General features: G+C 36.9%; 19 protein-coding genes and 1 non-coding gene across 32 annotated transcripts; 9 read left to right on the plus strand and 11 right to left on the minus strand.

Annotated features, from left to right (window-relative positions):
• Nucleotides 1-10,683: 10,683 nt before the first annotated feature.
• On the plus strand, nucleotides 10,684-16,481 carry LOC124645709 (uncharacterized protein DDB_G0284459). Its single transcript, XM_047185566.1, has 6 exons — nucleotides 10,684-10,692; nucleotides 11,120-13,570; nucleotides 13,801-13,998; nucleotides 15,056-15,197; nucleotides 15,580-15,792; nucleotides 16,194-16,481. The coding sequence occupies exons 1-6, from the start codon at nucleotides 10,684-10,686 to the stop codon at nucleotides 16,280-16,282; spliced, it is 3,102 nt and encodes a 1,033-aa protein (XP_047041522.1). The 3' UTR covers nucleotides 16,283-16,481.
• A 49-nt stretch (nucleotides 16,482-16,530) lies between these two features.
• LOC124645616 (eukaryotic translation initiation factor 2-alpha kinase 1-like) lies at nucleotides 16,531-36,654 on the minus strand. 2 transcript variants are annotated; one of them, XM_047185415.1, is made up of 3 exons: nucleotides 36,351-36,654; nucleotides 17,361-18,712; nucleotides 16,531-17,005 (listed from the first exon to the last, which is right to left on the minus strand). In XM_047185415.1, the coding sequence occupies exons 1-3, from the start codon at nucleotides 36,409-36,411 to the stop codon at nucleotides 16,673-16,675; spliced, it is 1,746 nt and encodes a 581-aa protein (XP_047041371.1). In that variant the 5' UTR covers nucleotides 36,412-36,654; the 3' UTR covers nucleotides 16,531-16,672. The 2 variants fall into 2 exon arrangements, with proteins under 2 accessions (XP_047041371.1, XP_047041370.1); XM_047185414.1 differs by lacking the exon at nucleotides 36,351-36,654 and adding an exon at nucleotides 34,625-34,929.
• A 271-nt stretch (nucleotides 36,655-36,925) lies between these two features.
• On the plus strand, nucleotides 36,926-47,785 carry LOC124646311 (eEF1A lysine and N-terminal methyltransferase homolog). 2 transcript variants are annotated; one of them, XM_047186438.1, is made up of 9 exons: nucleotides 36,926-37,120; nucleotides 37,200-37,758; nucleotides 37,951-38,091; nucleotides 38,453-38,571; nucleotides 42,476-42,656; nucleotides 43,103-43,277; nucleotides 45,307-45,612; nucleotides 46,004-46,132; nucleotides 46,739-47,785. In XM_047186438.1, exons 1-9 carry the CDS (start codon nucleotides 37,029-37,031, stop codon nucleotides 47,011-47,013), a joined length of 1,977 nt encoding a protein of 658 aa, XP_047042394.1. In that variant the 5' UTR covers nucleotides 36,926-37,028; the 3' UTR covers nucleotides 47,014-47,785. The 2 variants fall into 2 exon arrangements, with proteins under 2 accessions (XP_047042394.1, XP_047042393.1); XM_047186437.1 differs by having other exon boundaries at nucleotides 36,927-37,120; nucleotides 43,103-43,280.
• On the minus strand, nucleotides 47,768-121,099 carry LOC124646310 (SUN domain-containing ossification factor). Of its 5 annotated transcripts, none has more exons than XM_047186432.1 (4): nucleotides 120,795-121,099; nucleotides 120,481-120,714; nucleotides 49,321-51,394; nucleotides 47,768-49,113 (listed from the first exon to the last, which is right to left on the minus strand). In XM_047186432.1, exons 1-4 carry the CDS (start codon nucleotides 120,881-120,883, stop codon nucleotides 48,082-48,084), a joined length of 3,429 nt encoding a protein of 1,142 aa, XP_047042388.1. In that variant the 5' UTR covers nucleotides 120,884-121,099; the 3' UTR covers nucleotides 47,768-48,081. The 5 variants fall into 5 exon arrangements, with proteins under 5 accessions (XP_047042388.1, XP_047042392.1, XP_047042389.1 ...); XM_047186436.1 differs by lacking the exons at nucleotides 120,481-120,714; nucleotides 120,795-121,099 and adding exons at nucleotides 55,324-55,660; nucleotides 78,126-78,307; XM_047186433.1 differs by lacking the exons at nucleotides 120,481-120,714; nucleotides 120,795-121,099 and adding exons at nucleotides 55,324-55,660; nucleotides 78,110-78,307.
• Nucleotides 121,100-121,711: 612 nt separating this feature from the next.
• LOC124646151 (oligosaccharyltransferase complex subunit ostc-A) lies at nucleotides 121,712-122,402 on the plus strand. Its single transcript, XM_047186232.1, has 2 exons — nucleotides 121,712-121,936; nucleotides 122,022-122,402. The coding sequence occupies exons 1-2, from the start codon at nucleotides 121,798-121,800 to the stop codon at nucleotides 122,330-122,332; spliced, it is 450 nt and encodes a 149-aa protein (XP_047042188.1). The 5' UTR covers nucleotides 121,712-121,797; the 3' UTR covers nucleotides 122,333-122,402.
• A 5,417-nt stretch (nucleotides 122,403-127,819) lies between these two features.
• Nucleotides 127,820-130,059, minus strand: LOC124646150 (calcium and integrin-binding protein 1-like). Its single transcript, XM_047186231.1, has 5 exons — nucleotides 129,899-130,059; nucleotides 129,773-129,807; nucleotides 129,240-129,487; nucleotides 128,701-128,902; nucleotides 127,820-128,290 (listed from the first exon to the last, which is right to left on the minus strand). The coding sequence occupies exons 1-5, from the start codon at nucleotides 129,947-129,949 to the stop codon at nucleotides 128,269-128,271; spliced, it is 558 nt and encodes a 185-aa protein (XP_047042187.1). The 5' UTR covers nucleotides 129,950-130,059; the 3' UTR covers nucleotides 127,820-128,268.
• A 143-nt stretch (nucleotides 130,060-130,202) lies between these two features.
• Nucleotides 130,203-131,666, minus strand: LOC124645710. The gene is made up of 4 exons (XM_047185567.1): nucleotides 131,309-131,666; nucleotides 130,828-131,058; nucleotides 130,324-130,533; nucleotides 130,203-130,240 (listed from the first exon to the last, which is right to left on the minus strand). The coding sequence occupies exons 1-4, from the start codon at nucleotides 131,664-131,666 to the stop codon at nucleotides 130,203-130,205; spliced, it is 837 nt and encodes a 278-aa protein (XP_047041523.1).
• A 5-nt stretch (nucleotides 131,667-131,671) lies between these two features.
• On the plus strand, nucleotides 131,672-134,717 carry LOC124646149 (adenylate kinase isoenzyme 1-like). Of its 2 annotated transcripts, XM_047186228.1 has the most exons (5): nucleotides 131,672-132,144; nucleotides 132,932-133,150; nucleotides 133,557-133,715; nucleotides 133,997-134,137; nucleotides 134,476-134,717. In XM_047186228.1, exons 2-5 carry the CDS (start codon nucleotides 132,935-132,937, stop codon nucleotides 134,677-134,679), a joined length of 720 nt encoding a protein of 239 aa, XP_047042184.1. In that variant the 5' UTR covers nucleotides 131,672-132,144; nucleotides 132,932-132,934; the 3' UTR covers nucleotides 134,680-134,717. The 2 variants fall into 2 exon arrangements, with proteins under 2 accessions (XP_047042184.1, XP_047042186.1); XM_047186230.1 differs by lacking the exon at nucleotides 131,672-132,144 and having other exon boundaries at nucleotides 132,476-133,150.
• A 1,161-nt stretch (nucleotides 134,718-135,878) lies between these two features.
• Nucleotides 135,879-145,589, plus strand: LOC124646254 (homeobox protein PKNOX2-like). The gene is made up of 7 exons (XM_047186371.1): nucleotides 135,879-135,894; nucleotides 139,412-139,527; nucleotides 142,894-143,052; nucleotides 143,406-143,633; nucleotides 143,843-144,039; nucleotides 144,638-144,797; nucleotides 145,467-145,589. The coding sequence occupies exons 1-7, from the start codon at nucleotides 135,879-135,881 to the stop codon at nucleotides 145,587-145,589; spliced, it is 999 nt and encodes a 332-aa protein (XP_047042327.1).
• Nucleotides 145,590-146,137: 548 nt separating this feature from the next.
• Nucleotides 146,138-149,724, minus strand: LOC124646179 (adenylate kinase isoenzyme 1-like). Its single transcript, XM_047186264.1, has 4 exons — nucleotides 148,791-149,724; nucleotides 148,225-148,376; nucleotides 147,824-147,994; nucleotides 146,138-146,487 (listed from the first exon to the last, which is right to left on the minus strand). Exons 1-4 carry the CDS (start codon nucleotides 148,894-148,896, stop codon nucleotides 146,206-146,208), a joined length of 711 nt encoding a protein of 236 aa, XP_047042220.1. The 5' UTR covers nucleotides 148,897-149,724; the 3' UTR covers nucleotides 146,138-146,205.
• Nucleotides 149,725-154,984: 5,260 nt separating this feature from the next.
• LOC124645711 (adenylate kinase isoenzyme 5-like) lies at nucleotides 154,985-164,223 on the minus strand. Its single transcript, XM_047185568.1, has 9 exons — nucleotides 163,882-164,223; nucleotides 160,366-160,555; nucleotides 159,784-159,932; nucleotides 158,863-159,033; nucleotides 158,330-158,401; nucleotides 156,888-157,077; nucleotides 156,448-156,596; nucleotides 155,673-155,843; nucleotides 154,985-155,156 (listed from the first exon to the last, which is right to left on the minus strand). Exons 1-9 carry the CDS (start codon nucleotides 164,005-164,007, stop codon nucleotides 155,076-155,078), a joined length of 1,299 nt encoding a protein of 432 aa, XP_047041524.1. The 5' UTR covers nucleotides 164,008-164,223; the 3' UTR covers nucleotides 154,985-155,075.
• Nucleotides 164,224-173,697: 9,474 nt separating this feature from the next.
• Nucleotides 173,698-221,239, minus strand: LOC124646085 (adenylate kinase isoenzyme 5). The gene is made up of 12 exons (XM_047186126.1): nucleotides 220,823-221,239; nucleotides 217,990-218,148; nucleotides 217,419-217,529; nucleotides 208,066-208,208; nucleotides 199,883-200,065; nucleotides 183,320-183,616; nucleotides 180,632-180,762; nucleotides 179,958-180,177; nucleotides 179,362-179,526; nucleotides 178,780-178,897; nucleotides 177,361-177,503; nucleotides 173,698-176,583 (listed from the first exon to the last, which is right to left on the minus strand). The coding sequence occupies exons 1-12, from the start codon at nucleotides 220,842-220,844 to the stop codon at nucleotides 176,464-176,466; spliced, it is 1,812 nt and encodes a 603-aa protein (XP_047042082.1). The 5' UTR covers nucleotides 220,845-221,239; the 3' UTR covers nucleotides 173,698-176,463.
• Nucleotides 197,900-197,973, minus strand: Trnai-aau. The gene has a single exon. It is a non-coding gene; the product is annotated as a tRNA-Ile (tRNA).
• A 5,807-nt stretch (nucleotides 221,240-227,046) lies between the features above and the next one.
• On the minus strand, nucleotides 227,047-232,258 carry LOC124646288 (heparin sulfate O-sulfotransferase). Its single transcript, XM_047186405.1, has 5 exons — nucleotides 232,006-232,258; nucleotides 231,626-231,929; nucleotides 229,804-229,942; nucleotides 228,423-228,520; nucleotides 227,047-227,995 (listed from the first exon to the last, which is right to left on the minus strand). The coding sequence occupies exons 1-5, from the start codon at nucleotides 232,115-232,117 to the stop codon at nucleotides 227,626-227,628; spliced, it is 1,023 nt and encodes a 340-aa protein (XP_047042361.1). The 5' UTR covers nucleotides 232,118-232,258; the 3' UTR covers nucleotides 227,047-227,625.
• Nucleotides 232,259-233,392: 1,134 nt separating this feature from the next.
• On the plus strand, nucleotides 233,393-249,857 carry LOC124646248 (tripartite motif-containing protein 45). 2 transcript variants are annotated; one of them, XM_047186364.1, is made up of 12 exons: nucleotides 233,393-233,607; nucleotides 235,271-235,572; nucleotides 243,331-243,479; nucleotides 244,339-244,515; nucleotides 246,112-246,288; nucleotides 246,525-246,701; nucleotides 246,980-247,177; nucleotides 247,854-248,067; nucleotides 248,416-248,507; nucleotides 248,653-248,805; nucleotides 249,085-249,220; nucleotides 249,702-249,857. In XM_047186364.1, the coding sequence occupies exons 1-12, from the start codon at nucleotides 233,591-233,593 to the stop codon at nucleotides 249,824-249,826; spliced, it is 1,917 nt and encodes a 638-aa protein (XP_047042320.1). In that variant the 5' UTR covers nucleotides 233,393-233,590; the 3' UTR covers nucleotides 249,827-249,857. The 2 variants fall into 2 exon arrangements, with proteins under 2 accessions (XP_047042320.1, XP_047042319.1); XM_047186363.1 differs by lacking the exon at nucleotides 233,393-233,607 and having other exon boundaries at nucleotides 234,942-235,572.
• Nucleotides 249,858-252,172: 2,315 nt separating this feature from the next.
• Nucleotides 252,173-262,787, minus strand: LOC124646117 (mediator of RNA polymerase II transcription subunit 15). Of its 3 annotated transcripts, none has more exons than XM_047186193.1 (11): nucleotides 262,543-262,787; nucleotides 260,816-260,955; nucleotides 259,849-260,508; nucleotides 259,271-259,465; nucleotides 256,401-256,527; nucleotides 255,248-255,432; nucleotides 254,686-254,840; nucleotides 254,130-254,251; nucleotides 253,735-253,837; nucleotides 253,193-253,419; nucleotides 252,173-252,588 (listed from the first exon to the last, which is right to left on the minus strand). In XM_047186193.1, the coding sequence occupies exons 1-11, from the start codon at nucleotides 262,626-262,628 to the stop codon at nucleotides 252,474-252,476; spliced, it is 2,115 nt and encodes a 704-aa protein (XP_047042149.1). In that variant the 5' UTR covers nucleotides 262,629-262,787; the 3' UTR covers nucleotides 252,173-252,473. The 3 variants fall into 3 exon arrangements, with proteins under 3 accessions (XP_047042149.1, XP_047042150.1, XP_047042148.1); XM_047186194.1 differs by having other exon boundaries at nucleotides 255,248-255,423; nucleotides 259,271-259,468; XM_047186192.1 differs by having other exon boundaries at nucleotides 259,271-259,468.
• Nucleotides 262,788-269,060: 6,273 nt separating this feature from the next.
• On the plus strand, nucleotides 269,061-272,537 carry LOC124646250 (probable RNA polymerase II nuclear localization protein SLC7A6OS). Its single transcript, XM_047186365.1, has 4 exons — nucleotides 269,061-269,308; nucleotides 269,820-270,127; nucleotides 270,585-270,760; nucleotides 271,803-272,537. Exons 1-4 carry the CDS (start codon nucleotides 269,162-269,164, stop codon nucleotides 272,096-272,098), a joined length of 927 nt encoding a protein of 308 aa, XP_047042321.1. The 5' UTR covers nucleotides 269,061-269,161; the 3' UTR covers nucleotides 272,099-272,537.
• An 8,262-nt stretch (nucleotides 272,538-280,799) lies between these two features.
• On the minus strand, nucleotides 280,800-478,078 carry LOC124645805 (zinc finger protein ush). Of its 3 annotated transcripts, none has more exons than XM_047185707.1 (3): nucleotides 477,942-478,078; nucleotides 283,991-285,894; nucleotides 280,800-283,810 (listed from the first exon to the last, which is right to left on the minus strand). In XM_047185707.1, exons 1-3 carry the CDS (start codon nucleotides 477,979-477,981, stop codon nucleotides 283,406-283,408), a joined length of 2,349 nt encoding a protein of 782 aa, XP_047041663.1. In that variant the 5' UTR covers nucleotides 477,982-478,078; the 3' UTR covers nucleotides 280,800-283,405. The 3 variants fall into 3 exon arrangements, with proteins under 3 accessions (XP_047041663.1, XP_047041662.1, XP_047041665.1); XM_047185706.1 differs by lacking the exon at nucleotides 477,942-478,078 and adding an exon at nucleotides 395,580-395,803; XM_047185709.1 differs by lacking the exon at nucleotides 477,942-478,078 and adding an exon at nucleotides 361,522-361,605.
• Nucleotides 478,079-495,258: 17,180 nt separating this feature from the next.
• On the plus strand, nucleotides 495,259-497,523 carry LOC124645992. Its single transcript, XM_047185997.1, has 5 exons — nucleotides 495,259-495,512; nucleotides 495,624-495,985; nucleotides 496,367-496,475; nucleotides 496,633-497,045; nucleotides 497,151-497,523. Exons 1-5 carry the CDS (start codon nucleotides 495,380-495,382, stop codon nucleotides 497,517-497,519), a joined length of 1,386 nt encoding a protein of 461 aa, XP_047041953.1. The 5' UTR covers nucleotides 495,259-495,379; the 3' UTR covers nucleotides 497,520-497,523.
• Nucleotides 497,524-504,409: 6,886 nt separating this feature from the next.
• LOC124645993 (Krueppel-like factor 16) lies at nucleotides 504,410-505,952 on the plus strand. The gene is made up of 2 exons (XM_047185999.1): nucleotides 504,410-504,625; nucleotides 504,842-505,952. Exons 1-2 carry the CDS (start codon nucleotides 504,557-504,559, stop codon nucleotides 505,775-505,777), a joined length of 1,005 nt encoding a protein of 334 aa, XP_047041955.1. The 5' UTR covers nucleotides 504,410-504,556; the 3' UTR covers nucleotides 505,778-505,952.
• Nucleotides 505,953-540,580: the final 34,628 nt, after the last annotated feature.

Raw genomic sequence — 540,580 nt, forward strand, 5'->3', positions numbered from 1 at the left:
GTAAGCAATTAATAGCCTAATAACAGTGAAGCGTGAATCTCGCGTGAGACAAGCAACTACTTTCACCTCTGCGCGGGCGCACCTCTGTGATGTGACATTATTGTTTATTATTTATATACGTGAGATTATAGGATTTTTACTGTTTTATACTAAAATAAATGAAATTCAAATCAAATCAAATCAATCAAATCATTTATTCATTTTTATCAAAGTTCACATTAAAATACAAAATTATTTCTTAAAATCTAGACATAATATGTGCTAACATTATAATTGCTTGAACTAGGTTCAACCTGTGTCTCAAGCGAAAACAGACCTTATTTGCTAATTTGACAATCTAATATACAAAAAATTAAATAGCTAACATCGATTAAAATACATACTTTGCTTATACCTAATACTTATTTATTATTTAATTGGTGTTGTATTGAGCGATATGGCAAAAGTTATGGTAGAAAATAGAAGAATTACATTTCTCAATAAAATACTTATACTTACTCAATCCATGTTCTACCTACTTATTTATTTAAAGCAATAAGTAAGTAAATTGGTAGTAATAAGTAAGTAGGTAGACTTAATTAACAATCAATATAAATAGGTACTTTATACTAATTTATTTTACAAAATGATTAATAACTAATTGTATCTAGTGTAAAAATAAACAATGTGAACAATTTATGTGTGAACCAATCGAAACTAGTGGAAAATTAAACCTTTGTATAAATATAGTCTACGCAACAAACAATCTATCTAAGTAATGGGATTACCTATTGATACCATAAGCAACCAAGAAAAGTAAAATTGTGCAAAAATTAACTTACATCATCTGCTAACAATTTCACAATTGCAAAAACCCATTAATGTGAATTATTATCAAATAAGCGATCGATAAAGCCGCCATTTTGTAACTCAATCAACAAATCTTAAAACGCAGCTTTTGTAACGCAAAGGAAACAGATGAACAGCCTCTATGTATGTAGTTTATGGATATAGTCTGTAATGCAATTCATGTGTCGTCTGGTGTGATTTAATAGCTTATTTAGACTTCAGAATACGATTTATCTTCGTACATATACACTATATGTATATCTTAGGGCCTATTTTCAATCGCCAGAAGACTTATCTTCTAAAGAATATGTTCGACGTTTTGACAGCTTAACGGCTAGTTTCTTCATCAAAAGTAAAAGCCAAAGTAAAAGTCAAAGTAATATCTAAAGTAAAAGTAACGGTCAAATTAGTTTTTTTGTATTAGTTTTGCTGTTACTTTAGCCTTGAAAAAACGAATTTGACCGTTACTTTTACTTTAGACATTACTTTGACTTTAACTTTTGATGAAGAAACTGGCTGTAAGTATAGAAAATATGTTAAACTGCTATATTTATTCCATTGATGAAAGTTAACTGTTGGGTAAAAAATTGGCCCTTACAGCGGTAGAGTTTATTTGTGAGTTTACATGCTATGGGTAACTTATCTCTGAAAGTGCTGAATATTTTATTATTTTATGCGTGTACTTCTTACGAGTGGGTTAGATTTCTAGTGCATTCTAAATTATTAGGATTAAGAATTTTCAAGTTAAATAACGCATTTTATAAAGTTATTATTTCTACTTAAAGAAGGTCACGCGGTCTTACTAGGAACCTATTACGTGTTATATGGTAATAATAAAAATAAGATTATACGGTCCAAGTCACGGGCTTAACTATTATTTAATATTTCATGCCTCGTCGCTTAGAAATTCCCACGGCTGTTAAGATTTAATTAAGATTGGTGTATTTCAACGTGCAAGGGCTTTTGAACACTCTTTAATTGCTTACCTCCTTTTTTTTACTTTTGAATGCTGTCTAAGTACTTATTTAAGTATTCTTTCTACCTAGAACTTGTTTTCTTAATAATAATATTATAAAGTGGAAAAAAATATTTTTTGTATGTTTGTTCTTCTTCTTCTTTCGTGTCGATGACATGTCTTATAGTGAGACTACACTTTGTCAGCCCAATATGCCGCCACAGCGAGAGCACGGCCGGATGCACTCATGAGGTCCTGCCGCGAGCAAGTTTCAGGGCACAGTGGACATGTGATGAGGTGGGACATGGTCTGCATAGCAGCCCCGCATTCGCACCCAAGGTCCGTCCCGCCCGTGAAACCCCACCTGGACCGATTGTCTTTGCTTCGGCCGACCTGCGTTCGGAGTCTGTTTAAGGACTGCCAAACTCTTCTCGGGAGATCGTGTCCAGGAGGGAGTCTTTCCAAGAGCGGGACAAACGGAGTGGGCAGTGAAATCCAAAATGTATGTTTGTGATGGATAAACTCAAAAATTACTGGATCGATTTTAAACATTATATGCGAGTAGCATAGGCTAAATTATCCTGGTACAGGCAGTAAATTCCCACGGGTCGCGGGTGACTTGAAATTTTAATTAAGTAGGTACCTATATAATTTTTCTAACTTTATTTAAATGTCGCTACACAAAAAATGATGTAATCTAAAAACAGCCTTTAAAATATAAAAAAATGCAAATGCAACATTATGAGAAATGTAGGCGATTTCTAAATTAATGAGCCTAAGGAAATGTCTTGGCAGTTGCGAGTTTGCGAGGAACGTCTTTGCGTAACGCAGTGGAATCGGGGAACGCTGATACCATCTTAGCGATCTCTCGATTTACGCAATTTACCACTCGATGTTGCATCGAATTGCTATTCGAATTACGTTCACCGTAAACGGAATCATTCGAATACTCGTATTCCAATTAGTATTACAAATACATCCTTATTTGTGCATTATAAAGATGATGTAAGATTATTCATTCGGTCATTCACAGCGCGCCATTTGTCATTTTCTCGAAATAAATCTTGTCTCAGTTTTAATGTTTACTCATTAATCTTCTTAAAGAATTGTTAGTGTTCTTATTGTAATTAGCTGGTGGTTTTCTGATGTATTAGGTTAATTACAAAAACTACTGGCTATGTATTTCATAATCAGTTTTACTATTGGCGGGATTTTTTTTTAATCATTTTGACAGATGTCATAATTTCTTTGTTTTTGCTATTTAAAATTTGAATTTTGTATTAATATTGTTTATTTTCAAATATTTAAATGTATTGTTGATTCATTTATTGTGAATCCACCTTTTTGTAGCTATAAAATAATAATGACACTGACATCTCAAACTACTCTCTTAAAGAAATTCCCTCAAGAAAATCAAATAACATTTTCACGAATCCGTGAGTAAAACTCATCAGCTTCGTTAACAGTTTATATAAGTTTCGCAAATATTTATACTTAATATAATAAACAGTCACGTACCTATATGACACGATACTCACTTTCTCCGTAAGAACAAGTTCTCGGAGCTTTCTGCTTCATACTATTGTGTTAGGTCGCTGACATTATGCGTAATTATATAAAAATTATGTAGGTGTGTATAATATCTATACAGAAGCCGGTTTTTTGTAGATGATGTAGGAATGTTTTTTTTGCATAGGTTTGTAGCAAAATTGGGATCTGATTCGTAAAGGAAAGTAAGATAGAATAGTTTAATAATTGCGGCTATGTATGCAAATATTAATTGTATTTATATGTACCTATGTAGGGAAAAATTACGCGCTCTTACGTACATTCAGTCTCAAATATAATTATAAAAAGGTAGAACCATAGAATTATAGTAGTAGTAGGCTTTTTTATTGTTTATTGTACCCTAAAGGCTTCAAAACTGCGGATTCAATTTGAACTTGAATTTGATTGCATGTAAATTGTTTCCTTTAATAGTTATAAGATTGGCGTCTTTGCTCGTGGTTCCTACCTAGTCAACACACTTTTTAAAGCAGCCAGTATCGTATTCACGACTTCAGTATTCACATAACGATACTCACGACAAACGCTTTCTACCACAGATAAAAAAATCATATGCAAATTATTCATTCTACTAGGTAAGTAGGTACGTAAAACCTTGTCAAAACTTCATAGTACTTTCGCTTCATTAAAATTAAACTTCTTATAAACGTTTTCAAAAACAACGGTCGTGTAGTACGAAGGTATATGTGGAATAACAATCAGAATACGTTTAGTTTCCACAAAATGAAGAAAGTAAGCTTTCTGTCGGCACGTTTTGTTGATGCAGCACCTCACTCGAGTTACGCACTGTCTAGATTTTAAGTGCCAAAACAATCAAGAAAGTGATTGCAAATTAATCACGTTTTATTTGACTTAAGTGACAGTTTTGGCTGAATGACGAGTTCCTTTGCATTTTTAAAGATAACTAAAAGTTCTTTACCCAACTTGCGAAAATAAAAGCAAGACTTCTTTGCTAGCGTATCTAATTAGGAAGGTTAGTACTAGGGTCACGACTTAGAGCAGGTCACGAATTCACGATTAAAACTCAGAATTAAAGCAAAAGTTTCACTTCCCTTTGGTAGAAATTCGGATATGATTTGAACTGAGTTATCTCATTGTTAACAATGTCATTTGATGAACTACAAAGCATTTTACTGACGATATTATTCCATGTTCTTTGTATTTTTGACTCATTAACGCTTCAATCATAAATTAAATCGAGCTAACATTAAATCTAAGACCACACTGCATAGGTATTTTTAGAGGGCAAGCCGTTTTATCGGGCTCATTAATCACTATGGTGATGTATGAAAATGCGCAGTGCGCACGTTACAATGATCAGGTATCCGGCAGGTATGACACCGATTAAAAGTTACCGATTCCAATTACCTTCAAGATATTGGTCCTTACTGTTAGTTAACCGACCAACGAGGTAACTCTCGGCCGAAAGTTCAGACAATGGTTTGATGGGCTCTCGGTAGGTAGTCAATTATACTCAGCAAAGCCTATTTAAAAATCAATTAAATTGGCAATAACATTCAATCGAGCTGTCAACACTCATATCAAAGACCAGATTGGACAGATATAAGTAATGTATGTCTTCAAACATAATATATGGTCGAAAGTTGTGTAACCGACGCGACGCCATATAGATCATAGACACATATTTACACGCGACATTTACGAATGAGATCTGTAACAAATCTCTTTGCTATTATGGCGCGCTTTTTGTATAGAGCTATATATAGTATTAGACTTGTATTGGTAACCTTAACAAAAGAAGTTTGTTGTTTATGTTTATGCTATTACATAACAATGTTAGATAAATAATTAATATTACCTACTTAGACGGGAAATTTAGGGTTAGTTGTAATATTTAGTTAGTTTAACTATTTCAACGGTAATAAAACCTTAACCATCCATTTCATAGCCGCTTATTCTTACCGCTTATTGGCGATTTGAAAAATGAAAATTGTTCAGTTACCTTTATAGTTTAATGGTACAACTCTCTGTTAAACGGACAATAAGTGAATAGTAATAAGCATCACTCAAGCTACTTAATTGTTTTATATACCTACGTAATAATATAACTTATTCATTCTCATCCTATACCTAAGCAAACAGGTTTTTTTCAGCATTATTATTTACGCTTAGGTACGCTCTAGACAGGCACTACCGGTATTTGATATAAACTAGTTCTCTATTTCCGATTATTGGATTTCCAACAACGGTTGATTATGTAAATCAGTACTTTCACCTGATATAAGATATGTATCTACTACCTACATACCCTTTCGATATCTACTTATCTTACCCTTTTTTAAACTACCTCTAGAACTCGTATTAGGAAAACGGTCGATGGACTGATAAAAGTCAACTTTTTTACAATTTAGTGAAGAATAATGAAAGGCATAGTAGATTTTTATATTTTCGCGACTTTCACAAAATTAATCTATACTAATATTATAAAGCTGAAGACTTTGTCTGTTTGTTTGTTTGTTTGAACGCGCTAATCTCAGGAACTACTGGTCCGATTTGAAAATTTCTTTCAGTGTTAGATAGCCCATTTATCGAGGAAGGCTATAGGCTACTTTTTATCCCGGTACGGGAAGTAGTTCCCACGCGATGCGGGTGAAACCGCTGGCAGAAGCTAGTTATAAATAAAATATCAGCTTACATTTAGTCCCATAATCTGCAGCTCTTGTCCCTAAAAGGTGCTAGGTGTTAAAAGTTTGAAACGACCCTATTTCCTATATTCGATTTGTCATATTTTCCTTAGCTTATAATTTAATCTGTTAAAACTGAACATGACAAAATGCACAGCAGAAATGTTAATACGTATGTACAATGTCCACTTTTATACATTTTTATCTCGTCGTAATTTTCTTAGATTGACGGCCGATAACATTAATTTCTCACTAGTTACACTGGAAGCCGACCCCAACATAGTTGGGAAAAGAATTGGAGGATGATGAGTGTACCTTCCTGAAATCCAATGAAAAAAGTTTAAAAATTATTGTAAGAATTGGCAAGATCTGAAAAATTAGGCGTTATTAACTTGGCTTAATTAGCTCACTATGTAACTTTTAATTTATACGCAATAACTGGTAATTTTCACGTAGAAAATAAAAAGTGAATTTGTGTGTTGCACTTTCTCACACTAGTGACCCGACTCGATGTTACTTTTCACGTCATTACAATATCCACGATTAAATTATAAACCACGGTTATAAACTTACGTATTACGTATGCAAAGGCAATAGCCGTCGCGTCTGTAATTTCACCGCAGTGACGTCACGGCGTCTCATCACACCTGCGTGCGCTTGCGCAGGTCGACGATCTAGAGCTGGGAATGAGCGCTAAGTGGTTTGATCTAGTTAGCGCATTGCATTTTGCTACGAATAGATGTTCTATTTTACTTCTTTGGTACCGTTTTGTTGATATTAAGATAATCACATTTTGAAGTCGATATTGTCTTAGGCTGACGTGTGAAAATTAATGCGATCAAATAATTACAGGCTTTGTTCATTGAAAAAACAATATAAGTACATGACGTCTTTACATCAGTGTGTGATGTGTTGATTACTTAATTCAATTGAAAATACCTAAACTTATATCTAATCTAAAAATATGTGCATATTGATACAATTTTAATTCGTCTAACTCACTAGATTTTACCACAACGAACTCAAAATGGCAAATAAAATAAAATTCATAGATTTCTGACGCACAAAGCAAAGTCTATCATCCAAATGGCGCCTTTTCAAAGTTTGTCGACACACATCGTTAAAATGCATTATTCATCATCAGCCTATAGCAGTCCACTGCTGGACATAGGCCTCTCCAAGTGCACGCCACTGAGATCGATTTTCGGCTGCTCGCATCCAGCTCCTGCCAGCCGTCTTGCGCAAGTCATCACTCCACCGTGCCTGAGGACGTCCTACACTACGTTTGCCGAGGCGTGGTCTCCACTCTAGAACTCGTTTACCCCAACGGTTATCGGTTCTTCGGCTAATATGGCCAGCCCACTGCCACTTCAGCTTGCTGATTCGGTGGGGTATGTCGATGACTTTGGTTCTCTGACGGATTACCTCATTTCTGATGCGATCCCTCAGAGAAATGCCAAGCATAGCTCTTTCCATAGCCCGCTGAGCGACTTTAAACTTGTGGACCAGCCGTACCGTCAGTGTCCACGTTTCGGCTCCGTAAGTCATGACAGGTAGGACGCACTGATTGAAGACTTTTGTCTTTAGGCACTGTGGGATCGACGATGTTAGGACTCGACGTAGCTTCCCAAATGCAGCCAACCCAACTGAATTCTCCTATTCACCTCGTCCTCAAAGTTGTTTCTACCTAACTGCAATGTCTGCCCGAGGTATACATATTTCCGAACAACTTCGAGAACGACGCCGTGTATCGCAATCGGTTCCGGTAGAACATGTTCATTGAACATGACCTTGGTTTTGTCCGAGTTCATCCGTAGGCCGATGCGTAGAGAAGATTCAGCCAGGTCGTTCAGCATCTGTTGTAGGTCCTGCAGCGTTTCCGCCATGATGACGATATCGTCAGCAAATCGCAAGTGAGAGATGTGTTCGCCATTGATGTTGATGCCGCGTCCTTTCCAGTTCAGCGTCTTGAACATATCCATGAATGAATGCATTATTAATTATTGTATAATCATTTTCTCCGCTGTGTCTCCATCAAATGGTTATCTTTGAATTCGCTACTTTCTTTAAATGCTTTTTAATATTCATAATGACGGGGTCTCTAATTTATTTATATTATGGTGATTTGGTGATAATAGAAAGAGTTTGCCATAACGTTATGTAATGTGGAAGCTGATATTATAATTATTGTTTAATTTACGTAATATTCGATTTCAATTTTTTAGACAGTTTGAAATGATAAGCAGAAAAAGAAATTATAGACAGATTTTAAATTCCTATTATTGACGGGATGAAAATCAGTCTAAAACTGGAAATATTAAATAAAATTCTTCATATCCAAATAAGTTTAGAAGAAGGAAAAGACGAAAGTGATATTTTTTATTAAGTAGAGTCGCCTTTTCCTCTAACATTTTTTACCGCCAAAATTTGACAGCTCACGTCACATTTCCCGCTTAAAAATTTCCCTCCTCAACAATACAATAGACAATAAACAACATAGATCATACACGGAGCACGGAGTCGCATCTCGCACTAGATTCGTCTGTCCGTGACGCATCAGCCGCAAGAAAGTGCATTCTTGCGCACTCTCTGCATTTGCTACTTAACGGGCCATTTAGCCAACTGCTACTAAATATTAGTTTTAATACCCATTGCACTTGACGGTGTAAATTGCTGAAAGTTAGTGATATTTTATGATGACATTGAATGATTGTCAAGTGTCAGTGTCAGACACGAATATCGATTGGGAAATAAACAGCTCGTTTTTGAAATTATTGGTTGTAATTTACGATGTATTGAAAGACGAAGTCGCATTAAGTCTTCCAATGTAGGTCCCATTTTCTAACATGTTTTCCTTACCAATATCTAGTTGCAAACTATCTCTGTATTACTTAATATTTGTCATTGCAGCTAAATTGGGTCGGGTCTATCAAACTGTTTTTTTCCTATGCAAGCGCCTCGAACGATTTAATTGCAACACGAAACTTAGACTTTGCTGTCAAAATAATTCGGGAATGTTCAATCAAAGCCTAAGCACAGATGATGTCAATTTCGGAAACTTCCCATTTACCTACCTAAATTATGGACATTGCCAGAACTAAACCAATAGGTTCCTATACTGTGTTTTAGGTAAGTGGGCACTAGATTGCAGTTACCTTCACAAACCCAGCGAACACTTTCAACAATAAACAACTTACACTTAGTCTCTTAACATTCAGAACCATCTAGAATTTATCTTCCATTTCACAGTTAAGTAATAAATTCTCACGATTTCAACCATTTAGCGGCTACTCGTTTATGCAAATTCTAGCTAGAACTATACAATTTTGAAACCACTTGCATAGTGCACAATATGACATAATTTATGCAAGTATTCACACCAGTTTTGCAACTATAAGTTCGGCCATTCAGAGAATGCGTTCCTGACACGTCGCGATTGAACTGACGACGTAACTTTGCAATGGCGTTGCAGTTACGATAAAAATATTTTTGCTGGTTGTTTACCGTTTTAACAATTGAGGAGCATTAAAACAACATTATTATATCAATAATCAATGAATGTTATCATTTTGTGCCAAACTGAGTGTCAAATAACTTGGTAAACAATATTTTTCTAAATCTATACTGCGCTATTACAAGGTTATGTCAGCGGTTTATATTTTGTAGTGCTGTGCTAAAAATAACAGGCAAGTATCGTAATCTGTTCTTATACAGTTATAATATAAAATAACACGTTTTGATTTTCTTTTTAAGAATTGGAAAATAATGGACTATAAGACTTAATTATAACGTTTATGAAATATAAAAATAAAACTATGACCAAACCGCATTTTTATACTTAGATTAAAAATGGTAACCCCAAATGGCGTTATGGGCCGCCATTTTGTGACGCTAAAACAGTCGTCCGTTGTCGTTTCGTGCGCATAGACCACGTTTTTCAAGTGTTTTCGATCTGTTTTTATTTGATTACCCGGCTTTTGTTAGACCGAGATATCAGGATTGATTCTGTTATTGATAATAATATAATTATACATGTAGGCGAAGATGATGATGAAGACACCACCTCCTCAAGCAAATCGGAGTCTGATTAATATTCTGTTCGCACATTCAATTCAATGTACTTGTAACAAAGAATAAATAAAACAATTTTATTATATGAATATTACCTTTTTTTGGTTTCCACTTAAATAACTAAAATATAAAACAAATGATTCCGCCAATTTAAAACGAAAATAATCTTAAAATAATGCGGCGGTTCATTTTGAAGGAACGGTAACGAACTCAGTGTTATGTTGTGCCCATCACTAGTCGTGACTAACTGATAGGTGTCAGGAACGCATTCTCTGAACGGCCGAAGTATAAATTGTCAACTTTTGTTCTCACCTCCGAGAGAAATACTCAGTTTTACATATTTCTTGTAAAGGTGAGTCCATATTGTACCTCGGTAAAAGATTTTGGGGTTAAAGAACTTTATTTCTCGCTCTACCGCTGGGAAACAGCTGAGCCAAAAAAAGTTTGATCAGCTTAATCTTGACGTGGATTGGATATTAACTATTATACTAAAAGAAAAGATGATATATTTTGCAAAATATAAGCCCTACTAATCGTTAAGGTGCATAAGCGCTTCCCTTGAGATGCGGTTAAAAGATAACTATTCCGTTTCCCATGGTTTTACAATGATGATAACTCATGACGAAAGTAGGTAGGAGGTATAATTCTCTGTTCACCAGTTCCGTGATCGCAAGTCTTAGCATATTGACAGTGCGAATCAGCCTTATGATGTTTACATTTTTAATATCAGTGAGAGCATTGACATTTTTACAACATTGTGTGATAATAAATAAAAAGCTTTTTGGTCAAATCAACATTTCGTAACACCACTTCCGACTCATAAGTAAACTTATGTAATATTGTCAATTAACTATAGTTTTTTTCGTAAAATTGTTATGTCCCGTATTTTGTAACTCTGTGTGTACCGTTCTACTAATTGGCGGAAATAAATTCTTTTGAAAACTTTAGATCGCTAATTGGTTTGAGGAAACAATGTACAATAAATTCTTACGTAAATATTACATTCTTCAAATTTTTTACTCGTATATTAACGACTTCCTTTCGTTGTTTTCAGGTAGAGAATGACTACGACAGAAGAAGACAGGCCACGCTACCACACCCCGGGTTCACAGAACATCAAACGCGATTCGGCTTAAACTCGCCTCTTCAGGGCTTCCAACAGCAACAGGCTTTAATCACAAACCCACCACCAACAGTCCAGTTCCAACCATCCTTGTTTCCCCAACAACAGCCCCAGCCACAGCTGCCACAGCAGCAGCAGCTTCCTCAACAGCAACAATCCTACGTGCCACAGTTCAACAACCATATCCCGAATATCAACAACAATTTGCCCTTACAGAACAGTAACTTCCAATTCACACCTCAAGCAAGCAACCCACCTCTGTTGCAACAGAACAATAACTTCCAGCAGCAACAGAACTTGAGGCAGATCCCGCAACAAACTCAGAATATCCTGCAACAGCCCATTCCTACATTACCGACTTATCAGAATGGTCACTTGCAGCAAAATCCTACCTTCCAGCCAAGTATTCCGGCAACGGTTAACATCAACCCACAAAGGCCTACGCAACAAGCCTTCCTCCCCACTATCTCGACGTCACATAGCCAGCCTATCAACCAACCTATCTTCAGTCAGCCGAATCCCATTACTATTCAGCCCGCACCGAACCTAGCTCCTCAGAATTACAACCAGAACCAAAACAATGCACAGCTCCCATTCCAATCGAATCTGGGCCAGCAACCCATATTTTCTAACGGACAAGCTTCACAAATTCAAGACATTCTTGAACAGCAATCTAAGGAGAACTTGGAAAAGCTAAAGGAGTTACAGGAAAGGGCGAGAATAATCCAGAAGCACCAGGAGTTTGTGCAGAAACAACAGCAAAAGCAACAAGAAAAGGTCGAAAAACTGCACGAGGAGTTTGTAAAGAAGCAAGCCACGAAATCAGTACCAAGCTTCACGACGACGGAAAGCTATGAGGAGTATTATAACAGGAATTCCGAGAGGCGAAGGCCGATTTTACCACATGAGACGGATTTATTCAAGAAAGCTGTTGAAATGTACGAGAGGGAGCACCCTACTACTACCACTACGACTACCACGACGACGACCACGACTACCCCGCCCCCACCTCCTCCCCCCACTCCTAGGTACCGACCCCGCCCTAAACCTAAACCTAGGAACCCCCCACAAGACAGAAACAAGCAGAAACTGTACAACGAAATCAAGAATCTCTTAGAGGAAAGCGAAACTAAAGGATTCGACGACAGCTTGAGAGCCAAGAGTGCCGAATTATTAAAGAAACCAGACATTCTTAAACAACTGAAAGTAGCTCTCGCTGAAAACCCCGCAGACTTCTCTGAAAAGAACTTCTCATCCCGAGAGATTTCTCTTAACGGGCACAAATATGAAGTGATTAGGACTAATAACCCAAATCTAATTCCTAAAGGTGCTATCACCGCTGACAGTTCGAACTTGGCACAAATCATGGCAGCCGCTCAGCTTGAACCTCAAAAGGAAAGCAGAGTTTCGATTGAAGATCTGACGAAAGGTATCTTGCCACCTGGTGCAAACTTCGAGTTGATCAAACAGGCGGAAAACGGCAAACTTGAAGAAGTCAAGGCACCAAGTGAACTGCAAAACAAAAAGAAAGTTACATTCGTTTTCCTTGAGGAACAAGAAGACGGTTCATTCAAGGTGAAGGGTGTCAAGGCTAATGGCCAGCAGACTGAAGAAGGTCCCGAAGTAGAAAACATTCTGAAGAAAATAAAGAATGGTGAGATTCAGTTGCCTGGACAGACGAAGATCTCAAACTCTATCTTCAGCTCAACCACCGCCAGCCCAATAACTGAAACAACTGACTACGTCGCTGCCTCGTCCCATCATCCATCAAGTTACTCGACGTTCGTTAGTACTTCTAACCACGGATCAACTGGCCATACCAACCCTATCGCCCATACAACACCGACGCCACACTTCCAGCCTTCCATCCAGCCTTCTAGGAGCACCGCCCAAACTCAGACACACTTCCCGTCTACCGTAACCGTGTCAAGCACCGAAAGGTACAACACCAAGTCCAGTACCCCAAGTTATGAGTACACCTCAAGTAGGAACAGCATCAACCAAAGTCCAAGAATCACTTTCCCGAGTTCGACTCATTCTACGATCATCAACACCACCCCTTACCGTTCCTCTGAGAAAGATTTAGTTGTGATTGGCTCCAGCACGATTGCTCCAACCATCAGTGAAGGAAGCTCATTGAACTTAGCAAGGCAAGCAACCCCACCAGCCAACCCGGGGCTGGTGGACATTCTGAAGGAGAATGGTCTGTTTGCGACGGCGAAGTACTTGCGTCAGTCAGGTTTGGACTCGATCCTGAATGAGACGGGTCCGTATACCATCTTTGTGCCAACTGACAAGGCGTTTAGAACTCTGCTCGTACAGCTCGGAGGTCCGGATAAGGCTGAGGAAAAATTCCGTGACAATCCTAGACTGCTTAGTGGTGTAAGTACCTACAGCTTATTAATTCAGATGTTCGTAGATCACTACTTAGTCGAATATTGTTGTACCTAGTTGTTCACTAGGTACGTAACATCCAAATAATTATATATTTTAACTTAATATTCTATCACTTACCAGTCAGTTGGAAGCCAGTTGGAAGCCGACCCCAACATGGTTAGGAAAAAGGCTCGGAGGATGTTTCTATCACTTACCATTTCCCGTAAAATTTCCAGTTGCTGCTCCACCACGTGATCCCAGGAGCGTTCGACATCGGCTCCCTGCAGGACGAGATGACGGGCGTCTCTCTAGCCGGCACACAGCTCAGGGTCAACCAGTATGACATGCACGATGTCGAGTGGAACGAGGTCCGAGTCACCACCATCAACGGCGCCAGGGTGCTCGATGATAAGAAGGATATTCATATACCACAGGTACGCACTAAATAAACACTATTATTAAAATAAACATTCTATTGACCTATTTTCAAATGACTTCCGAAAAAAATAGGAGATTCAAATGTTTGTCAACTACAGAGAGTTGTGAACTGGCAGTTTTTAATGGGAAATAAAGTCAGGTAAATACATATGTAAATGTTACAATCATGAATATATCATCTTGAATCCATACGCCTAACGAATATAACAGAGCAACGTTGTTAAAAGCATTATTCAGACGCCTCTATTTGTAAATAAGAGTTTTCAACTTTTTGTATAAATTACTCAGGATTTAACATGAGACTGGTATTGTGCGCCTGCGACCCAAACGCGGAGGAAACGGTTCCTCACATCATATTAGATTGCCCAATATTTGCCAGGGAACGCTACAGGTTGGAATGTGAGCTGGACACCGCTATATCCAGGAACACTGTGAGCGAGGTGATGTCGGGGAAAAAGAGAGATACATTTCTTAGTTACTGCGAGAATGTGGCAATGAAAGTAATTAATAAAAATAAAACACGTACTTAAAACTATGTTTCCTTTTATATTAATGTATAAAATAAGAAGCATAGGAAATTTAAATTGTAAGCAGTAGACTAAGTAGTAAAATTGTATTTAAAGTTAAGTAAGTAAACATGTAAATAACTATGTACTAGCCTAAGAGAATTTTTGCAAATATTAAAAGAAATAAAAAACAGCACCTTAAAATTTCACCCTAAAAATTGATATAAATAAATAAATATAAATCAGTACAGTAGCCAGATAAGAAGTGGGAATCCCACCCACGAGAATGTATGGTGATGGATACCAGAAAGAAACAGTATGCAGCATGGAAGTACGAGAGGCATGTAAGCGAGAACTGGTATGAAAGAGAATTAGAATAGAATAGGCGCCATAAACATGGCGGATTTGGTACAAAAAAAAAAAAAAAAAACATGAGACTGGTTCAGTTAACCCTGGCACAAAGCCAATTTCATTCTTCACTTGCTTCTAGAAAAATGCCAAAATCTCAGAGATTCAGATTCAGTCAATCTTCTTATTCTTTTTCCAGGGCATAGCACACGCAGTAGACCGCGTAATGTTCCCGCTACCAGTTGGCGATCTGGTGCAGACGCTACAGGCAGACAGGGACAGGAGGTTCACCACATTCCTGAAGGCCATACACGCTAGTGGCTTTGCGGAAACTCTTGCAGGTGAGCTTAGTAGGCTGTAGACATCATCATGTTTGCCAATTGCCGTCCACTGCTGAACGTCTAGGCAGTACCTAGTATCTTTGCAAAAATAATGTCACTGGATGCTTTATGATAAAGCGTGATCTGGTGGAACATGGGTGGAACTTGGTATCTACTTTTTTTAGAAAAAATATTTTTTTTTCGAAACAGGCTTGACTTTTAAATAGGTTATTAGGTTTTAAATATTTAAAATGGCGGTAGTTTGCATCCATCACGCAACACAAACACAAATCGGTAATAACACAGTATACCCTGATATCTGCACTAAACCCCGAAATCCATCGCCCACAATCTTATTCAATATTTTGACTTCTATTAATTTCTTATTCTTTATCTCTTTCAGAAAGCAAAACCTACACAGTTTTCGCGCCAACGGACGCGGCATTCGCGCGCTTGTCACCAGCTGAACTGTCAAGATTCGCGGAAAAGGCAGGAGCGCGAGCGTTAGTGGCGCGGCATGTGTTGCCAGGCACGTTATATAGCGCCGGCATGAGGTACTACCAGCTTAGGAACTCTATGGAAGACGCTAAACCGTTGACGCTGCAGAAGAATGCTGGTGAGTTGACTTTTAGATATAAATGTAAAGTTAATATGGAATGAGATACATGTACGGTAGACCGCACATCAGGGGTAACTGTCATGCCCCTTAACTCAATAGTAATAAGTACGATTTTCCTATAAAACTGTTACCACTGACCTGAAGTTGACTGTACATAGTGAGATACATATCCATAGTGAGATACAAGTAGTAAAAGCGATTTTAAAGGTCACTGGAAGGGCCACTGTTTCGGTTGCCTTTATTTGGGTCGAACGTAAAGAATTCACGTCCCGACTTACACATACGAATCTGGTGGAAAAGTTTTATTAGATTACCAGATCAGACTAACATAGTCATTTAATTACTTAGTAGGCATTTTACGAAAAATATTTAATATTTTGTAACTTATTACTTTCTAGGACGCATCAAAGTGAACAACGCACAAGTGATAACGCACAACATCCCCGCGACGAACGGCGTCATCCACGCGGTGGACGCCGTCGTGTAGCGTGCGCGAGCGCAGCCAGTTAGCTTCAATGAAGCTCCGCCAGTCGGCCCGCCGCCGCCGCCACAGCCGCACGACAGCGTCACTTATCATAATATACTTTAAGACTGTAAATAACGTTAGTTTAAGACAATAATTTATATATGCGTGTTAGATTTTGTAAATAAAGATTTTTAATTGATAATGTTGGATTTTTATGACAACTTATTTATTCTCCAAAAGTAGATTTAAATGTAGAAAAAAAACTACAATTCAATCCGTAAAACTAATCGTATATTAATTAAATAATTTCACACACACAATCCCAATGATTTAAGTACACTTCAACAAACCTCCCAAAACACTCAAAAAGGTTTACTTCATTCAAATCAAGCTATCAATCATTCAAACAACTTAATTCTGATAATTAAACTTTGCCAACATCAATTTTAACTTGGCAATCTCATCATCTTTAGCTGCTAGTTCCTCCCTCAAAGTCTTAATGGTGTCATCCTTATTTTCTGCTAAAGCCTTCAGTTCTTCCAACAGCTGGGCGGTATCCAACCTCTTTGCTGGTCTTCTTTGGACCAGCTTGCCTATGATATGGGCTATTTTGGGGTAGTTGGCAGTCAAGTGGGCAGGAATCTGACCTTTGCGAAGGTCGGTTATGGTTTTCACTCGCTCCATGTCGGTGCTGAAGGGTTCTACCATTTCAAGGAGTATTATACCCAAGCTGTACATATCGCTCTGAAAATAATAATATAGAAATTAGCAGTAATTTGTCTAATTCAATTATGGTGTATTATGTTTGTGGCTTCTTAAGAATGGAATTTGGGTCGAATTTAATTAGTAAATAAGTTTAAGACTATAGGTCTTCGAATAACTATGCTTTGTAAAATCAGCATCTTTCTACATTCTCGAAAAAACATCGTCTATTCAATAATGCCTATTACCTATATGAAAGATATTATAATGCAAAGAACTGTTTCCTACTTTTCGAGATGACAGAAAATGAGAGACTTCGCTTTCAAACAGACAAAATTCAGGACTATGACGGAATTATACTTGTGTCAAATGTTTACTAGCTATGTAATAAACTCACCTTAGGATTACACTGTCCCTCCAGCTGCTCAGGCGCAGCATACAAATGCGTTCCCAAAGCCAATCCACTATGAGACTGCTGCAAAGGACAGGCCAGGCCAAAATCTCCTAATTGGACTGTCACGCCGCCTTCAGTCTGAGCCACGAACACATTACTAGGCTTTATGTCATGGTGGATTATCCCCCTAGAGTGGATATAATGCAACCCTTTCACTAACTGCGTAAACATGTCTATGAGGACATCAATATGTGTCCAGGCCACTGGGTACGCCAAATCAGGGGATTCAAGGCATGTAGAATCTGAGGAGTCACAATGATGGAGTGTCATGTCATCAGATCCTTTTCTATTGGCTGTCATGTGATGGTTCCTGTCATCCAACCACTGCTTTAAAGTCTGCTGGCAGTAAGTCATCTGAATGTATAAAGTCGCCCATTTTAAGTTGACTCGGGAACAGTTTTCAAACTCCTTGCTGTTGAAAATGTTTGCGAGAGCATTCTCGTCCTGTGGTGACGTTGTCGTGTCTTCTTCAGACTGAAATTCTGACTCTTCCAAATCCTCTTGCGAACTCGCAAAGCTGTTGGAATTCTTGAAAGAAATTACGAAGTCTGACAGACTCTTCTGATTGATCAACTCCTTAGAGTTATGAGTTTTGAAAGACGTGATTATGTTAGGATGAGCAGATGAAATCAGGTTGGAGTTGATGGAAAAATCGTCAGTGTCTGTATCCATTTTGAAGTTACGCTTCTTTTTGACTGTGGACTCTATCATGGGTTCCAGCCAAGCAGCTTTGTAATTCACTATGTTAGGGTGGTTGAGACTCGCTATGGTTTTCACTTCGGCCAAATGGGTCATGATCGAATTCACATCTGAAGATTTTATGTAAACCTTTTTGACAGCGTATTCTACACCGTCTAGTCTATGTTTAGCTTTGAAGACGCTGCCAAATCCACCACCAGCTATGAAGTACAGCTCCTCGAATTCGCGATGGTATCTCGACCACTCGAGGCACGACGGTTGGACTATCGGCCAAGTCACTGGGATGGTTATTGGTATTTCTGATCCACTGGACACCGCAACGAGTTGGTACAAGGCTCGTTGGTACTGACTCCTCATTGCTTCGAACTCTCCCATGGCATAGGAGTCATCAATGAGGTTCATGCTATGGAGTTTCTCACATATTGTGTTGTACAGTTGATTGGCTCTTAAGGAGTCTTTCTCGAGGAGGGAACATAGTTGCTTGACCAGGGATTGGACGAGAAGGCTAATGGGCGTGGTCGCCGCGGAGCTGATGACGTCAATATGCTGAATACTCTGATGAAATACTGACTCATGGTGACTGTTGCGATTTAATCCTGGAATTAGAGAATAATACATGTTTAGATAAACGAATATTAGGCTACAAAAATCGGTAAAAAAACTTTTAAGTTAAACGGTTTTATCTTATGTGCACTGAAAACTAGAAAATAAAAAAATAGTTACTTACCTGTCAACCTACGTAGGTGGTCCCGGTCATATTAAACTAAAATAAAAACGTGGGGCCCATTAACTATTGCTGTAGTACTTTCTTCTAGAGGTATAATAGGTGTGGATTGCATCGACTTACTATAATCGTAACTGGAGATTTTGACAATCAATAATCAGCCGTAGCAGCTTCACCGGCGAACGCCGAGCTCATGATCTACCAAAGTATAAAGATATGCTTTGCCATAGGTAGGATTTCACAGGGGCCCCACGTTTTTATTTTAGTTTAATATGACCGGGACCACCTACGTAGGTTGACAGGTAAGTAACTATTTTTTTATTTTCTAGTTTTCAGTGCACATAAGATAAAACCGTTTAACTTAAAAGTTTTTTTACCGATTTTTTATTTTCTAGTTTTTAGTATTTAATGAAAATGCGTACCGAATATTCCTCATTCTATCTAATTCATTTAGTGTATCATTATTACACGGTCTCTTACCTGACAATTTATTACAATCTAATTCCTCAATACATAGCCCTTCCAGATACTTTTTTTTTTAACAACCCCAAAAATCATCACATGACCTCTCCTGCTGTGGGTCAGCAGCGGTGAGGGAGTGTCAGACTCTTGACTAGAAACCGTTTTGTTCCGTCGTAGGCCTTTTATGTACCAGGGTCGCGGTAACTCTTTCGAACAATCTCGCAGCCCAGGCAGGCCTTGGCCCTGTTGGGCCCCGCTGGAGTTACTGAAAGTTTTCTACTTGTGAAGCCCTTTTATTTGATACCCGTATTGGTGGGATTGATAAAAAATTGTTATCAGCCATTTGGTAGCGGCGGCCATCTTAGATTTCAATTTTGCATAGTAAATTGTATTCTACTTGTTGAGACCTTTCATTTGATACCCATGTTGATGGGATTGATAAAACCTACGTTATCCGCCATTTTATAGCGGCCGCCATCTTGGATTTAATTTTTTATAGTATATTGTATTCTGTTTGTTGAGCCCTTTCATTTGATACCCATATTGATGGGATTGATAAAACCTACGTTATCCGCCATCTTAGATTTCAATTTTGCATAGTAAATTGTATTCTACTTGTTGAGACCTTTCATTTGATACCCATGTTGATGGGATTTATAAAACTTAAGTTATCCGCCATTTTGTAGAGGCCGCCATCTTGGATTTTAATTTTATATAGTACATTGTATTCTACTGGTTGAGAACTTTCATTTGATACCCATATTGATGGGATTGATAAAACCTACGTTATCCGCCATTTTGTAGCGGCCGCCATCTTGGATTTCATTTTTTATAGTAAATTGTATTCTACTTGTTGAGTCCTTTCATTTGATACCCATGTTGATGGGATTTATAAAACCTAAGTTATCCGCCATTTTGTAGAGGCCGCCATCTTGGATTTTAATTTTATATAGTACATTGTATTCTACTGGTTGAGAACTTTCATTTGATACCCATATTGATGGGATTGATAAAACCTACGTTATCCGCCATTTTGTAGCGGCCGCCATCTTGGATTTCAATTTTTTATAGTATATTGTATTCTGCTTGTTGAGCCCTTTCATTTGATACCCATATTGATGGGATTGATAAAATCTACGTTATCCGCCATTTTGTGCCGGCGGCCATATTGGATTTACAATGTTATTGATATTACTATATTGTATTGTCATCGGAATTAAAGGTGTATACAAAATTTCAGATTAATCGGTTGACAGGAAGAGGGTGAAATTTGAATTACTAAATTTGACCCAAGAATGAATAAAACAAACTGGGTGAGCTAAATAAAACCGTTTAATAAAAACAGGTAAAATATGCTAAAATTAAGAAAATTTGCTTATTTTCCTCACATTGTCTTGATAAGAAAATGGGGATGACGTTAATACGATGACTTATAACAGCCTACATGAATGCCACATTAGATTTAAATTGTTACGCTATGGACTAAACCGTTAAGGACCTTATAGTTATTAAAAGCGTCCAAGTGGAAGTAATCGACTCCTACACGAAAACATTCAACATTACCAATGTTATCGTTCATGTTGGAGTTTCGAAAACCAAACACTTGAATTTCTAGGCGTATTTTCTAAAGTACTACTATTCGTACTTTTTCGTTTGAAAGTCGATGTATTTCTGTCGATCTTCAGTATTAATGCAAATTAATACTTCATATTCGAACGGTATCGTGCATCACATCTGACAATGAATGATTCAATACGATTGCATCTTGAGGGGTAACGGTTTTTAGAGAGTCCAATGAATTTGAATGACGAATAATTTCATACTGAACAGGGTAAACAAACTGGGAAGAACTTTTGTGGGTTCTGGAATAATCCGTCGTAATGTTTGTATGAAATATAATTTTGAACATAACTGGTTACCGATTGAACTAGGAATGTCCGCCCAAATCCGAAAATTGGTGGTTCTTTTGTTATTTGTAGGAGAATGATAGCACATAGGTATAAAGAGCAATAGTACAACGCTCACGTCCTTCAAAAAGTCGTTCAGGAAATCCTAGTAAGAACGTTCTACCGTTTTTTTTTCTACAAAAGACCTGACGTGGCGGGCAGCTCAAATATACGTAACTCTATGTTAAAAATTCAATGCATTCCTGTTTTAAAACCCAAGGTTCTCCACATTTTATCCTTCAGCTGTTGTTTGTATTATCTGAAGTAAACAATAAGCTGTAAGGGGGCTTCGTAAAACTAGCGTGCCCTGTACAATAGGTTCACTTTACAGAAACGATAATGGACCTTATTTTAGTGTGATAAAGTTTAAACTGTATTGTAATTAAAGCTCCTTGAACGTATAGTAGTATAGACATCAGTTGAACGAAAACCAACCTTAGGATTGTAACCATAAAGACTATATTAGTTTTCTTGATAGAATTCTGGAACATTCTCGGCAGACCTACGCGGTTTGCGGTACCTACCACAGAGTACATTAATATATAGGGTATAGAGTCATCAGCTTAACCTACCTGGACGCGCCATCTGGTGACCAACGACGGAGGTACATCTATTCTGTGCATGTGTGCGTAGTCATTTGTTTTGCATGTGTGCATGCATGTCTACAGGGTTTCATTTCATATTATTTTTTTGGATGTTGTTTTAGATGGTTTCGTTGAATAAAACACAAATTTACACATCTTATTACTTTATTTAGGCCGTACCGACCTTCGTCTTTTTAAATAATATATTGACGCCTCATTTTGAATATCATCATTTGGATCTACATCCTTGGTAGTACTAATTCCATTTAATAATTTATTGGTCCATTTACACCAGTTATATGCAAAAAATCTGCTAGAAAAATCAAATATATATTCAATTAAATCTTTGGAGTGACGACTGCATACCAGAAATTGAGTGTTGACATTAATATATAATATTGTTTTCATATAATTTTTTAAATTGTCTATATGACTTCTCTTTCGCAATATGTGGTGCAGAACATCCTGGATTTCAGAAAAACATTTAGTTAAATTTTCACTGGGGTAGCACAAATACTTTTTTCCCTTTTTATATTCACGACACAACAAGTACCTATTTTTATCTGGATCATTAGTAAATAAATTTAAATTACAATTTTTACATTTTTTGAAAATTGATTTGGTTTTGCGCAAAATATATCCTGTGATATATTCAATTTGAGCTATTTTCCTAGGATCCTGTTTTTTTAAATCGAAATTTTCTATTATGATATCATTGACATCTTCGAAGTCCACTTGGATGATTTCTTTTGCTTCTTTATTATTAGAAAAAATTAATTCATCAAATGAAGCCAGAACAGAACAAAAATCCTCTTCACAATTTGACCCTGGTGAATAATTGCTGCTCATGTTATTAATTAATAGAGAAGCAAAAGCAGCTTCAAACCCATCACAGGTGGGCGAGTTATTCCTGACCCCATGACTTCTTATGCTACCAAAAAAGTTTTCAATGGGATCCTGGTTTAAATGTCTGCACCAAAATGATTTAATTTGATGTTCATTAAATAATTTTTCTCTCAATAATATCATATTATCAACAGTCTTCACCCAATTTTTGATACTAGGAACAGTGTTAGCACTACCTTTGGATGTGACAAATGTCATGGAATTTAAAATAATTTTTGCTTGCATCCAAACATTGTGATGCTGTGATTTCGGTGTCACGTTTCGTAACAAATCTTTTCCTGATCTGTTGTCTGAGTTCTTCATGCTCCCATTTAGTGAATCGAATAAATTATCCATAAAGATAATAAAATCTGCAGTATCTTTAGTTTCTTCAGGTAGTATGCCATTCTCTGAAAAGCGAAATCAGACAAAAATATTAGTTAAGCACAAACTAGAACATAGTTGTAGTAAAACAAATGCTGTTTGCATACTCCATCAGTTCAGGTAGTTAACTAACTAAACAATCTTGATAGGACTTTTTACACAAATACATGTTAAACAAATAAACTGCTGCTTAAAATAATCGTCCAATACATTAAATAATTGTTGTTATTCTATTTACAATTATTTTTAGCTGTACTTTATTTTTAAATTAAAAGTCATACCAAAATTGTTTACCTTTAGTTAACTACCTAAACTACAGATGGAGTATAGTACAAATGATAAAACCAAATTCGCTTTTTTTAAACAAAAAATAATGTTGTTTTTCAAAACATTACAACAATGAGTGTTAAGAATCTGTTGAATATTTTTTATTAACACAGTGTTTTACTGCGAGACAACCTGATGGTAAGCAGCTGTGATAAGCAGTGATGCAATTAGAGATGGATGTTAGTTAGATTCTTATCACCTACACTGTGGTGGCTGCCTGCAAAGGTGGAACTTTATAGACTTTAGTATAAACTTACCAGCTAAATATCCCATAGTTTTTCCCACAGTTTGGCTGAATAGCTGGGAAGCATATTTCACCTTCATTTTTGGTATTTTATCTTTATTTACGTGATTTTCTGTGAGGTTTTTAATTATTTTTAAGCCTTTATATGTAGGATTGTTTTCATATAATAACATTATGTGCTCCCATTTTGCGATTTTTACTTCACCATCCAAAGTAAATTTTAAGTTTTTGGTCATTAAATTATTTCTCATCCCTTTTAATAAGTGTGGTATGTCATATAGAGGAATTATTTTTTTGCCATCAATTTCAAATATTGAATTCCGTGGCTCTTCATTTTTTCTTAAATATTCTCCTCTAGTCTCTTCAATTAAATAATTTATGGCACTTGTGTTGGATGTGCCTTGATCACACACTGTGGCTAAAACAGTAAATCCAATTAGATGCAATTGTTTTATAATTTTCTTTATTTGTGCAGCCAAAATTTCTTTTGGTGTACTGCCTGAGCAGAATGAATAATAAATGGGTTGTTTGTAATTTTTCATCACACCTCTAATCATAAAAACTAAAACATGATCTGCAATTTTCCGTGTTGATTCACCATTGTGGTTTACAAAACCCAATACTCTATCTTTCTTCGGATTATACTGCATGTGTGGTGAGAGTGCCATCTCATCAAAAATCAATGTGCACAACTTATCACAATCATTCATTTTGCCAATTTTTTTTTTTAATTGGTTAAATATATTTTCATTAATGCCTGGTTTAAGTGAAGCCCTGGATACCATTCGGCTTAATGTCACTGGAGATGGTAAAACAAATATTTTGCTTAACCATCTGTAAGCTTTTGGTCCCATTTTATATACACTGAGAGCCATAATTTTCTCCTCTTTTGTGAATCTCCTTCCCATTTTTGGTTTTGAGATTTCTCTGAATTGCATAACTGTAAATAGTGCAGCTAAAGTCTTAAACTTCTTTAAGGCAGTTTGAAACGTGATATTTGAGGACAGTTTTAATGCTTTTTGCAATCTCATTTTATATGAGATATTTTTTGCGTTTAATTTTTTAATCTCTTTTGCCAAATTTTGTTCATTGCTGTTGTCAACCCATTGTTTGGTAATTTCTGAAAACAAAAGCAAGAGTCAGCTAAATGTGTTTGAAAACAGTAAGTTAACTTATGAACCAACATGCACTTGTTTAGTCATGTAGAAAGTCAACGTCGCTCAGATAAGATACAAACTATAGCTACTAAGACTGCTTTTGCTCATAAAAGTGTCTATGCAATGGCACCTAAATTATATAATAAATTACCTTGTGATATTAGAAATAGTAAGAATAGTAATGAATTTAAAAATAAGCTCTTCAAGCTACTAAAAGACAAGGTATATTATTCAGTCAAGGATTATTTGAATGACAAATTCTGATGATAATTTATATATTTTTTTAATACTTATGACATTTACATGACTTTATCGACACAATTTTTAATTTGACATGAATATACTCATATTTTTTTATATTATTGACATTTCTTAAAATAATTTTGTATGCCTATCGGCGGGACATGGTCTGCACATTAACCTATTAAAACACCTGTAATCACCCATGTTTCACAAAATGAATAAATGAATTTGAATTTGAACCAACAATGCAGCAAATAAATTAATATAGTGCATAACTAGTATTTAATAGTGAAATGCAGAAATAAACCATTCCACATCCATTAGGGCAAGTGAGTTTGTATTCACTCACTCAATCAAAAAATTACCCCTTCTTACTAAAACTATCAATATGAAAAGGTATCAATTGGACAGAGTTCAAAGCCAGCTTTGTAGCTAGGTGTTTCCTAAGATTAGCTCTGTTCATTAATTTTGTTCATTAAGGAATGAATAAAGGAGATGGCCAAATTTTCAATTAGTAAAAAAACCCAGAATCGACAGCAACGAAATGGGTACCAATGGGTTCATTATGATAGATCTTTGATGGTGCCAAAAAGTCCAGCCTGAAATCCATGGGGTATAGGAGCTATATCATATTTTCACAAAAATAGGTTATGTTGAATTTATGTTGATACATAAAAAAACAAGGTATACTAACATTATACAAGCCAATAGTAATATCCCCATAGTTACAGAGTTTGCCTGGTGACTAAAAGGTCTTGAGTTTGACCCCTACCCATTGCACTATTGACATGAACCACTCCAGAAACGATTAAGCACCGACCTTATATACTTGGAGAGGTTTTCCAGTTATGTGCAACCTTTATAACTGGCAAAGGTTAATAAAAAAACTATTATTAGGTGCATCTGCCCAGAAGTCAGTGTTTTTGTAAAAAGTTTTATTTTTGGTTCTTTAGTGACAAGTATAGTTGTCACTATCCGCATTAGTGGAAAGTTCTCGTCAATACGAATAATATAAGCCCAAACACGAGGTAGTTTACATATTCAGTCGTCGAGTTCCCTCGATCTTCTCTGGTCTCCATCATCAAGTCAACTTTAAGCCTCCACTTTTGTACAGTGCTAGTAGACATACACCTGAGTGTCAAGTTTTTACCCTATTTACGCCTACAACTTTCGTAAGTTGCCCTCGATTTCTCAGGGTTTCCATCATCAGATCCGGACCTGATGACTATGGGAATATCTGGGAAGTATACCTTATCTAACAAAAAAATAATTTTGCAAATCGTAAACTTCTAACAAACAGCAAACAGTAAAGGTAAACTTTTTCGTGACCTAAATTCTTGATCGAAAAACCATCATAAAAAGAGAACCCCATGGTTTTTGGGTGATATGACATACTTTTTTTAATCCACACATTATACTGAATCTAATGATGCATGTGAAGTTTCTGTCGACTCTGGGTGTTTTTTTGGCCATCTCCTTTACATCATCACAAGATTGTAAGTAAAATATGCATGACAATGGTGCAAATGCATATACCAATATGAAATGGCATATAATCTGGTTTTTAATATCAACAACAAAGAAATTACACTTACTGATTTTCCTATTAGAGATAGTTTGTTCAGATTCTTGAGGTGGAAGAATATCAGGATTGTTACTTCTAGAGGTAGATGCCTGAGGTGGAATAACTTCAGCAGGAATAATGTTGTGTCCTTGGTTTGTTAAGTCCATAAGAGGTGGTCTTCTTATAAAGGGTCCTGTAATTTTATAAAATTGGTTAAAAAGTTGAACTAAAAGATATTTACTTTTATGTATAAATATTTTACAATTGAAAAACTTTTTACCAGGTAAACCAAGTCGAGGTACAGCATCAGCACTAAGAAACTTGCTCCTTGTATGGTAATGTGATTCAAAATGCAAATGACATACTCGACGCCGTTTAAAGATTATGTCATTCTCTAAGGCTAGAATGTCACCTCCAATGTTGTAAATCCAAGTTCGAAAGCGTTCAGGATCTTTATTAGGATTAGGGAATTTGTGCAGGATTTCCTTTTCCGAACCTGAAAGAAAATATTAAGTAGGAAGGTATTTTATTATGTTAAGTAATACTAAATTTAAAAATATCTAATATGATAGCCAGATTTAAGTTTAGGTCAGTGGGTCGTCTTAGGGGCGGAGTGTAGGAGTTGGAGTATACGCTTAGGGGCACTATGAGCAGCAAAGAAAACAAAAAAAAAAGGTTTTAAGACTTTTTTTTCGAAAACTTACCGATTTTTTTGCCGATTTTCGGTTTGACCTTGTCTGTAGCAACCATTTACGATCTGAGAAGCATGGTCCTACAATGCACTGTTTCCGAGTTATGGGCCATTTATGTTTTTCTTATTTTATCGAAAACCATTTATATTTCAAATGGGTCCGAGTGCCCACATTCTATTTAAAGAACACTCTAGGCGGCTGGCTGACGCTTCAAGTGACCAAAAGGCTGGCTATTACCTTGGACAAAGGATCAGCATGGCGATCCAACGAGGTAATGCTGTCAGCCTCTTGGGCACGCTCCTAGTCGACAGTGATGGGGACGATTCTTTTTTATGCCTTTTAGTTTTAGGTTTGATAAAAGAATAGTTTTTAAGTAAATCTAAATATAAAATGTAAATACGAGTTGAATAAAATTTATATTTCCAAAATGGTTGCTCTAGCTGTAACGACGACCGACACTTAGAATTTTTATCATGTTGTTTTTTTTTTTCTCAATTTTGCTGGGTTTTTTTTACACGATGTCATGACTTTTGAGTACAGCAACAATTTCTTTCCCGAAAACGATCTTATCCGAGCTACCATTTTGGAAATATAAACCATTTTCAAAAATAACAAAAATGAAATGCCCATAACTCGGAAAGGTCAACCCGATACTGCAAAAAAATTGGCAAATTTACGGAAAAAAAAAACGTTTTTTTTTCTAAGTCCTTGCTCCATAGCGCCCCGAGGCTACACAACCAACCTTTAAGCCATAAGAAAATCTTAAGATGTGAGTGCCTAAGACGACCAACTGACCGTAACCGCGGGGGACAGCTGGTGCAATTTAAACCACATAGCACGGATTAGTTTCCGACCACGTGGAATTTCGTTCTGAAGTAGCTGGTATTGTGAACCATTGGTTTATTAATTAACCTAATAATTTGTCAACGGAGCAAAGGTTATGAATTATGTTATTAGGTTATAAAATTTAAACTTTAATACAAAAAAGAGTAGAAGCCAAAAAAGACTACTATATTACAAAATTTCTTACCACAGTTCGGTACACAACATTTCTTTTCCGATGTCATTGTAGAAAATCGAAATCCAAAAATCAATGCCGGTTTGCAAAAAAACAAGGTACGGTCGTCAAAGTCCAGGATAGAGCACAGGTAAACAGAATAAAACACAGTCACAAAAGTCCATAAAACAAAGCCAGGTCGTAAGATTGAAAATTCAAAACGCATAACAAAGGTGAGAAAAACACGATAGTATTGACAAATCGCCAATGACGGGAAAAAAAGCAACATGGACGTATTAGCCACCGGCGACGTTCCATTCTATCTCTATTTTCATAAATATGTACTAATATTTTATTTGCATTTAAATTTGCAATGTAACGAGGGATGACGGACGGGGATGATTATATTAGTAAATCTTAAGATTGATTTAAATAAAATAAAAAGAACCAAACAGAAATAAGGCAAATACATCAAGAAATAAACAGCTTGGAATTGTTTTAATATGCATGAAAAGAAACGGATTCTACACCAATTTCTTACAGTGTTGCTACAAAGTAAAATTGATACTGTTTTTCTTTATTTTATTTTATATTCTTTTTCATTTAATCTAAAAGGTAAGCTTCAGTACTTAAACATAATCATTATTATTATTTTTTATAAAATTCAATAAAATCAAGTAAGCGACACATACGCCATCTGTTGAGAAGAGAGGAAAGTATTGCCAGAGTCTTTTTGTCCATAGAAGTTAAGAATGTACTAAGTGAAAAGACCCTGGTACCTACTCCGATCACGGCTGGTATAACTATACCATGTGTCGTTAACCGCAAATGATAAATAAATAATATATTTCGTTTATTTATAAATTTTAGTTTAGTTTAAATAATTGGCAGTTTTAAACAACATCAATTAACTGGGTCAGTAAACAAATCTTTCAGTATGAATAGGCACATTGCCAACATAAGAATACAATGCTAAATATAAGCATTAAATAGATCGATAAATAGAGTAAAATTATTTTGAATATTTAAAAAAGAGCTAAATAAATGGCCAAGAAATTATATTGACACCCTGTAATAGGAGTCATTTGACCATCTTTCAGTTCTAACATATAGTCAGAAGCCAAAACCTGAAAACCAGTCTTCCTCAGGGGTTTTGGGATGCCCAGGAAACAAAGTTGTGAAATTGCTCCAAGTAGCACACTGGCTTGATCTTGCACAACACTCATCACAACTGGTAAGCCTGGCTGACCTCAATATAGTTGGGAAAAGGCTAAGCAGATCATGACTAATTTAACATCCTTGGCAGTCGTTACGGGTAGTCAAAAGCCATTAAGTCTGACACCAGTCTAACCAAGGGGTATCGGGTTGCCCGGGTAAATGGGTTGAGGAAGTCAGATAGGCAGTCGCTTCTTGCAAAGCACTGGTACTCAGCTGAATACGGTTAGACGAAAAAGGCTCGCAGGATGACGATGATCAAAATTCATTACCAAATAAAACAATAACATTTCAAAAGCTGCAAGTAAGTCACATCATTTCCGTTATCTGATAACATATTGATATTAGTAATCATTTCTTTGATTTACTAACAAAAACAATAGCTATTTGATCTTTGTCATAATCTGAGTTTAATCTGTGTTGTAAACACGTGAAATACCATGTGATTATTGCATAGTCAGTCAGTAACTTCATTGGCAATGTAAACATCTGGTTTTGTAAAACTGCTTTCAATTTTTAATTTACGCATTAAATTTTCAAACAGTTGTATTAAGAGAAATGGATGTTTACCTATCGGTGAACATGGATGTTTTAATGGTGGCTCAATTAAGGTATATCTATAGGCGTGAGTGATTGAATGCCTATTCTATTTAAATTTATACAATTCTCTTAGAGAGAATAATGAAAGAATGTGGAAATAATGTTATAAAAGAATGATCTAGCTCTTATTGTTTGTCCATTTCTAAATGTACCTTAACAATACCATAGTGTACAGATAGTAATATGCAATCCTTACTAATATTATAAATGTGAAAGTAACTGTAACTGATAGTAACTGTCTTTTCTCAACACCTAAACTACTGAACCAAATTGTGTGAAATTTGGTTCAGACATAGTTTGGAACTAGAGAAAGACAGAGGATAATTTTTATTATAAAAAATATAAAAATTAAATTTATTCCAGACATATAGCGCCATGCATTGGTAAAAACCAAAAATCTGCCGGAAGTCACTATTCCACGCGAACGAAGTCGCGGGCAAAAGCTAGTTGAATATAATTAAAAAAACCAGGTGTCTCAGATTTACGATGTTTGGGTAGGTTTACCTGTGGCTTACATTATTGTCTGTAGAAATTAAACAATAAATGATACATGTCTATCTATTGATGCAGAAAGTTGGTGCCTCTATATAAATAAAACAACCCAAATGCAGTGATCTACAAAACCTAGACAACTTCCCTCTTTTTACAGGGCATAATAAACAAGATTATCATGATATCCTTGCAGACTTTGTTTGATATACATACATGGATGGTAAAAGTATATTCACTATTTAAATTAAATATCCAATGCACAGTCATGTATGCAAGTCGTAGAAATCTAACCTCTTTAAAGGGTATTATGAACAAGGTTATACAATACATTACATACCTACATTGTATAAATATATTTTAACAACATGCATCTGCATAAAAACTGGTTTTAATTTCTTTCCCCCAACTGCCTAAGAAGTACGGCCAACATTATAATTAATTAAAAAAATGTTTAAGTTGGGCATTCCACGTCAAGTTCAATGACCTCATTTAGAGTAAAACCTATGACAATAATTCTATTTTTAAATTGTGCAGGCAATTATTACCCAGATTTCATCATGTTAGTTTATGGGAGCAGATACATTTATAAACTTCTATAAGAAGGTAATTATTATATAAAGGTTGGTCTGTTGATGTAACCTTAAGGTTGTAGGCCTACTTTGATTGATGATATTTAGATTAGATTAGATTAGATTACTCGGGCTGGTTTCCGCAACTCCACGACAAAGCGCGTATTTTGCGTGTGAGGGTGATAATGGGTGTTTATTCACTCGATCCACCCCAACTCCTCGAGAAAAGCCAGCAGAGGTTTAATTCTGCTGACTATCTCTTGGATAGTACCTGGGTTACCGAAGTACTTAGCCCTGTATATGGCGGTTTCAGGGCAGTCTAGTAGCACGTGTGCCGCTGTTTCTTCTTCCCCCATGCAGGCTCTGCATAAGGGACTGTCTGTAACTCCTATAACATAGAGGTGTTTATTGAAGGAGCCGTGTCCAGTTAGAACTGCCGTAAACTTACGTAAATTCTGCTTTGATAGGCCCATCAGCTGTTTAGTGAGGCGATCGTTGATGGTCGGGAGGGCCATCTTCGCCTGCCTGCACGCGCTGTGGTTAGTCCAGAGGTGGTTGTGTTTGTGCCTAGTACGCTGTCTTACCAGTGTTCGTAGGTGGCCGAAGGGGAGTGGCAGTATGGGTTCTGGTCCTACTGCTGTTTGGTCTGATCCCCTTCTCGCCAGCTCATCCGCTGCATCGTTGCCTCGGGAGCCACTGTGTCCTTTTATCCATTGAATGGTTATGTTATTTAAACTGCCTACCTTGTTTAACCGTTGGTGGCACTCGTGTATAAGGCCGGAGTTTGCGCAGTGTTTGCTTAGGGCCTGTATTACTGCCATGCTATCTGAGAGTATTCGGATAGAGTGACCGGTTACTTCCCGCTTTATGACTGCTTCGGCCGCTAGGGAGATGCCTATACATTCAGCTTGGAATACTGTATTATGTACTCCTAGGGGTGTGAATATGTGTATGTTTAGGTCTTCTGAGAAGATGCCTGAACCTGTGCCGGTGCTTGTTTTGGATCCGTCGGTGAAAATTCTTAGTTCTTTGGGATTATGTCCCTCGTAACGATGATCCTCAAAAAGTTGGATCCTGTATTTCTTATCGAATATAAAGACTTTGGGTATGCGGTCGTTTATAGCCTGCATAATGGGAAAGTCTGCATAAAGATTGTTTAGTATAGTTGTGTGTTTTGTAGGCAACTTGCTCCAGAGATTAAGGGTTTTGAGTCTTAGAGCCGTCATTGCTGCTTCTTGCTGTGCAAAGAGGTTCAGCGGCGGCAGACCTAGCATGGCTTCCAACGCTGCCGTTGGTGTTGTCCTCATGCCACCTGTGGCTGCCATGCAGGCTTGTCTTTGGACTCGCGCCAGTTTATTTGCGACTGTAGTTTGGTCGGTTTTGGGCCACCAGACTAAGGCGCCGTAAGTGATCATGGGGCGGATCACTGTTTTGTATAGCCATAGTATTATCTTAGGGGATAAGCCCCATTTCTTCCCTATCATTTTCTTACATTGCCAAAAGGTAATGCTGGCTCTGTTTACTTTATTGTCTATATGATTACTCCATTTCAGCTTACTGTCCAGAGTGACGCCAAGGTATTTGACTTCGTTGGATAGTTTGAGTTCTGTATTGAAGAGTTTAGGTAGTTTGTACGGTCCCAACGTTCGTTTGTTTGTGAACATGACTAACTCAGTCTTGGTGGGGTTTACTGAAAGGTCAAATTCCCTGCACCACTGTTCTACGATTCGTAGGGCCTGTTGAGTAAGGTTGCAGATAGTGTCAGTTACCTTGCCTGAGATGAGGATGGCAAGGTCATCCGCATAACCTATTGTGTAGTCGTGGTTTGCGTTTAGTTTTGTGATGAGATCATTAATCACTAGATTCCACAGGAGCGGGGACAGTACCCCTCCCTGTGGACATCCTCTGGCTATTAGTGCTGATTTGTCATCATCTTCAAAGCGTACCACGCGTTTGCTGAGCATGTTTGTGATCCAATCAGTTAGCATCGGGTTAACTCTGTGTCTGAGTAAACTCGTTGTTATGCTAACGAAGTTTGTTTTATCAAAGGCTCCCTCAATGTCTATAAAGGTGCCAAGGCAGATGCCTTTTTGTTCTATTGCCTCCTCTATCCGGCTTACTACCAGATGAAGCGCTGATTCTGTTGATTTCCCCGAGCTATATGCGTGCTGATTCGGATGCAGGGGGTTGTTTCTTAGCGCACCGTCCCTCAGCTCTCGCTCACATAACCTTTCCAGGGTTTTTAGAGCAAAGGATGTCAGGCTGATTGGTCTGTAAGATTTTGCGCTTGTGTAGTCTCCTTTACCTGGCTTTGGGATAAAGACTACTTTGACCTCCCTCCATTTTTTGGGGACATATCGAAAAGCCAGGCATGCTCTCATTAGTCTTAATAGTCTATATGAGATGTATGGTCCTCCCCATTGCAGGAGCGCTGGGAAGATTCCGTCCGGACCTGCTGCTTTGTATGGGTGGAAGCTTTGAATTGCCCAATGGAGTTTTTCCATTGTGACGATTTTTTGTGCGTATGACCAATCTTCTTCAGTTGGTGTTTGTGTTACCTCATGCCATTCTACATTTTGCGTGAAAACGCATCCTGGGAAGTGGGTCTCAATTAGGACGCGCTTCGTTTCTTCCGGCGATGTGGTATGTGTGTTGTCTGGTTTTCGGAGAGTGCCCAGACCAGGTGTGTTTTGTTGTGCTAGGATTTTCCTTACCCTGTTTGCTTGTTGACAGGACTCGATGTTACCACAGAACTTGCGCCATCCCCTGGTACTTCGGAATCTGATGCATTTCTTGTACCTTGATTTGGCCGCCTTATAGTCGTCCCAATCCTCGTCGGCACATGTATTCATTGCTCTGTTTAGAGTTTTTCTCACTTGTTTACGCCTGCGTTCTAGTTCCGCACCCCACCATGGTTGTTTCCCTGGTGTTTTCTGGTATGCAGTTTCGGGGCAGGCTGTTTGATAGCTGTCTATCATTGACTGTGTGAGGTAGCTTACCTGTTCGTCAATTTGTTCTGTGTCCACGTAATTTGTAGGGTCCCCGAGTTGCGCAAGTTTGGTGCTGAGCGTACGGGTGTACGTCGCGCGGTCCGTATTGCGTGGGTTCCGTTTCGGTGGTGTTTCTTGTATACAGACCTGTAGGTCAAAGCGGATCCATCTGTGGTCTGAGCAAGATGCCTCCTTAGAGACATGCCATCCTGTGATTAGCTCCGCTACGCTCTCTGATGCGAGAGTCAGGTCTATAATTGATTGATGATATGCTTTCTACAGTTATTGATAGTGACGTACATGTATTGACCTACGTGTTTTACGTTCAACAAACGTGAATCTCAAGGCTAATCTATTTTGTTAATTATATTCAACAACAGGCCAGCAGGTAGCTCTAAAACTATAGTTAAGCTTTTGAAGGTTAATTACTTACCTAAATCAAAGGATTTTATAGTCGCTAAGGCGTTCCACTTGTCCTGAGTCTGTTTATCCATGGTGTTTATATATTTTTTTTCCTTTTCCAATTTTCATTGATCAGTATACATCAGCCAAGACTTTAATTCGTTAAAGTCTCGAAAAGCCATCTTACTCAGTTACGAGACATTTTTAATTTCTGATTTCACTACAAAATAATAGAATGCCAGATATTTACGCTAACTATAATAATTAAAATAAAACTACAGCGAATTTCACACACTCGATTCTTGTCCACAAAACTGACTATAGACAACGTAGAACAATGTAGAACACTAGGACACTAAGGAAACGTCAATGTCACCAAGATTAAAGCAGTATTCTGATTTATTCGTATCAATCTTCATAAAAAAATATTTATTTTACTCAATCCATTTCCAGGATGGGTTCTGATGTGTGGTATGTATCTATGCATATGTGAAAACAGCAATTTTCAGTATAGTAAAAAGTTTGTTTGAGATCTCTGTAATGATGATCATTTTCTTGCGTGAAACAAAACATATTTTCGCATTTATGGTAAAATGTCACTGTCATATAAATAATGAATGAATTTGACAGAAAAACAAACGCAGGAAATCCATGTGCGATACGTTTACGATACGTTACGAACCTAAACTACTGAACCAAATTGTGTGAAATTTGGTTCAGACATAGTTTGGAACTAGAGAAAGACAGAGGATAATTTTTATTATAAAAAATATAAAAATTAAATTTATTCCAGACATATAGCGCCATGCATTGGTAAAAACCAAAAATCTGCCGGAAGTCACTATTCCACGCGAACGAAGTCGCGGGCAAAAGCTAGTTGAATATAATTAAAAAAACCAGGTGTCTCAGATTTACGATGTTTGGGTAGGTTTACCTGTGGCTTACATTATTGTCTGTAGAAATTAAACAATAAATGATACATGTCTATCTATTGATGCAGAAAGTTGGTGCCTCTATATAAATAAAACAACCCAAATGCAGTGATCTACAAAACCTAGACAACTTCCCTCTTTTTACAGGGCATAATAAACAAGATTATCATGATATCCTTGCAGACTTTGTTTGATATACATACATGGATGGTAAAAGTATATTCACTATTTAAATTAAATATCCAATGCACAGTCATGTATGCAAGTCGTAGAAATCTAACCTCTTTAAAGGGTATTATGAACAAGGTTATACAATACATTACATACCTACATTGTATAAATATATTTTAACAACATGCATCTGCATAAAAACTGGTTTTAATTTCTTTCCCCCAACTGCCTAAGAAGTACGGCCAACATTATAATTAATTAAAAAAATGTTTAAGTTGGGCATTCCACGTCAAGTTCAATGACCTCATTTAGAGTAAAACCTATGACAATAATTCTATTTTTAAATTGTGCAGGCAATTATTACCCAGATTTCATCATGTTAGTTTATGGGAGCAGATACATTTATAAACTTCTATAAGAAGGTAATTATTATATAAAGGTTGGTCTGTTGATGTAACCTTAAGGTTGTAGGCCTACTTTGATTGATGATATGCTTTCTACAGTTATTGATAGTGACGTACATGTATTGACCTACGTGTTTTACGTTCAACAAACGTGAATCTCAAGGCTAATCTATTTTGTTAATTATATTCAACAACAGGCCAGCAGGTAGCTCTAAAACTATAGTTAAGCTTTTGAAGGTTAATTACTTACCTAAATCAAAGGATTTTATAGTCGCTAAGGCGTTCCACTTGTCCTGAGTCTGTTTATCCATGGTGTTTATATATTTTTTTTCCTTTTCCAATTTTCATTGATCAGTATACATCAGCCAAGACTTTAATTCGTTAAAGTCTCGAAAAGCCATCTTACTCAGTTACGAGACATTTTTAATTTCTGATTTCACTACAAAATAATAGAATGCCAGATATTTACGCTAACTATAATAATTAAAATAAAACTACAGCGAATTTCACACACTCGATTCTTGTCCACAAAACTGACTATAGACAACGTAGAACAATGTAGAACACTAGACACGACACTAAGGAAACGTCAATGTCACCAAGATTAAAGCAGTATTCTGATTTATTCGTATCAATCTTCATAAAAAAATATTTATTTTACTCAATCCATTTCCAGGATGGGTTCTGATGTGTGGTATGTATCTATGCATATGTGAAAACAGCAATTTTCAGTATAGTAAAAAGTTTGTTTGAGATCTCTGTAATGATGATCATTTTCTTGCGTGAAACAAAACATATTTTCGCATTTATGGTAAAATGTCACTGTCATATAAATAATGAATGAATTTGACAGAAAAACAAACGCAGGAAATCCATGTGCGATACGTTTTTCTTATTTTGATAATAATTAATAAATTACAACAGCAAGATGAATCTACTACCCAAAAGCCACAAGGAATTCAGTGAAAAGGACTACTGGAACAAATTCTTCAAAAAACGCGGCAACAAGGCATTCGAGTGGTAGGTTATATTCATGCTGTATTCTTGTTTTGAAACGCAAATATGAATTTCTACTACTTTTAATTGAATTATTTCCCAGGTATGGCGAGTACTTGGAGTTGTGTGGACAGTTACACAAGTATATCAAGCCAAAGGATGCGATACTTATAACAGGATGCGGTAATTCAAGCCTCAGCGCGGACCTCTACGACGTTGGATATGAAAACATCACAAATATAGACGTTTCAGAAGTAGCTATCAAGCAAATGAACTCCATAAATTCTCACAGAATAAACATGAAATTCCTTTGTATGGATGCTTTGAACACAACTTTCTCTGATGAGGAATTTAACGTAGTTTTAGATAAAGGTACATTAGACGCGCTCATGCCTGACGATTCGGAAGAAACGCAAAAGACCATAGACAAGTACTTTGCTGAAATCAAAAGAGTTCTAAAGCTTGGAGGTCGGTTTGTGTGCATATCTTTGCTTCAGAGTCATATTTCAAGTAAGTTGTTGGAGACGTTTTGTGATAAGTCATGGATGTTCCGAGTGGTGAGATGCCATGAAGCTGAAGAGAGGAATGCTGAAAACGCTGATGGACCTACACTACCTGTATTTGTTGTTGTTGCTACAAAGTTCAAGGCAATGCCACAATTAGTAAGTTATTTATATTTTATTTTATTTGGAAAATGTGTTTGGATGATGAAATACTAATTATTAAGAAGAAACAGAAATTATTTTTTATGATTATTTTGAATACCAGGGTATTAAAACATATTTTCTGTTATAAATAAAAATTAAAAATGACTTAAATCTTGATAATCACTGTTTACTCTATGATTTCCACAGATATTAGAATTATGCTTGGCCGGTGAAAAGATGCAGAGACTACAGACCCCTGAAGAGTTGAAGACCTATGTGAAGTCAGCTCAGGATGCTGCATTTGTTACCAATGGACTTGCCAAAACTAGCCTGGATGAAGACAATGAGGTAGGTTTATTAACAAGTTATTTACTTTGTGTTGTTAAAGCACTTTGTAAGTGGGACATAAAGGAGTTTATAAGAAGAGTAAATAAGAGACTAGAGGAAATACGGAGAGAGAGTATTCATTTATGGAGAGCATATAAGGGAGTAGATAGAGTGTTACCTAGTACATAATGGAGCTAATAAGGGGTGTACAAGAGTAAATAGGGTGAGTATGGGAGTACATAGGAGAAAGACATAAGGTAGTATTTAGGGGTAGTATATAAGGCAGAATACTGGGAGAGTACATGAGTGTGTATAAAAGAAAGAAATAAACTTTTCATGAGAGAAAATATGGTTATTTATTAATTTATATATTTTTGTGAAGGTATCTCTGGACCTGATGCAGCCAGGAGAAGACACGCCGCGGTACACTCTGTATGTGGTAGACCAGAAGCGTTCGCAGGCCATCAACAAGTATGCAGTCTTCATTGTACCACAGGGCAGGTGAGATTACTTACATTACACAGATTAGCTGATTTTAAAATATTAATTGTGAGATGGGATATAGAAAAGTATGGAATTAGAAAACATGCCGTGCTGGTGCCAAATAAAATTGGGATAAGAGCATGAGGTTGATGAGAGCTGATTCAATTTTAAAATTCTACAGGCAAAAATATTCTCGAAAATTACTGCGTGTATACTTGCGGCAACACATTTAAAGTTATGCATAAAAGTTACAAATACCTACAATATGTCGTGCTGCTGCCACAAACGTAGGGGTATAGTCTTCGCCAAAGTTAATGGCGGCTTGCAAGTGTCTTCGACGCTGGATACAGGTCGCCTCCAACAGGTATCTGTGGAGATCTAAGGGGGAGACCTATGTTCAGCAGTGGACGTCCTATGGCTGAGATGATGATGATGATGATGAAGTGTCTTCAGACTACATATGTACATCTCTCGTGCACCTTCCTTGATCCATGACACCTAAAAGTGGTTCCTACGTAAATGCCTCCGCTATATTCCGTGTATGTGTTTATTTCAGTTAAGAGAACATAGTGATTATAGTACAATATACATAATTATAGCAACATAAACACATAAATACAGGCGGTCTGGTGAATGGCTGTCAAAAATAATAGCAGCGCGTAAACATCGCCCACTTACTATTTTATTGAGAAAGAGGATCTGTATGTGCATGCGAAATACGAAATTATTCTGTAAGTCTATTCAGCAAAGCACTGGTACACAGCTGAATCCGGTTAGGCTGGAAGCCGACCCCAACATGGTTGGGAAAAAGGCTTGGAGGATGATGATTCAGCAAAGTTTTTATTTTGATCCTTTTTGCGAACAGGCACACCAAGCCAACTTTTTGCAAGGTGTGCCTTTTTGCCTTTTTTGAAAAGTTTCCCCTATGTGTTCATAGGGGAAATATTACAAAAACTAAAAAAAAGGTTGCCTTCTCACTGCCCTTTAGCGTCTCTTTACAATTCCAAAATGTTTTTTTTAATTAAGGGTTATCTAAGTACATATTACGTTTTTTTACGAGAGTATCCGCAGTATATGGCTTGTATATAAAAAGTTCAGTTCATATAAAAAGAGGCGTCGTGAGGCGCGAGCGCAGTTGCTTATAAAATTGTTTTGGAAGCTTTCGGACGCTCGTGTTTTTGTGCATATTGTGCTATTTTGAAAAATATTATTTTGGTGTTAAAAGAAGTTTTGTTTTGCGTTTCCAAGGCAAGGATATTTGGTAAATTTTGGGTAGGTATTAAATTGTTTTGGAAATATGTTTTTGCTAGAGCTTTGTGATATGTTTCAGCGATTCTTAATGCAAATGTCACCTATACTGCAATTTTCCAAATTAGAATTATTTTAAAACATAGGTACTTAATTCACCAAAAACTATTTGCTCTCCTTTTTTATCTGAAATTCCTGATAGGCAATCTCTACGAAAAATAAAACACCCAGTTAAAAATCAGGCATAGTAAATTCTAGTCTAAGTTATTTCGAACAGACCAGATACATTACCTACGTTCTGTGCCGCATCCCACACGTTGGTAAATACTGAGACGTCTGGAAAACTGTTATTGCACATATTTACCTGTTACGTCATATACCTACATCTTTTTTTATGTTTTTGTTTTTGGGAATATGCTGCGCCATTTCTTGTTGTCAACAAAAACATCAGGACTGTTGGACAAATTTAATGTAGGCGGTCGTTTACTTATGGGAATCACCTTTATTTTTTCGAACTGCTATTTTTGTAATTTGTTATTAGCTTGTTTACTGGACAGGGTGTTTGAATTGGTTGGCGTAATGTGTGGCTGAAGATGAGGTCTTTAATTAAATTCCCGACTTTAACAGATTCTTGCCCGGTCAAGGAGTAGGTAATTGAAATAAAATGGTTTACAGTCTTTAGATATTTCCTTTTAAAGTAAATATTTTTTCACTGTTGGGAAACAAGACTATCCCCGAGTGACATAGGCTATATTTTTTTTAGCTACGGAAAGTAGTTTCCACTGGAAACACCTAGTCTTCAATAAATACATCTTTACCTGTAACTTCTGCACAATATTCCAGCTCCCCTCATTTCCAGCTACCTAAATACAACTCAAATAAATTAAACAGAATACTGCCCACTTATCTCTGCCACCGCGATCACATATCGCATGAGAATCCGTTAATGTCGCCAGCCGTCGGTCATACATCATAGGTGACCAGAAATAGACGCCTGGAATTATTGCGCTGTCCTTGTTACTGTTATACTGTTAATTATGACAGGGTTTAATTACATTAACTGTACTTACTTCAATCTGGGAAGTGGAACTGGGTATTGCTGTCCCCTTGGACTTTACCTGTAGATTTGGTAATGGAAGCACCCATATCGAAATAATAAGTCCTTTGAAGTGATAATTCAGTTGTCATTTATTTTAAAAAATAATTGATGACTAAAACCAGAGTGGTTTTAAGCAAGATACTTTATTAACATTATTATGTAATAAAATCATTAGATCCTTATAAGAGGGAATGATCTAGAAAATAGACACCATGACGAACTTTTTTGTATGTTTTGTTTACACTTTTAGCTTTCAAAAATAGGATATTTTTTGCAGTCTTGAAAATAACATTTTAAAATTATTTTTACCGCTAATTACCCTTCACCCATGCACATACTAACGTAGATATATTTTTATACCACAACAAGACACACCCACTAGTCAGTTGCACACTGGAATATAAATAGAAGTGTTGATCAACAAGACATCGGCGCGTGCGCCGATCAACTGTAGGCCGGCCTCTGGTGTTGGCTGCCAATGTTGGTACGCCAACATTTGTTTGAATGGCGAGCTTTATTGCAGACAAGCTTTCCATCGCTGATTTGCCTGCGTCTCGTGGATACTAATTCCAGCACCTGGATAAAAAGTAGCCTATGTGTTTTTATGTTTTACATGCTACAGCTTATAAATACAAATGTAAAGCTGGGTAGATCAGATACATTCAAACATCCAAAAATAATAGGTATTGCGTTCTTGAAACCTTTGAAAAAAAATACTTACAGGCCAATGACCAATGTTGGGACCAATGCAAATTTCCCGATGCGCATTTTGGCCAAAATGATAGTAATTTGCGTCAAAGACGCTATTTTGATAAACAAATGTTGAGAATAGTTTATTACGTAGTAACTGGCAGACGTTGTAGTCATTATAATTTGATAGATTTAAGCGTACTGGCATGAAGTATTGACAAATTACTGATTTGTCACGGTTAAAGGCGTTTGTGCAATGAAAATGACGTGTATAACAATGTTTACTGCACGATCGATGTTAATGTTTTTCTTTCTTTCACGCTCACCCCTAAAATAGTATAAGCTATTTTCTAAAATATTAGTCTGTACCTACTTATGCTATTCCGATCCGTGCAAATAATTAATTTCATCAAAGATCTAGGTACTTATTATAGTTCGGCCATTCAGAGAATGCGTTCCTGACACGTCGCGATTGAACTGACGACGTAACTTTGCAATGGCGTTGCAGTTACGATAAAAATATTTTTGCTGGTTGTTTACCGTTTTAACAATTGAGGAGCATTAAAACAACATTATTATATCAATAATCAATGAATGTTATTACGTCGTCAGTTCAATCGCGACGTGTCAGGAACGCATTCTCTGAATGGCCGAACTATATGATGTCTGGATATAAATCCCTTTTACGGCAAAGTAGGCACTTGTAATTCCAGCAGCAATTACATTTTCGCGCATAATTGGTCTTAAGATGTACTTAAAATATAACTCCATATAACTTGAAAACGCCATAGTTTTAGAAATACAAAACTCGTCTTCAAAAAAGCTGGTCTTTCTAATGCACCTTACTGTAGCATTGTACCTAATCTTTCTCACCCTATATTCCAGAGAATCAGAGTGGTTATTCGGCACGCCGGCCGGTCGGCGTCAGCTGCAGGACTCAGCACGGTTCGGCAGACTAGTGGTGGCGGTGCTGCGGAGAGGACACAAGTTCGAATCACTAGACGCCGTGAAAGAAGAGCTCGCTCACGCCGCTAAGATGCTTATACCTTATGGGTTGACGGGACAGGTGGGTTGTTGGCAGAAAATTCGTGTTTCATTTTTAGGGAGGTTGAGGTTTCGGAATAGATGCAAGGGTTGATAAGTCAACTTTGACGCCATACTTACTCTTGATGTGATACTGAACTCTCCATGCTTTAAAAAGTACGTAAAACTGTCATGTTTAAATTCAGGTAAAAATGAGTCCAGAAAGTGTGACATTAGTCTTTTTTTGCAAATGAAGATTCATGCATCCGAGCTGATCGCAAACCAACTCCATTTTTGGGGAAAAGATAGGCAGTGTATCTCGGCTCCGTGGAGATTTTACAAAGCCTTTTCTCTTATAGAAAGCCAATTTAGTATGTATACAATCAGTTAAAATGTTTCAAAAACGTCTTAACTCAATTTATAACATTCTTTTAAACTGTCTCAAGATACCTTACCTCATTTCATAAAAACACCCTTTCCCACTTTCAGATCCCGTTCCTCTCACTAGGCAGCGACGTGGGCCGTCGAGTCAAGGTGTTCGAGGGTAGCTCCACCTTCTCTGGCGACTTCGTGGTTGAGGACGTGGATGTGGACGGAGCTACTCACAGGAGGCTCGTCTTCCTTGACAACCAGTTCCTCGTCCAGTCCGAGGCTAAGTTGAAGAGTGGTGAGGGAATATTTTACCCATTTAGGGGGATATCTGTTATAGAAGTGGATTTGTATTAAATGAAGGCGTAGGATTTTGTAGCATCTAAGCGAGATGCTCATAAGCATGCTACGCAGGATTCTAACTAAATAAAAATGCTTCATCAAGATTGTAAAAATATTGTCATCTGTCAGTTTATTTTTTGAAGGAGAAAAATTAATAAAATATAAAACAAAACACACACACAAAAAGTTCCGACTATATACAGGTTTTAGTCCGCCACATGTTCCCCCCGGCCAGACCGTGACTACGGTCGATAAAAATCGGGGAACTTTACTCGACGCCCGCTTCTCGTTATTTTCGCCCCAGATGTCGTATTGGTGTTAGTAGTGTCAGCTCTTGTGATTTCGTGCTGCGCCTCATCACGTGCTATGAAAGCTGGTTTGAGGCGGTCGACTGACACGTTGCTTGACTTTCCCCGTATCTCGATCGTGAAATATTTTTCATGCCTCTGTAGAACCTTGTAGGGCCCCGCGTACGGTGGTTCCAGTGAACGTCGTACATGGTCTCGACGGAGGAAGACGTGGGAGCAGGAATGAAGACCTCGCGGCACGTAGAAGGGCGACGTGCTATGCCATGCTGCAGGTTTCGGAGTGAGGCTGGCCATGTGACGTCGTAAACGATTTGCGTACTCGGTGACGTCAGCTGTGGTGAAGTCTGCTTGCATAGACATGAACTGACCGGGAAGCTGTAGTGCTTCCCCGTAAACGAGCTCGGCTGGCGTAGCTTGGATGTCTTCTTTCCACGAGTTACGCATGCCGAGTAGTACCAGTGGAAGAGCTTCCGTCCACTGCGAAGAGGTGTGGCACATGATGGCGGCTTTCAGCTGCCGATGCAGTCGTTCCACCATGCCATTCGCTGCTGGATGGTAGGCAGTGGTGCGAAGATGCTCTGCCCCCAGCAAGGCAGAGAGAGCCTTGAACAGGTGACTCTCGAATTGGCGGCCACGGTCAGTGGTCACCCGTGCCGGACAGCCGAAGCGGGCCACCCAATTGGCTACCAGCGCCTCTGCGCAGGCCTCCGCCGTGATGTCCTTCAAGGGGTAAGCCTCAGGCCATCGAGTGAATCTATCGATGACGGTAAGGCAGTACCTGTAATCAGACGAAAGGGTTAACGGTCCTACGATATCGAGGTGGATGTGAGCGAAGCGAGAGGATGGGGTTAGGTAAGAGGAAGGTGGGGATTTGGTATGGCGAGTGACTTTAGAAGTCTGACATGGCAAACACTGCCTCGCCCACTCTCTACAGTCTTTGCGGATCCCTGGCCACACATAGCTTTGCGTCACCAGTCGCACTGTAGCTGAACATCCAGGGTGATGCAAATTGTGCAACGATTCAAAGGCTTGCTTCCGGAGTTGTGGTGTCACATATGGTCGGGGCGTAGCCGAGGTAGTGTCACATAGAACTTGTGCGTTGCCAGTTGGTGTAGCAACCTTTTCGGGGTTGATCACGTCGGGGTCACCAATGTAGCATCTAAGCGAGATGCTCATAAGCATGCTACGCAGGATTCTAACTAAATAAAAATGCTTCATCAAGATTGTAAAAATATTGTCATCTGTCAGTTTATTTTTTGAAGGAGAAAAATTAATAAAATATAAAACAAAACACACACACAAAAAGTTCCGACTATGTACAGGTTTTAGTCCGCCACAATTTATTCAGAGGAGTTTTAATTAGGTTATTTGTTTAGCAGTTTTTTTTTGGTAAACGAACTCTCAGTTTGATAGTCCGATATGCAGATACTTCATTCTTCATTTGATTTAAAAATCGTTCCAAAGCTTAGACCTCCACAAAACACGATTTTTGGGCAAATCACATCTACCCTCAACCCTTCTGTCTAGTACATAAGTACAAGGATTTAAATACGAAAATTGGGAATCATGGCACTTATGTGCTGATTTGACTCCCGAATGATAAGTTGTTTATTATCTAATACTTACACATCGACAACTTTTTCAAAAACTAACAAAAACCTCTTAATTTTTCAGTAAAAAGGAAAAACAAGACCAAGCTCGTGGTAGATTTCGGCCACATATCACTCTACCACTCTTTCATGTGTGTGGGAGTTCAAATCGCTAGGTCACCTACCACCAACGTAGCTGTCTTGGGTCTAGGCGGAGGCAGTCTCTGCATGTTCCTGAGGAAATGCTACGATAATCTCAAGGTCACGGCAGTTGACCTTGACCCAGCGATGTTAGAAGTCGCCAAGAATCATTTTGAGTTGCAGACTGATGAGAAGTTGGAAGTCCAGATTAAAGATGGCTTGGATTTCTTGAAGGATGAGGTTAAGAATGGTGGGTATTTATACAGTTTTTTTTTAAGGAATAAATTCAAAACTCCTTGTAGAAGTTTTTGGACTTGAAATCACTGTTTCTGTTAATTAAGTAAAAACTTAGGGAAGCGTTTGTTTGATCAGAATGTTTCCTTTAGTTATTAGCATGGTATATGCATATACATATTTAACTTACAATGGTAGGAACTCACATATCATGTCTTCTGGCTATTCAGATTTTGCTCTGTCTCCTCAGCTGTAAAAATAATTCATAGAAGATCATCTTATTCTGCATCCAAACACGTTACTACAGGACTACAACCTACAACCAATTTTTCTTCGTTGTTTACTTTCGACCTCAAACAGTATAAAATGTCGACACACGTGTATCATACGATTCTATAATGTTCCAGGTAACCGCTACGAGGCAGTAATGTTCGACATGGACAGCAAGGACCGCACGGTGGGGCTGTCGTGTCCTCCGCGCCAGTTCCTCGACAACCAAGTGCTAGATGATGTCAAGAAAATACTTACGGATGATGGTAAGACATTACTAAGACTTATTCATTGTTCTGGTACTTTCATTGCCTTTTATGAGGGCGTTTTCGAAGTCTAGTTTGAAGTTTGTTGGAGGAACTGTCTCTTTGGGGCTCAGACTAAATTGTGATGCATTGTTCGCCTTAATTTTTATGGGGCTCCAAAATTATTGGTGAAAAATGTAGATAGGTACAACTGAGCCTAACCATTTAGTTAGGGTCTCTGCAAACGGGCGCGGCGCGGCGGGACGGGACGGCGACGCGACACAATTTACTAGATCGTCGCGTCGCGTCGCGTCGAGCGGGACGGCTCTGTGTGGCGTCGTCCGTAATATCTAGTACATTGCAACTGCTCAGTGTCGCGTCGCCGTCCCGTCCCGCCGCGCCGCACCCGCGCCGTGCAGCAGACCTTTAGAGATAACACAAATGTGATCCGAAGTGAACTTACTTTCAATTCAGCCTAGCGTTGCTCTTATGACAGTCACAAGTAGGGAATATTTCAAAAATAAGTTTGAAATCTTATGTCAGATTTTAATTTGTTATGGCAAATACCTAACAACCTTTTGCATAAACTATACTTACCGTTATCATAATTCGAGCTCTTCTTTTCAGGCCACTTCATCTTAAACTTAGTCTGCCGTGACGTAGAACTCCAGCAATCTATAATGGACACGTTAAAACGCCACTTCAAGCATTTAACATCCGTCAAATTGTATGAAGAAGTCAATGAAATAATATTTGCTAGCAATAGTACTAAGTTATATAATGCCGATGATTTTGACAAAGCTGTGAGAGAGTTAAACGCATGTGCTCGGAATAAGAAACTTGTAGATATCAGATGTGTGGACTTGAAAGATTTTATGCAGTCATTAACTATTATTTCATAAGATTTTTTATTTAATTGTAAGCAGATATTATGTTGATGTTGGTATAACTCACAGCTATTTATAATGTTGCAAGTAATAAAGTATATGATTTCGTACTTGATTACCGAATTGGGGAGTTAAAGCAGTTTTTTCTGTTAGGAACTCAAACTTAAATATATGAAAGGTATGTAAGCCGAAATATGATTCTATGCCCAAGCCAATAGATGGTAATGTACTACGTTTTCAGGTTTAGATAACCCCATAGCACGGTTCAAAATTACATGGGCCTGTAATAACCCTGTAATATAGATTTTAAATAAAAATACTATTTGCTCACTTTGTCTCTAAGCAATAGTCTCGTTTTATCGTTATGTTAATGCCATAGATCTTATTTATATTTAGAATAAGCTCAACAACAAGTATTTAATACAGATTGATAACTCTATTCAGCAATTTCGATTGTATTCAGTATAGTACTCAAGTCAAATTCAACAAACAAAGCTATTATTAAATTTGTTTAATAACTTTAAGATATCAATATTTACATTATGTATGAGGATGTTGTAGCTGTTTGTAAATATTATGTCTAAGTGCATTATATTTTGTGTTCGACACTATGAATGAAGTTGACAATGAACTGAGATTGTAAATACAGGATACTGTAGGTTTTATCCTAATTTTATAATAGAATCGTCGTTACTATCAATTTATTTTAATTAAGTCTAACTTTCTGTGATAGGTGTAATTGACTTTGTAATAAAATAAAAGAACAGAATAAAATTAATGCATTTAATGCCGTTTCTTTGTTTACCGATCGCTCCCCACTCGAGACTAGTACTCGTCTTACCAATTTCGCATTATTGTCGCCTTTCAATACATCCACAAGCAAACATCATCGCATAAAATTAAAATTTAACACGCTAACAATTATTAGGCTCCCTAATTTATCACAATTGGCACCTATGAGGTCTACTAACAACAAATATACAATAATTTAAACATTAATATTCGCAAGGAAATAAATTACAATAGCGACACGCTTAATACATTAAGCGGAATACACGACACTTCTAAATTACAATAAGTTCCTCAAAACACTTTCTTCAGTATGTTCTTAAGACTTTTCTTCTTTTTGCTACCACTGTTCTCGTTTTCTGGTTGTCCGTTCTGTGATATTTCCGTGGATTCCGACCACAAGCTGCCCGTGGGCGACTCCGACGCAGCTTTCTTGTTCATGTTGCCGTTGAACACTGGCTCTATCGTCCTGACGACTGGGCTGGGAGTACTCCTGCTACTCTGTCTGCTCAATGTCCTCAGGAACGCTGGCGACGACAACCGTCGCGTTTTCATAGTCTTTGTCTTCAAATTGTTGAAGAATGAACCATTCGTTTTTGGTAATTCTCGCTTAGGCGGATTGGAAGCGTCACTTTCACTGAATTCTTTAGGTTCGGTCACTGGCGCGAAGAATTCCTCTTCGTCTAATGGTATGGGATTATCCTGAAGCTTGCCAATGCTATCTGGCCGTGTCCACTCTTTGGATTCCATTTCACCTGCTCTATGTATTATAGATGTCTTTCTTCTTCTATTTTTGCGAGCGATTTGCCACTCGCCGTCTTCTTCATCTCTAATCATCTCTTCGGTAGACTGTCTAGCAATTTGCAAGGCCTCCTCGCTAGGACGGCGTTTCTTCGCCGACGGAGTCTCATGCCCACTGACACCTTCCACGGATTTTCTCCTGAACCTGTCTTGTTTCTTTTTGGACTTTTTTATTACTGGTATGATGACGGGTTCTGGTTTCCGTCTTCTGGAGAAGAAGTAGAACGCTATAGCGAATATTATTGTTTGGAACACGACGAATTTGAAGAAGTTGATGTTGCCGAACCAGCTGTCTCGTTCCTCCATGAGGATATGCATGGCTGCTGCCATTTGTCCCATCTGTTCCTGGAGGCTGGTCATCTGCTCCAGGTATTTCTGTTCTCGCTCGTTGCTCTTGCGTCGCTCCTCAGTCATCTGCTGCACGGTTTTCTCGAAGGTCTTCTGCATTTCTTCCACTTGTTTCTTGTAACGCCTGCTCAGCTCCTCGAGGTATTGCCCCGATAGAGACATGTTGCGCTCCAGCGTCTGGAATTGAGAATAAAAAAATGTGAATAAAACATATTTTTGCAGAATAGAAAGTATGGGTGAGTGACTATGCTTCTTATTTTTATCAGTGATAGTTATTAGAAGTTATTTTTGACTATTAATTAAACTGATTATAGAGGTACATCCAAAATCATATTATCCCCATATTATGACAATTAAATAAGCTGTGAAATAGTCGATACCAACCTTCACTCTGTTAGAAAGCCGCAGGAAGACAGATTCCTTCTGCAGCGTCGCCTGCCCCTGATTCTGATTCTGCGACGAGGGCATGCCGGCGGAGGGCGTCGGGTCCACCGCCATCTGATCGAAGTCTGACATAAAGTTCTCATTATCTATGATTATGGGATCAACAACTTCTTCAACAATGTTATTCTCTTTTGGTTTCTCTGTGACAACTTCAACTTTCACATACTTAGGATCAAATTTTTGAACGATATCTTTATTTTCTTCTACGACTGTTTCAGTGGTCTTGTCTATTTCTGGCGTCGGTTCTGGCGCCTCTTGCACTGGCTTCTCTTCAGTCGTAGGAAGTTCTTCGATCTTCTCATCAGCTGACTCATGCTGCTCTCTCGGCAACTCCACGGGAACAGCCGTACCTTCAGGTGTAGCTTCCGTCGTTGTTTTCTCTTCCGAAAGAGTGGTCTCATTAGCTTTTTCATCATCAGAAGCTGTACTTTTATCTGGAACTAATTTCACTTCTAGCTCTGAATTCGTCTCACTGCTTACGGCTTGCGGTGACTCATCAACAGTTACATTCATGGTAACATTCAGTTCTGTTTCAAAACTTGTGTTTAAAACAACTTTCTTTTCTTTAATAGCTAAGATATTACAGAGGGCGGCTAAATATTTTCGAGGGAACAAAGCATTCATATAAGCGACGCGTTCATCACTAAACTCTATTGTCTTTGTACTTTTAAAATCTAGTCCGTACTGCTGGCAGATGCCGGTACACTTCAAAGTCTCGCGGAGGAACACCTGACGCACTAAACTCACTAACTTGTCCGAGCTACAGCTAATTAGTTCGTACACTTCATTGTAAAGCGTCTCACTGCAATTATCACACACTATAATATGGCTGGGCGAACAACACCGTTTGTACGTTTCGTCTGTCGACGTATCGTTGTGTTCTAAGGATACGTTTTTAGGAACTTCAGTTTTCACCAGCGCTTGTGCCGCTTTCTTCATGATTGACATCACTGCGTCTCTCGCAGAGCCGAACAGATTCTTGGAGGGTTCTGTTTCGGCAGCAGGAATGTCTGGCACGTCTATTATTTCGTCATCCTCATCCTCGTCAATGTGAGCGGGATGCTGCGAGTTCTCCTTTTCTAAAACTTCGAATTCTGACGTGCCGTACACTTTGAAGAGGGATACCGGGCAGTAGTGCTCGGACCCGTGGTGAGAGAGCATCTCAACTTTGATAAATTTTCCAAATAAATGCGGGTAAAGATCAAAACTCTGCACGTCTCTCATGTCTTGCGCCGCGAACTGGCCGACGCTGGCCCAGTCCCTCGTAGGGAACCGGTCGCTGAAATATACAGCGATATCTTTGGGGGTAGAGGAAAATAGCTCGAAGTTGGCTATTTCAATCTTCTGCGCCTGCACAGCCTCGCAGAGCTCGACGACGAACCAGATGCGGCTGTTGCAGGTGTTGAGCATGTACTCGTCCCTGTTGGGCGACAGGATGGAGCTGGCGGAGCCGGCCTCGGGGTTCACGGCCACGATCTTGGCGCCGCACGCGAGCGAAGCGTAGTTCTTCGATCGCAATTTAGTGCTTTTACTACTAAAATTCGTATTACTATGACTAGGTTGACTCGAGTGGTTTAGTACTGTGTCTTTTTTCTCGGCTTCGGCCAGCTGTTTCTGTGCCCACTCTGAGAACGAGGGTATGTCCTCTTGTGGTGTTTCTGGTTTGACTGGAATGTTTTCTGTTTCTTGTTCTTTCGGTTCGTCGATTTGAGATTCTGTGATGATTTCTATGTCCACCGTCGGCGCTTGAAATGCTTCCTCTACCTGCCTGGTCTCATGCTGCACGGGCTTGGCTTTGACGACGAGCCGTGGTTCAGTGCTTTCCTTCTCCGCGTCTTCCGGTGGTTTCTCTGCGTCATCTTCAACGGCGTCGCCGTCGATGATGGAGAATATCTTGGTGTCATTGTGTTCCTCCGAGTCGTTGACGAACAGAAGTTCGTCTGGATGCCTCAATTCCAATTTGGCGTTGTCTGCTAGCGATATGAGCACTGGAGGCTGCCCGGTGTCAGGTAATCTGTAATAGAGGAAAACAACACTCGTTAGAAACTATTAAAACTAGTAAGTACAGTTGGAAATTAAAATGAAGTAATTAAAAAACCTAGGATATTCCCGCTTCATCGATGTTGCATAAAACATTACATTTTGAAATTACATCATAAAGTCTACTTTTTATTGCTTCATTAAATCTCTAATGATATTAATTTCCATAATCCACGAATAATTAACCGCAAATAATTACAACACTGTAGACGAATTTTTAATAAGCTTCAGATCAATACCTCATCCACATAATATGAATTTTTGCAACACAAACGATAACCAGACAGTATGAAAATCTGTACACATATCAGATTTCCAGCAAACAATCTCCCATTCTGACCATTACATAAACTAGATAAACCAATAAAAAATGTGCCGCATTCTACCGATATCGGCGGGTTAGGGCGCGCCCATACCGCATTGCTGGTCGGACCACACAGCCGACAATAGGACGGAATATATCGCCAAGATTTCATACGATTTATGATCATTGGCTTCAATGAGCGCAATTGAAACAAGCGTTCATGCGAACACTATAGAGATGTGATGTTGTTAAATAATTGTGGAGGGCGATGGACTGGTCTATAAGATTTTATTGTGTTGACGTGGTATTCCTATTAAATGATAAATTACCCATATTATTCTATACATAGTATGAATGTGGAAGGATATAGCGGAAAATGACGACCAAAGAAACGATGGATGGATTGTGTGAAATTTGATATGTTATGAAAGAATGTTATTTGTGAGATGACGGCAGATAGGATAGAATGGAAGGAGAAATCATGCTGCGCCGACCTCAAATAAAATTAGGATAAGGGCAGGAGGATGTCTCATTTTTTTTTTTCTGAAGTAAAATATAAGTGGGCCCAGTACATAAAACTAGGTTGACCAAGTACTAGGAAAAATACAGCCTCAATTTTGCGTCCAAAATAATACATTAATTTTAAGAACCTATTTTCGTGTTGAAACCTATCTCGCAAAAGATAGCTTGAAGCGTTAAATCGATCCCAAAAAATTAGGTCACAATTTTCCACATTATGATTTTTACTTTCGTCCCTAGTTTTTTCGTTTTTTCTTATCGTGTATTGGGTTCAAGGTTTCGTGTTGTAAGAGCCAATCATGTGTAATTGGAGACAATTTTCATGATTAGACACAGTATTACAGTTTCAGATGTTCCGAGTGACCGTGTCAAGGAAAACGTCCAGTTATCTTACTTTGATCATTTTCAGTAGGTATGTAGATTTGCGACAAGACTGTTTCAAGTTGATATGTGTGTTTTGTAAGAATATGTATCTTTTAGAGTTAGGACATCATCTTACCAGAAAGATAGTTAACGTAAACATGCTCCGTATAAAAGTATATGTCAATATAGTGAATTCGTAAGAGTACTATTGTCTCTTTTGTGTTACAAAATTTTAAGACTGTGTTGTTTTCATTGTGCTTTCTTTATTTGTATATTCTATTGTACCTTTTAATTTTATAGTTGTTGTTTGTTTATGTTTTCATTTATTATTGTGTAGTATATTATGTCCTGTCTATCGCATTAGGGTAAGATAAATCTGTAGTGGTAGATTAGTAGTGTAAATAAATAAATCTGCCCTTTTCCCAACTATGTTCGAATCTGCTTCCAGTCTAACTGGATGCAGCTGAGAACGTGTGTTTTACATAGAGCGTCTTTTTGGACGAAAAATTGTATATTATGTCTAACACAGCTTAACTTATATCTTAATAACGTGGCGTAATAATTTAGATTTAAGTATGACCAAACTATCTTAAATTTCGTACTTCGAAACCACAGCACTAATCCAATCTAGGTTCTCGATTTCAACTGTCGAAAGGCTCATTTAATTTCAATAAATTGGAGATCGATTTTAATTTCAGTAAGTGGATTCCGAATTAAAAACCGAAGAACGTTCTCGGTTTTGTAGAAATGAGGTCAGATGGAGAGAATTTGAGGCCAGAGGTACACTTGAACAGGTATGCAGTATTAGAGTAAAATTGTTTATAGAAAGTATTCTTATAAAATATTGAAATAATTTGGAAAGTAGATCTGAACACAAAATTATGATATTGAACGCTAAATTCGGGAAACTACTAGATCTATTTTGGTACAATTTTGAACATATAAACGACCTAAATACGCAATATCATAATAGGTATGACTGATATTTTCATACTGCACTTATTATGTATTTCAGTAATATCCCATAGCAATTACAATGGTTGCATAATGTTAATACTATAACAACATTTTGTAATATTTTTGAATTTGATACGCATCACAAACAAGACCTATATCGCAGTCATTGTTAATTTAAATCGGTCAGGGTTTTGATAAAACATTATAAAAGTAGTTACTATACAAAATTAAAACTACACTTTAAGTAAATATAACATACTAAAAATATTTCTAGAGCCAGTTTTATCTCGGAAAAAAACTCGGAAATGCTTAGTTTAATCAAGGAAAAATGTTGTCAAACTAAATCTGTCTTCGCCTCCAACAGGTATCTGTGGAGATCTAAGGGGGAGGCCTATGTTCAGCAGTGGACTTCCTATGGCTGAGATGATGATGAAATCAGTCTTTGCAGAGATTATTGTCAACAAATAAGTTTACAGTTAAAAAATCTGTACTCAATACTTTAAGTAACACATAATATCATTTTCAATGATTAATTACTGTATCAATTACCTACAGTTTGAACAACAATATCGATGTTACAATAAAGTTTAATATATCGAGTGACAGACAAACATAATTCGATATTTAGGAAGCGCTGATTCATATTCCAGTTTAGTTTAATATCGAGTCACTTTTGGAAAGGTGAATACTTATCAAATTGCATATCAACTTCAATATTGAATTATAATTGCAAAGAAGCCTACTACTTATCAAATTGCATGTATGCTACAATATTGAATCATAATTGCCAATAAAACTGACTTTTTATTGTAAACAGCTACTTTTGAGTTCTCGATTCGATTCTCCGGTTCGCTTTTCGGGTTTCCGGTCCGCATTGCCATAGCTTGTCTAAGCTCAATTGACGCGCCCCACTACCGCACTGTCGGTGCACTGAGAAAAGTGCGGTACACCATTTTAGCTAAGACAAGTTCCGCTAAGGTACATAGGTATAAGTATGATAAGACACCTACACCTCAGCGTTTTTATACATAATGCTTATGTGTCGCAAAAAACACGACAAGAACTATCAAGGATATAAACAACACAACAAAAATATTCAGTTTCAGCGGTGTTTCAAATTACATGCTGTCAATTTGTCATTCATCAAGATATTTATGAAATATGAAGCATTTTCCAAAAGGGCCTTGCGACCAAGGTGTGGCCAGCCTTGTACTGAAAAACTATTAAAATAGAGGTCGCTATGAAATAGCTGTAAAATGAACAGTTGTGTTTGACAGAAAACCCTGAAACTTGGCCGAGGTAAATATATTGCTGTTTCTAATTACTGGTATTTTTAACTCTTCACAAAAGATAACTGGCTCTATGCTTTGGAAAGTATAAGGATTATCTCAGCATTGTGGTTATTGCAACTGGGAACCAATTGTACTCAACTTGCAGTTAAGTATGTTAAGCTGAGCTAGCATGGTCAGGCCACGGATTTACGACAACATAAATGTTGCAAGGCCCTTCCTTGCCTCAGAGAGCACGACAAGCCTTTTCATTGATAATTCTTAGGTCTTGTAGGATTTGAGGCTTAAGATAGTTAATAAAACTAATCTGAACCTGTGAATGTTTGTATTTCCAAACACTTATATGCTATAACTCCTGGGACTTGAACTCCTGTTAAAAGAATCTTTGGAGTTATATGATTTGAACGCCAAAAGCCAAGTCTGGTGAAAACGACGATATTCTCAATAAGCTTCTCAATATAAAATGCTTACGTGCAAAATATCTTGGTGAGTCCTTGGTGGCCACCGTACGACAGCAGTTGACATATTAACAGGGCCGCCAGCAGCGCGCGCGCCGGCGACATCCTGCAACCGCCGCCGGCGCATTGGCGACGCGCCGATACACCTATCACGACACGACACGACAACGCACGACACGACACGACAACACGCGACACGACACGACAACAATCACACTTTTATTCACAATTTTTATTATACACTTGAGTTTCTAGATAAAGTCTGCGACACAGATTCACGTATCACCTTTTGATTTTAAAGTTTAGTTTAGTTCTGGTATTGTCCATTCGTCTTTCAAACGTGGTATAGCCTGTTAAAGGAATCGGTAATGTATTACGGATGTTTGCAAAACAAGGACTGTGTGAAATGGCGGTACACAATAGGTTTTGTCTTGTCTTAAATCTGGTGTTTTGTTTGGTCAAGACGAGGATATTGAGAAATGCTATGACGAATTATGAATAGGGAAGTTTTGGTGTATTATAATCGGCGTATGGTTAGATTTGAACAGCTCGTGACAAGTCAATAATATATTTAAGCAATGGCGTTATTTATACGAATAACTACTTCCGTCATAAATATCAGATCATGGTCCATTTTTTCAGTTCTCAATTATGTACTAAGGTTCGTACGCTTCGCAAAGAGAATAAAAGAGCAAGTGTGTGTAGTACTATAAGATCATAAAGGCGTATGTTTACAATTACAACAATCAACAGATGGCAACAAAGCCTTGTTGGCAGTGTCTTGTGTCAATCTGTTAATGTTGTGTGTGACACTGGAAACAAGTGTCAATGTGTACAATTATTGTACTTGTACATATACTTAGCTTATTTACATTTACACATTTTGCATGTAGTTACTCTTTCAATCAAAAAACCTCTGTCGATGTTCCTTTAATTGTTTTGTCTATTATACTTTTGTGTGCCTACATATTTACCTAATCTCAAATGAAAACATTTTCTGAATACAATAGTTCTTTATTTGCTGTTTCATGTCCAATAGTTGCAGCATTCAAGTCGATATAATATATATTTTTCGACACCCATTCATAAATTCGTCATTAACCTACTAGCTACATCCTTTACCAACTTGTAAATACCAAATTATTGCTCAGTCAAAACCCGTCTTTACTAACAAATATAAGTCATAAACCAACACAAAATTATAGTAGGTAAGTAACCGATACTAGCTTTATGTAAATTTCCTCAGAACATAGTACAACACATTCTTCTATCGCACATAACAGCAATAAACGAAACAACGATTGTTAGCAACATTGACGCAGTAACAGAGCAAAGCATAAACACTGACTACGGAATGAATGAAATTCTTGTTCCAGTCAATTTCGTGGAAGAAGTTGTACAATGTGTGTTAGTTATGGTAAGAATGAAAAGTATTTACTATTGTTTGGTTTATTTTGAAAGGTTTTCCATGAAAAGTAGTACTACTGTTTTGAAATTGTGTCATAAGATACTTAGATTCTACAAAGTCTGCATATTATTATCCTATCTGAAGTAGTTGGCATCATCATATGATACAACTCATCAACATCTGCCTAGGTGCCTCCTCGACCAGATTACCCGGACATACCCCTTGGCAAGACTGGTTGTCAGACTTGCTGGCTTCTGGCTATCCGTAACGACTGCCAAAGATGTTCAAAAGACATGATTCAAATTAATACGCACAATCTTAAAACGCAAGTCACATCTTAAACCCCCGATCACAAAGTAATATTATCGCTCCGCATAAGTAAGGTTGTCGACTGACACATAACTCCTCGCCCCACGTGTGTGTCGGGCTAAACAATGAGCATCGGTTACAATGTAACATATCAGATGACGTTTCGCTCACCCGTGGGAATTGCGTAACGGCTAGTGACGTGCACATTCGGATAAACGCGGTTTTTCTCAGTGCGGTTTTATTTATTTAACGTGTGAAATGTCACTCAATGTTCACATAGAAACATATTCTCTGTGAAAATCTAGTATTTACGGAGCAGTTTAAAAATTTTATTATCCTTTCGTTTTTTACATGTGTGTTATTGTTATCGCGGCTGGGATCTAGGCTTGTTTCTGTAAGCATAAGATTGTGGGGCAAGAATTGTTTTGAACATGGACCCCACACACAGCGGGAGGGGTCGTTTGATGATGCCCCAGAAAAAAAAGAAAAAAAAAAAATAAGATTATCTTATCAAAAGTCATGTATCCGATTAGAAATTATTGATAAAAATAGCAACAGTTTCATAAAATACATAAATACTAAAGAAACTAGTTTATCTACTAGAAATATACAACAATGAATGCCATGCATGGATGAATATACAAAATAAATAATAGATATTTACATATTATATGTTCGGCCATTCAGAGAATGCGTTCCTGACACGTCGCGATTGAACTGACGACGTAACTTTGCAATGGCGTTGCAGTTACGATAAAAATATTTTTGCTGGTTGTTTACCATTTTAACAATTGAGGAGCATTAAAACAACATTATTATATCAATAATCAATGAATGTAGTTACGTCGTCAGTTCAATCGCGACGTGTCAGGAACGCATTCTCTGAATGGCCGAACTATACCTACATAATGTGCGTCTTTACAATAAATTACAGTTGCACTGAAGACAATAGTCACTTGATATTATTTATTTAGAAATGCATTATCATAGAGATAATGAAGTGTTTGATGCAACAGATAGCCAGCAGTTTAAAAAAACTGTGTTGTCATTGTTCTTTACGTATTGTATAATTAATTTTGATATGCAGATTATTTAATTTGTTTATTCAAATAAATATGATAATTGATTAAGATCTCCTTAATATGGATAAGGTATGAATAAAAAAGAAAGTATAAGTTTCAATAAAATTCCAATTATTTATGAATATTATATCTATAGGAAGGAAGTTTGAATGACTTCATATTATGCAAAAGGTGACATAAAATTGTTTAGTTTAGTTAATCAAGCTATGTATTTAGAATTAACTTTCATATATACTGCGGAAAAAGTGCAAAATTACGTAAACCTAATAAAAATATGAGGAAACGTAAATGTTGTAATTAATGTACATTATTATATTGTCATTGCAATTAATTAGCTTTGTGGTATCAGACGTTTCATCATATCAATATTTGTATTAGTTATCTATGAGAGCCTTTTAATAACACAAGATTATTTAGAAGAATGTAAACTCAATTATTTGCTAAAGAGTAATTTTGAAGTTATTTTTTATGTAATAAGTGTAATTTTATCAGTATTCACATATAAGTATCATAATCCAGACTTAAAATATGGCGTCTAGATTCTGCGAACATGAACAAAGTAGCTAACTCCATTAAAACGCTGTCTCAATCTTTCCGAACAATTTATACAATTACAAAACTTCAATGAGAAATAATTAGCACCTTTAACAAAACAACAACACTAACTTTATAAAATTAATGTGCAAACAACATTGCAAACAGATATTAAACTACCCGAACGCAATATCGACAACAATTCGGATATTTATCCGAATACCGCCACCTCGAGTTACCGACTAGTCGATATTACGCAAATTCCCAACACTACGGTACCATAGAGCGTAGCTTTATCAGTAGGCCAATAAACTAATTAAGTTTACTTGCAATAGTTCCAAGTTATCTGTAAACTATGAATTATTGAATAGTTCTAGCTTATCGAGTGACGTAGATATTGTAAACTGATTCGGAATTCAGTTAGTTTCGCGTGGTTCTATTTGAATTTGTTTTAGTATCTCGACCAATAAATAGCTTGTCTTTGGCAATATGGCTGCGGTAGCGTGGGCTATGGGTCGGGAGTTCGAAACTTGCGATATTGGCTTGAGTTGTAATAGGAAAGTGCTTTTAGATGAAACATATTTAAAGTGACAGACTTAAGCTGACTGATATTTTTTTTTCTTTTTCTACGGAACTGTGAGTTTTATTTGCGCCAGGATAAGCTGAAATTAATTGGCTGTTTGGAAGTGTGAAATTATAAGTTTTCATCAAGCTTATTCTTGGAGTATATTCGCTAATTTAGCTCTCGGTTTTTAGCCTATTTTGTCGTAATCTTACTAAAAGAAAATTTTGGGAAAAACGACTTAACAGAGAAATTTGATCTCTTCAATTTCATGTCAGATTATTATAACTAAAAGTCGTCTCGGACAATGTCGTGAGAAACCAGCCATTATTAAATTAATTTCCTTTTATCTACTAAATCTATTTATAAGCCTACTGTCGAGGCTTTCCTAGAAGCCGCGGCATGTAGTATGAAAGTAGAGCAGAGTGTATCAGCTACCCAGCGAACCTAGTAGGTCAGGTTGGGTTAGAAATGGGTCAACTTGTCTCAATTGTTGAAGCTGTTTGTGAAAGATTTCGTTTGTAGAAATTGTGTTTTGTGATATAAAGTTTGTGGAGTTTTGTACGTCATTTGATGACATGTTTATGAGAACAAAACTGATTTTTCTTTTGATTCCTGATCTACTTTTCAGATTTTTGTTACTCTAAATTCGGAAATTAATCCCAGTTCTTTACATTACCAAGGGGTTTTTGGGGGCGGACTGCTTATATTGGTACATTTTAGAAAATAAAGATATTAGTAACGAGGAAAATACGTTACTTGCACATTCATGTTTCCTTCTTACTAAAAGACAATCAAATTAAATAGATATTTAAAGCGGCATTGATGACTAACGACCTTTCCCAATATACTATCTGTTGATTTGCATAAGACGATTTTAAAATTAGCCCCATACAAGTAATGTTAAATATCTATCCCTAGTAAGCAAAAGAACAGATAGATAGAATACTGGAAACGGCCGTTAGACACTTTATTAATTAAATTAACCATCACTTTATAAAACACCATCAGACTAACGACGCATCGATCACGTACTTTCCATTTCAATCAGCTATGTATCAATATTGGTTCAGCCCGTATCAATTTATAAGCTGTGGCTGACTATAGTATAGCTTTCGCTGGGAGCAACGGCCGAAGTGGGCGGCCAGGTTGCATAGGCACTTGGTTGGTAAGGGTAAGGACGTTAATTACGTGTGAATTTTTAAAGTTTTTTTTATAAATGAAGATTTTTGTCGTCTCAAAATTATACACGAAATTTATTTCCTTTAGACTGACTTTGTAATGTTTTATCGAATCTAAAATAATGATATCTAAGTAACCTAAAAAGAAAAAAGTAGTGATCGTGGTGAATATATATTTTTAGAAGTTGTTTACCTATAAGTTGATAGGTTATTTTATTATGTTTTTTATTTAGTCGATTTTAATACATAATATTACATAACACCAAAATATAAATATTTCTTAATGGCTATATTTTATTGGTCATAGCAAAATATTATGTCATTTAATTTTATTTATAGAATTTCGTGTCCTTTTGAGAATTACAAAATTATGCATTAGATTAGATATCTGCCACAAGCTAAAGGTCATCTATTCAATTTAAAATTTCTAGAACAGCTGTTGTTTACCTACAAATAAAAACAAAAACCCTGATATCTTGCATTAGATCCTATTCTATTTCTGTAATCTGTATTATTTTCGACTTTAATCTTTACATCTCAAAATGTCAATTTGTTTGCGTTCTTCTAATGACAAGATTACACAATCAAGTTGCAAATTATGAGTGTAACCGATGCTATGTAATTAATATATTCATGTCGTGTCTACAACAGCGCATGTCTAACCGTCACAATCAATTATACAATTAAACATCACGATTGATCGCATCATCTAGGAAGAAAAATCGTCTCGGAAGCCGATACGTGTAGACAATATCATATTCAGTATTCACGACTTGTTTAAATCAAGCAAGCATTTACTGTAACACTATACATAAGTAACTTATAATATAACAAAATATTATGTATTAGAACAAAAATATTTAAAAAGGCTTTTGTAAAAATACACCACTATTTTACTTAAAACAAAGAAAAAGGTCAAGAAGTTTTAAAATTAAAACTTAATATATTCCATAATTTCTCACACCAGCTTACGACGTAGTTATTGGACGATCCCCCTCGCATTCTGTTACTAGGTAGAGAGAGATATTATTAGCGAGTTCAGTCGTGCATCCAACGCCCTGCATCGTTGGAATGTCGCAAAAACTAAACTATTCATATGAAGAACTCGCATCGTACACTCAACAGCCTTCGACAGAATCCGCGTCCACTCTAGGTTAACGGGATACTTTATGCGAAACCAGGTTTATCGATACCACAGTAGTTACTTAAGTGCCAATAAATATCTTGATAACTATTACATTTACAATTAGTAAATTCAGGAATAATGTTACTGTCTGATTGGATATGGAGTTTATGGGCACCGAAGGTACTTAAGATGTGGAAACAAGCAGCCAAGTTTTCCCGGAATTTAAGATGCTAATCAATCATGTACGTGTACAAATAGTGATTAAAACAGTAATCAATAAGTAATACATACCCATATAGACACGTAATTGCTGAGGCAAATGGCAAAAATAGACAAAGTAAATGCAATCAAAATAACACCAATTAAGCTTTATCTATACAACCGTCCAGATCCTGACCGCAGATAATAAAGACTAAACAAAAATAGTTTTTATGACATAACAGATAAAGATCATAATGCCACCGATGACTTTGAAGTCTCAGAACGAAAAGGGGACTAAAGTCGTTTGCAATAATAAATCTGTGCTGCAGCCGAACAGTCAGATAATTAATCAAAATCCACAAGCAATTTATTGGTGCTAACAAATCAAATGCAGAGAATGCAGTTTTGACATGCAATCCTGACGATAACTATGAGAAAATGTGTTGGGAAGTCTGTTTCTCAATCAAATCATCTAACTTTAGACAGATGGTTATAGAAATTCTTCATGCTCAAGCGGAGGATCAAATTAATCAGGTACATTTACGTCAAAACTTGGATGAAATGTATCTATTATGGCCAGATTTCTCGTCTCATGGTACACCTGTGATAAAACTAGAATCTCGCCATACTATAGATGAGCGAATGTATCGAGCGCTTGTTAACGATCTTAGGACCAGTTTGAGCAAGGTTTCTGGTAGACAGCCGGGAAAAGCGAGACCACCAGACTGATTCTTAAACACGTGAGAATTTTTATTGGAAAAAAAAGAAAGAATATTAAAGAATGGAAGGTCTTTTTGGCAAAATTGAAAGATTTAAATATAATAAGTTCGTAAAGGACACTGAAACGGCATTTGAACGGTGCTAAGTCAAATCCCACGTACGCCCACAGTCAGTGGGCGAGTCATTACGAACTGTCGCTGCAAAGCTTGCAATACTACTGTTTACTGCCCCATTGTCTTAGCATGGCGAAATCAGCGGCGCAGTGACAGCTATTGTGGATGGCTGAGAGGGCCACGGGTCAATCTAGGTTGTTAATTGAATATTTTGTTTATTGGTCACTGTTAGTTGCAAATGCGGCTGATTAGATATAAATTGGCCATATTTTAATGTTACAGGCAATTTTCGAAACTGCCGCAAGAGCCGTACCACTTAAAAGACTAGGCAAAACGCTTAAGATAACCAACACTAGTCTTACGCAAGCGAGGCTAAAACTAATATTTACCAACAACAAACAGCGAGAAGAAACATCAAATTGCAGAGAATATTTACAAAATTGCAATCTTGACATATGTATGCAAAAATATTGATAGCCATCTTATATTTGCGAAAGATTAACAAATATGACACCTTTTTTTAATATTTACCACACACCTAATCATAGTTATAATGTGCTTCACAATTTTACGATGACACTTGATTCTTTCTACTTGGAAAACATTAAAAGCAAACGTTGATTTACCCCAAATTTCGAGTCCACGATAAACTGTGAAATAAACCATACGGTGACATCATATCCCAAAGCCAATTCTAATCTGGGTGCTTTTACAGTCGCAGGCGCAGAAACAGCTGACCTACTGAACGAGGGAACGAATGAACCATTGAATGGTTTGTGTAACAAGACGGCAACAGTGTAATCACAATAAAATTTATATAAACAATGATTTTATTAACTGAAGAGAAAGCTACTGAGGAATTATTTGAAATAGTAAAAGTAAATTAAGCTATTTATTGATGAGCAGTCATTAAGTGAATGAACGTTTCTTGTTACATTAGTTACATCAGCGCGTTTATCATTCTACTAATGATTAATAACAACCGGGTTAAAGATCGGTGCTGTCGATAGAAATAGAGCAAGATTAGCTTATTGACCTTTTTCATCTGAGTTTGCATTTCTTTTGTTCATTTTAGATTTTAGAGCACGTGCAACTAGTATGTCTTTAACTTCCCCTTGTCCCGTTTCATTTTAATTCAGCGAAATTATACCTACTTCTTAAAGATCTGTTGTATCATTACTAATCCCTTTGAGCTGTTGTCTACAATTTCCTGCAGCTATTAGCCTACGTTTATTGCAACAATTATTATCACAATCCCTAAATTCTCCAAGTTCTGCCATGTTTCTTAGAACATACACAAGATTCCCATTCATGTTTTGATTCTTCAATTACGCTATTCGACTAACATTATATTCATTGCGTTCCGCGATTACCGTTGCACTCGAGTATTGCAATGGCATTTGAAATGGTACTATCATAAATACTGACAGCTCGGTGTTCAGCCAACAAGTACTAAACCTCTTCAATTTAGTATTACAGTTCGAAGATAGGATTGTTATTGAATACTGATAGGAATTCAGTTTTTAGAACAACATATCACGTAGCATATAATCTATTCCACATATCTTGATTTTCAACATTCCAAAACCAGTCTTGTAATCTATTTTTGACAATTCTGCATTTTTATTAAGATATGGAAAACATAAGACATTTAGATAACACTTTATTAGTATATAAATTAATTATGATAAGCAGAAATGATATGTTAAAGACGTTCTAGTATTTTCTCCACAATATTAAGATGAGAAATACTTACATATAAATGAGACAATAATACATTTTATGTCTGCTTGCAGTCAATAAGATAATTAAGATATTAATATAGGCAAGAGGCAGACGCACGAGTCACATAATCCCACTGATATTAATAATATTAAACTACTATACGTACTCTCTTTATCAGAGAACATAATTTCTCATTTGCGTCGAAGTGGCGAGGGGTCAAAAGTTACCGTACGCAAGCGTGTAGCAATTTGTTTCAATTTTCATATGTATTCTCAAGTTTATCTTAGACACTATCGATTAATGAACGAAAACATCGTGAGAAAATCTGAAAACTATAATCCAACACATACTATAAAAGCTGAAGTATAAAGTGTATGTGATACAGACTTTTAAAGCTCAATGTCTGAAGCTGCGGAGGTAAAAATTGGCAAGAAGATAGGATAAGTGTAATGAGATAGTACCTACGACGGCGACGTACACTAGCACGTGATTGAAGCCACAACAAACAACTAATAAAGAAAACATATGACTGTCATCGCAAATCCGCATAGTTAATCGATTCGATGACCACGCGACCGTCAGTGATCTAGAAACCTCGTAGCACGCGCCGCACTAATATTCAAAACAACCGCATTATTTGTCAAACGTGACTTTCGAACGGTAACACCGCATATCGGTATCGTAAACACACACTCCATTATGGATGAACGGAAGCCTATAGACGGTGAAGAATTTTTGATATGATTACATTCGTGAGTCATTCGAGAGAAAAAATTTGAAGTGCAAAAGTACAATGTTGAGGAAGTTTAACTTCCAGCTAAAGAAACGGATTTAGCTGCCAATAACAATGGAGCATTACATTTCTTAGAAAAGACCATACAAGTAATATAGCACAATAGAAGCTAAGCAAAAGGATAGACATTATAGAAACAACTGATAGGACTTAAAAGTGACTCAAGACCCGAAGAACTGAAATTTAATTGGGATGAGCCATCCACACACAATACTGTAATATTGACCAATTGCAAAGTTTCTTCACTATTTGAAAAATAAAGCTACTGTTTACTTGGTAATCAATAATTGAGATACGGTGATGAAATATAAAATGTATGTGTGCTCAACGTGCATGAAATCACAAATATTGCGGAATACAATTATTTTGTGCAATTCTATGTTTGCTATCATCATGATCTGATGCATAAAGCATGCAATATTATTCATTACGATAGCAATGATGAGATCAACTACTAAACACTGTGAATAGGTCTAGGTAGGCATCTCCCACGATCTATTGCTGATGATGTTTTTATTATAAACTTTTCCAATGAAGAGTTATGAGCTAATTCAAACAGGTTCAACCTAGTTTATGAAGAAGACCTTGACTTGACACACGTTCGTGATCAGAAGCTAGTTATAACGGACTTAGTTGTAGACATCGAAAGATAATCGACTTGAGCTGTTAATGCGATTGGTTATAGCCACTCTATAGTTGCTGTTAATGGTAGATGTTGTACAGTATTACATGTTAAATACATTATTAAAGGGTTAAAATGAGGACGGGTGGTGAATAACCCATCATTTTAATGGGTCATCACCACATGCTGGATACTTTGACCGCAAAATTGCAAGTTCTTTTATACAAAATCAGCCAGCTGCTTATGACGACCTCGATGGCGCAATGGTCACCATGCCGGACTGCCGAACCTGAGGTCCCGGGTTCGATTCTCGGTTCGGTCGACATTTGTGTGATGAGCATGCTTGTTGGCCGTGGTCTGGGTGTTATAATATGTATTTATAAAATATGTATATATGTAGCTATACGTAGTTTATCAGTTGTGTTAGCACCCATAACACAAGTTAATTAATAACTTACCGTGGGGCTAACCGACCGTGTGTGAAAAATGTTCCGGCATTATTATTTGTCCCGGCATTATTTATCTGCTAATTATTTTTATTTATCACAAAAAAAAAAGTTATGTGCGACACACATTTGGCAAAAAAGCTAAAATTTTTAAAGCGAAATTTTAAAATGCCTTTCAAGGGCAAATCTAAATTTCACATATCCCAATGAAATGCTCTCACAGCAGAATCAAAGCAAAGAATTTTAGAACTGCATTAAAAAATCTACATTGAATAGTACAGGACGGCGTACCAAGTCCTAAAACAGCTGCTAGTTAATCTAGCTATCAAGGTTCTCTATCGAGTGGTGACCCCGATTCTGATCCATATATGTATAAGTTTGTCCATGTATTATATTATGTGGGCGTGTATTGTGAGAAATCTCTTCAAGTTTTATGACTTTGTTAGCACAAATTGGTTGTGGTATAGATAGTTCAACTCAGATTTGCGCGCGGCCCTATGTGTGCGTCGGCTTGTAAATATACAACTTTCATTCGTGTGACAGTGACGTCGTCCGAGCATGACGTGTTCTTATCGCTTTTTGTTATGGGTACAGTCGTTTACGAAAATGTCTAGTTCTTCACGGAGAAAATGTTTAAGGAGTCAGGTAGCGTTTCAAAAAATGAAACAACATTCAAAGCTTTTTATTATTACATTTTACAGTTTTTCATTATTTTCTCATAAGTTTTTTCAAATTGACGTTGACAGTATCTAAGAAATAAATGAGCTGAAAAATCTAAGATGAATTAAATACTCCTTACATATTTTCTAGATCTCGGGGTACGCGGACAATAAATAAAAATGTGGACTAAGAATGTAAAAAGACGTATAATCTAGTATAATAATGTAAACAAAATGTGTGGGGAATTTTAAAAAATAATATTGCTTCGCATAATGTCGACCAAAATAAGACGGAAATAATGAAACTCATAAATGAACGTTTAAGTCATATTGATGAAGGGATGTTGGGTAATACTTGTCGACATGTACAAAAGAAAAAAGAAAAATACTATAGACATTTTGACATGGAGTCAAAATTTATAATTTACCTCGGTGAGAGTAGCGAATCCGAAAATTCATCATTTGATTTTTCAAGTAGCGATTCAGAATCATTATAAATAAATAAACATTAAATTACGTAATAACTGTTTTTCTTTAAACAGCCGTAACCCCTAAATAACTGTATTTGTACCCGACTGTACCTCTTGTCACGCACACAAAGTCACTGTGTATGTACAAGGGTTACCCACACATAAGGCCGCGCGCAAGACTGAGTTGAACTTACTATACTCGTATTAAACTTTTTGTAAGAGCCTTCTATCTCAGAATCATTGGATGAACTTGTGTAAGGGCCCTTCAAAGATCTTATAAATTTAGTCGTGTTGCGATTGGAGAAGAGAGATTCTACAAGATTTAGGAGTTTTGCTGCGGGAGAAGTTCCCAAGGTACTATTTATGTACCAAGTTATTGATTACCTGAATTTAGTGCCAGACAGCTGACATTAAAGCCTAGGTATTCAATAATTTTGGAAAGGTCAGGGCTAATCGCTACTGTTCAGTCTGGCTCACCAAGCAAGACTTTATCACGCATAACGTAATCAAAATGTATTTTCTCTGAAGCTACACAAGAATTTACGCAATTTGCAATCTCATATGCATTGTTCAGAATCTTGAGAGCGTCAAAAGGTAGAAATTCTCAAGGAAAGCACTTCTTATCTTTTGTAAGTTAAAAAACTACACGTCTTAAGCCGACGGCACACGGTGGATCGAAAATCGGCTCTAGAAGACATAGGATCTCGATGTCTTAAATGTTTTTTTTTTTTTGCTGGAAATGACTTCTGCCGATCATTACTGTTCTATAAAATGTCATATGAAGTAATTGTGTGCACAAACGGAAGAGTTATAATTTTTATAAGAAAAAAATGTATGGAGCTGACATGAAAGGGCCAGGCCACAACAGTGCGTTGCGGCGTCGCATCGCAAAAATCAACGACGCATATCATATTAATCGCATAGCTGTGCAATGTTGTTTTTGCGATGCGACGCCGCAACGCACTGTTGTGGCCTGGCCCATAAATGAGGATATCTCTGGAATCGCAAGGTTGGCCGTTATATCCTTGCACTCTGTTATAGTACTATTTATTTGTGATTTTTTGACATACTTCATATTGCGGCATCACTTGCGATTTTTTTTTTAAATCGTCAAAATTAAAAATAAAAAATGTTTATGATATGTTCATTTTAATGCTTAAATATGGCTATACCAAGTGTAAATTACAATATTTTTTATGCTTAGACCAAAATATTCTAAGAAATCACAAAGTCGTATTACCTACTTTGTGATTTTCATTTGAAATTATATGGTAATTATGAATTACGTAATATGTATCTTGTCTAATGCCTCAAGTCCACATTAGCTAATGATTAATAAAACTTAATACCTAGTTAAAAGGATACGTACCAGAATAATTTGGGGTACTCGCTAATTTAGCAATAAGTGCAGGATTAGCTTAATGAAAGTAATTAGATAAATGTGATACCATCATTAGTCAATAACAATAAATAGTCAAACATTGGATTCACAACTTCAGTTCATTTAGAGCATTTCTATACTAACATCTATCCTACCGTGTCTTTTTACTCAGTTACCGTGAATAATGGAAAGCATTATTACAAATTTGGATTTGTTTGTTATTCTGAGAAATCAGGATGCTTTGTCTTTCGATCACGAAATATTGTTCAACACACTTGTTATTCGACTGGGCTCTAGCCTTTCAGACGAAGACAGTGTTACCGTGAAAGGATTTTGTCGAAGATTTACACGGGCAGTTCAAAAGAGATGGTTACGATCCCACAGAAATAGTGAAGTTTTTAGACGTGATTACAGTAATTGGCTTGAGGCAAATATTGACTGGCCAAACTGCGTGCAAACCAATTTGCTCATTAAAGAATCAACAAGTGAAAATATTTCTACTGAACCTGTACCATCAACTTCAACAATGAAATCAACTTCAACGATGACAAAAAGATCTAGAAAGCCGTTTGAAGATCTAAGTAACAAGCAGAAAAAGAGACGATCTGATGAATATAAAGGCGATGACCCTAATGAAGTAGCTTATTCAGCTGCAGCACTTTTGAAAGGAGATGGTCGTGAGGATATTGCATCTGTTATTGAACATATGCTCCAAAATCCAGAAGCAGCAGTAAAAATAAAGGAAATGTTGAACAAACCAGCTCCTTCAACAATATTTTCACCAGAAAAAGCACTGGGTTTGCTACTTTCATTAAAACTATCGAAATGGCAATATATCACATTAAGGGAAACGACTATTCGAGAAGGTTCAAAGGAGATATATCCTTCTTACTATAAAGTGCAAAAAGCTAAGCTACAGTGCTACCCTCCGAAGGCATTTGTGACTGTAACGGATTCATCTGCTAAGATTGCACTACAAGCGTTACTAGATTTAACAGTGAACAGAATTTTTGAAACTATTCGTAGTCCTGATGCGATACAAAATAAACAATTGATATTAATATCAAAGTGGGGATTTGACGGTGCATCTAACCAAAGTAGATATAAGCAAAACATAGAGAGTGGTCAAGATGATTCCAGCATATTTATGACGTCTTTGGTTCCATTAAAGTTGACAGCTGACGGTGATACCGTATGGGTGAATCCAAAACCCTGCTCACCTATGTATTGCCGTCCAGTCCAGTTTAGTTTTGTGAAAGAAACCAAAGACGTTGTCATAAATGAAAAAACTGCAATGGATAACAAAATTGAAGCTCTCGTTCCCTCAAAATGTCAAGGACATGAAATTAGTCACAAATTAATGATGACGATGATTGACGGCAAAATTTGTACATATCTGTCTGAAGCTAAGTCAAATGCGGCCTGCTACCTGTGTTTGGCTAAGCCTACAGAAATGAATAAGTTAGATGTCATTGCGTCAAAAACCATTTCTTCTGGTGTGTATGAGTTCGGATTATCAACACTTCATGCCCGCATTAATGTGATGGAATGTCTTTTACACATAGCGTATCGTCTCGACTTCAAAAAGTGGTCTGCAAGAGGAGAAGGTCATCAAGAGTTATTGCATTCACGAAAAAAACTCATTCAAGATCGATTCAAAGATGATCTCAACCTTTTGATTGACATCGTTAAGCAAGGATCAGGCACAACTAATGACGGGAACACAGCAAGGCGGTTTTTTGAATTTCCTGATAAAACTGCAGCGATCACTGGATTAGATGAAGACCTAATACGCAGATTTTCTGTGATTCTGCAAGCTATCACATCTGGAGAGATTATAGACGTGCCGAAATTTAAAGAATACGCTGGAACAACCGCTGAAAAATACGTGGAACTGTATGATTGGTACTATATGTCATCAACCGTCCACAAATTGTTGATTCACGGAGGGGACATAATTGCAGAAAATGCTATTGTACCAATTGGAAGTCTTTCGGAAGAAGCTTCAGAGGCCCGAAACAAAGACTTTAGGAGGTTCAGAGAACACCATTCGAGGAAAAAGAGTCGACAAGCATCAAACGAGGATATCCTCAATATGCTTGTCATCTCTTCTGATCCTCTAATTTCTTTCACAAGACCAAAATTAGATGCCCACAAGCGGCAGACATACTTTAAGGAAACAGTAGAACTATTGAAACTTCAGGATCAGGAAGCTCCGACAGAGTTCTTAGAAGTTATATCTATTGTAGAGCCTGATTCTGAAGTGGATTCTGATGGTGACGAATTATAAAATAAGTTAACTTTTATTGTTTATGTTAGGGTAGGTTAAGTTCATTTTTTTTATATAATTTACTTTTATTTTTAATCATACAATAGTTTACCATTTATTGTAATTGAGTAATGATCACGTTTATCTAATTACCCTCATTATGGCACGTATCCTTTTAACAGGTATATAGGTATTAAGTTTTATTAATCATTAGTTAATGTGGACTTGAGGTATTAGTCAAGATTACATTATTATGTAAGTCATAATTACCATGTCATTTCAAATAAGCATAAAAAATATTGTAAGTTACACTTGGTATAGCCATATTTAAGCATTAAAATGAACATATCATAAACATTTTTTATTTTTTATTTTGACGATTTAAAAAAAAAAATCGCAAGTGATGCCGCGATATGAAGTATGTCAAAAATTCATAAATAAATAGTACTATAACAGAGTGCAAGGATATAACGGCCAACCTTGCGATTCCAGAGATATCCTCATTTTTCATGTCAGCTCCATACATTTTTTTCTTATAAAAATTATAACTCTTCCATTTGTGCACACAATTACTTCATATGACATTTTATAGAACAGTAATGATCGGCAGAAGTAATTTCCAGCAAAAAAAAACATTTAAGACATCGAGATCCTATGTCTTCTACAGCCGATTTTCGATCCACCGTGCGGCACCCAAAGAACTTTATTCATCGAAAGTAATCTTACTCATTGTATCTAGACTTTCACTCTCTATTAAGTTTTAGATAAAAAGTCAAGGCAATCATTTCGGTCTATTATGACGTAACATGTAATTTGTTTAACATTGTAATGGGTTTAAGTAATATTTTTTGAGATTTTGATCTTGGACAAAAATATAGTGCTGCATAATTTATAGATTTCGAAAAAGATCTATTGTTTTGTTCATCATCATCATCTCAGCCATAGGACGTCCACTGCTGAACATAGGCCTCCCCCTTTGATCTCCACAGATAGCTGTTGTGATTATTTTGTTATTGACCACGAAATATCGAGAGCGGTGAAAGAACAATAGGAACAGATAAGTTTATGTCATAAGGTCTGGCTTTCCGTATATTCATAAGAACTGGCTGTGTGACGTCACTTTAATATTCAGCTAACGCCCACTTTGAATGAGTCAACAAATCTGAGCCCAGCTGTTTTTGGTATTCATGATATGCATTTTTTATTTCACTCAAGAATTAACTGTATTCGTGATAGAATGTCTAAAATATTTTGCTGTATTGATTTTACATAAATTGATAGGATGCCAAAAAAAAATCCGCAATATTAAGTGTATTTTACCGCAATGGATCACTACATATTTTAATGGCAATTCAACTAAGCCCTCCATCCACAAAACGCTGCTGTGTGCCAATTTAAACGGAGATATGCATAAGGCCATTAATAAAATAAAAGTAGAAAAAAACCACCAGACAAAAACAGTCCCAAAAGAACTAACTTAAGCAGAAAAGTCTTCACATTTAAGAAATATGATCACTAAGATTAGGATGGAAATGGAAGACCCATTAGCGCTCAAAACCCCAAAGACAGTAACCTTGGAAATAATGTAATATGTATTAAGTTTTTCAAAAACCACTTACATTAATGCTCTAAAATATCTTAATAAAACTACCAACATAATATCCCAAAAGGTGTTGGCACCTGATGAAACTTTATCGAAGAGTGTTATCGAAGCGAGAGGTGTGTCATAATCAATTGAGCACGCTTCTACTATAACAAGTTGCACTGAAGATAAGCTAAATGTACTGTTTTAACTTCAGCGTAGCGTGCTGTGTTATGCTGCAGTTTTCATGTCAGGCTAACTGTTAAGTGGTCCGTTGGTAAAGCGACTGGTAAGTTTTACGGTGGATTGCACAATTTATTTACAACAATAACCGAACATTTCATCATTTTCAGTTCTTAAATCGTCGATTTGATTAATTGGAGGCTAGTATATGGCTAGTTTTAGTTCTAATTAATTATGCATATCAACTCTAGAATAATTTCATGCAAAATACCGTTTGGAATTATCTTCGTATTTTCTTGAGGTAATATGGAAATATTATTAGCAGATTCTTTGCGGTTCTGCAATAATTGTAATTTATCACGTAAGATTTCCTTGACATAAGAATGGGTTGTTATCAGTAAGCACGTTTTGTTACAGCGATGATTTCAGTTCAAAAGACTGGCATGGTTACTATTGCTTATGGAAAGAAAATCACGTTTTTCCATACTACACTTAAATAACACGAGACAGAAGATAACGAAAATATCAAAGAATTTAAAACAGGAGAACAAGTAAACAATAAAACATTTAGACAATGATATAACACTGCAGACGAAAAATGACAAACAAAAGCCTAAAGCTGCAATATTAATCTAGACTCTAGATTAAGCTATGATCGTTGGCACAAGTCCAATACAGTCTGAACTTGACCTTAATCCAACCTGTTAAGAAGAAATAAGAGTTCCACATGATTAATAACATAGACATTACATAAAAGTAAAAGCTAGACGATTGACACGTGTTTAAGAACATCCTCAGGATATTGTCAATCAGAATAGCTATAAATTATTTGAAGATCGACATTACACACACGTAAAGTAATAGTGAAAGGAAATAACTTAATTTTACGGCATTTACTCGATGTTTCAATATGTGTTCTTGCGTCAATATTTTATTGTTTTGACACAACATTATTGTCACGTATATGATTGACTCTTTGACTCTACAAACTATCATCCATTTGAGTGGCTTAGTTCTATATTCATTTTCATTGATAAACCTTTATTTAAGTTATTTCAAGCACTATGCCCCAACACTCAGGATGTTTAACGCATGTTAACCCGCAGACTAATAAGTTGTTTAACATGCAAAGTATTCTAGCGTAAACAACCTGAAAAACGATTGCATGCATTTGTTACTTGTGTTCAAATGAAAAAACAATATGTCAGTCTTTGTATACACAATGACGAAAGAACACAAACAATACCGGTAGAAAGCATTGCCAATGCCCCGCTGGAGTGCATATATAATCACGAAAAGGTGAGGGACATAAGTAATGCTAATGATGAAATTGATTGGACAGGTTCATTCTAACTTAAGAAAGATAAGACAGGATTACTGGTAATGCAAGTCCTGTGGATTATACTAATCCTAGACATCTGGCTAGAGTAGCAATGGAAATATCAGAATAAACGGTTTCGGGAACACGGAACGGGCAACTCAATCAGGCACGCATTCATGTTTACCATACAATACCAATAATCTGGTGCTACATAGATTTCTCTAACAATAATTACTAAGCTATGTCCAACACCCACCAGCGGCTGCGAGTCCGCGGTGGGCGCAAGCTATGTAAATCGTGCCATGGGGCCGACCGAACAAGTTTTCTATTTCAAGGAGAAAATACAGATTTACAGTGCCCGTGAAACGTCAATTAGGTGGCTTTCGCGCCTTCTACAACTATTTCGAGTATTGTATGATTGTCAATCTATTTTGCCTTAAGGGGTGAACAAAACTTCAGGCGGTATCGCTCTGAGGATTGGTCGGCTAAACCGTTGGTCTACGTGATGGGTGAAAATGTAGGTGCGATAATTCACAAGTGCCTTTAATTCAGCAGGTTTGCTAGCTCAAATTAACTTTCTGCGCTCATTAGGGCTCTGTTAGCTCTTTAATCTTTTACGTGGCGAGATTCTGCTACTAGGTCAAGAGTTTTTTGACCTGTGCACTCTCAGCCTTTGACTAAACTGGTGTGAAAATCTGCACGAGTCTCTTCATTTCGCTGTGTGGATCCACATCAAATTATGGTGTACACTCAACGTTTTTTTTACATTTTAACCAACATATTTATATGTGTTTGGACATTTTTCTTTTAAAAAGGAGCGTACTTGACACTGTCCATATAAGCTGCGATCATTGATCATTACAACAGTATTAATCACTTCACTGTCACTCTGGTATCAGAGCAATCAGTCCAAACTAGTTCTTGTTGCCATTTGAGACGGATTAGATTGCCAGTCGCCTTGAATCCTGTTCGAAGATTATTATGCAAGGCACTTCACCAATTACAAAGAGAGCAAGTTCTTTAAGTAAATTTAATTAGAGACCAGGTGATGATAAATTGAATTATGTAAAAAAGACATCAGGTAATTTGCATGATAACTGCAAATTACGTGCAACGATGCAACTTTTACACTTAAGTACGGCAGAAAATTGTATGAGGGCTCAAACGGATACTTCATCAAACAATTCAATAATGTAAAGAGTATAAGAACGAGAGAATTCCCTTGAAAACGAATGTCATAATTTTATGCTTTCAGCATATTGAACATAATAACGAGGGCATCCATTGATGGTAGTGGCTTATTGCGAAGCTTGTGGGCGATATTCCAAACTTTGCCATTTATATTTGTAGTATTTATAGTGCATTGCAGATAATTTTCAAGTTTTAATCCATTCACTAGCTTTTTCCCAAGGTTTCGCCTGCGTGGAAGCTATTTCCCGTGCCTGGATAAAATATAGCCTGTCTCCCGGGAATAGTGTAGCTTCCCAACAGCGATTGTTTTTTATCAAATTGGTCCTGTAGTTTTTAACCTTAAGGCACTTTATAAATTAATCTAGGTAACAAAAATAATATCTGATCAAAATCCTTGTATATAAAATATTGTGTAACCCCTGTTCTCCGAAGAAAGTAGTTAACATCTCATGTACTATTGCTAAGTAGGTACGTATAGATATTATTACAGAATGCCATTACATAAAGGTGTGACCATCAGTTTCTGCGAAGTGAGATAAACGGTGGATATTTATAAAATAATAATGAGTCAAAGCTATGCGCTGCGCTTTAATTGCGGTGTTTTGATATGATACGTTAAAACACTCCTGTTGATATCTCGAGTTCCTGATTACTGCATGACATCAGTAGAAATTCAATCGAATAAACATTTCCGGATTATTTTGGAAATACTGAACCAAACAGTTCTTGATTAGCGAGGCTAACTTTCCGCCAGGGGTTTTACCCGCGTGCCGTAGGAACTATTTCCAGCACTCGAATATAAAGTATTTAGGTTTAAACAAACAAACAATAACTCTTCAGTATTATAATATTAGATTCTTCACTCTCAAGTACGACAGGTTTTATATTTGGATAACAGCAACTCGTTCTAGCATTCTATTCTCTCTACTATTCTTTATTATTGTATCTTACTTAATCACCTGATTGACAAACAATGAATCTATACCCATAAGACTGTAAAAACCATTATCTGCGCTGTCAGTTGCTTGTTTCAAAGGACCAAAATGAGTAAAATTTTGTTACACTTACATAATCCTATCGTCAAGTCTAACCCTTTGAACCGAAGTGACGCCTAAGAGCGTTATTTACATCACAAGTACATTATGTAATCTTAGTAAAATAACGTTGTCTGGAGTAGACAGTGTTAGACAATTTGATATTGGCGCCGAAAGGGTTAAATGGAGGGCACATGAAAATATTATAAGCTAAAATTGTAGAGAAAATACGATTTTATATTTGCACGCAAAAATCACTACAAGACTTTTCTAACAAGTCCAAACACAGCTATGATATGGTCATCTTGAAGTTCCAGTTCTATCTTCCGGCCCCATCATCACATAAGTTCAAGTACCATATTACTGTAATGTCATCTGAACTACATCAGCTACCAATTTTCGTGACGATACGATCCTTGAGAGATGGTTTAATAAGCTACCTTAGATTCCATTACATAGCTACTACACATACAGGTCAACCCAATAAAATACATAGATTAAAGTAAAATTACCTAGAAATTAAATTAATAATTTGATATACTCGGAAAAGTTATCAACAAAACAGGAAAACACGTTGATTCGTAATTCCATATTATCATAGATGTCATCAATAGGAGCTAATTATGAATTATAGATAGATATTATGTAGCTTGCACGGCATGCCTTTTGATAACAATACATTGCTATCACCAATCAGAATACAGAACGTGGTGATATTAGAAATACTTTCGTTATAATAATACCTAAGTAGGTATTAAAGATAAAAAGTGCAATAACGGAAATTTTTGAGATGTCTTTTAAACTGCATTTCACAAAATATGTTAAGCTTACATAATACTAGTAAATGCCTCTAATTTTACAACTGTATTGTTAATGGAAATGTAGCAAATTTTCCTACATAATTAGATAATCAATAATCAAGAAGATACCTGCACCTATCATAATGATTTCAATAATATCGGTTGGCAAATTCACCTTTTTCAGCGTTAATGAACAATGTGAAATGTGTGAGTTCTGTGCTCTAACAAAAAATCTCTATCGAAGCTTGCATGATGTATAACCAAATTTTCTAGGCCAGTTTCCAATTCAGCCAGCCAATATGGTCTAAATAACATGCTAATTTTTATTTCATAACCATACAGAAGCAGATAAAAACCAGTACACTTGTATTTGTTCCTGATTTCCAAATCAATGATAAATCAAGCTAAATCTCACAGTATTATCAAATGTTATTTTAATAGCTCATAAAGGCAAGGTCCGCACGAAGCCATTGAAATATATGTTATTTTAACAAGAACAATATATAAACATTTACACTGCAGTCGAATAACCAGACAGTAAAAGCAAGGTTTGAAAAAAGTAAATAAACATAAAAGTAGTAAATACTGCAGTATCGACTTTTGGGTAAATAAATACAAGAAAGTTAAATAAGCTTAGTATTTTGAATACGTCAAACCTTAATTTAATAATGTAAGTAGACGAGGTAAGTCTGAGTTTGAAACTAATAAAATTAATGAGGAAACCATAATAATCATTTATGAAGGTCAAAATGTACAAAGATCAATAAAAAATATTGTTTCTATTACTATAGCTGTAATGCATTGTTATCCATTAGGAAATATATTTGCTCTGAAACTAGAACATGAAGGCAATGGACCTAATTGGAAAAACAATTAAAGAAAATTCGCACTGGGACGATACGTATTATTTGCATAAGTTATATTGATAACTGTCACGAGCGGTTCCTATCATACAAAATAAATAGGAAAAGTACTTTCATAGGTAGGTTTATAAAATATAGAATAATTAAAAACACCCTACGTGAACAACAGTCAATGTTTTGCAAACACGTAAAGGGATTTACCCTATCCACGGGAAAAAACTCACGTTACTGAAGATATACCACAATCCAAATTAAAGATATTCCAAGCACTAACACTAAATGATGCGAATAAAATAGAAAGCTCAAACACGCTTTCTTTAGACGAAATTTAAACTTCGCAAAATTCACGATCGCGTCGGATAATATAGTGTATTTTCCGTCCGAACGTACAGCACACGTCTGTCTTACGCGCAGTCACGCGCCTTACTGAATTATTACTGAGTACTGCGCAGACTGTTGAGAGCGAAATTGGTTTTCGAACGACTAATCCTATCAATAGAAAATGGACCTTGATTCATTAGAATTTAGAGTTCACTATTCTTTTGGAGGATCTAATATTTTTTCGCTACAACGTGCAAACAGGTTGGACACGAGAAATTCGCAGTCTGCCAGGAAACTGACACGTAGGTCTTTAGCTTTTTGACCGATAGTGACTTGTAATCAGTTTGGTTTTACGCGCCTATAAATGACAATCAGCTGTAACTTGTAAAAGTCGCTATAAATTAACAAAAGTTAAATGGCCAATTAAAATCTTTGCACATCTGTTACACCGCTGAAGATATCCCATACATTCTAATTGTTCTAGCTAGCTGCACTTCTGTTCTCAATTAAATTAAATCGAACTACAGAAAATAAAGACATTTTTAACAAGCTTTTATTTAAGTAAAAATTCAAGTAAAACATGAGACGAAACGATTTTTCGATTGAAACTTAACATAAGCGCTGCAGATTTTGCAGATCAAAATTTTGCAGCACCAAAATCTTTGTACGCCATTACTTTCTTCAATCCAAACAGGAATACCGAGGTTACAAATAATCGGTTCCCGTTAGAAACTACTTACGGCGAACGCAACGAGTTTAAAGATGGAGTGGTGGGCAGCCGATAGTTTATTGGGTCTTGTTGGACATGGGAGAAGTAATTTATTTCCGGATAAACCTTGTGATCTGTTACAACTACCTCGATGATGTCACTGGCTGATATGGAAGATGTATTAAGACTCCTTGGTGAGGAAAAGACAATTTGTACATCTTTGGCAATCGTTTTGGCCAGCCAGAAAGTCTGTCATCCAGTCTACGTTATGGGGGGTTAAGCAGACCCTCGATGTAAAACACTGGTACTCAGCTGATTTCGGCTGGAAACTAACCCCCATCGTAGTTGAGAAAAGACTTTAGGGAAGGTTCATATCTGACGGAAAATGCGTCGAGCGTATCGTAAATGTATGATCGACGCACTAACGCATCATCGGTTAGGTGTGAATGATTGAACGTTTTATCGTATATTTGTCTGCATTGGCGTGCGACAGATTATACGCGACACACGTTCCGAGAGATATGAACCTTCTCTTAGGACAATTTATATGTTTAGTCTATTAACTCGTGGTTATCAATATACAAACTGTTGTTATTGAGATAAATATAGTTCGGTGACATGTGTTATGTCATTGCTGCAGTGGATGCAGTTTTGCGCTCAAAGGCCATGTCCTCATTATGTCAGACCAGCTGTTTTGTGTGCCGTTTTGAGTGCCGGAAGGGTCTTTGTGATCCCGCTGTTACACAACCGTTCTTGGAATTCTAGGATGAAGGTGGATTTTTCTGGATGTATCTTCGGAGTTACCTGGCTAATCTGAGGTCCGACGTACTGGATAGGGTCAGGTAGGAGTTTAACACATTTTTGTATAAATTTTTGTGGTACCTAAAATTTTGGGACTAGCTACATGAAAAAATAATATTTCTACAACAAAAAGCAAAATTATGCTTTGTCCCACTTTAATCCTTTTAACGGTCAACAACAATGTTATTGGACATAACATCTCATAATTTAGGTTAAAAGCTTGCATGTATACATTTACATACTGGAACACGAAAATTAATGCAAAACTGATGTTGTTTGGTTTTTAACGGTTCTCTAATATTGTACATGACGTGAACAATGCTGATGATAATATAGCGTGATAAAAACTCGTATGTTAGTCTAAATGAGGATTAACACCTCTGTAATTAGCTAACTGTCGTACTGGGGACGGCAAATTATTTCGTGGAAGACTTATGGTTATTAACTAATGAAGAGTCGGAATAATTAGTGAATTATTACTTCTAACACAATGAAAGGGAATCAAGTCATTAACTTTATTTGCGCTCTTAGGTACTTCAAGGAAAAAAACCATTTCTTTGACAAAAAATAGCCCACGAATGGCCTTGGTTAATACAAGACTTATTAAAGTTACAGATCTGTCTCAAATACAAAAAATAAAACCAGTAAGTTTCATAATGAAAACACATCAAACATTCAAGACAAATTGAAAGTTAATACCAACAATGACAACTACATTACAAAGCTAACAACTATGAACAAATTAATCCCATTTACAAATTATGTAGTAGCTGCATTTGCAAGCGGCTTCCAACATCACAATGAGAGTTTGTTCTATTCATGCATTGTCCCAGCACAGACCACATAAATTAAATCTAACAGGATATTACCAAACAATATTATTAAGGAAACGCCAGATTGACGACGGTAAATACCGAGATTTTATTACTAATTAACAATAGGGCGACAATTATAAAGAACAATAAGAAATTGTGTACCCGAAGAACGGTTCATGACAATGCTGTATATTGTGAAATCATATTAAAAGTAAAAGTTTTAGAATATCAGACAGACATCCTAGACAAAACTGATAATCGTCCTCAAAATTCCAGATTTGAACGGCCAATATGAGGACAACAATGACCTTGAATATGAAAATATCATTCACGTCATATTTTTTGTCACATTTTCCTTACAGATACAAAACTTCGAAAAACATACCCAATGAAATAAATCTGAAAACATCCTCATTCATGACGTTATTCTGTAAGTAAATAGTTTCAAATGCAGACTGTTCTGTGCTAGTGCTATTTGCTTGATTAATGACTCTATTCATTGAAGTAATTACTATTGAAGCTGTTGTTTAATTTAAAGCTGAGGACACAACACATGCGCCACGCTATATTTGGATTGCATCAGACATGTTAATGTATTTCTAAATTATACGAAGTCTAGAGATACTGTTTGCTTAGGAATGTTTAGAGCGGATCTAAAGTTAAAGGCTTGTGTATTACCTACAAGTAAAGGATTGGTACCGTAACTTATTTTAAACTTAGCGTCAAAAACTTAAAATCTTATGCAGATTTAGGAATACAATGAGCAAGATTTGCACACTGCAGTGAATTTTCGCAGCGTTAAGGCTCTCCTCAAGTTTCAGAAACCCTCGCCAACAAATCATTAACTTTACTAGAAGTAGTATTGTTCTACTACATGATAACTACATAGCAACAGTGAACAGTGACGTCAATGACGTATTTATACGTCAAGCAGACGATTTCGTCCAAACCGATGATTTTGTCGTCAGTGGGCGCGGCGCGTCTCGTAAACGCAAATACTGAAGGTTGGTGTTATTTTTAAATGACAACTAGGTTATTTTTAGGCTCCTTGGGAGTTGGGAGTTACTACTAGAGATGAAGTTAATAAAATTAACAAGGCATCTGGAATTGATATCTAACAGTATTTTCACGGATTAAGTTACACCTGGTATAAGAAAGAAATAACCGTACATTATCATTTTCCGAGCCTTTCCGAATTGTGTTGGGGTCGGCTTCATGCCTATGCTGGATGCAGCTGAGTACTAGTGTTTTACAAGGAGCGACTGACCTCCTCAACCCAGTTACCCGCCCGGGTACCCCAATACCCTTTCGGAACCTTGTGCGGAACGTAACTTATTTTGATAAATTGGATTGACACCATGTTTATTAATAAGATGGTGAAGGTTTGATGAACGAACCTCAAAGATAGAACTCCGTAGTTTATGCAGTAACAGAAACACATAACAATATTGCACTAAAACAATAACTTCATAACAGTTCATACATTTCCCACTGTTACGTCACTGGTCGGAGGTCAGAGGCACCAATCGTGACTCACGCGCCTGATAATCAAGACGTAAAAGGGGAATTAAACTATCTAGCAGATGGGAGATGTGTACAGATTTGTTCCTACGGAGTTATGTGGTGTTAAAACTTGGACTTTCACTCTTCATTATTCAAAGAACAATGGTATTTCATTTCTAGATAGCGTTATAGATGTCAATGAAGAATTAAAAGTAGTAGACAGAGACACGTTGATTAATGTGAATGATCATTACAGTATTTTTGCATGGCAATTTAATTTGTATCACGATGTAATGTAATACAGACTAGAGGTAAAATAAGATCATGATTCTGTTAAACCATGTTGTCCAGACTTTCACTCTTAATAGCAGAAATAAATCGTCACATGTCAAAGAGCAAACAAGAATTAAATACTTTAGAATTGGATGTGGGGAACGGTAGTAAATATCAAGTTTATTGATTCAAAGCAATAAAAGGTAAAGTTATATATTCTAGTGTATAGTAAAAGCTAACAGGATTACTGTTGCTGCGTACGACTTTATAAAGACAGTTTAACAGAGTCCGATTTATAGAAAGACGTTAAGTTCAAATAGCAGTTTAACTGTATTGATAGTTCTACTGCAGTAAAAAGGGTAGAGGTTATCTAAAGATTTCATATCTCGTGTAGTAAAACAGAAACTATATAATAACCTGGTCAAGTCTCATAAAGTTTCAATTCGTCCTTATTTCTGTACTTAAGGATCGATTCGCATACAAGTCTGTTTAGGGCTCATATTCGACCCTAATCCTCTGCAACCACTTAGAATTCAAAATGAAGTTACACTAAGCCAAGAATTAAGTTCTCAAAGTCAAACGGAACAAAGCAATTCCCACTAAACCCACGTAAAACCAGATGAACTTAATTATGAATCATGTACTGCTTTCTAAGACGTGAATATCTTTATATGGAGCCTATTTAGAATTAATTACGTGGAGACAATGGTTTACGTAAGTATGCGGTCAAAATCCTGACCCCTGGGGCGAGCACAAGTGATCGTGGCACGTATTTATTTAATTTATAATCTTATACAGTAGCAGACAAAAAATATGTTTCGAGTTTTTTCCAGAATTCTCGAATCGTTTAGGTACCTACTGGGTCGTTGACATACTCGTTACTTTTTATTTATATTTGGCTTAAATGTGACTGGATTTTTTATATTACAAAATTTATCAACCGAATATATTCCTTGATCCATTTGAATGAAAAGTCTTATGATTTATTATACACAACATTATCTACTCCAGAACATTATAGGCGATCAAGAGACTTATTATATGCAAATGCACAATCTCACGAATGCGTAGGCATATCATTGGGTGCATTTGAAATATGCGAGTCGGATACTCGCGCACATCAAAGCGAAGAAAGTTGGAAAGCCAATGTTTGGAGCACTTGGTGCAAAGTTCCGCGCGAAAGTACGCGAAACATTTTGTACAAATATTTGTACAAAATGCACATGGATGGATGCTCCGTAATTATATACATGGGCAGGATCGAATAAAACTTTGTCTGCATTGACATATCTTCACTTGTTTATGCTGGCGATATTTCGTCTCTTAACCTCTTAAGCCTCATAGGATGGAGAATATGAAAATGAGGGTTAAATACACTCATCTAGCGCAGCAAGCCTACAATCACATGATTTATATTCCTAACAAATCATTACTATAACAGTAGTAGAAGGACTCAAGCTAACTAACTCAATTTGTAACCTACAAGAAGTAATAGCTTCCAGCTATGTACACTTACTTGGTATTCTGATTTAGTACCTCCCTGCCTCATAAAGGGGAAAATCTAGAGAAACAGACATAATTCACGAAACTAGGCTGACTATAAATAAATAAACTACATCAAACGGTGAAGGAAAACGTGACCTAACCCACGCCTTAATCTGGCTGTACATGTGTTTAGTATCGAGCCTACGTTCACTCAGAGAGTATAGACTTTTGCGCCACGCCCAGTTTTTGGTCCTAAGTGGCATGCATCTATTGCCGCCAAACTGTCTTGTCTATCTGAGGATTATCTAGTTTACGGAGACATTAATAGTTCAGGTAGATAGTAATTAAATTGGTTTATTTCTACAGCTGGTGCAACATTTTCTTGCATAGTATATGTTTCTTACTTTCTTGAAACCATGGACAGTAAGATCAGTTTGTTCGGTTACAAATGCGACTAGTGTTTGCTAATCCTCGATGTAAGCTAGATTACAAGCATACATCTTATCATCGTCTGCATCTAGACCCTCGTGTGGGAACCTGGTATTTGGTCCTAACATCATATGTACTTCTGACCTCACATAATACTTATTTCTTATGGAGATACTGTAACATTACTGTAAGCTTTGTTTTGGGTGTTAAATATTCATATGAGAAACAGAATGCTATGAATTATGTCCTTACAACTTAATGGCTAATGGACCGTTGCAGTGTGTAATGTTGCATGAATTTCCTAGTCGCATTTCAGGGCGTTTTCAGAGCACGCACTTTCTGTGTACCTTGCCATCATTTCGTAAAATTAGAAATTAGTTTATGAGTTGAAAAATGATAAGTGAACAGTCCTGCTGTTCGGTGGGCTGACAATTTCAAGATGGCGGGCAGTGGATGGATGCGGGCTGCCCTTTACCGAGATGGTTGACGTTCCTTGGTTTTTTGATTGGCTATTGGTTCATATGATGAAGTGAACAGTAGATCTAGGCAACCTTTTAGAGAAATCCTTCTTCAATAATGGATGCAATATTCTTTTTGCCACGCTGTGCCTGTGCACATATTTCTATTAGTACAGTCGCTCACAAAGTGCCATTTACATAAACGAGTCAACGTCCGCGTCCCGTATACAGTTCACGGGTTAACTGGGTTACCGGAGCCGGCCGCTGCACCCGATTGTACTTTTGCATATTCCAGGGATTTTGAGCGTAGGAAAGTAAAATGTTTTGTTTTGAACTTTTGTAATCATCGTAAAAACTTTTTCAGTAGGTAAGTACCTAAATAGATATATTTCCAATTAATTTTATTTATTTGCTTGATTCAATCCACAACATTTTTCTAATTTATATGCTTCCTTCATCCTTTCCTTTATTGTAAAATATTGTTATTTTCATACCAGTTGAAAAGGAATAATATCAACTACGCAATAACAACTAAGTATTTAATGCCCTTTATGATTTTTTATTTCATGATGTGGTATCATTTTGAAAAAAAAAAAACAACTTACGATACTTAGGACCAATATCCAAAAATAATATTGACAGATCCCGATTTCCGCCATAGCCGCTGCGATCTGACATTTAAAGTTCAGACAGTATTTAGTTCACGTTATAATTAGTAGATAAATGCACTTAGCGTATCATTAGTGACTATTAATAACTATGAACCGGAGTCGACAATAGGTTATCTATTATGTGTAAGTTCTTCTCGCCACAAAACTTTGCTATTCTGAAGTTAGCAATTTGACACCTCACGCATGGCACTAGTGTTTTGTTAATATTTTTATTTTAAGTATTGTTAAAGAAAAATAGCAAACTTCGGTCCAGTTTTTCGACTTCTGTTCTAACAAACGGCTAACTACTATAGTATACTAGTCATCATCAGTCTTTTGTATATCCTCAGGGTTATAATATCTTCTCACACAGAAAAGGAAATATGATTTCTCTAATAAACTAGCTTACTACACTATAATATCGATTTCAATCTTAATAACCCACTGAAAGTTTTACGACGTCAATACATACTCGTAAATTATTCCTCGTTAAATTAATGAACATTAAAATTGGTGCGTAAATTGAATGGCCATGTAACTTTTTCAAATTCATTACAGACTTTGTACTAGGACTTTAGCATTGTACGTTGTAATCCTACTTATATCCCACTTACATTATACGAGGGCTGCCTTTTAAGTTGTGTCGTTTGAAATAAGTATAGATAATCCAATAGGTTATTACCGTTTATTATTTTTTTAAGAATACTTAGCGATATTTAATGCACTTTTGCATGCATTCAAATCAGTTTTTAAATATTTATTCCATTCCAAAGTGGGGGTAGTCAAAACGGCCGATTTGTATACGTCAACAGCTTCTTCAGGTGTGCTGAAAGGTAGTCCACGAAGAATTTTCTTAATTTTGGTTAATGTATTAAAATCATTAGTGCTTAAGTTACAGCTGTAAGGTGGATGATCCAATATTACAACATTTTGGGAACTCAAAAACATCGGTGTTTGGCGGGCGGTGCGCGAACTTGCATTGTCATGGTGCAGTATCATTCGAAGTCTTGGATAGTTTTTTCTAAATTCGGTGATGACTTTTGGCAAACAAACAATGGTATACGAGTCAGCGGTAACCATGTCGCGATATTTTAGTACAATAGTGGCGACACGATCACCCTTTGCCAAAAACGAGACAACCATTTTTTTTTTAAGTGCTTTGCGAGCGTACGACTTTGGTCGGTTTTGGCTCGTCTTGGAAGACCTAGACAGCTGACTGCTGCTTAGAATCCGGATCATAAGCGTATATCCAGGACTTGTTATCACTAACTATATCATAGACCTGCTTTGACTCTCCTCGGTCGAATCGCTGCAGAGTTTGACGTCACCAACTTACTAGGGCTGTTTCTTGGTCGTCGCTAAGAAAATGTGGTATCCATGGAGAGATCATCTATCTTACGCCAAGTTCTTCGTGTAGGATATTTTTGACTGTGGTCCCTGAAATGCCCACGGATGCCTCTATTTCACCATATGCTACATGTCCGTCTGCGAGGATTAGCTGCCGCACAGCCTCGATATAAACTTGCATCATGGCGGTTTTTGGACGACCTTCACGAGGCTTGTCACTGAAGCTAGAGTGCCCAGGTTGAAATTCTAAATATCAGCGTTCTGCGGTCCTAAGGAATGGTGCTACATCACTAAATACAGAATTAATCTCTTTCTAGTACTGAAGTCGCGACAATCCCCTTTTAAAGTTGTAGAAAATTATCGCACTCAAATTTTCCTTACACATTTCCATTTTTGCAACCGACCTGTCACCTTTGAATGGACGATACAATAAAACTATTCGACCTATTTAAAAACATTCTTTTGTTTTCGAATTCTAAATTCAAAAAGATTCAAATAGCATATATATATATTTTTAAAAATCGCGGAACCAAACGACAGAACTTAAAAGGCAGCCTTACGTAAATGTGAAAGTTTGTGAGAATGTATGGATGTATGTTTGTTATTCAATCACGCAAAAACGGCTGGACCGATTTGATTGAAATTTGGTATGTAGATAGGTGATACCCTGGATTAACACATAGGCTACTTTTTATCAACACACCACGCGGGCGAAGCCGCTGGCGGAAGCTAGTATATTATATATAAGATTGTTGTAAATCAAATATTCAAATAATACTTATTGTCAATAAATAATGCCAAAAACTCGCATTTAGAAGAAGTATTAGATAGTCCCTCAGTGCTAGATAGGCATTACTCGAGAAAGAAGTCGCGCGAGTAGTTCCCATGAGAGGATAAAATCGCTAGCTGATGCTAGTTTTATATACTACTGAATAACGTATCCGATTCTTCATAACCTGAACAGCCCTAAGCCAGATTACATGACTAGAGGAATACCACGACCCTGGCAGCCACGGGGCGCGCCACGCCGCGGCAGCACGTGTCAATCTGATCTTATTAAGATTTACGTATGCACTGAACGCGAGGAGATTAGTTGGCCGTTTGGTAGCGATTTAATATGAGTAGTAAGAAGCCGTATAAATGTACTACCATTTAATGTAAGTCGTGGTGGCCTAGTGGGTAAAGAACCAACCTGTTAAATATGAATTTGGGCAGTGTGGGTTCGATTCCAGGTCAGGCAAGTACCAATGCAACTTACCCAAGTACATCATGAACACTAAAGACCGTTTTTGGTTTTAACGTAATAGTAAATGGTCTGATTATATTGCTGAATATAACAGGACTGAACCTACTTTAATATTTGGTAAGGACACAACAAAAACCTGATTATGAATATTGAAGACGAAGGCACTACGTGTAGATAAATATATCACTTAATGCACTATTGCAGAGGAGTAGGTAATTACAAGCTTTTATGAATGCATTCATTACAATCGAATACAATGATGATTCAACTCTTCAAAGAATTAGGCGGTATAACGACAATATTGTTTGAAGCATAACCGTCTGAGGAGTGGCAGGTCACCAGTTCAAAACCGATTAAATTGAGCCATTGTGACTTAGTCACGACACATAATTAAAGTAAGTCTAGAGTATTACAAAAGTAATTAATTAAAAGGGTTTTAACCTAAGAAAAATAAAGAGTCAATAAACTGGAAAAAACTTTTTACGACGATCCTGAAAACGACTAAAAACTAAGACCGAGTGAAATAAGGGAAGGGTTACATAAAGGTCACTTTTAAGAAAAATATATTGAAGGAAAACTAGAGAACAATGAAACAATTAACACGATAGTAACCTAAATGAATAACAAGCTTGGTCCATTGATCCATTTCAGAACAACTGAATCATTTGTTTCTGAAACAGTTCAACGCACTGCTTATCAAACTCTTTCAGGTCGTTAACATTACAGACGTTGAGACGAAAGTTCACAATTAAGGAACATACACAATAAACGATGTTACGGATTCTATTGAAGAGGCTGATGAGATGAAAGCGATTGAGATGGAAGAAAAGGCTGTAGCAGACTTGCCTAAAGTAAGAATGTTTAACAAAGTAGGCAATGATGAAATGTTTGCAAAATTGGAAAACGACAACAAACAGATCGCGTGAGAAACTTCAAAGGAAGAGACAAGACCGGCCGTTTCCGTCGACTCGTGTAAATTCTCCTTAGCGTAGTTTACCTATTTGGCATGCCAACCTACAAAGAAGACTTGGCACGGTAGCTAGACGCCACTAACGTAACAAATAGACATGATATGCCAGATACAAGATAGCGATGTAAACAATGACCGATACATTTCAGGAATGGCGTGCCAAGTCTCAGTTTTCAATTTTCTTTAAAAATAAATCGGAGAAAGGGATTTATTTTCGGATTTTCTAAGGTCGACTGAAAGAATGTCTTTCACAGTAACACATATCTTTTTGTTTAAGGAAGCTTTGAATTTCTCTATTTCAAATTAAAATGTAGACTTACCCACTCTTACCTACAGCTAGGTAATATATTTACGATAGGAACTTACCTGTAATAGAAAACAGAATTATTAGATATAAATCGAAATTGCCTCCTACAATATTCAATAACACACATAAAATTGACTTGAATATCTTATTATCATTCCACTGTCCAACACTATGGAATTTACTGTCAAAACTGTCAACCGATAGGCTGGGCTCGTTTCAATAAATCTGGAATGAATTTCACAGAATACGTTTTAGATTCTCAGACACAATACTAGATTGAGACAACAATAGAAATTGTTTGAATAGACTTCAAATCGGTGTACAATGAAGTCAGTACAAAGACCTAAACGGAAGCCAATTACCATACCGCAGTATATCCGTAGGCTTACAGATTATATTTAATTCCAACACAAATAAAACGCATAAATGAGTTAAGTTTACATGTTGTGAAGTTTATGAATGACGCAGATGGCCACGTTTCAGGGGTAGCTAAACTTTCGTTTACAAGATATAATAAATATTATGGGAACTTTATAACACTAGATCAATTAAATACCTGCATAGACAAAGCTAAAAATATACGTGAAAATAATGAGATTGCAGATACTTCTGAAGCTAAAATAGTTTCTAAAAAGGCAAAGAAAGGTCCTTCCATCCCTGGTCCTTTGAAACTATAGCAAAAGTGCATTGATTCAGCATTCTTATCCCTTTACAATTCAAGGATAGCTGCATTCTTTGAACTCTCGAGTGAACTGGATACTAAATATCTGAAGAATTTCAAACCGGACTTGTACAAATCACTTGTACAGCGGGCAGCCTAGACGATCAATTAAAATTGCACAATGTTACAACAAAAAATTAAGACGCTTAAAAATTACGAAATACAAGCTGTTGATTTGCATCCGTGCCATATCCAAGGACGTAATTATGCTCATGATTCTCGACCCAAATCAACAAAAAAATTGGTACGTAATTTTGTTTTTTTTTTTTTTCGGAATTCCGTCAATGTCATTTAGCCGTATTTAAACTTGGCGCGTGTGTTACTGGCCTTAAAACCGTACTGCTCCCTCACACAAACACAAACACAAAGCATACGCAACGATTATTCATAAATTCCATTCATAAAATTGGATTACTTCTGAAATACTACGACAAAAAAAGCAGTGCATATTAGCTATTTCCCGTCTACTGTAATTCCAATCGATTATTTACGTATTTTATGTCCTCCTCCTGAAGTATGGCACAAATGCAAATCAACACCTTGTATAAAATTCTAGCCGTTTTCCTAGGTCCCGTGGGAACTACTGGCCGTAACGGAATGAAATATAGCCTATGTTAGTCGCGCTTTCCAACAGTGTAAAAAATTTTCAGATCCGTTCAATATATTCGAAGCCTTTAGGGTACAAACAAACAAAAATGTTTCCTCTTTATTACATTTGTATAGATTATCTAGGTGCAATTCATAGTCCAGGTTGTCCTTAGAAACATGGTTTGATCAAACGCTGAGCTTGAGACAGCCCTGAACATACTATGAATATTTGAATTTATATCCAGGACAGAGTCACGCTTAGTCGTGTGGCGTATTTAAATCCTTTTGCTCCTTTGACTCATATCCTGAAGTTACTTTTATTGCACACATTTGTTCGTCAGATCGCGTCTTTGTTTTGAAGATCTGTTTCATGTCTAAGCTTGTTCTCTGTTTTGGTAAATAGCTTTGTGTTTGCAGTTGTTTGAACAATTATGCGTGCTCTACGTACTTTATTACTAACCTACGCAACGTACAACTTATTTGTGTAACAATGGTATTATTTTATTTATCCGAGTCACAAAATATCTACTGATCTACTTTAAAGGGAGTCCCCCGCAGATTTCACAAGAAAGTTAAAAATCTAAAGCCTTGACTGAGTTTTTTAATGTAACAGTAAAACTTAAACTGAAGATTATAGGTAATCCCCATCTTTATCAGTGCAATATGTATAATTAAGATTCCGATGTTTAATTCAAATAGATAGAGATAACTCATTAATGAAAACGTGTATAAACACGATAGGTCCAATTTAAATGATAAGAAATTAAGTGTAGATAACAGTATTATTTTCCTGATTAGATTACTGGTGGGAAAGTACATTTCGCTGTCACCTCGTAGCCTTGAAATAATTTTACTATCAAGGCTGAAACAACTGATTTAAAAAACATGGCTGATAACCTAGTGTAAATCGCTGACCTTCCTTATATTTTTTAAAAACAAATGCGGTAAAGCTGATACAATTAATCATCAGTCATTTTACATTGATGACATTACGCTGGGGCCTTTTTTGGGGCTCTTAAACCGAACTTTTAGTAAATTCTTTTAGAGAGACCAAGAACGAAAGAATGCTAAAAGGCTACGAAAGAATTATCAGCTTCTACCTAGGTAAAGTTAAGGTTAAGATTATTGCCCCATACCACCTACTCCTCAGCTGGATACATCCAACTTCAGTACGCATCAAGAGAGGATTTGAAAAAAATAAGTCATAAACACTAGCTTAGGAATGTCAACTATGACCATACTTTGCTTCTGCGTAACAAGCAATTAGTCACTAACAGTAATTATTGTCGTCTAACTCCTAATCTAGTAATAGTTTAATGATAGGTGGCGCCAACCTTAGGTCATTGCTCACAAGCTTACCACATATTATATTGCCATTTGGTATACACACCTCTATTTTTACATCTATGAGGAGTCAGAAAAACGGCAAAACTGCAGTTTGTAGATTTCATGTTAATATGGTTGCATAGTTAACTAAAAGTAGGGATTCGGAGAGGAAGAAGAAGATGAATTATGAATTGAATAAAAGCTTTTAATAAATTCTAAAATAAACATTGTCATCTCTGGATCTTTAGCATCAATTATAAAAAACATGTATTACTAATTTTGTTTCTGATGGCCCTGTACAGAGTAACGCACGCTAGTAGGTAACCTTAGTTATGAGAGAGATGATTTGGCAGTATGAACTTTTCAATATATCAGCGGCCACTGACTGCACCTAATGACTCACAGAATAGACCTTTATACATCATACCTAACCTTCTTCTAAAACAAATCAGCCCTCAGCCAATTACAGCTAAATAGACCACGATCAATCATGCATGCATGATGCACAAGTGACGTGAATATGTGCATAACGTCACTCCTAGAGCTAATATTTCGGACTTTGGCTCGCCATGCGCGTGCACAACGATGAAAGCATATTAATTTTTCGTCATTCATGCGTGTTGTTTGGCAGAACCTGTTTGGATTCGTGCCTGAATGTTAGGTGTCATTGTGTAGTGGAAGTAATGGCAATTTGACATTCTGTAAACTGACAGAAAAGTTAATTCTGAAGTCGCCGTTTAAATTATGTATCACCATCAAAATTAACTTAATTCAAATTCAACCGTTTTTTAGAAATACATCTTAAAGCCTAGTTCCATATGTACATATTCTGCTTGCAAGCGCCCGCTTGCAAAAATGCAAAAATGTAACTTAAATATTACATTAACCCATTAATTTACAGAAAAATACTTTGTATAATCCAATAAAAACAAACATTGTATGAAATGTTTTGTTTAACAAATATGTTGTGTCGGATCCGAGGATCCGACACGAATTATTGACTACTAAAACAAGAAAAGTTTATAAACAATAATTGATAACCGAATACAATTTATGTAACGGAATTGAGGTCGGAGCAATTTTAATTTATTTTCGTACATGCGATAAACTTAGCTTCAAAATAGTGCGATAACCTCTTAATATAAATTGCAATTTTAAATCATAAATTAAAAATATAAATATAAATTAAATGAGATGTCTCTACTTTTCAGCTGGATTTAAACCTGTACAAATATTAAAGAATTTATTTTTCATTATTATTTTGACATCAAATAAAGTTCATGTGTTTTTTTTTTTTCATGTGTATCAAGTTTTAAATTCGCAATTGCACATATTCTTTCTTTTTCCCACGACTTTTCTCTCCTCACAAACTTATTCTTAAAAAGTACGTTAATTTTATTTGTTTCACAAAAAAAAATTAAAGACAAAAATGTAAGTAATTTTCAAAACATCTAAATCCCCAAAAGTGCCTGCAACAAAGAATCTCTTGTTTACAATCCGTGACAGATAGCGCGAGTAACGTGCAAGCTTCTTATTGATTTGGCGAAGAATGTCAGTAATCACTTGCGATCCGCAATTATCTGCTGATAAAATACTTTACACGGCTTCTGTTGAACGTGCGTGATTAGAACCAATTCTATAATCTGTACGATATTTCTAATGTATCTCTAGATTTTGTGTAAGTCAAGCAATAATTTTAGCCCATTCAAAAGATGAAAATTGTTTTGAGGATCGACCAAAAACTGAAGTTAATATCTCAGATTGGTTATGGAAAAGAAAAAAACACTCTTAGCATTAAAAGCTATAAGAGTACCGAATATTTTGTGCAGTTGACATCTGTAGTTTTCAAAGAAAATACAGACCGGGACAGCAACTGTCAACCGCACCAAAAAACGGTCGGTGTAAACGTATTAGTTATCATTCCAAAATAAGCAACTTTCATTAAAACTGACAAACACCCATTAAAAATTACAGGTGCACTCTCTAAAGCCAGTAACAAGACAGGTGCACAAACGATCTGATGTCACTGGCACCAAGATAAATCAGGCATCGATCATAGCAGAAATCACTTGGAGAATGTCGGAGCGATGCATCATGCTCATTAATTTCATGCCAAAACATTTAGACGTAAGTACGTAGCGCCGAGTGCGTAGATACGGGAAAACAAGTTTTTGTTTTTGCGAAAATATTTTCGGAAGAGTAAGGAGAGGAAAATTTTTAAAACGTGTTCTTGTTACTAAAACATGCAAACATTCAAATTGATAACCTCAATCTCTTTGGAAAGTCGGTTAAAATGACAGCAAAGAGACAAATCAATCAAGATTGTTAGAAAGAAAGAACCGAAAAAACAAAATACTCTCGTACATAATAAAAGGAAAAAATACAGGAAATATAGAAAAAACTTCGCAATCATGATTTTGTTAACAGATTTTGACGTCAATCAAAATCCTTGGCTAATACCTGATTCACCTTGAATTATGACTGTTTCCTTAAAGCCATGAACGAACAATAATCCGCTAGGGCCATCAGCAAAGCCAGTACTTCCTTCCAATTTCCCTTATTTAAATTCAAGAGATAAGATTTAGTTGGCAATTAAATTTTGGATGGCATGTAAACTTTTACGAAGTTAGGACCAACCATTTCGTATATTAGGACAACGTTCTCCATGTTAGAGAAGGCCTGTGCCCAGCAGTGGGACGATAAAAAGGCTGATGATGATGATTAGGACCAGGAACCTAATGTGTTCACAAAATTGTTGCCATCAGGACAAATATGCCAAAAATTTTCGTCCAAAAATATTTAGATATTTAGAACTGCCAAGTCTGAACATTTTATGAAACATAGTCACTTTAATAATGTGGTAACCACCATATCATCCCTCATCAAATAGATTGCAGAAGAAGGTTTATTTACAACAATAGAACACTCATGCAAAGAGGGCGTATATAGCTTAGTGCTTAAATATGAAAGGCAAGCAAATTCGGCTAGGCAGTAAAAATCGATATCATACGAGGGGTCATGACCGCGGAGGCTGTTAGAGTTTGGGTGTTTGCCAAGCTTTTCGTGTATTGATCAGCTGATTTCATATCAGACCCAGACATACCTAAAACTTTCGGGGAACTTTGCTACTTCCCTAAAAATAAAAGTGCTTGACATTTGCCAGAATACTTTCTTTGTTAGGTGATCAATCTATTTATTTTCAAAGCGAGGCTTTTACTATGGGATCTAGCTAAACACAGAAAAAACACCGAGACTAAATCAAACTGCGAGAATCGTACCCTCGTATCGTAGCCTCCAACGTGGTAAGCAGACAGACTTATATTAATGCTACTACACCATTTGATCGTTCATGTTCATCACGACATGTTATTTAGCTTAACAAGGCAAAATTTCACTTATCTAATTAAACAGGTAGCAGTATTTCAGTGCGCTGGCCATGTAAAATTGATCATCATACATTTATGCGAGTTTTGATGCGCTACTAAATAATGACGACGCACAGATTTCACTTATGTCGTAAATGTTAATTGATAATATACAACAAGACAGTTTCATGCTAATTATGTTTTATGGACTATAGTTTTCCAGAATAGGTACTATTTTGTTGTATCTATCATCGAAAATCTATTCATTTGTTATGACCACTAACTAGATAGGTTCATTAGATACTGACTAGATTCATAGATATTGACTCACACGTAGATAAAGACAAGTAAAATAATTTTATTTAGATAGTCTAAAATCCACGTTTAGAAGCGATATTTGACATCGAATACAGAGGCGTAAATGTGGATGATGATACAACTGAATTCAGCGATTTATATATTTCTTTCCCCGCAACAGGGAACACCACTCAACATTGTTAAAAGGAGAAATAATTTCAAAGCCACAACACTGCCCTTTTCCCGACCAAAGAAAGTTCAGAAAGCACTTCATTGAAAGACTTGAATTTTGCCGGCTTGAACGGACCCATATCGTTGAAGAGTGAGAAAGTATAAATACTTTGGTGGACTGCACCACAGTGCTGACAGACAGATCTGTTTGTACGACGATCTTAGGCGTGACAATTGACAGGGAGCAGCTAATAAGATAAATAAGTATTGTCAACACTTTCCCTTGGTTATCTGCTGCTGATTTTATTGAAAATGCTAACTCATTGTTGTTAAGCAATATGAAGCTTCCTGGGTCTAGTCTAGCCAATTTATGCAAACTAGCAACCTTAAATACTATAGCCTTCAATGAAGGAGTAAAAATACATTTTTATACATAACTTGGAGTATGAAGATGAATTAAACATCTATAAGGTGTTAGAGTCTTATGTAGACGGTTTTTACGTCTCACGGGTATGCGAGTCAGACAATGACTGTACTAAGGATAAAGTTTTTATAAATCTCGTCATGAGGATGAAAAATAACAATGCAAATAAGTACATAAACGCAGAGTACGTTGAGAGGACGTGTCGTATTTTCACACACAATAAGAACATCTGTACAAACAAGAATGTGGATGTACTTCAGTACATACGTTTTTGTTTAATTTATCATGTGTATGTAGTGTTCACTGAGCTTTCAAACAATATTTTATGGATAAAACACAAAGCAAAGAACGTAGGTCTGATAATGATGTAAGGCAAATGAGCAGACGCAGGGACGCCTTAACACTGACCTTAACTGGCCATAACATGTTCATGTGTTAGAACATATAGTTCAAAACTTTAACTAGAGCAACAACGGATATTATGTCACTTACAACTGACCTTGCATACTCGAGTATACATTATAATTAAAATTACGCCTGTTAATTAACTAGTTAAAATAGATAACCATTACCTTTTACATACGCTCAAATGATAACTCCGTCCCTTTAAAGAGTTCTAATTTCTTTGAGATTTGAACAACCAAGAAGTACCACTACTGGACCATAGACAAACTTAAAAATACTTGTCCTATTTAATTGTAGAGCATAAACGCGCTTGATTTGCTACACGACGATTAAATACGGGTCACCAGCTCACAACAATGGCGAGTAGGTACATGGTTTTGCACGGAAAAATATTTCATGTGTGTCGTGAACACGCATTCAATAGCTCTGGACCACCTGTTTAAGATATTAAATTTGATTAAGGAATAATGCTTCATTCTGCATATAGTTTACCCATTCCAGATAATTATCAGCCAAACCAACTGTTCTATAAAGAGATCAGCCAGGTGCGACATAGGAATTTAACCGAAAATAGGTATTATAGTGCCCAAAAGTACGCACTGACAGGTGCAATCTCAAAGTCCGATGAACGGCAATCCAACACGACTGGAGAGAGATACACAGTACCGACAGCTGAATGTTCTTCCCGAGGCACGATCTCCCAAACAGTGAGTAGTATCCACTTCTGCAAGATCGTTCGAAAGAGTAACCGCGACTCTGACACCCTGTGCAGCAGGAATAATTTTCAAAAACACTTTTAAAAAAATTACACCAACTTCACCTAACTCAGTACCTAAAACAAAGCCTCCGCTAAGTTGAGATAGCGCCAATGAAAATGATCACTTAATTTAGGAGGCAGATGACTACGCACTAACGAACTGGACAAACAAGGCATTTGAACCAGCTGAGCAACATGCGGCAGGTGACTCAACTTTTAACACGGCATAAAATTCTAAACACATAATATTTATGATACATAAACACAATAACACAAACAGACAGCATCTACAACCATTAGTATTTTTTGCCAAGTGAAATTACCGATGTAATAAAACCGCTGACGGATAGAGGAAGATACGAAAGCTTTCTAACTTCAAGCAGATTGATAGACGAGTTTGTACATAACAATTATATAATAATAACTAGTGTTAAAGATGGGTGTGGCACTTGCGCTTTCAATGATTACGGAGTCAAAGCCCTTAAGAATAATGAGCCGAGTTTGATTGATACAAGTATTATCGACGCGGCGCGTGATGTCAATTTATCTGTCGAGCTCGATAAAAAACTGATGATGAACATCGGTTTATTTATTGCTGATCCTATTTCTACAGTTAAGACTTTTGCCTTTGTAAACACCAGAATAAGCTTCACATTACTAGTGTTTTTTTTTTTTGCAAGAAAGTAACTGTTGGTTTCAAAAGACTTATTGGGTCCTTATGTGCGAATAGGGCAACACCTTGACCTTGAAACAAAAATACCGCATTCAGTACCAATCACGAAGCGTGACATTCCGAAATATCGATATATTTTCAGTCTTCTATTCTAGCCTGTCTGAGTACATTAACGCCTACATTATTTTTGTCAGTAGCAACTATTGTCTGCGTAAAGTCACGTGCCACACGTTAATGTCTGCTCTAAAAAGAAAGACAATACCCTAGTATCTAGTGACCTATTTAGTTTCTTAGAAACTGTATACTTTTCAAATACACGTGAAACTGACAATGCTTTTGCCAAGATAGTAGTTAAACAGTTCAAAGAAGACGAATCAAAAGAAAATCAAAAATATTCGCCAATGCTGACACAGTTACTACTACCATTACTTCTACCAATAATTTTATAGTAATACAAACGTAAGCAAAAGGAATATTTCTTTCTATTTTCGGAGCACCCATCCGCAAATTCTCTATCACGTTACAGATATTAAATAACTCATTCAACTGCAGCGAAAGTTCTCATTATATAATTTTGGTAATTCATTAGAATTACGTTACAAATGTGAGCTAATAATCACTAGGTATACCTAATGAATACGTGATGTTTCAGTATAAGGAAAACTCAATATTATTGAATAATACATGTTTTATTAGAAGCTATTGGTACTGCGACCCTCAAATAAATAACATGAACGGAAGCTTTCTAACGAACGTGGTGCGTTCAGGGGTTCAGGAGCCAAGCAGAGATTAAGTAATGTCAAATGGTATTTAATCAAAAACTGTCGAATCTAATTACGGTGAGCGTGAGAAGCAACCTACTGCAATACGAGAATCTCTTTTGGAGGTAGGGAAATGATTTGATCTTAAACTTGATCTTGGTCAACCACACCATACAAAATCTCCCGTATAATTTGAAAATAAATATACAACTGAACCTAATAAGGTATATATCGTCATGTATAATGTAGAAAGACCCAGACCAATAGCAGATGTACACAAAACAAAATCAATAAATCCATCAACGTTAAAACCAAAACAAGCAACAATCTATATTATTGCTACTTGTAAAGAAAGAGAAAGTGCACCGGTGCATCCCGCATTGCCCCACGAAGATTGATGATTAGGAAGTGGCTGATTGAAGACCACACTCGATTATTGTATAAAACCAACATAATTACTTGCAAGGGAGAGTTAATAGTTATTATAATTACTGGTCTTAGTCTACAGGAGCTTGATATTAGTTATTTGTATAAGAGAGAGCTAACAGCAGCGACAGACCTATGTTTAAAGCCGTATTTTTACTTTTTCGCCATGTTCCAGTTTCCCTCAGTTGACTTTTACATCTTGAGATGATAGGCCGCTGACACGTTATGATTTTCTTTCATAGACTTATCAATATGGTAATTTATTTGCGTAAGGCTTGAATTACCGACCGCATTGAATCTCTATGGCTTCATTTCAATTTGTCTTCATCTTGCTCGAGGTACACCGATCTCGGATGCTTGGACTAGATAAGATCTTTTTACAATAAACAAGGTTAAATAAGGAAACTCTTGATGTATACCACAAGAAATCAGATGGACACCGACAAAGCGATAAAGCAAATTGAAACACACATCAAACTGTTCTTAATCTGTTCTGATACCTCAATCGCGCCATAAACTACGTTAGAAATTGGGTCGTCTGAAGTACTTAATGGTGGTATTTGTGATATCGTTTTATTGAAAATAACATAACGATGGCGAGTACAATTTATCAAAACGTTTATGGTCTAACAAAAGTTGTAAAAGTCAACCATTAAGATTCTAAAGTGACGGATTTAGGCCCTTTCCCTACTTAATGCGATACAATGTTTATAGCACCATTAACATCGTGCTCTGATCAACCTATTGAGGCGAAATAAAACGGCATCTTGCTCATTATCGTCACATTATTATGGTAATACTGGAAACAATATGGAACAACTTCTATACCTGCTTTCTATTATTAATAATAATCTGAAGAGTTACACGGCTTTTCGCTTGCAAGTGCAAATTGTTGAGAACAAGGCTTCCTGTGTGAAAGTGTGCACTTTCTTCTTAAATCACCATATATCTGGTTGTATCATCAATGTAACATACTATTATGGTAAACGGCTGGCACATAGATACCGTTCAGCGGTGCTGGAGCTTTGTAAATGAGTTTAACTAGAGTTTCTCAAGCATATTTGTATGTATGTTTAATTGAGATTGTAAACATTATTTTCATAAACCACATTATTAATATTAATGGCCTCTAACAATACGGTATCTTAAGTTTTACGATCATTACTATTCCGTACAAATTACTACGTTGAATTATATTGATTGAAAACATATCTAGCAACAGCCGCAATTTTCAAATCAACTTTCTTTCAATTAACCAGCACATCGTCCATATAAACTTCCTAATCATTTGCCAATTTCACCAACCTTACTGCAACCACTAACTATAGTGCAACAAAGTGCAGTAAACAATATAATGGAATCATTAAAACGCATCAGGCGGCCACACAGGATAGCCGCAGTGTCGCCACTTCCTCCCTATATATGGCAGTGGAACTGATAATAAGCCTGCTTCCTATCAAGTGTCCACTAAGATTAACATTAGAAAGGTCCGAAGCGATAAAATCGGAAATAAATTTATTTTGCTACTTGTTTTTTCTCTTAATGAGGTGTTAGATCAATTTCTAGTTCTGAAAGTGTAGATAGGAGTGATTTTTCAAAATAATTTTGCTTATTTAGATTTATATTTCGTCAACTTGGATTGATGACATTCTTGAAAGTTCTGACATTAACGCTTGACAAATACTTTCTTCAGTACCAGTTTTAAGTTCTAAAACTCGAGTGGGAGTTCATAAAGCTTCCCCCTGGTCTAAACCACTTTCTGAATAAAATTATTACGCCAGTTCAGATAGCAAATCAGTAGCAGGCAAAACAGTGCGTGCCTCAAACAGATGAATCTTGTGAGACAATCCGCCAAGCGTCTGCGCTGTTCAAATGTTTGATATACTGCAAATTGTGCTTTTAAATTTCGTACGTGGTTCGCCAAAGGGGATTCTGATAGAAGCTTCCTTTTGCTACTACGATATTTTGTTTGGGAGTATTGTTAAAGTTGCTGTTGTGTGTTATAGCATAATGGGGATAGATTCAGTGTATTTTTTATTCAGATAATCTACCTAATATTTTTCTAATCTTGTAGGATGTTATAAAACTTATTAATAAAAATTGATAGTGCTTGAACGTTTATATGTTAATAAATATCGATTCCAAGGCTTTACTTCAATATAACCTTAGACAAGTCGGAGACAATGAAATATTTACGGTAATTAGAAAGCGTCATAATACAGAAACAGATAGAGAATATTTTCTACGACCAATTAAAATGCAAAACCTTAACGCTTTACTGCATTGCAATTAAGCTGAGCATAATGCTGTTATTGGTGATAAAACCAATGCCCAAGGTGTGGAAGTATCTTACTAAATGTCTTGTAACTGGAAAACTGTGTAGTTACTTTCCTTGGGATTAACGACATGGCTAGCCGATCGCTGTTGAATGGCAGGCAGTATATCATCTTTAACACAAGACTTACGACTAAGTGATTAGTGGAATTTAAACTTGATCTTGGTAAAGAAACTATGAAATGTTATAGCAACATTCAAGACAGAAGAGCTACCTATAGTTTCTGATGATTATATTTAAAATACCAATCACGAGAGAATAAGACCAAAGAGTAAAGATAGTGAACATATTAGTTGGAAAAGTGAAAAGAAAACTGAAGTACTGAAACAAAGCATAAATAAAAAATTCTAAGCCCGTAAAGAAGTTTTTGTTTTTCTCGAAAATGAAAGTTGTTCATAATTATCTCTTTTTAAAAAGGTATTTATTAGTGCTAATGAAACAGTAGCTGCTCTCATTTCAGTAGTTACTGTCATGTCTTTAATTGATGTTTTAAATACTGTGAAGATTTACTAACAACCAATTTTATCATTTGAAATGAATATTTATGAAACAAAAACTTCGTCAAGATATGCACATTTTATCGAAAACAGTATAATTTTGGATTCCTTTGAGATACGCGAGTTGATTGACTCTTTAATTTTAATCATACTGGTTAAACAGGTTCTTTTGCAAATTATAGACTTATTTGGTTAAACATTTGCATAGTTGTCGATTTAGGACTTCAAAATAAAAAACCAGTCGATTTCGAAGACACACGTGTACATTGACATAACCCTATTTCTTTTGAAAATCGTTGATGAATTCCAATTCAACTTGATATTTCCCTCTTTTAAATATTTCCCTCCTCATTTGACATTTTGAGCTTTAAATTGCCTATCCTGCCTAATACTTGCCTTTTGAATCAATCACACACTGGCCACTACTTTAACATTTTTGAGTACATAAATAATTACAGATCTCTTCAAATCTACGCCACAACGACCGGTCTCATCTTCCGCACTGCGCAATACTATTGCGTGTTTATCGAAGTCATTACCATTAGGCGTCCACTTTACAATTTAGCAATCGTCTCCATCCGACAGCCATTGAACGGCCTTCACATTGACCGTTAGCAGAGTCAGACTTGCAAATTTTGAACACGGATCATAGTGATCATTTTAGGCGTAGTAGATGGCAATTACAAGTTTTAATACTATAGCTGATAAGACCGGTAAGCTGATTGACCCCTATTTTGCATAATCACTATTGACGGCGTCAACATTTTTGACCAAGAATTTAAGAATGGTGCCAAACTGTTCGAAATTGGACAGGTTACAGTATTTCCATGTCAGGATGTTAAAAGAAACAATGTTGGACACTATTATCGATTTCTAAAGCTAAAGGAAATAAGTAATAACCATTGAAAAGTTACTTAATCATTATTGGACGTTAAATCGATCGACCAAGGCCGTGCCGGTGAAGACGCGATGTCGTAATACAGTTTAGAAAATGTTATTATTTCATTTAATGATTTTACAAGTACTTTTTTATGAGCTGGTACATCGACAATAAGAGGCTACCCTAAATCTGAAGTTATATCTTTCAAATCTAAAATAAACTTATTAAAACCAATTACAACATTTGTACTATGTATTATTACTTTCCCATCCATTTTTGGACATGTTTTACTCAAAACCTCGTTCGCATCTGACTTTAGCCTGAGAACTGTCATCATCACCATTCTAGCAATAAAACTCCTTGTCTATTATAAGCTAGTGTTTCCCTCAATAAATCATTCACTATTCACCATAAATACTGGGCTATAAATTGTACACATCCAAAACGTCCGGGATCATACCACGACTTCAGCACACGAAGTAAATAATAGAAAGCCTTGTTTGTTCATAAACGTCATTTTACTATTAACTCATAATTCTTTACCAATACCAGAAACATGAAGACATTCTGCTAATTGTATTTTTCCAACAATCAAGATCCCAAGTGAGCTATTGCAATGGTGTGAAAATGGTATATCCCCAAAACTCTGAAATCAATCTTTCTGATGTCTGTGATATAATATTTCAATAGCAGTCTTGGCACCCCGTTCTGCTTTTCTTTTATTGTTTTGACAGTATGCTAAATATACTCCAAGTCATCCACAGCCTGATTATGCTTTATATCTTCAAGTTAAACAACATTCAATAGTCTTAATTGTTATATCCTCACATAACTTTACTACTTACTCCACGTTACCATGAACCCCATACCTAGAACACCGTTCTCATAACTAAATGAACGCAGGCTTTCAACTTGCACTATTTCGTTTCTGACACTTACACATTTACGATTGCTATGCGAAATCCTAAGTTAGAATTTATACATGTTACTTTTAGCACTGTTGCCAAGCGTCAGATTTCTATAGTGTGATTTGTGCCTAAGTTTACGGGTCTCGTAATGAAATTTAATGCCTTGAATAAATTACTTTGGGCAATGTATAAATGTCTCTTGTCTATTGTGTCCAGTGTAGGTCACGAATATTTATGTGGGGTGCGTTTATGTCGGGTACAATTTCAAAATCCTTGATCTGAACCTGATCTTTTTCCGTAAACAGATCAGATATTTAAGTGTCAATCAAAATCATGCCGATCAGTTTGAGTATTGAAAGACCAGTAGAAAAAGATTCTCTTCCAAAACGCCTTCTTTTCTCTAGAACTGCACTAGTTCATTTGAGTCCTACAATTTAAACAATACTTCTTCACAAGCCACTTCAGTACAAAACTTCAATAAAAGAAACAAATCTAAAAGTGGAAAATCAATACTAAAACACGCCACATTGCGTGAAAACACAAACAATCAAGTTCAGACTGAGAGCTTTTCCAAACGATCCTAGCCTTACTGATACGCAGCGTTCAAGCTGTCTGTAATTACATAGATTATTTGTATTTATATGCATTTGTCATTGGATGTGTAGGCGGGGAGAAAGCAACATTTATCCCGCGGTTTATGGTACTAGTCTCAGTAATAATGCTTATAATTCACCCAATGCGTAATAGATTTCCGCTCGGCTCTGTGTACAATGCTATCTGTCAGTGTTGTTATATGGCCGCACTTACTGGACGCCATCTAAGATTTTGATTTGATATAGTTTTATTGCTACCTACCTTTGCCTACTAACCTAGCATTGAAATCAAGACTCGGATTTAGAAAATTGCTTTTAAGAAGCGAACAAGTCTATTTTGGAATTGGTTCAATCAATAATTCAATGAGTTCGAATTGAAGACCTGACCTTCAGTCCGACCGCAACACGCCCTAAGGACTGTCTTCATTTAGTTAAATTAAACCTCGCCTCTCAGTTGGATAATAAAATACGACGTAAAAACGGAATAAAACCTTTGAGAATTGAAGTACGCGTGCTGAAGTTGGATACAAAATATTTAAGTTTATAAATAGCTTTTGTGAGTCTTCAACTGCTGGAGAATTGATTATTTGAACGAAAATGAAAAAAAAAAAGAATAAAGAAAGTGTGACATTCAATCACGTGAAATAAAATAGTTTATAAAGATGTGAGCGGGCGCAGCCGATGGAGCACAATCCTTAGCACGTGACAGTTGTATCGGCAAGCTTGGGCTATTTCAGCATATCTTCCAGTTGGCACCGAACGAACGTGAGAATCAAACTAAACTCGCAATTACCTACTAAGAACTAAGAGATTTATTACATTAAACACGCTCATTTCACTTTCGGAATCGTGTACGAGAAAACGCAAACAAGTGGTAGAAGGCCCTGTCTGTTAGCCGATTCAACATTAAGCCGATCGGCTTTCCCTACAACAATCGTAAATTACGAATTCATTACGAATAACATAACCGTTTAGTTGTTTTATTGTGCTGTACGAGAGATTAGATTTTCATTGCCACTATAAAGCTGAAATGTGCCGTAAAGCCGAGATTGTTCTAGTTAGTAAGGAAAGACGGTCGCACTTTATGATATTGCATGTAATGGAACGTGTCACTTCGAATAGCTGGACAAATAATTGTTTTGGTCAAACGGCCGGATTAGAAATCGCTTGTTATAAGAAATAATTTGTGTTCCTTGTGTGGTATTTTATACAGATTTCATTTCTAAACATAGAATTACGAGTCTATACGATGTTTTAGTTCCGATAAAAAAATTAAAGGTAGCCACGAGACCGCCTGATAGAACGACCAATCTTCATCTACAAAATGATAGGTATTAAAACCGACAAAAACCGCGGAACCGGTACCAACTACCAACGGAATCTAAGCTTCATTAGCACACAAATAAGAGTGATTTTCGTGCGTACATTACGTACGTAGGTTGAGCCGCTAATGATGGCAAAAAGTCGGTGTTTGTATAACATTGAATTTATCACTTTCCCTGTATCGGACACCAGCTGAGCAGGACTAACGACTGTTAATCGTGCGTCTGACATAACATTACTATGGTAACTAGAATGGAACTCGACGGTAAATTGTTTTGTAATTATATTTTTTTTTTATTTGTTTGTACGAACGGGACTAGGCGTTACGGTTTGGGGTTACTGCGCTACACTTTCGAATTGGACTATTTTTTTTCTTGTAAATGCTTTAGACATATATTTTCAAAATACATTAACAGCTATATTTACAAACGTCTCATGAACGACACTACACTTATTGCATACTTTTTGATAACACCTGTAACAAAACTCCTATAAAAAACTCATACCTCTATTTAAGATGGGACTTCTAAATCTTCACCAACATTTACACACAAAATAATTGAAACCACTTAACCAAGAGACAAATTCTCATCACAGCAGATCAATTTCGAATTCCTCTCAATTGAGCATCAACTACAGCCGACGGACCGTATGATGTCAACAAAATCCAATAAAATTCAAGCAAGCCTATTCCGAACATTACGGTTATGCAAATCTTTTAGCCAAATACGGCAACAGGTATACCGTGTCAACTTATTTATGGAGGCTTGGTGTTAAATAGCGGTATTTTATTCTAGTTAATTAATATCCTGATCTGGTTGTCTTGTTACTTGTCGGATTCTTTGTAAGTTCGTATATTTTTTTTAAAGATACGTCAATGTCATGTGAATATGTATCATCATCTGCCTAAAGTTGTTGATTTTCCCTATTTAAACATAGGTATTGCCTAGCTTTTTCTCTTCCACATACCTAACCAGCCTAACCTTGAAATATCTTTGTCTTGTTCACTGGAGTCTAAGTGGCAGGAAAAAGCGAAGTAAATGTAGGCAAATAAACACTGTGGTACCGGGCTCATATTTCTATTCTGTTTTGGTCAGGTCCACTTGTAGTAACGCCAAGTTTCTTCAGCTACTAAGTAGCCTTCCACAGTAATAATCTTTTACAGATAACCGACCCATAATAACAGCCATTAAATTATTAGTACTAGACGTTAATACGTCGGCTTTTTATCACTCTAGAAACGCCATTACTCTCAGTAATTGCGATGGCAAATTACCATGATAACCATGGCACTAAGCAGTAATTCTGTTTATAGCACCTTATTAACACGTTGCAGACGGAATTTGTTGCATATTACATTGAAAATTAATTAGAAATTAAATTTTATGACGATACGCTGACATATTTTCTAGAAAAATCTTTCTGGAATATGTCTAAAGTGAAATCAACCTTCAGCGTTCATATTTTACATAGGTCATGAATACAATACAATGACATAAAAATAACGTAAAACTTTCAAAAGAATTTGAAATTCCAATTACCGTCTAGGAAACACTTACACCAATTTAATTTATACCTAACAAGGCATTGTATACCACAAAACGAAAATCAATGGGGTGACCAGACCCATTTTGGGAGACATCTCAATAACTCGACTGAAACTCGAAAGTTTAACGGACCAATGGTAACTTGTCTCACCTAGCAGACAGTTGAACGACCGATTGCAACGTCCGAGGCAATACCTTTTACAAACTACGGAAAGCAAGAACAAAACGAGAGGGACTTTCAAAACCTCTTAGGTATAAAATACGCGAGAACTTGGCATAACTGAAACATGGTTCAAAGAGACGATGGCCAGGATAAGATCGCGAGATACATATTGATATCGAGAGAAACTGGATAGAAACTTTGAAAAATATGGCTGCTCTATCTGAAGATATATGAATGGATAGATAGTTATCTCGGAACTATATGGTGGAGGTGTTGGAAGACTAAATATTATGAGATTTGAAAACTATCGAGTGGTAATATCGTTGGATCTTTATTGATCCTTGGTTTATTTAGGATGCTTGGAGTCCTGCAATTATATTCAAAGCCCTTGAGGGCGTCGAAGTCCATGAAAACTATAGCATATACCAACCTGACATTGTCACATTATTGGATGATTATCACAGTACAACTTTCTTTACCATTTTTTGAGGCATACGGTAAAAATATTCATCCCGATTATGATTGACTTCAAACTGTAAATTCTCTGTTTGATTTATTCACTTTCAATTCTTTCGCACTTCATAGAAATCGTATGCAAGTATTTTACGAGTGTATGTTTAAGCATAAGCTTTCACATTTATCATCACAGAACACAATATTTTTATGGCTGCATTCAAATATGTAATAGCTCGTAATGTTACTTGAAGCGCAGAATACTAAAATAGAAATAATCCTAATTTATGGTCAATTTGCAACATAAACAATAGACGGGAGTTTTCTTTAAGTAAAATACTTTGCTCTTGTAATTTGTGAAATTGATGCCTTTGCGCAGAAAATGCGACCGTTAAACTATTGGCCCACATTCACAATCAGTAAACTGCTACTACGTTACATTTGCATAGAAAATACAAGTAGTTGGCAATTAGCGTATATTTGGTTCCAATTAAATTATGTAAAGTTATTTAAAATTAAACATGGCTCCTTTAAATAGTACTATAAACTGTTGTATAACGAGGCGAGTTAAATATAGTTTGAACGTCGTTATTAACTGTTTATCGAGTAATTAAATACATCAGGTATGTAGGCCTCATATATTTATGCATTTATCTACGGTCGCGTTTTTGCTAGATAATAACATAGTACAGCATAGAATTCTTTTCAGTTGCCATTTTTTGACACTCAAAATGCTTGTTTTTCCTTAACTTTTTACTTAGGGAGATTTGTCCTGCATCGAATTATACTGTTCAAAGGAAGATGCGAGCTACTCATAACCGAAATGGTTGGTGTTCTTTGGGGGAGGACTTTTTACTTAGGGAGATTAGTCCTGCATCGAATTATACTGTTCAAAGGAAGATGCGAGCTACTCATAACCGAAATGGTTGGTGTTCTTTGGCATTCAGCAGTAACAGCAATTGGCTGATATGATGAAGATGATACACTACAAAAAATATTTTCCTCACAAAAATAGACCACCAACAAAGTTTCATAAACACTTCAAATCAGACACAAGGTATTGCAAAAATGTAACAAACACGGATCTAATATTATATTTGAAGCGGCCTCGTGGAGCGCACTGCCAAAGCCGTCGTACGTAATATAACACATATTTATGACACTGCGCATATTTCAGTTTCACTGTAACTTACACCTGTTTACGTAGTGATATTGAAATTATATTTTTGTGTGTCAACGTTTGCTATGTTGCTTATTTAAAGGGTGTGTACATTTCACTTGAAATAGTATACTCGTAGGTAGAATATAAAGCTCACAAGATCATCAACAATATAAACGTGGGTTTTCTTAAAACAACTGTTTACTATGAATTTTCACGTTATTTTTTTTTGTTTTGAGAAAAACGGATTTTTAAGCTGTCGGCAGATGTGCCTTAGTATTCTTTATCTTCTCTATAAAGCTTTACAATTACTTTAGTTGCAGTTACTACATAATAAGATACTATCCATATACGCGGCATAATAGCAATATAAAAACATTTGTATTACTTAACACTTACTAACATCAATAGCTAGATAGTAGATAAAGAACTCATTCAATAACATACAACAATTGCGATGAATACTTTTTATGTCCATTATAACCACTTTCACTACTATAAAAAACAAACCATTATATTAAATTAATTAAAAGACAACATCTAGATTTACGCGAATACAAAGTACAAAAAACAATTAAAGAAGTACATAAGAATTTGTAATTGCAATCGATGTAATAAGCTTTAGCTAAATAATCAATTATGTCAGCTATTATTTATTACGTAAGTAAGTTATATAAATTGTAGTACAGTCAATGTGAAAAGAAGTTTTATAATCAAAATTTAAAAAACTGCTAAACATAAAGGGTCATAATTTCTTAACAACACAAATGCCGAAAGGACATTGGACGTATTTGACCCGCTTTGCAAAAAGTGGCAGACATTAATCAAAATAGTTTTAAATAACGGGGAATAATATGACCTTTCATTTAATCTAAAGAGAGAATTTACAGGAAGTTACCTAATCTATATTTGGTTTGTGTCTGCCATGGGTCTGGTCTCCATACCAATGACTTTTACATAACACCCTAAACTGCAGACTAGATGAATACTCTGGTTATCGATGACAAGGTATTTAGAAGTTTTGATTCGTTCAGCTACTTTTGAAGTTAACTGTATCTACTATAAATAATTTTATCGTTCGGTAATTCGTCTCTCAAGTGCCTCAAGCCATAGATAGAGGGTTGATTAAGAGGGCGCTTGCACTACAATCCATTTTGTTATCGTCCGGTTCCTATAACAAGAAACGATTCGTTTTGCTTGCGAAAACGTTTAATTTTGACGTTCATTCTATTATTCTTTATTGTACACAAAATATTTAAAACACTACTACTAATTTCAAGACAATGCCTAGCGCGGCTTACGAAATTCGTAGGCCGCGCGCGACTGTCGCGGGCCTCGGCAGCGGTGCCATACATTTTCATAAGTTGACTATTGTCGCGCGCGGCTACGACAGTCGCGACCCACGGAATTCTACCTTAAGGGACAGTTAGAATTCTTTAATCAATGAAATACTCCGTACTCCGTACTTCGACCGTGCTCTCGCTGTGGCGGCATATTGGGCTGACAAACTGTAGTGTCACCGTAGCCATGTCATCATGTCACACGAAAGAAGATGAAGAATGAATTACTTCAAGAAATTGCATTCTAGAGCTTCACAAATTATGGTAATTATTTTGCACATGCATTTAATGATCACATCAAACTACGGTAAATCGATACGTTTTATTTGGTACGTCACGATCATGTGTCATTGTATGCGTCAATACAACATTCCTTATTATTCATACTTTAAAAACGAAAACAATTTATTTATAATAGAATATTACTGGAAGGAAAATGATGCGTAGACTCTGGACTAACAAACAACTGAAGAAAAATATAATGTCTATGACTTATAATGGTTTCAGTTTTCAGGGTCTATCATTCAAGTCATAATTCTACGAGTGATAGGAACAATATCTTAACATCAACAATGCCTGAAACGTTAATTATTCACATATTCCTGTGTGAATAATAATAATCGTTTCCCTACGTACTATATCTGAATTTATTTTACCCGTGGTCCTTAGGACCAGTGCCTTTCATTCTAAGATACCAAAGGACCCCAGTAAGGCAAAATGTGACAAATCAAACGAAGAATGATATCTCTCTTAGTGACAGAATTTCCAACACGGGACTAAATTCAGATAAGCTGAGTAAAATTCTCTAAATTTCAAAAACATGTACAGCCGACCCAATCTTTCCAATCAGCTCAATTAGTTTCCCACAAAATTAACGGCTTGTAACAAGCGAAATTTTAATTACCACTCTTGTAATAGCAACTGATCATTTATCACTTCTCATTAGCACTAACTAATTTACTTCGACTCCTGGCACCAATAACTTTGAATCGACAGTACAAATATTTTAACTGGTTGCGTTGCCTGAAATTGGACCTAGATTTGTGTGTTTGTAACTAAATATCATGTGCTAAATAAGGCCTTATTTGGATCTTTTTAGCTAACCATACTTCGACTAGAATTTACTTTATTACTCAGAAATATGTCGACCATTTCAGACCCAGGACCTTTCCAATGGTAGACAGAGTTACTTTCGACAAGTAAAGCTAAGTTTTTTACAAAATTAAATTGAACTTAAGTCTTTGTCATCGAAGTCCACTTGGCAACAAATCAAATGCTACATTAGACACAGTTCAAATTGAAAAAGCATCGATGTAAATTTTACGCTTTCAATTTCAAGCTTAAGGCGACGAATTGGTCAACAATAATTCCATAATCGGCACGCGCATCTAAGGCGCCAAAAGGGGTCGGAGCGTCTGAGCGGGGCGAGGATAACAATACGCGCGCTAGCTTATAACTAAAAGTCGTAAGCGACAAAATGGTTTTGTAATTTTATTATTTAGAAATGATAATTTGATAAAAATTCCTTCTACAATTTTAAAGAGTATGTATATACTCAACTACTAAAAAAGTTAAGAGGCTTAAATCGGTCCTGTTCGCCCATAATATGTGAATCTCTTTTTAAAAAGAGGTATGTTTGATATATTTTTCTCTGTTACAAAAGTTACCTAATCATGTTTCTACGTCTAACAAAATAAGGTTTATATCATGAACTTTCAGGTAACCAAGTTGTATTTTGATCCGTTTTGTATTTACTGAGAAAAATTGAGATCCTTGGCGCCAAAAATTCCAATTCGTCCTCTTAAATCGGAATTCGAGTGAAAAATCGTTTAACTTTTTTATGGTTGATATGTTTCGTTAATGCTCCTCAGAATTCTATTGTATCTAATGATAGATCTTATGCAATTAATATACAGAAATCGTCCTTTAGCTTACAACACCGCTCAAGTCGAAAAGCGCGCAAGTCGGTTGGCCTTATAAAAAATACACAGTTTTTTCGTCTCCTGTAAAGTTGTTAAAAATGACTTATGCGGTGTTGTTAGCTAAGGGACGAAATGCAAGCCTTTACTGAATGAATTCTGAGGGAAAAAATATCAACGGGGAGACCAAAAACCGAAAACCCTTGAACGAGAGTATGTTATACATAGTGCAATAAATATAAAATCATCTACATATATCATTCTACCTTCCAAAACAAAAATATGCGGATCTGTTGGCGCCCTAAATTATAACTCATTGCGAACATTATTATTGGCTGGAAATACCTGTTTGCATATCAGTTTCTCAGATACTTTTGGCATACAGCCCTACAGATAATTCTGAATTATTGCTATTCATCACTCATTTGTTTTCAGAAAGATAAGATTTATCAACCAAATAATTTAATGCGCGCTGAAATTGGACATTTTGACGATAAATAAACAATAATCCCGATAATATGATTAAAGTGACGCTTAATGACTATTGGTATCTCCGTTCCCATGATCACGGAATTTCCAAGATACACAATGAAAATTACCACAAGCAGATTATATCAGATAGGCTGCTGATTAGTGCTGATCAAGGAAACAGAACTATCTAAATTGGGCACACTACAGGGTGACAGGAAAGAGTACAAATTCTTCAGCGCCTTTTATAAATTTGTAAATAATGAAATAAAATCCCAGTGGACATAATAAACTGAATATGTGGAATATTTTTCAACGGTCAGCCGAGTAGATGTTTTTTTTTGAAATATTTTCAAAATTCTACTACTTAAAGGCACAACAACAAACTAGGTCTAAAGAAGTACCAGGGCAGCAGAGAATGATAAGATATCAACTACAACGTGATTAACAATGTCATTGTCATTTAACAATAAAGCGAGATTTGTATAATAATAAAGGGCTTTACAAGGCACGCACGTGAGCAAATATTTACCAACGTGATTTTGAAACACAATGAAAACAACGTGTACTCTGTGATTATCTAAGTCTACATCGTTTATGCATCGGAGTGCATCGCGTACTAGCGTTGACATCGGACGCGCCTGCACCGTACGCAGAAATTATTATTTATAATTTCGGCCGAGCGCGGCGTCAGCCGTCGCCGCATATTTTTTGCACACCATGCGTTCGGAAGAACTTGTGGCGAACGAGGTCCTGGCGTTCCTGCAGTACCAGCTGGACGTCATGGATGAGGTCAGTGTGACCCAGATCTGCACCTCAAACTTCACTGAGGCGGAGATACGCAGCGCCAAGACGCTGCTGTACGAGACGCTGCTTATGGCAGATCGAATGCCGTCCCGCAGGAGGGATGAAAAGGGAGAGAGGAGTCTCCAAGACATGATTAAAGTGCTGAAGGAGACCGACCCAGACGACGTACCAACTTTCGTGGCAAAGGATTTGCGCAAGCTGCCCCCGGTCACGTTTGACCACGTCGACGTCACCAGGCTCCTAAAGGACATCACTAGCATGAGGTCTAGCCTGGTCGAGCTGCAGTTGAAGCTGGAAGCATCGCAATCTACCATTAGTGATCTACGCAGTGAAGTAACAGAATTACGAAACACTGTAAGTAGGTCACTCGCGCCTGCCAACAGCGACAACACACGCCACGGACAGGCCAACGCATCGCCGAGCGCCGCGTCAGCAATAGTGCACTCGTCGCCGGTCGCCGTCACTGCAAGCGATGCTAAACTGTGCCCCGCCCCCTCCGCGTCTCCTGTCGTCGGGACGCCGATGAATGTAAGCACGTCGAAGCCTAGACGTGTTTACTCGGCTGCCGTAAAGCAAATTCCCGTTCAACGGCAACCTAAGGCTATTGTGGGAACTCAGAGTTACCCTGAAGTAACCCAAGGAACGGTTCATCCTGAACCAACCAAAGGGAAGGCTGATGCAGATGGTTTCATAAGGGTGGAGAGGAAGAAGAAGAAGCCATCAAGTCGGAATCAATGCGGAACTGCATTGATGGGTCCAAACATGCTGCTGCGCCCCGCTATTCCTACGACGCAGTTGTATGTTTCGCGATTACATCACTCCACGAAGGTCGAGGAGATCGTGGAGTATATTCGAGTGAAGACCAACTGGACTTTGAGAGTCGAGAAGTTAGAGTCGAGTCATAACACGAACTTTAAATCGTTTGTGGTACGTGTGCCGACTCAGCATCTCGACTTGTTTCAAGAACAGTTTTGGCCGAAGGGTGTCGTGTTCCGGCGATTCCGCGGGAGGTTACGCGACACCACGAAGTGTAACACGAGACCGCTTACTCGTGTCAATACGTAGTTTGTAGTTGTTTTTATTTTTGTATGTATTAGTTTATAAGTATTGATATGTCATTTATTTATGTATTGTATTTGCTATGGGCCCTAGTTGCCTGAAATAAAGGAACAAATAAATAAAAATAAATATGCTAGCCTAGTCTAGACAGAAGATACGAAATTGCAAAAATTTAAAGCAGCTTTTGCAGCTTTTCAAGTAATATTCGGTTCTGGAAAAAAATACTTATCAATAATCATGTAAGACACTAAAATAACTGTTGTTTTACCAGCAAAGAATTATGGACCTTGAGATCGACAGAGTAAACTAATCAGTTTTTTTAAACCGACATGTAACGTTCTAATGAGAAAAAAATATGGTTCAAAGTAAACTTGTTCCGACAGTTATATTTGGTCTAAAAACAAAACTTAAATTCGTTTACAGCACAATTACCATAACTTGATATGCAGAATTGTAAGTATGGTATGCAGAATTTTTAGTAGCTTAAATTGTCAATGAAGAGATCATTCAGAAAACTGCTAATTCACGAAACGTACATTTTATCTATGCACGTATTATAAACACACATTCCTGCTTAGATAATGATGATAAGTCATGTTTATCAAGTCATCATTATTTAGTAGCGCTTAGTAGATTTACAATTTGTTATTTTAGGAGTCATTGTCGATTGGACTTGCTGATGGACATGATGTAAAAATTTTGGGATACGAAGGCTATGAGAGACACTGCAGATCACTACAGATGGCAAGAAAAAACGAATTGAAAATTATACACATAATATGAATAAAGAAGAACAGAAATCTATATTTAATTCTACAAACTTGATTGAATGTTTAAGTACCACCTAAGATGAAAATGAGAATGCTTCATGCAACTTTTTTCTACAACATAATTTATTCAAATCGCCGTAAAATGGTAGGTAATAATAAAAATAATAGCCTGGCGGGAAATTTACGGATTTTCCAAAGCGATTTTCAGGCACATAATGATGTAGGTGTTGAACGTAGTTATTCGCTCAGTTTCACTAGAATTTGTTTTCGTTCCAGCTCTCTATTTTCCCTCAAAAACTGCAAAACTCATTATCGCATCATATTAAATGAGCCAGAATCAAAATGTATGACTTATCAGTTGTCATCAGAATAAAAAAGTTTATTTCACATCAAAGAAGAGTCTTGCGTGATCATTACACTATCTGACAACCTATTTCATCATCATCATCAGCACATAATACTGAAGGACTTCGCACGTGTTTGCAGGTCAATACTCAATTCTTGATTGTATTAGTATTCCATGTGTTATACAGGTGGTACATTCTATAATGTAGATACAACATGTACCGCTCGGAAGGGCAAAGCTCAAAGGGTTGGGTTGCCCGGGTAACTGGGTTAAGGAGGACAGATAGGCAGTCGCTCCTTGTAAAACACTGGTACTCAGCTGCATCCGGTGAGACTGGAAGCCGGCACCAACATAGTTGGGAAAAGGCTTGGGAGATCATGAAGACAAAGCTTAAATATGATGCTGAGTTATGGAGTACCTTACATTTAAAATTATAATAATATTCGGTCTGTTTGTGATAAACTCAAAAACGATTTTCACGAGCTTTCCACCGACAGATTTATGAGGAAGATTTAGGTTATACATAAATTAAAACCGGGGTCTATTCATGAGATAATAAGGAGAGAAATAGAAAGCTATGTAGATATGTAATTTAGACGCAATTTCTCTACTGAAAAGTCACTCAGTATTAAGTACCTATAAACTTCAGAATGGTTGTGACAAGTGGCATTTAATTCTAAGTACACTCAATCTTGAGGGGATATTAGAAGTACCTACATATTTGTGATAATTTATCTGCGCTTTTGAGTTATAGGTAGTAAAGATTTTCCATTTTCATGTAGATCTGTTAGGAACTGTATGTCAGTACATAGAGGTATTAATTAGGTTGAATATTATATACTAAGGTCTGCGGTTTCTTTGATTTGGGAGAAACTGATTCGCAGTTGACCGGGATTTTTGTTAAATGATGAAGAAAAGTGATTTTGCTATAGCCCAGTTATCGAGGAAGGCCAAAGGCTACTTTTTATCCGGGTTCGTGCAGGGGATACGGGTGAAACCGCTGGCAGAAGCTAGTAATCATGAAATTGAAACAATGAGCGCACGTGGCGTCAAAAACCCCATCTACCAATTGATTCTTCGAAACAGTGCTAATAGCCTGTTCAATTTTTATGTCGTGAATCTATAAACGGAACGGAATACGCCTATCAGTTTATCGTAGCATCAGTCACGCTCAAACATAATAATGTGTTGAACAAACATCAACAATGACTGGAAATTGTGTAGTGTGAAATACTGCTGCTTTATTTTTTTAATAACTCGCATCATTCGTATGTATTTTTCCTCCTTTTACGTCATGGGCGGGAAATTTTGCACTATTTAGACCACAGTAAAAATGCCCCAATCAGAAAAGCTGCATTCTGAAAATTACACCCCTTTTTTCAGTTAAGTGAGAGTGAGAAGAGTAAGCGGCACCATTATAATTAGCTAATTTGTAAAAAAAATATGGTTGGAAGTCCCTTTAAAATGTTGAGTCAACGAGCTCTATAGGCTATGAACTACTACAATTCTTTTGAAAGTCGACTTTGCTACAACTTGTTTTAAGACAGCTAGTAAAGTTCCACGTCCCGGAAACAGCGTAACGTGGTTCTCCAAAAATAGAATTTTGTGATTTCAAAGAATTCAGTTACAAGAGACTTAGGGGAAGTCATCTGTTAACATAAAAGTACATATTTATGTAGTTACTAATGTGATATCCGGCTACAAATATTGAGTTCGAAGACCTATTTAGTAATATGTGCTACAAGTCAGAATTAGGGGAAACTAGGTGTCCCCGCAGTTCTTCCCGGGTCCCGAGGGTACTACTGCCCACACCTGGATAAAATGTAGTCTATGTATTCAAAGTATGTATGTATGTGTAGGCTCTAGTCTAGACAGTCTCTGTACAAAAAATAATTTAAATCGTTTTAGTAGTTTTGGCCTAAAATCCAGACTGGGTAGTTACTTTCGTACATTTATAATATGAAAAGTACTGAAATCTTTGTGTAATTCATATTAAGTGTGTAAAAGAATAACAATAAAGATCAAAATAAAACTCCAAAAGACTGAACGAATTGGTACACGCGTGTTGATTGCACATTTCACGCTTCGAATGCCAATGTACTTTAGCTGGTTTCCTGTTTTATACTGGTGCATATCAGGGCCACATTTGTTCAGTTTAATAGGCACTTGTGAGGCCTCTCTTCGTATGGCTTCAACTTGAGCTTAAAAAGCTGATACCGAAAACTTTCTTGTTATAAAATAAATTATAGTAGACGTAAGAAACCGCTCCCTTTAGGAATATGAAGGTAAAGAATGGTAAAAATATTTATTTGGTAAAAGTAGGTGCTTTCAAAAATGGCATAAATAAATTCTGAATATACAGTTTCTCCTTGCTTACTACCACTATAATCACTTCCTCTTTTCAAAAAATGTACTAATGGTCATATGTGGTCTCAAAAATGTTAACAGGGGTTCGACACATGTTTAAGGGAAATTCTCCATACAATTCTTTCTTAAACACGTGACGAATATCTGTCAGAAAATATATAGGTTACGAAAACATGATATATCATCGTCAATATCAGTTTAACGACAAAAATACAATCTGGGCAAGGTTAACCGTCAAATGATTATGTCTAAAAATATGCGGGTTCCGGTCCACGCCTACCAACGTCACTTCTCATTGATATTTTAACTTTTTATCTTATTTTCACGGCTCAATTTTGACCGAAATAAACGTAACAGAAGTACATATTTCAACATGGCTATCAGTTACACTCACTATAATACAGTGAAAGCCAGAATATGGTTCAGTTCCTACAGTTCTGGGACGTAAGGTAACTCTTTGAAATAGAGACTACTTTCGCCTAACTTCAAGATATGTCTGTCAAAATATTTCGCGCATTTCAGGTGGCAACGTTAAGATATTTCGGAACTAGGTCATTCTGCTGTATCCGATTGCACTACCAGGATATATTTAGATAACAGTATAGTTTATAATGGTGATAAAAAGCTTGAATTATTTAGTAGGTTGACAGTTGACAAAACTTGCTCTAGTTCTCTGAAGCACGAAAGTAAGCCTTTCTCTTTTTTACTCACGGATTCGGTATCGGAAGCTATAGTATTACTACACTGACATTTTTCTTTAACCACGACTGACTGTGTCTCAGACTCAGTGCATCCAACCTGTTTAATGGATTAGCTGATGAAGACACGTCACCAAAGATCTTGTGTCGACGACCTAATCTTTTCTGAAGTAAGGTCACTGACACACGCCGGTTTTAAGTGTGCAGTGTTTATGCATGCGGTTTTATAACACCATATCCCTTACATCTGGCTTCTTTACTATGATGGGATTAAAGAGTCTGACCCCACCAATACCACAGCAAGTGGGGTCATTTGATAATTTTTCACCTCCAAAAAAACGGAAAAATAGTAGAAGATTTTCAACCAAGTGAAACACGCGTTCACACAACAGATAAAGAGTTGATTGACGGTGAAGATTACTTTCCCAGTAAGCCACAATGATAACAGTATTGCTGTGTTATCAATGAGCACCCACATATTGTCCTTCAATGATTATGTGGATCAAAGGTATTTCCCATAAAATTAATAATATTGAACAGTATAATCCCAGCATTGTATTAAATAACTAATAGGTAACTAAAGAATATTTTTGTATTCTTTACATGAGAGCCTGCGTTTATATTTCTGAAGAACATAAATTACCATTGATCAATGTAACAAATAGTTTTTAAGTCAAGAAATATCTGGATAATAACCTAGGTAGCATTATCAGCTATTTTTACTTGTTTATGTTTAAACTTTATTATAAATTCAAACAGTATGATACACAATACAATGCAGGTTGGTAGGAATGGGGACACGCCCACATCTTTACTAATAATTTCACCCACATGTAACATACTTGTCAGGGCCACTGAGTAAACTAAATGTTGGTAAATAACATCTTTTCTTAATTAATATTTAAAGAACATATTTCTGCTTTTTATGAATAGTTTTATATGGATAGAAATAATGTTACAACCATAAACAGAAAAGTATGGGAGAAAATATACTGTGGCAATCCCAAACAAGAAATTAGTATAAGGGCAGAAGGATGATGGTAGGCAACTTCATAATACCCAGGTCTGATGAAAATAAAAGTAGAAATTACTGACATTTGTTTCTTTTTTAAATGTTACGTTACTGATTGCATAAGTACTTCTTGTGCATAAGAACTGCATGCTTGACTTCCTAGACTATTAACACTGACTTGAAATTAAGAGTTTGTGAACCATATCCACAGAATATTTTAACAGCTAAAGAACTCAATATCTGCTTAAAAATTAAATAAATACAACTGCATGATCATTGAATAAATAAATTCATAATTTTCCAATAAGAAAGTTAATGATTATTTCCCTTTAGAAATAAAAATTATAGACAAAGGAAGAAGCAATGTGTTTACATGATTATTTTATAATGTTAAAGAGTTAGGTATTTCATCATTATAATTACTGCTCAATCCAATACTTTATTTGAAAATCATTTTATAAGATAAACCTTACAGAGTACAGCATGTACATTCAACAGTTGGTTTTATATCATCAGAAAGATAACAGTTTTAAAAATATTCATTCATAAAAGGAAACTACATAAGTTATTACCCCAAGTTTAAAAGACCTTACTGAATAAATCAACAACAACAATTGGCTATAAATGGAATGATAATAAGTAAAAAACTGAAGGCCAGTGGAAGCACTCAACAGAACAACTCACTTTCACTGCAATGCTAACAAAATTCCAAGTTTCACTCACCCCTCCGTTGTGACTGAGTTCAACGACAATGTCTCCGCGAATATCATCTCATGGTCTTCCTTCGTCTTCGAGTCCTCAGCCACCTGTGACTCAGGCGACTCCTGACTCCCTGGCACATCCTGCTTCCCAACCCCCACTTTCTGACTGACATTATGCAGCCCCGACAGGTCGACATTCGTGTCGACACCCTCGCCTTGAAGAGCCTCCGAAACCACCAAAATGAAGAGAGCACAACTGTGAAATACATAACGAATCAGTTTCATCAGCCATCTGTTGCAATTTAAAATTCAGAATGGAAAAAAATACTCCCTTACCTGGATAGCACTGAAATAGTCAGCAAAGACGTGTAGATAACACATAAACCACCCTTCATCGTAATATCAGTGAAATATCCACAGTCCATATCATTTTGTGCGTAAAATTAACACATATTCGCGACGCCTTCAAACTCAACAATGTAAATCGAGTATTATTCCTTATCACACAAAACACGAGCACAATTAACACATTTTGAGGGGTTGAATAATAACTAAAAAAATTAGCTGCCGTCGCCAAACGGATAAAAATGTGGGAACGAACTTTTGCTCAATTTTACTAAAATCGAATCGTGTAATTTGACAATTGCCAAAATTTTTGTTCTCTTTGCCGTTGGACGAATACTGAAATCCTATTGGCGAACAGAATAAAATGTAATCGATTCATATTAATGCACCAATACCAGTTAAACATTTAATGCTTAAGCTCGATTTCAATTGGCCCACATATTTAGCCGTAAACACGTTCGGTTTCAAGCAGAACCATGAAGAATATTTCTCTCAGCTGTTCACATTAATTACTGAAATTACACTGAAATTATCATGTTTAATATTTCCTTGTTTAGTCACAAACTGTAACAAAACTGTTTGAATGCAATACCTGATAATCTACATTACATAGAACTTAAAAAAGATGTTTAGAAAAGTTTAAATAAAAACGGAAACTGGAATGTATTAACTTCTCCTATATAGTGCTGTTCATTTAATACTAAACGAAATGATTAGGGAAAATATTTTAATGATAATAAATCCTATAGAATACTTTATCTGATAATTTATTCATGTTGGAGAATACGCAAATGATAGTTTCAAATTGTATCAATTCTCTGCTAATCTCCCAGGAACTTTTTTTTAAAGTAGTGTTCATGTGATTAGTTGATTAAATTGATTCAGAACTCACAGCACTAGCTTTCACGCACAGATAATGTTGACATTTTGTCATCGACGTCAACAGGCGTTTTTATTGGAATTTTGTCGGTTCTTGTTTTAGTAAATTCGAAAAATGGAGGCTTTATTTGCACTACCATTCACGGTCCTGGAAATTCCTAATATTAAAATTAAGAAGCCGACATGGCTTCAGGCTCCGTCTGCCATGACAACATTCTCATTGGTGCTGCTATCATACTTTTTAGTAACAGGAGGTTAGAGGCTTGTTTTGTGCGTTTTCCAGTTAATTTCTTATAGGAATCATTAACAGATTGTTGTAATATGTGTGCTTTATTGTAGGGATAATATACGACGTGATTGTGGAGCCACCGAGCGTGGGTTCAACGACCGACGAACATGGGCACAGTAGGCCGGTCGCCTTCATGCCAAATCGCGTAAATGGGCAGTACATTATGGAGGGATTGGCGTCCAGCTTCCTCTTCTCTCTGGGCGGGCTTGGCTTCATCATTCTGGACCGCACGCACAACCCTTCGACGCCAAAATTAAATCGAATTTTGTTAATCTCAGTAGCTTTCCTATGTATTCTTGTGTCTTTCTTCACAACCTGGATATTCATGAGGATGAAGCTGCCAGGTTACCTACAGAACTGATTGCTAATAGATTAAGCAAAGTCACAAAATGTTTTTTAATAAGTTTATTAAATATTTTTTATATCCATTATGATGGTGTTTCATTTTCACCATTGATGTTGATATCATTGGTAACTGTTTTAGGCAATATTAAGTTAGTGTATTATAAAATTGTATTAAAACAAATGTATGCAATCAGCAATATTGGTATGTGAATAGGTAATGAAGATTATGGGTCAATTCCCACTGAAAGAGCAGTGGCCGTAAGAGCACGGACAATGTAAGAGCGCTCAATCACTTGCATTTACGGCCGCTGCTCTTTCAGTGGGGATTGACCCTATTTGTAGTGTGCGTTCGCGCAGCGGAATGTTGTTGAATTTAAAGATTTTAATTATGCAGATAATTAGTGTAAGACGTCCTATAATTGTATATGGTAAATAAAAATTTGTGTATGCAGCCATTGTGGAGAAATTCACCAAAAACAGATTCCGCTGGGCGAACGTTGGTGAACATTGTCCTGGCGGAACTTTTTTTAATCCATAGACTTTAGAAGAAAAGAGACGTGTCCGAAAATTAGTGTGTATTTGTGTATAATTGATTATGTATGAATGAAATCAGTGCATGCATAAACTTCGGAGAAATTCAACTTTCCGCTACGCGAACGTTTGGCCATTAGCTAGTTTTCATATAAAGCGCTTACATAGAGAGCTGTAGATTTTTACATACGTTGTTTTGAATTTGTTTATATTTGTTTAAAAAACAGATTTAGAAAAAGTCGTAGGGTTTAAAAGATAAAAATATAAACGTAAAATACACTTATTAGGTCTTAGTTCTTAAAGTATGCAGTTTGGGGTCTAGATTTTCACGTTTACACAAACCTTGTAAGTGTCTCCAACATGTTGCCAAGTATCAATGATGTTCCGTTAGTAATTAAAAAGTTATAGGATATTTTACCATGAACAGATCACTGTTTACAAAGCAGTCGAATATCACGACGTTCTAAAGGAATTGCATGGTAAAATGTATGCCAATAATTAGTTTAATCATTCAACTATTCACTTGCAAAATTTCATGTCATTAAATTCAGTAATTAAAGAAAGACAATTATAATACTGACGGAGCATCGAAACCCTACATAATCCGACCAAGTTCGGATAGCTACAAAAAAGCGGCCGTGCCATATGTCTAAAGCTTGGGTTTCCTAGGAAAGCGGTGCCGTCATATAGCGACCGTCATATTACGGACGCAAATAGACGGTCGTCTTTACGGTGATGACATGCGGAAAGTTCCACGGCCGTTTTAACACAACGTCATAAACTTTTTGTTAGTTGTATCATACTTACTAACCTGTTTTATTTAATATTTCTCAAATTTCACGACACCAATTCTGTTTTAGTTGACTTTTTCTATAATCTTTACTTTTTATATTATATATTGCTTCGTGGTTACGAACGAAATCTATTAAAATTTCGTCGTCCTCGCTGCTCCAAGAGTTGTAACAAATTTTTGACGTTGTTCCGAAAAAAAAAACACAAATACGTATTAAAAAAGTTTCACCGCTTTCAATAAAACGTTCACCAAACTATCTGACACCGTCAAGACGGCCGTCATGCAAATGGCGGCACCGCTTTTTGAAGTTACGCAGGCCCGCCGTAAGCGGGCGTGCAGCGCGTGCACAGCACGCGGGCGGCACGTCCTAGGGGGCGGCAAATCTAGCGAGTTATCACGTAATATTTAAAAAATACAATATCTTTTTACTAATGATTTGATTTCAATATTTCCGAACACAGCAATAGCGGTAAGAATATTACTTACACTGCCGGTTTCAATTAGGTACATCTGTTGAAAGGACATTTTCAAAATTAAAGATTCTTAAAAACGATTTAAGATCAACCAGTGGCGTAGCGTGGGGAAAATGCTATTTAGGGGGCGGCAAAATTAAACCAATAAAATTTCAGAAAAAGCCGCCCTAGCTTTGGTCGTCTCCTATCAATTTTGACTGTTTCACCCTTTGCATCCCCAAAAAAATTCGCGCTCGCTGCGCTCGCGGCTCCATGTCAGATGTCGCATTTTGTCTTTGTTTAATTGTTGAGGCATTCAATTCCGAAAAAACATTTTTCGCGCACGTCCGTTATGGCTTTTTATGATAATATGTTTACTTCATGAAAACTCTAAGGAAAAAATCGCGCTCGCTTCGCTCGCGGCTTTTGCACTTCACTTCTGTGCATATCTTACTTTTTGACTTTGCTTTGTTAATTTACAGTGGTTTTTATTTGTTTTGTGTCCTTGATTAAAAAATTTTCGCGCTCGCTCCGCTCGCGCTTCCTTACATATGACATGTGCCTTATAAGTTTTCAACGGGAAACCCACCAAATAACATATTTTACTGACTTTAAACATTGTTATAGATATTTAAGTGCGTTACTTTAGGTTAATCACAATCTTTCAATACATAGGGGTAATACACTTGGGTAATGATTGCACTGCATTGATGCCCTAAGCAATTGCTTAGTTTGCTTATGGGCTAACCCAGGACTGCTTAGGTCAGCGGTTCCCGAATTCTTTTGGCTTCGGAACCCTTTTCGTTTCACCATTTTCCGGCGGAACCTTAGCTTAAGTAAGAAGTAAACTAAAGACGTAAATACACTTAGGTATGGCTCGTGCCGCGTGGTAGGTGGCGCACCAAATGATGGTTAGAGACATATTCAGTATACTCAGGCGTAGCATAGCTATCTGCCACACGGGCCAGAAAACAATTTAGCCGCCCTTGACTTTGTGTATTATGTGAATAGTTTTCAGTTTGAAGACTAACAAAGTAAACGCAAAAAGAAATAGATTGGGTCTGTACAGGTGCGAGGCGAGCGAGCGCGATTTTTTTTAGTTAAAAGAAGAAGTTCCAAGCACCCGCTAGCATTGAAAGACATTCAGTAGTAGCCGGTATCGCGAGCGAAGCGAGCGTGAATTTTTTTTAGTTTAAGTACCTACACAAAATAAACAAAACCACCGTAAATTAATAAGGTCCCAAAAAGTACAATATCCACACAAAAAAGCAAATGCAAATGAATAAGCAGCTAGCGAAGAAAGCGCTATTGCTTTTTCTGAACCAGAGGAATAAAAAATAAACATTAAAGGAAACCTCGACGGAAGAGCGCGATTTTTTTTCGGTGTTGGATACTTGAGCAATTAAACGAACGTAAAAGCTTCACATGTAACATGGAGTCGCGAGCGAAGCGAGCGCGAAATTTTCGGATTCGTGGAGGTGCAAAAATTGGAAAAAATGTCACACTTTGATTCATGGTAAAAATTGCCACTGGGAATACTCGTATGCCGTGTCATTTCACGTCCTGTCAAATGTATGAAAACGTATAATCCTGGCGATGAACTAAGCCCAAAAAATGCGGTGATTTTTGGCCGACTCGCTACCTACTTTTGCCGATTGCCGAAGACCTGGAGGTATTAAATTAATCTACAATTTAAATCTACTAAAAAACGGAATTAAATTATCTGCTGCCGTGGCCTTCCCACGCCACTTGTCGCGAAAGTACGAGACTTACACTCCCGAGTGGTACCCACCTACATGGTGCCTAAATGGAATTTTGGAATGCAATATTTAAAACAATTTAATTGAAAATGAATAATAATTTAATATTGTCAAAAGTGAAACGATTTATCATATGGAAATCTTGAATTTTCCACGGAACCCCAGAGGGCCTGTCACGGAACCTCAGGGTTCCGCGGAACCCCATTTGGGAACCGCTGGCTTAGGTTACTCTGAACATTTCAAGTAAATAAAAAGTTATGTGTAATGTATGTTATGTATTGCAATAGTTATTTATCCAAAAGTAGGTGGGTTTTCTGCAATCAGAGCGGTGCATGTACATATTTTTTTCTGTTGGACAAGTAAGATGGATATGAATTGGCGGGGGGGGGGGGGGGGGTCCGGACCCCCTGGATCCGCTCCCCCCCCTTATATATTTTTTGTCAAAACGTATGTAGTCGTAGGGCGGCATAATCAGTTTTGCACGCGGGCGAACAAACAGCTAGCGGCGGGCCTGAAGTTACGGCGTCAGTTACCGCTCTCTAGGAAACCGCCCCATTTTGTTTACATAGACAACGTTCTGGTGACGTCATTCACCGCTGTATTACGGCCGCTATATGACGGCACCGCTTTCCTAGGAAACCAAAGCTTTAGCCACGTTCTTAACTTGGAAGGTTAGTATATTTATTAATATGGTACAGTTGCGTACACAAGCGTTAGGAAAAAATAAAACAATTGCATTTCTTGAATGAAAAATATTTTTTAAATAATAATGCCACTATCTACGATAAAAATAAATATTAGTATTAGTATAATAAGTATTTTAGTTAAAATACGTAACGTTTATTAACGTTATTTTTAATCACGTAGTTAAGTAATTTATGTAAGTAATAATAATAAAAATATTTTTGTACACCGATATTTAAATAGAGAAGTACTTGTTAATTGAAGATTTATTTTTATCGTAGATAGTGGCATTATTATTAAAAAAATATTTTTCAATCAAGAAATACAATTGTTTTATTTTTTCCTAACGCTTGTGTACGCAACTGTACCATATTAATAAATACTAACCTACCAAGTTAAGAACGTTGCTTAGACATATGGCACGGCCGCTTTTTTTTAGCTATCCGAACTTGGTCGGATTATGTAGGGTTTCGATGCTCCGTCAGTATTACAATTGTCTTTCTTTAATTACTGAATTTAATGACATGAAATTTTGCAAGTGAATAGTTGAATGATTAAACTAATTATTGGCATACATTTTACCATGCAATTCCTTTAGAACGTCGTGATATTCGACTGCTTTGTAAACAGTGATCTATTCATGGTAAAATATCCTATAACTGTTTAATTACTAACGGAACATCATTGATACTTGGCAACATGTTGGAGACACTTACAAGGTTTGTGTAAACGTGAAAATCTAGACCCCAAACTGCATACTTTAAGAACTAAGACCTAATAAGTGTATTTTACGTTTATATTTTTATCTTTTAAACCCTACGACTTTTTCTAAATCTGTTTTTTAAACAAATATAAACAAATTCAAAACAACGTATGTAAAAATCTACAGCTCTCTATGTAAGCGCTTTATATGAAAACTAGCTAATGGCCAAACGTTCGCGTAGCGGAAAGTTGAATTTCTCCGAAGTTTATGCATGCACTGATTTCATTCATACATAATCAATTATACACAAATACACACTAATTTTCGGACACGTCTCTTTTCTTCTAAAGTCTATGGATTAAAAAAAGTTCCGCCAGGACAACGTTCGCCCAGCGGAATCTGTTTTTGGTGAATTTCTCCACAATGGCTGCATACACAAATTTTTATTTACCATACACAATTATAGGACGTCTTACACTTATTATCTGCATAATTAAAATCTTTAAATTCAACAACATTCCGCTGCGCGAACGCACACCTATTTGTATTAAAATAATGATACAAGCAAATAAAAAATATGTACCACCAAAGGGAATATAATTTAATACTTAAATATTTGGCATTTTTATACAAGAAACTATAAAGTTTTTTAGATCAGGAACACTACAATTAATTAAAATACAACATGAAATTACTTATCACAACATAAATAATTCCTATTAAAGACAACATAAAATACATTTTAGATTAGGAAGACTTAATAAATGCTTTTTCTAATACATGAAAACCCCTATTAATTAGATACAAATTCGCTATTTGTATTTATTACTATACAAATATTGACAAAACTATAATGCAATGATTATTATGCAAAGATCATGTTATTACTATTTACCTTAAAATTAATTATTTGACTTAAACTAGATCAGTTTCATTAAAGTTATGGTTATTTTGAGACAAACACTAGTTATTATTTTGAGAATGTTTGAGTATCCTGTGGCAGAGTGTTGAGTATTCCAGTTTCTAAGTTCACAGTCTTATTCTAAATGCACTGAAACATAAAGAACATTATATTAGTAAAATATCAATGAGCATAAATATTCACCTATATTATTTTCAAAGTCAAAGGTTTTTATTTCAAATTATATTTTTATGATGCAAACGTGATATTAATTTTAAAAACTTTGTTACTCATTATCTTATTTATCAACTTTTATTGTGAAATAACACTAAGGTGATTTTCAATAGGTAAAACTCAATGTAACTATCACATCTGAATGGAAAACTTACAAAAAATCCTCACTAAAATTGTGCTTTTATGCCAAAACTACTGAACCAATTTAAATGAAATTTCGGTCCCAATCTAAAGCCTGAGAAAGAGCATGGACTACTTTTATCTAAGTTCAGGAAGGAGTTCCCTAGATATGGTTGAAAGGAACAGCTAGTTATTTATAAACCTACTGGCAAAAATCTGAGCTCTTGTCAATGATATGTTCAAACTCTGCAAATGAGAGCGCCCCATCGTCATCCAAGTCTGCTTCTTCCAGAACATTCTGCACCAACTGCTGGATCTCAGAGTCACCAAGCTTTAGTTCAGGGCCACACAGCCTCTCTATCACCTCTCGTAAGTCTGATACTCCTATCATGTCATCTCCATCAAAATCTGTGGAAGTAGAAAATAAAAGTTCATTAGATTCAGAAAATGGAACTGCATGATCTAAATTTTTTATGAAATACGTCTATATACTCAAAAATAACTGGACCAATTATTATTTTTGCTACATTATCTGTGAGTAATTCCTACAGGATGCAGGTGAAAAACTAGACAAACGGATTTGTCATAATCAGAAATGGTGACTAATATACAAACTAATGTTTGTATATCAGTCAGCAAGTAAATTTCAAGTAGCCTGTTCAGAACTTTATACATAATATAGCAAAAGAAACACTTGCAGTAAGTGCTTGAGCTTGTTTTAAGTGGTGTTGAAGTAACATCTTACCAAATATCCTAAACGCATGTTCAGCCTTAACCGCTTTAGGTGCCATCTCACTAAACACAGACATCATATCGAGGAAGTCTTCGAACGTGCAATCTCCATCATTACTGGAGCTGAACACCTTGCATATTCGATCTCGGAACGGGTTCACCCTTAATTCGGGATACTGAAGAATCTTCGTCATTGGAAGTTTTGCGTTCTTGTTGTGACCCACTTTCTCTGGAGCTAAGGCTTTGAATTTTTGATGAGCACTGAAATATGATGATGTTAGTTATATTTAATTTAGTCATCCCTGGGTGTGTGTTAAATATACTGATTAATACAGAGGAAATAATTTTCTCCCCAGCTTATTATCTGTTATAATTTTACAATATTCGGGATAATATAGTACCTACGTGAAAATATCTCCATTTAAAATATTCTGTTCCAGTTAGGACCAAATGAGAGAAACAAGTTTTTTATCATTTTGTAAACAAAGAGTTCTTTGTCTTGACAGAAAATAGTTAAACATTGAAAAATAACCGTCTGCTACTTACTATAATACTTCTTTCTTGGTAAAATAGGTGAGATCCTGCAAATTATGAGAAAAATATTAGTCATCTAGCAAAAATTCCATTGTTTACACACACAAGACCTCATTACATCTCTCGTTTCTTAAGTACCTCGTAATCCTGAAGTTCTTCCTCTGTAAACTGGCTTTTTCCCTGCCCCATTATGTATAGTAACTCCTTATATGACTATTATTTATTTTATTCAAACAATAACAGATCTGGAAATCGAGATTCTTTGAGCCCTGAGGGGAACTGAGGAAGTGGGAGGGGTGACGGCCATTGACATTCCGTCATCAGTGTCAATGCCAAAGCAGCGTTTTGTTTCTCTGAAGTCTAATTTTAATAAGAATAACATTTTATAAGCAAAAACAACTTAATTATAAATTAATTCATCGGTATCTTTAACGGCGGTTGTTTAAAACTCCTCATCGGTTTTGTTTTCCATATTTGTCTCTGTAAAAGAATTAAAGTTAAAGCTTTTGTAACATTGTGACTTGATTAGGTACAAAAATTATAGGTACCTATAAAATACTAACCGTTAGCTGGTTTCATTCTTGAGGCAAATATAGATCCTCTCTTATAAGGTCCTCCAGGAACTATCTCACAAATCATTGGATAGTTTTTCTTACAAGGCGTTGTTACCCATGTTCTGGACCTCGTGAGAAGCACACAATCATATTTGTCGCGTGCCTTCCTTGGACTGCCTGGTTGCCACGCACGATACGTGGTGCAGTCTAAAGCGTCACCTTTATAATATCAAAGAAAATAGGATAAATCAATTTCTCTGTAAAGATTTTAGACATGATATTCGTAACTGAAACCACCATTAGGATGTCAAAAATTATGCAGTGCATTTGGACAGATCAGACTTTATCTTCTGTGGGTACATTTGGGCAGGTATCACTATGCTTTTTTTTTGTAATTGACGTTATTGGTGATTAACGCTCAATTATTCTCTGTGTTAGAGGAAGCCTGCGTATACGCAACATTGGGACGACAAAAAGGGCTGGTGTTGATGGAAAATAGCAGTTGAAGCTCACCAGTAACACTAAAAAACCCACTCCCGTTCTTGCTCCTGAGACCCACAAATGCAACTTCCAAACTGGCTCCAGCGATCAGCTGCGCCAGCGAATCAGTCCTCTGCTCACTGGTGACGTCAGCAGGCAAACCACTGATGTTCTTACAGTCATGAAACCCTTGGCTGTAGTTCTGTTTCTTTGTTAAGATGTAGAACATGCCTAGTGTTGGCACGCAGGTGGAGTTTACGTGGGCTAGAAGTGTGAAGTAAATAGACAAAATTCATAAGAACGATTAATTAATAGAAAATATCTCAAAAAACACTCTACAGAAGGAGATTCTACAAAAGGTAGGTAGGTAGTGCATTTTCTCGGGTAAACCAATACGTAAGTACGTAAAACAATAAAGTCTGCCGATAAAAGTAATTGAAGATATAGATAACTAAGTACCTAATAGGTACAGTACGTACATATCTATAGTTCTTATTTAAAACAGTTCACTTACGTACAGGCTTTCCATAAATACTGTAGTAATCATATCTCGAATCATTCACCATAGACAGTCCCCCATCTGCTTCAGCACATTTCAGCACTTCACAAGTGTATCTGCCAGTCACATTATAGTCCTGCCAAGCCTCTTGAGGACTGAAGTTTATTGCCAAGGCTTTCTTCTCGAAGCCAAGTCGCTGGCAACTGGTTAACGAAGTGAAGTTTGCCTTGGTAACTATGCCAAGCTGAGAACGATAGCATTTCTCGATGAGGTGATATTTTGGGGAACGTACTTGGCCGTCGACTGAGCATTCTGATTTGGCGTTAACTGTTTTATAATCAATTGATAGCAATAGTAAAAGAATTAGGAACATGATTTGTTAATAATTACTGAGAGAGACTTTCCAAAACAACATTTTACTTCGACATTTCTAAACGCCTACGACTTTTATCATAGCAAAACGTATACAAAAACTGATTTAGCAAGAACACTTTTACCTAGAAGTTATTTATGTTTATGGGATACGTTATATAACAGTGGTGTTTATAAACTAACTGGATTGATATAGTTCCTTCCACAATACAATTATGTAGGTAGGTCGTTTCTCCCAATTAAGGGCTTATTAATCTGCCATTGCCGTCATCACAGATGACGTGATGATTATCTAATGAAATCTAAGTGTGCGATGGTATGGCAATGAAAATGATCACTGCGACCTTCACTGATCATCTAGTTTCATGCGCATTTTGTAGTTATAATTCTGTAGTTGGCCTATTTGAATCAAAATTTAATTGAAGTTTGAACTGTGCCAGAATAGCGTTTTTGCGACTCTGTTCAGCGACAGGATGTAGGTATGTAAAAGCAAGCAACTTATAGCAGTCATTCAGATCATATGACGACTGAAACTCTTTTAATTTATAATGCAACCTATCTACTACTCAGGTCTCAGCCAACAGGTTTTATTCAAAAAATACTGCCTGAAAAGTAAAGTTAATTCGAAAACCGTCAAAAATCTAGTTGTCCCATTCAAACAAGTGTCATTTATTTGGAAATGTCATTTTACTCGAATTTTATTGAAGATTATAGTTATTATAATTAATTTTACACAATAATAAGCTTGCAGACATCGCGTGACATCAAAATGGGATGTTTTTACTCTAGGGGTACGGAGGAGGTGAGTTCTGTATCAGATCGCGTGAGGTCATAGATAGAAGTATAAGAGTGACGTAGGCACTGTGGCTTGATGTAGGCCTACCTATTCGTGTCTAAAAAATATTCAGGGAGATATTATGTTTATTCATCTCATGAAAGGATACTATGTAATGTTTAAGGGAGTTGAGTTGAACTCTAAAACTCCTAATTGTAACTTTAGAATGTAAAGCTATGTGACCTCTTGTTTTTTTTTTTCTATCAGAGAAATAACCATTCAATAGATTGTCTAATCTGATAGATGCATAATCACGTTCGATAGATCTAGTATTAATAAATAGTAAATACCTAAGCTAAGAAATGCCTAAAGATACTTTTTCAGTTTCTATTCAAGCGTTCATAATCTGCAATACATCAGATACAACTGACCCTCAACCTCAATCTCCTTTATGACTTAATTCTCCTCTTTTCAATGGTTCAATGATCTAGGACATGGTCTACGACATGTCTCCGATCCGGCACTTACCCGTGATCTTCGTGAACGGGGTCCCGGGCGCCGGCAACCAGACCGTTGCGCAGACCATCTCAAATATAACTGGATATACCATGATAAGGCCTGGGGAGCTAGTCAGGGCTGAAGCGGCGAAGGACACCGCTAGAGGGCGCTTGATTGCGGATAAGTTACAGGCACAGGAAGATATACCTGAGGTGGGTTTTAGTTTGTTCTTTATAAGGTTGTCTTTTTAGCATCGTGTCGACAATTCGGTGAAAAGGTGGAGAAACCTATCGTGCCTATTGATGACTCCGAAAGGGTTGTCATTTCTGTAGCGACAAATAGGCATCTATATTGATCATTGTATTATAGGAACAGCTAAAGATAACTCATATTATTTGACGCTAACGCCAGTTAGTCTTACCAGGCATAAACAGTGGACATAGTCCTTGGACACATAATGACGTTCTGGTTACAAGTTAAGCACTAGTACAAGCATATGGCCAATACCCCTCTCTCACTTTCACCACCTCCTGATACTCAGAAATGGTTTCTGCATCAGTTCCGTGACGACAAAAAGCATGGCGAGAACTATACCAACAGGAGTGTCCTTCATTTCAGCAACTTACAGTGGATCTGATTAAGGAGGCGATGCTAATGCAGCAGGACGCCAAGGGCTTCATTCTGGTAGGGTTCCCGAAGAACCCTCGCATGTCTAATATCTTCAACAGGCAGGTCAAGTGGCCTGAGAAGATTGTTGCTCTTGAAGTTGATAATGAGGTAATTCTTTCTTGTGATAGATTATAAAAAACTGTTGTACAGTAGGTACCAGATCAGGCAGAATGAACTGCAAATTCTCTGCGAATCAAACGTTTTGAGAAAGTTTGTTATCCAGGTTCCAAGTATCAAATGTATTTTTTTACAGTACTAAATTTTATAAAATATGTAGCTTTAGGAACTGTTCTAAAACTTTATGATGGCGACTGAGCTCAGTGTGCGAATTTTATTGTACAAAAAAATAAAATGTGTCTAAAGTGCCGTTTCTCTCCTCAAATTCTCAGGTAGCAGCAACAAGGCTACAGAACAAGCTATCAGAGCTAGGCCGGCCGGAGTCTGAGATCAACGCGGCGCGGCAGATCGTCAGGGACGCGGCGCACAAGGTCAAAAACGTACACAAACGGTTCGGGGGACATGTTATAACGGTAAGATAATAATTGGATAAATAGAGGAATACTTAAGTACTCCGATGTCCCAGGGTTTAATTCCTCATCTGCCTAGCCTTTTACCTTCCTGGATGCAGTTGAGATCCAGTGTTTAACATGGAGCGACTGCCTTTCTGACCTCCTTAATCCAGTGACACGGCAACCCGACTATTGATTCCCTAGGCTTAGTTATCCCTAATTATTTAGAAGCAAATGAATCAGTCAAAGTTCTTCATATTCTTGTATAGTGGTCTTTTTATCATAGCATAATCCCTTCCGCCTATTTTTGTCCTTATTAGTGTGTTGCTCCTAATTATTTCTTCCGTACTGTTGCACAGCTGGACAGCAGCGGCAATCCAAAAGCTTTAGCATCTACACTGAAGGAGATACTATCAGACACTATAGAGAAGTGTCAAAAGCGGCCAGAATCACCCGAACCCCGGCCCCCAACCGTCGTCTCGGCTCCCGCAGTCGCACCCATCTCGATGGCACTGTCTCCAGACATCGCCCCCACGGAAGTAGCCACTGACGGGGACAAGTGATAGGGTTACTCGTTTAATTATTGTGACTTGTTTTAAATTTTGCTATAATACATGTTACTATTCTTATTTAAGTGTTTTATTGGGGGAATTGATGTATGCGATGCGCTCGGTATTAGGTTCCCCGGGTAGCTACTGATTGTAGTAGGTACGTCTGGTTGGACTGGAAGCCTCGGGTAACATCGTTGGGAAAAGCTTCCACGAAATGTTTTCCTTTACTTTTACTGAGTCGTCGGTGTCCAAGACACAAGAAATAAAGCTTAGAAACGTTGCAGTTGGTACTTGGGTACTTGGCTGACCTGAAATCAGGTACCTAGCCCATTGACATATAACTATAATTCTAAGCTCGAAGACCTAGCCTAAATAATAACCTTTTTCGTATTTCATTTAAAACTTTTCAATATTGCTACTGTAAGGAAGTACAAAATCACGTGAAAACGGATTGTCAAGACAAAGGGAACACAAATAAATAATTTTGGGATTGGGAAGACAGTGATAGGCGTTCCATTGATAAGTATTACAGTCACGACAAAAGTGAATTAGGTACCTACAAAGTTTTATTATAGATATTATTCGCAAGTTTGCGAGATGACCATATTATCAAATAAAATTAGTACATCACTCTGTTAGTCATCACTCTTCGTCTCTTGGCCGCGCCATGTTTGCAGTATCTACCAATACCAACTGAATTTCATGTACCTAGAATGCTCATAACCATTATCGTTTAAATTATTCAGATAGGTAGGTACATATGTAAAGGAACTACATATGAAAAAATTGCCTAAATCTTGTACGAAGACGTCCTACTGTTTTCGATCTGCAAAGTCTGCGTACAAAAGAGGTTGCAACCAAGACGGACTGGCCGTTAATTAATTCTTTTTATGTAAATTTCAAAAATTTAATCACAATGACAAGTGACAGTGCACGTCGTTGTCAATTGTCACAAAAGCGCATCGATTTTCGAAACAAAACATAAATAAAACGAATTCATTCCCTACAGAGCGGTCTTTGGCTAATCATCGTCCACCGATTTTGTTAAATTCAACATAATTTTTCACAAGTTGTGTACTTCTGTGATGTCAATTGTAAATATCATAATTAATTGGCAGCTAATGTCAAAAGCCTGAAGTTTGGTGGCGGGAATTGCACTTTGTTGATTATTTGGTAAATTCGCCACGCTGCCTAGGTCGGTGATCAAAGTTATGAAGATCAAACTGCGTAAGTATAGTAGACTCGGCGTTTAATATACCTTTATATACCTAGTACCTAATATACCTTAATTTACCTAGAACTTTCAGTTACAAAAATGTAGTTAGTTACTTATGCATACCTACAACAGGCCTCCCTGTAGGTGTGTGTAGGTAAACAATCAGTTCTGTAGTATACATAGACTCTGCTTCAGGTTTCAGAACAATCCTGAAAACCGAGGAGATATATTTCGACATTATATATTTTTATATTCTTTTGTAAGTTTCGAATTCCTAACTAAAAACGAAATATAATTGGTTTTCACGTTATTAAAAATCTAGTTAGAAGGTACGGTCAGTGGGTCGTCTAGAATAAGTATACTAAAGTACCTACCTACATACTTAGCTGGATGTATGTTATTTTAATAACTCAGGATTAATTGTATAGGCACGATTTTTGTTAAGTAGTTGCTGAAAATCGTTGTTTATTTTCATTTTTAGGGTTCCGTACCTCGAAAGGAAAAAACGGAACCCTTATAGGATCACTTTGTTGTCCGTCTGTCTGTCTGTCTGTCTGTCTGTCTGTCTGTCAAGACCCTTTATCTTAAGAACGCGTGGACGTATCAAGCTGAAATTCACATGAAATACTCGGGTCTATTGTCCCTTTAGGCTGTGAAAATATCAAGCTTCTAAGCCAAGCCAATCAAAAGATACAACCGATTATGTCGTTATTTTCAACAAATTCTCGACACTCGCAAAGGAATCAAAACCTACAGGGTACTTCCCGTAAACTCAGAATCTTGAAATTTGGCATGAAGCATGCATGTTATACAATGCAAATATAGGAAAAATTGCGAAAATCTCATTTTTTTTGTTGTATAATAAAATAAAAATATTTTAATAAAATGAAACTTACTACCTTATTTCTCACGAACGAATAAAGGTACCAAATTGAAATTTATACCAAATACCTAGGTCTATTGTCCCTTTAAGCAATGAAAAAATCAAACTTCTAAGTTAACGCGATCAAAAGATACAGCAGTTTTACCGACACCTTAGACGAATTTCCGTCACACGCTAGGGAATCAAAACCTACAAGGTACTTCCCGTGAACTCAGAATCTTAAAATTCGGCACGAAGCAACGTTATATAGTACAGATAAAGGAAAAATTGCGAAAATGATAAATTTGAAGTTACATAAAATATTAAAATATTATTTTTGCTTACATGACATCAAATATTTTTTTAATAATTATAAACTTACTACCTACCCTTTTTCACATGAACGCGTAGAGATATTAAAGTTTTGAATAAAAAGTGAAATTCATATCAAACACTTCTTAAATATAATGGCCTCTAAACTGTGAAAAATTTTAAACCATTCAAAGGTCATTCTTAGTATGAAAACCATACCCACGGCGGATACGAACGAAATATAGCGCAGTATAATGATAAAGGCTCTGATTTACTATGGCATTAGTCGCATCAATGTGAACCATGGGAATCTAGAGAAAATCAGGTGTAAACATCAAATATTTTCCTCATTTCAATGGGGAATTTAAACGACCAAGTTTGACGGATTTGAGAAATCATTTCTTTGTAGTGAAAGAATATACTCGCCGTTTATTTCCATTGTCATCAGGTCAGGATCTGATGATGGAAATCCTGAGAAATCGAGGGCAACTATCAGAAATTGTAGGCATGCATAGGATTAAAACTTGATTCTCAGATGTATGTCTGGTGATACTATCAAACAGTGAAGGTTTAGAGCTTATCTGATGATGGAGACGTGAGAAAGTCGAGAGAACTCGGTATGTTTTAGTTACGTCGTGTTTGGGCTTATATTATTCGTATTGACGAGAACTTTTTAAAAATAATAAACTTTTTACAAAAAAAAAACAACTTCTAAAACAACAAGAAAACTGTTTATATGCATCGATCTAGATCTCGGTGGTTAAATAAATATAGATGCATCCTCACTACACACCGACTTTTAGACCGATGCACCTAACATCTTTTTAATTTCTTTCTTGCTTTTGTTTTCTTGTTGCTTTTTTATATGTTTGAAGTTGGATTTGTTTGTAAAATGCTACAAAATAAAATAATGCCGACTTTATAAAACAAAGAAAGGGACAGAATTACACTTTTGTCAAGGCTCTAGAAACGTAAAGCCAGCAGCCCCGAATCCTTCTCTCTAGAAGTCGTTGTTACAATTCGACAGCTACAAGTCGTCAGGCGGTTTCGAAAAAAACCTGAAACTGGGGCCCTTTAGGTGATTAATCCCTCAAAAATAAAATATCCCATTCCTGCAATGGCTGCTTTAACCCAAGTTAGTAGTGAATTCTCATCACCTAAAATAAAATAAGCTCCAACACAAGGTAACGTTATAAATTGTAAAGGAGTTCCCATAACTATATCTGATCTTAGCTGTCGATCCCACAATGGTAGTCAAACCTATCTTTGTGGAAAGTCTTCGCCAATACGAATAAAATAAGCCCAAACACGTGGTAGTTGCAACATACCGTTCGGGAGTTCCCTTGACTCTCTGTAGTCTCCATAATCAAATCAGCTCCAAACCTTCACTGTTTACCAGTACCCTCAAAAATACACTCACATGTCTGGTTATGACTCGATGCGTGCCTACAATATTCAAGAGTTGCCCTCGATTTCTCAGGGTTTCCAGATCCTCATCAGATCCTGGTCATCCGGATTGGCACCTTCCTTCTTTATGAAACGTCTTTAACAATAAAAACTAGCATTGCAACCTGTACAATCCTCTGAAACTGCTTGTCTTTTATATTTTTCAAACGATCCTGGACATTCGTGTCCATGGAATTTTAATAAAATATTTATATTCAAAGAAACGTCATACCATTCTCCACGATTTAAAACTACTTTGATTCATGTCCGCCACTTTTTACAAAGCGGGTCAGATATGCCCTATGACCTTTAAGACATAATTAGTTATTTTCAATCAGATTTCTGAATGATGACTATAAAATGTTGTATATAAATAACTTCAATAAAATAACTTTTACAAGGTACTGGCCTACTATTTTAGTTATATTATAAAATAAAAAATATTAACCATTTTGACTCTCACGAAATTACCATAACTATGATTGTTCTAAACTGAACGGTTGGCGCGAAACTCACTTTTTATCTATACAGCATTTGTACGGAACCCTCGGTGCGCGAGTCCGACTCGCACTTGGCCGGTTTTTTTTAACTAAACATGGCGGCTATAATTACAATTTTAAGGCTATACGTAAAAAAAACTTTTTAGTATTTTCTTTGCGAGTTTTTTTTTGTGATATTAAACGTGTTATGTTTATTTTAAACATATTTAAAAAAAAAAAGTAATATTTTGAAATATGGATAGGTACGTCTAGGTAAAATGTACTTTGGGATTAAAATTAAATACGCGATGGCAAAGTGAGATAAAGCAGCTGAAAGCCACGCTTCAGATCGCGGGTTCGATTCCCACACAAAACATTTCTTTTTGTTAGACCTATAAATATTTTAAGTTGTTTTTCTCAATTGTCCAGCGCGAGACCGTTTCCCGTCGACGTCTTCGACGGAGGACAACGAGAGCGGCAATGATTGGGATGCTGAGGGTCGCCATCCCGTTATGACGCATACCCGTCATCCTCCACCACCCCAGGTGAACCCCCAGACTCAACCTCGTATTAGTTATCATTCAAATCTTCCATGTATGCTCGAGTAGTTCAAACTTCTGAAATATCATTAGGAAGTTTAGGGGAAAAAAGTAGCCGTTACTTTCGTCGTGTCTTATCAAGCTTTTGATTATAGCATACCAAAGTACTCAAGGCTAGATTTCTAAAGCTGAATGTAAATAATATCAAATAAATCATCGAAGCTATACTATTTTCGTCCTACAAAGATTGTTTATCTTTAGTTAGTACCTACTCATAAGGAGTATCTGTGGTTCCTATAAAGGCGCGATTAAGCAGAAACAGCGTAGCATTTTTTTTTTTTTTAATGGCGGGACACCTTTTCACACACGGTCGGTTAGCCCCATGGTAAGTTATTAATTAACTTGTGTTATGGGTGCTAGCATTTCGTAGGAAGCTTTCGTAGTCACTCAAACCTTATAATCATTCGACTACAGTTTTTATAAAGGATATTAACTTTACAGCAGAGAATAGATAGCACGGATTGGAATCCGGACAGCCGTCATCTCGCCATGACTCACCAACGGCACCCACCGCCTCCTCAGGTAAGATTCAATATCCAACAGATGCTTACCCGGTACATAACATCTATATCTATACATATAATAAAACTGTAAAAAAACTGTGTCTGTACATTGAATATATTAAAAAAATAATAATTGGGTGGGGTTTAGAAACAGTAATGGAGCACAAATCCAAAAAAAAAATTCTGTCTGTATGTCTGTTTGTTTGTACACGCTAATCTTCCGAACTACTGAACGGATTTCAATGATTTTTTCTTTGTTGTATCAGTATTAAGCCTGGTCAACATATAGGCTATAATTTATCTTCGAAACTTGAAGACCTGATGCAGAACTCCAACAGACCAATAAAACTATAAGAGATACAAATACGGTGCCGTGGCAAAATTTGTTTCATTTGATGAGCATTTTCAGCTGAGATAATAAATTTTAAGATCTGGAGCACCTGATATGGAACCCCAAGAGCCCAGCTTCTCTGTACCATATACAGGTATGACGTTTTAGCAAAAGTTGTTCAATTTGATAAGCACTTTCTATTGACTTATACAAATTGAAGATCTAAAGCATCTGATGTGGAACTCCAGGGGCCCAGCTAGACTATAGCATATAGAGGTATGACGTTTTAGCAAAAGTTGTTCAATCTGATAAGCACTCTCTGTTGACTTATAAAAATTGAAGATGAAAACACCTGATGTGGAACTCCAGGAGCCCTGCTAGACTATATGAAGCATATGAAGATAAGACGTTTTAGCAAAAATGGTTCAATCTGATAAGCACTCTCTATTGACGCATTTTTCTTTTCTCTCTCACACAAACAAATAATAACGAAGATACAACAACGCTTGAATTTCGTGTTAAGTCACTGCTTAGTACAAATTTTACATACCTAGATGTGGCGTCACGAGCCCCCACTCTCTAACTTTGTTGCGTTATATTTCATTATTATTTTGTATGTCTCTTCCAGACCTCGGGACTACAGAGTTCCGAATTTTTGGGAGGCAAACGTGGGGCCGAAGCCAATACGCTGAAGTCCTTTTGAGACAACTTTAATGAAATGGTGACACAAAACCGACGATTATCCCTTTATACACTATAGAAATGAACCCAAGGACAATCCCCGGTGGACGTCGTTAAAAAAAAGACAATCCCCGGTTCTGTGCTAAATTATTGCTAACTATGGAGGATACCTCGGCGGACTTTAAACGCAGATTACGCGCTCCCTGTGCTTACCATGAGGCACCTACCCTCCGAGCAGGGCTACTAATCCTGCTCTAGCGACTCCACTCTGGACGGCCAAGCCAAGCCAGAGGCGTGAGACCTACCCCCGTCATGGTTCACTCCGACTGGCCGGAGATGGGGGACAGTATACACTCTGGTACACCTGGAGAACTCAGTATATATAGCCCCGCGGGGTCGCTACTCCCCGTCATCAGCCTCAGATGTTCTGCGGTGCCTAAATCTAATTATTATTGTCGTTATTATCTCAAGAGCCTTTGTCCCAATTATGTTAGGGTCGACTTCCAGTCACGATGCAACTGAGTACCAGTGTTTTACAAGGAGCGACTGCCTATCTGACCTCCACAACCCGGTTACCCGCTCAACCCAACTCCCCTTGGTAAGACTTACTGGCTTCTGACTACCCATAACGACTGCCAAGAATGGAATGTTCAATGACAGTCGGAACCTACAGTTTAACATCCCCTCCAAATAACGGTCATTGGTATCCAAAATATACGTAGAAAGTACATACGAACTTAGAAAAGTTGCATTGGCAGGCACTTGCCAGACCTGGAATCAAAGACGCACGCTCATACTTAAGAGATTGGTTCTCTACCCACTAAACCACCACGAATTGTCATCTATTTAATGTTTTTTTTTCGTAATATTTTTGCCACACACAACATAAATGCGGACTAATTAGAATCACTACTTTTATCCCTATGTTCACGTCTATTGCGACCATTCAGATCTTTGATTTTGCTGACCCCGTAGTCGCTGGCATAAGGGACAGGATCCGCGTACGAAGTCGCGGGCAGAAGCTAGTTACCTAATAAAATGCTTATTTCAAAAAAGTCGTGGTGGCCTAGTGGGCAAAGAATCAATCTCTCGAGTATGAGGGCGCGGGTTCGATTCCTGGTCATGCAAGTACCAATGTAACTATTCTAAGTGTGTATGTACTTTCTAAGTATATCTTAGACACCAATGACTGTGTTTCGGATGGCACGTTAAACTGTAGGTCCCGGCTGTCATTGAACATCCTTGGCAGTCGTTACGGGTAGTCAGAAGCCAGTAAGTCTGACACCAGTCTAACCAAGGGGTCTTGGGTTGCCCAGGTAACTGGGTTGAGGAGGTCAGGCAGGGCAGTCGCTCCTTGTAAAGCACTGGTACTAAGCTACATCCGGTAAGACTGGAAGCCGACCCCAACATAGTTGGGAAAAAGGCTCGGAGGATGATGAGATGGAGTTTCTCGTCGGTTCTTCTCCATGAAACCTGCCCCTTGGAACCATGTGACTCTTTCATAAGAACCTGTAGGAAATGAAAGTTTTGACTTTTCACTGTCTTCACTCAAAAGCTAGACTCCAACAGTTTACTGCACCACTTCTTCTTCCCAGAAATAACACGTAGGAAGTGGTGAAGGGTGGACGTTTTTGGAGCTCTCTCATATAATCCTGACGTTCAAAAAGTGCTGCTTTTCAGTTTTCAGCCTACTTTGAATAAATTATTTTTTATTTTGTTAGCTTGCCTAGCTAGGCAGATGATGCGGTGACTAAGTAAACCCAGGTTATAGGTGAAAATATTTATCGTGTAACCCAGGCGGTGATAGTGGGGTCGGTGCGCAAACGCCGCGGGAACTTGTCCAAGCATTCTGTGAAGATCTTGAAGCGATGGCTGTATGATCACCGCTACAACGCGTACCCCAGTGATGCCGAGAAATTGGCGCTCAGCCAAGAGGCTAACCTTACTGTTCTACAGGTGAGATCGAATAAACAACATTATGGTAGCTACCCCGTTGGTTCATGCATTATTCTTTCTCGAAAAATATTCCTTCATTTAGTTTTGTAATAAAATTTAAGTGTGTGAACATGTTCAGGGAATTATTTAAATCACAGCATTATTCTATGCATATTAGGTATATTATACAGAAACTATGTTAACGCACCTTAGGTACCCTCGCCACTTAGGTAACCTACTTTTACTTTTAACTACGTTACGTATTTCACTTCCACTTCAATGTTCATTGAAGACACTGTTTTGAGTACCCCTTCAAGATTTAAAGCTTTTTCAACTCCAAAAATGTATGTACCATTCCCTATTTCTCCAAAAAGGTTTGCAACTGGTTCATCAACGCTCGCCGGCGCATTCTCCCCGAGATGATCAGACGCGAGGGTCACGACCCGCTCCACTACACCATATCTCGTCGCGGTAGGAAGCAGCCTGGCGCCATGGCTGGTGTGGGACCTATGGTGGGGTTAGGGGGTGCCTCCACTTCGGGCCTAGGGGTCCCTGGTGGGGATAATGTTACTGTAGCGTCGTGGGATGGAATTGTTGTTGAGGTTTGTGGTGATCTTCTTGGAGTAACTTATGTCAGACGTAGATATCTTTAGAATCGTCATTGGAAACTTTCTCCCTTACCTCTTGTAAAATTTAAATTCAGTAAGTTTGTATATCAGTAGATAAAGAAGTAGACTAACAGGAGGTACCTACATATTTGATATTCTGATCGGACATGGTAACTTGAGTCTACTACTACAACTACCCACAGAACGGGCCAGATGGTCGCTCCCACGACTACGGCGATGGTCTTCTAGTCTACCGAAGTGATGGTGATGAGCTAGGAGACGGGGAAGAGGGCTACTCCAGCACCATCAGCGAAGAGGAGGTCAAGTACGATCCTTCAGTCTGGCAGTCCGTCATACGGTACGGACCAGAGGACCATGACTTGCATCCAGCTGCCAGGGAGTAAGTAGACAGAATTGTTTTACTAATTTGAATATTTTTGCAATAGGAAGTCATCAGTCATCAATTTTGTTCATCGTTGTCATTCGTTTTGGAATAAAAAATCCAGCATTACTAGTGTTTTGCCTTGAGTATTGGAAAGCTCTTTGAAGAACTCGAGATGTTAACCTAAAAACGAGTCTTCGAGTCTTATTTATTTTTATTTGTGGACCCTTCGAAATTGCCAGGCAATTCTCCCCCAAAAGAAGCGATCATAATGATACAAAATTGTGCATCAACCTGGAAGACTTAAGTGAAAGTCATTGCGACGAAACCTTTTCCCTCCCACAGCAGACCATCAGTGGTATCGATGTCCACCTCCAAAGACATGGTAGACCAGATGAGCGAGGCGCACGACACTGATTCCGAACAGTTCTGCTCGCGAGCAGCGCGGGCTATTGTCAAAAGCTGGTACCATCTCTATTCTCTAACGTCTTTCTAGCCCTTGACATCCCTTTCGACTCAGCAAAACATAAACGAAAGGGATTGCAAATTCTCAATGACCGAAAATGAGCTTCAAGACATGCGATGTTGAACTTGTTTCTCCTTTGTCCAACTGTAGCAGTACGGCGTCGGTGGTGACAGTGACCACGACTGAGGAGATGGTGGAACAGGTCCCCGAGCCGGTGTCGAGCAGCGAGGACGGATGGCAGGCGCTGGCGCACCCGCAGCTAGCGCACCTGCCACAGCTGCCGCACCCGCTGCGCGCGCGCCGCATGCAGGTGAGCCCGCCCCCGCAGCCGCCGCCCCCAGTCGCCGTCGAGCTCGAAGTGGCCACCACCGACATGTGGTGCCACACCTAGGCACCGGCACACCAGGACTGTACCAATCCATCAATCCCAGATTGATCCAACATTTAAACTCTACAACATTATTTGCATATTCACAAAAAAGAGATGTTTCATTTTCAGAAAATTTCGTTTTGAATTTCTTTGTCTCTTTGTTTAAAAATAAAATATGTTTGGAGACTAATTATATAATTTGGCCGAGCGGTTGCTACGGCCCCGATTTGGACTTGAATATGTTTTTGTACATATCTAACTGTAGGCGACGTCGGTGTTAAAACACTTAAGTTCCCTTTAAAATCAAGTTTTCCTTTTTATATAGTTAAGAGAACTGATGTTAGTGTTTTTGTTTTGTTTTTAGCCTAGAGACGAGTTTATGTTTGTTGTGTAAATAAACTTTTATACTAAACTTACTGATTTTCATTCAAGTAGTTCTGTTACGCCACCGAACCGGGCGCGGGGTGTTTTAATGCCGGCATCACCTGACAGTTGTTCTTTACCAAAGTGCTTTTGTTGTGTCACTATTCTAAGCTTACAGTAAAAATTTCCTTGAGCAGGTTTTTTTTGGAAAGTTTGTGTAAAATTGACTTGGGGGTATAACTTCAGGTGGTGCCGAGCAGGCCGGAGGGCGATCAGGATAAGTTCAAGTGCCTGTATCTCCTCGTGGAGACCGCAGTAGCCGTGCGTCAGAGGGAGAAGGAACAAGAGGAGGCTATGCTCCCTGTTTAGTACATCATCTTTAACACAAACCAACTCTTAACTTTAAGATAAAATACATTGTCTCTGATATTTTTAGGAAGCTAGGAAAAATATGGACACTTGGACATAATATATTAAGTGAAATTATTTTATGTCATAAAAAAACCTGGTATCTTTACCAAATTATTTTTATAAGCATAAAAACTTTCATGAAAAAAGATGAACGAAAAAGTTTATGCTGCATAACTTCGGAAAAGTTTCGTGGTCGTAAGAGATATTTTTGTTTAAGCCTAACTAGAAGTTAAGCATATTATTAACTTAATATTTTGTTATTTGGAATACAATTCCCACTAGAATAAGATCGAATGTTTTGTTAAAAGTTAATCGTTAATAAATTGGATACTTAAAATGATATTTTATTATACTAGCTATTTCCGTTAATGTGACGGAAATAATACTTACCGGGGAGATTTTAATTTGGCAATATCCGTTTCGCAAATAACGATTGTGATGTAGCAGTAATGAAGTTTTAACATATACACAGGTACACATAAAAAGAAAACAAATCTAAACGTCAATAACGTGGTAAATATGTATTTATTGCTTCAAATGATTTTCAGACTGTCCAAAAGAGTTTCCTAAACTTTCATCTGCTTGGTGTGCGTTTGTGGTTGCTACCAGTCTTCATTTTGTTATGACTTTCGCGTCTAGAAGCCGGCTTGTTGAGTTTCACCGGTTGATCGAGGCTCAAAGATCGGTAGCCAGCCAGCTTAGTTTCAGATTTTTTGAATGCGAGCATAGCTTCAGACATCTGGTTAGCGCGGGCCTCTTGTAATGCGGCTTCAGCTGCCTCAGCTTCGGCAACTATGGGGTCTAACACTTTTTCTACCTCCACGAAGATCTCATCTGGCGATTGATCTGCATTTATCTGTAGTTAAAGATAAATTGTCGCTCAATTCGTCAATCAACAAACCTAAGGCCTCATTTAAGGGGACGCGGGGCGTCGCGCGTTGCGTTGAGCGGCGCGGCCCGCACTGAATTCAGATATATGGCGTTGTATGAGTGCGTTTACGGAGAAGCGATTTTAGACGCGTTTGTTTGAATTAGGGCGTTTATTGCGGCCGAGCCCGCGGATGGCACCGACGCGTCCCAGGCGGCGTTTATCGCGGCGGCGCACGCAGCGGCAATTCTCGATGAATCTATGTCCGAGGCGGAATCTTCTGTCAGTCTTATTTAGAAATCGTGCAACACAGACGTTACTCACCGTGGCAATGGAGTATGATATGATCGACTTTTTGTAGAAGAAAATTCAATGTTAAAAAGTGAATTATTTCGTCATTCATGCTGCAAGTTGCTGCAAATTCATATATTATAATATGGTTCCCATCTCTCGCCAACATAAAACTAGTCGATTTGATCGAGGCGAGCGTGCGCTGCCGCGATGCCCGCCGCGTGCTTCGCTACACGCTAGAGGATTCGCCGCGGGCGCCGCGGCTGGCACCGCCACGCTTCCCTTCTCGCTTCTCTATGAACATGGTCGTATATTGCTATAAGTTTGTGTTTACGCTTCACGCACCGCCCCACCGTAAACAGAAAAAACGTTAGACGCGCCGCGAGACGCCACGCCACACGCGACGCGAGACGCCCCGCGTCCCCGTAAATGAGGCCTTAGGCCTAGCTTATAGCAATATTATAACTTATAGCAATGTACCTCCATGTTCATGGAGAAGCGAGACGGGAAGCGTGGCGGTGCCCGCCGCGTCGCCCGCGGCGAATGCTCTGGCGTTTAGCGAAGCACGCGGCGGGCATCGCGGCGGCGCACGCTCGTCTCGATCAAAACGACTAGTTTTGAATTTTCTTCTAAAAAAAGTCGATCATATGATACTCCATTGCGACGGTGACTACGTCTGTGTTACGCGATTTCTAAATAAGACTGACAGAAGATTCCGCATTGGACATAGCTTCATCGAGAATTGCCGCTGCGTGCGCCGCCGCGATAAACGCCGCGTGGGACGCGTCGGTGCCGTCCGCGGGCTCGGCCGCAAAAAACGCCCTAATTCAAACAAACGCATCTAAAATCGCTTCTCCGTAAACGCACTCATACAACGCCATATATTTGAATTCAGTGCGGGCCGCGCCGCTCAACGCAACGCGCGACGCCCCGCGTCTCCGTAAATGAGGCCTTAGATTGGTCTTTAAGAAACAATGGTTTTGACAATCACTACACTATTGATAATTAAAAAAAAATACAATAATGTTCATACCCTGTAGACCCTGTCTCCGTAAGGTTCAATCACGCCCTGGTTGTGCTTCAAGAAGGTCGCGATGCGGAGTTTCAAAGTGTCCATGTTGTCGTCACTTCGATCTGATGTCTGTGCCCGGTTTAGCACCCTGGACACCAGCGATTCCACTGACGCGTCGAAAAATAGTATGGCCTGAGACAACGATGACTATAAAAAATCATGGTCAGGTGAAAGATCTATCACAACTTCTGAATAAGAATAATGTAGGTAACAATATGTATTTTCACAAATGCTGGGTTATTCAAAGATGGATAGACTGCCTCGCCTTTGTTCAATCTCCATTTTTGGTCATGGCACAAAGCTTGATCTTTATACACAACCCTAAGGCAGTATAATTCTAACATATAGATAAAGTTCCTTACTGAAACTCGCCCAATAGCTTTCTCGAACTCACAGCCTTGCGACTTCTCGCGAGGGTAGCCATCAATGAGAAAGCCGCGTACTCCTTCCTGGGCTTTCTTTTCCATTGCTTCTTTCAGCACAGTCAAAACGAAGTCATTTGGGACCAGCCCACCTGTAAACCGTTTATTATAAACACGAACAAAAGTTACTCTATGATGTGCTTGTTTAAAGAACCATCAATCTTCAATGTTTCGTCGTGATTAATTTTAGAAGCCTTGATACATAGTCTCATCAGCTTGTGACCCGCCCACCAAGACAAGACGAAGAAACTCGTCATCCAAAGCATTTAGCAAAATAAGGGCTAGCGATTTCAAATTATGAGCTTCACTAACGAACGATGATCCAGGTCCTACAATTGTTCAAACTCGTGTTGGGATGGTAAATTATCCATTGTCTTTATTGTAATAGGCAATTTTCCACTTAGGACTAAACCTCTACGAAATGAAAGCACTTTTAGGATCACGCCTAAATGTCCTTTCAATTCGTAGAGGTTTACTAATTTCGATTAATTATGATAAATACGTACCTCGATTCATGATAGAAGCAAGGCACTTGGCTCTGGCAGAGCCGGTTTCCACCTCAGCGCGTATTATATCTCCGGTAGACAGATGTGTGAAGCCATACTTTGCCATGATCTTCTTGCATTGGGTAAACTTTCCACAGCCTGGACCACCCAAAATCCACACTATTGGCTTCGTTGCTGGGTCGACTTTTGACTAGACATGATACACGAAATTGTCGTTAATATTAGCCTTCCTTCGAGCACCAGGATAAAAAGTAGCCTAGCGTCTTCAAGGCAATACCTTAGTTCACAACGAACCCAACGGTTCAGCCATTTTTTTATGTGAAAGCTTAAAACAAACACACATGACACACCCTTATGATTTGGTTAGGAACTTAGGACACATTGAAAGAGATTACTTATTAGAAAATGTATTCATAGCCTTTGATTTAAAGGTCAGTAGACCACAAACCTTGTTCTGATAGGCCTTACACTTATCAGACCCGCATTGCAAAGGGCACGCTGGCCGCTTTTCTACCTCAGGTTCCTCGCATCCAGGGCATATTTTCTGTTCCATTTGTACTTTTTATGAATATGGATTTGTGCTGGAAGAGAAAAGCTCGGTCAGCGAGCTACACTGGGCTGGTCAGATAGTTTTGGGAATGGAAAATTGAGAGAACGCGGATCAATGTTTTGGTTGCTTCATTTTTCTGGTGTCAGTGATTAGTGTCACATCACATGTGACATAGTTGTCTTGAAGTTGTCCTGTTGTTTTTGACATTGAGAAGAATTTTATAATGAATCTTCTTAGTTAAAACTTTTTGATTCGAACGTTTCCATAGTTTGGATAGTTCTCACCAAACTTTTTGTCGACGCAGAATTCAGCGTGAGGCACTGTTCAGAAACTATTATACAGTGCAGTACAGTTACTAGTATTACTTTATTTACTTATTTCTTTATTTACCTTTTTTTTTTTTTTTTTTTTTTTTTATCGACGTAAAATCATCAAATGACCCCTCCCGCTGTGGGTTAGCAGCGGTGAGGGAGTGTCAGACTCTTACTGACTAAAATCGTCGTGTTCCGTCATAGGCCTTTTATGTACCAGGGCCGCGGTATCTCTTTCGAACAACCCGCAGCCCCGGCAGGCCTTGGCCCTGCTGGGCCCCGCTGGGGTTGCTGACATCTCTTTGAGGAGCGCGTGGAACAACGCGCGCCGTCGACACGGGTCTGTCGTCTAGAAAGACAGAGGGACGATGAGCCACCCGAACTCACCGCCCACAGACCCACGCCTACGGTGGCCGGGAGTCATCTCGCGACACCCGGCGCCCATGGTGTCTACCTGGTCCAGCGCGGCGGCCGGGATGAGAGGTGCGAACTCTCTGGCGTTCCGCCTCCTCCTTCTCGAGCATGACCGCTTCGCAGAAGGAGGCGACGGCATCCCATTCCCTCTCGCCCCGGACCATGGCCTGAACCAGGGCCGGACGCGAGAGGTCGCCGCCGCCCAAAGCCTCGACGAGGACCCGGCGGTGCCCTTCCCATGCGGGGCACACCTGGACTGTGTGGTCCACCGTGTCCTCGGGGCTGTCCGCACAATGGTGACACCCGGGCGCCTCCTCACGACCGATGCGGTGCAGGTACCTCCCGAAACAACCGTGTCCGGTGAGGACCTGCGTCATGCGGTACGTGAGGGCGCCGTGACTCCTCCCGAGCCACTCCTCAAAGAGGGGACTTACCGCCACGATGGTGGCGTGCCCTGCACTGGGTTGCGACAGTCGCTCCCTCCAGGCCACCATGAGATCGCGCCGGAGCTCCGCCCGCTGCGCGACAACTTGCCGCGGCAACGGGGTTTCTCCCCGGCGCTGAGCCTCCTCGCGCCAGTCGTACAGGCGCAAGAAGACCCTCGCCTCCAGATCCCACGGTGGCAGTCCAGCAAGTAGGCCAGCTGCTTCGCGGGAAATCGTGCGGTACCCCCGGATTAGCCTAATGGCTATCACCCTTTGGGGCACGTTCAGGTAGTGTAAAGCCCGCGGCCGTACCGAACGTGCCCATACCGGGGCCCCGTAAAGGGCCATGGACCGCATGACCCCCGCGTAGAGTCTGCGGCAGGGGGCGTTTGGGCCGCCAAGGTTGGGCAGGAGCCGCTTGAATGCAGCACCTGCTTTCTCCAGTTTGGGGCCCAAACGTCGGAAATGCTCGACGAAGTTCCACCGGCCGTCGAGGACGAGTCCCAGGTACCTCATCGCCCTCCCGACGCCGATGGTAACCCCCCCCACCGTGACTTGGGAGCCTGAAGGTGGCGCGTTCCGAAGCCCATGAAAGCACATGGCCTCGGATTTGTGCAAGGCCACCTCCAGGCCCAGCAGCTGGATCCTCTCGATGACTGTCGCAACCCCGCGCGTCATTATGTCGGCCGCCTCCTGGTGCGACCTCCCTTGTGCCAGAACCAGCGTGTCGTCAGCGTAGCAGACCACGCTGACGCCGCTAGGGAGGTCGGCGCGCAGCACCCAGTCGTAGCCGATGTTCCACAAGAGCGGCCCCAGTACCGACCCCTGAGGAACACCGCACGACATTTCTCGCCGGTTCCATTCCCCGTTGTGATCAGGGTAAATGATGGACCTATCCGACAGATAGGCCTCGACCACGCGACGAAGGTAGGTCGGCACCCGGTGATACCGGAGTGCCTCCCTAATGCAACTCCAGGGAAGGGTGTTGAAGGCGTTGGCGATGTCAAGAGACACCGCCAAGACGACCCCCCCCCGGGACACAGCATCCCCCGTCGTGAGAGCTCTCACGCGCATGATGGCGTCCACCGTTGAGCGCCCCTTGCGGAATCCGAACTGGTGGTCCGCAAGGTCCGGCCCTATCCCCCCAAGGTGCGCGACGAGGCGGTGTGCGACAACTCGCTCAAAGAGCTTGCCCACCTCGTCGAGCAACACGATAGGCCGGTATGCGGACGGAGAGTCCGCAGGGCGCCCCGGCTTCCGTATGAGGACCAGTTTCCCTGTCTTCCAACGAAGTGGGAACTGGCCCCTCTCCAAACATGCGCTGAGAAGCCCCCTAAGTCGAGGCCCGAGAGCCTCAAGGGCCAGGACCCAGGCCTTGCCAGGCAGGCCATCAGGCCCTGGGGCGGTGTTTTTGGCTTTCAGCCTAGCCACCGCCACTCTCAGGTCCACCCCAGTCACCTCGGGGACATCGTCGTCGTCGGAAGTGTGGTCCGTGCTTGACACCGCGGGTTGCAGAGACATGGGCGGGGGAGAGTGTTCCCCGCGCGAAGGGAACAGAGCGCTCACCACCTCCTCCACCAGCTGAGGCCGAAGGCTCTGTGTCAGCGGGGGGGCCCATGGGCGGAGCTTGCCCCGCACCATTTTGTACGGGCGCCCCCACGGGTCCCTGTCCAGAGACCCCAGCAACTCGGCATTGGCCACCTCCTTGGCCTGGATGATGGCCAATTGGAGGGCGGTCTTCGCAGCTCTGTATCCCTCGTACAGCTCTGCTTCCCTGGCTTCTGCATCCGGAGGGCGGATGCGCAGCCTGCGGTGTCTGGTGTACAGGTGCCTCGCAGCGACGCACGCCTCTCGAAGGGCGGCGATCTCGCAAGACCACCAGTACACCTGGCGTCGGGCGCGTCCTGGCGGGGCTCGGGGCATGGCCACGTCACAAATATCGGACATGGTCTCCCGGAACCACTCCGCCTCGTCGTTGATGTCGGCGGGCCTGTCCGGTGATGACACCCAGGCCTGCACGACTGAGGCTTCCAGGAGAAGCTCCCGGTCAAGGTGCCTCAGCGCCCAACGTGGACCACTCGGGGTCTGCAGGACCGGCGCGCTAGGGTTCTGGGCGGAGACGTCAAACCGGATGTACCGGTGATCGGAGTAGGTCTCCACCCTCTCCTCCACGCGCCAGTCAAAGACACGCGGCAGCAGAGCGGGGCTGGCGAACGAGATGTCCACTACTGACTCGCCCCGCATCCGTACACACGTGGGGACAGAACCCCGATTGAGGACGACCAGGCCTGCTTCCAGCGCCCAGTCCTCCACCATCCTACCCCGTGCATCTGTGCGTCGGGAACCCCAGGCCAAGTTCTTGGCGTTGAAGTCCCCTAACACTATCACGGGGAGGGAATAACTTCCGACGACGACGGACAACTCCAGGAGGGAGTTGTGGAACTCGGCGAGAGTTCGGCTCGGGGAGAAGTACACCCCCACGACGACTATCTCCCCGAACCGTGCTGCGACGCAACCCCTTCCACTCTTCACCCCTTCGAGGGAAGGGGTACCAGCGGCGGCCGACGATATGATGGTCACTGAGCCGCTAAGGTCCTTAACCCAGTCATCCCTGGGAAGGACAAAGTACGGCTCAGCGACCACGGCGATGTTGATCGACCACTGCGCCATGCTTTGGAGCAACAGATCCTGGGCACGGGCGCAGTGGTTGATGTTCGCCTGGAGGAAGCGTAATGGAGCCAGACTAGCACTCCATCACGTCTTCCTCCTCTTGAGACGCCGACACGGGCGCTGCGACAGCAACAGTGGCGACGGCGTTGACAGCGGCGGCAGCGTTGGAGGCGGCGGCAGCGTTGGAGGCGGCGGCGGCCGCAGGAGCTGCGGTGGTGGCCACTGCGGAGGTGGTGGTGGTGGCGGCGACGGACGGCCGGCCCTTGCCCTTACTCTTGGTCTTGGCGGGTGGGGCACAGGACTTGCTCCCTGCCCGGTGTTCGGCCGGCTTGCCAGCTGCCGCGCACACAGTGCAGTGCGGCGCGGCGCTACAAGCCACGGCCTTGTGTCCGGGCTGACCGCAGCGGAAGCAGAGGGCGCTGCGGTCGACCTCCGAGGTGCAACGAACACCCACATGATGCCCGACGTGGCATCGGAAGCACCTCAGCGGTCTGGGGTCTAGCAGCTTGACCTGCGCCGACACCCAGCCAACCAGCAATCTTCGGCCGTCGACGATGTTCTTGGCCGCCGTCACGGGGCAGCTCACCGTGATGGTGCACGTGCCCCTGAAGTCGGGACGTATGGTGCCCGCCTTCACTTCGTCGGCGGAGCACCCACCCGTCCTAGCGACGGCGGCCACCACCTCCTCTGCAGTAACTGAGTCGTCCAGGCCCATGATGCGCAGATCCGCGCACTTGTGGGGCCTGGAGACTCGGGCATCGTCCGCACTTATGGACGCCCTGAGCCTCTCGGCTAGAGCGTCTGCGGCGGGCCCACTGGCCGCTCCTGGGACCTCCAGCATTCGGGCGCCCGTTGCGGTCACCCTGAGCCGGAGGCCGGAGGTGATACCTAGCTCCTGCAGGTTCACCGCCACTTTAGCTTGGGCGAGTACGTCGCGGTACGACACGCCCCTCTTGACCGCGTCCGGCTGTAGTGTAACTACTACAGCCGCGGTCTTGGGGGCGCGGAGCTGCGCCGCGGCGGCTCGCTCCTTGCGACGCTGCCTTTGGGCCTTCTTTCTGGCCGCCTTGGCCGCCCTCCGTCTCTCTTTCTTTTCCCCCACCACCTGCCACTCGGACTGAGTGGCAGGAGAGGTAGGGGCCGCAGATGGAGTCGGCTTCGGAGGGCGTTTCGCCACTGGTGCCGACGATTTACCTTAAACAATAGAGGTATTTAAATTTGATAAATCGGATATTTGTTGAGAAAATAATGAAAAACCCATAAAATAAAAACATGATTTAATATTGATTGTTTATATATTGATATTATCAAATTGCACTCTCATATTGGGCATTTTTCATAATGACCGGGCATTATTTATACTGCCCAATTTATCACTTGGTCCATAACATATATAAAAAAAGGCCACCTTGCGTTGCAATTTTATAATCTAAGAACGGTCTCACCTATCCAAAAAAAAAATGGTAATTGTGTAGGCTTTGTTTGGACTATTTAGTAAATGGTTTATGTGAAGTTTTCACAAATCCGTTGGAGCGGTTATTCATTAATCTACTTTTTTGTTCAATTCAAAGGTGTCCATACTTAGTTTTCGACAAACTTTGTACGCTGAACAAAAGCCATTTTCACCATTTAGATACAATTCTGAGCACCCAATTTTACCAGTTAATGTTACCGTTACAGCCTTTTTATCGTCCCACTGCAGGGCACAGGCCTCCTCTCACATGGAGAAGGATTTTACCAGTATTCTGGTTAAATTAATTTCAATGTACCCACTTACCTTAAGCAATATCATTAGAGGAGTCAGATAAAAATGAAAAAAGTCCATAAAATAAAAACATGATTTAATCAACAGTCATTAAAATTAACGTAGAATAGAGGCTTATGTACAGAGCGTATAAAATGTTGAGTTGTGCATTCAGTTCGCGGCCGCTACGATCGGGTCTAGAATCTTCTGTACTTCTGCAAAAATAGCGTCGACAGACAATTCGGCGTTTATCTGTAAATATCATTCAAAAAAGGTATAATTTATTATGTTTTTATAAAGTATATTTAATTATCTGTATACTATATTTACAAGCATGCAAGCTTCTCCTGTTTTTATTTTTATTTTAATAAGCTTATCCTTGATTAAAGGTAACTTTATCCTTTTCCTAAGCTAGCTAAGATTTTGATCTTAGTATGCCGAAGATTACAATGGAACAGGGTATTTTCTTTATTCATAAAACATAACATTATCAAAAAAAAGCCTAATTCAACATAGGTTCTCCCTCGCTAGATCTAAGCGAATTCAAACACCATTACGGCCCGAGTCACATCGAAATGGTAGCGGCCGACAGCGGCTGCGCGACCCTTTTCAAGCTTTTCCAGCGATACTGGTCTTTTAAGTACCTACATATTATGTACTCAAAGCTTATAATTATTTCACACTGAAAGTGCTCGCCGTGTCGCTGCCGGCCCCTGCCATTCCGGTGAGCCTCGGGCCTTAATATTACCGTACAAGAATCAAATTTACCCTTTTGAGCTTTTGAGGATACTGGTCCAGCACTTGCTGGTTGTTGTCGAGGAAGGTCTTGAGGCGCAGCTTGATGGTCTCCTCGTTATCATCAGCGCGGCCCGAGCTGGCGGCGCGCCCCAGCAGCCTCTTGGTCAAAGTCTCTGCTGACGCTTCGAAGTAGATTATTACCTGGAGTAGAATGAGGTCTTCTGTCAAACCGTTAGTTCGTGGTGCCCTGACAGTTATAGCAATTGCTTCTCAACTACAATTGTGCGGGATCAATTACAGGTCAAGCAAATACTAATGTAACTTTTCTAAGTTATAGGTTTTTTCTGAATCTATCTTGGACACCAATGACTGAGTAAGATAAAGAAAAATATCTTTGACTTATGCGGGGATCGAACCCGCAACCTAACTTCTACATCATCTGGTCTTTGAGACAAAAATAAGGATTCGATATTCTAGAAGACTGGTTCTCTTTACGGAAACGTTGGATGAAGAAGACATTGACAGACATTGTCGGATGTGATTGACCGTTAGTTTATGAAGAATGATTTGCTGCCAACGTGGATGTTTATCCAAAAGTTGGCAAGCATCAGCTAGTCTGTTACTATGTAAAAACACATAACAAGCTTCCGTGGTTTCACCCGCGTTGCATAGTAAATGGGGTATCTAACACTATTTTTTTCAAATTGGACCAGTAGTTCCTGCGAGTAGCGCTGTCTAGCAAACGAACAAACTCGTCAACATTATAATTGTTAGGTACAGATTCCTATTGTATTATGTTACTCACGGTGACAGGTGCGATGGCTTGTTCGAAGGCGATACCCTGTGACTTCTCACGCGGGTAGCCGTCGACGAGGAAACCCTTAGAGTCAGCTGCACGAGCGATGATGGCTTCCTTCAGCAGTTCCAGTACCACGTCATTGGGGACCAGTCCACCTGGGAAATGTAACACAAATCCATTAAGGGGAGTGAAGAATAAATTGATCAGATAGAATAAGTTGAAAGGTATAAGGGTATTAATATGATAAATGAATCGTTAACATCTAGAGCTAATTTCGACAAACATGTTTTTTGGACGTCACCCGCTTCCTGATGATTTAATTGTTGATGGTAATATAAAGATCCCTTACCGAGTAAAAAGTAGAAAAGATATAAGTTATTCAGACCTTAGTGTAAGAGACTTACAGGTTACAGGCACTTGATATAAACACCAACAATTTGACCAACCTTTTTCCATGATAGCTGTAAGGGTCTTCGCCCTAGCAGAACCACTCTTCACTTCAGCCCTGAGAAGGTCGCCAGTGGACAAGTGGGTGAAGCCATACTTGGCTATGATCTTGTCACATTGGGTGCCCTTGCCTGATCCTGGGCCGCCCAACACCCATACGATGGGCTTCTTTGATGAGTCGATAGCAGGCTGCAAGTGTTATGTAGACGGTGAAGTATATTCAGCGAATAGTAAATAGTCTAGTACTAGTGAAGAGGGGTCGACTTTTGACTGGACATGATATAAAAATGTAACGTCCTGGGGAACTCCTTTGTGCACCAGAATAACAAGCATTCTAGCGTCTTCAGAGATCCACTTTAACCCACAACGAATCCAACGGTTCAGCCATTTGAATGTGAAATAATAAAACAAACACACAGGTACTTTTATACATTTTCTTTAGAACTAAGGATAAATTGGAGGAGATCTTATAAGACACAAGAATGTTGTTTGAGCAATACAAATAAGTTGCTAAATCAAAGCATTTAATCTAAAGCTTCTGATCACAAACCTTTTTCTGAGAGCCCTTGACTATTTCGGGTCCGCAAGGGCCTGCTTGCAGCTTTTCTAGTTTAGATCCGTCACATCCACCAGGGCATTTCTTCCGTTCCATTTGTACTGTTTTTTATATGAATCTGTTATTGTCCTGAAAGAGAAAAGCTCGGTCAGCGAGCTATACGGGGCTGGTCAGATGGATTTGGGAATGGGAAATCATGAGAACGCGGATTAATGTTTTGGTTGCTTCATTTTTCTGATGTCAGTGATCAGTGTGACAGAGAGTTGTCTTGTTATTTTTGACATTGAGAAGTATTTTTATTATGAATCTTCTTGGTGATCTGTATAAAAATCTGTGTAAAAAAATCGATCTGTGTAAAAAAAAGGCCACCTTGCGTTGCAATTTTATAATCCAAGAACGGTCTCACCTATCCAAAAAAAAATGGTAATTGTGTAGGCTTTGTTTGGACTATTTAGTAAATGGTTTATGTGAAGTTTTCACAAATCCGTTGGAGCGGTTATTCATTAATCTACTTTTTTGTTCAATTCAAAGGTGTCCATACTTAGTTTTCGACAAACTTTGTACGCTGAACAAAAGCCATTTTCACCATTTAGATACAATTCTGAGCACCCAATTTTACCAGTTAATGTTACTGTTAAAGCCTTTTTATCGTCCCACTGCAGGGCACAGGCCTCCTCTCACATGGAGAAGGATTTTACCAGTATTCTGGTTAAATTAATTTCAATGTACCCACTTACCTTAAGCAATATCATTAGAGGAGTCAGATAAAAATGAAAAAAAATCCATAAAATAAAAACATGATTTAATCAACAATCATTAAAATTAACGTAGAATAGAGGCTTATGTACAGAGCGTATAAAATGTTGAGTTGTGCATTCAGTTCGCGGCCGCTACGATCGGGTCTAGAATCTTCTGTACCTCTTCAAAAATGGCGTCCACCGACGATTCGGCGTTTATCTGTAATTATATTTGATAAAAGGTAAATTATAATACTGTATATGAAATTATCTGTATCGTAGCCTAGTGGGTAAGGAAACATCCTCTCAAGCATGAGTGTGTATTCGATTCCAAGACAGGCAAGTACCAATACAACTTTTCTAAGTTTTTACGTACTTTTCAAGGATATCTTGGACACCAATGACAATGTTTCGGAGAGCAAAAGAAACTGTAGGTCCTGGCTGACATTTGAACACCTTTGGCGGTCGTTACGGGTAGTCAGAAGCCAGTAAGTCTGATAACTAGTCTTACCAAGGGGTTCAGGGTTGGCCAGATTGAGGAGGTCAGATAGGCAGTCGCTCCTTGTAAAACACTGGTACTTGCCGCATCCGTTGAGATGGAAGTCGACCCCAACATAATTGGGAAAAAGGCGCGGGAGATGATGATAACTTTCTAAGCTACATTTTAAGATTCCGACTTACCCTGCTGATCTTGTCAGGGTACTGGTCCAGCACTTGCTGGTTGTTGTCGAGGAAGGTCTTGAGGCGCAGCTTGATGGTCTCCTCGTTATCATCAGCGCGGCCCGAGCTGGCGGCGCGGCCCAGCAGCCTCTTGGTCAAAGTCTCTGCTGACGCTTCGAAGTAGATGATTACCTGGAAAAGACCAATAACGGGTAAATTAAGAATGTGCGAGATCGATTCCAGGTCAGGCAAGTAGAAATGTAACTTTTCTAAGTTATAAGTATTTTCTAAGTGTATCTAGGACTCCAGTGACTGAGCTAAAACTTTTAAGGGTTAAACCGGCAAACTTCAATGTGGCAGACAGATCTACAGATCTCACTAACTACTACATCATCTGGTCTTTGTGAATGTCGAAGATTTCTTTTCTTGACGGAAACGTTGGATGAAGAAGGCATTGATAGACATTGTCGGATGTTATTGACCGTCAGTTCACGAAGATTGATCTGCTGCCAACGTGGATGAAGATAGATAGAAAATTTGGCAAGCAGCAGCTAGTCTGTTACTATGTAAACAAGATCTGTATAGTTCATACATCAGTTCCTTGTTCTTTTGTTTGTGTATAAATTAAGCAGAACTGTAATAGCAAATGGAAGAAAATGCCTTGAGAAAATCTGGGCTTGGCTAAGGTGAGGTGTACTTAGAGCAAACATAGTAATTCATTGTTATTGTTGGTAGTCTTCTTCAGCAAATGTTGCTAACTACCTAGCTGTGTTCTGGCGGTTCCACCTGGGGGCCTATCTCACGCACCCTTATAAAAAGAAGCCTATAAGCCTTTCTCGGCAAATGAACTATCTGATACTGAAGATATAAGTGTTTCCGACAGACAAACTCTTCAGCTTTATATCATTAAGATTTTCGTATTAATATTGTGATATTACTCACGGAGACAGGTGCGATGGCTTGTTCGAAGGCGATACCCTGTGACTTCTCACGCGGGTAGCCGTCGACGAGGAAACCCTTAGAGTCAGCTGCACGAGCGATGATGGCTTCCTTCAGCAGTTCCAGTACCACGTCATTGGGGACCAGTCCACCTGGAAAATGTAACATTAGGTTCATCAGTGCCGGGGCTGGGGGATTGTTCGAAAGAGTTACCGCGGCCCTGGTACATAAGGGCTTAAGAATGAAGATGATAGGTTTTAGTCAGTATGAGTCTGACACTCTCACACTGCTAACCCCCAGCGGAAGGGCTCATTTGATGATTCCTCATCAAAAGAGGGTCCATCAGTGATAGGATCGGTTGATCGGGCATTGTAGCTTTAGAAAATATGAACGGTATGTTTGACTAGGTGTTCCCAGAGCCTCTGTCCCGAGGCAACAGGAAACGACTTCCCGCAATAGGATAAATACACCGTCATAGAATATTTGATCAAGAAGAAATCTCTGATAAAAATAAAAAAATTGAATTTAGGCTCAGACTAAAGGCTAAATACTGCAACAAAAATTTTAAAGTACGTTTTGACTAACCTTGTTCCATAATAGCAGTTAGACTCTTGGCCCTTTCGGAGCCACTCTTCACCTCAGCCCTGAGGAGGTCACCAGTAGACAGGTGGGTGAAGCCATACTTGGCTATGATCTTCTCACACTGGGTACCCTTGCCCGATCCTGGGCCACCCAGCACCCATACAATGGGTTTCTTTGATGAGTCAATGGGAGCCTGAAAGTATTACGTAGATGGTTAAGTTCTGCAAATAGTTTGAAGTCTTACACTAAATCATCAATTTTTATGAAGTAACATTATAGTCTTGGCAAACTGATGATGATGTTACAGTCTACCTAGAGATTTTCAGCTGTAAATTGAACTAACCGCATTCATTAAACGTATCACAAGATGTTTGTTTGCAAAGCTTCATATTTAATTCCTTACATCTTTCACTTTACAGTTTTACTTATGGCAAATTTTAATGGCGGTCCGTAGCTAAATTCCGAGCACAAGTACGCCCTTTTTACCCATACTACTTCCACTACTACGTAAGTGAAATGGGTTCTGCGCAGTGACTCGCGCAATTCTCCGTGACTACAAAAAGTTCTATTCTAGGCGAGATCTATACCCTTAGTGGAAATACAAACGCTCTAACATCATCATTAGCTTGGCAATTCTGTAACTTGCAGATAAAAGGACAGCCTTCCGGATCAGCATCCTCCCGTCCTCTGTTACATTCCTTAGCCATCATTTAGGTTTCCACCTTCTTCTCAGAAAGTCAGCCGCGAAATAAGTAGCATTGGTCAGAATTAAATGCACAATTCAATGTTCTAGTGTTTTCATTGTTATTAAAATTTTTGGTCAATACATTTGTATGTCATGGAGGCCAACTCGTTCTTACTTGTTTTATTATTTAAGTGGTGTGGGAACAGCTTAGTTTTCATTAACCACTGACGTAAAAAGAGGGGGTCTTTTTGTCGCCATGTTAGTAAATGTCTGTCTGTACCATCGTAGCTTTAAAACGATGAAACTATTTCTTTTCGTTCAGAATTTTATGCTTAAAAGCAGGTTTGCCAAAGTGGTTCTTTCTTAGATACATTTTTATATTTTGTAAAGTATTTTTATTGTTCCAAATTGTAACAGTATCTTCTACTTTAATGCTATTCATGTTTGTAGCGTGTGTTCAAGCAATATCATTTTATATGCGTTCATATGCGTTTTTCCTTTGAAGTGAGTGCAATATTGATTCCGCTAAGCCAATTAGCCTTCAGTGAAGCTAAATTATTGGATCAATACTGACAGACAATCAATATTCTGAAACGCAAAAACTTCATCATGTATGTTTCACTATTTGCAATTCCTGCATACGATATTTATTTATTGACTCTACTACCAGCAGCTTTACCTGCTTCCTCGTGGTAACTATAGCCTTTATCAACAAATGTGCTATCTAACTCTGAAAGTTATTTTTCATATAAAATGGAATTTTGGATTCCTCAATGCATTTAGAACTTTTTTTTTAACGACGTCAAAAATCATCAAATGACCCCTCCCGCTGTGGGTTAGCAGCGGTGAGGGAGTGTCAGACTCTTACTGGCTAAAAACCGTCGTGTTCCGTCGTAGACCATTTATGTACCAGGGCCGCAGTAACTCTTTCGAACAATCCCGCAGCCCCGCGCATGCATTTAGAACCTAGCGTAAAGTATGGTTTTATGGAACAGAATACAATTTTTTGGTAACTTCTACGTATTCAGTATTTAACTCCAATAAACCATTTGTTAATTGTTTGTCAGTTTTCAGTAGTTCACTGGCCTGAATTAGACAATAAACTGAAACGTGTTTATTTGTGGTTGTTCATCCAGATAATGGGATCCGCTTTAGTGTCAAGGATTTGGCAGAGTGTGAGATGAATTAGAATAGGCTGACGTCATTAATGACCTCACTGTTATAAGAGTACCTACAGGGAATAGAGATTAGAAACTTAAAGCTTTTAGTTTGAAAGGAGGCAGTGGTTGAACAATGATATTGGATATGTGTTCTAAGTAGTCTTGCAAAAGCATTGTCCCATATTGACGATCTACAGAAGAGGACTGTGTAGTGTCACGTAAAAATACTAATGATGATGATAAATGGTCTATTATTATAGGTAGTCTGGGATCAATGGAAGCAGAGCAAAGTTATTTTTATTATAATTTAAGTTGTGAATATTTGTATGGAACTAAAAATCTAATAGATTTACTACATAAACATAAAGACGTATATGCACGAACAACAGGGAGATTCCGTCGGTTACGGCACACATTGAGGAGTCTTTGGCGGCGGAAATGTCCGCAAAACTGCAACCATTAATATATACTTGGGCATAAAGTTTTTTCTTATATTATACAGCACATGTTAGCACTGGGCTCACGCCGACAAGTATATATTTTTTAGTCTGGAACCTCGCCATGAGGATCTCCCTACATATAATTTGATCAGGAACACTTCCATCACGAGAGGGGAGCCACACAACATAAGTGGAGCGGGTGTTACAGATATATAATGATATAATAGCTTCTCACAACAGGTTGATAACCAATTCCAATCTAGATTCATCTATATATATATAAATTAATCCCTATATCCCTTGGTAACACCATCACGCGTAGGTAACCAGCTTGACCGAATAAGCTTAAAATAAGAGAGGAGATAGCCTAGACCCGGGAGAATCACGTATACAGGATAGTTTTTGTCACCATCCATGGCTATGGGAAATAGTGATCTAGGGACGCGGGTCAAATCGCGGGCCGAAGCTTGTTTTTTACAAGACCAATGGAATAAAATAAATGATCGTCAGTAGTAGGTAGTAAATGTTTTATAACACTTTAATGCTTAAACGAAACTCGAACTCAGTATTACATAAACGCCACATCTTCCGTATCGACACCGGCTGTCGTCGCGTCTATTTCAGTACCGCGTAACATTGACAGTGAACGTACAGGGACGCCAACGGACAATGTTATTCTATGTGTAAGTTGATGAGCGGAACTGGCCGTTGGTAATGGTGACAGCAAGGTTGATGGTGGATAAATAGCCAAGTGGACGAAAACATCACGTCTATGAAATTCTTTTCTTTTCTTTCTTCTTAGAGAATGAAAATAATTTGATACGAAAAGAAATCAGTCCGATATCACCAACCCGCATTGAGCAAGCGTGGTGATTAACGCTCAATCATTATCTGTGAGTGTGAGAGACGAAGCCTGTGCCCAGCAGTGGGACAATAAAAAGGCTGATGACGATGATTTTTCGAAAAAATCATAAAATGCTGCTAAAGAATGGTCGTGTTCCTGTTTCAGATTTTTGTTTGTTTATTATTTAGAGGCTTTGGTTTTATTTAATAAATGGCACAGGTCTTACGATGTAAAATTAGTGACTATAATAGATATAGTGACAACCGCAATAAAAGTTCGATACGCTGAGAGTTTATTACGAACACACAGATGAAGAGGCGGCCAGAAGTCAAAAGATGTTTTCAGTTTCAGCTGTTATAAAAGAAAAATAAACTAAAACGAGTCCAATACCTGAATTCCAATATTCAACGTTCTCTCCTGAATTCTAAATCTCTTCGTATCCATCCAAAATGCGAACACAATAACAAAAACAAAACGCAACTTCGATTTGTAGCTTTCGACGATATAGATTTTCATTCCAAACTTTTTTTATAACACTTTTTCGACACACTACAACTTTATATATAAATAAAATGTATCAAATATTTTTTTTACGTCTACGTCAGTCCAGTGGCCTTAAGAATTCTATCGAGAAACACGTTTAGTTTTCCAAGCCTTTAAATAAACAAGGTTTTCGGATATTCTGCCAAAAGTCCGCCGACTGGCATCGGCTGAACACGCTTTCACACTGGATTATTTTGGAGAAATGCGTCTTATAGCAATAGTCTGTGTTTCAGATGTTACACCCACGTTTGGCTGTTCTGAAAATCTGACGTCTTATATGGTGACTAGTACTTGGTCTGTGGATTTGCTCTCACTATGGGAACTTTGTCTTTTTTTTCATCTCTCTTTTAGGTAATTGAGAAACTATCAGAAAACAACCAAACTTAACTGTTGCTTTCATAAAGCCGTTATCACTATCCCTTTAATAGCCTCATTTAGGTATACTACTTTATTTGTTCTGTCATTTAGAAACAGAGAAACATAAGCCGAAACCGATTATATATTAAAAAAAACACTTTTTGATACTAGGAGTGAGAACTTAAAATATCATTAAAAGCTTCTACTTATAGGATTTGTTTTAAATAATATTGTATAAATCAATAAATGTAAGAAAACCTTCAATAAATTTAAATATTTACAAACTGCCTGTAAGATCTTTTGTTTATTTTCATATTTCTGTGTGATGAATGGCCAACGATTTGTCTAGTCTATTTATTTATGTTTTAACACGTGCAGGTGAAATTTGTAATCTCTAGTAACCTTGAGATTTGCATAGGTATTAACCTATCTATTTTCATGTTTAACCTTCGTTAAAGGTGATTAGTTTCCAAGATCTTAAAGGAATTTGTTTATTCCCAAACAATCAATTTTGGATGCGAAACCAACTCCTTAAAAACCTGTAATAATTATTATTTAATCGAAGCTTTCTTTTATAATGAGTCCTTGTTTAAAATTAATGAGTCCCGGCTGTCGCTTGAACATCTTTGGCAGTCTTTGTAGATAAAAGGGTATTGCATTGTTCGGGTTTGACGACGTCAGATAGGCAGTCACTCCATGTAAAATACTGGTACTCCACTGCATCTGATCAAACTGGAACCCGACCCCAACATAATTGGGAAATGCTAATCAGATGCTGCTCTGCAGAAGTTGGACAAACAAAAATAAAAACATTTGCTGCCATTATAATGGTGACCAAATATCTACTTGTCTCAATATCCTTTAACATTAACCAAAGACATTGAAGCATTGACCTCGAGTGTCGGTTTCTTTGCCAAATTACTATTATATAGACATCATTATTATCTTCAACACTTCGCCATATTTCTTCGTTGATAAACGTCTAATGGTCGTTACACATTTGAACTCGGATACGGATCATAAACGTAACGTGTTGTACCGAGGGGTTGAGTCGAGGCAATAAAATACCTACCTATGTTATGGTAAGACTTCACCAAAATTCGCGAACATTTGTTCAAATAAAACTGTGTACGGGTAGGTGCGAGTATTGGGCGCAAAGGTTGCTATTTTGAGGACAGTTTAGAAATGTTTGTACGAAATTTTTTACTGTTTGGCAGAGTGAGTAGACGAGAAGAAACATTTGTGTGCAAAACTGCCGTCTTGCCTTTACGATTTTGATTAGTGCTTTGTTTGATAAAAATGCTACAGAATGGCTCAAGTTGATTGATACAATGACAATCCCATTAACAGTTTGATATGTGTGTTACAACCCTATATGTATGTCTTAATAGACCGTGAGTTAACGATGGCACGGATAATTGTGCATTGTTTTTGTTTCTATCATCACACTATACATAAACATAGCTATGAAGGTTTCTCTGATAATGCGTGAGGTTTATCTTATTGCTCTATCTATCCTACTAACATTGTAAAGCTGTAGCGAGAAGGGCTGTATGCTCCTTCTTATCTAAGTAGGTGAGCGGACTTCCCACCGGACGTGGGTGAAACCTCTAGCGATATTCGGTAGACTTATAACCCTAAAATTAATACTTTATGACCTTATGTCACCTCAGTTTTCTGAATATGCACTTGTTTGAAAAGGCTGTAACTAATTTTGTTAACAGATTTACGGCTTAACAAAATATTTTTAAATTTTGGTTCAGTTAATTCAATGATGTATTTTCCTACTGATGTACTGTTGGAAGAAGGTCGCGTCACTTATAATTGTAACATTCCAATGCCATCATACAAAAACCATGAAACCACACGGTCTGACTCGGTGTGCCATCATAACACTATGTTATTTAAATGCCAACGGTAGAAGTATTCTAGCGAGTTAACAAAAAAGCAAAGGCCTCGACCTTGGAGCTTATAGGTCCCGAGTCCCGACTGAATTTGTAATAAGTACATTTTTGGCAGACTTTACGATAGTCTGAAGCCAGAAAGTAGCGGTTTGCCCAGGTAACCATGTTGAGACTATCTGCCTCATAGTCGACACAGCTGCATCAGGTTAGAAGCTGGAAGTTGACCACAAAATAGCTTGGAAAAGGCAGATGACTAGCTCCATAGACCATGAGAAAAGACATTTGATGATTTCCCTGCTTTTTTATAATCTGCTGTGTAAAACACCACATATTAATCAACATAATTTCTTATTTCAATCTAGTTCCGCTCTACTAGTTCAATCGATCTTATCGTCACACACGCTTGTATATACATAAGTACAAAGTCTGAATAATTAATAGTACATTAATATTTAATATTGTAAAACTGTCCGTTTGTTTGTTAGTGACTCGTTTCGAAGGTACTGTCATGGGAAAAGACATGTGGTACCTAATTAATAGGATTGACAGTCCACGGTCGGTATACCACGCTTATTTATTAACTTCTAGAAAAGGGTTCCAATATAATACAAAACAATAATATTTAGAATAGGTCAGATAGGCAGTCGCTCCTTGTAAAACACTGGTACTCAACTGCATCCGGTTAGACTGGACGCTGACCTCAATATAGTTGGGAAAAGTCTCGGGAGATGATGATGAATATTTCGAATGATTGTTACCTTTGATGTACGTATGTAGTCAAGAGATTTGAAGAAAGAAATAACTTAGAAGGAATGTAATAAGTATCTAATTTTAAAGTTAACATCAATTGTGTATAAGTATTTGCTGCGTTATAAGCGAAAAAAAACTTATATTTTTTAGTGCAAAAAAGATCCATTTTCTATGAAGATTTATTTAGAAATTCATGACCCCATGAGCATTACTTTAAAATCACTAACTACCTTTTCACACAAAAAAAATTAGAAGGAATGTAGTTTATTTCTAAAACGAATCTAGACACAATAATAACGTGCATACCTGCTCAAAAATAAAACTCATTACTTTTTTTTTTATATCGCATGTCAACTTTTTATTGCGGTTAAACAAGGCTGAATATAAAATACCTTTGCCTATATTGGGCTCTACTTCAAGTTGAATGACCTAAACTCTATACTGCAGTAGGGCATTTTATCAAATGGATTAGTAAAAAACGCACGCAAATTGTTTTTATCTATGACTTTGTAATCATATCTTATGAATCAGTAGCTAAATCATGTCCTGGAGTGATTATTTCTTGCCAAATACATTATAAATATACTTTTAGATATGACACAGATAGTTATTATATTGCAGTTACCAAATTGTTTCTTTTCCTTATGGCGTTTATTGCATTGTATTGATAACTAAAAACCATCTTTACGTGTCTTGGTATTGCAAAATACTGAAGCAAAACTATTATTGTTACGTTCAGCAACTATTTTTATTTTATTACCCAGTCATCGTATCGAGCTATTTCTGCAAACAAACATCTCGAGATAACACTTTCTGTTCTTACGTATTGTGACGTAACACTGAAAACCAGTTGAAATCACTGAAAATCTTCCCCACATCTACAAAACTGTAACATCACTATGAAAAATCGTCGAATCGACTAAAAAAACATCCCTAATTTTGACATACACTGTATTTATAATGACTTAAGTGATAAAACTCACCATTTTGATTTAAAATCGGCGCGTAATCCAGTGCGTATATAAATAGGATTGGCACGTCCGTACGCCGCGAGCAATGCGGACCAACTGCGGTCTCGTCTTCGGTCAAGGTCAGTAAAACTGTGCCAAAGAGCTACGGATCGACCTCTGATGCGCGGGAAACTTCGCCGATGATGGCGGGAAATGCTTTTCGGTGCGTCGCGTTCCGCCCTAAACTGGAATGTCGGCGTAGCAAACCTTTTTGGTAACGATTTGATTATTTGATATCTTTTTTTTGTGTGCAAATCTATATTATTATAAAACTGAGCTATTATTATAAAGCTGAAGAGTTTGTATGTTTCTTTGTTTGCTTGAACGCGCTAATCTCAGGAAGTACTGGTCCGATTTGAAAAATTCTTCAGTGTCACATAGGTAGCCCATTTATCGAGGAAGGCTACATATATATCATTACGCTAGCTAAGACTAAAAGGAGCAGAGCAGTAACGAATAGGTAATGTTTCAAAATCGGGGGATTTTTTGTTTTATTGAGAGCTTCTGCTGCTTGCGCTGCGTAAACGGTTAGTTTCGCAAAAATGATGTATGACAGAATTGTTGCCCTTTAAAATTATAAATTTAAAAAACCCCCGACCCAAAAAAAAGCACGCAATTATTATGACAAAAGGTTAAAAACGCTAAACCCTACAATAAGCAAAAAATAACTTTTAACACTACGTAAGTACCAACTAAAGCATGTCAGACTAAACTAAATTTTGACGTGTCGGGGGACCGCTCTAATTTATTAGCCTAACGTTAGAAGTAATTATATACTACTACATTACATATACTTCTTATAACTTTTTATACAATTTTGTTTAGATACGTGTTTTTTTTTTATACGAATGTTGTAATTAGGTATCATTTGATTTATGTAAGTATTTTTAAAGGTAAAAAGCGGTTCCCCGACACGTCAAAATTTAGTTTAGTCTGACATGCTTTAGTTGGTACTTACGTTGTGTTAAAAGTTATTTTTTGTTTATTGTAGGGTTTAGCGTTTTTAACCTTTTGTCATAATAATTGCGTGCTTTTTTTGGGTCGGGGGTTTTTAAAATTTATAATTTAATTTTATTTCATGCTTTTTGAAGGAGCTCCTTAATTTTTCCTTCTTTAATTTAATTTCTTTTATTTTAAGATGGGGTCGCTATATGCGATCTCGGCCAAAAGAAGCTGTTTAACAATCCTCATGACAAACCAGCTCTGGGAGAATGCACAGATTGAGAAACAACAAAGATTAACCTTTGGTCATTCTAGATTTTCAGCAAAAATATAAATCGGTTTATCCGTTTCATTCCGGGGTGAATTTCCCGGGACCAAAAATTGCGTGGCATCGATGAAATCGGTACTAGAAATCATTGTTATAATATTCATATATTTTTTTCTAAGAAGGTGAAATAGTAATCTATGTGTAGCACTAAATATTTTGTTAATAGGATTAATTGGTTCTCCAAAAAAAAAAAAAAAAACCTCAAAATCTTTCATTGCCGTGTTTGTCCACACGTCACCTTGATGTGTACTAGACCTTATTGATGAAAATGTATTAGTTATTTATATTAAAACCTACTTTTATTTGATTCGTGAATAGTTAAAGTATTGTTACGGAATACATTTATTCAAATATTTAAACAATACAACAAATGGTAAATAAAAAATAGTTTGTCTCAGAACTATCATTCATCGCCATGTCCTAAACATATTTGAGAATATAGCTTTTCCTAAGGGTTTGCGTCCCTCCCGCTATGCGCTAAATGTTGCATATTAGTGGACGTCAAGTGTTCGACGTGGAATGACGTGTGCACGTGCCTGCGTTTTTGCGCCATAAATGAAAGTATTCAATTTTTTTATTACTGGACATTTTTTCTCTCATCGCCGTGGATAGGTCTAACTTCTGTTTGAATAAGTTTGTCCTCTTAATTGATCATTCGGTACAATGCCATTTATCTTATGTTTATTTGTGATGTGTTAATTACTGTGAATTATTAACAGATTTTTGGTTTTTTGATGTTTTAGCCTTGATATTCATCGCCGCGCTCTCATTTCCGTGGTTTCCGTGGTCAAAATTTGCTATGGCAATGAAAAAAAATACACGGCAATGAAGAAATTTTCATCGCCATGCCTTGTAAAACAATTTCGTTTCATTGCCGTGGCCACATGTTTCATTACCGTGACTTATGTTTTCATCGCCACGGCATGATTAGGATAAAAAAACAATTTGTACTATATACAGTCAACTACAAAAAGATACTACAGTCAAATTATAAACATAATAATGGATTGATTCTTTCTAGAAAGCCAAGATGCCTAAACCGAAACTATCGGGAGAGGAGAGAAAGGAAAGAAAAAATTGTCTGAAAAAAAACGACGTGAAAAGTTCTTTCATTGCCATGGACGCACGTTTAATTGCCGTGTATGCATGTTTCATTGCTGTGGCATGAAAATTTTAATCTTGTGTATCTCGTTAGATTTTTAAGCTATCTACTAGATATTAAGTAAGAATACATATCTTATCTAAAACTTAAATAAACACTACTTTTTCTTGTTCTAAAGTTGAAGAATAAAAAATCCACGGAAATGAAAATTTTATTGGACCTGTTGAAATTCACCCTCCGGCATTCCAGGGTTTCATCCGCCACATCCCATTTCCAGCATCAGGTTCTCGTCAATCAGAAACATGAAGAGAACTCGTCAAGACAAATTCAACGAGCCCAAACTCGATGGGTTTACTAAACGGCAGTTCAGGGTTACGTCTCCTATCTTCGTGTCCTAACAGCAGACCAGCTCAGTGGTTCCAGAAGACATTAGTATTTCAAATTTCAGATCCCACATATGCTTGCAAGTAAACTGAGCGTGTAACATTCCTATCACACCTAACAAACGAGCTGATGACCTTGAAGACCTGAACCGATTTCCACCAAACATAGCTAAGAACACTCCCGAATGACATTCCTTTCAAACAAAAAAAACCGCATTACAATCGGATCATCCGTTTGGGAGCTACGATGCCACATACACACACACACACACACACACAGACACGTCAAACTTATAACACCCCGTCGTTTTTGCGTGGGGGGTTAAAAAGTTCTAGAAAAAAAGTCCGTGACAGAATATGCCTATCTGTAAATAAACGGTTAGCTCACTATAACGTTTTTTATGCTTATCTTTGTTCTCAAAAACTGCATTATTTGCGAGGTGTTTTTAAACGGTTTTATTTTTAACCCCCGACGCAAAAACGACGGGGTGTTATAAGTTTGACGTGTCTGTGTGTGTGTGTGCGTGTGTGAGTGTGTGTGTGTGTGACATCGTAGCTCCGAAACGGATGATCCGATTGTAATGCGGTTTTTTTTGTTTGAAAGGAATGTCATTCGGGAGTGTTCTTAGCTATGTTTGGTGGAAATCGGTTCAGGTCTTCAAGGTCATCAGCTCGTTTGTTAGGTGTGATAGGAATGTTACATGCTCAGTTTAGCTTCTGCTTCTGCTGTTAGGACACGAAGATAGGAGACGTAACCCTGAACTGCCTCTTAGTAAAAAACCCATCGAGTTTGGGCTCGTTGAATTTGTCTTGACGAGTTCTCTTCATGTTTTTGATTGACGAGAACCTGATGCTGTAAATGGAATGTGGCGGATGAAACCCTGGAATGCCGGAATGAAACGGATAAAACGATTTATATTTTTGCTTAAAATCTAGAATGACCAAAGGTTAATCTTTGTTGTTTCTCAATCTGTGCAATTCTCCCAGAGCCAGTTTGTCATGAGGATTGTTAAACAGCTTCTTTTGGCCGAGATCGCATATAGCGACCCCATCTTAAAATAAAAGAAATTAAATGAAAGAAGGAAAAATTAAGGAGCTCCTTCAAAAAGCATGAAATAAAATAATATTATAAATTTAAAAAAACCCCCGAACCAAAAAAAGCACGCAATTATTATGACAAAAGGTTAAAAACGCTAAACCCTATAAAAAGCAAAAAATCACTTTTAACACAACGCAAGTACCAACTAAAGCATGTCAGACTAAACTAAATTTTTTCGTGTCGGGGAACCGCTTTTTACCTTTAAAAATACTTACATAAATCAAATGATACCTACCTAATTATAACATTCTTATAAAAAAAAACACGTATCTAAACAAAATTATATAAAAAGTTATAAGAAGTATATGTAATGTAGTAGTATATAATTACTTCTAACGTTAGGCTAATAAATTAGAGCGGTCCCCCGACACGACAAAATTTAGTTTAGTCTGACATGCTTTAGTTGGTACTTACGTAGTGTTAAAAGTTATTTTCGTCACAAATATTTAATTTACAACAAAATTGTCTATTACATGGTTCGATTTAAATGTATATCTTAGAAGAAAAGCTGCGCACTGCGCAGCCTAGGACTACTGAACCGATTTGGGAAATCCTCTCACTGTTGGGAAGCTCCATTATCCCCCTGTCTCAGAAACTATAAAGTAATACAATCTTGAAGGGACGTACATTCTTTATAGAGGGAAGACATGTACATAACGAAATACACAGGGGAGAACATGAGAGTTTTGTAAGGAAATACATAAGGCAGTTCATAAAGTGTACATAAGGAAATACATAGGGGAGTACATTGAGTGTACATAAGGAAATAAATAGGGGAGTACATAGAGTGTACATAAGGAAATACATAGGGGAGTATATAGAGTGTACCTAAGGAAATACATAGGGGAGTACATAGAGTGTACATAAGGAAATACATAGGGGAGTACATAGAGTGTACATAAGGAAATGCATAGGGGAGTACATAGAGTGTACATAAGGAAATACATAGGGGAGTACATAGAGTGTACATAAGGAAATACATAGGGGAGTACATAGAGAGTACATTAGGAAATACATAGGGGAGTACATAGATTGTACATAAGGAAATTCACAGGGGAGTACATAGAGTGTACATAAGGAAATAGATAGGGGAGTACATAGAGTGTATATAAGGAAATACATAGGGGAGTACATAGAGTGTATATAAGGAAATACATAGGGGAGTACATAGAGAGTACATTAGGAAATACATAGGGGAGTACATAGATTGTACATAAGGAAATTCACAGGGGAGTACATAGAGTGTACATAAGGAAATAGATAGGGGAGTACATAGAGTGTATATAAGGAAATACATAGGGGAGTACATAGAGAGTACATACGGAAATAAATAAGGGAGTACATAGAGTGTACATAAGGAAATACATAGGGGAGTATATAGAGTGTACATAAGGAAATACATAGGGGAGTACATAGAGTGTATATAAGGAAATACATAGGGGAGTACATAGAGTGTATATAAGGAAATACATAGGGGAGTACATAGAGTGTACATAAGGAAATACATAGGGGAGTACATAGAGTGTATATAAGGAAATACATAGGGGAGTACATAGAGTGTATATAAGGAAATTCATAGGGGAGTACATAGAGTGTATATAAGGAAATACATAGGGGAGTACATAGAGTGTATATAAGGAAATACATAGGGGAGTACATAGAGTGTATATAAGGAAATACATAGGGGAGTACATAGAGTGTATATAAGGAAATACATAGGGGATACTAATAAATTGTATGCGGCCGAAGTCGCGGGCGACCGCTAGGAAACTCAAATAAAACTCGATGTTACAAAAGTGTGCTTATTTATTTTATGATGGTAAATAAGACGTCTACTAACACATTAGTTTAGTAATTAATGTAATTTAACAAAATTATATCAGAACTGAAGTGATTATGGATTTTTTACATTGATTTTTTTTAAATAAATGTAAATATCTAACTTATAAACTTCTCTATTAACAAACATAAAAACAATTTCATAACGAAGGTTATAAATTATTAATTTAAAATAATAATATAATTATAATAAAATCTCCAATTATACAGAACCTTCTGTTCAACTCTTTTTTGTGCGCCATATTTTTATATAAGAACTTGGGGACATCCTCCAAAATCTTTGAAAGGAGAAAACAATAATTTATGGAACAATAATTAATCTGGAGCACGTAAGTATAAGCCTTTTAACTTAACAAATCCATGAAAAAATACTTAAAATGGTAGCAGATTTTCTTCAAATTAAGTACCTTTAAACTTGCAGATAATAATATGACTTTTACCCAAATGTCAACATGACATTTAGTTTCGAACGGCCATTTTTCAAGCCATCTTTGTCACTTCGTCGTGCGCTTTAGCGTCAAAAATATTATTAATCATTTTCTTTTCATATGAATATTCTAACATAAATGTATAAATATTCAAATTTTTTCACGATTATGACATTTCATATAAAAAGTGCTCGATAAAGTTACTAGTGAAAATATTATCTATCTACAATAAATATATTCTAAATATTTTTCTATTTACTAAATCTAAGTTGGCCCCTTTAGTGATACTAACTACGTGACTTAGTCTAACTAAGTTATAGACTAACTAAATCTATATTTTGTACGTGTGTGTGTGATGCACGCTATATTTTGTAAAAAAGCAAACTTGCTATCAACTTTTTTTGGGTATTTAACCATTTGAATATCCAGGTTTTCGAGAAGAATGTCAATAGTTTTTTAGATTTTCAATCTTGAATTGATCTTCTCATCATCTTCTTGTCCTTTTGGAATACTTCTCAACCATGTCAAAAGCGGGGTGCGTTCGTACATTTGACATTTACAGCGTTTTCACACGAGCGGATTTTAAGCTAATTTTTTTAACGTGCGACACATTTCGCGCGATAAAAAACCGCTCAGAAAATCCGCTAGACTGTAAACGCTGTTGAACTTCGATGACTCGTTGTTACGATTGGACCATAGAAGTCTCAATTTGATTAAATATTGAGAACAAGTTTGCTTTCAAAGATTCGATAAAAAAAACTAATTAGTACTTAAATTTTAATTAAAATAAACTAAACGTAGGTAATTACACCAAAGTTGATATAACGTGTAATATTTTTTTCATTTAAACAATTTGTTGTTTTAAAAAGATTTTTCTTAGAAACTAAATATTATAGTAACTACAGTATGTTTTTTTTAAATAGCTCTAAAAATAGCTACGGATCTTAAACTAAGGCACTTCTTACAATATGTGTGTGCGTCATTTTTACAAAATATTTTGGATATAAAATATATTATAATAAATAAACGTGTTTTATATCTTATACTTTTGTGCTGACTATAACTGAATTTGATTTGTCGACTTCATGGCTGACCAGTGACCGGCCATTTTGGATTTTGTGGTCCGTTATTCTTCGAATAAGTATATTGTTTGTTACTGAATTAAAAATACATAACTGACTGTTATGGTCCGTTTCATCTGTTATTGATCAAGTCTCTGATAGTCTATTAGGAAGTCTAGCCTAGCCTAGCTAGTCTAGCTGACTTATAGACTATTACTTTTGGTTTCACAGGTCTCGGATAGCAGTGTTTGGCAGAAATTATAAGCAGCGTTTATCTGGCACATAGTGGCAAATAGCATTAACTATCAGATGAATTACTTTATCAGTAACAAGTGAACTCGGGCCTCAAAGTTCAACGTTTTATTAATGTCATTTTTTAATATTTCAGTAAAGATGTAAATTAGTGATTAACGCCGACTAAATCAAACTTAGTCAAGTCTTTTAATTTCAACTTTAAATTATTTTTCTTACAGATTAAATTCTTACTTACTTCTAAAATGTAATATAATAATAATTTATATCCCAGTTTTTTGTATGATATTCTAATGTTAAATCTAAATTTATCTTATTCGGCACTTTCACTGCTCTCGAGGAGTCCGTCTTATTGATATTTTATATCAATAGTTAGCACTGTTTGTTTGTGTGTCGTTGCTTTATCTAGTTTGTTAGTTATTTAATGCAATAGTTTAAGTAACTGGTAGATTGTAACTTAGTTTTCACCTTTTATTTCTTAGTTTGTAGTATTTTTAAGGACATACGACTTGTTGTGAAAAGCATATACTTGTTGTATGACAATGTCAACAAATAGCTAATGTAGTCATTGACATAACCAAAGTAAACCAAATAAATGAACATTAAAAAACAATTTAGTTTCATCGAATTCAATATACTGCCTTGAATGGGTATTAGTGTCCCTGTTCGGGCGCCAAAATTGACACGACAATAAGCCACATATTGACAACTAACCGTTGACAAGAGAAGTTGTTCTTTTATCTATCTCGAAATCATATATGGATTGAAATATAGCGTCTAAAAATCAATAGATTTGCCTCACTTTCTGAAAATTTAAATTGCTTAAAATGTGGCTTATTTTTGAAGAACCTCTGAAACATAACATTTACGACATAAATTATATCTGTATTTTTAACTATAATAACAGCAACTTTGCACATCATCCATTTAGCCAGCTCACTTCAGCTGACCAATCACCTGGCTAGGCAAATAGTTTAAATGTGTGTGTTCAATGTGATCTCTCCGGTGCCCTGCTCATAGAGGGCGCGAACGTCGTCGTGTGTCATCTGCGACACTGTCGGGATCTTTGACACGTTGTTCAGAAGGGGTTTTACCTGAAAAATAAATAGATAAGTTCCATAGTACCTAATATAATAAATACGAAAGTAACTTTATCCGTCTCGTCTTTGGGTCTCACGTCAAAATTAGTAAACAGATTTAAATGAGACACAGATCATGATAGTACAGTCAACTTCCGGTCAGTGGTAACAGTTTTATAGGAAAATCGTACTTATTACTATTGGGTTAAGGTGCATGACAGTTACCACCACTGTGCAGTCTCCCGTACAAGCAAATTAGTCAAATGCGTTAAGCATCTGTCAAACGTATCTTTTTTTGTAATAACACCAATATACTTCGTCGAGACTGTACAGTCTGACAGAGTACATAAGCTACTTTTTATCCCGACGTGGGAAGTAGGACCATCGTGACGCAGTTGGAAAAGAGAGGAACAGCTAGTCATTCATAAAGGTCCATAGAATTTCTTAAGAAATTTAGTAAATACTTTGATACAAGTAAGAAATATGCAGATGATATCTTTATTGGTCGATTTCAACCTCCAAAATAAAATTAAAACCAGTTCCCATCATCATCCGAGCCTTTTTTCCCAACTATGTTGGGGTCGGCTTCCAGTCTGGACCGGATGTAGCTGCGTACCAGTGCTTTACAAGGAGCGACTGCCCTATCTGATCCCCTCAACCCACCCGGGCACAGTTACCCGGGCAACCCAATACCACTTGGTTAGACTGGTGTCAGACTTACTGGCTTCTGACTACCCGTAACGACTGCCAAGGATCCAAGGGAGGAGGAGGAAAACCAGTTCCCAATCCTACCTTATTCCCAGTGATCCCAATGAACCCATTCCCCACTCCATTGTGTGCGTTCCCATTAGGCAGGGCGCCGTTGGCGTGCCCGTTGGCCAGCGCGCCGCCCATACGAGACACTGCTGTCGCCAACTGCTGCATGCTTGATACTTCTACAATAGAATATAATTAAATATAGTAAATATATAGGCTATTTAACACTGATTTATCTACAATATAGGTACTTAATATTATACAGCTGAAGAGAATGTTTGAATAAGTTAACCTTAAGAATTAATGGCCACGATTTCAAAAATTCTTTCAGTGTTAAATGGCCGCTTATAACATACCAAGTAAACAACTCAATACAATGACGCATCACCGCCAGCTCACGCACATTGCAAAGAACGTGTCACCGAGTCTTCGACAGCAACGACAACAACGGCCGCGCCGACTATATAAAGCCCAGCGGAGGCCTGCCAGATCATTCGCTAACTAGACGGATCCGAGTGCGATAGCCCCGCAGTCCACTCGTATTCAGGGGCCCGATTCTCCTAAGTTAATATTGTCAAAATCGAATAGAAATTGAATTACAGTAGCAGTTTTAACCATATCGGGCATTCTGCTACTAATATAAGACCAATCGTATTCCAACGACATTCGATTAGTTTGCGATTGGTCTGATATTTTGGTGACTTTGGTCTACACGGTAGTTTGCTCTACAATCATATTGCAATCGTAAATCATTTGCAGACAAAATGATTCATTATTGAATGACAGAAAAGGATAAAAACGTTTATTTCAAAGAAAAAATAGCGGAATGCCACATAAACTTCAATCGTAATCGAGTCGTGATTGGATCGCAGTCGAATGTGAATCGTACGTCGCTTGAGTAAAATTAGGAGAATCGGGCCCCAGTAAGCACCCTCTTATTCGATAGCCTAGCAGTCTTTAAGAGTGTGTCTAGGGAGATTAAGTTGCGATACCACGTGTCCTTCTTAATTCTCACTGTAGGATTGTAGTTACCTTATTAAAGTGCAAAGTATAACTTTTGTAAACACTGTGAAGATACAATAAATCCACACAACTACAAAAGTGCCTTTAATTCTACAACCACAACTCCTATACTCTTTAAGAAAAAATTATATAGCCTTCCTAGGCTTTAATAATGCTAATTTTTGTACGAAGAATATTTTTGAATGTTTAAATATTCAATTAAAAATTATTGTGTTAGATATAGCGTATTTATCTATCTATTAGGATCCGTGAGGTACTTCCACAGGTTGAGTCAGAAAACGTATAATCGTACAGACAGAGTCCTATTCTTAAGCGCTGTCAATTTAATCAAGTAATCAGCGTTATCTAAAGCGAAGGGTGTTTTTAAAGTAAGTACGGATTTTACACAGTACCTATGTTAGTTATATGTAGGCTAATAATGCTTGTCTATACCTTTCTTGGGCGGTTCTTGTGGGGGCATGGCGGCTAGTGCTTCAGCTTTCTCCATCTCTTCCAGCAGCACGCGGGAGAACTCCGCCTGCACTTCTGGAGAATCCGTGTCACCGTCCACCTAGAGATAGAAATAACTTATGTACCGAGAGTTGTAGAAGTGCTGGGTAGTAGTGTATTACTTTATAATGGGACAGCATTATTGATATACAGCTAACTTGAAAGATTTTAACAGTAGATATCAGGAATTGAATTAAAGTCATGTTCATTAGTGGTGAAAGCACCAGCGTCTCAAGTTGAGTGCGATGTTTCGATTTAAGAAGTACCAATGTATACGTATACTGTTGGATACCAAAAGGTTATTTACTTTATGCCAAAGACTGAGTAATGGTGAAGGAAAACATCTTGAGGAAAACTGGACTTATCACGGGTGATTAAAGCTTACTCTTTCACTGTATGAAAAGAAGCCTGTGCCATGCAGAAAAAGCTGAAGATGACGGTAATCAGGAACTCGTTTTTAAGTTAGTTTCCAATATTACTACGCCTTATCAAAATCAACAAAACAATCAAAATAAATCAACTTACAATAACCAGCCTATGATCCTGGTCCAAGCTCTTCAGCATCGGCAGGCTGAGCTCTCGGAAGACCTCGAGCCTCCTCCGGAAGGCGGCCACCGAGTCATCACGTCTGCCGCGCCCTAGTTGCAGCTTAGAGCAGTCCAGGAGCACCATGCGGGGGGATATGCGGAACTGGAATGTCAAGGGAGAGCTGGTTTTTAACGACTTTTCAAAGGGAAAGTTGTTCATTTGGAGGATGTTCAATTATTCGAGTTAATTCTTAAGGTATCCAAGCATTAAGCATTTCAATAATTCTCGGTACAGATGTCAAGTCCTGTGGAAAAACGAAAGCATTCGCTTTTGCTGAGTGAAATTCTCATCTTCCTCGATAATTGTGTTTACGAGGAAAGTAAAGTTACTGTGCAAAGTAACATTCTTATTTATCTATAGCAAATTATATGGTCATTTTTGGGACCGACTATCGAAAAGATGATCTAAGCACCCTTCCTCGAACTCAGCATACTAACATCATCGAACATGCTCTTCCTCGAAAATCCTTATTTAAGTTTACAAAGAAGATCACGTATATCCATCTTTCTTCATTAAAATTGGTATTTCCTTACCTCAGTCTGAAACTGCTCCATCTGCTCCATATCCCTAGGATAGCCATCCAGCACCAACCCATGGCCCATTCTCCCGGCGTCCCCCACAGCATTCCTCACTAACTTGCTGACTAACTCCTTGGGAGCCAGCTCACCGCCGCTGATGGCGGAGCGAGCGAGGGCCCCGTCTGATGCTGGTCTACCGCCCGCGTCTGCTAGGCTGCGGAGACGCTGGCCTAAGCTGGAGATTGGAGAAAGTTGGGTTATTGCAGGTGTTAGTTTATGGAGAAAGTACGTATAATTATTTGTGACTGAGTTCCCGAAAAGAAGGAGGTTCTCAATTCGGCGGGATATTGTATTTTTTTTTCGCTTTGATCCCGATTTGAGTGTATGTTCGTTCTTTTGCTATATCATTTGTTATGTAGGTACATATTTGAGTTTTTTACTTATTTTATCAGCATGCTAATGTATCCTGTCCACAAAGTGAAGAACCAACTTTTCTACTGACCAACCCACACCAAACAAGTTTCACCTACACTTAAAGGGCTTAAATTGCTAGGTCCTGACGAAATATTTCTAGCCTCAGATTAGCAGTGATTCCAGGCATCGGACTTATTAAATCATCCAACTGCTTGAAAGGCTCATGTTTCCGGCTTGAAAGGATCAGTAATACTTGCAGATGAGTAATCATTTACCTATAATGCGTCCATCCCTGCCGCTGCGCGACTGCTCGCTGGCAGAGCGTAGCCTTGTTACTGCCGGGGCCGCCCACCACCCACAGCAGCGGCGGCGTGGTCGTCTCTCCGCGGACTCTTATCACTTCAGGCTGAAGGGAGAAGAGAGCATTTATATAGCACTATGAAAATCTTTTCTGCTGTCACTGAACATCTTTGGCAGTCGTTACGGGTAGTCAGAAGCCAGCAAGTCTGACACCAGTCTAACCAAGGGGTATTGGGTTGCCCGGGTAACTGGGTTGAGGGGGTCAGATAGGGCAGTCGCTCCTTGTAAAGCACTGGTACTCAGCTACATCCGGTTAGACTGGAAGCCTACCCCAACATAGTTTGGGAAAAAGGCTCAGAGGAAAAAAATGAAAATCTGCCCACCCATTACTTTTAATGCTCTTACGAATATACGTGCGTCCTATTAAGATATAAGCTTCAGGCTAAGTAACCCGAAAGACACCAATCTTTCAATACCTAATCGCAAATCTGCTGGACGGCGCCATAAAAAGATGGAAATATAGCAACGATTATAATTTAAAACTAGCTTCGAGAGCAAACCTCCACCGTAGTATTTACCATAGTCTACATGCTGATGCATACAATTATTTATGGTCAAGTTTTGTGTAATTTAAAAACCAAATCAATTTTTTTAGCTAGGTTAATAGGAGTCGAATCTGAACTCATTTTAAAATATTCTCAGTTGCGACCCCGATAAAGCAACCATTAGAAGTAGCATAGAACTGTTAAATCAACAACATCGGCAAAAATAGATAAAATGCTCCGATTGTCTCCATTTACGGTGAAGGTTCTTATCAACCTTGAACAAATCACTTATAACTAACAATACTAGGACTTAAGTATGCCTAGAAAAGTACCTATAGTTCGGCCATTCAGAGAATGCGTTCCTGACACGTCGCGATTGAACTGACGACGTAACTACATTCATTGATTATTGATATAATAATGTTGTTTTAATGCTCCTCAATTGTTAAAACGGTAAACAACCAGCAAAAATATTTTTATCGTAACTGCAACGCCATTGCAAAGTTACGTCGTCAGTTCAATCGCGACGTGTCAGGAACGCATTCTCTGAATGGCCGAACTATAGAAACGCTAATATTTTTCTACAGTTTTTCTATAAACGTTGACCGAATTGACACTTAAATCGAACCATTTTTTGTGGGAAAAGACACCTGTGATACGAAATTTCAGTTTATTTTATAAGTTTAATAAAGAAAATCTACAAAACACGTGTTTAGGTCAAGGAGGTGTTCGCTCTGACCTCTTTATTTCCAAAGGTTGATAAATGCACAAAACATATTTTCTGTTTAGTCACCGCCCTTGTCTATGGAACGGTGTATTTTTTCTAAATCGTTATAATCGACAGGTCGTGGGTGGATGGTTGCGGATTCTTTGATGATAGTCTGATTTTGATAATAAGGTCCAATTTGGTACTTCATTGATCACAAGTCTCACATTGTACGACCGTGCCTCTCGTATAAATTAGCATCGCTTAGGCCCTGACTTCACCAAAGGGGAGGAAAGCAGAGAACTTTCTAGACAAATAATATCATTTCGTTATAAACCAAAACGTTTCGCCCACTACTCACTGAGCTAAGAAAAATTTTCTGTTTAAAAAGGAGATCATTCAAGTCTCGAACATTTTATACCCAAAAATGAAAGTGCCGGCCAGAAGAAAAAAATTGTATATTCTTGTAGAGAATAATGCCCTGAAGATTTTTTACTATTACAAGAATTGTCTACAATTAACCCCTAGGCTGCTATTTGACTTTGAAAATACAAAAAAGTCCCACAATGTTTGGAGCAATAGGTACATTACGGCCCCAAACTGGAGAAGTCAGCCGCTGCCTTCAAACGACTCCTGCCCGACCTGGGAAGTCATCAAATGTCCCCCCTCTCGCTATGGGGAACTCAAACTCTTACTGACTAAAACCCATCATGGGGAAACCAGGGCCGCGGTTATTCTTTCGAAGAATCCCACAGCCCCGAAAGGCCTTGTCCCCGCAAAAATATCGTAGGATTCTTGTCGAGGATGCCCTGAAGATTTTTTACTGTTATAAGGAACGTCTTTGGTTAACCCTCCGACTGCTATTTGAGTTCAAAGTGTGAGAACTGTGAATAAAAAATCTATACTTGAATGTTACGGCAAATAACGTCCACAGTATTTTTTTAACTAATCGAACGTCTACCATATACCCCCCCCCCCCCTCCTGCTACACCGAGGAGACTTACTGATTTAAACCCATCACGTTCCTTCTGATAATGTACCAGGGCCGCGGTAACTCTTTGAAACAATCTCGCAGCCCACCAAAGACGTTCCTTATAATAGTAAAAAATCTTCAGGGCATTATTCTCTACAAGAATCTACTATTTTTTTCTTCTGGCCGGCACTTTCAGTTTTGGGTACGAAATGAATGTTGTCCCTTCTCCGTATCACTCCACTTTGTTGAAGTCTGGGCCTCATACATATAGTCCTTATCTGGACCTTGAACCTTCACTGGAATGGGTGAGGTATGAGGGTCGAAAATTGCGGTCTCCCCAGTTATCCCCTAAACATCTTACATTATGCCCAATGCATAGTAGGTTCTTGTATATAACAATATACACATACATTATATATTTTTGCTACATTGTGCTTACCTTTGGCGAAACCAGTCTTTCAGAAACCTCCTTCACAGGCGCCGGCGCAGCAGGCATCACAGGCATCACCGGCAAAGCTACAGGCATCACAGCAGGTACCACGTTCTCTTCCCTCCTATTCCTATCTTGTGCAGGCGCCGGTTCTACTCCGACAATCTCTCCAGGTATACCACCAGCGCCGACTCCGACGCCGCTGACGCCGTTCATCGTGGACTGGTCTTCTGTGGTGCCCAGGATTTGGAGTACGGCGGCTCGGAAGTCTTTGTATACTTCGTCGGGGTTGCGCTCGCCGTTTACCTGAGGATTTTGATGAAGAGTTATAAGTAGAAGTATTTGGTTCCATGAGGATCTTAATTGGTTGAAATCAATAGTCTGAATAGCTTACTATTATTTTGTAAAACAAATTGAACTTTTAATAAAAAAATATAATGAATACGATGATGTACTTAATTATATCACATAGGTACTATTTTATCACGTTAAGTGGAGCATATGCCCCAACCCCGTATGCCAGTAACCAGTGATTTTTCTAAAAGAGATTCTAAAATTATACGATACTTAATATATTAGCTGGTATTAAAGACGATCAATGCCAAAGTAATAACTTTTCATAGATATAGAACGTGATATGAGTACATTCAATTACACACACACACCACAGTCAAGTCCCTTATACATTAAATTCTTGTTCCACAGTTACCAGTAATTAAGAGCAAGTTAAAGTTGCACGCCCATTGACACAGATATTTGGGCTAGTAGGTATATCATGCATCATATATGTGACCCGTTAGCTTTCGATATGAGCTTAAGAACAATTCTGATGGAGTACAACCCTTAATGATCTTGCTGCCGGATAACCCAATTTACAACAGTAAAGAAAAACTTTCAAGAAGTTACAAATCTCGGGACCAGGACCTTGGATTGGTAATTGGTAACGGGATGTATTAAAGCCAGCCAAAGTTATAATTTTATACTACTCATCATCTGCCTAGACTTTTCCAACTAAACAAATTGAGATCGGCTTCCAGTGTAACCGTATGCATCAGAGGACCAGTGTTTTACATGGAGCTACTGCCTAGCTCTTGATAACCTTCTCTACACAGTTACCCGGGCAACTTTTGGTAAGATTTGTTGCCAGACTCTCCGGCTTATGACTACCCGAATCTAGCCAATTGTAATTTTCGAAACACGGAGGAATTCGTCAAAACATAGACATCATCCACGGACCGACCGCATCAAGTGTTGCCTAACCTTATGATCAATACAACCCGCTGTTATAATCGTCGGCGAGGATATTGAGCCCTGACCTTCACCTGCGCAGAAGTGATTTATTGTACAGTGTACAGTGCGCAAAGCGATCCCCACTCTTCCGCCGAGAGCTCATTATCCGTGCCGATAACTATACTTAGCCACGAGCCAGTAAAACAGCAAAACAAATAATTCCTCATAATTCTAAAAGGCACGAGTAAAAGCCAATTCAGGTCGAAATGATATCACAAAAAATTCATGAACTTTCAAGGAAACAAACTGTTTGCTGCCTTTTTATTTATTAACTTCTTGATTATTACCTTTCGGTTATGAAGTAACATATTACAAGGCTGCTGTCAAATGGAACGGCCCATTGTTTATGTTTTTGTTTTGTTTTTTTTTTCGAGGAAAATTGTTTAAAACCTCTCTAGAATACTTGAATTCGATTAGGTACAAATTCAGGAAATCAATGAATCATGATCATTTGAAAACATAAATGAAATGAATAACATCGTCCAAATGTCTGATTAAGAAAAAAATAAAAATAAAATGCCTACATAAAAACAAAAGAGCGAAATCGCATAGTTTTTTTTTTTTTGTAAAAAAGGATTATCGATTTATCCTGAAAACTTTTTGCATAGAAACTCTTTCGAAAAAAAGCAAACGACCTTGCATTTTCAAATCAATCGCAAGTTGCATACATAATGCTCCGCAAATAATACCGGTCGCAAATATTGGAATACATCGCCCCCTCTTTCAAATATGCCCCACCTTTCAAGTGAGCCCCACCCTGTTCCAAGTGGCCCTAGTAGCATCAAAGTGCCGCTGTTTTATGTGGAAAATGTCAGTGGCCTATCAGGTACACTTGGTGTTTCCCACGGTGTACCGTAAACCTACAAATGTTGCATTATTTATGCATCAGACTGTAAGGGTTGGTATACGAGTACCTACTTACTTTTTAAGTCCTATACTTAATACTGATTCATATTTTGCGTCGTAATGTTAAGTTTTGTTTGAAATATTGTTTTTACAAATCAATATCAATTTATTTATTTGTATTTCGTTGACTAATAACTCAAAATCACTAATAACCGCTTAGACAAGCACTGCCACAATCATCTGACCAAGATGCTCTGTGGCCAATAATAATTTCTGGAACTCTAAAAACAAGTTCTGATTACATGTAACCACGAGCTGGTAATGGACTTTTCTGTCGGGTCCATAGTAAACTAGTATTTCCCGCGCCCTTAAATAAATATCCTTTCTATTTCATTTCACTATATATTTCAAGCAGAAATATCTTAAAATATAGCTTACAGTTACATTGAGATACGGCACATAGATTTAATTAACATGTAATACTAAAGTTATTCGTAAAATGAATAAACGTACGATCAGATAATTTTTGCATTTGTGTTTCTCGACAAACAACCAAGCGGTCCCTATAGGTAATGGGTCCCCATTTCTGCATATAAATTATAGGTAGGTACTTATGCAGTTCCGAAGGTCACAGAAAAGGAAATAACCCCTCTGTATATTTTCTAAAAATAAAGAAGCAAATATTCGCATCTAAATATATTAAATCTACAAAGTTTCACGCGAAAAAGGAAGGTACACAAAATTCAGGGAAAAGTCTCATAAAAATTGTATCCCTAATATACTTACCTAGGTTGTGACACACAAGAAGAAGACAAGATAAAGGGGATTCATAGTCTCTTCGTCATATTTTTTATCTACAATACAACTTCAAATGCCTTCGATGTCCCCACTAGAATAAACACTTACCTAAGTATCCGAAATTCTTTACGTTCAACGAACTACAGTTCTACAAAAAGTTCTTACGCCCACGTTCCATTTTACGCAGCACAAAATAAAACCTCCTTCTTTGTGATGTCGGTTAAAAATCAATGGACAAACTTGGTGATTCAGACATAATTGTTAAAACGACAGTGACAATTACATATGTTGTTTCTCATGGTATCGTCGTGTTTCGAGCCTCTTCCATAGACTATGGGGTCAGTGACGAAAACTCCAAGCCATAAGTGGTTATAAATATTTTATGGCGCGTGTCTAGAAATTAATAACTATTCTCGTATTTTCGAAAAAAAAATGAGGCTTCTATTGGAGGGATATCTATAGATTTTGGTGTCTTTGTTACTGTATTTTTATTGTGGCAAAGTCAAAAATGTATTCTTAACAGTTACGTAGCTCCGCAGCAGTGCCTAGATATTAAGGTGCATTAATTGTCCTGGGTAACTGGGTTGAGGAGGTCAGATAGGCAGTCGATCCATGTAAATCACTGGTACCTAATTAGCTGAATCCAGGTATACTGGAAGCTGACCATTTAAAACTGTCATGGTCTTACTACAAAAAAGTTAAACAGTCGTTCGACGCGAGTTTAAGAAAATTCTCCATACAAAAGGTTCTTAAGCACGTGACAGACGACTGTTCAATAGGAATTTTCTAACCCCGACTCCGAAAAGGCGGGAAAGATTAATTACTTAACAAATAATATGTGTGTCGACACCAAACCAAACAGTCCACAACAAAAGCAGGTTTTATCAAATCTTTTGGTATTACAATGAATGGCTGTCATCAATCATTAATTTTATCAATAATCTTGCCTAACGCGTTCACGGTTTGCGCTGAATAAACTCACAATAATATTAAAATATTTCCATATAGGTACAATTTGCACCAATTCTGGTCAGGGGTAGTATTTTTTTGTTATATATTTTATGACTAGCTCGTGCCAGCGGTTTCACTCGCATCCCGTGGGACCCTCGGCACGAACCCGGATAAAAAGCCTATAGCCTTCCTCGATAAATGGGCTATCTAATACTGAAAGATTTTTTCAAATCGGACCAGTAGTTCCTGAGATTAGCGCGTTCAAACAAACAAACTCTTCAGCTTTATAATATTAGTATAGATTACTATGGACAAGCAACGCTTCTCGACAATGTCTGTAGGGACAAATACGCAATATGTCAAAAAACTTGAGAAATGCAAAGTTAATTGACGCGAACTGTACCTTAGGTATGCTTATATTTTTCTTGAATTGAATTACCAACATTCAGTTTTTTTTTAAATAAGGATATACTTATTTTCAAAATCCGTAAATTTTTAAGAACATATAAAATTATTCGACACAAAAACAAGAATTATTCGCCCCAATATTATAGGTGTTCCACAAAGACGAAGTAATCGAACGGCTCCTGTATTTTTAATTAGTTCATGCCAGCTGACCCCTTTATTTACTTTCGATACCGACGGTGGAATGTATCGATATTTTCATTGCCTACACACATTACCTCCAAGGCAACGTATTTTGCAGGTAGCTGGCTCAAATTGCTGTCTTCTGGGTTTGCTGTATTAGGTCTCTTTTGGGCATTTATAAGACATTTAGTTTAATACTTTTTTGTGTTTAATTTAACTGTGTAATATAATTTTAGGAATAGGTACATTTTGCCCCATAATTTTAGTCTTACGTTTTTAAGAAAGTGCCAAACTGAGCATCAGTCTTGGCAAAATTTTGACAATTCACGTTAAAATTTTCAGAATCTCTATCTGGAAGAAATTGTTTTTTTTTTCGATAAAAGCGCCAATAAATTACCTTACTTTGTAAACAATAAATAATATATATATATCTATATATCTATCTGAACCTTTGCTCAGTATTTGACATCATACAAAACATATTGGTCACTTTTACTGGTCCACTGTTGCTGTCAATTTTTCACTGGCCTACCAGTAGCAAGTAGCAATTCTTCCACATAAAATATTGAAACAGAGACAATGTATGTAAAAGCTCGTCAAACATCAACTAATTGTCTTGTACAAGTGTCAATTACAGTAATCGATTGCTGTAGCTCGTGTTTTGTTTCAATATATACGCTCTTTCACTGTTTTAAAAGAACTAATGTAGAAGGATATTATAGTTCGGCCATTCAGAGAATGCGTTCCTGACACGTCGCGATTGAACTGACGACGTAACTACATCAATTGATTATTGATATAATAATGTTGTTTTAATGCTCCTCAATTGTTAAAACGGTAAACAACCAGCAAAAATATTTTTATCGTAACTGCAACGCCATTGCAAAGTTACGTCGTCAGTTCAATCGCGACGTGTCAGGAACGCATTCTCTGAATGGCCGAACTATAGGGGTTGTGTTTTTAAACCCAAAATACATTAAACCCAAAATACATAAAAGAAATACATTAGCGCGAACATACATCAATGTATGTTATTTTTCTTCTAATATTGTGGGCCCTGTGTAAAACTTGTTTTTGAATTGTTGTCTATCAACATTGTTAAAAGACAGGTTAGTTTGGCCATCCTTATCATCTCCTCATTATCAGCCTTTTTTAAAGCTATTCGATAGAAAATGTGAAATTTGGGATAACACAGATAAAGATGATTCGATACCGTCGAAATTTTGTAGATTTTTAAGAACATAATTATCCGCCAAGCACTACGAAAGGAGAAGAAGAAAGAAAACGCATGGCATTGCAACGCGAACTATCAGTACCTCGTTACCATAAGTTCAAGACCGGTTACATAACTCCAAAGAGCAGATACCCGCTGACCACAAACAAGGCTTCACAGAACACGCAAAGAACGTCCATGACCATAGACACAAAACCTACATGAAAAAAAATCAAACAAGTTCTCTATCGATAGTCTCGTCATACTTAGCCCTAGAATCTATTAAAAATGCATGAACCTAGTCTGTAATTGGACAAATATGTTTACCAAACTAATATTCGACCTTAAACTCTTACTTTAAGAGTCAATATTGAATGTTAACTTTGTACTGATACATCCTTTTGTAAACAAACGTTTTAATAGGTAAATTCATTTGGTGGGCTTTGTTTTACAATAGAAAGGCGCAGTTTATTTCATAATGTTTGATATTTATGAAATTACTAGCTTTTGCCCGCGACTTCGTTCGCATGGAATAGTGACTTCCTACATATTTTTGGTTTGACCAATAGATGGCGCTATATGTCCGGAATAAATTTTATTTTTTATTTTTATATATTTTTTTTTAATAAAAACTATCCTATGTCCTTTCTCAAGTTCCAAACTATGTCTGTACCAAATTTCACACAAATCGGTTCAGTGGTTTAGGCGTGAAGAAAAGACAGACAGACAGACAGACAGAGTTACTTTCACATTTATAATATTAGTTAGGATACATAGGTATCTTATCTATACTAAATTATAGGTGTTGCTTTGCCTATGTTTGTCATTGCAATTTGATTATGCCTGAAGTGTCTATCCTTAAAAGAACAATTCTCATCAAGTACCTTTACCGTTCCGAAGTTAGTCACAAATAACTTTATGTGTCCCGACTTACTTATAAAAATTAAATACCTGACTTCAGAAGGAACCTCCTTTGATTCAAAGAAGGGAAATCAAAAAACCATAAAATTGGACCCTCAAAGAACCTGCAATAGTCTACAGGTCCTATATTTGAACAAAAGACAGAAGCCACAGGTAGGTGTATCGTGTAGAGGTGAAAGATCACTATCATGCATAAGTAACGGGAGAATAGGTGATAGATGTCACGGGTAAGATACCACTACATGATCGAAAGGGCAGGATGGAAATATGTAGAACGTCATATCGTCACCACCACCAACAAACCACGAAGTAAAATCATGTCCACCACTAGTGACATTGTACATTGACCGTCACGATTCGATCGATAGGCGAGCGACACGAGTGTTTTATTCAATACCATCGATTGTCAATGGTAGGACATTACTGGCGTTTAATGATGCCACTTTGATCTGTCGGTTCAAATAATACGACTTTCTATGGTTGCATCGCACGATGCTCCTTTATTTTCTGACAGCCCGCCTTAACATCTCACTGACAGTTGACAGTTGCGGCACGCACAGATAACGCACGCATACACATCACTCCTCCGACACTATTATCAAAGTTACATTTTTTTTTAACAATAAGTGAAACTAATAAGGCTTAATACTAAAACTTAACTATTTCCTTATTAATAATTGACACACACACAGTAGTTATAGCAATAGATATAGGTATATATACTTAGTCTAAGTACGCTAAACGGCCTGTACCTGCCTCACCTAATGCGCGGTAACTTATCCATTTAAAAGTTTATAATCAATCTTACGCCTACAACTACGAATGGGCCTTGCAGACCTTGTTGATTCAATGATAGGACAATTATTTTGCTCATCATCAACGGCTGTGTCCTGAGCCTCAGCCCACTCATCCTCCTCCCCACTATCATGTTCCTCGGCGTGTATAGTTTGCTGTTCCTTATCATACGGTACTGTTGGTGGCGACTGTGGCCCCCTTTTTGGCGAGGGCGAGCGCAGGAGCGGCGGCGGTGGTGACTGCGAGGGGCTCACGACATCAGCACGCGAGCCGTTCGTCTCGCGCGCACCTGTATATTTTCTCAGTTGATCAATATGCCTCTTACAGTTAACATTGTAGTTTTCAACGAATATCTCGAACATCCGATTACCAATTTGTTTAATTATTTTACCTAAAGTCCATATTTCCTTTCTAGCTATATACCATTTAACCCATACTCTATCCCCAATGCTAATTTTACTTTTTGTTTTTAAATTGTCATTGTTTGTTTCATAATTATAATTATCTTTGAGCACTAAGTCCAATCTAGATGTTATGTTTCGACCAAACATAAGCTTTGCTGGGCATTCGCCCGTTGCACAATGTTGTGTCGTGCGATATTCAAATAAAAATCCTAATAATTTTTCGTTAATTACATTTTGAGAATTGTTATCGCTAATGATGCATTTTATCATTTTCTTGCATGTTTTTACAGAATTTTCTGCCTGTCCGTTACTACAAGGATGATAAATTGGAGATGTCACATATCGGATTCCGTTCACTTCGCAAAATTTCTTAAATTCGATCGACTTAATTTTTACATCATTATCTGAAACTATGACATTAGGTATACCAAATCTTGAAAACAATTCTTTCAATTTTGTTATGAGCGCCCGTGTCGAAGTACCGCAACTCATGTGTAAACACTCCAACCACCTGCTATATGAATCTACTACGATCAAATAGTCCTGCTGGTTTATACTCATGTAGTCAATGTGCAAACGGCGCCACGGAGCGCCGTCACGCGGCCAGCTCAAGGGAGGCGCTCGCGGCGGCGCTGCGCGAGTGCCGGCGCACGTGTGGCAAGCGCCCACCCATTCCTCTATATCCTTATCAATCGAGGGCCACCAAAATCGACTACGAGCTGCACTCTTAGTTTTAACTACGCCGAAATGACCCGCATGTAATTCTCTTAACAACCTACCTCGGTAGACTGCCGGAATGACTATTCTGTGACCTCTGAAAATACAACCATTCTCGACCTCTAAATCCGTTTTGCAATTAAAATATGGCAAAATATTTTTACAGTTCATTTTACGCGGCCAGCCGTTCTGAACATATTTAATCACCGTTTGTAAAACGTCGTCTTTACCGGTTTCGGTTTTAATATCATTAAAAGTTAGTGGCGCGATGTTAGCGTCTAAGAAATTTAGGAAAGATAGATCTTCAGTTTCGCCATTCGCTTCCGGTAAAGGCGCACGCGACAAATAATCTGCTGCGACATTATGTTCACTTTTTATATATTGGACGTTATAATTGTATGCTGACAATATAATCGCATAACGCTGTAATCTCGATGCTGCCATCACAGATATACCTATTTTCTTGCCAAATATCGAAAGTAAAGGTCGGTGGTCAGTCCTAAGTACAAAAGGTTCCTGACGTCCATACAGATATTGATGAAAATATTTGACACCAAAAATAATGGCTGTCGCCTCCTTCTGAATTTGACTATAGTTTCTCTCACTTGTGGACAATGACCTTGAAGCGAACGCCAGCGGTCGCTCGGCGTGCGGGCTCTCGCTGTCGCGCTGTGCGAGCACAGCTCCCAGGCCGGCCGGCCCCGCGTCTACTGTCAACACCAACTGCGCTGTTGGATCGAAGTGAGCTAGTACCCTTTCTGATGATAGCTCGATTTTAACCCTATTGAATGCGCGTTCATGGCGTTCGCCCCACTGCCATTGTGCGCCTTTACGCAGTAATTCATGCAGCGGGTGCAACTTAGCTGACGCGTTCGGTATAAAGCTACGATAATAATTAATTAATCCTATAAATCGCTTAACTTCTGTGACATTCGTTGGCCGTGGTGCGTTTTTTATAGCCTCCGTTTTTGAAGGACACGTTCGTAACCCATGTTTATCTATAACGTAGCCTAAATAGGTGACACTATTCTGCAAAAAACTACATTTCTCTTTGTTTAATTTTAAACCGGCATCTTCCATTCTGTTCAGTACTTCATTTAGCCTGCTGAAATGCAATTCCCTAGTTGGTGCAGTTACACAAACATCATCTAACCATATGCTAACACCTTCTATGCCAATTAATAGAGATTCCATTGCCCTTTGAAAAATTGCGGGAGCGTTTGCTAGGCCATACACAAGTCGGGTGTATTTGAAATAACCTTTAGAAGTACTTATCGTGGTCAAGTCTTGTGACGATTCCTCAAGAACAAATTGATTATAAGCGTTACTAAGATCAATTTTACTATAACACTCCCCTCCACCCAATTTAGCAAAAACCTCTTCTATTCTAGGCATTGGATATTTGTCTATTTCTAGATCTTTATTTAGTGTTATTGAATAGTCACCAGCAATTTTAACAGTTCCATTTTCTTTCAGTACCGGCACTATCGGAGTTCCGTATTTAGAGAACTGAACCGGTTGTAGTATGCTTAAACCTACCAGTCTATCTATCTCCTCTTCCACTTTTTTCTTTAAGGCGAAAGGTACAGAACGCGGTTTTAAACACTTTGGATGTGCATCTTTTTTTAACACAAGTTTCACTTTAAATTTATTGAACCTACCTAATCCCTCAGTAAATAGATTGGAGTATTTAGACAAAAGTTGCTGCACCTCTTTTGTGTCGGGCTCAGGTACATCCTGGATTTTATTAATTTCTGTGGTAAAATACATTCTAAACTTTGACATAAAATCTCGTCCGAGCAACGGTGGGCCTCCATTTGACAAAACAAATATTTTAATATCATGAGTACAATTTAAATATGTTATTTGGCCTAAGAAATATCCCAAGGGAGAGATTTTATGGCCATTGTAGAGACACATTTTCATGTTGCATTTTGTTAAAAGACGATCAGAAAAATATTTTATATACAATGTTTCAGGTATTACAGTAGCTCCCGACCCCGAATCTAACTCCATATCTATTCTCATCGAGTCAATTTGTACATTAATAATTATTGGTGATTTACTAACATACCTTAAAGAATACACTTCACATTCCTCGCAATCACTTGAGTCAGCTTCAGTATTTAAGCAGTTCAGGCGAGGTTCACCCTTCCTTTTAGTGCACATTTTCTTCAAATGACCTACTGTGTTGCAAACCTGGCACCGGTAATTCTTAAAACGACACTTCTCTGCATCATGACTCTTGAAGCCGCACACCATGCACCGACGAACCTCCCCGGAACTATTGTCCGAGCTGCGGGCGGGCGCGGTCGCTGCGGCAGACCCGCCACGCGCACGCTGTCCGCTGAGTCGGTACACAGGTTCCTCCTTAATCTGCGTGGCCTTGACGATGCTTGCCGCCGAATCCGATGCTGCAGGTGCCTTGGATCGAGCCAATCTCGCGTACGCAGCCTGTTGAGCTACCTCCAACGCCTTAGCAAAAGTGAGTTTGCTGGCATTCTCTTCAAAAAGCCGGTCACGTTCCCGACACGGTGCAAGCCCGAGTATAAAACGATCTCTCAGCATCATATCCAATGCTTCTCCAAACTCACAGTCAACGGCTAAGCCTCTCACACGCGCCGCCCATTCTTCGACGCTCTCACCCTCAGATTTCTTTGCTTCATAGAACTTCTCTCTATCGGCGAAAGTGCATCGTTTCGGCGTGAAATGCTGGTCCAATTTTTTCACGAGGTCTTCGAAGGCAACCTCCTCGAGCACGGCCGGGTGGAGAAGGTTTCTAGCCAGGCGGTAGCTATTATCCGACAGATGGGTAAGAAGTAAGGCACTCTTGCTTTCACTTTTTATGGCATTCAGTTTGATGAATTGTTCCAGCCGACCTTTGAAAATACGCCAGTCTTGGGCGTCGTGGTCAAAACTGGAAAGAACACCAATTACATTCGCCATCCTCGTCGCCAGTGATCTGTCGGTTCAAATAATACGACTTTCTATGGTTGCATCGCACGATGCTCCTTTATTTTCTGACAGCCCGCCTTAACATCTCACTGACAGTTGACAGTTGCGGCACGCACAGATAACGCACGCATACACATCACACTTACTTTATCTTTAGATTTTGGAGAAAGTATTTTTGATGTGTCACAAGATTTGGATAGTGTGAGCAGAGTTTTCCAGCTGTGATATTCGATAGATATAACTAGTTTCGGCGCAGCACTGGCTCGGCGTCCCTAAGGAACTAATTACCTACTCCTCGCATACGGATAGAGAGTGGCCAGTGTGATATGCTGTATGTGATACTTAGGCTACATGAGTGCCAAGTTTCACAAAAAATACATCCAGTAATTTAAGTGTGAAAGAGCAACTATCATTTCTGTAGTTATAACATTATACTGGACAGTTGGATTGTTAAAAAACCTACGATGATTGTAAAGCTTAAGAATCTCCAACTTTTTACGAATTTTTAATTTGAAAATTGTATCGTCTCTTCTTCAATTGTTAAGAGAATTCAAAATATAATTCAGCATAACTTTGTATCTTTTAGATCTTTAATTGTAAGCTGTCGAAGTTAACTGTATCTACGTCTTTGCGATTACTTTCAATTAAATGCAATATGCTGCAAATAGCTAGTTTTCTACTGAAAAAATGACAACATAATTTATAATAATGAGTCACTACAGACAACAATATTGCATTCATAATCGCAACAATAAATAATGACGCAGTTGTAGAAATATTACCATTCATAATACTTAATAGTGTTTCACAAATGTTGAGAATTAATTCCATACCTACTTAATGCATAAACGATTTGTTTACTGTCTGTGTTTTTATGAATAAAATATGACAATAACAATAGTTTTTTGGTAAAACATTCTTGCCCGCCACATGCTTTGGTTAGTTTGGTCTTTTTATTAAACGAGTTTTTAAAATAAACTCAAAAACGTTTATTCAAATTAGGCTGATAAATCAGCACTTTTCGAACGCCAAAAACAAAAGACAGCCCCCAAAACGCCCGCCCTTCACCACTTCCCATGTTTTGCTGGGAAGAAGAAGTGGCGCAACAAACTCCCCAGCAACACATGTCAATATATGTATAATCAGATCTGAAAACCAGGCATCTGAGCCTACAATTTGCTGGTTATCATTTTGCTGTACAATAATTTTCCTCTGAAATACAGCTTCTTGAAAATCACTTACCAAAATCGACCATGAAAAAAATTACCTTAAATGTTAGTAGTGTATTATGTCCTCCATATAAAAAGAGTTACATAATTTAATAACCACGAGCAGTATTCAAATTCCCAACAGTGCAGGGTCACAAAACCCATAATGTACGTAAAAAACATAAACAAAATGAGTCAGCAATAAAGCATCGTAATGGTATCATGAACGTTCATAATAAATTCAATAATCGACAAATATTTCTCATTAAGCGGAGTATCCGAACAAAAATACATACTTTTTTATGTGTTTTAAGAAATTATTTGCATGATAACCAGTAAGAACACATGTCAAGGTATTTTTAATTCAAGGGAGTAGGAAAAGTTGTCTGAAAAATTTTGGAGAGAAAATGTAAGCACATATTTTGTTTTATACAAAATATGCTATTACAGTGTAGATATTTATCATCATCTGCCTTGCTTTTCCCAACCCTCTTCAATCCACTAAGCTGAATCTTATTAAGACTGATCATCAAACTTTCTGGATTCTTAACCCATGACGACTGCCAAAGATATTCAAATGACAGCTAGGACCCACCGAATTAACGTGCCTAGCAAACTCGCCATGATAAGGTAGAAACCTCATCTAAGGACCGACCACGTTAAACGTTGCTTAACCTTATAACCAATTGATCCATGCGGCTATAGCTTAGCTTCGAGCACTTCAGTCCAAAAATAATAATTTTATCACTTAAACCTCAAACCAAGGAAGAAAGGTTTTGTTGGTCTAAGACATTTTACTTGGACCTAAATACAGAAAGCCCGCCATAACTCGAAGACCGAAGAACTTTCTGGAAAGACAGCTAAACCCTTAACTAGTGCAAGTAAAACGTTCGTCCGTGCGATGGGCAGCTAACTGGTGATTTTGTCCATTCTTTCCAATCCAGTAACCCGGATCCCCTTGTTGAGAATTTATGGTTGTCAAACTTACAGGGTTATTAGCAACCGTCACGACTGCCAAAGATATTCAAATGACAGCCAGCCAGGACCCCACCAAAACCATGATAAGATGGAAACCTCATCTAAGGACCGACCACGTCAAACGTTGCTTAACATTATGATCAATCTATCTGGCTACTAAATTAGCCACGAGCTCCCCAGTCCATCAAAAATAATAATATTAACACTCAAACTAGTCCAGAAACAGTTTTTTTGTCGGTCTATTGGACAAAAAGCCCCCATAACTCACTGAAAAAAGCTTTTTGTCAAGCTCGCCATAACTCTAAGAACATTCTAGAAAGACAGCTAAATCCTTAACCACTGCAAGTAAAACGTTCGGCCGTGCGATGGGCAGCTAACTGGTGATTTTGTCATTATAAATGCAAGACCTGCTTGTATAATTACCTACAATTTGGTTAATATCAACGTGCTGTGAATGTCGATGTGACGTTACAGTTTCTGTGTTTGATTTTACAAGCTTTTATTTAACTAACGATATTTTAGAAAGCTGAAGAGTTTGTTTGTTTTTTTGTTAATTTCATAAAAGATCTGATTAAAAAATAAACGATTAAAAAGTCGATTGATTGAAAAAGGTTATAAGCTTTTTCTTATCCAGGTGCGCGAAGAAGTATGGAGGTGCCTTGACACCGCTAGAGTCAAACTTTTAAGTTTTAAGGCATGAAACGGTTTATTGAACATTGGAGAAACTTAATGTAAGTTATATTTTTCAGCACGCATTTGTAAACTTTTTCAGGTGCTCTATTACGTAGATAACTTAATTAACAAAAAAGTCTGACATAATTTATGCCCCACAAGAAATAAGAAGAATCTGATCGAATTGGGTCTCTATAAAGAAACATGAAAAATGAAAAAATATATTAATAAAAAAAATGCAAAAAGGTATTTGTGGCCCATGAGGGGATCGAACCCGCGACCTTCGCGTTATTAGCACGACGCTCTAACCAACTGAGCTAATGGGCCGCTTGGGAAGAGCGTCGAAATACGTGAGCAGTTGCCAAATCATGCATACAATGGACATTATCATAGATTATAATGATGTATGTATTTTGGAAACAATCCAATGTTCGTCGTTTCTGTTCATTTATTTACAGCGACTGTAGTATTGTTTAGAAAAAAACTGTCTTCTCTGCTAGATATGAAAGAAGCTTTTAGGGAATTTAATAAGTTTTTGAAAAAAAAAATGGTTTCAATTCATCCGAAAGTTTTGTTTAAGTATCTAAATAATTAACATTTTTTATATCAGGTAGCAGGTATGGTATTTTTTTCAGACTGACGAAGTTTAAACGCTATGCGGATTTAGATAATCTGCTTGCAAATTGCTACTTATCTAAAAGATAATTTTAAAACTAGATAATATTTTTCACATGTTTAAAGTACCCAAAAACCCGACTTTAATACTAAAACCGTATATCCTAACTCTGGCAAATAGGTAGGTTCACAAAAACGCAACTGCAGTTTGGCACACTTAAGTAAACAACTCACATGTTATTGTAAACTATCCCGTTGTGAGGGACGTGTTTTTAATTTCCACGCATAGGTAAATTTTAAGTTAGGTTGTTTAGGTAGGGACATTTAATATGATTGCCAGCCTACAGTTGCGTTTTTGTGATAAAGTTTCGACTTTATCTTAAGGGCGTAGCTCGTGTAACGTAGTTAGAAACTTTTTCATTTGTGAGGTTTTATTCGTTAGATATTTTTGATACTGACCGGGCAATCATTTCAAATGTATTCGATTTGTTCCATAGAATAAGTTTTTTATATTGAAGTGTGTGACTTCACCTCTCGAGCCCAAGCAATAAACGTCGTGATATCGAATCAGTTTTTCATTTTGAGCAAGATAATTATTCCCGGTACGACAGTACTATGCTGAAAACCGCATCAACTTTCTGCGAAACGTTAGATAATCGCGAATACAATACAGGTAGGTACCTACTATACCTACACGCAAGTCATACTGAGAGTCTTCTTTTTTTGAAGAAGGTTAAAAACTGTTAAACGCATAATGATTGTAATGTGGTATTCAACCTTCGAAAACGCTTAAGAACCTTGGCCGACAAATCGTTTTGTTTTGATACGTAAAGACAATCCCATTGGTCAAGGATAAGGAGTTCTCAAGGCTTTTAAGAAGAAAGTAATTCTTATTAAGCTATAGATAACTTTCATACAAGATTTGAATAAAATGCACGCTTTTCCAAAAACATTCTGAAACATTTTTAAAGGGTGATAATTTTTGATGTCAAGAAGAGAAGCTTTTCATAAATATAACCTACTAGCTTCTGCTAGCGGTTTCACGGTGGCCTATAGCCTTCCTCGATAAATGGGCTATCTAACACCGAAAGAAATTTTCAAATCGGACCAGTAGTTCCTGAGATTAGCGCGTTCAAACAAACAAACAAACAAACAATCAAACAAACTCTTCAGCTTTATAATATTAGTATAGATATAAGATGTCGATATAAAAAATCATACGCGTTTTCTTTCAGCGTAGTGAAGTAGGTAAACCTAAAACATACCTATTTGCAACATCCGATTCTATTTTGGGACCTAAGATGCCTTACTGCAGATTTTTATAACTTATCCATCCGTGGTTTAGCAATTAGAGATCAAACATAAGTGAATTTGTAGGTATTGATACCTAATCTTAATATTCGATCTCTAACCGCAATGCTGAAGAATTGAAAAGCTGAAGTGGCAATGGGCAGGGCACGTAGGTCGTAAAACTGACGGTCGATGGAATATGTTTCGGCTAACATGACGAGTACGAGTCTCTAATTGCAGATCAACGGATCCTAGTTTATAGAAATCCACCGATAGACAACACTTCCTTCTTTTCCAAGCACAATAAAATAATTAACAAAAATCCACTTACCGCAATCAACATATTAGTCTGATCAAAGTAATCGGCGACGGGCATGACATTCTTATAGAAGTTGTTGAGTTCCATTCTAGCAAGGCTTAGCACCACGTGGCCCAGTCGGGCGCCATATTCTATCTGACGCTCCAGTACTCGCTGTCGCCAGCTTACGAGGACTACGCCGTTTATTGTCTGGATCTAGGATGAAAAAGATAGAAATAAAGGTTATAATAAATAAATGTTAAAAACAAAACATAAAAATCCATGTTTTTTGAGTTTCGCGTAATGAGCGCGTTGTTAGCATTGATTAAGGGTTCACTTTAAAGAAGAATATCGGATTCGGATAAATAGAAAAAGACTAATAGTAAATTAACTCTTGTAATACATAATTTAAGTTATAGAGTAGTCAATTGCCAATATTAGTAACTGTTCCCCTTTTCACCTATGTCCCAGGAAACCCACATCTCGCAACGGGTAAAAAGTAGCCTAAATCCCTTCTTGGACTTGAGCCATCTATCTACCAAAAAAACAGTAAATCGGTTCAATAGTTTCGGCATGAAAGCGCGACAGAACACAGTTTCTCATTTATAAATACATATTAGCAAGAATTCACTGACGTTCAGGCATTGCGAAAACTATAAAAGCACTTTTTTCAATAGGTTAGTATATTTTCTATAGGCCCCTGACGTCACAAGACATCATTATAGTCCACAATAGACAAGATACCTAATATTAGACTTGATGATGAGGCTTCAAAGCTGACAGTATCCGCACTGTCATGTTTTGCAGAATAATTACAAGGGTGTTCTGACTCATGGTAATGTCATGGTATGGTTTGTTTAGCTAGTTCAATAGTTGCGTGTTTGTGGCATACGTAGTCTTCTTCGTCGTCAGTACTTACATCTGTCCATGGAAAGCCTGCAACACTGCTATTTTACTTCGAGTATTAAGTTTAAGTTGATAATAGCACTGATTCACTTAAAAAACCTACTTGTTAAAGTTATTTACATAGTGATAAGATTGGCAAAGTCTTATTTATTATCATTATAGATAGTTCACAGTTAAAATAGTCTTATGTTGACCCTTAAAAAGATATCAGAATTTTGTTATTACGAAAATAACACCCAAGTTCAATCAGACCAAAAGTCTACACCTAAAAGTATTCGAAATATTTTCTATGGAATAAAGCTAAATAAATATTATATAGCAGCATTTGTAAATAAATACACGGGGGAGCAAACACGTCATTATTGCCGTGTCACATATGTAGCACGTGTTTTATACAGGGCTGGATTTATAATCGCAGAGAAAGTAGCAGTTGTTACCAGTCCTAGTTGGTAAAATTACTCCTAAAGTGGGCTTCATCTTAAACTTAATGAAATGGAGAATTGGGTATACAATTAGCAAAAATTAAACTTAATGGAAACAAATAATTTTCAGACGCGTATATGAATGTCATGAAAATTTATTAGGTCAACAGATTGCTATTCTATCGAAACATCTCTCAACTCTCTGGTTGTCCGAACTTAGCAAATAATTTGAGTAACAAAACTAACAACAAAATTAAATGAAAGTACTGTAAATTTCCTTCTAAAGACCTTTCTTTAGCTCACTTTCCACTACTTACTCGTAGATCCCGCTACATTTGATACAAGTCCCGCGCTTCCTGAATCCGGTCCTGCATAATATCACCTATCAGTCGATATTACCAGTGAATCACACACGCGATTCATGCGAATACAGTGACAAATTAATATATAATCAGGGGTTGCGTTGTGTTGGCTATTAACACCGTGAATTATATCAATTCTGTTGGCGGTTACTGTGAAATGGTGAAATGATATGCTGTTGCAGGGAACTGATTATTAAAATCGTTGTCAGCCTTTTTACTGCTCCATTGCGCTTTTCTGCGTTCTGTCTCTATAACTGTCAAGTTTTATGAAAATTAAGTCCATAGTTTTTGCTTGAACGAGGAATAAACTTGCGTTCATCCTTAACACTTTGGAAGAAATACATTTATTTACGAGAACATGAAGAAATAAAATTGGATTGTGAAATAGTGGTAGATGAAGAATTCGACAGTCGTCCTTTCTAATAAAAACAAAAAAGAATCGAACCAACAACATCATTCAATTTTTTATCAATCACTCCAACACAACGCAACCTATGACTCACAAAGTCACAAGTAACTAACAACTTGACTTGCATATATTGAACACCCTTTAACAATGATCGTAACACCCTATACACAAGGCCTTTGACCTTTTACCGTCTCGCAATATGGATGATACCCCATCACCATATGTTCAGAAAAAAGTGCAGTAATTCTTTTTTCCGCTGGGAGTATTTCCATTAGAATAAAATGTATAGGGTTTATGTTAAACTAGCTGTTGCCCGCAACTTCGTCTGCGTGGGCAATATAGAATAGTCAAAATACTACTTATCCCGTAGGTGCATTCTTTCACGTGACAGTATAATTAGGATTAGCACTTAGCAGTCGCATAGATTCATTGATCAAGGTTGTGTTGTGGATGTGACCATTTATCTAAACAAAAGAAGTAAAGTTTGTGACGTTGTGAATATCTCTGGATCTAGTCAGCCAATTTGGAAAATTATTACGTATGGTGCGTAAGTAATTTTCACAGGAAACAGTTATAATCTATGCTATATGCTTTGAGTCTGACAAAGCTGTCATTTGTACATTTTCTGCAGCTGCTGCGACTAATCAGAAGCCAGAAAGTCTGTCAGTCTTACCATGGATATCGGCTTGTGTAGTTGACTGGATTGAAGATAGGTAGATAGGTAGTCGCTCCAAGCAAAATATTGGTACTCAAACAGATTCGGTGACTGGAAGCCAACACCAACATAGTTGGGGAATAGCTGGATGGATGATAAAATGAGTCATCATCATCAGCAGGCGCATAGGGTAGGATAGTTTCACTACTGGGGAGAAACACTTGTATGACGGGGATTTTCTGTGCACTTACTCACTATGGTAAGGCTGACCCCACATTAGGCGTGCGCGATCCTCGGGCGTGTGAGTAGCGCGGGCGTCGCGAGCACGCTGCATGAACGTCGCGTTTTGCTGCCCTGCGGCATGTGTGAAGAGTGCAAGCGACGCGCTCGCGGCGAGCACGCGGCGCTCGAGTTGCGTTCTTACCCCTTCGCCTGCTATCCCCGCCGCCCGCTAAACGCCTTAGCAGTTAAACGTCAAGGAGAGCGGCGCGTGCGCGCCGCGAGCGCGCTGTAGGTAAATGCCGCAGGGCAGCAAAACGCGACGTTCATGCAGCGTGCTCGCGACGCCCGCGCTACTCACACGCCCGAGGATCGCGCACGCCTAATGTGGGGGAGGCCTAAGCCGGGACTCCACCGAAATGTTTGCATTAGTTCACGAATAGGCAAAATGTACGTATCTGTGAGAGTCCACTTCATGTTTTGGTACTTGAAACCTGCAGTTTTGCCAAGATTTTCAAAATGTACGCTTGCAATTTGTCATTTCTTGGTGGAGCCAGCAAATCGAAAGGAACATAAGTGTTGTATACTGTGCGTCACTACCGCACACCGGGAAAATTTCGCTCTTGCGGAGGACGTTTATATACCATATTTTGTGTCACCCAGGACGACAGTAAGTATCCACCGAAACGCTTTCAAAGATCTGATGAACGAACAAATCAGACCTGACTTGGTCACCTGGGGCCAATCAGAGCTCTATGAAGCGATCATATGCTTTGGCTCCTACTGTTATTGTGGTTTCTAAAAATTTATTCACCTCATTCAACGATGAATGTAATTCTGATGGTACTATTAAGAACACTTGCTTAGCGCAGAAGCTGACGTTGGCAGGTCGACTCTTTTGACTTCTCGAATAGGATACCATTGGTTTTTGTGCAATGCACACCTGCAATGCATGCTGGATTAGGATAGGATACAGGTGGATAGGATTTGCAACAGAGAACAATTATGTCTTTGTGATTGAATGACATCAAACGTAGTTTTATATAAAAGGTGTTTTTTTAGACTTGGCTCGGGTCTTACTGAGACTGTTCGTAATCGTGACCAGTGTATTTGCGATCAGAAGTTGAAAGTAAGCATGTCTCTGGTATGCGACGCGCAATTTGTACGTTTTCAGACGCATAAAGCATTTTACGTGTGTATGGTATTAAATCGAGAAAGCTCCCATTTCTTATCTGCACTTTGTATCTGGGCTTGTTCTTAAAGCTACAGAATCCTACATTACCTACCTACCTCACGCTTAGCAGCGCTTGCGAGAGACAGATACTCCTTTCTTCTAGGATTAAGTTAACATATTTTGCATCAGAAACAATAATGGAGGTCTACTTAATACTACTCACTCAAAGTAATTTGTTTTAAGGCCACCACATTAGTGGAAGATAAGCTAAACTATGTTTATGAAAAAATCCTGATATAAACTCCATCTGTAACTTTAAATGATAATTAATTGTTATACTAAAGTCATCATTTTTGACATAATATTCAAAAAATAATTTAGATGGCACCGTTTTAAATTTGGCTGAGAACTATTATTTTCCTTTCATCAAGGTAATAATTATAATTGGATTTTGATGTGGCTCGGCAAACTGACAAACACTATTGAAATGTCTATCGAAAAATTACACTACGTGTTAAAATATGGTGAATTACGGAAAATACACAACTCCATCTGTTGAAATAATAATCCTCTATAAAGAATGTATGGTAATTTATTGTCATTTACCACTTCGCTCCTTTGACAAATTTTATGTATTTTATTTAACACAGATTACCACAGATGGAGCTACTTTAACCTTGGCTAAACACAATTTTCATTTTTTTTTTCTTCCGAATATACTTATGAAGGTGTGATTTTCTGTGTAAAGGTTAATAATAGGCCGATCAACTAATATAAGTACAACATTCAAATGTACAGTTTTGACAAACAGATTGCGTGTCGTAATATTTTACATCTTGAATTCACAAAATTAATCATATCTTTTGATAGAGTGAATCGATTTCGATGAAACAAAAACTAAGTAATACCCCAAGTTACGTAGAATTTTTGTATGTAAGCATTGTCTGCATTGAATTCGTAGATTTTACGTGAATCCCGAACAAACAAACAGATAAACAGACAAACAGACAAAAATGACAAAAATGATGGAAATGGGTTCTGTTAGTTATCCTTTAACATGCTGGCTATTTTTTTTGCCAATTTCTTCAATGTACAAAAATTACTTTTCTACAGATTTATTATATGTATAGATTGTCTTGTACTTGATAGAATTAATGATAATGGATATTAATTCGATGGAGCTCGTGTAGCAGTGAAAGATATTTAACAGTTAAGTACACCGTACATACTTTAGCAAAATTTTGATAGTCATACTTACAAACTTGTTCGCCATCTTGATAAAAACTTTATTTAAACTATAGATTTACTTCAATCGACAGTTTGAAGACGGTTAGGATATAAAAATCGGTATATTTATGTCAAGGACGGGCTCAACGGGCAAAGTAACAATTTATAAAATCGACAGCCGCCATACTTGTTTTGGAAGGATAATTATTTCGTCTACTAGACAATAGCAATCAGAATATTGTTTCAAATGTTATTTTTGTCCTTACATAACTCGTAAATAGTAACTACAGCCTTGGCCAAAAGTATTGAGCACCCATGACATCTTTCAGTTTTATGCGGAGTATCAAACAGAAATAAAACAAAACTTTTTTTTTATTTGTAATTTACTATTTATTCATTGAAAATTAATATTTTGTGGGTCCACCCTTTGCCTTAATTACAGCAGAATTTTTTTTTGGTAAACAGCTAACAAGATTTTTACAGTCTTCAGCAGTAATCGCGTTCCATTCTAGGCGCAGGTAGCGTTTCAATTCTTCTCTGTTGTTAATTGTGTGGCGCCTAACTCGACGCTTTAATAAACCCCATAAATGTTCTATGGGGTTCAGATCTGGCGACTGGGCAGGCCAGTCAAGAAGCTCTATGCTATTTTCCTGAAACCAAGTCATAGTGCGGGCAGATTTGTGGCAAGGCGCGTTATCCTGCTGGCATTTATCACTATCCATGTTCGTGTCACCGAAAAGTTTCGTGAATGAAGGCAGCAACGCAGTTTCTAGCACATTTATGTACTTAGAAGAGTCCATGCGGCCCTCACACACGAACAATTCGCCAACTCCAGAATCTGTCATGCAACCCCAGGCCATTATACTGCCGCCGCCGTGTTTTACGGTTGGGACCACACACTCTGGCTTAAATTCTTCGCCCACCCGGCGACGCACAAAGGTCACACCAGGTGTACCAAAAATCTGCAATAAAGAGAAAAATATTGAGTTCCGGAAATAAAAAGAACTTCCTCTGTGCGTTTAGAATTTAAACCATTTCATATTATTTTGTGAGGGCATTAAATTGACTTACTCACCTCAAAGTTTCATTCGTCTGACCACACAACATTTGACCAATCTTCAGCGGTGAAAGTTCGGTGTTGTAAGACCCATTTGTACCGAGCTTTTTTGTTGCTCTCGGAGAGCCATGGCTTCTTCCTAGCTTTACAGCCTTTCAGACCAGCTTTCTGAAGCCTTCTACGAGTAGTTCGAGCAGAAATTGTTTTCTTCATTTGTTCTGAAAACTCAGCAGCGAGCTCTGAAGATGTTTTTTTCCTATTTCTTAATGACTCTCTCAGTAACTGACGATCCTGACGGCCTATGGTGATGCGTTTGCGCCCGGTTCTCGGTGTATTTTGATGTGATCCGGTATCAGAGAATCGCTGAATAGCATAATGCACGGATCGGCGCGAACATTTCACAGTTTTGGAAATCTCTACTTGTGATTTCCCTTGCCCGTACAGAAGCTGTATCTGCACTCGTTATTCTAAATAAAGTTCGTTTCATTTTGGCTTATCGCAACTATAACACTTAAAACTTTGAAATAAAATACCAAAGGCGCACTAGATCACTGGATGTTGTCTCAACGAGCGATGGTAGCGAACTAGAAAATAAATTCAAAAATTTTAAAAGACACATTTTCTTGCACCCAGGTGTTTTATTGTCAACTGCGGCATAAGTCATTGTTTTAAAATCTTTATAGATAACCGATAAAAGAATACTTCAACGATAGATTCGGGTTTCTCCCATAATTACCGTGATCTAGCGAAATTTGTAAGGTGCTCAATACTTTTGGCCAAGGCTGTATGTATGTCTGTCGCGTTTTAAGCCAAAACTGCGGAACCAATTTAGGTATATGTTCAGTAGCTACACAGATTTTTAAAGCCTGAGAAAGGATGAATATAAGGGCTACTTTTATGGAGTGTCGGAGTGATAGTAGGAGTAGTTCATCTGAGATGCGGGTGATCCGCAATTGTTGGAAGCTATACGTGATCTTTCATGGACGCTTTCATCCCCCAAACGGGTAATCAAGTAAAAGTAGCTAAAAGCTTGGATAAAAACTAAGCCATAGCCTTTCTCAATTGTTCACATCGGACCGGTAACATAAATTACTCCAGTAATCTTTTTTTTTTCTTCTTCCGTTGTATTATATTATTTGTTAAGCTTCTTGTTTACTACTTATCCTGGGAGTACCCTAGCGCTGACTGGATTATTCGTCACCTCGACACACTTAACTCACCACGAATGTGTCCACTTGGTGAAACTCAAAATGTTTACATTTATCATGTCGTCAACTCGACACGTTAAGATTTTGATACGTGTCCAGTTAGTGAAACTTAAATTATAAACTTTTATGTTTTCGCCAACTCGACACGTTTTAGAATTTAATTCGATTTCAAGCAAAAAGTACAGTCAACAAATGAATGTATTCATTTTCTGTGTCACAAACATCATCGGCCACTGAACGTCCGCTTAGCAAACGCTTCAAACGCGAACATGGACTCCCAAACTACTTAGTACAAGTACTAGGAAATCATATGTGCATTGAAGCCAGATGCATTAGCAACTTTTAATAATGTTCTACATTAAAATAATGGTAATGAAATCGGATCTGGACACGTATCAAAATCTTAACGTGTCGAGTTGACGACATGATAAATTTTAAAATTTTGAGTTTCACCAAGTGGACACATTCGTGGTGAGTTAAGTGTGTCGAGATGACGAATGACTCAGCTGACTTGCGCAAAATAAATGTCTTTTCCTTATCACTTCTTTCTTCATAAACATATAATAAGCTAGCTTACCTTATCAGAGTACTCGGCAACATCCCGCATGGAGCGCGGGTACCCCGACACGAGGTAGGTCTTCGCTGTGGGCGCCATTTTCATCTCCAGCATCAGCACTTCTGTCACCGTCTTGCTGGAGAGCGTGCCGAAATCTTGCATGTCTGTTGGGAAGACTAGGTGTAAGTATGTTTCTGTATTTTGTACTTTGGTAGGTACAGTTATCAACAGAAGTCTGAACAGAAACCAAATACTGCACTAGGTAACTAAAATCTCTTAAGTAGGTACTTAGTGCTTTTAAAGGTGAGGTAAATGATTCTACTTTGATTTTGTTCAGTTGAGTAAAAAACATAGACAACCAAAATACCTACATATTCATTAGGAAACAGAAGTTTCAACGGGTTCAACAGAAGGCACTTACCTTCTAAAGTTATTATTAAAGCAACAAAATGGGTCTCCGTAGGCATATTTCCTACCCTATACCCTAAACTTATTAGTTCCCGACCTCGTCTTTTGTAAACAGTTGCCCTTGGTCTAAGACCTCGAGTAGGACCTACTACTACCTGGTAGGTCTAGCTAGGTGTCAATATAAAGCTCACAAATTAGGACATTCTATCAATCTAAAATGTGTGTTATCAAGTTGGAGAATGAAATAAAAAATATATAGGTACCTACGTGTGGATCTTAGTTATTTTAAAAATTAAATTAATCTTAGTGTACTAACACTATGTAATTCATTTCAATATTTACTTTAATTAAGACTGGTTCCAAGTTTTTAGTATTTTCGAAGCTACTAATTATAGACCCTGCTTTTAACTTCAATCCCAAAAACAGTTACTGTCATACATGAAGAAACTTTCCTCTTTGTTTTCTCCTTGGTCAAGCCTCATAGATTAAACGTCAAAAAACTACCATCCGTAAACATTATTCAATCGATAAACTCTTCGACGAAAGCATGACATCATGACACGTTAGAAATCAGTTAAAAATGCATTACTTGACTTTGTCTTTCCCCCAAAACAACAGAACACTAAACTATCGTTGTCAAAGTACGAATAAATATCATAAAGAACGACGAATCCCTTGATTACCATTGAGTCGTCGTTTTACAAACAATAAAAGAATTTCACAACATCCTAACTTATACTTACAAGAAATTAAATATTTACCACGGTAAACTTACATAACTTTGCAATTGTGAAGTTAGCCAATTGTCAGTAAGTACAGTTACTTTCGGAAAGCTGTGCTTGTCCGAAGTTGGCTACTGTTGACTTCACGTTAGTCAAAAGATTATAAACAGAACACTGCTAACGAGGGAGGCAGAGTTGCAATGTTAAAAAAGAGAGAACGGAGAAAACAAAACTTTTAAGCAACCAATAGTGTCCGTTCGCTCAGTAATAAGTACCTACTACTGAGTGGGCAGCGACAATTTATTTGAATAACGAAATTCTATTGGCTATTAAAAACTTCTCCGCTCCTCTACGCTTGGTGGAGTTGAAGTTATACATTTGTCATAATTTGCCTAGTGTTTTGCTAACTATGTTGTGGTCGGCTTCCAGTTTCCCCGAATGCAGCTGAGTACCAGTGTTTTACAAGAAGCGACTGCCTATTTGACCTCCTCAACACAGTCACCCGGGCAACCCAATACCCCCTGGTTAGAGTGGTGGTCAATCATTTGTAATGTCAATAATAACATACAACCCGTCCAACAGTTGACATTACAAAATAAAAAATATACTTTCACGAGACTAAGTACTCGCAAACAAATGAAAGGTACTTTTAATCAATTTTGATGACTATCACAAAGTGATAAGATCTCTTTTCATTTGTGTTTTGTGGGCATTGTTATTGTTTTTTTTTGGGTTCTTTGAACTTGATGTTGGTCATGTATTTGGGATGTTTTTGTGCTTTTAGCCAATTAGATGGTTACCTATATCCTACATAGAAAAAAAGCTTGTTTTGTTAGCGAGTTATAAAGTCATTTAATTATATCCAGTTTTTATTCCAAGAATCGGTACTTATTTGAATATTAGAATCTAACTTTGACATCATACTATCAATTCATCTGTCAAGACTGGAATCAAGTTTACAAAAGTCGTAGCAATAAGTGCTACGCCGCGCCGTAGACGCGTGCTACGAGGCGTAACGTAGCTATAAATGGTATAAAAATTATCTCACCAATATTTCAGAATCTTATATCATTACTATACAGATATGTATTGTGATTTTCTTACACGATATTACCCTGCTTATGATATAAGCATAATATATAATTCATCTATACATATAATAAATCTGTAGAAAAGTAATTTTTGTACATTGAAGAAATTGGCAAAAAAAATAGCCAGCATGTTAAAGGATAACTAACAGAACCCATTTCCATCATTTTTGTCATTTTTGTCTGTTTGTCTGTTTATCTGTTTGTTTGTTCGGGATTCACGTAAAATCTACGAATTCAATGCAGACAATGCTTACATACAAAAATTCTACGTAACTTGGGGTATTACTTAGTTTTTGTTTCATCGAAATCGATTCACTCTATCAAAAGATATGATTAATTTTGTGAATTCAAGATGTAAAATATTACGACACGCAATCTGTTTGTCAAAACTGTACATTTGAATGTTGTACTTATATTAGTTGATCGGCCTATTATTAACCTTTACACAGAAAATCACACCTTCATAAGTATATTCGGAAGAAAAAAAAAATGAAAATTGTGTTTAGCCAAGGTTAAAGTAGCTCCATCTGTGGTAATCTGTGTTAAATAAAATACATAAAATTTGTCAAAGGAGCGAAGTGGTAAATGACAATAAATTACCATACATTCTTTATAGAGGATTATTATTTCAACAGATGGAGTTGTGTATTTTCCGTAATTCACCATATTTTAACACGTAGTGTAATTTTTCGATAGACATTTCAATAGTGTTTGTCAGTTTGCCGAGCCACATCAAAATCCAATTATAATTATTACCTTGATGAAAGGAAAATAATAGTTCTCAGCCAAATTTAAAACGGTGCCATCTAAATTATTTTTTGAATATTATGTCAAAAATGATGACTTTAGTATAACAATTAATTATCATTTAAAGTTACAGATGGAGTTTATATCAGGATTTTTTCATAAACATAGTTTAGCTTATCTTCCACTAATGTGGTGGCCTTAAAACAAATTACTTTGAGTGAGTAGTATTAAGTAGACCTCCATTATTGTTTCTGATGCAAAATATGTTAACTTAATCCTAGAAGAAAGGAGTATCTGTCTCTCGCAAGCGCTGCTAAGCGTGAGGTAGGTAGGTAATGTAGGATTCTGTAGCTTTAAGAACAAGCCCAGATACAAAGTGCAGATAAGAAATGGGAGCTTTCTCGATTTAATACCATACACACGTAAAATGCTTTATGCGTCTGAAAACGTACAAATTGCGCGTCGCATACCAGAGACATGCTTACTTTCAACTTCTGATCGCAAATACACTGGTCACGATTACGAACAGTCTCAGTAAGACCCGAGCCAAGTCTAAAAAAACACCTTTTATATAAAACTACGTTTGATGTCATTCAATCACAAAGACATAATTGTTCTCTGTTGCAAATCCTATCCACCTGTATCCTATCCTAATCCAGCATGCATTGCAGGTGTGCATTGCACAAAAACCAATGGTATCCTATTCGAGAAGTCAAAAGAGTCGACCTGCCAACGTCAGCTTCTGCGCTAAGCAAGTGTTCTTAATAGTACCATCAGAATTACATTCATCGTTGAATGAGGTGAATAAATTTTTAGAAACCACAATAACAGTAGGAGCCAAAGCATATGATCGCTTCATAGAGCTCTGATTGGCCCCAGGTGACCAAGTCAGGTCTGATTTGTTCGTTCATCAGATCTTTGAAAGCGTTTCGGTGGATACTTACTGTCGTCCTGGGTGACACAAAATATGGTATATAAACGTCCTCCGCAAGAGCGAAATTTTCCCGGTGTGCGGTAGTGACGCACAGTATACAACACTTATGTTCCTTTCGATTTGCTGGCTCCACCAAGAAATGACAAATTGCAAGCGTACATTTTGAAAATCTTGGCAAAACTGCAGGTTTCAAGTACCAAAACATGAAGTGGACTCTCACAGATACGTACATTTTGCCTATTCGTGAACTAATGCAAACATTTCGGTGGAGTCCCGGCTTAGGCCTCCCCCACATTAGGCGTGCGCGATCCTCGGGCGTGTGAGTAGCGCGGGCGTCGCGAGCACGCTGCATGAACGTCGCGTTTTGCTGCCCTGCGGCATTTACCTACAGCGCGCTCGCGGCGCGCACGCGCCGCTCTCCTTGACGTTTAACTGCTAAGGCGTTTAGCGGGCGGCGGGGATAGCAGGCGAAGGGGTAAGAACGCAACTCGAGCGCCGCGTGCTCGCCGCGAGCGCGTCGCTTGCACTCTTCACACATGCCGCAGGGCAGCAAAACGCGACGTTCATGCAGCGTGCTCGCGACGCCCGCGCTACTCACACGCCCGAGGATCGCGCACGCCTAATGTGGGGTCAGCCTTACCATAGTGAGTAAGTGCACAGAAAATCCCCGTCATACAAGTGTTTCTCCCCAGTAGTGAAACTATCCTACCCTATGCGCCTGCTGATGATGATGACTCATTTTATCATCCATCCAGCTATTCCCCAACTATGTTGGTGTTGGCTTCCAGTCACCGAATCTGTTTGAGTACCAATATTTTGCTTGGAGCGACTACCTATCTACCTATCTTCAATCCAGTCAACTACACAAGCCGATATCCATGGTAAGACTGACAGACTTTCTGGCTTCTGATTAGTCGCAGCAGCTGCAGAAAATGTACAAATGACAGCTTTGTCAGACTCAAAGCATATAGCATAGATTATAACTGTTTCCTGTGAAAATTACTTACGCACCATACGTAATAATTTTCCAAATTGGCTGACTAGATCCAGAGATATTCACAACGTCACAAACTTTACTTCTTTTGTTTAGATAAATGGTCACATCCACAACACAACCTTGATCAATGAATCTATGCGACTGCTAAGTGCTAATCCTAATTATACTGTCACGTGAAAGAATGCACCTACGGGATAAGTAGTATTTTGACTATTCTATATTGCCCACGCAGACGAAGTTGCGGGCAACAGCTAGTTTTGAAATAAAATGGCGTACTACCTACCATATAAAAGTGTACATAATAAGGAAACTTTAAGTCTCGTGTTGAGATATAATTTTTCGCAAATATTTAATTACTATAAATACTATGCTCCACATGCACTTGATAGTTGATTTGCATAAAATAAATTCTTAAACGTTTTTCTTTGTTTTAATAACCTAGAAGTAACACGCGTAGCGATTTTTTTACGCTCAAACAAAGATTTTATACTTGGCTCTCTAATAAAGTTGTAAACCTTTTATATAAAATCCATTCTCTCTGCATCTACGTTATAATATTAATGTAATATGAGTCTGTTTTACAAATACTATTTGTAAAACAGCCGTTATACCTACATATTGTAGTAGTTGCGACAGCAAAAAAAAACTTAATTTGATTCAGTATTTTTTGTATCTCAGAGTTCTATCAAATGAACATACTTAATTTATATTAATCAAAACCAATGCTAGTAATAATGCAACAAATTCCACTAAATAAAAGTAATTACATATAAAATGTTTAGCACATAATGATTGCGGAATTTAAACACGTTACTGACGTGGGTGCCATTATTTTCATAGTAACAGGTAATTATTAAAACTGCATTATGCTTTTATTATTAACTAGCTGTTGCCCGCAACTTCGTCTGCGTGGGCAATATAGAATAGTCAAAATACTACTTATCCCGTAGGTGCATTCTTTCACGTGACAGTATAATTAGGATTAGCACTTAGCAGTCGCATAGATTCATTGATCAAGGTTGTGTTGTGGATGTGACCATTTATCTAAACAAAAGAAGTAAAGTTTGTGACGTTGTGAATATCTCTGGATCTAGTCAGCCAATTTGGAAAATTATTACGTATGGTGCGTAAGTAATTTTCACAGGAAACAGTTATAATCTATGCTATATGCTTTGAGTCTGACAAAGCTGTCATTTGTACATTTTCTGCAGCTGCTGCGACTAATCAGAAGCCAGAAAGTCTGTCAGTCTTACCATGGATATCGGCTTGTGTAGTTGACTGGATTGAAGATAGGTAGATAGGTAGTCGCTCCAAGCAAAATATTGGTACTCAAACAGATTCGGTGACTGGAAGCCAACACCAACATAGTTGGGGAATAGCTGGATGGATGATAAAATGAGTCATCATCATCAGCAGGCGCATAGGGTAGGATAGTTTCACTACTGGGGAGAAACACTTGTATGACGGGGATTTTCTGTGCACTTACTCACTATGGTAAGGCTGACCCCACATTAGGCGTGCGCGATCCTCGGGCGTGTGAGTAGCGCGGGCGTCGCGAGCACGCTGCATGAACGTCGCGTTTTGCTGCCCTGCGGCATGTGTGAAGAGTGCAAGCGACGCGCTCGCGGCGAGCACGCGGCGCTCGAGTTGCGTTCTTACCCCTTCGCCTGCTATCCCCGCCGCCCGCTAAACGCCTTAGCAGTTAAACGTCAAGGAGAGCGGCGCGTGCGCGCCGCGAGCGCGCTGTAGGTAAATGCCGCAGGGCAGCAAAACGCGACGTTCATGCAGCGTGCTCGCGACGCCCGCGCTACTCACACGCCCGAGGATCGCGCACGCCTAATGTGGGGGAGGCCTAAGCCGGGACTCCACCGAAATGTTTGCATTAGTTCACGAATAGGCAAAATGTACGTATCTGTGAGAGTCCACTTCATGTTTTGGTACTTGAAACCTGCAGTTTTGCCAAGATTTTCAAAATGTACGCTTGCAATTTGTCATTTCTTGGTGGAGCCAGCAAATCGAAAGGAACATAAGTGTTGTATACTGTGCGTCACTACCGCACACCGGGAAAATTTCGCTCTTGCGGAGGACGTTTATATACCATATTTTGTGTCACCCAGGACGACAGTAAGTATCCACCGAAACGCTTTCAAAGATCTGATGAACGAACAAATCAGACCTGACTTGGTCACCTGGGGCCAATCAGAGCTCTATGAAGCGATCATATGCTTTGGCTCCTACTGTTATTGTGGTTTCTAAAAATTTATTCACCTCATTCAACGATGAATGTAATTCTGATGGTACTATTAAGAACACTTGCTTAGCGCAGAAGCTGACGTTGGCAGGTCGACTCTTTTGACTTCTCGAATAGGATACCATTGGTTTTTGTGCAATGCACACCTGCAATGCATGCTGGATTAGGATAGGATACAGGTGGATAGGATTTGCAACAGAGAACAATTATGTCTTTGTGATTGAATGACATCAAACGTAGTTTTATATAAAAGGTGTTTTTTTAGACTTGGCTCGGGTCTTACTGAGACTGTTCGTAATCGTGACCAGTGTATTTGCGATCAGAAGTTGAAAGTAAGCATGTCTCTGGTATGCGACGCGCAATTTGTACGTTTTCAGACGCATAAAGCATTTTACGTGTGTATGGTATTAAATCGAGAAAGCTCCCATTTCTTATCTGCACTTTGTATCTGGGCTTGTTCTTAAAGCTACAGAATCCTACATTACCTACCTACCTCACGCTTAGCAGCGCTTGCGAGAGACAGATACTCCTTTCTTCTAGGATTAAGTTAACATATTTTGCATCAGAAACAATAATGGAGGTCTACTTAATACTACTCACTCAAAGTAATTTGTTTTAAGGCCACCACATTAGTGGAAGATAAGCTAAACTATGTTTATGAAAAAATCCTGATATAAACTCCATCTGTAACTTTAAATGATAATTAATTGTTATACTAAAGTCATCATTTTTGACATAATATTCAAAAAATAATTTAGATGGCACCGTTTTAAATTTGGCTGAGAACTATTATTTTCCTTTCATCAAGGTAATAATTATAATTGGATTTTGATGTGGCTCGGCAAACTGACAAACACTATTGAAATGTCTATCGAAAAATTACACTACGTGTTAAAATATGGTGAATTACGGAAAATACACAACTCCATCTGTTGAAATAATAATCCTCTATAAAGAATGTATGGTAATTTATTGTCATTTACCACTTCGCTCCTTTGACAAATTTTATGTATTTTATTTAACACAGATTACCACAGATGGAGCTACTTTAACCTTGGCTAAACACAATTTTCATTTTTTTTTTCTTCCGAATATACTTATGAAGGTGTGATTTTCTGTGTAAAGGTTAATAATAGGCCGATCAACTAATATAAGTACAACATTCAAATGTACAGTTTTGACAAACAGATTGCGTGTCGTAATATTTTACATCTTGAATTCACAAAATTAATCATATCTTTTGATAGAGTGAATCGATTTCGATGAAACAAAAACTAAGTAATACCCCAAGTTACGTAGAATTTTTGTATGTAAGCATTGTCTGCATTGAATTCGTAGATTTTACGTGAATCCCGAACAAACAAACAGATAAACAGACAAACAGACAAAAATGACAAAAATGATGGAAATGGGTTCTGTTAGTTATCCTTTAACATGCTGGCTATTTTTTTTGCCAATTTCTTCAATGTACAAAAATTACTTTTCTACAGATTTATTATATGTATAGATTAATATGGTCACGAAACTATGAATTTGTGGCTCGTTAACTGTTTTAAATGTGTGATGTGTTATTCATATTAATATTTGTTTATTGCTCAATTATAAACTTAGTAGCACTGCCAGGGTCGTAAAAAAATATAAATTTGACACTATTTTGTTCCGAGTAGGAAACAACATTTTCGAAAGCGTGTTCTTATTATATTTACTTTACAGAATACCCGCAGTACAGTGAAGTTTCACGCTAAATAGTTTAGGTGTTTAAGGTGTTTTGTATTCTAAACAATATGGGTGCAAACTATGCTACATATTTCTACTCTATAGCGTTGAGAATTTTCCAATTACGTTCTTTTTATTCTACGTTTACGTTTCATGATGTTTTTCTCGGATTTTGATCTCAGAAGGTGATTTTATTCTACTTGTCTAAAGAAAGTGAGATAAATGTTTTACACAGAATTATCTGCAAAATAAATAAAACACATATACTCAATATATGAACTCTAAAGGCTCCGAAACTACGGAACCGATTAGAAAGTTATTTCACTGTTGGGAAGTTACTCTATCCCCGAGTGATATTGGCTATATTTTATACGGTTTCGGGAAGAACTTCCTTCGAAAGAGTTTTTTTATAATAGTCAGTCTCATTCACAAAAGCCAACGCGTCTACGCCAAACAAAAGTGAACTCTAAACTAAACTACATAATGTGCAAACCGGGGTTAGCAGTACCGTTGCCGATGGCGTACTGCTGCAGAAGGTCCGTCATGTTGATGTGCACCACTCCTCGACGCTCCTGCATCAGGTTGTCGCAATGGGTCACCTTGCCGCTGCCTGGGCCGCCTGCGAAGTAGGTTGGGGTTAGAAAGGGTTTTTTTTGTGGTAAGATTTTATTAAATAGGCCTTGATGAGACCGGATTTGAAAGGTAAAACAAACGGGTTATCACGATTTCTGACAAAACTAGTTACTCGTCTTACGCGAAAAAGTTAATTAGAACATGGTGATAAAAACATCTACAACTTTTATATTCTATTCACACAGAACCTCGACATTGAAAAATCAAATACTTGAGTAAGATTTTCATCTTTCAGAAAATGTAACTTTCCCGAACACATTGCATTGTTGACCTACAGTATAAGTCAAATCCCAATGCGTCGATTTACCTACGTTACCTAATTCTCATGGTAATATGGCCCTCGCATTCGGCCGAGTTTTTCCAATTGTTATTACTCCGTGTAATTTGGCCCGCTGTCCAGAGGAGAGTTTCTCCCTAGTCCTATATTTTTTGGTATAATAACTTACCCAACACAAATATAACAGGCACATTAGGCGGCTCGAACTTGACGTGGCTGGAGTTCTGCATCGGGAAGGCGGCGACTGACGGCGTCGCGCGGCCGGCCCACGCACTCTCGCCCCGGCTGTGCTCCCCGCCTGTCGTCTCCAACTCTTCATTTTTTTGTTCTGGACAAGTACCAGGAACGGTTTGTATTGAAATCACTCGCTTTATGTGCTAGGAATGAATATAGATCATCGCAACAACAAGGGAGATTGCCACATTTAATTTTATGAATACATAACATCTGGGGCCCGATTCTCCTAAGTTAATAATGTCAAAATCGAATAGAAATCGAATCGTAATAGCAGTTTTAACCACATCGGGCATTCTGCTACTAATATAAGACCAATCGTATTCCAACGACATTCGATTGGTTTGCGATTGGTCTGCTATTTTGGTGATTTTGGTCTATACGGTAGTTTTCTCTACAATCATATTGCAATAGTTAATCATTTGCAGACAAAATGATTCATTATTGAATGACAGAAAAGGATAAAAACGTTTATTTCAAAGAAAAAATAGCGGAATGCCACATACGTTTCAATCGTAATCGAGTCGGGATTGGATCGCAGTCGAACGTGAATCGTATGTTGCTTAAGTAAAATTAGGAGAATCGGGCCCCTGAAGGGATACGAAATATGTTGGGCGCCAATAGCAATGTTTGAAGGTGCTACACTTTACATGTTTTCTTCAAGAAGAAATATTATTTAGAACACACTCTATATGACCACATTATGCGTCATCGCTACCTAAAGCCATTTTCTATGTGTGTAACAATGAGATTTGTTGGGCGCCAATAACAATGCTTGGAGGATCATGCTTCCTTGGAGAAATAACATAATATGTCACTCATTTTATTTGACCATGAATAGAACCAGATGATGAGTCATTGATAAATGAAATAAATTGTTTGTTGTAAGAATTGTCGTAGGAAGATTTGCTGGGCGCCACTAGCAATTTTTGGAGATTTCGCGATAGTTTACTTCGTTTATAAAATAACAATATAGCTAAATATTGTTGCCACATTATGTTCAACCGTAGATTTAGTTTTACACTCTTTCTACGCATTTTAGGAAAAAGAGATTTACCTTGAAAAGTTAACTTGATTGATCATATCCAAAACTGAAAGGACATGCCGAGATTGAAATACAGAAGTTTGTTCTTTGCAAAACAGTGGGCATGCAAGCTTGCAAATTATAAATCTAAGTGGCTAATTTTTCATCACAATCCTTACTTATTACACATTAGAAAGTAAGTTTGTTACTTACACTTTCACTGTAAAACGGCTGAGCCAAAGAGATGAAAAGCACGGAGATAATAGCCAACTTTTAGGTATACAGATATTACCTAGTCTTAGGTACTGATTATATCTGTACGCTCTACGAGCAGGACATAGTGAAACTCAATGTATTTATACTAACACCTTGCAACCTACCTATGTACACAGATTAAAGAGCTTTGACTTTGAATAAAACTTCAACAATAAATACGTTAAGCTGCAGAAATACGTATAAATTCCGAAAGAAATAAGTGGGTAGGTATATAAAATACCCGCAATTTCAAATGACAGCCATTGGCTACTCGGAATTGCAAATTCGATTCAATAAATAAATGACGCTGCAGGTGTCTGTTAGTTTAACTGTAATTTTGACAGGCGCTTAGCATTTTCCTATTATTTACTTTCTTTGGGCTGCTTTATGAAACTTACCTACAAAGTGATTTCGGGTAGACAGGGGAATCGAACCGGGATTCTGTGCGTAGTAGCTGCGATAGGCGACTGCCAGAGCAACGAAGCAGTCTTATAGCGCTTTCAAACTGGCATATTTTCTGCTGTTTTTCCGCGCGTATCATTCAACATTCGCCAGTATTATAAAACACTATAAAAACAGTCTTAGATAAGATTTGAAGAGTATAATAACGGCATACTACCTACCTACTTTATTAAAAGATAAAACTTAGCGCGTGGAAAGACTGTTTGGAGATCGTTTTATGCGTGATCTTTGTTGTTTTTTTTTTTATGTCTGTCTGGAAAAACTGAAAATCTGCAGGAAGGGCTGCAACCTGACGGTATTTAGTAAATAGATGAAACGCTAAAAGCCTTTGAAATTTCAAAACACTTTATTGCCAGGTTTGTGTTTAGGACTAAAATATCTAGAGAACAGGTTACGGATTGAGTATTCGTCTGCCTTTGCGTAATCTCGAAATATTCAGGCATAGTTAAGTAGTAATTAACAAGTAGGTACCTTCATCTTCCTTTTTCCCGCACCCTTAGGTAATAAGTTTAAGTTCTGATGAAAGTAGATACGTCTACCTTCATATTTTGTTTCCAAAAAGTTAGCCGGTCATGATTAAAAAGCGTGACAAACAAATTTTCTTACACTCAAATTAATCGGGAAACATTATGATTCAAATCAAAACTGACAAATTCTTTAGTATTATTATTAAGCATCACCGTTAATACGGGCAATGAGTAATCCTGACAGTATGAGAATCGATATTAATATGCTACTTAGAAGACAGGATCAGGATTATTTATTTGACAAACGTATCACAAACCTTAGTTACGTGAAACAAGCAGCAAGTCAGTTTTTAGTGGCGCCCAACCGGGACCCCACTGTTATCGAATTATTGATAAACAAACAACAAACGGGCCATGTGCGTACAAAATCATTATAACTGTACCTAAATGTTTATTCTCTCTATTTGCCGCTGATCTTATCAATATAATTGGACATTGCTATTGGCGCCCACACTGGGACCACAACATAACACGTGTAACAATTTTAAAAATACGCTTACCAGTGTCTAAACAGATGCCCATATTCCATGAAGATGCGAATTAATTTCAAAGTCTTTCCACCGACAAACTTTTCGACACAGGGTCCGTTATAAAAAAATACTTAACTAATGTTTTTAATTGGCACTTTACAAATAAAATATACATCCAAAACACGCGTGTAGTTCCGTTGTCTACCGGCCACGGGCAATCACACGCGGCAATTAATAGTTTATCGATTGAAGGACGCGACCTTCATGGACGAACCTCAAAACGAAACTAAACATAAAACTCTTTAAATGGAAAATTATCTCATCTTACAAAACTTTTAACTGATCGACTTGGTTTGAGTTATTCGGAAGTTGTGCCTTCGTGATAGCATTTCTGCGAGCGGTTTGAATCTTAATGGCATCGCGGGCCAACCGCTCCGTCGCAGCTCTCACACACGACTGAAAGGAACACCTTCCTTCGCGGGCACGACTGACATAACACCAGCTGTCTCTTTCTGACGTGTGACAATACGCGCGTGGGAGTGGGACAAGTCACCGGCTGAATAATTAAAACCGCGTCCCCCTTCATTGAAACAAAGTAATTACAGTATAAACTGCAAGAGCAACTCCTGCAAGTGACTGATGACGATGTTTGCTCACTAAGAAACACTTTCGATTAGGGTCATAATAATTTTTCAGATCGACAGCCCCAAGGTGATAATATTTTATTCATAACTGTTACATTTACGATAATTGTCACGTTCAAAACTTTTCAATTCTATGAAAAGTATGCTCCCAATTACTGGGTACGATTGGTAAATATTCAATACAGTAGAAGTTTGTGCTGGTGTGTAATTACCTTATTAAAATTTTATTTTGAATGATTCATCGACAGCTCACGGTTCTTGGTGCCCGGGAAAGTTTTCCTTGAGTGTTTTCTTGTTTGAATAGTGGCTGGTGCCCTTGTTTTGTTGTAGGCTAAGCTTTTCGTAACAATTTTTTTTGTGGCACGAGGAAACGTGTGTAAAAAAAAATGTTATTATATTGATAAAAATACAGGCATATTTTAAAATCGTGATGGTTTTGGGATAAAAAAATATTTAAAAAAAAAACATTTTTTTATGAAACATTAAGTTTATATTTTGTTTGAAACTCCATTGCACGGTAAACTAGTGAGTGCAGAGATTCGGAACAGTATGAAAATTAAAAATAACAGATTCTATAATCACATTTGTTTTATAAATTATATAAATATCAACCTTAAGTCTAAGTGGATAAGGTCTAGAATTCTGGTTGCTTTAAAAATTAAGTACATTTTTGTACGTATAGAATTAACATTTTTGAAGCATTTTTTTATAATAATTAATGTAATATTTACAGTATGCAGTCACATAGTGCTTAACAATTATTCTGGCGTGAGTCAGTTTGGAAATTCGTTACATACTTAATATACCTTGATATAGGTATCTTAAAAAACGAATAACTACTTTAAATTGTTCTATACTTAATTAAGTAATGTTTAATATTAATTTTGTTGAGTAATATAAAAACATAGAAATTGACAATTGATATTTTCATGACACAACCAAATACAGATTTGAAAAACACAAAATGGACATCAATTGGGAAATAATTACAAATAAAATATGAATACAGGTCCATAAGTCATCATGGATTACAAATATCAATATCGATAAAAAAAAATCCTAGAGAAGCACATCTCTATTCTTTTGACATGTCAAATTATATTGGTGTCTAAATTCCCAAATGTATTTCTGTGACCCTAAAAGAAGGTTTATGTATCCGGTGGGAGATTTTAAAACCCAAACAGCCTTCCTAAAAAAGCTTAAACATCTGTTGAACTCTCGTCTAAAAAAAGTGTGGCTGCAAAACGGACCTTATTTCAACGTCATAATCTGCCATTTTAGACAAGTGTTCAACAGACGTTTAAAAGTTTTTGTGGTACGACGGAAAGGTTTTGGACTCCCATCAGACACTATTATTTTTGAAGTGTTGAGGAAAATTGGGGCTTTTCATGAAATTATTTCAGTAGTTTCAAGATACAAAATATAATACATAAACCGTCTTACCACAAAAACTTTTAAACGTCAGTTTATGCCTTGTCTAAAAAAAATTCAAATTATGACGTTGACATATGGTTCATTTTGCAGCCAAAATTTTCTTTTTTGTTTTTTATAATCACAAGCACGACTTGCTTCTCATTTCACTTGTCATTGGCGGAATCGTCGACATTGACATCGACACGGATTGCCATAAATAAAAATAGAATAGAATATTAGACAAGTGTAAAACAGGGTTTAAAGTTTTTGTAGTAAGGCCAAAAAAGTCTATATACATAGAAAGATTAGCTAACTAAGATAACACGAATGGAAGAACTTGTTTACTTACTCTAAATAAATGCGTATTTTTTATTTACAATAATAATTATTATATACTACATAATGAGTATACAATGTCTTACAATATTGTCTAATATAACTACGTCTTTAATTTAGGACAAATAAGCGATTTAATGTTTAATAAGCATACAAAAATAATTATAAAATAATAATAATAAATTGTTAGAAAAAATAAATGTATACTTTGATGGATCCTCTTAAGTAGTGTGATTTTAAAATATCGGAAATAATAATATTACTACATTATAGCGACATTTTTTCCCATGCTAATGAAATATAAAATAACATGACTGAAACCATATTCTTCAATTGTATGATATATTTTTGTGAAATTTAAATATGGACATTTAAAATGTTACTTAGATAGTCACATTTCCCATTACAATGATATTTTGTTACTTCACGCAGAATATAATAACAAATGAAGGCCGAGCGAAACTAACTCACGCTGGGACGGCATGGCAGGTGATTTTCCACTAACCACTTAGAAACATTGAAATTTATTTCGTATTTCCACTACATAAGTTTGAATTTCTTTAACAGAAAAAATCCTCTACTATTCCGTCCCTGTGTGAGACCATTGGTTACAAGTAGTGCAGTCATTGAAGCATTATTGCTACGATTTTTTTTACTGTGAACCGATTTGCATGAAATTTTGGAATTAGGTTCATCTTACCCTTAACTTCAAAAGTGAATATGATTTGAACTCCGCCACCCCCCCTGGGGGTGGTTGACACCCCTTCTTTGGGGTGAATATTTTTTTTGCAAAATAACCTCGGATATCGATAGAAGACCTAATTTTAAGCTAAAGTTATCTTTAATTTAAAAAAAAAATCCAATACTTTTCAAGTTATTGGCAATTGAAAATTCGCAATTTTTTCACGTTTTTCATCGGTTTTTTGCAAATATCTCCAAAAATATAGGTTTTATCGAAAATTTATAAAGAACAAAATTGTAGCAGGTAAAACAACGAACAATTTGTTTTTTTATAAAAGGTCCTAAGTGCAATATTAAGCTAGATATTAAAGATCAAAGCCGTTTTTTATTTTGTCTGAAATTTAATCGTTGTGGTCAATGCCATGTAGCGGCGAGTAGATGCATTTTATGCATTCGAATACAAATGGGTTTTGTAGTGCTTGAAATAAGCTTTAAGATGAGTACTATTAAAAGTCTTTTGCACGTAAAATAAGTGAGCTGTATTGCAAATAAGGGGAGCATCTTATATTTTTTCTTTTAAATCAATGGGTTTCATAAGTGCCATTTCCACCAAAATTAAAATTAATCGTATTCCGCCTAGGATTAACTTTATTATGAAGAGTTTGATAGATAGTATCAGTTTGGCTGCTTCAGGACAGATATTTTTCAAAAAAGTCACGATTAACGAAAAGAACAAAATTTCAAATTAAAGAAAAACCCACTTGTTTCTCATAATATCTCAAAAATTACGACAGATACGTATAAAAGTGTACTGATAAAAAAATTAGGTATTTTTCTGACAAACAATTTGGTTTGTTTGTTTTTTCTGTCGAACAAAAATTGACGGAGATATGATTGTTTAAAGAGCGCGTGGCAGCGCAATCACAGCCTCTCTTAAGCCCTTTAACCCTTCACCGTTTTAGAAAAAAGTTCTTTACTATATATTGCAATTATGGATGTTGTAGCTCTCTTAATTACTTTTACAGTGGTTTTTTATAAATTGTGATAGCATGAAAATTGAAGGAGTTACGGTCCAAAAACTTTTTCTACTTAGTAACTGAAAACTTCGGAGTGTCAATATTTGGAGCAATGTGAAAGTAGGCAGTATAATAAAGAGTCACAACTATTGTAATGTGTATATATGTCACCGGAAAATAATAAAACTGGTAAATTGATCAACTTACTAAAATAATAGATGGCATAAACTACGTCGATTAAATTTCAGACAAAATAAAAAACGGCTTTGATCTTTAATATCTAGCTTAATATTGCACTTAGGACCTTTTATAAAAAAAACAAATTGTTCGTTGTTTTACCTGCTACAATTTTGTTCTTTATAAATTTTCGATAACACCTATATTTTTGGAGATATTTGCAAAAAACCGATGAAAAACGTGAAAAATTGGGAATTTTCAATTGCCAATAACTTGAAAAGTATTGGATTTTTTTTAAAACTTTAAAGACAACTTCAGCTTAAAATTAGGTCTTCTATCGATATCCGAGATTATTTTGCAAAAAAAATATTCACCACAAAGAAGGGGTGTCAACCCCCCCCAGGGGGGTGGCGGAGTTCAAATCATATTCACTTTTGAAGTTAAGGGTAAGATGAACCTAATACCAAAATTTCATGCAAATCGGTTCACAGTAAAAAAATTCGGAGGTTAGACCGTATTTTTCGCTTCAATGACTGCACTAAAGTCCAATCATCAGCGCCATCTATTGGTCAGAAACGGCAACCCATGCTTACAAAACCCTTTAAATTAACAAATAAAGACTATTGCGATTAATTCAATAACATTAAACAAATTATAGCATTATATTGAGATAACAAGTCGTTGGATGGACTTCAAAATATCACATTTTTAATAATAATATAGATATTGATAGTAATATATTAAAGAGTCAATGAGCACCAATGAAAAATTAATACATGAAAATAATATCGATTTCAAAATTAGCTCGGTATTAAAGTTGATAATGATATACAGAAGTAAAAAACATTTATTATTCTTTGTGCTTTTAAATGAGTAACGTTAAAGCACTAAGGAAATTATAAATTAGATAAAAACTCTGTTTTCAAAAAAATATGCCTGTCTATCTGACTGTACATTCTGCTTGTGAATAAAGTTCTGTAGGTAACTTATATGTTGAAAAATTAACAATATTTAATATCATATGTTCGCAAATAAAAAAATGTAAGCATAAAAATATATTCAACTAGCTTCTGCCAGCGGTTTCACCCGCATACCGTGGGAACCTCTGCACGAACCCGGATAAAAAGTATACTACTGTACTATAGCCTTCCTCGATAAATGGGCTATCTAACACCGAAAGAATTGTTCAAATCGGACCAGTAGTTCCTGAGATTAGCGCGTTCAAACAAACAAACAAACAAACAAACTCTTCAGCTTTATAATATTAGTATAGATAATATCGTCAATGTATTTACATAAAATCTACAATTATCTATAAGGTGACGATTTATTTCATTCCAATCGAGTAAAAATACAGAGAAAGGAGAGATAGCGGAGATGCTATAAGGAAGGTAGGTCAGGCGCCTTCTTGTAGGTCAAGCAACGTACGGTAGGTGTGATTAGTAACTAGAACTAACGAAGCGTTCGGGTTCCTGGTCATATAAAAACCAATCTGTCAAAGTTTGGTCTTGATTGATTGGTGATTTTATTTTGAAAATAATGGGCGGGTTCCACAGAAGGCATGTAAGGAAGCTAGTAACGTTTCTCGTCCCTCGAACACCCGCATTTTGTCGCGCTACTTTCTTAGGAGATTTTGCGTTATGACATCTCCGCTAGTCATTTTGTTCTCCGTGATCAACAATCCATATACAAAGATTTTCTACAAGAGAAATCTTTATGAAAAATGTCTTTTTGTGTGAATATAAACATGTCACTGGAAATTAAACTCTAAATTCGATAATTTAAGGAACTAATTCCTATGATTGTCTATTAAGTATTAAGGCCTACTTTTTCTACTAACTAAATTTCGTTATCTAATTTATTAGAAGGCCTAAGTTTAAGTACCTATAAATGTACCTGTACCTGTACCTTTATAATAATATATTTTCTAAAAGAACACAATTAGATGTGTGATGTATTAGCTTGTGAGCGTGACATTTTTGGGGCATTATTTTTTTTTACTTTTTTTTATGTGATAAGTTTCTTTTTTATTGGCCAGCATTTTTTAAATTCAAAATTGGAACAGTCATTTGTGCTTGCCATAGACAAAAATACACTATTGTAGGTTATTATTGTTTTGGGTTCCTTCATGGCATCATGAAGCGGAATAGTTTATTTAATCGCGACCATTATCTAATTTTAACTCAAGCGAAAGAAATAGGTCATTGTTCCACGTTAATGGGATTAACTATTTAGCCACGCTCAACATAGCCACAATATTTCAATTCGTTCTACTTTCCCTGTTCACACAGTAAAACCGTCTTTACAAATATAATCTAACTCTGGAATGATCAACACATAATTCAAAAATCTGTAAAGAGTACGGACAATAATATCAAGAAAAAAAAACTTATTCACTAAATAACTTGATAATTAACAAAAAAAATATTAGTACACAAAAATATTTATTTAAGTAGTTATTTCGCCTGGAAATTGGGAACTAAGTCGATAAAAAATATTTTTACCTCAAAAAGGTATTATGTGTCCACCTTAAGAACGGTATACAAAAGTAACATTAAAATAATCCTTATTTAGGCCGTATTTTCTCATAGAAATATATTTGGGCGACATTATTAGCTTCTTTGGCTAACAATTTTCTTTTGACAAAATTGAAGTGTTCTAACGCGAATTCATAGAGTTCGTTTTCCATTTTCCAAATTGTCGATTGTTGTATTTTGTCTACAGTAAGGAGGTTAGGTTCTATCTTAGAGCTAGTTTGTCTTAGATGGGACTTGTTACTGTTTAAGTAATATTCTGTGGCTCCTTTGAAGAAGCGAGGTAGAGTAGCCTCCAAAACAGTTATAAAGTCGAGCATTTGTTCTGTAACACCTACTAGGAGATAATGGTTGACTAGATTGTGTTTCGCTTGATCTAATGCCCATTGGTTGCCGGGTTTCCTAGAATAGAAGTGTATGTGTTAAATTGGCATGTGTTATTTAAAAACATAAATGTATGTGAAAAGGTGTTATGTGAGAACTTTCTGATGTGCAAAGAATGCGCCACGAATTAAATAGAGCAGAAAATTGCGAATTTATTTATTTTTGCGTATAGAGCGGTGGCATAGAGTCTAGCACCGCATCTATCGTGCTTCATCGTGGTACGGAATCTATTTTGGCTCTTGATATTTTAAGGTTTAGTTTGAAATGAGAATTCTAGAATTTATTTGCTTTTAAAACGACTGGAATGGCATGGCTTGAACTCTCAAGTTGATTATTTCAAAACCCTTTTGCATGGAGGCACATCATGCCACAACTTCAACGTTAAATAGATCAAAACTTTCTTATTTTTCTACTTTAATCTCATATTTAAAGCGCTTATACATACCAGCAGTCAGCAGAATGGCCACAGAAGAAGGGCACTTGCAGCCACATATTGTTGGGGTCACAATCCGGCTGACCCCGCTCCACGCATTCGTCGAACGTCTGTAAGATAAACGCTCATTATCATAAGTCTAGGAACCGCTCATTATCATAAGTCTATCTAGGAATTGTGAAATTACGTCATGCCAAGATATTTTACTAGATCATCGCACACAGACACACAAAAAAACTTTTTTTCTGAGATAGAGAACATGAAATTAGTTTTTCTTGAGCGTCTCCTACTATCTACTGTTAATATAATACGCTTTTATGTAACGGCCGGTTCACACATGTCTCCGTTTTACTGTTCCGTTTTATCGTGTACGTTTTTTTTTCGTCGATGGCGTATGTAGTTGTATACAGAATACTGTGCCATGTGTGAAGTCACTCATACAACTACATACGCCATCGACGAAAAAAAAACGTACACGATAAAACGGAACAGTAAAACGGAGACATGTGTGAACCGGCCGTAAGTAGGTCGCGGTAGAACTATTTCGAGTGCTGGGATAAAATGTACCCTATCCCAGTACTTGGAATATCTGTGTACTAAAGTTTATTTAAATTGGTTCAGTAGTTTTGGTGTTAAACCGCGAAAAACAGACATACTTTTGGACTTACGTCGTTAGTACGATTATTATTTATTTAATAATGTTCGTACAAATCAATGTATGGCTATTGACCCATATATCTTTCTATGACATACCATAGCTACATCATTATACTTATTTGTAACTATGTGATTAATCTAGCCTTGTACTAATGATTAATTAAAATTGTAACAAACACACATTTAATCATAGGCTCGACCGTTTGTTCACAATTATATTGTGTAACTGATTAATTGGTACAACAATGTGATAAATATTAATATAGTTCTTGTTAATGTTTGTATGTAGGTATAGTTATCGGCACGAATTTTGGGCTCTGACCTTCACGTGCGCAGAAGTAATTTATTGGGTCCCTTTTTTGGAATGAAGTGAGGCGCGGGGGCGGGCTAAAGCGGTGATTGGCCCGCAGCGCATCGCGTCATAGCCGTCACTCGGTTGTTCTTTGCTAATAAATCACTTCTGCGCAGATGTAGATCAGAGCTCAAGATTCGTGCCGATAACTATGGGTATGTTTCATGCTAAAATCTGCAGGATGGATTTTGATGAAACTTATAGCATATTATATAAATATGTTACTCTACTTATAAAGCATCTTATTTGTGAGAGCTCGGTGGAAGCAACCTTTGTTTTATAAAAATGACAGAAAAAAAATGCAATTCTGTTCCGCTACCAATGCTGGATGCCTTGGAAAACCCTCTTTTTTGTTAAGTCGGTTAGCAAATATTACAAACTTACCATTTTATCACCATGCTTTTTCCGCACTAAATGTGGTCTGTAATTGTCACCATTTCTTAAGAAGTAATAATATGATACTAGTCTATCAAGAGGTTTCCTTATTAAGTTTACAAATATAGGCTTTGATGTGGCTCCCAACCTGAAAACAAAGAGGATTTCATTAATTAATTTCCATGAATTTTTGTAATAATACAAATTATTGTCACAATTCATCTCATCTGCCCAACCCTTTCCCAACTATGTTGAAGTTGGCTTCTTGTCTAACCGGATGCAGCTGAGGACCAGTGTTTTACATGGAGTGAATGTTTATCTGACTTTCTGAACCCATAACCAGACAACCCAATATCCTATCATAGGATTGGAGGTCAGAGTTTCTGGCTTCTGACTACTTGTAAGAACTGCCAAAGATATTCAAATGACAGCCACTAGTAAGAAGTGTATTCAACTCTCCCCTCAGTATAAACTCTTCTGTATAAATTATAATAGACCTCTAAGTAAGCCTTGTAAATCCTATCTGAGTTCAGTCTATCTCTGTTGGGTAAATTAATTATTTATAAGAATGATGCCATACACAATGCTATGTATATGTATATATATGTATGAAAGGACAACAGCTGTTTGATATTCCTTACACAAATACACAAGAGATACCTAGAACTAAAGATATTTATCAAGATCTTCAATGTTAAAGGCTAATATGGGTATATGAATGCGTGTTCTTGAATACAAATAAAACTTGCTTTATAGAATAGAACTTCTGGGTAAAGAGTAATAAAAACTAACTATCTATGCTTCACAGTCCAACCTGCAATCTAAGGGAACTATTTCCTGCATGTAGCCAAACCAGAGCCATGCAAAGGTATATCTATACTAATATTATAAAGCTGAAGAGTTTGTTTGTTTGTTTGAACGCGCTAATCTCAGGAACTACTGGTCCGATTTGAAAATTTCTTTCAGTGTTAGATAGCCCATTTATCGAGGAAGGCTATAGGCTACTTTTTAACCCGGTACGGGAAGTAGTTCCCACGGGATGCGGGTGAAACCGCTGGCAGAAGCTAGTTTGAAATAAGAACATTATATCCTTGTAACATACTAGTACCCAGCTGCATCTGATTAGATTGGAAACCAACACCAACATGGTTGGGAAAAAGCCAGATAGGTGATGACTTTAACTTTGAAATTGTTTAGTAGTTTTGAAATGAAAATGTGTTTTTAAAGTCTCAAAAGTTTGAAAAAATCTCAAAATCAAAATCAAAATCAAAAGTCATTTATTCAAACTTGGCTGCAAAACAGCACTTTTCGAACGTCAAAAAAAAAAATTACAAAAGACAGCCCCCAAAACGCCCACCCTTCACCACTTTATCCTTTGATACTTCACTACTTTATCCTTTGATATGATGTCTCATGTTTACTGAAAATTTTCAATTGTCCTTTGTATTACTATTAGCAAAAGAATTGTGTTTACTTAACTATCAAAACATATCATAAACTTATGACATAATGTTTTTATCTCATACTGGCAATGTTTCTAAGAACTTTTAGTATAATGTAGCAAAATAATAATATGGCATATGCAGAAACATGTGTGTAAGTATATATTAGCATAACATTATTAAACAGTCAGTTTTTCCTTAAGCATTGATAAGACATGATTACTTTATGAAAAACTAAAAACTTTACATATTATCCTTTTTGTATCTTATGTCAGAACACATGAAGGTTTTACTGTATACTTTAATCTATGGTTTGAAACATAGAGAAAACATAACACTAGGTTCTCCCGAAAACTGAATTAACTTTACAAAAATAGTTTGTAACTCACCTATCAAAGTTGAGGAAGGCCATGTGCCCATGATACAAGGCTGGCTTCACCTCCTGCCACTTGGTCACGTTCTGAACAAACTTATACTGGTTGTTCAAAGACATGATATGTCTGTTCGCAGTAATATTGATATGTAACACTTTAAAGTTGTTCCTCTTACACAAATCGTACGCTACGCCCACGAAACTCGTCGATCCCGTCTTCGGGACCCTGTTGTATATCACCACAGTATCATCGTCACTTTTCTCCGGTACTTTAGGGAAAAACTGGCGAGATTCCGAGTGAGTTTGCACCAGCCTAAACTCTGAAAATTTAACAGAATTTTAGCCAAAAAGCACCAAAACACTCACTTTAAATACACTACAGATCTTTTACATTACCTAATTTACGATAATTATCCTCCAAACGAGCGATTTCTGATTGAAAATAGAGGACAATAATAACAATAACGCAGAGACAAGAAAACAGACATAGTTTGTTTATGTTGAACATATCTGTATTCGCCCAGACCGTGCAACTTCACGCCGAAATCAGCACTGGCATAATTAACTCGTGTACATTATAAATAAACTTTATTTGGGACACAGAAATGAAAAATAGTTCCCTGGACGACAAACGCCATGTATTAATTTTCTATCACAGCATTAGAAATTTGTTGAATGTTTAACATTCCTCTAACAGCATTCTCTTTCTACACTATCAGTTAGAAAAGGACAAAGTACAACTCAATGCAAGATAACTAATCTTTGGAGAAACGGAACTCAGCCGCATTATGTCAACATTGGAATGTCATTTCGACAAAGTTAGATTTGCAGTTGTAAAAATGATTACCAGATTGAAATAACCAGCATTCTTTTCTTTCACAAATGCAAAATAAACAAAGTGCGACAGTGACAGGAGAAACGTTTTATTTCTCGTGAAGTCGTGATAAAAAATGCTAATCCATTGCAAACAAATCGTAAAGCATCTTCAAGCTATACTACTTTTTGCTATCTTATTCCAACAAATAGATTTTTTTGTACATACTTACCATTTCAGAAATATGCTTACCCTTTCAAAAATTAACAACACTAACCGGTCGCACAGACAAAAGCGACAATTTGAAGTTTTTTGACAGTATTTTTTTTTTAAATTTTAAATTACCTCATTTCTCTCTGGTGCCACCTTATATCATTCAGGCTCTAAACTCTAATCTATCAGGCGCTTATTTTGCGATGATAAGTACCTATCTTGTATTACGAATTCCGGAGGTCTCTGTGAATTAATCAGCGTACTGTGGGACAATTTATACGATATGGAAAGCGTGTCTAATTCAAATTGATTTCTATGGGAAATTATGTGTGTTACAAAGACCAATGAGCTATTATGACCGAAGGTTTCAAGGCAAAACTATACATAGGAGTTAAGTACCTACTTTCTGGAGCCAAATTGTTGTAGGTATGCTACCCACCCAACTGATGATCGATCGAATCGTGTGGTTGTCAGCTACGAGCTTCTCCGGGGCTTATTGGAAGCTGCTTAATACAAGCTGTTATAAAAAAAAAAAACAGCCAACCAACTTACAGTTCGGTCGACGTGTCTTAGCGAGTCTAAAGTCGTCGAAGAAGATTTTACACTGAAGTATATCTACCGAAGTACGTACCCTTTTTTGGCCATGATATTGCGTAGCTACCTACTTGGGCAACCTATGGTTTGGTATGATACAGGTTATAACAATGACGAATTGATAAATGTACCTAACAAAATGTACAGGAAATACGGAATATTCCAAGGTGAGTCCTTCAATGCGATGCACCTCAGTCACCAGTATTCAATGGTGCTTCGCCCCACGCGGCCGGTGCGCGCGAAAAATAGCGCTGACATTAGTTTTCCCGCCAATGTGGGTCGCCGAAACGTCGCGTTCCAATTATTGCGTGAATTAATATCGTTCAGAATTTTAATAAAAACTTTTTCTTTTATAATTATATGATGTCACATCTTTGGTAATTATATACTTTATTTTAGTATGTGTGTTATTACCTAGTTATATCTACCCAGAGAGGTAAATCAGTTAACAATTTCATGTCTAACTTCTAGCATTATTGAAATGAAATAATCGATGACTTATTTCTGCCCCTTTCACAGTCAATCAAACATGATCTAGATTTCGATATTAAGTTTAATTTAATTATAGACCGGAAAGGGGTCAAGTGTTTAATCAGAGTGAATTAAACCTTATACCATTAATTTAAGGTTTTATACCAAAAGCAGTATTAAGTGTTTATTTGGCCATACAAATGCAGTTTATTGGTTCCTTTTCCGGCCATAATGGGATCTCGATTGAGTTTGCACGTGCTAAGTAAAAGCGGTATCGATTGCAGCTATTAATGAATCGGTATTACATTTCGATAACATAAGTCAAAGCGGTTAACCGTTAAACGCTTGAGTTTGAACGAGACTGTTATATTTGCTAATATAGATTGTGAATTTATGTTTATAAGAAAATGCTCAAAGCGGGTGTAGCATTTTTTTGTTTTAAAAGCTTTTTGAGACCTCAAGGTTCCCTCGTAGTGGTAACAGGTTCACTATCATCTAGGTATGTCTACTGGTCAAACTATCGGCCGACTAAAAGTTTGTAGATTGTATTCACTAAAACCATAACCATAACAAAAAACAAAACAGGACCATAACAAAAGGCAACACAGAAGTCACAAAAAATGTATAAGTAGGTATAATAAAACGCAAGAAAATACCTCTGTACATATTTCACCAAACATTTTATCTAAATTCAATATGTTTTTTATCACAACATAAAAATCAATCAAATACCAAAGGAAATGAGAAATGGCGGGGTTTGCTGGACAGAAATAACGTTTAGTTACGAGTCTCATCCCTCAGCGAGGAAATTAGACAAGGCATGCATCATGCGTGATTGCAACTGCCAGTTATGAAGGGAAGCCAAGGATATTATTTGTCTATTTATAGATGCAGTTAATTGCTGTCGTGGTGCAAGTCGAACTATTCAAATAGATAGTTGGTCCTAAAACTCGAGTTACATAGTGAAAACTGTTTGTAAATCCAAAAAAATACATAAGAAAGTTACGTCTCCAATCCTAAACCAATGTCAGATAAATAAGACGATAATGTTCTTATATAAAGAAGATATTATAGTAGTAGGTTTATGGATACAAAGATTAGGAATGATGGCAAACCAAAGCCTAAACTTCAAAGATCTAAAGTCTACCTACTCTGAATCTTAACTTCTTTATTATTGCTATAATTCGCTCCCAAATCCTTAAAGCCATTCTCCACTTTTCTTCCATTTTCTCGAGAACGTTTATCGCTAATACATTGATATCTTTATTCAGAAATCTGTCAGGATATTAAATCAGGGCAAGGATTAAACGTAGGTATTAATTAGTTACATTACATCACGTATGTCCCGACTCCGCCAGTCGTTCATCCCGCGTCTTGCCGAGCGCACGTTTATTTATAACAACGCCCTTCACGATCGGGACGCTTTCGAAATATAGATCAAGTTTACAATCACTGTTATTTTAATACCAAACAATAAAAAAAATACAATTTTAAATTAACGGCATTTTTAAAGACGCGTTCGTAATTTAGCAAAATGGAAGTGGACCGTATTCTGTACATTTTTGGCAGCTTTACGCGTAAGAAGCAAGATAAGAGGAAGTCTTTGGATCAGCTGTCTTTGAGTGCTGGGAACAGCCCTCTCCACGCGAAGGGTTCCAGACGTCCCGTCAGTCAGAACCTGAATGTGGCTCCAAGGACTTCAGCATACAATGATAGCAGGAAGAGTAAGGTTAAGGAGTGGGATTGTGGGATATGTAAGAAGGAGTTGGTGGAGCCTAGACTCTTGGGCTGTCTGCATAACTTCTGCACAAGATGTCTCCAAGGGCTGCATCAAGAAGGCGAAGCTGAGGTGTGGAGCGAAATTGATGGTGGTGAGTTTGTTTTCTTAAGATTTATTTTCAGGAAAGTTAATGTTTTATTCGTGGAGTTAAATAAGGGTGAGGAAATCTTAGTGAGAAACCCTAAACAGCACTATCAGGCTGAAATTATAAAAAATGTTGTAATTGTGCTAAAATTGTTATAATTCTGACTAAATTTCTACATAAGTAAACTGGGCATTCCATGAAAAATAATTTCAGCTGTGCAAGTGGTGAGCTAAACCTAGAGCCACATCCTCGCTTCTTAATTTACCGACTTATAGGAAGAGCAGTTTCTCAAATGCTCTTATGCAATTGTGCGAAAGGCTTCGCGATTTCTCAGCGAAAACATTTTGGCATGGGGTGAATCTGATTGATGTGACGCGTTTGATGTGCCGACAAGGTTTTCAACCTTTCACCTAATTGCAAAACAACCAATAAATGTCATCCCGAAATAGAATAATTCGGTGTTTGGTCCATTTACTCACGTCAATATGATTTGCGAACTGCCCCGCTCTGTTTAGAAAACTTAGAGAATATAAAGATATTCGCCTTTGCAGAATAACAGACGTTTAAATGTTCTAATAGGAAACGATGGGTACGATGGGAAAAATAGAAGTTACATATTCTATGTATCGAGGAAGGCCTTTTGTCCTGGTGCGCAAAGAAGTTCCTACGGGCTGCGGGTGAAACCGCTTCCAAAGCTAGTCCTTTATAATAAGTTCAGATACTCACCAAGACTCGTTTCACTCGCTACTTAGCAGATGATTTCCAATCATAAGATCCCTAAGTTAAATAAAGAACTTTCTAATGTTATTATCTTCTTTTACATTTTCATAAACAATGGCGCGCATTAAAATCGTCATAAAAAATATTTTCAAGAACTTACAAACAACCACATTATTTATACTGCCATCTGGATTCAAACCATTATTTTAAGGATGCCTGTTTAACAGACCAATTAAAAAGACCCCTTGTTAATAAGGTGTTCTTTCAAAAAAAACGAGTCGGGATACCATTTTTGGGGAGTGTTTTAAAATGGTCGATGTTTTAACGTTAATAAAACGTTCATTTAACGATTTAACTCTTAAGTGCCGATGGTGAATCTGAAGAAGCTAAGAGTCAGTAATGGGCCATTAATAGGTTGATACGAATAGGTTGTAGTTGTAAATGGTTTATTTGTTTTCTCTTTGGTAAGTAGGTTTATCACCCTTTTTGTTCTGTTAAGAGAGATGTTAAAAACAATGTTGAGCAAATTACTATTAACTGGATAATTTCAGTAGGTAAAGCTGTAAAAGAAAAGTCGACTGATTTCTCTTTTCTGAGTGGTTTCCTTAGAGGCAAGATTTGATGCTGATTCAGCCCCGGATCTAGGGGGGGGCAAGCCGGGGCCCATGCCCCGGGGGGCAAATTCAGGGGGCGGCAAAATCAGGCGGCTGCCTGATTTTAAATCCTACATCACAGATTACCATAATAGTTACCTACAGGGCCGTCTTAACCTATGGTGCAGGGTGTGCGAATAACCCGGGCGCCTCGGTCTCAGGGGGCGCCACGGGACGCCCCACCACCAGAAAATTTCGATGAAATTACACCCGTTTGATAAGGAAGTTCCATTGTATCATGATACTGACAAGCAAAGTTTCAAAAAAAGTCGCCTTCGCTATGTTTAATTGATCATTTTGATTATTTTTCATAACATCCTCCAAATAAGTGAAAAAATTCTCGCTCGCTACGCTCGCGGTTAAATTACCGTTTCTGTACTGTTTTTCTGATGGTTTATTATTTTTACGCACCCAATCAACGAACACAAATAGCACTCGCTCTAATCACGGTTTCTTTTTAATTGTACATGATTCCCAGTTTAATTTGTGAGTTTCAAACAAATAACTTAAAGAAGTTCGCGCTCGCTGCGCTCGCGGCTACTTGTTGCTTGACAATGTAGGTACTTTTGTGTCGTAGACTCAAAAAATGTAGCGCTCGCGGCTACTTGTTGCTTGACAATGTAGGTACTTTTGTGTCGTAGACTCAAAAAATGTAGCGCTCGCGGCTACTTGTTGCTTGACAATATAGGTACTTTTGTGTACTCAAAAAATTTCGCGCTCGCTTCGCTCGCGCAATGTTACACAGGCATTGCCTTATTGGCTTCATTAGTCTAATCCGCGCTATCTTACCTTTTATAAGTCAAATGTAGCAAAAAAATATATTTATGGAGTCCTCAAAAACAAAAAAGTTTGCGCTTCCGACTGCTTGCTACTACTACAGCGCTTTTTACCTACTTATTAACTTTTTGTGTACATTAATCTGTCTAGAGTAGCGGCTTTAGGGTAGGGCGCGGTAGAGCGACGGCCCAGGGCGCCGGACATAAGGGGCGCCGCAGGCGCCCCCAACCTATCCTTGATCAGAATTTTACTCCTATTTTTGTTTTAAATTTCATCAAAGATCGCAGCTTACAAGAACTGTATCCAAATGTATGGATAGCATCAGGGCCGCCTTAACCTATGGTGCAGGGTGTTCGAATAACCCGGGCGCCGCGAGCTCAGGGGCGCCGCGGTACGCTCCTGGACCAAGAAATTTCAATTAAATTAATGTATTGTCATACAATGCCGCGCGCGTTATATACACTACTTTTATGTCCCAAAACTCAAATTTTCGCGCTCGCTTCGCTCGCGGTTTCTTTACTTTACACTTAAATTTTTTTTCACATATAGCTACTTTTTAATTTAATGTGCTCCCTTCGCTCGCGGCTTCTTTACTTCACAGTCGCCTTTTATTTTATATGTTAAGGACTTTTAGTGATCCAAATCTCAAAAAAGCTTTTTCGGGCTTGCTTCACTTTATAGTTGTTTTTATTTTTGATTTTTTTTTTGTCTACCCTAGCAAAAAGGTAGCGTCGTTTTTAAGTCCTTTTATTAATAAGAAAGTAACTTCTAGTTTTTATTTATGGTACTACTTTAAGTCCCAAAATTTTAATTCATAGGCGCCAACACCAACAAAGAGTTATCTACGTTTTCGCTACATTTTAAGTCATTTTTGTTTTGAGTTCTAAAATATAACAAAAAATTTCGCGCTCGCTTCGCTCGCGCAATCACAACCTGTGTTCCCGTGTTTTTGCATTCACCAACCAGCAATAACTTATGTACGATTGGGCTACATTTTTGGTAATTTTTGCTTTGACTTGTTAACTATAAAAAAAAATTCGCGCTCGCTTCGCTCGCGCAATCGGTAACTACATATGTCTCTGTTTTTCGTATGGGTTTGAATTGCAGTTGGGGGCGCCGTAGAAATCTCGCCCAGGGCGCTAGTAGAGTTAAAGCCGGCACTGTCTATCTCGACTTCATAACTTAAACCTGGCGAACAGTTTGAGCCTACAATGATTTGGACACATTTTTTTAAATCCTTTACCTACCAAAAAAGTGACTTTCGTTGGTGAAAATAAACATAAGTACGTAGGTAGGCGGGGCGGCATTTTTCAGTTTTTGCCCCGCCTAAAAAAAATTGAAGATCCGGGGCTGTGCTGATTATGTCAGTAGAAGACTGAATAAGTATGTCTTGCACGCATAAATAAAGCTGACAAAATTCCTCGACCGTCTTTTGTCAATTGTATGGTCTTCTTTGGACATTTTCGACAATATCTCTGCCTTTCGGCATGTCTGTGCTAAAAAATTGGATTAAATGAAGAATTACCCCATTTCTACTAGATCCTTACACTTTCTGAAGGTTTTCAGTTCTCACCTACCTAAATAGAAGCACAAAATTGACCTACAACTAAACATGAAAGCAGGCGTTCGATAGCAATGCGATTATAAACGCTAGGTCAGATGTCTGCACTGTACGGCTTCCCATAGCGCGCATCGCTGCCCTTACCCATTGTTGCTAAGTAGGCATGTGTGAATGATGCAACAATGAATTTGTGGATTTTGGCATGGTGTGAATGGGTTTTGAAATTATATTGTCATGTTTAGTTTCATTTTTGTAACGTGCCGGTTAATTAAGTGAACATGTTGCACCTTACCAACTTACGCCCGCGGTTTCACCCGCGTCCTGAAGAAACTACGTCCCGCACGTGGATAGAAAGTAGCCATAGCCTATGTGTTATTCTGATATTTAAATCTTATTAGGTTTAGTTTTGTACCAAAATCCATCAGGTAGTATTTGCGTGAAAGAAGCACAAACATCTAAAGATACTCTTGTGTATGTATGTAAATATTAGTAGATCTAGGAACGTAAGCACAGACAGATTACAAATTTTTTTATCGACTTTAAGTCAGTTTAGGTTAAAAAAAAATCATGCGTTTCTTTGCGTATCGTAAAAATCAAGGGACACCGTTGTGTATTGTTTTTCAGTGCACAAACAACAAACGTACAAGTTACGGTAATGTATCGTGCTATGACATTGATTCAAACAGGAACTAAGCTAATGTGTTTCTAAATATAGGCTTGCCACCCGGCTCGCTATGACAGGACTAACAAACAAACATTAAGAAACTCCCACAATAGTTACATTATCTCTGTCCTATACGATGTGGTAATTTGTAGGATTTATTTTGAAGTTTTCGTCAATTTATGCAATGTCTTATAACTATATAGGAAGGTGGTCCTACTTGAAATGCCATTTCTCTAACTTCTTGATATATCTAAATAGGTAGGTAATAAGAGTGAGTTGCCAACTTTTAATGAATGTAAATATGATTAAACTAATAAAAACCCGTATTTAAACTAATAAAAAAATATATATTAAGAGGTCAATTATTAGATCTTGATCATAAATCAGTACGGAATTGCAAATGGTTGTGCGCAATTTACAATAGATATGTAGGTACCTATCTGACTGCAAAATGTCTCTCAATGGTTTAAAATAAACTCTTAGCGAGCCAAATATTGACTGCCAATTTGAAGTGTGCGGGGGCTCTAATCAATAATCTGAAAGAGTTATTTCCTAGAACTCAGTGATGCAGATTTTTTTACCAAATTGCCAGGAACGATTTTCTTTCTTTATTCGATTCTCTTTCATATCCCCAAACCACGAGGCCCATTTTATCACTGTCATGGCCCAAGAGTGTAAAGACTCCTCTCTGTTGATTCATCGACATTGACATGATGTTATGTAGGTACATATTACCTTGATTACACTTCATAGATTATTCAAATTCAACTTCAAACGATGACGAATCGTAATAGGTCCCACAGAGCACACACAAGAGTTCCCCGAACCGTTACTTGCAACATTAACTACTAAACCTCTCGAGTTATCAAACGTTTGAACCTGTGATTCAGTAATCATAACAATAAGAAGTAAAACAGACGCCCCAGTTTATAAACTGGAGTTCATTAATGGGTGAATTTCAACAGGTCCAATAAAATCTTCATTTCCGTGGATTTTTTATACTTCAACTTTAGAACAAGAAAAAATAGTGTTTACTAAAGTTTTTGATAAGATATGTATTCTTCCTTAATATCTAGTAGATAGCTTAAAAAACTAACGAGATATACAAGACTAAAATTTTCATGCCACGGCGGTGAAACATGCATGCACGGCAATGAAACATGCGTCCATGGCAATGAAAACTATTCCTGCAGCCATCGTTTTGACATATCTTTCTCTTTCTTTTCTTAAATACTCCTCTAGTAAAACAACCTAAGTGAACCTGAACCTGAAGTGGTGTGTGTAAGTTTATCATTTAGTGAGGTGAACGTGGAAATATCTTTTTGTAGTTGACTATATAGTACAAATTGTTTTTTTTTCTTAATGATGCCGTGGCGATGAAAACATAAGTCACGGTAATGAAACATGCGGCCACGGCAATGAAACGAAATTGTTTTACAAGGCATGGCAATGAAAATTTTTTCATTACTGTGTATTTTTTTTCATTTCCATAGCAAATTTTGACCACGGAAACCACGGAAATGAGAGCACGGCAATGAATATCAAGGCAAAAACATCAAAAAACTAAAAATCTGTTAATAATTCACAGTAATTAACACGTCACAAATAAACATAAGATAGATGGCATTGTACCGAATGATCAATTAAGAGGACAAACTTATTCAAACAGAAGTAAGACCTATCCACGGCGATGATAGAAAAAATGTCCAGTGATAAAAAAATTGCATACTTGCATTTATGGCGCGAAAACGCAGGCACGTGCACACGTCATTCCACGTCGAACACTTGATGTCCACTAATATGCAACATTTAGCGCACAGCGGGAGGGAAGCAAACCGTTAGAAAAAGGAATATTCTTTAATATGTTTAGGACATGGCGATGAATGGTGGTTCTGGGACAAACTATTTTTTATTTACCATTTGTTGTATTGTTTAAATATTTCAACAAATGTAGTCCGTAATAATACTTTAACTATTCACGAATCAAATAAAAGTAGGTTTTAATATAAATAACTAATACATTTTTATCAATAAGGTCTAGTACACATCAAGGTGACGTGTGGACAAACACGGCAATGAAAGATTTTGAGGTTTTTTTTTTTTTTTTGGAGAACCAATTAATCCTATTAACAAAATATTTAGTGCTACACATAGATTACTATTTCACCTACTTAGAAAAAAATATTAGAATATTATAACAATGATTTTTAGTACCGATTTCATCGATGCCACGCAATTTTTGGTCCCGGGAAATTCACCCTAATGTTATTATCATTCAAGGAATCATCTTTTATAAGCGCTGTTAAATATCACGGCTGTGGTTTTTGTTTATGAAGTCTGACGGATTTGAATTTTAAAGATTGAACTGATCTTCGCTTGTTTATAATGAGTCGTGTCGTATTTGTAAAAGAAAGTGGTGTAGTTTACAAACTCTTCGCTGTATTGTTACATGTATCTCGTCTCTTTAGAGACGACTTGGGGTCCTGTTAATGGCAAATAAAGCTTAAATCTGAGAGAATTTGAAGTGCAAATTGGAAGGTATGCTTCATTGACACTAGTCAAAAAAAATTGTAGTTAAATCTCGAAAATAAAGTAACCAGGAACCCATTATAAGACTCAAATCCATTTTGGCGTCCCCCAGTATGTACAATCAGCTGCAAACTGATTAAAGCTTTTTCTTTAAATTATACATAAGTTATAACCTTCTCCCAGTCAGTCCCAAAACCTAATTCATCGACACCAACATTAATAACTAGCTAAATTATTAATAGTAAATGAATCACGCTCAATGTCGAAAGTTTCGCAATATGTTCCGACAATCCGCGTAATTCTTCTGCCAAAAACTTTGACTCATCATCATGTAACACTGAACGTACATTTTCTTATGTTTTGTCAGTTTTTGTATACAGAAACACGTGTCGTTTGTATCACCTGGGACTGGGAGATTGTTTTTGATTTCATTGTCATGTATTTTTAGGTCCTCCTCCGGTAGCGCACGCGTGAATATTTAGGCCTACATTAATTTGTATATAGGCCATTAGGAAATTCTATCTACTTTATACTTACTTTTTCATCTGAAACATAGTTAACCTGTTGTACTTCAATACATGTTAAAAAAGCGATGTACCTAACGCTATAGTAGAAGGTAGATAAGTCCCCAAGCAATGTTTGTATCTGAATTGTTCATGTTTGAGAAATTACCCACTCTTTCAGATTCAGTTTACCAGAATGCGTTAAGTCCAGCGATCTAAATTATCTAAAAACATATCTGAAAAATATTTAAGATAAACCATAGAATTCGCAACGCCATTTTTTTCAGGTCACCTGGTTAATCAAAAGCACTCACTAACTAAAAAATCTACTTCCTAAGAATATATCCTCTATTCCAGGATCAATCCAGCTTGACCCTGGTGGGTCTCGATCAGGCTCCGGAGCCGGGTCCGCCGGCTCGGGCTACGAGAGCGACCTGCGCCACTCAGGGTCTGAAGGCAGCTGGGAACAGAAACAACAACACAAATATAGAATATTGACTAGGAAGGTAATTTTACGATGCTAATGCTTTTATCCAAAGACAACTTAACCACTTCTATTGGTTGATGCATAGAAGCGTGCAAAGATATTCATAATGCATAATCTTTTTGCGTATTATCATACGGAAAAGTCGTGGTGGCCTAGTGGGTAAAGGACCAATCTCTCAAGTATGAGGGCGCGGGTTCGATCCCAGGTCAGGCAAGTACCAATGCAACTTTTCTAAGTCTGTATGTACTTTCTAAGTATATCTTAGACACCATTGGCTGTGTTTCGGATGGCACGTTAAACTGTAGGTCCCGGCTGTCATTGAACATCCTTGGCAGTCGTTACGGGTAGTCAGAAGCCAGCAAGTCTGACACCAGTCTAACCAAGGGGTATCGGATTGCCCGGGTAACTGGGTTGAGGAGGTCAGATAGGCAGTCGCTTCTTGTAAAGCACTGGTACTCAGCTGAATCCGGTTAGACTGGAAGCCGACCCCAACATGATTGGGAAAAAGGCTCGGAGGAGGAGGATCATACGGAACCAGAGGCATTAGGTGGTTAACTGGCCTGATTATTCACAACTTCAAAATTGGCTAGCTCTCTTCATGGTATAAGTCACAGGTACGCAAAATTTTAAAGGCATTTGTAAATCTTTCAGAAGGAACTAATTCTTTTCTACGATAAAATGACGTCCTAGTTGAATGTCAGCCACGGCGACTGTTCTTCTATAAGGAGATGATCTCTTGCGCGGGACATATTATAGGTAGTGCAAATGCATTTGTCAAGGCATAGATGCACTCACAATTCCTTCTCTCTCATAGCCCGATGGAACGGTAATCCGACAAAACCGGAGAGAGATCATCTAAACTTCCTTAATAATTCCAGGTATCAGGCAAAAGCGTGCAATTTCTCCTCTGCCCAACCTGCGGCTATGAGACCCAGCTACCCCTCGGAGGAATAGCAGCACTGCCTCTCAACTATGTGCTACTCCGCAAGATGGCCGCTGCCCAAGACCACGAGGGCGTCAATGTGCTCTGTGATCTTTGTAGCAGTGATAATAAGGTAGGAAATTGAAGAGCACGTTGTATCTTAATGCGGATCCACTCGAGATCGAATTGACTTATTTATACTAGCTGTTTTCCCGCAGTTTCACCCACGTCCTGGGCGAACTTCCTCCCGTACTTTGGAATCGAATTTATCTAATCGGTTCAGTAATTACGGAGTAAAGGCTTCGCGGAGTACAAAAAAAACTAAAAAAAAGCTTACTCTTTAATGTATAAGGTGATCTTCACACTGCCCCGCATCACGCTGCATCTTGCGTGTCGACGCACCTACGCGCGTTCCTGCGGGAGTGCAGATCTGCATCATCGTGCGGGTTTTTCGCGCACTCACGCGCGTAGGTGCGTTTAGTAGATTCACGCACGGCGGCTTCCATTTTCAAATATACACGTCACGCCCATTCAAAATCACGCGCGGCAATGCGGGATTCAGTGTGCCATACCTTGCGTCTCGCCCCGCACCTACGCGCGGGGGTGCGTGTTTCTCCGCATGTATGTGCGTGATCCGCATGAACGCGCGTGGATGCATTTTCAGTGTGTTGGACTATGCGTGTTTTCCATACAAACGGAGATATTTCCATACAACGGAAAAAAACGCATCCACGCACTACGCTGCATCATGCGGGGCAGTGTGATAATCGCCTTAGCATAGATATATTATATTTGATTGGCAGCGAAAACACCACCGGAGAATTTTCAGTTAGTAAAATCCATATTTAAATCCATAGTTTCTCATATTTGTTCTAATTTTCATAAAATGTACCTAATATAAACTTCTCTAACTTTTCATTTTCTTAACATAACAAAAGGCAAACAAAGGAATAACAAACAAAAGAACTTATTAATCACATTAGGTATATCTTCCTTTAAAACTATTTAAAGACATTTATAAGAACGCACGTGAAGTATATCATCCGTGAAACATCTCCGCTTGAAATGAGAGTTTTCGACAAATTACTATTCGTTCCGTTCATGCTACATTTGATCTACAGAATTTCGTATTTGAACTTTATTGTATTTATTTAAAACTATTCCTGTGTCAATGATGGAATACCATACAAAGGTATTTTATTTTAGTTATTTCTGTGAGTAGAACTTTTCAGGGAAAATAAGGGAAATAAATCATCTCTGAAAACAGTTATCACGGTTCATAGAAAGAAAGAAAATACATTTATTCACGCATGTGACACATAGACATACAATTAAACAAAAAAATAAAAATATACAAAACACAAAAGCGAGAAGGTACATAACGGGAAATATGCGTCACACCCACGTGAAACGGCCCTCGCTCAGCATAATGCTGAGACTCTAGGGACAAAAGTCTCAGCGCTGATTTTCAGCGAAAGCCGTTCATCTGATGGTGAAAGACAGCGAAGTCTCAGTAAATAAATAGGGTTCTTTTTAAAAAAATTCATTTACATAATTATTTTTATCTATTATCGCTAGCCTATAATGTCCCACTGCTGGGCAAAGGCCTTCCCATCTCGCTTCCACACTTGCCGATCTTTTGACCGAGTCCATCAGTCTCGACGATAGGCGCATATAAGTACTTAATTCTTATATTATTAAAATTCAAAGCATATATGCTCTCTCACAGGCAGAAACCCGCTGCAACCAATGCCTGGTCAGCATTTGCTCATCCTGCGGCGAGGCTCACGGCAGACAAAAGGCGACAGCTCGTCACTCGCTACAACCCCTCGAGCCAGCGCCAACCAAGTATTGTTCACAGCACCCCAAAGCTGAACTTAGTGTTTATTGCGCTACTTGTCAACAGGTAAGAAACTGTCCTTGGTTAGTGCCTCATTACCTGATGAAACAGTGCTATGTTTTTTTTTGAGTATGTATTTTCTTATGGGCTTTGATTTGAACACATTTCTTTACGAAAAAAAAGAATTTAAAAGGAAATATCTGCTGTTCTTGTGTTGAAATATCTTGAAAAGTCTACCTTTAATTTAAGAACATATACCAACTGGTATTTTTAAGATTGTCATAAACCTCCATTATCCGCAGGTAGTATGTCGTGACTGCTGCGTAGTATCTCACAGCGGGCACGCACTGGCGAGCGCGTCGCGTGCGGCGGCCGAGCGTGCTCGCGTGCTGCGCGACGCGGCGCAGCGCGCTAAACTCGTGCCCGAGAATGTGGAGAGAGCCTCCAGGAATCTTAGCGCTCTGGCCTATGAGATTGATGTGAGTATTATCAAATATCACCACCCTAACTAATTGTTTAAGAAAGCCCTTATAGTATTTACCTATTATCAGAAAGTCGTTTGTCATATGACCTATACTTACCACCAATCCTTGACCGTCGCAGTGAAGATGCAATGAAGAATTACCGTTACACATGTATGTAAAAACATACAAACATCTGAAGTGACAATCTTTGGGAAGTCGGTTAAAAATATCAATCTCAAAAAACTGACTAACACCCAGATTTAATAAAATAAATATTTCCTCATTCTTCCCAGTGCCAAGCAGCTCGCGTAGAGAACGAAGTACAAGAATGGGCAGTCCAATACAGACGAGCTGTGGAAGCCCACACCCGCACTCTGTGTGCCAGCGCAGCACGGGCCAGGGAGAGGCATAGACAGAGACTCGACCAGAAGACCAGGGCGCTGGACGAGAGGGCCCGACATGCTGTGGATGCCGTTAACTTTGCTGAAGAGGTAAGTGTCAACAGTCTACCAGGGAACGAAGTACAAGAATGGGCAGTCCAATACCGAAGCTCACACCCGCACTCTGTGTGCCAGCGCCGCGAGGGCACGGGAACGGCATCCGCAGAGACTCGACCAGAAGGCCAGGGCGCTGGACGAGAGGGCCCGACATGCTGTAGATGCTGTTAATTTTGCTAAAGAGGTAAGTGTTAACAGTCTCTCAGGAAGGGGCACCGGTAGAGACTCAACAAGAAGACCAGAGCGCTAGACGAGGGCCCGACATGCTGTGGATGCTGTTAATTTTGCTGAAGAGGTTAGTGCCATATAATTCCTCTTTACCAGGGATAACTTGACAAGAAGACCAGGGCTCTTGATAATCAGACCCAAAAAATCCTAAATACCGTTGCATTGACTTAGGAGGTAGATATATAGTGAACATTATGCACCACCTGGAGAGACCGGTCAAGCTCGGCAGCGAAGCCAAAACTTCTCAAGGAGTTCGCTTATTTATAATGTTATGGTAATGCTAACATCGCTCTGTACCTGGCCTTATCTAAACATAGTAGATAGAATACTACATGTTTTATCTGTTTGTTTTACATTTTTCACCAGATTTTATATGCATCATTAAATAATTTCATATTTTAATTGCAACACAGACAAATAATAACCGTATATTATGTTCCAGCTCCTATCAGAAGGCAAAGAAGACGAGCTCCTCTCCCTCTCAGGGCCAGTTCTCCGTCGGTTAGAACGCGTGTCAGAACTGCAGACGTTATCAGAACCCCCGCGGCTAGAGCTGCGCTTCGCCCCTCGTGCTCCAGCGACACATGATAACACTGTGTTCGGGAGACTGCTCGCCCATGCACCTGATCCTGACATGTGTGTTATTACTACCGAAGGTAAGAAAATCCATTTACGCCTTCAGGGCTTTCATTGGATCTAGTAGTCCCTTTGGAAAAAATCCTAAAAGCCCTAAAATAATAGCGTGTTTCTGAAGTCACAATTATGCCAAGTCCAGGGCCTTCTTGACATCGGTATTAAGACTAATACGAGAGATAAGAGAAATTGACGTGAAGAGTAGACACTCTTCACCTCAATTTTCTCTTATCTCTTATGGTCTGGTTAATAAGTGGAACTCAAATCAAACAAGTGGATTTTTCAAAACCGAAGCTCAAGAAATGACATCATAATAAGTGTAAATATAGTATTTTATTCTTCAGACTGTTAAGGGGTTATTTCTTTTGAAGGTCTGCAAGACATGAGAGTCGACTGCGAGCACGAGGTGACGCTGGAGCTAAGGGATTGCAACGGAGAACGTATCTGGTGTGGAGGCGAACAGGTGAGAAGTTCTAATACTATTTCCAAGACCTGGATAACCACTGACACTCACTATGCTAATCCTATGTTGACTGATATAAATGTTATTCATACAGCAAGAGTCAGTAAAGTCGAGTTTATTTTTTATTTATTTCCCTTGATTCCAGGTGGCAGGATACTTCAGGCGTCGCGATTCAAGCGCTCGTCCGAGCTTAGCCCGTGTAGTGGACAGTACGGACGGCAGTTATAAGCTCAGCATCACGCCGAGATCTCCCGGGGCTTATCTACTCGCTGTCACTATTAATAATAAGCCGATTAAGGTAACATGTTTGGAAAAGATCTGTACTTTTAATTTTAAGATGTCCTGTAGCGTCCCAGACCGTTTTCCCACATGACCCTGCCTGTCATCTGGATCAAAATCAGTCTTTACATCAAACAGAAATTCTCCGCCCGTTTTTGACCTGCTCATATCCCAATCTCTTATACGTGGTCGACGCTGCATGTTTTCTTCCATACTCCATTTGCCTTCATCTCACAAGTAACATTATTTCTAGCCATGTTCAGGTTTAATATAAATCCCTATAACCCGGTTCCCTCAGGGCAGTCCGTTCGCGTGCTGTGCCCGCGCGGGGGCTGCGCACTGGGGCACGTTCCACTGCTGCGCCTTCTGCTCGTCCGGCGGCCGGCGCGACGCCGCCTGCGCCTGCGGGGGCCGCATGCCCGGCGGGTATAAAGGTAATTAGACAATAGACATATTGTGGCTATAGAATTGTTTTGCGAGTTTTAGATCACGTAAAGATATTGAAGGTGTAAGTTCTACCTTCTTTTTATTTTTGTAATGTGTTGTTTCTTCGAAATTCTCTTTCTTACAGTCAAAAAGCGTGGCTTCCCAAGCCTCTTCCTTTAACCAGTGCAGCACTGAATGACTCAGTGCATTCTTTGCAAACCTTTGCTTAGGAATGGCAGCGAACAAGTTATGTTTCGTGCCCCCAAGACTTCATGATTTACGACCTCTTTCAATTGCTACTAGCCGCAAGCTAAATTGCAATTCACTATATAGTATGAAACAAAATTTTCTCTATGCCTATATCCTTCAAAGATTTTTCTTTTTTTTAATAGAGTGATTGAAGAGGAAGGCTTATGTTAATAACATCCAACACCCATGCGAAGCCTGGGCGGGTCGCTAATGATTAGAACTAATTCCATCATCTTCCAGGTTGCGGTCACGGGCACGCGGGCTGGGCGGGCACGCGGCACTGGTCGTGCTGCGGCGCGGCGCGGCGCGACGCCGCCTGCACGCGCCCGCGGAACACGCAACAAATGTACCAGTTCTCCCTGTAGATACTCTAGCAGAATATATGATGATAATGTATTCGTTTTGTGGTTTTATTAATTTATCCTTGTAACTAGTTCCCGGTACACTCCATTTGAAAAGGTAATTAACTTTAGTTGATCTTTATTTTGATTGCCAGATAAATTTATGTTTGCAAATTGCTTGCAAAGTTGCCGGCTAAGGGTGCGTCCACAGCTGGCGAATGTGCCGCGAATGTGCAGCTCGCGAGCCGTTTGCGACCTGCCCGCGAGCTGCGCGCGTGCATTTTTGTTCGTGCGCCGCCCGCGCGCAGTTCGCGCGCGACCTAAGCGCCGCACGCGATCAGCGCGCAGGCGGCGCGCGACGCGCTCTTTATTAAATAATATACGGAACTGTAAGGGCGAGAACTGATTGCGCGCAGATCGCGCGCCGCTCGCGCGCTCTATACGAGCCTTGCGTGAGTTGCGCTAAAGACAAGCACCGAACTATTGCAGTGACTGCACGCGCGCAGCTCGCGGGCAGCGAGCAAACGGCTCGCGAGCTACGCATTCGCGGCACATTCGCCAGATGTGGACGCACCCTCAGAAGTACCTGGCATTTTTTTGGCAACATTGCAATTACAAAAGAGAAATTATAGCCCGTTTAGATGGGCCTTTACCCAGAATAATTTGCCAAGTCTTGTTCAATTGTTTCAATTTAAATGTTTCTGAAAAACAACCCTTTTCAGGGTTTTATTTACTCCCAAAACGCAGCTTAGATTACGATTGCGTAACCTACAACATCATCGATGTTAAAATAAAACAATGTCAGTTAAATTCCAATTTATTTAAACTTACAAATAAGAAAATTATTGCTTATCTCACACTCTTACAACATTGACATCGATAAAACTTTTTCAAAAAGGGACCTCCGTAGTTAAAGTATAAAAATATAAACATTTAACTATTTTGTTGTTATTCCATACACAATTATATCCATAAAATTGATCCAGTACTTCCAAAAACACTTGAGAAAATGACTTTTTATAAACGGAACACTCATATTGTCATTTATTTTTAGAATCAAGAAAAAATAGTACAAGTTGTGGAAAAGAAAAAAGGCTGTCTATAATACTTTAGGGAAATTCATAATACATAATTTGGGATCAAGCATAAATCATAAACAAAAAATAGCAGAAATAAGCCGTGCACATTGATTTATCTTGAGTACATACATATTTGTAATTATCAAATTATCACAGATTAATATCACATCTGCAAAATATATACGTTTCTTTTTAAATTAGAAGATCCCTTGATTACCTTATTTTGTAATTTAGTGCCCATTTTCACCACTTTCAAATATACATATTACACTGGTCAACAGCATTTTTGGTGCAAAGGTGAAATATATTATTTCTTATAGATTATTTGATACGTAATCGAAGTCCAGAACATAAAGTTGCACTAGCACGTAGGGTTTTAGAGATATACCCCTCTTAAAGTACCAAAAACGCGTTTTTTAACGATATTTGACGATTTTTTTGAAAGACAGCAAAATTGTATTTTAGTTTCTATCTATAACATTATATAGTACTACTCTTCCCGATTGAATTTCATTTTTATTTCGAACGCTAAGAGTTTAAATTTTCATGAAATATGTATACAGCTACGATAGTTCGATCTTCCCTACATTTTATTTGGCCTGTTAGTATGAAAAAACTCCACTTTAGTTATAAAATGGTATATATTAGGAAATAAGACTCGCAAAAATATAAATTAAAATGAGGTTAATGCGGGGAAAGTAGTACTATATGATGCTTTAGTTAGAAATTCCTATATAATTCTTCTGTCCCCAAAAAATTACATCAAATTTCATAAAAAAACGCGTTTTTGGTACTTTAGGAGGGGTATATCTCTAAATCCCTACGTGCTAGTGCAACTTTATGTTCTGGACTTCGATTACGTGTCAAATATTCTACAAGAAATTGTATATTTCACCTTTGCACCAAAAAAAATATTTTAATTTGTTGACCAGTGTTATCTAACATATTTATTTATAAATAATAATATTATGTCATCTATATGAAATTATATGACATAAAATTGTTATCCAGAGGTGGTGCAAATGGATATTTGATCTTATAATACTTTACCTAAGTTTATTAAAAACAGCTTAACGATTTAACGCGTGCCTAACCTTATTAGTGTCACATACAGCGCAAAAACATACAGAAACTATATAGGTAACACAAAAGTCTTCATGTAATTTTGAACTGTATGCACCTACAAATAAAGTTAAATTTTCTATGAACATGAAAAAACATTTGGTTTTCATTTATTTCAAAAACAAAAATATTTGAAAACATAAATAACATATATAATAAAGACAAACAATTGACATTTACAGACGGTTTATTTAGAAACTTGTTTAAAAATAAAATGTGGGTAAAATCAATGTAAATACAATAATAACAGTAACTTAATCCATTTAATCATTATTTTAAGCAAAAGTCGGATAGGTCGTCGCTCCTTCTGGTACTCAGCTGCATTCGTTTAGACTGGAAGCCGACCCCAACACAGTTGGTAAGGCTAGGCAGATGATGATGTATTTGTGTAAAAAGTATCAATATTGTTTAAATTTAGTTAACTGCCTTTAGTTACTCAAATGGCGTATTCCAGATATTTTACTTGTAGCTTAGATTCCGAGTGCGGGCACGGGAGTGTAGGTGCCGGGGTTCGGTGCGCAGGCTTGCCGCACACTCATCTCCCACGCGTCCAGGAGTTGTCCTACTGAACAGCTCTTTGGTAATCTGAAGAGAAATAAATATAAAAATGATTAGGCCACTTGGAAATACGTAGCATAGAAAAATTCGCGAGAGTGAAAGTTCGCAAACAAGTTACAGATTTGTTTTTGAAAACCATATCACTCTTATATTTTCGGTCAGATATCATTCAACATAGTAAGTATACATATAGAATATGCAACTTTTTGTTAGACCATAGCATCGATTTGCGAGCATAGATTCGTATCCGGCTGTACTCGCGTGTTTCGTCACCCGCTGGTCTTAAAAATGGTTTCTGCGCAGCAAATCGTTGATATTTCCGTAGCTATTAAGTTTTATGTAACTATACCCAAGATTGTATCTAACATCTCAACGATTTTTGGAGCATCGGGTCCCCAAAAGGACTTACCTAGCACACCTAGCGTCCATGGCCCTCTCCAGCCTGGCGAGGAAGGAGTGTGGAGCCAGGTCCCGGGCCGGGCGCGGCTTGAGCCGGACGGGCGGGCGGTAAGCGACTTACCTAGCACACCTAGCGTCCATGGCCCTCTCCAGCCTGGCGAGGAAGGAGTGTGGAGCCAGGTCCCTGGGCGGGCGCGGCTTGAGTCTGACGGGCGGACGGTAAGCGACTTACCTAGCACACCTAGCGTCCATGGCCCTCTCCAGCCTGGCGAGGAAGGAGTGTGGAGCCAGGTCCCGGGCCGGGCGCGGCTTGAGGCGGACGGGCGGGCGGGCGGGGTAGTCGCGCGGCACGGACACGTGCACGCCCGCCACGCACGGCAGGCGCGGCTCGTCTAGCGCGGCGATGAGAGAGATTGCCCCGCCACCGCCGCCGAAGTACGACATGGGTTCGAGGGATACCTGGCGGGTGAAATTGGTGGTTTAGGTTTGTTTTTAGAACTGTGTTGGGAAATATTTGAATTTCGAAGTTTAATTGGAATAGAAACGTGTAAAACTACATAACAATTCCGTAAAAAAGGAATGTTGTACGGCCGACAAGGTCTAAATTCAAAATTCACTACTTTATAACTATAAATACAATACTCGTTACATTATTGCATGCCATAATGTAGCGTACAAAAGTTGGTATGTTCAAAAACAAAAACAATTATGGATCCTACCAGGGAACAATGTTCGTTATTTATGAAATGTTCAATATGAGTTTATATGAGTTACCTTAAATCTCGAGTCTAATCTAGCAATTTCACCCTGCAGTACATCTGGGATTTCCATTGGTGGTTCCTCTAGTTTTGGTATCTTTTGGGGTGTTGGTAGATTCCTAGAAAAAAACACAATAACATAAGAATGACTCTCTTAGAACTGCTTCATATATAACTGCTACAAACCCCACGAAAATTAAATTGCATTAATGTATAATTACTTCATTAGATAAAGAACCAATAATGATAGACAGCTAGAGAGTTTTAATTGTGTAAATAAATATGTATTGTGATGACAAAGAAATACACTTTACTGTTAAAAGATTTACTTGAAAATCCCATCTAGTTGGGGCTCTTCAACAATTATTGTGAGTAAGCAATCCACACAAAAATTTGTGTTGTCTTAGGTACCTCATTTCTGGTCCATTAAGAGCGTCGAGTGCAGATCCAAATGTGCGCTTCAGAGTGTGATTAGCTAGTGGTGATTGTAGACAGTTGTTCACTACTTCCAGCAGAGGGTTGAAGATTTGTTCCTAAAGGAGATATTTTAATCAGTAATTTGATCATTTTTTTAAAGCACTGGTACTCAGCTACATCCGGTCAGACTGGAAGCAAACCCCAACATAGTTGGGAAAAAGCCTCGGAGGATAAAGTTGATCATTTTTCATGTAAACTGTGACCATCAATATGATCGGACTCATCGGAATATGTATGGATAAAACCCAACTTAGTTAATCCATACAAACATGGATGGGTGAAAAGAAAGTTATATAAAATCCAATAGATTCAGACCTACAACAAGACGAGATGTAGAATATCTAAATAAATTCTTTCACCAATGGGAAGCTAGACTATTTCCGAATGATATAGGCTATATTTTGTAGAGGTACAGGAAAAAAATGCTCCGAGAGGCGGGTAAAACATCTTGTACTTGAAAAAATATTTAAAAAATAACTGTTATAGGTACCTTTCCAGCACTCGGCACGACAACACCCTCGCTGCGTTTAAAGTCGAGTTTCTCCAACACCACTTCACATTTGATGAGCGTCTCCAAAGGCATGCGTTTGTTAGGGTTCGATAATATATCCAGAAGATTCTTCATCTTTGTCAGTTTTTCAACATCTGGGGATAAAGAAGTAGATACTTATAGATGGTGAAATCTAAGTGTAATGTTATGCAGACAGACATGGTAACTATGACGGTCTGTCTAGCCAGCTTTTAATTGCATGTTGGTGTAGATTACTTTAAATTATTTCTTCTTTCCAGGAAAGGCCTATTATAAACCTTGAATGACAGACATAACGGCTTTTTGACCGGTGTTAGCCGATTCCGCGTCGATAAATGTGGGGACACCCTAACGCTCACCCGCTTTTCTATACTAATAATATTATAAAGAGGAAAGCTTTGTTTGTTAAAAAATTCTTCCACTTTTAAAGCTACATTATCAACGAGTAGCTGGCTATATTTTATGCGGGTGAAACCGCGGGAAAACGGCTAGTGTGAGATAAAACATGTATAGCAATACTCACTTTCTCCTTCGCTGACCATCCGATGCACCATTCTTCTCAAAGGCTCGATGTACTTGGAGAGCTGCCTGACCTTCTCCCTGTAGGCTGCCTCTTCGCCGCCAGGAGAGGCCACCCCAGCCCCCACGGGGGTGTTGAGAGAGGATGACGGAGAGGCTACCATGCCCATACCGACGCCCCTAGGCGACCAGTATTCAGGCAATCATACAATATTGTTATAACAGTTTTTGGAATTTTGTGGTGGTATGATAAGGCGTGTATATGAAGGTAAAGTTGTGAGAAAGGGTGCGTCCTACGTGGGCGAATTTATGCAAACGCGAAGGTGAAGAGATCCCAAGCGAATTGAAGGACATGTGCGCCTCGCTACGTGACGTAGGTCACCTCAAAAGAAAGCAACTGTCTGTTGTTTTTGCGTGGTGTCACGCTCACATAGGACGCACCGTAAGCGGTCGATGTTCGATTCCCACGTGGGGCCATTAAAATCGTTCTAGTCTGGGTGTTGTGTTCTATAACTATCAGTTATGAACTCTCAGGGATATCATCTTATCGCGAAAGATGTATCTATATCGTAAAGAAAGACCCACGTTTGTAGTAAAATAAAAAAAAAACCCGTTCAAGTTTTTAAGAAACATACCTACTTAGGTACTTTCACGCATAAAATTACAATATTTTAGATGTATCACCAATAGTTTGTTTCGAATTTGATAGGTAACCCCTGTTGTGATAGCATGACTGATGGTCAATTAGACGGTTTGAAAATTGAGGTGCTGATTCATCAATTTAATAGTTATCCAGTTGCCATCATAAACAGCTTCGAATCTGTCCATTTGGGTACATGCGAAATCACGTGAGTCATAGGCATTCCCCCAACCTAACCTTCTGAGAACCGACTATTATGCAACTAGTGTTCTTATTAAACAATTCTAAAAACACAATGGTCCTTTTTACGATGGCAAAAAGCATCAAATGACCCCTCTCGCTGTGGGTTAGCAGCGGTGAGAGAGTGTCAGACTTTTACCGGCTAAAAATTCATCGTGTTCCTTCGTAGGCCTTTTATGTACCAGGGCCGCGGTAACTCTTTCGAACAATCCCGCAGCCCCGGCAGACCTTGGCCAATGGTCCTTAAGTACATCTTTTCCATGTATATGATACATACCTCTGCGGCTGTTGCACATGGTGAGCAAGATGGGCCGGATTGGAGGGCGAAGGGCTGCCGACACTGCCGCACGCGCCCAGCCCGCCCAGTGATGACATCGGGGATGTCATAGTAGCACCCATTACACCTGGCGTGAGGAATTGTTGGAGTATAAGAAAGAAACATTTATTTGCCATGAACATAGGTGGTATCAGTCCTTACAGTGGTTAAAAAGCTGTAGCTACATTCTGCGTGACTTGGTATGCTATTTATACTTACTTACTTACATAATAATAATCTTAAGCTACTTATATGAAGTTTGGTGTAGGTATAAAACTTTTTTGTGGCTTAGTACTTATGTATTACAAGTTTGTGTATGTATAAATAAAGCATTTTTTTTTGTTATAGTTTGAAATCAATACTATTTCATTTATTGTATAAAATAACACAAACACATGCATGTTGTGAGAATTCGATTTGCCAAGGTCAGAGAGGCAGTCACTCCATGTAAGAAATTGTTACTCAGCTGTGGCTGGAAACTGGCCCTAACATAGTTGGGAAAAGGCTGGGCCGAATTGAATCCATGATTAGAAATAAGTATTTTCATCATTGAAAATACCATTTTAGAATACCTTGAGTGATAATGAATTGTTTGCCTTACTTTTTAAATAAATAAAATTGAAAAGGTACAGAAAATAAAAAAATAAGAAAGAAATATAACTTTAATATTAAACATTTACAATAAAAATCCTATTACAAAAAAACACATGCGTTTTAATAAATTGCGTTGATTGCGACTAATTTAAGTGATTTAAATACAATAATTCTAAGAAAAAATAATGATTACGAGTGTAAATATTTAAATTCTTATAAAATACCCTCTTAACTTTCTGGCTCTTATGGCAACACACTATCACATTTTTTCATCACTAGATATCTGAGATCTAATTAAAGGTACGTTTTGAATTATTGCCGCCGACCGCAGCTGCACTACTGGTTTGTAAATATTCACATGAAACGTACCAGTTGCAGTCGCCGCAGTCGGCAGCAAGCATTGAAAACGTACCCTAATTCCACTGGTAAACATTAATATTATGCATATCACATCTTTGCTTTTATCCTTTTGTGCACCATAAAATTCGATATCAATAACTTTTCTACAAATCTCTTTTCTATCTACATAACATTTGTATGTAACATTTGTATAAGTTTACTAATTTACTTTATTTTTAGTTATATAATCTATTTGTGTAACGGCCAGTTTCTTCATCAAAAGTTAAAGTTAAAGTAATGTCTAAAGTTAAAGTAACGGTCAAATTCGTTTTTTCAAGGCTAAAGTGACAGCAAAATTCATAGAAAAATTGAATTTAACCGTTACTTTTACTTTAGACATTACTTTGACTTTTACTTTGGCTTTAACTTTTGCTTTAAATTTTTCTATTAGTTTTGCTGTCACTTTAGCCTTGAAAAAACGAATTTGACCGTTACTTTTACTTTAGACATTACTTTAACTTTTGATGAAGAAACTGGCCGTTAGTGTACAGTTTCAACAATTAGTATTCATATTCATTTATTTGCATTCCATAATGTGTGTTACAGGTGGAATACAAGACTTAAAGCTACAGTACAATTATGGACCCTGTTAGGGCACAGCAACATAGTTTGAAATAACATAGTAATGAAAAGAAATACATTTGAAGAACAAACTAATTTTACAATAAAAAATACCTATAGAACAAAATTACATACAATAATTACATTTTTATAAAAAAACTTCATCTTAAAATTTGCTTAACTAATTCTTATTGTGTAATGAGAATTCCACCTTTGTTAAGTACACATTGTATGTCACATTTTTAAAATTGTTTTTGCTGTCACATCCTATTTTTTTGGAAGGTTTAACTTGACAGGGGTATAGAGTTTCACCATGAATTCCACCTGCTTCCACATGGCCGCTAGTTTGTCCATGGGCACGTTTCTGATACTTTTCTCGAATTTACATGTTAACAAATTGCGAGCGCGAGTGTGATTGTCTGAAAATTTTCATTTAAATCAATAGTTTATCAAGTTGGATCAAGAAGTATTTGCCAGGTAACTGAGTTGAGGTCAGATAGGAAGTTGCTCTATATCAAACACTGGTACTCAGCTGCATATGGTTAGACTGGAAGCTGACCCCAACATAGTTGGGAAAAGGCTAGGCAGATGATGATCAATCATATACCAATGAATGAATTTGTGTGAGAGCTAATTCTTTGATTAATTCATGCAAGTTAGTAATGTATATGAAACTTACGCGTTTTATTTCTTGATAATATGACGAAATAATACACACATATTATGTACCTCAATGCAAAATGTGATTCTTAAATAGTCTTGATAAGTACTATATAGCACAATATTTTTTAACACATTTCACAGAGTCTGATTTGTAAAAAAATTCACTTAAGTCATTTGTTCATAGCGTCACCTCACCGTAATACAACAAATAAAGCACATGTCGATAAATGTTATAAATAATTATGATTGAAAAATATTAACAATTAACGGTTGAAACTAATACTAAAATCTCCGGTTAAGTATTCATTAAAAAGTATAAAAGCCCAAGTCACAAACACAAGAAAATAGTTTGTCCGATTTTTGATGCTTTCAGTAAAATATTGACTTCTAAAAACTACTTACTACCTATTCTTCATTTTTTGTTTGTTTTTAACAGCCCCAAAACAACTGAAATGATTTTTGAAAATTCTTCCTGATTATCCCTGAGTGACAGACAGGCTGTTCCTAAAGTGACAGACAGGCTGAGTTTTGTCTGGGTTCGGGAAGAACTTTCCCCGAGACACGGGTGAACCGTGAGAAATTTTTATTGTAAAATAAAACTGTATAACACTCACCCATAGGACTCGGGCCTCCCATATTAGGCGATGGGGCAGACGGCGAGGGACTCTGGCGCAGGAACTGCTGCGGGGGCGGCGCACGCGCAGGGTAGGCCCCGCCCAGCATCCCGCCCACTTCCTGTTTGTTGGCCACGCCTACACGACCCATGTGTAGCATGTTGAGGCCGACTATCTGGCTGTTGCCCATGCCTCCTACTGAGGAGAAATAAAATAATAGTATAACAATTAAACTAAAATAAATAATGTATGAAGTACATGATCATTAATGTGTACCTAATTGAATTTATATTCAATTAGCATAATGTGAAACAATTTCTTTGGAGTCAGAATGTGTAAAAATAGGCTACATTTAAGAAATGAAGTGTGCCTAGAACATGCATTCAACTATTAATTGAGAAACAAACACTCAATAAAATTATTCCTTTGTTTTAGTTATGCATAACAATATTTATTAATTATTTGTTTAAATAATATATACCAATGCAATAGAAAAATGACAATATCCAAGCAATTAACTTAAGTATTTGATAATAACAGGAAAATCAACACAAGTAACAAAGATATCTCAAACTCACCCATTTGACCTGGCATCTGTCCTTGCATGTTATTGGGTGCCATTTGACCTCCCATCCCCACTTGGTTGCACGGCATCTGTCCCATGGTATTAGACCCACTCATGGGGACCTGCATGGAGTTTTGCATAGACATATTTGGCATCATCTGCCCCTGCATGCCACCAGCAAGCTGACTCTGCAACTGACTGCCCATAGGATTCCCCATTCCCCCCATACCACCAACCATATTGTTCCCCATTTGACCTTGGTTCCCCACCATCCCCATCGGACCACCAAGCTTGTTCTGTAGCTGCATATTCATCTGAGGTCTCTGATTAAGCGTTTGCAGCAAATTAGTGGCAGTTTGAGCTTGAGGTCCTTGAGACACAATTGGTCCTTGTTGTCCCATCTGACCTTGCATTCCCCCCATACCAGAATTGGGGCCCATGACCCCTTGTTGTTGCATTTGACCTTGAGGGCCCATGGTCATCATTTGGTTCCTGGAACCTTGAGATGCTAAGTTTTGAAGGGCATTAATTGGGTCTTGTGTGAGACCTTGCTGGTTGGGCCCCTGTTGCTGTTGTTGACCTTGGGGTGCCTGAACTTGGGGACTCGGGCCGGGTCCTTGACCTTGGTTGGGTCCCTGCATTTGCTGCTGACCTTGGTTTTGTTTTGATTGAGCTGAAATACAATGAATCATCAAGTTTATTGATATGCAAAATCATAAACTAATCGGAAAGTTTAGCTGAAGATAGAATAATTTCCCATTCATTGTTAGCAAGACCATGACTGTTTATTGGAAACTGTTTAAGTATTTGAGGATATTACATCATTTTATTTAACAGAACTGGCCAGGTCCATAATTTTGGGGAAAAAGGGGTTTCAATCGAAGGATCCTAGCTTCCATCATGGGGCATACATATGCCGGTGTATTAAGTTGCTCTATCAAGGTGTGGATGAAGGAAAGAGAAAACAGATGAATACTTACACATTTCCCTGACATGCAGAATAAGTTTTGCGACCATGTTCATATACTCCTCTCTAGTCTTGGCCTTCATAAACACATGGTTCTCCATCTCACTGCTGTTACGGGCCACTTGGACGCCCGAGCGTTGGATTACCTCCTCACTAGAGAGAGAGAATTTTGTTGTTAATTATTTAATACACTATGAAAGACTTACTCACTTTACTTACTTACTTTCTTTTATATAACTTAACAATAGAATAGAAGTTTACAAAAGATATACAGAAAGAAGTCACAGACAACAGAGAGCCAATGAGAAGTCCTTGCTTATAATGATAGCCTAGAAATACTATGAACACACATAAGGGCACCGTTTTAATAATATTAAACTCATGTTGTTTAGTTATTCTATTTTATAGATGTGTAGAAGAGAATATTGAGGCTAAGTAATAGCTGCATGATCAATTATAAGGTTAAGCAAGACTAAACAAGACTGTTATGATGTGTTACTTCATGTTTCAGACGGCACATTTAATTGGTGGGTGGCGGCTGTCAGTTGCACATTTTCACCAGTTGTTAACCAGATAACTAGGTTCTGAAGGTCAGATTGATAGTTGCTGAATATAAAGCACTGGTAGCTGGAACCTGAATGCTAGGCAAATGATGTCTGAAAGAATTGTCTTGCTCTTTTTACTAGAGTTCTTAGTTTTTTTGGTTTAAACACATGTAGAGGAATTGTGGAAAAGTGCTAGATTTGTATGTCAAATTCTTTGAGAATTTATTTAATAGCAAAGGAACACCAACAGCTTCTGCGTACAAATTAACAAAAATAGGAGAGAATTCTAGTATCTAGCATAACCTGTTTGTAAAATAAACTTGCTCTCAATTTGATCATAATGAAGTAAGTAAAGAATTATACATATAAATTCTTTTTATTTAGTATAAAGTTGCACATTTGCCCTACCCCATCAAATCACTCTTTCACTCTAAGGTTGGCTGTAGGAGAACCCAACACTGGGTTAAGCTCGCCATTGTACATTACCTCTCTGTATTCAGTGTGTCAAATGTATTTATGTGTGCAATAAAGAATAATAATCAGTAGCTCAAATGTTAGATTAACACTTAATTTCATTACAGATAGCAATAACGAAGTAAAAGGTAAGTGTCTTGGGTATATCACTATTGCATCTGGGAATTTTGGTTTGAAAATACTCATACTGAGTCATACACTCGTTTACTTTTTCCTGTTATCAAGCAATAATTTGTTTAGATGTAAAATTGCAGTCGAAAGACTATTCTGAGTCATCTTTTTCCCTGAAATTATGTATGGGACAATGCAATTTGAAAGTGCCACCCAAATCTATACTAGTATATATACTAGTAGGGGAATCTATACTATAGTATAGATTTGATACTAATATTATAAAGCTGAACAGTTTGTTTGTCTGAACGCGCTAATTTCAGGAATTACTGGCCCGATTTGAAAAATTCTTTCAGTGTTAGCGCATTTATCGAGGAAGACTATATAGGCTACATATTATACGGGTTCGTGCAGAAGTTATCCGAGGATGCGGCCGATGCGGGTGAAACCGCTGGCAGAAGCTAGTCCCAAATAAATCTCTGACAACAGATCCTTAAGTCGTTTTAGACACCAAAATAACATCTTTCACATAAAGTCCAACTATCCGATTAACGGGAAATATCCCCCTAAGACGACCCACTGACCTATCAGTGAAATGAGTAAAACTTACATCTTGGACACAACACTCTGCCTAAAGGCTTGAGTCCTCCAGTTATCGTCCGAAGCCATTGTGTTGAATTGTTTCAGATTATCCATACGTTCTTGAAACCACTTTGTAAAACGTTGCCGCTTCTATCGGCACATTTGTAATGAATTTAAACTTTATGAATCATCGAACATAAAGCAATTCACTTCTCTCAGTAATTAAAAAGTAAAACTGTAAACGAGCAACGTCGAACGGAGCGAGTGGGAGCGACGATTGACCATTCGATTGACGAATGAATGAAGGAGAGCCACAGGCCACAGAGTACTTTATTATATAGATGAGAGCGAGCGGATCGAAGCCAGAATGTTTATTTTTTTTAAACATAGCCTTTCGAGCTTGTGAAATGAATTTTATAAAATTATTTCTTTTGAGAGCTTTGGTAGATTGAACTAAAGAAATAAAAATTGTAGTCAGTAAACGCTAAAGCTAGTTCGCACCGATAAGAAATAATAGGTTACATAGCGTTAAGCCGCAAAATAATGATAAAAGTATAGACTAACATATTATTGTCTTGATGGGCTAACTTTGTAACAAGGCCTTATATATTAATTTTCCATAGTATTCCATACTCCATCCACAACCTAGAGCCATTTTGCAGCTCCACAAAGTATTTTTAATTTTAGTCAAAAGTCAGACGTTGTGTTATGAAATGGTTATGAATGAATATGAATCAATGAATGAATCAAATATTCTATTCTATTTTTATTTATGGCAATCCATGTCGATGCAAACGTCGACGATTCTGCCAATGACAAGTGGAAGGAGAAGCAAGTAGTGCTTGTGATTGACAAAAAGACAAAATTAAGTTGATGTTGTAGTCAAACTTGTGTAACTTATCGTGTTAGTAGGACGGCACTGAAACAAACAGAAATACATTTACATATATAAATAATAACAAAATGTTAGTAACATAAAACAAGTAACATATATACCACATTTATACAAACAGTGGTCTAAATAGATAGGCCAGAGTTTATAATTTAATATTATTACGATGGATGGACATCAATAGCGCCTGGAGCAGTTCTGGACAGGAGTAAGTTAAGAGGGAACGGAAATTAGTAGGGAGAGGAATCTTCAGTTTTTGGAGACGACCATATAAATCAAAAGATGAGTTATTGGGACAATTAAAAAATATATGGTCCAGGGAACCCTCATCCAGTCCACACTCGCAGAGAGATGAGTCCTGCACCCGAATTTTGCGCAAGAAGACCGGAGTACAACAATGTCCTAAACGTATCCTGCATAGAACCGAAATAACTTGTTTAGGGTATTTTTTAAAACGAGTAAACCACGGTTTCGATTTTACTGCCGGTTGAATAGCGTAGTACGAACTACCCTTCTTTCTGCTGGAGATATTCCACCATTCCTGCCACGAGGTCTCAAGACTCAATTTAGGTACGTTTAGTAGGTCATGCCCTTGAAGGGAGAAGTGTGCAAGGTCCGCTGATTCAGATGTGCATGCATCTTTAGCCAAAGCGTCGGCACATTCATTTCCCGTTATACCGCAATGACTGGGAATCCAAACTAGGTGGACAACTTTCTCTTGCCGAGTGCAAGAGAAAAGGGACTTTTTGATATCTAGGACAATAGGACAATGGAGTTTAGATCTAAAGGGATTCTGGGATAGGGCTTGGAGGCAACTAAGGGAGTCAGTAAAGATAACTCCGAAGTTGATCTCATGGGACTCTATAAAGTGACAAGCTTCCAATAATGCCACGCACTCGCCTGTAAATATAGAAGACTCCTTTGGGCATCTGAATTTCATAATAATTTTCGAGTTCTGGTAATAAACCGCGGCTCCAGTATAACCGTCATTGAATTTGGAAGCATCCGTGAAGAACCTTTGAAACCCAGACCATCGTTCACCCAAAACCGCATTAAAGGTCGAATTTGCCGATGGGGAGTTTTTAGATATGCCAATATTATAAAATATATTAGGAGTGAAGCAAAGTACATCATAGGGATAATTAAATAAAGGAAGCCTGGGATGTGATGCAATAGGGGATTCTAAATTTTGAAAAAATCGGAATGCTTTAAGGAATAAGGGGATTTCTTTATGTTCCCAATATTTTGAGCTGTGACAAAGGGTGTCAAGCTCTCTGAGTTTTGGGATGAGAGGGTGGGATGATTTAGGAATAACCCTGGACAAAAAACGGGAAGCAAGGTACTGACGTCTCAGGGCTAAAGGAGGTTCAGCGCATTCGACCTGTAAGGCGTTAATAGGCGACGACTTCATGCATCCTGTGATGATCCGGAGGCATTGAGATTGGATCCTATCTAAGCCGGCCAAGGCACCCTTGTTACCAGGAATCACCAAGTGTGACCCATAATCCAGAATGCTACGGACTAAAGCATTATAAATTAATTTCATAGTGAAGGGGTGTGCCCCCCACCAGACCCCAGAAAGAGCTTTCAAAATGGAGATGACTCGTTCGCATCTTTTGATTAGATAATTTATGTGGTGAATACCGGATAATTTTGAATCTAAATAAACCCCTAAAAATTTTGCCTTTTTGGCTATGGGGATGCCTTGACCTTGGATGTTCACTGAGACCTGAGGGATCAGTCGTTTTCGGGAGAAGATCACTACCGAGCTTTTTGGGGCGGATAATGAGAGACCATGGTCCAGAAGCCATGTGTGCAGAGAGTCCAGGGAGAGACAGAGAGATGAGGCAGCATCCTCGATGGATGGATTGACAACATACAACGCCAGATCATCAGCGTATTGCAGTAAATGACAATCAGAATTAAGGCTGGAGCCAATGTCTGCCGTGTAAAGATTGTAGAGTAAAGGGCTTAGAACAGAGCCTTGAGGAAGGCCCTTCCACGTCTGCCTCACCTCGAATACCTCCCCCTGCACTCTGAGCATTAATGAGCGAGACATAAGGAGTGCGCATATACATTGTACCATCTTACCCGGAATCCTCAGCTGTTGCAGTTTCTGCCTGAGAACTGGAAGAAGAACGCTGTCGTATGCGGAAGATATGTCAAGGAATGCGGCTACAGCAGATTCATTTTTGGAAAAGGCTGTACGGATGTCGGTTACCAAAATTGCCACACTATCCATGGTACTAAGCCCCTTTCTAAAGCCAAACTGGTGGCTCGGCAGTAAATCCCTAGACTCAACCAACCACTCAAGCCTATTTTTAATTAAGTGTTCCAGTAACTTGGCCAACACTGAGGACAAAGCAATTGGTCTAAGGCCATTCGGATCATCAGCAGTCTTGCCAGGTTTCAAGAGCGGAATAACTATTTGGACTTTCCACTGGTCAGGAACCCAACCATATTGATAGCAATAATTGATAATTTCCAGGAAGTATTGCTTAGCTTGAGAACCGGAATGAGCTACAAATGAGTACGGTATGCCGTCTATGCCTGGGGCGGAATCCCTAACATGACGTAACACCGCATCAAGTTCCTCCGACGAAAATGGTTCATTCATAGGATCGTCCAAAATATTTACAGGCGGTAGCAGAAGTTCTGGAAATGAAGGAACATAGGCTGGAGCAATTTTGTCGAAGAAGGATTCAGCAGTTTCTCTCGTGATGGGGGAGGAGATAGATGGGGAGCAGCCTCGCCTAAAACGGTTAATGCTCTTCCATACTGCTGATATGGGAGTGGAAGGGGATAAAGAAGTGCAAAACTTAACCCAACCACGACGTTTCTTCTTATGAAGAAGCCGCCGAGATTGAGCAAACACTCGTCTATACCGTAGGAGATTGTCGCTATTCATCGCTTCATTGTACTGTTTTTCGGCCTCTTTCCTTTCTTTGACAGCCGATGTGCATTCTTGATCCCACCACGGCGGTGACGGGATTTTATTTCTGGCAGAGTTACGCAATGAAAAGGAAGTGTCTGCACTTGAAGTAATGGCCGAGATAAAGCCATCGTAACAACTCTTAGCATGGCAGTGACCAGAAGAAACTTGGGAACTCGAAGTTAAATTTGGAAGCAAACTGATTTTCTCCTCCAGTAAAGATGAAAACTTCGACCAATCAGGTTTGGTCAGGTTGTACTTCAATAGTGGAGGAGAAGTTTTCTCTAAATAGGTTTTATTAAGAAAAGTTATAACAATAGGGTAATGGTCGCTACCATGCGTAAGGCTAGTACATTCCCAATGAATTGATGCCGCCAACTCTACTGAACAGAATGTGAGGTCTACACAACTCTTTTGCTGACCGGGGAGGGATCTACGAGTAGGACTACCATCATTTAGGATGCAAAGGTCTAGGTCATCCAAGATTTCTACTAAACCTTCCCCAAAAGAATCACAGCGATTGGAACCCCATCTAAAATGGTGACAGTTGAAATCACCCATAACAAGGACGGGTCCTACAATATTGTTTAGGATGTCTCTAATAGTACCTAAGAACCTGTGCTGTGGGTGGGAGATATAGACAGATAAAACTGTGATACCTTCAACTCTACCTGCGACTACATTCATGTCACCATCCAGAGCAGAAAGGCTTAGGGTTGAGAGTGGAACACGATTATTAACAAGGAGAGCCGACCCTCCATAGCCATCAGATCTGTCACATCTGAGAATATTAAAAAGTGGTATATTAAAACTGAGACTCGGGGTAAGCCAAGTCTCAGCAATTGAGCAAGCCAAAGGCTTGAATTTATTGAGAAGGAATATGAGGTCGTGTTTCTTATGCCACACGCTCCTCACATTCCATTGTAGGAATATTTGACGGGACGCCATTTTTAATATTTGAGAGCAAGTTAACTAGTTGATAGGCAACGTTGGACGGTATTTGTGCATTATTAGAAGATAAAATTGTACTTAAAAGTTTTACAAGAATTTCTATCAGTGATGAAGTATTATTATCGACGAATGGGTTATTTAAAGCGCAGCCATCAGGCTGTGAAGATGCAGGGGAGTTAATGATTTGCTGATGAGCAGCTTTATCGTAAGAGGGAGATAGAGGGGCATGGGTCTTCGGCTTAAGAAAAACGGTTTTGCGATATGACTGAGTGGGGGCAGGAACTGCTTTTGTAGCATTCGCGTAGTTGCGAGAAACAATTGGGATAGTTTTGCTGGCCTCAGCATATGAGAGGGACTTCTCAGCCATAACGGTCTTAATGGCCTTCTGTCTGCCCAGCTCCGGGCAAGATTTGCTATTCGCAAAATGATTCCCCGAGCAGAGCACACAAAATGCCTCCGTCTCAGAAATGCTGCAACCATCACCAGGGTGATCATGGCCGCATTTACTGCAGCGGGGTTTAGACCGGCAAACAAGTTCCACATGACCGAACCTACAGCACTTACGGCACTGGATGGTGGGGTAGACATACTGTTGGACTGGGAGGGAAGTATAACAACAGAAAACTCTTTGTGGTAATACCTGACCGTCAAATGTTAGAACACATGTTTCTGTTGCCTTAAATTGTGTCACTCCATCAATCACCACTTTCCTATTTATGCGTCGCACTTTTAGAATTTCACCACAACCTGAGGGGACTTGTAGATACCTTTGAGCTTCCTCTTCATTTAGATCAGTGGGCACACCGGTAACAACACCCATGCGAGTAATATTGAAAGTAGGGATAGACGCAACAAAACTATTTTTGGGAAGGATGTTATTAATAATAAATGAATTCGCATCCTGAGGGGATTTGAATTCTACCGACACACGGTTCCTGCCGACTTTTTTAACGCCATCGCGGACAATGCAAGTTATGTTGTGTTTTTGAAGGAATATGCCAAAAGTAACTGGATGCAGAGAGGTACCGGTGTTAGGCTGGGGTTCCAATCGAGAGACGTGTACAATGAACGGTGCCTTATCAGTAGCAGAGTACCTGCTGCGGCCAATTAAATTCTTTAGTTGTTTCGGTGGCGGGGTTGACACGGCAATGTTTGCATCATCTCCGGAGCGTTTCCTGGCATTCGAGGGTGATGAGGTGAGGGAGTCCGCGATGCTGCAAGCAACATCGGCGAATTGGGAGAGTGGGTAATTGGGGGAAAGAGGAGTAAATGCAGAGATGTCGGGAGGATCGGGGTCGGGGGGTTTATTGAGTTCCATAGTGCTTGTTAAGCCTAGTTAATTACCTAAATAACACTACACTACTGGTAACAAACACAAGGACAACACACAATCACAAAAATAAGTCACAAAAGATCACTAAAACACTGAAAACAGCTGAAAATTCTAGGCACACGTGCTTACCAAAGACACTCTGTGGCGAGAATCAAAAAAAATAAAATAGAATCAAATATTATGTTTTGTTTATATATATTTTGTATATAGTATTTTATTTTTAGTTTTGTATAAAGATAAGTAGTTTAAGTTTGTATATACACATGTATAGTGTGTTCATTGTATAAAATAAATAAAATTTGCCTATAGGCTAAACAAAAAAAAAAAAATGAATGAAAGCATCAAAGATGTTTGAATGACAGTCGTAAAATTATAAATGCTAAAAGTCATGAACATGAATGTCATGTGTCACTCAATCGCAGCAGAATTCGGTTGCACTGGCCTGGGTTGCACGGTCATGTGCACGGTCAACCGCGCTTTTTGGTAACGCCTTGGAAAACATTTAATGAATAGATAATTGATCGTATAAATACATAAGGATGGCTTCGTCAACCGTACTACGGGTCAAACGGAGGTTAGAGGAGAACCCACAGGACACATTAGTGCTTATGTGCAAACGAATAAAAACTGACAAGGAAGAAATATCTCCATCACTGTTTGTTTTTCGGGGAACGGTTGATGATCAGGTAAACATTATTACTGTACTTATTGAAAAACTATTCTAATTTCGGAAGTATTCACAACAGAATCGGATTCTCAATGTATAATTTGCTGACTTAAAATTCTTGTAATTTAGCATCGAGAGTCTGTTGAGGTTATGTTATTGTTTTATACATTGAAATTACCTCTTGGATACTGATATTCGTTTCTAGCTGCTCGTGCTCATATGCTCTATTTATGTATCTATAATTGGACGTAGTTATGCAGAAACGTTCCAACCCACAAGTCACCCGAAATCGAGTTATTGTTATTGAACAGCCTAAAATTTAGCATATGGTTATCTAAACTCAATATAATTCAACAATAAAACCTCTAGTACCTTTACTAGTTAGAATAAAAAAGAATACAACTGAAACGCGTAAATGCTTATATCTCAAATTCAAGTTTAATTTGAGATATAAGCATTTACGCGTACAGTGGGTTGGAACGCTTCTGCATAACTACGTCCAATTACAAAAAATATATCAATATTTACAGGAAACAGCACATGTGAAAAACTTACTCCCAAATATAGATATAAAACAGCAAACAGTTCCTAATGTGGACAGTATCATAGACAAATTGAGGAAAGAGCGCAAAGAGGTTGCAACAAAAAGTCGTTATGAAATTGTTAACTGTAGCAGAGGTTTGAAAGACAGTGAGACTGATGCAGACGGTGAAGATATACTGAATCTAATAGATCTGCAGAAAACAGAAGATAAAGATGATAATCTCATGTATGCCTATGATGTGTACACTAGTGTGAAACAGGAATTTGATATATCTATGATAGATAACTTAGTTGGGTAAGTTTGGATAATGTGTCATTTTATTATCTAAATAGACATAAGGGTAGAGTATAACAGCTTTCAAAGTCTATTATCAAATGGCCAATATAGACTGAAAATAGAAGGTATTCCGATTTGAAGTTAGAGTTGAGTGTTTAGTTATATAAAACTAAGTAAAAAGAAATTCTTACCCAGTATATTGCACTGCTTCTTCTATTCAGAACTCACATTTATAGAATTTATCATTGAGGTTTAAAGATTATCCATCTGGCATCTCCCAAGCCTTTTAACTACTATGTTGGGGTTGGTTTCCAGTCTTACTATATGCAGCAGAGTACCAGTGTTTTACTAGGAGTGACTTTCCAAGGTTCATCAAAATCCATTCATCTCATCTCATGTTTGTACACGAAGAAGTAACACAGACACATACACATTTGCAAACTCACCTTCATAATACTATTGTGATTCCTTACAGAGTAGAATCCGGCCTAGTAATAGAGTCATATGACCCCACACAAGACTCAGACGTGGAAGCTGATGATGATGATGATTCTAATGATGAGAACAACTGGAGAAATGATTACCCTGACTCGGAACCCAGCAGCATAGACTTGGAAGATATGGTGCAAGCTATGCAGAGGGTTGATATTGGTAAGTAATATTTATTTATTTGTTTATCGCATAGTTAATTTGTCATTACATATATCCATAAAAAGGTGAAGGAAAACATCTTGAGGAAACCTGGACTATGGTGATTAATGCTCAATCCCTCTTGTGTGAGAGGAGGCCTGTGCCCAGCAGTGGGATGATAAAAAAGGGCTGTAACAGTACTTTGCCATTACAGATAGCTAAATATAATTCAACATAGTACTTACAAATATTTCCTTACAAACTACACAGTAAGTGTGATTAAATTATGTTAACACTGCAAATAGGAATGAACTAACATCATTAAAGACATTGAAAATGAAAATAAAAGTGTCCACTCACTAATATAACCCATGGATGCAAAAAATTAAACCTGCTAAAACCCAATTCCAACAGAAACACTGGAATTTCCTTAATCATTTGTCAGAAGATACAATAACCTAGTAGCTAACTCAAAAATTCAATTATGTTAAAATGCCAACCAGGCAGTTCAGTAAAGTATAATGTTAAGTTTCCTATTAATCCCTTTGTTATATTTCTGTCACCTGGGTTGGATGAAGACCATTTCGGTAAATCTAATTTAATCTGTAACTTACTCATTACCTACATGCATGTTGAAATGCCAGGGCCCAGATTCTGCTAAGATGATCATGTCAAAATTGAATAGAAATTGAATTGCAATAGCAGTTTTAACCATATCGGGCATTCTGCTACTAATATAAGACCACTCATATTCCAATGACATTCGATTGGTTTGCGATGGGTCTGTCATTTTGGTCTATATGGTAGTTTGCTCTACAATCATATTGCAATCGTAAATCATTTGCAGACAAAATGATTCATTATTGGATGACAGAAAAGGATAAAAACGTTTATTTCAAAGAAAAAATAGTGGAATGCCACATACGCTTCAATCGTAATTGAGCCATGATTGGATCTCCGTCGGATGTGAATCGTATGTTGCTTAAGTAAAATTAGCAGAATCGTGCCCTTGATCTGTACAAATAAATTATCCTATTATAATATCATAATTTTTCACTTCCAGATGACGACTTATCCAGCGATACAGGTGAAGACAAAATCTACGATGATCCCCCAGACTTATTCAAGGATGATGTGGAGAAATACGGTGAAGCATACGCTAAATACAAAGCCAAGATTCTCTCACAAAACCCAGATTTGTCTAACAATAGGAGTTTAATACATTGTTCGAAGCTTGAAGACGATGGGTACAAGGATGATAGTGATGATGGATTTTATTATGGAGAAGATGAGGATACGGAGCAGTTTAAAGAGCAATATAGAGAAGATGATTCTTCAGATGAATATAGTCCAGATTAGAATGGGTTAATTGGCAGATAGTAATCATAATGGTGTTTATTTTGGCATTGCAGTCTACCTGGCACATGCTAGGAGAGGCTAATGTGCAGCACATCCACATACTATTAATATTATAAATGTGAAAGTTTGTGAGAATGGATGTATGTTTGTTATTCTTTCATGCAAAAACAGCTAGACCGATTTTGTTGAAATTTGGTTTGTAGATAGGTGATAATCTGGATTAACGCATAGACTATTCTTTACCAACACACCACGCAGGCGAAGCCGCGGGCGGAATCTATAAAGCGGAACATATATGTAATTAAATGATATGGAAGTCAAATATAAAATAGGCAGCAAATTTAAAAGGTATTTCTATTATAATAATGTAAGCCATTGTGATTACCATTATCTGCATTAGATCTAGTCTTAGGGTAATAAATGTTTATATATTTTTTAATCTGTCTTTCTTTTCATTTTCAAATACAAGTATACATAATGTTTCTAAAGAACCTTAAAAGGGCGAAAATAATACACATATTATTGTAAAACATATTTTCTGTAATTATTATATTATTATTGAATAAGGTAAGCACACCAAACCAAATTAATCACGATTTATATTATTTTCTCTTGCTCTATAGAAAATACAATTATTCTTCGTCCTTGGGAGCTGAAATAAAAATAACCGCAAAATCAGCTAATTCAAGTTTGTATTCAATCCATCTAGGACAGTATGCGAGTTTGTTTCTTTATAAATACAGGCTATAGGCTACAGGCTATTTCTTTATAAATACAGGCGCCTTCATTCACGTAATTATAAGAATATGAAATCGACTTCAGTAGACCATGCCGAAAACCGCATCAAAATCAGTTCGGCCAAACATGCGATAATCCCGCTGAATCCCGCATAAACATACACACATATAATACACATAAACATACATACATATTATAAGATCTTGCATGCTAATGTATGTTTACTCATGTTTATAAATAAAGGAATCTTATCTTATCTTATCTTATCTTACACATGCAGGTCAAACTGAGAGCCTGTTTTTTACGACGATTAAAAAATTATGAAATTGAATCTTTATTCGTTTATTCGGATTTTCCGCCGCAACAAACGATCAAATTCTCATCGTACAGTAAACTGCACATTAGTGGTAACTGTCATGCACCTTAACTCAATAGTAATAAGTACGAGTTTCCTATAAAACTATTACCACTGACCTGAAGTTGACTGTACATCGTGCAATGAAAGACCCCAATTATACCCCAATTATTCATATATTTGACGAGTTGAAGAATGCTGTTAGCATATTCAGCAGCATTTTTAGACTGAACAAATAAAGTGTTTTCTATGTCACTGCTCGAACTTGGCCAGTTTTTTCCTGACTTTTCTAAAGCTTGTTCACTGAGAACGAATGAAAGGGTGTCATTATTAATTATAACTTTCGAAGTCTGTGATAAAAGTACTATACCTATATAGTAGAACTAACCTAGTTATCGGCACGAATCTTGAGCTCTGACCTTCACCTGCGCAGAAGTAATTTATTGGGTCCCTTTTGTGGTATGAAGTGAGGCGTGGGGGCGGGCTAAAGTGGTGATTGGCCCGCAGTGCATCGCGTCATAGCCGTCACTCGGGATTGGTTCTTTGCTAATAAATCACTTCTGCGCAGATGTAGGTCAGAGCTCAAGATTCGTGCCGATAACTATACGTAACTATACTCCTTTGGACCGCTCTCAGCTTCCAGGCAGCGGTATGCGCTGTTGTGCAGCGTTGCCGCTCATGTTGAGATTCACGTGTCGCGCGCCAAATGTTGCCTAGTGGACACAAGGCTTAAAGGACAACATAAACGTCAGTTTTTCTTAAAATAACTGTTTACTTTGAATTTATATGTAAACTAACTTTCGCCCGCGACTTCGTTCGCGTGGAATAGTGACTTCAGGCAGATTTTTGGTTTGACCAATAGATGGCGGTGTATGTCCGGAATATTTTTTTTTTGTAATAAAACTATCCTATGTCCTTTCTCAAGTTCCAAACTATGTCTGTACCAAATTTCACACAAATCGGTTGAGTGGTTTAGGCGTGAAGAAGACAGACAGACAGAGTTACTTTCGCATATAAAATATTTGTTTGGTTTGGATAAAGTCAGTTGTTATAAAATAAACCGGCCAAGTGCGAGTCGGACTCGCACAGCGAGGGTTCCGTACAAATCCTGTATAGATAAAAAGTGAGTTTCGCGCCAACCGTTAAGTTTAGAACAATCTTATATAGTTATAGTAATTTCGTGAGAGTCAAAATAGTTAATATTTTTTATTTTATAACTAAAATAGTAGGCCAGTACCTTGTAAAAGTGATTTTATTAAAGTTATTTATATACAACATTTTATAGTCATCATTCAGAAATTTGATTGAAAATAACTAATTATGTCTTAAAGGTCATTGGGCATATCTAACCCGCTTTGTAAAAAGTGGCGGACATGAATCAAAGTAGTTTTAAATCGTGGAGAATGGTATGACGTTTCTTTGAATATAATATTTTATTAAAATTCCATGGAGACGAATGTCCAGGATCGTTTGAAAAATATAAAAGACAAGCAGTTTCAGAGGATTGTACAGGTTGCAATGCTAGTTTTTATTGTTAAAGAATTTTCATAAAGAAGGAAGATGCCAATTCGGATGACCAGGATCTGATGAGGATCTGGAAACCCTGAGAAATCGAGGGCAACTCTTGAATATTGTAGGCACGCATCGAGTCATAACCAGACATGTGAGTGTATTTTTGAGGGTACTGGTAAACAGTGAAGGTTTGGAGCTGATTTGATTATGGAGACTACAGAGAGTCGAGGGAACTCCTGAACGGTATGTTGCAACTACCACGTGTTTGGGTTTATTTTATTCGTATTGGCGAAGACTTTCCACGTAGATAGGTTTGACTGCCATTGTGGGATCGATAGCAAAGATCAGATATAGTTAGGGTAAAGGCGGAATAGATGCCGCAGTGGGATAGATGCCCCATTTTTAAAAAACCTAACTTCCCATGCTCGCGATTAAGAAACAACCGTTTAACTAGAAGCCACAAGCACCCCGCACCTAAATTAGCCACGCGCCATCGAGGGATGAGGTCGCGTTTCGCTCGTGTATGAATTCATCTCCGCGGCGAACTTACAGCGAGCGTAAAATTTTTAAAGGTGAGTATTTGCTGTTGTATAACTTTATAAGTAGATATTAATTCCATCAATTTTTTTATTACGTATGTATATTGTTTCATGAAGTATACATTTTGATGTAAATAGTTGCTCTATTGTATTTATTTATTTAAAAAAATACTAGGGCATCTAACCCTGTCAAAAAGGATAGTTGCCCTGATTTTTTACGGTATAGGTGCCCCTAGGGGCATCTATCCCTCCATACACCACGTGTACCCTGAATGTATTATAAGTGCTTTGAATATATATTTTTCATGTGTTTATGTATAGGTATTTACACTTTTTATTGATTACGAATGATTTACAGTTCAAACAGTGAAGATGAAGACAATTCACTTAAGAACAAAGTTAAGGAATAGAAAACTAAAGGTTTGCCGGTGAAGAAGACTAAAAGAGATGGGCAGGATGAGCCTAAAGATACAAATAAAAATAACTGCATATAATGCTTTGAAAACTATGAATAAACAAAGTCTAAATCCGACTGGATTCAATGTGTAATGTGTCAGTGCTCGTTACATGAAACCTCTATACTTTTCAGAAATTTTTGCTCGAGATGTAGAAAACTTAAAGCACTGTCCGGTTAAATATTATGATGCTAAGTATATTGTGTTATTTTAGTTTTTAAGAAAGAATGATTTTTATGATTTTGCATGTTGAAACTAAATAATTAATATTTTATAATAAGTGTTTCAAATATAAAATACATTATTTTTGTTGAACAAATACTTTTAGAATATTATTGTGTTAATTTTAATTAATCTGATAATGAATATAAAAAGATTTTAAAAACTGCAAAATACTTTTCATTTCAAATAAATTAAAGTCAAAAAATATATAAATATTATTAATATAATATACTTAAACAGTATGAAGGGCATCTATCCCGCACCGTAGGCATCTATCCTCGCTAGTGTTTTCAAGGTGGGGCAACTATCCATAGGGGTAGGCATCTATCCCCAAAAATTGAGGTCTACAAAAAGCTAAAATCTGCAAAACGTGTAGTATATAGGTCCAAAAAGACAAATCACAAATAAACATAAAGGATTAAACTAGTTACATTCATAGGTGTTATTAATGTAGAACCAATATTTATTAAATTATAAGCATATTTCAAAAAGTGGGGCATCTATCCCGCCTTTACCCTATGGGAACTCCTTTACAATTTATAACGTAACCTTGTGTTGGAGCTTATTTTATTTTAGGTGACGAGAATTCACTACTAACTTGGGTTAAAGCAGCCATTGCAGGAATGGGATCTTTTATTTTTGAGGGATTAATCACCTAACAAGCCCCAGTTTCAGGTTTTTTTCGAAACCGCCTGACGACTTGTAGCTGTCGAATTGTAACAACGACCTCTAGAGAGTAGGATTCGGGGCTGCTGGCTTTACGTTTCTAGAGCCTTGACAAAAGTATTCTGTCCCTTTATTTGTTTTATAAATTCGGCTTTATTTTGTAGCATTTTACAAACAAATCCAACTTCAAACATATAAAAAAGCAACAAGAAAACAAAAGCAAGAAATAAACTAAAAAGATGTTAGGTGCATCGGTCTAGAAGTCGGTGTCTGGAGGATGCATCTATATTTATTTAACCACCGAGATCTAGACCGATGCATATAAACAGTTTTCTTGTTGTTTTTAGAAGTTGTTTTTTTTTTGTAAAAAGTTTTTATTTTTAACTTTTGTGAAAAGTTCTCGTCTATACGAATAATATAAACACGACGTAACTAAAAACATACCGTTAAGGAGTTCTCTCGACTTTCTCACGTCTCCATCATCAGGTAAGCTCTAAACCTTCACTGTTTGATAGTATCACCAGACATACATCTGAGAATCAAGTTGTAATCCTAAGCATGCCTACAATTTCTGATAGTTGCCCTCGATTTCTCAGGATTTCCATCATCAGATCCTGACCTGATGACAATGGAAATAAACGGCGAGTATACTCTTTCACTACAAAGAAATGATTTCTCAAATCCGTCAAACGTGGTCGTTTAAATTCCCCATTGAAATGAGGAAAATATTTGATGTTTACACCTGATTTTCTCTAGGTTCCCATGGTTCACATTCACATTGATGCGGGTAATGCCATAGTAAATCAGAGCCTTTATCATTATACTGTGCTATATTTCGTTCGTATCCGCCGTGGGTATGGTTTCCATACTAAGGTGCCCAATGACCTTTGAATGATTTAAAATTTTTCACAGTTTAGAGGCCATTATATTTAAGAAGTGTTTGATATGAATTTCACTTTTTATCAAAACTTTAATATCTCTACGCGTTCATGTGAAAAAGGGTAAGTAGGTACTAAGTTTATAATTATTAAAAAAATATTTTATGTCATGTAAGCAAAAATAATATTATTTTGTATTTTATATAACTTCAAATTTATCATTTTCGTAATTTTTCCTTTATCTGTACTTTATAACGTTGCTTCGTGCCGAATTTCAAGATTCTGAGTTCACGGGAAGTACCCTGTAGGTTTTGATTCCCTAGCGTGAGACGGAAATTCGTCTAAGGTGTCGGTAAAACTGCTGTATCTTTTGATCGCGTTAACTTAGAAGTTTGATTTTTTCATTGCTTAAAGGGACAATAGACCTAGGTATTTGGTATAAATTTCAATTTGGTACCTTTATTCGTTCGTGAGAAATAAGGTAGTAAGTTTCATTTTATTAAAATATTTTTATTATATTATATAACAAAAAAAATGTGATTTTCGCAATTATTCCTATATTTGCATTATATGACAATGCTTCATGCCAAATTTCAAGATTCTGAGTTTACGGGAAGTACCCTGTAGGTTTTGATTCCTTTGCGAGTGTCGAAAATTTGTTGAAAATATCGACATAATCGGTTGTATCTTTTGATTGGCTTGGTTTAGAAGTTTGATATTTTCACAGCTTTAAGGGACAATAGACCCGAGTATTTCCTGTGAATTTCAGCTTGATACGTTCACGCGTTCTTAAGATAAAGGGTCTTGACAGACAGACAGACAGACAGACAGACAGACGGACAACAAAGTGATCCTATAAGTGTTCCGTTTTTTCCTTTCGAGGTACGGAACCCTAAAAACGGACTTTTATGTTGTCGGTGGACTTGGCCCTTAACTGTTTTATCGAGATGCAATATAACGTCGTCATCCAATCTTACCTACTTATTATGTAGGTATAAAATCGAATCGTTTTCGTAGGAACTGGGGCCCGATTCCCCTAAGTTAATAATGTCAAAATCGAGTAGAAATCGAATCGCAATAGCAGTTTTAACCATATCGGGATTTCTGCTACTAATAAAAGACCAATCGTATTCGATTGACATTTGATTGGTGTGCGATTGGTCTGCTATTTTGGTGATTTTGGTCCATACGGTAGTTTTCTGTACAATCATTTTGCAATCGTAAATCATTTGCAGACAAAATGATTCATTATTGAATGACAGAAAAGGATAAAAACGTTTATTTCAAAGAAAAAATAGCGGAATGCCACATACCCTTCAATCGTAATCGAGTCGGGATCGGATCTCAGTCGAATCAAGTCGAACGTGAATCGTATGACGCTTAAGTAAAATTAGGAGAATCGCGGCCCTGATTGCATATCTTAAAGGGTGACATCATCTTAATTTTAAGAAACAACGAATAAAAGTAACTACATAGTTATCTGTAGGTACCTAGGGCTGCCATCTCGAATTTTGCCAAACCACATTAAAAAAAACCCGGACATTTGGCGTAAATCGCATTTTTTCCCCGAACGAGTACGACTTTTTTATTCGTCTGGACGGCCTCCAAAAGAGGACAAATCCGGGGAAACCCGGACGAATGGCAGCCCTATCTGTACCTATACTATGGTCGTTAGTAAATACTAGCCCAGTCCATTATTTTTGATTACCCAAACGAGATACGTGACGTAGAAACATTGGGCAAGGTCAGTGTTGTTGTTAAACGAATTGCTTATAAACATAACTAGTTTATTAGTCTACTTACATTTTGGATACCATCAGCTGCCTGTAGGTTTCACTTATTTCAGATTTGTGTAAAGACGTTAACTCTGGTTCTTTAGCCATCCTCGGATAAAATGTAAATAGCAAAAAAGAAAATGACGCACTGCGATTAATTGCAAATATGAATTTGTCTGGAAAGTCCAGACACCAGACAAACACTATTAACGTTCACTGCGACGTGCAAAGAACGAATGAACGGAATGAGTGTTCCAACTTCGAAGGTCTTATTTTGTCTCAATGTCACGTGACTAATATAAATATACACTCTTTTGCAAAAAAAGCGGGCAGCTGTATGAAATCTAGGTTTTAAGAACTTTTCGTGTATTTCAAAGGGTTTTAGTAACTTTAGTATGTTACACATTTCTGAAAAACAATGCGTATTTGATAAAATTTTCACCTGCTCTTAAGTGGTCTATGCTGATGATTGATACCAATGTTACGAGTTTCGGTATTCTTGTGTAAAGCGTTCTATTGTTTTGATATTGTACCCCCGCGGTTTGAAATATCCCTTTCTTAGAGCAGGTAAAAATCTTTAAAATACGCATAGTTTAAAAAAAATGTTTTGATGTATTTATTATTTTAGGTATTTAGGTATCAATGCGAGCTCTCGCGATATAACTGCGCACCTTCTTGGAAATTTCAAACAAAAACAAGATATTACGCCTTTGTCCTTAAATCCTCGTGGCTAAATAACAGCTGTAAAGGTCTGAATAAGATCATGGGTTTAAGCAACGCAGCGCGGTCGGGTTAAAGATGGGTGACCAATAAGACATGACGAGTTCCTCCATCTTTCAGAAAGCACGATAAATTGGTTTGAGTTGATGAGGTTAGACAGGCAGTAGCTCCATATACCGCATCTGGTTAAGCCAACTCAACATAGTTGGCAGATAAATGAGAAACTATTGTCGGGCTGACGATGAGGGGTTCGTGACGGTGCAAAGGAGTAAGCGCCGTCAGCGAACCAACAAGAATCGCTGCAGCACGGCACGGCCCCTATTGAGCCTAACATCAAAATCTGTGCCGCCTAGCCGAACACCCCGGTGTACATCTCCCGCCTACACTACACCACTAAGGCGGAGGACATTGAGGAGTATTTGCGCCAGAAGCTGAAGTACGCCCCGAGAGTGCAATGGTAAAGCCATACGGTTGTCTACCAATATTTATGCGGTGTGATGTTTCTTTGAGATTCAAAATTAAAATTAAATCTTTATTTGTAAACCTACAGTTATCGGCACGGATATTGAGCTCTCGGCGGAAGAGTGGGGATCGCTTTGCGCACTGTACACATAAAGCAATAAACCAATAAATCGCTTCTGCGCAGGTGAAGGTCAGGGCTCAATATCCGTGCCGATAACTATATTTACGTTTAAGGAGGTGGTTCAAGGTACTATTATTATAGTCCATCTATGTCTTGCATTAAAGCGTACAAATACAATCATTTTACATTTTACTTGTAGGACTTCTGATGTTTTTCTGTGTAATATACGATAAAGGGTATAGAAAATAAAAAATAATATTTAATATGTGATAAATAATTTATTGTCTGGCGGTATTTTTACAATATCATTGTTTGCCTACATCAGCTTACGATTCATTAATTGTTATTATCACTTTAATTCAACTTCTTATTATAATAATGTTGCATTTTAAACATTCTTACGTACTTAATGGATGTCTGAAAATATTTTATGAAGTTGATAAAAAAAAATACTGGTAAATAGCGTGGGTTTGCTGAAATATATTGCAAGCGTAGCTTTTGTGTGTTGTAAAAAGCGTTTATGTAAGTAAATACATATGTTTTAATTTATTCAAAATTACATAAAAAAACTGGTAGTACCTATTTATTTGATTCGTTGTAGCCATAAATTAATTTCAGACATCCATTAAAACGCGAAACGAAATAGATTTTTATTCGAGATGACGCCCCTACATTAAAAACTATGTTTTTACTGAGAACACAGTTATGGCACATAACATCAGATGCTGTGTTTCGTTAATTTTTTTTAACATAAAATGTCATGATTTTTACGTTTATTCTACTGGTCTGGACTGACGACCACAGATGTGACTTTCAATTTATGAAAAAAATAAAAAAATCTGAGATTGTCTTCAAATAGTAAATAATAAATTATTGAATTAAAAAAATATTGCCCAGTTTGGCATAATGTGAAACCTTTACTGAAGTTACTAAGAAAAGGCTGCTAAATGTGGATTACTGATCCTAGGTATGACCATTCCCACTACGTACTTTGATGCCATTATGCACTACGACGACAGCATTTCACCCTACCTCACTCTGTCAAATTTCTTCAATGGATTTTCAACCTTATCACAATAGTGGAAGGTTAATATTCGATTGCTAAAATTTGACAGATTCGGGTAGGGTGACTGACTTGCTGGCGTTTGCACCTGTAAGGTTGAGCACATTTAAAAATTCGATAAAAATGTTTTTAAAAGTCACTTCTGTTAGCAACAGTCCACTAAATACGTCATACAATGGAAGATCGACAACATTTTTGTTTTGTACCTATTTTTTTTCTATCGCAACATCGATTCGAGACTCATTCCTTTATAGACAGACAAAACATAAAAGTTTACACAAATTACAATAATTATACGTAGGGAACAAGTCTTGTAGTCACTTAATCTACAACTATATTTAATGAGATAACTATAAATGCAAATTACGATTATTCTAGCGATGCTTTGGCATTGACAAAACATGGTATCTCACAGTGTGCCCAGAATATTTTGACAGTCAAACGTCAACAAAGTGTCAAAATCAATTTATATCTCTAGTTTCATATTTAACTACGTGTCAAAATATACTGGAAACACTGTATTTTATTAACACTTACGTTTTGATACTTTTAGTTGGGGGAATGATAAATACTGTGGCATACTGTGGTAAGCAATTTACAAACTGTTTTTAAGGAAAATAAAAATTATCATTCTAAATACGAGATGTCGACATCATTGCAAAAGTTATGTTGAAAGTTGTTACTAGATTTGAAAATCCATTGATTTACAAAGTAATTAATGGCGAAGAAATTGTATTCAGATACTGTGTTTACTTAAAAAAGTACAATTCATTTTGAGTGACAAGATATTCTTCATTTTTTACTATGAATTTTAATGCATTTGCCATCAAACAAATGTAATTACAGATTTTTGGCAATCTTCAAAATGACACTGGTAGTTAAAATTAAACCGCATTATGGAATCAGCACCTGCATTAGGGGTAGATAAATTCACCTAATAATTAATTAATATTAAACAAAAATTAACAACAAAAATCGAACAATCACTTAGAACGAATGGTAATAATATTTAGTAATATCTTTACATATATTTACAATTTTGGTAATATTTTTAACCGTATACTAATACAAAGACGAAGTTTAACTTTTAACTAGGAAATTTACAATAACAGAGTAACAAAATCTTAAAGTATGAGGGCTTGTATGTACATTAGCCAATATATTAAGAACTTTTTACTTGATGTACTCACACGAGGACGGACTCATTTGAGTACAGACTCATTTAAGTACAACAAGTTTTGAAGGGTTAAGATGAAATACATTTAGCTCAAGTTACGCCAATTTTATGTAGATAGGACTAATTAAATACCTTCGTCCTCCACATGATATTATCTTTTATATCATGGCGTAGCGTAAGCCAATATTATTATCTTTTTATATCTTTATAATTTAACATTGAATCGAAAATTTCAAACATCGATTTGGCATTGATATGCAGTACACGTTTAATTTAATAATCATTAATTTATTGCACATTTATTTTAATTTTATTTGAAAACGAGAGGATACATTCTTATTCTAGGATAATTACAAGACATTCCAGGAGAAGCAACTTAAGCATTTATGATTTTGCGAGCAATAGTTTTCAAAGTACATTTTCCATCAGAATTTCAAGCTATAAACCGCCATCACACAAATATTTAGGTACGTGCGTAAACATGAACGCATCACACTTTCATAATCCGAATAACAGGTGGCGCTACTAGTAGTAGCACAGCATAAATAATCGTTTACAACAGAGTAACTGTTTTGGCGGCTTATGCGAGAAACAGATCATCAGACGGCGAGTCTAGAATCAAATTCATAGCACAGGCGTATCAGTAACCCTAGCTGGCGTTGGCACGTTGTTATTAGCCGTCGCATCCTGATTGTTAGCGGTACAATAAAACTGCTTATGAGCCTTATAAGTGTTCACATACTTGAAGGAAATATCGCAAGACTTGCAGTAGTTAGGGGTTTCTTCGAGTTCTGTTTCTGGTTCCTTTTTGATGTCGACTGTTGGGGGAGGAGGAACGGGAGATGTTTGTTCCTCCTCGGGCTCATCGGTCGCGTGGACGAGACGTGCGTGTCGCACGACGTTGCCGCGGTATGTGGAGGTGTAGGCGCAGCTGCCGCATCGGTGCACGCGCTCGCCCCCCACCGCTGGGCTTGGGGAGGTCGCCTCACGACTGTCCTCTTCGAGAACGCATGCGATGTAGCTCTCCTCCTGAAAGTGATGGTTCACTGGTAAGTATTGGTTGTGCTGGCCTTTTATCAAAAGGACTTCGTTTTTTAATTTTATGAGAGTATTGCTTGGGAGGTAAAATGCTTCATTCTTAAGATTTTGCGCAAAACTATTATTTAAGTACGTCGTTTATGGTTAAGACATTTAATGATAAAAACTTACCTGCAAGTCAGCAGGCTTCTTGTTGTTGAAGTGCATGCGTATATGGGTGCGCATGCCTCTCAGCGTGTTTCCCCGGTACCGGCAGATGGTACAGCGGAACGCCTTGACTCCGGCGTGGGCGTCCATGTGACGCTGGGCGGCGGCTGCTGTAGGCGACACCACATCGCAACAAGGGCATTTCCATCCACCCTCGGTGCCCGAAGTCGGTCTCGGAACCTCAGGAACGCTTCGAGGAGATCGCGTCTCCCGCTTAGTGCAATAAAATGATTGGTGAGTCGTCAAGTTGTCCAGCGAACTGAAGTGAATGCCACACGCCAGGCAGATCAACTGGCGGTATTGCGGCGGTGGACCGGGCTCTGGTGGCGCAGGACTCGCGCGCTCTTCCCCGCCTCCCGCCGAACAATAATGCCTCTTGTGGATGCGATAGTTCTCATATTTACAAAACACAATGTTACACTCTTTGCATTTAGACACTCCCTGTTTCACCAGCACTTGAGGAGATGCTGTGGTAACCGGTAGCTCTGACGCCAGGCGAAGTGCAAGAGCAGGCGGTATTATTGCGGGAGGAACTATCGGGGCGAATTTCTCTTCAGGTGGCGATGGGACACTTGGAGGCTTAGGTGTTGGCCCTCTAGAGTTTAATCTCCGTCGCTTTGGTGAACTCTCTGCACTTGGTGATGAAGACCGTCTAGACGGGGATGGCGTGGCTGGAGAACCAGGCAATGAAGGAGCGCATACAATTTGCTCAGGAGTTGTAGATCGCAGTCTGTTCTCTTTCTCATGTTCATCGGTCACCACAGATTCAGGTGATCGTCGTACACTGAGATCTAAAGGAGTTGCACCATCTCTCGGTGGCTCTCGTGTTCGATTGGCTGATTTTAAAACCTCGGTTTCTTTTCCTTCCGCATTCATGTTTGATAATGCTCTACTAATTGGTTGAAATGTTCCATTTGGTAACAAAAAACATGGCGTGTCAGGATCTGGTAGTGTTGTACCCGGTAGTGTACTTGCACCTCGCAACAATGAGTATGGAACTATGAGAATCGGATTAGTGGGTAACGCAAGAGCGTACTGGTTTTGATTTTGTGCTGGAGGCGTGGCTCCAGGCGAGGGTGGCGCAGATCCCGAAGTTGCAGAGCCACCGCGAGCGGACGCTAGTGCTTGCTTAACAACTTGTCTCGTGCTACAGTAATGCTGTTTATGCGCTCGGTACGTTTTGATAGAGCTGAAGCGAATATCGCAATCGGCGCAGTATCGGTCCTGTACAGGCGGCCCTTCTGTGACTTCTCCATTAGAAGTCGGCGTCGGTGCCGGAGTTCCACTGCTCACAGGGGAGGAGGAATGCATTCTCATATGTCGGTTCAAGCTTACTTTCTTGTCAGCACTATAAGAACAATAGGTACAAGCATATTGTTTGCCAGCAGGGCGTGGAGTTTTCGCATCGCTACTGGACTCATCTGCGGTTGGATCAGCCGGAGTATTCGCTCCCTCCGTCGGCTTTGGCAATCTATTTGAACAATAATGTTCTTGATGAGCTTGCAATGTACTGAGTGATGAGTAGCGAATGCCACATGGCTTGCAGACGTAGCTGGGTGGTCCTGATGCAGGAAAAAGCCCTGGGAACGCAGCCGCCGATAGGGCTAAGTAATCCCGCGCTTGTGGTGCAGGAGGCGGCGGCGGCGATGGTGAAGGTGGCTCACGTTTGAGCGTAGTCGCTTGCGGCGCGAGCGCAGGGTCTGTAGCAAGGCTGGTGTTGAGGCGCAGGCGAGGCGGTGAGGCGGCAGGCGAGCCCCCCGAGGCGGGCGAGGCGCCACCGCTGGACGCGGCCCGCTCGCCCTCTGAGCTCGGCGTGCGAGGTTCTCCCGGCATCGCCTCGCTCTCGTTTCCCCATTCCTCGTCCTCACCTGAAAACAAAAAGAAGCCAAGTGAGAATCTATTGACTGCGCACCTAAATGCAAAATGTTTGTGCAAAAAGAATGCATGGCATATCAGCTCCTATTAGTGTTGTTAATAGCTGTGCGATGGTGAGTTGGCAGCAACGTCTAGCGATAGTCGTCACTCGTCACGTTTCGTCCCGTATCTGTCGACGTCAGTCAGATGAAGCCCTCGCGAGTCGAGGCATACATTAGCGCTCCTAATTGAGACGTGGCCGCGCTATGTAAATGTCGCCGCGTGGGTGGGGCGCGAGCACCGGCCACTCGTCTTAACAAATGCGAGAAATGTGAACGAGATTAAGTTCGCGCACCCGGTTGATCCGTCATTACGGCCGATGCTCGTCCATCAATATCGTGAGCGGGCCCGCGGCCAAACAGAACAAAAACTTAACGGACCCCGTTGTAATTGGATCTGATTTCCAGAAAACGCTCGCTCACCTTCCTTTTTGAGCGACAACGATCTCTACCGAGCGAGGAATTAACCTATCTTTCGCGCAGCGATCTCGACTCAAAACGCCAATTAATGAGAGGCTCAACTTCATTCTCCTGGCCCTGTGAAGATCATTATATGGGCACGACAGCGAGATGGACGCGACGATTGGTGCGGCCGCGCACCGACCGCCATCTCGCGGTAACGAACACTGCTCGAATCGGATTGCGTTCGGGTCACGCTATCCTAGTGTGCGCGCGTTCCGATTGGTCATTACGATTGCTCGGTGACGCGCGATTGGCCGACTAATGCTGCTTTATCTGGCAGCTTAATGTTAGCGTCATACCGAACGCGAGCTTATCACGGTTCGTTAGTCGCGCTCCAGCTTCTGTTTTTGCTAAATAAGTTATAAGCTTGTGATTGTTTGCTTGGCGAAAGGTTGTCCGGACAATCAGATAGATGGCGTGACTCGGTGTCGTTTATGCAGCGCTCGCGAACTGAACGTCGATTCGTTAAATGATATACATCTATGCCCTTTGTCTTTATAAACATGTCATTGCGTTCGTACAAGAGAGAAACATGCGACTCATGTATTCGTTGAAAGCTAGCCCGCATAGTTTTGACTAGAACTTCACAATGAGCTGGTTAGATTAGGTGTACCCTTTGACTGCAAAGTTGCCTCACGAATGCAGGAGAACAATGCATGTTGCGTTTTCTTATATGAAAATTCAGAGAATTAAACATTGGAATTAAATGTTAAACGTTTGGTGAAACAAGGCCGGCGAGCGTCATACACGTGCCTACACGACACACGTAGAAAAAAAACAAAGCGGCCATCTTGTTGAGGTTTTATCTGGTTTGAGATCAGGGTCCAATTAAAATAGTCGTGCATCGGTGGCGTCACAATCGCAGTGATACAAATCTGTGATTGTGACGGCTGTGAGCGATCACCTAGGACGCGCTACCACGGACCACGAATCATATCGCGATTGATAACTCACCGTAATCGCTGTGCACTCAATGCTATCTCGAGATACGAAAATAAATAAATATGGACGTTTATTAAATATTTGTTTAGGTACTTGTGTAAACATGGCGCTGGTGAACGGTAGAGTAATTTATGTTCTGACTTTGTGGAGTCCTTCACGTGTCGTGTTAAATCTTCACATTGAAAAGTTCATCAAGTTGTTTCGCATAACTTATAATATGACAACATTTTAACTACTGAATAGTATTTGTGTACATATCTTCAAGAAAATAATACCCATCATTTTCCACACACAAATAAACATTAAACTTTTGTGAAAAAGTCATGCTTAAGATACATAGATTTGATTTTTATTGTCATCCATCATGTTCTCAAGTAAGTTTGTAAATTGTATGTAAGTACAACTGCACCTAGCACGTCAAACCCTAACTATGACACATAGTAAGGCTCCCTTACATAAGAAATACGAGTGTATAAACCACTGATTGCTTCTTTTCTTGGAAAAATGCGTTATTCATCATTGCGTCAGCGTCAACAATTAGTAGCACTGATTAAAAACATTGACCTGATGTGATTCTCAGATTTACGATGTAGGTACCTAACAAGAATCATCTATTGGTTTCTATGTCAGTTTTATTATATCTTTATCTATGTATATCAGTAAGTAACTATTCAATATCCTCCATTCTAACGTTTGTAAAGATAGATGGCAGTACTAGTAGTTTACGGAAATTCAAAATTCGTTTGCATACACGCTTTTGAACTGTCCCTTTCTTATAGAGACAATTTTAAGTATAATATATAGGTACAATCCACTTAACTCTAACTCGGGTGACCCAATGACCAAACTTTAATAGATTAGAACATCAAAAAAACTAATCCAAGATATAAATCTTAATCATAAAAACGTTCTCAAAGTAAGCTTCAATAAAACTTTTTAAACATGTCTTCTTAACGTCTGTCACTACATAACATTACGAGCCCCATTACCAGTGTTGCCAGATGTAAATGAAAAAAGCTACCAACAAAGAGGTGAGTGACAAAGTCGGGCCAGATTATCTATGGTTAACATCTTGATTTATTTGTGTTTGTTCTGGTGGGGAGTAAACAATCTATCATATGTGAGTCCGTGATAATATCATAGGTGTTTAATAGTAGTAGTGAGAATTCGAATAGAGCGTGCGTTGTAAGCAACTCGTTTCGCGATACTTAAAGATAACGTCCCAAACGATTGTAGTCTAGTTTTTTGTAACGAGATAGAATAACGTTTTCAGTGCGTCTAAGATTAGAAAAGATCTCAGGTATCTTTTAATTAAAGTATAAGCAGTTTAAAGTTTCATTAAAAGAATTTTAGATAGATACCGTGCACTCTTTTCTTTCAGGTACCATTTCGAAGTAGGTGAGCGGGTTACACGTGGTAATGTCTAAACTATACAATCTTATACTTACTTAAGTTACGTCTACTTATAGTCAGTAATGACCAATGATGACGGTACACAAGATTTTTGATTAATTGATTAGTCGGACCGAGTATTAGTAGGTAAGTTCCTACATACATGTGGAATTTCTTAGCGGAGGTAAGAGTGCAATCATTGTAATTGGTTCTTGGCAATACAGCTATTAACAGAACTTGAGTGTGCTCTTATAATTCAGCCTATCCTTCCCAGAAACCCGGCGAGATATAAACCCAGTAGTGCAAGTCAGCTCATTACCGCCAAATCCATAACAAGCCCATTGAATAACTTCAAACAGCTCCCAGCCACGCTATTTACACATAAAAAATATTCTCAAGTTCATATCAAGTGGATCTTCAGCAAGTGTCCGGTAGGATGAGCGTCGTGCGTCACGATCGGATGCGCATTAACATATCGCCGGTTCGATTCCGCTATCGTTACGCTGAGCTGTGCTCATGGGGACATGTGCCCGTTTGGGGACGGCACGAGATTTGTTTGATTGTTTGTTTGTTTTTGTGGCATGTTTTCTTGTTGATTGATAGGGTTTTGAAAGTATTTTGTGCTGAGGTAGACTGGTGTGTGCTTTGTCTGCGACTGTTTATTACGATTCACTGTTAAATGTACTGATATTGGGGGAAACTTGCAGAGAAGATTGAAGGCTAATCAGGTGCTACATCGTTCCATAAATCTGCCGAGAAAATGGGAAACATATCTGTTGCCTATTGGCTTACGATGATGTTTCATTGAATAATTTTGGGAATGAGATGCACTTTATTAAGTACTCTCACTTGTCCCATCCCACCTTTCAAAAATGGAATCCAATAATTTTCTAACAGCGCCTAAACGTACCAAGGAATTAAACATCCACAATGGACACTAGTCCAACAAAAACGTTACTAAGTAAGCGTAGTACGTAGTAGATAAACATTTCCTCGTGGTGTCCGTCCTGCTTCATGACGAATAAATCTAGATGTCCACGCGGCCGCGATAACAGTAACGTACAGCCGCGATGTTGGTATGAGACCGCGATAAATGTTGCCACGCTTAGTTCGTTATCTTTGGTGTTGGGTGTGCAAAAAATATGATGGTAGTTGGTAGAAATTTTGATGAGTACTCAGAGGTTGTTGTAAAAGTCTGTTTGAATTGTGATTTGGATACGTTTCACTAAAATGAATGCTAAAAATGGTGTTAGAGGACAATGCATGCAATCATATGCTAATAAGTATATCATATCATATCATATCATATCATATCATTTATTGCATTCCATAATGTACATTTGGTGGAAATATAAATAATAGAGGTAGTCACAATTATGGACCCTGATGGGCACAGCAAAGAGTTAGAAGAGAGGAAGGCGTTTAATGTAATAAATTAGGTAGTATGTAGTATATTATTCAAGTATTTATTTATATTATAATATTGCGTATATTTTTGTGTAGCACAACTACATTTTATGGTTATTTTTCTTTATATGTTGCTTTTATTTAATTTTCAGTTATTTCTTTATCGGTAATATACTCGTTGATTGTATAGTATGCTTTTTTTATTAAAATTTGTTTTAGGATGTTAAGGAATTTTGTGTCACTTGTTTCGTCCTTGATTTTGTTGGGCAATTTATTGTATATTTTGATGCACATCACGTAGGGGCTGTTGGAGTGTAGTGTCATGTTGGAGGTAGGTAGCATCAGCATATTTTTGTGTCTCAGTGATCTATTAGTATAGAGTTTCATCAAATTGAAAAACATAGGAAACATCATTGTGTAACGTACATATTTGTATCAAGATTCAAGATATCAGGCTAGAAATAATAACCGTTGATGATTTTCAAATAGGTCAACCAATTCTTAATTATCCACACAATTCGTTAAAACAATTACAACAGCCACTCGTACGCAAAGTACACGTTTATACAATATTAATTACACACTTTAATTAACCCAGTTTTACGTGCTAACTAAATATCGTCAAAGCAACCCCTTACCCGCAAACGAGTTGTTGTAATCATAGAGCAAAATCTCAACCTCCTTGTATGATTGATGTAGGATTTAATATTCATGTGGTGTTGCCACATGTGTGAGGAACTACGTTTGGTAGAATTGATGTGGTATTTAGGAAAAATAATTTCTAGAAAGAAAAATGTATTTATTTTGCTGCCTTTAGCTTTGAGCTGAGGCTAGTGTTAATAGTCATTTTAGGTGTAACATGTCTAAAAGAATTAGCTAAATCTGAACGTCACAGGATTCACATAACATGGTTAGGTACATGGGAGTTAAAACACTATTTATCCATGTCCTCAATTTAAAATACCGTTTGAATTTGGCAATTTGAAATCAGAAGTGGAATTCATAAGTGTTACTGCCAAGATAATAATAGGTGTCCATAACATGTATCAAGACGGTAAGAAATAAGTTAAACTCATTAAACACATAGTAACTATCTTGTGTACAAAGATATGGATCTAATGTATGTCAGTGTCATCACCTTATCTTACTTTCACTTTTCAGTAAGAAAAATAACCGTGGTTCTTGGAAGGTGGAAGGTGATCTTTTCTTCTACCTCTTAGACTTTGATATCCAAGTGCTAAAGAGTTTTCTTTTAAGAATTTTCTTTATAGCTTCTGATAAATGAATTGCATCGATGACTCTATGAAAAAAACTTGGTGCTTTCCCGCGGTTTTGCCCGCGTCCCATGGTAACTACTGGCCGACCCGGGATAAAATATAGCCTCCTAAGTTACTAAGAAAAGGTGTAGCTTTCCAACAGTGAAAGAATTTTGTAAATCGGTCCAGTAGTTTCGGAGCTTACACTCGGGTAGAAACAAACCGAAAAATATTTTATTGTATTACCTATTTTATTTATTTATTTTCAAGCATATAATTTACATTTTTAAATATTAAATATAAAAATAAAAAACATTTAAAAATATAAAAAATAGGTTGCCACCGATATCGGGCACAGGGTCCAAGGTACCGTATTACCTATATTATTAGTATAGAATATATAGAGTAACAAATTATTTACCTAAAAACATAATTTATGATTTAATTTGAAACTGCTACTTCAGGTGACTTAATAACAGGCTAAATTGCGTGCCAATTTAAAACTGTAGTAGCGATAACTTTACATACAAAATTATAGCTGACCGAGTTAACCGCCTCTCATTTGGGATCATTTAGAAAGCCTGCAGGCTTATTTTGTACACTGGCAAGTTAACGGTGTCTTGGGTTGCCAGACTATTTGGTCTAAAAATATTTCGGTGATGAAAATTGAAATGATTGAATAATAAAAAATTGCAGAAAAGATTGAACACTTTTATTATCTACAATTATTATTTTTTTGAAATTTTGTTTGTACAAAAGGGCACGAGATACAGATATCGAAAGCCAATAAAATGCATTCCAATAATTTGAAAAGAAAAAAAAATAATACTCTCAATTCTAGACAGACATTAACTAAACACTTATTTTAACATGTACGTAGGTACTCCAAAAAAAAAACTAAAAATAAGAAAAGCGACGCAAAAATATTTCAATTTGTACACTTCATGTCCCAAAAAAGTACCTCATCCAAAGTTTCTTGCGTCTAGTGTGGTGCGTATTAAAAACACAAGTAAGTAGAAGTACCGATTGAAAGCAGATACGAGCGAGGAAATTAAACATTTCACAAGTAATTGCTTCTTTTGCTTTCTTTGTTATTTTATCGTGAACGATTTTGACGTATGGCGTTTTTATTAATTTTTGTGATAATTTGACTTGATGATACGAAAAAGGGTGTTTTGGTTGGACTTATTTACTTCTACTTATCTTTACTAACATTGATACTAATTTTATAATGTTTTTTTTTTAATTTTTGAAGTTATTTGAACAATTCTTTCACCGTTGGAAAACTTACACTACCCTGGTCTATATATATGCTATGGCAAAAAGTTTCCACGGGAGGAAGACCAGATCACGGGAACAGAATTCAGTGCCCCCCCGCTGGATACAGTGAGCATGTATCATCATCATGTGTGATCTTGCAGTACCAACAAAAGTGACTATAATTCGTCATAAATAAGTATATAAAGGCTTTAAGAAGTAACGAGTATTTTTTTTTACACATATACATATTTATGAGTATGTTTTACAAGTATATGTAACAAGGTCCCAAAAAAAAGCAAACCTTTGTCTAATACTTACAAATAATTTAGTACTTTCAAATATGTACCGAGATAGTGTTGTACCACTAGTCGATTACGGTTTGATTCCATTACGATAAAGTTTCACCTTATCGTTGTGTATCGAGTTCATTGTAGTTCTTATATTTTATGTGCATAGCGATACGAAAATAAGAACAAATCGGTTTATTATGGGCAAAATTACCCACAGCGATTACTATACTATTTTTTAAAGATTTTGGGAAAACATGGTATTGTAGGGAAATACGTAAAAAGCTGTAATAAAACAGTTTTTTTTAAACTTATCAATAAAAAGTAACACAGAACATACTTATAGGAAATTCCCGTAGCGATAACATTTCAAAGAATCTCCGCAAATCTTTCAATACCGTGCAAGTAAACAATTACAATTTCCTAATATTTGACTCGTATGTCCTCCCAACACGCGATCTGCAGTCGCAGAAACATTAAAAAACTCTTTAACACACAAAAAAGTCTAATTCTGATAGGCGCGGGTCTATTACCGTGGCACGCCGTAACTCAGAAACAAGTAAACACGGCAGTCTCGACATTTGCATAACTATCGAGTTTTTAAATCTATGCAAAACGCGACGATACGTTGCACGGGCTCACGAGTCGACCCCCCCACCGCGCCTTCAGTAAAAACACATGCGATTTCATAATACGTCCCCCCATAACTTCACGTGTACCACGCTTTGATTAATAACCCAGGATTACCGCACAACAGATTATAATATAATTTGAATACACACTTTTTAATAACAATGCTGGTAATACACCGCGAAATTGATGATAAAGTGATAATACACATAAATAAACAGCTTAAAAGTTGCGTCCACGCATCGCTGGAGGCGTCAAAAGTAGGCGGTACTTATGATGAATAACGTGACGGAATCCGACGTCCAATCGGATCGATCTCGATTTTAATTATACGAATCGAGAACATCGAGACGCCTATAGATCGAATATTAATATGTCGATTGCGCACGCGGCGATATCAACGGCCTGGCCTTTGATTCCGCCGTTCGAATTTCGAATGCGTAATTTGATTTGAGTCCGCGACATTCCGCGAAACTGATGCACACGATAACGGTCTTCCGCAAAAGATTCAAGATAGTTATTGCCAACTGAGAAAAATAAAAGCACAATTTATAACTGCTAGCATCGAGTGATCTTGATTTTAGTTTATTTGCATTCCGTGGACGTACTGTCTGTATTTTATTCATGTGAACATGACACTGCGACAGGCCTATATCGTAATAAAAAATGAATCAAATATAAACTAACAAAGCATTGTTACAGTGAAACGGTCACGTCAAACCGATCCATTTCCTTTTTGTATTACAGCACAATCTCGATAGTCGATAGCATCTAGCGTCGCAGCACGCCTACGACACGAAAATAATTAACTCGATCCACCGTCAAACATCATGTTTAACATCGGCTACTCCCATACCAATTACTACCGACAATCGATCGACTCACAAAAACAGGCGCCCAGCACTAGCCCCGACTGGTTTGAAAAAAGTCGTCCGAGCGTCGACGCGCCCGAGAACGTGTTAACGAGCGTTTGATGGATCGCGCAACAATCTAATACCGATGTTCTTAGTACTACTACAATTTTCATGAACCTATACATGCTTTTTATGGCACTTTATTACCTGACACCCTTCATAACACAACTGTGTATCCAAGCGCAGCCGGACAATAACAGATCCCAGATAAATCGAAAGAAATCAATTGAATTCATGAATAAATCGCATAAACTTGTCCCGCGCTGTTATCAACGCGACATAATATTTTTTACAGCTGTTTCATAAATGCGAGAAAGCGACGCACGAGGACGCGGCGGTATTTATTTTTTTAATAAATTCACGTTTAATCGGTATCCGGTATCTTTGAAATTGCTAGCGAGGCCCGTATCGATTCCATCTCTCGGGCCCCACAATGTAAATTATATAATTAAAGAAAACTCGCGATTGCCATCGAATACTTATACGATGTTAATCGAATAACGTGACTTTTATCGGCGATTGCGTCAAATTACTGTTCAAATTGCCGTTTTAAAAAGTAAAGAGTGGTGTTGTAAGCGCAAAGGGGTAAAGGGATAAAAATCGGTTTGTTTCTTAAAATAAAAAGTGTGCGGTGTCGTTTGGATCGCGGGCGGGCGAACGCGTTGGAGATTTGAAAATTAGCATTTTTGTCGAATAACTCTGTGGCGGTGCCTCGCTGAGCACCCGATACCGACGAGCTGGCCGAATCTCAGCTTTTTTATACTTTTTAACAGGATTGGACTTTAAAATATTTCTCTATTCTTTAGCAATCACTTGTTTTACGAGCTAGGAATGAAAGTGTGCACAACTAGGTATATGAACTTTGGTGAATACATGAGTACATAGAACTTTTCTTTGCAAAGATTAAACTACTTAATGTAAGCACATAGTGAGGAGCTTTTTTACTTCTTCTTTAATTGAATACAAGCAATTTATAAAAAGAATTTTTAATTCGATTATGACTGAAATATGGTTGTTGTTCTGAAGTTATTGTATGTTTATTTATTTATATTTAATCTTTTACAGTCAGGCTAAAATGGCCCATAGATATATAACTTTATGCAACTTGTTGTACATTCCATCTGATAATGATCATTCAAATACCGAAATTGACAACCACTAACTACCATATGAGTCTAAAACCTACTAGAAAATCACCAATGACTTAAAAATGAAGCAAAAACACAGCTCTAAAAATCGTTGACCCTTTATCGTCTGTAGCAGCTCTCATTGGGCGAGTAGAAATTTATGTCGTTCAGTAATCCGGGCCCATTTGTATAGATAATTTTTATTATTGCCATCTCCCCGAGCCGGCCGCGGCCGATAAGTGCCGAACGAAAGAGTTCGTAATGACAATTTAAATAAGGAAGACGTATTCGTTGCTGGCGATAACCAGGATTTGAATTTAGAAATTTTTGTAAGTGGTAACTTTGATGTAGGGCTGTGCTTGAGTATAATTGGAATACAATACTATCGATAATAATTATTTAGCAGTTTCTATGTGTTAGGCCAAAATGATTTTAGTTTTTTCAGTGACAATAGTGTTGTCAATGCTATTGTGCTTCCCTAAAATCGATAACAGTAGGTATTTGTTGGTCTTAACATCTAGAGTTATTTTTCCGAATAACAACAACACATTACAATTCCAAAGCAATACAATAACCCTACCATACAACAAACTAAGCGTGTAAACTATTTTTAACATGGCCACACCGAGTTTATCGGGCTCCCGCTCTTATGTCCGCGTTATCTCGGCCAGTGCATTAGTCTTCGATAATACAACGATAAAAACAGATCGGCCGGCGCCATGCTCGATACAGATTGTATTTAGTCGATTTAAAAGAAAAAGAATCGATTCAACCCCGATAAAGATGTTATGGCGTGTTTTCGTAGTCGAGTGACTTAATTGTGGATTCCTATGCTATGTTTACGTGGGATAATAAATTTTGTGATTAAAAATGTTTTAAGCAGATGCCCTGTTTTATGTTTGGGTAATATTTAGATAATGCAGGTTAAGTGGATGCCGAGGAATGATCGGTATTCTGTATCGGTGTATTAAAATAGTTTACTGTTTTACTAATTTTTATAAGTCACATATCAGTTCGGTATGAATCTCATTAAAAAACGTTTGAAGCTTTACGACTGATGTCCTGGGATTTAAATAATTCTAATCTTAATTTCTTGTAATTTAAACAATTATGCAAAATAGCGAGATATGCACTCTTATTTTAAATGTAGATTTTGCAATAAAAATATTTGTTCTTGATTTCTAATAGTTGTATGGACCTATTTTTTCTAAATTCTTAACTAATCTAAAATATTTATTTATTCATTCATCTAACGATCAAACACCAGAAGTTCACGACTGGTATAATGAATGAGGCGTTTAAGCAATTTCAATGCGGAATGCTAAGGACTGTAAAACTGTTAATATCTAGAATAAATTAACTGCGCCTACGACAAGGTGGACGCTCTCAGCGTATTAAAGATAAAGCGAATCGAGCGAGACAAAAATATTTAAGTCTAAGTAGTCTACATAATGACTTGATTCTTAATCGCTCGATTTAACATTACACTATATTAGATCACATCACTACCCCAACAAAATGGCGGTCTAATTTCCCTCCAAAATTAATAACCCGCATCGCTCGTGTCGTTTTTCATCAACCTCATTTTAGTGGGTTTATTATTTATCGTGTTTTCCTCAAAACATCATTTACATCGCTTTCATAACGCCGACGCACGTTGAAAGACTGAAAATTTTGTCTATTCGACAAAATAGTGCGATAACTGTGCTAATGACGCCATCACGGTCGCCATTTTCCCGCAGCCATTTTGAATTTGTAACGTTTTGTTTGTTAAGTTGCGTTGTGTGTAATAGTATGAAAAGGTTTAGGGTCCTAGATAATGGCTTCTGCACATCAGTTTTGTAGAAAGGTCCAACTATTCTGTCCCAGAGCCTTTTCACCAAAATGTCCAAAACCGCATTAGTGGACATTTTTCTTTGAAAGGAAAATAATAAATCCAAAGCAAAATGATCGCAACATCGATACAGTTTATGATTTACAAGACAGTGGACATTAAAAAAACAATGCTTATTCAACATTCGAAAAAAATAAAACAACAATGAGATCGCACGGGCTGAGTTTGAGCGCCGAAAGTTGAATACAATCCCTTGCACAGTGGGCCGAAAGCGATCCAGATCTGGCTATCGGGATCTCAGTTTGTTCTCACATCATTACCCGCGCCGACGGCTACAAATTTACATCCAACACAATGGCTATCCACCATCGAGACATCATTAAGGTGATGCCGATAGCGCCAGCAAAGCTGCGGAACAAATGCCTTATATACCTTCAACCTTTTATTCAAATAGCGACCTTATGAAAAAGGCGCATAAAACCTGATTCCGAGGTGGTCAAACTGGCACTTATGCGGGAAAAGCCGGTCGGCTGTAATGACGGAACGTCATATAAGTTAGAATGGAGCGAGCGATTATGAACGCAAGTATGAGCTTGTAGAGTCGCATTTAAATTGTTTGTTCGGGATTACAAGGCTGGAGGGACGGTTTAGGAAAGGATCAGTTTGAGCCGAAGCCTGGGGCTATCGCGGCCGCACAATGGAACTTATAATATGGGTGATTGCGGAAAAATTGATAATAAGAATTTTGTACGCAAATCGTGGATTTTGTATATTTTTTTTGTAACTTTCAGTATTGTTTCTTGACGCACCTTTTTGATATTTTATAGCAATAAAATGATATTGAATCAACAAGTAGTATGCGTTTAACACAACCTAAAAAAAATCAGGAAAAACTGGAAACAATGAGTCAACAGTAAGTAAATAAACGTTACATTATTATCGTATGTAAAAGATTCCATATCTCAGTTAGGACATATCAACGCTGGCGTTTGCATACAATACTGAGTTCGTTACGTGCGATTGACGCGCGATCGACGCGCGATTTGTGTCGCCGCTGTGACGCGCGGCCGACGCCTTATCGCGTCATCTCGCCCGCCCTAATTTGCTTCGTGCTTTATTCAGCACCTGTTTAGTTATTGTCTGCGTTTCTGAATTTACGGTTTTATTATAACTGCATTTTTGCTTCGGGAAGAAAATTAAGGTTGACTTTAGACGTTTTGGTACTATTAGCACGACTGAAAAGATGTAGCTTCAAATGGGTGTTGTAATTTATGACATAAAATGCCGGAATATTAATCAACTGCTAAACAACCCAGTCATATAAAGAGAAAGTTTCTATTATGTCAGTTTAACGTCCATTGTACGAGACGCACCGTCACGCCAAATGTATTATGCTAATGATCATTTGTTCATAATCTCATATCGCGATCATACGTATTAAAACAATCCAAATAATTACACAGCCATCCAAATCCTACATTGATTAATATCAAAGTATCGCGAAACAATAACGAGATCGTACTGACGAAAAACGTTGGCACAATCGACGAGCATGGTATACGAATGTATGAAGATAAGTAAAACATGGCTACCGAACAAAAATAGCTGAGATAACACGGCGATCGCATCTGTAAACAATGGTACTGGTATCCACGCTCTCATTAGCCAGCCTTGTCGACTCGACGCGGGAAATTGTGCAATTCCGCGGGAATCCACCGCATCGACTATCGATAGGCGATTTGTAATCGATCGATTCTTCTGCGATCGCCCCATCACTAGCTGTTGTCTTTTTTATGGCTTGTTACTTTAATCCTTGTTGTTTCATCATTATTCCTTTTATATTTTCAGATTTGAGATAGAAATTAATTTAGTATTTAAACCCGAAATTAGTTTATGATGTAACGGTTCAATGTTTCCGCAAATAAAGCTACTAAATTAGTATTCAAATATAATTTTAATAAAAGCCACGAGTCTCATTTAAAACTAATATTTTAGTATGTAATGATAATATATGATATACATATGTCACATTGACATTTGATATATCAATAATTCCTTCTAATGCTTTGCAAACAAGTGTGGCGTCTTACCTGTGGCGTTTCACACTTATCTACAAGATTAATATCGAGATAAGATACCTAATTTATATTTTATTTAATAATTATTATTTATTTTAACATTCATTCTTTATTCTCAGTTATTTTAAATATATTACCATAGATGTATTAATTTTTTTTCGACACGTGTTGGCGCTGAAATGAAGAATGTCATTGATTTTGAATGAATTTGTTTCGTTCGGAAATAGAATTATTTTTCGGTGACTGGCATTGGAAATAATTTATTTAAAGAGGTTAGGATAAAATAATAAAAAGTAAACGTGCAATGCAATGCATATAGGTACTTATGCTTAATTTTACATGTTCAGATAACAACTTTAGCATTTTGTTAAACTAGGTTGATCTAAGGCTAAATTAGATAAGTATGTTGGTTAGAGTAGTTTTTGTTGCGTCAATTCTTTCTATTATGAATAAGTTTATTTTATGTACTAAAACCAACATACATTTTTATTATTTCCAGAAGTTTCTAATGTAGTATACTACCTACTTCCAGCCAGTTAAAATTTTTTAGACATAGCTGCGTAGGTACATTTAGGCAATTAGTAAATCCGACCACATTTATTATTGGAATCTTATTAGGTATTTATTAGGTAGACATTACTCTATTTAATAATTCTCGAAACAAAATAGGCTTCAACATACATTCCACATATGAATATTAAAAAAAAAAAAAACAAAACCATCGACAAATAAATCCGCAAAGGCTGCCGTTTAAAAACGCAACAAACGCTTGCAAATCGACTACAAATCCTCACAACGCCACCTCACTATAAATATCTTAGGACTATACTACGGATAAATCTTCAGAAAGGCTCTTTTACCATTCTCATGTAGTCTCCCACCACCTTATGTCAACTGCATAAGGATGAAATTGCCCTAGAATCACTGTATTTGGTGTGAGCATGTCACCAATACTCGTAGACATACTTAAAATTTTCTGCAGTCACACACCACTTTATGTCAATAGCATAAGGTTGAAATTCCCCGAGCTAGGTTCAGGGTGTTTGGTGTGGTCATGTCACCAATATTTTGCGAGGGCAATTAGGGGCGTCCATGTTGAATTGTGGTCAAGAGATTGTTTGTAATATATTGGGCGATGTGCGTAAGAGTTGATGTGTTTGGGGACCTGTGAAAAACTATCGTGGGACATTGTTTTGATGGAGAAAGATGTATGTTAAAGTTTCAGTTTTCCAAAAAATGTGGCATTATTTTTCAAAATGGGGATTAACTAAAAAAACCTTGATAAACTTAATCGAAATTAAACTGTTTAAGCGACAAGCGATCTTATTTTAAACGATAATGTAGGTACCTAATAGGAAAATCACAAAAAAAAAATCTTAAAGAAATGAAAAACTTTCATGAAAAAAATTTCATACACATATTACCACAAAATCGTGACCAGCCAATATCCAATTAATTGTCATTTAATCACCAGTCAGAACTTAATTACTCATTAATACGACCTAATTAAAAATAAACCTCTTTTTAAGTTTTTACTATCGAGATCGTATCAAATAAGAGACGATTTAATTTAAATAATATGTACATATTTTATAACGAATAAGGTTATTTTTGTATACTAGAGTTTTATAGCATTGTTGTTAAATTGATCGCGGCTCCGATTATACAAGTACCTAATTGATTAATGATGAATGAGAATTGAGAATTGTTTTTTTCTTAATATAAATAGGTAGTAAGTATGTAATATAATAATGTTAAAGTGCTCTAAATTGATTGTTAGCTAGGAAATATACTGTTATCTCCAGAATCATGGTTACTTAATATAGATTTAGGAAAACTACTGAAGTTTTACTCGTGTTTGGAATGAAATCGTCTTTCATTGCAGGTTAACTTCAATTCGATTAATTTCAGTAATATTTACGTTTTTATAAATTTTAATAAGCATAAAAGTGTTTGTTTTGTAAAAAAAATATCGAACATAGATTTTAAGCGACTACCCAAAAAAAGCTTTTCTAGTAACTAGAGACGGTTTTGTATTTTTTTGTAATTAAAAAAAAATAACTCGGAAATATTATTTTCTATTGACTTCATATATGTATTTTACATGTTCAGAAGACCTAGGAATTTCTTGGCGGCATTTTCTCCACCTTTGCAACCACGCAGCAAATATTTTCATTCCTCCTATTACAAGTTTTGACTGATGGTATCATTACACACCGACCTGTCTTCGCTTATTCGCATATTCCCGATCGCAGCCGAGATATGCCGAAGGTTGCCGATCGTTGCCGATGGTTGCCGAATGACAATAAACAGACAGTTTCGCGATATTCCGCGGCGATACACGATGTGTGGTCACCCTTACCTTTTACTCGATTGCAGATTGTATTGTGTTATGGATAGGGTTAAACGTTCGATGAGTTATCGATTTATGGAAAATACGAATTATTCTTAGGTCATTTTTAATGTCATAAAGAACGTTAAGTACCAACGTACCTACTTTTATACCAAATTAAGAATAGACTTATTAACAGTCAGATTGATTCTATTTGAGAAAAAAGCTGGAAGTATTTTAAAGTAAGTATATTAAAGAAAGAAATTAAAAAGCAATCACTTTTCTGAGTGAAATAAAAACATTAAAAAGTAGTAAGTAGATAGGTACTCTAAATACGATTTCTATGAAAATCCAAGACCTGGTAACCCTAGTTATGAATCGATATTTATTTCGGCTTCCAATCGCGAGTTTTTATTGCGTCTCTTACTGTTAAAATTGAATAGCCTTACAGGATTAATGTTACATTATGCTGTAAGGTGCTCGACTATTGGCTGAAGTGAATTTAAAATGCATTTTCTGGTCGTTAGGCAGTTGTCCTGTTGGGCATTATACGGAATGGCCGGTTAATATGCGCGTTACCTTACAAGGCGTTGTTTATCTCGACCGTTTGTGTGCACTTACCTGTAAACAAAATGGATGGTCAGTCTGATGTTTGGAAGGTTTACGAGTGATGTAATGTTGGTATTAATAGATAGCATTTTTTTTTTAAGCAGCTGAAGTGTGGAAAGCTAGATTGTTGGTCTGCGCAATTTTGTATAGGAAAGTGTAGTGGACAAGTTTCAGGAGCAATTTTATTTACAGGAAATTGAAAGAAGAACGGTACTCGCCAAAACTTTGTATTTTTAAGACAGATGTTTGACTTCTTGCGCATTTGCTTTTACTTTTTACAGATACGTTTGAGATGCTTTGCTTGTCCAAAGTTTGCATGTAAGTACCTATTCCTGAGGTCATCAAAAAGCTACTTGACTTTATAAGTTCATGTAAAAGCCATCGCCACAATGTTCATAATCTCTCCACAAAATATAGAATCAATATTTCCACACACTTTCCTAACAACACAACCAAAAACCCACAAAGAACTTACATGACCCACTTTCCGTAACTTTAAACTTGAAAAAAACAACAGCCAAACTTCGCCGTGTCACATAATGTCGCCTTAACATTATCCGTAAACTCACAAACCATAGGGAAGTGGAAACAGATCTTTATCATCACGCACTCTGCCCTATATGTCAATAAAAGCTACCTGCGTTTGTACGCACATTACCCATGACAGTTTATTGGTTGTTATGTGAAATACTAATATAATATAGAGGAAAAAAATTTGATTGTTTGTACGGAAAAAGCTCCGAAAGTAGTGAACCGATTTCTATAATTCTTTCGCTGTTAGAAAGCTACACTCTTCAAGAGTTACATGGGATATATTTTATCCCAGTAAGGGCAGTAGTTCCTATGGAATGTGGGTGAAACCGCGGGAAATCGGTTAGGGTGAAATATTCAGTTATGTTACGTGAAGGGAAAGTATGAAATTGGAGCTATTTGAAGGGTTGATGCAATCCGATGGTGCTTGTGTCAGTATTAGGAGTTTGTTTTGATATTAGTCGAAGTAATTGGGGGAAAACTTGTGAAGGTACAGAGGGATTTCAAACCTATAGACTATAGACAGACATTCTTGCTGGTTAGATAGTTGAGTAACTTGTTTTTTCTTGCGTTTTGGGTAAATGTTCAGAGTGTTTAAAGTGCTGTTTTCACACAAGTTAGAATAAATAATTTCGATTTTACTTAGGTAATGAATGTGTGCAGGTGCGAGCTTAAAAGTTTCCACTGTATGTAGGTACCTACTGCAGTTGCTTCTCAGATTGTGAATTTCTGTGTTAGTTTCGCGACAAAGACATAATTTAGAACACCGTAACTGACGCCTAAAAACACAGATTCATTCATCTTTTTTAATTAACAAAAACTTAATGAATGATTTGAGTTCGCCAAGGCGGCCATAATAAAACAGAAACATAACCTGTTAAATATCAAATATCAATGAACGTGACGCCTGATAAATTAAGAAATTAATTTATTACACTATATGACCTTAATAAAAACAATTCTGGCACATATTAATATTATAATAAAACGATTAAAATATATCTTATTACCTAATCAAGCTGTCAACACGGTTTAAGATGGTAAGAGACACTCACTGAAGACTAAATAGTCGGCCGACAGTTGGTCTGATGGTTGACATTTTTTTTAAGCAAAATCATGAATATAATCAAAGTTTTTCAATCGCCTAAGGCGTTAAATCCGCCTTTGTACATTGCTTTTTATTTTGTAAAATTTGTGCAAAAAGTATAATCTATCTATGTATCTATATATCGCTATATGTATATAAAAATGAAACCCGCTTTCCGTTGTCACGACATAACATGAAAACGGCTTGACCGATTTGGCTGAAAATTAGAGGGGAGGTAACTTAGACCCGAGAGAAGGTTTTAGGATAGTTTTTGTCACCATCCGGCTACGGGATGCGGCGCGGGTGAAACCGCGGGCGAAAGCTAGTAAATAATTAAATCGGTCTGATGCCAGCTAAATACTAGTGGCCTTACTACAAAAACTTTAACCACTGTTTTACACTTGTCTAAAAAAAATGTGGCTCCAAAATGAACCATATGTCAACGTCATAATTTGACATTTTTTTAGACAAGTCTTAAACTGACGTTAAAAAGTTTTTTGTGGTAAGACGGTAATGCCCGTTTTCACCAACAATTACCTAAATTAAGGGATCCCCTAAGAGCATTTACGGAACACTTAATAAGAATTTCGTTTTCACCAAAGTTTAGGTATCCCTTATCCATAGTTATTTATGTCAAAATTGGGAGAGCCCTTATTCTAAGTGGCACTTAGATTAAGAGATTGTTGGTGAAAATGGGCATAAATCTTTGTAATGTGCGTACTACCATTCATCTTCATACTGCTTTATAAGCCCAAACAAACTATCGGCCGACTTAAAGTTTGTAGTCTGTTTTTAGAGTACCCATATAGTGTTTAAAATATGGTTGCTTATACTATTAAGTGACTGTTATAGCGTGATGGTATTTAAAACTATTCGTATTAACATCTGAAACTCGTTTAATAAGATTTCTTTAATGACAGAGAAATATGATCCGCTTGGTGATTGGTACAAATTGTGAGAAAATGCGGGGAAAGTAGTTGTTCAATGAAATGTGGAAATGTGTGTTTTGAAGTAGCATAATTTACATTCGCTTTTCAACGATTTGATTGTTTTTAATTTACAATTGATGTTGAATATCCATGTATGGTAAATACTAAAGTTATAATTTTGAATGACCGATAAAAGCTAACATTGCAAAAGCTTTAGGACTAAATAAACTCTTTTTATATTTTTTAGTTCTTATGACAGCAAAACCGATGTAAACCCGCATTTCAATTGAACGCTTAGCCTGCTGCGCTGCGGGATTATTCGAAAGACTTACTACGGTCCTGGTACACTACAGCTTTCAGAAGAAATAGGGGTTCCACTCAGTAAAAGTCTGAAACTCTCTTCCTAAACTCACAAACTTAACCTACTAAATTGGTACAAAAACGTCAACATCTCACAACTTCAACCGCCCCAAAAGGGCCTATCACTTTCTCCACAAGGTTGGCGCATCGCGTGTCTATCACGGTTATCACGCCATCAGGGCACGCAACTGACACGCGATGTCATGCGTGATGCGTGACGTTAGGTGGCGTGTCAACGCACCTTATTTTCAGCCTTTTTACATACTTCATACCGTATGTGTGGCGATCAATCAGATGACAGTTGAGTTGTCAAGACTTGAGTTTTGTTTTTGTTTTTGGTGGTGAAAATTGAAGATTGTTTTTGTTTTTTTAAGAACACTTTCGTTCAATTGTTTATTTTTTATTGATTAGGCGTCTCAGTTTTCACTGCTATGCAACTGTTTTGACCTGTTTATTATCAATTAACAGTCATTATTTTCAGGTTTCTTTTCCAGTCTATTTTTAAGAAAGAGATTTCACTTGGCTAGTTAGTTACTAACATGGAAAACGTAACTTTAGGAACATGATAAATATGTTAAGAAAGTTTTAAACTCGAAATTACTGTCGTGTCACGGTTTAAAGAACTAAACTAGTCAGTTTTGTTTGTCAATAATTTCTCTCTCTTACTAATTTTTACTCAACGTTTCAGCTACACTATCAATTTATACCCCCCTACCTCTACCCTCAATATACACCACTTATAGCTATTACCCCATCCGCATAACGGATTCCTTTGACATACCACATGCGGACTCCACAATATTTAGTGTCCAGCATACAGGCTGCTTACAAAGCTAGGCGTAGGTGTCTGATACACATCGTCGCATTGTCCACGAGGCTCTGGTCCCAGTTAATAGATTTGCGTATCAAGGAGCTAGAGGTTGTGTGTGTAGGGTGTTCTCGAAATCATAGGTTGGGTATACAGGCTGTTGTCTGCATGCGATGGTATTTTTGGAGAAAATTGCTAGGAAAGAAACAGAGATTTTTTGGGAATTAAAATGGATAATTACTAAAGTGTATGGCGCTATATTTTTTAAGCATTATCGCATTTTTCCATGTCAAAATAGAGGAACTTTTTGTGTTTTTATCAATTAACGTTTCAGCCAGTACTTAAACTAAAAATCTAGAGCAAACAAATAACTCTGAAAACCTAGTATTCTCAACGAAATAATGCAACATAACAAAACGTCAAAAAGCCCGCCATTTTCAACGTCACCCACGTTATGTTGTGTTCAAACATAATTAGAACGCTTACAAAGTAGGCCTGTATTAATTAAGTATGCGTTCATATCAGAAGCACGATATAAACAGGCTTGCCCACCACACCCAGTAGTTATCTTTTTGATAATAAACAAAATTACCATATTACTATTTGCCGTCCCATTTTTCAGTGAAGTGACTCTTTGAAAAATGTGTTTTTTGATAGGGCAACCCTAAAAGAGGAGAGTGAATAATTACGTCTTGATGAGTTTTAAGAATTGTTAAGTTTAGGTTGAAGTTTTTTTTTCGTTGTGGACTAATTAACCCTTAATTAAATTGTATATTTTGGGGAATGTTTTACATCTACAGGGCAGGTGAATTTATTGAAATAATTAGATAATATTTGTTTAGATCAGTGGTTCTTAACCTTTTTGACGTGAGGGACCATTTTAACTAAAGTTTGTCTTGCCAACCACCCCATCGGTTACCTAAATTGAGAGTTCTTTGATAAAGAATACAAGCATATACTTTATTAAGCATTAGCACTCATTTCTTTATTATTTAGCAAAAAACGAAAAGTTACAGATTTTAATTTAATGAGATTTTTGTGACTGCATTCTCTTTACTAATCTCTGAATTTTTGGTTCTGTACTACTCAAAGATAAACGCATGTCGGCAGTTGCAGGTAAGCAAATGCAAAGAAAGATAATCACATGCCTATGTAGTTACAAAATGCGCAGGCGAAGCGAGCGCGAAATTTTTATCAGACTTAAACCAAATATTACGTAAAATTTAGCCCAAACAAACTCAACTTTTTGTTTGTTGACAAATGCAAAAATAAGGGCATATAGTTTCTGACTACGCGAGCGAAGCGAGTGCGAAATAAAGTTAGATAACGTATAGCAACGCGCGAAGTGAAGCTTCGCGGACCACTTGGAATGCCTCCAGGGACCACCAGTGGTCCGAGGACCACCGGTTAAGAACCACTGGTTTAGATCAAAGTATGTTAAATTAATCATTTCTTAAATTTATTTTATCACTACATATCAATAATGTTTCTATGCTTGAATAAATGATATTTCCCCTAAACTTGCTATCAAAATGTGTAACGCATATCTATTAAAATATGAACTTAAGCGATAGCAGACAGCAGTAACTTATCAAGTTTAAATGTAGCAATAACAATAGGTAAACTTTATCGCGATAGATCGAACTGATTTCCCTTCCTATTGAGCTTTTCGAAATATCGATAATATTATAGTAGGTATACATATAGATAGATAATATTCAAAGTGTAAGCAATAGGTACATTGTTATTTTTTCTTTGATATTTGAAATTGAAAATGATGTGGTATTTAAAAGAGGAAAGTAAGAACACTTCACAACTAAGAACTTAAAAACACATTACCTCCTTTGCAGCGCAGTCGGGTAAAAAACTAGAAAAGATGGAAATGAAAATATGTAGTTTGAATAAAGGTTTATTATAGTTTCTGACGTCCGCCATTTTCTTTTCACGCACATAGTGTCCTTCATAAATGTCACTACAAAATGTAAAAAAAAAACATAGTCAACCTTTTTTCATCGTCCCAACAATAATAACAACAGCCTATCTGTTACTGTATATACTCAAAAAACCAAGCAATACCTGATTACCTTGTAAATAACTACATGCCTATCGTTCTCGTTTATTTTTAACAGCTACAAGATCGACTGTGATGGTTGCCGAGTGGCTGCTATCTGGGACTAAAAGCTTCGTATCTAAGGCATCTGGAATAGCCAACACGTGTACTGATAAGCCAAGTCTAGACTGGAGTGTGTCTATGCTGTGGTTGATTTATTTAGTTACGTGAAGTTGTAAATTGATTTTGAGGGTTTAATGATTTGTGAGTTATTTTTGATGACGTAGGTTGATATAATTAAAGTACCTGCAAACATTAGGGTAGGGCCAGTAATGCGGAATTTTCACCAGTGTTCCAAAAAGGTATTGAGGAGGTCATATGGGCAGTCGCTCCTTGTAAAACACTGGTACACCAGAAGCTAACCACGCATTGTTGGGTAAATGCTAGACAGATGATGGTTAAGCGGAATTTTCAGAAAAAATCCAATCAATTTTATAAACTAAAGGACTTCAAAGTAGTTTTAAATGTAAAATACAAAATATATAACCACTAATCACCCACCAAGGCAAACCCAACCAACAGCCTTTAAAAAAACACCAAAAATTATGATCCAGTCACAATCCCCCGTAAATTAAGACAGTGGAGATAGACCGCATAAATCTGGTGTATCGGCCAATAGGCGATCGCTATCACCCCACCCGCCGCCCCACCCGACGGGGCGAAAGGGGGGGGTGATGGGGGGTAAGTTTCGTTATCCTGCACACGTAGTGCAACTGAGAATTAATATCTAGATATTTTGTAGAACGTTGATAATGCTGTAGTTGGAGAATTTAGGGGATAAATGAAATATTGTTGCAGGTGTTTGCTTGGGTGTAATGCTAATAGCTTGTGTGCTATTCAGACCTGTAGATGGGTAGGGAAAAGGTTAAGCTGTAGAGAATGATGCTGTGTGAAAGACAAAATGAAGAAAAGACTAAAATTATTGATGAAAAAAATATTGTACAGATAAATACCACTTAGCAGAACGAAGCATCAATTATAGCCTAAAATACATTGGATCAGTAGTAATGTGACAGTTAAAATTCTACATCAAGCAGACCTGCCGTACATAACGAGTCTTATATAAATCAGAGCTACAATAAAATCTAGGTGCATGGCATATCTAAGCAATTATATCTAATAGCAAGTCGAAATCAATTTGTAGTTGACTTATGTTACCGTCTGCAGTCAGTTCATTTCAAGAAACATTGTCTCTATTAATATTATCTTTAAAACAATATTCACGAACAATTCGCTATAACTTGTCCCTATCGAGTATCTAAATCTCTGAATATGACAAAGCAACAAATTTCCACACTTCAATCTGTGTGCGCGTGGGCATAATCGCGACCATCTACGAGTCGAGCCGAAGCCGCCCGACGCGACCCGAGCGCGGCCGAACTATCGCCGAGTGTGTCCTGTGCTATCTGACGTACGTGGGTGGCCGATCTATCTGAAATGCCAAGTTGAAGGGAATGTGAATTTGACGGTCAAATGGCCGGCTTGATAACTTGCAGCTATTTATTTGAGGCTGGCAACCCGCGGGCCACTTTAACTGTACGACGTAAACTATGGAAAATGCTTGAGGTGTGCCGCCAAATTGTTGTGTAAATATTTTAAAGATTATACTTACCTATTTAAAGTAACTTTATCAGTTGAAATAAGACAAATATGCATGTATTTCCAACATAGTAGTTGCATCGAGAAAACCGATTTTGTCTTATTTTATTATAACAGCATTCTTGTGTATTCAAAGAAAACTGCATAAGGAATTATAAATAGAAAAAAAGCGATATTGTCAAGACAATGTCAGTTTTCGATGCTATGGTACGTATTGACTATTTTTTCGAAATTAGCAGCTATAGATCTAAAGTAAAACCTCATTCCTATCCACGATTTCCCTCCAAATGTACCCTAGTATTTAAAAACACTTACAACATTATATCCCTATATATTTTTAACGATAATCGGATGACCAGACAGATAGGTATCGTCTGTTAGAGAGCGGGCTAATCGATTCGCAGCCAGAGCCTTATCTCACGGTAAATATAAACTGAATGCGGGCTTATCGCGAGATTTCGGGACGGAATGTCCATTGTAAAGGACGATACGGTTTTTATAAGCTTTTATGTCGGTTTGAGATTTTTAGTCTTTTATGTGTTTTGTATTTTTGTTGGAACTGGGTTTGATAACATACTTTCTGTATTCTGTATCCACCCATCGTCTTTTTGTATCAAGGGACGGCAAAGAAAAATTACATAAAAGTGTAATGTGCCCAAATTGTAGTCAATTTTAAGGTTTTCAGAACAAATGACTATTAAATCATTATGATATTCTGAAAACTGATCAAAGATTGATGCCATGTGGTATGTGCTTGCCCAATATAATTGTGAAAGATAAAGCTAATGAGGTAGCCTCACTGATGACGTTACAAAATATCGTGACGTATCAACAAAGAACACACACAACACATAGTGTACTAACAAATCAAACGTTGCCTTTTTCTTAACATCTCTCATATCTGCTTGAAGAATTTATTGCCTAATTACCAGCCGTTATTGTTCTGTATTATTATTTATATACAAGACCGGTTCACGTTTTTATTGAGAGAGATAACTTTAGATTTTAATGGTAATGGGAGACACGTAAATGGGATAAGGATTGCCTTAAGAGCGCCGATTACGGAGATATGGCGAGCGCTTGTGAAAAACTTATTTGTTTTTTTTTTGGAGTATGTCTCGGGTTTTGTCAAATGGGTAAATTATTGTGTGTGCTATACTTATTTTCCGGTAAGTACTTGGGAATGTAGGAACTTCATATTTTATTAAAGTACAACATAAATAAATAATTCTAAATAATAACAAGCTTTCACTGAGTATCTAAACCGTTAAACTTTTGTTTTAAAAAAGCAAAACTTTATCAGATTGAAAATATTGGAAAAGCTTATCCAGATAACAAAATTAATAAGCTAATTACGAAATACTATAGTCTATGATTATTTTTCTCTAATGGCCAAGATGTTCACGCAGATTATGTTCGTTTCTTTTTGTCATAACGATAGATAGTGGTAAATGTCGTCTCGTCTTTCAAGATAAACACTATTTACTCTTTAATTAGGGTCCATATCATGCAATAAACGCCGGTTAATGCAGTAATTTGCTGTCCACTATAAATGACAGAATCCTATTTATAATCTATGGCAGTAAAAAGGCGGGATTATTGTGAGATGACGTGTCTATGGTAGCGTAGCATAGTCATAATCTGTGCGATCTGTGTTTTGATTGAAGTTAATATGAATATAAAGGTTATGAAGCTTTTGAGATTATTTTAATGGAGCTGGTTGAATTTTGTAAAGTGATAACTTGTTGAAGGTTCTGTAATCGTTATCCCGACTGACATGCAAAATGATACAGGCTGATAATTTTACTTTTTTTTTTTTTTTTTTTTTTTTTTTTTTCAAACTCAGTTTTACCGTACGGACACGTTACCCACCGGTGAAGGTTGGTACATCTGAATGACCGTCAAATCAGACCAGGTTGACGAATCCTGGCTTACCTCGAGGCGACTGACCCCCACTTGACTTGTCTGTATGTTCTCAGCTTTATGTCTTCCATTTTTAAATATGGCAATGACATATCGTAGAATAAAAAAAAATCTTTTTTTTTTCAACTACCAAAGTTGAAAAAAAAAGTTTTTTTTTTTTTTTTAACTTTAACCCCTCTGCTCGACAAGATTTTGACATATGACTTTACCGTTGATTCGGCGGGATATTTTGAATCGCGACATGGAAGTCAAAAATTTGTACTAACTTTCAACACATGAATTCTAAGTCCGTAATGCCTGATCAGAAGTATTTTAACTATAACTTTAGAGCTCACTTATTTGACAACAACGTGCAAAGGTCAAATGGGGTCAGTTAATTCAGAAAAAGATAATAATTACGGTGTTTTTAAGTCTATCGAAAAGTTAGGCATTTCAAATTTGGTGAAAACTTACCAATAAGTAATCGCATCACTTTCTCAAACACAACACAAACGTCATATTTATAACATTTTCAATCCGTTGCAATACATTTCGTGCCCTTATTTATGTTCAATAACTAAAAAATCAGCACATAAAATACACAATAAAAATGAACAATTTACAACATCAGTCAAGTCACAGACAAGTAGAGTTTGGAATGGAGTATTTTTTTTTTTCAATCAGCGGTGTGCATTCGATACCTAAATCGGAAATTTATTATAAATAATCGAATACCAATTTTATATATACCTATTTTTTAATAGCAACTTATTTCAATTTTATTTATTAATTTTAAATTATAGGTTCAATTTGTTTTTGTTGTTAAGAAAAAAGATATGTAAGTTTTTAGCATTAAATTTTTATATGTATTATTTATTTTGGTGTTGCGTCATTCGTAATAATTTTTAACTTTAATTGAATTTTTATTACCTATTACGGAATTTTAATTTATTCTTATATTATTTCTCAACAATTCTAACATTTTTGTTTCGGCGGAGGGTATGCGGGTGTTCTGAAATATAATGCAATTTGTAACTACCAAAGGTATGTACTTATTTGATGATGAGAAACAATAATAATAATTGATTGATTTGCCCCGCAGGGCATCTGAGGCGGATGACGGGGAGTAGCGACCCCGCGGGGCTATATATCCGAGTGCTCCAGGGAGAGTATACTGTCCCCCATCTCCGGCTTGCCGGAGTGAAGCATGACGGGGGAGAGGTCTCCCGCCTCTTGGCTTGCCTTCACCGGCCGGTCAGAGTGGAGTCGCTAGAGTAGGGTTAGCAGCCCGCTCGGAGGGTAGGTGCCTCGTGGTAAGTGGCGAGTGGGCCGGTGATGCTGGACCCACAGGGAGCGCGTGATCTGCGTTTAAAGTCCGCCGAGGTATCCTCACACTTCAGCCGCTCATGTACCTGTTGCCCTCTTGTTGCGATTTAGCGACTGATTCCCGGGGGCCCAGTAAGTGAGTTGGCGAGTCTCCACCTGCCATTTTTACGTGTATTTATTACATTGTTATCGGCAGGTGCCATAGTTCCCGTAGTTTCCCCATTCCTAGTCCACTAGCATCCCATCACAATAGCCCAAGTAGTTTTCATCCATAGTTAGCAATAGTTTAGCACAGAACCGGGCATTGTCCTTGGGTACATTTCTATAGTGTATACAGGGATAATCGTCGGTTTTGTGTCACCATTTCATTAAAGTTGTCTCAAAAGGGCTTCAGCGTGTTGGCTTCGGCCCCACGTTCGCCTTCCAAAAATCCGGGACTCTGTAGTCCCGTGGTCGGTTAGAGACATAATAATTGATTGATTTTAAAGTCACCAAATATTTTTAACCGAATCCCAAAAAGGAGGTGGTTCTCAATTTGGATGTTTGTTTTTGGTCGAAAGGGTATATTCCCCATATTTGTTATTAGGTCCAGGATCTGATGATGGAAACCTTGAGAAATCGAGGGCAGCTCTCGAAAATTGTAAGCATAGATAAGGTTATAACTTGACACTCAGATGTATATCTGATAACACTATGAGACAGTAAAGGTTCGGAGCTGACCTGATGATGGAGACCAGAGAAGGTCGAGGGAACTCGACAACCGTACTTCTCTCGTCTCCATCTCCTTCACTGTTGCAGAGGCCTCGTAAATACGAATAATATAAGCACAAACACGAGAAAGTTTAAATATTCAGTTGTCGAGTTCCCTCGACCTTCACTGGTCTCCATCATCAGGTCAGCTCAAAGCCTTCACTGTTGAATAGTGCTACCAGGCAAACACCTGAGTGATAAGATTTCAACCTATGCATTTCTGCAACTTTCGAAAGTCGCCCTCGATTTCTCAAGGTTCCATCATCAGATCCTGACCTAATGATAATGGGACCACCTCGGAAGTACACGCTATCAAACAAAAAAAGAATCATCAAAATCGATAAATAAATGGCTGAGTAATCGCGTAACAAACATACAAAAAAAAACGGTCGAATTGAGAACCTCCGCTTTTTGGGAAGTCGGTTAAAAATAAGTCGGCGGCGGCCATCTTTCCATCTTGGACCAGCTTTCGATGAACAGCGAACTATTTGCCCCTTCAAGCAATAAAATCGTCATAAAATTTTGCGATAACTACACCTAACTACGGCTCTCGTCAAATAGCTTTGCCGCTCAGTTAAAAAGTTGGAAGTAACGAATCGCCATTAAGTTTGGCAGATCTACAGGAATCCTGCACATAAAACACCCGAAGAATAAGTCTTCATTTGCCGTCTTCAGAAACCCTAAAAACCGAAGATTTTTTTTATTCCGGCTACAACGTATTTTCTACCACTGATTTTCTAGCATTTTTTTCAAAATAAATTAAGTCATTTTACTTTTCCTAATTTATTTTCAGATTATGGTAAGTATACAAAAGTGCAATTTAGTAATATTATAATATCAAATAATATAAAATTATTAAATCGATTCTTTATTTTAACGAATCGGATCATTCGATGCAAAACTTCTATCACCGTCGCCATCTTGTCTATGCGTCTTCAAATTTAAAAAAACAACTAATGTAAACAAACATGGCGAGTTCGATCAGAATTCCCGGTAATTACGATTGGATTTTAAAAAGGTATATTTCTAACGGGATGCTAAATATGAAAGGTTTGAATGCGTAATAATAATTTAAATTTATTTAGTTATTTTATTTAGTACTCACAAATGTGGTTTGATTGGAAAGAAAATAAATATGAGCGTAATTAATTAGGAAAGTGTATGACTGATTCGCAGACCCCAATTGGGGTCTAAACCGAGCTTACGGTGACATTGATGTTCAGACCCCGATTGGGGTCCGCTACGGATTTGACGGTTAAGTGATATCACATTTAGAACTGATTTCACACATGTAAAGACCCAATAAAATATTTTTATGTCAGATACAAGAGTGATAATGTTCGATGGCTGTATACTCGTAAATGTAATACAACACTATTGAATTGAGCGCTGCACTTAGCAAATGTCTTTCTATCTGCATTACAGTGCTTCTAAGCGGCATTTAAGACTTTTCTAAAGTGGTCTGTAGCCACAATCTCGTGTGTTCATGTAACTAACACTTTTATTGAGAAACTTATGTAAAATATTGGTCTAGTCTCTGTCGGATAAGGTTCGCAAAAGATAGGACTGATCCATATTTGTGATTATTTTATGGATCCATTTACTACGATAGGAATATGTCGAAGCATTACTAGGGCACTTTAAAAATAATGTCCGCTTAATAAAATAGTTTTTCCGACTGGCCATAAGGCACTTGAACTCTACGGTTCTAATGAGTCTTTATATATCGAGGAAAACCTTGTTTTACTATTTTAAATACATCAACCGATATCAAAACATTAGAAAAAAAAGCAAAAATTCAAAAATAGAACATCACTCCCGCCCAAACCGTTGCACGTGATAACCCAAAAGTGGCGCCATAAAATACGCGCGAAACGCGTCACTTTCCGAAAACATGTTACAAAGCATGTTGACTTGACCTCGAGCGTAATATGACCTCAAGCATTAAAAGGCTCGGGAGTGTGAAGTTTAAACAGGCTATAGGTAGTCTGAAATAAAACGCGACAAACACCCGGGTGGTTGGTGCTGATAACGGTAGGCGAGCGCCGAGCCGCGTCGCGCGCTGCCGTGCCGTGGTGTTGCCATATTCAACGTTTTTATGTCGCTCTATGGATTTTAGTTTGGGTTAGAATGTGGTGGGATGTTTATTGGTTGGGTTTGTTTATTGGAGTATGTATTGTTGTTGAAATGACTACATTGGGCGTAATTATTATATCGTTTTTTTTTAAATATATATAGTTAATATAATAAATAACTTTCTTTTATTAATGTCCAATTTAATATAAAATTACAACATTTTACATTACCAAATTCCACCTTATACAAAAAAACGAATTCTAGCACTTTCCTGAATAAAAATCTACAGTCAACAAATAAAACGTTATTTTCTACACTGGTAACCCGTTCGAGTGATGGATGCACCACTCAGATAACACCCTTTTGACTTAAACGTGCGGCCGAAAAGTAAACACACCTTGAAATAACTCCACATTGTTATTATCTCGTCTTTTTATAAATAACTGTTAAGATTCTAAGTGCTTTTGTTTATCTATATTCAATTTGTATCTGTAATTAAAAAGTTTATAAGGTTGTTTATGCTTTTTACTTGTGTCTAATGATGGTTATGTAAAAGTGATGTTGTAAAAGGAATTCTTGATATTTTATTTAGCAGTCATTTTGAATATAATTTTATATTATAACTTATTTTACATAAATGTATACTATGTATTTTGACATGATTATTTATGTTACATACGTAATAATTAAACCTGCCATATATTTTTATTTTATTGACGTTGGTACCTTACATTATGTAGCTACAACATGTTTCAAAAAGTTTGACAACAATGCAAAGAAAAATGTGCAAGAAATCCAAAGTTAAGCGCGTTACACACCAATTTATTTGTCCAGATGTTATAAATAATTGTTATTAAAAATATTATTTACCACATTTACACCAAATTTAAAGTCTTCAAACACAAAATCTAACAGCCCACTAAAACGACGAACACACAAACAAAATTGTACACAACTTAATATTTGCACAAGTCCCCTTTATATGTGGTAAAACGAGTCGGCGTGTGCCGCTGTGATAAGGGCGGGCGGCGCCCTATGATGTATAGACCGATAGACTGCTGCTGGGCGGCAAGATAACCTGCCATTGACGCACTGCGTGATTGACTACTGACTCCAGAAATTATACTAGGATTTGTACGTGTCTGGGTAAGAGAAACGGCGACGAAAAACTTAGAAAATATGTAATGTTAACGCAAAAAAATATAGTTTAAAAATTCTGAAAATACTATGATAAGTTTTCCTTGTTAAACAGTTTGGTCAATTAGTTGGTTTTTTATAATTTATTGATGACGTAAGTAGTTTACTGATGTATTAAATAATAATTTATAATCAAACATTTTGAATTTTGTGTACTTTTTTTTAAATTCAGTCAGTTGACGGGGATTATTGAATCTTTACAAAATTTTATTCAAATCTATTATTTTGGAGGATTTTATTTTAAAATATGTTATTTAAAATATAAGCGTGTTAAAAATAACAAGGAATTCAAGCTTTTAGCGGTTCGTCTCTATATTGAGAAATAATAAGCTTTTCATCAACTGTTAACTTTTAAAATAACTAAGTTATGGACCAGTTTCATATCATCAACTAATCTTATAAATTAGCTATTTAAAAAGTCCACTTTTTTTAGTTATCTATACAACAGTAGTAACTCTGGATCGTTTATTTTAATATTAATTTGGTCATTATACAGATTGACAGATAAGTGGATTTTACGACCGTTTTAAAAACCGCGTTTTTGGCGCGAAGTCCGTTTTTATTGTTTTAATTTAATTATTATTCTTTTGATTTCGCTTTGATATTTACCTAACCATAACTAAAAATATTCTCAGTATCTGATTATGGAAGTGAGCTGACCTTTTTTGTGTTTTATGGCTAGAAAATCTTACTCAAACTTACATTTTAAATATCTAAAAATAATTAAATGTATACCAAAAATTATTTAAGTTGTTACCAACCCGATTAAAAATATGAAAAGTCTTGTTATCTAGATACTTAAAAACCTACAAAGATTATATTTATTGCGATTTCATGCGAGCGATTTTTAATCTGTGAATGGGACCACTAAACTAATAACTAGCATTCTTCAAAATAATCTGATGTGTTCACACGATAGTAATCTATTTATGTTATCTTATTAATTTTTATCTGTTACATATCCTCTGGAAATAACCCTATCATACTTAATTTAAAAAAGCGATTATTTTTCTGTTTATTTGTACCCAAAAGGCTCTGAAACTTCTGAATCGATTTAGGAATTCTTTCACTGTTGGAAAGCTACATTATTCCCGAGTAACATAGGCTATATTTCTTTGCGGCACGACCAGTAGTTCCCACGGGACGCGGGTGAAACCGCGGGAACACAGTCTGATGTCAGTTATTTACAAATATATTTTCGTGAGATGACATTTTAGATGGGCTGACTTTCACTATACAAAAGTTATTGGTCATTTGAATATTTCTAATACAGTTACTTTTACTTGGAATTAGTTATTTAATTGAATTAAACCTCTTAAGTATGCTTTCCTGCGGAAATATTTGGTAAATGTTGTTTTTAAATTAACATTTAAGAATTTATGTAATGATGATGCGGAACTAATCATATTTCTGTTTGCAATTATCACTTAATCATGTATTTAAATTAATTATAGCATTTATTATCCGAAGGTGCTAAGAAATGTGGGTTATTAATTTAGGCATCAAATAAAAAATTCAAGCTCTTAAGTTCTGAAATTGGATTTCAATTCTTCATCTTACAACCGGATTATAAAAAATATGTTTTTTTTTGTTTACGGACAGGTTTTTGTCTGTTATCAAAATTCAAAATCTGCCATCTATTGCACACCTATCCCTTAAAGTCTAGTTTTCCTTACCGTACCTTAAAGTTGAACCATAAAGTTCGTAATTTTCTAACTATTATTAAGTATTTTACACAAAGAACATTCCCAACAACTCATGCCTTCAATGAGTCACCTCAATTAGTCGTTATATGTTAATTCCATTTCGCACACGCCTATCCCTTTCTTATAATAAAACATTGACATTTAGCAGCCGATAAGGCTAAAGTCATCACAGATATGTATTTAAATCATACTTGGATTTCGTCTGGAAGGGCCTGTTATCTTAAAAAGCACTCTGACTTATCTTGGTAGGCGCAATCTCACATATTATGTGGCTATGTCCTTTGTAAAGCTGGGGGCACGCTGGATGGTAAAACTGCTTTATGTATAGGATTTTTTATATATTAAAAAAATTATTTTTAATGTACAAAAAAAGTGGTGGTAATTCTAATAATGTAAATCGATAAACACATACAAAAAGTTTTTTAGGCATTAATATTTGATCGATGCTGGACACCGCTCAAATGCGGCTAACATTTTCGTGCTTCTTTGTCAAATGCAATCAAATGTTACTGGTAGAAAATAACTCTATAATTTTAGGTACCTATGTAAACATACATTTAATTTACATAAACATAAAGTTAGTACCATCACACACGGAACGCAAATATCCTGTTATCCTGTTACAGCCTTTTTTTTATCGTCCCACTGCTGGGCACAGGCCTCCTCTCACACGGAGAAGGATTGAGCATTAATCACCACGCTTGCTCAATGCGGGTTGGTGGGTTGGAACGCAAATAATTAAATTAAAATTCTAAAACGCGCAGATCCGTTGTACACTCGACTCTAAAATGGCGGAGTGATTCATTTGTCTCTCGGCTATCCGAATGTTTTAAGTTTTCACTGATAACCGTGGATGGAGGCACTAAATTAATGCTTCGGCGTTACTTGCCTATCACGTAGATAAGTGTCGCTCTTAGGTGCTGAGGAATGCCAGTAATTAAGTTGCGGGTATGCGCAGACGCGCATTTGTAAGTGAGGAATGAGCTTACGAAAAAGTTTGTTGGAAAGGAGTCCAAATATCGATATGTAGGTGAAAGAAAAGAATGTTTGGTAGCGGTTACCGTTTTTTCGGAAAAGTGTTGACTGCTCTTCTTTAGTTTTTTTTCATAACTTACGTTTTTTGAACTCCGTAACCTGAGGTAACGATTAAACTCCAATTTCAGTACCTAAGTCCAATTTCAGTAAAGTAATACCTACCAACTTTGGGCAAACTTAAGAGTATGCCACATATTTTCTTATATTAAGGTTATTTCCCGATCACATCTTACCAACCGAGTGTTGGGATCAATGTCCTCACGTTTAAACTTTTATCAGCTCTCAAACAAATAACCTCGATACAGATAACAATCAAGATATTATGTTAATATTTAAAACATCAGCTGTTGATATCTCGACGGAAACTCATAAGAAATCGAGAGTGGATCAATTAAGTTGTTATCTTATATCAAATTATCACGATATGTGACCAATGTGACACATATGATGATATACGGCGATAGAATTTATTTTAGAAGTTGTAGATTACATATCTAACGAAAGTTGGGGTTTTTTATCTAGAGAGGCAAATATAGTTAGAAACTTTCTAGTTGTAATTTTGGGATAATTTATACATATATGATACTAAAATAGGAAGGTACTTTCCTTGAGATAATTAAAAAATCACAAAATGATTAGTAGCAGAAATAACGAAAAATTCCCATTTTTAATGAGCCTGTGTACTCTTGGTGTGCTCTTAACAAAGACTATAATACCACTAAGTATATACCTATTCTATGTCTTATAAGAATAGTAGAAGAAAAGTTTTAGTACGCCTAGATAGTAGAACCTCTTTTTAAAATCAAAAACGTCAAAAATACTCTCCCAAAAGAGTCCAAGACACGAATCTATGGTACGATAAGAAGTGCACCATCGACAGCCCAGAATGCAAATGGCCGCCAACGTAAAACAATGCTATCTCACGTACGTAGTGTTAGCGGAACATTGGCGCGACATTCCCGCCACATTAGACAGAAACTAACATAACAGTTTAATTAGAAGTGCATCTAAACCGTATTAGTTGTTATGTAGGCGGGGTGTGGGCCAAGTTTTGAGAGGTTAGCTTTTTTGACTGAGATAGGGATAAGCTTGACAATAGGCACTATACAATCATCATCGTCAGCCTTTTAACCGTTCCACTGAAGGGCACAGGTCTTTTGAGTGAATGAGTGCACCAACTTACTATAACGTAACAAAAAAGTTGAAGTAAATCATAGTTTGTTTTTATGGAGGATCGCTAACAGGTAAGGGATTATCGCCGTCCATGGATAGCCCAACACCATAGGAGTGGTTTGTGCGTTGCCGGCTGTTTAAAAAGGAGGGTCTTTTCTTGCATTTTAGAAGGTATTTCTCTCGAAGTTTAGACGCTCAGAAAAGATTTTAATCTGTATCTATTCGACTAAGTTCACAAGCAACCTACATTTTCTGACTTGATAGATATGCTATATCAATTTACCTGTAAACAGTAGTTTCAACCTATTTAATGGGATTATATATTTTGAAAATAGATAGCCCAATTTGCTACTGCGGAAATAAGAACCATTTTATCAGAGTCCTCTCCCGCTATCACTCTCAACATTCACCAACCCCAGTCGGACCAACTTTTGGTGTTTCGCATTGGATCTTGCAAAGTTGGTCGTATCGGCAAACGTATCGTCGTCGATGTCTTGAGCACTGCAAACGTTGGAATACAATGTACCAGCGATTGTGGGTTTTGTGTACAGATTATCGTGGTAATCGATGCTTGAGAAGCGGAATTAGGTGTTAGGATCTGGCTTTGATGCTTTTTTTACTAGTGAGCTTTCTGGGCGAGTTTATAGGATTCCATTTAATAACAATTGTTGGATTGTGTCCATGGCATGGGTTATTAAATGCGGCCGCTTAGAGTGGTCACTGTGCCATATTTTAGCTTTTTAACCCTTAACTATTCAGAATGCTTTTGTGACGTAACTGACTAGTAGTGTCCAACAGTCACTATAAACGTAGGTAAGGTATGACAAAGCAAAAGAAAGTTATTTTGAATTAAAGTGACAGAAATATATAAAGTAGTCCTGGAGTTCTAGAGCCATACCTAACGTTATATACTTTTCAATTAGATAAGTTTACATAAGTCTTCTACGACTACAGTGCACGTACTATTATAACCGCGAAAAGCAGAAAATCCAAACCAAAAAATATCTTCTAACCAAACCAGAACACAACAAATAACGGTACGTCACAGAATTACAAACATCGACCACAACAGTAGAAGTAAGAGCAAAAAGCGAAAATTACTGATCGGAATCTCGTAGCAAACCGATGTATCATAGCTAGCTTTATCTCCCGGCTTATCCTGTACATTGTGGATGAAAAATGTTGAGCAGCTTAGAGTGCAGTTAAAATTTTATACGTCCGAGATCTGGCTAGTATCTCGATGCACTGCGCTTCCCTCCAAAACTTTTACTTTGAGCGGCTGTGTTGCCAGTTTTTTGGTTCAGAATTTACCGTTTTGAGGGGAGATTTTTGGTGTTCTGTGAAAGGTTTTATAATGCATTTTTCATAGCTTATTCCATGATGTCATAAAGATGTACAATGACAAAATTATGTAAGAAAATAAAAGTGTATATGATAAATATTCTCTTTAAACAGAGTCCTTCAATATTAAATCATTCATTGTCCTTATGTAAATAGGACCAAATATTTTCTTACGCCAATATTGGAATCTAAACCCTAAAATCAGGCAACACAACCCAGATAGTGCGCCCTGATATATTCGTGCGCGATACGAACTTGCGAACTCGGATGCCTGAGATTTCGCCCGAATTGTTCTGAATTTTAAAGTAAATAAGCTAGTTTGATAGATAACGTGTAAGATACAAGATACTTCCTGAAGATTACGTTTAGTTTTAAAAAGTTGTAGAACTGTTTCAGCATTTTTGACTTAGGTAAGTTTTGTTAGATAGGAAAGTGCATTATACTGTGTTGTACTGGTTTTTGCGTGTACATAAAGAACGGGAAATTGGCTGTTAACGCAATGTTTTTGATATTAGACTCTTGTTTTTTAAATCGAACAAATTATTCCTGGGATAAGTGTGTTTTAACAAAGAAACTTAGGTACTCTTTAGTTTCATAAACATCATCAACATCCTTCTGCCCTTATCCCAATTTCATTTAGAGTCGGCGCGATATGTTTTCTTCTCCCATACTCTTCTATCAGCCGTCATCTGCAATCTCGACTTTTAACTTTATAATAAGAATTAATCATTAATTAATTGAATTCATGTAATACCTAATTCTTAAGTGTTCTGTATTATTCTTCTCTCCTCTATCATAATTAGTAAATATTCAAAGCTAATTTGTTACTTATCTAAGGCATGCTCTTTTCAAAAGTCGTAAAACTTATATTATATCGATGTTTAATTTACGGCCGATGTTGAACAAGTTTTTAATGCACACAATAGTTGTAAATGCTATGAGCACGGAGTAAGGAAAGATAAGCGGATATGCTATAATGCAGCTAGGTCAGGCGCCTTCTTCTATGTCAAATTCGTACGGTGAGCATGACCAAAACGATCAGTTACGAGTGAACTAACGAGACTTTCGGATTCTTTGAGACATTTGTCAACGATTTTTAGTATTACAAAAAATGGTCGGGTCCAAAGAAAGCATATAAGGGCGAAGACAGTAGCGTTCCTCGTTCCCCGCTCACCTGCATTTTGGCGCGCTACTTTCTTAGGCGATTTTCCGTTATGGCACCTCCGCTAGTCATTTTGTTCTCCATGGCTATATGGTTATAGAGGCTAGTAACTTAAGTTTTATCCGCTCGTAAAATGAGGATGCGAGCATCTCTATTAAGGTGACCAATTTATTTATAATTATATTGGAAACTAGCTTTTGCCCGCGGCTTCGCTCCCGTCAACTGACTTCTCCACTTTACCCTATTTTTTTTTTCATAAGAACCTTCTCCTGACAATAACAAACACAACAAAAAAAGAATTAGCCAAATTGGTCCAGGCGTTGTTGAGTTATGCGCTTACCAACACATTTTGCGATTCATTTTTATATTATAGATAGTAGTCGCTGAAGATGTTTAGAAAAGGTGAGATAGAAGGTTCGGAAGGTACATAAATATTTTTCTAAGAAATACCTCTTAGTCATCATATATGTCCTGATAAAAATTGTCTTATGATTTAGCACAAAAATTAAAATATGAAAGGCCCAATGACTGAATGGTAGGTCTAGTTGTCCTTGAGCAATATAAGTACAGTAGGTATCAGATATTACGCTTATTTAGAAATCAATACATTAGTCATAGTATATTTTATTACTGACAACAAAACCAAAATGCACCTAAAATTGCTAGCTCATAAAAACAATTTAAGTTATTGTCTTGCTTATAATAAACTCTACAATAAATAATATCTACAGCCCAAAGTACTAGCAAATCGTTGAAATGTATCATTTTAATGGACATTGTCTAATATTAATATCTAGATACAATCTAAATGACAACAATCTAGACTGTTTTGAACCTAGGCTGTAAAATTATATGTCTGACATTGAATATTCCTATAGGACTTGTGTTATTCATTATTGGGTGATAAATATTGGTCTGATAGGAGTTCAGTTGGGGCTAGATTTAGGCGAAGTTAGTGACTGCAAATAGGATTTTTTTAATGCCAAATAAAAGAAAGGGATTCATGCCCATATAGGAACCTATTTTTGGAATGTGCAACTAGATTACCTAAAATTTATTTTTATTTTTGAGGTATTTAAGTGCTTAATAGCAAAGACCTAAATGAAATAAAATGATTTAACTTTGACTTTTAAAAACCTTAATGTACAGTGAGTTACCTATCCGAAAGTTGAAACGGGATCCTATTTCTTACTAAGACTTTGCTGTCCATCTATACAACAGTTGGATCTATAATAAATAGGCTATCATTGCGTCGTGATCACTTGCCGTGGTGTCAAACAGTCAAAGCGTACTAATTCTTGCAAGATATCTCTGGACACACGATGTAAAGACGCTTTAATTTTTTTTATTTGATGTCAAACCAAATGACCGCTGTGGGTGCAGCGTGAGGGACTGTCAGACTCTTACTGACTAACACCCACCATGTTCCCTCTTAAGCTCTTTATGTACCAGGGCTGCAGTAACTCTTTCGAACAATCCCGCAGCCCCGGTTTCTCAAGCAGAATCTTCGCAGTATGTAAAAGAGCCACTAGGCACCAAAGATAACAAATTTAACCGAGTCAATCGCGAAACAAATTTACGATCCAGCGGCCATTTTACAAACTTGGTCCACTCAACAATGGCGGAGGAAGTAACCTCTACTAACGGCGTCGTTACGCCCGCTAACGCCCGTTAACAGCCGTTAACGTACGTTATCAGCGATACAGGGCGGGCGGAAGATCACCTGAGGCTAACGCCCGCCCGCCCTAATGCATCCGCACTTATTTATTCCCCTGTTAACTTCTGATATGTTTCCTCAGATTTCTATCGACGGAACCCGGTGGGTCAGTGGGCTGTTTTAATATTTGTTTTTCTGCAATTTTAAATGTGCTTAATGTTTATGGAAAGGCTTTCCGTAGTTAGCTTCTTCAATTAAATTTGATGGCCGCCGTTTTTGAGAGAGAAAAATCTGGATTTAATTTTTGCTTTTGATTTTTAATGAGGTTTAAAGGGTTGTTAGAATTAATGTGTGTAATACATATAGCAGGCTTATGGCCTACTTTCTTCCGCAAGCATTTTCAATCTTGTCACATGGAGACTTATCCGCGCATCTGGATAAAAAGTAGTCTGAAGCCTTCCTCGACATTAAAAACTAAGAATTTTTTTCCGTCATCTAAATCTATTTAGCCGTTTTGCTTTTGAAAGTTTTACAAAGACCATACATTAAATACACCACAGAAGAAAATCCATACCATCATCATCATCATCCTCCGAGCCTTTTTCCCAATCATGTTGGGGTCGGCTTCCAGTCTAACCGGATTCAGCTGAGTACTAGTGCTTTACAAGAAGCGACTGCCTATCTGACCTCCTCAACCCAGTTACCCGGGCAACCCGATACCCCTTGATTAGACTGGTGTCAGACTTACTGGCTTCTGACTACCCGTAACGACTGCCAAGGATGTTCAATGAGAGCCGGGACCTACAGTTTAACGTGCCATCCGAAATACAGCCAATGGTATCTAAGATATACTTAGAAAGTACATACAAACTTAGAAAAGTTGCATTGGTACTTGCCTGACCTGGGATCGAACCCGCGCCTTCGTACTTGAGAGGTTGGTCCTTTACCCACTAGGCCACCACTAGGCCTGAAGAAAATCCATACCATAATTTCAAAATTCAAAAATCTTCCCAAGATAACTGGAAACCGGTTTATAATTTAAGTGAAACTAGTGTTGCGATAAGGCTGTAGTATCAGCCATTAGTGCGGTACCTGAGTCCATATATATTCAATTAGAGCTGGGCGGGCGGCGATAGTATCGGGGCGGGCGGAGTAACACCTTTTAATTTTGTACCGAGCTTTGTTTTGTTGAGCTATTGTCGGTTTTCAGGTGTTTACAGTGAGGTTAGTAGTTTTCATTACTAGGATTTTTTGCCCCGGAAGGTTTATATTTATTGAGGATTTTTAACCGACTTCAAAATAGGAGGGTCTCAGTTTGACCAGTATGTTGTAGATTATATGGAAAATGCGTATGGTATATACCATATCAAAAAATGATTTATTTATATCGCTGATTTATATTCCTTTCTATATTTAATTACAAGTTCTATTACATAGCTACATTAGACTGCACCTCTTTACTTCGTTATCGGATATAGCTGTACTTACCTGAAATAAAAACGGAATCATTAGTATCTATTTAGTTATAAATATATCACTATACAAAAAAAATAATTCTCAAAATGCAGCCCAGAAAAACTTGCAACTTAAACATTACTTAGCTTATGAAAATAAATAAAAAAACGTAGATATAAATAAAATAAAATGGAATAAATTAACAAATCAATGTGCAACAGCTGTCATTTCAAAAAGACAAAAAACAAATGAAGGTGTGTCGAACAAATTGCAATAAGCCCAACACTGACTTAAGTGGTGATTAAGTAGGAATTCTTATGTTAATTCCGATGTGGGCGTAGTAATATCAAATTGAGTGGTAATGCTGCATGATTAAGTGTGGTGATGATAGGTTTAAAATTATGTTATTTTATTGTTTTTTTTTTTTGTGTTGTATCATCACTTTATTATTTACTGAGTTATTTACAAATTAACATAAAAAAAATTATAATAAAAGAGGTATTTACATTAAAACTAAAAAGCGTCAAAAATCTCCTCATCTCTGTCGCTGTATTATTGCCATTTGTCATGTAGATAGGTAATTACAAAAATAAGAACATATATTAAGAGCCTAAGATTAAGTTAACTTTAAAAAATGCACTGATATAAGTAGGTATTAGGTATAAAAAATGATTTTTATTTTTTAAATCATTAGTTAAAGAAACCTATATCTATTTCTACAGGGGAAAATGTGTATAGTATAGCATTTAATACCATCAGATTTTGAAAGTCTTCACCTTTCTACAGTTAAAAATATTTTCCACCGTAATATTAATCCCTCTTAATATTCTAAACGACTTTATTTAAAAGCCGTCACTGGAAGTTTGTCTTTGAAAGTCGGGACCGTGACTTGAAGCCAAACTTGACGATTACAGGAACTAATTTATTTTTTAATACGCTTTAAACGATATTACAACATTATTTTATGGAGGCTTGCTTTAGATCTTGAGACTGAATATTTTATAGCTTAATTTTGAAAATACTGTTTAATATTATTTTGTACTTGACGAGCTTTTAAATTAATAAAGTAATGATATTGTATTGTTCATCATATGATTTGGATTTAAATAAAGTTAAACAATTTTAAAACAACTTTATATCGTTTTAGAGCTATAATTTTTTATTTTCATAAGTTTTGGTATTCCTGTATATTTACTTTTTATTGGACAAGTAGCTTTCCAAAATTGTAATTGTTATTGAAGGAAGCTGCATTCGTCGTGTCAGCCGAAAAACGTCTATTATTGGATAAAGGTCCCCCCAGTTTCGCCACTTTGCTCGATCTTCAGCATTTCGCATCTACTCTCATATGTATATGTAATTATAGCTCACAAAAATGAACCTATCTAGGTACCCAAAACCATGACATACTGAAAACTGTTATCAACGTGATAAAAACCCGGCTAAGGCTTGACGTGTGGCTGTGAGCACAAACGTCGTTACTGCGTTACTAAATAAATCGTTAGCGGCGCGTGAGCTCGCCCCGAGATACGGCACGTAAGTGCACGGACGTAGCAGCCTGGATGTGGCTTGGGGAGTCTTTGTAATGCCAGTTTTCAATGGGTCATTGAGCTGTATATAAAACTTCAGTTTTTTTTTTAAAGTAATTAAATCTGTGGGTGTTGTTAAGACGTTTTAACAGGTAGTTGTATTTATGAGCGCTTGAGAAAATAGATTCGTAAAAAAACATTTATCAACTCCGTTTCGGTGTGAAATACATAGTAGGTATTATGGATTTACTGAATTTGTACATATTTAATTTTACATATTGCACTCACAATGTAGCTTTAGTGCAGAGGTGGGTGTACTTATTCAAATTCAAATTCAAATCTTTATTTGCGTTCCATATGTAATACAGGTGGTATTTTTATAAAGTTTAAACAATATATTGGAAACAATATGGACCCGGTAGGGCACAGCATAAAGAGGTAGGAGAGGTTTGCAGTACTTATTTATTACCTAGTTTAGTTTTATTAAATCTATACTTATTACTAAAAAAAAAACTAAAATATATTAATATGTTATATTCTTATCTTATTGTGTGTGTGTGTTTGTTGTGTATGTGTGTGTGCGTGAGAGTGTGTATGTACTTGTAAAGTAGTTTGTATTGGTGTTTATTATTGATGAGCAATTACAAAAAAAAAAACAAATAGCAGTACTAGCTTTTATTACTTATTTGTAGCATGTAATTATCAGAAAATGTTTTATAAACATGGAATCAAAAACCATGTACGGTCAAGTTATCTAAGTGAGCGTACTCCATTCCCTTGGCGCTTCTAGCTCCCTAGCTCAGGGTACAACCTAAAACCGTGTCGGTTTACCAAACAAACTAAAAGTCGGAATTATTAGTGTTTTTCGTATTGTAGATTGTCTAACGCTGCTGAGTAAACTGTGTACACTTGTTGAGTTACAGCCGTTTAATGTATCGCTGCTATTTGTGCGGGAGAGATATACTAACGTTTTGTGGGTTTTAAAGTATAATATAGGTACTAAAAGTTGGTGTGTTTCAAAGTAGATTAAGGTATGTTCTGTGCTCGTAGGAAATGCTATGAATTCTTTCAAAACTTTCGTCATACTCTTATAAGACGTTATTGTGTAAAAAAGGAATGTGGTACAGTTATAATTAAATCATTGGTGAGTGAGTAAGTGACTGAACCAACCTCTCGAGTATGAGGGTGTGGGTTCGATTCCAGGTCAGGCAAGTACCAATGCAACTTTTCTAAGTTTGTATTACTTTCTAAGTAATCTTAGACACCAATGGCTGATTAAAAAGGTGAAGGAAAACATCTTGAGGAAACCTGGACTATAAAGTCTGAAATCACCAACCCGCATTGAGCAAGCGTGGTGATTAATGCTCAATCCTTCTCCATGTGAGAGGAGGCCTGTGCCCAGCAGTGGGACGATATAAAGGCTGTAACAGAGTTAGTTGGTTTTTATAAGGAGTTTAGTCCAAGAGCTTTTGCGTCCCAAGGCATCTATTTCGTGCACCCGGTTAAAACTTATCATTATAAAGTAAGCCCAGTTGCTTGGTGTTAGATGGCAATGTTTATTTTTTGAGGTTGGAAATCATCAAATGACTCGCTTGTGGGTATTACTATTACTGTTACAGCCTTTTTATCGTCCCACTGCTGGGCTGCGGCCTCCTCTCACACGAAGAAGGATTGAGCATTAATCACCACGCTTTCTTTATGCGGGTGTAGTTTGCAATATTTATCTATTCGAATTGAAGCATTACAATTATTCTACTTACCCTAAAAGACACACATACCCTCAAATATTATCTTAACAAAGAGTATAACACAATATCGCCATATCGCCGCCCGCGGGTGCATTCCCGCGAAACTTAATTACAATTACCATACTGATAGCGAAGGCAGCAGTTTGCACAGCTATACAATATCATTTTCTTACTAGAATAGGTTTTAAGGAAACGTATAGAAAAGTGTCATTCTTGCAGACACGGTGCAATGATGGTTGTAGAAGCATCGTTTTTAGAGCCTTCGTTCATTAGAGACTTACGGATTTCACTAACCTACCTATCTCTTGATACCTGCTAGGTATACGATTTTGACATTAGCCCCACACAAACAATGCGAAGTTCCTATCTCTATAATCAAAGCCACAGATGGATATGTTATTGAAATCTGGACACTCTCAAATTGGCCCAATAGTTGAATGACAGTTTATTTTGAAGATAGTCAAACTTTTCACGGGAGACAGGTGAAATTGCTGGGAGAATCTTGTCAGTGAAAATGATGAATTTTCATTTCATCATATACCAATCTTACCCAGATTCTAAACACTGCTATCAAAGTACAGTTCAGCCCATGTAAAATGCTTGAAGGTACGCTTGGCACATATCTAGCTTAATTAACATAATTGCTTTTTATGCAACCTCTGAACTATTTTCCATCACCCTTTATACACACCTTAAGTAACAATCTATATTGAACCTTATCACTGAAAATTAGAATTCAATTTCGATTGGCCAGTTTTGGTTCTTAAGCTACTATTATATCGGTTTGAAATCTCATTAATTGAAATGTTTGCAGTGTATTTTGAACTTTATTTGTATTGGAATTGGGAGGTTATTGTTTATTGTTTGTTTTGCAATGTTTTGTTGCAATAGATTATATTGTTAGTGAATTGAGATGTGAGGTAGATAGGGTTGTTATAATATCGATATTTATTTTGGGAATCGTTGATAAATAATTTTGAAAAATGTATGAAATCGGGCGTTATTTTGCGTAAATCAAAATTCAAATCAAATATTACAATAAATGTTAGGAAAGATTAACATAAAATATCTTTCCTAACATTGAAATAATTTTGTTATCTAAAAATATCACAGAAATGGTTTTTATTATTATAAGATTTCATGTATTTACCTACTGTACAAACGCAGACAAAAATATTCACTAGCCTAATAAAAAAAATGTTTATAACCATATTTTAATACACCTAAATATACATGCAAAAAAAAACTTTAAAAAATATACATCAAAACATTCACACATCGCGTTAGAAAAGTTAAAGCGGCTGGGGCGGGCTGATAGGACGCGATACGGCTGGGCGCGCGCGATAGCTCCCGCCCGCCCTGCGTCGCAAGACACTGCATCTGTTAGACGCAGCCGTCCGCTCTCGGTAGCTATGATTCCACACGTTTTATGAGACAATATTTTAAAGCTAGATAAGTAAAAAAATACTAAAATATCCTGGTCACTTATTGAAGATATTTTATGATTTTACATGCAAATATTTAAGCAGAATTTTGACATATCTGACAAGAAAAAAATCTTGTAAGATTCAATAAAAAAAATGCGTAACAACAAAGTGACAAATTCCATTATATATAAAGGCATATCATGGTAAAATAATGTGCAACTACACATTACACTAGTTTACAGTACATTTGTTGCCGGGATTTTTTAAGCTGTTGTTGACTACTCATATTTAACCATATTTAAAACTATTAGTAGTTTTTTTTTATCAGCTCTAGTTTTTGAGATTCAGCTAAATGCGGTTTAAAGAGAAAAAACGTGTATTTACCTTAAAGAATATTTGTTTAAAAATTATATTAATTGTTAAGTTCCAAAAAACTTGGCTTTAAAGCTCTTCTCTTATGTGTAGACTTTGGGAAATGGCGTATCAGAGACCAGCAATAGTCAGACATAATATTTACATCCCAGAAACCCTGATAACGTTCTTCCATGACACGTTAATCTTGATGCATACGTTCTCCCTGCTCTTCGCTCATATCTCCTAAATTTTCCGGAAATCTGTCCAGATGACTGAAGACGAAGTGAGTTTATGCTGAAATTGCATCCCATATCTCTTAATTGTAAAAGCAGTTCTTCGACAAGATCAACATAATTTTCATTATATTTTTTCAAAATTCAATATAATTTTTATTCTCTGAAAGTTCAGGTGAATGCTGCACTGGACGCTGAACACATGTACTACTTCGGTTTTGCCATTTAGCTCGATTTTTGGTGTTTAAGCTGTTTATGTTCACGCTACAAAAGTAAGAGTCTTCGAGATGATTTTTCGATTCTTTCCAAATAGTTGGTGTTTTAAGTTTAAAAGTACTTCTTTTACCACTTTTCCATAATCTTAATTATTCAACGCACGATTTACAAACACAATCAGGAGCCCAAGATTTTTCATTTTTATCTAACAACATTCCAAAATATAAAAAATAAGTATTTTTAAGCGTCTCTGATGACATTTCTACTCTTCTCAAACACATATTCTCCACATAAGTAACAAACATGGTTTGGATTGTTCAAACAACGCCTCCTTGAACTACTCGTGTTGTAAAAACTTCACATATTTGTATAATTACAATAAAATACGTACTTTAGCGACTGAAAAAGGTTCAGAAAAGAGAAAGTCAATAACAAGTAAAGTCGAGCTACAAAAAAATTTTTGCGGGTGTAATTAATAAAAACTAAACATAAGTGAATGTTACCAGCCATTAAATCCACGGCAACAGGCAAAAAGTTTGATTTTGTAAACTAGTGTTATTTATAGCAACCCATATAGTGTACGTTTTTAAAGTTTGGGCGGGCTGATAGGACGCGATACGACTGGGCGCGCGCGATAACTCCCGCCCGCCCTGCCACGCAAGACACTGCATCTGTTAGACGCAGCCGTCCGCTCTCAGTGGCTATGATTTCACACGTTTTATGAGACATTTAATTCTATAGATAAAAAATAAAGTAAGTAAAATAAAACACACATATTTAAGACATTTTGTGATTTACGTGCAAATATCTAGGTGACTTTTCAACATATTTAAAGAGAAAAATATAATATCAAAATATTGTGACATTACGTAGTGACATGTCTCGCTATATATGTAGGTACATACTATGGTAAAATGATATAAACATTACAAATATTTATTTATGTCAAGTAGTGTATGTATTTAAAGTTTGGGCGGTCTGATAGGACGCGATACGGCTGGGCGCGCGCGATAGCTCCCGCCCGCCCTGCCACGCAAGACACTGCATCTGTTAGACGCAGTCTTCTATATGGTGACAACACACTCTTATATTTCGTGGATATTCCTGATCATAAACTGTGTGACTAATATTGTGCAGATTTTCATTAAGATCGTCTCGAGAATTTTAAATAGCCATGACATATGGAGTACTTAATTTACAGGCCATATTATCTTTTAAAATTGCCTGAATGTCAAATAATTAAATTAAATAAAAGTTACTTTTGTTCACTTTCTAACAGAAATATGCATATGAAACACATATTGTCTTACTACATCGTCATACTTTGTCACAACCCTCACTACAAATATACCCCCTAAAACGACACGAAGAAAGTCCCAAAATGTCCTCACTGAAATCCTATCCACCGTACCCGAGGGGCGAGGCGTCCGAGCGGGGCAAGCGACCCGTTATCGCCGTCAAACACCCGCCGTATCGCCAACGAACATTGTATCTCCCGGGTTTTGTGATTCCCTGCGTAGTGCAGGGATCTATGAATTTTGATAAAGATTTGTAGCTACCTAAGATATTGTATTGACTTTGTTTTGAGGGAATAGTAGGTTTATGGTATTTTGAAGTAGCTTTGAAGGTATGACAACCAGTCTTAGGTCTTACAAAGGGGAATTGGGTTGTCCAGGTAGCTGGGTTGAGGAAGTCAGATAGGCAGTGGCTCCATGTGAAACAGTGGTAGTCAGCTGCATCTGGTTAGACTGGAAGGCGACTCAAACATAGTTGGGAAAAGGCTAAGAAGGTGATGATTCTTGAAGGTGGTTCGTGGTGCAGATTTTTGAAAGTGGGATTATTGTATAAGCACAAAAAATAGTTTGACTTAAAAATGCCTTTATGTGACCCGTCACATTATTCAGATTTGCGTAATATTGAATCGCCAACATATCTAATTTGAACAAATCTTTTTCAACACCAAACGCACCCGATTTTAGAGCACCCCTAACAAAACTGCAAAGCCGCAACATCCACGAATCAAGAACATTTATTTAGTTTATTTTCGCGGCACATCCCTATTCGCGCGATATCAGGACTGCAACCGCGCGATAACGCGCGACACCGTGCTATATGTCGCACGACCGGACCACGGAGTAAGGAAAGACCAGAGATGCCTTAATGCATGCGGGATTGTTCGAAAGAGTTACCGCGGCCCTGGGACATGAAGGGGTTTAAGAAGGAACATGATGCGTTTTAGTCAGTAAGAGTCTGACACTCCCCCGCGCTGCTAACCCACAGCTGGATATGGTATAATGACATAATACAGGTAGGTCAGGCGTTGCCTTTTTCTACGTCAAATGCGACCATGCGACCAAAACGATCAGCTACAAGTGAACTAATGAGGTTTTCTGTTTCTTTGAGACATCTGTTAATGATTTTTGGTATTATAAAAAATGATAAGGCCCAAAGAAGGCGTCTAAGGACGATGACAGTAACGTTCCTCGTCCCCCGCACACCCGCATTTTGGCGCGCTACTTTCTTAGGCGATTTTCCGTTATGGCGACTCCACTAGTCATTTTGTTCTCAGTGAACCGGACCGATTCGCTGCGATAGTGTACGGGCCGTAAACGGATCGGAACGTTTGAAAGAAATTGATATGAAGTGCATGTTTTAAAGCTGAAGGAGTTTATGGTGTGTTCGTATCGAATTTCATCGATAGTGAAGTGTTGGGACAGATTTATCGATGATTTATTGATGGGAGAATTTTATAAATTAATCGTGGAATAACTGATGATTGACCCCTGTTTTCAGCCAATACTTATAAAGAAAAACAACTGATTCTTTCTTATCGCAAGTCGATGGTTTTAATAATTTCCTGGTGGTCCTATATGGTATGCAGATAACTTTACCTCTTGAGGATTATCAATAGTTATCAACTTCTGACAACAGTTACTTAGACATGTACTAATAAATCGATCCATTTCTTCCTCCTATGACACGTCGTCACAATCTAACTTAAGTCATAGGAGTAGGAAATACGATTTTTTTTAAGTAAACTTGTGTCTTCATTGTTATTATGTCCAATATAATTGTAAATAATGTAACTGGCTAGCACTTGTACTCAAACTGAAGGTATCTAGGGTATATAGACTGCAACATTATGTTAAAAAATGTTCTGTTCTGTAAACACTATGTTAAAGTTGTGTTATGTTAAATATCGATAGGTTGAAATTATCTGTGGAGGCTTGTTGTTGGCAATTTAGTTTTATAATATGTTACTTATAATATTGTGATTAGTCCGTAAGCCTTCTCTAAGAATAAATAAATAAATATTTTAGGCTCTTCTTGAATTCGGTCTGCTTAACCATATCATTATTTTTTGAAACATTTGCTATGCCAAAAAAACCGTCTCCTTCTTCATACATGCTCACAAGTCCGATGGCAAAATCGTTATTTAAATGTGGTCATTAATTTTATGGTGTAAGTAGTCCCGTTAGGTTTACGATGCAGGGTGCACAGAGCGTTCGGAAGTGGATATTAAATCGTTTTATTAGTCGTCGTCGACGTGTTGTGTGGTACAAGTGATGGGATTACAGCGGGAGTCTTTACGGAGATGCTGTGGAGTTGTGCAAATTGGAGAAAAAGGTGTGAAGGTTTTGAGGATATAGGTGAATAACAATGAATGTAGAGGTGCTGCAACGAATGGTAGCTATAATCGTAACTATCATTTCTTGCAAACAAGGTTATAAACCAAAGAAACACCTGAATACATACTTCCAAGTATAATTTTTACATAACATGATAGATTTTACAAAATATACTTACATTTTTTGTATACCGACCAGAACAAAACTTATAGAGGCAAGGTCCTTACGATTACTGTTATCAAATCCATTTTTTCCGATTTTCAAGTCTTCCACACTTAGGTACGTTTTCTGCTCACCTTATCTAATAACCAGTCTGCTGAAAAACCACAACATTGCTACATATATTTCTAAACTTTCTCCTACCCTCCCAACTTGCACCAATCAGCCGCTGTGGTGTGAAATATAGAGGAGTCGAGCGAACGTTATCGGCCGCGTGCACGCGGTACTATCGGCTGGCCGATAACCGGCCGATCTATGCGTGATGCATGCTTGCAGTAGTTGCACTGCAAATTGCTTACGTGTTCGCTCATATTTTTGTTGATATGCTGTTGGGTCTTAAATCTGTAACTGCGGTTCAGAAGCTGTCTTGGTCCGGTTTTGGTTCGTCATAGGCTTTCATGATCTTTGATATTGTCTGTACTATTTGCAAAATTCAGTGATAGATAGAAATACCTCCAAAATTAAAAACATGTGAACCAGTGAGGCGAATCGATATGTGTGCAAAATTAGCACACAATTTAATTCTTATTATACCGCAATTGACATTTCAAAAATATCTAGTGGATATTACCTATAAAAATTTTAACTCCTCAAAAAATCCAACCAATTGCAAGCCAGTTGTTCCAGTTTTTTATTTACATTCTAACAGACACGTTTCCAAAACTTTACCGTATCGAGAACCAATTTCTCCAACCACATTGGCGTTCCATACTAACCCGAAACACGTGACCGCCATAGATTATGATGCATCCTAATTTAACCCATCGAACGCCGCTGAGCACAGTCTAATGAGACGTAGTATCAGCCGGTCGCTTCGCTGCGTTGCCTATCGCTAAATTGTTAGCTAACTAGAGCTTTGTGGGGTTAACCGGCTCTGTGATCCGGCTTCCGATTTGAAGTGACAATGTCGGTCTAAGGTGTGTGGTTAAATATGTTGATGGGCGTGTTAAATAAATGTTTGAGAAAAAAAGTAATGCGAATAATATAAGATTTATTTGCCTGTTTTAGTACCTAATTGTATGTCTTATTAAATATCTACGAGTATAGTCTATCTAAGTCATACTTATGTATGCAATTGCTAATAAATAATCCTGAGAAAAGTGGGTTAAGCAAAATTTTGTAGGGCTTTTTCTATGTGACTTGTTAACAAGACGTTTCGAACTTTAGCCCAGTTTCACATGCTTCAAAGGTCGCTTATATTACAATTAATATCACAGTCCTATAGCTAGATCTCCTGCCTAATCCTTTGATTACAACAGGCGTGATATCTTTACTCTCTAAGTGTATTTTTTCTTTTCAATAAATATTACACAAGTTATTTCTCAAATACGCCTACAAATCTTCTGTCGCCGGTCCCGCCCATATCACGCCTCACAAATAAGCATATAAACTATCTTATTATGTAAAATAACTATGTATCTGTTACGATCACTCAATAGATAAAATTTTTGATCACAATCATGAGGAATTTTGCTCAATAAAAAATATTATATTACGTTCTAATTTCATAAATTTAAATTTCGAAGTGTTGACGGTTAAAAAATATTCTTTTGAAATATGATATTTATGGCAACACTGCCATTCATTATGTGGCTGTTATGGTCAATTTTCATATGAATGGTGTTTATTTTATAACATCTGGAGTCGGCAGAAATATGATATGACAAGAGTTAAAAATATTATCATTTTTCTATTAAAAAGATTTGAATGAATCAAGTTTGTTTGCCGTAGACGTAGTTTGATATTCAAACAGGTTTTTTATTGTTTTTAAAATGTATCTTTCGGCCGACAAACTTGACAGTTTTTTATGATTTACGCAGTACTTATTTGAAATTACCTGTGTCCTTATTTTACAACAAGAAGTCAATCATTTAAGCATTTGGGAAGCTCCACTTACTCTTTATTTTAAGCTAATTTTTTTGCCCTTTTCCCTCCTTAAATCCATAAATATAAGGGGCCATAACACACATACCCTAACTTATGATATACTCAACACACTATAAGGCTGTCCATTCACGACACAATAAACAGCTGCCCACGACGCGACATTGTCGTGTCATTCCGCTAAATATCGCGCGCGCACCGCGTGTAATCGCGGCAGAGGATCGCGCGACGCGCGGCCACCCCGCGAGACGATATCGTGATAGAGGGCGCGTGGTACACCGGACCGAATGTTTAAGGGAAAGTGGAAAGTGGATGCAATGTTTAAGTTAGTAATGTAACGGGAATGTCACTGGATATAGGAGTAGAGAAAACAAGGAAATGAGAACATCGTCCCTTTTTTGAAGTCGGATAAAGAATGACATAAAATGTTAAAAATATAAAAAGTTGGTTTTTGAACTTGACGTTTGGTTGTAGTTATAAAAAGTTAGCATTTTATGCTAACTTTTGCCACGAGCCTTACAACCACTACTACACTACTACTAACCAGCTTCTGCAAATTGTTTAAGTATCCATAAAAAAGTATTTCTTTATCTGACTAAAATCTCTCCTAAAGTGAGATATTTATTTATTTACCATATTTATTTAGATATTTATTTAAATACCTGAATTTATAAACAAAAACATCGCCTTCACTATTTACTAGGCTACTGTGTAATACACAGCCATTGCACACAAACTCTCCCGAAATCAACCCTATCACCATCCCCTTTAAGTCCATACTCCCATAGTTCTATCAGAAACAGTCAGTATGTTTGGGAGCTTGAAGATTTGTCCGTTCGCAGAAGTGAGGCCTCGCCGCACGACCTCTTGATAAGACGTCTCAGAATATTATAAAGTTATATTATATAATAATGTACGTAGAATTGTAGAATTTCACTAAACGTGTTTGAAATTGAGTATGTAAGAATTGTCTGTTTGGGAAGAAAGTTTAATTGTTAACGTGTTAAAAAATAACGGATTTTTGTATTGGAGAAGACTTCATTACGTCGTTAAGTAAGTAAGCTAAGTAACTTTGAAGAAAACATATTTCCCTGACTGAAATGGGCTACCTATGTGCAATTGTGCATATTTTAAAAAAGTAAGTAGGTCGAGTGAATGAGTCAGGATAGGACAATTTTAGCAGTAGTTTTTCACCAAAAATTAAATTTAAAAAATGTTGCTAATGTCGCCTCGTGGGACCACGTCTCACAAACTGATTTTGTAGATTTGTATGCAATTCGAGATAAAAATCTATGTCTACATTAAATCGAGATAGCATCGTTTTGCCAAAACCGAGTTTTATCTCTTCTAAAAATCATTTGATGGGTGTAACGACCTAAGATTGTTAATCGATTTAAAATCAATGGAAACCGCATTTTTTACAAAACAGCATATAAATAAATGTTTTTTTTTTTTAGAATTATGTACGCTATTGAACTGTTTTAAATTAATAAATAAATTTTATCTTGCATTCCTAGCATAGAATGTAATTATTAATATCGGTGACTCATACTAAATCCAAAATGGCTTCGTTCTAGATTTATTTTTGAATTCATTTAATAGCAGTAATTAATTTATTAATTATCTGTATAGTATTTAGTTATAAGTAAAAATTGTTATTAAGGATACTCACTGACCCCACAGTCAAACCATTACAACGGTTTTGTGGAGCTTAGCACATAAGATAAGGCTACATTTGTGATATATAAGAAATAAATAAAAAAATAAAAATTTATTACGTTACAAAATTTATAAGACAGGTTGTAAATATTCAAATGTCATGTCTTTTTAACTTCAAAACAAGAGACTTCAAAGAAGGTAATTGCTTATGCGCGATTATCTCACGTTTGGCCGGACTGATTTAATGCAGTTTTCAGCATATTGTTTTTTAAAGTATTATGTATGACTAGGTACCTAGGTTTCATTTATATTATTGAAATCGGTTTTAGTTTTTAGTCCCTACTATAATATTTTAAAAGATAAGTATTCTGCTAAAATTTTAAGTGTGTGTGATTATAATGCAAATAAAATTATAGAAAAATCCTAGTTCACCTTTTCAAAAATGTTTGATATTCAAAACCAACATTTCAAATGTTTTTATTTCAATTGAGTTCCATTACCTGACTGGTAGGCGGTGTACATAATGAGAGCAGATAGCGCAATGGACGCCGAACATCTGATAGCAACAGGTGAATCAAGTACTAATGTCTGTTTTGCAGGGGAAAATAGTTCTTGTTTTAGAGGCTTATGGTATACGTATTTATTGGTAAGTAACACTGTAGTCGCTTTGTAAGGCTACGTAAAATTAATCAGAAGTACCTAATCTTATGGAGAAATATTATATAAATAGGTAAATGACAGTAAAATTGGTTCATGATATTATTTATAAGTTTATCTTTCAAATGAGTAGGTTTTATTATCTATAATTATTTACAATAACATAATTTTATAGAGGAAAAATATTTCTTTATTGTATGACAATAAAACTTGGGGCCTACAAGATCACAGCATCAACAGCTGTCTGAAATCATTCATAAATAAAATCAAAAATATTTTTCCATTTACATATTACAATACGTTGCATTTAAAATCATTGATAGCAAGTGACAAACAAAAGCTCATTTCGCTAGTCGCGCCACAGTGGGGCGACGATCACGCGATACTGTATGACGGACGGGCGAGATATGCGCACGCGCAGGGTGGCCATACCACGACCACGTATCTTTGCACAATAAACTGACGGACTTATTTTCTGTCCCATTTATTTTGCAACATTTCAAAGAAAAATACTTCAGTTATTAAAAAGGTATTTTTGTCAATTAGTATGATCCAGTTATGAGACGAAGGTGTTGCCATATACATTTTATAGGTTAAGCATGTTGGAAAAAACGGAATACTTATAATGTTTGTTCAGTACAAACATTCATAATCAATTTGAAACAGCATGTCATGAATTCTTCGTCGTATAAGGACCTGTACGCCCAGTCCAATTAACAAGTTAAAATAATATTAATTTAATTTCCATTCAATAACATAATTAATTAGCAACACTAAAAACTTTCATCTTAAAACAGCGACAAGAATCCGAAGGGCGCACAAAGTCAACACACGCAAAGAATTTTTAATGCTGGCAACTTATTAACATTATACTGGCCACCCTATCGGAACAATGACGCGATAAACTCGCGGCAATATTTTAAAATCGATGTTTTTATGAATCGATAATTTGTTCGGTGCGTTTCGGCGCGACGTTTCGCGAGCCTATCGATTCTTATCTCGATGTCACAACGCTTTGTTTCGATTCGACCCCAACATCGTCCATGTTTCGCTTGAAATGTGTTTCTTGCTAACGTACGAAATGATACTATCTCAGGCAGCGCTGCAACTTTATTCGAATCGATTCCAAATTGAAATATTATTCGAATCTGAGTCTTGTTTCTGAGGGATAGGAGTCTGTTTGTATTTTCGGGGGTGTTTAGTTAAGTTTGTGGTCATGTATCTGTCCTCTTCATATGCATGCCAGGCTGTCTGGCTTCAGGTGTGTCCGATGGTTAATATTTGATACTTTCTTGTTCGGGAGAGGTCCTGAGAATGCGGTGTGCCGTCATTATGCTGAATGGTGGTGGATCTTCGTTACATATAGAGTTTTTTTCTTGAAGGAATGTGGGGCGTTAATTGATGTTTTGGCTTTGGAGAAACAAGATACCAAAGCAATGGTGAAAGTAAGAGTAGTTTCGAATAATTTGTTGGACGCCAATGACGGTAATTTGTAGTCATTTGCTTAGCCAAATACAGCTGGGCAGTTTATGAGGAAGAAACCGAGGCCAAATGAAACACATAAGTGCCATTGAACTTGTAAAAATGCGATCGGCAAACATAATACGATTAAATTTCAAGAAATCAAACATTCAAGCTATTCCTTCGTCGTATTTCAAAACATGACCACGTGGGCGATTGGCGGCCAAATAAATATGCGACAATCTCCTCATCTCTCGCAAGATATAATAGATATTTCGAATAATAATTTATTCGAGAATATTATAGAGGAAGAATAAATAAAAACTGATACAGATGGCTATCTGGTTTGTGCCAAAATTGGTCGTGGTGTGCGGGCTTCCTTAGTTGATAAGCATACGACCGAAATGGTATGTTTTAATGTTTCGAGAAATGATGGTAGGAGTAAGGTTCCTGAGTGCGTTGTTCCTTGTTTACTTTATATGTAGAGGAGTAGGTATGTTACAACTAAGTAAGGCTAATGCCGGCCATACACTCTACGGTCTACCGGAGAGGTAATCTGTGCAGGTATGCCCGCGCAGGTCAACCGAACATTGGTAGCGTGTATGGGGACGTTCCGGTGTATCGGAGCGGTCTTCAGTTCTTTTTGCGATGGCATCGAATGTGGACGATGACACGCTGGCATTGCTAGGTCTTGCTTTAATTTTGAAGATGAATAATACGAAAAAGAAGCGAAAAAAGTGGTGTAAGCATTGGTTATTGAAAAGAAAAACATATAGTCATGTTAATTTATTAAGTGAATTGAAATTTGAACCAGATGAAACGCCCGTTTGAAAGAAACACTAGAAAACAACTGACGCGACCTGCGCAGGCGACCGGAGTACACGCACACACGCACAGGTACACCGTACGGTGTCACTCGAAAGAATCGATTTTCGATCTTGCGCCGGTTGCCTGCGCAGGTTCAAAAAACTGCACAGGTCTATTCCCTTACACATTCAGGTCCACCTGCGCAGGCATACCTGCACAGGTGGACCTCTTCGGTAGACCGTAGCGTGTATGGCCGGCATTAGTCATAGATGATGATTTCCTTCAGGTTTACTCAGGCATTAGTATCCAAGTTACGCTCACAAGAAGGTATACATATATATATACTAATATGATTAAGACAACATTTTTGTGTTTATTTAAAAGAATCTTTCACTGTTTAAAAGCTACATTCTTCCCGAGTTATAGGTATAGGCTATATTTTATCCCAGTATGGAGAGTATTTCCCACGAAACGCGGTTGAAACTGCGGGAAAATGGCGAGTAACCAATATAACATAGAAAAGTTACATCGGTATTTTCCCGACTTGGGTTGTCCGGGATCGAATCCCGGACAGTCATATAAGAGGCTAGTGATTTCAAGTCGTTGTTACTGAACCGATTTCACTCAAGAAGATACTTCTAACATTTAATCCTTTCCCATTCGATACAAAGTCAATAAATAAAGCCTTTACAAGGGGTTGATCATTCATACGAGCTGATGCCTGAGATAAACAGTATCCGTTAAAAGGTTATGCATGTGTGAGTGGGTATGTATGTGTGTGGGCGTATCACGACAGGATCTTAATTTACAATGGCGTTCTTTGTACTATGGTGCGATGACAGATGTGTGTGATTGAAGGTTTATAGCTTCAGTGGTTAGTGGGGTGTAGTATATTAGATACTAGCTTCTTGCGGTTCTAGCTGATGGTCTAAGGGTCCCCCGGAGCCCGGGTAAAAAGTGCCTAGTCTATGTTCTTTTTTAGGTAATACATTATCTGTTCACTCAATATCGTTTAAATTGGTTCAATAGTATCGGTGTAGTAGTGAAGGCGCGAAAGTAAATTTTTTGAAAGGTTTTTGAAAGATCAAAGGAAACCTATTGATTACTTCTATCTCATTTTGATTACAGAGACTGTTTAGATGGTCTCATAACAGTAGTGTTTCTATTGTGAACACAAGAGATTAGAGCGGGAACACCAAAAGTGCTACTTTGACTCGCTAGATTAAACAGACGAAGCCGTATCGCGAACCATCCATATACCCACTTCTACTGCCATTATAACCTGGAATACCTTTACAGATAAAACCCAACTTCCTCTTAAAAAGAAATGCAAAAAAGTCCGACTCCACCACACGGCTAACTAACGTTTAACAAAGATTAATGCGAGCAGATATATCATTCGCGACACGGTGAGCGTTCAACGATAAACTTTTTAAAGACTCAACTTGCTACAGCTTTTATATCGCCCTGAAAAATTGTGTATCTCGGCCCCAGCCCTGAGGCCACGAGATAAAACGAAAAAATCGCCCGAACCTTATTTGTTAAGTAGAGTAGATATTTGTCATGGGGACGCGCAAACTTTTGTAATTGCTCTCTGGGAACCTGATCCCCGCATCGTTGATACCGACTACATGCTTTTTATAGCCATTTTTTAACGGTGTATATTTAGGCCGTTAGAAATGTTTATTGAACAGATTTAGTCTCTCCTCCAGTTTTATAATTATGGCCGTTGTAAAGTCATTTATGTAATTTGAATTTGGTACATGTTAAACGTATTTTATTAGCTTTATAGCTAGCGTAAAGGTTGTATGTTTTACAAGTTCTCAATCAAAATGACCAAATTAATTATGTGATGATGGTATCAGTTGCGTTGTAAATAATCAAGTATGTTGATTTATTTTATGGTTGAATTGTTATTCAGGAAATACGACGGACGGCAGACGGTTCGTGGTGAGAATCGTAAATTCAGTCGCTGCAAAAACTAAAGCTATATTTACTTTCCCCAGATTACACAATTAAATATGCCCAAAAGCTCGTCATATCGCGCGATGTGTCTCGACAAAGTGACTTTATTAAACTTTTTTTTACCATTTTTTGCGTTCCGAGTACGCTCTGCGGATAAATTGTCGTGCGATAAGTCAGCGGGCTAAACGAGGTTAATACATTAAACTGAGTTTAAGCACAGTTCAGGTTAACTTGTTGGTGCCTGCGGGCGGGCTTGGCTGATGGACTGGTTATAACAGTAAAGAAATGTGACCTGACACGGTCCGACAGTTGAGGTTTAAAATACAGGAGCAAGGGGCCGTTTTTGTTTAAAGATTTGTGGATGCGGGCCTTTCTAAGTGTTCTACATTGGTGTTATCGTTATTTTAGCCTAGGGGTGAGAGGTGATTAATACTGCCGAGACAGTAAAATATTTCTTTACATTTTGTCATCATATCTTGTTCAGCTTTTTAATCAGGCTCTATGCTCATCAATTAGGAGATTTATGGAGCTCTAAAATATTAGAGACGTTTTTATTAAATTTAGAAATAGACAGGAACATAAATTAAGTATTTAAAAATTCACCAATCCTTCACCAATTTTACCTTACCTAAACCATAAATCACTAAACCCCAATTAAAAAATGATAACTGCCTCAAGAAAAAATCAGCAAAAAAGCACCAAAAAGAAATCCTTTCGCCGGCTAGCTATCTAAAAATATGAAAATGTATGTAAAGCCGGCCACCGATGGGGCGACAATAAATCGTGCGACTTCGGTATCGGCGTCATTAGCGGCAGAAGTAATTGTTGAGATTTGTCTTGCAGTCGCTCGTGGAATGGGACGCTTTATCAGGACTTTTGACAAGATGTGGGCTGCTAAGATTAGGTGGTTCGTGTGCTTTAAGAGCAGGGTAGGTAGGAAAGGGGGCTGAAAAAAATAATCTAAGTATTATACCTACTTATTTTTTGTAGGACTCTAGCTACTCATTTCTATGAGGGGTGAAATAAATACTACGTTTTGGTGGGCCTCATTGATTTCATGGTATTAAGTCGTGATTTTTTAAAATGAGGTTCTAGTTTTGATTTGTGATCCTCAAGAAGGGTGCAGTTAGGTAGTAATGTTTGGTGCCTGGTTAATGGCAATAGATTTGAAACATCTTATTTACTAAGTATTGCACATCTTTAGCAAACACAAGAATAGTACAAATATGCACTAATGAAGATAAATTCTATAGTAACGGAATTAAAAAAAGCAATTTTTCTTTTAGCAATAATATCAATACTGTCTATCTAGCGGACTAGATTCGAGCTTTACCTAATGGAAGGGGATTACCACATTAGCCGGGCAATGTGCGATGTCGCCGAACCGCGTCTATCGCGACTTTCTCTAATCTAACGGAATTAACTTATAAGGGACACGTACACACACGTAGACACACATACATTTGACTTTTTTGGATAAAAATGAGAAACTAGTATGCTATATCCAATATTTTAGTAATATTTAAGAAGTCATTGAAGAGTTTATTCACTTCTATTTTCCATTCGATTTAACCATCTTTATGACCATATCGATTTTAATTGGGGTTGTTATGATTTTGCAGAAATTAGGTAAGTAGTTCTACCTACTAGCATAAAAATAAAAAATGTCAACATGTTTCTGTTAATTTAAAAGTAAAAATAAAATTTTCAATATAAATAAATATTCAAAAAATGTAAGAAATATGTAGGTTTAAAACAAATTTCCCCTAAATGTAGGTAGTAAATATTTTAAATATGTAACTTGATTCATTGCAAAATCAGCAGCAATAATTTTCTCCCCAACAATAAGAAACTTGAACATTTCATAAATAAAAATTCATAATAAATGACTCACATGGCTAATGTTTCCTGCCATACATCTTGTTTGGCGCGGCTTTGCTCGCTTTTTGATATAATATACGCTAATGACGTCTGCAATGATGTATTGTAATCGGACTTACCTGGAAAAAATAAATTGTATGGTTAGGGAGAAGAAAATATATACATGACAGTAATAATATGTGTGGAATATCACATGTATGTTAAAACAATTATCTCCCTTGCGTCCCGAGGGAACTAATTCACGCATTTTTATTTAAATAAAAAGTCGCCTGTAATAAGTATAATTACGTCCTCATATCATTACTGAATATTACTGTCAAGTTTTGTCAAACTACATGCAATAGTTTTTTCGTGAAAGTCGAGCAAACATCAGTACACACAAACTTTAGCGTTTATAAGTTGGATTTACTTATTTTGCAAGGATCGATTTCTATGTAGAAATAAATATGTATTTTCATTGTTTGATTATATTATTACTTTAAGATTTTTGTATTTTTACCGTTACCAAGAATAAACTTGACTGTTTTTTTACATAATTTAATATATTAGTTCAAATAGCGAAGATTAAAAAAAAAGAGAACAGAATAACTTTACAATAAAATTACTTATTATTCAACACATCATTTAAATATGTAGTTCACCTTAACACTGAATACACAATTAATATATTACTACATTATTTCCTTATCTAAAACTAGTTAAAATTATCTATTGGCTATATCATACACGTGCCGGTTTTTTCGTATAATAGCCAGGATATAGTTGACACGAGACTCTTAAAATTGTCGAGAGGTAACAACTGCACGCGACTGCACTCGGTATTTCCTGCTTTCCGTTATCTATAGTAACTAATATAATAAAGATTGATTTTTTTATAAAGGCTACGAAAATACTGAACCAATAAAAGAAATGCAAGCATATGAATTGAGAACTTCTTCCTTTTTAGGGTTCCGTACCTCGAAAGGAAAAAACGGAACCCTTATAGGATCACTTTGTTGTCCGTCTGTCTGTCTGTCTGTCTGTCAAGACCCTTTATCTTAAGAACGCGTGGACGTATCAAGCTGAAATTCACATGAAATACTCGGGTCTATTGTCCCTTTAGGCTGTGAAAATATCAAGCTTCTAAGCCAAGCCAATCAAAAGATACAACCGATTATGTCGATATTTTCAACAAATTCTCGACACTCGCAAAGGAATCAAAACCTACAGGGTACTTCCCGTAAACTCAGAATCTTGAAATTTGGCATGAAGCATTGTTATATAATGCAAATATAGGAAAAATTGCGAAAATGTCATTTTTTTTTGTTATATAATATAATAAAAATATTTTAATAAAATGAAACTTACTACCTTATTTCTCACGAACGAATAAAGGTACCAAATTGAAATTTATACCAAATACCTAGGTCTATTGTCCCTTTAAGCAATGAAAAAATCAAACTTCTAAGTTAACGCGATCAAAAGATACAGCAGTTTTACCGACACCTTAGACGAATTTCCGTCACACGCTAGGGAATCAAAACCTACAAGGTACTTCCCGTGAACTCAGAATCTTAAAATTCGGCACGAAGCAACGTTATATAGTACAGATAAAGGAAAAATTGCGAAAATGATAAATTTGAAGTTACATAAAATATTAAAATATTATTTTTGCTTACATGACATAAAATATTTTTTTAATAATTATAAACTTACTACCTACCCTTTTTCACATGAACGCGTAGAGATATTAAAGTTTTGAATAAAAAGTGAAATTCATATCAAACACTTCTTAAATATAATGGCCTCTAAACTGTGAAAAATTTTAAATCATTCAAAGGTCATTGGGCACCTTAGTATGAAAACCATACCCACGGCGGATACGAACGAAATATAGCACAGTATAATGATAAAGGCTCTGAATTACTATGGCATTAGTCGCATCAATGTGAACCATGGGAATCTAGAGAAAATCAGGTGTAAACATCAAATATTTTCCTCATTTCAATGGGGAATTTAAACGACCAAGTTTGACGGATTTGAGAAATCATTTCTTTGTAGTGAAAGAGTATACTCGCCGTTTATTTCCATTGTCATCAGGTCAGGATCTGATGATGGAAATCCTGAGACATCGAGGGCAACTATCAGAAATTGTAGGCATGCATAGGATTAAAACTTGATTCTCAGATGTTTGTCTGGTGATACTATCAAACAGTGAAGGTTTAGAGTTTATCTGATGATGGAGACGTGAGAAAGTCGAGAGAACTCGGTATGTTTTAATTACGTCGTGTTTGGGCTTATATTATTCGTATTGACGAGAACTTTTCACAAAAGTTAAAAATAAAAACTTTTTACAAAATAAACCGGCCAAGTGCGAGTCGGACTCGCGCACCGAGGGTTCCGTACAAATCCTGGTTAGATAAAAAGTGAGTCTCGCGCCAACCGTTCAGTTTAGAACAATCATAGTTATGGTAATTTCGTGAGAGTCAAAATAGCTAATATTTTTTATTTTATAATATAACTAAAATAGTAGGCCAGTACCTTGTAAAAGTTATTTTATTAAAGTTATTTATATACAACATTTTATAGTCATCATTCAGAAATCTGATTGAAAATAACTAATTATGTCTTAAAGGTCATTGGGCATATCTGACCCGCTTTGTAAAAAGTGGCGGACATGAATCAAAGTAGTTTTAAATCGTGGAGAATGGTATGACGTTTCTTTGAATGTCCAGGATCGTTTGAAAAATATAATAGACAAGCAGTTTCAGAGGATTTTACAGGTTGCAATGCTAGTTTTTATTGTTAAAGACTTTTCATAAAGAAAGGATCTGGAAACCCTGAGTAATCGAGGGCAACTCTTGAATATTGTAGTCACGCATCGAGTCAAAACCAGACATGTGAGTGTATTTTTGAGGGTACTTGTAAACAGTGAAGGTTTGGAGCTGATTTGATTATGGAGACTACAGAGAGTCGAGGGAACTCCTGAACGGTATGTTGCAACTACCACGTGTTTGGGCTTATTTTATTCGTATTGGCGAAGACTTTCCACATAGATAGGTTTAACTGCCATTGTGGGATCGATAGCAAAGATCAGATATAGTTATGGGAACTCCTTTACAATTTATAACGTAACCTTGTGTTGGAGCTTATTTTATTTTAGGTGATGAGAATTCACTACTAATGGGATCTATTATTTTTTTAAACATGCATAGAGTTCTCTCGACTTTCTCACGTCTCCATCATCAGGTAAGCTCTAAACTTTCACTGTTTGATAGTATCACCAGACATACATCTGAGAATCAAGTTTTAATCCTATGCATGCCTACAATTTTTTATAGTTGCCCTCGATTTCTCAGGATTTCCATCATCAGATCCTGACCTGATGACAATGGAAATAAACGGCGAGTATACTCTTTCACTACAAAGAAATGATTTCTCAAATCCGTCAAATTTGGTCGTTTAAATTCCCCATTGAAATGAGGAAAATATTTGATGTTTACACCTGATTTTCTCTAGATTCTCACGGTTCACATAGATGCGACTAATGCCATAGTAAATCAGAGCCTTTATCATTATACTGTGCTATATTTCGTTCGTATCCGCCGTGGGTATGGTTTTCATACTAAGGTGCCCAATGACCTTTGAATGATTTAAAATTTTTCATAGTTTAGTGGCAATTATATTTAAGAAGTGTTTGATATGAATTTCAACTTTAATATCTCTACGCGTTCATGTAAAAAAGGGTAGTTAGTAAGTTTATAATTATTAAAAAAATATTTTATGTCGTGTAAGCAAAAATAATATTTTAATATTTTATGTAACTTCAAATTAATCATTTTCGCAATTTTTCCTTTATCTGTACTATATAACGCTGCTTCGTGGCGAATTTCAAGATTCTGAGTTCACGGGAAGTACCTTGTAGGTTTTGATTCCCTAGCGTGTGACAGAAATTCGTCTAAGGTGTCGGTATAACTGCTGTATCTTTTGATCGCGTTAACTTAGAAGTTTGTTTTTTTCACTGCCTAAAGGGACAATAGACTTAGGTATTTGGTATAAATTTCAATTTGATACCTTTATTCGTTCGTGAGAAATAAGGTAGTAAGTTTCATTTTATTAAAATATATTTTTTTATATTATATAACTAAAAAAATGAGATTTTCGTAATTTTTCCTATATTTGCATTATATGACAATACTTCATGCCAAATTTCAAGACTCTGAGTTTACGGGAAGTACCCTGTAGGTTTTGATTCCTTTGCGAGTGTCGAGAATTTGTTGAAAATATCGACATAATCGGTTGTATCTTTTGATTGGCTTGGCTTAGAAGCTTGATATTTTCACAGCTTAAAGGGACAACAGACCTGAGCATTTCAATTTCATCTTGATACGTCCACGCGTTCTTGAGATAAAGGGTCTTGACAGACAGACAGACAGACAGACAGACAGACAGACAGACAGACGGACAACAAAGTGATCCTATAAGGGTTCCGTTTTTTCCTTTTGAGGTACGGAACCCTAAAAAACAACTTCTAAAACAACAAGAAAACTGTTTATATGCATCGGTCTAGATCTCGGTGGTTAAATAAATATAGATGCATCCTCTAGACACCGACTTCTAAATCAAAATCAAAATCAAAATCAAAACTCATTTATTCAAACTTGGCTGCAAAACAGCACTTTTCGAACGTCAGAAAAAAAAATTACATAAGACAGCCCCCAAAACGCCCACCCTTCACCTTTCTAGACCGATGCACCTAACATCTTTTTAATTTCTTTCTTGCTTTTGTTTTATTGTTGCTTTTTTATATGTTTGAAGTTGGATTTGTTTGTAAAATGCTACAAAATAAAATAAAGCCGACTTTATAAAACAAAGAAAGGGACAGAATTACACTTTTGTCAAGGCTCTAGAAACGTAAAACCAGCAGCCCCGAATCCTACTCTCTAGAAGTCGTTGTTACAATTCGACAGCTACAAGTCGTCAGGCGGTCTGCTTTAACCCAAGTTAGTAGTGAATTCTCATCACCTAAAATAAAATAAGCTCCAACACAAGGTTACGTTATAAATTGTAAAGGAGTTCCCATAACTATATCTGATCTTTTTTTTTTTTTATCGACGTAAAATCATCAAATGACCCCTCCCGCTGTGGGTTAGCAGCGGTGAGGGAGTGTCAGACTCTTACTGACTAAAATCGTCGTGTTCCGTCATAGGCCTTTTATGTACCAGGGCCGCGGTATCTCTTTCGAACAACCCGCAGCCCCGGCAGGCCTTGGCCCTGCTGGGCCCCGCTGGGGTTGCTGACATCTCTTTGAGGAGCGCGTGGAACAACGCGCGCCGTCGACACGGGTCTGTCGTCTAGAAAGACAGAGGGACGATGAGCCACCCGAACTCACCGCCCACAGACCCACGCCTACGGTGGCCGGGAGTCATCTCGCGACACCCGGCGCCCATGGTGTCTACCTGGTCCAGCGCGGCGGCCGGGATGAGAGGTGCGAACTCTCTGGCGTTCCGCCTCCTCCTTCTCGAGCATGACCGCTTCGCAGAAGGAGGCGACGGCATCCCATTCCCTCTCGCCCCGGACCATGGCCTGAACCAGGGCCGGACGCGAGAGGTCGCAGCCGCCCAAAGCCTCAACGAGGACCCGGCGGTGCCCCTTCCATGCGGGGCACACCTGGACTGTGTGGTCCACCGTGTCCTTGGGGCTGTCCGCACAATGGTGACACCCGGGCGCCTCCTCACGACCGATGCGGTGCAGGTACCTCCCGAAACAACCGTGTCCGGTGAGGACCTGCGTCATGCGGTACGTGAGGGCGCCGTGACTCCTCCCGAGCCACTCCTCAAAGAGGGGACTTACCGCCACGATGGTGGCGTGCCCTGCACTGGGTTGCGACAGTCGCTCCCTCCAGGCCACCATGAGATCGCGCCGGAGCTCCGCCCGCTGCGCGACAACTTGCCGCGGCAACGGGGTTTCTCCCCGGCGCTGAGCCTCCTCGCGCCAGTCGTACAGGCGCAAGAAGACCCTCGCCTCCAGATCCCACGGTGGCAGTCCAGCAAGTAGGCCAGCTGCTTCGCGGGAAATCGTGCGGTACCCCCGGATTAGCCTAATGGCTATCACCCTTTGGGGCACGTTCAAGTAGTGTAAAGCCCGCGGCCGTACCGAACGTGCCCATACCGGGGCCCCGTAAAGGGCCATGGACCGCATGACCCCCGCGTAGAGTCTGCGGCAGGGGGCGTTTGGGCCGCCCAGGTTGGGCAGGAGCCGCTTGAGTGCAGCACCTGCCTTCTCCAGTTTGGGGCCCAAACGTCGGAAATGCTCAACGAAGTTCCACCGGCCGTCGAGGACGAGTCCCAGGTATTTCATCGCCCTCTCGACGCCGATGGTAACCCCCCCCACCGTGACCTGGGAGCCTGAAGGTGGCGCGTTCCGAAGCCCATGAAAGCACATGGCCTCGGATTTGTGCATGGCCACCTCCAGGCCCAGCAGCTGGATCCTCTCGATGACTGTCGCAACCCCGCGCGTCATTATGTCGGCCGCCTCCTGGTGCGACCTCCCTTGTGCCAGAACCAGCGTGTCGTCAGCGTAGCAGACCACGCTGACGCCGCTAGGGAGGTCGGCGCGCAGCACCCAGTCGTAGCCGATGTTCCACAAGAGCGGCCCCAGTACCGACCCCTGCGGAACACCGCACGACATCTCTCGCCGGTTCCATTCCCCATTGTGACCGGGGTAAATGATGGACCTATCCGACAGATAGGCCTCGACCACGCGACGAAGGTAGGTCGGCACCCGGTGATACCGGAGTGCCTCCCTAATGCAACTCCAGGGAAGGGTGTTGAAGGCGTTGGCGATGTCAAGAGACACCGCCAAGACGACCCCCCCCCGGGACACAGCATCCCCCGTCGTGAGAGCTCTCACGCGCATGATGGCGTCCACCGTTGAGCGCCCCTTGCGGAAACCGAACTGGTGGTCCGCAAGGTCCGGCCCTATCCCCCCAAGGTGCGCGACGAGGCGGTGTGCGACAACTCGCTCAAAGAGCTTGCCCACCTCGCCGAGCAGCACGATAGGCCGGTATGCGGACGGAGAGAACTATATCTGATCTTAGCTGTCGATCCCACAATGGCAGTCAAACCTATCTTTGTGGAAAGTCTTCGCCAATACGAATAAAATAAGCCCAAACACGTGGTAGTTGCAACATACCGTTCGGGAGTTCCCTTGACTCTCTGTAGTCTCCATAATCAAATCAGCTCCAAACCTTCACTGTTTACCAGTACCCTCAAAAATACACTCACATGTCTGGTTATAACTCGATGCGTGCCTACAATATTCAAGAGTTGCCCTCGATTTCTCAGGGTCATCCGGATTGGCACCTTCCTTCTTTATGAAATGTCTTCAACAATAAAAACTAGCATTGCAACCTGTACAATCCTCTGAAACTGCTTGTCTTTTATATTTTTCAAACGATCCTGGACATTCGTCTCCATGGAATTTTAATAAAATATTTATATTCAAAGAAACGTCATACCATTCTCCACGATTTAAAACTACTTTGATTCATGTCCGCCACTTTTTACAAAGCGGGTCAGATATGCCCCATGACCTTTAAGACATAATTATAGTTCGGCCATTCAGAGAATGCGTTCCTGACACGTCGCGATTGAACTGACGACGTAACTACATTCATTGATTATTGATATAATAATGTTGTTTTAATGCTCCTCAATTGTTAAAACGGTAAACAACCAGCAAAAATATTTTTATCGTAACTGCAACGCCATTGCAAAGTTACGTCGTCAGTTCAATCGCGACGTGTCAGGAACGCATTCTCTGAATGGCCGAACTATAGTTATTTTCAATCAGATTTCTGAATGATGACTATAAAACGTTGTATATAAATAACTTCAATAAAATAACTTTTACAAGGTACTGGCCTACTATTTTAGTTATATTATAAAATAAAAAATATTAACTATTTTGACTCTCACGAAATTACCATAACTATGATTGTTCTAACTAAACTGAACGGTTGGCGCGAAACTCACTTTTTATCTATACAGCATTTGTACGGAACCCTCGGTGCGCGAGTCCGACTCGCACTTGGCCGGTTTATTTGATAGGTAAGTAAGTAGGTTCAAAATTCTTTCACTATTGGGAAGCTACTCTATCCTCAGATGACATACACCTTTCAAACCTAAATGTGACGAAACATAAAAACGAATTAGCATAGATTCTAGACCTATTACACCATACTTATATAATATATAAGTATGGTGTAATAGGTCTAGAATCTAGTACATATTATGTACTAGCTGGTGCCCGCGACTTCGTCTGCGCAGGTTTAGTATTTCGAACAATATGTTTACAAATTGTAGCCTATGTGTTATTCTAATGTATAAGCTATATTATTGTAAAGTTTCATTAAAATCCATTCAGTAGTTTTTGCGTGAAAGAGTAACAAACATCCATACATCCATACATACAAACTTTCGCGTTTATAATATTAGTAGGATGTAATTTCTAATTTGAATTGATACTAACTATAGTAATAAAATCAATAAAAGAAACATTTTTTTTGGTTGTTAAGGTAAAGGCTACGGAACCAATTTGAAAAATGATTTCACTATCAGGTATAAAACTACACTATCCCTCGATGACATAGGTTATTTTGGCCGATCACATTATAGTTTCAACGGGACACGGGTGAAACCACAGGAAACGGCTAGTTATCTATATTGGCCTGAATCTTTATACTTTATTACTTATTCCGCTATTTAGATGGCTTATTATCTATTTGATAGAATAGGCTTTGGGAATGAGCTAATTTATGTATTTACTTATCAATATCGCATTAATTTTTGAATTGATTGGCGATGTTGGTATTTTTTACTGTTGTTGAGATATACATATTATAGAAACAGTAAAAAATACCAATATCACCGGAACAGTAGAAAAAATGTATATAAATTGTGTATTTTCTTATATATTTTTTTTGGTCATATCTTTGAGGTCGTCGTTATGGAATTTTAGTTTATCTTTTATAGCATAGAATATAGAATGCTTATCAAGAATTTTGTTTGAGTAACACCCTCAAAACTATTTATCATTCATTCCAAAAACACGACATGCTAACGGTTAACTCAAACAAACAGATACAATCTAGGACAATATTAACTAAGGATAATTCTAATAAATATTCAACCTAACAGATCACAAAAATCTATAAGAAAACAAATAATTCACCTTTATCGATTAGTAATAAATCGAGTCGGGAGCTTTAATGATATTTAACGAGAGTAGATCTTACCGATAAACCTATGTAGTATTTTTAGAATTTCTCATTCGAGTATCGATTTTACTAATCGATTAATAAGTATTCGGGTGGCCCGTTTCTGTGATGTGGTGACAGACATATTGTAACTCGCTTACCTCATTAGGCATACCAAGAGAATTCTTACCGATTGGGAACAAATATGTTGATTTCAAATTGGATACCATATATTTTATTACATTATTATAAGTATATATTGCTATAGAATTTATTAGTTTGTATCAAGTTACCCCGCTACTGTTTGATCTTCGTTTTAAATAAATCAAAATGGTCATAATTATAGTTCTGAATAGGAAGTTCCCATTTCGAGTTTAAAAAATAATCTCAGTTTTTAAACTATTGGTTTATATATAACATATTTCACTACAAGGTGTTGATTTGCATTTGTGCCATAGTTCAGGAGGAGGACATAAAGTACGTAAATAATCGATTGGAATTACAGTAGATGGGAAATAGCTAATATGCACTGCTTTTTTTGTCATTGTAATGTCGTAGTATTTCAGAAGTAATCCAATTTTATGAATGAAATTTACGAATGATCGTTGCGTATTCTTTGTGTTTGCGTTTGTGTGAGGGCGCAGCACGGTTTTAAGGCCAGTAACACACACGCCAAGTTTAAATACGGCTAGATGACATAGACGGAATTCGGAAAAAAAATAATTAAAAAAAAATTACGTACCAATTTTTTGGTTGATTTGGGTCGAGAATCATTAGCATAATTACGTCCTTGACTATGGCACGGATGCAAATCAACAGCTTGTATAATACATTTATATGTTAATTTTTATGATGATATTGATACGGTTCATCTTTTACGATAACCAAGTGAGCGAAGTTGCTGAAATACTGATTCATAATTTGGCGATTCCAACCTACGCAAAAGACGTATTAGAAAACCTGTTATTGTAACAAATATAACTTGGTTTGTTTAATTTATTAACTTCTTAAAATAGTTTGTATAATAATTTTCTCTTATAACTTCCTAGTTCAACTTGCATTGTATAACTTTCTCAGAGTCAACCCAAAAAATATAGTAAGCATTTCTTTTTCACGTTATTATCGTATGTATCAATCAATACATACAAATTGTAACACCTATAATGTTTTTAAAAAGAGTAACCATGGAGTTTCTTGCCCGTTCTTCTTCATAGGAAGCTACTTTTGGAATGGGCAACTAGAATCAAACTTATTTATAAGTTTGACGTTCATAAGTGCTTGTAAAGGCCTACATGAAATAAATGATTTGATTTGATTGATTTGATTTGATTTGGTTTACCACACGCAAATTAATTAGGAAAAGATAAAGTTGATAGAGATGTGACTAATATCGAAGCTATTAATGACTTGTGCTAGTCATGATGAAGTTCTTACTACAAAAATTTATTTTCAGCATAAGAACTCACATATATATTCTATTTAATATGAAGCAAAAATGTCAATTTTACTGTAGCAGAAATAACCAAAATTAACATGCATCATGACTCGACCAAATTCCTTAAATCCCCTACCGATAGCCTGACTCCTGACTCTAAGATAAGGTAAGATACCCCCAGCTCTGCTCAAAGATGCACGTGATAATACACGAACAGTTTAAAACTCATGTGAATTGGAACGGTGACATTTCATGGTTTTATCTCCCAAGCACGAATTACAGGTTAATTGGCATACATAGGTTTTGTACAATTAGATACAATCTGATTGCAGGTTAAGAACGGGGATATGTGAATACGAGTATCGGTTTGTTTAGAACCGAATTGTTTAATCGATTGGGAAAATATTAGGCAGGTACTAGTTCGGTATCATATTTTAAGTGATCTATGTATATATAATAACGAAGATTTTTTTTGTACGACTGCTGAACCTATTTTGAAAAGTTATTTCAGTGATGGAAAGCTACATTTGATGATTTTTGACGTCGTTAAAAAAAAAGTTCCGGAAACCGTGGGAAATGGCTAAGTAGTAAGGAATATTTTAACGATTTATTTTCGTCTTTTGCTCTTACTATTGCCTACTAATAATAATGCTAGTTAATTTATATTAATATATATATTTCCTTCAAGTAATTCAGTTATGTACATCTTTGAAGATATCGTTCCAGTTTAAATATTTATGAAATGCAATACATTAGAATAAAATACAACTTTTAAATGTCCTTACATGATGTAAAACAAAATGTTCTTATGTATACGGATTTAAAATATTTACATCAAGTTAAAAGTGAAAATGATTCAGAAATTACATCACCTTTGCCCAAAATAAAAACTTTAATGGGAATCCCACACTAAAATTGGAGAAATGACCAGAAATACTAGACTGATAGTGATGTTATCGAGTCGATATGTTCCGAGTACCTCTTAGATCCTATCGCAACCAGTTTGAATGTTAACAACCTTCGAAGGTGTCACATTAACTAGACATTGTGTGAAATTATTAATTTTTGAAGTTTTAACTCCATTGAAAATGAAATTAAGGGGAATAAAACAAGGATTATTAACGCTGGGAACTCTATAATAAGTAATCGGTAAGACATCTTATTCGCTTTTTATTACTAGAGTACCTAAACTTGTAATCGATATTTTGAAATGAATATCGATTCACAATCTTACGATTTTTAATCGATTTGGAATCGGATTTTTAGGGTTGTATTGATTATTATGATCGTAATCGGTTTTGATAGGAATATTGGTGTTATTTTACCTACATTTATGGAAGGTACCTAATCTCTTTGTAAATAGTGTGTAGGTGTAAAAAAGTGGATGGAGGTGATACCAAATGATTTGAGTTTTTTTAATAGTGGAGAAAAATTACAAAATAAAATGATAGTATCTAATTGTGATTGTTTCTATTGCTATTTAGTTTCAAGTGATCAAATTAGAAAGCTGTGACGGTATTTATGTTTCTGAGAATAATTATGTATAGATGACAGCATATTAACCTGCCTTAATCTGACGAATTTCTTCAATGGATTTTCAACCTTATCGCAATAGTGGAAGGTTAATGTTTGATTGGTAAAATTTGACAGATTCGGGTAGGTTGAGCTGCTGGCGTCTCTACTTAAGTATTGAAGTTACTCTTACGGTATTTCATCTTATTTCACTCTTACCAGCCTCTTGGGTACACTCCCGGTGGACAGCGATGAGGAGTTTTTTGATGCCATTGTATAATTGCTTTTAGTTGTAAGTACATATAAAAAGTGTATTTTTAGGTCAGGTAAATATGTACCTACATATATTTCATTATTAATTATTATTAAATACAGAAATGTGATTGTCAATGAAAAAATAAAGATTTTCACTTTTTAATAATGAAAATATTATCTCAGTAAAATATTAGATTCGTCACAAAAATTTAGGTAGACATAATATTATTATTACATAGCAAGACCGATAAGATTATTTGAACCATGTACAATATAATAATAATTCAAAATAATTCACTTACGTAAGCATTGATAAGTATGAATTGATTGAAAGATTGAAAGACTGAAATATTACATTACATTCAGTAGATTACAAGATGTTTAATGCAATTAATTAAGATTGTGTTATCAATCGATTTCTTTGATTATTTTGACATCGTGTTCTTTTGTAATGTTGTCTTTTTAATTTGGTTTTAATGAGTGATGTCATATTTTTAGATTGTAATGATTATTTTCACTTCCATCTGGATATATTTGTGATATATTTTATTCAGGATGTATGATGATAATCGATACCTTACCTAATTAATATTTAAAAAGCACAATTCATTTCTTGGCGTCGTTATAGTTTCAAAACGTTGTAAAGCCTAATAATTTTGTTAGTGAGAGAGTTTGTTTGTCACATTATTTCACTCACGAAAAATAAGGCGAGGATCAAGACACATTTGGCTAACTTATCCTTACAATACAAACATTTCCCAACTTTGTTGGCTTTTGGTCTAATCGGATGCAGCAGAGTACTTCAGCTGCAGCTGAGTAAAATCATCAGACACTTTCTAAAAAGCAGAATAAACGCAAACACTACCGAATAAACAAGAAATAACTCATAACACTAGTTTATTGATTGAAAACAAAACATCACGTAACCACGCGTTGGTTATCGGCGAGGGGTGAAGGGGGAGGGGTATAGATAAGAAAGAAATCGGCCTTATCGTCCGGTAACACGCGAAAATTGGTTGCAAGCTGCGGGCGGTTGGCTCCAATATTGGCGACCAATATTGGTACATAGGTGTGATAGGATTGAAGCCGTGGTTGCTTAGTGGGTAAAGAACCAACCTCTCAAGTATCGCGTATGTCCGATTCCAGGCAGTTACCAATGCAACCTTTCTAAGTTTGTATTTTCTTTCTAAGTATATCTTAGACACCAATGACTGTGTTTCGGATGGCACGTTAAACTGTAGGCTGTATGTCGTGGCTGTCATTGAACATCCTTGGCAGTCGTTACGGGTAGTCGTAAAGGGTTTCAGAAGGAACGTGATGGGTTTTATACAGTAAGAGTCTGACACTGATTTCCCATAAAAAAGGTTATTTTCTTGTGGATTTTTTATTAAATAAAAAATTGGGATTTTTTCGGTCGTTGCTATTATTGTTTTAATGTATGCGTAAGTAATTGTTTATTTATTTTAATTTCTAACAAGTCTAGACTTTAATCTTAATAATATTGTATTTTGTAAATGTCAGACGGAATACAAATAAGTACACGAAATGTTGCGCTATTTAGTAAATAAATGAATAATTTAAACCCGGTATCTAACCTCAAAATCTAAAATATTATTACTGTATTTTAATTTCGTCGTAGTTTATTTTAATTACATCATCATCTGCTTAGCCTTGTCCCTACGAAAATATAACAAGAATAAAAATATGAAATTTATAACTACCGATGATTGGTTCAAATATTTGTCTATTAAACAAACGTTGGTGCCAATATTGGCGATGTGTTTGGTGATAAGAGCCCGTACATCTGTTATCTATTGCCAGTAAAACAATTTTACATGTGAAGATAAAAATAAATTGTAAATACATAATAAATTGTTTGATATGGCTATCTTTGCTACTGTATCTATTTAGGACGGAATAGAAACTTGAAATAATCATTTGTACCTATAAACCGAATATCTACTAATTTATTTTTACAATAATGTTATTATACTGTCAACTTTTTAAATGTTGAAAGTCAAATACATATCATGGTTAGTATGGTTCCGGTTAGACTGGAAGCCCACCCCAATAGTTGGGAAAAGGCTAGGCAGATGATTAAAGTTATTTCTTATATGTTTAGATTTTTTTTATTAAGATATTTTTCAATTGTACTTAACTGAGAAGGAATTTTAAATGTTTTAACATTTAACTTTGAAGTACATATGTAAACCTTATTTATGCCAGTGAATTTTAAGGTTTATTATTTTTTACTCGACTATTGAACACTTTGAACAATTTTTGCTTAATTTTAAATAAGTGCTTAGATATGCATGATTTGCCTCGACTATAAGTAGGTATGTAGTTGCTAAGCTAAACATTATTTTAACATGTTTTAGATATTATTAAACAATGACATTTTAAAACATTTTAGATTCGAACAAATTATAGCAAATAGGTGATGATAGATAAAGTAATAATCCTATGTCTGATAATAATCTTGTAATGAATGATTATATTATGTTCTACAATGTTTGACAATTTTTAAATGGATCTAAGATAAGTATTATTGCATTAATTTGCAGTCTAATACATATACAATCATTATTTTACATTTTTTAATACTAAAACCATCAAAAAAATTTTCGGTATAGAATTACATGACAGAGTAGATTTGTTTTTCTTCTAAATGAACCCAAATAAAAATTGGGATGACGATTTATAAAAAAAAAATAGAAAAAGCATAGAGAAAAATGCACAAACCGTCAGAAACCCGCGTCCATATCGCACAGTGGTTAAACTAATCACATGCACAGTGTTTTGCTTCGACAACCTGAGGCGCACTAACAATTCTCGTCGAAGCGCGACTCTTATCGTTGAAAAAACCGATAAAAACTAAATCGAGCGCGATTTTTACGATTTTTATCGAACTACATGCCGGATTACACACTGATAGCTATCGCAATTATTGTAGGAGCACTGTTGATTGTTATCTTTCAACATTTGGCTAGTTTTTTCATGATAACACGGTGATATGGTCTGTCATTGATATAGCGTGGTTAGAATCTGTTTGCGTTATCTTGCTTTTGTTGATTTAAGTGGAAAGTGAAACTTATGCGTATATGCGTGGAATGTTAGACAAGGTTCCTGATAAGAGAATAGTGAAAGAAATTTGAGATTGATTTTAGCAATTATGTACGTTTTGTTGTTGGATAAAAATGGTTGAGAATTTCTATCACTTGTTGCGTGCATTTAATATTCTTTTGTAATGGAATTATATTAGCTTATCGATAACTCGAATGACTAGTAAACTGGCATAGATAAAGAAATTTAATCGCATAGAAATAGTGCCTTGAAACTACGATTACAAAGAGAAAGTATGCAAACAATTTATATTCAATTCATCGACAAGATAAATAGTGCTAACTAGTGACGTTAGCGATAGAATACATGCGTCATGATTAAACATATAAATAGACATAGTATTTGGAGCTTGCATTAAAAATAAAATGTTAAAACACTATTCAAGTCATATACCTATTTGAAAGGTCTGATAAAATGACTAAAAAATACCAAAAAGTCACGTAAATAAAAACCCACATCACTCGAAATCGATAGGCAACATTAGTTTAAAAAATTGCACGACGATAGCTAGTGTCGCACAGTGGTGCGAAGCTTATCTCATGGACACAAAAGAATTTTTGACGACTGAGCAAACATAATGTCGCTCGGATCGCGATCGGAATCTGTTCGGACAGGTGACGTGTGACGATACAGAGCCTGTAGAAAAAACATATATTTTATATCCAAAATATATTTATCAAACTGCTCATGCTGTTAAATAGGTATGCCATATAAAGCAGTTATAGTTTCCGCTGCTAGATTTACTGTACCGCTAAACTAATTATCTCAAACACCGGTTTTGGAAATATTTGGAATGTCATAAAGCGTGCTCTAAAAGATTAAAAATGTTGACTCCACGGTGGCTTTCAATAAAGCTTCTTTATTTTGTTCTGAACTCTAGTGCGAATGGCGTCGCTATCACACATAACAGTCGAAAAGTTTTTCAACTGTGTACAGAATGGCGCGGCTTAGCCTGACGCTGACGAGACGACGACAGGTACGTACGTAAATACGTGGATATCTCGCAGCCGCCTGCCGCACACTGATACGTCACTCATGTAAGTTTTCTTCGCGTTTCCGCGAATTATCGAATAGAAGTTGAAATTGGAATTTTGCGCGGTTTTTTGCTAGGACGCGAGCGCGGTTGGCGCACTGTGCGATGTCTTCCACCGATATTGTCATTCAAGTTTTGGATGAATTTTAATATAAAGTAGGTATCCTTTACTTCCTTCGGTGTAAGTCGATACTTAATCGTGTGTCACTCATGTCTTTGAATGTTTGGGTAACGCCACGGGTTAGGTTTTATCAATATACTTACAAAGGTATTCATGCATTACTAATGCGACCGATTTATGGCCGTTGATAAGTTAAAAAGATGTTAATAATATTGTATTTAAGTGATGAACTGGTTTCTCAAAGGTTTTGTTATTTCGTGGAAAGGAGATGGCCAAAAAAACACCCAGAGTTGACAGAAACTTCATATGTACGATTAGATTCAGTATAATGTAAGGATTAAAAAAAGTATTTCATATTATCTAAAAACCATGGGGTTCTCTTTTTATAACGTTTTTTCGATCATGATTTTAGTTCACAGAAAAGTTTACTTTTACTGTTTCATGTTCATTAGAAGTTGAATGCAGACTCATGATTGGACCGTTTTGCATCGCTAAGTCATTTGTTACATTTGACAATGTCACATGGCGCGATTTTCAAAGACAATTTTTAAAAAGACGTTTCATAGCCAGTTGTGAAGGTTGCATATAACTGTGAAACCTCTCCAAGTATGTAAGGTCGGTGCTTTCGTGTTTGGAGTGGTTAAATATAAGACCTTTTAATCACCAGGCAATCTCAGTAACTATGGGGATATTACTGTTGGCTAGTATAATCTTAGTGTACATAGATTTTTTTATGTTCCTTGATGTAAATGATCTTTAAAATCAATATAAATTCAACGACCTATTTTTGTGAAAATATGATATAGCTCCTATACCCCATGGATTTCAGGCTGGAGTTTTTGGCACCATCAAAGGTCTATCATAATGAACCTATTGGTAAGCATTTCATTGCTGTCGATTCTGGGTTTTTTTACTATGAAAATTTGGCCATCTCCTTTTAGGCAACTGGATGATGATGAGTCGTTTAGGCAACGCTGGGGCTGTTTGATGTGACCTTGTTATGATCAATGCTATTTAAAAATAATTTAAATAAAAAAAAATGGAAAAACCAAGGTTCTACCTTCTAGTCAGTATCGCAATCCTTGCTCAGTAAATTGCCGTTAATTTGCTCCGTACAACGCTCCCATATAATATGCGATGCGATAATAGAGTCGTCTACTCGATGGACTTTCATTTCCGCGCGCACGTCCCTCGATAACAAAGAACTGTTGACATATTTAGAACAAGCCTGAAATCGAACTGGTTGGCAGCGCGGCCGGCGGCTGCCGACAGCCGTCAGCACTGCCAACATTGCCAACTAACGCGAGATTTTAATTTTCGAATCCATCGTCGCTGACGCGCGCCCTTTTGTTGCCAACGTCACAACCCGATTGGTTTCTTCGCCATTTTTTTTTAAACTGTCAAAGTCGGATGACGTATGTCAGAGGATTGAGTTGATTGATTCCGAATTGGAGTTTCGACAGCTCCGTCGGGTTTTAGCTTGTCTTTTTTGGTTTTGACGGTTCTAATATTTCTTTTTCCTTTTCCAAGAATCGCTTGCATAATTCCATCCTCATCTCGTTCAAACAGTGACGGTTGTTTTCTATGAAAATAAGAATTAACGCCTCAAAATTAAGGTTTTCAACGCTTAAATAATGCTCATATCTGTAAGAGGTTCAAAAGTCAGACTTACAGCTTTCACCTGCGTTCAAAATTGGACGAAAATTGAAAAATATGAATAGATTTCTGGCGAGGCGCGCCTTGTATCGTATCGGCGGTTGCCGTCCACCGTCCGTCACTATCTATATTCCACACGAGCGCTCTCGATACTCGCTTCCTCGATACACCTACTCGATTAAAATAAGAATATTTTAAGGCACAACACTATTGTGAAGCGCACGGACCTTCCGAGAAGGGTTGTAAGCTGATATCGCATTCAGAAAGCTGTGCCACACTACATGTGTTTTTGTGTTTCGACAAAATGATGGAGCTGTTGTTTTCTTGTTGGAAGTCTACGATAGTATTCGTCATGCACGGATTGTTTTCAATGATAAGGATTATCACCTCAAAGAAAAATGGGCTCTAGGAAGAAATTGAAAGCATCGCAGAAAATTAATTTCTAAAACCATACATGGAAAAATTGAAACATAAAATAAAGAAGTGCAAACACGGGACGGCAAACTAAAAACAAAGCCGTCGAGACACTTAATCGAAATAGAGGTGCGCAATAATCCAACATGGCGTCTGCAATTCGACTGCAGATGCAATTGTCACGGGCCGATGGGCTCGCTCCCGCTCCTTCTGTTTTTACTCGATTGCTCGATTACTCTATTCTCGTTTTTCGTCGTGCCCGACTAGCGATACCGTTCCTACACTGAGACCTGTCATATCGCCTTTGTTCGACGTGTACCAAAAAATAGCAAAAAAAGAGATAAAAAGTCTCTCCCTAGCAAATTGGGCGTCTCTGTTATAAACAACAGAGGTGGAATGTAACGATAGCGAACAATAAATGTCCGATCCGTTTGTACGATGTGAATTTGTTGATTGTTTCGGCTCACCGGTGCTTTGTCAACGGTAGTTTTGGCGCGCTCTCCAACTGTCACTTTGACAGTTCGAGTTTTTTAAACAGGTATTTTTTTCGGTGTTTACTCGTTTAAGGTTAAAGGCTATGGAGCCTATTGTTTTTTAAAGATTTTGTGACAGGCTTTTTATCGTTTATTTCGTTGATATTATTCGCCTTTCTGAGTGGCAACTCAATTGCGATTTTGTTTCTATTTTTCGTTTTGATAACCGCCTTTGGCCAGAGTTCCGTATTGCCCAGTTTTTATTTTGTTTGCGAACAAACAGAAACGGAATGAATCCTAAAATGATTGATTGTAGTAATTAGCTCAGTGCATGAGTCCTACTTTTTGTATGCAGGTTAAATTTTAATAGGTATATTGGGCGGGCCGTTATCTCAGGGAGCCGGGTGTTGGGGGTGCCGGGGTGTGTCGGGGGGTGTTGGGGGTTCGATATGAATCACCAGGAGTAATGGCTGCAATATCACGTAGTGCAGTTTGTCAACTGGTTGTAGCCTCCCGGTAGCATAGATAATACAGAGATTGTGCCCGCAAGAGATACGCTTGTTCTCGATAGTCTAACGTCTGGTGTTGCCCGCCTAAAATTTTAGTTCGATTTAAATATGTAAATCTAAGCATATATTATATTTGGCATTTTATTTTGTCAAAATTATTGATGCTTTACTGAAATTGAACACTACTTTCGAACAGATTGATTTTCTCTACATTAAGACCACGTTCAATCCTCCTCCTTGCGTCGTAATTCCTCAATGCTGAGGGTCGTGACCTCCCTGTGTCATCACCTTCGAACGTATGATATTCTATCCACGTTCAATACTTATGTAACAAATTACACTTCTCACATAGAGAGCACATTCTTACAAAAAATTCCAGTGTATTTCACAAGATCAAAAATAACTTCTAAAACCACAAAAAAGGCCACTCAAACAGCAGCCATCATAAAAAGATTTCTGCTATATCAATAACCCCTTACTGGCTTGCAAAGAGCAGTTCCGATAACGCGGTGAGCACCATTGGTCTGCCACGAGGGTCTGGGGCGCGCCTAATCTGCGTTCACGAGACGATCTGTAAGAGCTCTTTCAACAATTAGTAGGTATTGCGAGAATTAGATGGCTGACGCTCACGTTTCTGCGGTCGTTTGTTGATTTTATGTGGACGATATTGTGTGAAGGTTGTTGTAATATTGATGATTTATTATGGGCTACTATGCTCATCCATGGTGAGGTCTGGACTTGAATGAGTGAAAGAGACACAGAGCCTTGAATCTGTTTCGGTGTTTCTTCAGAAGGTAGTCGGATAGGAAATACCGGGGTTATCTAGTTTCAAAAATGTAGTATGTAATTTTATTCAAAATTAAAATTGTCCTGAATGAATTTCATAATGATGTTTTTAATGGCCTTTTTTAAAACCCCTCTGGGTTCCTGGGCGGTAAGTTTTTAAAAGTAACTTACTGTAATGGTGAATCATGATGTTTCAAAATAATTTCATCCCTTTCACACGCCAAATAAGTACTTCATCAACCTAATTACTAGCAACCAACATTAATTCCACAATCGATAACGCGCAATCGAGTAACCTAACTCGATTAATATCTCGATTAGATCCTGCGCGAGCGCAACGTTCAGAACAAATGTTAGGATATTCCCACGCTGTGGATACTTAGGTACTATAGTTAAGTGTTACTTAATAACGGTTAAGTTAGAAAATTCCTGATTATCATTTTAGAGCTTGTGGAATTCTAGTTTATCGAGGAATGGATCTGCTCAGGTATTGGTGGTATTTGGGCGTGATTAAAAATATTAGTAGTTTCGTAGTTGGTTATATAGTTATAGTTTTGTAGTTTGGTAGCTGACTGGTGGGAACTTATTGGCTGGCAATTAGTGATAATTTGAAAGTTAGTTAAAATCCTACTCAGGTGGGTTATATGGCTATCTGAGCGGTTTTTTTACCTTACAAGTAAATCTTAAATCAATTGAAAAGATTGCAGTTGTGATTGGCACATCAATAAAAATATCTGAATTAAGAACCTCCTTCTTGGGAAGTCGGTTATTAAGAGAGATACACGGTATTGAGACGATTGATCTAATATCCAATAAAAAAATGTATACAAAGAAAAAGGTCAGCAGAAGTAAGTATACATACTTATGAAATCACAAAAAATATAACGCCTACCCATAAATAAGCCTATGCACGTATATAAAGGAATCACAAATCTATATATATCTCTTTCGTGCACTGAAGAGCGAGAGGGACAGCTGAAAAACGCGAGAGTGGCTAATCTACCATCACGCGCCGTTCAAGGGGGCTTCTCAGAGCTTTTCAAACGCTGGCCTTTTGCAGTATCAGTTCAGAACATAAGTAGGTATATAATGGAGGAATATCATGTCTGCCTAAGTATATACTTGGGTAAATGTTGTCTGCAGAATTTGTGACGAAGATGTTAAAAAAGTTGGCTTTTTTGTCTGTCTGACATTTAAAATAACAGTAGCTGTAATTGATCAATATGGTCTAATGTAGCCTATGTCTTTTTTCAGGCTTTAGACTTATCTGTGTGCCAAATCTTAGTTAGTTATTATTACTGATTGGTTCAGTAGTTTTGGCTTGATATCGCGACAGGTAGAGTTACTATTAATTATAGTATAAGCTTGTTTTATTTACCTCAACAATTATATAATTATAGTATTAGTAAGTATCGTTTAGAAGTGGAACTAAAGTGATACCTTAAATATTCTTGGATACAGGATAGCACATGTAGACTTACCTGAAAAAAGGAAATACACATTAATTAGTATAACTCAAATAATTGTAAACTTACATAATGTATAATGTAATGTGATGTATACGACATCAACATCACATGTATTAAAAATCTATCGGAATATCAGAATGATATATTTGTAGTCAACTTAACAAAGATTAGGGGACTGAACCGCTACTCATTTTCAAATACTGCTCAAACATCCTTCTATTTACATCTGTCACACTTAAGTAAATACTTTTAAATAGAACTTTGAAATAAATAAGTGGGTAACTTTTCAATACTTCCATGTAAGTTTAATATTTAAAATCCTGTTCCTATAGACAATAATTTTGTTAAACATAAGGTTATTAGCTACCAGTATAAAAATCAATATCCAACCATACAGAACGAACCTTTCAAAGATAAACAATACCAATACGTAGGTAAATCAGCAGAGTTAATGTGAACATAGAGGAACATCCGATCGGTGCAAGAAACGTAATAAATACAAAGTTTACTGAACAAATGCAATGAATCAAAAACAAAACAATGCGATTATCCTGCGTTGTAGTGTTAGTGCGAGGGTTAAGCATAAGCGGTAGCGGGTGGTGAGATGGCTGGGTGTTAACCGCGGTTTTGCTGGAAAAGAAGGAATGATTTGTCGCTAACCGTTTGGAAGTAGTCTATATGTTGGGCTGATATTTAAGCTATGTAACGGATTAAAATTAATACATAATTATGTTGTTCTGATCAAAACAACATATAACTTATATTACACCTAAGTTTCATTAGAATAGTTTCTGTAGTTATTTCGTGGAAAAGTCAAACGTAATACTTATAAACTTTCACGTCTGTTGTGTTAACTTCTGTTGAGAAACATAATCTGGTCTTATTTTCTGGTATCAATTGCAGGAATTGAAGTTCACCAATAAACACTTGCTTTTGAACAAGTTTACTTTTGTGCTACGTATATCAACGAAAAAGTGGAGAATAATTCGCAATTAGTCGTCTTTGTGTCGTAAGATCATTGAGCTACTTCGTGCTTGCGTTTGTTTCCTATAGATTCTGAAATTTGGATCCTACTGTCTTAAACATTGCTCTGTCAAATCTGATTTCAAAAACTTTATTTTGATCAATTCTATTAACATAATATAATAAAGTTATTCCTGCATCACACAACCCGCCGTCACCTCCACCTTGCGCCTTACCTAAGTTCGACAAGAGGCGAGCACAGGAAATGAAACGGGCCCGAGAGGAGCCGATAAATCCGACGCCACACAAAGAACTTGCCACTTCTTGCGTCTTTATTAACTTGCGACAAATTGTCTAGCAATAATTAACTTTACGAATATGTTAAGACGTTTTGATTAAATCCACTTGGTCTTCAAAAAAGATGTTATTTTAAGAAATCCGTCCATATTTGTAACGAAAATGTATCTTTTATTTTGTGTGGAGTAGTGAAAAGAGTAAGTTTAATTTGGGCCAACTTAATTTGGGTTTTAATATGTCACCAACAGGCCATAGCGTAGGTGGTCGGCGCAGCATGACTTCTTAATCCAAACTTCTCTGTGAGACATCAGCTGACAAGCTTTCTTTGCTTTCCGTTGCATTTTCATATTAGTTAATCCCTTATTTTATTTTATTTTTAACCCATAATGTCCCACTGCTGGGCAAAGGTCTCCCCATCTTGCTTCCACACTTTTCGATCTTTCGACCGAGTCCACCAGTCTAGATCGTCACGCCATCTCTTCCGGGGCCTACCTCGCCTGCGGAGTCCATCCTGAGGTATACACTTAATCCCTTATATAAAAACTAAATGTTAAAGAAAAGCTATGACTTAATCAACTCAAAATTAATCAAGAAAGTGTACAAGCGAGGGAATCACAATCTTTTAATTGAATAAAACAAATGATTGAACAATAAACAAGCTAAGTTATTCAAGTGTGAATAACATAAATCGGTTTGCTCTTAATAAGGGTATCGACTAGCTTCAATCCGTGGCTTCACTTACTTTTGTAACGACTATTTACTTATTATTTTTTTTGCTAAAAATATGATCTGTTTTCAGCAGAAAGGCAAAGCTGTCTTATTTGGCAGAAGTTTATTGTTCAAAGTTATAGTAAGTGAGTGATATTTTTTGAATTTTTTAAAAACAATGTCTCATAGAGTTAACGCTACATGTTTTTCCCATGTTGTCATGGCTTTCCGCAAAGTTAAGAATGATTCCCTAATTTTTCTTCAGCAAAATTGCTTAATTAAGTTGCCTACGACGAAAGATACACACGTAAGCAACAACAATAAAAACAAAAACAAACAATAATACTAACTACATCATCGAAATACCCTATTTTGTATTCAAAAACGATTGCTTATTGTAAACATCTGTACTTGAAACGGTACACTCAACGTTGTTTCATCTCTTTCAGGAAATTACCACAGTTCCTAGCGGATTATTGCAAAATAAGATATTGTTCACTCAATCTGTTCACTCGTTCGTTGCTCGTTCACTTCATTCGTTTGAATGATGCGCCTTTGTTTCGAAATTCGAATTTGTAAGTTGTGATCTGTTAGATCGGGTTGGTTTGGATTTGTGTATCTTTTAAATGTTTAATCGTTTGTGTTGTGTTTTGATGTTTAATATCCTTTATTTTAGAACTTTTGGTTACTGAGAAGTGGAATATGATAGTCATTAATATTATTTGACTTTTAAATTATGGTGGTGTAACTAAGGATCAGTTTTACTTAAATTATCCATCTATTTATTGTAGGGGGAGATATTATACATTCTAAATTTCTTTACAATTAGACAACTCTATAAGAAAAAAGGTAACTTAGTTTTTTTTTAATTCCACTGATTAGATGTCTACTTTTATTATTAAGAAATTGTTGTTTTTTAATAAATCAACACTTCAAATCATTCTACAACAAAAAAAATACAACCACGAGCTGGTTTAACAAAAACACACGCTACAAATAAACATCATATTTTTTCATACAACCAAATATTTTCAACACGATATCAAAGATAAATAGTCATGAAATGTTAGGAGGAAATAAATAAGCATCGTCACACTGACGGACGGACGACGGAATAGGAAATTGCGAGCCACGGGGATCTTGTCAGCGCGTCAATACTAATGTTATTCAATATTTTGTTGCGATATGTATTTTTGGTCACATATTTTTGGCGTTGACTGTACTTGTGTTTTTTCTATACATTTTATATGTAAATTTTTTTTGTTTATTTTTTTAGATTTTCTGTAGTTTGAACATCTTTGGCAGTTGTAACGGGTAGTCAGAATCCAGTAAATCCAACAACTAGTCTTACATAGGGATATTGGTAAGACGAGGTCTGACAGGCAGTCGCTCCTTGTAAAACACTGTTAGGTCAACACAGTTGTGAAAAAGGCTCGGCGCATAATGATTTTGTGTTTCTTTAATAGATTGTGTAATTTAATTTATGAAAGAAAAACTCTTCTTACGGAAATGATTTTCATAAATATTCTTATTAAGTTTTACGTATACATATTAAATGAATAAAACATCTATATTAATTTCCTATTATTAAGATAAAATAAACAGTACATAAAGTATGGTTTTTAAATGTAGTCAAGCAACAGTGTAACTTCTAATTTAAATGTTAATTATCTAAAATAAATATTTACTTGACGCCATGGATATAAATGGGTAATTTACGATTTTATACTTTGATGATTTTATTGTTTTCAAAAGCATTAATTAATGGGGAGCCGCCATATTTTTTTTACGAAGAATATATTTAAATTTCAAATAACTGTAGTAAATTGCATCCGGATGACCATATTATCATGTATTTTATGATCACTTCAAAATGTAATAAAATTAGAGCAATGTTTAGAATGTGAGAAATATTTTATAGAACCAAACTTCCTTTGAGTTGATTTTATTAATGTTCGCTTTATTTGTACTATAATCTCTCTTAAAGAAAAAAAATGAATCTTATTTTCTTATTTAATATTACCTGCATAAAATTTTAAACCTTAAATAAAAAATGCTAGGTAAGATTTTTTTACGTATATTTTTGATAAGTAAGTTATAAATACGTATAACAAATAAAATGCTGAAAATCTTAAAAAATTAGGTCCTCATTTTCATCTAAACATTTTTCCGAACTTCTGACAGCAAAACAATCGCCATCACTAGACAGCTACCCCGAAAAAAAGTAAGCAAATATATTTGGCTCACATCCGTACATAAAGGAACCCGTCATAACTTACATGGCACACAAGATTTTAATATTACGATAAGCCGGGGCCGATTCCAGATGTATGCGTTGTCACGACGCCGCCAATATCCGTAGGAGAATTGAAATATCTGACCCGTCAGAGTAAGGGTGCTGCATGCTATTTAATTGTGTTGTATGTTTGTACACTTGATAGTGGGGGGCATTCTCCCCCTTGGAGGGGTTTAATAGAGGTATTTTTAATTATTATAATCTTTTTTTTAACACGCTAACATTAGTTTGACTTGTAACTATGTATGTAAGAAATCTTGCAGTCTTAATTTGACCCACTTCCCGGTTTTCGATTAGGATGAGATTTTGCACACGCTCTAAGTTCTGATGAAAATACATGACTGGCTAAGAAACGTTACAAACAGCGTTTTTTTTTTGTTTTTTTAAATTATTTGTTTTATAAGACTGTAATAATTGCATTCATTGTCACGGCGCCGCCAATATCCGTAGGAGAATTGAAATATCTGACCCGTCAGAGTAAGGGTGCTGCATGCTATTTAATTGTCTTGTATGTTCGTGGTGGTGATAGTGGGGGATGGTGGGGGAGTTTATTTAATTAGGGGGCAAATATTTGCTGTAAATTAGACTACAATGGTAATGGTATACATTTTTATGAAAATATGATAGCCAAGCTTAGTAAGTGTAGTCCCGCTAAATCTATTAGACTGAAAGCCGACCCCTAGGCTGATGATGAGTTCGGATTTCCTCAAAATATTTTCCTTGACCTCAATCAGTCCATTGGTATCCAAGATTTTATAATTAGAAAGTACTCACAAACTTAGGAAAGTTGCCTTCGTCCTGGATTGGACTTGGAATCGGACCCACACACTCATACTCGAGGACTTTACCCACTAGACCACCACAACTAATCTTTTCTATATACCTTAGTACTTTATAATGATGATCTTTGCACATCAAGTAACACATGGGTCTATCAGCGATAAGTTTGTTTGTCTGTCTGTGTGTGTGTTTGTTTGTCTGTATGTGTGGGATGCTATCGGCGCATCGCTGATTCACGGTTGAGTCACAGCGGACAGTATCACTGCAGTTAGTCATCTTGTTATAGTTACTGTGGTTTTTATCTATGCGACTTTGATTTTTATGTGGATGAAGGGAGGCATATGACTTATGGCCGTTACTACAATATTCTAACTATCTGATGATTTGCCCACTTACCTTCTAGTATTAAATAGGTAGGTAAAAAATAGTACTCTGAAATCACCAACCCGCATTGAGCAGGCGTGGTCATTAATGCTCAATCCTTCTTCGTGTGAGAGGAGGCCTGTGCCCAGCAGTGGGGCGATAAAAAAGGCTGTAACAGTAACGGGTCTAATGTCAAAATTCGATCTCTTGTAAGAAAAATACAAGAATGATAGAAGATTGTTAACAGCGGTTAACGATTTTGATGATCCTTTACCATCTGCACTTGTATTCAGACAGCATAGAAAACATAATTATTGCTATTAGTCAATTATAATGTTTTTTTTAAAGGCATATTTTCAACGCTTAACTTAACTTTTGTTAACTCCCAAACTTAGTATTCATTTGTGTATAATTTTATAAAGAAAATACTCGCAACACACATGGTCTCCTAACAGTCAGTACGTTTAAATGATAAATCTGTATCAGTTCTTCTCAACTGCATCTCATTAATTGAAGCTCTTTTAAAACTGTCAGATATTCCCTCATTATGACACAACTCTTTGTAATTATTCGCTCCTGGTACTTCAAGAGTGAAAGATACCGCATTCCGATGACACGCACCGTCTGTACACCGTCTAGCCGCTTCGCAATGGCTATCTGCGCGTACGCAGCCTGCTTTCGCGCCAACATACCCTTTTTATAATCAAAACGTTGTAAAAACTGTATATCTGTTACTGAATTTTCAACCTTATAACGTACGGCGTAGGGAGTATAATTGGTTGGAAGTATGGAACATATTTTAAATGAATAACGAACCTAAGTGCAAGTCATTTGAAATTGGAATCGAATGCAGTCCATGAAGGATGGTTCCAGATCTGATTTGACAAACGATTCTAAACTCAATTAATAAGATATAGGGTTGATTTTTCATTGATTTGAAGTGGTGGTTATGTCCTTCCTCGTCAATCAAGGTGATGTTTTATAAGGCAAGTTCACACGTGCAAAGACTAAGCAATTCTGCAAATCGATGCGATCGGCGTTGCAATCGGTAACGGAACCAGGTGGTGCGTGTGAGTGGACCTTTTTTATAAAATGAGTCATATTGGTTTTGAAGGGAAACTAATGTGAAATTATTGGAAAGACATAACTCTTTTTAGTTGCCATTTAAAAATATTCATAAGTGAAATCGGTATTTGCACAACAAGCGTGATACAAATAATTAAAGACAAGCAAAATATTATATTTATTTATTTAACTTGAAAATCACAATAAGGTCGTTTTACTTATTTTTCTATTAATTAATGATCGAATAAAAATAGGCACACCAATTATTTAGCTATTTTTAACCCGTACAATTGCGTTTAAAAATACAAATAGTCAGTATGTTTGGTTTGACATTTGACTGACCTCAGATACCGGTATCTTGAGGTTAGTTAAATGCAAATGCAAGGTTTTTTGCATAAACCTGAATTTATCCTTAAAACTAACATTTGCAAAAGTTGTGAGTAGTTCGAAGAATTTGTAAATCAGTGTTAAATAATAACATAATGTTAGTAACTGCTGTTTTTTTAAAACATTAGCCGTCTTACCACAAAAACTTTTAAACGTCAGTTTATGCCTTGTCTAAAAAAATGACAAATTATGACGTTGACATATGGTTCATTTTGGAGCCACATTTTTTTTAGACAAGTGTAAAACAGTGTTTAAAGTTTTTGTAGTAAGGCCATTTAAGTCTTTAGCACACAGAACAAATTTTTGGTCAACTGTAACACCAGGTTCCTTTTTGCTTACAAAAATACTTTATTGCGTTACTATAATTACCTTAAATAAACGTTATTATGTTTTCCTAAAACTTTAAGGGCCTTACTACAAAAACTTTAAACCCTGTTTTACACTTGTCTAATAAAATTTTGGCTGCGAAATGAACCATATGTCAACGTCATAATTTGACATTTTTTTAGACAAGGCATAAACTGATGTTTAAAAATTTTTGTGGTAAGACGGTAAATCTATAAAGAGTTTTCTTTGAAAAACATCATACGATTTTAAACGTAAACAATTCACTAGTGTCAATAAGTTCGCGGTAGTATTTTTCTGTGTAGCCAATATTGACCGTTTCTTAAATCCTTCAGCCACTAATCAACTCAGGCCTATAAAAATGATTATTATGGAAATACAAATAAAAATTAAATACGTACCTATTATGGAAATCGAAATCGATACATTTAAATGTGAGGTTTTGAATAGCCCATTCAAAATAAATTGAATTTAAAAATATTTAAATAAGAAAAGTGGATTTTAGATTATTTTGACAGTTATAGTCATAGGTATAGGTTTGTTGGGAAAATAGCAGATATTTTTCTGTTTTTGCTATAAACAGAATTTTGACAAAAAGTTTAAAAAGAGGAAAAAATAAGTTTATCTCTGTCTGAGAACAGTGATAAGATTAAAATTTGAAATAGTTTAAATTCTTATTATATAGAATACAGACAAATTCAAGGATTTAACGTAGAAAGTACTTATACTCTGTATAGCTGGGTAATAACATTTCAAGTTAAGCCTTCAAAAAGAGAGTAAGCTTTCAAGTTTCAGCCTCAAGAACTACCCAAATTATCAAAACTATCGACAAACACTTTCGATACCAATCTGTCCCATCACTAAACCAAAACATCACATCCCATTAAACCAACAACCAAATAAAACACACTCAAAGTTGTTTTCTAAACTGACAAATAACTGGAAACAGTTACATAGACAGTCTCAATTATTTTTCCGTCTATACATCACACCATGGCGGCCATATTTCAAATAGACGCAGCTAGTTTCACTGACTAACTTCCCACAAAGCATAAGGAAGGGAATAATTTTAATTGGCACACAATAAAATATGGTGAGTCCGTTGCGGTATCGATTACTGGCCGCATTGTCGATGGTTTCGCTAGTGATGGGAATGAGTCGGTAAATTAGTTTCGATTTTTTTGTGTTTGTGTTTTTTTTTGTTAAGGGATAGTTTTTGAGTGTTTTACGTGTTAGTGATGTAGTTGTACCGATGAATGGTTAAATGGGTTTTTTATTTGATTTTTCCTTTTTATAGTACAAAATTATAGAAATTATAGCTCATTTGGATTCTCCTTTTATTCATTCAATACTCAGCAACTTGAACACCTGTTTAACTCTGAAACAACACACGTTAATTTCAAATTAAGACATTAATAACCAAACAATTTTCCCAAAAAAATACTAAGTACCTTTTTCGCCAAAACCTGCCAATACACATAAAATTAAAACACCCAATAATTGCCAAAAGAAAAAAGGCCCCCTCCCCTCGAAGTTAGCGTGCGCGGGCGCTGATGGCTGGCCCGATTACGCTCGCAGGTGCGACCACGATCAGCCCATTCGTGACAATATAATTGTACTGCATACCTCACTCCGCGTCCCTTAATTTATACCTAATAGAGAGATAATCTCATACTTTTTCAGCACGTCTCATTTACATTTTAAACCTTTATCAGTTGGTACAGTCAGTTGTAAAACTTATATAGCAGTTTTACTGGTTCTCTTTAGTTTTATTTGTGGGTTTTAAACTTTAAGATGGTTTTGATGGTGTGCTTTTGGTAATGTGGTGGTGAATGAATTTTTGAAAAGTGTTTGGGATTCAAAGTAATATTCGGTTTATAAATGGCATTTATTTTTTGCATTTGTCAGCCTGTGTGTTTGTTAATTGTTAGGTGACCACTTTTGCTATACTTATGTACATTCTTTCGGAACTAAAAGAAGATGAAGAAAAACACAGTTGTGGAAACTTGGACTTAAAATACTAAAATAGCAAATTTTCTCTTTAAGAGGAATGGCCTGTTTCTAGTACTAAACTGAGATGGTAAAAACTTGATGGTGATGATTCTTTTTTTATGGACACTTTGATTATTGTAACATATTCCTTATAACCACCAAAATAAGGTTCCAAATACCTTAAACTGCCCTTAGGTGACAAAAACCCCTTTAAACTTAAAGACCTAACAATTTGTTTCCTTCGAATTCATGTTGGCGAAGCTAACAACAGTTTTCCCATGATATTTCCGTGATCGCTAGTATTTATATTCAATATATCAACCCGTTGTCTTTGCACTGTATAGCAATATATTTCTCTCGCTTACCTTGTTGCCTATTGGAGTACGATAAAAAGGGATTTTATCAAATTATTCTTGTTTAGTACCCAGATACTGTATTTACTAACGTTTATAACTTTTGAATAAGCAAAAGGATTGATAGTGAAGTTCTTAGATTGATAAATTGATAAATCAGTGATAGAAAAGCATTCTTCTATACCTTTGGTTCGTTTGTATCGAAGGAGGTTCAAAATTGGTCCTCAGCCACTTGTTGAATGTTTAGGGCAAGAGAAATTTAAATTGTTTTCATGGCCGCTGTGAAGCTAATGTCTGCTAATTCAGATGTTTGTTTATATTTACTGGGCTAAATTATTGCCTGTCGGTCATCGTAGCAAGCTATGATGACTGCAATAGCATAGTTATGAAAAGCTTCGAATTGCGATAGTCGTTTGTCAATTTCATCACTATTTTAATTTCTGTCTGCAAAAACAACTTATCTTTTGAATAACGGATTTCTGTCAATTCAAGATAATGTGTATTTTTTTCTAAAATATGAGATCATCAGATCTTAAAGACCAAGTAGGTAAATCATTGAAAATTTTATTTGTCTCCTAAAAGCGGTATTGGCAATTCTATTAGTTTTTATTACTTTTAAAATGTCATTATGTCAAGTATATGAATAACTTAAGGTACGCAATAAGTTAACTGATCACCTTATCTGCGTTTTAATTGGAGTTTAGAGTCAAATATGGTAATAATATGTGAAACGATGATTTTTTATTAAAGTGGCGAGTTTTTATGATTAAGATCTTGATTTCACGTCTTCAAGGTTTATTGAAGTTTTAGCGAATTCATAGATTATTGAAGCACGTACGCGTATGCATAATAATTCGTGATTATTTAAATTAGCAGGATTGTCGTAAACGCAACTGAATGGAATTTAGGGTTTGTATTCGAAGGTTTAATTGGCCGATAGGTTCTTTGCAGAAATGGTATAAGTTCAGATTGACAATGAGTGATTGACCCCGTATAGTTGTATCCAGGTATATGGGTAAAGGTTACACTGTTAAACCCTTTGGATGTAAAATAAGTACATAAAGGTATACATAGATGTGTCAACGTATTGCATATGAGACCCTCATTGTCTGAAAAGCTCCTATGAGAAGTCCTATGCTTTCAGAGCATTACCTACCTATTCAAAGCTTTTGGCTTGTCTGTTTTCAGAATACTCTCAAAAGACCAAGATTCCAAAACTAGAACCTCATTCATACAACTGCAATTTTCAAAAACCTTTCCCATTTCACAAATGGAACTGTCCCCGATTATCCCAATCCCGGGGTGGGGGGTACAATAATGATATTGCGAGGCGCGATCGCAGCCGCCGATAGCCGCGCACCCATAGACCGACTCACGCGCACCTTAACGTTTATATTTCACTCTGAAGGCGTGAGCGTTGCGCTTGTAAAGTCAACCGATTTAATTGGCGGGAATGGTCGATGGTTTAGAGAAATTGTAGGGAGGTTAGAGTTTTATATTTGTTTCGTGGGTACTGAATTGAGTTCAGAGGTTGTTTATTTAAAATGTGATGCCATATAAAAAACATGGTCTCCAAAAGACCTCCAAACTCTGTAGTCAGTCTCATTAAGATGAACATGTAGGCACAAGCACCTAATTACTGAAGTAATTAATTATTTTTTATGTATCTTCTGGCATCATAGCATATCTGTTATGGCATGCAAAGACAAAAAATCCAATCGTGTACATAGATGTTCCTAGAAGTAGTTCAGAGCTTTTGGCCCATCACAATTTTGTCACCCACCAAAACCGCGAAAAAAAAACACCCCGATACTAAAGCATCCAGGCACTGGATGAGACAACCTAATCCCTACAACCGGACAGGCCCACCTATGACTGCCCTATCTAGCAAAGAGTACTCCTCGCGTGCCTAATAAATCCTGTGCCGTGGACGTGCGTACAAATTGGTCGCGATGCGATCGCGACAAGCCGACGACGCGCTTGTCTGGCCCTTGTTAACGCCTCAAGGAGATCGCATGCGATTTTATTGTCGCACCTCCTTAGAACGTGAGTGTGCCCACGTTTTGTTCGCAGTGTTATAAAGTCGTACGTCTGGTGAGAAATAGGTGTGGAGTTATGTTTTGTTATTGTACTTATTGATTTATTTGTATCTTTGTTTTTTTTTTTTTTAACTTTAGGTACATTTGTAGGATTTTGAGGCTTACGCGAGCTTTTAGCTTTGATTATTTCTAAAGTAATCTCCTTTTCGGCAATCATGTAGGCCGAATATTTGGCACATGACAATATTCGTCAATAAAAAGTTTAACCCCATCACTGTGACAATTTTTTTCCCTAAATTATTAGTCAATGCTGTCATTTTTAATCCTGCGTGCACATTTTAAAACTTTTTTAGACATATCCAACATTTTTTTAAATGTCTTTTTCTACAACTCCGTAAGACCATATTTTGAAACAGCACGGCACTGTTGATAGCATAGGTACCCTCATTTAACATAAGCGTAATGGTTGGCTAGCGATAAGGCCGGCGACGTTTCCGGGAGCGATGCGATAACCAGGCGATAGCGATACCGCTGCAGATTGTTACGTAGGACTGTACGTTCTAGGTACGTAATTACTTATGGCTTTTAGAAATCTAGTGCTTTGCGAACCGATTTTATTTAGGAATAAAGTTTCCTATGAAATTGTGAGTTTTAAACTTAATCTTGAACTTTTTGAATAAGAGTTTAAATTACACGACAAAAACATTTAAATTGAGAACCTCCTCCTTTTTAGGAAGTCGGTTAAAAAGCGTTTCGGTGACGACTTTAGTCATGTTGAATAGTTGCTTATTTTTATTACCTAGCCTAATTTAAATGAATGATTTAAATCAATCAAATGAAAATGATAATGGCGTCCATTGGTTCTGTCCTTCCACATACCTAACTAGTTAAATTAAATTATAAAAATACATATTCAATAAGAAATTAAAACAGTGGATACATGTTACATTTATTATATCCAATCCTTAATAAATCAAAGCATTAATTCCGTAATAAAATCTGACTTAAATACATGCGAAAAAGTTCACGAAACTTATTCGAGGAAAAGGATTTTCTACCTTAATTCGTCGCATTTACGATTCATTTTTGGGAAACAGAATTGAAAAATGTAAAAATACAGGAGTATTGTAACTTGCGACCTTTTTTGTGCAAAACTTTCCATAATCGATAAGATGGCGCTAGTTTTAAATAGGTATGCAAAATAATAATATTTTCATCTGCCTAGCCTTTTCCCAACTATATTGGGTCGGCTTCCAGTCTAACCGGGTGCAGCTGAGTACCAGTTTTACAAGGAGTGATTGCAGATCTGATCTCCTCAACCCTTAGGTAAGACTTGTTGCCCGACTTACTGGCTTCTGACTATCCGTAACGACTGCAAAAGATGTCCGGGACCTACAGTTTATCGTGACTTCAGAAGGTCGATGATCACCCATCCACGTACCTACCGAGCTAGGCTTTGACTTTACCACTATCTTCTTCTTCCTCCTGCCCTGTCCCCAATTTTATTAGGGGTCGGCGCAATATGTCATCCTCTTCCATTTTCCCCTATCACTCGTCATACTGACACTCACTCCCTTCCTATTCATGTCATCTTTCAGGCAATCCATCCATCTTTTCTTAGGTCTTCCTCTTCATCCATCTACATTCATATTTAGCACACACTTTGTTGCATGCATATCTTACGACTTTACTACTATCTCTCATTTCTAAATAGGTATGCAAAATAATAATAGACATTAGAAAATATAGTTGTAGAAGTAATAAAATTTTAATGGTATGATAATATAATGGTTGTAAAACAATCTAAAATGCAGTATTTCTTGTATTTATCGAAGTGTTCTCTTGTTAACTGACATGTTTCTTAAATTAAAATGCAAATGCTTATGTTCTGCACATGTATTCTTATTTTTAACAAATTATTTGCAGATTTGAGAATAGATTTTTAAATATATCTAAAAAATCTAGGTATAAATTGGTATTTTTGTGTTAATTAGCTTTTAAATAGCGTGGCGACAGCTTTCTCAGAATCGTTTAGTTGGTTCGAGTTTTTATAACATACCTGAGAGTATTTAAGATAAATATTGGCGCCTATTAAGTCATTATCTATTCCTGACTTATCTATACCACTTAATATTATAAAGTTGAAGTTCTAGTTTGTCGGTTTGAACGCGCTAATCTCAATGATTACTGGACCAATTTGAAATTATTTTTCAGTGCATTGTGTATTTATCATTGTACCATATCCAGTTGGAACCAAGGACACTTTTGTCTCAAATTATGACTTTACTAAGAAATCACCCTCAGCAGTTTTAGCAGGAAACCTACAAAATAACCCGCTTTTGTACCCAATATAGTTAAGAAATAGTGACCCAATATACTTAGTTGTGAAAATGCAAGGCAGATGATGTTTTCCAAAAGTGCAATCCCAATATTTAGCTAACATCATTGTCACATACATATTTGATACGGCAATCAGCAGTTCTAGCTAGTCATAGGGGCAAGACGGTATCGCGGAACGATACGGCCCCTATGGCGCACACTGTAGATAAAAAACAATTATACAATGTGTATTAGGTATTGTTCTGCATAAGTAGCCTTTTAGTGCAGTTTTTATGATAGTAGGTGAAGTTGAAATATTTTAAGCAGTTGCTATTTGGAATTGTAGGTAAAGATGTTCGTTGTGTTTCTGTCAGCGTTCTAAGGGAACTATATCCCACAGCGGAATAAAAAGTTGTCTGTCTTTTGTCAGGCTGTCCTGTATCCGGTTATTATATTCCAATCGGTTCATTGCTTTTGGCTTGAAAGCGCGTCAGAAATACAGTTAGCTACTTTTGCATTTTGTATGGCTGGATTTTGACAGTCCAAGTGGTTTTGGTTACGCGTTTTGCAATATTAAAGACTAGACTAGACTATTAAAAAATAGAAATAGATGGAGTTACACAACAGTTATAATGAGGAAACTACAATTTATCGGGCCAAAATATTCTAACAAAGTCAACACCTGACAGAGACATCCAAAAAAAATAATAACTACAATAAATATTCCGCCCGCGTAAACCTATTAAAAAAAGTCATTAAAACTAGATCCTGGCCAGCGATTAGAGACAAAAACCTTTTTGAAAAGATACAGGCATGTTCAATGTTCTGGAGTGGGCCTTTTATCGCACCGAAGAATCGCTCCGTATCGCGCGGGCGAATCTCACTGCGATCGGGCGAGTTTTGGGCGATAAAATTCCACCCTGCCCCACCTCGCCCCCCCCAAGTTCGCTAGACGCCTTTTCGACGTAGAATGTAACTGTTTGTATTGTGTATTTTTGGTGATACATTTTTGTTGGTTGAAAGTGTATGACATGTTGCAGTAGTATGTGATTGAGGCTGCAGTACGCTTTGAAGTAAAATGTTGAATCTGTTTGAATAGATGAAAATGGAAAAATATGTAATCGTTAATAATTTGTTGATATTGCTCGCTATGTATGTACATTAATGAATGATTGAATGAATAACTCACTTGAGAAGTTGAGATGCTTGGGTCCGTTTCACGCAATGAATTGATTTATTTCAAACTTAATGTTTTCTCCGAGGCCAGTAATATTCATAACTCATTCTCAAACACTTTCTAATGAATATTTAACTTATCGCCGTTCAAAATCTCTATCTTATCACCCCGAGCATAACTTCAGTTACTTAATTAGTTATTTTAAAACAGCACCTCGGTCGATATTAAAATAAAATCTAAATTCATTATAATTTACACATAGCTATTTTCATACGAAATAATCTAGTCACTAAATCATAGATGGTGTGATTACATTCTCTGCTATAATTACGGCCCCCCCTTACACCGAAGCGCGCGTCGTCCTACCGGCAACACACCCCGCTTATCGCGATGTGGCGTCGCGCGTCGCGGCGTTTCTTATCAGTCGCCCGCTCTCCATCTTAGATTACGATCCGTTGTAATAAATGGAAGGTGGATTGGAGCGTGACGGTGTGATACGCGGACGTGTGATGTCGCGAGCGCAGTTGGGTGGGATGTTTTTACGTGTGTTTTAACATGGGATTTGAGAAAACTGACCGGTGCAGTGAAAAGTGCTTTTGCTTTTTACTGTTTTTTTGCTGTCAGTGTATTTTTGTGTTCATTAATTATGCAGATCTGCTCTTTTTATTTTAGTGAAATGCGAATAAAACACATCTGATAAGATTTCGTTTTAAAAAATTTAGCATTCTTTTTTACGCAACTTTAAAAAAAGTCAAGATTAAGTAGGTAACCATATTTTCACAAAACTCAACAAACACAAATAATTAAGTATGTAGGTATCTAAGCATCTAATAAAAAAAAAACATATCTTGTATCAAACTTTCACAGTTTCGTCAACGTCATGCAGCATCGAAGCCGCGACCTTTCCGTAGCCACGCCCCCAGCGATCTGGAATCAATTAGCATGCGCGTGAGTCGGCCGGCCCACGGCGCGGGCGCATAAATTGATGCTAAACGAGATTGACCCCGAATCGAGTTTGTATGATGTATGAAGTTTGTTGTAAATTGTGAAGAAATGTCAATTTAGGTGTGAGATTTTGAGGATATTTTTTTGTGATTTTAGAAGAACTAGGAAATACGGATTAAAATTCAGTTTTACTATGCAGGTACCTATGCTTGGGTATTAATATGGGAATTTGACGACATTTAAAAAATACCTATAGTTTTTATTAAATTTTTTTACATGTATTTTTAAATTTCTTATGATTTTTCTCAATTAAAACTCAACTTATTCTGCCCCTAAAAATGCGGCAGTCAAAATCCCACTCTTTTTCCATCATCATTAAGTCTAAAATTGATTAAACAAAAGATCTCGCACAAGAACGCAGCGAATGCTGTATAGGGCGAGTCTGCACTATCGTCATGATGTTAGATAACATGATGTAGGTCCCGTATTTCGACACCAAACTCACTATTGGTTACTTTATAACTAAGTAGGTATGATATTATAAGAGGTACCTATAGTATAGGTAGACATTGATGTGAACTAGACTTAAAAAAAATGATGTGTATGCTTTCAGCGAGATTAGATTTTGTGATACCTCAATAATACAGCCTGTATAAAATAAAGACATGTGGATAATATAGGTACGTGGTGTCACATTTCACATAATTATGTAATTGCAAATAAGTTAGGTTATTTTAAAGAATCATGGGAAAGCACTAGTGTTGTGACACAAAAAATAATTGATACCAAAACTATCGCCGAAAAAATTCGGCAACCAACCAAATGCCTAATACCGAATAGTTTGACATAAAACCTTGATGTTTTAAAAGAGCAATAATAATAGCAATATTTTGGACCACAGACCTTCAAGGTGCTTACAAAAAGAGATCATTTGATAACACAACAGCGCAGCAGTGTAGATATAAGCTCAAGATAACGGCTTCGATTCCCCGGCCGATGTTTTCGTTAGATAATTTCATTATTTCGGTGGAAAAAATAGTTTTTTTAAAGTCGAACAATGGAACTGTTGTAGAATTAATTATAGATATCTACTTAAATGTGGTGATCTTTGTCGATTTTAGATTTTTAATCTGACTAGGGAAATAGAATTACGGTTATTACAAATATATATAAAAAACGGATAAAACTTAATAGACACAAGATGAGCACTAACTTACATAGTATTTTTTAAGACAGTTTTGAATGAGTGAGCAAGAAGTTCGTTACCTATCAAATAGTGTCAGATATTTATAAACTTTAGACTATCGATATTCTTGCCTATAAACAAAACAATCAACTTATTAATTGTTTCTAACAATAAATAAACAATAGATTATATTCCTATTTCAATACTATTTAAACAAAGGTGATTATCACTATTGTTTTCGAGTATTTTCCTAATTAAATGAGGTTAAGCGGATATTTATGTCTTAGTAATATTATTCACGAATATTTTTAGACTCTTAAATTAATGCCCGGGTAATTGGTTGAGCAGGTCAGACAGGTAGTCGCTCCTTGTAAAACACTGGTGCTCAGCTGCACTCGGTTAGACTGGAAGCCGACCCCAACATAGTTGGGAAAAGCCTAGGCATATGAAATCACTGTGGTAAATCCCAAAGATTATATTATTGACTTCTTAATAAAAGCATTGAAGTTGTTCTCGATTCTTATAAAAAATAAATAAAAAACAATGTTAGGTATTTTGCTAATTAAGCATCAACAAAGTTAATAGCAGCGTTTTACCTGAAATAAAACGCATATTAAATACTTACCTTATTTGAAGCTTACTAGTTTGAGATAGGCACCTACGTGTTTTCCGCTTTTATCTCCGTCCTTTTCTACCCCATATCTTGCATCTCTCTCGCACACCGACCAGTTTCACTCCCCACCAGGCAGGAGGCGACGAGTGTTCTCGGCGGCCACAGTTCGTCATTGAGTCGAAAACACCAGGCAGAAATTAAAATGTAAGCTTCAAATAAGGTAAGTATTTAATATGCGTTTTATTTCAGGTAAAACGCTGCTATTAAATTCTTGACCGTTATTTGAAGCTTACTAGTTTGAGACGTGTTTGTTATCGCCTGGTGGAAGTGGACGCCAATGTGAGCAAAAGCACAATGAAATTGTGTATGTAAATAGGTACTTAGGTACACGAGTAATCACATGTAAGTATGTGTATTGCGTCCTGGAATACTAATGTAATCAAAGTTAACTGGTACTGGTACTCAGCTACATCCTGTTAGACTGGAAGCCGACCCCAACATAGTTGGGAAATGGGCTCGAAGGATGAGTAATAAAAATTAAAAGAGAGATGCAAGAACAAAAGCAAAATTGATTTCATTTTCTAATAGTAATTAACAAAAACATTGCGATACTTCTTAATAACAATAGTAACAAAAATATAGACATTAATCAGCTGGATTAATTAAATAATCGAGATAACTTGCTACTTCTATTTAGTGGGTATCTTTCCCTTCTGTAAAAATGGGCAAATGTATTGCCTGATCGCCAATTACCCTTTGCTAATATATCGTCCAAAAGTATATTGTCAACACAGATTTTGACGCTACCGCCGAGTGGAAGCTTCCTGGGGTTGTAGTTATTCCTGCCTCTTTTAACAATGTCTTAATCCACCCGCATCATCGTTCGGGTGCCTGCCTTTGGTTGGCCTCTAACGGTGTAAATAAATTTAAGGAATTAGCCGATGTCCGTCTATCTTCTAACAAGGCTTTAGTCTTTCTGACCCAATACACTGGACTTAGATTTATATTTTCCTGATTATCCATCAAACAACAACCCGACTGCCTATGACTAGAACTGTCGGTCTTAGAGCCAAAGACTGGCCATAAGATTAAATTATCTTTGTTGTTTTTGAAATGTTCTGGGTCTATTGCAAGCAAGGAAAGATCATGGACTCGCCTTTCCGAAACAAGCTAGCAAAAGAAAGAGCAGCAGTGTGCCTGGAAGTTGCAAATGGATTATTCTCGTCTACGTTTACTGCACTTAAGTAGGTTACCAATTGGTCAATATTCCAGATGGACGGCTTCCCGGGGAACAGGTTTGCTCAGCGCTATTGATTTTAAATTGTGTCCGACTAGAACGTGTGAACCTAGCTCTCCAGTGGTTTCTGCATTGCATAGTGTAGCTATAACTGACTTGTGTAATAAAATAGTATTGTATGTTAGTTTATTTACTATGTGTAAGTCTGCTAAAAATTGGGTAAGTATAGGTCCAAATAGGGATTCAAGGATTCATAGGATCCAATTTCATACTTTTCGCCCCAATTTAACCATCGACTCCAAGCTGATTGATAAGCGTTGCGTGTGGATTGAAGAAGACTTCAGTCGGAGAGACTCCTTGTCCCGCCCCCCCCCCATTTCCCTGACCTTGGCAGGGGGTATCCCCGTTGCTGTGTCTATCGGTTTCTGCTCGAGGTTCATCAGTGTGTAGGGTACTGCTAATGATCGGGACTTCAAATCTGCTCGCCAAAATACCTGGTGCCACCGAAGGAACTACTATGAGATTAACTCCCGTTCCTGAATTGAGATGACTGAGGACCTACGGTATAAGGTAAGGTGGCGGTAATACCCATGCTAGCGGGTAAGTCAAAACTTGAGAAAAAGGCATCGTGGAACCCCGCTTTCGGGTCCTTCAGATCTAGGGGCACGTAGTACACAACTATGTGTCCCTGGGCTCGCTTCGAGGCAAGTAGGTCCACTGCTGATACAAGATGCCACTCCGGTGGAGGTTTGTGTCGGGAGAGATGGTCTGCCTGACTGTTGAATAGGGCTGGTATATGATTCACGACGTGATAGATTTGATACAGCTCAAGATAACTGAATACTCTGTACGTCAAGTTCGGTAGGCTCCTTGATCGGGTGCCACCTTGATTTCTTAGATATGACACCACAGTCCCATTTTTGCATTGAAAAATGGCTGTTGATCTCTTTAGCAACTTGCCGTGATTTTCCAGTTAATACTGCAAGCATCTCTTTCAGATCGCAGTGAAAGCCTTTTTCTCTCTCGTTCCATGAACCCATTACGGGAGTTCCGTTCAGTTGTGCCCCCATCCTACATCGGAGGCGTCCGTGGTTATAAGGTGACAGGGAAGTGGCGAATGAATATCCAAGGTTTGGTGGCAGCTGACCAGCCACCACTTTAGATCTGCTAAGGCATCTGCTGGTAGGTTCAACATTGCTATACTCCATTCACCGAGCCGTGAGCCCACAATGTAACCAAAGAATGACACTTTTTCAAAATGGTGGGTATAACCCGACCGATGACAAAAACGTCACATTTTTATGTAAAATGTTCTTAGTATCGTGGTCTTCAATTAAGTAGGGTTCTATGTATGACAGTCAAGACTTCTAGGTTCATTTTACATGTAAACGATTTACTACATATTTCATTAAAATTAAGAAAATAATTTACGGCCTTTATTATACATATTTGATTTCAAATAAGTTTGAAAAGATTGCATAAGTTCCACAGACATCGTTCTAAAATATCATTTCTAATGTTGTCAGTATATTACTTTCGTAGTTATTTTTATAAAATATGATCATTACTTCAATCGTGACTTATAAGAACCCTTTTTATGGTTTGTTCACCGTTTGGCTCACGGTTCCATGAATAGGGTAGGTATAGATTGCTGTTCAACACTGCATTGAGGAAAGTGAGGAGAGCCCGGTAATGCAGTCTGCCGTATGGAACAACGAAAACTTGCGAAGTTTAAAAGTCCTATCAAGCTATGCAGGTCTTCTAAGTTTGTCGTGCTGTTTGTCACGTAGTGCGTTTTGTCATTATCTTGTTGATAATGCTTGCGATTTATTCACTTGCCATCCAAAACGTGGTGCAAATGATCCCAAAGTAGGCAAATATATCTTGGTGAGCCACCAGAAAATCGAGATACACAATTAAAAGTAACCCTTGAGTTTTCAAAGTTTGAGCCACCCAAATTGGTCACTGTGGCGAAGGTCTTGGGTGCCGTGCTTAAGCCAAATGGTAGGCACGTAATCTGAAGCAGTCTTCTTCTGTATACTAGTCGAAGAACATGTCTGTGACCTCCGGCTACCGGAAGGTAGAAGTAAGCCTGGGCGAGATCCACTTGCACAGCCATTCGTCTTTCTGAAGAAACTCTAGCACCCGAAAAACATTTATTAAACTGAAGGGTTCCGTAATTATGAACTTGTTGAGAACCTTGAGATTGAGTATTGGACGGTTCTTTCCGTCGCCTTTTGGGCACAAGAAACATATTGGAAAGAAAGCTGGCAGAATTTGCAGCTATCAATAGAACTTTTTGTTTTATCATTTGGGATATGACGACATCCATCTCTTTGGACTCTCTGGTCAAATCTGGCATTATCTATCAAAGGTGGCTCTTGGCCAATGGTATGCGATACCCAGTTATTATTTTTGACAAGAAAGGCGGAGCTCCCATTTCTTTCCATTGGTCTTGATATAATGTTAGGCAACCCGCCTGGAAAGTCATAACTTACGTGCCTTGTTGGACGCATCAAAGTCCGCCTGCGGTCCTGGACGCTTTCTGTTTCCTCTGTTGGACATGGTTCCTATTGTAATTTACTCGTGATATCCCAAGGGAGCTTTTAGAGTTTTGCGTCACACGCCATTCAGCGTGAGTGTGATTACCATTTCCCTTCGAGGGAAGGTTATAATGGCGACTCTTCGAAAGTCGATCCAAAAAGCCACCCTGCGAGGGTAGATTGCAATGATGGTACGACCCGCAACATGCATGATTGGTACCCTGCGAGGGTCCGTGATAATGAGCCGACCCCTGCGGGGGGTGGCTAGTATACTTACTGGTCCCTGCTTTGTAATGATGCTGCGACTCGCAAAATGCAAGATTGGTACCCTGCGCGGGTCCGTGATAATGAAACGACCCCTGTGGGGGGTGGCTAGTATACTTACTGGTCCCCACTTTGTAATGATGCTGCGTCTCGCAACATGCAAGATTGGTACCCTGCGCGGGTCCGTGAAAATGAGCCAACCCCTGTGGGGGGTGGCTAACATACTTACTGGCAGTCCTAGGCGGAGCGTACCAAGTCTTTCAAGGCCGAAAAGCATCACACGCCGAGATAATGAGCCGACCCCTACGGGGGGTGGCTAACAGACTTACTGGCAGTCCGAGGGGAGCGTACCAAGTCTTTCAAGGCCGAAAAGCATCACACGCCGTGATAATGAGCCGACCCCCATGGGAGGTGGCTAACAGACTTACTGGTAGTCCGAGGGGAGCGTACCAAGTCTTTCAAGGCCGAAAAGCTTTCTTGACACCATCAGCCCTCTTCAAGTGCGGTAGTGATCAGTCCGAACTAAGGAGATGCTGGTTGGACCGCACCTCACACCATTCTTTTTTGTCAAACCGTTGAACGCCTTGCAGGATTGAACTAGGGCCACAGGTGCCTTAGGAACTTCGGGCTTGCTTTCTTTTCCATAGTCACGTGCACGGGCTGTGGTAGCTTTATTATTTACCGCATCTGTATTTGCTTTATAAGTCACTCATTCTGAAAACAAATTACTGAAAAAAAAGTACACGGAAGAAACTCGTGACAAAAAAGGGGTAGATGTACAAAATATTAACACTTGATTTCGCAAAATCGAATATCGAACGGTAAAACCGTTAACAAATTGTATAAAATATTATAAACTCACCTGTGTTCTGCGAGAGCACTGAGTTTATTTTTCAACGAAATACTACAGCGGTTGGTTAGACAACCTTCTCGGGCGGAAAACAAGACGCCAATGACGAACTGTGGCCGCCGAGAACACTCGTCGCCTCCTGCCTGGTGGGGAGTGAAACTGGTCGGTGTGCGAGAGAGATGCAAGATATGGGGTAGAAAAGGACGGAGATAAAAGCGGAAAACACGTAGGTGCCTATCTCAAACTAGTAAGCTTCAAATAACGGTCAAGAATTTAATATCATTTATTGCGAGAATTCTTATCTTGGAGGAAATACAACATACTTCCAGTTGATAAGGAACTTGCCTAATTTATATGGAGGGACAAAAAAACTGCATCGGTAGGTACCAAATTCTTTTTGGCCGAATAAATATTAGGCCTTATAATTTTAGGTTTTGAAAACGGTTGGATGGTATTTATTTGACTTTTTTATATGAAATTATACTTTTATTATATGAAAAAAGAATCGTAAGTCGTTTCAAATTATTCATAAGGAACTAGTCATTAATCCGAAGGTTACTAAAAACAATAAAAAACTATGTTCTTCAGATAAAAACAGCATTTTTTAAATATTTTTCTCAATGTTAATCTATTTTTGTATCCTATTACAAAATATTGCATCAGTCGTCTGCTAATAGTTGTTTATTTTTGAATATATTAAGTTATCTTAGTAGATAATCAGCCAATCTGGCTGATTTTGTGTCTAGATACATAATGTCTATGCCAGGTGCTTATTTTCCTGCCGGGGCTGCGGGTCCTGCCGGGGCTGCGGGTTGTTCGAAAGAGATACCGCGGCCCTGGTACATAAAAGGTCTATGACGGAACACGACGATTTTAGTCAGTAAGAGTCTGACACTCCCTCACCGCTGCTAACCCACAGCGGGAGGGGTCATTTGATGATTTTACGTCGCTAAAAAAAAAAAAAGGTGCTTATTTTAATGTTTTTTGAGATAAGAGATCAGTGATCTTGCACTTTGCTTCATTTTTGGTAAAAAATTGAGACTGGTTATATAATCTTGTTTCAATTTATATTAGAATGAGATAGAGTTATACTTCATGTATAGTTGCATCCCTTTTTCACTATAAAAAAAAATTGGATTTTTGTATGAAAAATTTTAAAATTACATTAATGTACAGTCTTCAGATTGTAATTTTGTTTTATTTAATTACTTCTTATTGCTGTTTATAATATTAAAAATATGTTTGTTATTCTCTAATTATTTCTTAATGAGATACAATTAATTTTATATGATAATTAAATGTATGAGTTCAACAATTCAAACTCAACTATTAAACATTGAGGATATAATAAAAGTTAATGGAAGGTTTGAGGAAGTGAACACTTCTGTAACTTACCATGTTTTGTTTAGTAATTCAATAGATATTTTAATATTATTATTTTAATGTAGAAAATCATTGACAAAAAATATTTTTATGGTATGTAGAATAATCTAAGTATTGTTATTATCTAAGCACTGAAAAGAAAGAAAATACTCTTACTGACTTAGGACAACCCTATGAAATATTGATTACTACCTAATAACAGATAATTTTTAAATAACTGATCCATTCATAAAAATCTGAACAACAAAAATGTTGTCAAATATTAGGCGATACCTAAATCCACTTAAACAAAAGACAGTAGTCCAATAAAAAAAAATACAAAACAATTTCTATAAAAAACCATTATAACATGACCTTTCAAACCCCCATTCGAAATTTAAAAAACCGGCCAAGTGCGAGTCGGACTCGTGCACGAAGGGTTCCGTAAATTACAGTTAAATCAACCTATCTCAAAAACTATAAGAGATACTTTGATCAAACCAAAAATCGTTGAAAGAGTTAATTAGCATGCATCACCTCTATTTTTTTTAGAATTTTATACCCCGTAGTTATAAAAATAGAGGGGGGGGGACATACTTTTTACGACTTTGAGAGCTGATATCTCAAAAACCGTTCACTTTAAGAAAAATGTTTTTTAGAAAACTTTATATCATTTTAAAAGACCTTTCCATTGATACCCCACACGGGTATGTACATCGAAAAAAAAAATTTCATCCCTCAGTTACATGTATGGGGGGCCCCACCCCCAATTCTTTTTTTTACTATTTAGTGTCATATTTTTGTAGCGGTTCATACAACACATATTCCCATCAAATTTCATCACTGTAGTACTTATAGTTTCCGAGTAAATCGGCTGTGACAGACGGACAGACGGACAGACGGACAGACGGACATGACGAAACTATAAGGGTTCCGTTTTTGCCATTTTGGCTACGGAACCCTAAAAAGAAACACCCTCCATTATCACATGGCGCGCACACATTGACATTCTTTAGTCTCGCTCACACAGGCAAACAATTTGATAATGAACGTGGAATCAGAATAGAGATAACGTTTCTCCCTCGTCTTATCAGTAGAATCGGGAGGCTGGGACCCATTGAGTGGAACACACGTCATTTTTATCGCAAGCCACGACTGTCTAAGAGGGGCTGATGGATAGTTTTTTATTTATTTTTATTTTACAGTGTTATTTTGAATAAAAGCAGCTTTAGTACCAAAAACGTTGGACAAAAAGAAGGATTTATTCATTAAATACTAAGACTGAATTAAAGAGGAGTACAAAAAAATAAAACCATAAATATTAATTCCTCAAACACAAATCTGATATTAAAACAGACAGTTGAACTGCATTATACTGATGAAGCAACGAGATAGAAACACAACGAAACATACGAACTATTTAGACATAGTTGACATTGACAGGACCTGTCAAAATAGGAACATGCCTCACGAGTTCGGTATTTAAAAATGATTTCGATGTCATTGTATTTTTGATTTGGTATCGGCTTATGATCGGTATCTATTTTTTGGTAATGTCACATCACTATTTTGGTGGTTAGATGTTTTTGATTTTAATTCAACAAGTTCTAGAGCACTTACAGGTCCTTATTTGATCCAGTATATCTTTAGTCCTGGTATAGAAATTTACCTTGATTTTAAAATTATTTTCTAACACAGACGTTCTGTCTGCATTCAAGAGACTGAAAAATGTAAACGCCAGTAATATCATTTTATCAATGATTTACATTCGCTTCATGATAATAATATATCTACAGGGCAATAAAAATCCTATATAATACATTAGTACCACAGTTAAGGCTATCAGAGTAGAGATAAAAAGCCGCAATCTTAACGACCGCCTTATCGCGAATTCGGAGAAAACTGCTATCATATAGCGTGGGCATACTGTATTTATTTATTTGTTTTGATTTTGAACTTGGCCCTTTTTTGCCTTCTTGCGATGACTGGCAGCTTGGTTATTTGTAATCTCTTGGGGCTTAAAGAATAAGGCACATTTCATATCAATATGATCCTTTTCCCCGAAGTATACGGCAAAGAATGTCCAGATATATATCCATACTATTAGAGACCAAATGGTCTCTTACGGTGTTTAACTCCAAGGGTACAATGATGTTACCTATTATAAACCGGGCCTAGAAACTGACTTATGGCTGTTGAAAAATCTGACTAAAACTGGTAGATTACAGAAGACGTTGAATTTCATGAACACCAGTCATACTTTGTTACTTCTAGCCTAATAAATATACATTATATAAGTTAATAAATAATAATTAAAACGCTGTAAGTAAATTATTTAGCATTACTGTAATATAGAGTGCATTGAACCCCACGATTTGTCAAGATAAAATAAGGAAACTGTAGCTTTTATTTGCTATGTTTTAATTAGAAAATGACCAACATAAGAGGTGTAAGTAATTTAAGGTCTATTTTGTTGTCCTTAAGTGTTATTTAAACCCATTTAAATGTCTTTAGTGCTTCTGTGACACTAATTAGGAATCTGGGATTACCAATCAGTGATAAAAGATGCTTACAAATACAGATGCGAATTCCAAGAATGTTGTTATTATCAAATGTCAACAAATTCTATTTAAACATGACGTTTTCCTGCAAATCAAAGTGATGTAGACTTGTTTTTGTTATGCACTTGTAAGTAATATTAAGAGCAAAAAATATTAGGTAGAATAAAATGTAAGCAGTGTTTTGTTTTTGTACATAACATAGAAGCTACTAGACATTCTTCGTTATTGTAGATTTTACCTATCATAAACGCAATATCATTAGGCAATGTGTAAAAATGTCAAAGTTTAATAGATAACACAACTGTGCTGTTAGTAACAACAGTAAGTAATTCTTATTTGATACAACATTTCATTCAATACGCAAGATAGATGCCTCTAATCGGTATCGGTATCTATTCACGAGATATTTCATTGATACCCATCGCAGATTGAATAGACAAGGAGCCAGCTTTAGAATGCGCGAATGGAATAAAACAGAGGGCATTAAACACTCGAAAATAAATGAAAATTTAATAAAAAAATAAGCATTATAAACATGAAGTTACACCGACGATATGTAAACAAATCTTACACATTGTTTTGAAGTCGACAGCGCCACCTGGCGGCGGGTCCCCGGCCGCCACTTCCAGCTGTTTCAGATACCGCAACCACAATAACATAATATCCACAGCACAGCACTATTTTTTGGTATTTATTTTGTGTATATTTGTGCGCGCGACATTTTAGCCGTCATACTTTTACCGCGTAAAGTGAGTGACTGGCGTGGCGAGCCGAACGCCCCTCCGCGCACACACGCGCGCCGTGTCTGTATAGCGTCGCACACAGACGCGACCGATCCCTTATCAGGTTGGTTTAACTAGCAATGGCTGGCCCCAGATGCTATCACTCGGGGCTCGCGGTAACGTTGCATTGAAAGATAAGAGTCAGCGATACTATCGCTCTTTGAATAAACTTGTATAAAATGTCAAATAAAAAAGCTGCGAGCCATACACGTCGTCTAGCGGCGATTTTTTGATATCAACTCCTGAATGTCGGAAGTTGGACAAGGTTTGTGATTTCGAGATTTTTTTATGTTGTCCCAGAAATGTGGAAGTTGTGCTGTTGTTAGATCTTCTTGTGCATAAAAAGTTGTAAATAGGTAAGTAAATGTATTTTTTTTTGTTTCAGAAAAAAAAAATCTCATCTTTTCTGAAAATCATGAAAACTTACTTAGCTCCTCAAAATACTGTTCTGCAACTAAATACTGGACTTACCTGAAAACAGACAAAAAAAAAACACTTATAAAAAGTTCATATTACGACAAAATGACTTCCCTAGCACCAAAACGAAAAACAAATTCTATAGAATCCAAAATAAAAGTAACTAAACGAAAAGGGCTCAAGTTGTGGGTGGTACAGCCGTAGTACAAATAGGAGACAATACAATGACATTGAGGAAAACATCCAACTAGGTCAGAATGCATCACATAGTTCTGAATCAGTTTCATTTCGCATTATCAAGTCTTCCCGCGTAGATCTCTTGTTTATGTATTGTCAAATTCACTTAAATGACTAAAGATCCGTGTACTGAATAAACAAGATCTTGTGACGTTTCAAATGAGAGTAAAATAACACTTATTGTATTTGGTTAAAGATTTTTATGTCACTTTTGCCTATATTGGTGAAGATTTCTTTAATTTTAGGGATATTTTTAGCCTTATTTGTTGATGTTCTTATCAGAATGTGATCTGACGATATTGATACTTTTGGGTACATTTTAATTTGAAACATATTTTTTTTATTTATAAGACCCATAATATGGCTTTACATGCTAAAGCTGAATTTAACGTTGATATCGGTAACATTGAAAATGGCTACCTCTATCGAAGAGCGAACGTCCAAAAAGTGTAAAACCTATTTTTAGAAGCATTGACTATGTTTCAAAAAATAACTATAAAACTACTTTATTTTTGAACTCTAAAACTATCAGATAAACCAGTCTCCCATAATTCGAAACAAACACAGCCATGTTTTTTGCTCCTTGTACATTTATTCTCATATATGGCACAAGTGCGCGTACGCATTTAATAGCAGTCTAAGATTCGGTGCTGATCCACGATAGCAACCAAGGTTATGATTTACTAGATACGGACGCAGGTGGCTGAACGGTAGTGATGGGAAATGCTGGGAATTGTATTGCAATCCCGGAATATTTCTAAATGGATTGTTTAGTTTAATACTGGTCAATAACGTTGTACCTACTTAAAGTTAAAAAGAAAAATTGAGCTTAGATTTTATTTTTCATAGTTAAAGTGGAACGTTTTGCAGTTCTGACCTCATATTAAAATTCTTTGAAAGTACTACAAGAGCTCATAGTAACATAATGGGTTGATTAATTAGGAAAATAACATTTTTTGATGTTTGTTGTGCTAAATTCAATTTCACTTACCACCGTCGAACTTAACAGCACTAAATATGAGTACAACACAATTAATACTCCAAAAATAACTGACAGCACGTACTTGCATAAATATTTCATTAGTACATTGTTATGTCCCGTTGAAAACACAACGTTTGCCACCACTACACTCACACAAGCATCGCCCTTGTGTGCGATCCCCGTCTCAGATAGTATTATCTACCATCTCGTATGCAACGTTCATTTACATAAAAACTATTATTTTTTCGACCATGCCTTTATCTTTTATCATCGATTAAGTTTTTTGTTCTGTGCGCTTTAATAACTCACAACATCTATCTAGTTTTTGTAACGTTATTTTTGAGTTCTATATTTCATACTAGCCTTACATTGTCACGCGGTTTCACCCGCGTCCCGTGAGAATTTCTGCTTGTACCGGGATAAAATATAGCCTATGTTACTCGAAAAGAGTGTTACTTTCAATTTTTCAAATCGTTTCAGTAGTTTGGAACCCTTAGGACACAAAAATTAAGAAATAATCTTTTTTATTATATAAGTTTATATATAGATCTGAACTATCTGGTCCCTAAATTGTACCAATCGTCTTTAAAACACTTACCAAGCTGAAACCCAGTCCCATAAATCCAGTACCACAAGATTGAAAGGATAATACTGTTAGTCTGTTACCATAGCAACCACACAAGGCATGGAGATCACAGATTGCAGCATGATGTCATCAGTGCATTCAGTACAAGTGGCTACTGCTCATTCACCTGATGCAATCCTTTGTGGAAACTATGCAGATTCTTCAGCTAATGATATTGGTATTTTAGATAGTAGTAGTTGATGTAATTCTTTGTAAAATATACTTGGATTGAGTTCCTTAGACAAAGATGTTTTTGGGAATTTATGTCATTTACGTCCATGAATATTGAGAACAAGTATGGTTTTGGTACATCGAAATCGAATGCCCATTCTATACACATCTCTCAAACGAAAATAATGCCCTTTGGCGAAAAAGAATGCCCTTCTCCTAGCTTTAGTTCTTTGTTTAGTGTAAGCCCAAAGCTAGAAAATTCCAAAAGACATTCCAATTCTCACACCACACACAAAAAACAACGTTGTCCTTAAAAACAGGGTCAAAATACAAATCAAACGGCGGCCGCTAAGAACATCATATCTACTCGAAAATTCATAAAAGAAAGCCCACACTGATAGGACTCGGCGCCAGCTATATGTGATGATAACTCCCAGAATAAATCAACCCGTCTTCGTACCTACTGATAAGAGCAGATAAAGCATTAATCAGTATTGGTCGAAGTTAATGGATTCTTAATGCGATGGTCGTCATGTGGTGAAGTGTTTCTGAACCCTTTGATTTGTTGTGTGAATTTTTTGGATCTGTTCGCACCAATTTTGGACGTTTGGGCGTATGGACGTCATTAGGTTATTAAGAATTGATACTGTAATTGTGGTGGAATTTTTTTTTCTGTTGGTTTGTTTGTAATCTGATTTCAAGGTGTTATTACTCTTCTGATGATGTTCTCCGAGCTGATATCGGCTACGACGGCTGCTGTCATGTAAGGAAATTAGACAGCTGCGCAGGACATATTATAGTGCACAAGCATTTGCGCAGACACAGGTGCACTGACTATTCCTTCACTCTGATAGCCCAATGGGACTCTTACTTTTATGATATATCTTGGTTTTATGTCCATTTGACAACTTAATGAAAGGTGCAGAAAATACCCATCAATTCTGTCTAGAGGGATTAGGTAGAATTAGTACAGTAGGTTCCAAAAATACCATCTTGAATTGTAAAATATCGGTATAAAGTAGCAATAAAGGCCACAGCACAAGGATTTAGTAGCACTGTAAGTTATGTATACGATAATTCACATTCAGATGAGCATGTATTTTAAAATTGACTTCCCAGTTCGTCTGTCCATCTAGATTTTTATCAAACCAAGCTACTGTATTCATAATTTTTATCTCCATATCATGATTACCGGTTACAATTGTATAAAATTAAATTTACATAATGACTTTTAATTGTAACCTTGTTGTCTGCAATTTTAGATTTCAATGTATTTTATTGTTTTTTAAATTACAGCTTCTTGTTCAAGATTGTTATTTTGATGCCGATTAAATGAAAGAAACAAATGATTTTTAGGCTGGAAACAATTTTTAACGGCAATTAGAGTAAAGTATTTGTTGAAAACAAAATGATGATGATCTTTAAAGTTGTCGTAGTTAAACTTTAAAAACAAGTAGCTAATAAGGAAGTAGAATAATTACTGTACTTGAAATAAGTATTTGCCTAAATGAATCCAAATAAATTATTGACGTAGACACTACCCAAAATAACCATGACCACAAACAACCAAAAATAAACGGCAAAATATAACCACAAACACAGGTAACGAAACGTATCGAATTTGATGCGTTTCGTTTCGTCGATGTAGCGATAGGCGGTCAATCGATACGTTATCAGTACCATCTACCTCCCCTCTCTCGCCCCCTACAGGTGCTGGCTGTAATGGCAGCAGAATATTTTGTTTATTGGAATAATTAATTTTGTGGATCTAAAATTTGGTAGTGTTGCTTCCAGAATGATCTATGAAAACTCCTTTGATGCTTTTACAACTTGTAAAGATTTTGTCACTGTTATGCTGTGATAAGATGCTCTTTTTTCAATACTTTTATCATTTTTCATTATACCTATTACTATTCCCTCATTTTCATTTGAAGGTACTAAGACAAGAAGAATTAGAATAAGAAAGAAGCAATAAGATCTAGATAGAAGCATATAGCGAATACTAGAAGTCATAGCTCTTGACATTAGCACAGCAAACAGATCTTGCAATATCATTAGTCAAGCTCTAGTTACAAATAGTAACAGACAACATAGAGAGTTATGCCTCAAACTCAATCATCATTAAATTAATAAAGCTTTTCAATACTAATTTCTAATCATATATACATTCATTATAAAAGTCGTCAAACACTTCAGCTTTTTCTCCTGTCTCTACCACATTTGTGTGATGGCGAGATGGTGCTGATAATCGGCCGATCAAATTACTGGCGGGGTCACCACGCCTGCAAGCTTCCTCCACAAGGTGTGATGATTAACAGAGGACAAAGGGAACATATGGCTTTAAGGTCTTTAAGCCAGGGAAGTAGGCAATTCCATATTAAGGATGTGTATAATAATTGGGAAAAGAGAACCAGTTTTATCACTGGATAATATGGTAGGAGACAAGAATAAGGTAGAGGTAAGAAGAAGGGAGAGAAAAATAAGGTTCAATGCGATTGGTTAATCCATCCTGAACTAAGAAAAATTGGTGATAAAACTTAGTGTGCTAGTTGGCTTCTTTGAGTTGATGATATACTTTGTACGACTTATAAAGTGACTGCAGTAAGTAGGTACATATGTAGGTACTTAATTTCGATGTCGCAGTTTCCAAAATTCCAAGAACTGCATTTTTATAAAACATTGCTTAAGACACCTTGAATATGTAATCTGATCCGTCTACATTGATTCACAGCAGATGTAATATTTTTTATTCTGTTTCGGTCCTGATTAGATCTAAAGTAAGATTGTGTTTCTAATATATTTGTGAAGTCGTTTAACTAAGAAGGGCAATGGCATGCGGTCGTTTAGAACTGAATAACCTTGAATTAAATTGGGTCAGAAGCTTTCCGGCGATAAAAACATAAAAGACTATATAAAGATACCGCGCAGTTATAAGCCCGTATCTAAGCATTAAGTTTTAGCATTCAATAATACTACTGTAATGATCAAATAATTAGTTATGGTTGATGATCAGTTTTTTTTTTGTTTGTACCCTTAAGGCTCCGAAACTACTGAACAGATCTCAAAGTTCTTTCACTGTTGAAAAGGCACTCTCTTACCGAGTAACATAGGCTATATTTTATCCTACTGCCCGTACCGGGCGTTAACACGAAACGCGGGTGAAACCGCGGAGAAACGGCTAGTTACTCCTAAAATGATCACAGCAAGTCATACAGCACCAAGACAAACTCGATCTATTATAATTAAATCAATTAATCCATCATCACTTGAGCCAAGCTGATTAAACAGTGAGAGTAAGAAAAACAAACTTTACTATAAGAACCAGCTGTTTACCTTAACAGTCAAGTTAATTACCAATTAAATGAAAATAAGTCATTATGACTCATAAGGGATACCACCTGGCTCGTTGAAGACTTACATGGATAAAAATATTGTTTATGGACTTAAAAGTGCAAAGGTGAGATAAAAATTAATAACGAAATAATATGAGATTAATGTTGATGGAAAAAGTGATATAGAAAATGTAGTTACGGATAAAATTGTTCAGAAATAAGCACACAGCGACACACGTAATATACACACAGAAATGAATGTAACAAAGGACCAAGATGTATGATAAACACTGACTTTAATGATAAACATAACACTGTAGATGTCATTTAAAGACTACGCAATAAAGAGCCCTCTTTAGGAATACTTTAAGCCAATCATAAAGTTATTTAAGAAACAGTACCTCAAGAAATCCATAAGCCTAAAGACAGAAATCAATCAACTATCAGATTTAGAGGTAACACCATCAAAAATAGACCCCAACCTAATATTTTAGCAGGCTAAAAATCCTAAATACAGTCGCAAAAAGCTTATAAAGCTGAAAACACACATAGTACCCATCATAACCGCTGCTGAGACGGCCCATATTGCATTGTGAGGCTAATTGGATTGAGATGCTTATCTCCTGAACCGATAAAATGGCGTAGATAACATTCTGTAGTGACTTATTAAGGCCGTTCCCAGAATAATATTAGATCGCACGATACGCGTTGTGGTACCGATTGCAGATGAAACTGTTTTTAGTCTGGTGTTTTTTTTTTTTTGGATAGTATGTGTTTCGTTTTTTGGTGTATCGTTTTTGTTGTGTGGTTGATCATATGTGTGTATATGAGATGATTTTGTTTTGTTAGTAGCTATTGTTGGTTTGTTTTTAATTTGGTAAGGTCAGTCTGTAATAATTTTAATCATACTTAACATATTTTTTTAATAAACTTTTTGGTGTGACTAACTTTGTGATCCACATGACGACCATTCAATACTGACTCATTGATCTTTCCAAACATAGTTCAGTTTCTAACTAACTCTGCAAGTCCACATTTTCCTGATCACATCCAAGCCAAAATTCCACTCACCAGAAAAACTTCCAACAAACCCAATTAGGTCAGACCTCCTCCACATATCTGCAAACGCTACTCCGCTATCAACGATCAGAACAACGGATCGCGTTGTGTAGTTTTTGCGAAATTGGTCCCGATCGAGTGTTATTCGTCCGTGTTGATTCCCGGGAACACTGCATGTATCGCAGCTCTGATCTGTGACAGCCCTACCTTCAGACCCTGGACGTGAGTCATCAGGAGTTCATTTTGAAATTGGAAGGAAATAATCTGAGTCTTTTAAGGTTCTTAGGAAGGATTGGTGAGTCGAGAGACCCTCTCTATAAAACTTTAAAGATCTTGCTTCTTAAGTAGCAGTACTGATTTATTCCCTAGCTACATAGGGTCTTTGTAATATAAATATATGTAGAAATGTCATGTAAATAATATTGCAAGAAATATTTGCAAAATGAAGTATAGTTTTCTGATATTTTTTGATTATGATTCTGTTTCTGACTCACCCAATTTAGTTTGCAAAAGTGGTGTGTAACTGTTGTAGTTTGAGTAAATATTAAACTTTACACGTTATTGTTTTGATGCTTTTGGAATGGTAGGTAGGTGTTAATTGTAAAAAAAAAACTATAGTAGGCATTTGATGGGCCATCCTCCGGCCAAAAAATAATAATGGGGTATTTGGTGGAATTATATTACATAATCTTTAGGGCTACTTCTAACTACCGTGTAAACTCAAGACAATACAACAACAATATTTACAATGATAACTAAATTATTAATAGAGGTGCTTAAATAAAATTAATACCATATCGTGACCGCGTCGATGGAGATACTGATCTTTTGGAAAAAAAGGTGCATAAACTTTAATTAGAAGAGCGAGATCAATTTGTGAGATAAGACGTATCGTTGAGATACACCTTGTTGTCTGCGGTATTACTTATTACTTATAACTTTAATAGCACCTGTGCTTATGTTAATAATGTTTTGATAATGTAATCTTCGTTATTTGGCATCTGGTTTTTTAAAGATCTTATCTGAGGCTTTTTGAGGTTGTGATTCGTTAAGTGATCGCAAATTATTAGTAATCGTAATTGGAACTGTGTGAACAACGTTGTAGCTATTTAGAACAACCGGATAAAACTTTAAGACTTTCTCGGCAAATAGTCGTCGTATGTAACTCTAAATGAATTTTGAAATCAGTCCAGTAGTTAATAATATTAGTGGGATAAAGAAAACAAACAATCAAACTATGTCTTTATGGAACTTAAATTTATAATTATGGTGGTAACATAACAATTTCAATATAAAACAATAGTCAGGAAGTTCACAGTGACTGGAATTGGTCTACCATTGACAAGTTTTGTAACACTCCCAAGCCAAATTAAAATACTTAAATTGGTTAATGACGATAATGATGACCAATAGATTAGTGTTAAATGATAATTCAGAAATTGCCCACAGATATATCCGTTAACCAACAAAATCCACAATACTGATTGACTATCAGCGATTAATGAACGATCCTATTAACTTTATATACCTGTAGAACATGTAGGACGGAGATAATTTACGATACTTTATACTAATTGCCTGAATAGAGTTGCACTTGGCCGATTTTTGTCGATAACGATCTGTCAATGGCAATCGCTACACACAAACATAAATTATAATAGAGATACGATCAAAATGTGTTACAACCAATAAATCTAATTCCAAAAACGTATGCAAATGAGTCGAAATAAAGAATGGGACATACTTGTGAGCTAAAATAAGAACATGGTTTCGATACCACATGATTATACTGATGTGAAAGATTTTGAATAAGATAACCAAAACCAATAAGTAGTGGAATATTTAAAAAGTATAATTTTAATTCATTATCTGCCTAGCCACTTTTCAACTATCTTGGGGCAGGCTTCGAGTCTATCTGGATGCAGCTGCGTACCAGTGCTTACCTTGAAGCGGCTACCTATTTGACCTCCTCAAAATGGAGGGTAACTCAATAAGCCTTGGTAAGACTGGTTGTTAGAGTCTCTGGCTTCTGACTACTTATTTGTAAAGACTGACAGAGATATTCAAGTGACAGCCAGGACCCACCAGTTTAACGAGCCTTCAGAAACACATAGGAATCCCATCCGCGGAACTACCGCACGCAACGTAAAGTTGTCACATGCCTATGAACCCTTAAAAAGTATTATGTATTTTAATTGATGATATTAAGGAAGGATGTTCAGAAAACTAATTTTAATAAACAAAAGCTAGTGGTTAGATTAGGGTTCATAATACTATTTCTAAAAGAGGAAATACCTACATAATATTAGGTGTTAAAATAGGTTAATATATGTATAATTAAATTAAATTATATTATTGGGGCAATAGAATTTGATAGATTTATGATACTTATTTACTTAATTTATTTATTATGGAGGTATTTAGCGGTAACTTGTCATTAATATTGATGACCGATAATAAGCCGTTAATTAAGTATCCAATTATAGAAATAATATCCTGTATAATTATGTTGATTTAGTGTTATGTGAAAAAAATAAAAAATAATAAGTATTAAATTGTCAACAAGGAATAAATAAACTTATAACTCTTCCTACAAGAATGAAAACCAAGATTTGTAAAGTACTCTGAAATACCCAAAATTAAGCTTACGATTCTTTCCATACAGAAAAAGACACAAATATTAAAGATATCTATCAATATTATTTATTTTATTTATTACAATACAAAATTATCACCAGGCAAGCCTATGGTCTTTACCACTTCAATCAGTAATACCTTATTATGTAGGTATCAACTATTGCCACATATTATTATTTATTATATAGGCATATTTGCCTTATTCTTTGTTTTCAAATCGTATGTTATCTAAACCGCGGTCTGCCATACAAATTGGAACAAAAGCATTTTTATCACTTTTGGCTCAAAATAATGTAGTGATTCAATAGTGGTGTCATGATTCACTATTTTTTGTTAATGTTTTGTAGCTTTGTTCAGTAAATCTTTGATTGCGAATATGAAAATATCGACTAATTAATAGGCACAACTTTAATCCCAAAATAATAATCATCTGCTGTTTTTCCACAATTTTCTGTCAACAAGTAACCTCCTTTATAGTGATAACATCTTTCATACAAGATGAGAATTTACACTACGGAAAAGTCAAAACTCCAAAAATATGAATGATTGATTAACGAAATACTTAAATAAGTAACACAGATTCTTCGATACACAGTCACCATATTTGTAATCCGAAGCCAAGTTATCAAGCAATCTTGTCACCTTTGTTCATATTTCGTATAATAAGCGTAATCGGGGCGATCGAGTGAATCATTAAACACCCGATAGAGGGCGTAGGTGATGCGTCGCCCACTGCGGTCGAATGGACACGAATGAGTTATGAGCGAACAGCGATTAGGATGATTTTGATGAGGAATATTATAGAGCTCAAACAATTTGAGCATATTTCAAGGTATAGAAGGTATTTAGAGATTTTGGTGATCAAGATATGCAAAGCATCATCTCAAATATAAATATCGCAATGATGGCAGATGATGATGAGGGTATGAAAAGAGCAAACATGCTGCACCGACTCCAAATTGGGATAAGCGCAGAAGGCTGATGATGATAAAATGTAAAGAATTATGAATATACATAGAAAAACTACTCCACAAACAGTACATTAAATCTTCTTAAAACCAAAACCAACTCCATATTACCCATACCGCGATCGCTTATAACTAAAGTCAAGTCCACACGAGCAACACACGGTCGATTTCATCCTTTGTTGTGCACAAGAAAAATGGCCAAACACTATCGAGCGACGATACTATTACTTTAAACAAGATCCTCGCTCCCGATAGTAGCTGAGGGAACATACATAAGCTTTGGACACTGATGTACACGGCGTTGTATTAGAATTACTTCGCAGATTTTGTTATTTATGGGCTGTTTTTTGTTTTAGTTTAGTTTGTTAGTTAGTTTTGTTGTTAGCACGAATTTGACAGAGGTATAAGTGTGGTATAATTAACTGTTGCATTGGGTGTTCCTAAGGGAAAAATGTGAGGGCCAACTTAAAAAAAAAAACGCAGAAGTACAGTAATTGACATCAGATTGTACAATGTCGATTTGTTTTACACCTTTAGGTTAGCCATAAAATTCAGAAGTAAAACAATTGCAATAATGACTACTATTACTACTCAAAAAACGGTTGTAACTGCATTAGACAAAATCTCAAGCACAAGTTACTGAACGAAACTAAGGAGTGGCTACAAGATTACCACATTAAAAAGATCTACAGCCACAACGAACTAAGGAGCCAAACAATCCGAATAACTTAATAGGCGTTCATAATACAAGTCTCACGTTGGGTGGGCACAAGCAGTGCTCATTTGTCAAATGAGCCCGCTACCACGATACGCGTCAGTCCTTTGTTAAGATAGCTATCACCCGAACAATGCTTGCTAGTGTTTATACTTCCAAAACGTTTAACACATTTGTTATAAGGTGAGGCCTTAAGATCAGTTTACATTTGATTTGGTTGGATTGGCTTTAAGGTGAAAAGGTTGTAAGAACAATTGTCGTGATTTCTGTGTGGTGATTAAGAAGAACATGGATTGTTTTGTTGTTTGTTATCTTTGTATTGGTTTAAGGTAAATGATGGGAAGGTTATTGGAAGCTACGGATGAGGAAATTGATGCGTTATTGTTTGGGATAATTAAAGGATAAAGGTAACTCCATACTTGTAACAAGAGGCAAAATTATCTTTGTAATAATTGGATAGATGATTTGGTACTAAATATGTATTTGAATTTCTTAGCTCTAAATTAAAGTTTAAGACATCTATCTTAATTCTCACAGACCTTTCACATTCATTCAAACAAAAACAAAAATCAATAAAATTTAACGAGCCGGAATCGAACTTACAACTCTAAGCTCCACTTTCCTCACCATCAACAACGAACCTGTCTCTACCAATAAACAAGAAAATAATGGTGACAATCGCCCAGATCGAATATCGATACATCGTAACGTTTAGTGTTTCAAACAATGAACCATTTGTTACGACAAATACAACCTTAAACCACTCCGATCTATAAAGCATTGAGTCGATGAAACAATTCTATATCCATCACTCTTTTTGTTCTCATTTCAAATACACGACTACTCGTGTAGCCGTCAGTGTAATCGATACAAATCGGAGCGATGGGATTTATCTGTGTTCCTTGGTAGGTGCGCTCGCGCCGGTAGTCTCGGCTTTTTTATCTTCTATCCTTGTTTCTCCTGTAAGTTCGTGTTTAGTGTTACGCCCTTTCGACTTGCGATCGATAATATTGTCCTACGCGACTTTTATTAGATCACTATCAGTTTCAACTGTCAGTTTATTAAAACTTTCGTGTTTTGAAGTTTTAGTGTTTATTTTAGTTACTTTGTTTTTGTTTTACGATTAGTTTTTAGTTTTTATAGCATAATTATTGTGGTGGTTTGTGAGATTCATGTTTATGAGATAATTGATCAAGTTACATGGCGTCTTCATTGGAGTTAATGGTGATTGTAAAATATGTATTAATATGGTTGGATCAGCGTGTGGTCGTCATTAAATATGTAATAATCGACTGGAAGTGTCTTGCATTTTAAATAGAATGCAAGTTGTCAAAGATAAAAGAGTACTTTAAATTTCATTTTTATACTCATGATGAGGTTGAAAATTCACCATCATTTTAGACTTCCAAATCAGTCATCAGCTGTCTGCTTCTACGAAAACCATAAGACGCATCCTAAAATCTTTTCCATTCATCCCATAAAACTCCTACCATAACCAGAAACTCTATCTCATCGTCTAGACAATTTATTTTTAGTTCCAAACATAAAACGTTAAAAATATTCGTCCAAAAGATACCACAGTATAGCATAATCTTCAGACTACTACTATCTGAACATCTCCTATCAGAATTTATCTAACTACAGGCTTATCACAAACGTGTTTCAAAAGCTTTTTTCGTGAATTAAATGTTTTTGCAAAGCTGAAACTCGTGTAGAGATAGCCTTAGATTAATGACGTCAGATTGCAGATTTCGGATGAACAAAATATGGCGGATAGGAATCTGAGTAATAACAGTTTTGTGGAATGTTTTAGCTGTATTTTTGGAGGTCAGTTTAACAAAGTTGTATAGAGAATTGAGGAAAGTGAGGGATTGACAATAATTGGATTTAGATGAAATAGAAGTCGCAAAAAAATTATCAACATGTGCACTGAACGTGTCAAAGTTAGCGGAAGAGCGAAAGAGGTAAACTTGCATGGTCATCAGTAACTGCTTTTCCTAACTTTTGCAGTGACAGTCTGGTCCGATTGATTAATAGGACCTTTTTTTAGGTATTTAAAGACTGTCAACAAAAATCCGTACCTATTGATTTGTCATGAATGTCCCTTTCAAAGTTTAAAGTGCTCTTAACACTAGACATTTTTGAATATTTCCTTGAAACACCATTAAAAACTACCTACTTATTTCACTTTTGTTTCTTTTACACCACATTTTCAAAAGTTCCCAAACAAAAGTATAACTCCCGATCAGACCCTACCCTACACTGCAATGCATTAAGTTGGCGCCACACCCCGACAGCATTAGATACACTATCGGACAATTAAACAGAGTCAGCATTATCTTATCATATTAAGGCAGCTCCTTTTATATTGAGTGGTAATTAGAAATTTTTCATAGTCTCTTTTTGTGTCCATGTGATGGGGTCCAATTTGTTGTGGTGGTAATACAATTAATGTGTAATAAACACCTAATATTTATTTTTTTTAAAACTTGACTTCTTTTAGGAAGAAAGTACACGAACAAACTTTTCAAAACTTTTTTTTTTTTGTATCGGAATGATAACTGAAGCTCGGTTTTGAATTGTAAAGTATATTAATTTCCTGGTAACAATAACCTATCAACAAAACATTATCACTAAGCCCCAAATGCAAATGCTAATATTAACAGTTCTCAGAATTTAACGGGAAAATCCCCAGATTCCTTTAACAGCTTATTTATCAAGTACTCCTAACTGTTGGCCGCCATGATATCATAAAAAGGAAATCATGATCATCCTCCTTCACCCCAATTTTATTAAGCAATTATCAGCATGTTTTCTTCTTCCATATTTCTCTGTCTGTCACAAGTGCCATTCTTTCTCACTCAACCCATCCATCATGAAATCTTTCTCTTATTATAATCCGTAGATCCATCCAAAAAAATGAGACAATCACGGAAAATATTCTGTTCATAATTAGTCTGAAACGTAAAAACTGTATAAGTTTCCGCTACTTTTTTTGGCAAGTAAATGGGGGCCATACGTTGGTACATTTTGGCACACAACCCTCTCGATGCCGCCGCGTTAACCCTCTGAACGATAGTTTACGTCCCACTATTTACACCCGACGATTATCGTAAACTTGTCGATTTTGTATAAGTTATGCCATTTATTTGTATTGTAAGTAGAGTTCACTTAAATGTAGCTGTAGGTACAGAATGGTCAGATTTATTTGTTAAAATTTCTAAAAAAAAACTTTTTAAAAGTTTTAACTTTCTGAATATTTGTGTACATAGGTGACGAACAGAAAATAGTACAAACAAACATAAAAACAAACAATGAAATACCATTCATTATTTTCTAAAAGGATATTCAATGTAAAGTATGCATATACATAGGCTACATAGATAATAAGTATAGTACATAGTTGAAGTCGTAAATATCAAAAGTCAGTCAGTTATATACAACAGTCAATGCAAGCAATAAATAAACTATCTATTGAAGGTTACCCACACACACACACACACACAATAAAATATGACATAACAATACCCAAAACCAAACTTAATATTTCCATCGAAACTTGGAAAAGAAAAACGTATTATCAAGAACATTAGAGTAATATTTTTATGTCGTATAGCGATCATATCGGGGCTACTAGTCGACTAATGCCTTATTTTACATGTCACATTTACATAGCAGTTTTCAAGAACAGTGCTGTCGAATCAATGTTAAGTATAGGGTTTAAGTTAGGAGACTAAGCGGTAAGTAGGCATAAAGTTTTTTTGGATGTGTGCAATTTCGGAAGGCGAGGAAAAATGTATCTGGAATTTGTGTACGTAACTTTAGAAGTAAATGCATTGTAAAATAAAATATTTTCTTTTTAGCGAGATCAGAATTTCTGAAGAAAATCGCAATAAAGGCTGGTAATTTAATTGGTCTCAAGATCAGTACGGTGATTTTTACTATTGTTGACATGGCAACGATCAGGTATCCGACTGAAAAGTTTGATGAGATTTCCAAAACTTGGCAACCTATCGGCGACGGTGGTCACTAGTCATAATTATTTATTTCAAATCATCAATATTTTAAGAGAAATAGGAGCATGATAAAAGACGAGTATAAATGTTAGTTTTTCCCTTGGCCGTTGGATCAGCACCTCTTTTACTGTAGTGATAAAAAACACTACAGTAAAAGAGGTGTGAGGTGGAGTGATAAAAAACACTACAGTAAAAGAGGTGCTGATCCAGCTACAACAAATGCACCTTTTTAAAGGCATCATTTAAACAATGTTAATAGTTAAAAACGCTATCGCCTATGCCTGAGCCCAACCAACCTATAGCGTACTTTAGTGCCCAAAATGGCAAATTACATACAAGAAAATAGTGCACTTACATTACAATATTAACATTTTTATGGCCCATACATTCAGAGTTAGCGTTGCACAGAACAATTGATGGGCGAGAAAATACGGATTTAATGCATTTTTCCATAGTAATAGGTTTAACTGGTGATTAGGAGATTATGCAGTTTAACGCCGGAAATTCTAGGTTTGTGGTAATGCTGAAATGGTGATCAGTTGCTGGATTTTATGGTTGGTGTCGAATTAAAATTAGATGCTATATTATTTGTGCGTTTTTAGGAAATGTAATGTGCTGACTTAAAAAATACTTGAAGAAAAATGTTGATTCGTAACTGCAACCATGCTTGCGAGAAAAAAACTATACTAGCGGTTTTCCCGCGGTTTTACCTGCGTCCCGTGGGAACTACTGCCCGCACCGGTATAAAATATAGCCTACGTTACTCTGAAGTGTGTAAGTTTTTCGACAATGAAAGAATTTTTCAAAACGCTTCAGTAGTTTCAGAGCCTTAGGGGTACAAACAAACACAAACATGTTTCCTGTTTATTATATTAGTTTAGAAGTAGGTATAGATATATTTAATTCAAGTACTATAAGTTTAATAGATCCTAGATATACAAAATATTTTATAGTAGAACTTATCAATGAGATACAACATCTATTGCCTATATTAACAGCCTTATCTTATACACTACTATACAGGGTGTGTCGTTCATAATCACATTAAATCCTATCGCATATACTTTATCATATTCTATGGCGAATTGTAAAAAAAATAACCTAATTCATTCAGTAGTTTAATCAAAGTTAGGAGTATCGAATGTTTTGATCAGTTGACAGCTGTCAGTTTTCAAGGGAGAATTTCAGTTTTTTGAAATGACTGACTTTTATATGGTGTACTAATTTTTGCACATTTTTATTCTATTTACTTTGTTTGAAAAAAATTTTTTTTTTTTTTTTTTTACGTATTTTTCTTTTTTGTTGTGTGTAACGCATTTCATTTATTTAATGTGATTATGAACGACACACCCGATATATTGTTATTTACTGTTGTATGTCAAGGAAAAACGAGACCAAGCAACAAATAGGTATATTGGTATATCTAAAGTATTTTATATGGTAGGTTGTTGATGTACCTATCTATGTTCACACACGGGGAGGTAGGATGGAATTCAAATAAAATAAATACAATGGTACATTTATTAATTTTGTGATTTTTTTTTAATAATAGTAGGATATATGTATTTAACAGCGTATTTGCACAATGCACAAACAACGGACATTCATGTTCAAAATATTAGTTATGATAATTTGATTAAAAACGAATAATCCTTAAGCCTGCTCGCACACTACAAACTTTTAGTCGGCCGATAGTTTGTTTGGGCTCGTAAATCAGTATGAAGATATGGGGTAGTACAGTAATTACAAATATCTCGTATGTAGCCGGCATCAACCTAACTGAAAACTTTGATTGGAATCAAGATTTTCTTTTGAAAAAAAAAATGGCATACATCTGATCACTTACCGGCGAATGCTTAGTCTGCAGTGTGCAGGTAGTCTAAAGCGGAAAGATGAGTTATTTATTTTATGTCCAACAATTACTACGTATTTATCTATTGAAATCCACTAACCGTAAAGTTATATTTCATCCGATATATCACAAAAACTTAGAGCGATACGATTCGGTGTCATAAAAACGTCATATTACTTAGCGTAATTTGCTTACTTCAAGTTTTTCTTTATTTTTTTACTTTTTATTACACGTAGATATTAATAATTTCTTGGCACTAATAGGATTATAAAAACTTCGCGTGTTGTTTTCTAGTTGTAATGAAAGTTTGGTTTTACATGACACTAATTCACCGCGGGAACCATTCGTTGCATGTTTTGTTTGCTCATTTTTTAAATGTAAATATATGTGGTTCTTTAATGCATTAAGAAATTAGATTTAATAAGTCTTTAATGCTGAGTGATTCTAAGGACTCTTTAACCTAATAATACTATGATGTGCACATTCTATTTAGCCTACTTAAGTATCCCAAATTACTTCTTTCCGTATTTCAATAAACGTCAAAATAACGTGGATTTCTGTTGGTCAATATATTTTTGAGGATCATTTTATAGATCTAGAGATTACGTCCTAAATTTTTAACAAATAAGTTCTAAAAAAATCTATCCTAAATAGCAACCATTTTTGTTTTTGAACTTCGTTGTCCTTAAGGCGTTGCTCATCCGTTCTGTCCGTATGTCACCCGCACAACTTACAACAATGGCTACCCGATAAGCTGTACTTATAAAATAATTGGTCTAGGTACGATAATTCTAATTAGCGTGCCGATATTATCGCTATCTTGCACCAGCCCGGCCAACAGGAAACCCTGATACCAGCCTTTATTTATTAACACTTGAACACGCTTAACTTAAGTTGTGGGACATATAATAAAGAGTATTTTTGTGAAGTCAATCTTGATCAATCAACTTTGGTATGATTCATGAAGTTACCAGGGAGGAGGGCATCAGGAGGACGGCATCAGGAGGACTACACATAGGTTTGAGTCTATCAACGCCTAACGTTTCAAAGCGCTCTACAAATTCTCGGAATGTGGTGTCATTAAATAAATCGTATTATAAATTAAATGTAGTAAGCAGGTTGAAATCAACACTTCTATACGTGTATTAACATTTCCTTCCTGAGAAGAAACACCGTATCCAACACAAGAGTCACAGTCTCTTTTTGCTTGAGTTTGACAGGATAGGTAAAATGAGTCTGGTCACCGTATGAAAGTAAGGCAAAACGGACTATGGCTCGAATGTGTGTACTTAATTTTTTAAATATCAATACATATATGCAAAAGCATAGCTCTCTCAAATTACCTAAAATTATACCTATATTTCACACATAAAATTCTGATTCCGATTTTTACTGGCTGATACTTACCCTCAATCTCTTAGTACTTGCATTATTCTTTTAAATGCACACAGTGCACTTCAGAAGCGAGTAGAAAAAGATAAAAAAACTATTTATAGTCCTTATGCCGTTATCAGGAGAGATAGCGTAGTTTTATAGCTTGAGTCCGTCACAAACAGATAGATAGCTTCGAGGTAAACAGTTATTGATCATCGCTAAAATTTGTTATGACTACCCCTTGGTTGCCCTTCGATAGTTTATATTAGTAGACTGTTGTATATGCACATATATATTGGTTGTACTTACTTTATTTAACGTTCTACTTTTTTTTTACTTTACATGACTCTCTCTCTATGTATTAATGTATGTAATGAGTTTAACGTATGATTAAAATAGAATTGTCTAGTACTCGCAGTAACTACCTTAAGTTGTTAGTCTTAATAAAGTTGCCTCTTCATAGTTTTTCCAATTTGACTGGATAGAGAAATATGACATTCATGGATAACTAAATTTCCCTCAGTTAACTATATTCTGGACAATATCTTGATAACGACCATACTCAACCTAGACGTACATAGCTCGGCAGAATAATCATTATGTGTTTACACTGAGCAAGATGCTATAAAAATGAAAACATCGAAAAGACACAAAACGCTGCTGACCCCACAGCGTGCTAGACCAAAAACTAATGCTATCAACATAAATAATATCGATAAAAAGCTCCGTAAATCGTTGCTTGATAACAATCAGCTGGATTTATATTGTACAGATAAGCGAACAGTAGATACGACCTGTATGTGGGTAGCGCTTTGTATTTTTATAGGTAGTACTTTAAAGCCATGGAGAACAAAATGACTAGCGGAGATGCCATAACGCCATGACGGAGAACTGGGTTGAGGAGGTCAGATAGGCAGTCGCTTCTTGTAAAACACTGGTACTCAGCTGCAACCGGCTAGACTGGAAGCCAACCCCAGCATAGTTGGGAAAAGGCTCAGGAGATGATGAGATGTCATAACGCAAAATCTTTTAAAAATGTAGCGTCGCCAAAATGCATTTGTTCGGACGAGGAACGTTAGTAGCACTGTCACTCGTTTTCTTTAGAACCCGCTCATTATTTTCAAAATAAGACGACCAATCTGTCAAGACCAAACTTTTACAGATTAGTTCTAGTAACTAATCACGTCTACCGTACTTTACATTGACCTACAAGAAGGCACCTGACCTACCTACATTTAGAATCTCTGCTATCTCTCCTTCCTCCGTGGCTACGCTTTGTATTTTTATAGGTAGTGCTTTAAAGCGCTTTTTGAACTGAACGATAAGATGGTATCATTTGGTTCTAAGTTTAAAAGTCTGAGGTGTTTAGGAGTAGAGCCAGTGGGGTTTAATAGTGTTGTAAAGTATATCGAGGGAGTGACCCTAGTGAGGTATTTGCAAAAGCTGTTTTCTGCCTAGCTAACGACCACATAAGCCTAGCTACTGAGATGCATTATCACTTCTTCTTTCTGTGCTGTCCCCATGTGGGGTCAGCGTAATATCCATATTTCTTCCGTTACATTGAGTTAAACGTCATTCTGATTCATGTCCTCTTTTATTCAATCAATCCATCTTTTCCTAGGTCTACCTCTCCCTCTTCATCCTTCCACATTCATACTTAACACTGGAGGATAGGAATTCCCTTTCTAGAATCTTTGACTCAAGAGTAAGTACAAAAATGGGAAATCTTTGTTAACTAAGCTTAAAGCATCTCACCCGCGAACCATACTCAGGTGCCATGGGAGATCAGATTTGACCACCAAGCTAGAAGCATAGAAACTGACCCAGGTACCTATATGCAAAAACGATTTCCAAAAACCCTAAACAAAAACCAAGCATCCATCAAACTCAAAAACACAATACAAAATTGAAGAGAACATAAAGAAATAACGAACGGCCTTGAATTCAGGATAAGAATTTATATACGGGAGCGATAAGACTGGGCGGGCGGGTGATAAGCGGCCGCGGGCGGTGATAACGCGCCGCCCGCCCTACCGATCTTATCTGTGATTAAATAGCTCGCGTTATCAGTAGCGGGAGTCGACGATCTTGGGATGTGTAGAATAGTTAGGAATAGAGGTGGCAGATATTTACTTTAAAAAATATTATTTTCTAGAACAATTTTTAAGTAATCTGTGGCAAGGGATATACTTCCCAAACAAGGGTTAAAGTAGCCTATATTTTATTTTGATGTTTAAGATTTAAAATAACATGAAAACCCTTTCAGTAGTTTTTGGTGGAAGAGAAACAAACATGCAAACAGCCAAAACATATCTATAATTGGTTTGATCAGGATATTGACCTACTTACATAGTTATTAATGTGAACCTGTGTATGGAAATGTTATAAGGAAATACACACAACATACCTAAAAAGTAGCCTAATTATCATCATAGAACCGTTATTTATTTTGACATGTTAATATACCTATTTTATTTTCCTCTCCAATTTTCCTGCTATCGAACACCCAAAAAATAAATAAATGACACCTCTATCCCCTAACTACTCTGTACAAAATATGAATACGCTGCGTTGTCGGTACGAATCCGTCAAACAGATGAGATAAGACGGACGTGAACTTTTGCTGTGTTTGTAACGTAACTCCCCCCCTCCACCCCTCTCTCGACCTACACCCCCCCCTCTCCTCACCCCGCAGCCACCCTCGACACTTACATATATTCAGAAGTTGGTGTATGCTTGATAATGTCTAGAAGCACTTGGCTTTGAAATAAAAGTTTGAGCAGTGACTTTGGTAATCTGTGCCTTTAGTTTGTGGTGATAAGATTTTTGACAGGTGATGGATGTTTTTAACCGACTTCCCAAAAAGGAAGTTATCATTTCGGATGTTTGTATTTTTTAGCTATGATTTTTATCAAGAGACATTTTAGAAGATGAAGAATGTATCCTGAATCCCAAGTAGGTAAAGTTAAAGTTATATGAACAATCAGCTAAAGCCATGCAACATCGAAAGAGCTAGTTACACACTAGTTGGGCATCCACTGAGCCAATCATGCCATCGAACAGGTTACGTGTCTTTGTTACTGCAAAGCTTATACTAATTTGTATACTGCAAAGCTTATACCAATTCAAATGAAGCTCCAACAGGTTCTACTCTGTGTGAGAGGAGGCCTGTGCCCAGAAGTGGGACGATAAAAACCTGATGATATGATTTTGAACTTCTGAGATATTTTTCACCGTTTTACGTACTCCAAAACTATTTTTTTATTACACCACTAACCTTTATATTTCACTAGCCTACAGCGTCAAGTGGTCACTAACTTATGCTGGATATAATGGCATCAGATGACCTACTTACCTGAAAGAAAAAAAAGCGAAATGAAATTACATTATAATATCATTACGAGGTGACTGTGGCTTGACCTGCGATTGACCTGATGGGGTTAAGTTTTAAGTGGTAGCGGGGATGGTGATGAAAGTCGTGATAGTGCTGATTGGGTATGATGACAGGGTTATTGTTAGTGTGTTTAGAAAACGGAATATTTAAAATAACATGTTACCACAGAAAATGAGGAGTGTTATAAGTTTGACGGATATATGTGTCTGTGACACGGTAGCCCTTTAAAGGATGAATCGATTTGGATGCGGCTTCTTTTAGGTAAAAGCTTGTCTAAGTGTTCAATGATCTTTCTATCCCAAATTACGTTTCCACTGTAACTACAAAAAAAAACACACAAGAAACATTTTATGAGTACAACGCGAGTGATGACAGTAGAGAAGAGGAAAGATGAATAGACTGACAAAGAAATAACCCAAATTAAAGAGACAAAGTACATTACAAAATTCATAACCTATTCTCAAATCTTGCATTTGACCCCTATAATATTTAACAATACATCTTAGCAGTTGGTTAAAATAAAATCAAAATCGCTGCCACCCGTGCTTAACACCACCACCTCCCATATTAGCGCGCAAAGTTTATACGTATGCATTGTTGAAAAAAATCTGCGGTATTATGCAAAACAGCCGTATCGCTGCATCTAGAGTGAACTGCACACGCGGTAGCATGTTCTGCTGTTCAAGGAACCTGGTGCTATTGCAGTTTTTGTTCAACAAGCAAATGTGTTATTGATTTAGATGGAAGATTGAGATTTGATTTTGTTTTGTATTGACCTATATTGTTATTTTGTGATTGATATGGTGGTTTGTTGGTGTGTATGTGATTGTAAAGCTTCAGGATCTATAGAAGGTTAAGGATCTTCAGTAGTTCTTGATAAGTAAACTTGCGATAAGTACACATGATAGCAAAGTGCGAGTGTGAGGACGTGGGATGCAGTTAAGTTATCCTTTCAGAAAAACAAGTACTATGAAATGTGGTCCCAGTTTGATGTAACTATGTAGTAATATGGCAATGTCTTTGGCCTATTACTAACAGTGTATCGAAGTTCACGGCCAGTTTTCATATAGACCTATACATACATACGTTTTATTACAACCCTGTATTTATACCATCTCAATCCATCTACCATAAACTTTTCAATAATCCATTCCCCCAAATAATTGTGCGCCCAACACTATAACATGACCACGGCAATCGCGGCACCCCTAGGCGGCGGTATCGCGCCGGCCGCGCGGCCAAAACCCACGTTATCTCGGTCACTTTTCACGTTTTTAACCAATCCAGGCGCGCCAGAATAGGACGGTGCCAGATCTCGCGATATGAGCTTTATTGAACGGACCTTATATAACGTTGTCTAGTTATAATTGTCGTTTTTTTTATTTTTGTTTTGTGATTTTGGATAGCTTAACAACATAGGAGATATGTTTATTGTTGTATTGTATTTTGTGTAGAAATTAAATGTTCCATGGGTTGAGGAAAAATATCTAGTCCATACATCAGTAGTTATTTCAGTTGACCATATTCAAACTAACGTTACATCATTGATAAATAATAATCACTAAAATATTCAGTCATTTTAACAGCAGTTAAGGAAAAGGCATGAACAAAATGTGAGGAAAACCAAAAACTATGATATGGTTTTATGAATAACATCATTTTAGGTATCGATAACACTCCCAAAAAGATAGAATTGTAGTATATTTCCCTAATGATGATGATATTGTAAATTATGTGACATTGATAGCCATTATTTAAAAACTATTTATTTATTTTTCAGAAACATTTACATAGAGTTTTCTTTAAGCCGTTATGTTTTTAGCTTGAATTAAAGTATGCTACATATTCAATCATAATAATTCGTAAGACAATAAAATAAATAATGAACGCCTTGTGTGAATAACATGATATGACCCGTAACTATGGAAGTAATGGAAGTAGAAGACATGCTGCGACCACAAATAAACTTGGGATAAGAGCAGGAAGATGATGACTAATCATTACTGCATCTTAAATTTTCCTTAATTTCCATTGAATAACACTTATAAACCTTCAAACAACACACAATGACACAAACACCCACCTAATCACCATACACCAAGGTTTTTACCAACACCACCTCATTTTAATTACCGTACGATACGGCTATCGGTTAACTTCGATCCTTGTGCTCGCTCATTAACTGATACTTATTCACTATTAACCGTACGTGATAACTGGTTAAAAGATAACTTGCACGTGTGTACGTAATTAGTTTTATTTGTTGGTTAAATGCTTTTAGTGCGTAGGTGGTTTGAAGATGGTAGGTGGATTGGTTTTTGTGGCTGGTCTTTTGGTATATGTTGGGATCGGTTATCAGTCTAAATGTGTGAAGCTGAGTACCAGTGTGTCATATGGAGCGAATGCCTAGTTGCCTCTTCAACCCAGTTATCCAGGGCATTACAATAAATCTTAGTACGAAGTAAGATGGCTTTTTGGTATTCATGGATTGAGAAAGTAGCCATCTCCCAAGACTTCGGGTGACTTTTTTGATAACATTTTAAATTAAGATCAAACAAAATATACATATAAGAAACCTACCACTCTCATCATAAATTAATTTATTTATGCAAGGGGTGGAAAACTCATACCATATATACATGGTTTTCTAAGTTTCAGTCCATGAGTTGTCCATGTTATTTTGTAAAAACGAAACGAACTAGGCTGTCGCATATAATCCCAATTGACTTAGTAAATGGCCATAAACGGTCCTTTAAGCCCAAGTCTAATATAATCGAGCAATACTCGCCTCACACGGGAACAACGTTCTTAGAATTCCTCAATTTGTAACCAAAAATCCTCTAAACCCATACATCAATAATCTAAACACTGCCATACAAGTTAGTGGAAAACTGTGCAAAATCTCGCAAGTGGGGGCTCGTATTAACTTACACATGAAATGTATTCAATCTGCGACTTCGCGATAAGACTTCACCCCACCCTACCCCCACCTCGGGGCGGCCACCCCCCCAAGCTAAGCCGGATGCGAGGATCATTTTTGACGGTCACTGCGTATGAGATTTTTTTGTTATTGTTTTTTTTTTTGTGTGTGATGTGTAGAAGATTAGATTGGGGATTTTTGAAGGTCAGTTTTATGGGTTAGATTAGAATTTGAAAATGTATCATAACCTACCCTATTGGTAGGCAATGGGTAATGTCATAAAACATGAGTCTATTTTCAGAATTACTCCATTTTTTTTACTGTCAATGTTTCCCCACCTATATTTACAAAAGTCAAGTTATTTAAGTGGATTTAGTCAATTGGATATGTACACTTTAGTACATGTTCGTATTTCTATTTAATCTATAACATCTCTATTTACAAACAGCACACTAAACCCATTACCCCGAACTTCTCACTCCATTACTTTAAAATTGACGATTTGTACGAGGTGGCAGCCCTGCATCGTGATAATAAAATTATTATTATTCGTACTATCAGGGCCGCCACCCGCCGATGTTATCGCCGCTATCTCGCCGCGCCAAGCGACGCTTCACCCCCTTCTGAGCTAGGAATGGGATGAATATCGATAGTTTTGATGAAGTGTGTTTTTTTTGGGTAAATATGAGGCTTTACTGTAGAATTACTGTGATTTTATGTTATACAGTATTTTAGTCAATGGCTAGAATAAGACTTTTAGAAAAAATAAATAAAGGACAAAATTATCAGACTTATTAATAGCATTCTAAATATTCATAGTCTTCATGCACAATATCCTAACACTTGTTTAAAATAACTGTTTTTGTCGTCGAGTAATAAATGGGAAATTCGAAAGACCTTAACACCAAGACTATGATAAACACTGTTGAAAAACATCGATAGCCCATATCCCAACTCTACTCTTCCAAACAAACGCTATCGATATCAGGCCGTCACTAGGGGTGTAACCTGCCTTACTCCGGATAAGAATAAATACACTGGCTTTCCAGCGGAATGTGCTAATATATCCTTATCGAGTGACACCCCCACACACAGCCCGGTTTATTTGTACACTTACTCCAAGGACTTTTAATTGGGATCTGTTTAGGTGTTTATTGTGATTTTGTAGCTACATGTATGATTGTTTTCATATAATTTCCTCATCTTTCGCTCATCTTTTTCGACGGATTTGATGTTCCACCTCAGGCACAAAGGTGTCAATTTGCTCACTAATTCTTGAGGGCTATTGGTGACCAGATATTAAAGTCCAAATTCTCTGATGATATTGTTCTGTCTGGATGTGCTTCGTTCTCATTTTCTTCCAGACAAAAATGAATCTGGTAACTGACGTCATGATGTGTGAAATAGCAGAAGTAGATAACTTGGCTACTACTGAAGTGATCCATCTACATAGAAGTTTATGCTGTGTGTAATTACTGAATTAGGGAACTTCTAGCTATATCGTATTTTTTTTAACCGTCGTCCATCGTCATCCTCCGAGCCTTTTTCCTCGCTATGTTGGGGTCGGCTTCCAGTCTAACCGGATGTAGCTGAGTACCAGTGCTGTACAAAGTCTATGTAGGTGATCAATTTCCTACTAGTTTAGTGCCTATAGGTAAGTATATATAATTTTCCTTAACTCATCTAATCCCGTTGCCCATGACTGATATGATATTATACTGGTTAACATCCTGCCGATAACATTTCATATCCTGAATCAATATACCTACTATTAATAGGTAACAACTTTTTGCACCACCTACCACATTAGTAGCTTGCAATCGAAATGTGATGCGGAAACGTAGGTATCGATAAAAACAAAAGGAGTCAATTCGAGGTCGATTCCGGTTCCTGGTGTGATACCCAACGTCCTCGTGTTGTCCTTTGATACGAGTTATTGATGTGTTACATGTTTTTTTTTTTTTGTTGATAAGAAGTTAAGTTTACCTAGTAGGTAAGTAGTGAATTAATACGGGGTGGCTAATATTTTTTCTGGGGATACAGGTTTGTTTTCGGATTTTCCATGAAAATGAGTATGTGACCGAAGAGCCTTATTTTTGCAATCAGTCAAATAATTTGAAAACTGTATGGTTGAAAAGTTTTGGTTATATCATTGAAATTAAAACCACCATGTATAGAATGTGTAAATTAAATAATTAAAGTGTCTTAAACAATTTTTTTTACAATAACAGTAGCAGGATATGTAGGTAAATCAGCTGATTTTTATATACATAACACTTACGTAATAAAATACGAGTACATAGGTTTGATCCAAACTCGTAACTTGCATAGAAGTCGTCATGAAAATCGACAGCCACCTTGCAACATCCACATTTTTCACTATTTTACGATAATCGGTAATCGTTTACCACATAGATATACATATACTAGTATATAGTAATTAATTCAGGTATGTGTATACCTGAATTAATTACTTTGATATGGGTAGTCTTGACGTGGGTTGTGAACGCATAATATATTTTTACAGACATATTTGCGCCTGATAATTAAAATGATCGTATCTAGGGCTGGGCGGGGGAGATAATGTCTTGGTTTTTGGGTAATTTTTTTGTTGGGGAAGTGCTTGGTTGAGTTAAACTTAACGTTGGTTAAACTTAACAAACGTTAAAGTTAAGTTAAAGAAAATTTAATTATTTCATGATGAATACCTCCGTGTTCCGGAAGGTACGCTAAATTGGTGGGTCCTGGCTGTCATTTACAGACCTTTGGCAATCTTTACTTGGTAGTCAGAAGCTAGAAAGTCTAACAATCATCCACTGCATCCGGTAAGACTGGAAGCTTTTTCCACTATACATAATTTGGGAAAAGGCTAATGATCTCAATTATGTCATTTCACATCGTACCAAGTACCGTTCAGAGGTGTATTTTTTAAGCACAATCGATTACCAAAAGCCTTCGATTAAAAATCAACAAAACTAATACGCACAACAGACATTTAACAACGAAATTACCTGATAATACATCTCCTCGCCACACCACATCAAATTCCAACCTTACACGTAAGAAATACAGTCGATATTTGCTTGATAACGTATCGCTACACATCTTGGTTCTCAGTCTAATTGAATTGCAACTTTGTGACGTTGGAAATAAAGTTCAAATTAGGTTGCATTATCAATCCTGCCTGTTGCTTCAGCGGATATTGCTCCGCTCTATCACCTCTCCCGCTAGCGCCCTCTAGCGAGAATTACCTTGTAATTCGCCAAATTACCCACTGGTTCTTGTAATTAAATACTTTTCTTTGCATTACCTTTGGACTGATAAGGTTTTTGACTTGCTTTGGTAAGGTTTTTGAAGGAAATCTAAGCTTTGATAAGTATTGTGTTTTTGGATCAAAATTGAATTGTTAGGTTAGTTAAAATGCCTTGTGAGTATGTATGTATTTGTTTCACTATTGCTTGCTAGTATTATCTAGAAATTTTCAATTAATATGTATGACAGACTTCCTTCAAAGATTTTAAATAGGATAAGTTTCCGAAGGGACTATTATAAATCCTTTTTCCTAAAAAAATAAAACAACTTAACCAAGGCTCTCAAATAACATATCTCATTACCAATCATTTCCTACCACCAAAAAATTACACATCTAGTTAACTATCACCACCATCACCTACAAAAACACAATACATCTTAAAACAGTCTCAAAACGCCCCCCCCAGATCCCCATCAGCCCCACCAGCCTAGTGTGGGGTAATAAACAGCCCCTGCTTCACTTTTAAACGTTATCTCTCGGCTGCAAGCCACCCCGGCCCGGCTGATAAACAGATATGAATTTTGATGTATGTAATTTTGTATGAAAATCGTCTTGCTTACTATTCGTAAATGGTGGCGTTTTGTGGCGTGGTAATTTGAATATGGTGAGGTTTCTGGTTTGTAAAAGTAATTGCAAAACAAAAAATTGTAGTCGGAAGTTTCAGTAATACATTGTGGTCAAATGGAAAATTAGATAAACATTCAGTTTTTTTCCTATGTCATACACTAGTCTCTCATAATAGAATCGCTTCAAAAATATTATAAAAATATCGAATTATTAGTTTCTTAGCACATTTTAAAACTTTTAAACGAAATTGGAGCTGTAAGTGGAGAGAAATAAGTAAATATTAAGTACAACTAGCAAACATTTTTCTAGGTACGATTTCATGTTTTAAACCCAACCCAACACTCTTACTTGAATATTCACCAAAAACCATCTTTACCAAACATCACATTTTTACAACAAGCAACACTAATCCAGTTATCTTCTGTCACGCTCAATTGAGCCCATAACGAGACACCTCGACACACGTTCGCGAAGCTCACCATTTTTATCTCCTAATCACGGAGTAAGAAAAGATGAGAGATGCTATAATGCAGGTAGGTCAGGCGCTTTCTTCTACGTCAAATTCGTATGGTAAGCATCACCAAAACGATCAGTTACCAGTGAAATGACGAGGCATTCGGGTTCTTTGAGACATCTGTCAATGATTTTTGGTATTACAACAAAATGGTCAGGTCCAAAGAAGGCGTGTAAGGGCGAAAACAGTAACGTTCCTCGTCACCCGTATTTTGGCGCGCTTCTTAGGAGATCTTCCGTTATGTCACCTCCACTAGTCATTCTATTCTCCATGCTCCTAATCGTCCAAACCCGGACATTGCTGCTTAACGATGACGTCATCATAAACTTTAACGTATCCTCAGTATGTTTTATTTTGAGGAAGGAAAAATTACAAACTGAATTTGGTAACAGAATTTTTTAAATTTGGCTACCTGACTAAAATCATGTGGAAGCTGAAATTAGGATATTTATTTATTTATTTATTTAACTTTATGCAATCATACAATTACAAAGGCGGACTTAATGCCATGGGCATTCTCTCCAGTCAACCTTAAGGTGATGCAGAGATAACATGGTAGGTGCATTACTTACTTAGAAAGACATGTATAAGACAACTAGAGATTAACATTTTAATAGAATACTAAAATAGACGTAAGTAGGTACATAAATATTATTACAAATATATAACATACAAAAGGATAACAATACGTAATAAGGTAAAATTTTAATTATTATCAATGGGATGGATAAGGAATTTTCCGAATTGGTAATTTTCCTTTACCACTAGGTACATATCCCTAATTAATGATAATACAGATGTAACCGTACTATTGAAGTCGATGTAAAATAATGCGAGGAAATCCTACTAATATTATTAACGCAAACGTTTTTATTTGGATATTTGTTCTCCTTACACGAAAAAACTACAGAATTTTACTGTGATGAAACTTAACAGTACTACAGCTTTTACCTATACCTACATCGAAATAGCATGTAGCTTACTTTTCATCCGGATCACCATCCTCCGAGCCTTTTCCCAAGCATGTTGGGGTCGGCTTCCAGTCTAACCGGATTCAGCTGAGTACCAGTGCTTTACAAGAAGCGACTGCCTATCTGACCTCCTCAACCCAGCTACCAGGGCAACCTGATACCCCTTGGTTAGACTGGTGTCAGACTTACTGGCTTCTGACTACCCGTAACGACTACCAAGGATGTTCAATGACAGCCGGGACCTACAGTTTAACGTGCCATCCGAAACACAGTCAATGGTGTCTAAGATATACTTAGAAGGTACATACAAACTTAGAAAAGTTGCATTGGTACTTGCCTGACCTGGGATCGAACCCGCGCCCTCATACTTGAGGGCACGGGTACACATTACTTTTCATCCGGATGCAGCAAGTAATTCTCTCTGGAAGCGAGTGATACCGCAGGGGTGGGATCTTATTTTATACATTTGTTTCAGAACACAAACACTAGCCATGACGTCTCATTTATACTATTAAGCAACAAACAGCAACAATTGCACAGCAACATAACATAATCTATTGCAGAACGTTGCAATAGAGATAAAGATTTGTAATTTTACGTGTAATGTTACGATTACACTGTAATCTAGATTACATTGTAATCCAAGTTTAGTGTAATTGTTGCTTAAGTTACTGTTGCATTCTTAGAACTGATAGTTTGTAAGTTACGTTTAATTGAATACAAAACTGTGTCTACATTGATTAAGCTTTAATCAATTTTGAAACCGGTATAGTACTTGCAGAGCCTTTGGGGTTGTAGCAGCCTTTTTATCGTCCCACTGCTGGGCACAGGCCTCCTCTCACATGGAGAAGGATTGAGCATTAATCACCACGCTTGCTCAATGCGGGTTGCTGATTTCAGACTTTATAGTCCAGGTTTCCTCAAGATGTTTTCCTTCACCTTTTTATCAGCCATTGACGTCCAAGATATACTTGGTACAAACAAATATCCAAGCCTTTGGGGTGCAAACAAATAATGTTTCTGCTTTACTATATTAGTGTAGACTAGGGAACTAAAACATAACATTTTAATAATTATGTAAGATGTGAATAATACTAATACACTTTTTGGTGGTAAATCATCAAAAGGCCCTTCCGCTGTAAGTGCAACGTGAGTGTAAGACTCTTACTAACTATAACACATCCTCCTATCATGTTCCTTTCCTGTGCCCTCTGGTGTCACTTGTGTATAAGAATCACGGTAAAGAGCCCTTCATGAATCACTTACCAGGTCCGCAGTAACTCTTTAAACAACCCAGCAGCAACGGCAGGCAAATCATGTCACCTCAACTCACCATAAGAACCTACTCACACTTTTTTCCAAAAAAAATCCTCTAAAAAGCCTATTATAAGCGTCCCATAAACTCCTATTCACGTGAGCCTATTCAAAAATTCACTCGAGTGATTTTTAAAACCTCCTTATTCTGTGGAGGTGCGATATAGTCGTTTCATCGTTACGCACAATTTGGCTAGCTGGGCCGGCTCGTTTCAACTAACGAGCGACATCTACAAAGATACGAGAGTTGTGATCGTAAACTTGTGGATTTTTCGGTTTTTGTGGAAATGGTAATGTAGGTGTGTTGTTTTGAGAGTTTTGGAATGTTTATAAAGATTTGTTAATTTGTTTGCTAATAATTATGTGCAACGCTGAAAAGTATCGATTAATTTGAAATCAATTCAATACAAGTGTTTTTTAAGATCAATTAGGCCCATCATTATTCTCCTTAACCTTAACCCAATTTTAGTTGGGATCGGCGCAGCATGTTTTCTTTTCTTCCATACTCTTCTGTCTGCCGTCATGATAATGATCATGGTCAATGAGAATGTGGTTTTCAAGCCTTTTTTTACATAAATTTAACGAAAAATTTTCGTATTAAAAGGAATTCAAACCAAAAAAATAAATGCAATATCATCCAAACTTCCTAACCCTTCGACCACCGCGTTTTGACTAACCCCCCGATATAAACCCTATCTCGATACTGCGCGGAACAAGAAATATTTCATACGAGATTACTTTGAGAAGGGCCTACAGATTGATCACGCAGGTGACGCTATCGAACCGATATCGGCCGCGAGTTGGAAACGAGTTCCTATCATGGATTAAGGAAAGATATACAGAGATGCTATAATGCAGGTAGGTCAGGCACCTTCTTGTAGTTCAAATTCGTACAGTAAGCATGCCCAAAACGAGTGGAATGACGAGGTGTTCGCATTCTTTGAGAAATCTATCAACGATTTTTGATATTACAAAAAATGACCGAGTTTAAAGAAGGGGTATAAGAGCGAAAACAGTAATGTTTCTCGTCCCCCGCTCATCCGCATTTTGGCGCGCTACTTTCTTAAGCGATTTTTCATTATGGCACCTCCGCTAGTCATTTTGTTCTCCGTGGTTCCGATCGAGTTACGATAGTAATTGATACCTGACGTGCGATCGAGAATCGAATCCGACAATCGTTTTGACGTGAATCGTCGTCGCTACGTCGAATTTCTTGGTGATTGATTTGTATGTAAATCGATTTAATGGTAGCTTCTCGATGTTTTTGGCGGTTCCGATGTTATCGATGTGTCACATTGTTTTTATCGTACAAAGTAAGTTGCAGTGAAATAAGGTTAATTTAATTTAAATTGGGAATTAGTCAGATATCGGTGTTGTACCAGGTTTTTCAATAAACCTTACTGAATCGAATATTTTTGTTAGAATATACCTCTATAGGTACAATGTATTTTCATTTTATTACAACCTAAAAACTCTTCCTGATCGAGAAGAGGTAAGTACATAGTATCCAGTATAAGTGCTTATGTCTTTTCTGTATTACTTGATATATCCAATCGGTTTTCAACGTTCATCAAATCAGCATTTCCACGACTAAAACATAAAATCACACCCACCATAACGCCTTAAATAAAAACTGATTCTCTCACGAATTCCCATCTATTTCCGAATGATCGGCAGTTCTCACCTCATGGGAAAAAGGATAAATAATAATTTAGTATGATCCCGGGGCGCAGATAGCCGGAGGAACAAAGGTAGGGCGCTATCGCGAGCGCCAGCCTTCCCCGCCCGCCCTGAGAGAACGTCAACATTGTGGCGTACGACACGAGAATGAAAATGACGTTATTCTATTGCCTTTACACCGTCTTTTATTTGGAGTCGGCGCAGCATGTTTTCTTCTTCTATATTAGTCTATCGGATGTCATTTCACCAATCATATTAAGTACCCATTTTTAGCTCTGTCGTTTTTCACAGAATTCCTCTATTCTCTATTGTCATGCACGATAAAAGTCAAAACCTTCTTTGCAAAGTTGTAAGATTTGTTACATTATGTGTATTATTCAAACCTAATGATGTACAGGTTTTTAGGTGTGTTCAATACATAATATTCTTATTATTTACTTGATTATACATTTTTGTATACACACGAGGGATTGAATTTTTATGAACAATTTAAGAAATATTACAGAAATTAGGCTTGACTTTAGATCAACCAATGATGCACATCTACAACCATTTTCTACATGCCAAATTACGTCAGAAACTGACTAATTGCAAATGAGATGTGCTTTTGGAAGTAAAACTTGGCCTAGACAAGATACAAAAACATACAACTACAATGGAAACACTCCCACTCGACAGGGGGTGAGCAAAACTCAAGGTAAATGAATCTCTCATGAAAATGTGATACAATGTATTACCTACCGATAGCCGACGAGATAAAGCGATGATGGAGCGAATGGGAGACGGCTGCCACTGGCTTGTTCAGCGGAAAAAATGCTATATTTGGCCAGGATAGGTTAAATATTTAGAAGGATTAATGTTGATCTGCATGGTAATAAATTCTATAGGTTCATATGTCTGGTAGGTAATAATTACAGTGAATTAAAACGGTTATTTTTAGATCATTAGGAAGCATTATGAACGAAAATGTTTGATTATTTTGGTTATTATTGTCTGGGGATAGAAATGAAACTTGATTACTTAAAAATAATATTCAAATAAAACGTTTAAAAAAAATATGAAAAACTGTCCCCAAATATCACACAGCAGCATCTTATAATATATATATGTATTAGGTCAGGCATGTATAGGCTACTTTTTATCCATGTGCAGGAAGTAATTCCCTCGGGATGTGAGTTTAATTGCTGGCAAAAGCTAATAACATAAGAACGCTCAGAAACTGGGCCACACAGATAAAATACAAAGACCATCTAATCAAGTACCCAGCAAATCAAAAATCAACCGCAAAGTCGGAACTATTATCTATTACCAGACAATTACACCGATCGGAGATCTTTAGCCCCCTGATACGCGACGGGGCCAACTGGGGGCGGTGGGGTGAAATGGGGGCGGCAGGGTGGGGCGTTATCAGCGATTTTCGCGCCATTAACCGTCGCGATACAGTCCGCACTTCATGCATAGAGCGTTAAGTTTCAATTCTAATTGATGTGGTACAGGTAGGCTTGAGTCAAGTAGGTTTGAATTTTGAATGTCCATCTTTGTTGTTTATGGGTGGTTCCAGATTTGGAGGCTTTCGGATTTTAGAGGTTTTGGTAGTGGGTTTTTTGTTGCATTAAGTTTTGATAAATATGGATAACGAGTTATTGATAACTGATCTCATATTGTAAGTCGCACAATGTATTGTTTAATTAATTATATGTTCATTGTATTATATGTTTAAGATCTTTTGTATTTAAATGGCTTAATAAATTTTTGCAAGCCACGCAAAAAGTATAAGTAACTTAAGTATTTCCGTAGTAATACTTCTTTTCCGTAGAAACAGCATGCATCCTTAAGCTGCATGTACATTTACGATTTGACCCATGGGCGAATAATTAAAATACCTTACTTATATCTTCATACAAATAAGTTTGTAAGCAATATATAAGTAAGTTTTCAAACAACACAGATTGTCACAGCCACAGATACACACCTGCTTATCACAGCACAGATTACAGTAGTGCAACTTACTAATGTAATGCCGATGGCGCGAAGATACGGCACGGTGCCTAAATGCGTTTGAACTTGTTGATTCACTGCTAAACTAAACTATTTAAATAATTAAGTATTGGTTTTAGATCTCCTGTATCTAGCTGTCAATCATAATTTTTATAAACCATATACTTTTTCCGTAGAAACAGCATGCATCCTGCATCCTTAAGCTGCATGGACGGTTGTATGGGAGGTTTGGAAATTTTTATAGTTAAATGGCGCAGCTTACCCTTAGAATAATTATTATCCTTAGCTACACATATAGACCTGCTTATCACAGCACAGATTACAGTAGTGCAACTAAGTAATGTAATGTCGATGGCGCGACGATACGGCACGGTGCCTAAATGCGTTTGAACTTGTTGATTCACTGCTAAACTGTACTTTGTTGTGTAGGACTGTGTGTGTAAAGGGAATTAGTGAGGAAGGTTTGGATTTTGTGTGAGAGCAGTTGTATTGAAATTTCGAGAAGTCTATTAGCATCTTAATTTACTTACTGAAATACATATTGAACGCCATAAGCATATCAAATTGAATAATATCTAAAAAGGGCCTGCAATTACGTACGATTTAAGTAATTAAAATAATGAAGCAGTTTTGAGATACTACTAAAAGTAGGTGCAATAAAATCCGATGCACTTATACAATGATGTACTTATCTATAGTAATTTAATTAATAAGCCAACTTTAATTTTTTTCAGCTTCTTTAGCTGTTTAAATTGAAAACTCCTTAGGTACCTATAAAAGCTGTATATTTATACTAGCTGGTGCCCGCGACTTCGTCTGCGCAGGTTTAGTATTTCGAACAATATGTTTACAAATTGTAGCCTATGTGTTATTCTGATGTATAAGCTATATTATTGTAAAGTTTCATTAAAATCCATTCAGTAGTTTTTGCGTGAAAGAGTAACAAACATCCATACATCCATACATACAAACTTTCGCGTTTATAATATTAGTAGGATGTATACCAGTGGCTACCTTCTAGTTACATACTTGTACTAGTGTATTTACATCAGAAGTGTGAACTCCTCCTATTCCAACCCCTTAAAAAATATTTGTTTTAAACACACCCTTATGTTTAAACAACAAAACCTCAACTTAATTAAACACACAAAGATTAAACTACCAATAACTATTCAAATTTCAATTACTGTTAGCAATTGCGTCATAAATTACTTAAAATAGTTATCAGCCATTATTTATCGCCGTGACTGGCAGACGCAATTCAATATATTGAGTCATTGCGTCTATCTTGGTGACTCAATATCAATGTCCGTTTGTCCGTGTTACTTGTACTGAAATGCTGTTAAGATTTTGATTGGGTTTTATCTGTTTTGAGCTTTTAAAGTTGTGTGTGACTGTTTTGTGGTGTCTGCTGTAATTTGTGATAGCTTACGTGTTTCAATAAGTACGTAATTTTTGTAAAGGTATTAGAACGTTGTATAGGCATTTATTTAGGAAAACCGTTGAGTAATTAAGATTACAAATGCCGTTAAGCTGAAATTATTAAAAAATCTGTAAAAATACAACAGTATTTTTGAAGCGTAATTCTTCTTACAGATGACAATAATACACAGATAAAAATATTTCTTGTAGTTTATGTGACACTGAATCGAAGTCACAGAATTGATTTAACTTACTGACACAAGAATTTGAAGGTATTTTAATCTTAGGGTGAGTTGCATCATTTAACTACAACGATAACCAAACCATAACCCGCCTTTTACTAGCCACCTATTGGTCAAAACGGCGATCTCACAACTGAAAATGGTTCGGTTATCGTTATAGTTAAATGGTGCAAATCACCATGAAGGTACTGCATGTCGATTCTATAAAATATCACAACTCACTTCGACATCACTCTCACTTCGACTTCGATCTAAAGGTAGAATTCCGTGGACGCGACAATAGTCAACCTTTGAAAATGTATGGCACCGTTGTCGAGGCCCGTGACAGTCGCGCGCGGCCGACGAATTTCGTAAGCTGCTCGCGGCATTGTCAAAAATTTAATTCTGGTTTTACTAAAATTCTATAGATGTTATTAAGCGCTAGACCATGTTGAGAAGCGTACGGCCGCGAGCGGCTCACGAAATTCGTCGTCCGCGCGCGACTGTCGCAGCCCTCGGCAGCGGTGCCATACATTTTCATAGGTTGACTTTTGTCGCGCGCGGCTGCGACAATCGCGACCCACGGAATTCTACCTTAAAGTTTCGTGATTGACATTGTCAAACTACACTAGCGCTTCACTATCGAGCGTGTTGACAAGTTGAACTAAATCAAAGTCGAGATTTTGACAGATTTGTCAAAATCTGTCTATCTATAGGGGAGGTAGGGGAGAGATGGGCAGTTGGGAGACATGATCAAATCAGAATAAAAGGGGGGTCCTTTTATTCTGATTTCTGATCATAGTTTTGTTTTTTTTTAATTGGGTAGTTTACGTTACCGACTGGTAACGGTGTTCATCCATAGACTATCTGTCATTTCTGTGAGTTGTCAAGAACAAACACTCGTAAAAGTACTTAAATATTTTGTTGCGGTTTCGGATCGTTATAAAGAGAAAACTAATGAAAGGTATGTGTATTTTCTATTATTAATTATTGATTGTCAAAATCTCCAGTTACAATTATAGTAAGTCGATGCAATCCACACCTATTATACCTTTAGAAGAGAGTACTACAGCAATAGTTAATGGGCCCCACGTTTTTATTTTAGTCTAATATGACCGGGACCACCTACGTAGGTTGACAGGTAAGTAACTATTTTTTATTTTCTAGTTTTCAGTGCACATAAGATAAAACCGTTTAACTTAAAAGTTTTTTTACCGATTTTTTTTTCATAAATAATTCCTCCCACTGGCTTCGACTTCGCTCTCTGGCATTTTGCGTTCTCACGAAACCCTTCGCCAGGCCAGGGTTTTGCTCCATAAACTCAACCAGAGTTTCAACCTGAGCCGACGAAGGGTGAGACGACCTGTCATTTGGACTGAAATTATTAAAATTCTGTGTCAAAACTGATAAAATTAAAAACTGATTAATCTCGGTTGACATTTTGTCGAGTGGGGAAGTCACTAGCACAGCATTGGTCGATGTCGAGCTCACTTCACTTCGCAAGTGATTAGGTGATGTTTACAAAATGCAAAATCAAGGTCGTTCTGAATCGAATGCGAAGTGAGAGTGAATAGCGAAGTGAAATGCGAGTTGTTGTTCGAATTTTATAGAATCGACGTGCAGGCAGGCCTTGGCCCTGTTGCGCCCCGCTGGGGTTGCTGACAGTATTCTACTTGTGTAGCCCTTTCATTTGATACCCATATTGAGGGGGCTGTGCCATTTTGTGCCGGCGGCCATATTGGATTTAATTAAAGGTGTATACAAAATTTCAGACCAATCGGTTGACAGGAAGAGGGTGAAATTTGAATTACTAAATTTGATCCAAGAATAAATAATAAAACAAACGGGGTGAGCTAAATAAAACCGTTTAAATATCTCGTAATGTTGAAACTGATTGTAATTTTTAGGAAAGCTCTTTCATTATATCTAGCCGAATATAAGAAATGGCAATAAAAGTTGATAATGATCTGTAAAATCTGATTTTTTATGCAATAAATTGTGAAAAAGTGCCCATCCCTCCCCTACCTCCCCTAAAGTATGAAATGACATTACGAATCGAAGTGAAATGCGAGTTGTTGATCGAGTTTTATAGAATCCCAGTACTGAAAACATAATTTTAATAAGGGAACAATTAATTATATACGTGTTTGTATAAATAAGTTTATTTTTAGGACATGTGAATATACATATAATTCATTATTAATTATTCGAATGCTTCATAATGTTTTTAATAAAATAAAGGTGTTATATACGCGCTAGAATATATATTTTTCTTTCAGTTAAATGCTTTTACTAGATTAAATATCTTTAGTCCTTCGAGAACAATAGCAGATAACTTGCGAGTACTATCTGCTTATCTCTCAGAGGCTGTGTTATCTTATCTGCATCTTATCAGTCTGTTTACTGTCTAACTGATATAACTGTAAATATTTACTTTTTACTATCTTTTGTGTGTTTGGTTCAAGAACGAATATTATAATGTTCATTTGAATTAAGAATGAATGGTCCTACAAGACTAACCGTTTTTATTAAAACTGAATATATTTCAATAAATATAATTCATAGTTCTCATATTTAAAAACAAATGGATGATATTGAATATGAATATGTAAAAGTTAGTTATCTGTTAGATAATATAGACACATTGGAACGAAACTCTGTCCGCAATATGCGAATCATTTTTAGTTAGGTTTCTGTTAGTAATTTTTATGTCACACTATTTTCACAAACAGTTTTAATCATCTTTCCTTTGTCATTATAACTCCACAAGATTGACCTAGCGTGTAAGCTGACCAACACAAACCTCCTACACCATTGTAAACAAAATCCTAAAACCTTATCAAAAACACGACCAAAAATGATATCCAATCCAAAAGTTATGGCACAAAATCCGCCACAGCCGGGAATCGAACCGGCAACAAAGGCGACGACACCTCCGCCCTTATATTTATTGCAAATTATGAGCCTTATCCGCCGATCTTCAGCACTCGATAATGGACTTCATACGGACGGTGGGATAGGGTGGATGAGACTGGGCTTTACTGGTGGTAGTTGTGAAATGAGAAGTTTGGGGAAATTATTTTCTTTTGCGATGAATAATAAAATGAAACCTAGTTGGAATAGGTAGTGCCTTTGATATTGTACTTTTGTTGTGAAACACGGTATAAAAAAATAGATGCATAATTGCGTGATGTTATACATAATTTTAGTATGAAGCAGATAAATGTTTGTTATTCACAAATTAGAATACTAATAAGTGGTGCAGCAGAGACCAGAAATTATATAATTTTTGGTGAAGATTTGTACACTTGATTTTGACTAGTCAATCAAATAAGTACCTATTATGAACTGTTACAAATCAGCAAACACTAGCAATTGCGACTAATTGTAGTCTGTCCGCTAATGTAACTATCATTATTATGTAGGAGATAGCAAGTATATATTACTTAAACTATCGAAAAGACGACACAAAGTTACAACAAACAAATTATTAAAAAATATATTTCATCTTCAAAACAAAATGGCCGCTGCCTTATCCACACAAATCCAACAGGCGGGGCCACCTCAAAGCTATTGACAGAGGCGGCGTAACGTTGATACCGGCTGATTTATTCGCCATTACACCAGCCTTAACTGATCGAGAGATTATTGCGATTTTTATTCAACCCCTAACGACTGACGCTAAATATCTGTAGTATTTAGGTTATTAGATTCGTATTTTATTTAGCAGTAGATAATATATTGTGTTCTGATAAATTTGAGAAAGGATAATTTTTCAGGATAAAAGTTTTTTATGGTATCCATGGTTATTCATTACTAGCTTCTACCAGCGGTTTCACCCGCATCCCGTGGGAACTACTTCCCGTACCGGGATAAAAAGTAGCCTATAGCCTTCCTCGATAAATGGGCTATCTAACACTGAAAGAAATTTTCAAATCGGACTAGTAGTTCCTGAGATTAGCGCGTTCAAACAAACAAACAAACTCTTCAGCTTTATAATATTAGTATAGATTGAATCAAAAGTCTTTAGCTTTTGCTCAGTTATGGTGAGTTACTGTGATTCATCAATAATGGTTCATCTACTCTATCTGCCTTTTCGAAAACTATGTGTGGGTCTTTATCCAGTCTTAGTCAGTTGCTAAGTACCAGTGTGTTATAAGGAGCGACCGCCTAAAGGACCTGCTAAATCCAGTTACCTGTGCAATTCCTTGGTAATACTGGTTGTCAGACTTTCTGGCTTTTAACTACCCGTAAAGTATTACCAAAGATGTACATGACAGCTTAGACTCGTAACAGACTCCAACATAGTAAGGAAACGGCTGAGCAGATGATGACTCAAAGACTTGCCATGGTAATTCCCCGTCACTCCTATAAATAGCCATGATAATTTTTCCAATAATACGGGACCACACGCAAACAATAACCCACTTCTTTCTATCTATAGAGGTGAGGTGCAGACATTTCTCGAGTGTCGATAAAAAACGAGTCAAAACACGTTATCAATCCTAGTTAATGTGCATTTTGTACTAAGAATGTTTGTGCGTAGTGGAAGGGTTTGTTGACCTTTGGAGTGGCTTGTGGCTTGGTATCAACCATTTTGGAAGTTGTGGTGAACTTAAGCAGGTCTGCCTCTTGGCCCAAGACCCTTTTGATTCGGACAGATCTTTAAAGGCTAGGTTCTAGGTTGCAATTCAGCCTTTCTCTATGAAGTCCATTCCTCTATGGTAATTGCGCCTGGTACTCAGCTTTATGAATTCGTCTATACTAATGTCATAAAGCTGCTGGACCTATTTGAAAAAATATGTTAAATAGCCGATGCATCGAAGAAAGTTATACATGTTGCTTTTAATTATAAATACTTATCACCGACATAAGATATTTTTGAACTTCAATTATAATCATAATGTGCTTTTTTCTACGCCACTCTCCTTCCTTAGAATACTTGGGTAATAGGGCAAATCCAACGAAACCCGGAGAGTCATTATCCGTTCAGCCGTTTCAAAGATCATTATGAAGTAATAAATACCTAATATTTACACGCATACATGCAAACAGGATACGCGTAACCCTTCTCAGCAGTCGGTTAAAAACACAACACAAAACGAAAACACGTACCACCATCTAGATAATGTCACCTTAATGTTGCTAATTAAGTAGCATATTTACAAATAAGCTTCGATATTCACTTTCTCTTTATCAAGCAATAACATGTTTATCGGGGACAATGCACTATCGGCTGCTAGTTGCATCGGTGCAGGGTTGTGATGCACTTGTAGGGGTGACGGTTTTTCCAAGAAGAATTTAAAGGGTTGTACGTTTTAGAAAGGAGAGCGCAATTAGGTGTTTTTTCAATTAAGGATTAATTATAGAAGTATTACTATTAAATATAATGTTTTAGAGTAAGGGCTATAAAAAATATAACGAATGTATGTTGTGGTAATTCACTGTGTGTAACTATGTGCCTCTGAAACTTTTAACAGCGTAGGCAATGTAGAAAAATAAATATACTATGGGTAGAGTTCTGTTTTGTTATTAGGTATAAGAACTTCTAAAACTTTAAAAAACTTATGATGTAATAGAGGGACTACTTATCTTAGTCTTAATTTTATTTTTCTTTTAAAGTATTTCTTTTTAATTTCATTGTTAAATACAGGTTATCCAAAAAAAATTCATGTGCTTAAGAACCAAAAAATACCTTCTCAAAAAAGCCACCGAGCCCTGTCACCCCTACATATCTAGCGAAAGTGCTCGTCGCCGATATCGAACAATGTGACTCCAGCGATAGCGTAACGTGATCGCAGCGTTATCGCAGCGCTATCGCAGCGTTATCGCGGCGACGCGGATACCGCGGTTATTTGTACTAGTCGCACTGCGCTTTGAATACAGTGCTGTGCAAAAATTTATACCATTTTGTTTTCGTTGTCTCGAAGAAAGTGTATGACTTTATCAGTTTGTTCAAGTTTACAGAGATAGGTTGGGAGTGTGTCTGTTTTTGTGCAATACATTGTATTTGTTAGGTCAGTTTGTATTTGTAGCTTTGTAGGTTAGGCGTTGGAATAACTTAGAATATATAGGTACGTCATGTTGTTAAGGATTTGATAAAAGGCCTTGTATACTTAAAACAAAGTTTATTTATTAAGTTTTACATATAGCTGAAACGCAAAAATTAAAAGTTTATTTTATTACTACTCACCTATATCAACTAAGTAATAACGTGTTTCGATATCAAATCATATTTTGTTCCATAAACAACATGCACATTATTGACTTGCATTCCACCTGAGACCACGGGATAGTACGAAAGAGTTACCATTGCCCCGGTACATAAAGTTCCAGATGGGACATGGTGGGCTATAGTCAGTACGAGTCCATTGATTGAATCTCCGGCAGCGACTGATTTTGTATGGTTACTCTCACGACAGTTTGATAATGTCGGTTTTATCATGTTAAAATTTATGACACCCCCTCACGGTGCACCCAAAGCAATGGTCATTTCATGATTTCCCCTCCAAAAAAAATTACCACCTATGCCTATATGCCTAACTAAACTCGAGTGCAAATAAACGTAACACCCATTTCCCACCTACAAACAAATATGTTTTACTCATGTGTTACTCAGCCACCCAGATGCCAATCGTAGGAAGTTTTTACGAACATACGCCGTTCCTATTACGTATGCGAACCTCGTGTCGTGTTAATTTCCTCGGCGAACGCCGGGACGGTTAGAGACGACGGCGACACGACACCGGTACGGCACGGGGACGGTAAGGACGCTTCAGTGAGTAGCAGATGGATGATGAAGGCATGGGACGGGGTTGTTTAGTAATTTATGTTTTTGGAATGTTTTTGATAAGTTTTCGTTTGGAAGTGCCTAGTGACATTTTTGGTGTCATATCTTTTGCCAATAAAAAATATTCAACCTAACTTGCACACGTAAGTAACAAATCCAAATAGTGACTTTAGAAGTTAATTGGTAATTGCATTAAACTACCACTTATTAAAAATTAGCTTTTAGTGTAAATGCTAGGCTACAATTTTATTTAGAACCATCACTTAGATCTAAAATTATGTTACGGTTTCCTATAGCAGTTAAGCTCCATACCAGGTAGGTAGGAGGTACCAGGTGTATGCAAACCAACATGCAAGCAATAAGCAAAAAATATCACATAAAACGTCAACTAAATTAAGTACCAAAACCCTTAACAAGCTTAAACAGCTCACCCAATACCTACAACAAATGCAAACAAAAAAAAAACCCACAGATAAAGATCCGAACAACAAAAAAAACAAATGAACACTTCAATAAACAAACGAACAAACGTAAACAGAATCAATACAGCAAAAGAGCTCGTATGTTGGAAACTTTTTAATCTACTCAGACAATTCAAATGCAGCATAATGCGAGCGACGTCGGGGGAGGACAATAGTTAAGCTGGCTCGGCTTAAACATGCGAAGTGGGGTATCAATGTATTGTATGAAGCTAGAAACTTTGTGCGCTGTTTTTTTTTGCATGGCAGTGTAATTTTGTTTAGGTGTGTGTAGAAAAATTAGTACTTGCATGGGTAGAGAAAAATGTTGAAAGATGACTCCTGCATAAATCTTACAACGTGTGTATTTTGTGTAATTAAAATATAAATTAAAGGTTAAAATAACACAAATCTTATTGAATATTTAATCGTTTTGGTATGACATAAGATATAATACATGCATGGAATTTCCACTTACCACTTCTTGATATTTAGAAAAATTGACAAAACTTAATAGATATTAGTTGGATTACACTCACGTAACTTTGGTATCAACCAAGTAGTTTTTTTAAGAACTGCACTTGTAACTTACCTGAAAAAAAAGGAAATTATATTATTAATATTTCTTTTTAAATAAAAATAAATTATTGTATGTTACCTATATATTTTTACGTTATTTTTACAGCAACTTACATACAACTTATTAAGTAAAATGTTTCTGTAACAAACTTTTTATGACATATGTAATCTTTTTAAGCGAATGTCATGCCATTAATAGAATTTATCGTTAACCATGATCAAGTGAACACAAGAAAAAAAAGTCATTATACAAAATACATTTTTAATTGCAACATTTTTTATTTTTCTCCCGATGTAGAACATTTAGGAAAACGGTGAACGCATTAAGAGGTGACTTATAATGGTTTTAAGGCGTTTTTTTGTAATTAACTTAATTATATTTTTTCTCGGTCTTCGTGAGTGTCCTCGAGTGTACCTATTTATTAAGTGAAATTGTACTGGGATCGTTTTATTTTTGTTAAAGTGCAAGATTTTATCAGGCTAATGCCTATGGAGTACCTACACCTAAAAGATTATTATAGGTAAGATTTGTTCTGTTCATTTTATATTTGAAATAGGAATAGAAATGAAAAGTATTGAGATACTATAAATAAAATCCATTCATTTGTAAACACATTTTTTTGAAAATACATGATTTCTTTTTCATTTATTTATTTATCTTATTTCACGAGGTAAGCATAATGATCAAGAACCAATTATCCTTTCAACCAAGAAACTAAATAAAAAAAAATCGACGAATGAAAGAAAGAAAGAAAAGCATGAGTTTCTCACCTCCTTCTTTATATAGGAAGTCAGTTAATAAATGATATAGAATTATCATATCATTCATCATCATTATCATAGTAAAACCATTTTTTCTTTTAATATTCCCAAAAATCCTAACACCATATTAACACCATCAGCACCTACTAACTCCAAAAAAAACACAAAACCAGCCACTAAAACAGTGATACAGCAAGATCAGTCATCGCCCTCCTCCTTCAGAGGGCGAGGTTGAATTTCCGCCGCAGCCTCACCGGAAGCGCTGCCATGTTTACAAAGCGCGGCACAAACGTCATTGCGAATTTTAAGCAGTTTGCCTCTTACTAATGACGTTTGGAGATTGTGTGAGAGGTTTTATGCCTGTTTTGGATTTGGTTTTTGATTTTTGAAGACTGAAGTCTATTGTAAAATTTATCAGCATGTCGATTCTATAAAATATCACAACTCACTTCGACTTCGATCTAAAGGTAGAATTCCGTGGACGCGACAATAGTCAACCTTTGAAAATGTATGGCACCGTTGTCGAGGCCCGTGACAGTCGCGCGCGGCCGACGAATTTCGTAAGCTGCTCGCGGCATTGTCAAAAATTTAATTCTGGTTTTACTAAAATTCTATAGATGTTATTAAGCGCTAGACCATGTTGAGAAGCGTACGGCCGCGAGCGGCTCACGAAATTCGTCGTCCGCGCGCGACTGTCGCAGCCCTCGGCAGCGGTGCCATACATTTTCATAGGTTGACTTTTGTCGCGCGCGGCTGCGACAATCGCGACCCACGGAATTCTACCTTAAAGTTTCGTGATTGACATTGTCAAACTACACTAGCGCTTCACTATCGAGCGTGTTGACAAGTTGAACTAAATCAAAGTCGAGATTTTGACAGATTTGTCAAAATCTGTCTATCTATAGGGGAGGTAGGGGAGAGATGGGCAGTTGGGAGACATGATCAAATCAGAATAAAAGGGGGGTCCTTTTATTCTGATTTCTGATCATAGTTTTGTTTTTTTTTAATTGGGTAGTTTACGTTACCGACTGGTAACGGTGTTCATCCATAGACTATCTGTCATTTCTGTGAGTTGTCAAGAACAAACACTCGTAAAAGTACTTAAATATTTTGTTGCGGTTTCGGATCGTTATAAAGAGAAAACTAATGAAAGGTATGTGTATTTTCTATTATTAATTATTGATTGTCAAAATCTCCAGTTACAATTATAGTAAGTCGATGCAATCCACACCTATTATACCTTTAGAAGAGAGTACTACAGCAATAGTTAATGGGCCCCACGTTTTTATTTTAGTCTAATATGACCGGGACCACCTACGTAGGTTGACAGGTAAGTAACTATTTTTTATTTTCTAGTTTTCAGTGCACATAAGATAAAACCGTTTAACTTAAAAGTTTTTTTACCGATTTTTTTTTCATAAACTAAGTCAAAAGTGTCCAATGCTCTCTATGGTAGGGAGGCTTTTCTTCGTCAGTGAAAATTTGTGAGGTTATAAATCTGCGCGAAAAATCCTTTATAGAATCTTGTTTCAGGTACCGTTGCCAACTTGATCTAGAGACTATTATATTTAAAATAGTGTTTAAATAAAGTTCTAAGTGTTTTAAAGTGATTAAGTGCCTACATTTAAGAATATAAGAAATGGCAATAAAAGTTGATAATGATCTGTAAAATCTGATTTTTTATGCAATACATTGTGAAAAAGTGCCCATCCCTCCCCTACCTCCCCTAAAGTATGAAATGACATTACGAATCGAAGTGAAATGCGAGTTGTTGATCGAGTTTTATAGAATCCCAGTACAGGATAGAAAGAAAAGGGGTATTGGCCACTTAGAGCATAAAACACACAGTTTTTTTTTTTTTCAGCGCGTGGCGTATCTATACAGAGGATAACAATGCTTGGTTTGCAAGTTATAATATGTAAATGTTAGTTCTAAAATAAAGTAGGTGACATGTTTATTTTATTGATTAGGTATGGTCTGAAAAAACATATTTTACCTTTTTTACTGCAGCATCCTCCAGTACCTACAGTTCGACTTCAATAACATGTGCTATTTTGGAAAACATTCAGTAATTTATTTACAAAGAAAACCTATTAGGTACATCTAAACATTCCTCCTTCAAATTAAGCTCTAAACTCCCTTTAACACCACAAAAAAACTCCAAACACTCTGTTAATTTGCCCCATCATTCCCCAATTTTCAATATCGATATACAAACAGATCTGACAGTAAACTCATTACCAGCCGATCTTGAAGAGTCTGATCCGTCCAACTCCATGTCATTGGCGACGGCAACCGACTTGAAAAATGAAACATAATGTGCAAATCCTTAATTTATATGCGAAGCCGCGGGCCGCTTGTGATTTTGTAGGGTTGGCTCCCCTGAAAGATTGTAATGACGTTTAATTTCGAAGTTTTTGTAATAGATATTCAATTTTTTTTTGTTTTGTAATTATCTGGGCGAGAATTGCTAGCGTGGAAGACCTATTTCGTTTGTCAGAAGTTAGGAATTTTTCTGAGCTTTTCCACATATTGAGAGATACCAGAAAAGGATACTTAAAGGTACATAATTAATGTTGAAACGAAACAAAACAACCATATAATTATGTAGATGTAACGCATTTTTCGGATGTGAAACAAAGAATATCAAAGCTTGAAAAAATCTTACTAGTTAAGTATCGATTTATTAAGACAATATTGTATTTGAAATTAGTTATTTGCATGCCAATACTGCACCATCTCATCTAGACTTGGGTAAGTTGCATTTATGCCTAAGATTATAGTTTCTAGAAAGAACATTCTTCAATTTCAGTTCTAAAAATGAAATTTTAAGTATTTAAAAAATTCAATCATTCTGTGCTTTTGAAAAAAATACCTAACTTCTTCAGTGGCACCCCTAAAAGCCGTCTCGATTCATTTCTTAATAAGAGCGTTGTGATTCGCCGCCACCAACACCATTGATCAACCATTGATCACTGTTGATCAATGTGTAAACTGTTGATCAATGTGTTCACTGTTGACAAGACGCAATGAAAAAGTGATGTATGTTTTTTTTTTGCTTAAATTTATTTTTGGAACATAACATGAAATGTGATTTAAGTTGGATGGTATTTTCATAAACAATTATGCCGCGTTCTGAGGGGATGTTAGTAATGATTTTATTTTTGGATACCCATTATTAATTCTAGTTTTTAAACAGATTCTGTTTATACAAGTATGTAAATTATTGATTCATCTCCGTATGTTTAAAAATATTTTATTTATATTACAAATCAGACTAAATATCAAAATGAAACAGCCTATTTATTCGAGTACACTTTTTTGTATTGAACTAATTTTAAGTGTCTAAATTTAAAAAAAATACTAATGTCCACTACGTTTTTCTGTCTACTACGACAGATTATTTGGCCGAAGTTGTTTCAGATTACATATTGTCAAGAGAACAGGGCAGAAGAAGAAGATAGATACTCATATTGAATGTTTTTTTGTACTTAATCTCAAATACATAATAATATCAATCGAAATCAATAAAGTTACTAAGTAAACCCAACACTGTTTCCCTTACAACTTTTAATCAACAACCAACTTTTTTTAAACGAAAAAGTCATCTTATTCTTTATTCAAATATAATAATCAAGTTTTGCTCTCAAGTTGAAGTGCTAGGCCTTCTGGGCGGAGGCTAGCGAGGCTCCTCCCACCAGCCATGATACTCGACTGGTTTGGCGGGAAACACCGTAGCGACATCTGTGGTTTGTGCGGGAAAGTAACCCAGTCTTGTTTATGATGTGATTTTTTTTTCGCTTTTGTTTATGGGTTGCAAACTTGGTTTATTTGGTGAAAATAGTTTTATGAATATTTTGAAAATTACATCAAGTTAGACAGGTATTTTTGCAACTGAAACGTTTTTTTTAAATTAACCGATAAAATTATTACGTACGGAATGTTATGACATTATTTTGCACAAATTCACAAAATAGCTCATTTATTTCTTGGTATAATTGACAAATAAATTATTTTTCATGGACTTTCACAAACTACTACATTAATTTAGGTACTGGTACAGAGTCTGAAACTGAATATCCCTAAGCCCTAACCTAATCAAATAACAACTAGTTAGTGACATATTTTACATAGCACTTACATTAATGTTACTATAAGTAGCTCACTCATTGACTAGAGATCATGTAGTGAAGTGGCTTACACCTCCAATGGTCGAAGCACCTGTAGCTGATGCCCCCAATTCGGTTAATTTTATTAAAAGCAACAAGCGACCACTGGGAGCCTTAGCCACTGATACGTAATATTCTGATCACGACGGTTATGTCTCATATAGGGGAGAAACCGCTACAAAATCAATCAGATCCTCATTTGAAATATTGTCAACGTCCACGTTTTCCTTCCACATATTCTGTGAATCAAAATGTCCTAATCACAAGCCAGGCAAACAAACATACGATAAAAACAGGAAAAATACCAACAACTAGAGACTACGGTTAATTAGAACCATAATAAAAGGACAAATTTAACGGAATATTATACTAGTGTTTGACTGTATCGATAAAATGGCGGAGTTTCCTCATGACTGTTGAAAGGGATTTGTTTTTATATCGATTTATTTTTAGGCTTTGGCTCATTGTGATCGATTTTACAGTAATTGGCCTGGATGGGAGGAAACAACGGTTCTGTATTTTGGTTTAAATAACCGTCATTCATGGCTTCAGTCAGTCGAGGTGTGTAAAATCCCCAAATGCTAAAGTCACTCCATTTGTCTGTCCGGCTTTCAGCTGAATCGATTAAATGTTTGGAAGACAGGTAATCTAGAGCTTGAGAAAGGATGGCTACTCTTTGCCCGGGTGTGAGAAGCAGTCCTTCAAGACAGGGTAGAAAATACCGCGCCGCGCCGCGGTGGAAAATAAATTACAAAAGGTGAGCTATATGATATGAGCTCGGAATTAACTCAAGAAACCTGCCATCATTTGCACTCTTTCATACTATTTAATAGCAAATATTAATGAAAAATACAGCATTTTGAAATAAAATTTAAAAATTGATTACAGTCCAATGAATTAGCATTAAAACTCCTTAACCGTTAGGTATTGTATCAGACTTTGAGCTATAAGACACATGAAAAGCCATAGAAAATCTAAACAAAAAAGCAATAACTCCCAAAGAACAGCTTACAAAACAGCAGCACATTCATCCAAGAACGCACAACGCATAAACCTGTACGCACCAAACTTTCAAAAGATCCTTCAATCATTGAAAACAAACCGCTATAAAAATCAGCCGTCTCGTACCATCCCATCAGAACAAAATAAAAGCGAACATTGTTCTTCACATCGCCTGCTCAAGATGTATCTTACTCGTTATTTAGTTAGCAGATCACCCCATTGTTACTTAGGAGAAACCACGAAAAAAGCATGGGCGGGGCTCCTATCTCCACTTGCATCAGCACCGATGAAACATGCTCTCTATCGCGATACATGCCTTCCAACACAAAACTTCTTACCTCACCATTTTCTACTTTAGAGTAATATTGATAAGGTTCCTTTTCCCCTGCTAAAGTTATAAGCAGCTTATTAAAGAAAATTAAATTTGCAGCCACGCGAAATCGAAACGAATCCGCGAAAGGAGAACAGAATTTAAACGATCAAACAATATTGATCCTTATTGCTTTCGAAGGAGTACTTAACGTTCGATAATGACCGTTAAGATTCAATTTGGTCGTAAAGGTTCATAATCGTTTGGGGGGATGTGTGTTGCTTGAGATGTTTTATAGTGTTATGCGAATGTTTATATAGTAAAGGATATTTATATAGAGTGGATTAAAGATAAGAGGCGAACGTATTTTCATTTTATTACCAAATTACCGATGGTGAGATTGCGAGCTGGTGAATCGATTGTGGTGCTCTGTATCGGTAACATTTGCCAACAGGTAATAATTGTCTTATTACTTATTTTGTGCATTCCGACACTTGCTCTGAGTGTGTTTAAGTTTCATATCAGGCCATTGTTCAAGGTTTTTACTTGGCTTTTATATATTTTTTAAGTTCACCGTATGGTTACCAAATAAAGCTTCTTAAAATTGATCTTCAGATACTGGCCAAGGTAAACCACGTCCTTCTCAATTCAAAAAATCATCCTGAATTGTAGAGACTATTCCCAAGTTCCAATTTTGAATGCATGTAAAACTCAACAACGACAAACCACTTTCCTTAACAATCCATAAACAATCCCCCATTGAAACCCACACAAAACATAAAATACAAATTCTAAAACAAATACAATCGGACGTACACGCTTTTAAATCAAACGAGTATCATTTATTAGTTTTATAGTTCAAACAAGCTTGCAAACAAAAACAAAAATTAATTATAAGCTGTGGGCTGTCCTATCCTGGATCAGCACGACCCTTCACCAGCCCTTAAATCATAGGAACGCTTCGCAAATTGATCGATCGAAATTCGTACTATGAAACAAAGGGTAGGGCTTGCAACAATCACATAAGTCAGTCGAATAATCGTTTGTTCGAAACTAAATTTAGAACAGCGACCTCTGTTGGTCGTTTTAGAAGTTGTAATGGAAATTCTGATCAACAGATGGCGACAGTGTAGCGGGCTCGAAGTGTTTGGTGGGATCGCGATTATTCTGCAGGTATTGTGAAACTACTTTTTTGTATTTAGGTCTTATGTTACATGGACACATCAATGTACTAACAATATTGAAAATATTTGAATGAAGCTTTAAGTTTGATCATTGCCACTGGACGTTTTTATCCACCAACAAAAACGTTACAATTGAAACCGGTACTTACGTGGATTAAAACATGACATTACCCATAACAAGTACCATTAGATAAAAAACACGTCCACTATTTAAATAAACCATCTTTCTATCAAGTATTCCATCGCACAGTCGTTTAATAGCGCGATTTTAATCTATGAAAATGTCACACCATGACAGGTTACTGTTATTACGACACAAAGACATGCAAACTTATGTTTTGCACCGCACCTAATCAATAATCATCCTTAATCCCTTCGCATAAGAGTTCGAACATGTTCTTTCGGATTTTTGGTTAAGTTTGTCTCGTCATAAAGCTTTGGTCTGGCATCCGGCGCGAGCGCAGCGTAACGTCGATTACTCGATAATTTCAGAAGATTAAAATCGGCTTTTTGACAACACTAGTACTTTTGAAATACGTTTGAATAAGTGTTTGTACAACATTGACATGTAAAGGCAAATTGTCAGCCATTTTGATAGATAATGACGTGTAAATATATATATGTACATGCAATAATGACTTTGATAAAATCTGCCTTTCGGCTATTGTATAGACTTATTGTCTAAACGTTTCAAATTGTTGCTGCCAGTACGGACATGTGGAAAGGGAAAGTTCTTTATTAAAATTAACGAGAACTTCCGCATTGAGGTGGCAACTTTACAAACTATATAATGTGGAAAATAGTTATATTTAAGTAACTATTAAGCAACAACTTAAGAACAAGGTTTCTCCAATGCTTCATTAAAGAGATGCCTTGTGATGTCTGATACAAAATAATATTCAAAACATACTCATTAACCAATTTCATTAATTAATTAAGATCATAAAGGACTTTGTCAATATTCAAACAAGATAATATGCCCAACATCTATACCAAGGAAGAAGGAAGTCAAAATCAATTTAGACTAATTCCGTCCAATCGTACTCACACCGTACGTAGCTCGAAGATAAATAAATCCAGAACTATCGCACGATACTCGGATCCGTTCACAATCCTTATAAAGCTGGTGCACACTGTTTTTGTTCCCAGTACAAACGATGTTATCTGCGCATACGCAGCGTTGCGCGTTTTAGACAATAGTGCGTAGGCGCGTATTAAGGCGAACGTATCGAGTTTCCAATCGTTCTGTTAGACTGTTAAACACGATTTTGTATTTCTGCAGATTAATTGGTTTACGATTTGCGTATTTTGTTTTTGCGAAACTTTAAATTGGAGCTTTATCCACTTGAAACGCGGAAAGGTTTTCAGCAAATACCTCTGAAATTGTTAAGACAAGTACAATTACGTTTAAGTCTACTAAGATCTTTGTAGTAGTATTCATGCAATAGTAAACAATCAACACTATAGTTAAGACAGTTAAAACTAAGAAGGTTAACAGTCAAATCCCAGTTCAAACCTCACATCTATATAGATGATTTACTTTAACCATGAAAACTATTCAAAGCATCATTCCAAAGAAAATCACCATCGCTTAACCACCAAGTAGCCGAAGTAATAACAATCATTATTAGTTGTATAACACAAACACGTATATAATTAAAGTAAAACATTGTGTTGTTATCTTATCAGTACATCGGGCCATTAACGGGTGCCCACAAAAAGCGCTAGGCGGACGCGCCGATGTGTGTTCTAGTAGTATGATGTACGGACCTGTGAGGTTGTTAGACTGTAAGCTACAAAGTTTATTTATAATTCGAAAGGGATAGGTAAGACTGCGGTAATTGTTTGATGAAGATTTAGTGATTTTAATAGAAAATACAATTAAGAAATGTAGTGACATCAGTAGGAGAGAGGTAGTGAGTAGGTTTTAAATTGATGTATACAGGTATGCATAAAGTGAAAAGGAATATAAGTAAAAGGAATTGTCTGAATTGGGAATGATTCAGTATTTGATGTAATCTACAACAATAACATAACCAAATCCAATTTTGATAAAAAAAAAAAAAACAATCTCTAAGCGTTACTCAATCCAAAGCATCAATCTATTATTTCTTCATTCTAAATGCAAGAAGCAAACTCATAAAGAAAACAAAAGCTCCCCAAACTACTGATCCGTATGTCCACCCGTTATCTGTCGATCTAAAACGCTCCACACAATCGCATAATCGTAGTCACCCGTAACCGAACACTGACTGTCAAAACAAACGAATACTGTCCTTAAACAATAAGCCCGTAAAAACTACGCCCACAACCCCACACTGAAAAACCATCCTTAATTCCAACCAATAGGATTCAAAATACCGTTGAGATGAAGCTAATAACATCCGTCATATGAGATGAATCGATATCGAATGTAAGTGTCAAAATCCTAACCTCAAAATATTATGTATCGCTTCAGTTGCTGGATAAGGAGGCACCAATTGATTTCAGATTGTGTGTCCAGTATAAAACTATAAACTTAACATTGATATCCAACGTACAAAGCCCTCAATTTAGACGAAGAATATTTCTAACAAGAAGAATAACAATATTCTCCTCAAGAATAACAGACATATCAATTTCAATAGAAAACATTTCTAGGTCCTAAAATTAAATTTTGAAATCCTCAAGTTCAAAACACTTCAAGAATATTTCTACTCACACTATCACATTTTAATAACGCATGATCTAAGCCTCAGGGTGAGAATCGAATAAAACAATCGAGTCGCTAGTGCGAGAAAATAAGCGACGTAATCGATACTATCGGTTCACGAGAATCGAAAGGTTGTTAACAATTGACGCCTATAATGTAGTTTATGCTTGGAAGAGATGAAATGGATCGTAAGGCCGTAGGTCGAGAAAGATTCAGCTTTCAATCAAAAATCAACCCTTTAGAAGACAGAATAGGGTTGCTTTTTAGCTGTCAGTGTTTTGAGGAACAATTGTTCAATGTGAGATGAAGCAAGTGATTAAACGGCCATGCTTTTAGAAACGTAAAGTTGTGGCAATAGTATGACGTGTATTGCACATTTGGTTTATTTATATTCAATCAATTTTGGTTTGAGAATGGAGTGGTGGTGATCGTGAATGCGACGTTTGTAGGACGATCAGAGAAGTTTAAGCTGGTTACTTGAAATGAAGGCTTTGAGAAACAGCCTTATATGGATGGTCATACATAGCTTCTTGTTTCTTGGTTTTCTAGTGTGCGAGGTTTTTATGGAATAATATATTCTCTAAATCTACTGTTTTATCCATATCAACGTTGAGCTTGACTTTATGATAAACAGTTTCCCGCGGCTACACCCGCTGAGGGTGTAATTCTTCCCACACCTGGAAAAAAGTAGTCTTTGTCATTTTCCAGGCTCTAAATTGCCTCTATGCTCATCAATGGAGACAGTTCCTATCGTATTTATAATAATTATCAAGTACTTAATAACTCATATTTTATTACGTTAATGTTTCTTTCAAATTAACAAATCATAAGATAATCATGTCACAATGCAGCTTTTATCCCATTCAAATTTAATTTTATTCAATATGTTCCTAAAAGCTCTTACCATCATATCAACACCATCTTATCCTACAATACTTTTATTAGACTTTAGACTCCTTACTGCAATCGAGAGCATTTCTTTATCTTGTCCATACCTATTGAGATTCGCTATCTATCTGACCTCACTTAATCATGTTATCTGATATTTATGTGCTAAGCTATTTCTGAACGTGACACGTGTATTTTCTTGGTAATGTTTGTGTGTGTTTGTTTACGCCTAAGTTGTTACTTCATGTTTCTACAGGAATTATCCAATGAGTCTTCTGTCTTTTGAATTTCAAGTGATTTAAATTCTGGGGCTCTCAGAAAATAATTCTTTTATTTTTTAGTAAAATCTAGACACACGGCAGTGTGTCCGCCAAGTTCGAGCAAAAAAAGCGACACACCGGCCGTGGGTTATATTACACGAACCATTTCGGGCCAAATTCGACCCCCCTGTAACTCAAAATCTATTTTATTTACGCATATCAAATTTCTAGTATCTATTGAGACCCCCTCACTTATCTAAAATACAAAATTTCAATAATATACCTATTGTAGGTCTTGAGATATTGACGTCAGAAAATCGCTATTTTTACTATACACTCACTGACTGACTGATTCACTGACTCACTCATCAAAAACCTAGACCACTTCCAATGGTCGTATTGATTTGAAATTTGGCATGGAGGTAGGTCTTTATGTCAAGGTGAAGGGAAAAATCTGAAAATGGCCAAGTATGAGTTGGTTTCAAAATAATGAAGGTGTTTTATACCCGGTGTAAATTTATACCCCTAAGGAACTAAAACGAACTAAATTTATCTATATTTATATAATATATCTTCGAATGGTTTGTATTTAGTTTAGTTAGAAGTAAAATAGTGTAGTTAGAAGTAAAATAAAAATCTGAAAACGGCCAAGTGTGAATCACATGCGAAAATAACGAATGTGTAACTTTGATCCACGAACATAATATATGATAACATGTCATGTCAGTCAGTTGGTAAATCTAGTCCATTTAGTTAATCTAGTTCATTTCTTTGTAAGAAACATAGTGCATATAAAAAAACTAAAAGATAGTATAAATGAGACATTCCTTTAACTAACTTCATCATAAGAAAAAAATAAAATAAACAACCTTACAAAAATAAATGAAATCCCACCCAAAACAAAAATGTGAAAGACTGCCAAGTTCGATAATATGGGAATGCTTCGCCTATAAAAGAAGTGAGATCTGAATAAGTACCAAGTTCCATACACATACCTCAGTTAAAAATAGTTACTTTTTAATGATGTTACTTGGCAAGTTTTAATAGAAAATTAAATACTTGATTCATTGCGTTTAGTAGGTTTATAACAAGGTGTATGAAAACTTTCCAAGTAACATCATTAAAAAGTAACTATTTTTAACTGAGGTATGTGTATGGAACTTGGTACTTATTCAGATCTCACTTCTTTTATAGGCGAAGCATTCCCATATTATCGAACTTGGCAGTCTTTCACATTTTTGTTTTGGGTGGGATACTATTTTCAGCCGCCTAAATGATGGCGCCCAAAAGGACATCGCATAAAACTTTCGACACAATTTTTCGCACTAAGCTCAACAATATTTTTATTAACTGTTATCTTTTATTCAGATTATTTTCACTTTTATCTAAAGTCGTCAAAATGTGTATTTTTATGTCTCAAAAGGTCTCATAGTTATTTTGAGGAAGTACAAAACTTGAATGACTTTTTATTCTTTTACCAATAACTTAATTTCAAAGTCCTAACGACATCCACCTTAAAACCAATCACATTCTGTATCTCACCTATCCAAACTATTTCTAGATGATAAAACTTAACAGTACGTTAAACGAGACGTTACTTAATCATAACTTGAAGCGTCAGATACGGCACGATGTAACTTAACATGTAACTTAACACTACACATGTGGTTCCCGGTAGCGCGCGGGTGGTCGCCACATCGTACTCGATACAATTCTGTAGTCTTTGGTTGATGTAACCAGTTGCTACTTATTGGTTTGTTATAGGTGGCACAATTTTTTTATGGTTTTAGACGTCATGATAAGTTGCTTTTCGAAAATTCACTTGACTGTGTATCAAACCATATCATACCTACTCATTCTTTATAGTGGGAAAAACATTCCATAATGTTACACATTTCTAATAGATATAGGAAATAGTAACAGCGATACAAAATCAAATTATTATTCTCCACGTACGGCTAAGTTATCTATCCTGTAGAATAATTAATATCAGTCTAAAGTTAATCGCTCTAGAACTAATGATGACAACAAACAATTAATAAACTCTTTTAACAGTTAAGAACACAAACAAAAAAGGTTTAATTCAATTTAAAAAAAGAATCTAATCTAATTTTAAAAACCATTACCCAAAAAAAAAAAAGAAACCAAAATAATTAACCTAACAAATCACACCTCGTTCCTAAATCGAATTATTTCAAAATTCAAACTTTCCTATTGTTCTTCAGCGATGGAACGTCGAGATAACCCGGCCAAAACAAATAGTTCTAATTACGTTCGGTTAAAAGTTAACAATCGGGGCATCTCTATCTGGCGGTATTAATTGGGTGGGCAATGTGGGCATCAGTCAAGGCTTTGGACAAATTGGGCAAATTATTTTTTCGATTACAAGGCTATTGTTTAATCACGGAGCGGTAATAGGGGCGCCGATAACATCAGAAAGTTGAGGTTTTCGTCCGCGTTGGTGTACGGTTAAACTGTTGCAAGTTTGTTTGAATAAAAATACTTAATTCGGAAGGTAAGTTCTTGAAAATTGCTTCTTTCTTTGGGCTAGGTTCCACCTATTTGCGTTGTGACGCACAAAAGTATTTCTTTTTTAATTGCAACATTTGTGCATGAATATGCCAAGCTTAAGCCTACACATTTTTTTGGTGGAATCTCTCCATTAGATTTAATGGTTTAATTTAATCCGTTGTACGTCGGAACGCAGACATGCGAGACACAATTGATTTTCTATTGATCTATTATAAGCAACATACAAGCGGTTAAACCTAGATTTAGAGCCGGTACCAACTCATTAACCTCATCATAACTTGTCTATACAATATTCAATAGATACAAACCATAAACGAACAACTATATATACAAACATATACATACACAACGTAGATAACAAATAAACATAACTAACAGCATCGGGTGATAACGTCTCTTATCACAGCGTCCGATTACTCCATCCTTTATCTAAATGTTTGCACGAATTTAAATGTTGTACTGATTAAAAATTATATTTTGTATGCCTATTGCCTGACCATATAAGAAACTAACTAGGGTCCCAATTCTGTGATTGAAATAAGGTAGTTGACAACCAGTCAAAATTCAATACTTTAGGAGTCAACGCATATTGCAAACTAAACTGTCAGCTGATAATTAGCCAAAAGTAGTTAATTTTGAAGGTAATCATTATTCTAAGCATTTTTATTCAGTTTTATACTTGTCGGATATCTGATCTTTGTAATGTGCGCACTACCATTAATCTCCCTACAGTAACGAATTACATCAAACTGTTAAACTGTTGGTACTCATTGACCTGTCAAAAGCGGTTACTTTCTATGCAATTTGAATTAAACGTGAAGTATGACGTCACAGATGTTTCACATCCAAACCCATGCAACCCATTGGCGACTCTGGTCATCATACTCTCTATCTTCTTCACGTACCGACAGTTCATTTCGCATCATCTGCCCAGCCTTTTTCCAACTATGTTAGAACAGAACCGTCTAATTACATACAAAGTAAAGTAAATAAAACACAGCCATATAACTAACAAAGACTATATAACACGAACACAGTACAGATTCTTGCCATCTACCCGTTATCAGTCGGACAGCGAGCCCATTAAGAGTTATCTGCTATCAGGCTTATCTCATGATGAGAGCGTCACCAAATTATCGTTACTATCGTATTTAAATTTGTATTTAATTACAATCAATGTGTTTGTTTTTTGTGGAAAAATCCAGGAAGGATAGGGGTCATTTCTAAAATGTTCTAGACTAGCTTTTGCCAGTGGTTTAACTCGCTTTCCATGAAAACCACGCCGACTATTCGGACAAAAAGTAAGCTATAATCTTCCTCGATAAATAGGCTATCTAACATTGAAAGATTTTTCAAATCGGGATGAATATTTCCTGAGATTAGCACTTTAAGTATAGATAATAATGGCTGCAAAGGCCGATTTTTTCCTATAAAGTGATCAGCCAGCTGGGCAGGAGGGCTGAGGGTATTATAGTGTACATACATGCATTTGCGCAGACACAGGTGCACTCACTATTCCTTCACTTTAGCGCGATGGGACCGAAAATCCGACACAGTATAGATAATATTACTAGGACAAATAGGTTTAGGTATAAATATACCTATTACATATGTAGGTATTTACATACAGATCTGGAACATAGTTACATATCTCCACCCGGATTCTAATTATACAAAGTAACAGAATTTTTAACGATAACACAGCGATAAGTTTGTAACAAATGCATAACCACATCACCAGTGGCTTTGTCTCGGCTGATACTGTTTCTGAGATAAGACACGTACATACACACTAACGGCTAAGTCTTAACTTTAAACTTAGTAATATAAATATTGTGCTTGAAATAGGAGCGGATAATCTAGAATTATCGTTAGGTTAAAATAACAGTCGGGTGTATTTATAAGTTGATGGTTTAGGTTCTGAGTTTTTAATACCAGATTTCAACCAGGTAAAATCAACGTCAATCGTAAAGAAAGGGATTCTACCAGTGTGTAGCACTGTGACTTACACACAAATACTTCTTTCTTGCTATCAACCTCTGTGTGCAAAAACAAGGCTGGTAGTGGACTCGCTCAAAAGCGTATTATTGTTCCCGAACAATTTTGGTGAAATCTCGCCATAAGGCGTTCGAATATCAGTCAATCGTAATACTAAGGCCTAATACTAAGTGAATGACTTTTATGTTTTTCTATATAGTGTTTTTATAGTAATTATGGATTAGGACTTTCCCAGTAGGTACGGGTCTCTATCATGTTCTTCGGTATTATCAATAAGCGCAGGTCATTCAAATCAGAATAAAAATTTTGACCTCACTTGACATCTTTATCACTATGAATCTCGAAAGTTTAAGAAGAATAAATACAAAATATCCACTAATTATGAAGTTCCGTATGTATGTTCTTATGCAATTTTTTCAAGTAATAAAAAATCTCGAAGGAATAAAGGGCAACTTCATAAAGAAAGAAAGAAATACAAAATTAAAAAAAAAAACTTCATAAAGTATAACTTTTTATTCTAAAGGAAAGTTTTGAACCAGTGTATAAGATTATAAGAATTTATCAAGAACATTATATAAAACCAACAAAGCAATTGTTATATTTATCACTATGTAAACAAACTTATTATCTATGTACCGGGCTGTTCTGACCTTACTTATGAGTACAGTTCCAACTTTTTCTTAAAAATCTAAGTGGGACGATAACCATAAAAATTGTGAAAAGAAGATTTTTTTTAAACTCTAAACATATGTAGATAACTTAACTTCTTCCGTCCCTGTTCCCAAGTTATTTGTGGTCTACGCAATATGTTTTCCACTACCACTCCTCTCTGTCAACCATTATACTATTTATCCAATCCCTTTCTACATATTGATGCCATTTTCAAAGCAATCAGTCCATAGTATGTTTCTTGGTCCCAATATCTTCGGAAAGTCATATTTGATTTCAAATGTAAATCTTGCACGTATGGACTATTAATGGAAGAGAAAGAACATCCTTACCAAACCGACACTTGTATGAAATCGCCAATCTGACAATAGCTAACTCTACTCATGTATCACTAGATACAGTCTTCTCTGTCTTAGTCATTATCAGGACCCTGAACAGTCTTTAAATTTCTACAGAATAATATCTGTGGTTCCTTAGGGAACTCCAGTTAGACTCAAGTCAACCCCAATACAGGAAAAACTTAGGAAGATGATGTAGGTTTCCCAAGCAAAGTGGACCAAAGTGACTTTTACAGCCGTTCCCTGTGTATCAGTTCATTTGCTTACTGGAGATATTTTGACATAAACCTAGTATTTGAGATAGACTTGTTTGTTCAAGTCTTTCTCTATTGAGCAAAACCACAGATAGAATATTGCAAGCGACCGCTAGCTATCTACGTGACCACTACAAACTACCCACCGATTTGAGGCTGCGTGCCCCACTCAACGTATCCACGATCATAACTCCCCAACGTGTACCATATCTGATTATCATGACTCAGTTTATCTCAGTTCAACGGTTATCAAGCCAAGATTAAACGACAGTAAGGGTCGATTGTGTATTCACAAACTTTAAATTTTTCAACGTTGATTATTTTCGATATTATTATCGGTCTTTGTTTTATTTTTTGGATTGTCACTAATTATGGCGGTTTGTGTGTAATTGGCTTTTGTTAAGCTAATATGTGGAATCTCTTCTTTCAGTCTATCAAAAAGTCTTTAGAAAAAAGCCAGTGCTATCGCTATCATAAAGCTGATGGGTTTGATGGTTTGAATGCATTTATCTCAGTAAGTACTGGCCGGATTAGTATTTTTTTCAATGTATGATAGCCTATTTATCAAGGAAGTCATATGAAACCTTTCATTAGGATACGTGAAGTAGTTCCCACGGGAAAGGGCTACTACCATGAATTCTAGTTCATCACTTAATGACTCTAGATATAAGTGTAATAATACTGTATTATATTAAGCCATGTATTCACAGGGAAACAATGTTTCAGATACACAGTTTCTGAAACATCACGTAGATGTTTACAGCAACAATGTTTCGGAAACTCTGCCGTCCACATCGTCCACAGAAACAAAATTGTATGTTACGTAGATATTGTTTCTGAAACAGTGTTTATAAACAATTGTTTCTCAGTGATACATGGCTTTATAAAACTTCATTGATAAACTTACATGTTCTACATACACCCAACAGAAAGTAGGAACTCAATATTCATTACCTCCGAACATCAGATTACAGACTCGTGCAAAACAACCCGTAATCAGTAATAGAATTCAAATCGCCGACCATTGACATAGCAGATGTGGTCTTATCACTGATGATACTCAGACGGATGCTGTGCGATAGCTCTGAGCTGATAACGATACACTCATTATTTTATATTTTTAATTTCGTAACTAGCAGATAAGCTAGACAGAGATAAAGCATCGTTTTAGTAGGAGTAAAAGAGACAGGTGAAGCGTGATGGCAGCGTGTATCGTAGATTTTATCGATGCTGGAAAGTTCATTTTGTTAACCTTTTCGTGTTTTCTCACTTTTCTTGTTAATTTGTGATTTAACTCCTGTTCTTTGATGTCATTTTTGCTTAAGGACTCTTTGTAAATAAACTGCGTAGCAGGCGTACTCTGTACCTATACCTACTTAACGCTTACATACTACCAAGGTAGGTACTATTCTATACTACTTAAAATTGCAAGTAGACTTAAAATAAGCTGCCATAAGCATGACTTGCAATTTTGATTTTTCATTGACATAATCCGAATATATCATCATCATTTCTGAAAACAGCGAAATACAAACGTAGGTACTGCTTTCCTCTTTATTTGTAATGCCTAAAAATAATACATGAATGGATTGATGGTGTGTGTATGTATGTCTGTGCCTGTGTATGTAATATTCTACGTAGTTTAATACATCGTGTACATACTCGGAAAATAATCAAAATGACTGGCTATACTATAAATGTGGGTTAATGGAAATCTGCGGTTTCAGTCATCTATGGGAAACGGGAAAAAACCTTTGTGGAATTTAAAATGTTAGGAAATTTGCTAAAATATAATTTTCGATATAGTATTTATGCTTCTTTGCACCTTTGGACAAATTATTTTATTTAATCTGGATAAATTAATACATTTTTACTCAAATATAAAATATTAGCTTTTGCCCGCAACTTCGTTCGCGTGGAATAGTGACTACCAGCAGATTTTTGATTTGACCAATAGATGGCGCTATATGTCCGGAATAATTTTTTTTTTTTTTTTGTAATAAAAACTATCCTATGTCCTTTCTCAAGTTTCAAACTATGTCTGTACCAAATTTCACACAAATCGGTTCAGTAGTTTAGGCGTGAAGAAAAGACAGACAGACAGACAGAAAGACAGACAGACAGACAGACAGAGTTACTTTCGCATTTATAATATTAGTTTGGATAAAAAATACTGAATATTATTAGGTGTGTTTCTAAATAAAACTTCAAAGTTATATTCAAGTCGTTTCTTATTTAATCAGTAATTTTAACAAAGTGATAATTTCTCGTTTTTACAAGCGTTAATTACACGAACCGGTATTTACATGCGATAACAATAAGCGATAGGGAATAACGTTCAAATTGTAGATTTTCTTCATAACTCTTATAATTCTGATGAAATATGATAAGTTTTAGTAGCAATTATTTTTGTTTTCTGATGACAAACTCGTATAGTTTTTTGCCTTTTCTTAGAAATCCTAATGGATATTTTCCGCCTTGAGTAAGCTTGGTGATTTACGCTCATTCCTTCTCTGTATGAGAAGAGGCCTGTGTCTTGCAGTGGGGTTATAAAAGGGCTGATGATAATCTCTTTTTAAATAACTATTTCATATACTAGACTGTTTCTACTTAGTGCTATCTTTTACTCAGTGTTTACTATATCTATACAAGGTGTTGATTTGCATTTGTGCCATAGTTCAAGAGGAGGACATAAAGTACGTAAATCGATTGGAATTACAGTAGATGGGTAATAGCTAATATGCACTGCTTTTTTTGTCATTGTAATTTCGTAGTATTTCAGAAGTAATCCAATTTTATGAATGAAATTTATGAATGATCGTCGCGTATTCTTTGTGTTTGCGTTTGTGTGAAGGCGCAGCACGGTGTTAAGGCCAGTAACACACGCACCAAGTTTAAATACGGCTAGATGACATAGACGGAATTCGGAAAATAAAAAAATAAAAAAAAAATACGTACCAATTTTTTTGTTGATTTGGGTCGAGAATCACTAGCATAATTACGTCCTTGACTATGGCACGGATGCAAATCAACAGCTTGTATAAAAAAAAATATTTAAAATACTTATAGTGGATTTTACCATTTATCAACTACATATCTATATATAACGGTAACCGAATCATTTTCAGTTGTCATATCGCCGATTTGCCCAATGCATGTGTGGCAAGTATACGGCTGGTTACAGTTTGGTTAGCATTATAGTCAAAAGGTGTCATTCACCCTTGACAACTTAAAAATCAATCAACTTTTAAATAACAAACATTCCAAAACAAAAAACTATCGCCAATTTCCACCACCTAATTATAAGAGCCACCATAGACGAACAATCAGCGATAGGCAATCGCGAACCAGACGTGAGAATATATTTATCTCACAGCATCCCAGCCGCCATTACTCACAGATACAGCACGAATATTAGCCCACGCTGAAATCTGATCCTGATCATCTGCGTCACTTTGACTTTTAAATTAACGGGACTTGTATCGTGAGATAGGAGCTTAATCTTAGGATTGCACGAGCCGTTTGCTCGTTCATGGGAGATAGAAAAGGTTAGGCTGTAGTATAGTGAAAGGCTAATCAAATCATGATGCAAAAGAGTGTTGCAGTCTTAAAAGGACTGACATGTTCAGTATGATATTACTCGAATAGTGCTACAACTTCACTAATAAAATTAGTACCATTACTTACGTAGTAACTATTTAGTAATCTGTGCCATTACTGCTACGCGGTGACTCATAATAAATTAGAGAAAGAAGTCGTCAATAGGAATCATCAACAGTTTTCAATGTAAACAAAGTTTGGCCAATAAATCTATCGGAAACTAAGTGGCCTGTTCTCTTCTTGTAAGTGAACAAGATCTTTGTAAGTGTATGCACCACACAAGTACCTTACAGGCAGGTTATAATATCTTATGATAGGAACTGAACATGTGCTTAATGTAACAACTCACAAACTTAAGTTTATTTTAAGTTTCCCTGATTGTGTCAGATTCATTCTTAACCACCTGTAATTTAGATATAGTACCTACATCTATGCGTATGTTATAGGAAAAGCTGAATCGATTAGATACTTTTTCAGAAGAAGTTATTTCTGATATTTTCAAATAAAGCTGTTAAAGACTTTTCACTATCAAAATCGATCAAAATTGACGAAAAAAAAAACAGTAGTAGTTTACTACCACTTTGTCCTTTAACACCATCGATAACATTACATATGTATGTTCTTGTAACATTTTTATTGATAATCATAAAATTGTAAATTGGTATCGCGACATCGGTAGCAAGCGATCGACTGATAAGAATGCTTATCAATGCCTTATCACGATTGAGCTGCAATCATTAGCACACATTACATGGCCCTATCTAATCATTGTGTTGTACCTATTTGTGTTATTTACTTGTGTATGTTAGTAGTAATGTAGTTTGAAAATAATAAGTCACAACATATAAAAACATGACGGTTTCTGAGAAGGATTAGACAAAAGTATGTCTAAGTATGTTTTGAACCCCGACACAAAACAATTTTACCGCTAATGTGTGTCTGGATGTCTTTCTACAGCACCGCAGCTCTTAAACATTAAAGGACCATGAGTCAAATTGGGCTCATTGTCCAACAGAGTTATAGCATATGCCGTTGTGAAGGTTTTTGTTTGTACTAAAATTGTTACTATGGGCACTACCTTCAATTCCATGGCAAAAAAAAGATATGCACCTAAACAGGTTTTGTAGAAAAAGAATTGTTAGGAGTCGTAGTGCGCTTGGTTGTTCATGACATAAAACCTAATTCGCAGGATTTGATTATGATAGGATTATGGGACCACCTTCATCACCAGGTCAGGATCTGATGATGAAAACCCTGAGAAATCGAGGGCAACTTTCGAAAATTGTAGGCGTGCATAGGTTAAAAACTTGACAATGAGGTGTACGTTTGATAACACTATGCAACAGTGAAGGTTTGGAGCTGACCTGATGATGGAGACCGGAGAAGGTCGAGGGAACTCGACAACTGAATATGTAAACTACCTCGTGTTTGGGCTTATATTATTCGTATTGATGAGAACTTTCCACAAATGCGAATAGTGACAACTATGCTTGTCACTGAAAAGCCAAAAATAAAAAACTTTTTACAAAAAAATAAAACCGACTCCCAAAAACACTGAAAAGCAAAAAAAAATACTATGCTTAGGTGCATCGGCATAGAAGTCGGTGGCGTTTAAACTCAGGAACATCCATAGGAGACACCAGGAGACTCCATCTCTAGCACAAAGAAGAAATCGTCCACGGACTGTCCACGCCGTGCTGTTGCGGTGCCGCTATACTGTGCCATGACCCTTACTGCTCTTGTCTAACAGGTAGACGCACAGTAGGAAGTTGTGCTCATATCATTTCAATAATATGGTATCTAGGGTTAGGCAGGCACACACAATTTAATCCACCGGCAGGATATTTAGACGACATTATTATTGGTATTGATTGAAATGTTAACAAAAATAATTTTAACTGTTAGCAGTTGTTTTATTTTTTATGTATACATTAAACCTGGAATTAAAACTAGATAAAGGTGTTCAATAACAAAACCTACAATGCCATAACAGCACTACTTTTTGCAGAATATTAGTTTATTTATGGTCGGAGAAAAATATTTATAGCAAAATAACCCAATGGATTCTTCGCAAAAATGAGTTTAAATCTTTATATTTAGTGCTTTACAAGTATATTCAAATTGGTCTCATCTCTGTTGGTGGGTGAGCCCAGGCTTCATACATTTTTGCCCATGGTCCTTTAGCATATTTTGCTACGTCATTATTTACCTGTGTACAAAGACTGTCAATTTCAAAAACTGAGATCAACAATCGGTAGTCAATTTCGTCATGAGGTACAACAAACCACCTTTTTCGTCATGAGGTACAACAAACCACCTTTTTCGTCATGAGGTACAACAAACCACCTTTTTCGTCATGAGGTACAACAAACCACCTTTTTCCTACAGGAATGTGAATCACTGACATTTCACAATATTGTGGAAACAAGATATTTGAATAAAGGCATTTTGAAAAGTAGTATTTATTCACAAAATGTAGAATAGATTAGCAGACAACAATACATTCTGAAACGTATGGCATCTTCTTTATTAAGATCGAAATTAGAAGCCACTAATTTCAAAGTATGTATATTATGTTTCATTTTATTCCTTTTAACTACGTAAGTACTGACTGTTGTTTACAATGACAAATCAATATTTTTACTGTGAAAAGGCATGACACCAAAGAAAACTGTCGCGTGATCTACCATATTCTAATTAAAACTACTTTTTTCAGTTCTGTATTGAAACTGTTATTTACTTACCGGAGTTCTTGGCATACACTTGAATCTATCAATTGTCTATCTAACCAACATCATACCTACTGTCCATGAAAGTTGGAAGAGGTAGGAATTTTGACATTAATTTATATGCTATTTATAAGTGATAAAGATAATCATGATAATGCTAATTCCTAATCGTCTTTTTATCTGCGCATATCTAAGAGTTTAGAGTAGTCTTTTCACGTGAGCTTATGTAAATAGTATACCTATAGATTTTTGAGGATCATTGGCAGTCGTTACGGGTAGTCAGCAGCCAGTAAGTCTGACACCAGTCTAAGGGTTGCCCGGGGAACTGGGTTGAGGGGGTCACATAGGGCAGTCGCTCCTTGTAAAGCACTGGTACTCAGCTACATCCGGTTAGACTGGAAGCCGACTCCAACATAATTGGGAAAAAGGCTCGGAGGATGGATGAGATTTTTGAGGATCATACAGGCTTTTAAGTCAGATTTTTCCCTAGTTTTTTTGATGAGTTAAATAAATATTCGTATTCGTCATTAAATAAGTATGCGTATTTATTTAAGTATATTTGTTCCTACAGCTTTTAAAATAAGATACCTAGGTGTTACATTTAAGTTTTCCTCAACTTAACACGCGCATCATGCGAGCTCAATTAAACTAACATTACCTCATCACGGTAGATCGCAAAGCTAGATAACATTAAATTTATTGACCCTCAGATTGATAAACAGTAAGATGTTATCATTCGAAAGCGATTTATGCACCGAACATGTGTCCTTAGGATGTGGGATGAAGTTGTGGTCAATCTTGTTTTGTTTCTGACAAGCGACACGAGATGGCGTTGTTCTCAAAAAAGGTTAGATTGTTATCCAATTGAAGAGATTGGGACTTTGTCAAGGATTTTAGTTCTAATTTAAATTGTTTTTAAGGAATATTATGAGAAGAAATATGCAACGAATTTAATTTAATTTATTGCATTTTTATAGACGCTTTTAAAAAGTCACAATAATATTATGAAGTCGTAAATTAGTCAAAAAGTTAGAACCGACGTCATATATGGTAATTTATTAACGTCTATGTTTTTAATACCCAATTTAAGATGTCGTCAACCGATATGATAATTTAATCTACAAATTAAGTATAACCATAAAATCAAGATTATTATCAAATTCACTTAATCAAAACGATGACATTTTGTAAAATAGAATTCAGACTCAAAAAAAACAATCGATTGAAAAATCTAACCGAAAAAATCATTAAATCATAACCCGGAATTTCTAATCCTAGTAATGAAGGTAAAATTTATAAATCTCCCTTTATCGATTAAAATCGTTATCTAAAATGTATATCTTGAAATGATCGATCAAGCAGTTATCGATAAACCGGGCTCATGCGATTACGCTCGAGATATCGATCAAATTACATGGATAGTGTGTGTTTACCAGCGGTACATGGGCGAGACAGGATAGTTTCAAATTCAGAAGCCTATTAGTGTTGTTGATTGCATTTCGGTTTTTCGACAAAATTGAGTGATGGGGAAGCGTATTGGAGCTTTATTCTTTTTTTAAAAACCTCAAAAAGTGTTGTTCTTTTTTATATTTTCTTACCGACTGAAAAAGGACAAAGAAGGAGGTTCTCAATTCGTCGGGATTTTTGGCTTATCGTCTATGGCTGTGAAGTATTTTTGTTGATAGATATATCTATTGTAATAGGTTCATTATTCATTTTATACCTATTACTATTATGTTGATTACTTTAAGGCTTAATAAAAACGAATATTGTTAAGTCATGGTGTTAAGTAATATTTAATGGTCTTGATTCAAGTCCATATTAAAGTGCCTACTTGCAAATGTATTTGTGAAGTTTATTTCTATTACTCTAATGTCATTAGATGACAGCCATAATACTCTTATAGAAGGGTCAATGCTGTCAAATCGACCAAATTGTATCGATTATTTTCTAGCATTTTTTAAATAAAATATTTAAAACGTATTTATCCTGTTTCCTAAATCCCCTTTAGGTGTACATAGCAAATAGTTTATCTCGCATTCATTAGTGTGCGTTTATATCGACTGTCGTTATCGATAGATCGCTATCGACTGGCCTAGCGATTTTAATCCTCGCATCGATAATGTAATCTTGACTTGCTTATTTTTTTACTTTATCAAGATAATGAAATTCGATGGAATATATTTGTTAATGCAATGTTCTTTTTGGTGTATTTAAATTAGGAATATCCGTAGTATTTTTATATTAATTTATACATGTAAATCCCCTAGTATTTTAATAGTCAATTCATCATCTGCCTAGCCTTTTTCCAACTATGTTGGGGTCGGCTTCCAGTCTAACCGCATGCAGCTGAGTACCAGTGTTTTACAATTAGCGACTGCCTATCTGACCTCAACCCAGTTACCCCTGTTATTAATACTGACAGTCAATTATTTAATTACTTTGTAATTGGATTTTCTCCTCTAGTGGATATTTCTTGACTAATTGATAGATAACTTGTAGATCCGACTTAAGCTGATTTTAGATTGGCGTCTCTGCAGGTTAGGTGCCTTATCTAGTAAAGAGATTAGTATACTTTCTATGTAAGGTGCAAACCGCACGTACAAATGTATAATACCTCTGTACTGGGATACATCTGTTGAAGAAAAAAATATTTACGAAAATACAACATGTAACTTAATTAACGCACATCCTGAAATTAGTTTATTCAGAATCGTTTACTGAATCGATTTATATCATTTTTAATGTAGGTAATTTTTTATCCCAAAAATAATTAAAACTACGAAAATTATTGTCATATTAACCCTGTTTAGTCAAAACATATTCAAATAGACCGTAACTCAAAGTAATAAGACTTCGTGTATTGTCGGCTTTTTCCGTAGTTTCGTTATGTTGTGTCGAGTCGAGCGGCGCGCGGCGCGATATTTGCGTGCGTAGTAGTATGACCAAAAAGTTCTCCAAGAATTGGTATAACTAATTTAGTAAATAACAATGCATATACATGTTAAATTAAAAATTCAGTGTATGTATTATGATTATAACATAATATTCTAATTGGCGTGTTTGAGGGTGTGCGTTAATTACGTTACATGTTGTATATAGGTATCCCCGAGAACGACATTGAGCAACATAAGATGTTTTTGAAGGTGGTCATCCATCTCTGTTGACGAAAAGACTAAGAAAATTGATTTTAAAGATGTAAAGTACAGAAATGTTGCTTAATTAGATAACTGTAGAAAGACCAATTGGCGTACAGGTAAACTCCCTATTCTCATACTCTTTTAGTCCACGCAGATGGCAATCCAACATAATCATTTGTTACTACTCGACAGACGTTACGGGATCTCAGAAGCCCTTTTACTTAGAAGATTCTGGACAGTTGCAGAATTTCAACAAAAAGAATGACACTTCGGTTAAAAAAAACAGATTCTTAAGTGAATCTAATTTCAGATATCGAAATATACTCCAGAAAATATATGTAGATGATAAAATGCATAGGTATAATTAATTTGAAAAAATATTTACATAGGAATGCACGACCGAGCTTCTGATTTGCTTACGTCAAACGAAGAGCCATTTTTTTCTTCAGAAATATTTTATCTAAAATTTTCAACAAATAGATTCATAAATTAATTGAAAAAATAATATGTGTCAATTTAGCTTAATCCAATGTATACAATTCATTGACTACTGATAACAATAGCGATTAATTAAAGCTATTTTATCAATATGTCTGTTTTTTTTTGATAGAGTGAGGATATTTAGCACATAGTACCTAAATGGCCTAGAGTCTATAACCTATTGTCTAGGGGTTAATGACCTTGCACCTTGAAAACGAACGTGGTTATAAAGTCTAGCAACTTTTGTCAAAACAACTGACTATCGGCCGATCCTAATATAATATTCTATTTATAGGTTGTTGTGAGGTAGGAATTTTGTCATTACTTGTATGAAGCTATGTAAATATTCTATCTCTTGCAACATGAACAGATAGAATTTTGGGAGGAAGCTGATAAACGTAGGAATTTAGACTTCACTAAGACGTGATCTTTTTCTATTGTATGGTTGCCGTTCAGTTAAAAAAATATATAAACATTTAATCTCTACACAGTTTTAGAAGTAGCGCTACAGTTTAAAAATATTGGTTATAAAAAAAAATGCAGTCTTTAGCTAAAAGCATCTAATGGTAACCCTACCCATAGTAAAATAATCAAAAAACCATCACCTTCAAGGGCAGTTTAAACTAAGGTTAAAAACTTGAACTTCCGTAAAATTTTGCACCATGGAAAATACGCGGTAATTGCAAGAATAAATTGATAATTACATGTTCACCTCTAAACAATAATATGAAAAATAACTTTATTGGTGTCGCAACTAACTGTACGTTTTCCTTGTAAACTTAAGTTACGGAAATAATATAATTTGCTTAGTATTCCTGTTCTTATCGATCAACTGTATGTTTAGAGTACACACTGCAAACTTTTAGTCAGTCGATAGTTTATTTGGGCTCACAAATCGGTCAGAATCATAATCATCAGCCTTTTATCGTCCCACTGCTGGGCACAGGCCTCCTCTCACACAGAAAAGGATTGAGCGTTAATCAGTATGAAGATGAATGGTATTACGCATACTACGAAGATCAGGTATTTAGCTGGTATCAGAACTACTGAAAAATTAGATTTAAATCAAGATTTGCTTTAAAAAAAAAACTCCAACCAACTTTGTCAACTGTCGGCCTTCTGTTTAGTCTGTAATTTGCTCTTAAAAACAATAATATTTTGAGACTAGTTGCAACATGTTCGTTAGAATATGAGTCCTGGTAATATAGTAAAGTCCAAGTAGTAATATGGACGCCCGTTTTTTCTTAAAACAACTGTTTATTTTGAAACTTGAAAGAGAACTTACATAGAAAATAGATGTTTTTAGATGGGTTAGGCATAATCTAGAATGTGCGTCTTAACCCGAGAATCGAACTCCAGTACACTACACTATCAAGACAACCAAAAATACATCTCCAAACTAAACATGTAACCCTAATTGAAATATAACCCTCTCCGGTCACTTATACCCGTCCTTTTATTCCATCGTTTTAACCCTCAGAAGTCAAATGGCCCACGCGCCATGGGAACCGAGGGTGCGAAGAAAAATCACGGGGGGTTGACACCCTAACCACTGACATATGGTCATGAGGACCCCGAGCGATTACGGGTTATGGTTCCAAGACAATTTGTTAATGTTGCTAGTTTTTGAAAGTGTAATATTTTTTCAATTTGTGGTAGTATTTTACGTTTATGCATGGGGAAATAACGTTAGGCGGTGGAATGTAATATTTGTTATTAAAATGTATTAAATTATCAAAGTAATACGTTTTTACTCAAAAGATTGTACATTATTCTATGAAAATGTTTGTTATTCTGCAATATCTTAGTTACAATTTAATTTAAAACTATAAGAACAAATTTTAACACAGACGTCGATCAATTTAAAAGTTAGCACCTTATCAAAAGAATTATACGAAAAACTATATTTATTGACGTATCAAATAATAAAGAAACCGAATAAAAATTAATATGATATCCTAAATTATGTCAATAACTTACTTAAATACCATATTTAATATAAATGAAGTGATTTAGCATATTTTTACATATTAAATGGTCATGGATCATATTACTTAGGTGCTATATTATATTTATGTTTAAAAATGGCCTATTAACACATTGATTATGATCTTTCTGCTACCGTCAAAATATTTAAATATACCTTTTTGATAAGTTATTGGAAATTAGGAGAGAACCGCCTAAGGGCCTCGGAAGACTTTGCATTTTATGCAAATGATTTAAAAAATGGTTATTTTGAAGCGATTTAATTCTATAATCTGGTATCTTTTTTAAGATTTATTTTAGTGCATAGAAGTCTAGAATTTAACATCTTTAATCTTAAAAATATCAAATTTTAAGAAATCTTTCAGATTATTTGCGCGTTTTAAATGCATAGTTCAAAAATGTATGTCTTTAGATTCCTGCTAAATATAATTTTCAAGCTAATAAATTATTCAATCTAATTCGACAGAACTCAAAACAACACCATAGTGAAGTCACACAATTCAATTAAGAAATATATCGATAAAATAAAATTTATCGATGGATGCAACTGTTTTTTAAAACACTCGACATCGCGTAACACGCTGATAATGTTATCAATTTTATCATTTTTATCAGATGTGTTTCTAGCAATATACCAGCTATTGCTAGTCATTGATAAAAATGTATGCTTTTATACCGTTTGATAATTAAAAATATAATTGTGGTTATAGTCTTTGGAAGTTAACACCTGCTTGTATTTTAAGCAGAATAGATGATGGTAAATATCGATATTTACATAGAGTAGTAACTTTTATGAATCCATTACAGATGAACTTACTGGCTGTAGTTGTGAATTAACATGTTAATAATTTTAGGGGAGCTGGTGGAACTTCCCAATGGGGGGAGGCATGAGGGGCCTGCCGTGAGGCGGGCAATCGCCAGTGGGGGACTAGATGCCATAGATTCCCAGACCCCCTCCGCTCAGGCGAGGTCGGAGTGCCGCTGGGCCTTTTTAGTGGGTATACCGGGAACGTCTTTACCGGGGAGTCCCACATACCCCTCTCCCGTCCCCCGACGGGAAGGGGATGCGTAATAGCATTTTTAGCCCAGCGACAACAAAAAAAAAAAAAAAAAAAGGGAGCTGGTGGATAAGTAACAGCAGCAAGGGCGATACGTCCGTGGATGGGTGACCTATATCTTGTCATGACGAGTTCATCATATGATTCTTAGGCAGTTATTACAGGTAGTCTAAGTTCAGAAGCCTGAAAGTCTGGTTAGGTAGGCAGTCGCTCCATATAAAATGCTGGTACCCATCGGGTTAGACTGGAAGCCAACCCCAACAAAGTTGGGAAAAGGCTAGGCAGATGATGATGAGTTTTGGATCAGAAGATCACATAGCGCACCTACTATTTCTTATTGTATTTGTAATACATAACTCATAAATAATGAATGAACACTTTTCCTCATAAATTCTGCACGGGATGACGAACCTCTTTGCTCTCAAAAACAAGATCCTATCAAGGAAAACTTGAATAATTGTTTATGGTACAAACCATAATAGTCATAGTGTAAGATAAGTCTTATGTGTCAACTGTGGGACTTCACCAACTGAGAATCGAACCTGGAGCTTTGTTATGACCTAGTTATCATTCTGACGCAAAATGATTCATTTTGAACTGACTTTATAAGTAATTTTTAATATCTGGTTACTTGTTTTAGCAGGAATATGAAATCAATATTCTTTGAATGGTGTTTTATCTTGGTTGTATTATTCCATAGTGAGAAGGAAAAATTGGCATAAAAATGGCATTGTATTAGAACTGTTGTTTGTTACTTATTGAAACATAAAAATAAAAATCTATATCACTTGAAAAAGTTTCAGTGGTATTATGTTAAAAGACTTTTTTTTTCCGACGTTAAAAGTCATCAAATGACCCCTCCCGCTGTGGGTTAGCAGCGGTGAGGGAGTGTCAGACTCTTACTGACTAAAAACCGTCGTGTTCCGTCATAGGCCTTTTACTTATGTACCAGGGCCGCGGTATCTCTTTCGAACAACCCGCAGCTTATGTTAAAAGACTGCCGCAGAAATTACCCAAAAAGTACAAAAAAAATGCTCTAAAATAATTCATTAGTCTGATAGCTCCAATCAAGTAGACTTAACACAAGTCTAAGTTAGGACATTTATTTGAAAGGACCCTTAATTCTAATTCAGTTCTGAACGACGTTTCAGATGATACAAAGCCTCCTTAAGCTATAAAACAGTCACAAGGAGACAGCATTATTTGATAAATAAAAACACCACAAAATAAAATGTCATACCTACCTATCTCAATATAAAATCGAAACCTATTACCAACCCTTTCAATACCCACGGAAATCATAAGTAAATACTTACATCTGTTAACATGCATCTACATGGTACAATAGTCCCTAACATATGAGTTTAAGGGTGCGTCTACACGGTGCATGTAGCTGGAGCAAGTTAACATGCGCAAGTGACAAGAGCACACGGAAAAATGGAAAAAAAAATAAAATGGAAGAAAAACGTCCAAGGCCGATTTCGGCCACGGCAACTGTTCTCATATAAGAAGATCAGCCAGCTGCGCAGGACATATTATAGTGCACAAGCATTTACGCAGACACAATTAAGTGCACTCCCTATTCCTTCACTCTCATAACCCGATGGGACGGCAATCCGACACGAACGGAGAGAGATCAGGCGCAGGACCAACATTAACGTGCTCTCCGATGCACGGGTGAATCAATCACCTACTTACAGAGTACGGGCTGCTTTGTGAAAGTTTTATGAAATTCACAAAGCGATTTCGCCCCAACCCGAGACCTTAGTCATAGCAGTCCCTTGCGACCACTAGACCAACGAGGCAGTTAACGCATGTGCCTCAACATGCGCAAGCTCCTTCCACCGTGTAGACGCACCCTAACTGTCCACCTGACTTGGAATTATACCGCGCGGCAAGACCAAAGGGTATTGTGCGTCAAGTGAACAGACTTACGGACTTATACGCAAATGACGGCGCTGCGCCCGCGCACAACTTGTGACAGAATTACGCGGTCCGTTTGTTCCTGGTTCATTGTTTTTTAAGATTTTGAAGATGGGAAGATGGCGGATAAGTATGGATGTTCGTTTGTTTGTTTGTTGGTTGGTAGTTAATGTTTTATGGGATTGTGGGTAATTTGTGTTTTTTTGCTGTAAGGCTGGTTTTTGAGGAGTAATTGGGTCGCTGGTTTGGTTAAGGTTTGTTATCATTTTTTTTAATTCCAGCCAATTCGAAAGTATTGCTAAGCCTGAAAAGCAAACGAGGATTCTTTCTCTAGGTTTTCTCCACGGAGGACAAAGTGGTTTTCTCTAAAAAACAGATCGTGGTTGATAAGAGCTTTTGAAGCCACATTAAAAACCCTGTCACTTTTTAAAGATGGCGAATCTCAATAACAAAACAGTAATCACTAAAGTGCACTATATATTTTCACGTTACAATCCCACATACCGCGGTCTGATAACAAGATGTAGCTGCTATATGTTACAGCAGATATTATTATATTGACTATATCAACGACTAACCACTTCAGAATCATCGGTAGTTTGTTTTGTACTAGCGATCCGCCCCGACTTCAATTCGGTATAAATTATATACTTACTTAAATCTTCATTTATTGGTGAAAATCATATGAAAATCTGTTCATTATTGTTTTGAATTTTCCGAGAAGAAACTTTAAGAACTTTTTGTAATATTAATAAAATATGCATTCAAGAGTATTGTAAAGGTTTGCAAAATTTAATTTGTTTACTCGTGCTTTCAAAGTAAAAGTGGTGGTACCCTAGATAAAGATTTACTTGAATTACAAAAGGAAACTTAACAATTTTTGATACAAACACATTATCACTAGTATTATGAATGCGAGAGTAACTTCTGTCTGTTTGCCTGGCTATCCCGCCAAAACTACCGATTTAAATTACGTTTCATATACTTAGGGATTAATGCTCAATCCTTCTCCGTGTGAGAGGAGGCCTGTGCCCAGCAGTGGGACGATAAAAAAAGGCTGTAACATACTTAGGGATAGTCAAAATGCTGACATAGGCTACTTTTATCCAAGTGCGGAAAGTAGCTCTCTCCCGCTGGTGGAACGGGAACAACCAGTATGAAACTAGATTGGTTTCCTTTAAGGTGCGGAAAGAAACTCAATTATAACGCAGACGGAACCATATGAAACAGCTTGTTTAAGTACAGATTGTATTAAACATGATATCTGCAAGTAATACCACTTCAGTGTAATGGTCCGATAAGGTTTACACACTTGTGAAGCCTCTTAGTTCTGTGACGTCCAGATATTTTTAGACGAAGATATTTTTAGATGGTATGCTGCATATTTGTGCCGAGTATGTCAGGAATTGGTGTGAATGCGATTACTGTTTTGCACGTGATTTATATAAATCTACAGTACATGTTAAAGCTGATTAGTTCGTTTTGTTTGAACACGGTGACCTCAGAAACTATTGGATGGATTTGAGAAGTTATCTTGGTGTTAGATAGCTTATTTAGCGAGAACTTTATAACCAGGTACGTACATGAACTTGAAGGTTATACAGGATGCGGATGAAACCCTCTAAAAGGTAGTCTTTACATGTGAACACCTGTATGAATGTGTCTGTTCTGGTTTAAAAATATTTATGATATGGTAACTTTGCAAACAAACCTCGTCAAAAACCCGGGAAATTATACAGGAATTGGGACAATTATTAAGATTTCATTGATATGCAGATACGTTAATTAATATTTGAGTATACAATAATATACATTAAACGCGGATGATGATGTACAAAAGAGTAACTGAAGTTAGTTACTCTACATCAAGCGGATAATCGTTATTTACCTCTTCAAATATAAAATTCAGATAAAAACATAATCGTTTGAGTACACGCTGACATTAGACCGTCTTGTTGATAACACACTCTAATTAACTTAATATTTATTATCTGTAATTTGACAGTTTTGTGTGCTCACAATGATGTGATGAATACTTCTTTGAATATCTATAAATAGAGATATATGTACAAAAGTGAATCAGAAAATATGACTTGGAGTATCGTGGCGTTAAATTGACAATATTATTTAATAATACAAATTAATAAATCTGTTATTTTCAATACATTTGTATCCACGTCCCAAGGGAATTACTTCACGCAACTCAATAAAAAGTACCCTGTAGCTTTCCTCAGACTCTAGCCTATTTGTGAACCAAATTTCAATTTAATCTGCTCAGTAGTTTTGACGTGAAAGCATCAAACAACAAAGAATCTTCTTCTACTTATTTCGAATTCTACTTAAACTAGTTCTTGTTTAATCTACTTATTTCTGAAACAAATTCAACCATTGAAACGCTTAACAACAGTACTGACCGGTCACCTTCAAAGTACAACCAACCAGTGATGTGATACAGATTGAAACAAGTAAGTATTAAAAAAAATACCGTAAGTACAATGATCAAATCTTTATTGACATTCGAAGATAACGGGTCACCTAAGATATATATTATCAGCTGTATGTTAATCATGCACTTTCTACTTGTACTTAGCATTGAATATCTTTTTTTCAACCATTACGTCAATAGCTGTTTTCTTTTTAAGATTGGTCTATCTTTTGTTTTAGGTTTCATAGTTGTGATAGATAGGTGAATATACTTAAATATTATTGAATAGATATTTTACTTAAGAATAGATAGATGAAAAAATTATTTATTATGTAAACCAATTAAAATAAGGAAAAAACTAGAATATAAAAAAAAAATAGGTGACACATTTCATTTTACAATTGGCAACGCGATTCATTACATTTTCATTTGATATGCCTAAATTATATTATTAAAAATGGATGTTATTGTAATTTATAAACTACTTTTTGTTTTGAAATGTAAAAAATATTTCTTAAATAAAATACATTTAGGAAGCCCTTTTAACTATTCAACATTCCAGGAAAATTATTTATGGTTTTTCTATAAAAGAGTATATGCATAATTGCAAATATGTAGATACCTGATTCAAACACAACAATAAGATTAATAAGCTCAACAAAACAATAAATTAATTAGTTAAAACAACAAAATTAAACCTACTTAACTTGAATAACTTAACAATAACTTAAAATGCATCGACGCATACTTATCTTAAAGTAATTAAGTAAAGTAGTATTTTTATGTGTAGTATCGAACGAACTTGATGGTCAAGTAAACCTTTTTTGTTACCTACTTATACTAAGTTTTTTTAAAGTTATCAAATGTCTCAATTAGTAACATTTTTGTTGGAAATTATTTTTACTTGGAGATGTTCATAAATTAAAAATGAATGTTAAGTGTGACGTCATTGAAATTGATTCAGTTTTTTTTTTTGAGAATACAACAGCTAAGTATATTCTCAAAAACATTGATAAAAAACCTCTTTTTAAGTCTGATAAATCGACCAATACTCCATTAGGTACTTTTGTCATTCAGAAAAAAAAATATACTCAGTAGCCTTTCCCCTTATAATCTCCCATAAATAGATCCCCTTACCCTAAAATTCTTGCCATAACTTCCCCATGATACGAATAATATATTTTTTTTGTTTATTTGCAAAGTTTCTTAAATTACTGAACTGATTGGATTTCTTTCACATCTAGAAACTGTCATTTGAACGTCTTTGACAGTATTTACGGGTAATTTGAAGCCAGAAAGTCTGACAACCAGCCTTACCAAGGGGTATTGGGTTGCCCGGGTAACTGGGTTGGGGTTGTCAGATAGGCAAACGCTCCTTGTAAAGCACTGGTACTCAGCTGCATCCAGTTAGACTGGAAGCCGACCCTAACATAGTTTGGAAAAAGCTAGGCAGATGATCATTTCACTGTTTAAAGGCTACACTATCCCCGTATGACATAAGCTATATTTTATCTTTGTAGAAGTTTGCCAGAGACACTGGTGAAACAGGGAGATATAGCTAGTTAATCATAACTACTGTAATTAAAGTTATAACTTAAAGTTATCTTTGGTAGAAAGATAAGTAAACAATCAAAGAATACTTATTAATATGGAAGATAACGGTGTAACGAACTCGGTTGCTCTTTGGTACAGACGTAGAACAAAAAATATTTTATTTATTATGTTTGTATGTGTTGGTATGTTACGGTTAAACTTGAAGATTAGGTGATGTTGATTATTGCTATTTTGGTATGTACTTAGCTTGTATAAAATGTTTCTTGAGGTGATTTTTTCCTTTTGAAAAACCTAGAAAAACTTAAATGAAGCGAATGAAATAATTGAGCTTGAAACAAAAGTATGCTGTTTATTTATTTTTTCTCAAACAGGTTAAAGGTATGTTATCAGTTCTCATAATATTATGCATGCTTTAGACACAGTGTCACAGAATATAATTGTTATTAGGTATTATATTCAAAACAAAAGACGTAATAAAAATAATAATCTACTAGTTCAGTCTGCAAAGATTACAAATTAGAAACAAAATCCGTTGTCCAATTAAGTTAATCTATAAGACATTAATACATTAATAATTTCATTTTATGATACATGTTTTATTTTATTATGAATGAAAAACAAGATTTTAATCATATGTTTTTACAAATGTTTTCATTTGAAGTGTGATAATTAATATTTGGTCATCTATACTAATACCTAAGTTAAGTTAAGTATAATAAAGAGGATCGTTTTTTTTTGTTTTTATGTTTGTATGTTTGTGATTCGAAAGTATAGAACCCATTAGAAAAATTCTTTGACTGTTGGTATGCTACACTCTTCTCAAGAAACATAGGCTATATTTTATCCCGGTACGGACAGTAGTTCCTATGGGACGCGGGTGAAACCGCGGGGGAAACAGTTAGTACCTGGGTATATTATATTTTTTGTTATTCCGTCGCGGAGTTAGTAATGGTTTTTAAACTTATTTTAATACGAATACGAATTTGAAGAATTATCTTACACTTACAATAGTATTTTTTATTTAAAAAAACAAGGATAATGGTCAGTTTGTTGCTAAAAATAAATATATTTGTAGTATGAGTAACACTTTGTTTAGAACTTGGGAGTTATTTTGAGGAAGATTTCCTCCTCATTTATCAGAATTATACCTAATTATATACAAATTTATTTGAAATAAAACACTTAAATATTTTGTACATTTTAAACCGACTTCCCCAAAAGGAGGAGGCTCTCAATTCGTCGGGATATAAAACAAGGTAAATCTATAACTACTAAAAACAACTGCTACGGTGATAATATTAAAATCTTATCGTAGTTTTGAACTTATTAGTAGACATATCAAAAGAAATACCTAGTTGTTATAATTACACAATGATTAGCAACTAGTAAAATAAGAAATAAACTGGAAGTATATACAATCTTATACAGTGCACCTTGTTAACGTACATTTATGAATGCAAAAAAGTTCCCAAACTTTACCGATATGTGACAAAACTACACTCAAATGTCACAACAAACAATAAAATCAGACTTTGTTTATAATTCCTAATCTTAACATAAAAAACATAAACAAGATTCCTATAAGAAACTACCAAACAAACTTAGTACTAAACTGCAAAATATAACTTTGACTTAAAGTTAGTGAAAAAAAATGATTGAGTAGGAAACTTACGTTTCAGCGGTTTGGGGTTGCTCTGCTTCCTTCGTGACATGACCTAGCACGGGGCTCCAGCGATTCCCAACATGACACAACAACACACACTGCACTCGATACTAGTTTGTTCCCACAACACGCGACCGGCTCCTTCGAAGGTCGGAACGCGACTGACTGGAGGCGTAGTGTAGCACGTTGCTGGCAATTCGCGAGTCTCTTGAGGGCTGGGTTTGGCTCCGCCCCCTTTAAACCCCCCCGCCCCGCTGTAGCGCGTAACCCCGTAGAGTATGGGCTACTGAAAGTTTTTTTGAATTTTGAGTTTTTTTTTTTAATGACGATTTATGATTTGATAATGATGATACTAATATCAGTACAAATATGTGACACATAATTTGATTAACAAATTAATTATTATTATATTTTTTATTTATTTGTTTACCATGCATTTTATATTATCAGTTTATTTATCTTTCCACTGCTGGGCACGGGCCTCTTCTCATATCGAGAAGGAAAGAGCGGTTATCACCACGCTTGCTCAAGGTGGATTGGCTATTCCAGATGTTTTTCAGTTCTGATTTTCTCTCGACTTTATTTTCCTTCACCGTTAATATATTATGATATTAAAGATATATCCACGTACTTACAAAGCATATTCTTAGTTGCATAATTTCTAAAGTCCGTTCTTTGAGTCGAGATAGTAAATTGACAATCGCAAATGTCAAACTCCAAAATACTGTGGCCAGGTTTTTGACAAAAATGGTGAACAGATTTCAGCTTCAGTCAATCAAGTTAAACATACAAAAATAATTATATTATCAATCTTCTTGAGGCCTTACCAATTCCAAAATTAGCCGTTTTGTCCACTAAAGATACATTTTTGACATAAGCAACATACGAGTGATGTCAACTAAGTATATCTTGTAAAGAAATCGACAGATAGGGAGATGGAATATCGAGAAAAGCTCTAATTTTGTTTTGCATTACTTCACTACAAAACTAAAGGTTAATTTTGCATTTTTATGTTCTTCTGTTCAAAAGCCATTTGGGATCGGTTTTGTCTACGAATAATGTATTGTTGTTTTTATTGATCATACATCTCTACAAAACGTAAACTACAATAAGACCAAATTACACCATTTAACTACAACGATAATAAACTTTAACCAGCCATATACTTGCCGCCCATTGGTTAAATCAGCGATTTGACAACTGAAAATGCTGCACATAGGCATATAATGCTGCATATAGGTACTGTCGGACCGCGAGATTCTCGCTTACTCAAATGAAAAACTTGATTCTAATATTATGACACTATTGTACGAGCTCATAGGGCGAAGTGACAATCTCAGTATAAAAACCTAATCCTATTATTTTTACATAGAACACATAATTTTTCAGCCAGGAATAAAATACAATGAATAGAACCTATGGACTAAGAAGCTTGTAACTGCTCTACAGTACCTACAACTTACAAACAAAACACTTACAAAATATTTTCTTTTTTTCAGTGATCATCAATAGATTTAATGAAACGACAATTTTCAAAGAAATAGACTATATTATTTAAGTTTTGAATACCTAATTTAGGACCTTTCTTATAATATAACTGGCAAATATAACATTTTGATCTATTTTATTTTACAATGCAGAATTACCCAAATAAATGCCAGGGTTCCGATCCCAACGTACTTGGGGAAAGACCTGGTAGATGAATTACAAAATCCAGTGTTACTTTGTATTACTAAATAAAATAAACGTAATCTATCCGAATTAGCATGATCATCTGTGTTCTAGGTAATTTTATAAGTGTTTTACATAAGTACTTCTCCTAACATCATCCTCCGAGCCTTTTCCCAATCATGTTGGGGTCGGCTTCCAGTCTAACCGGATTCAGCTGAGTACCAGTGCTTTACAAGAAGCGACTGCCTATCTGACCTCCTCAACCCAGTTACCCGGGCAACCCGATACCCCTTGGTTAGACTGGCGTCAGACTTACTGGCTTCTGACTACCCGTATCGACTGCCAAGGATGTTCAATGACAGCCGGGACCTACAGTTTAACGTGCCATCCGAAACACAGCCAATGGTGTCTAAGATATACTTAGAAAGTACATGCAAACTTAAAAAAGTTGCATTGGTACTTGCCTGACCTGGGATCGAACCCGCGCCCTCATACTTGAGAGGTTGGTCCTTTACCCACTAGGCCACCACGACTTTTTTACTTCTCCTAACAATTTTATAAAATAACGGATTTCATAAATTTTCTCGCAAGCTTAATGTCAAGGGCTTAATACAAGGATAATACCTTTGTACCTGTTTCTCAAGTACCTGTAAGATGTTATTATGAAAATCCTTGTTGAAACTAAAAGTATACACAATTTAAACTTTATTTTATTTATTTTTAATTCAATGAACTGATGATTTTTATTACATATATCCGTTGTTTTGCAGTTATACATTGTTTGACATGATGATGATGAATAGTTGTGGGTAAAAATATCAGAATTTTATCTCATCCTAATGAACATTCGGTAATTGGTTGTAATGCCTTAATTTTTATTTATAAACCTGATTGTTTTCAGGAGACATGCCTCTCGATAATTTATAATCAGTGATAATTAATCGTCTTCTATTAGTATCGAGTAAGCCCAAGTGTCAAAGTTTTCTCAATCCAGCCTCTGACGTGGAACGGAACAAATGCACGGTTATGAACTATCATCATTCTGACATTATTGCTTGTAGCACTAATTCCACTGCAGGGCAAAAGCTTTCGCCCAGTCCTCCTGTATTTATCCCAATTTCATCATCATCATCATCTCAGCCATAGGACGTCCACTGCTGAACATAGGCCTCCCCTTAGATCTCCACAGATACTTGTTGGAGGCGACCTGCATCCAGCGTCTTCCGGCGACCTTTATAAGATCGTCTGTCCACCTTATTGGTGGACGTCCTACGCTGTGCTTGCTATTATTTATTTATTCAAATTATATAGGGTCGGTGCAGCAAGAGATAAACTCAATTTAAAGTTAAGAAATGTGCTTCTCTTCATCTTAAATCATCGCTTGGTGCTATTTGCTTTTTTAAAAATGGTTGTGTTGTGGACTTCACAAAACTAGCAGCATCGTCACATCATGTACTAGTCATTTGTTGCTCGATTTTAGCGCCCCCACACACTGCAGAATTAACAGTCGGAAGATAGTTTACTCTGTGGCTGGCATTTTTTTATTCAAGAAATCTTTTATCCTGTCTTGGTTTTAGTCAGTCTGGTACCGGCCAAATACTTGAAATATCTCCATCTCCATACTGATTTATAAGCCCGAAGAAATTTATCAGCCGTCTAAAAATAAAGTGGTGTGTTAATACATCCATGTCAATCTATACTAATATTATAAAGCTGAAGAGTTTGTTTGTTTGTTTGAACGCCCTAATCTCAGGAACTACTGGTCCGATTTGAAAAATTCTTTCAGTATTAGATAGCCCATTTATCGAGGAAGGCTATAGGCTACTTTTTATCCGGGTTCGTGCCGAGGTTCCCACGGGATGCGGGTGAAACCGCTGGCACGAGCTAGTATGATATATGTAAGTCCAAACATAAACTTATTAAGTAAAAACAGTGACGTGCAGAATTTCAATACCAGAAAGCAACATAAACTAGTCGCACCGAACTATCAGTTGCATAAAGTGCACGGTTCAGTTGTGAGCCTTTGTATACGCACTTATGGGACTTCCTTTCTTCTCCAAAAAATGTATCCATGTGTGTATAACATGTGTGTGACATAAAACTTCAACAACCATAATTTTTCATCTTGACATGTTAAATTGATTATAATTTATATTGAAGAAAATGAACACTTCTATCCTATAGTGCATAAAGAGTAATATTTTTTTTACTATGCAATAATATTAGACGGAATTCCATACAATACATATTTGTTCATGATCCTTTGCATATGATACATACAGGGCTCTACAGGTCCCTAGACTGTTCGTTTTTTTTGGACTCGTGCCACATCTTATTTATTTTTTATTGCCTATCTTTATTTATTTATTCCTTTAATTCTGGCAACTAGGGCCCATAGAAAATACAATACACAAATAATAAAACATTACAATAATTGTAAACTAATTCATACTAAAAATAAAAACAATTAACATCTAAGTTGTATCTGCCAGGGATTTCCGATCGATCAAAAGGTATATTTACCCAACCTATTCTACACCAACCACCGCATACTGCATAGATTCTACTAACTATCACTATTAGGCTACTGTCTGATAGCATGCAACATACAAGTCCTATAAAAAGTCAGTCAGAACATCCTACGAAAATCGGCCCGATTATCTATCCTACAAAAAGTCTGACGTGGATATTTTGATATTGAGCGCGCCAAAATGCGGGCGTTCCGTTAAAAGTTGCTAGCTCACCCCTACACGCCTTCTTTGGAACCCGCCTACTATTTTCATCAAGACAATCAATAAAAACCAGTCTTTGACAGATTGGTTTTGATTTGACAACGAACCCGAACGCTTCGTTAGTTCTAGTAACTGATCTCACCTACTGTACGTTATTTGACCTACAAGAAGGCACCTGACCTACCTTCCACATGGCATCTCCACTATATTTTCTTCCTCCATGCTTATGACATAGCTTAAAAAAATATTATTTGGCACTCCAAAAATAAATTCGCATCAAGGAAGAAAAGACTTCAACGAGCAAAGTCCTTAAAATTGAAACTTAAATTAAAAATTAGTGCAAATAAAAAATACCAAAGATTTTTAATGAAACTAAATTCAATACTTTTCATAAAAATAGAGGTTTGAATAATGAAAAGCCTAAAGTAGTAGTCGTCGCCAGTGTGCATAAGGACTTAAAGAGGATTGATCTGTAACGCTCTATCTCGCTTTCTCCATGAAGTATGATTTTTATATAGTAATCTAGGTAGACTGTATACTGTAGAGTTTGAATATCATGTACCTTTATCTCTCTTCTTTAGATTTTTCTATCTTTAGATTTTTTTAAATAGAAAACTATAAAATGACGTCTCCCCCTGGGCTGCAGTACGAGAAAATGTCCACGTACACCATGTTTCTTTTGGAGTCCTTTATGTACCAGGTCCTTTGTGTAACTCTTTCGAACAATCCAGCCTCCCCGGCAGATATTAGCAATAAAAAGCCCCGCTTGACTTGCTGACTCTCCTTGAGGCGCTCTTAAGAGACGGAGGGACGATGAGTCGTCTCTTGACGCATAATAAACGGCGAATAATTAAGAAAGTAAATTTTCAATTATGTAAAAATTTTGTAAGTATAACCACACTGCCGGTCTCACCTCTGAATTGTTAGCGTAAAGATAAAAATGCAAGATTTTCTAACAGTACTTAAAGTTAACAGTAGCGCCACCTATGTACTACGCAGGAATCAATTACGTTTAGTGTTTGTGATAAACAACGCCGTGAGAAAATGAGTTGGTACTCTTGACTGGTACGTATAAGCGTAGTACAAGCATAGCGTCATAGATGGCGTTGTTTTGAGTTTACAATTAATTTACTGGCTTGATACTTTTTATTACATAAAATGTATTGGTAGGGTTTAACCATGGGTTTAACAAATTTCTTTATGATAGACCGAAATGGAGTTCTATTTAAGCGAACAAGAAATAGATTTACTGTTTTATAAATCTTTATGTGAAGTATTTTACTCAATAGAAGTATTTAATTATATAAGTTAAGTATATGATTTTGTAAGCCCACTTTTTATTTAAAAGTCTATTTCGCAATAGGATCCAGTATAAACAAAAGCACAGATCGGATGGGCAGCCTGACTTGATTTCAAGTCCTTCGACCGCACATTTAGTTCCATTCCTCTCCGATAGGTGTCACTGTGTAACACATCTACCTTTCTGTATTAAAGTAATATTTTATTTTCTTGTCTTTTCCCACGTATTTATTCCTCTTTTTCTCATCGAAACATTCTTTGAACATGTAGGGTGATTTCAAGATCCAAATCTGTCTAGTAGTCATGTAATTTAGCGAGGCAAATGGACAGTAATTTACTATCTTACCCTTAGAAGTTACTTCATCTATAAGCCATCAACTGCCGAGCCTTTTCCCAACTATGTCGGGGTCGGTTTCCAGTCTAACCAGGGCCCCGATTCTCCTAATTTTACTTAAGCGTCATACGATTCACGTTCGACTCGATTCGACTGATATCCGATCCCGACTCGATTACGATTGAAGCGTATGTGGCATTCCGCTATTTTTTCTTTGAAATAAACGTTTTTATCCTTTTCTGTCATTCAATAATGAATCATTTTGTCTGCAAATGATTTACGATTGCAAAATGATTGTACAGCAAACTTCCGTATAGACCAAAGTTTAAAAAAAAGCAGACCAATCGCACACCAATCAAATGTCAATCGAATACGATTGGTCTTTTATTAGTAGCAGAATGCCCGATATGGTTAAAACTGCTATTGCGATCATATTGCGATTCAATTTCTACTCGATTTTGACATTATTAACTTAGGAGAATCGGGCCCCTGATGAAGCTGAGTACCAGTGTCTTACGTAAAGCGACTGCCTATCTGACCTCTCCAACCCACTTACCTGGGCAACCCAATACGTCTTGTTATGACCGGTTGACAGTCTCTTTAACTTTTGACGAACCGTAAGGACTGGCAAACTTCGCCTATAAGTATTATAATAAAATATAGGGTTCATGCAAATAATAATGGCGTCCACGGCCGATTTCGGCCACGGCGGCTGTTCTCATTTAAGGAGCTCAGCCAGCTGCGCAGGACATATTATAGTGCACGAGCATTTGCGCAGACACAGATGCACTCACTATTCCTTCACTCTCATAACCCGATGGGACGGCAATTCGACACGAGCGGAAAGAGACCAGGCGCAGGACCGACATTTACGTGCTCTCCGATACAAGGGTGAATCAATCATCAACTTCCAGACTACGGGCTGCTTTGTGAAAGCAGGCCCGCCGCTAGCTGTTTGTTCGCCCGCGTGCAAAACTGATTATGCCGCCCTACGACTACATACGTTTTGACAAAAAATATATAAGGGAGGGGGGGGGGAGCGGATCCAGGGGGTCCGGACCCCCCTCGCTAATTCATATCCATCTTACTTGTCCAACAGAAAAAAAATATGTACATGCACCGCTCTGATTGCAGAAAACCCACCTACTTTTGGATAAATAACTATTGCAATACATAACATACATTACACATAACTTTTTATTTACTTGAAATGTTCAGAGTAACCTAAGCAGTCCTGGGTTAGCCCATAAGCAAACTAAGCAATTGCTTAGGGCATCAATGCAGTGCAATCATTACCCAAGTGGCCCCTATGTATTGAAAGATTGTGATTAACTTAAACTAACGCACTTAAATATATATAACAATGTTTAAAGTCAGTAAAATATGTTATTTGGTGGGTTTCCCGTTGAAAACTTATAAGGCACATGTCATATGTAAGAAAGCGCGAGCGGAGCGAGCGCGAAAATTTTGTTAATCTAAGGACACAAAACAAATAAAAACCACTGTAAATTAACAAAGCAAAGTCAAAAAGTAAGATATGCACAGAAGCGAAGTGCAAAAGCTGCGAGCGAAGCGAGCGCGATTTTTTCCTTAGAGTTTTCATGAAGTAAACATATTATCATAAAAAGCCATAACGGACGTGCGCGAAAAATGTATTTTTCGGAATTGAATGCCTCAACAATTAAACAAAGATAAAATGCGACATCTGACATGGAGCCGCGAGCGCAGCGAGCGCGCATTTTTTTGGGGATGCAAAGGGTGAAACAGACAAAATTGATAGGAGACGACCAAAGCTAGGGCGGCTTTTTCTGAAATTTTATTGGTTTAATTTTGCCGCCCCACGCTACGCCACTGGTTGATCTTAAATCGTTTTTAAGAATTTTTAATTTTGAAAATGTCCTTTCAGCAGATGTACCTAACTGAAACCGGCAGTGCAAGTAATATTCTTAGCGCTATTGCTGTGTTCGGAAATATTGAAATCAAATCATTAGTAAAATTATATTGTTTTTTTTTTTTTTAATATTATGTGATAACTCCCTAGATTTGCCGCCCCCTAGGACGTGCCGCCCGCGTGCTGTGCACGCGCTGCACGCCCGCTTACGGCGGGCCTGTGTGAAAGCTTAAGAAAACCCACAAAGCGATTTCGGCCCGACCCAGGAATCGAACCCGAGACCTCGAGCACAGCAGCCGCGCTTGCGACCACCAACGAGGCAGTCATGCAAATAAGTATGATTTCACAACAAAACAATGACAGCCCTTTTATCAATATTGCTCATCGCAGTAATACTTATAGTTTCCTGTTTTGTTGAACTGATTGTGGCTAAACACGATACTTATTACCTACCTTTATATTATTTCATCACTTGTTTATTCATTACACGTTGATTTCTCGCGGTTTCAGCCACTTTAATGCTTCAGCTGTTATGCATATGAATAAAAAATAATACAAATATTCTTTACTAGCTTCTGCCCGCGACTTCGTACGCGGATCCTGTCCCTTATGCCAGCGACTACGGGGTCAGCAAAATCAAAGATCTGAATAGTCTGATATTGAATTTTAAGGGCCCGTTGACTTGGAAACAACGGAATACGCATAACCATTAGAAACGTTCCATATATTTAATTTTTGTACTTTAACGGCAAAAGCACAGCAGACTAAACAAAACGCTGAGAACTGAACCGCAATAGACGTGACCATAGGGATAAAAGTAGTGATTCTAATTAGTCCGCGTAAAAAAACATTAAATATAATTGGGACAAACGCTCTTGAGATAATAACGACAATAATAATGAGATATAGGCACCGCAGGACATCTGAGGCTGATGACGGGGAGTAGTGACCCCGCGGGGCTATATATACGGAGTTCTCCAGGGAGAGTATACTGTCCCTCATCTCCGGCCGGTCGGAGTGAACTATGACGGGGGTAGGTCTCACGCCTCTGGCTTGGCTTGGCCGTCCAGAGTGGAGTCGCTAGAGCAGGATTAGTAGCCCTGCTCGGAGGGTAGGTGCCTCATGGTAAGCACAGGGAGCGCGTAATCTGCGTTTAAAGTCCGCCGAGGTATCCTCACCCTTCAGCCGCTCATGTCCCTGTTGCCCTCTTGTTGCTATTCAGTGACTGGTTCCCGGGGGCCCAGTAAGTGAGGTGGCGAGTCTCCACCTGCCATTTTTACATGTACCTAATACATTGTCATCCACTAATATCCCATCACAATAGCCCAAGTAGTTTTCCTCCATAGTTAGCAATAGTTTAGCACAGAACCGGGGATTGTCTTTTTTTTTAACGACGTCCACCGGGGATTGTCCTTGGGTTCATTTTTATAGTGTTTAAAGGGATAATCGTCGGTTTTGTCATTTGTGTCACCATTTCATTAAAGTTGTCTCAAAAGGGCTTCAGCGTGTTGGCTTCGGCCCCACGTTTGCCTCCCAAAAATTCGGAACTCTGTAGTCCCGAGGTCTGGAAGAGACATACAAAATAATAATGAGATATAATAATGTTGTTGTATCTTCGTTATTATTTGTTTGTGAGAGAGAGAAAAAAAATACGTGTCCATTATTTTAGGGTTATCTTAAAGACGGACTAATTACTTTTTTTGATTCACCATACCTATTTCATAACATTAATTTCTATACATTTCAAGTGTAGTATTGCTCTTGAAGTTCCACATCAGGTGTTCCAGATCTGCTGCGGGTTGTTCGAAAGAGATACCGCGGCCCTGGTACATAAAAGGCCTATGACGGAACACGACGGTTTTTAGTCAGTAAGAGTCTGACACTCCCTCACCGCTGCTAACCCACAGCGGAGGGGTCATTTGATGATTTTTGACGTCGGAAAAAAAAAAAAAAGGTGTTCCAGATCTTCGATGTTTATATGTACGTCAATAGAGAGTGCTTATCAGATTGAACCACTTTTGCTAAAACGTCATATCTTCATATGCTATAGTCTAGCTGGGCTCCTGGAGTTCCACATCAGGTGTTTTAGAGAGTGCTTATCAGATTGAACAACTTTTGCTAAAACGTCATAAAGTACGTTACGTACGTCACGTCGTAAAGTAGAGGGCGCTGGCAAGTAAACACAAGAAGTGATTGTGCTCGTAATTAATTAATTCTTAAAAATAGCAAACTCAGTATCTAAACAGTGTATCATACATTAAAGTGAAAATAGTGACCTAAACTAGCCGTGACAGTGTTAACAGTGGCTAGAAACTCCGATTACCTTTATAAAGAAGGTTTATCAATAAGTGATTTTATTCATAAAAACTAAAAATCCTTAGTGCTAAAACCGATACCAGTGTAAATAACTGAAAGTATACATAAAAACTTCCAAAACAACAACAATTATAAACTGTTTCGTGTTAGTTGTGTCAAAACAGTGATCTGAACTAAAATATTTACCGCCAAGAAACCGTTTTTTATTCAAATAGTCCGTTTTGTACACGACTCACAAATATGGAGTTACTAACGCCATCTAGCTAAAACCGCATAAACCAACGACTAAGAACAAAATTAGCAAAACGATAAACAATACTTCAAATAGTGACATCTATTATAAATAACTAAGACCTAATAACTGCGACACATTAGAAGGTAAATTTAACAACCTATACATCAGTACTGGTGGCGCAGCGGTATATAAGCGGAAACGTACTTGTATAGATAACTGCCTGGTGGATCGATTCCCACGTTCTGCAGTGACTTTTTGGATAATTAAAAGTAAACTTAAACATGAATTTCTTAGAAAATATAACATTCCGTCGTGTACGAAGCAAATCGGAACACAGTAATGACAGTATAATAATTTCTCAAACATTGAATGAATCTTCAAATAGTATGCCGGAAATGTCAGAAGACGAGGAAGATAAACAGATAAACATCCTTAAAGCTGAGATTGAGAACCTAAAGTCTCAATTAAAGAACGCTCATCAAGAAATTGAAATATTATCGTCAGAAAATAGCTCCCTTAAGCAAACAAATAGCGAATTACTAAGGAAAAATGAGAAGATGGATGAGAAAGTCACCACCAAAAGTCCGAAGACAAAAAAGGCGAAGAAAAATAGGACCAGTTCATCACAGCTCTTAGTCATTCCCGACTGCCACACATCTACTGCGGAAGACCCTCTCGAAAACTCGCAAAACAAAACATCACCAAACAAAAATATTAATACAAATGCCACGTTATTACCGGCGGTGAAAAATAACATATGCCTCTTAAGCACTGAAACTACTAATAGACTGTATACAATCTGTCAAAGAACTGATCTGGGTAACTTTAATATGTGCCATTATCGCTTTCCAAATTCTGGACTCAAGCAACTACTAGAAAACATTGATAAGAAAGTACATAACTTCACTTACTCCGACTTTTGTGTTATTTATGTTGGTGAGGAAGACTTCAGAAAGACGTATAATTACATAGGATTAGTTACGTTGATTCGCGAAAAACTATCACCGTTATCCCATACAAATTTCATAATATGTTTGCCAACTTTTAAATATATGGTTAACAAAAACCTTATGTACAATAGTAGAATTGAGACTTTTAATAATTTAATCTATATGGATGCTGAGACACATAAATATGCGCATATTTTAGACTCCAACTTAAATCTTCCATACACCTTCAAAACTTATAACACAAAGTACGGAAGTCTAAATTATCTAGGATTGAACATTGTAATAAAAGATTTACGTGACCTTATTCTAGACTTAAGCTCAATGTATGTAGATAATGAATATAATGAACAAGCAGAATCAAATAATTCACTGAATGTAGAAGTTAAGGATAAATGTAACGACAGTAATTTTTTTCGTATATAACAGAATACATGTCCTCCATCAAAATATTAACGGTTTATTAAACAAATCCGATGAACTTACCGTAAATTTAAATAATACTACCAATAACATAAATGTAATTGATGTAGTGTGCATTACCGAACATAATATGATAGCAGATGATACTAAGTTCCTTCAAATTCCTAACTATACTTTGGCCGCAAATTACTCAAGAACCAATAGAAATGGTGGTTCCTGCATCTTAATAAAAAATGGTCACAAATATAAGATATTACAAGAAGCTAAGCTTATCAGTATATCCAACCTCATAGAATGTTCGGCAATTGAATTAGTGGATCATAAATTAATAATAATATGCATATACAGGCCACCAAAAATTAAAAGAGATTGTATTAATATATTTTTTGACCGTTTAACGGCTTTACTTGCAAAATTATCTACAAAATCTAAGAAAGTTGTTCTATGTGGTGATTTTAATATTGATCGACTAAAAGATACCCCAGTATCAAGAGAGTTTGAAGACGTATTACGAAGCTTTAATTTGAAACTCACTATAAATGAGCCAACTCGTCTGCAAAGCAAAACGTGTATTGATAACATTGCTCATAACATAAGAGGATGTAAACAAAGTGTTTTGGAACTTGCACTTTCCGATCATACAGCACAAATATTGGCATGTCCTGTTAGGAGAACGTATTCAATTACCCATTGGTACAAATTCAGAAGGGATTATAGTAATGATAATGTTGAAAAATTTAACAATTGTTTGAAGGCTCTAACTTTTAGTAATTGCTATGACAAAAATGACTCAAATGCTGCTTTTGAAGAATTCCATGATCTTTTTAAACTTTTTTATGATCTTTGCTTCCCAAGCATAAAAATTAAGGTACCAATCATGCGCAGTACTAAATGGCTCAGTAACGGCTTAAAAATATGTTCCCTTCGTAAAAGAATGTTACTTAAAACTTATCGTTCATCAGGAAATAACAATGATAGACGTATATTTAAAGAATATTCAAAAAAGTATAAAAAAATCATAAAGCTTACGCAAAAGTCGCAAAATAATTATCATATTCAAACCGCCACAAATAAATCTAAAGCAGTCTGGCAAATTATTAACAAGTACAAAAACAATAATCCCCCCGAAAAAATTGATAGAATTAAATATAATAACCAAACCGTAACTGCCCCTGATTCCATTGCAGAAATATTCAATAATTTCTTTATTGACGATGTAACCAAACTCACTAAGAACACAGTAAATTACAATAATATCCTAAATTATAACAAACCGAATTCCTGCTTCTTAGCCCCGGTTACCCTACACGATGTTCTCAAAATAATCTTGACATTAAAAAATACGAATAGTACAGGTTGGGATGGTATATCTACAAAAATTTTAAAACAGGTCGCATACCAAATAGCTCCAGTCATCACCCATATAATAAATCAGTGTCTTGAAGAAGGAGTCTTTCCATCATATCTAAAAACAACTATAGTTACACCCATATTCAAAAAAGAAAACACAGAAGATGTACGTTGTTATAGACCAATCGCTCTCATTCCAATAATGGCTAAAATATTTGAAAAAGTACTCTACAATAACCTTAGTGAATACTTCGAAAAAAACAAAATTATCATTGACAATCAAGTTGGATTCAGAAAGGGGAGATCGGTTAATACAGCAATGCATCAGTTTTTACATAAAATCTTAACTGAACTTGATAATAAAAAACAAGTCACAGCCCTGTACATGGATATGACAAAGGCGTTTGATTATGTTGATCATCGGTTACTCCTACAGAAACTAGAGATATACGGAATTCGTGGTAAAGCACTAGAAATGATAAAATCATATCTCAGTAATAGAATCCAGTACACTGAAATAACCCAATTATGTCCACATACAAAAACAGAAATTAAATGCACATCGAGCCCAAGATTTATCAAATTTGGTGTACCTCAAGGGTCAATATTAGGACCTCTACTTTTTCTCATCTATATCAATGATTTACCTAACGCTATTCCGCACCCTATGGTTCTATTTGCTGACGACAGCACGGCTCTATTCACAAACAATAAAAATAAAAACCACGAATCAGAAATAAATGAATCCCTATCTAAATTAATAAATTGGCTTACAATTAATAATCTGAAAATAAATCTTTCTAAAACCCATTACATGAAATTCAAAAATAAAAACACAAAAGAAATGCCACTTTCTATTAAATATAATAATGAAGCTATATCTGAGGTCACCAGCACAAAATTCTTAGGCATACACATAGATTCGAATATGTCGTGGAAAACACACATAAATAACGTCTGTAACAAATTGAGCCAATTTTCATATGCCCTCTATATGCTCAAAAAAGTCTCCAACCAAACAGCACTGCTAAGTGCTTACCACGCATATGTAGGATCCACTCTTGCTTATGGAGTACTTTATTGGGGATACTCTACTGATAGAGAGACTGCTTTCAAGGCACAGAAAAGGTGTATCAGGTCAATCTGTGGAATACAACAAACCGACTCCTGTAAACCCTATTTCATAAACCTTAAATTATTAACACTTCCTTCTCTCTACATATACGAGGCCTCCATTTTAGTAAAAACTAACATCAATTCATATGTCACATTAAAAAGTAGAAGACATCATAATACATTATCCAATAAGACACACCGCACTGCAGTATACGGTAACAGTATTTTTTGTATGAGTATTAAAATATACAATAAAGTTCCCACAGAAATTAAGAGCCTAAAATCTGTTACCATATTTAAAAGGAAACTCAAAGATTTTCTCATTCAAAAAGCCTATTACTCTGTAAAAGAGTTTCTCGAAGAAAAATAATAATATAATGAGAAACGAATGTGATATAAATAATATGATATGTTCAACTAGATTATAAGACTAGAAATAAAGATATATATACATATATAGTATGATCTCACTAAATTTAGTTCTGTAATAGTAATTAGTTTTATTTATAAGTAGTAACATAGGAACCTAATGTTAATGTATATAAATAAGTTAATAAATTGCAATGCCTTAACGGGCAACTAAGTCCTAAGTACGTACCTAGTTATAAGATCCTTTTATACCACTTAGTTCGCAATAAAGACTTTGAATTTGAATTTGAATTTGAATTTGTCATACCTCTATATGCTATAGTCTAGCTGGCCCCTGGAGTTCCACATCAGGTGTTTTAGATCTTCAATTTATATAAGTCAATAGAAAGTGCTTATCAAATTGAACAACTTTTGCTAAAACGTCATACCTGTATATGGTACAGAGAAGCTGGGCTCTTGGGGTTCCACATCAGGTGTTCCAGATCTTTAAATTTATTATCTCAACTGAAAATGCTCATCACATGAAACAATTTTTGCCATGGCACCATTTTTGTATCTCTTATAGTTTTGTTGGTCTGTTGGTGTTCTGCATCAGGTCTTCAAGTTTCGAAGATAAATTATAGCCTATATGTTGACCAGGCTTAATACTGATACAACAAAGAAAAAATCATTGAAATCCGTTCAGTAGTTCGGAAGATTAGCGTGTACAAACAAACAGACATACAGACATACAGACATACAGACATACAGACAGAATTTTTTTTTTGGATTTGTGCTCCATTACTGTTTCTAAACCCCACCCAATTATTATTTTTTTAATATATTCAATGTACAGACACAGTTTTTTTACAGATTTATTATATGTATAGATTGTGGTACATAGGTAAACAATGAGTTGATACATGGTTTTAAAATTGTGCACAGCTTTGACCCGCCATAATGGCATAATTGGCATACAATAATTTTAAGGTAACATTTTTTAATATACGAAGAGAAAAAATAAAAAGATAGACTATAATCTGCGCTGAGCAATGATTTTCACTTGAGCGTTTTATTGTATTAGGCTAGGCGTTAAGTATTTACAGACATACATAGTGTCCTATATTACCAAGTATGTAGTGATTCAAGTCGTTTTGCAGACCAATATATAAGTTAAGTTTAGTTATTAGGGTTCCTTAGTCAACTAGGAAACCTTATAGTTTCGCCATGTCTGTCTGACTTACCCTAACGTAGTGAAAGTAGAACTTTATAAATGTGGAATTTTGCGGTTGGGCTTGGATACTTCAAGCGGTTTGCATATCAAGAGCTAAGTCAACTTTGTTTATCTTAGTATCCATAGCTGATGCAGTTTTTCATACTTATGTACAGACTACAAACTAACAATTGTAATTTACACAGAAAGAAAGAAAGAAGAAAGAAAATAAATTTTATTGCACAACAATAGACAATTGACACAGGACTAGCAATTGTAAACTTATTTCATCTTTACAAACCATTCCCTACTTTAACTACTTTTTAAAATATCTACTTCAATGTTATGCCTCTACTTAATAGGTTTATGTGTATGTTTCGCTATAACTCTTACTAACGTGACAATTAACAGTTACAAATTCATACAAAACACATCAAAACACGTTAGCGTCAGGACCGCCGTCACAATTCTCCGATCCTCTCGAAATACATATAGAGAGTTGCTACCTAATTGCTACCAGCTACCATTAGTTGCTACCAATTGCTACCCTCGTGGTTTTGAAGATATTCAGCATCCAAAGGTGACAGCCATTCTGATATCAGGATGGCTGTCACTTTTCCCAGTGTGAAGAAACGGCGCAAAAGTATTGAGTTTTTTTTCACCCAGAGTTGCTACCTAATTGCTACCCTCCAGAATTAAATTTTGGGCCACAACGATTCCCTGGATAAAAAGATATTTAAAAAATGAGTTTTTACGCCCTGCCAAATTAAATTAGCAAGCAGTCAGTTAATACAAATGAGTACTTTTGACGTAGGCGCTATCTATTATAATCCGACAGCTGATATAAATGCGGCCGAAAAGTGAACTAAAGCAAGCCGCCATCTTTGAACATCATTTTTGATTAGGTGTATTTATAAATGTTACCTGTTGACTGAAATTTCCCGAAATGCATGAAAAAAGTATTTATTATAATTACCTCAGCCTTCGATTGTTAACACGAAATAATTCAAAATTTATTAAATCATGTCAGGGTATGATATACACTCTTTTGCAAAAAAAGCGGGCACCTATGCGAAATCTTAGTTTTAAGGACTTTATGTGTGTTTCAAAGGGTTGTAATGATTGTAGTATGTTTCTAGCATCAAAAAGGTTAGCCAAGCATGCGTGAGAGTGTATTCTAAATTTGAATATTTTAAAATTGCTAAAAAAGGAGATGGCCAAAAAAAAACCCAGAGTCGACAGGAACTTCATATTTATGATTGGATTCAGTATAATTTGTGGATTTTAAAAAGTATTTCAAAACATCTAAAAACCATGGGGTTCTCTTTTTATAACGTTTTTTCGATCAAGATTTTAGTTCACAAAAAAGTTTACTTTTACTGTTTGATGTTCGTTAGAAGTTGAATGCAGACTCGTGATTGGACCGTTTTACATTGCTACAGTGCTACAAGGATCTTTTGGCACGTGGCCGATTTTGGAACTAACGCCGCCATCTTGCAAAGCGTCACTTTTGACAGATAGCTGAAGTTGGTGTTTGTTCGTGCTTTAATTTAGTAAAAACCTTTATAAATTATGCCAAAAGTGATAAGAAGTGGTGTTAGAGAGGTGGTTTTAAAAGTGAAGGACTATTTTATGCAAGAAAAGCAATCTTGTGCCCCGATTATTCCATTTGAAAGGGTAAATGAGCGTGTCGCAGCTGCAACAGGTTAGTGATACCATACACAGTGCCCGATATTACCACGAATACATAACCTAAAATTGTAAGTTTTTTAGATAGATTTTTCCTTCACATCATTTAAATAAAATACGATTTCAGGTATATCTTTACGGACTGTTGCAAGAATTGGAAATGAAGGAAGATTGGCTGAAGCATCATCGAGTAAAATAGTTACTCCCGGAAAAAATAGAAAAACAAGAAAGGATAAAATTTTAATGGACAATTTTGATATTGGTGTTCTTAGACGAAAGATCCATGAATTTTATACTTTCAAAAAAGAAATACCAACAGTGAATAAGTTGCTGCAAGTACTTAGAGAAGAGATTGGATTCACAGGCAGCCGAGAAATTCTCAGACAACATATAAAAATGATTGGTTTTCGATTCAGAAAAACTATAAGCAACAGAAAGGTCCTCATGGAACGTAATGATATAACTGCTTGGCGTGCTCGTTATCTGCAGGTATACATATACTTATAAGTTTGTAGTACATCGTGCAAATTGTCTTTGTGTGAATTTTCCTCCGTTGGTTATGACATTGCAGGCTGAATCACCAGATTGTCTGAAAATTAAGCGATTCCTTGGTTTGGAAGGCATGTTGAGCTGGTGGTCCCGGTTACTATTAGGTACTGCTGATGATTGTAATCGACATTTAAAGGAACCATGACAGTAGCTGAAAGGTGGTTCATGAAACAACATTAACACCAAGATACACTTGGTCTCTTTCTAAGTGCCCACACAATATTGCTTATCTAAACCATCAGATACTATTCAAAATTAATGCAATCATTAATAAAACTGTTTAGCAATTTGCAAACTAACCATAAAATTATTTTATTTCAGACTTTAAAACATAATGACGATACAGAAAAACTACCTGTAGTCTACTTAGATGAGACCTATATTCACTCCGGTCATACAGCTGGGAAATGTTGGCAGAATGATGATGAAGGTATTGGCTACTTAATGATCTCCTAATATTATTGAGTAATATATTTTTTACAACTTTTTTTCAGAACTATTACTTATTGAATAATACATCTTTCTATAAGAGTGATTTTTGTTCTGAGTGTTCTGCTTTGTTTCATAGTTATTTTTTAAAATTTCAGATGGAGTATTAGAGCCCATCTCTAAAGGTCAAAGATTTATTATCGTTCATGCCGGAGGTAATCAAGGCTTTGTGGAGAATGCTTGCTTGGTGTTTAAGTCACAAACAAAGAGTGGTGACTACCACGACGACATGAACCATACAAATTTTAAAAAATGGGTTTTAGAAAAGTTGTCCCCCAATTTGAAGGAGCCCAGTCTAATTGTGATGGATAACGCACCATATCACAACACAAGCGTCAACAAACCCCCAAACACAAGCAGTAGGAAAGATAAAATCATCGAGTGGTTAAGAATAAACAACATTGAATATTCAGAAGAATATACAAGACCACAACTCTTAGAACTTGTAAATAGAAACAAACCCGAACCAGTGTATGCTGTGGATGCTATTTTAAAAGGACTGGGTCACAAGGTAACTATTACTTAATTCAGTTATACCTACCCTTTTTTCTCAAAATCTTAATACCAACATTACCAACCCAATGTGAAGATGAATAAGATTCTATTTTTTTTTCAGATATGTCGTTTGCCACCATATCATTGTGATCTAAATCCCATCGAAATGATCTGGGCATCCATGAAACGAAAAGTAGCCGAGATAAATATTGGGAGGCCACCAAACCAAATGCCTGACATGGTACAAAATGCATTCGATACCATTTCTGTCGAGGAATGGCGCAATCATTGTGGCCACGTTAAGAAACTGGAAGAAGAGTACCGAAAAAAAGATGGATATTTGGACGAACCATTTATCATAAGGTTATGCTCTGATAGCGAGGAAAGCACTGACGACGATGATTCTCAGGATGAAGATGATGAAGAATTTAATCGCATGCAACCTCTGGACGTAGTTCTTGCAGAACATAATTATAGTAAACGAATTTAATATATGATATTTTTTTTATTTATTTCATTGACATAGGTACCTTTAATTTTATTTTCATGTAATAATAGCCTTGGCCTATATCACACGAACATCTCATAAGTAAAAAAGTCACGGAATGGAAATCAAACAATTCCCTATTATTGGGGAGATTTTATTTGCTGGTAACCCTAATTGTACACTAACGCCCTCCTGTCAATGTCATCCAAGTGCCAAAAGATCCTTGTAGCACTATAAGTCATTTGTTATATTTGACAATGTCACATGGCGCGATTTTCAAAGACAATTTCTCCAAAAACATTTCATAGCCAGTTGTGAAGGTTGCATGTAACTGCGAAACCTCTCCAAGTAGGTAAGGTCGGTGCTTAATCGTATCTGGAGTGGTTAAATACAAGACCTTTTAATCACCAGGCCAACTCTGAAACTATGGGGTTGTTACTAGTGGCTTGTATAATGTTAGTTTACTTTGCTTTTTTATGTCCCTTGATGTTAATAATCTTTAAAATCAACATATATTCAACATAACCTATTTTTGCGATAATATGAAATAGCTCCTATACCCCATGGATTTCAGTCTGGATTTTTTGGCACCATCAAAGGTCTATCATAAAGAACCTATTGGTAACCATTTCATTGCTGTCGATTCTGGGTTTTTTTTCTATGAAAATTTGGCCATCTCCTTTGTAAACCTTGTTTTGGACTAATCGCTTGCAGAATGTTCGTCGGTGTTTTGAATTTTTTTTAGTCCTTAAAACTAAGATTTCGTATGGGCGCTTTTTTTGCATAAGAGTCTATTTTAAGTCGGTGACTGAAATAAAAATATTTTTTAATAAAATCAATATTGTTTTACTGTGACCAAATCAGTTCATGTTTTACGTAGAGTTGGGTATGATTTTTACACGACTGGCCTTACTGGATGTTTTCGTGTTAACAATCGAAGGCTGAGGTTATTATAATAAATACTTTTTTCATGCATTTCGGGAAATTTCATTTAACAGGTAACATTTATAAATACACCTAATCAAAAATGATGTTCAAAGATGGCGGCTTGCTTTAGTTCACTTTTCGGCCGCATTTATATCAGCTGTCGGATTATAATAGATAGCGCCTACGTCAAAAGTACTCATTTGTATTAACTGACAGCTTGCTAATTTAATTTGGCAGGGCGTAAAAACTCATTTTTTAAATATCTTTTTATCCAGGAAATCTTTGTGGCCCAAAATTTAATTCTGGAGGGTAGCAATTAGGTAGCAACTCTGGGTGAAAAAAAAACTCAATACTTTTGCGCCGTTTCTTCACACTGGGAAAAGTGACAGCCATCCTGATATCAGAATGGCTGTCACCTTTGGATGCTGAATATCTTCAAAACCACGAGGGTAGCAATTGGTAGCAACTAATGGTAGCTGGTAGCAATTAGGTAGCAACTCTCTATATGTATTTCGTGAGGATCGGAGAATTGTGACGGCGCTCCTGACGCTAACCAAAACACTACACCCACTTTTTACACTAACAACAAAGGCCGGTCAACGGACACACCCAGCACACACACAAACACATCTTCACAGTAACACACACACACTCACACACACATGTATGTCATTATGCGCAAACGCATGCAACACGAACGCGTAGTGTGCAGCCAAGCGTGATCGGAGTATTTCCAGTATTTTCCTTGTTTTTAAACGGTTTTTAGTTGAAACTGTTGTTTTGTAGTTAAGGTTTATAATTGGGATGGGTATGTAATGTATGACTTTCTATCATTAAGTATAGTTATCGGCACGGATATTGAGCCCTGACCCAAACATCCATACATTCTCACAAACTTTCACATCTATACCTACTAACATTATAAAGCTGAAGAGTTTGTTTGTTTGTTTGTTTGTTTGAACGCGCTAATCTCAGGAACTACTGGTCCGATTTGAAAAATTCTTTCAGTGTTAGATAAGTAGCCCATTTATCGAGGAAGGCTATAGGCTAGGTACACTCTTCCTGAGTAACATAGGCAATATTTTATCCGGCTTCGTGCAGAGGTTTCCACGGGATGCGGGTGAAACCGCTGGCAGAAGCTAGTTTTTAATATTAGTAGGAAATATTAGTAGGAAGTATGATATTAGTCGGATAAGATGGGAAAGATGGAAGGCTTTGCCAGGCAGGCCTTTGCCCAGAAGTGGTACAGCATAAGCTAAATAAAAAAACTATATTTATCCCTGATCCCTTTACAAATAATAAAGTCTAGCTTCCTCAAGGTTTCACAAATGTCAAATGATACAATATTCGATCCCACGTTAACAATAATCACGCAATTGCGTCAGAAAAGTACCACTTAGTGGCACGCTGGCACTTTGGCACTTTGACACTAACTCTGAAACGCAGAACGCCGATTATATGATAAATAAGTACATTTTCATCATACAGTATTTATTTGCGATGGTGTATAATTAACGTTGGTAGTTATCTTAATACGTTTATCAAGAGGAAAAAAATTGTTTGTAGTTCACTAATTGGTAAATGAAGACTGACTTTTTTAAGTCATTATGTAGGCACTTTCTACCTATGTCTCAGACACCAAATACTGAGTCAAGGTAAAGGAAAACATCTTGAGAAAACCTGGACTTTAGAAGTCTGAAATCGCCAATCCGCCTTGAGCATACGTGGTGATTAACGCTCATTTCTTCTCTGTATGAGAAGAGGCCTGTGCCCTGCAGTGGTACAATAACAAGGCATAATATGTAGTCTATCCTAATATATCAAGATGATAATAAACACTGAATTTAATTTCCGTGTCAGGGAAAATACGTAGTGTCATATCATATTACGTAGGTATTACATGTACTACGTACACACGTAAGTATTCTGAGGTTGATAAATTTTAACTAAAATCGAGTTCAAATACTTACACTTCTGAAATAACAGCAGGCTATCCAATGAACACATTGACAAAACATACCTACATTAAATATGCTCAAAATGTTCCCTAAAACTGAACACCAAAATCCCAGTATTCCCAAATACGTCTGACGTCACACGCCCGGGTCATCATGACCCACACTGCTACCGTGATACCGTGATAGCGATAACAATGATGATATCATACGTCACCACGCGTGGTTTCCCCAAACAACACGCACACTGGCATAGTAAACGAGTTTGTTTACATCACGTTTACGCACACATGGATATGTGTAAGTGGTGTGTGGTCCAAGTGGGACGATTACAGCGTTTAGTTCGCTGTTTGTGGCTTATACTAAAATACTTTTTCTGCCAGTGCTTTTACCCCTGCCCCGGGGGAATTACTTAATATGCAGGAAGTATTGAAAAAGAGAGTTATGCCCGATTCGTCATTTTAGTGATTTGGCATCCATAAAAAACGTGTCCCAGTTGGTCATTCAATAAAATATTTTATTTTGCTTAGTCCCAATTGGTCATCCGTACTTTATTTTGTAAAAAGTACTGTCAACAAGATAAGCTTTACAATATTGTAATATGTTTTTTTTTATTTATTTTGGTTATGTTTTTTCCGAACATGGCAAGACGCTATTAATAAAATCGCGATTTCAACGGCGTCACACACCGCACGGCCAAAACCAAAATACCAGGATCGCATAAATCAGATGAGTAATATACCAATCAACGAGTGTCCATGGAACTGCCCACCGTGTACTAAGACCGCATAACTTACAAGAGTATAGCAGTCAAGAGTGTCAGGATTTTACGTTTTTTTCCTTATTGTAGATAAACATACCAATTTACACCATCATTCATCATTTTTATGTATACAATCTCTTTTCTAGTTATGGGCCCCTGGTACTTTTATTACCGGCACAAAAAGTATCGAGTCACATTTTCGGGTTTATAAAATGCCCATGTTGTCTACACCTGTGTTTTAATGTAAATTTTATTATATTTATATGAGAGCTATACCTTTACCTACATCAAAGTTTTTCATTTAAAATTTCTTCTAACACTTTTATTTCTGACGGTACTCTGATACGTGAAATTTTATGCGGGTGACGAATCGGAACTCAAAATTTAAATATTAAATTATTTATTTTGCTCGAATGACCAATTGGGATTTGATGTATGGAAAAAATAGTTGGTGACCAATCGGTACTAATGACAAATTGGGAATAACTCGAAAAAGAATAGTTAAAGTGAGTATAATTTCACATTTATTATTGGTTGATGTAATTTAATAAATACTAGCTGTGCTTATTGAATTTGGTGTGAAAGCCGGACAGACAGGTAGACATAGTTATTTCGACATTAATATTTATTGTCAGGGTTTAAGAAATAATTGAAACAAAATGTATGTTTAAATGTATATTTAAATAAACTTTATTAAAAAAAACACACACACTCGAAATAACTTACCACCGCAATCACAAAAACTCGTAGTCATTGCTACGTCATCGTAGCCGTGACGCGTAGCACTACGCCGCGTCATTCTACGCGCAATGTAGCAAAATTACTGTAACATACTTAGACCTTTATTTTTATGTAACTGGGTTGAGGAGGTCAGATAGGCAGTCACTCCTTGTAAAGCACTGGTACTCGGCTGAATCTGGTTAGACTGGAAGCCGACCCCAACATAGTTGGGAAAAAAGGCTCGGAGGATGATAGACCTCTGTTTTTAAACTCAATATGTACCTATTTCGATATTCAAAACATTTTACATATATTTTTTTCTATTTATTTACTTGCTTGAAATATTTAATTATTTTTCAAATTATATACCTACAAAAAAATGTGACTACTGATTTCGGGAACAGGAATCAAATTCAAGGTATTGGTGGTTTAGTATTTATTTTAATATTACCAAAAAAAATATTACCTAGAAACCTAGAAAAATAAAACATCAAATATTACAATAAATAAAATACGTCACTCAAAGTCCAAAGTCCCATCCCCGACCTCGCTACCTCCCCTACTTTAAACCATCCCCGATCACTCACTCTGCGCGTGACCTCACTTTCACAACACTAGCGCGATGCGTCACACACACACACAAACACCCGTCACTCATACACACAGACACACAGGTAACTTGTAACGGGTACTACAGCGTAAGAAATTAGCATAAATGAGTAACGTATTTTATTGGAAATTGTAGAAAAATTGGTGTTACTAATTTAATGATTAAAGTGTTTTTTTATTGTGATGCAGGTCTAAAGGTCATTGAACTTTTGACATGTTAAATATGTAGTGCATAAACACTCGTTTTCAAAAATAAATATGAGAAGTTTATATTTACCATATACCTGGGAATTATACTTAGAATAAGCATTCCAACTGTATTTTATTTATACCATTCTTGAACACACCCATTCAATTGTTTTGCTCCATTCTTTATTTTGCCAGCTGCCAAGCTGCTGAAACATTAACCCCCTTACTTTAAAATCTCTAATCACCTACTAAGCAACATTTTAACTAATCACTACTTAAAGTCTTAAGTAGTGATTAAATGTTAGTTAAGACATGCTTAAGCATCGTTTATAAGTAAGAATTTTCTTAAACAGCCCTTAAGTATTACTTATATTTAATTCACGTTTATAAGTAAGGCTGTAAATAAATAAAACACCTACTTAGGTATGTTTCCTGAAATATAAAATAATATTCTGATTAGCATAAATTAATATAAGAATGAAGACATACAATATATAGTGATTCTTATAGGCTCAAGAGATTCCTATGCAATAGTGTTTAGACTCTAGAAAACGGGTTATTTACTAGAAATAAACTTCTGGCCTAAAATAAACTTTTATAACTGTTTCTTCTATCTAGGTATGTGACTTGTAAGAACCCGAAAAACTAGAAATTTCTAAACACAACACACAATTTTACGACTAGGCAAAAATAAAACTATCGATGTCTTTTTTAGTTCGAATAAATATGAAATAACTTTAAAATTAAAGGCAACAAGATATATAGACACTGTGTAAAATTAGTTTACATTAAAAATAGAACTTTAGTTTTCTTTTTACCGTGTTTAGTGGTTTCTTACGAAATGATGGACGAGAGAAACTAAGAACACAGAATGGCTGACCTACACCACCAAATTGTCAACGTTTTGTACACCGCGACTTGCTAAGGTCAATGACTCGTTTGCGATGAAGGTAATAAATACATGAAAATAACATTTAAATGCATACAGGTAAGGTTTTAAATACAATGACAGCGCTTCAGCCTAAAATTCAGCAAATATTTTGATGTCGAAAAAATATTTTTGTGACTATTTTTTTTTTTGAAACTTCTTGCGTCATATACAGAATGGTTTTAGTCATAAATAAAGATTTTAGCATAGAAAATAATAGCGTATTTTCATAGATATATCTACTAGTGACGCATCGCTAGTTCGCTTGAAGTTATTACACTAGACACGTAGGTACACGGGTTTATCTAATCATTCGCTGATACAACAACAACAACGAGGTGGGTGAAACAATTCACTTGTTCGTGATAACATTTATCTGGGCAATCATCTTTCTCATTACTATGTTAACAGAACAACTGAAAGTAATATATGATGCATACAAACTGCAGAGAGAGGTGTAAAAGCTGGTACTAGACGCGTATCGTGTATCTGTCGAAAGTAGCGAATGTGGAGCGCGGGTCGTCGAACCGCAACTGTCAAAATAGTAGAGCTAGATGCAAACGAGTGTCATTGATTGTGCGGTGCAGCCGGCGACCTTGTCGCGCCCGCGCCCCTCGCGACGTCATGCGGGGGCGCGCCGCTGACGTCAGCGGCCTCGCCGTCAGCCCGGCAGCACGTGAACACCACGCGCCGGCACGCGCCGGCTGCGTGATCACCCGCCGCCCATTGGCCCGCGCAGCCGAGCCGCCCGCTCCCATTGGCTGCCCGCCTCCCCCGCGCCCCGCACTCGCATGCCTCGTACGGCGACCGCGAGCCGAACGGTTTATTCGTCTGCCGCCCGCTAGCAGCACCACACGGCTCCCAACAGCGGAAGCGCCAAACGAAAACACAAGTTTTGTGAATTAAAAAAGAAAGTTTTATTGCGTTGAATGCTAGTAGTATTATCAGAATGTCGACTCTGCTCGAAGTTTGTGGACCCCTCTCACCGCCGTCAACGCCACCGTTGATGGAAAACAAAGTGAGTGTCTTTTCAAATTCGTCTTAAAAACTTATTGAAAAATTCAAAAATATGTTTGCAAAGCTAAAAAAAAATATTTCCGTCCAAAAAAAAAAATTCTCAGTGCCATTTGTGCAATCGAAAGTACGGTAAGAGCGCACGACGCGATCACGCAGTGCGCGCGTGCTCGCTCAGCTAGCGACCGTTCACTTACGTGCATCTGTCTTTGTCTCGCAGGTCGAGTTACCTTACAAGAAGGCTGCAGTGAAGCGCGCCCGCGAGTCTCCGCCGCCCACCGGGCTGGTGACGCCGCAGCCCTCGGACTCGGAGGGCGAGGAGGAGTGCAACAAGCGCGCGCGCTGCGAGCTGGCGCGCCTGCTGCTCAGCACGCCGCCGCCCGAGCCCTGCTGCCGGCCCTCCGTCATCATGCGCGCGCACAAGGACGGCACCTGCAGCCCCGAGCCGCTGCCGCCGCCGCCGCAGGACATCAACATGAACATCCTCAAAACGCTCAAATTCAAAATGAATAGAGGGCACAGTTACTCGCAAGCTAAATACATTGCGTCACAAGCTCAAGTAGTGCCACCGATCACAGTGGAGCCTCCCAGCCCGCCGCCCAAGGTGGAGGAGGCTCGCGTGCCGTCGCCGCACCCCGAGTGCCTGCCCGCGCACGTTGAGGCGCGCGACGAGCAGCGCGTGCCGCAGGCGCCGTCCCCGGCTGCCACCCCGGGCTGGGTGCCGCTGGCGCCGCGCCCCGCGCCCGCCGTGCTCATGCCCGGCACGCTGCTGCCCACCACAGCGCTATGGCTAGTAGCCCCGGCCCCCGCCGCGCGCCGCCGCCTCTATGAGTGCTCCTACCCCGGCTGCGGGAAAAACTACTTCAAATCGTCCCACCTGAAAGCGCACGCCAGGACCCACACAGGCGAGCGTCCGTTCCGTTGCGCGTGGCCAGGCTGTGAGCGCCGGTTCTCGCGCTCGGACGAGCTGTCCCGTCACAAGCGCACACACACGGGAGAGAAGAAGTTCGGATGCCGCGTGTGCAGCCGGCGCTTCATGCGCTCCGACCACCTCGCCAAGCACGTGAAGAGACACAGCAAGGAGCGCGCGCCGGCGCCCGTGCTCAAGCTGCTGCCCTCGCCGCTGCCCGTGCACGCAGTCGCGCCCGCGCACTGAGCGCCGGCTCGACATACCTCGACTGTGATCCAGATCTCATGATCGTTACCTAGTTGTAGTTGTACTCATCTCTAAGACTGTCCTATGTCTACTTAAGTAGCATCTATATGTAAGGAAATATGTTATTGTTAGCGACGTTAAGCTTCCAAAAGATTAAACTGAATTATTTATACAAGTCCGTTGTTTTTGTTGCACCTCACTGATTGCACTGTACACTGAACACACTGACACACATCCTGGTGGGCTGGTGAGAGCTGATGACGAGGTATACCGCGATAGCACGCGAGCAGGGCCGCGCGGCGCCCGCGTCCCGACTGCCACCCGCCGCCGCCGCCGGCCGTGGCTGATAACGCGCTTAGCCGACCTTATCACTGCAGATATCACACCCAAAACATTTCAAACGGAAAACACACGACAATTAACATACTGATAAACTAAATATTTAGCAATCACAATGCTTATCGGCAATATTTATAACTTGTAAGTAGTCTTTAAATGCCGATAAAGAGATTAGTAAAAAATCTTCCAAGAGATAAACAAATTGCTTATTAGAAATGGGTAACATTTGCCTGTTACTAAGAACGACTGTTACTTGGCAATCATAACTCTCTCATTCTAAATTGTTGCATCATCTTAAACTGAGATGAAAACAAACTCATTCGTGGAAACGAACACTGTATCACTAATTTCATGGGAACTATAACGATTTGGCAGCCACGTCTTAATGCGTGTGAAATCATAACTACATATTTGTAAGAAAAGCAAAATTAGGATTTCCTTTGTCCTGAAATCCGATATCTTTCACCTCTACATAAAATTAATATCAGGAAAACTTCAATCAACAATAAAATAGTGTCTTAAAAAAAAATTATAATTATCGTAATTAAAAGAATTACTACTCTGTCCTGATACAATTTTCTGTAAGGAAAAGCTAAACTTCGTGACACACCTATAATCGCAAAAAGTCTTACGTCTTACTTATAGAGGCTTCTAAGTAAGAGGCCTATATGACACACCCCTTTTGGCATACGGTTAGGGGGCCTGTCTATCGACATTATAAAACACTAGCCACTTTCCCACGGTTTCACCCACGTCCCGTGGGGACTACTGCTTGTACCAGGATAAAATACAACTTATGTTACTCGGGAAGAGTGTAACTTTCCAACAGGGCAAGATTTTTTTTAATCGATTCAGTAGTTTCGGAGCCTTTAGGGTACAAAGAAAAGCATGTTTCTTCTTACTTATTTATATTATTAGTATCCATACATACTTAGAGTATAGACTAACACTCGTTCGCCTCTCGATTTTTTAAACATTTTTTACTTAAATATAAAATATTTTTTTATATAAAAAATATTCGCAATTAGCCTGTCTTAACAGACCTTTTAATTGGCCTTAAAAAACGAGAAAAAAGGTTTGTTTGACATTTCGAGGTAGTTCTTAATTGGGTGACCTTACACCTTTTCCTATATTTAATTTTATCTAACGTAAGCTATTTTTAGGGAGCACCTGTTAATATTGTTGAATTATAATTGAAACCCACGGGAAACATGGCCTGCGGCAATGTATTCCTATAGTACTGTCATCTGTGGAAAGCAAATCTATGAAGCCGTACTAAAGAAGTCGGTTAAAAATCTTCGGCTTTGCGTTGTGTTGTATTATTTTCGACTCGACTAAATATGTAACACTTTCATACTCACATAATGCTTAAGTAGTTGCGTTTTCTATTATATAGTACCTAATCTCTCCGATTACCTTCAAAATACATGCTTACCAGCGATATGCTTTCCTCTATATTCAATATTTTTTCCTTATAGTAAAAATTCTAAAACATTTTCATCTATACTTACTATGCAAACAAACCAGTCTAACCAAGGGGTATTGGGTTGCCTGGGTAACTGGGTTGAGGAGGTCAGATAGGGCAGTCGCTCCTTGTAAAGCACTGGTACTCAGCTACATCCGGTTAGACTGGAAGCCGACCCCAACATAGTTGGGAAGAGGGCTCGAAGGATGATTTCCGATTACTTTCAAAATACATACTTTACCAGCGATATGTTCCTCTATATTCAATATTTTTATAAAAAAATTACGAAAATAATTTCATACGTATACTTACTATGCAAACAAATACAAAGAAAGAGTGTATCTACGCTACATAGAAAATGCTACACTCTTGCCAAATGCTAGTGGAAATTGCTATTACAGTTGACATTTTAACGCCAGTTGCGTCACGCGAGCGTTGTCAACGGTACGTCGTTGCATTTCCGATGCATATGATTTGTGCATGCATTGGGTTGGTGATTACCTGCGCTTGTTGGCTTTTGACGTATTTTGATACTGAGTTAGAGTTTGCCATAAAAGGCTTTCATGAGAAAGTGTAGCTAACTGCATAGTGTCAATGAAACCTATCATCATTATTGGTCTTACTAATTTTCTCAACTATTTTGGAGTTGGCTTCCATTTTAACTGAATTCGGCTGGGTACCAGGGTTCTTGATGTAGCGTCTGCCTATCTGACCTCCTCATCCTAGTTAGCTGGGAAACCCTTGGGAACTGGGAACTTCTTGGTAAGACCGGATGACGGACTTTCTGGCTTCTGACTGCCCCTGACAACTACCGGTACTAAAAGCCCATAGTACTACAAATATTTTTCGAAAGGTTTATTATCTATACCAAGGTAGGAACTTATGATTTGGCATAAAATTAACAAAACGATTCAGCATTAGGTACTAGGATTCCCATCTACTATCTATTTACCTATGCTATTTCCTTTTCTTTAATAGTTCGTCCAAACGATATTACTTTATTTACAGAATTTTTCTTTCTATTCTATAGGTACACCATAACCTAAACAATACCGTCATAGAATTTCACTCGCAAACAAAATCTATTTCAAGAAAGACTTCCCCGATCACGCATCACACAAGCTGCCAAAATCAATGGAAACTCCTTACTAACGTTACCATTTTGACGCCATATCGTCACATGCATATGCTTAAGCCAGGCCATGCTATGCTTGTGACGTGCTAGTGAATTTCCTTTGCATATGATCATGACTGTCATATGCTTCGTATCATGATACCGAGTGATGATTTTCACGTCATGTTGACGATTTGTAGTGACGTTCGTGTGGGACAATTAAGATTGTGTTAATTTTGGTTGAGTAGTTGTACGTTGTAAAGTTAAATAGTAACTTTTTAATTAAAAGGTTGTTGTATTGGCCACAGACAGCCACCGACAGAGAAAGATTGAGGGAGATAAGCCTTTGCCCAGCAGAGGGACAGCATAAGCTAAATAATAATAAAATCTCCTTGTACAAGCTTGCTATCGTGAATGATTATGTAGCTATGCATCTGAACTAACCCCTTATAACCGTCTTTTGGGGAACCCTCTACCTCATTACTAAATTAATAAAAAAAAACAATTCTAAGTTTCGATTTTTGAGCATAGAAACACATAGTTATTCACCTTTATTATTTCCATAGTAAATAAACCCAACAATTAAAATCTCCCTTAAAAAACCGCCCCTAATTCTAATACATACCTCAAACATACCTTTTCACCTAAACTTATATAATCACACATTTTCAAAACAGTAGGCAAAATAAAATTTCTCGTAGCTCGTAGCACGCGCCGAGCGAGTGCTCAAACGCTTCGTAGCAATGTAGCAGGTTGCTAGCCTACAGTCATTTTACCTAATCGGTATTTACTCAAAGACCTTATGTACTTGTAATTGTAATTATTTGTCGATTCTAATTTTATTTGAGTAATTAATTATATAATAAGACTTTGTTTTTTTTTTTGGTAATTTTATTTTTGGATTGGTGTTTGCTTAGTTTAATTAGATATTTATTAAGATAAGCGTAATTTAAAAGTGTTTTTTTTTTATGAAGTTTACGAGCCTATTAAAATCTGATTTATTAATGCGGTCAGAAATAAATAAATTTCAGTAATTTAGAATTTAGAGGAATCTTTCGAAAATAGTCTATAGTAATATTATTAAGAGGAAAACTTTGTTTGTTTGTTTGGTTGTAATGGATAAACTCAAAAACTACTGGACCGATTTTAAATATTCTTTCACCATTGGAAAGCTATATTATAATAAATAAATTAACATTACTAGGTATTATAAAGGTCATATCTCACTAGTTTTAGAAGGCAGATATTTCAATATTACACGCCCCCTATTTCACTGCGTTATAATATCATGTATCGTGATTATAAAAACAAATACAGGTCAATGCGCATTATTGCCATACCAACTACTCATTCACTTTAAAGTTAACAATGAAAGTAAAACTCTATACAAATATAAAATGTAGTAGATTGGATAATTTTCATGTGTAAAGGGTTCAGTCTAGGCATTTTGGTAGCTATCTTTTTACGACTCTAGCATTAAAAAAGTATTTATTTATTGATAAGTAATCGTGGCAACATGTTCAGGCAGTCTCTCTATACACTTAAAACCAAACCCATCATAGTTAGAAAAAAGCAAGGCAGGTAATAAAAATACTATCGCAGTTAACAGGAAAAAACAACCACACGCGAAGATATCTTTCGCAATCATTTCCAACGGTATCATCATGTCAGTTCACTAAGATGTACAAACACTCCCCTGAACATTGAACAAATAGTTACTAATTACTCATTAAAGTTGAGTATGAGTTAATACTTTAAAACAATTAATATGTTGTTTGTGTGACTGTTACTGTGACTGTCGCTTGGCAGACTGGTAGATAAATTGTTATTTTTATTCTATGACTTAAGTTGTACACATAGGCTTTCGTTATGGTAAATTTTGTGTACACATAATATCTATGACAGGTGTGTGTGTGTGTGTATGTGTCATCTGCCTTGTTTTTTTCCAGCACGCTTCTTGTAAAACTCTGGTACTAAGCTGTATGTGGTAAAGACTGCTGACCACAAGATAGTTTGGAAAAAGGCTAGGCAGATCAAGTACATCTATATGTTTGTAGAATAATCAGATATGCAGTTTATGAAAAGGGCCGTGCATTAAAGTAACTAGAGTTATATAGAATAGAAAATACGTTTGCGATTTGAAAAATCAAATCACTAAATATTTTCGTTTACGTCATTTTCATCATCACCTACGTATATAATATCTGTAATGCGCTAAAATATACTTAGCAGGCTGCTAAATCTAGTTCATTCTAGGATTGGAAAGGTGACTTATATAGATGAATTCTACATAGCAACCAATTGTGATGCATACAAAGACCAGATTTTTTGGAAAACTCAAACTCCAGTTGAACTTAAGATTGACTTTGGTACAACTGCGCTTTCCTGTTAGCAATTTTAATTCAATATCATTAAAGTTCAAAATAACTTGCTCAAACATGCAAGTTGCTAAAAATGCATCTCTTTATGTTACACAATGTAAAAATGTACAAATTTTCAGTTAACTAGTACTGTAATGATTAAATTAAATGTGGTACAGACAGCTTCAAAAGTAGCTGAACTAATGTAAATTTTCAAAACTGCTACACAGCATGTCGTCGGTACCTTACCAGAATATTCATCTACTTTTTTAAGATACATAGATTCTTAAGTAAAAAGTATCAGTGTTGTTTTTTTAAAGTCAAATGTTTTCATATCATATAGACCTATTATTTCATTCATAGGTACCTATTACAAGAGCTTAAGAAACGTCAATAGCTATTGCATGGTTCTAAAGAGTGGGTCTTATGGAGAAAAACCGGCAATAAAGTCTATAGACACTGGTAACTGGGTTGAGGAGGTCAGATAGGCAGTCGCTTCTTGTAAAGCACTGGTACTCAGCTGAATCCGGTTAGACTGGAAGCCGACCCCAACATAGTTGGGAAAAGGCTCGGAGGATGATGAAAGTCTATAGACACTCTTTTCAAAAAATAAGTTTTTACAGTAAGAAATCATGATCCTTTACGATGGAATTGAAAATTTGGTTTGATTTGCTGCTTAGATATGTTGCTGACGATACCCGATCCGTTTCGCGAGTTACTAATTGACCACAAATTATTCTGTAAATTTTTTAAGTAAGTAAATATTGAAGTTTTCAATTTAACCTTGTTAGAAAGCGGATTTACCACCTTATTTTTTAGCGTCTGATTACATAACTTTGTGGTGGAAAACCCATTTTACCGTCAATATTGTGGTCATAGTTACAATTTTGGTAGAGACGTGAACTAAGTTACAATTAGGTATGTATAAAAATCCCGAAGTTTGGGTTTGTCTTACAATTCTCAATTATTTTTGGGGTTTTTAACCCTTATCATCTTTTAACAAATTGTTAAAACTTTGGAATTACCACCAAGATACTATTGAATCCCTCTTGAGCAAGCGTGGTGATTAACGCTCATTCAATCTCTGTATGAAAAGAGACCTGTTCCCTGCAGTGTCACACCAAAAAAACTGATGATGACATCATTAACCAACCACGTAAATCCCCCTAAAACCAAGAATTTCATAACACCTTTAACACCAATAAACATGCCTTTCAAACACAATATCTAAAGTTATCAATGTGCCTACTACTACGTCACTCGATTTAATCCGAAAAGCGTCGACGGATCGAGCATAGTGTGCGCATACGCTCGCCATTCAACTCACACGCATGTACAACGTGATTTTACGTCATTTCAATAGGGATAGATTAGATTTGAAAAAGCAATTTTTTTGTTTTTGTTTGTTAGGGTTCCGTACCTCGAAAGGAAAAAACGGAACCCTTATAGGATCACTTTGTTGTCCGTCTGTCTGTCTGTCTGTCTGTCTGTCTGTCTGTCTGTCTGTCTGTCAAGACCCTTTATCTTAAGAACGCGTGGACGTATCAAGCTGAAATTCACATGAAATACTCGGGTCTATTGTCCCTTTAGGCTGTGAAAATATCAAGCTTCTAAGCCAAGCCAATCAAAAGATGCAACCGATTATGTCGATATTTTCAACAAATTCTCGACACTCGCAAAGGAATCAAAACCTACAGGGTACTTCCCGTAAACTCAGAATCTTGAAATTTGGCATGAAGCATTGTTATATAATGCAAATATAGGAAAAATTGCGAAAATCTCATTTTTTTGTTATATAATATAATAAAAATATTTTAATAAAATGAAACTTACTACCTTATTTCTCACGAACGAATAAAGGCACCAAATTGAAATTTATACCAAATACCTAGGTCTATTGTCCCTTTAAGCAATGAAAAAATCAAACTTCTAAGTTAACGCGATCAAAAGATACAGCAGTTTTATCGACACCTTAGACGAATTTCCGTCACACGCTAGGGAATCAAAACCTACAAGGTACTTTCCGTGAACTCAGAATCTTAAAATTCGGCACGAAGCAACGTTATATAGTACAGATAAAGGAAAAATTGCGAAAATGATAAATTTGAAGTAACATAAAATATTAAAATATTATTTTTGCTTACATGACATAAAATATTTTTTTTAATAATTATAAACTTACTACCTACCCTTTTTCACATGAACGCGTAGAGATATTAAAGTTTTGAATAAAAAGTGAAATTCATATCAAACACTTCTTAAATATAATGGCCTCTAAACTGTGAAAAATTTTAAATCATTCAAAGGTCATTGGGCACCTTAGTATGAAAACCATACCCACGGCGGATACAAACGAAATATAGCACAGTATAATGATAAAGGCTCTGATTTACTATGGCATTAGTCGCATCAATGTGAACCATGGGAATCTAGAGAAAATCAGGTGTAAACATCAAATATTTTCCTCATTTCAATGGGGAATTTAAACGACCAAGTTTGACGGATTTGAGAAATCATTTCTTTGTAGTGAAAGAGTATACTCGCCGTTTATTTCCATTGTCATCAGGTCAGGATCTGATGATGGAAATCCTGAGAAATCGAGGGCAACTATCAGAAAGGACGAGACGTGAGAAAGTCGAGAGAACTCGGTATGTTTTAGTTACGTCGTGTTTGGGCTTATATTATTCGTATTGACGAAAAGTTAAAAATAAAAACTTTTTACAAAAAAAACAACTTCTAAAACAACAAGAAAACTGTTTATATGCATCGGTGTAGATCTCGGTGGTTAAATAAATATAGATGCATCCTCTAGACACCGACTTCTAGACCGATGCACCTAACATCTTTTTAATTTCTTTCTTGTTTTCTTGTTGCTTTTTTATATGTTTGAAGTTGGATTTGTTTGTAAAATGCTACAAAATAAAATAATGCCGACATTATAAAACAAAGAAAGGGACAGAATTACACTTTTGTCAAGGCTCTAGAAACGTAAAGCCAGCAGCCCCGAATCCTACTCTCTAGAAGTCGTTGTTACAATTCGACAGCTACAAGTCGTCAGGCGGTTTCGAAAAAAACCTGAAACTGGGGCTCTTTAGGTGATTAATCCCTCAAAAATAAAAGATCCCATTCCTGCAATGGCTGCTTTAACCCAAGTTAGTAGTGAATTCTCATCACCTAAAATAAAATAAGCTCCAACACAAGGTTACGTTATAAATTGTAAAGGAGTTCCCATAACTATATCTGATCTTAGCTGTCGATCCCACAATGGCAGTCAAACCTATCTTTGTGGAAAGTCTTCGCCAATACGAATAAAATAAGCCCAAACACGTGGTAGTTGCAACATACCGTTCGGGAGTTCCCTTGACTCTCTGTAGTCTCCATAATCAAATCAGCTCCAAACCTTCACTGTTTACCAATACCCTCAAAAATACACTCACATGTCTGGTTATGACTCGATGCGTGCCTACAATATTCAAGAGTTGCCCTCGATTTCTCAGGGTTTCCAGATCCTCATCAGATCCTGGTCATCCGGATTGGCACCTTCCTTCTTTATGAAATGTCTTTAACAATAAAAACTAGCATTGCAAGCTGTACAATCCTCTGAAACTGCTTGTCTTTTATATTTTTCAAACGATCCTGGACATTCGTCTCCATGGAATTTTAATAAAATATTTATATTCAAAGAAACGTCATACCATTCTCCACGATTTAAAACTACTTTGATTCATGTCCGCCACTTTTTACAAAGCGGGTCAGATATGCCCCATGACCTTTAAAACATAATTAGTTATTTTCAATCAGATTTCTGAATGATGACTATAAAATGTTGTATATAAATAACTTCAATAAAATAACTTTTACAAGGTACTGGCCTACTATTTTAGTTATATTATAAAATAAAAAATATTAACTACTTTGACTCTCACGAAATTACCATAACTATGATTGTTCTAAACTGAACGGTTGGCGCGAAACTCACTTTTTATCTATACAGCATTTGTACGGAACCCTCGGTGCGCGAGTCCGACTCGCACTTGGCCGGTTTATTTTTGTTCTAGAAAGACCTAGGATAGTTGGTTTTGTTTAATATATAATAAGTGTTCTTTGATGGTATTTTTAACCGACTTCCCAAAAAGGTGGAGATTCTCTATTCGTCGGAATCTTTTTAGGGTTCCGTACCTCAAAAGGAAAAAACGGAACCCTTATAGGATGACTTTGTTGTCCGTCTGTCTGTCTGTCTGTCTGTCAAGACCCTTTATTTTATGTATAATAAAATTGTGTATTCTGTTACCTAGCAACTAGATTGAAAGAAAAAAACTTGAAATTCTGTGAATCAAAGGTAATTAAACCTTACGACTCAATCAATAGGTAAAGATACGTGTTATCCTTAACACACTAGGACACAAAACACTAAATATTTTATTCACCTCTTTCCCTAAACGTCAACAGTTAGTCAGTTACCAATATCAAGGATGTAATTAAAATACCAATTATAATTCGCTTCTTGTAAAGCACTGGTACTCAGCTGAATCCGGTTAGACTGGAAGCCGACCCCAACATAGTTTGGGAAAAAGGCTCGGAGGATGATGAATTAAAATACCATACACTTTACACTGCAGTTTCGGAATTATATACGTACACTAGCTTTAGCTAGCGATTTCACCCGCATCTCGTAGGAACTTCTCCACGAACCCGGAGAAAAAATATTTTAAAACCATATTCTTCCTCGATAAATGGGCCATCTAAAACTGAAAGAATTTTTCAAATCGGATCGGTAGTTCCTGAGATTAGCGCGTTCAAACAAACTGTTCAGGTCTATAATGTTAGTACACATACCTACAGACATACTGGAGTTTTTATAATTTGTAAAGTCGGCAACCAGTTTGCAATGACGTCATGACGAGGTTATTTGTGTTCAGACCAAGGGAAGCGCACGCCGATATATTCGGGCATTATTTTTAGGTCCATTGACACGCCCTTTTATGGTTTAAAATAAATTCGGTAAAAATGTAGTATATCAGAAGTACAATAGAGAGCTATTCTTCCACTCTCATGGCCCGAAGAGACTGCATCCGACCCGACCGGAGAGAGATCAGGCGCAAGATCTACATTTATTTCCTCTCCTATGTACGGTACCAAATTCCAGACCTCAGCCTGCTTTATATGGTTTCTTAAAACCACCAAGGCGATTTCAACCAGACCTAGCATCGAACACGAGACCGAGCTCCCGTCTGAGCCCTGAGCCAACGAGGCAGTCTCTACATGAGGTTCAAACATTAAATATGGATAAATAACTGAAAATATGAAGACGGAACTGTACGGTACGGCAACGGTAAGAAAATAAAGCAAAAATGCTAAGATAAATCACCTAATACATAAAATCTTTGAGACAATGCATTCCTCTGCAATAGTATAATATAAACAGGTACCTATTATAGTTGACACGAGAATAATCATGCTTACAGCAACCTTTGGACTGCTTAGAACAGACCAGAAATTTATATATTTTGCATACATAAGCAATACAATAAGATGACTTCTTATATACTAAACATTTTTGTAAATACATATTTTATTGATTGTTATAGTTGATTAACTGATTTTAAGAATGCAGCCGTGGTGAATCTTTATTTGTTTATATTGCACTTATTTCGGACTCGAGTTCATAAAAAATATTTATCAGGGATAAAAATTAAACACATTAAAAAAAAATCGTAACAGAATTTTGTACCACCATTTTTCTTTGGTCACTAAAAAAGTAGGTAAGTAAATCAGTAAAATGCATGATTTACTTACTTAAATATTAGTAACAAAATATTAATTTTCAATCATCTTTATTAAAAGCTAATTTTTAAACATTATAGAAAACAAATTGAATTTATTTTATGTTCATTTTTCAGGAATATATTAAGCTACACTGAAAAACTCTACTTACTTCACTTGACATTACAAAATTTATTTAATAAGTTATATACATACTTGCCATTTATTATGATGGTGACAATAAAAATACAATGAAAATTAGCACAATATTTCTCACCACTTATTTTATCATATTTACAAGTTAACAAGTCGGTAATATTTTCAGTATTTTCCTGTTCTCAGAGCAAACTCGTTACAACTAGCTGAAAATGTGGTTTTGTAAATGTGAAAAATTTTATCTTTTTGAAGTTAACATGTGGTAGATCGGAAACATATTTGTATGACTGACGTAAGTTGGAAAACCGTGTTTAGCCAACTTTAAAAGATGGATTTGGAGGTGGAAGGAAGAATCATTGATTTAGAATGGAGGAGGGATAAGTAAACCAATTTTTAATTGCTTTGTCTTTTTGACAAAATTAATATTATTGTGTTTCTAAGACAAACTCCAGCTGATATAATCTAAAATGTGTTCCTTCCCAAGAACAACTTTAAAGTGTTCGGGTCAATTTTTACAAATGTATTTCTCATCTTTCACATGATTTTCCTACTTCAAAATAGTCACTTTCTTTAATAAAGAAAAATTGCAGGAACATTTTCTAAAGCCATATAAAATCCATCGTCTGTTTACCTACCGTTTGAAACCGCAGTGCGAGGCGCCAACTACTATGTTCAATAGTACAGCTCATCTTTTAGAGGAAAATTCTATAGAAAATGCACATACATACGTATGCTATGGGTAATAAAAACAATGACACACTTTATTACGTAATTTACTATCGTGGATTGCAGGCAATTATTGGAATAATGATGATTCAAGTTGGTTTAGCAACTGTTGCATTAGTATATCAAAGTGTATGGATGACCAGCTTTTCATTACAATGCAGTCTTTACAACTATTGGTGCCTTAGTAACTTAGGAAGTTAGATACGAGAATTATTGAACTAAAGTCAATCAAGTAAAGGAATATCGTAAAAATATTTTAAAAGGGATGGTATCGTATTCGTATCTATGCGTTGTTTAGATTTTATAAGCAGGAGCACTATGCTAGTATGATTGAACCTGACCCTTTTGAATCTAGAAGTTTTTTGTAGTCTTGTCAAGTAGGCTAGCGATAGCAAATTAAATTGAAAAGCAAGGGAGAATCCTTATAAAGACTTTAAGCTTACATCGTCGTACCACAAAAACTTTTAAACGCTTGTTGAACACTCGTTTAAAAAAATGACAAAACTATGACGTTGAAATAAGGTCCATTTTGCAGCCACACTTTTTTTAGACAAGTGTTCAACAGATGTTTAAGTTTTTGTAGTAAGGCTGACAAAGTTTAATCACACAGGTGAAATAAGCGTGACATATTTATTTACAAGAACACATTAAATGCTTGGAGATAGTTATCTATTTTGAATAGTCACAACACGACAAGTCTGCGTGTTGCGATCACGTGTGACCAGTAATCTAGATATTAAATGACAATGTTTTGCTGACTAACCAAAACAACTGGTGTTTAGTTAAGTGCAAATAAAGTATTGTAAATAGCTCGATGTAGTTACGTTGACATCGAATTTTCTACAAAATCAATAAAAGTTTTAAAATGGCATTGTGCAGTTTGTAAGTTACGAATTTTCTACTTAAACAGCTGGAGTTTCAAATTAGTATTGTGTATGCAATGAACTGTAGTTGACATGTAGTTAAAATTCCACCTTCCTCCTCTTAGGTATTGGCTATCTTAATGTGCCCATCAGGGTCCTTGATTTTGACAACTATTTACTTTTCCACCTTACATTATGAAACGCAATAAACTAATATCATTATGAAAATTGGTATCTAAGAGGTACATTTAACTTTATTACGAGAGCGTTTATTTAATCTGTGACAATCTGTATCGTTACGTTACCTACTACACCTATACCTGTAAAAACATTATGTATCTATCAATCTATTTTTCACACCCAAAACTTTTCAACACCTGTTTTTAAAATGGAACTTTGTACCATTGAGACGGGAGTATCATCGGGATTACGAGGGGATCAAAATAACCCGCGCTATAGAGGCGTGTCTTACAGATATTGGACTTCGAACCGACTTCTATTTTAGTTGCAAAACATTACACCTACTTACAGCTGTGGGTAAAGATTCGTTTATTACTCTCAGTTTCTTTGTTGATATGGTTTTCAGGAATAATAAGAAGTAAGTCTTTGCTTTGTCAATGCAGTTTGGAGTTCAAGGATATCTATTATGTGAAAGGTAATGACTGTCAATGCCATTTTATTTTGTGACAGCCAGGTGACAGGAAAACTCACTATAGTTCGGCCATTCAGAGAATGCGTTCCTGACACGTCGCGATTGAACTGACGACGTAACTTTGCAATGGCGTTGCAGTTACGATAAAAATATTTTTGCTGGTTGTTTACCGTTTTAACAATTGAGGAGCATTAAAACAACATTATTATATCAATAATCAATGAATGTAGTTACGTCGTCAGTTCAATCGCGACGTGTCAGGAACGCATTCTCTGAATGGCCGAACTATAAATACAAAAAACTCGGGACACAATGGATAGTACAAAATTAGATACATTTTTTAAACCTAAGCACTAACATTAAAATAAAATTAAATTGTGCATTCTGCATTCCAGTCTGCGATATTTGTGAAGGATCTTAACAGAAGCTCACTTAAACACAGCAGATATCATTTTTAATCAATTGGTTAGTTTAACCTATTTATGAAGTAAAATCTATGTAGTTGAACCTTGCGTCTAGTTTTGTAGATACAGATCTTCACTTTCAATACTTGATTCTATTCAGACGTTGCTTTTTTAAAGAAAAAGCATACGAAATGTTGTCGCCATGATATTATATACGAACATAGGTGCAATAACATTCCAACACAGAGTTACACAATTCCGTTTTGGCACATTCTCTGCCATACCTCATTTGTCATGAGCGAGATAATTTTGGCGCTGCATATCTCTAAAAATAGAACATAAGAAACATTAATAAGAACGGTATCAAGGCAATTATAATCCGCATTTAGTTTTATCTAAACCTACAGGTTAATGAACTTTGTTGAAGTTAATTTCAAGTTCAGTTTTTTGTTAGTTATCTTTTCAACGGCTCTCTTTCTTTCTAATGTCGACTATTTAGTACTTTCATGCTGATATTACCAAATTATAATCAGCTAGGGAGCTACTTCCCGCACCCGGTTAAAAGGTAGCCTATGTCCTTTCTTAGGTTTAGGAATAACTCTGTACAAATTTCGTTTATATCGGTTCTCATAATTAACGTGCGAAGGCTTGAATAGACACAAACTGTATGTTTGGGGGCGTGGTCAATGTCAAGTATCAATAAAAAAAACTTTAAATGAACATAATATTTTATCCTCAACCTCTTCAAGCATTTTCCTGTCTTCCTATTCTATAAAACTATTCTTACATTATACAAGTTCCTACGGAAATTTCCCGTCTAATAATAACCGACAAAAACATTTAATTCGGCCTCGAGAACAAAACCGTGTCGCATGCAATTCTAGGCATAGGACACGACGCAATGTAACTAACTCTATTTAATATAAAACATACATTAAAGGTATATATTTACACACATAAACTTACAAAAGAAAAAAAACTTAATTCATAATAATGTTGTATAGGTACCTACTAGCCGTTTTCGCGCGTTGTCACCCGTGTACCCTGGGAACTATTACCCGTACCGGGTTAAGAGGACGAATTGGAATTTTTGGCGCCAAGGATTTCAATTTTTCTCAGTAAATACAAAACGGATCAAAATACAACTTGGTTACCTGAAAGTTCATGATATAAACCTTATTTTGTTAGACGTAGAAACATGATTAGGTAACTTTTATAACAGAGAAAAATATATCAAACATACCTCTTTTTAAAAAGAGATTCACATATTATGGGCATACGGGACCGATTTAAGCCTCTTAACTTTTTTCGTAGTTGAGTATGTACATACTCTTTAAAATTGTAGAAGGAATTTTTATCAAATTATCATTTCTAAATAATAAAATTACAAAACCATTTTGTCGCTTACGACTTTTAGTTATAAGCTAGCGCGCGTATTGTTATCCTCGCCCAGCTCAGACGCTCCGACCCCTTTTGGCGCCTTAGATGCGCGTGCCGGTTATGGAATTATTGTTGACCAATTCCTCGCCTTAAAATATAGCGTCTGTTAGGTACTCGGAAAGAGTGTGCTTTCCAACAGTGAAATATTTTTTTCAAATCTGTTCGGAAGTTTCGGAACTTTTAGGATACATAGAAATAAGCAAACAAATGTTTCTCTTCACGAATGTGAATATCAAGAGTGCTCAGTTTCAAGGCTTTCACTAAAAGTAAAGACTTGTGGCTGGCTTTCTGGTGTTTAATATTGTGTTTCTGTTAAGCTATTTTAGCTGTAAGTCTTCCATATGCGTAAATAAATAAACTATATACAATAATGTCTGCTTAGTAATCTTTTCTAGATCTCTTTCCCAGTCTACAATTTCCATTGAATCCTTTGTTGACCCTAACTTTAACACTACTTACTCGTACGTTCATTTTAAATACAAAGTAAATTAACAAAAACCAGTGTAAAACGAAACTATTCATGACTATTCAAAAGTATGGTTGTTGAAACAACACGACGGGGCTTGGTGTAGTACACTTTGTGCGCACGTGATCGGCGCGCACGCATTGAAGGCGTGTGACCACTCCCCTCCGTGCGCTTGCGCGGACGACTGTTGTACCGAGGTTCGATTCCGGATTTTAAGTATTGTTGCTACGTGTGTTTCTTGGAGAATATTGGTGGTCTGAAAATGAGATGAATTAGAATTATTTATTTAGTTTCTCTCTCAGTACTTACAAGCTAAATATATTGAAAAAATAAAGCTGGTTTATTACCATTTGCAGTATAATAGCTGAACAGATTAAGGTAAAGTTTCAGAGAAATTGAATGTTGGAATGGATAACTTGACTGCAATCGTAGTTTTAAACCGGCTGCAAGAAATGCTTCTTCAAACGTGCCAAAAAATGTAGAAAACAGTAATATCGTAATAATAGTAATGTCAAATTGTACCTTTTTCAGTGTGTACCTTAATTTCAACGTAATTATCATTACATAAAGTCTATTTTAAGTTAATTGCGATTTCAATTTCATAATGAAAGCTATCTCTTTCCAAGCAGTTATGTTAATTGCAGATAACCTACAGGAAAAGATAGTTATCAACTGGACGTAGTTATGCAGAAACGTTCCAACCCACTGTACGCGTAAATGCTTATATCTCAAATTAAACTTGAATTTGAGATATAAGCATTTACGCGTTTCAGTTGTATTCTTTTTTATTCTAACTAGTAAAGGTACTAGAGGTTTTATTGTTGAATTATATTGAGTTTAGATAACCATATGCAAAATTTTAGGCTGTTCAATCACAATAACTCGATTTCGGGTGACTTGTGGGTTGGAACGTTTCTGCATAACTACGTCCAACTAATATTCATAATTAACGATTACTTAGCAAATTAAGTTATATTATTATTTTTCAGTAACAAAAGTATATTTTTTCTAGGAATTACCTGCATGTAGGTATCTCATAGAGCAAGCGTGGTGATTAACACTCATTCCTTCTCTGTATGAGAAGAGGCCTGTGCCCTGCAGTGGTATAGTAAAAAGGCTGATGATGATGATGATGATCAAATTATTTATTTACAACTTCTTCTTCCACCTGTCCTGTTCCCAATTTTATTTGGGGTCGGCGCAATATGTCTTCCGCTTCAATTCTTTCCTGTCACTCGTCATACTGACACTCACTCCCTTCTTATTCATGTCATCTTCCAGGCAATCTTTCCTTCTCTTTTAAGGTCTAATTTATTTATAACTAACCTCGTAAATTAGTAATAACGTCTTTGTTTTCAACAAAGATAGCCTTGAGGTAGCGTGTACGATTCTGGGCGAGTAAATAAAAACATGTTTTTGATTTTTTCAACACGTGTGCCAAATTAATCTTTAGGAAAATGTGTAATGGAAAAGCAGTTGAAAGAAAACTGTTGCTTATAAAATATACATGTGGTCAAAATATCGCCCTATTTATTATATTCTGTTTTATTCTTTACCTTAAGGTATCATAAGTAGTTCTTTTCATTTTGCATGAACTTTCATAATGAAAGATTTTTTCATATAAATACCTTAAACCAATACATATAGTAAATAGTCTTAAAAATTACGTCTTATTCAGTAACGTTCCAAAAGTAAAACTTTTTACTCTGGGTTAAGCCCAAAATTCTCATTACCACCCACGCCTACTATTATAATGATTTTCATTTGTTTATTTTGTATCGTAATAGATAAACAAAAGCTAGAACTACAGGTAACATTAACATCTGGTGGTCGACGTCATCATAGCTTCCATATTTCGGGGAATCACTCATACCTTCCTTCCTTATAATAGTTAAAAATATACAAGTTTTTGTCAAACTTCTCGGATATTACCTATGGGATTTTAGCGTCATAGGTCGTGAGAAACTCACGAGTTTCAATCAAGCCGTGGCTGCGGGATTGAACGTGGGAGGTCTAACATTCCCTCACGCTACACCCACGGAGAATCATCTGACGATATCCCAAAAACCAAAAAAGAGGCGTGGTTAGTAATACTCTCTGTGGGACGTATGTTCAATATAACTTATTCAATAGGACCTTACATAACCACAAAAGCAAAAAACGTATCTCATAAACTTATGACGCACAATGTATGCGATAATTTGAAAATAACGCAAGTTTTAGAACCGAGCAGTCTCCCAAAACAGCTGAAAGATAATAAGCCAAACATATTGAATCATACAGTAAAGGCTAGTTCACACAGTCATACTTAACTTGTCCTTGACTCGAGACGGATATGACAATGACTCATGAGAGTAATTACTTTAAAAACTTACTTAAAGTTAAAAATACACTCAAGTAGTCTTATGCATTATGTGATTCACCTGTCTGAGTTCTAAAATCTTTGAATAGAAGGAAAATCTGAAAGGATTGAAAACAAAAGGAGAGAAAGAATCGATGAAATTACTAGCTTGCGCCAGTGGTTTCACCTACATCCCACGCTAACTACTTCACACACCTAGATAAAAATGATCCTATAGACTTCATCGATAAATGGGCTATCTGACACTGAAAGAATTTTTCAAATCAGTCCAGTATTTCCTGAGATTAGCGTGTTTAAACAAACAACAGCTTTACAATATTAGTAAAGACAGATATTGTCTCCATTAAACTAGCATGTCGTGATCAAATTTCAGTCTGGAGGACATTATTACAATAATCTTAAGCATCGACTCCTTTCCCAATCCATCAATTAGTCGTGTGCTCATTCGATATGCCAGAATCGTGATCTCAGCCATACTGGGGCACGATTCTACTAATTTTACTTAAGCGACATACGATTCACATTCGACTGCGATCCAATCCCGACTCAATTACGATTGAAGCGTATGTGGCATTCCGCTATTTTTTTTCTTTTAAATAAACGTTTCTATCCTTTTCTGTCGTCCAATAATGAATAATTTTGCCTGCAAATGATTTACGATTGAATAAATATGATTGTAGAGCAAACTACCGTATAGACCAAAATCACCAAAATAGTAGACCAATCGCAAACCAATCGAATGTCGTTGGAATACGATTGGTCTTATCTTAGTAGCAGAATGCCCGATATGGTTAAAACTGCTACTGCGATTCAATTTCTATTCGATTTTGACATTATTAACTTAGGAGAATCGGGCCACTGGTTACAACATTCTTCTAGACTAGACTCATGTTTAGTCTAGTATGTTATGTTATAACTTGCCTGTTACGATATAACAGGCTATTATTTAACCCGTGTTTGGTTTGAAAATATTTGAGTAGGAAGCTAATAGTTTTCAAAATTATCTAATGTTTTGATTACAGTTTAGTGTACCAAATATAGTTTGGATCGGTTTACTAGTTAAGGAGTTAAAACATGGCCAATATGTTTACAAATAGAAAGTAGCAATGCATCCATTTTGGGTTCAAGTCTCATTTTATTATAACAAAAAATTGCTGTCACTGGGAGGCAATTAGGACGTTAAAAGGGTCAATCCCCACTGAAAGAGCAGCGCCCGGCAGCGGCCGGCAGCGGCCGTAAATGCAAGTGATTGAACGCGAGCGCGGCGGGCCGCGCGGCGCCGCGCCGCGCTCTTACATTGTCCGTGCTCTTACGGCCGCTGCCGGCCGCTGCTCTTTCAGTGGGAATTGACCCTAATTCTGCTGTGCAGTACAGTTAACCAATTTTTTTAAACTAATTTATTTGGGTGAAATGCACACTACATCTCACCCAAATAAATTGATCTATTTACTAGCAGATGTTCAGGTTAATTCTAAAAGTGTGATGGTGGCAATCCCCCTTATATAAGCTGGTTCGCTCTACCGCCCATATTTTCACCACGTTACACCAGGGACTGTCAATCGCATGGAATAAAAACTGCCTACCAAACCAGCAACCCACCCAAAAATTCCCAAGAACTACCATCCCAACAAAAAATCAGCCACTTAACGAAAATTCGTCTGGACATCGTCTACACTACGCAACCCAAACACACTTGGCACACACAGAGCATTACAATTGCGTGGCAGTGGGCGTGATCCACGAGATCGACGCGTGCGCACGTGACGTCACAGCCGCGCCCGCACCTGTGCTAGAACATTGACACAGAAAGTAATGAACGCGGAGCAACAGAAATTCCAGTCTATGAGTTTTAATGTTTGTAATTGGTTAAGAATGTTGTTTTTAGGGTCGCTAAAGAATTATAAGGGACTGGTGGTTTACTCATCCTCGTCTGTCGCTAGATATTTTTAAGAGGATCAATTTTATGTGTGTTGGAGAAAATTGCAAAATCAAAGGCAAGGTTTCAAATAGGGTTGTCACGAAAGTCGTCCTTGGTCCTCGTGGCCCCTCTCTAAAAGGCAGAAGACGGCACAAAAGCTGAGGTTTTTAGTGGGTGCAAGCCCCACATAACCTCACCGTCTCCCCGGGCGGTGTGTGTATACGTTAGGCATTTTCCTCAGATGAAACAAAAAAAAAAGTTTCAAATAGGGTTATTTAAAGAAAATTGACTAGTTTAATAACTTCCCTTTCCCATGAGTAATATGTGATACAAACCGATTGTTTTACTACTGTGTCTGCATCGTGGTCAGTGAAGTTGTTAAACTTAATATAAAGATCGATTTTAAAAAGACAGTCAAGAAAATGGAGACCACCTTTTAAAAACATGACAAACCCAGCTGACAAGCCTAACCTGACATAGGTATTCCTCTTTCTGTTACTGACTCACAAATAAACTTCACACCACAGTGTCACGCACACACACACACACATTCACAGCTAAAACAAAACATGGCTATACAGCGTGTTATGCGCGTGAGTTTCCAGACTAACGATTTACATTGTGCGTAGCTACTATGTTGCTTATGCGCCGATTCTGAGTTCTTGTAGGTAGTTAAAATGGTAAAGTTTTTTGGTCATTTAATCAAGGTAAGACTACCTGCAGCCTACCTTGTAGGCCTATCTGCCATTTCGAAGGTCATTTTAACGAAAATACTACAATTTGGTCCAATGATGAAGTAAGTAAAGCCCTTAGTTAAACAGCATTCCGATAAGTCCTGAATAGGGAACCTCTAATCCTTAAATCAGGGATTTACTCCTCAGTCTCAATTTTAATTCAGTTGTGCTAATTGAGCTTCTATTGAATGCCTTGATGGTATCCCAAATTATTTTTTTAATTCGCTTCTACGTTTAGTTGCATCTACACTTTGGTTTCTGAAACTTAATCATTATTATATTAACCTTCTGATTCCATTACTTAGTAATTCTATTGTATTAAGTACTTCATTGTTATCTATGGTTAATCTGATGCCCTTCATAATGGTATTAAATGTTTGTCACACCCATTTTCTATGAGATAAGTTTGATTCTCGTGTAAGAAAACGTACAGAATTTCGATAAAATAAATAAGCTTAGTTTTCAGTAGTTAAGTAGGTAGGTAACCATTTATCAGTATTATGTTAATTGCAATCTTTCGGCAATTAGCCCTGATGATTTGGAAAACCTTCGAAAAATTTATGATAATTTTGATAAGTGCAAGATAAAAAGGTGTCTATGATTCGATGATTGAGTAAACAACAAGAAAGAAGGAATTGTTGCACAATATGTCTGTGTCTGAATTCAAAATATGTAAATTCAGAAATCACTTTTTTTTTTCATAATAACCTAGGTAAAATGGATCACGCGAATGAGTTTCTTAATTCATATTTTTCACCATATACAAAGCAGCCAGATGTGGGTGAAAAATGAACCTAAATCTATTATGACCTTTTTAAACTACTGGCTAAATAATACTTTGTATGTAAACTGGGCACCTGGGTACCTTTCCATAAAGCAATCAGACAGATAATACAAGATATATCTATTAAAATATCGTTTCAGGCGAAGAGCCAAACTGTCACAATATATGTTAAGTATACAAAATTTACTATCCATAAACTGAGGAAGTTATTGGCGAATTTTGGCTCAAACAACTCTTGCGCATATACTCGAAACATCTCGTGACATTGATGAAGAAACATGGAATTTTCAGGGCATGTACGAGCTAAAATAATATTCTAGGAGTGATACCTAAAGTTAATAAATAAATCTACAATAAAAAATTAAGCAGTAATAGTTTCCACCTGGAAAGAGCAGTGAAAAATTCACTGTGGACACGACGAATATTAAAAACTATAACATTTTTTTCAATAGATAAGATTCCTATTTTAATAGCAAATTCTAAAGTGGTGAAGAAAGTGAAGAAAATACCTATTACCATGACATTCTTCAAAAGTTCAGAAGGCCTATCTCAACAATACCTTCTTCAAGACTATCGATAACAATTTCAAACAACCAGTTACAAGGTAAAACGCATATCTATCATGCAACAAAAAGGTGCAACATCATTAACCCAAACACGAGGTTTACGTGCATCTATCACAGTGCAACACGTCATTAATAAGCGCTAATGCATAAAGGAAAATAATTAGGGTTAAGCACTTTGCATACATGACTACGACAACGTAGGGTGCAGTTAGTTCTCGACATTAGAAGTCGCAATTTCAAGTAAATTTTGTAAAAGCGATGAATCATTTTGAGGGTAAAAAATTGGGATTTCTTTTTTTTTGGTGTGAAATCATCAAATGACCCCGCTGTGGGTTAGCAGCGTGAGGGAGTGTCAGACTCTTACTGACTTAAACCCATTATGTTCCTTCTTAAGCCCTTTATGTACCAGGGCCGCGGTAACTCTTTCGAACAATCCCGCAGCACCGGAAGAAAATTGGGAAACCTGGAATTAAAAAATCTAATTTCGCCAACTAGCTTCGATCTAAGTGATGGTGATTCAATCTTTGTAACTTTCCCGTATGAGACGATACGACAATTTAATGTAGATTCAGAAAGGAACATTGACGAAGATGAAAAATTACAATAAACTTAAATGGACGTCAAGAAAAATACACATCAGGATATTGCTTATCTAACAAATTAAAACAACTATAATCGAGGAAAATTTTATAATTAAGGTCAAGTAGTTTGAACGCATGGCTGCAGCAACGTCAACAGTTAAATTGACTGTGTGATTCAATCATAGACTCTGGTCTTTCGAGCTCTTCGACCTTGAGTGCCTTTCGAGCAAACCAGTCCCTTCAGATTTGCTTGGGTCAAATGACTTGGCCAGACACGTCAGTGCTACCTACTACTTATCTACGCCTTCCCGTTCTGAATCATGCTTCAAAACGTCCAATATTATCTGTATTGGAAATATCTGTATCTTGGTGGTCTGACGCAAAAGAAATGACAAGAAAGCTAAATGCGGTAGTTGATAGATTGATGTTGCTTAAGGTGTTCGATGGATCTTAAATCGTTGGAGTAAATATTTTTTTTAAATAATTACATGCGTTTGAAGAAGCCTCTACTCTACTTAAAAGTATCCAAAAAGAGCATCATTTTAAGCTCCAATCTAAACCCTATAAGATGATTTAAAGTAAGTGAAAATAATTGACGATGGTGAGATGGCTAAGAGTCATAATAAGGCTAACCTCATAAGCAAATATGAATCAGAAGACAGAAATACTGGCAATGAATAAGTCTTCAAGTGCATCAACTTAAGTCATACTGACGACAAAATGGACATGAATGTATCATAACTTAATATAACGTGAAAGAGAAAAATTGCAGCTTAAATTAAAGTTGCTTTATGTGACTGGAATCACGTCGATTGATCTTTTAATGCATAACTCGAGTCATTAGTATCTTCTGGCCCTTTGTTAGCCCTTGTGTTAATTGCCTTAAGTTACGTGCTGTTAGTAACGTCAAAAAATCATGTCAATATCTAGGCAGTTTTAGCATATCTTTAAAATTACGGAAATATCCTTTCAAGAATCAATGTTTCTTATTTATCAACCTCTATTGTATTATGAAGTGAAACTATAAACACAATGTGTAGAATATTATCAGTTTTAAGAACTCCTTTGTGGGTCGTATTTATTGGTTTTGCGGTTATACTAGTTCAAGAAGTTTTCCTTTTCATTTGAATACAAACGTCGTCATCAAGTTCTTTGGTAACTACGTATTTAATTTGATGTAGGTATGATCCGAATCTATTCTGATCCAAAGTCTTTCAACAAAATCATTATTTAACACCAACCCATCCAAAACTTTCGCGCATATCCCGCATTGCTCATCGTCGTGCGCGAAATTGTCGGCCGAGTCCAAGAATCGTGACGCAATGTTATGTGCCTGCGCGTCATTGTAAGCCACGCTGTGTGAGCGTGCTACGTTACTCATAGCTTCTGTATTTTCAACTCTGTCACTGCCTACATTGCCCTGATACGCGCAAGTACGTCCCGGTATCGGCCGTGTTGTAATACTTTGCAATGTTGATGCGCATTTGTTTTGTTCTAGAACCGCTGCAAATGCGCCCATTGTAGGTTTTTTATCGTCGTCCTTAAATAGATTGTTGATAGAATTTCACAATGTTACTCTACAATGCAAGAGCGCATGATTAGTCGAGATATTTGACTGCATTGCGCATAATTGAAACTTCAACAATTTACACACATCAAAAGTGTCTAGGGATCAACATATATTTTTGCAATAACTTTTCTCCTGATTGATATTAATTAAAATTTTCTTTAAGGATTCATCAAATAAAGTGTTTTCGTTTGTCACAGTAACGATAAACCAAGTCACCTTTGCACTAATAAAGAAATTTGCCATTTTCCTAATAAAGGGATTTTTGACATTTGAAACACTAACACAAAAGTTCGAAAAAAAAGACTGAAATAACAGTTTTCTTTAAAAGTTTATTGGGTAACTTAAACAATTAATAATCCGTGTTTCTACCGCGAACACTAACAACACAAGAACATCGGTTTGGCATACTCAAAATGAGTTCATCCAAATCACGATGTGGAATGGCCGCCCATGTTCGTTGCAACAACAAAAAAAGGTCTTCTTGCGACTGGATACCCTCCATATTCGGCAGAGCTCTTCTCTGTAGCATATCCCATGCATGCTCAATCGGGTTCAAGTCTGGCGACTGAGCAGGCCAGGGCAGGACATTGATGTTAGCTGCCGCGAGAGTCTGTCTTACAACTCTTGCGGTGTGCGGTCGTGCATTATCATGCATTAACTGAAATAAGGGACCGATTTGCACTTGTAGAGGAACGATGACGTCTGATACAATCGTCTCAGCATAAATTTGAGCGTTGAGGTTGCTTCTGATCCAAATCAACTCAGTTCTTCCGCCGATCCAAATACCCGCCCATACCATGATGGTTCCACCACTATAAGGATGGACTTCCTGGCAGGATTTTAATCGCTGTTGGCGTCCAGGGGTTCTCCAGTGTCGTATACGTCTTGTATCCGGTCTCATACCAAAACGAGACTCATCAGAAAAGCACACGAAACGCCATTGTTCTTCTGCCCAATTTCTGTGTTCAAGAGCCCATTGATATCGAATCCTACGATTGTGCATTGCTATAGGTGGTACCCGTAGCGGTCTTCGGGAATGAAGGTTCACTTCATGCAAGCGGTTTCTGACTGTTTGGTCGCTAATTAAGTTCCCTGAAGAGTGATGAAGCCTCACGGCTAACATCATGGCGGTTATTGTTGGAGCTCTTCGAGTTAAGATTTGAATGTATCGGTCTTGTCTCCGTGTGGTGCAGCGATACCGTCCTCCATGGCGCTCAGCTACGGTACCAGTGCTTCGGTAACGTGTCCAAAGTCGACTGATAACACTCTGACTTGTATTCAGAGCTAAAGCCACAGTACGTTGCCGGGAACCAGCTTCTATCATTCCCACGGCTCTGAGCATTTCTTCCCTGCTTAAATGACGTCGCCGCTCCATAATAACGTTGGTTTTAATCAGTAGTAGGGAAACAGTAGCACTAATAATGTCTTCAATGCGTTGTATGTGTTTATAGGGAAAATATTGACAGCTGATTTTCATCTTTTACTCGAATTTGATTCACAGTTCCTGATTCAAATTATGAAATGCACCAAAAAGGATCCATATAAATTTATAAAATCATAAATTTATTACAAAGCCACATCTCAATCTCAAGAAATCCGCATAAAAATGCTTGATCCCTAGACACTTTTGATGTGTGTATAATATGAAACATAAGTGTAGAATTTACTCAACAGATTGAATATTTTCGTTCGAATGTATGTATAAATCGTAATGTTGCATTATGGATACATTTTTTGCGATCCTTTTTGTCACTACCTTCAATCCAAGGTTGTATCTTTGCATACAGAGTTCAATGTTAACGGAACAGATTACTAAATATGGAAATCCCTTCCTGTTTTCAATTATATCAATTTCCAAAATTATTTCTAGATACAATTACTATGCATTACCGGTTGTTATGGCTTTGTTCTCAGACAGTGACGAGACGCTTAAATCTATTGTAAAGGTAAATCTCTTATCGTGTATTTCCTTTGATTTAGTTTCCAAAACAAAACAATGGACGGCCTTGTCTGGTGGAAAATCATAACACGTTACTTGCTCCAATTGTGCATTTTCATAGCAAGTGTGTCTGAATCACTCAACCATGACCTATATTTCTAGTTATTTCCTGCCCATTCATCATAATCGATTATTTATTAATGTTTATTTGTTTTGTTGTTACTTGTAAGACGTTTGACACGTGTGGTGATAACTCTGATAGCATTTGTTGCTATGGAGACATTTTAATCATTACTATCATTCCTTCCTCCTTCGTGGTGGTCTAAGTTTATTGCACCAAAAGGCTCATTGCATAATTTCATTCATTGTTATACTTCTATCAGTTCCAAAGGTATGCATAACCTTCGTTGGAATTTAGTACTATTGAATCATATTGAAACAATGTAACTCTTAGTTTCATTGTTTTCAATTTATGTTCGTTTGATATGAGTAACTAACCGGTTAGCATCAACACTTTGATAAAGTGTGACTGGGTTTACTGTGGTTCCATTTTTCAAGTCAGTTTGTTAGTCAGTCATGTGTTTAGTGTGCCCGCGCGATCCGCACTGGGCGAGGAGCGAGTGTCGCGACCGCTTATATACCCTCGGTGCACTGATAAAACGACTTATTTACACTACGATAATACATTGACGTTTACATTCATCTTTTTGTTCCTGATAGACTGATAGACATTCTAATGTATTGCAAATAAATTTCCAAAACCACGCTAACTAAACAAAGTACCACGTTGAGCCTACTGAAACCAAACCCGTATGCGATGACGTAAAACAACACGGGAGGCGCGTGTGCTGCCCGAAAAAAATGTACAACACGCTTCGTGAACTTACGCAAAGTGAACGGAAAACTACAGCTGCACTATCAGAATGGGGGGATATTGGGGTTCTTATTGCGGGGCGGTAAGGTCGTGAATTGGGTGTGTTTGTGTGAGGTGCGATGTTTTGACGGAGCGGTGACGCGGGTGACGTCACGCGCACGCTGTGGCCGCGTGCTCGCCGGCTGACGAGCCCACTAGTGACTCGACTCTCGCCTCGATACAGAGCTATTCTCGTCATTCGTATGTGTTTGTGCAACGGTTCAAAATTTTAAAATTTCTTGCAAAACGCGGGGGCTCGTTCGGCCTCGATTTCAAGTTTGGTTTGTCTGATATAGAGTTGATTTGCAATAATATCGGATGTTTGGTCGACCATGAAACGATAACGATATTTTGTTTGGTTAAAGAGATTAACAGAAATACCTATGAAAAATATGACTGGTCAAAAAAAATCGTATAGTAGGTATGAAATTAAATCGTAACAAACAGCAACAGCTATTAATGACAATACAACACTGTTAGTAAATGACGCAAAATCCTAATATAGGAAACACACAAGTCCTTTATGACTAACAGCAGCTGTAGGTCCAGTGACAACTGATAGGCAAATAGAAACTGTTTGAATGATATCAGAAATCCCACTGCTAATAGTAATGAAACATGTTTGAAAGAGGCAGAAAATCACGTAGAATTGAATAGAATTATGAATGGGTAGAACATAAATAGGTCTGGAATAATCCATCACAGTAAACTTGGTGAGTAGTACTCATGATTTGATTGCATGAAGGGCTTGTCAATCTGAGGAAATATGATTTAAATAAAATATTATGAAATTCAGCAAGGCAAGCAACCAAGCTTGAAAGCAAGAAGAGAGCAATTTTAAAAGTGAGGCGATGTCGGACAGGAAAAATATAGAAGAAGAAGACTAGAAATTAAATTAGGATAAGGACAGAAAGACAATTTGAGAATTAGAGATGACGGTAATTCTAAGCCAATTTGGTAAGAGTTGGAGTAATATTGTATTGGATTGTCACTACCTACTCACTAGGCTGATGATGAAAATAATGAAGCTCTCAATTTTGAGGCAGATTACTAATAAAATAATTTGTTAATTTATACGACTAGTTTGACTGCCGGCGCCATAACTTTGATACGATTTTATTATTTTACCTTAATACTTAATGTGTTGGTTTATTATTATTAAACTAACTGAATTCTGTTGTCCAAGTACAATAAGGAAACAATTAATGCTAATGAAACGAACGTCATTTTGACGTCAAAATCACTGCTTTATTATTATCCAGAACTAGCAGTTTCCTGCAAGATCTACCTTCAGTAGTCGGACAAAAAGTTGCTAATGTAATTTCTCTGGTAATATACTATATGTACCACATAAAAGGTAACATATAATCGGGTCAGGGGTTTTGGCGTGAAAGCAAGGGAAACAGACTGAAAGACAGAGTAAATTTCACATTTAAATCATAGTAAAAATGTTCTTTCAGGGGTAAGATCATTAGATACAAATGAACTATGTGAAAAGAAAGACGATACTATTTTGATTCTTAATTTTAACTTATAATGCCAATGACTAAATTCTTGTTTATTTAACTGTTACAATACTATGAGCAATAACACACGGAAGTTTTCCCGGCGTTTTCTCGAAAACATCAATGTGTTTACTTCGTCAACATTGGTCTTTCATTCAAATTTAATCCTTAACTTCATGCTATTAAGATACATTTTAGGGTACGTTTATATTGCTGACGTAAATTAAGGGGTGCCATAAAATATCGTTGTTATAATTCTTATAAACATAATGTAACAAAGTTTTATTAGTTTCAACGATGCTATTTTAACGAACGGCGAATGCGGGCCTATAGTTCTAGCTAGAAGATAGAGTTCTTTAGTGTTTCAGAAGCTCCCAGAAGTCATTTGAACATCTTTGGCAGTCCTTACAGGTAGTCTGAAGTTAGAAAGTCTGACAAACTTTCTTAACATGGGGTATTATTAATATAATAATATGCAGTCGCTCTAGGTATGTAAAAATGTCTGGATACTCAATTCTTTGCTCCTAACTTTGATTTTACTGTTTTTACTGTAGTCTAGTCATTTACTTGTGGGAAACACAATACAGGTAATATAATAATAATAATGTCGGGACACCTTTTTCACACACGGTCGGTTAGCCCCATGGTAAGTTATTTATTAACTTGTGTTATGGGTGCTAACACAACTGATAAACTACATATAGCTACATATATACATATTTATAAATACATATCATAACACCCAGACCACGGCCAACAAGCATGCTCATCACACAATGTCGACCGAACCGGGAATCGAACCCGGGACCTCAGGTTCGGCGGTCCGGCATGATGACCATTGCGCCATCGAGGTCGTCAATATGTATTTTATATTGTGATAATAGACTTTTATGTGGACTGTACAATTGCCATTTAAATTAGAAAATATTATACATACGAGTAGGTACATAAAATTAGTTTTTGAATAAACTATTACTTACTATTATTCTTTAAATTACACAAATAGCTATACCTACCTACAACTTGTAGACCGATATAAGTAAGTATGATGTAGTAAAATACCTATTACTAAGGTACCTACGCATTATGTCTACTCATTTCCTTGGTCAAGCTGTCCATTGTCATTAACTAAAACAAAAAGATTTAATTTACATTATTTTCAATCAAAATTAATGGTTCATTCAGTATTTAAAGAATAATCGCATTGGTACGCAAAATTTCTTACGAAAATAATTAAGTGGACCAAAATCGATTGATAGTAAATGTCTCACGTATTTAATTATCAATTTATCAATCATTCATTTTGTTGATTAGAGGAAATGCTTCTAGTAATGAACTCCCCTCAATTACGTAAGTACATACCGATTATGTTTATATGCAAAAAATACTCCAAAACAATATTTATTCTAGAATTTCAACGAAATTCTCTTTAAATAGGCTTCACAAATGGCCAACAGCACGTATGTGAAACCGGTCTGATGCAGCCACGAGGAAAACCCTCGATTTTACCTTCACACGAATCAAGTAAAGGGATAAACTTGTGTTCCTTGAATTTGTTAAGATTATTCATATTTTAAACCAGTTATTTATTGTATGTATACAATAGCTTAAGGTATGTAAGAAAGAAAATACTTTTAATATTTCATGGACCATAAGTGTAATTTTAAACATTGGCGTTATTGTTTCAGATTTTGCACATTACTTATGTACAAACAGGCTAGATGAGCAGTTTCGAAGATTCGCATAGAGCACCATCATAGTCCGAACCTAAAATTCTCAGCAATAGTCCTTTATCAGATAACCTTCTGCCATTACCCCAATTTGGGATCAGCTCAGTGTGTCATCTTCTTTCTTAGATACTACTCTACCTAACTCCATTTCACCAGTACCATCAAGTAATTCAACATTAAATGCCTTAAAAACCTGCCAATGCACTTTCAAGTCCAGCCACGAGTCTATTTATACCCTGGAGTAAGCACAGGCGATCATGACACACCTTCATGATGACTCACGAACACCGGCCTTTGTTCAGTAATGCTCAGTAATTGTGTGCTAATGACTGAATGTAGGAATGTTGCCAAAATTTTCACTTACTAGGTAGGTGATGCAGGGTATAGTACTTTCAAATGTAGGTATGGAAGAAGTGTTAATGAGGTACTGGAGTTGTTGTTGCTTTAGGGTTTATTGACGGGATTTTACGAAGGGTACTTTGAAATGGTAATGAGTGTAGGGGAATAATTAGCAAATTATTGAAAAGTAAGATGTTTTAGTGGACAGCATGATCATTACTCAGATATATCCAGTTAGACTGGAAGCTGGCCCTTACATAGTTGGGAAAAAGTAGGGCTCTTTAACATCTATTTCTCGATATCGCTCATTCTTGCTTGGTGAGACAGTGGTGCATTTATATTTGTATCCATATTCATAAGATTCTAATGCAGAAGATGAAGATCGACTTCAGAGGCATATCACGAGAGAAGTGTGCCCCGCTGTCAATTGGCAAGGACTTCTAACAATTGCAAAATTGCTAAGTTCCCATGAAAATGGTGATGCATCTAAAACGGAACACAAATCCAAAAATAGCAGCTTAATGACACGAAATTACCAAAATAGGATTTCGAAATACAGAAAGAATGAAATAGAGCAAATAACGAAACACAATGACAATGATTGGCGCAGTACAATGGAATGAACACAACAAATGGCGATTTAGAATAATCCACAAGTGTAGCGTAATCATTTATTTACGAACATTTAATATGGCCGCCGACGAGGCCGCATTATATTGCGCATATGCATCCAAGGACTCGGCCACAGACAATGAAAAAACATGCTCGTATGGAGTTATGGTGAAGTTAAAAATGAAGTATAAAGTATCAGAAAAATAACATCCTTTTTTAAATTAATTTACATATAAAAGAAATCTTACACTCCTTTTTTAGAGAAGGGATTTGATATGATTGGGTTCCTATCAAATACTTTATGGTTCCTATGAAGCCTTTACAACGTATTTTCAAGGGGAATTCCCTAAACAATTATTGTGCTTACTACTCGTAATAAAATAAGTAAGACGATGAATGGTGGGTATAAAACTTTAAGAACTGAGAAGTTCCAAATCAAGCCAGGAATCCCACCTATACTTGAAGTCCAAAATCATCTAATAAGCCCTTCTCCCTGTAGGTCAAAGACTATAAAACCATGGTTATTTACTTTATGCTGTAGGTGCAGCGTGAGGGAGTTTCAGACTTTTACGGAATAAAACCTACCTTTCTTGATTCTGGAGCCATTTGTCTACCAGGGCCACGGTAACTCTTCCTAACAATCCCGCAGCCTCAACACGTGGGAATCCTAACAAAGCCCTGTTTCAGTTCAGAGCATCATTGACTAGACTAACAAATTACTTAGTTTGTTCAGCAATCGATGTAAACCAAGCCGATTAGCACATCCTATGCGTCACGTACTAGTGCCTACACCAATCCACGTGTATCAATGAAACGGGTTGAAAGATCATGGCTGGAATCATTATTAACTTTACTAATTCTGCTGGTTAAATCAAAATTTGTTTTGACTGGACTTCTAGGTGGGAGGAGAGGTGTTATAGCCTCTCTTTGGGTTTAAACAGAGGTCTGTTTTCATCTTATCTGACGTTTGCCTACAAGTATTTATATTTTTAGAGCCCTCCTGTCATATGTTTACATTTTCGCAGAAAGTTCATACATGGATGTAATATTATACTTCTTCTTTCCACTTTATGACTTGTCTTGTTATCTTTGTGTGACTTCTTGTTTCCTTTCCTCTCACACTTGAATATACTGAAATGTTAATTCAATCAATGAATGTGAAGAGAGTGAATGTTATTATATCAAGTCACCTGCTATTCTCATTAATGTCATCTTAGCAAGCAATCCATCCATCTTTTTTTTTATTTACCTACTACCTCTGCACACATCTATCAATCAACACACTATTGTGGTATGTATGTATAGATATTGCTAATTAATATTAACACGTGTTGTCTCTACCTTTCTACATAAACAGTACGTAATCGGACACACCCTAATACTTTCACGCAAACTTGATAATTAAAACCCAGACAATAATTTACATTCACATCCATCTACCTAGCCTTTTCCCAACTTCCCAACTATGTTGGGGTCGGCTTCCAGTCTAACCGCATGCAGCTGAGCACCAGTACTTAACAAGAAATGACTGCCTATCTGACCTCCTCAACCCAGTTGCCCGGGCAACCCAATAACAAATCTGAGCACCTGTGGTCCAAAACCGACCTATATATAAAAACTAGACATCTTGCGCAAAAATAACTAGAAATGTAAACATCGTATTTGATACTGCGCAGTAAACTTGAAAATCGGGTTGGGCTAGTTTTTTTTTTAATTTGTCTATGATTCATTAATGTTGTTTTTTCTATTCAATTAGATGTCAATCGAGGTTAGGATCTACATACATATTTTAAATAGCTTCAAGACTTATTTTTTTATTATGTAGGCAGGTAAATACATTATTAGGTCACTCCAGGCTAAAATTGACATTTGTAAGATATTTTGAGACGACCCTAAATAAAATTAGGCTTAGGATAGGAGGACGACGACGACATACTAAGAAAAATCAAAATAACCAGTATTACAAAGCTAAAGAATTTGTTTGTTTAATTAAATGTGGTTATTTCAGGAACGAAACCTTTACGATTTGAAAATAAAAGTACTCATAGGTATTTTTTACAGGGGAAACCGTTGGCAAAAGTTAATTAAACAATAAGTATGCTTAATTAAGTGACTACAATATTAAAATGAAGCGTCATAATAATTATGCTAAGTTAGCTCAATCCATAAACAAATGGCCCTGACAAGCCTTACATGCCGGTGCATCCTATAAACGTAATGACTTCGAATATTAACGGCGCATTTAAAATTAGAATTCTAAGCAGATGACCATAGAGACAAAAAAAATTGCGACATAGACCTTTTCGATGGGCGATAACTTTTGGGTGGATTATCATCCTTCCGTGTCCTAGAAGACAATAGGCCCGTGTCAAAGAGTGTCAGCAGACCCCGGCGGGGCCCACCAGGGCTAAAGCTTCCCGGGGCTGCGGGATTGTTCGAAAGAGTTACCGCGGCCCTGGTACATAAAGGGTATAATTCAAAGTCAAAAAAAAATATTTCAAATATGCCTATGAAAGCTCTTTCGAAACGTCAATGTACCACGGTTGCACAGTTGCACGGTTCCAAAGAGTTGGTCTCATGGAGAAGAACCGGCAAGAAACTCCATGGACACTCTTTTTAGAAGGAACATGGTGGGTTTAAGTCGGTAAGAGACTGAAACTCTTTCACGCTGCGTTCTTTCACCCACAGCGGAAGGGGACATTTGAAGATTTCCCAACATAAAAAAGGTCTTTTCGAAAAAAGGCTTGAAGAAGAGATTGGAAACTTCAATAAGCAAGTCGGGTGATATTGGACAAGGATAGGTTTTATGAAGCTGTGGTGTATAAAGTATAGGATGACGATAGTATTAAAAAGCGTGAGGCATGCAACTACTAACTGAGGAAACTCTGCATGCTGCATATTACACACATTAACTCACTTCTGTTTACTATAATTGTACTTTTTTTTTTCAATTTTTAAATATTTCTCACATTATAACAAAATACGGTTTGCAGTCAAACTTATTATGTGCTTGAAAACAATAAGGGTTTCATTTTTAGCTACGTAAAATGCGCAAATAATTCATGATGAATGCAATTTTTGAGATAACATTATCATAGCCTAAGCATTGTACAAATATTTTCCTGGTTGGAAATGCTTATCAATTAAACCTAATTGTGCTTAATTGCCTACTATGCTGCAATACGCATACATTTTTGTCATCTTTTATTTTGAATCAGAATTCTAAACTCATTTCCGAACGCCATTTCGTCGCAACCATTTTACAGCCAGGTACAAAAAAAGTGCGCCAAAATTCCATCTGGTAACTCTGGCAAGAATTCAAATTTGGAACGCGAGACATCAAACATATCAGTAGGGCGTGGTCCTACGAGCCAAGGCGCTAAAGGCATCACGATTCACGACCAGTTTTACAATGACACGTCACTTCCGAAAGTAAATCTGTGATTTCTCCTGGAAGAATAGTAATTTTAGGTTGTGTGATGGAGTCTAGAAGTTCTAAAAT

The sequence above is a fragment of the Helicoverpa zea genome, chromosome 3 (genome assembly GCF_022581195.2).
Source record: "Helicoverpa zea isolate HzStark_Cry1AcR chromosome 3, ilHelZeax1.1, whole genome shotgun sequence".
Taxonomy (NCBI): Eukaryota; Metazoa; Arthropoda; class Insecta; order Lepidoptera; family Noctuidae; genus Helicoverpa; species Helicoverpa zea.

Coding starts and splice junctions, on each gene's coding strand:
- LOC124645709 (XM_047185566.1), top strand. Junction 13,999..15,055: donor AGGATATTCATATACCACAG/GTACGCACTAAA, acceptor TTCTTTTTCCAG/GGCATAGCACACGCAGTAGA. Junction 15,198..15,579: donor CTTTGCGGAAACTCTTGCAG/GTGAGCTTAGTA, acceptor TATCTCTTTCAG/AAAGCAAAACCTACACAGTT.
- LOC124645616 (XM_047185415.1), bottom strand. CDS start 36,411: ATGGATAAACAGACTCAGGACAAGTGGAACGCCTTAGCGACTATAAAA. Junction 18,713..36,350: donor TATAAAATCCTTTGATTTAG/GTAAGTAATTAA, acceptor CTCTAATTCCAG/GATTAAATCGCAACAGTCAC. Junction 17,006..17,360: donor AGGGACAGTGTAATCCTAAG/GTGAGTTTATTA, acceptor TATTATTTTCAG/AGCGATATGTACAGCTTGGG.
- LOC124646311 (XM_047186437.1), top strand. CDS start 37,029: ATGAATCTACTACCCAAAAGCCACAAGGAATTCAGTGAAAAGGACTAC. Junction 38,092..38,452: donor GCCTGGATGAAGACAATGAG/GTAGGTTTATTA, acceptor ATTTTTGTGAAG/GTATCTCTGGACCTGATGCA. Junction 38,572..42,475: donor TTCATTGTACCACAGGGCAG/GTGAGATTACTT, acceptor CCTATATTCCAG/AGAATCAGAGTGGTTATTCG.
- LOC124646310 (XM_047186432.1), bottom strand. CDS start 120,883: ATGGACTGTGGATATTTCACTGATATTACGATGAAGGGTGGTTTATGT. Junction 120,715..120,794: donor ACTATTTCAGTGCTATCCAG/GTAAGGGAGTAT, acceptor TGTATTTCACAG/TTGTGCTCTCTTCATTTTGG. Junction 51,395..120,480: donor AACTCAGTCACAACGGAGGG/GTGAGTGAAACT, acceptor CCTCTATTACAG/ATTACCTGACACCGGGCAGC.
- LOC124646151 (XM_047186232.1), top strand. CDS start 121,798: ATGGAGGCTTTATTTGCACTACCATTCACGGTCCTGGAAATTCCTAAT. Junction 121,937..122,021: donor ATACTTTTTAGTAACAGGAG/GTTAGAGGCTTG, acceptor GCTTTATTGTAG/GGATAATATACGACGTGATT.
- LOC124646150 (XM_047186231.1), bottom strand. CDS start 129,949: ATGGGGCAGGGAAAAAGCCAGTTTACAGAGGAAGAACTTCAGGATTAC. Junction 128,903..129,239: donor ACATGCGTTTAGGATATTTG/GTAAGATGTTAC, acceptor CTACTTCCACAG/ATTTTGATGGAGATGACATG. Junction 128,291..128,700: donor AAGAGCTCAGATTTTTGCCA/GTAGGTTTATAA, acceptor TTTATGTTTCAG/TGCATTTAGAATAAGACTGT.
- LOC124645710 (XM_047185567.1), bottom strand. CDS start 131,666: ATGTTCCTAATTCTTTTACTATTGCTATCAATTGATTATAAAACAGTT. Junction 131,059..131,308: donor TATTTATGGAAAGCCTGTAC/GTAAGTGAACTG, acceptor TCACACTTCTAG/CCCACGTAAACTCCACCTGC. Junction 130,534..130,827: donor TGGGTTTTTTAGTGTTACTG/GTGAGCTTCAAC, acceptor GATATTATAAAG/GTGACGCTTTAGACTGCACC.
- LOC124646149 (XM_047186228.1), top strand. CDS start 132,935: ATGGTCTACGACATGTCTCCGATCCGGCACTTACCCGTGATCTTCGTG. Junction 133,151..133,556: donor CACAGGAAGATATACCTGAG/GTGGGTTTTAGT, acceptor CCTTCATTTCAG/CAACTTACAGTGGATCTGAT. Junction 133,716..133,996: donor CTCTTGAAGTTGATAATGAG/GTAATTCTTTCT, acceptor TCAAATTCTCAG/GTAGCAGCAACAAGGCTACA.
- LOC124646254 (XM_047186371.1), top strand. Junction 143,053..143,405: donor CTAACCTTACTGTTCTACAG/GTGAGATCGAAT, acceptor TTCTCCAAAAAG/GTTTGCAACTGGTTCATCAA. Junction 144,040..144,637: donor TTGCATCCAGCTGCCAGGGA/GTAAGTAGACAG, acceptor GTCCAACTGTAG/CAGTACGGCGTCGGTGGTGA.
- LOC124646179 (XM_047186264.1), bottom strand. CDS start 148,896: ATGGCAAAGTATGGCTTCACACATCTGTCTACCGGAGATATAATACGC. Junction 148,377..148,790: donor TGCTTCTATCATGAATCGAG/GTACGTATTTAT, acceptor AACGGTTTACAG/GTGGGCTGGTCCCAAATGAC. Junction 146,488..147,823: donor ACGGAGACAGGGTCTACAGG/GTATGAACATTA, acceptor CTTTAACTACAG/ATAAATGCAGATCAATCGCC.
- LOC124645711 (XM_047185568.1), bottom strand. CDS start 164,007: ATGAAAATCTATATCGTCGAAAGCTACAAATCGAAGTTGCGTTTTGTT. Junction 159,034..159,783: donor AAGCCATCGCACCTGTCTCC/GTGAGTAATATC, acceptor GGTCTTTTCCAG/GTAATCATCTACTTCGAAGC. Junction 155,157..155,672: donor ATCCTCAAAAGCTCAAAAGG/GTAAATTTGATT, acceptor TGATATTTACAG/ATAAACGCCGAATTGTCTGT.
- LOC124646085 (XM_047186126.1), bottom strand. CDS start 220,844: ATGGGCATCTGTTTAGACACTG. Junction 218,149..220,822: donor GGGCATCTGTTTAGACACTG/GTAAGCGTATTT, acceptor GTACTTGTCCAG/AACAAAAAAATGAAGAGTTG. Junction 208,209..217,418: donor GCAGTACGCCATCGGCAACG/GTACTGCTAACC, acceptor TCTTCCCAACAG/ACATGCAAGATTTCGGCACG.
- LOC124646288 (XM_047186405.1), bottom strand. CDS start 232,117: ATGTTCAACATAAACAAACTATGTCTGTTTTCTTGTCTCTGCGTTATT. Junction 231,930..232,005: donor GGATAATTATCGTAAATTAG/GTAATGTAAAAG, acceptor TTAAATTTTCAG/AGTTTAGGCTGGTGCAAACT. Junction 227,996..228,422: donor GGCCATTCTGCTGACTGCTG/GTATGTATAAGC, acceptor CTTCTATTCTAG/GAAACCCGGCAACCAATGGG.
- LOC124646248 (XM_047186363.1), top strand. CDS start 235,236: ATGGAAGTGGACCGTATTCTGTACATTTTTGGCAGCTTTACGCGTAAG. Junction 247,178..247,853: donor CCGTTAACTTTGCTGAAGAG/GTAAGTGTCAAC, acceptor ATTATGTTCCAG/CTCCTATCAGAAGGCAAAGA. Junction 249,221..249,701: donor CATGCCCGGCGGGTATAAAG/GTAATTAGACAA, acceptor ATCATCTTCCAG/GTTGCGGTCACGGGCACGCG.
- LOC124646117 (XM_047186192.1), bottom strand. CDS start 262,628: ATGGATAATCTGAAACAATTCAACACAATGGCTTCGGACGATAACTGG. Junction 260,956..262,542: donor CAGAGTGTTGTGTCCAAGAT/GTAAGTTTTACT, acceptor CTCTCTCTCTAG/TGAGGAGGTAATCCAACGCT. Junction 253,420..253,734: donor GATTAGACTCGAGATTTAAG/GTAACTCATATA, acceptor TTCACCCGCCAG/GTATCCCTCGAACCCATGTC.
- LOC124646250 (XM_047186365.1), top strand. CDS start 269,162: ATGGCTTCGTCAACCGTACTACGGGTCAAACGGAGGTTAGAGGAGAAC. Junction 269,309..269,819: donor GGGGAACGGTTGATGATCAG/GTAAACATTATT, acceptor CAATATTTACAG/GAAACAGCACATGTGAAAAA. Junction 270,128..270,584: donor ATGATAGATAACTTAGTTGG/GTAAGTTTGGAT, acceptor GATTCCTTACAG/AGTAGAATCCGGCCTAGTAA.
- LOC124645805 (XM_047185706.1), bottom strand. CDS start 395,667: ATGTTATTGTGGTTGCGGTATCTGAAACAGCTGGAAGTGGCGGCCGGG. Junction 285,895..395,579: donor TGTCGACTTCAAAACAATGT/GTAAGATTTGTT, acceptor TTTTGTTTTCAG/GTGAGGACGAGGAATGGGGA. Junction 283,811..283,990: donor AGAAGCCTGCTGACTTGCAG/GTAAGTTTTTAT, acceptor CATCACTTTCAG/GAGGAGAGCTACATCGCATG.
- LOC124645992 (XM_047185997.1), top strand. CDS start 495,380: ATGCCAAAAGTGATAAGAAGTGGTGTTAGAGAGGTGGTTTTAAAAGTG. Junction 495,986..496,366: donor GGCGTGCTCGTTATCTGCAG/GTATACATATAC, acceptor ATTTTATTTCAG/ACTTTAAAACATAATGACGA. Junction 497,046..497,150: donor TAAAAGGACTGGGTCACAAG/GTAACTATTACT, acceptor TTTTTTTTTCAG/ATATGTCGTTTGCCACCATA.
- LOC124645993 (XM_047185999.1), top strand. CDS start 504,557: ATGTCGACTCTGCTCGAAGTTTGTGGACCCCTCTCACCGCCGTCAACG. Junction 504,626..504,841: donor CACCGTTGATGGAAAACAAA/GTGAGTGTCTTT, acceptor TTTGTCTCGCAG/GTCGAGTTACCTTACAAGAA.